Below are 567,737 nucleotides of genomic sequence, written 5' to 3'. Positions count from 1 at the left end.
TATAATTCAGTTTTCTAAAATGTAATTTTTTTCTTTTAATGCTCACAACGAGCTTTATTTTATAAAGAAAATATCAAAGTCTTCAAGGGCCTGCGCACAGCTCCCACTGCAAGTGCACGTGGAAACAAGGTGCTCCCTCACGCAGCTTTTGGTGATGTCCAGCTACAAACCATTCTTAGTGCCCACTGTTCTGAGCACTTAAAATGTAATATTTTTTAAAAGTAATACCTATGTACAATTTTAAAAGCAATTTAAATTGCAGTTTAGTTATAAAAGGCTTATAATAACTAATAATATTTTTATTTCTGACCTTCATATTAGCTATGATTTTTTTAAATTAATTAGTTTAGTTTTTGGCTGCATTGGGTCTTCTTTGCTGCACATGGACTTTCTCTAGTTGCGGTGAGCGAGGGCTACTCTTCGTTGCGGTGCGCAGGCTTCTCATTGCAGTGGCTTCTCTTGTTGCAGAGCACGGGCTCTAGGCATGTGGGCTTCAGTAGCTGTGGCTCGTCAGCTCTAGAGCGCAGGCTCAGTAGTTGTGGCGCATGGACTTAGTTGCTCCGCAGCATGTGGGATCTTCCCAGACCAGGGATTGAACCTGTGTCCCCTGCATTGGCAGGCAGATTCTTAACCACTGCGCCACCAGGGAAGTCCTTAGCTATGATTTTTGAAAAGAAAATATGAAGGATGGAAAAAAGGAAGGGAAGGAGAGGGTATTTCAGCAGCACTGATTCTTTATGTACCAATGGCTTAACACCCTTTTTTCTTTGAGACTTGTATGATTGATAGAAAGCTACTATGTATCTGTTGACAGAACTTGGAAAAAAATGTGTTCATGAAAGCCAAGAGGATGAATTAGGTACAGAAATCTGGAAAAAGCTTGAAACAGAAGCTGTTGTTGTTGTTACTGCTAATTTTGCTTTGGTTTTAAAATGTTTTTTCCTCCACTCATTATTCTTCTTCTTTGTTAGCAGTACCTTTGGCAGTTTACCCAAGGAAAGTGAAATTTGTCAAGTGAATCTAAATTAAAATGCCTGGAGATGGAGTTGGGAGGAAGAGCAAGAATATAAAGTCAAGTGGGGGAAGGAGAAATAGTTGAGTTGTGAGCTGTACAGGGCTTGGAAGTTGTGAGAACCTCCCTATAAGCTGCACTGAAAGAGGTATAACATGAGCCTCGTGGCATAGGAGCCTGTGCTAGACCAGCTCTACCACGATCTATTTTTGTGTCCTTTTCCTCATGAATTTATTTTGGCTAGATAATTCCATTTGTCATTCACAACTCAAAAATTCAGTAGTTCCACAGATGATTTCCCAGTGCTTTTTCACCTTCTGCCTAAATTGTAAATACCAGGATTCAACACCAGCATCAGCAACATGTTGTGGGGACTTCCCTCGCGGTCCCGTGGTTAAGACCCTGCGCTTCCCTGGTCAGGGAACTAAGATCCCACATGCTGCACAGTGCGGCCAAAACAAAAACAAACCCAGCATGTTCTGGATACCTGTTTTGTGTATGGTCTCTGCTATCAAGATTACAGCTTCAGTGGGAAGAGACAGAATATTGTAAAAATAACTAAAAATAATTCCTTAGTATTATCTAATATCCAGTCTGTATTCACATTTCACAAATTGCTTAAACATGCCTTTTTACAGTTGAGTTGTTCCAGTTAGGAGCTAAACAAGGTCCATGTATTCTCTTTGGTGGTTGTGTCTCTGCATATAGGGTATTCTTCCTCTCTTTTTCTCTCTCTTGCCATTGACTGACTGGACTGGCTTGGTTGTTACTGGGAATGTTCCACATTTTAGATTTGTCTGATTGCTTCCTTATGGTATTATTTAACTTGTTTTTCTTTTTCCCATATTTCCTGTAAATGGAAGCTAGCTGTAAAAACTTAACTAGATTTAGTTTCAACTATTTTGGCAAGGATGCTTCATAGGTGATGCTGAGTATTTCACATTTCATCATATTATCATGCACTAAATAGTTGTCTCATGTCATTGCTTTCTGAGATAACATCCAAAGTCCTTAACATGGCCTAACAAATTCTGCATAATCTGAATTCCAGCTGATCTCCAGACTCATCTCCTACCGTATTACACATTATTTTGAGCCAGACACTTGTATTTTTTCTGTTCCTCTTGTAAGGGGCTTGAAAATATGCTGTTTCTTTTACCTGGAAGGCTCATCCCTTTCTTTTTACCTAGTTAATAATTTCTTTTACTTCAGGCTTTAGCTTGGTTAAAAATTCCTCAGGGAAACCTTTTATGACTTCCTTAATTATGCCACATTTCTTTTTTCTAGGCTGTCCTTTATTGCTATTATCATGGTTACAGTCAGGGACAGTACTTTTTATTGATGGCAAGGACAGCACATTTTGAGGGTGTGGAAAATGGGGGAAGGTTACTCTGTTAGTTTTCTAGGGCTGCTGAAACAAAGTACCACAAACTGAATGGCTTAACCACACAAATTTGTCTCAGTTCTGGAGGCCAGAAGTCTGATATAAGGTGTTGGCAACGTTGGTTCCTTTGGAAGACTGTAAGGGAATAATTGGCTTCAGACCTTTGCCTCTCTCCTTGGCTTATAGGTGACCACCTTCTCTGTATCTCTTATGTCATCTTCCCTCTATGTGCTCTATGTGTGTCCATATTTCCTCTTATATGTATGCCAGTCATATTGAATTAGGACCCACCCTAATGAACTCATTTTAACTCTAAAGACCCTATCTCCAAATAAGGTCACATCTTGAGGTACTGGGGATTAGGGCTGCAACTTATGAATTTTGGGAGGGCACATACAATTCAACCCATAACAGTTACCATTATATCACCAAAATCAAACACAGTATTGGGTACAAAGTAAGTTGCAATAAGCAGGTCAATGAATAAATACCAAGTTGGACCTGGAATCTTTCATATTTAATGCCAATCTTGTGAATTAGCTTTACTCTAGCTTTATTTTGTTGGTAAATTTTATTGATATATACATATACACAATAATAAATTCTGAAAATTGAACAAGTTATAACTGTGCAGCTCAATAATTTTTCACAAAGTCAACACATTTATGTAACCAACTCCCAGATGAAGAAATAACACCCGTGGAATCCTAGAAGCCCCCTTTCAGTCATTATTATCCCCCTCCCAGAGATAGCCACTATCCTGACTTCTCATACCTTAGATGAGTTTTGCCTGAGTTTGAATTTTAGATAAATGAAATCATAATGTATTTATTTTTGTGTGTTTGGTTCTTTATTATTTTTGTGGTATTCATCCATGTCATGTGCAGTTGTTTATTCTCATCACTATTTATTATTCCATTGTGTAAGTATACCACAGTTCTACCATAGATGGACATCTACGTTTTCAGCGTAGCACATACACATAGTGCTTTCATGAATATTTTTGTACATGTCTTGTTCATGAACATATATGTGCATTTCTGTTGGATTCCTGCTTTATTTTTTAGGTTGTATGTTGATGGGTATTAGGTCATACTAGTAGCTATAATTTTCAGGGTCAACACTGCATTAATGTTTGATTTATGACATTGTTCTCTGACAGCTGTAATGAAATAGCTATAATAGAAATTCTCCATTGGGTTAGAAATATCCAAAATTTGTCATATTTTTCTAAACCCATGGCTTTAAAATAGATTTTATTATTTTAAGCAGTTGTAGGTTCACAGCAATATTGAGCAGAACATACAGAGATTTCCCATATACCCCCTGTCCTCACATATGCATAGCGTCCCCTGTTATCAATACCCACCCCGCTCTGAGTGGTGCATTTGTTACAATGAATGAGCCTACAGTGACAGATCATTATCATGCAATGTCCATAGTTTACATTAGGCTTCACCCTTGGTGTTGTACATACTGTGGGTTTGGACAAATTTATAATGACATGTATCCACCATTATAGTATCATACACAATAGTTTCACTGCCCTAAAAGTCCTCTGTGTTTTACCTATTCATCTCCCATGACTTTCTTTTAAAAATTTATTTGTTTATTTATTTATTTTTTGGCTGCATTGGGTCTTCGTTGCTGTGCGCGGGCTTTCTCTAGTTGCATTGAGTGGGGGCTACTCTTTGTTGTGGTGTGCTGGCTTCTCATTGCAGTGGCTTCTCTTGTTGTGGAGCACAGGCTCTAGGCTTGTGGGCTTCAGTAGTTGTGGTACGTGGTCTCAGTAGTTGTGGCTTGCAGGCTCTAGAACACAGGCTCAGTAGTTGTGGCACACGGGCTTAGTTGCTCCGCAGCATGTGGAATCTTCTCGGACCAGGGCTCGAACCCATGTCCCCTGCATTGGCAGGCGGATTCTTAAACACTGCACCACCAGGGAAGTCCCCCCCATTGCTTTTTTCATTTTTATACAAGGCACCTCTTTGCCTGCCTTGTATGAAGAGAACAAATATTTTTAAAGTGTTCTCTCTGTGCCAGACACTGTGCTAGTACTATTAATATGTATTCTTATTAAATCCTCACAAAAATTTTGTGAAATAGATATTATTATCCCCATTTTCATAGGTGAAGAAAAGGGAATTCAGAAGGCAAAGTAACATGCCGAAGATCACATAGCAAGGACCATGATGAACTAAGTTTCTCTGACTCAAATTAGGTGTTCTGTCCACCACAGCAACAGAAGGGAGGAAAATGTTTCTTTCAGAGTCTGAAAGATTTAATTGTACTAGTTACATTTTTGTTTAATTATTGTAGTCAAGCATTTATCAAAATGAATTTCCATTAATTTCATTCATTTGCAAAGGTTTAGAGATTTTCTGAAACAAATTTAATCAAAAAATTTTCTTAACATTTAAAACTTTTTCTAAATCCTGGATAATTAGAAAATAACCGTTATTTTCAATCACTTTTTTAACCTTAACAGATGAAAATGTTATTTTTCAGTTGCCTTTAATTCTGTTAGATTGCTAAAACATAAGTTAAAAGTCAGAGTACAGGCCTCATGATTTTTTTTTAACTTTTCCCATTTTATTTATTTATTTATTTGTTTGTTTATTTATTTATTTATTTGCCACACCACGTGGCATGTAGGGATCTTAGTTCCCCAACCAGGGATTGAACCCATGCCCCCTGCAGTAGAAGCACAGAATCCTAACCACTGGACTGCCCATGGAATTCCCCTCAACTTTTCCCATTTTACAGAAGGCTCATAATTTCTTTCATTCCCTCTCAGAAAAAACAGCATTTTAACAAAGGTAAACCAATATAGTACCACTGAACCCATAGAAAGTTGTCAATTTGCTAGTAGTAGCAATTTGTTATGTTCTTGAATAAAAAAAAATTAGATACATAATAAAGATACTATTATTTAGCAATTTCCTTTTGCTTCTTTTTAATTGTCAGTTATCTACAGGTACCCTCCATACCTTGGGAATCTATGTCAGTCTCTCCTTGATATTCTTTTCTTAGCCTCCAAATAAAAGGTCACTCTCAAGTATCTATAGATGTCTGGTCCTACTGTAAATGAGTGAGATGGTTCACAGCCAGGCATAGGGGGATCTAGGGACTTTTTAAAAGGAACAATTGTGGTAGGTTCCAGCCAATTTTGTCGTGCAGGATTATGGACTTAGAATTACCCTATCAGAAGCTGGAAATGTAGATTTGACAAGAGCAATCCTGATTTTCAGAGTACTGTGTAGGCCACACAGAACACATATCTACAGACTACACTTGACCTATAGACCACCAATTTAAAACCTCTTTCCTAAACTCAGGAGGCCAGATTTAATTTCTTGTTTCCATTGACTTTAAATGAAGCTTTTTGAATGGTTAAAGGAAATAAAATGCTACCATGTTTTCTGATTCAGAAAAAGCTGCTACAGAATGCCCAATTTACTGATGTCCTGGCAGTAGAAGGCAGGATTCTTTAACCTACAAGTTACAGTTACTATAATATGTATCACTGGTCCAGAATGGAGGCCATTTTGATTTCTAACACAGAGGAAAGCAGCACAGATGTAATTTGTGTGTAGAAAGAGGAAAAGAAACATGCTTCTTAAGTAAATTTGACACCTTTTTCTCTCATGCTAAAGAATTAATCTATCAGTATTCTCCAACTCTATTACCATAAGGTTGGTAAAGAAGCAATATTATAGTTTTAAAAATCAGTGCAAACTGTACCTTCAAGCCCTCATGTGTATTGACATCTTAAGGCCTCTGAAGAGGATCCACCTTTTTCATCCAAGAAACAGTTGCATGAGTTATATTCTGTTATGTTGTTTTCTTGGGTCAAATCATACAGTATGTACTATTATAAATAAGGCCAGCTTTAGTTGGATTTGTGCTTAACACGAAGTGCATGTCACCCTTGAACTCTGGTTATATGCAGATGGAGATGTCTAATAATAAACTCCCATCAGGACTTCCCTGGTGGCACAGTGGTTAAGAATCTGCCTACCAATGCAGGGGACACAGGTTTGAGCCCTGGTCCGGGAAGATCCCACATGTCGCAGAGCAAATAAGCCCCTGTGCCACAACTACTGAGCCTGTGCTCTAGAGCCCGCAAGCCACAACTACTGAGCCTGCGTGCCACACTACTGAAGTCTGTGCGCCTAGAGCCGGTGCTCCGCAACAAGAGAAGCCCCCGCAATGAGAAGCCCGCGCACCGCAACGAAGAGTAGCCAACGCTCGCCGCAACTAGAGAAAGCCCGCACGTAGCAATGAAGACCCAACGCAGCCAAAACCAAAAAAACTCCCATCCATTTCCTCCTGAATTCTTTCCTCACCACACACACGCTCACACAGTTTGAAAACAGAGAATCAGTGTACATTTTGGAAGCAATGGGACTGAATTGTCAAAGATCCCTGCCAAGTTGCTTAAAGATCTAGGCGTTTATGGTTTAACGATCATGGGTTTTGAATTGCAGACCCTGACCAGAGAGCAAATAGTCTGCATGTAAAGTTTGCATGCAATCTTTGCCCAGCTTCTCTGGAGTGAGCACTTAAAATAATCATTTCCTGAACACAACATCCAGAAACAGGTTTGTGCTGATAATAGGATCAATAATGAGAGTGGGCAAAACGTTGACCAAGAGGCTCCAGTGGCTAGAATTTAAATGAAAGCACATATATTACAAAGACCTTTCGTTGGTTAGGATTTACTAGAATATAGTACAAATTCGATTCAGTAGATGGCGATAGAGATGCCACTAAGACTTTCACCTCTTTCAGTGAATTGAATTGCTTTTATGGGGAAGACGTGATGCTGGTCTGGTTGTTGCTAGTCACATTTTTTTTTTACATATAATCTTATTTATTTATTTATTTTTGGCTGCATTGGGTCTTCGTTGCTGCGCGCAGACTTTCTCTAGTTGCAGTGAGCTGGGGGGCTACTCTTTGTTGAGGTGTGCAGTCTTATTGTGGTGGCTTCTCTTGCTGCAGAGCATGGGGTCTAGGCGTGTGGGCTTCAGTAGTTGTGCTCACGGGCTCTAGAGTGCAGGCTCAGTAGTTGTGGCGCACGGACTTAGTTGCTTCACGGCATGTGGGATCTTCCCGAACAAAGGATCAAACCCGTGTCCCTTGCATTGTCAGGCGGATACTTAACCACTGCGCCACCAGGGAAATCCCGCTAGTCACATTTTAAAATATAGCATTCTCTTGGCAATCTTTGGTAATTTAAGGACCATTCTTTTTTTTTCCCCCCTAATTTTTTAATTGTGGTAAAATACATCTTAACCATTTTAAAGTGTCCAGTTCACTGGTATTAAATACGTTCATAATGTATTACCACCATCCATTTCCATAACTCTTTTCATCTTGTATATAAAATTGAAACTCTATACTTATTAAACAGTAACTTCCCTCTTTCCTCCCCACAGCCCCTGGCAACCACCATTCTACTTTCTGTCTATGATTTTTGAGTAAGTACCTCATATAAATGGAATCATACAGTATTTGTCTTTTTGTGACTGGCTTATTTCACTTAGCATAAAAATTGAACATGAAATTACTATATGGGGCTTCCCTGGTGGCACAGTGGTTGAGAGTCCGCCTGCCGATGCAGGGGACACGGGTTCGTGCCCCGGTCCAGGAAGATCCCACATGCCGCGGAGTGGCTGGGCCCGTGAGCCATGGCCGCTGAGCCTGCGCATCCGGAGCCTGTGCTCCACGACGGGAGAGGCCACAACAGTGAGGGGCCTGCGTACCGCAAAAAAAAAAAAAAAAAAAAAAAACACTATATGACCAAGCAATTCCACTTTGGGGTATATACCAAAAAGAACTGGAAGCATAGTCTTGAAGAGATGCTTGTACACCCATGATCATAGCAGCATTATTCAAATAGCTAAAATGTGGAAGCAGGTGTCCATTGACCAATGAATAAATAAGCAAAATATGGTATATGTGTACAATGCAATATTATTCAGCCTTAAAAAGGAGGAAAATTCTGACATATGCTACAACATGAATGAACCTTGAGGACATTATACTAAGTTAAATAAGCCAGTAGCAAAAAGACGTATACTGTATGATTTTATTTATACGAGGTACTTAGTAGTCAAAATCATAAAGACAGAAAGTAGAATGGTGGTTTCCAGGGGCTAGGGAGAGGGCAGAATGGGGAGTTATTGTTTAATAAGTATAGAGTTCCAGTTTTACAAGATGAAAGAGTTATAGTGATGGGTGGTAGTAATGGTAGCACATTATGAATGTATTTAATACCACTGAATTGGACACTTAAAAATGGTTAAGATGGTAAAGTTTGTTATGTGTATTTTACTACCAAAAAAAAAAAAAAAGACCATGCTACTTTAATAGCTCTGTCCCCACCCATTTTGGTTGTTGATGTCACTAAATTACATCTTTAAACACTGTGTGCCCAAAACCATAAACTAATAATTCTTTTAAATGCATTAGTCTCCTAAATGATGTAGAAGACAAAATTTAGGGTTACAAACCAAAGTCACAGGGACTTCCCTGGTGAGGCAGTGGTTAAGAATCCACCTGACAATGCAAGGAACATGGGCTCAATCCCTGGTCCAGGAAGATCCCACATGATGCGGAGCAACTAAGCCCATGCACCACAACTACTGAGCCTGCACTCTAGAGCCTGCGAGCCACAACTACTGAAGCCCAAGAGCCTAGAGCCCATGCTCCACAACAAGAGAAGCCACTGCAATGATAAGCTCACGCACCGCAACTAGAGAAAGCCCACATGCAGAAAAAAGACCCAATGCAGCCAAAAAAAAAAAAAACCAAAGTAACAATAATACTAGCATTTTGACTAATAATTTAAAAAAATGTACTAGTCTCTTAAATCATATAGATGACAAAAGGGGGAGTTACAAACCATCGTTACAATAATATGAACTTTTATAGTTGCTTATGTGTTTACTTTATTGAGATCTTTATTTCTCCATATGGCTTTGAGTTACTGTCTAGTGTCTTGTCATTTCACCCTGCAGGACTCCTAGAGCACTGCTTTCAGAGAAGGTCTGGTGGTAACAAACTGTCCACTTTCATTTCTCTGAGAATGTCTTAATTTTTCCCTCACTCTTGAAGGACAGTTTTGCTGGATCTAGGATTCTTACTTGACATTTTTAATTTTTTTTTCTTTTAGCATTTTGAATAGCACTGCCTCTGGCCTCCAAAGCTTGTTTCTGATGAGAAATCTTCAATAATCTTACTGAAGATCCCTTATATATGATGAATCACTTCTCTCTTGCCGTTTTCAAGATACTCTTTTTGTTTTTGTCTTTTGAAAGTTTGATTATATTATGTCTCAGTGTGGGTTTCTTTGAGTTCATCTTGTTTGGAGTTCACTGAGATTCTTGGATATTTATTTCATGTCTTTCATCAAATCTGAGAAGTTTTCAGTCATTATTTCACCAAATATTCTCTCTCTCTTTTCCCTCTCTCTTCTTTTGGGACTCCCACATGTATATGGTGGTCCCCTTAATGGTGTCCTATAGGTCCCTTAGGCTCTGGTTTTTTTCTTCTTCAGTTTTTTTTTTCTTTCTGTTCCTCAGACTCAATATTTCCATTTTTCTATCTGCTGCTGAAATCTGCCTTTGAATCCCTCTAGTGAATTTTTCATTTCAGTTATTGTACTTTTCAATTCCAGAATTTCTTTTTGGTTTATTTTTAGGTTTTCTCTCTCTTTATTGATATTTTTATTTCATTCAGCGATCATTTTCTTGTCTTTATTCACCTCTCCCTTTAGTTCTTTGTGCAACTTTAAGACAGTTTTAAGTAAGTCTTTGTCTAGTAGATCTGAAATCAGTTCTGTTTCAGGGATAGTTTCTGTTGATTTTCTTTTTTTCCTTTGGATGGGCCATACTTTCCTATTTCTTTATATGCCTTGTGATTTTTTTGTTGAAAACTGAACTTTTTTTTTTTTTTTTGTCTGTGCTGCATGGTTTGTAAGATCTTAGTTCCCCGACCAGGGATTGAACCTGGGCCCTCAGCAATGAAAGCCTAGAGTCCTAACCACTGGACCACCAGGGAATTCCTGAAAACTGGACATTTGAATCTAATAATTTGGTAACTCTGGAAATCAGCTTCTCTCCCTTCCCCAGGGTTTTCTGTTTTTGTTTCTGTTTTTGTTTTTGTTTCTGTTTTGATTGTTGTAAGTTGTCTCTGTGCCAGGGATCTGCTTGAGGTGTAAACGTAACGTTTTCTCAGATCTTTTCTGAGCCCGTGCTTTCCTCTGAGTGTGCATGATGACTTTCTAATTTCTCCTGTATATGGAATTGCTTTTGAATGTCCTACTCTTTCATATCTGTCCCCCAAAAAGGGAAAAGGAGAAAAATGGAAGGAGGAAAAGAATGAGTATTGGCCCTTTAAATCCCCAGAGGTCACTTCAGCTGGAGCGGAGAGGGACTTGCAACAGTGGAGGGAGGTGCAACTAGAGATCTGGAGCAGCAATCAGTACTCAGAGCACAAATCCCTTATGTCTGGAAGACATGGTTCTTCTTGACCACCTTGGCTCCTGCAAGCTACGTGCAAGCTGCTCCAGGAACAGGTGCACAGCTGCCTGCCATGGGGCTGTGGGTGTGGGATGGGTAGCTGCTACTGTACTAAGAGCTAAAATTGACTGAAGTTAACTGCACTTTACTGTCCAAGCCTTCGTCTGGAAGTTGCAAGCCTTCAGTAGCCTCCAGAGTCCCCATAGTTGCGTCAGACAGGTTCTGCCCGAGCAATTGTTGTTTAGGAGGCGAGACAGATTCCTGGTGCCCCCTACTCTGTCATCCTCCCAGAAGTATTTGTATTCATAAGAAGATGCCCCTTTAAAGAAAAAAAAAGTTACTCTACATTCAAATGTTTTAAATTCTAGTGCTTTTTCTCTTCTTGAGCTTTTCAAGTTGAAGTAGGGATGAGGGTGGAGTGAGTGGGGTGAATTTGGGCCTGGAGTTGAGGGCTTTGTTTGCTAGACAAAAGATTTCTTTTCAAGACATTTCAAAGGCTGTACTGTAGTGGGATTCTGCCTGTTATGCAGCAATCCCACACTGTTATACACTTGACCAGACCCGCATGGCCTGGCTGACTTTTCTGTTTCTGCTACTGCACGTTGAAGCACAGGCTGTCTGCAAAGCTGTTGCTTATACTATAATTTCAGCTTTGAAAAATTCTGGCATGTTCAGTCTATTCTTTAGAAAAGTAAGGAATGTATACACAAAAATATCCCAGGCTGGTCAATTTACTGCCAGATTGTAGAAAGTCTGTTTTCTCAAAATCATTGAGGTGGTTTCAGAACCAATTGAAGAGAGAACCTGGTTATTCTTCTTACACAGTGTTCAATCCTTGATTCAAAGTGGCGGGGGGGGGGGGGATTATTACAGAGTTGAAAGCAAGACCCTGACCTAGGAAGTAATTCTGAGAATTCCTTGTTATTTTCTGACTCAGCCTGTCTAATCAGAGATCCCAACATAAAACATAGCTTTTGAAGGGAGCCCATGAGCCAAGGTCAAGCTTGCTTTCACCTCACAGTTGGGTTTCTCTTGTCTTTGTTCCTCAGCTCTGCCTCCATCAAAAATAAGACAGTGAGCTTGTGGGTCAAGCAGCTTGTAATTTCTCCAGGCCCATTGTGTGGAGAGGAGGAGAAACCACAATGCCTGAAGCCTCTTGAAGAGGTGAATACATTTGGAGGACATGGAATCATCTGTAAGTCAGACTTTCTTGATCCCAGTACTATCACCATTTTGGACAGAAAACTCTTTGTTGTGTGAGGCTGTCCTTGCCCCGTAGGATGTTTAGCGGCATTCTGGCCTCTATCCACTAGATGGCGGTAGCTCTCCCTACTCGCCACCCCAACCAGTCAAGACGAGCCGAAACGTCTCTAGGCCTTGCCAAGTGGTTGAAAACCACTGGTGTTAAGTTTTCCTAATGAGTATAAAAACCCTACCAATCCAGAGTTAAACATAATAATTATTCAGTGGATCAAAGATAGCCAGATAAGTGAATGTACCTCCTTTATTTCTCTCTCCTACATAAATCGTTATTTACCATACAGATCCAGGAAGCATCCTGAGATAAGTGCAGGGAAACAAGCAAATAAAATAGGGCTTATCTCACTTTCAATGCGTAACTCAAATCTAAATATCTCAAGGATTCTTGACAAGAAAGAAATAGCTAATGTGCTCAGATTCTTCTCATAGGCAGAAGCATGCGACCCCCCAACATGAGCTGCCCGCCTCTGGCTGTGTTCTGCAGAATCCCCCCACCCCTCCCCATTCTCTGGGGGGGCACAGTGGCTCCTCTGTTCCCAGGAACCATGCAGCCTCAGTTCTCTTTTTCTTCCCACCTCTTGATCCCTTCCCACCTCTTCAGTTAGAAGCCCTGTTAGGTTCTTCAGGCTGTGGGAATGCTGGCTTTGAAGAGTAGAAACCAAGGACAGTGCCCTTGTTGACTTATTGATGGTGCCTTGTTACTGTGCCATTTGCCACGCAGGATGATAAAGCTGACTCTAATAGAAGAAAAATTGATAGCCATTAAATTGACCAAGATTTGAAAGAGATTCCTTTGTGGCCTTTACAGAAGGCCACAGACATGATGATGGGATGGAAAGTATAACCTTCTGCAAAAAAAAATAGTGGAAATGGGATCATTCACCTTGAATAAGAGATTGAAGATGAATCGTGAGATGTCACTAAACCGATAAGCTTATGTTTTCTACCTCTGCCTAAGATAGCAGAAAGAAATCAATACATGCAGGATGCGAGGAATTTAAATTTACTGTAGGAGAACATTTCTGATAGTTAATTAAGGTTTATCAACTTTACATGGGGTGCCAGCTCCAGGGTGGCTTTGGAATCGTCTTTAAACGTCTTTAAGAATTGCCTGTGCTGGATTCTAGCTGCCTGGCTCAGGTAGGGTGTGGTCCTGCAAGGGGAGGAATGGCCTGTTTGGTCTCACTGCTCAGGCACGTGGATGGCGATGAGGTGACAGCCTGTCACCTAGACAGAGCCTTAACTGCATTTTCTAAATCGGGACTTGGGCCATGTGCTTTCCACAGGTGTGAGTTACTTGGCCAGATTCAACAGATGGAGGTTTTCTCTCTGCTTTCAGTGTGGCTCTGTATGTTTACTCTGTAATCAGAGCTGCCACTTGGGTTCCCCCAAGCTGATTCTGAGATGGAGGCTATTTTCTAGGGTGGCACCCATGGTCTCAGCACTATGGGAGGAGGGGGGAGAAAGTAGGATCCAGCAGAGGGAGAAGGTAAGCTCTGTAGCAATCCCAGCAAAGAGCTCAGCTGACCACATGGCAAGTTCAGAGGCTGGAATGGACCCTTTCAGGTGTCCCCAGTTGAGGCAAGAGGGCTGGGCCTTTATCTACCTGTGGATGAGTCACTGCCCCTGAAGAAGGCAAGACCTTGGGCAGAGCAGCTTCCTTTAGCCCAGGCAGTCCCCAAAGAGGGTTTGACAGCTGGAGGTCTTCTTCTAGCAGCATTCCCACCATGGGGAATAAACCCTCCATAAAAGAAAGGGGACCTGGGGGTGCATCCCTGTGTTCACCACAGGCAGCTTTCCCTACCATCTACTCACATCTGAGACTTGTCTTTACCCTTTACCTATTAATACAAGAAGCATTTTCCCTCCTCCAGGAACATATCTCCCTTAATCTTGTTCCCATCCAACCCTTGTCACCCTAGTTAGTACACAGAGTAAATGCAGTCTCAGATTCTGTTGATTCTGAAATGTATTCTATCCTCCCTCCCACCTTCCCCCACTTCCTCACTTCCCTCCTTCAACTCTCATCAGGCAGATTTACCTGCTTCCAATTTGAGCCTCCTGACAGCCAGCCTGGATGGCAAGTTATGTGTCAGCTGATTTCTTCCTCTTTGGAGTTTTTCCATTATTCCCTTAATAGCCACATATTCCCCCTCTGCCCTCTGCCAATACCTTGTGCGTGAATTCCCAGGACAGTAGTGCAGCTGGCCTGGAGCCTGGGTTAGCTCAGCCCCTAGCTTGTGAGACTTTGATCACGGCCTGTTTTCTCGATTAGCTGTCTAAAACGAGGAGAGGCCATTGGACTAAGTGATCCCCAACATCTCTTTTTAACTCCAACATTCAATGACTTTTTAATTTGAAGGATTTTCACAAAGGAAAATGGGAACCAAAAGGGATTCCAGATTCCACAGTCTTCACTTCCTATCCCACCCACATAGGAGATTGGAGCCTCCTTTCCCAAATAAATGCAAGATGTGGGATTAGTTATGGCACACTCTGAAATGTCTGGGAGAGTGAAAGTTTAGAATCCCCAGAACATTTTGGAAACCAGTCTGAACTGAAATCAGAAAATTCTTAGCAGCCCATCTTGCGGCTGCACTTAGCCTCTGCCTGTGAGGCTCTCCTGTGAGGTGAGTGAATGTGAATCAGGACTTGTGTTGAGCTGTAACCAAATTCCTGAAATGCTCAGGGAGTCCATTGCAGCAAGAGTGGTTTCCTGCTGGTTTTATTCTACTGGTCCCCCTCCCCTTTTCTTAATCTTAGAGGATTTAGCTATCACTATTGGTATTTTCTGTAGCCTTTGTCTTTTGTTTGTTTTTTTGCATGAGACTGGGCCAGGGTAAACTTTGGCCCTTGAAGGGAACTCAGGCTCAGGGGGCCAGGTAAAGACCCTTCAAATTGTCCTTTCTTTTTTTTTTTTTTAACATCTTTATTGGAGTATAATTGCCTTACAATGGTGTGTTAGTTTCTGCCTTATAACAAAGTGAATCAGCTATACATATACATATATCCCCATAACTCCTCCCTCTTGAGTCTTCCTTCCAGCCTCCCTATCCCACCCCTCTAGGTGGTCACAAAGCACTCAGCTGATCTCCCTGTGCTGTGCAGCTGCTTCCCACTAGCTATCTATTTTACATTTGGTAGTGTATATATGTCCATGCCACTCTCACTTCGTCCCAGCTAATCCTTCCCCCTCCCCGTGCCCTCAAGTCCATTCTCTACATCTGTGTCTTTATTCCCGTCCTGCCCCTAGGTTCTTCAGAACCATTTTTTTTTTTTTGGATTCCATATATATTTGTTAGCATACGGTATTTGTTTTTCTATTTCTGACTTCACTCTGTATGACAGACTCTAGATTCATCCACCTCACTACAAATAACTCAATTTTGTTTCTTTTTATGGCTGAGAAATATTCCATTGTGTATATGTGCCACATCTTCTTGATCCATTCATCTGTCGATGGACACTTAGGTTGCTTCCATGTCCTGGCTATTGTACATAGAGCTGCAATGAACATTGTGGTACATGACTCTTTTTGAATTATGGTTTTCTCAGGGTATATGCCTAGTAGTGGGACTGCTGGGTCATATGGTAGTTCTATTTTTAGTTTTTTCAGGAACCTCCATATTGTTATCCATAGTAGCTGTATCAATTTACATTCCCACCAACAGTGCAAGAGGGTTCTCTTTTCTCCACACCCTCTCCAGCATTTATTGTTTGTAGATTTTCTGATGATGGCCATTCTGACCGGTGTGAGGTGATACCTCATTGTAGTTTTGATTTGCATTTCTCTAATGATTAATGATGTTGAGCATACTTTCTTTTTTTTTTTTTTTTTTTTTTTTTCCGGTACGCGGGCCTCTCACTGTTGTGGCCTCTCCCGTTTCGGAGCACAGGCTCCGGACGCGCAGGCCCAGCGGCCATGGCTCACGGGCCCAGCCGCTCCGCGGCATGTGGGATCTTCCCGGACCGGGGCACGAACCCGTGTCCCCTGCATCGGCAGGCGGACTCTCAACCACTGTGCCACCAGGGAAGCCCGAACATACTTTCATGTGTTTGTTGGCAGTCTGTATATCTTCTTTGGAGAAATGTCTGTGTAGGTCTTCTGCCCATTTTTTGATTGGGTTGTTTTTTTTTTGGATATTGAGCTGCATGAGCTGCTTGTAAATTTTGGAGATTAATCCTTTGTCAGTTGCTTCATTTGCAAATATTTTCTCCCATTCTGAGGGTTATCTTTTCATCTTGTTTATGGTTTCCTTTGCTGTGCAAAAGGGTTTTAAGTTTCATTAGGTCCCATTTGTTTATTTTTAGTTTTATTTCCACTTCTCTAGGAGGTGGGTCAAAAAGGATCTTGCTGTGATTTAGGTCATAGAGTGTTATGCCTATGTTTTCCTCTAAGAGTTTTATGGTGTCTGGCCTTACATTTAGGTCTTTAATCCATTTTGAGTTTATTTTTGTGTATGGTGTTAGGGAGTGTTCTAATTTCATTCTTTTACAGGTAGCTGTCCAGGTTTCCTAGCACCACTTATTGAAGAGGCTGTCTTTTCTCCATTGTATATTCTTGCCTCCTTTATCAAAGATAAGGTGACCATATGTGCGTGGGTTCATCTCTGGGCTTTCTATCCTGTTCCATTGATCTATATTTCTGTTTTTGTGCCAGTACCATACTGTCTTGATTACTGTAGCGTTATAGTATAGTCTGAAGCCTGGGAGCCTGATTCCTCAAGCTCCGTTTTTCTTTCTCAAGATTGCTTTGGCTATTCGGGGTATTTTGTGTTTCCATACAAATTGTGAAATTTTTTGTTTGAGTTCTGTGAAAAATGCCATTGGTAGTTTGATAGGGATTGCGTTGAATCTGTAGATTGCTTTGGGTAGTACAGTCATTTTCACAATGTTGATTCTTCCAATCCAAGAACATGGTATATCTCTCCATCTGTTTGTATCATCTTTAATTTCTTTCATCAGTGTCTAATAGTTTTCTGCATACAGGTCTTTTTTCTCCTTAGGTAGGTTTATTCCTAGGTATTTTATTCTTTTTGTTGCAGTGGTAAATGGGAGTGTTTCCTTAATTTCTCTTTCAGATTTTTTCATCATTAGTGTATAGGAATGCAAGACATTTATGTGCATTAATATTGTATCCTGCTACTTTACCAAATTCATTGATTAGCTCTAGTAGTTTTCTGGTAGCATCTTTAGGATTCTCTATGTATAGTATCATGTCATCTGCAAACAGTGACAGCTTTACTCCTTTTCCGATTTGGATTCCTTTTATTTCTTTTTCTTTTCTGATTGCTGTGGCTAAAACTTCCACAAGTATGTTGAATAATAGTGGTGAGAGTGGACAACCTTGTCTTGTTCCTGAACTTAGAGGAAATGGTTTCAGTTTTTCGCCATTGAGAGCAATGTTGGCTGTGGGTTTGTCATATATGGCCTTTATTATGTTGAGGTAAGTTCCCTCTATGCCTACATTCTGGAGAGTTTTTATCATAAATGGGTGTTGAATTTTGTTGAAAGCTTTTTCTGCATCTATTGAGATGATCATATGGTTTTTCTCCTTCAATTTGTTAATATGGTGTATCACATTGATTGATTTGCATATACTGAGGAATCCTTGCATTCCTGGGATAAACCCCACTTGATCATGGTGTATGATGCTTTTAATGTGCTGTTGGATTCTTTTTGCTAGTATTTTGTTGACGATTTTTGCATCTATGTTCATCAGTGATATTGGCCTGTAGTTTTCTTTCTTTGTGACATCTTTGTCTAGTTTTGGTATCAGGGTGATGGTGGCCTCATAGAATGATTTTGGGAGTGTTCCCCCCGCTGCTATATTTTTGAAGAGTTTGAGAAGGATGGGTGTTAACTCTTCTCTAAATGTGTGATAGAATTAGCCTGTGAAGCCATCTGGTCCTAGGCTTTTGTTTGTTGGAAGATTTTTAATCACAGTCTCAATTTCAGTGCTTGTGATTGGTCTGTTCATATTTTCTATTTCTTCCTGATTCAGTCTTGCCAGGTTGCGCATTTCTAAGAATTTGTTCATTTCTTCAAGGTTGTCCATTTTATTGGCATAGAGTTGCTTGTGGTAATCTCTCATGATCTTTTGTGTTTCTGCAGTGTCAGTTGTTACTTCTCCTTTTTCATTTCTAATTCTATTGATTTGAGTCTCCTCCCTTTTTTTCTGGATGAGTCTGGCTAATGGTTTATCAATTTTGTTTATCTTCTCAAAGAACCAGCTTTTAGTTTTATTGATCTTTCCTATTGTTTCCTTTATTTCTTTTTCATTTATTTCTGATCTGATCTTTATGAATTCTTTCCTTCTGCTAACTTTGGGGTTTTTTTGTTCTTCTTTCTTTAATTGCTTTAGGTATAAGTTTAGGTTGTTTATTTGAGTTGGTTCTTGTTTTTTGAGGTAGGATTGTATTGCTATAAACTTTCCTCTTAGAACTGCTTTTGCTGCATCCCATAGGTTTTGGGTCTTCGTGTCTCTAGTGTCATTTGTTTCTAGGTATTTTTTTATTTCCTCTTTGATTTCTTCAGTGATCTCTTGGTTATTTAGTAATGTATTGTTTAGCCTCCATGTGTTTGTATTTTTTACAGATTTTTTCCTGTAATTGTAATCTTGTCCTTTCTTCTTGAGGCTGACTGTCTCATTCAGTAATGACAGACCATGATAAATGGGTTGCATACAGTAAATATAGCACAGAGCATGGAAGCTGGAGAGAAATAGCTTGTGGAAAAGTGAACCTGGGTCTTCCCTGGTGGCGCAGTGGTTGAGAGTCCGCCTGCCGATGCAGTGGGCACAGGTTCATGCCCTGGTCCAGGGGGATCCCACATGCAGTGGAGCGGCTGGACCCGTAAGCCATGGCCGCTGAGCCTGCGCATCTGGAGCCTGTGCTCCGCAATGGGAGAGGCCACAGCAGTGAGCGGCCCACGTACTGCAAAAAAAAAAATAGTGAACCTGGCTGTTGAAGAGCAGAGTTGAGCTTATTTGCATAGTAACTCAGGTGTGGTTACTTATTTATGAAGCACATTTCCTCTGAGGTGTGGAAAATAGGCTGTGAACCTGATTCTGCCCTTGAACACTCATGGACAGGAGGCAGAGCCCAGTGTGACCCCCCTAACCCTCCCCGTACCCCCTCCCTGGTGCTCCTGTTACTTCCCTGAGCTTCCTCTTGTCTTCCCTTCTTGCTAGACTGTGAGATCCTGGAGGGCAGGGACAGTGTTTGGTCACCATTTTTTCCCTGTGCCCAGCGACTCACCTGGCACAATGGCAGGCCTTCAGTAAATACATAAGTCATGAATGGCATTTGGCAACCAAGCCTGCAACTACCTGGACGTTGGAGGGAGATAAATACAAAAGAGGAGGAGAGGACTTGGAGCTCCCAAACTAGACACCCGCCCTGAAGCCAGAGGAGGAAGTAAAGTTAGAAACAGAGAGACAGAAATAGCGCCATTTGAAGAAGGGGTCAGCTGTGGACCTCTTGCAGGAGAAAATCCCAAACAAACTTGACCTTCTTCCAAGTGAATGATTTGACTCCTCCAGAACAAGGAAAAAAACAAAAACAAAACAACCCACATAATTCCCCACCCCTGCCAATAAAAATGCCTCTACCCCGAACAGCAATTGCTCCAGACTCATAATGGTGCCCCAGTTACACAGCAGAAAGAACAAAGAAGTGATTTAAGCATCTTGAAACTGAAATAGCTATTGCCAAACACCAGAGGATCAGCGAATCATTAGATTGCAGAAAATTCAGAACCTCTGAGGCCTCTGTATTCTTCCATCCTGATGTCAGACTGCTGGCAGCCCACGCTGAGCTGCTTTATAAGACCATGCAGCTAGGCCACTAGAAAGATGAGAGGAGGGAGGAAAGGCCAGCTGGCCTTGCTGGGGGTTTGGAAGCTCTGCATTGAAGATACCTTAACCAGCATTGGACACTATCGTTTCTCTGCTCCCAGTGATGAATGAGGCCAAGGCTGGGCCTTTTAGCTGATTAGACACAGATGTGGATGTCTCTGAGTTTATCAGTCAGGGGCCTGGCAGGAATACAGAATTTATCCCAGGTGGTTCAAATAGAAAGACTTTAATAAAAGCATCCACAGAGCAGCAAGCAGGGTTGAGGGAACAAATACGGAACATTGAGGTACCTGAAGACTTGCGTTGGGGGAGCCATTACTTCCCTAAGGCCAAAGGGCAAAGGGAAGAAGGAAGTCTTGGTGCCTGACCCAGTGGGACTGCGGCTGTGGAGGAAGGGCCTCCAGAGACAGGGCTCCAGGGCAGGGAGGGAGTGGGGAAGAAATCCCTGCCCGTTTTTGCTGCCTCATGTTGGCCAAACCGGAAGCCAGCCAGCAAGGGTGCTCAGGATGGTGCCTTCCTCAGGGGTCAGCTCCTGGGGCTGAGAACACGTGGAGGTGAGTCAGATGGAGGTCAGTCAGTACACTGACCACTAACCTGATTGCCATATAGCTACATTTCCTATAGCTTCTTACATGTTATCTCATTTAATTCTCATAGGTACTCTAAAGCCGCCTGAGCCTGGGATTCTGCAGAATACCAGAGCTTGTGGGCATAGCGCACACTCATGCCTAATGGCGGGTTTGGGCTGATGAGCTGACAAGAGGGAAGCGTGTTGAAACCTATCATCAGGAGCTAGAGGCCAAAGGGACTCTAAACGTCAGTTAGAAATGAAGTCACTGGGACGGTGACTGTGAACAATTTGTCGGCTTTCTTCAGCCTTTGTAATTTATGCTTTTTATCCTGAATGTTTCCCAACAGTAAGGCTGTCTTCTGCTCAATAGGCAGTCCTGTCAGGGAGAGAATCTTGTGGGTTGCTGTGGGAAGTGACGGTGCTTTGCAGAAAGATCAGGTCAGGTCCCAGGAGTCATGGTTGAGGGAGGAAAGGGAAGCAGAAAGGCCAGAAGCCAACTGTCCTGAGGAGGGGGTATGGCTGGGCCCAGGGGCACAGGGCCTGTGCTCTGTCTCTGACTCCTCAGAGCTAGGAATCTCCCCCTGGTGGTTCTGCTTCCCTGCCTGAGGTTGAGCTGGGAGCTGTTCTCCGCGGCATAGGTGCAAGCTGGAGTGAGTGACCTTCCAACAACTCGGGGCAGCAGACACTGACAGTGGGTCTACTTTACTGTAAGGTAATCCAAGCAAGAGCCGCCACTTGATATGAAGGGCAAGTTCTTATCACCAAATAAATATTTCATCATTCGAGGCCCCAGTGAATCGAGGCATGGACAGGGCTTCGGTGCACACCTGAGTCCCCTGCCCCCTCTCAGATGTCCAGTGGCTCCTGCCCGGGGTGGGGGGAGAAGGAAGGCCTATGGCTGAGCCATTAGAGGAGGTAGGAGAGGGCTTCCCCTCCATAACCTCCACCCAAGTGCTGAGTCACTCAGGTAGATCACCTCTCTGCGCCTTAGTTTTCACAGCTGCAAAATGGAAATGATTTCCCAGCCCAGTTCTAGGGCCCTTTCTTGTTGCAGAGACCAAGTGTGATAACACAGGAAAGCATTTTGGAAGGCAGAAAATGCCACATCAAGTGTACCAATTATTAATACCAACAGTGTCTTTTCAGAAAATGTCCCTCAAGAGGCCTAAACCATACTTGAGTTACTTTTATTCATTCATTTATACATTTAACAGATATTTACTGAGTACCTGCCATGTGCCAGGGGGTTATTTTCTGCCTTATGGATTGGCAGGGTGCTCTGTATTCATTTCTCCATTCACCAGTCCTGCCGTTTAGAGGTTTTATTTTAACCTCTGCTCTCCAGGGTTGACAGGGAGTATATAAGTAAGTCGAATGCTTGTTGGGGTTGATGAGGAATATATTGACTGAAATGAGATTTCAATGCCCCTGCTCATTACCTCCAGTCGTACTGAGGTTCTGCCTTTTTGCCGAAGGAGCTGCAGGCTGGGTGTGAGTAGGGAGCTGAGTAGCCCTGCAGGGCACCATGGCAACCACGATGAGGGACTGCCACCAGGGAGTTTAATGTCACGTTGTACCTTGAAGCTCATCAGCTGTGGGCCCAGCAGAAAAGTAACCCTTCCCTATTCTGGGAGGTGGAAAAAAGGAAGAGAGCCAGGTGTGATGGATGCAGCTCAAGCAGGACTGTATTAGTATCTGATGAATATGCTGATTTCATCAGAGGGGAGTTTTCCCTTTCAGTGGAACCTCTGCTTGCTGGGAACTCGGGAGGCCAGGCCTCAACAATGGAGAAAGGCACACATGCTGCTTGGTTATTAAATCCTGGGATGTCTTCTCAGGACATTTGCCTCAGAGCAAGAAGCATGGGGGTGGGATAGAGATAAATTAGGAGTTTGGGATTAACATAAACACACTACCTATATAAAATTGGTAAGCAACAAGGACCTACTGTATAGCACAGGGAACTATACTCAATATCTTGTAATAACCTATAATGGAAAAGAATCTGGAAAAGAATATATATATGTATAACTGAATCACTTTGCTGTACACTTGAAACTAACACAACATTGTAAATTAACTATACTTCAATAAAAAAATAAAATAAAATTCCAAGACAAAAAAAGAAAAAAAGAAGCATAGGAATAGAGGGGCTCCCACACGGTGGGGAAGTTCAGAATTCCCTGCCTGTCCTGAAGGGGAATCCTCCTGACTTAGTCCTGCCTTCCTGTCCCCAGATCCGTCGCCTCCGGGTGTGTGATATTTTGTTGTTCCTTTGTTTAGTTCATAAATCAACCCTCCTACAGCTCTCATTTCCTAGTAGGACATGTTGGTGGGCACCCAGTAGATGCCTGGATTATCTGATAAAACCAGCCTCAGTCCAGAAGAAAATTGTCTGTGAAGAATCACTAAACAAGTACAAAATAGTGTCCTTGTTGAAACAGAAAAGGAAATAAATGTGAGACAGGGTCTTGGGAACTTAGTGTCCCTTGGTTCTTTCAAAATATGCTCCAACTCCAGGACCCCAGGGAGGCAGGTGCCAGTAGGGGAGCAGACAAGCAAAACCCTTGCCTTGGTTCACCCACCACTTCACGGCTCTGGCGGAATCAGCCCAGTCTCAAATACTTGGTAGTAGGCCTTGTCTGCTAGGAATTGGTGCTTCTGCATCTCTCTCCTTTTATCTTGCTTTCTTGTCATCCCCACACCGACCTCTTTAAACAAATCTAGCCTCCTCTTTTGCCTCATCAAACCTGCAGGCAGGCCCAGGGGCTGAATAGGAGCTGCGTCCAGCGGTGAAGGTGGGCCTCATATGATGATGAGGGGGATGATGGTGATGATGAGGACACAACACCAGCTCCTCCTGTCATGATCACTAGTTAATAGGAGCACAGTGATGATGGGGGTTGACAGCCCTGCAGCGGGTTTACCTTATTTTAGCTTCTCTTTGCAGAGGTGATTTAGGACTTCATAAAACTCTTCCCTGAGCTCTGGCATTTGTCCTTCATTGTTTCTCAGACCCAGGATACTATTTTGGTTTAGAAAGTTCGCTTCTTTGTGCTGCCGCAGGTAGTGGCTGTCAGCTCCTCAGAGGAGAGGACCCAGAGGTTGTCTATTTTCAGAGGCACTGCACCGGCTGCCCGTTCAAGATTGATTTTTTTAGATTGTTCCCTGTAATTGCACGGCACTATGCTGCCCTGGCCCAGGGCCCGTGCAGAGATTTTTTTTTTTTTTTTTTTTTTTTTGGCGGTACGCAGGCCTCTCACTGTTGTGGCCTCTTCCGTTGCAAAGCACAGGCTCCAGACGCGCAGGCTCAGCAGCCATGGCTCACGGGCCCAGCCACTCCGTGGCATGTGGGATCCTCCCGGACCGGGGCACGAACCCGTGTCCCCTGCATCGGCAGGCGGACTCTCAACCACTGCGCCACCAGGGAAGCTCCCGTGCAGAGATTTTGACTTGAAATGTCTTGCTTCATTCTCTGGAAGCTGCTGACTCTCACTCCTCCGGCTGCGGCCCCCAGCTTGTAACTGATGTCCTCCTTAGCTGAGCTAAGAGGTCTGAGAGGAGAGGGCGTCCACACTCATTTGCTGGACCAGCAGTCTGCCTTCTGCTCTTGAGGTTGCTTCAGTCCTGTGATGAATGGTGGTGGGGGGTGGGGGGAAGGGTGGGTGCTGAGCCAAGGGAAGTTCTTAAAGAAAGATAACACGTTAACATCAGAAATCTGCAGAATAAGACTTTGAAAACACCCCGAGAGGAGAAATATACTACATCTGGAGATAGAAATGAGGTTAGGCGCCAAATTTTCCTTTGCAGAATTAGCACTTCTTGTGTGCTGGTGGGAGCAGTAGGTGGCAGCCTAATTAGGTGACGATTAAGTAAAAGGGTTGTACCCGGGGCTTCTCCCTTCCGCCACACTGCCCCAAACATCCCGTGACTCTTCCCCAGTGCAGTTGGTGCTGGCATGTAAGTGCTTGGTAGATGAAATCTTCAGTACAACTGAGGGCCGGAAATGGGACTGCTGGAGCTACACACAGGAGTACGTGGCTGGGGTAGAAAGAAGTGTGTTTGGGGTTTAGGGAAAACTGTATTTGATGACACAGAACAAGATCTTTGAGGGGCTGAGGCCACAGGATTCAGAGTATTTGCTGGGAGGAGGGGACAATGGTTCCTAGGTGAGTGCCACAGTATTCTATGAAGGACGTGCTGCTGTCGCTTTTTTCCACGTGAGGAAATTGCCCAGGGTCACACAGCAGGGGGCCACTTCTTCCGGGTGGTAGAGGACAGATGTGGGCCTGTTGGCGTCTGGACACTTTGCTAGGGGGAGGGGCACAGCCTCAACCCCCCCTCCCCTTCCCCAGCGGCCTCAGGCCAGGCTGCGGGAAGCGATGCCTCTGCCCGGCGGAAGTGGAAGGGGAGCCAGGCCATAGCAGCCTCGCTGTAGCAGAGCTCAGAGGGGCTGAGACCGCCCCTCCCTGGAGCCCGCTGCTGGGGACCTGCGTTCATTCTCTACAGCTGACCCCAGTCCTCATTCTTCCTCCCTCCAGGGACCTGTTGGCTGGAGGCCCAGGCTCTGCTGATAGAGAACTGATGGATTTCCTAAAATAGGAAGCCCTGTCACCCACCCATTCTCTCCCTTTGGCTGAGCTGGGTGGGGCCTCCTTAGGAGAAATCTCTCTTTATAGATTTGTTTTACCAGAAGCAGCTTTGGCAAAGGAGAGTGTGGCTGAACTCATGCCTTTGGTTGAGGGCCAGTTCACAGCCATCCAAAGTCTGTTGAGCCTGGGGGTTCACTGGAATAATAGTGCAGGTTGGAGGTTGGACAGGAGTCTGTACTCTCACTTCCTGTTTAGAAGGCGTGAAAAAGCCCAGGGGGCCACACTGACCATGCAGCCGAGTTCCTTCCCTTCCAGCAGAGGTCCCAGGGCCCCTGAGCCTGTGCAGGGAGCTCTAACCTTGGCTTTGTAACAGACAGATTCAAGTTCTGGTTATCTCATTTTTATATTTGAAGACCTGGAGCAAATCATTCTAGGACTTGGTTTTCTCATCTGTGTAATGGATTTAACAGTCCCTGTGCTGCCTACCCACAGGGTTGTGGTCCAGGTTCCGAGGGGGAGCCTCTGTGTGCATCAAGTGCTGGGTCAACACTGTTGATAGAGAGACAATCTTTTGTTTGCTCAGAAATAACAGTCAGGGCCCGGAACAGGAAAGGTGCGCCCCAGCCATCTGTCTGCTCAGCGAGCTGCTTCTCTGTGGCTGTGGCCCATCAGCCTCTCTCTCTGGCAGTCCTGCCTCTTTCACATTGATTATAAAAATAACCACGCACCTCCTTCATTTTGCCATTTGGATTTTGCTTGGCTGTTGGATTCACTCTTCTGTAACGCGGACTATCTTCTCCTTTTTCACTCAGTTGATCTGAAATCGGATTTTACAGAATGGAGCAGAACTTCCCATTCTTTTGTTTATGAGGGGTTTGGGTTTTGTTTTTTAACCTTGTTTTGTTTTTACTGCTCAGAATTCCCCTGATACAGTTAGTTTTTCAACTTCGCGTGTGATTAGAGGGAGAAGCCATTACAATGCTAACAGTCCCCTCCCCTAGGTGTGATTCTGCCTTGAAAAACAGTAAGGAGGGAGACAGGGCAGGCCCAGCCTCAAGTCATGCTCAGACCATGTCCATTCTTGGTGCACTTGGCAGTCATGAGTTTGGCAGAGCTTGGATGGGTCCATAAACTGGACCTGGGGTGAGGCCCCATCCCTCTGCTGATGGCTATGGGAAGCATCATGAGGACCCAGTCCCCCACCCCCATCCCTAAATAGGCAGAGGCCTGGGGAAGCCCTGCTGGAGGCAGGACTCTGCTCCCCTCTTGACATGGTTGACCTTGTGTGTTTTGGGTGGGATGGAGAAAGAGACAACTGTGGGAAACTAGGAAAAGGCAGAGTGGCTGAACCCACAGAGGTGTCCCAGCTGCCCTTGCTTAACTGGAAGCAGAATCTTGCCCAGAGCCCCTTGTGAGCAGTGCAGTGAGACCGCACGCCCACACCCTGCCCACCCTGGAGGCTGGAACCAGTACCTGTTCCTCAGTGGTAGATACAAAAAAGAGCAGATAACGTCCCCATGCCTGAGGAACTCAAAAGCTTCCAGAGAGATCAAAGCAATCCCCAAAGCATGAAAACAACTGGGTGTGTGAGAGGATGGCGGATGCCTGGGCTCGCTCTGGCCTTCTGAACTGGCTGAGGGGAGTGGACCAATGATCCACTCGTCTCCCTTCTGTCCTCTTTGCTTCCCTTCCTTCCTGCCGTTTGTATAGCACTGTGCTAGATCCTGGGTGAGGTTGCACGTGTTCTAATAAGGGATTCAGCAGTTCCTGCTGGGCAGTGTCAGTGCCACAGCTGGGGAGGACTACTTTAAGGGCCAAGTCCTCCTGCCTGGGGGGCAGGGCCTGGACTTTCAATATCAGTGTCAGGGCCAATGAGCCTTGTCCTAGGGCATCCTTCTGGACTGACCACATCCTAACCTCAGCTTCTGCACCCGTTCTGTTCCTTTGCTTTTGCCTTTGAGTCTAAATCATTTACATAGATTCTACCTCCAAGTAGGCATCTTTCATTTGCTATCCCAGTGTCTTATTTGCAAAGACCCCTGACATCACCCTTGAGGCAAAGCTTTGGCACTGGACCCCCTTTCTCACCTTGTTTTGGTTCTGTCAGTTTGCTTCAGCCCAGACAGAGCTTACAGGACTTCAGATTAGTTGAGGAGACGAGATGTAGACCCAGACTAATTTAAAAAATAGTATGTTAATTGTAAGATCTCAGAGGGCTTAATTTTGGTCCCAAGGGACAGTCAGGATTTGCATAAATGGGAAGGAGCAGAGAGCGCATTCTTGGCAGGAGACAAGGCTTCAGCAAGAGTGCAGGGATGGGAATGTGCTTCACGAGTTCAGGGAGCAATGAATAAACCGGTTTGCTAAAAATATTTATCAAGTGCTTCCTATGTGTGAGGCACATAGAAGATACAAAGGAAGGGTAATGCGTGATCCTTGCGCTCAAGGATTCTGCAGCGTTCTGATTCTGAAATGCCCGCATCAGAACAGAAAGGCCTGGGGAAAGTCAGAGGAATAAATCTGGAGGCAAGACTTGAGGGTGCAGGAAGGCATCAGCTCTCTTAGCACAGATATGGATGACAAAAAAAAAAAATGTGCTCAGGACATAATCTTAGTAAAGCTGCAGATTATGTTTAAAGCAAACATTTACAAAGAGGATTGGCACGAGGAATGTGCGGGCAGAGCGAGCAGTTCCGTGTCACAGAGCTTCTGAACTGCTGCAGTAGATTGAGCAAAAGTGGAAAGAGAAGGTACCAGGGACCGAGCCCAGAGGTATTTTAACAGCAAACTCTCCAGCCAGCTGATGTCCCTGATATGTGTTATGTTGCTATTGTCTTGGTGACCTTGGCAACAAAGTCGTACAGGCCTGGGGAGACCTTTCTAGATTGCTAGATTCTTTGGATTTTTGAACTTGTTGCAAGAAGTTGCATTGCTTTCCTCTCCCTGACTACAGAGGAATGCCTGTGGTCTCTGAAATAGAATAACAGTTGATGGAGCTCTGCGTCATGTTCCCAGGGAAAATTACTAGTGAGATAGGTGATTGGGTCCTTGAGTTTGCTCTCCTCAACACAGCTAAATTCTAATGGTTTCTCTGAAGGAACTTAATTTGAATTTGCATTTCTAAAAGCTGGTATATCATCACTTAAATGTACAATTAAAAAGTCGCAAGACATGAAATAAGAGCTTAGGTATGGGTTTCCCTGGTGGCGCAGTGGTTGAGAATCCACCTGCCAATGCAGGGGATGTGGGTTCGTGCCCTGGTCCGGGAAGATCCCACATGCCATGGAGCGGCTGGGCCCGTGAGCCATGGCCGCTGAGCCTGTGCGTCCGGAGCCTGTGCTCCACAGCCAGAGAGGCTACAACAGTGTGAGGCCTGTGTACCGCAAAAAAAAAAAAAAAAAAAAAAAAGAGCTTAGGTATACCAATAAAATGAACATTCATTCAGCAGACATTTTTGTCCCTATTATGTTCCAGTCACTCTCCTGGGCACAAAACCTGGTGCCTATTTATAAGTGCCTCCCTTGTACAATGCTCTTATATACACAAGATCAGGACACTACCCAACTAAATGAGCAAGGAATTCCAGGTTCGAGTTCTTCCAGTGGAAGCACGAACTGTCCATCTAATAGAAGGGCATGAGAGAAGGGGTTTCTTCAGTTCTCTGTGATAGCCATTTGGCCTCATCCCCCTCCGGACTTTGTGAGGCTACCAAGTTTCACAAGGAAGGGCCCTTTTCCAGGGCTGTCTATGCAGGAGGCAAAGAGGTGGGGGAATAACCTAACAAAGCAGGAAACAAAACCCGATGTCAAATTCTACAAAGTGGTGGAAGTTGGCTTGCCTCTGATGAAGCTGGTTCCTTTTACAACAACAACCAGGGCACTCTGCCTGTTCTCAGCCCAGGCTGGGTGAACCTAATCTGAATAAGCCTGCTGGATGGAAAGGTGTGTGCCTACGAACCGGTGAGTGGGGTCCAAGAGCCAGGATCTGAGGATAGGCAGATGCCTGGCGTGGACACAGCGCCCTGTGGTTGAGGCCAGAAGGCCATAGGGAGGAAGGTATACTGCGGGTTCCGTCTGTTTGTGCTTCTGCTCAACTCCTTTGAGAACCAGACACAACCAAGAGAGGAAAGGTTGGCACAGGATGGTGCTGGAGCATGCACTGTGGAAGCCCAGCCTGGGTCTTCTGCACATTAACTTCCTGGTTGCTCCCAACATAGAGCTGTCCATTGTAGGACTAATCTTTTTTTTTTTTTTTAATTGGGATTTCTACCAATATGAATCATTTGTTAGAACAGTTTGGGTCCAGAAGGAGTGGAGACTGTGATACCCCTGGGTTCATGCTTGGGTGGTTCCTCTGAGTCACTCAGAGAATCAGGTGATCTTTTGTACCTCAGTTTCTCCTACCCATGAAAACAGGATGAAACTTGCCTGCTGCAGATAACAAAGCTGTGGGAAACTTGCTTAAAGAAAGTAAAGAGTGTTTATACACGCGTAATACCTTTGAGGGAGGCAGGATTTCTATAGGAGAGCTACGTGGTGCTCTGAAAAATCTTTCTTCAAAGTGAAGCCCATTTCATTGTTTGTGCCAATGTCTCTTCTTCCCACCTCTCTTCTAATCATCCCCACGTAGTCATACACCCCATGTGATAATTTATTAGTAATAATAATAGCTACTCTTTATTGACCAACTCCTCTATGCCAATCCCTCTGCTAGATATTACCTTGAATTCTTAAAACAGCTGTGAAAGATTAAGTATTATTAATCCCTCTTTATAATGTGGAAGCTGAGGCCTAGAGAGGCGGGTGGAAAGGGTAGAGGTGAGCCAGCAAGTAAGTGATAGAGCCAGGATTGTAACTCAGGTCCACCTGACTCCAAAGCCATACCCTTTCCACTACACCCCACCGGCTCCTGGCCACTCTTTTCAGATTTCTGAGGGCAAAGGAGTGGAAGCTGCTAGAGGAGGCAGCTCCTAGCTGAAAAGGGATGCAGAGTGCGTGGTGCCTAGCGCAGCGTTGGTGATACCCACACTCACCCCAAGGATATGCCTGAGGCTGCTTGTGGTGGACACCATGCAGTGGCTTTTCCTTGGCCTTTGGCAGAAATGCTATCTGAGCTGAACCCACCCTTTTTTGTGTAGAACACTGCATATTCCTAGTTCCCAGCTGTGTGGAGGAGCTCCGGAAAGGAATGAATTTATTTTCTGGGGCAGACTCATCACACATCCAGGTCCCTCTCCCCTCTTGTACTTTGGGGATGCAGCAAGCCCCCTATGTGTCCACCCGACCGCTTGTTCAGAGGGTTGAAGGCAGGTGGTGTCACGGGGCGCTGTGGATTGTGCCTCTGTTGTGCTGCTTCTAGAAGGCCCAGTTTTCTGCCAACATAGCTTACCTGGAAGCTGTTAACTTTGCCCTAGTTCATTTTATTGCATGCATTCTTACCCGTTTTGTGACGCTTTCAGACAATAGGTGTGGTGGCTGATGAGTTGAAACCTGTCTTAATTATGCACTGAAGCAGGCTTAAGGAGTGTTATTACTTGGTTAATGATAGCAGCTTGCAAAACAGTTTCCATGGCTCTCCGCACAGCCAGGCCTTCATGGTCATACGTCTGCTCCTGAAAAGGATTTGCCGTTTGGAAATGCAAGCATTTAGCTCTGGCAAATGGTGCCCTGACACGATCATTCTAGTGTTGGGTGTCCTCTGAATGTCATTGTCTAGTGATTGGTATTGATTTTGGTAGCTCTTTCAGAGGCCAGGCTGTCAGCAACCCCTCTGGGGGAGATCATAGCCTTTGATACCTGGGGAGTAGCTGCTGGTTTTATTGGTGCTTTGTTAGGACCAGAATTCCCTAGGGCCTATCATCAGCTCTTCAGAGGAGTTTTTATTTACAACATCCAGAATACTTTCCAAATTTCTATATTATGTAATCACCATCAATGTTGTATGTGTAAGACTTTCTTTTTCCTATTTGCTGTAATCACCACTTTAATAATTAGTTACTTAGGTAAGGATGCACAAAAAGGCAGAAATTTAGAGCCAGTTCTTATATACAGTAACATTCTATTTTTCCAACTTTCTAGCCTTCTCAGGCAATGGTGTATTCCAAATACCATGTTTTTTCTGGTATCTAAAATTTACCTCTTCAAGTAAAAAAATTAATTTTTAGATGTTTAAAAATTAGATTTTAAACTTTTGTAGTATAGTCTTGATTTCTTAAATATTACATATTTAATGTAATATAATTTTTTTTTTAATGACTTGATCTATACCAGAAATTGTGCAATAACGCTGTCAGTCAATGATAGTCTCAAGGCGGTTGAGACACATGGAGTTGGCCCTTTTCCCCCGTTAGCTAGAGTGTTGTGAGCTCTTATTCTCCTGGACCTTTCGCATTCTCCACTTTCATTTCTCCCTGCTGCCAATGTTCTGTTGCTTCTAATCCACAGCCTTGTTTCTCACAGAGGAGTAAGGACTCGGCAATGGCTCTGTTCCCCTGGAGAAGTTCAGCACGTGGGCTTTGTGACAGCAGCCCACTGCTTTACAGGTCCTCTTCATTTACTCTGGAATTCACAGCTTTGCTGTAGATGGTGGAGGGTAGAGGAAGGCTAAGCCTCCAGCTCTCCAGGGTGTTACTGGCCTTGACACTGAACAGAGCTGCCTGCCGCTTGGGGAAATGCATCTCAGCCTGTATGGGGACCTTACAGGTTATAGCTTCATTGTATGTATGATGTGTCCTTTATTTCCTGGCCTGACTTTGACAGAAACCCCTGCTCTGATTTCTGTTTTACAAGTAGCTGATGGTTCGTGGAGCAACTGAAGCTTTCCCCCCTCCAGTCTCTGTTTTGGCCCTTAGGTACCACCCCCTGGATGGGCAGGAGATGCCAATTCCATAGCAAAGAACCGGCTGCCCAACTTCTGAGCACTTCTGAGGATCCTTTGGTAACCCTCGTCACACGTGAAATTTCTTTTTTAATGCCCATTTTCCCCACCAAACTGTGAGCCCCAAGAAATAGGGAACCGTGTCATTATTCTCTGCGGCCCCGGCCCCCGCAAAGTGCCTGACACATCGTGGGCACTCAGGGAATAGATGCTGGGTTAAGTTTGAAAAGGTCCTTCATTGACTTTCTCATCTGAACAGTCCTGCAAGAATACTTAGTGGACACGGATATTTTTCAGACTAGGTGTTTGAGCATGAAGAAATGTTTTTAAGGTGGCAAAATCTGTACTCTCCCCTGCAAGGCTGATGGGAAGGTCCATGCTGTCTTTCTGGTTTTCGGTCTGTGATCGCTTATCAAAGTGCAGCATGTGGAATCTTAGTTCCCCAACCAGGGATCGAACACCACGCCCCTTGCATTGGAAGCACCAGTCTTAACCACTGGACCGCCAGGGAAGTCCCCAGTCTATGATGGCAGTCCAATCAGTAAGTGGCGACCCTGTGCTCGGCACTCTTCTAGGGGCTGTGACGACTGGAGACCCACTGTGAGACTTTGCGCTTGCCAAGAACAAGTTTATACCCTAGACAGGGAGGCAACAGCAGCCTCACGGGGAAGTATGTTAAGTACGCAGAAGTCTTGTGGGATTCAGAAAGAACAGAGACACGGATGGAGACCGGAGCTAAGACTAGGACCCCAAGAGTGGAGTCTTCGATATTTGGTGACTCAGCCTCCGACCTCCTGCCTGTCTTTAGAGGACAGAGTTATCTGCACAGTATCCACGTCATTTTCTTATTTGTTTACACTGCCATTTCTCTAGCCCCATCTTCTCTGGTGAGATAGCTGCAGTCTGGGCCAAATAGCTATTTGATAGCTTCCTACCTTGATTTCCTCTTTTCCTGTCTCATTATCTTATTCATTGTTTCCCTCTTTCAGCCACAGTATTTCAGTTTTCTTCACATGTCCTTTCCTACCTTCCCAGTTTCCAGACCTCTAGCCTCCTTTCCCCTCAACACCCTGTTGCCCATCTGAACCTGTACCACCCAGGCAGGAGTCTGTTCACCCTTACTTCTACTCACTTTTTCCTACAAACTAAATACCCCATGGCCCTACACTTCTGAGCTTTGCTTTGCATTTTCCAAAATGAGAGTGAATTATCTGACACCTTTATTTCCTTGTCAAACATTTACCTTCTCTGATCCAAGTGCTGTGAAAGGCACCACAGAGAAGTAATGTAATGAAGATACACCTTTCCAGGAACTCAGAACAGACTATTGGCAGTTATTTTATCTGAGAATCTCCTAAGCCTTTCTAGGGAAAAAAAAGAAGAATTTTGGGACTTAAGTTGAGCCCTAATATTGTCAACATTTCATAATTATATATTAGGAGGGGAGACAATGCGTGATCCTAATACCCTTTTTTTTAGTTTTTATTTTTTTACATCTTTATTGGAGTATAATTGCTTTACAATGGTGTGTTAGCTTCTGCTTTATAACAAAGTGAATCAGTTATACATATACATATGTTCCCATATCTTTTCCCTCTTACATCTCCCTCCCTCCCACCCTCCCTATCCCACCTTTCCAGGCGGTCACCTAGCTGATCTCCCTGTGCCATACGGCTGCTTCCCACTAGCTATCTACCTTACGTTTGGTAGTGTATATATGTCCATGCCTCTCTCTCGCTTTCTCACAGCTTACCCTTTCCCCTCCCCATATCCTCAAGTCCATTCTCTAGTAGGTCCGTGTCTTTATTCCTGTCTTACCCCTAGGTTCTTCATGACATTTTTTCCCTTAAATTCCATATATATGTGTTAGCATACGGTATTTGTCTTTCTCTTTCTGACTTACTTCACTCTGTATGACAGACTCTAGGTCTATCCACCTCATTACAAATAGCTCAATTTCGTTTCTTTTTATGACTGAGTAATATTCCATTGTATATATGTGCCACATCTTCTTTATCCATTCATCCAATGATGGACACTTAGGTTGTTTCCATCTCGGGCTATTGTAAATAGAACTGCAATGAACATTTTGGGACATGACTCTTTTTGAATTATGGTTTTCTCAGGGTATATGCCCAGTAGTGGGATTGCTGGGTCATACGGTAGTTCTATTTGTAGTTTTTTAAGGAACCTCCATACTGTTCTCCACAGTGGCTGTATCAATTTACATTCCCACCAACAGTGCAAAAGGGTTCCCTTTTCTCCACACCCTCTCCAGCATTTACTGTTTCTAGATTTTTTGATGATGGCCATTCTGACTGGTGTGAGATGATATCTCATTGTAGTTTTGATTTGCATTTCTGTAATGATTAATGATGTTGAGCATTCTTTCATCTGTTTGTTGGCAGTCTGTATATCTTCTTTGGAAAACTGTCTATTTAGGTCTTCTGCCCATTTTTGGATTAGGTTGTTTGTTTTTTTGTTATTGAGCTGCATGAGCTGCTTATAAATTTTGGAGATTAATCCGTTGTCAGTTGCTTCATTTGCAAATATTTTCTCCCATTCTGAGGGTTGTCTTTTGGTCTTGTTTATGGTTTCCTTTGCTGTGCAAAAGCTTTGAAGTTTCATTAGGTCCCATTTGTTTATTTTTGATTTTATTTCCATTTCTCTGGGAGGTGGGTCAGAAAGGATCTTGCTGTGATTTATGTCATAGAGTGTTCTGACTATGTTTTCCTCTAAGAGTTTGATAGTTTCTGGCTTTACATTTAGGTCTTTAATCCATTTTGAGCTTATTTTTGTGTATGGTGTTAGGGAGTGATCTAATCTCATACTTTTATATGTACCTGTCCAGTTTTCCCAGCACCACTTATTGAAGAGGCTGTCCTTTCTCCACTGTACATTCCTGCCTCCTTTATCAAAGATAAGGTGACCATATGTGCGTGGGTTTATCTCTGGGCTTTCTATCCTGTTCCATTGATCTCTCTTTCTGTTTTTGTACCAGTACCATACTGTCTTGATTACTGTACCTTTATAGTATAGTCTGAAGTCAGGGAGCCTGATTCCTCCAACTCTGTTTTTCGTTCTCAAGATTGCTTTGGCTATTCGGGTTCTTTTGTGTTTCCATACAAATTGTGAAATTTTTTGTTCTAGTTCTGTGAAAAATACCAGTGGTAGTTTGATAGGGATTGCGTTGAATCTGTAGATTGCTTTGGGTAGTACTGTCATTTTCACAATGTTGATTCTTCCAATCCAAGAACATGGTATATCTCTCCATCTATTTGTATCATCTTTAATTTCTTTCATCAGTGTCTTATAATTTTCTGCATACAGGTCTTTTTTCTCCTTAGGTAGGTTTATTCCTAGATATTTTATTCTTTTTGTTGCGATGGTAAATGGGAGTGTTTTCTTGATTTCACTTGCAGATTTTTCATCATTAGTGTATAGGAATGCAAGCGATTTCTGTGCATTAATTTTGTATCCTGCTACTTTACCAAATTCATTGATTAGCTCTAGAAGTTTTCTGGTAGCATCTTTAGGATTCTCTATGTATAGTATCATGTCATCTGCAAACAGTGACAGCTTTACTTCTTCTTTTCCAATTTGGATTCCTTTTATTTCCTTTTCTTCTCTGATTGCTGTAGCTAAAACTTCCAAAACTATGTTGAATAAAAGTGGTGAGAATGGGCAACCTTGTCTTGTTCCTGATCTTAGTGGAAATGCTTTCAGTTTTTCACCATTGTCTATGATGTTGGCTGTGGGTTTGTCATATATGGCCTTTATTATGTTGAGGAAAGTTCCCTCTATGCCTACTTTCTGGAGGATTTTTATCATAAATGGGTGTTGAATTTTGTCGAAATCTTTTTCTGCATCTATTGAGGTGATCATATAGTTTTTCTCCTTCAATTTGTTAATATGGTGTATCACATTGATTGATTTGCGTATATTGAATCCTTGCATTCCTGGAATAAACCCCACTTGATCATGGTTTATGATCCTTTTAATGTGCTGTTGGATTCTGTTTGCTAGTATTTTGTTGACGATTTTTGCATCTATGTTCATCAGTGATACTGGCCTGTTGTTTTCTTTCTTTGTGACATCCTTGTCTGGTTTTGGTATCAAGGTGATAGTGGCCTCGTAGAATGAGTTTGGGAGTGTTCCTCCCTCTGCTATATTTTGGAAGAGTTTGAGAAGGATAGGTGTTGCTCTTCTCTAAATGTTTGATAGAATTCGCCTGTGAAGCCATCTGGTCCTGGGCTTTTGTTTGTTGGAAGATTTTTAATCACAGTTTCAATTTCAGTGCTTGTGACTGGTCTGTTCCTATTTTCTACTTCCTCCTGATTCAGTCTTGGCAGGTTGTGCATTTCTAAGAATTTGTCTATTTCTTCCAGGTTGTCCTATTATTGGCATAGAGTTGCTTGTAGTAATCTCTCATGATCTTTTGTATTTCTTCAGTGTCAGTTGTTACTTCTCCTTTTTCATTTCTAATTCTATTGATTTGAGTCTTCTCCCTTTTTTTCTTGATGAGTCTGGCTAATGGTTTATCAATTTTGTTTATCTTCTCAAAGAACCAGCTTTTAGTTTTATTGATCTTTGCTATTGCTTCCTTTCTTTCTTTTTCATTTTTTTCTGATCTTTATGATTTCTTTCCTTCTGCTACCTTTGGGGTTGTTTTGTTCTTCTTTCTCTAATTGCTTTAGGTGCAAGGTTAGGTTGTTTATTCGAGATGTTTCCTGTTTCTTAAGGTAGGATTGTATTGCTATAAACTTCCCTCTTAGAACTGCTTTGCTGCATCCCATAGATTTTGGGTCATCGTGTCTCCATTGTCATTTGTTTCTAGGTATTTTTTGATTTCCTCTTTGATTTCTTCAGTGATCACTTCGTTATTAAGTAGTGTATTGTTTAGCCTCCATGTGTTTGTATTTTTGACAGATCTTTTCCTGTAATTGATATCTAGTCTCATAGCGTTGTGGTCGGAAAAGATACTTGAAACAATTTCAATTTTCTTAAATTTACCAAGGCTTGACTTGTGACCCAGAATATCATATATCCTGGAGAATGTTCCATGAGCACTTGAGGAAAATGTGTATTCTGTTGTTTTTGGATGGAATGTCCTATAAATATCAATTAAGTCCATCTTGTTTAATGTATCATTTAAAGCTTGTGTTTCCTTATTTATTTTCATTTTGGATGATCTGTCCATTGGTGAAAGTGGGGTGTTAAAGTCCCCTACTATGAATGTGTTACTGTCGATTTCTCCTTTTATGGCTGTTAGTATTTGCCTTATGTATTGAGGTGCTCCTATGTTGGGTGCATAAATATTTACAATTGTTATATCTTCTTCTTGGATCGATGCCTTGATCATTATGTAGTGTGCTTCTTTGTCTCTTCTAACAGTCTTTATTTTAAAGTCTATTTTGTTTGATATGAGAATTGCTACTCCAGCTTTCTTTTCATTTCCATTTGCATGAAATACCTTTTTCCATCCCCTTACTTTCAGTCTATATGTGTCTCTAGGTCTGAAGTGGGTCTCTTGTAGACAGCAAATATATGGGTCTTGTTTTTGTATCCATTCATCCAATCTGTGTCTTTTGGTGGGAGCATTTATTCCATTTACATTTAAGGGAATTATCAATATGTATGTTTCTATTCCCATTTTCTTAATTGTTTTGGGTTCGTTATTGTAGGTCTTTTCCTTCTCTTGTGTTTCTTGCCTAGAGAAGTTCCTTTAGCATTTGTTGTAAAGCTGGTTTGGTGGTGCTGAACTCTCTTAGCTTTTGCTTGTCTGTAAAGGTTTTAATTTCTCCATCAAATCTGAATGAGATCCTTGCTGGGTAGAGTAATCTTGGTTGCAGGTTTTTCTCCTTCATCACTTTAAATATGTCCTGCCAGTCCCTTCTGGCTTGCAGAGTTTCTCCTGAAAGATCAGCTGTTAACCTTATGGGGATTCCCTTGTGTGTTATTTGTTGTTTTTCCCTTGCTGCTTTTAATATGTTTTCTTTGTATTTAATTTTTGACAGTTTGATTAATATGTGTCTTGGCGTATTTCTCCTTGGATTTATCCTGTATGAGACTCTCTGTGCTTCCTGGACTTGATTAACTATTTCCTTTCCCATATTAGGGAAGTTTTCAACTATAATCTCTTCAAATATTTTCTCAGTCCCTTTCTTTTTCTCTTCTTCTTCTGGAACCCCTATAATTCGAATGTTGGTGCGTTTAATGTTGTCCCAGAGGTCTCTGAGACTGTCCTCAGTTCTTTTCATTCTTTTTCTTTATTCTGCTCTGCAGTAGTTATTTCCACTATTTTATCTTCCAGGTCACTTATCCGTTCTTCTGCCTCAGTTATTCTGCTATTGATCCCATCTAGAGTATTTTTAATTTCATTTATTGTGTTGTTCATCGTTGTTTGTTTCATCTTTAGTTCTTCTAGGTCCTTGTTAAATGTTTCTTGCATTTTTTCCCATTCTATTTCCAAGATTTTGGATCATCTTTACTATCATTATTCTGAATTCTTTTTCAGGTAGACTGCCTATTTCCTCTTCATTTGTTAGGTCTGGTGGGTTTTTATCTTGTTCCTTCATCTGCTGTGTGTTTTTCTGTCTTCTCATTTTGCTTATCTTACTGTGTTTAGGGTCTCCTTTTAGCAGGCTGCAGGTTCGTAGTTCCCGTTGTTTTTGGTGTCTGTCCCCAGTGGCTAAGGTTGGTTCATTGGGTTGTGGAGTCTTCTTGGTGGAGTGGACTGGTATCTGTGTTCTGGTGGATGAGAGTGGATCTTGTCTTTCTGGTGGGCAGGACCGAGTCTGGTGGTGTGTTTTGGGGTGTCTGTAGACTTATTATGATTTTAGGCAGCCTCTCTGCTAATGGGTGGGGTTGTGTTCCTGTCTGGCTAGTTTTTTGGTATAGGGTGTCCAGCACTGTAGCCTGCTGGTCGTTGAGTGAAGCTGGGTGTTGGTGTTGAGATGGAGATCTCTGGGAGATTTTCGCCGTTTGATAATATGTGGAGTGGGTGGTCTCTTGTGGACCATTGTCCTGAAGTTGGCTCTCCCACCTCCGAGGCACAGCACTGACTCCTGACTGCAGCACCAAGAGCCTTTCATCCACACGGCTCAGAATAAAAGGGAGAAAAAGTAGAAAGAAAGAATTAGTAGAAGTAGAAAGAAAGAAAGAAAGAAAGGAGGGAGGGAGGGAGGAAGGAAGGAAGGAAGGAGGGAAGGAAGGAAAAAAAGAAAGAACGAAGATAAAGTAAAATAAAATAAAGTAAGATAAAATATATAAAGTTATTAAAATAAAAAAATAATTATTAAGAAAAAAACCGGACGGATAGAACCCTAGGACAAATGGTGGAAGCAAAGCTATACAGACAAAATCTCACACAGAAGCATACACATACACACTCACAAAAAGAGGAAAAGGAAAAAATCATAAGTCTTGCTCTCAAAGTCCACCTTCTCAATTTGGGATGATTCTTTGTCTATTCAGGTATTCCACAGAGGCAGGGTACATCAAGTTGATTGTGGAGCTTTAATCCGCTGCTCCTGAGGCTGCTGGGAGAGATTTCCCTTTCTCTTCTTTGTTTGCACAGCTCCCGGGGTTCAGCTTTGGATTTGGCCCCGCCTCTTCGTGTAGGTCGCCTGAGGGCGTCTGTCCTTCCCTCAGACAGGATGTGGTTAAAGGAGCCGCTGCTTCCGGGGCTCTGGCGCACTCAGGCCGGGGCGGGGGGGGGGGGGGGGGGGGCTGGGGGAGGGGAATTCGTGCGGGGCAGGCCTGCGGCAACAGAGGCCTGCGTGACGTTGCACCAGCCTGAGGCGCGCCGTGCGTTCTCCGGGGAAGTTGTCCCTGGATCCCGGGACCCTGGCAGTGGCGGGCTGCACAGGCTCCCCGGAAGGGAGGTGTGGGGAGTGACCTGTGCTCACACACAGGCTTCTTGGTGGCGGCAGTAGCAGCCTTAGCGTCTCATGCCCGTCTCTGGGGTCCGCGCTGATAGCCGTGGCTCGCGCCCGTCTCTGGAGCTCCTTTAAGCAGCGCTCTCAATCCCCTCTCCTCGCGCACCAGGAAGCAAAGAGGGAAGAAAACGTCTCTTGCCTCTGCGGCAGCTCCAGACTTTTCCCCGGACTCCCTCCTGACTAGCTGTGGCGCACTAGCCCCCTTCAGGCTGTGTACATGCCGCCAACCCCAGTCCTCTCACTGGGATCCGACCGAAGCCCGAGTCTCAGCTCCCAGCCCCGCCCACCCTGGCGGGGGAGCAGACGAGCCTCTCAGGCTGGTGAGTGCCGGTCGGCCCTGATCCTCTGTGCGGGAATCTCCCCGCTTTGCCCTCCGCACCCCTGTTTCTGCTTTCTCCTCCGCGACCCCGAAGCTTTCCCACTCTGCCACCCGCAGTCTCCGCCCGTGAAGGGCCTTCCTAGTGTGTGGAAACGTTTCCTCCTTCACAGCTCCCTCCCACTGGTGCAGGTCCCATCCCTATCATTTTATCTCTGTTTATTCTTTTTTCTTTTGCCCTACCCAGGTACGTGGGGGGTTCCTTGCCTTTTGGGAGGTCTGAGGTTTTCTGCCAGCGTTCAGTAGGTGTTCTGTAGGAGTTGTTCCACATATAGATGTATTTCTGGTGTATCTGTGGGGAGGAAGTTGATCTCCACGTCTTACTCTTCCGCCATCTTCCCGGAAGCCCCCCTCTTCTGAATAACTAGGCTTTAAAATGCTTAGGCCCTGGATCCTACCTCAGCAAGTTTCTGCCTAAAACTGAATGGATTTAGGCCCTAACCGGCTTCTGAATAACTAGGCTTTAAATGCTTGGGCTCTGCATTGTACCTCTGCCACTTTCTGACTAAAACTAAAGTCCTAATACCCTTAGGTAGAGAAGGAACCTATTGTGAGGCGGGAGAAAATTTACATTCTTACCCATTCTACCGTGGTTGGTGGGCGTAAGACATGAGAAGGTGTATCATTCAACACCTTCTTGTCTAGCTCTGGGAATGCTCTGCTCACCTGCAGACAGAGCTGCAAATGAAGAATAGCAGGTTTCCTTGGGAGGTAGGAGGAGTCTCATAGGAACTGTTATCACTGGTGAAAAAAGAAGCTTCCCCTTCTGTGATGAGAGACAAGAGCAAACGCTGTGAGAGTGGACCCATGGTGAGCAGTAGGCCAGGCAGAGGCAGGGCCCTGTTCTCCTGCTGCTAGCAGCAGTGAGCTCTGTGGACTCCTCTTCCTCCCGTGGTAGTAGTGAGGAGTTACAGAGAAGGACCGTCATCCTTGGGCAGTGGAGTCAAGGGGCATGTTTGGGAATGGTGGGGACCCACGGGGAGCTTAGACTTCCAGCAATGACTCTGGGTGGAGAATCAGGACTCAAAGATATTACAGTTGTGCCCTTAATTGTTTCCCCAGACTTGGTGGGTAGAGAAAACTAAGATTAGGTAAAGAAGAATGAACTATGCCCCTGGTCCTCACAGAGAATGACATTGTGATGGGTGGCTAGGGAAACGGACACATGCACATGTAATACAGGGGAGTGAACAGAGTTGGGGTGATGGGTAAGGAGAGAAAGTGTTGAGTGTGAGCTGAGTATGGGATTGGGCAACCTTAGTGATCTGAATGGGAAGAGTCGAGTTGTGGCCTCCTTGGAAATCCCTTAAAGTGACTGATGGTGTTCCTCATTCAGTCTAACCAGTTGAGATTGATAGTGTCCTAGATAATTTTCTTACTAGCTGATACTGAAATTTTCCCACCCTGGTCTTCTTTGGCCAGCACAGAGATAAATGCTAATGACACCAGGGAATGAAACTTAGCAGAGTTCAGGTAAAACCAGCTGTCCAGGGGGCGATGGCGCCGTGACCACTGCTCAGGGCACTCTCATTCCGTAAAGCTGGCTTCAGCATAGGTGGTACAGAGTTGCTGAAGACCAGTCATGGCAGGGATCATACAGATAACCAGGTACAATTTCTGTCCTCTCTCACCTGAAGAATCTGAGGTCCAGTGAAGATAAGATCTTGCCCAAATTCAGAGTTTCAGAACCAGGGAAGAAAACCCAAGTCCTCCAATTGCTGGGTCAGGGTGTCATCTCTTCTGCAGTGCAACCTTAGAATACAATGTTCTCTAGCTAGACTGGGCTATAGCACTTGACTCAAGAAGACCTTGATAAAATACAAAATGTAGCCATGTATTAAGTTCCAATCATCAATAATACTTTAGTGTGGAGGGTGACAGCTTTCCCTTACATCAATCAGGCCAATAGGATAGGATTTAAGAATAACCTGCTCCCATCCCTACTACCAGTAGAAAACCTTCCCCCTTCTTTCCTCCTTCTGCTTTGCCCTAAAGCACATACCCACCTTAGTTAGGGCAGCATCTTTGTTAATGTTGAGCCTGGAAGTGCACCATTTGACTTTCCTCTTTGGGCCATGTCAGGATTTCTTAGACAAGGCAGATCTTTGGGCCTTTCCTGTGTTTTTCTAGTTGCCATTTCTGTGATGGAAGTGAAACTCAAGACGTTTTAGATTAAATCTCATAATCTGTCATTCTTCTTCACACCTAAGAGATCAAGAGTAGAGGAGGAAAAGCCATGAAATATTCCTTCTGCCAGCCAGTGGGGTCATTGATGACTAACATGGTCAGTGTCTTTAGAAAAACTGACACTAAGAAAATGCATTTGGACAAGAAGGTCCTACTGTATAGCACAGTGAACTATATTCAGTATCCTGTGATAAACCATAATGGAAAAGAATATAAAAAAGAATTATATATATATATGTATATATATATATATATATATACATACACACACACATATACATATAGGAATCAATTTGCTGTACAGCAAAGATTAACACAACATGGTAAATCAACTATACTTTAAAAAAAAGAAAAGAAAATGCATTTCAGGGGTTAAAAACTCCATTCTAGAGCTTTATAAATGACACGCTTTATCTGGTAACTTAAAGAACTTTTGATATTCCATTGTTCTCCTATGAGGACCGTGGGTCATGTGGTTCATCTCCCTTAGTCCCCACTGCCAGGTGGGTGAAAAATGAGATGCTTTGAATCAGATCTCACCACTGAACATATACTCACTGCCTGGGCTAATTCCTTCTCTCACAAATTCCTTTCCTTACATATCTTCTCACAGAATTATCGGCCCTTCAAACTGGTCAGGTAAAGACAGTAAGCACTCAGCTCTGATCACCTCACTTCCCTACTCAGAACAGTTATCAGCTGCTGACTAGCTGTAGGAGTTGTCCCCAAAGAGTGGTCCCTGGACCAGCAGTGTCAGCATCGGTGGGAAGCTTGTTAGAAATGCACATTCGTGGGCCCCACTGCAGACCCACTGAATCAGGAACTCTGCAGGTGGAGACCAGAAAGCTATGCTTTAACAAGCCCTCCAGATGATTTTGATGCATGTTTGACAAGCACTGGACCCCAGCATTAAATGTGCTCTCTGGAGCCTGCCATTGGAGAGGCATCATATTATAAACTAAAAGCCACCTGTTCAGCCTCCTGTGAACCCCTGTATGCACTCTGTCCTCTGGTTAAAGAGAAGAGGCATTTCATTTTCATGCCTTCCTGCCTTTACTCAAGTGGATCCTCTGCCTGGAATGCTTTCCCCTGCCTTACCCTGTACCTGTCTACCCAATTCTTTACCTAAAAGCCTTGCCTTCCTTACATGTTGAAGGCATGTTTCTGATGAGGGATGTTTTTCATTTTTAGAAGCAAAGATGGCCATCCCCAGTTATTTACAGGCCCCTTCATCACGCTAATAGGACCCCAGCAACACTGGAGGGTTTCTCCAAGTGACAGTCTGCAAGCATCCTCTCGTCCTCACGTAGGTTAACTAACATTTGCTCATTGTTTCCCTTCCGGGAGCCTCCAAAGGCAAGTGCTGTGACCGAAGACGGGATGATTCAGTCCAGACCAGATGGGTAAACAGGATACAAAATCCAATGCTGCTGATGTGAGCAATGAGCAATAAAGACAGCCTATAGTTCAACGGCATGAGCCTTGGTAACTCTCTTGCAGTTTCTAGCCTCCCAAGCTGAATGCCTCCTCAGGATGTGAAAGTGAAACTCATTCCCATAATTGAAGCACTGGAAAACACTGGTAGTTTTGTAAAAACTACATACTGTAAATACACGATGTTCTGAGCAATGCATTCGCTTCTGCCAGGTTTCATGAGCCAAAATGACCACCTTCATTACAAAAACTGGAAACAAATCCTGACTAATAATCCTAAACTCTCAGCTAGTCTCTGTAGGACGTTGCTTAAAATGGTGTCCACCAACGTGGCCCCTCCTGCCTTCAAGGTGTCACTCACTAGGTCTGTAGCCATTTGCAGCTGTGGGGGAACTGGGAAGCCTCTTCCTTCACAAATGGATGATAACGCCTAACATGTCCGACAGGGCTGTTGTGAAGATTAACTGGATCGTAAGTTCCCCTGTAAATGGCAAAGTTAATATAAATATTAGCTAATATTATTATTTTGACCACCCACTCCCTGCTGCCTCCTCCAAAGCCAGAGATCTTATAGTTTCACTTGACAAACTGAAAAATCATTCTTATAGGTATGTCATAAATATTCAGTTAGTCCTGGAATATGCCCAGAGGTGACTGGGGCTTGGTTGAAAACAGCCACTAACTTTTAGTGAGATGTTGTGATTAGGATGTGGAAGGAGTTAGAAAGAACATATTTGGTTCAAAGCACTGATTTTTCCCAGTGTGGTCCTCAGGCTGATCTCTTGTTCACAGAACTGTGGGCTCTTTGAATTGGAGGGTGCTGTAGAGGTGACCTAGTCTAACCATCACACGTTTCAGAAATCCATACCACAGCATCCCTGACAAGTGTCGTTAGCTCTTGTTTGGACATCTCCAGTGTTGAATGAGCCCATCTCAAAAGCGCATTGCATTGTTAGATGGTTCCAGTTGTTGGAACATTCTTTCAAACTTTGAGCCCAAGTCTTTCATTTTACTTCGAACTATTGTTCTACATTCTCAACTCTGACAGAACACACAGAAGGCTGCTCTTCTCAATATGGCAGGGCTTCCTGAAGACATAATGCACAGCTAGCTTGCTTCTCTTCTCTGAACTAAACATCTTCAGGTCTTGTAAATTTCCTTTGTTGATGTAGTTTCCAGAACTGCCTCCCAATCCTGGTTCCCTTGTCTGAATGAGGAGCATGAATTTTTATGATGTGATTGCTGGGGTAATGATAAACTGGCAGGAAGATGGTCTTATAATAAGGCAAACTTTCCCCTCCTCCCGCACCCTTACTGCAGCACACAACTACAGGAATTCCAAAAGAACCCAGTGGTAACTGACCCTCCAAGCTTCCAAGTCTCTAACGAACCAACCAACACAGTGACATTGGGCCATGAGGGCAGCCTGATACTGTTTGTTATGCAGAATGAATTCACTTGGTGTATTTCCTACTGATCCTCTCTTTATCCAAAGTGATAGAATTCTTCCCAGTAATTCTATAGAAATGTTTAAGCAGCAGGCAGTGTGGGAAGTTGGATGTAGTGATAACATGCATAGGCAGACTGATCTAAGTTCGAATATGACTCTGCCACTTTAGCAATTTACTTTACATCTCTGAACCTCTGTTTTCTCATGTGTAAAATCAGGATGATCATTCCTACCTCCAAAAGTTAATGTGAGGGCTTAAATGCATTGATATTTCCAAAACAGAGCCTGGCTCACAGGAGGTGCTTATGAGTGCACTCTGATGTTCTTAGCACATGGACTTTTGTTGAGGTTTTGGCCCTCCTCCCTCCACAGCAGCCCAGATAAAGGTGTTTAAGACATTCTGGTGTGGTGATGAGAATACTGAGGAATCCAAAGCAAGGGGTGGCAAAATTCTTTTTGTGAAGGCCCTAAGGTAATTATAATACTTTCAATTTGCATTTTAATAGTCACGTGTGTCTAGTGACTACAGGTAGCAACCTAGGTGCATGTGAATTAGAATTGTGGCCAAAAAAAGGCTAAGCCCAGTCCTTGGGTTGAGTGACAAACTAATAAGCAGTAGGGAAAGGATTCAAGTTTTCCTGTAGTAGAATAAGAACAGAAATGTGGAGAATCCGAAGACAGCCAACAGCTGACACCCTTGCACAGGGTGGTCAGGTATTTCAGGCTTGGTGGGTCATACAGCCTCTATCACAACCACTCAGCTCTGCTGTTGAAGTGCCAAAGAACCACAGACAATATGTAAAGAAATGAGTGTGGCCATGTTACAGTACAGTGTTATTTACAAAAACAGGCAGCAGGCCGGATTTGACCGTAGGCCACAGTTAGTCAACCCCTGGTCTAAAGTCCTGTCTTCTTTCTTTCCCTTTTCTTTTCTCTTTCCTTTCCTTTTCTTTTCTTTTACTGTTTCTTTCTCTCTCTCTTTTTCTTCCTCCCTCCCTCCCTCCCTTCCTTCCTTCCTTCCCTTGTAAGAACACTTAACATGAGATCCACCCTCTTAACAAATTTTGAACTGCATATTGTCAACTATTGTCACAGTGTTGTACAGCAGATCTCTACAACTCTGTAAGTTATTCATTTTGCATAACTGAAATTTTATACCTGTAGAACAACTCCATTTCTCCTTCATCCCAGCCCCTGGCAACCACCATTCTACTCTCTTCTATGAGTTTGGCTATTTTAGATTTCACTTAGCATAGTGTCCTTAAGGTTTATCCTTGTTGTTGTCAACAGTTGAAAGTCAGACTTTCCTTCTGGCATGTGGCTGATTCCTTCTGAGTAGTGTTGCAGTGAACATGGCAGTACAAATATCTCTTTGAGATCCTGATTTTGATGCTTTTGGATAAACACCCAGAAGTGGGATTGCTGGATCATATGGTAATTTTTTGGGCAATTTTTCAGGAACCTCCATACTGTTTTCCATAGCAGTTACACCATTTTACATTAGCATCAAAAATATAAAAGAATTCCAATTTCTCCACATCCTTGCCAACATTTGTTCCTTTGCTTTTTTGATAATAGCCATCCTGACATACATCCTAAGTATGAGGTTGTTAGAGTCTTATTTTCTGATCTCAGCCCTGGGGACCTGCTTCTATCACTTTCATCTTTCCAAGAGCATCTCTCTTCCACTCTCAGGGACTCTAGGATCCCCTCTAGGTTCATTGGGCACACAGCCCCAAAATCTGTCTGAAGATTTGCTTCAAATACTTGTAGCCCCCAGAGGGGCAAGGACCTCCATCCAGTATCCTTGAGAAAGAAGGAGAGGGAGTATGTATTATACAAAACCTTCCATCCAAATCATCTCTTAGGTATGCAAGTGCCCTGTTGTATGATTCCATGACAGTCCATACTCTTGCTTTGTACCATTTAGCTCAACTATGGTTATTTTTGTGATAGTCAGCTTACCGTCTCCCCTCCTCCCTCTCTATGAAGGCAGGGCCATGTCTGAATTGCTGTACCTGGCTATATCCCTGGCATTTAGCAGAGTGACCCACACAAGGTACACAGTCAACAAATACCTGCCCCTCAACTCATCCATAGAAGTTTTTCAGACCCCATTTGCCAGACTTCCTCTTCCTAGCGCTGTAGGGAAAAGTTTGACTTCCGATGGTTAATGAACTCCAGGCCTAAAAAACAAGACCTAACGACATATTATAGGCATGGTCTTGACTGAAGGCCTGCCATCTCAGGCCTCAGAAGTTTTCTTGGTAACTATCACTGACAGATCTTCTCTATTTACACATTTCAGGGATCTCTTGGGGGGAAACTTACGGAACTGTTCCTTTTGAAACTTGGGATTGGTGATGCAGTCAATATTTTCTTCCTTGGAGAAAGGACCTTTTAGAATTTTTGTACCTGGCATACCTTTTTCTGATCCTTAAATTGGATTTTGTGAACTAAGTTTTGGAGGGCTTTTCCTTTTGTAAACATGAACAGCAGCAGAAGACAGTTAAGTGCTGAATCTGTGTTCACAAACCAGGCGTGGAAGTGCAGTCATCTGAACAGCCCCTCAGTGGACAGAGCTGGCTGACCTCCACAAGGCAGGCAAAGTTCACTAACAGGCTGCTGGGAGAGTTTCCAGGGCTCATCCCAGGCTGCCGCCTCGCTTATACCCGCAGGAGGGTAAAAAGCAGGGTGATTCATAGGTTACCCAGCAGGGGTAGGTGAGGTGGGAGGAAGATGGTGGGTAAGCGGGGGGAGAGATGGATGGTGTATCTCTTTCCCTGTCATTTTGTTGTTGCAGCCACCTGGTGCCCTCTGTGGGTCTCAGTGGAGGGCAGATCCCAAGCCAGTGTCCCTTCGTCCCTACTGCAGCCATGCTGAAATCCCATTCAGTATCCCACAGCCCTTGCCACCATAATTTGGCTGAATAACTCCCCTTCCCACTTTGCCCCATTAATTCTTGCAGGTTTCAACAGAGGCTCAGTGGAGTGTCCTTCTCTTGTCCCTTCCCCTTTGCTTGGGGGCTGCAGTGGGTTGAAGAGTGGTCCCCCCCAAAGACATGTCCAAGTCCTAACCCCTGGAACCCGTGAAGGTGACCTTATTGGAAAATGATCTTTGCAGATATAATGTAAGAATTTGAGATGAGATCATCCTGAGCTTAGGGTGGGCCCTAGGTCCAATGACAGGTGCCCTTATAAGAAGAGGAGAGGACACACAGAGACACAGGAAAAGGTTACGTGAAGTCAGAGGCAGGAATTAGAGCGATATAGCCGCAAGCCAAGCAATGCCGTAGATTGCCCCTGGTGGAGGCACGGAATGGATTCTCCTTCAGAGCCTCCAGCTGGAACCAACCCTGCCCACACCTTGATTTTGAACTTCTGGCTTCCACAAGTGTGAGAGAATAAAGTTCTATAGTTTTAAGCCACCCAGTTTGTGGTAATTTGTTATGGCAGCCCTAGGAAACTCACACAAGTGGTTATGTGAGTGTGGTTCGGAAAAGACCTGAGCATATCAACCACACATTGTTATCTTTTCGGCAGCATTGTCCAGGGCAGCCGGGGCTTGGAAGTGTTGAGGAAAATAGTGCTGGGTCATGTGCTACTAACCACCAGCCCTAAAGCCAGGGGTGACTGGCAGATAGCACCTCCCTTATCCTTATCAGCTGGGAAAATGAGAGAATAACTATAGAGCTCTGTGACCACCTGGCTGGCTGCAGAGGGCTACAAAGGGCAGTCTGGTCATGGGACTTTCATATCTTTCTCCTCTCTTCACTCCTCCTTTGCTTCTTAGCCTACAAGTGCGAAAAGAACAGGGCCGCCCATCCTCAGCAGCTGCTGCCTGTTAGACTGCAAACACAGTTCATTTTCTAAATGATGGACTCTTCCCTAAAGGGGCAAAGTAAGGCAACATTCAGAGTTGGAGAAAAAAAATCCTCCCAGCCTCACTACTCTCTTTGGTCTTTCCCTTTCCCAGGCACTAGCCCTTTGGCCTGATGTCAGATCAGTGTGGCCGGAAGCATAAACTGGGTGAAGCAGAGAGTACCAGGCATGTGCTGGTGAGATATCTGGGGAACCATGAAGGGGCCGAGGTGGGGGATGGCTCACTTTGGCTGTTTGGGTTTCCATCATTTAAAAATGTTGAGAGTTCCTTTTGGTGTTGATGGATAGGACAAATCTTGTTTGTCCTATTGGCTGAAAAAAGTCTCATTTAATGATAAAGAGAGAGATTTTTGGCAGTCACTAAATGGTCCAGTGCTATAGCCTCAGCTAAGACATTTCTGTTAAAACAGAAATATGTATGCTGTTTATAGTTGCTTTCATGTTCATTTCATTTGCGTCTCCCAATAGCCCATGAGATGAGTGGAGCAAGGATTATTACTCCATCTTATAATGAGGAAACATGAGGTTCGTGAGGCGAAGGGGATATAGATGGACAGCAGGGGTGTAGTAGGGAATTCCAAGTTCGGGGAGGAGTGTGGGTTGGGAGATGAGTGTGAAGGGATCTGGAAGTGAAGAAATCTTCATGGCTGCACAGCAAGTCATGAAGATGAATGATACAGTTGGAGAGCACTGTCACTTGAAAAGTTTTCTGAAGTGGCGTAGGTGATTAGAAATGAAAACTGAATGGGAAAAAATCAAGGATACCTGTGGTTTGTGAGCAGAGATTTCCCCCAGAGCCTGAACGTTCAATACGTGGTGGATTTTGCTAAAACTGACTCTCCTAACCCCAGTGACTGCCCACCTTAAAGATGCTTCATGATAATATAACGAATGAACTTTGTCCTCTGCAATACAGAGGAGAGGCTGCCATGGTAGCAAGTTGTTGCATCCTGCGCCTGGATGCTGAATGGGGTCCCCTTGTGCAAGGCAGCATTTGAGGAAGCTGGCTCTTTCGGGCTCTGGGAGGCCTGGCTGGTGCATGTGACCTTTGGGTTGTTATCTGTCTGTATGGAGCCTTGAGAGGAGGGACTTGGCACATCTACCACCCCCAGTGGGAGGCCTGTCCTCAGCTGGTCTGACACATCACATTTGCTTTTTGATTTGCACACATAAAATGAATCTCCCCAACGACCCTCTCCCAAGAGCCTCATCAATTAGAACTGCTTTTGTCCTTAGCCTCCTTTTGTTGACCAGCTTGGAAATTCGTTAGGAGGGAGAAGAAAGGGAAATTGTCTTTGTGGGCAATGGTGCTGGAGAGCTGGCTTCTAATGAAGGAGCCCTGAATGGTGCCATTGTGCTGCTGTTTATATAGTTTTTATTTTAATTTGCATCCGTACCAGGCTCGGATCCTGAGAGCCATTCGGCTGTGTTTGGAGCTTTTATCTCCTCCCAGAGAGCCAAATCTGCCAGCTTATCATTTGCCTCGAGGAAATTAATGTGGGTCCCCCCTCCCCTTGCTTTTATCACGTGCAGTTGAATTGTTTATGCATCCGTGGAGAGAAAGAAAGGCTGCACAGAACCATAGAAGGTTTCTTTCCCAGTGTTCATGGATCATCTGAGACTTAAAAGGCTTCTTGAGCCAAGGACTCAGGGAGCAAGGCCTGGACTGAGGCAGAGGGATGGAGGATAGGGGATGGGGATGCGGAACTGAATGCCTTGAAGTAAGAAGTGAGAGAAACTGTACTCCATTTCCCCTCATCCTCTGCGTGGATATATATTCCTTACTCTTTTTCTACCTTTCCTGAATGTGTCCGCAAAATATGACTCAAGAACCAACCCCAGCTCACTTTTCCCTTTTTTTTTTTTCTGTTTGTTTTTTTTTGCGGTACGCGGGCCTCTCACTGTTGTGGCCTCTCTCGTTGCGGAGCACAGGCTCCGGACGCGCAGGCTCAGCGGCCATGGCTCACGGGCCCAGCCGCTCCGCGGCATGTGGGATCTTCCCGGACCGGGGCACGAACCCGTGTCCCCTGCATCGGCAGGCGGACTCTCAACCACTGCGCCACCAGGGAAGCCCCCACTTTTCCCTTTTTAATTAAATTGCAGTTCTGTAGTGTGGCATTGAAGACTCCACATAACTTGGTCCCTTGCACTTCCTGCTGCTGGCTAATGAGAATTTTCAGTTCCAGCGTATGGACTTCGTGGTTCTCCCCCTCTGTAAGCTTGCCTCTGTCCCATGTCCCTGCTCAGGCCGCCTGCCCCTGGAATGCCCTCCTGCCTCGTCTAGTCCCTGCTCCTTCAGTCCCATTTATGGAGCCTTCCCTGAACGCTCCAGCTCACATGGTTCTCTTCATTCACTAAGGTCCTGGCTACTCAAAGTGGGGCCCTGACCAGCAGCTGGGACCTCCACTCAGAACCTGTGAGAAATGTAGCATCTTGAGCTCCGCCCCAGAACTACTGAATCAGAATCTGCATTTGAACAAGACCCCTGGGTATTCCAAATGCACAGTAAAGTTTGAAATCCCCATTCCAGACACCTGTGACATTTATCAGTTGGGCCTCCCCACCTGGGGATGGGTTGATTCCCAAATGTCTTCATGAGCGTGGACCTCGCTTCCCTGCTGTGAGTGGTCACACTTGGAGACAAAGGCAGGCAATTAGGTTCACTTGTGGCATCCTTTACAGCTCGAGGATGACCTGACTACATTGTAAGAGCTCAATAAATACTTGGTTAATTCCATGCAGATTTTCCCTGTCACATTTATTTGTTGCTCTTTTTAAAACATTGGACATCCAAAGTTTTGATGTCCTTTTATGTGTGCTTGTTTTATCATCCTCATCTTAATTATGAACATATTAAGGGCAGGGACCTTTGGCTGTTTTTTCTTGTCTCCATAGAGCTCTTTCCCCTGTGACAAAATAAGCCTTCCCAAGACTTTTCAGAGCAGAGAATAGCGATCGCCTCTGACCCTATTTCCACACTGTGTTGGGTCAGAAATCCTGGTGTCCAGAGTGTTGCCCTTGGGGCTCTGCCCTCATCTCAGCCTCCCTAAGGCAATTACCACCAACATCAGGTTACCCTCATATCTCTGTCTCTAGTACTCCAGCTCCAGAAACAAAAGACTTAGACATTGCCCTCAAGAAGTGACAGTATAGTGAGCATGAAAGAGGTTATAGATGCACAGTGTGTATTGGGCACAGGGGTCTGAAGCCCTCAGGGAGAGCTTCTGGAGGAGCCTTAAACCATGCCTGGAAGAGGAGGAGGGTTTTGTGTTCAGTCTAGGCTAAGCCATGTGACAAGGCCCTCAGGCCGAGAGACCATGGGGATGGAGAGCCAGGGCACTACTGCACTCTGTGTGTGTGTGTGTGTGTGTGGGCCCAACTTGCCCAGGGCTTTGTGCCTATCTAAGGGAAGTGAGATTTCATCTTACAGGTGGTGGAAAGCCACAGGGGACACTGAGCTGGGAGGAGACAATTGTGGAGTTAAATCTCTCTGTGCCAGCACTGGGTTGGGTGGCCGGGACAGGGTGAGAGGGACACCTGTGGAAGGGCTGTAGCCAGAATCTAGGCAACAGAGGATGGCAACCACCCAGGAGCGCCAGCTGTAAGGACCCCAGGGTTGTGCTCTTCTGTGTGCCTCACATCAGGTTAGTTGCCAATTCATGTCCAACCAACTTCTGAACTCTCCAGAACTTAGTCCCTGTTGTCTATTCCCACTGGCATGGTCCAAATACTCATCACTCCTATTTGCCACCCCTGGAGGTTCTTCTAAAGTGGCCTGGCTCCCTAGCGTCCTTGCCTGGAGGGTAAGGACCAGCCCCTCCCCCATGGCATAGCAGGCCCTTTGTTCTGGCCCACCAGCCCCTCTCCAGCCTGAGCTCTCTCCACCCCATCTGATGCCCTCCTCTCTGCACAGAGTTCCCAGTTCCTGGAACCTGCTTTGCCCTGGGGAATTTCAGAGCTTTCCCCTGCACTTAGAAACTCCTCCCCCCACTCTGGTTGGTGAACTCTCTTCCTCCAGGATCCAGTGCAAATGCCATCTCCCTGGGAAAACTTCCCAGACTCCCCAGACACACGTGCTTCCTCCTCTGCATCACCTGAGCTTTTTCACGCATCTCTCTCTGGCTTCTGATGTTGAATTCAAGGTGACTGTTTATGCATCTGCCTCCCGCCTCCCTGCCCCGTGTCTAGTGCCTTGAGACAGTTCCTGGAAAAGGGGGTCTGAGGGGCACAGAGGGGTGACGTACTCAGGGCCCCCCGTCCCCAGGCCCTTCACCTCTGTAGCAACAGCTCCCCGCTCTGGCTCTGTACCTGGCCCAGGGCACCAGTTGGTTGAACTAAACACAATTGGCCTGAGCCAGGAAAGCGGAAGGCTGAGAAGAGAATCTAAGTGTGCCCCGTGCAATAGAAATACAACGTGAGCACATTTTACATTTCGTAGCTGCCACATTAAAAAAAAAAATAGTAAAAGTTAAAAGAAACAGATAAACACATATTCATAGCTACTTTATCTGTAATAGCCCCCAAATAGAAACAATCCCAATGTCCATCAACAGGTGAATGGATAAAAAATCTATGATAGATTCATATAATGAAATACCACTCAGCAATTAAAAAAATGAACTCCTGATAACAATGTGAGTGAATCGCACAATAATTATGCTGAGTGAAAGCAGTAAAAAATTACACATACTATGTGATTCCACTTACATAAAATTCTACGAAATGCAAACTATTCCACAGAGACAGACTGAATGTCCTCAATTATCTTAGGATGGGTGGGCAGGGGGAAGGAGGGACTACAAAGGGGCATGAGAAAACCTCTTTGAGGGTGATGGACATGTACATTATATGATGTAATGATGGTTTCACGGTGTGTACATGTCAAAACTTGTCAAATTGAACACTTTAAATACATGTAGTTGATTGTCAATTATTCTTCAATAAAGTGATAGAAATGAAACAGTAATTAATTTAAATAATATATTTTAACCCCATATATCCAAAAAGTTATCATTTTAACATATCAATATAAGAATTATTAATGAGATTTTTTACATTCTTATTTTCGTACTGCTTTTGAAATCTGGTGTGCATTTTATAGAGACAGCACATCTCACTTTGGACTGGATATTTCAAGTGTTTAATATCTGCACTGACCGGTAGCTAGCATGCTGGACACCACAGATGCAGACCCTCTCGTGAAACTCCCTCCCCTCTCCTCAGATTGGGCAAATCCTGGGCAAACAGTTCAAATCTGCAGCTGGAATAGTTTTGAGCTGGCCCTTTCTGTGGCTCTGAAGGTCTTGGGCCCTGTGGGGCTGTGGGTCAGAGAGTGGCTTTGGAAAGTCTGGATCATAAACCTAGAATTTTGTGTGAATTCCCACCTCCCATCCTACCCTCTGTTTAAGCCTGAAAAGTAGCGTATCTGTTTGCTTTAAGAGAACACCTTCTTATAATACTTTCCCTTTTGCATGAGGTCACAAACTTACTTTACTGACTGCATGCAGGGCGTGGGTACTGGGGTAGGAAGAGGAGCTGCCCGGAGCTAAGGAGGGCGCCCACTGGGTGGGCATCAGCCTCTGAGAGGTGGAGTGAGTCTGGGGCTGCAGCTGGGGAGAGTGCTGGTGCAGAGCAGCCTTGGACCTCACCCAGGGGCCTTCTCTGAGTCTGGGATCTGCCCTCTCAATGCCCTCAGCTCCTGTCAAGAAGGGGTCAGAGGGGTGGGGGGAATGGGAGGTGCTGGTGACAGGACAATCGGGGCTTCACCAGCCCTGTGGTTGAGGGATCTCCTTGGGGGCTACCCAACAAATGCTGCCTTAAGGATTGTGAGAGCTTTTTACAGTTCTGCCACTCACCAGCTCAGGGCCCCTGACCCAGTTACCTTCTCCTCAGGGTCTCAGTTTCCCCATCTGTACAATGAAGGAATTGGAATAAACAGTCTAAAAGGTCCCTTCCAGTCTTGTGTGAGGGACAGTGATTCTAACTGCATTAAATTGAGCACATACGGGTGCTGGACAGTGTCCTGCATAAGGACGAGGTGACAAGAAACACACATGACACAGTTCTTGCCTTTATTAATGGAAAGTGGATTTATAGCCCTCTGTATTGCTTGACATTTTTTACAAGAACATATTACTTTTGTAAGTGAAAAAAGGCAGAGAAAGGGAAAAAAACAAACAAAAAAAGTATGTATATGTGGTGAGAAACTAACCCCTCATGAGATCACTTTTAAATTTTTTATTTAAAATCTTCAAACATACACAAAAGTAGAAAGTGTAGTACCCAGCACCTGGCTTTAACAATGAACACACTGCCATTTTTGTTTCATTCACTCCTCACACCACTACTTTGTTTTGTTGGTAGTTTTTAAAGCAAATTCCTGATGTCACATAACTCTATGGATAAATACTTGAATAAGTATCTCTGACAAGTAAGGACTTCTGACAGAACAAAATAATGCCATTAGTACACCCAACACAATTAACAGTAGTTTAAAAAACATTATATAAGAATGTGTTCAATTTTCCTGATTGACTTAAAAAATCTTTTTCCATTTGTTTGTTCGAACCAGTAAAAGAATACTGGGAGCTTTACAAAATATTTTTAGAAACACTTTTAAAAACTGCTGTCTTGGGCTTCCCTGGTGGCGCAGCGGTTGAGAGTCCGCCTGCCAATGCAGGGGACAGGGGTTCGTGCCCCGCTCCGGAAAGATCCCACATGCTGCGGAGCGGCTGGGCCCGTGAGCCATGGCCACTGAGCCTGCGCGCGTCCGGAGCCTGTTCTCCGCTCCGGGAGAGGCCACAACAGTGAGAGGCCCGCGTACCGCAAAAACAAAAACAAAAACAAAAACTGCTGTCTTGGTTGAGGCCTGTGAGCCATCTGCTTGAAGGTCATTTCTTGTTGTCCTGTGCGACTGCGACACTCACTGGCTTGTGGGTGATCAGTGGATGGGGAGCCAGAGGCCACACGTGACAGTGTGGTTCCCAGCCAACCTGCTCCCCAGAGGGGCCCCCCACAGGAACCCAGAGGCCCCAAGGAGCCAAGGAGGGGGAATTGGTGTCCCTGACACTCCAGATTCTTAAGGGAATGGGCTGCTTCAGAGATTCAGCTGTCACTGGGCTTTTACTCCCCAAAAGCAGTGTGGGGTGTGCTCTTCATCTCTGGTTTCTGCACTCCCTTCTCCACTGCCCCTAGTGCAGGAACATGGCCCCAAGCACTTTTGCAGTCAAATCTTAGGAGGAGGAGGTTGGGTCATCTATAGCCCAGGAGAGCTAGGGATGTCCTTAGGGATTAGCAGAAACCCTGGGGCAGCTGGTGGGGCAGGTGGAGCCTGTATATTTGGCAACGAGAGGTCTACTGTTCTGTGCCCCCCCATGAGTGGAAGACTGTGACAGAACAAAGGGCGGTGGGTCACATGATCAGGGTGTGGGGGGGGGAGGGAGGCAGTGGCTTCCTGTGTTAAAACCAGCCCTCCTCAATCCTGTATATACATTACATGTGTGTTTATAATTTTCATCCTGTTTCCATAAAAGATCCAGGTGGATCGTAGGTACATCATTAGAATTGATGTTAAAGACTTGGCAGTGGGCTGTCTTTGCACACACTCACCAGGGGTTTTTCTATAATAAGTCTTCATTAAAGGACCTGCACATTTATTAATAGGTACTTTCTATTTTTAAGCCATATAATCCTCAAATTAGAGTAAGGATCGAAATAAACAAAAATATACAAGTTTAAATAATGTGCTACTGCTTAGCTTTTATAAGCTTTCTTATCTGAACACTTTCCTTTTTGAAAAACAGTTATTATGAACTGTTTCAAAATACAAAAGGCATTATTCTTTCTACTTTTTGTAGACACAATTATATAACAAATATTGTTGTACTCCTTACCCAGCTTAAGAATTTGTATAATATAAATATAAATGGAAGACTCTTAAATGGTTTCTCATCCAGCACCCCTCCCTCCATAGGTGTTTATCTCTCTCCTGCATGTCTTTATACTTATACTAATTTGGTTGTATTAAGAAATATATATATCATAATAAATACTAGTAAATATTGATAACTATAATAAATAGTAAATATTTGCATGTTTTAAAACATGCTAAAGTTAGCATCGTACAATATGTAGGGAATTAAATACTTGATTTTCTTTATACAATGAAGAGAAACAGGGAGCCCAGGACTTTTTGTGTGGCTCCTGGACATCTCTGTTCCAACCTGCTATTCAGAAGAATGGTATTAATTACCTTCTTAACACCTCTCCATTGTTGCTCTTATTTTTCTTTGTCCTGGTTGAGCTTTTCATAAGCCACCTCCCCGCTTGCTGGCTGTGGAATCAGCCAGACCTAGACTGAAACCTGTCTGTGTTACTTGATAGCTGTGTGACCTCAGGCAAATTACTTTACTTCTCTGAGTTTCAATTTCCTCTGTGTCATATAATTCCCTCAATTTCCTCAATTTCATCTATGTGACAAATAATATTAGTACTTGTAAAACAGATAATATTAGTACTCAGCTCAGACTTGTGAGGTTTAAAGAAGACAATGCAGTTTAGGGGTTTAGCTCTGGACCTGCCAGAGTTGGTGCTAGGTCAGTCTGAATTATTTCTTCATTTTTGCAACCTGACATCTTTGAAGGAATCGACATTGAGACAAATGCTCACTTAGCTCCAGATTCCCCTTCAGGGCTGAGGTGTTCATTCCTCCAACTGTTGCCCACAGCCGAGTCTCTCCCAGGACCGGCCTCTCAGCTGAAGTGAGTTGCTTTGGCCAAAGTTGCACTCCTTTCCCAGAGGCAGCCCCCATCCAGTGACTGGTCATGCGGAGGTGCAAAGGCCCAGCCCCCTCCCCCCATGCTGGGACCACTCTGAAGAGCCCTCTCAGCTCCAGAGCTCCTTCTGGGACCTGCTAAGGCCTTTGTTGTGACTGCACCTCAGCCTCTGCTCGGTCCTGTCTTCACTCCCCCAGAGGTGCTGTTCCCCAGAGCTCTTCCCGGTAAACCTCTTGCATACAAATCTCAGTCTCAGAGTCTGTTTCTCAGGGAGCCTGACCTGAGACACAGTGGAAAATAGAATAACATCTGTCAGAAAGTCAGGAGACTTATTGGCACGTGGGTGGGGGCTGACACTGGGCAGGTGGTGGCTCCTTTTCTCTACCCCGTCCCCCCTCTCCAGACCCGAACTGGGCTACTTGGGCCCCCAAAGGGAGGGTAGACCTAATGGATTTGATAGGTCTGTCCTTTAGCAACCCTGGGCCTATGTTAATTCCTTTTTCTTTTAAAATTGCACAAGTAATATATGCATACATTCTTCTTGCAAAAATATCAGCCAACAGAACAGTCATAGCAAGAGCCCCTCCGCTGCTGCCTCCCCAAACCCACTCTGCTACCCAGAGAAAACTTATTGCCAGTTTAGTTTTTTTCTTTTTTTTTTTTTTCCGGTACGCGGGCCCCTCACCGCTGCGGCCCTTCCCGCTGCGGAGCACAGACTCCAGACGCACAGGCTCAGCAGCCATGGCCCACGGGCCCAGCTGCCCCGCGGCATGCGGGATCCTCCCGGACCGGGGCACGAACCCGCGTCCCCTGCATCGGCAGGCGGACCCCCAACCACTACGCCACCAGGGAAGCCCCACCAGTTTAGTATTTTTTCCAGAGGTATTTCTATCCATTTACACATGCATATATGTACATACAGAAATGTGTGGTTTTATGGGGTTACATGTTTAAAATGTAGATTACACTATGCATATTGTTAAACAATTCACTTTTTTTCACGTTCTGTGTCTTGGAAATCTTTCCATGTCAGTGCTCAGCATATCACCTATTCTTTCTAACCACTGCATAACGTTCCCTGAGATGTCTGTCCCGTGGCTTATTAGGCCATGCCTTTACTAGAAGACATTTAGGTTATTTCCAATGTTATACTTTTATAAACAGTGCTATAATTAACATTTCTGCCCATGCTTCTTTATTCACAAGTGCACATGTTTCTCTAGGTTAGCTGTTAGAAGTAGAATGCCAAGTCAAAGAGCATAACGCATTTTAAAATTTGATGCAACCTAACTGCCCTCCTAACTCCCAACACTGGATATATTTTTTTCCTCTTTTCTTCTAGCTTTACTGAGATATAATTGATGTCTAACATTCTGTAAGTTTAAGGTGTACAATGTGATGATTTGTTACACAAAAATATTGTGAAGTGATTATCACAATAAGGTTAGTTAATACATCTATCACCTTACATAATTACCATTTTGCTGTTGTTATGGTAAGAACATTTAAGATCTATTTTCTTAGCAACTTTCAAGTATGCAATACAGTATTGTTAACTATAGTCACTATGCTGTACATGGGACCCCCAGAACTTATTCCTCTTATAAGTAATAGTTGATACTCTTTGACCAACATCTCCTCATTTTCCCTACTCTATAGCCCCTGGCAACCACCAATCTACTTTGTTTCTATGAGTTTGACTTTTTAGATTCCACATATAAGCGAGATTATATAGTATTTGTCTTATCTATTTTCTTTTTGATAATAGCCATTCTAACAGGTGTGAACTGATATCTCATTGTGGTTTTGATTTGCATTTCCCTGATGGTTAGTGACGTTGAGCACATTTTCATGTACTTTTTGGCCATTTGTATGTCTTCTTTGGAAGTCTATTCAGGTCAATTATTTGGAAAAGTTTGAAAAGGATTGGCATTAATTCTTCTTTAAACGTCTGGTAGAATTCACCAGTGGAGCCATCTGGTTCTGGACTTTTCTTAGCTGGGAAATTTTAAATTACTGATTTAATCTCCTTACTCATTACTGGTCTGTTCAGATTTTCTAATTCTTCATGATTCATTGTTGGTAGGTTGTATATTTATCAGTTTATTCTAGGTCGTCCAATTTGCTGGGCTGTACTTGTTCATAGTAATCTCTTAGGATCCTTTGTATTTCTGTGTTATCAGTTGTAATGTCTCCTCTTTCATTTATAATTTTATTTATTTGAGTCTTCTCTCATTTTTGCTGGGCAAATCCAACTAAAATTCCAGCACTGGATATTAATAGTCTTTTTAATGTCTGCTAATTTAGTGAACTATGATATTTTAGTATTTTAACTGTATTTTTGCTTACAGTGAGATACGGCATATTTTCTTTGCTGTTTGCCATTTCTATTTCTTTCACTATGAAGTGCCTCTTTATATTCTTTCCCCCTTTTTATTAAATGGTTCACCTTATTCTTAGTGAATTGTAAGAATTGTTGATATACTGAATATTAACCCTAGCTTGTTATACATGCTGCAGATTTTTTAATATGTCATTTTCTTTTAACTTTGTGATATCTTTTATGCTTCCAAACTTTGGATTATTATGTGGCCCAGGTTTTTAGTCTTTTTTCTTCGTGGCTTCTGTGGTTTTGAACCTTAAGTAGGCCTTCTTCACGCCCTGGTTATAACTATGTGAAAACATTTATTAAGGTTGCAATGAGTTGGGACTATCCTGTGGGCCAGCATCTGCTTGGTCTTTGACACTTAGGAGAGAAGCCCAAGTGGGGTGGCTATGCCCTGGAGGCCTACACCTCCACATTTCCTTCATCTTAGGAGGGCAAAGAACAGCAGCCACAGTTTGTAGATAGTCACTGCTGCCACGAAGCAAGTCTAGACAGAGCGCTTCAAGTTGCTGTTGCTGCCCACTCCATCCTGGGCGGGTGCAGAACATGTGAGGCCACCGGAAAGACCAGAGTTGTGGAGAGTCCCATCCCTTCCTGCCCAAAGTCCTTGACACACTCAGCAGTCCTGGAACAGTGCAGTTGGGTGTAACAGGAGGGATACTTTTAGGATGTGCTGCCATGTAGTAGAAAAAGCAGACACGGAGTTGTGGTCCTGTTGCTAAACATGAAAACATCTATCATCACAAGGTCTTGCTCAAGTATCTGCATTTGTAATGAACCGTGCTAGGCAGTGTGCAAAAAAGGAGTGATGCCTGCCTTGTTAGAGATGGCCCCTTCCCCAAAGGTGCTGTGATCAGAATCAGACAGGTCTGTGATTGGGTCCTAGCTCTGCCCTTTAGCAGTTGTGCAGTGTGGGCAAACCAGTGACCTTCTCGAGGTCTTGATCACCTCCTCTGTAAAATGAGCATTATCCTGGCTTGAGGGTGTGGTGTGTGCTGTGAGGATTGATGGGTTAATGGATGAGAAAGTGAGTGTTAGTGTTCTAGAAACTATAGCATTGTTGTTTTACCTGGAGCCTTGGGGACATGTGAAGGAGAAGACATGGTCTCTGTCCTCAAGGAACTTGTGATGAAGACACATGGAAACAGAAAGTAGCTCAGGGCAGGAAATCATCAAGTTGTCAAACTGTACGGTAGTGGAAATTGGAGAAGGGTTCAGATGGCCCGAGTACAATCCTATGCGTGATTTTTTTTTTTTTTACAAAAGTTGCCAAAGTCATTTGTGTGGAGTGAAATGAAGCGATCCAAAGGAGATCACCTTGTCAGCAGAATCTGTTTGTCCCGCCCTGTTCTGAAGAACAGTAGAGCATCACCTGGGGCAGCTTCTGTCCCAGACTCCTCACTCTAAGGATGACGGTCTTTTCCTCTGATTTAGCCTTAAGTGCCTGCAGAGCTTTTCTCCATTGCCAAGACTCTGACTGTCTTGGTGAAGTGACCCTATGAGAGCTTCTGGGTATCTAACAGGAATCACCAAACAGGATTTAGAGGGAAGGGCTGAGAAGCTGACTGTTGGGGTCTGAATAACAATAAGGTAACATACCCTGTGCTGAGCCCTCTCAGTGGGTTTTCCGTCTTGCTCCATGCTGTGTCCCCAGAGTAATGCAGATATCCATCAGAGAAGGACAAGTAAAACATTGATGAAGGAGAGGGAGGTTGGGATGATGCTTTCAGCCATAACTGGCTGCGGAGCTTATGTATGGGGAGCTAGCAATTCCACTGTGGTCAACAGAGAAGAGGCCTATGACTGGCCTGTGTGTTATTTTGCCTTTGCTCAGCTGTGGGCCAGTGTAATCGGGACACAAGGTCCCCAGTCCATCTCTGAATGGGTCATTTTGCTTCCCAAGACCAGCTTCCTAAGAGATAGTTGTCTGACCTCCTTTACAAAGAGCAGTGGTGGCCAGATCACCTCTAGAAAATGGTCCAGGGTAGAGCTGGCTACATAATTTGCAGGACCCAGTACAAAGTGAAAATGTGGGTCCCTTGTCCAAAAAGAAGGAAAGAAAAGTGCTGTTATACTAAAATATAAAACTTTTTCTTTTAAAGAGATCTTGTAGCTTATAAACATAATAGGCGTAATAATGTTACATAAATTACAACATAGGGGGCTTCCCTGGTGGCGCAGTGGTTGAGAGTCCGCCTGCCGATGCAAGGGACACGGGTTCGTGCCCCCGTCCGGGAAGATCCCACATGCCGCAGAGCGGCTGGGCCCGTGAGCCATGGCTGCTGAGCCTGCGCGTCTGGAGCCTGTGCTCCGCAACGGGAGAGGCCACAACAGTGAGAGGCCCGCATACCGCAAAAAAAATAAATAAATAAAATTACAACATAAACTTACAAATGCAAAAACATGCTTTTGGTGTCATATAATATTACATAATACAATAAATGATCACACTTTATTAATGCAATAACTTGATCATAAGATTTTACTGGTTTGCTTTTTTGCAAATTCATTTATTAGGTCATCAAAACTTGTACTTTTAGTAACTTCATTTTCAATTGATGTAATTGAAAGTGACTTTAGTCACTCTTGGCAAATGCAAGATCTCAAATAATTTTTGAAAATCATTAATTTTGAGAAGGATCCTTCTGTGGTACAACTCTTACTGGAAATGTTAGGTATATTTTAGAGACTGAAACAATAAGGTAAATTATTTCAAAATAGAAATGTTAGTATGTCAAGAGCTGATGATCAGCTTCCTGTATGTCTGAATTTAATTTTAAATATAAATTTATACAATGGCATTTTAATGTTTCCTCTGGTATTTCCAGTAACTTGCAGAGGTTGTACATGAAATTGAAAGCAATTCGTGATTTGTGTATAATTAAAAATGCTTATTTATGCATTCTATTGCTTTATCTTTCATTATAATAAAATTAATTAATTTAAAATTCTTTCTTATTAATAATTGGCTTATCTGAAGCTTCATATGAAAATAATGTCCTTTCTGTTGAATGCAATGGTCTTTACTTTCTAAGTCTGTGGATATTTGCTTTGTAGTGCTGTAACATTTTTCAAAACCAGAAATTCTAAACTATTTAAAGAATTCTAGTAACTTTCTGATGGGTTTTATTGCAATGTCCATGTGCACAATTTTATTTTATAATAATTTACTGACACCTGTTTATTGACTGAGCAATAGCAGTTCCCATCCCAGAGCTCAGACTGGAGAGTTATTATTTGTGTGGGTGCTGCAGGGATGGGCTCTGGGGGTGGTGGGTCTGCTGGCCTCCCACCGCTGTACTGGCACTGCTTCCATGAGGAGCTTCTCCCTCTTCTGGGGCTGTGGCCACTACTGCCATCAATGCTTCTTCTGTTGCTACCACCACTGTCACTAATCTGAGCTCAGATCTGGGCCTGGCTGTCCCTTCAGCACATTGCCTACTGTGCCCACAGGCTGGAGTGTGTGTGTGTGTGTGTGTGTGTGTGTGTGTGTCTTTGTGCTCTGCTGTCAGAGTATCTCCTCTGCTCACCCACATGCTTTGTTGTATCATCAGACTTTGCTTACAAAACACAAATTCAAAGGTAAAATTATGAGGTATTTCAAGAGAGTGGCCACAGAGAATTGAACCAAATCTGGGAGTTGGGCCCTGTATGACTGCACAGGTTACAAACCCATGGAGTCAGCCCTGATTCAGGGCATGGATGCAAACCTTGGTGGGGAAGCAGAAGCATCGTTGTACTGCAAGCCAAAAAGCGCTCCAAGTCGGGGACCCATAAACACCAGTACTGTGTTCTAAAAATGGAAACCCAGCACATCCTAAGTTGTAAAGTAGGGGTCCCATACCGATAAACAGCTTGAAAAACTTATATTCCCAAGGTAGAGAGGAAGTCACAATAAGTAACAGAGGGTACTTATTCTCCCCATTCCTGCCCCAAGAGCTGGTGACCTAGGCCTAGTGAGAGGTCAGCTGAGCACAGGGGATGACCATTGCCAGGTGCCAGGTAGCAGATCTCCCACTGGTGCTTAACTATCATCACAGCCTCATCCTCTAACAGTGCTAGAGAGTGGTGGGCAGTGTCCTAAGGCCTTGCCCAGCCAAGGAGAAGAATGTTCACTGGATGGAGAAACAGGAGACAGAAAAGCAGATGTGGTCTTATGTCTAGGTAAGATGACCGGTACTTGTTTTGACCCAGTACAAGTGCTTTCTCCAGGATGACACTCAAGTTCTTCAGAGATGGAAGTAGGATTTCTCTCTCCATGCAGGATTCCCCAAATGAGACATGTTCAATAGTGGAGCTGGTACCTTAGAAAGTTTTTATAACTTTATTATTTTTTTAATTTTTATTTTTAAATTGAAGTATAGTTGATTTACAATGTTGTGCTAATTTCTGCTGTACAGAAAAGTGATTCAGTTACATATATATATACATTCTTTTTTTTAAAATATTATTTTCATTATGGTTTATCAAGGATATTGAATATAGTTCCCTGTGCTATACAGTAGGACCTTACTGTTTATCCATTCTATATATAGAAGCTTACATCTGCTAACCCCAGCCTCCCACTCCATCCCTCTGCCAACCCCCTCCCGCTTGGCAACCACCAGTCTGTTCTCTATGTCCGTGATTCTGTTTCTGTTTTGTAGACAGGTTCATTTGTGTCATATTTTAGTTTCCACATATAAGTGATATCATATGATATTTGTCTTTCTCTTTCTGATTTACTTCATTTAGTATGATAATCTCTAGTTGCATCCATGTTGCTGCAAATGGTATTATTTCGTTTATGGCTGAGTAATATTCCATTGTATACATGTACCACATCTTCTTTTCCTTTCCCATATTAGGGAAGTTTTCAACTATAATCTCTTCAAATATTTTCTCAGTCCCTTTCTTTTTCTCTTCTTCTTCTGGGACCCCTATAATTCGAATGTTGTTGTGTTTAATGTTGTCCCAGAGGCCTCTGAGACTGTCCTAAGTTCTTTTCATTCTTTTTTCTTTATTCTGCTCTGCAGTAGTTATTTCCACTATTTTATCTTCCAGGTCACTTATCCGTTCTTCTGCCTCAGTTATTCTGCTATTGATCCCATCTAGAGTATTTTTAATTTCATTTATTGTGTTGTTCGTCATTGCTTGTTTCCTCTTTAGTTCTTCTAGGTCCTTGTTAAATGTTTCTTGCATTTTCTCTATTCTGTTTCCAAGATTTTGGATCATCTTTACTATCATTATTCTGAATTCTTTTTCAGGTAGACTGCCTATTTCCTCTTCATTTGTTAGGTCTGGTGGGTTTTTACCTTGCTCCTTCATCTGCTGTGTGTTTTTCTGTCTTCTCATTTTGCTTATCTAACTGTGTTTGGGGTCTCCTTTATGCAGGCTGCAGGTTCGTAGTTCCCGTTGTTTTTGGTGTCTGTCCCCAGTGGCTAAAGTTGGTTCAGTGGGTTGTGTAGGCTTCCTGGTGGAGGGGACTAGTGCCTGTGTTCTGGTGGATGAGAGTGGATCTTGTCTTTCTGGTGGGCAGGTCCATGTCTGGTGGTGTGTTTTGGGGTGTCTGTGGCCTTATTATGATTTTAGGCAGCCTCTCTGCTAATGGATGGGGCTGTGTTCCTGTCTTGCTAGTTGTTTGGCATAGGGTGTCCAGCACTGTAGCTTGCTGGTCGTTGAGTGAAGCTGGGTCTTGGTGTTGAGATGGAGATCTCTGGGAGATTTTCGCTGTTTGATATTACGTGGAGCTGGGACCAGTGTCCTGAAGTTGGCTCTCCCACCTCAGTGGCACAGCCCTGATGCCTGGCTGGAGCACCAAGAGCCTGTCCTCCACACAGCTCAGAATAAAAGAGAGAAAAAATAGAAAGAAAGAGGATAAAATAAAATAAAGTAAGATAAAATAAAGTTATTAAAATAACAAGTAATTATTAAGAAAAAAAAATTTTAAGTAAAAAGAAAATAAAAAACAGACGGACAGAACCCTAGGACAAATGGTGAAAGCAAAGCTATACGGACAAAATCACACACAGAAGCATACACATACACACTCACAAAAAGAGGAAAAGGGGAAAAAATAATATATCTTGCTCCCAAAGTCCACCTCCTCTATTTGGGATGATGCATTGTCTATTCAGGTATTCCACAGATGCAGGTACGTCAAGTTGATTGTGAAGATTTCATCCGCTGCTCCTGAGGCTGCTGGGAGAAATTTCCCTTTCTCGTCTTTGTTCGCACAGCTCCTGGGGTTCAGCTTTGGATTTGGCCCCGCCTCTGCGCGTAAGTCACCTGAGGGCGTCTGTCCTTCGCTCAGACAGGATGGGGTTAAAGGAGCAGCTGCTTCCGGGGCTCTGGCTCACTCAGGCCGGGGGTGGGAGGGGTACGGATGCGGGGCAAGCCTGCGGTGGCAGAGGCCGGCGTGACGTTGCACCAGCCTGAGGTGCGCCGTGCGTTCTCCCGGAGGAGTTGTCCCTGGATCCCGGGACCCTGGCAGTGGCTGGCTGCACAGGCTCCCGGGAGGGGAGGTGTGGATAGTGACCTGTGCTCGCACACAGGCTTCTTGGTGGTGGCAGCAGCAGCCTTACCGTCTCATGCCCATCTCTGGGGTCCGCGCTGATAGCCGCGGCTCGCGCCTGTCTCTGGAGCTCCTTTAAGCAGCGCTCTTAATCCCCTCTCCTCGCGCACCAGGAACAAAGAGGGAAGAAAACGTCTCTTGCCTCTTCGGCAGCTCCAGGCTTTTCCCCGGACCCCCTCCCGGCTAGCCGTGGCGCACTAACCCCCTGCAGGCTGTGTTCACGCCGCCAACCCCAGTCCTCTCCCTGGGATCCGACCGAAGCCCGAGTCTCAGCTCCCAGCCCCCGCCCTTCCCGGCGGGTGAGCAGACAAGCCTCTCGGGCTGGTGAGTGCTGGTCGGCACCGATCCTCTGTGCAGGAATCTCTCCGCTTTGCCCTCCGCTCCCCTATTGCTGCGCTCTGCTCCGTGGCTCTGAAGCTTCCCCTCTCCGCCACCCGCAGTCTCCGCCCGCGAAGGGGCTTCTAGTGTGTGGAAACCTTTCCTCCTTCACAGCTCCCTCCCACTGGTGCAGGTCCCGTCCCTATTCTTTTGTCTCTGTTTATTCTTTTTTCTTTTGCCCTACCCAGGTACGTGGGGAGTTTCTTGCCTTTTGGGAGGTCTGAGGTCTTCTGCCAGCGTTCAGTGGGTGTTCTATAGGAGTAGTTCCACGTGTAGATGTATTTCTGATGTATTTGTGGGGAGGAAGGTGATCTCCACGTCTTACTCTTCCGCCATCTTCTCAAATCCCCCTGTACCACATCTTCTTTATCCATTCCTCTGTCAGTGGACATTTAGGTTGCTTCCATGCCTTGGCTATTGTGAAGAGTGCTGCTATGAACTTAGGGGTGCATGTATCTTTTTGAATTACAGTTTTGTCTGCATATATGCCCAGGAGTGGGATTGCTGGATCATATGGTAATTCTATTTTTAGTTTTCTGAGGAACTTCCATACTGTTTTCCACAGTGGCTGCAACAACTTACATTCCCAGAAACAGTGTAGGAGGGTTCCCTTGTCTCCACACCCCTTACAGCCTTTGCTATTTGTAGACTTTTTAGTGATGGCCATCCTGACTGGTATGAGGTGGTACCTCATTGTAGTTTTGATTTGCATTTCTCTAATAATTAGCAATGAAGAGCATCTTTTCATGTACCTTTTGGCTATCTGTGTTTCTTCTTTGGAGAAATGTCTATTTAGGTCTTCTGCCCATTTTTCGATTGGGTTGTTTGGTTTTTTGTTGTTGAGTGGTATGAGATGTTTGTATATATTGGAAATTAAGTCCTTGTCAGTTGCATTGCTTGCAAATATTTTCTCCCATTCTGTAGGTTGTATTTTCATTTTATTTATGGTTTCATTTGCTGTGCAAAAGCATGTAAGTTTGATTAGGTCACATTTGTTTATTTTTGTTTTTATTTCTATTGCCTTGGGAGACTGACCTAAGAAAACGTTGGTACAATTTATGTCCAGAATGTTTTGATCTCTTCTAGGAGTTTTATGGTGTTGTGCCTTTTGTTTAAGTCTTTAAGCCATTTTGAGTTTATTTTTGTGTATGGTGAGAGGGTGTGTTCTAACTTCATTGATTTACACGTGGCTGTCCAAGTTTCCCAACATCACTTGCTGAAGAGACTGTCTCTTTCCCATTGTATATTCTTGCCTCCTTTGTCAAAGATTAATTGACCATAGGTGTGTAGGTTTATTTCTGGGCTCTCTATTCTGTTCCATTGATCCATATGTCTGTTTCTGTGCCAATACCATGCTGTTTTGATTACTGTAGCTTTGTAGTATTGTCTGAAGTCTGGGAAGGTTATGCCTCCTGCTTTGTTCTTTTTCTTCAGGATTGCTTTGGCAATTCTGGATCTTTTATGGTTCCATATGAATTTTAGGATTATTTCTTCTAGTTCTGTGAAAAATGTCATGGGTAATTTGATAGGGATCACATTAAATCTGTAGATTGCTTTGTGTAGTATGGCCATTTAAAAAATATTAATTCTTCCAATTCAACAGCATAAAATATCTTTCCATTTCTTTGAATCATCTTTAATTTCCCTTATTAATGTTTTATCATTGTCAATGTATAAGTCTTTCACCTCCTTGGTCAGGTTTATTCCTAAGTATTTTATTTTGGGGGGTGCAATTTTATTTTTTTTATTTTTATTTTTAAAAAGATTTATTTATTTATTTGGCTGTGCTGGGTCTTAGTTGTGGCATGTGGGATCTTCATTGCCAAGTGCGGGATCTCTGTTGCGGAGGCAGGATCTTTAGTTGCGGCATGCGGGATCTTTAGTTGTGGCATGTGGGATCCTTAGTTGTGACATGTGAACTCTCAGTTGCAGCATGTGGGATCTAGTTCCCTGACCAGGGATCGAGCCCCAGCCCCCTGCATTGGGAACACGGAATCTTAGCCACTGAACCACCAGGGAAGTCCCCAGGGGTGCAATTTTAAAAGGTTTTGTTTTTTTTTACATTCACTTTCTGATATTTCATTGTTGGTGTAAAGAAATGCAGTTGATTTCTGTATGTTAATCTTGTAACCTGCTACCTTGCTGAATTCATTTATCAGTTCTAGTAGTTTTTGTATGGAGTCTTCAGGATTTTCTATATATAGTATCACATCATCTGCATATAATGACAATTTTACCTTTTCCCTTCCAATTTGGATACCTTTTATTTCTTTTGCTTGTCTGATTGCTGTGGCTAGTATAACTTTATTTTCTTATTACAAAATCAACTCCAGTTTTTAGAGACAGATGTTGATTTAGAAAATACAGATAAGTAAAAATAAGAAATCCCACCTAGCAGAAATAACTACTATTAAAATTTTGATATATGATCTAGCAATCTTGCTGTTCGTTTGTTTTTCTGTATGTATTTCAGGAAAAAAATGTCAACTATAGGAAAGTACATGGAATAACATGAGAAACACTTATGTGCCCAATACCCTGAATGAATATGTATTTACATTTTATCATATATGCCTCAGATTATTTTATATAAAAGAAAAAAATATAATATTACTTGGTATCCTACTCAAATCCTATTTTCATTCTTCCTTCCCTAAAAGCAATTCACCTCTACTGTGAATTTATATATATCCTTTCCATACACATTTTTATAGATTTACTACATATTTATATATATTTATATTTTGTGAAGCTTAAATATTTCCCTAAACTGTACATACTTTTTCTGGAATTTGTTTTTTTCACTCACTGTTTGTTGTTAAGACTTATTCAAGTTGATACAAATAGACCCAATAGATTAATTTTAATTGCTGTTATAGCAGGGATTGGCAAACTATGGCTACAAGCATCCAGCCTGTGAGCAAATCTGGCTAAGAATGGTTTTGCATTTTTAAAATATGTTAAAGAAAAAAAAAAAGAATCTGCAGTACAGACTTAGGTGATCTACAAAGCCTAAAATATTTAATGTCTGACCCAGAAAAAGTTTATGAAGCCCTGTTGGATAGTAGCCCTTTGTGTGAACATATGACAATCCATTCCCCATGGATGGACACTGAGGCTGCTTCCAATGTTTTACTCTTCAAACAGAACTGCTATGAACATTCTCGCATATGTCCTCCTATGCATATGTGCAAGGGTTTCTCCAGAACAAGTAAAATTGCTGAGTTGGACAGTGTGTGCATTTGCAGTTTGACTGCCAAATTCCCCTCCACAGTTGCTGTACAAATTCAGACTTAAACTAGCAGTAAATGAGAGGTCTCAGTTTTTCCAAAATTTCATCAACATAAAATTTTATCAGATTTTCAACTGCTGGCCTAATAGCAGTGAGTGGCTCATGGCTTTTATTTATGTCTCCCTGCATTCTAGTGAAGTTGAGCAGCTTTACTTACATTTATTGGCCATTTAAATTTCTTCTTTTGTGATTGCCTTTCTTTTCTTTTTACTGGGATTTACCTTTTATTATTATAGGAATTATTTATATATTCCAAATTCTAATATTTTGTGAGGCCAATGTGTTACAGATCTCTTATCCTACTTTGTTGGTTTTTAAATTTTATTTTAAAATTTCTTTTGCTGTTTTGGGTATCATTTGATGTACAGAAGTTTTAATTTTTGTTGTAGTTAAATGTATGAATCTTTTTCTGTATGGCTTGTGCTTTTTACTTCTTATTTAAGAAAATTTCTCCTATTTTGAAATCATAAAGATAGACTCCTATCTTATGATTTGAAAGTTTGAAGGTTTCACTTTTTCTTTTTTATTTATATACTTTTTAATGTTTTCCATTTTTTATTGCGATATAATTGACTTACTGTTTATTTATTATTTTTATTTTATTTTTTAAAATAAATTTATTTATCTTATTTATTTATTTTTGGCTGCATTGGGTCTTCATTGTTGCACGTGGGCTTTCTCTAGTTGCAGCAAGCAGGGGCTACTCCTCATTGCGGTGCATGGGCTTCTCATTGCAGTGGCTTCTCTTGTTGCGGAGCACAGGCTCTAGGCATGCAGCCTCAGTAGTTGTGGCTCGCGGGCTCTAGAGCGCAGGCTCAGTAGTTGTGGCGCATAGGCTTAGTTGCTCCGTGGCATGTAGGATCTTCCTAGATCGGGGCTTGAACCTGTGTCCCCTGCACTGGCAGGCGGATTCTTAACCACTGCACCACCAGGGAAGCCCTGACTTTTTATATCTAGGTATTTAATCCATCTAGAATTTGCTTGGTGTGTGGTGCAGGGTAGGAATTGAATTAATTATTTTCTGTCTGGAATACCAAGTCCCAACACCATTTACTAAAGGTCTTCCTTTCCCAATTAATTTATCATTAATTAATTAATTGATTAATCCATTCATTCATTCATTCAATGAATATTTGTTGAGGTTCTACTATGGGCCAGGCACTTGAAAACAGTAGGGGGAAAAACTACAGAAAAAATCCCCTCTGTCCTAAAGAAGTATACATTCTAGCAGAGGAGACAGACAATAAACAAAGTATACAGTGTGTCCGATAGTGATACTATCTGTGAAGAAAAATAAAGCAGAGCAGGAGGACAAGGACTGTGAAGGAGGCATTGCTGTCATAAATAGGGTGGCCAGGGAAAGCCCCTTACAAACTGGTATTGTGACATTTGAGCAGAGTCTTGAAGGAAGTGAGAGAATGAGGATGTGGATATATGAAGGAAGAAAGTGCCAGGCAGAGAGGGATGAGTACAAAGGCGCTGAGGAGGGAGTGTGCTTGGTGTGTTCAAGAAGACCAGCCAGGAGACACATATGACTGACGCAGAGAGATTAGCAGGAGAGGGGGTCAGAGAGGTAATGAGCAGCTGGCTCATGGAGGACCTTGTGGGCCGTCCTCAGGACTTCAACTTTTTTTTTTTTTTTTTGCGGTACGCGGGCCTCTCACTGTTGTGGCCTCTCCTGTTGCGGAGCACAGGCTCCGGACGCGCAGGCTCAGCGGCCATGGCTCACGGGCCCAGCCGCTCCGCGGCATGTGGGATCTTCCCGGACCGGGGCACGAACCTGTGTCCCCTGCATCGGCAGGCAGACTCTCAACCACTGCGCCACCAGGGAAGCCCCAGGACTTCAACTTTTAGTCTGAGCGAGCTGGGGAGCCTCGCAAGGTTTTGAACAGGAGAGGGCATCATCTGACTTACATTTTAAAGGATTCACCTTGGTTGCTGTGCTGGAGGAAGTTGGTGAAACTTCTCATCACCTCACTTTTTCTGTCTTTGTGGTTGAGGATGTCTAATGCATCCTCTGCTCTTAGTTGATACAAGGCTGCTTGTATGATACCACGAAGGGCTGGACCCTCTCGGGGGAGAGGCTCCTGGTGATTATCATTGTCAGAGGAAGCGTAAGAATAATGGAACATGAGGATAGCACGCTGACAAAATGACCTCAATGGATAAAGGGGTCAGTCATGCTTCCCATAGAACTCTGAGTACTTTGATGGATGCTCTATGATTATAATTATTTATTCCCAGAGCTTTATGTTCGAGTGACTGGTAATGAAATAGAACAGGCACCAGATGGGTAGATATTAGCTAAAAGTTTAATTAGCTGAAGAAAGAGAGAAAGCAGTGACAGCCTTAGGCTGACATCTCTTGAGACCCTAATAGTTTGAACTTCACAGTATCTCTTAGTGACAGTTTCCCTATCAAGGCAATTCCTTGTGGTCAGTTTGCATTTCCCCTACTGTTGTGCTCTTCCTCTTTGACTCTCCTCTATCAAAACACTCATCACATAATAACCAGCTTAATTGCAAGTGATTTCTTCTAGACTGTAAACTCTGTGAGAGTAGGGATTGGGGTTGCCTAGTCCACTGCTCTATTCCTCGTCCCATGTACAGTATCTGCCAGAGAAGGTGCCCAATAAGTATCTGGTGAATGAATGAGAAACTGTCTCAGAACATGGAGCTGTTGTGTGGGATTTGCAGCTGGTTCTGGGTTCTTGTGTTTGGTCTCCTGGGGAAGGCGTTGTATGCTGCACTTTTCTCTTGGGAGTGTTCAATTGGGTGGTCCCACAGGAATTCTCCCAGCTCTCCTGGGTCTCCTTGTTGGTTGAATCATCCTTGACTGGGTATCCTGGGGACCCCTGCAGTTCGATGCAATATCTGGAGCAGCCGCTGCCTGCAGCCACGTGGGTGTGATCTGGAGACCAAGCTTGTCTTGATCTCTGCGCCAGGCTTCTGACAATAAACAAGCTTTCCACCCAGCAGCTGTTGACAGTCGCCTCCCACACGGCCCACCAGAGCCCTGCCCGGAGGTGGCATGACTCCCTCCCAGTTGCTGTAATAATAACAACACTATATTCGTAGCCGGAGCCCCAGGCCTTCACTCATATAGACACTGTTCATTTGTCTTAGAATGGGGGTCAGAGGAGCATAGAAACACAGAAAAATCGCCTGGACATTTATTTAACCATCTCCACGTTAATCTGTTCAGGTTCACAGTCTCTGATTCCCCTGCGCCACTTCTGGCTGCTGAGCAGCGGGAAGGGGACAAGCAGAGCTGGGGAACAGTGAGAGGCTGGGTGTCAGCTCCCGGCCATGAGGAGGGCCCCTGGGGAGGCCTGGCGCCTGGGCTCTAGTTCCCCTGGGGCTGCCAGGGGCCCAGCGGCAGTTTGCGCCTGCATCTGCCCACGCCCTGAACCCGGGAGTGGGGAAGGCCTGCTGGGAGCAGCAGCCTCAGAGAACAGGAAGGCTTGCCTTCCTTCTAAGAACCTTCTGTTTCCTTCTGCCTGGGTCTCTGCTCTTCAGAGAGGCTCTGTGATGCTCCGGCCCTACTCAGGTGCTGCGGGGGCCAGGCAGGCACCCAGGGTGGGTGTGGGACTCGTCCATCACCCCCCTCTCAGCCTCCTGGCTGGTCCAGGTGCACACGGCCCACACCCAGCCATGGGCTTTCATTTGACAGCCGCTGCACTGACGGCGCTTTTTTTTCCCCAGCTCCTAAGAAGCAAATGGAGAGGCACTTTCAGAATCCCGTCCACATCCTCCCACCTCTCAGGCTGGCCAGGGGCTGAGAGAAGGAGAAATAGGAAGCCGACTAGTCAGTGGCCTGATTCCTACGCCCCTGTATAATTATGGGTTGGCCACAAGTTCCATCTCATTTTCTCAGCAGCCCTTTGACAGAAGGGAGGAGGAGGCAGCTGTTGAAACCACATGCCCTGGATCTGAGTGTTGCCCCACCTGCCTGGGAGCAAGGCTGCCCTGCGACACCCCAGGGGAGTATTTACTTCTCCCCACAGCTTTTTGTTTTTGTTTTTTTTGCTCCCTGTAATACTTCCAAAATTTCCACTGTGGCTGAGTGGTCTGGTCACTGCCACCAAGGTGGTCTGGTCACTGCCCAGAGAATACGGGATTACACTGTCACGAGGAATGCCTGAGGTTCTGTGAAGAAAAGGGTCCTATACGTCCAAGGCATCATTGTATTTACTTCCACTTTAAGGCTTTTATACTCACATCTGGTGAGCCTGGGCCCCTTAACTGAGGGATGAAGCCAGCAGCCATCACGTGTTCTTAAATAGACTCAAGGCTTTGCTCTAAGCTTTCCAGATAGATTCATTTAAAACTGAAGCTTGCCTGTCACTTTAAGAAATTCATCGTATCCACCATCAGCCTGATACTGTTGAATATATTACTATTATGCATGGAGACACATACGATAGCTCTCACAGTGGAAACTAAAACTGTAGATAGGATAATTGCAGAAAATTTGACTGCAATTCACTAAGAGTGTATTTTGGTGAATAAGGAAACAACATTTTGAAAAGTAGGTCAGGGCACTTTTAGGGAACCCAAAAAACCCACAAGGATTCTCTGCAGGTGTGATAATTGGGTGGTGCAGCAGCCTCCCACCTTCATCTGGTTCCCTTGTATTTTTTTTTTCCAGGCTGCTGTCTGTGACAGCTTGGGAAGGGGCCCCAGGCAGCTCTCCTCTGAACCCCCCCCAACTATGACTTCTCCTCTCTGCCTTTCCCCCAATACACATCAGCCTCACTAGAACCTCAGCTTCTAATTTTAGCTTCTGTTTTTCATTTTGCATAGCATACAAGGAAATATAATGCAGAATTTAGACAGGAGAGAAGTCAGGCTGTTTTCTCCCTGATACATTGGCAGCAATCCATATTGATGGCTGTTGGCTGAGCGCAGTCAGTAGAACAGGGAACCGCAGAATGGTTGTGCCCTTATCTGCGTTAGAGAGCAGTCTCTTTTCATGATCCCAGGAGCTAGAAGCTTTCTGTCCTTTTCCCTTTGCACTGATGGCTGGTTGCATGATTTCAAACACCACTAAACTTACTTCTGGTTTTGTAGAAGTTCAAATGGACACAGATCATTGACTGTGTTGAGAGTGAGAGAGTGTGTGTGTATGTATTTGGGGTGCAGGGAGGAGTACTTCCTGTAAGAACAATGAATTAGATTCAATAACCTGTCAAGACTAGAAGCTAGACAGATTCTGCATTAACAATCAAGTTGAGGACCATATCTTACAGCCTGTGTCATGTGGACTGTCTTCCTTGGGTGTCTTTTAAAGGATGGGGCAACACTTTGGGAACAGACTAGATCAGTGCTACTGAGTGTGGTAACATCAGCATCATCTGGCAGCTCATCGGGAATTCAGAATCTTGGGCCCCAGACTCCACCTGCTGAATCCTAATCCCTGGAGGGTGAGGCCCAGCAATCTGTGTTTTAACCTGCTCTCTAGGTGACTCTTATGCACGCTAAAGTTTAAAAATTACTGAGCTAGATGATCTCTCAAGGTCTCAACAGTCCAACTAAAAGTTCATTGTTCCTATAACTTTTTCTATGTCTTCTCAGGTGGGGTTGCTGAAAATTTCGTTAGAGAAACAAAGCCAAACCCAGCCTTTGTTATTGCAAAATATAACGCACAGAAAAGCACATAGATGAATTATATAAAGGGAAGTGTGTAAAACTAAATGAATTATCATATAAGTAACCCTTGGTCACTTCACCCAGGTCAAGAACCCTAGGAGGCGCCTTCTCAGTGGAATCCCAAACCCTTTCTCTACCCTAAAGTGAACCGCTCTCCTGACTCCTGTGGTGATCACTTCTTTTCTTTCCTTTATATTTTTACAGTCTAAAACTGTATCCCTAGATAGCCCAGCGTAGTCTGGTCTATTTTTGACCTTTATCTAAATGGAATTACAAAGTACCTCCTCCTTGGTGTCTGGTTTCTTTTGCTCAACATTTTGTCTTCAAGATTTCATTAAGTTTTCAACACAGCGATTCTCGCCCTTTGTAAAGCTGCCGCGCCCTCTCATTGCTTGGATCCAGAGCAACTCCTCAAAGCTGCACAGATTTTCCTTTAAAATGGCAGCAAATTAAAATTAATTTGGTTAGTGAGAATTTCATGGTGTTCCTTGAGCCAATCGTGGATTCCACAGGATGTTGCTAAATGAGGACTGAGAATGACTGCTCCAGGGCTCCAGCTGTGTCTTCTCTGTGCCAGGGATGGGATGGAGGAGAGTTAGGAGGACCTTCAGGAGGGGGCATCTCTCCTTTACAGAAAGGAAATGCTCAGAGCTCTGAGCTCCCAACATTCAACCAGTGTGTGGCATTGGATCAGGTAGAGGGTGACCCAGGACTGTTTCAAGGCAACACATGTCTGTCTTCCTGCTAGTTTCATTCAGGTTTTCTCATCCATCACACAAACAACTGTGCTTAAAGCATGTGCTAGAAAGAGTAGAAGAGACAAGACATATAAGGCACTATTTCTGCCAGTCTTTCCCCCTAGACTGTTGCTCTCCACAGAGGTTAAGAGCAAGGCCTTTGAGGCAGTCCAACCTGGGTTCTGGTTCTGGTTCTGCTACTTACCAACTAGGTGACCTTAAGCTCATCTCCGTCTTAAAAATGGAGATTATAATATTAGTACATATCTCATGGGGCTATTTTGGTGATTAATTAGGAAATGCTTGAAAAATCCTTAGCGTAGCATCTAGCTAATAATAATTCCAGCTAACAGTGAATGCTTCCAATGTGCTAGGTTCTGCAACCCTCTATGATTGGTTCTATTGTTACCCTCAGTTTCAGATGAAGAAACTGAGGCCCAGAGAGGTTAAAAAACTTGCCCAGGATCCCACAGCTAGTATGTGGCAGAGGCAGCCTAACCCCAGAGTCTTTGCTCTTAACCACTGTGTGTGTTAGTAGCTCTTAGCTATTTTTATCATCTTTTTATGTCTAGGCTTTGGTACTCTTGGTGTGTTTTTCTCATTATCTGTTTCAAACCTGTCACGTGACTTCTAGCACAGCCAGGGTCCTATCAGCTGCCTGTTCTAGATCAGCCTCTTGAAGCAAATGAGACTGGCTTTGGAATTTGAGGCTGGTCCCGTCTCCATCTTATATGATCCTCTTTTGAGGGTTGTCTCTCACAACAGAAACTGGTGACGACAATGGTAGCCATAGCAGATGCCAGAGGGCCTTAACTGTCACTTTATAAGCACTGGCTTGCCCCAAAGCCTCATGCCTCCCTGAATTGGGATTCTGCAAGCAATGAGCCATCAAAATGGTTCAAAGGTTGGAAAATGGTTCTGAAAGGACAGCTTAAAGGAATTGGCGGTCATTTGGTAGTGGCATATTGGTGACTCTAACTTTGAACAAGATATGCAAGTTGACAGTTTCCCCTGCTCTCATGCGGTGAGAGAAGAAGCACCTGCCGAAAGGGATGAGCCTGACAGAATGTTTTCCTTCTATTGATGACAAAGTCCTAGTGCCCTGGAGTAGACTACTGAGGGATATTGGGAACAGACTGTGTTTCCTGGGCAGTGACATCGGCAGCTTGAGACAGGGGGGTGGACTTCTTCCCTTCTTTCTCCACTATTTTATGATAAGGGCGTTTCTTCTTTATTCTCAAATTTCTAAAGACCTTCCACAGTTATGGTAGGTAGAATCATCCCTCCCACACACACACCAAAGATGTCCACATACCAATCCCTGGAACCTGTTTATCCCGGTGGGCCCACAAGGTTCTTCCAAGAAGAGGGAGCAGGAAAGCCAGTTTCAGGGGGATATGCTGTGAGGAAGACTCAACCAGCCATTGATGGCTTTGAAGATGAAGGACGAGGACCACGAATCAAGGAATGTGGGTGCCTCCAAAAGCTGGGAAAGGCAAGGAAGGGGACTGTCCTCTGAAGCTCCCAGAAGGCAATGCGGGCCTGCCAGCGTCTTGATTTTAGCCCAGTGAGACCCCTGTCAGGCTTCTGACCTACAGAGCTGTAAGAGAATAAGATTTGTGTTCTTTTACGTCACTTAAGTTTGTTGTAGGTTGCTACAAAAGCTGTAGAAATCTAATACACACAGTTTAACCCATATGGCAAGAATGTAGTTTGGTAGATTGAGGGGGGAATTTTTAATTTTCTCTCTCAGTCTTGGCTTCTATATCCCAAGTTCATGAGACCTGTACGCCCAGATGTAGGTGTTAGTGCAGTAAGTACCTCTGTTTTTCAAGCTGTCTTTAATGCTGCCTGTCAGCTGATACACCCTCTGGTGTCCCCTGAGATTGACATGGGGAGGGGATGGGGACTGCTGTTCTTTATGCTGTCACCAGCCCTGAGCGTCTGCACCCAGAGAAGCTTCAGAGAAGAACACAGTAGGACCGGTTGTCAAAGGCAACCTGATGGGTGTGTAACCTTCTCTGCTTCTCGGAGTGACCCTAGTCAATCATGGCATCTCTCGTGACCTGGACTTTGGAGCCTCTTGTCCCCTTCCAGCTCCAGCCCCTGCTTAGAGAAGGGAGTTTTCTCCCTGTGCTGACTCACCTCTCAGGCTGCACAGTGGAGCCGCAGACTAACTCACGGCAGTGGGAGGAAGAACAAGCCAGGGCCATCAGGAGCGAAAGATGCACCAAGTCTCAGAGCGAAGACGTGACATCACAAAATGTTTGAACTGTGCCTGTCTTACTACAGATTCATGGAAAGACAATTGATTCCAAACCGCTGACTGGAGAAAAAGAAGCCTAGCTATATTTTTCTATAAATTGAATACTTAGCATTGTAAAAGGAAAGCAAAACGTTCAACAAGTACAAAGAAAATTAAGTTTTAAGTAAAATACGGTTTCCCAAAGCAAGGCTGTGAGGCCATTTCAGGGGCCAAGAGGCCGAGTGTTGGAGCGTTTCTTTCCCGACCTGGCTTACTTGCTCAGGACCCAGGTCAGAAGGAGTTGATTTTCTGTTTTTGGCCGGGGAGGGGTGGCCAAGAACATTCCTGGAGCAGAGAAGTTCCTACATTTGGCACCAGACTGTTGGGCCAAGGGCTCCTTGGCCTTCTGGGTCCCCAGCTGCTTTGGCCTGGAGGTCACCTCTCCCTCATCTTCCCACAAGGCTAGTAAGTGCTTCTGCGACTCCTACGTGGGGGGAGGCGGTATGTGAGAGGAAAGCAGGCGGATGAGCCTATAATATTGTCCAACGGCAACAAGGGTCACTGCCGCAGCCTCTCAGAGCAGCTGCCACTGCCACCCTGTCTCCTCTCCCTACGGTAGACTGACTGACAGAAGCTTCCTGGGAGGGCTGAGCAGTCAGGGGTGCTAATGAGGAGAAAGGCAAACACAGCCTCACCTGAGATCCTAGTCTGTTGTCAGGGAGTATCCATGAGGCTTGTGTTCAATTCCACACTGGCCTGAGTGTCCCCAGACTGTAGAAACCCCAGCACTGGGACTCTGAGGGACCCTCTTCCGTAGGTAAGCAATGCCCCCCTCCAGCAAGGAAGAGGACACGCCTTCCCCCATCTCAGGGAGCCATGGCCCCAGCCCCTTCCCCTCCTCCTGGAAGAAAGAGTGCGGGGGTCCCTCTTGGTGGTGAGTATTTTTCTAGTGACAAGCGCAGGACAGAGCCTTTCTCTCCTTGTCAGGTCACCGTGTTCCTACTTCTCATGCCAGCCCTGAGGTTTCATCTGGGCCCTGGAATAATCACAGTGTGGCCAGGCCTGCTCTCTCTGGACTATCCTCTGAGCTCCTGGCTGCCCACGTTGTTCTGGTCACAAGTTTTCATTCTACAGTGTGTTATTCAGAAACCAATTTTCCCATCTTTGCAGGCGCCAGATTCTTGCCACTTCCCCTTTTCACTTTTAGCTATTTTGTGGTTCCACAAACTCCAGTTGAGGGTTTGCAGAAGAAATCCAACAAGTAAACCAGAGTCATGAGCAGCTCTGATGAACCCTCTAGCAGAGGAGAGCTCCGATTCTAGCGTTAGATGAGAGTCGGGGGTCATCTGTTATAATTATCCTTGCCCCTTCAAGCCCTACTTACTCAGTTATAGAAGTGCAGGCCTCCTCCTGAAACTTCAGTGTTTATCCATTTGGAAATCTGTTTCCATAAGACAGCCCGAGCTGCAAGGCTGGGCTGGGAGCCAGCAGCAGTGTGGATGCAGTGCCCTGAAGCGTTGGCCTCCGGAAGAGCCTCTGAGGGCTGCTGCAGACATAACTGGGGCAGAGTCTGGCCCCAAGTTCACTGCAGGGGCAGTGCCTGGGGACAGGCTCCTCTATAGAAAGCTCAGAGGCCAGCTGGGGGCTTCCTAGCCCTTCCGCTGGCCATGCTTTCTTAGGTTTGGAGCTGTATATGTATGGACAGTGTAGCTTCTTGAAAGCCAGGAGTGTTGATGGGGTTAGGAGCCTGGACTCCTAATCCCCAGGTCTGGGCTCAAATCCTGCTTCATCACCACTTGGCTGTAGGCTCTGTGACCCCCAGTTTCCACACCTGTAAAACGAGGATTTTATGTCTGCCTTCCAAGGTTGCTACGAGGCTGGCTGTGCCAAGTGCTTAGCGAGTAATAAGCGTGCGGTCCACAGCACCTTTATTAGCAGTGTTATTTGTAGTCATCACGGTCGTCACCCCACCCAATATCATGAGCTGGTGAGGTGGGCCTGGTATCGTCCTCAGCAAGCTCGTCCCCAAGCAGCCTCTCGAGCTGGCCCCCCGAGCTCTTCCCAAGGCTCAGGTGCACCCTTCCCTGATTTCAGTAGCGCTGAATTGGAAGGCACTGCCCAAGTGCTCACTTCCTTTTGACTGTCATCCTTGGAGCAGAGTCCCCAGAGGACCACTGCAATCAGCTGCTTCTGGTAGTTACAGCAGTTTTTAGAGCCGTGCATGCCCACAAGGCAGACTTCAGCTCGCTGAGTCATCCTGCAGGGTCTGTGCCGAGCCAGCCACCAAAAGACAAAAGGCAGCAGCAGTCAGGAAGACGAATGACGGTGCTGTACACAACAGTTTTCACGGAGATTTTAGCAAATATTTCTCTTTAATGTGTCTGGATGAAGACAGGGTTGGGTGGGTGTTAACATTTATTAGACACTTACCAGCCACTTGGCTTCCACAATTGGACTTTGCTTTCGCTGAACCCAACCCAAACTGCCCAGTGGGGAACCCCTCCTCTCAAACAGCCAGACACCCTCCTGAGGGGGTCCCTGGGGATAGTCTCTGACACCCAGTGGAGGGTGGGAGGTGGCTGTGAGGGGAAAGTCACTAGTGTGGTCCTGGATGGGGGGACGACCCTCTCCTCCCCTCCCCCCACGCATGCACACAACCTTCAAGGTGGGATTATAGGAACAAGAGAGGAAAGCATTGATTTCTCCCTGAGGTGATCATCACAGAAGGAAGTGACTTGCAATAAGGACTTGCTGTGAGATCTCTTTTCTACAGTTGCTGGGGACATTCAGTTGTTTCTGTTAATACCACTGTTTATTTGGGCCTAGGATGTCTCTAAAACTGCTTCATCATTATCTATACTTACTTTCTGTTTGGAAATCGTGGAAGAGTGAGGTTAAAGTGAAGTCGTTTCTTTCCTGCAAATATTCCAATGTTCTCTCAGAAATTATTGGAAAATAAAAAACAACTTTGCAACTAGCAGATTTCCCAAGGTGTGCAAGCAAGTGAGTAAAAAGAAAGATAATGTAATTTTTTTTTTATAACGTGTGTTTTCTCTGATTTGAGGTTGGCTTTTAGTTTTATTTCTGGAGCGAACACATTTGGTATTTATTTAAAGAATGAGACAAACAAAAAAAATGGATCCAAATGGATGTATATATTTCTTAACATAGATTGACATTGGTCTGCATTATTAATAAGTAATCAGGAAATGCTCTTTGGGAACGTTTGTTTTCTTCATCAGCAAGAATTTTTCCAGCCTTTATTGGCTCTGATAAAGGTATACCTCTGACAAGGTATTCTTGATTGTTCTGCTTCTCTTTTTTTAATTTTAATTGAAGTATAGCTTTTCTTTCTTTCTTTCTTTGGCCACGCTGTGCGGCATGTGAGATCTTAGTTCCTCAACCAGGGATCAAACCCGTGGCCCCTGCAGTGGAAGCACAGAGTCCTAACCACTGGACCGCCAGTGAATTCCCTGCTTTTTTGATATTATTGTAACCTTGAGTAAATACCTATCGTCATAAGAAAATGGAAGGTGAGAAGGGGTCACCTGGCCTCGCCCCTGCTTCATTTATAGCTTCAGTTGTACTTCTACTGATGAAAGAGACCCTCTGAAATTGAGATGCCAGAATTTTTTTTTTTTTTGATAACATTCCTTCTTTATCCGCAGTTTTCTCTTCCTACTTATGGGTGTGAGCCAAATGTCTCACTCTTCAGTGTAGAGGCACACAGTTGCTCCCTGTGAGTAATAATCCCCCTGCACAAGTCGGAGACGTTATGTGGGTGTGCCCTCAGTCTCCTCTTTCCTTGGCTGAGTGAGCCTCATTTTCAGATAGTTAAGAGGCTGTCTGCTCTCTGCCTGGAGATGCTGTGTGCTTGCAGGGCGCCCAGGCCATCCCATGCTCTGCGTCACTGTTGCTTTTCCCCTGACAAACCCCTGACAGGGTGCTTACATAATGACACCCTCTTGCTCTAGGGCATAACAGCAAAATAGCCATCCTGCTCAAGTTCTTCCTGTTCTAGAAGGTGTTTCAGCAGAATGCTTGGTGAATGCCAAGTCAGTATCCAGAGTGAAAAATTTCAGAGGACAGAAATTCCAGGGGTGGATTTCTCATTAAAGTTGATGTATCCCTTTTCTATTCAGGGCTCACCTAGCTACGTGATACTGTACCTGGTGGTCCTTCTGTAAGAAATGTGAGGATCTGGCTTTTGTAAGCACAGATAATACCAGGAGTGATCAGTGGAGCCCAAGCTGTGTTGGAGTCACCCTGGTTTATCATCAGTGTTGACATCTGCCCAATTTTGCATCTATTGTGGAAGGGCTCAAGCTGCTCGGGGACTTTCTCCCATGCAGGCACCTACTTGTTGGACTCTGTGTTATGGCTTATGATTTTGGACATTTACTGCATTTTAAAGGGAATTTAGCACTCTTTTCATATATAGCTGGGTTTTTATTAAATTTCAAGATTTTAAGGGTTTATAATTTACCAATCTTTGAAGAGTTGTGGCTGAAACAATTCACAAGTGGATGCATTTAAAAATAATAGCTCAGGGCTTCCCTTGGTGGCTCAGTGGTTAAGAATCTGCCTGCCAATGCAAGGGACATGGGTTCGAGCCCTGGTCCGGGAAGATCCCACATGCCGGGGAGCAACTAAGCCCGTGCGCCACAACTACTGAGCCTGCCCTCTAGAGCCCACAAGCCACAACTACTGAAGCCCACGCGTCTAGAGCCTGTGCTCTGCAACAAGAGAAGCCACCACAATGAGAAGCCTGCGCCCCACAACATAGAGTAGCCCCCGCTCACTGCAACTAGAGAAAGCACACGTGCAGCAGCGAAGACCCAATGCATCCAAAAATTAAATAAATGAATAAATAAATAAATTTATTTAAAAAAATTAATAATAGCTCAATCTGTAGATTTAAAACAACTCTACTTCTCATCATTCAGAAATGGTACTTGGAGCAATAGCCTGCGGTCACTAGAAAAGGCTGTGCCTGCGGTCACTAGAAAAGGCTGTGGACCTGAAAGACTTCTGGCCTTGACCTTCTCTTGCCATGTTTTTTCAGGAACGTGTTCAGCACAGAGCTCCTGGAACTATTCTCTGAGGAATATAACTGTTAAGAGTTCCTGTAGATCCTCTGTTCTTACTATTTTCTGGATTCTAGTCATAGAGTTTGTTCTTTTATTTCTTTGTTTGTTCTTATTTCTCTTATTTCTTATTCTCTTTATCAGGGTAATAAGTGAGGAGAGGTCGGTAAGGATAGAGACAAGGCCTAGTGGTTTTTTATTTCCAAATCCAGAATAGACGATTTTTATCAACACCGCTTCCCCAGTTTCTCCACTGGAGCCACTCTTGCTGACTCTTCCCCTCGAAATACAGTGAAAACAAAACAAAGAGACAACCAGAAAACCCCACTCACGCGTGTACTGCAAGGGACTCCTGCCTCTAATAAATCCCCATTCTCAATCTCAATCTCCGTCTCTCTCTCTCTCTCTCTCTCTCTCTCTCTCACACACACACACACACACACACACAAACACCCGTGGAATTCCAGGCCCATCCTCCACCCTGGAGCCCTCTCCATCCTGTTCCCTTTCTACCCTGGGAGGAAATAGACACTCAATTTACTAAGTGCTCTACAGCTTAGAATTCAGAGAGTTACAACTGAAATAGGCCAGTATTTTAAAATGCTTAATCATACTTCCCTAAAGCTATATATGTGTGCATGTGCGCGTGCGTGTGTGTATATAAAAAAACTGAATTTAACATGATAAGAAAGGTGTGATTTATAGTTAAAACCCAGTCTCTAAGGTAGCGGAGGGCACAGTGAGAGTTTTCAGAACCTAGTCTGCATTGATTTCCATGCACGGCAGACAGCCTTTCCTGAGTCACTCAGAAGTATCTCCCAATCCCTGTTTTTGTAATTATACTTGGTCAAGGGTGAGAAATCCTGTCTCGGGATCCCTGTTTGTCCGGGAGTGGCATGGACATTCCTGATGCTCACGGATATGAGAGCTCTGGGTGCCCAGAGGGCCCTTTATCTACCCAGAGCCTGACTGACATCTCTGCTCACTTTTGTATCTGCTCAGCCCAGAGTGCATGACCTTGTTCTATAAATACCAGTCTTGTTTAGATAACAGCTGCCTTGGACTCGTGGCCACCACAAATCCCCCAGATGCACTAGGCTGGCAGTTCCCTCCTGGCTGTGAGCTTTGATCTGCCCTCCCTCTGTGAGAGGCAGCAGAGGCATGAGGGTAGGGCCTTGAGCTGCCATCACTCACCCTTTGTTTCCACCAGTGGGTGAGAGCTTTGGAGGATACAAAGATGAATACAACTCAGTCCCAGCTCTCGAGGAACTTACAGTGTGGTACAATAGAAGAGAGATGCACAGATAATCATAATACGAGAAAGAAAGAAAAACCATGGGATAGTAGGAATTGAGAGGAGAGTGAGCTCTCTCCCAGGTGGGAGATCCTGAAAGCCTTCATGGAGGACATGCATTTGAGCTGAGATTGAAGATTAGGCAGGATTTGAATATAGGAAAATAGATGAGCTATTTAGGAAAATATTACTTTGGATCCCTAGCTTATACATCAAAGTAAATTCCAAGTCCCAACAGTTTAATAGAAAATGCAACTCTTGGGAATTCCCTGGCGGTCCAGTGGTTAGGACTCCGCACTCTCACTGCTGAGGGCCTGGGTTCAATCCCTGGCTGGGGAACTAAGATCCTGCAAGCCCCACATTGTGGCCAAAAAGAAAAACAAAATGCAACTCCCCAAATAGTAGGAAATATAATCAATTGTTTATGTGATCTTGAAGGGGGGGAAGTTTATTTTAAGCATAAAAGAAATAAAATATAAAAGAAAAGACTTTTTTTCTAATTGAAGCATAGTTGATATACAATGTTGTGTTAGATTCTGGTGTACAGCAAAGTGATTCAGTTATACATATTCTTTTTCATATTCTTTTAAATTATAGGTTATTAAAAGATATTGAATATATTTCTCTGTGCTATACAGTAGGACCTTGCTGTTTATCTATTTTATACATAGTAGTTCGTATCTGCTAATCCCAAACTCTTAATTTATTCCTCCCCCGCCTTTCCCCTTTGGTAACCATAAGTTTGTTTTCTATGTCTGTGAGTCTGTTTCTGTTTTGTAAATAAGTCCATTTGTATCATATTTTAGATTACACATATAAGTGATATCATATGATATTTGTCTTTGTCTGACTTTCTTCACTTAGTATGATACTCTCTAGGTCCACCCATGTTGTTGCAAATGGCATTATTTCATTCTTTTTATGGCTGAATAGTATTCCATCTTATTTATACCACATCTTCTTCACCCATTCATCTGTCAATGGACATTTAGTTTGTGTCAATGTCTTGGCTATTGTAAATAGTGCTGCTATGAACATTGGGGTGCCTGTATCTATTAGATTTAGAGTTTTGTCTAGATATATGCCCAGGAGTGGGATTGCTGGATCATATTGATAACTCTGTGTTTTTTTTTTCTTTTTAAGGAACCTCCATACTGTTTTCCATAGTGGCTGCCAATTTACACCAATTTACATTCCCACCAACAGTGTAGAAGGGTTCCCTTTTATCCACACCTTCTCCAGCATTTATTATTTGTAGGCTTTTTAATGATGGCCATTCTGACTGGTGTGAGGTGATACCTCATTTTAGGATTGATTTACACTTCTCTAAAAATTAGTGATGTTGAACATCTTTTCATGTGCTTGTTGGCCATCTGTATGTCTTCTTTGGAGAAATCTTTGGAGTCTACTTAGGTCTTCTGTCCATTTACTGATTGGGTTATTTATTTATTTATTGTTATTGAGTTTATGAGCTTTTTGTATATTTCAGAAATTAAGCCCTTGTTGGTTACATCATTTGCAAATATTTTCTCCCAGTCTGTAGGTTGTGAAAAGATTGCTTTTGACTAAAAAGATGAACTATCATAAACACACTATACAACATAAGAGAGCTAGGGAGAATGGGGAAATATTTGTTACCTATAATAGTAGATAAAGGGTTCATATGAATATAAAGAGCTTGCGTAAACTAAATTAGAAAAATAAATATCCTAACAGAAAAGTGGGCAGAAGGCAATGAGCAATTCACCAAAAAAGACATATAAATGGCTTATGAACATGGAAAAATTCCATATGAGTAGTAATCAAAGAAATGTAAATGAAAACAATAGAGAGATGCTATTTCTCACCTATTAATGCAAGCAAAGTTTTGTTTTTGTTTTCAGTTTTTAACCAATGTCCAGCAATAACACTGGCAAAGAATGGACAGCTCTTTCATTCAGAGCTGCCTCACTGTTTCTTTAAATGTTTTCTTAACTTGGTTTAAAAATGTACTTTATGTTAGTAACTTCTTAGATTAATAAACAGACTTAAAGTTGCTTTTAGAAGTGTAACATTATGAAGTTTTGTTTTACAAATCTCTTGTATTCCTTCCCTTACCCACCACACCCCCCTCCCCATTTCCAGGTCTAAAGAGAAGCAGCAGTTTCTAAGCATCAAGGGCTGGCCTGCAGCGAAGGCCAGTAACCTGTAGCCATGGGTCCAGCCTGACTACCACCAGGTTTCTGTCAGACTGGCCAGCTAAGAATGAATTTTACATTTTTAAATGATTGAAAAAAATCAAAAGAAAACAATATTTCATGACTTGAAAATTATATAACATTTAAATGTTAGGGTCCCTAAATAACTTTTTATTGGAACATGGCCACACCCATTTGTTTATGTGCAGACAGTGGGAGCTTCTGTACTGCAACAACAGAGTTGAGTCATTTCTATGGTAGGGGAGGAAAAAGTTTTCCTTAACTCTCGTAGGGTCCCTGGCTGGGTCTGAAAATTAAACTGACAGAAGACAGATGAACTGTCTTTTTTATTGTATTGAATTTTTATGTGTATGTAGGAGCCTTTACAAGTGAATAAAGACCCAAAATGACCAGAACGGGAAGCTTTTATAACTTTCCTCACAAATACATTTGTGAAGAATTGACAAGACAAAGAGGTTTGGGCTGGGGTAGTAAATGATGAAGAAATAAGTAGGAAGATAAGGGTTAGTTTGATAAGGTTTGCTTGTACAGCCTTCTCCGTCCTCAATTCCCTGCTTTTGGTGCTAAGAATGTCTTCTTTCCTCCTGGTACAGGGAAGGCATCTTTCACATGAGAGTCTTACGACCTGTTTCAGGGAAGAGGACAAGTAGGGGGAGTCCTGAGTGACCTTCCTGCTTCTGCTGTTTTTTAAAATTCCTTTGGCTTAAAATGTTTAATATGCCAAGGTGCCCTCTTTTGGGGTAGTATGTCCTGAACCCCATCACAACAGAGACTCCATGGCCCACAAGGCCCCAAACATTTACTCTCTGGTTCTTTACAGCAAAAGTTTGCTGACTCCTGGCGTAGAGTAATAGTAGATATGACATCTTCGAGGAATTTCAACTCTCCAAATCTAAATCCAATGCTATTTCACTTGACATTTTGACCCTCCCTTCTCTTTCCCCCTAAATCATCATCTGTTGCAAAGAAAGGGCTAAAATATGTCGGCATGCTTTGGACTGAAGGTTATGAAATAAGAACATCTCATCTTTAAGGAAAGTTAATATTAATAATTTTTAGAAATTGACTTGTTAACTTTATAATTCAAAATGAGACCAGAGACTTTCTTCATGTCTTTAGAATTCAGATATCACATCTAAAACTGAAATACCAGTAAGAAAGAAGATTTCCCAACTATTTATGTTCTTTTAATTTTACATTTGATTTAGAAGTGTCAAAGTATATGATCCTATATCCTACAGTGAGTGATAATTTTGTAAAATTTGAATATGCTGATGAAATATACATTTTTAGTCACTTAGCCCTTATCAAAGGAAAAATTCACTGTAGCCATAAAAATTTGAGCAGTATAATTAATTTATTTGCTTACTATTTATTCACATGCAGCAGTCCTTCTAGTTAATTGTTACTGTGCTCCAGGATATACATATGCTTGTTCATACGATAAGAGGACAGAAACTGGGTTTATCTTTTTCACCACTGTCTAGCTAGTACTTATACATCTAGCACATTGGCTGGAACATACTATTAGTGGAAAATATGTTTAATGAATGAATGTGATTAGTTCATTGTTCTATCAAACTTTTTGGTTGTATATATGCATAAAAACATATACTAAATTATTTTGGATTCAGTGAAGGCTAGGTATATTGCTTTTCAACACAGTGGTTACTATATTAATAATAACTTCTATTTTCACAGAGGGTTACTTATATTATACCACTCAACCAAGAAGTTACCATGAGAAATCTCATTAATATTATTACAATTGATAATATATTCTTTCGCTGTTCTGAACAAGTTATATCAATAACAACACTGATTTTTCCAAAAATCTCTTTTTCTGATTGAAAAATTTAATACTTATTCATAAGAAATTCAGGGACTACAGAAATATATAGGAAAAGACAATTATAATTTCACCCCCTAGAGATAATCCCTATTAACAGCTTGGGCTATCCTTCAGATTTTTTTCTATTCATATGCCAACATGTATAATAATTATTGTTTTACTAAAATATGATCCCACTATACATACTGTTTTGAAACTTTTTTTTCCTCTCAAAAACATGTTTCCATGTCAACACCTAAAGATCCACTTTATTATTTTTAGTGACTGAATCATTTCCATTATATGAATCTACCATCATTTATCCACAGACACTTCCCTGTTGACAAACACTTGGATTACAATTATTATTTTTAAAGTGCTTTAAATGCTATATCATCTTAATAACATATAAGCTACTAAAAAAAAATCCTGAGTGCTTTCTATCAAGACACACACTCACATACAAAACAAAGAGGAAAACAACTGAGTAAATTTTTATTTAGGCAATGATAGACCTGGTACATCCCGGGAATTTCTGGCCAGAGCCTTGCAGACAACTCGGCGTAGCTGATGCAGTGACAGTGCAATTATATGTCAGTGATGCAAGGAGGTAAAATTGCAAGCAAACGCCTTTGTTTGAAGGAACCCATGGCATAAGCAGTTTAGACACTCTTCATATTAGGGGTCTGTCAGACTTTCAGGTTTAGTGAGGTGCCTGGAGGCTTTGTTGGGATCTAGTGGACCACCAGGGAAACAGCCCCCAGGCTGCTGCTTCTCTTTCACTGTCTTTATTCTGAACTATTCAGTGGCGGCAGCCCTGAATGTTTTAACCCCCCAAACCTGAAGAAAGAGTTGTATTGTAAGTAGTTGAATGGATGGATATTTGATAATATGGATGGGCATCCAGACAGGACCAGTGTTAGGATTTATGTGACCTGAGGTATGTCTCACAGTTCCACCAGTTTGATTAGAAACAGAGTTGGAGGGCTTTGGGAAATGCCACCCCTAACAGCTCCCTGTGCTGCACGATGAAAGACCAGACAAATGTGGCTTGGCAGTGACTCCAGTGAAAAGTGAGACCTTAACTCCCCAGTTGGGCCACTCCCAGCCAGGTTCCTGCCAATTTGCCCCTTTCCAGATGAGTATAAAAAGCAGGAAGTACGCTGGTGCTTGGGGACCTTACGAATGCTATTAGCTTTGTTGAATTTGGATTCCTTTATAGGAAATGTTCTAATATGTGTGAGTGTTACATCATTTAGAGCTTCACATTAGTGGGATAAAAGTTGCAGATGGAACTTTAGAATCATTTTTTAAAATAAATCACTGTATCACTAGTTATGAATAAAACTACAGTTAAGAATAAAACTAAGTCTGTGTCGCATACAAGATTATCCACAGTATGAGCAGACAACAATGACAAGGCTAAAAAGAGAGTAGTAATAAGAATGCTAATAGCCAACCCTTACACAAGTCCTGTGATTCTAAGCACTTTACAGGAATTACCTCATTTAAATCTCACCAGCATCTTGTGAATTTAGGCATTGTTATTAGTCTCATTTTACAATTGAGAAAGCTGAAGCACAGATAAGTTGATAAAATGGGCCAATGGCACATACTTAATAAGTGGTAGAGCCCTGATTCAAACCCAGGAGCCTCTGCTGCTTGCCTGTCTACCTCTGGAGCCTGGCTAACAACTGGTGGTTGTTAGCCACCAGTATGTCTGAGAAATTTAAAACTCTGAAGTCAATGTCAAATCAACCCAATGGCAATGAGCACCCCCAGAGCCTGGATGGAGGTCTGGAAATACCATCTTCCATTTAAAGGAGCCAGGATGTAAAAATAATTTTAAAATTAAAAAATAATTTTTTTTAATTTAAAAATTAAAAAAAAAAAAAGAGCCAGGCTGATTCAAGGTCTGGGGCAGGAAATGAACACGAGAAACTTGAAACATCTTGTCATACAGATGGCAAGAAAGCTATCAAAGTCTACTAGGGTCATTCCTAAAGGACTCCAGAGCCAATCTAGAGAGGCTCCCATTAGCCAAAGATGTGACAATTTGAGCATCAATAGGAATAACAACAGCAGGGGATTGAAATATACAAATGTGTTTAAATCTATGAGTTCATAATGATGCTTAAAAAATTCATCACGTTTAAAAGATGACTGGGGGCTTCCCTGGTGGGGCAGTGGTTGGGAGTCCGCCTGCCGATGCAGGGGACACGGGTTCGTGCCCTGGTCCGGGAGGATCCCACATGCCGCGGAGCGGCTGGGCCCGTGAGCCATGGCCGCTGAGCCTGTGCGTCCGGAGCCTGTGCTCCGCAACGGGAAAGGCCACAACAGTGAGAGGCCCGCGTACCGCAAAAAAAAACCAAAAAAAAAAAAAAAAGATGATTTGGCAGCAATTCATTATTGATTTGAAAACTGGTAAATAAATTCTATTATTTTTACCTCTCTTCCCTATGTGAACAATATCCCTGAGTAACTGAATAATACATGGAGTGAAGCTCCTCTTTACAGAAGTATTTCAGCTGCTAAATGGCACAGGAATGATAAAATTAGAGTATTACCTTTCTGCAGCTCCTAAAGAACTAACGGATCTTGACATTGAGCATCACTGATTACTAACATAACAAAAAAGAGAGACAACCAAACAATATTTACCTCCTCATGGAAGAAGGAAGAAGACACCACCACCCATGAAAAAGTCCTGCCAAAAAATCTGAATCTTGTCAAGCTTCTCATTCCAACTACCAATTTTAGAAAATACAGAGGACAGAGGAACATGTTACACTACACTGTGGGAACGCCAGCAGCAAAGACCCAGACTGTGGGGAGTGCTACAGGACAAATGAACTGATTTTGTCAATAAATAATTTACAAGGAAAAATGAAAAAAGAGGGAGACAGATGAAAAGGCATAAGAGGCATATCAACCAATTGCAATGTGTGAACCTTATTTAGATCTTATTTTTTAAGTTGTAAAAGAAGTTATATTGGGACTTCCCTGGTGGCGCAGTGGTTGAGAATCCGCCTGCCAATACAGAGCACATGGGTTCGAGCCCTGGTCAGGGAAGAACCCCACATGCCATGGAGCAACTAAGCCCATGTGCCACAACTACTGAAGCCCGTGCGCCTAGAGCCCATGCTCCGCAGCAAGAGAAGCCACTACAATGAGAAGCCCACGCACTGCAGCAAAGAGTAGCCCCCACTCGCCGCAACTAGAGAAAGCCCGTGTGCAACAAAGACCCAACGCAGCCAAAAATTAAATAAATAAATAAATATATTTTTTAAAAAGAAGTTATATTTATGAAAAATTGATAATATGAATAATGACTGAATATTTTATTATGTTAAGGAAATACTGTTAATTATTTTAGGTGTAATAATGATATATTTTTTTAAAGGCTTCACTTTTACTGATGAAAGGACATGCTCTATGGCATTTGCTTCAAAATAATATGCAAGGAGTAGGGGGTAGAGATGAAACAGAACTGGCCCTGAGTTGGTAATTACTGAAGTGGGTAATGGGTACATGGAAGTTTTTTAATATTCTACTATTGTATATGTTTGAAAAGTTATCATAAAAATTTTTAATGAAGTAACTAATTTTGGGGTTGCACAAGGTACACACTATTTCTGATCAAAGAATACATGAGTAATTTGGCCCCAAATCCTTTAGATACTAAGATAAAATGAAACTTATTCTATCACTCATGATTTTAATATATACACTTTCTATGCTATGCAGTGGTATGAAAAAGATAAATTTCAGTAGCTCTTGTTAAAATAAAATGTGAGAACGTTAAGCTAGAAATAGGAAGACAAAACCCGGATGGTATTTTGTCAAGAAATATCAATGGCAATAATGTATAATTGTTTGGTAGCTATTATTTGAGTAAATTCATTTACAATTTAAACACTAGGGTTTTAAATAATTATATATCTTTATTGGAGTATAATTTCTTTACAGTTTTGTGTTAGTTTCTGTTGTACAACAAAGTGAATCAGCTATAAGTATACATATATCCCCATATCCCTTCCCTCTTGAGCCTCCCTCCCACCCTCCCTATCCCACCCCTCTAGGTCATCACAAAGCATCGAGCTGATCTCCCCATGCTACAGAGCAGCTTCCCACTAGCCATCCATTTTACATTTGGTAGTGTATATATGTCAATGCTACTCTCTTACTTCGTCCCAGCTTCCCCTTCCCCTCCTGTGTCCTCAAGTCCGTTCTCTAAGTCTGCGTCTTTATTCCTGCCCTGAAACTAGGTTCATCAGTACCGGTTTTTTTTAGATTCCATATATGTGTGTTAGCATACGGTATTTGTTTTTCTCTTTCTGACTTACTTCACTCTATATGATAGACTTTAGGTCCATCCACCTCGTTACAAATAACTCAATTTTGTTCCTTTTTATGGCTGAGTAATATTCCATTGTGTATATGTGCCACATCTTCTTTATCCATTCATCTGTCAGTGGACACTTATGTTGCTTCCATGTCCTGGTAATTGTAAATAGTGCTGCAATGAGCATTGTGGTACATGACTCTTTTTGAATTATGGTTTTCTCAGGATATATGCCCAGTAGTGGGATTGCTTGCTCAAATGGTAATTCTATTTTTAGTTTTTTAAGGAACCTCCATACTGTTCTCCATAGTGGCTGTATCAATTTACATTCCCACCAATAGTGCAAGAGGATTCCCTTTTCTCCACACCCTCTCCAGCATTTATTTTTTGTGAATTTCTTGATGATGGCCATTCTGACCGGTGTGAGGTGATACTTCATTGTAGTTTTGATTTGCATTTCTCTAATGATTAGTGATGTTGAGAATCCTTTCATGTGTTTGTTGGCAATCTGTATATCTTCTTTGGAGAAATGTCTGTTTAGGTCTTCTGCCCATTTTTGGATTGGATTGTTTGTTTTTTTTGATATTGAGCTGCATGAGCTGCTTGTAAATTTTGGAGATTAATCCTTTGTCAGTTGCTTTGTTTGCAAATATTTTCTCCCATTCTGAGGTTTGTCTTTTCATCTTGTTTATGGTTTCCTTTGCTGTGCAAAAGCTTTTAAGTTTCATTAGGTCCCATTTGTTTACTTTTTATTTTATTTCCATTACTCTAGGAGGTGGGTCAAAAAAGATCTTGCTGTGATTTATGTCAAAGAGTGTTCTGCCTATGTTTTACATTTAGGTCTTTAATCCATTTTGAGTTTATTTTCACTTATGTTGGTAGGAAGTGTTCTAATTCATTCTTTTTCATGTAGCTGGCCAGTTTTCCCAGCTCCACTTATTGAAGAGTGTGTCTTTTCTCCATTGTATATTCTTGCCTCCTTTGTCAAAGATAAGATGACCATATATGCATAGATCTATCTCTGGGATTTCTATCCTGTTCCATTCATCTATATTTCTGTTTTTGTGCCAATACCATACTGTCTTGATTACTGCAGCTTTGTAGTATAGTCTGAAGTCAGGGAGTGTGAGTCCCCAGCTCTGTTTATCTTTCTCAGGATCCTTTGGCTATTCAGGGTCTTTTGTGTTTCCATACAAATTGTGTAATTTTTTGTTCTAGTTCTGTGAAAAATGCCATTGGTATTTTGATAAGGATTGCATTGTATCTGTAGATTGCTTTGGGTAGTACAGTCATTTTCACAGTATTGATTCTTCCAATACAAGAACATGGTATACCTCTCCATCAGTTTGTATCATCTTTAATTTCTTTCATCAGTGTCTTATAGTTTTCTGTATACAGGTTTTTTGTCTCCTTAGGTAGGTTTATTCCTAGGTATTTTATTCTTTTTGTTGCAATGGTAAATGGGAGTGTTTCCTTGATTTCTCCTTCTGATTTTTCGTTGTTAGTATATAGGAATGCAAGTGATTTCTGTGCATTAATTATGTATCCTGCTACCTTACCAAGTTCATTGATTAGCTCTAGCAGTTTTCTGGTGGCCTGTCTAGGATTTTCTATGTATAGTGTCATGTCATCTGCAAACAGTGACAGATTTACTTCTTTTCCAATTTGGATTCCTTTTGTTTCTTTTTCTTCTCTGATTGCTGTGGTTAAAACTTCCAAACCATGTTGAATAGCAGTGGTGAGAGTAGTCACCCTTGTCTTGTTCCTGATCTTAGAGGAAATGCTTTCAGTTTTTCACCATTGAGAATGATGTTGGCTGTGGGTTTGTCATATATGGCTTTTATTATGTTGAGGTATGTTTCCTCTATGCCCACTTTCTGGAGAGTTTAAATCATACATGGGTGTTGAATTTGGTCAAAAGATTTTTCTGCATCTATTGTGATAATCATATGTTTTTTATCATTCAGTTTGTTAATATGGAGTATCACATTGATTGATTTGCGTATATTGAAGAATCCTTGCATTCCTGGGATAAACCCCACTTGATCATGGTGTATGATCCTTTTAATGTGTTGTTGGATTCTGTTTGCTAGCATTTTGTTGAGGATTTTTGCATCTATGTTCATCAGTGATATTGGCCTGTAATTTTCTTTGTTTATGGTATCGTTGTCTGGTTTTTTTTGTATCAGGGTGATGGTGGTCTCATAGAATGATTTTGGGACTGTTCCTTCCTCTGCAAATTTTTGGAAGAGTTTGAGAAGGATAAGTTTTAGCTCTTCTCTAAATGTTTGATAGAATTCGCCTGTGAAGCCATCTAGTCCTAGGCTTTTGTTTGTTGGAAGGTTTTTAATCACAGCTTCAATTTCAGTGCTTGTGATTGGTCTGTTCATGTTTTCTATTTCTACCTGGTTCAGTCTTGGAAGGTTGTACTTTTCTTAGAATCTGTCCATTTCTTTCAGGTTGTCCATTTTATTGGCATATAGTTGCTTGTAGTAGTCTCTCATGATCCTTTGTATTTCTGCAGTGTCAGTTGTTACTTCTCCTTTTTCATTTCTAATTCTGTTGATTTGAGTCATTTCCCTTTTTTCTTGGTGAGTCTGGCTAATGGTTTATCAATTTTGTTTATCTTCTCAAAGAACCAGCTTTTAGTTTTTTTGATCTTTGCTATTGTTTCCTTCATTTCTTTTTCATTTATTTCTGATCTTTATGATTTCATTCCTTCTGCTAACTTTGGGGTTTTTTTGTTCATCTTTCTCTAATTGCTTTAAGTGTAAGGTTAGGTTGTTTATTTGAGATGGTTCTTGTTTCTTAAGGTAGGATTGTATTGCTATAAACTTCCCTCTTAGAACTGCTTTTGCTGCATCCCATAGGTTTGGGGTCATCATGTTTTCATTGTCATTTGTTTCTAGGTATTTTTTGATTTCCTCTTTGATTTCTTCAGTGATCTCTTGGTTGTTTAGTAGCATATTGTTTAGCCTCCATGTGTTTGTATTTTTTACAGTTTTTCTCCAGTAATTGATATCTAGTCTCACAGCATTGTGGTCAGAAAAGATGCTTGATATGATTTCAGTTTTCTTAAATTTACCAAGGCTTGATTTGTGCCCCAAGATGTGATCTAGAGAATGTTCTGTGTGCACTTTAGTAGAAACTGTATTCTGTTGTTTTTGTTTGGAATGTCCTATAAATATCAATTCAGTCCACCTGGTCTAATGTGTCATTTAAAAGTTTGTTTCCTTATTTCTTTTCTGTTTGGATGATCTGTCCATTGGTGTAAGTGGGGTGTTAAAATTACCTACAATTATTGTGTTGCTGTTGAGTTCCCCTTTTATGGCTGTTAGCATTTGCCTTATGTATTGAGGTGCTCCTATGTTGGGTGCATAGATATTTACAATTGTTATATCTTCTTCTTGGATTGATCCCTTGATCATTATATAGTGTCCTTCCTTGTCTCTTATAACAGTCTTTATTTTAAAGTTTATTTTTTCTATTATGAGTATTGCTACTCCAGCTTTCTTTTGATTTCCATTAGCATGGGATATCTTTTTCCATCCCCTCATTCTCAGTCTGTATGTGTCCCTAGGTCTGAAGTGGGTCTCTTGTAGACAGCATATATATGGGTCTTGTTTTTGTATCCATTCAGCCAGTGTATGTCTTTTGGTTGGAACATTTAAACCATTTACATTTAAGGTAGTTATCAAAATGTATGTTTCTATTACCGTTTTTTTAATTGTTTTAGGTTTGTTGTTGTAGGTCTTTCCCTTCTCTTGTGTTTCCTGCCTAGAGAAGTTCCTTTAGTATTTGTTGTAAAGCTGGTTTGGTGGTACTGAATTCTCTTAGCTTCCAGGCTCAGGTGCCCTTGTGTCCTGCACCTCCATATCTACAGTCCACCTTCTAAAGGTCTCGTGAAGCCACCAATTCCTCCTTTCTCCACTGCTCTTGCCTTGGTTCAAGGCTTGCATCTCTTGGACAATAGCAAGTGTCTTCTAACTGCTCCTTCTGTCCAGTTTCTTCTCATTCTGATCTGTTTTCCATTCTGCAGTCAGAGTATCAGTGTTCCAAGCTTCCCTCATCAGAAATACCCAACGTGCTTGTTACAAATGCAGATTACCAGGTGTTTCCTTGGACATTCTGAGCCTCTGAGTCTGGGTTGAGGCCTAGGAAGCTGTGTTTTTATAACACAAGCTCTGAATTAGTATTATTATTGAGGAACTTTGAGAAATACTGTTTGAACACACGTCCCTGATACCATCCTTGTAAGACCTTCCTATAGCAGTGTTTTAAAGAACTTATTTAAAGGTGATTTCCAATAAGAAATAGAGATTACATTGCAAACCAAGACATGCAAACATTTATGTGTACAGTAACAGAAACTGAATGTTCACAGAACTAATTTTTTCTCCTCTATTCTCTTTCACTCTAAAATAATGATAGTCAGGGTCTTACTAAATGGATTTTAAGAACCAGAGTTTGAAAACACTATCCAGTGGGTTAACATCCAAGTTCCTTAGCTTGTTTTGTCACAATCTAGCTATTTTTTCACACTTTGCAAGTACTTCCATGTTAACTTGCTTCACCGTTGTGGCTTCCTCTGCCTAGAACTTCTCTTGGCCTCTTGGCCACTTGGTGAACTTTTTTCTTGTTTCAAGTCTTTGCTCATATATCACTCCCCTATGTAATCTCCCCAACGTACTGGAGCCACTGAGGAACTTTGGCCTAGATGCTCCCTTTGCAATTTGTACACACCTAAATTAACACCTAGCATCTACCCCACAAACCTGCAATTATCCCTTTACAAGGCGTGTCACTCTAACTACACCACACTCCTTGAGTGTAGGGAGCCCTTTCTCAGCAGTTTCTGTATTCCAGGGCTTAGAAGGATGACCATCATGGAACAGAAGCTTGGTAAACAATACCCCATGAAGTATGCATGAAGGAATGAGCAGGTTGTGAGTGACGAGTGCTAGTGCCAAACCCAGAGCTCAAGGCAGGAGACGAAATGAGAAAGTAGTTTATGGTCAGTAGCCTACACGTAATGTTGGAAAACTTGGACTTTATCTTTCATCTAAAACAAAGGGTTTTTTTTTTGTTTTTTTTCCCTAAGTGGGATTATTTGACCAGAGAAAGGGTTGATAGTGTCATGGAGGATGCTGGGGAGGGGTTGGAGCTTGGACTTGAGTCTGTAGGGATGATGCTAATGAGAACTCGGGCCTGGGACCTATATCAGGTAAAAGCTGGTGGTTGGTAGGATGCCAGGGATGAGAGGTGAGGAATCAAAAATGACTTGGATCCTTAGCCAAGGCATCAAGGTCAACATCAGTAGTGATGAGTCATGTTGATAGTATGTACCTTTGATATGGTGTGTTGAGAATGACGCTTTCCCTCTGTGGTCTTTTTTTCAATAACCCATTGCTTTAGTCTAATCATGAGAAAAACACAGAAAATCCCAACTGAGAGACATTCTACAAAATATCTGGCCAATATTCCTCAAAACTGTCAAGGTCATCAAAAACAAGGAATGTCTCAGAAACTGTTATAGCCAAGAGGAGCCCAAGGAGACATGACTGAGTGTAATGTGATGCCCTGGATGGGTTCCTAGAACAGAAAAATACATCAGCAATCTGAATAAAGTATTGACTTTAGTTAGTGATAACATGTCACCATTGGTTTGTTAACTGTAACAGATGTACCCCACTGATCTAATAAAACTGACTTGGAGGTGGGTGATGCTGTGATTAACTTCATGATATTGTATGGCTGTTACATGTTATATGCATGGCAGATGATGGTGTAGGAAGTACAGGGGAGGATTTGTTTGGAGTAGGAGGTCATTCTGAGACCATTGTTATTTCATTGATATTCAAAGCCTGAAGCTTCTTATGTAAGTATTCTTGCTATGCATCTCTTACTTCCACTTCTGGATATTAACACTCTCTCAAGTCTACTTCATTCTTCACCTAGCCTAACTCAGAGGTAACAATCAGTTAGCACAATGCTAACATCTTTGTTCCCTGTGCCTCGGGCTTTATTCCACCAGGTTATCTCCTAGTTGTCTCTTCCTCATCATTCAGCTCAAATATTCCCTCCTCAGCAAGCTTCCTTTGACTATCTGATCTAAAGTAACCCCTCCCCAGTCATTCTGCACTGCATTGCCCTGTTGTGTTTCCTTCATGGCTCTTATCACTATCTAAAATTTGCTTGTTTGTTTACATGTTTATTGTCTGTGGCAGATCTCCCCACTGGAATCCAGGTCCCACCAGGAAGGCAGAACCTCATCTGCTTTATCATTGCTCTGTCCACAGCCCTGGGATAGTACCCGGAGAGGCTCAGAAAATATCTGCTAAATGAATTCATGTAAATCACTGTCTTAGTCAGCTCAGGCTGCCATGACAAAATACCAGAGCCTGGATGGATTAAGCAACATACATTTATTTCTCACAGTTCCGAAGGCTGGGAGGTTCAAGAACAGGTGCTGGCTGATTTGGTTCCTGGTGAAAGCTCTCTTCCTGGCTTGCAGATGGCTTTCTTCTTGCTGTGTCCTCACATGGCAGAGAGAAAGAAAGATTATAGCACCATCCATTATGGTTCCATCTCCTCTGCCACCCAGATACGTTAGTGATTGCAGGAAAATCGACTCATGGTATTTCCATGTCCTACTCATACTCCTTTTTTAAAAAAGGGGAAAGCAAGAAAATGTTTTTCTTTATAATTTCTTTTTCTTTTTCTCCTTAAACAAAGTAAAGCATGCAAACAGCAGAAGCATATCTAAATTAAATGCATCTTTTTCCTTAGCAGATCTTAAAGGGAAGTTAAGTAAAGAGCTCTGCTTGAATTAGGGGAGGGCAGAACTGGCCATATTTACCCTTTTACCCTTTTCCTCTTACCAATTTTTCTTTCCCTCCTACCCTCATTTATCTTTAACTCTCTCCTAATTCCCCCTTGTTGGGGAGAGCTGTGGGTATCCTGGCATACTCCAGGTCTCAGCGAGACGCAGGCCTTGCTCAGAGAGAAGCGTGACTTCTAAGCTGAGCTGGGGGATCCCTTAGGGATTATGGGGTCCAGGACCTCCCTCAACCACAACAAACACCTTTCTGGCCTAACAGGAGAATGTAAAACACTTCCTTGAGGCCCAGGGAGCTTACTGCTTAAGTTATTCAAGATACACACACACACACACACACACACACACACACACACACAGACACACACACACACACACACACACGAAACAATATACTTGTACATGTGCTTCCGGCCACTTAGAGGTCAATGACAATTCAAATGTATTTTTGACCACTTCAAGCACAGAATCTGTTGAACTAGGTGTTTACAGGTATTTACTAAGAACAAATACAAATTCTGTACTGCATAAAAAAATAAACATGTGCAATATTCCTTCTCTACAAGAGCTGCTACTGCAATTTGCAGCCTCATGAATGTACATCACGGGCTATCAGAAGCATCTTCAACCAACCAGAACAAGGCAAGGCCCTCATCATGTGCTGTTTGCACACTCACACACTCACACACACATGATTATTTATGTTAGTTATCAGGATCCTGAGCAACATTGAATTGATAAATAAAAAAGTGATTTTTTTTAGTCATTAACTGTGGTTAGTGACTAAAAGTCAAACACAAATGTTTTACCCTTTGGGAAAAGGTCTGAAGAAAAATGAAATGGCAAGAGCAGAACATTTCAATAAAGTTATAAAAAGAGACAAAACTGGATACTTGGAAAGAATGAAACTTTCTTTGTGTGTGAATTTTCCTCAGGCCTCTGCCAGCTCTAGCAAGGCCTCTGTTTTTCCCAGGGGAGGCCCTGGTCCGTTTTACCTGACTTAGGGGAAAAGTTAAATGACAAAACTTAAATGAGTGAGGCTTTTAGCAGATGCCACCGTTCAGGATGGCCTTTGGTGGAGGGAAAACAGGAAACAAGTGAAAGTCAGATGCGTTCTTTCACACATTGTGACTGTTCTGTGCCAGGTGCTGTTCTAGGAGCTCACATACTAATGGGGAGAGAAAGATGAAAAATATGTAAACAAACAACAAATATGTGTTATTAGGAAATAAGACAAGGTAAAACATAGAGAGTAACAAGGGGGCAGAAGTTCTGGGACTGCGGCAGCTATACAAAAATTTACAGGAAAAGCATTCTAGGCAGAAGTATAGCGAGTATGAAGGCTCTGAGGGAAGGAGCACCGTGTGTGTGTGTGTGTGTGTGTGTGTGTGTGTGTGTGTGTGTGTGTGTGTGTGTGTGTACAAGGGGTCAGTGTGCATGACACCCCATGAATGGAGGAAGAGAGGAAGGAGATGAGGTCAGACAGGTGAGCAGGGCAGGTCACGAGGGGCCCAATAGACCACGGGGAGGAGTTTGAATTGCAGCGGATGCCATGGATGATTTTACACTGTGGACTGGTATGTTCTGATTTGGACACACACACACCCCTATCTAGCTGCTACTGATATGTAGAAAAAAGACCACTGGGGTCCAGAATAGAGGCAGGATGACTAGGAAGTTAGGAGGTTCTTGCACTAGTTCAGCTGAGGAACGGTGGCTGATACTTGGGGGGGATCATCAGAGATGCATGGAGAAGGTGAGAAATGTCCAAACTTGGGATGTGTCTTGGAGGCAGGGCTGTCAGGGCCTGCTGATGGCTTGGTTAGACGAGAGAAAGAGGAATCGAGGATGACTGGAAGTGTGAGGCTTGAGCAACTGAGTGGATACAGCACTGTTAACTGAGATGAGGAAGATGAAGGGAGGAGCATGTTTATGGGGTGGAGTTGAATTTGGCTTTTGGCCATTTTAAAAATATATATATAAACAAATAATTTATTTAAAAAGTTTCACTGTCAAGCATATCATATCAAGTAAATCTGACATCAGACTTGGAACACCTCACTAGGGCAAGAGCAATTAACTGTGCTAAAGGCAGTGATGGAAAGATTCTTGTCTTCAGTGTTTGTCCAATTTATCCAGCACTGAAATAATGCAAAACACTATTTTAAGAAATTACAGAATATATAGGACATGAGTCAAATGTAACAGCAAAGAACATAATACCCTACAGATATGAACCTAATTTTAAGTAAAGATCAAGTACAAAACTTGGATTTATATAAGCAATAAGTTAAAGGTGGTGATTTATAAACAGACTTCCTTTAAATAAGATTTATCCTGGTGCCTCTAAACTCATTCTATTGCAAACAAAACAAAAGCCACAATATTTAGACCTCTCAGCAATAGCTCCTATTAAAATGTAGTACAATACAACTCTGGTTATATTTCAAAATTGAAGCCTTTGTTTGAGGTAGAACCAGCACAAATATATAAAAATGTACAATTTAAGGGAATTTCAACTAATAAAACTCAACTTTTACCTAGTCATCAATCTTCTACGACTTTAAGTTTTCGTATTAACTGTATTTTGTGAACATTCACTCAATGACAATGAGTAGATATTTTACATACACAGTTGAATAATGTGCTTATTTCTTCTTTTTCCATTAAAATACTCCCATTTGTAAAAGGACATATGTTTTTCTATTTATCTTTTCAGATCTGGGTATGACAGAATGGAGAAAATTGTTCTCAGTATGTTTCCATCTTCAGATTATTTAAGATCCTAAATTTCTGAAAAAACTCATTATGTAATTAAGACTAATTTTTTCATACTCATTGACTCAATTGACCACCTTTTTCCAATTTATTAATCACATGCTATGAAATGCCATTATTCAACACTGAAAAAATGTTTCATTATTATCCTCTTCAGAAGGAGAAGTTGAAATAAAGGCTTCTTTTCATTCTCTGATGAACACTGGGCTCCTCCAATAGGAGTCAAGTAAGTATCCACTCTATTATATTATTCAAAAGTAGTATTTTGAAGTCCAGAGACAATGGACTGTGAAAATTGCATCTCCTATGTATTCCCCAGGCAACGTTTCACAGCTTGGTTGCAGCACAAGGAATCATCTCGTGGCTCATGTGTTTACCTTCTGCCTGATAGGCTTTTGGCCATTTGAAATTGGAGTTATCTGTTAGACATCTAAGAAGAGAAATTGATTAGGCAATTGGATCCAAGGTCAAGTGCTAGAGACAGGTCTTTGGGAATCATCAGCTGTGGTCACCTTGCCCCTTAGAAGGGGCTCAAAACCCTACTCCACATTTCGTGGAACTCCAGAGTGCTTAAGATGATGTGGGAGAACTTCCGGGTAGACGGAGGGGAGGAGTGGCTTCACTTTCATTGTCACCTCTACCTAGCTCCCGCTTCTGCTTCTGTTGAATTAGTGCAGTTTGTGGACTGTCTCTCTTCTTCCTCTGCAATATCCTTCCCCCAAGGGAAGGAATTCAGCCACTTCCTTGATTTCCATAGCCAGTAAAGCTAGAGAGTGTGCAGGAAACTGCACTAAAGATTTGCTGGAGACAGAGGTGAGTGCCTCAGACAGAGTGTATGAGTAGCGTGGAGTAATAATGTTAAATGGAATATTAGTCCTCCCTGATTTTAAAATGTCTTGGCTCACTCTACCTGAGGCATATTTAGGGATATTTCTATGGTCTTATGATACCTCACATTCCCAGCTACTGGACTTTCCAGGCTCTCTCTACCCCTGCCTCATCCTTCCCCCGAGCAGCTCCAGACCCATTTTTCAAATCTACCAAGTACTCAGGAAAAAAAAAAAAAGAAAAAAGAAAAAAGAAAAGAAAATTCATTAAACAAATCTCTCCCTAGAAAACATTTTCTATTTGTAAAAAGTAAGCCTTTCTCAACTTTAACAATCCCTGAAGAGTCTCGACCCCTGTACCTATTCTGACTTTCAGACAGCTTCTGGGGGCCGGGAGCAGAGGAGGGCGTTCAGTCTCATTGCCGCTCCCCGATCACTGATGTGGGTAATGGGGGAATGGCTCCATGCCCCAGCTATCCCAGGAGGCATCTTGTAACCACATGCCTGGAGAGACCAGTGGCAAGGAAAGGAGTAAGACCCCACCCTCGGCACCGGGACCACAGTGTTTTGCAGAGGAGTGACGGCCAGGGGAAGGCATTTTGCTTTGGAAAAGACTTGTACCTCAAGTGCTTCTGCATTTCATGTAATTAAGACAAATTTTTCATTATTCATTCAGATTTAGGAAATGACAACTAGAAACAGAAATAGCTAAAGCACAAAACATGCAGTTGACAACGTTCGCTTTGCTGGAGCAGAACATTTCTGTTCTTTAACTGAATTTTCAGCACATCCAGACAAGGAGACAGGTTTTTCTGCAATTGATATGTCCATTAATGCAGACAGTGCAAGAAAGTGGCTGGGTTGATCAAAATGGGTCGTGACCAGAAAGAACTGTGGAGGCGGACAAGATATGTACAGGGTTCTGTGACCTCAGAACCAAAGCAGAGACCCTTCCCTGGCCCCAGAGCTAAGCATTTAGCAGTGCTATCCTGGAAGGGGTGGGTATCTTGCTGCTGCGCTGGGTACATTAGTGCTGGATTTTAGCATTCATGCTGATGTTTAAGTTAATGATAGAACATGTGCTGTGGGTTCAGTTCTTCCAAACACTTTGTTTCCTCTGTAGCATCCTGAGATAAATTGGCCAGAGGATGGGAAACCAGATAAGCTGCCGTTAAAAAAATGTTGTCTAATGTGGACTCATTCCTGATTGATGGTCCCACCATTGTACAAACTCCACTTTGGGCTCTCTCCTTTTCTGCGTTCCTCTCTCTGTCTCCAACCGTCTCTGCTCCTTTGCTTTCAGAAGATTCTTTTCTTTCTGCCTTTCACCAAATCCAAGTGGTCATTTTTAACCTATTTTGCTTCCCAGGCCCTTTTGAGGAAAGCTATAGACCTTACCCAAGAAAAATGTATGTAAAGGAACATTCATTGTCAAGTCTGCTAAAATCTATCCATGGAGCCCAGGTTAAGGACTCTGCTCTGAGGGGCATCACAATGGTTGAAGGAAGTGAGGAGGGAGTTTTGAGCTCTGGGTTATGGTTATGAACTATTGCTCCTTTGGTGGACCAGTGACCCTGGCCTGTGAAGACGTGGTCTGGCCTCACTGTGGGTGTCCTGGAAACCCCACTGTCTGCTTCGTCATTGGTAAACATGGCAAGTCTTCCTATTCCCTTTTCTGTAAAATGAGGTGTTTGGATTAGATGATTTCTAAGGTGCCTTCTGACTACAATTCCTGGTTTGTCCCTCCCTGCCAGCCCCATATCATGTGCTATTAGTTATTAGATCAAGGGAGTGCCCTGCTCTGAACATATTCCAATATATATTCCTGCTGAGAGAATATATGAGAAAATAATATAAAAGGTTTTTTAAAATTTATTTATTTTTATTACTTTTTAATAAATTTACTTATTTATTTATTTTTGGCTGCGTGGCTGTGTGTGGGCTTTCTCTAGTTGTGGTGAGCAGGGGCTACTCTTCGTTGTGGTGTGTGGGCTTCTCGTTGCAGTGGCTTCTCTTATTGTGGAGCACGGGCTCTAGGTGCGCGGGCTTTAGTAGTTGTGGCACACAGGCTCAGTAGTTGTGGCTCATAGCTCTAGAGCACAGGCTCAATAGTTGTGGCGCATGGGCTTAATTGCTCCATGGCATGTGGGATCTTCCCGGACCAGGGCTTGAACCTGTGTCTTCTGCATTGGCAGGTGGATTCTTAACCACTGTGCCACTAGGGAAGCCCAATATAAAAAGTTTTGATGTGCCATTAGTCCAAGTTGAAAACTATTTATATTAAAGAGTATTATCAAATCACCTGACAGTTAATCCAAAAGAATGCATGTGTGGTTTGTATTTTTAAATAAACGAACTTTACGTGTCCCCACACACTCTAAGTTGTGATGCAGACCAAGTAGGGAAAAAGCTGTCATTTCCACTTTGCCTTCCTTTCCTATGTCCTTGAATACTCATTGAGTCCCCTCTGTGGACTGGGCCCTAGGGATAAAAGACTGTGCATAGAATTTGTCTCTGCCCCCGGGCAGCTCATGTCCCAGCTGGGCAAAGGTAATGTAAACCACTAAGTACACTTGAGAGAACTGCTGTAGCTGGACATGCAAGGCCCTGAGGCGGCATTCCTCGACCTAAGCTCTCAGACATCTGCATGTACGGTCAGGCAGATTCCTGGCCCTACTTAGACGAAGAGCACTAAGGTTCTAGAACCACAGTTCTGTGGGAACCGAGAAGGGGAATGAGGCTGTCTTTCTCTTTGCAAATGCAAGTATCTGTATTTATAAATTATTTGGAAAACTTAAGAGAGTTATTAAGAATATTACATACCCATTTGCTTGACAAACATTTTTTAAAAACCTGACCATACAAATGATCTGGAGCAAGGACACCCTTAAGTCAGCTTGTAGCAGTATAAGTTGGTAAAACCACTTTGGAAAACAATTTTGGCAATATCTAGTAAAACTGAAGATATACATATACTATAATTCAGCCATTGCTCTCTAGAGAAATTCCCAAGCAAAAGTGCAAAGATACATGAAAAGAACAGTCTTTGCATCATCATGTATAACTGTGAAAAAATGGGAACAACCAAAATGGGCATCACCAGGATTCAGATTTGAAAAATCAGAATGTTGTATAGCAGTGAAAGAGAATACATTGGACTATTTGTATCAAATAGATAAACCTCAAAAAATAAGTTGTAGAATATTTTCGGCATGATACCATTTATATGAACTTTTTATAAATGCAAACCAATGATATTGTTATGGATCTATCCATATGTTGTAGAATTATAACATTGAAAAGACAACAATAACAAATATTAATGAGTGAGTATGTGGAACATCTGGAAACCTCATCAATTGTTAGTGGTGTGTAAGTTAGTACAACCTTTGCTGTGTGGCGGTTTCCAGTAAAATTGAATATACGCAGATGTGTGACCCAGAAATTCCACTTCTAGCTATGTACTGAACAGAAATACATAGATGGGCCACGACTCATGTGTAAGAGTGTTCCTAGCCGCACTGTTCACAGCATTCCCGAACTGGAAACAACCCAAATGGTTGCCTGGATGAACTAATTGTGTTACATTTATACAATGGGTTACTACACAACAGCAACAGGACCGAACAAAGTAGTGGATTAATCTCACAGACATAATGTAGAGCAAAGGAGGCCAGACACAAAAAAGCACATCCAATAGAACTCCATTTTTGTAAAGTTGAAAACTAGGCAAAATTGGTTGATGGTGATAGACCTTTGGATGGTGGTAACTTTAGGGGAAAGGTGATGTCTGGGAGGGCTCCCTAAGCGGCTTCAGAGATGTCAGTTATGTTCCATTTCTTGTGTTTAGTAGCAGTTACATGGGGGTATTCATTTTGTGAAAATTCATTGAGCTGTAAATTTATAATCTGAGTAGCATGTTATACTTTAATCAAGGTTAGGTTTAACAAACCTAACATGTATTTGTAGACAGTGGTCAGTTCCTGAACTTGTTATACAGCTTTATATTCCCGTACTGGGCGATAAGCCAGGCAGTCACCTTAATCTTTATGTGTTTTCAATTTAGATGAATTGGGAAATTAAATTAAATTAAATTAAAATAGCTGCTGTCCTTGAGGGCGTGTGGCACTTCCGTGCATGGCACGTGTTTGATAGTAAGGGCTTGAAGTTGGAAGTCCTGACTTCTCTGAGCTCTATCATCTGTTAACTCTGTGATCTTGGACAGGTCATAATATTCTCTCTGGCCTTAGGTTTGACTCAATTAGGACTACGATAATGGCTTTTGTGAAGATTACACGAGATATATCCACGAACATATGTTTTAAACCTTAAGGAGCTACAAATTTGATTTAATATGATCCAACAAATGTATAGTGAGATGATGTTCATGTCTCATAAGGCCTAACGTCAGACCAAAGCTGGGGTCCTTAATGATGTGTGTCGGAGGATGGGATGAGCCTGGACAGGATCTGAAACACAAATTCATTTTTTTCTGCGTAGACTGGGGAACAATCATGTGATGGTTAACTTTATAATGTCAACTTGGTTGGCTATGGTACCTAGTTGTTTAGTCAAACATGTCTAGATATTGCTGTAAGGTATTTTTTAGATGAGACTGACATCTGTATCAGTAGACTTTAAGTAAAGCAGATTACCCTTCGATATATGAGTGTACATTACCAGTCAGTGGAAGGTCTTAAGAGAAAATACTAAGACACCTTCAGGAGGAAGGAATTCTGCCTCCACACTGCTCTTGGACTCAAGACTGCAACGACAGCTCTTCCCTGGGCCTCCAGCTGCAGCCTGCCCTGCACGTTTCTGACTTGCCAACCCCACAATTGCATGAGCCATTTCCTTAGATTAAATCTCTCTATATTTCTCTCCATATATCCTATTGGTTCTGTTTCTATGGAGAACCCTGACTAATACAGGTTAGGTGAGGGAAGGATGACAGGAGGGTGAGAGGGAAATATTTATGGCTGTTAGAGAAAGGAAGATCCAGTGCCCTTTCTAAAAAGTGAATTCTGCAGGCTTGGGTGAACTGTTTTCTCTGGATTACATATGAAAGTACATTTCCTCTTACAATTCCCCTTAATTTTGTATTATTTAAATGAACATATAGATTAGTCTATTTTAACAAAACTGGTATTTTTCCTTCCAATATATATGTGTGTGTGTGTATGTGTGTGTGTTTAAACATAGTTTAGATCATTCTGCATATACAAATTCACGTCCTGCTTTTATTGTTATATTTATATATAAGCATTTTTCTGTGTTGTGACAAAGTGTTGAAGACATCACTTTTAATGACTGCATATAAAACCTAATGATATTAATTTATTTATTCATCCTTCTATTGTTTACCTCGGATGGTTGTTGATACAATGACTGTTGTTACTATTGTTTTAAATCATAATGCAGCAAAGTTTAGTGGGTAAAGCGTAAAACTTGGAGATTTTAGACCTGGGTCTGAATTTCAGAAATGCTACTTAGCTGTATAACTCAGGGCAAGTTACTCAACCATTTTAGTGTGAGATGAGGCTGCTCCTACTTTACTTTATAGGTTATAATGATTAAGTGAGAAAACATATAAAATGCCTAGTGGAGTACCTGGCACATGGTAGGCATTCAGTAAATGATAAATATAAAATTTCCAGTCAACTGTAAAGTTCCCAAGGGCAAGCAATGGTTTTGTTATTTCCAACACCTAATCTGGTTTATGGTGCCTCATACTCAGTACAGTACGTATTTGTTGAACTATTGACTGCTGTAGTGAGCTTTGCAGAAATGTAGGATTATTTTCTTAAGTGGAATTACTGGGTCAAAGGAAGGCCTTTTAACCATGTTATAGATTGGTCTCCTAAAAGGTTTGAATCAATTTAAGTGCTGTTATACAAATAGGAAGTGTATTTATGCATGAAAGCAGCAGGCCTCATCTGCCATGAATCATGACCGTAGTCATAACCAGGGGGCTTGGCTTTGAGTCCTGCTGGCACTGAAGTTTCCTGTACTAGAAGGAAGGGAACAAACCAGGGCCACCAGACCACGGGTGGGTAAAATTGGGCTAGTCACCAAGATTGGTTTGCTATGGCAGCCCACCAGGGGACTGCCTGTTTTAGGAACTTATTTGGGAATATGTTTCTGGGGGCTACTCCTGAATTGGCTGTTCTTGAGTCCTTGACTTTGGGGGGAAATGTATCTCCAATAACATTTTAGTTGTGACATAACTTCTGAGTGTGTAGAAAACAATGACAGAGGTGATTATTTACTATTGCGTTTATGGAAAACCAAAGTGTCAGGTGAACATGTCTTGGTTCCTATATTAACGAGCACCTTGGGTACAGGTCTATCAGCCTGATTCTGAGCTCCAAACAAGGACATAGTACAGCCAGTGAGAAATAATCTCTATAGTTTCAGAAATTACAAATATAATCTTAATAGATACAAATTTTTGCACATTTATGCCTAGAGATTACATCAAAGATTGAAATTCAATTTAGGCCTTTTACTAAGAAAGTACCCACCTACTGGGAAGAATAAAATGGCTGTAGTATTTAAAGTCAGCATGAGGATAAACAGCAGAATTTATGTGTGTTCAGGTCTCCTTTTCCCCACACTTGGTAAAAATGAATTAACAATCTTGACTAGGAGAAAGGCAGGAGCTTTCCATTTTTTCTATCACCAAGATGAAATAAACTCTCTGGATTTGCAATTAGTGCAATAATCAGGAAAGTTTAATATTCAAAATGTTATCTGTGCATTTATATGCATATAATGCTGTGTTGCCAATGTGACATTTAAATTAGACGAAGAGTGAGTTTTGGGTTCATTTTCTTGTGCGTAGCCACTTAAGAGAGGGGGAAGGCACTGTGCCCCTTTGAAAGATCTAAATATAGAAAAAAAGTATCATGTCACTCCCTTCCAAAAGAAAATTTTTTTTTCTTTTTCACTTTTAAGACCAAAAGATTTTTGAAAGATAAAGGTTACCTATTGTCTACATAGTGTAAAATTCTTTCAAATCAATTTAATTAAGTCTGACTAGAGAAATACCGTCAAAAGCATAGTTTATGATATGTATCATGCGTATAAATGTGCAAAAACACTGTAATTTATTGGATATAAATAAAAGACAGAGGAAGGACCATATGCCCTATACGTTAGGAAAAATAGAATATTTTAAAAGAAGATAAAAATCTTTTCTTAATAGAAAGGTGGTTTCAGTCTACTCAATTTTTCCTACCCTTTCTTCAATGCCCTTTGCTTTCAATAGAGACTTCATTGAAAAGTTCTCAAAGAGGAGTTTGAAGCATAATCATGTTTGAAATGAAACAAAGTCTATTCTTCTTATGAATAACTTTGAGGAATGTGGTACAAAGGCATTAAAAGAGGGTATGAAAATGATAAGTCTGACACAGAATGTGGAGAGAAATATCATGATGGAGATGAAATATGACAACAGAATCATGGAAACTGGTATGAATTTGCTCTTTGTCACTCAGATACAAGGAGTCACATTTCTTTCTTTTTTTTATATCAAATTAAATTTGACTCAGTACTTGCACCTAACCAGGATGATTGGAAATCCACTCAGTGTGGATCCACTCCCTACACTCAAAAGTGTAGGGAGCTTTCCTTTCCCCTTGAGATTAAACAAAAGTACGGTTGTCCCTTGGTATCTATAGGGGATTCCAGGACCCCCAGTGGATACCAAATTCCATGGATTTTCAAGTCCCTTAGTCAGCCATCCCATATCTGTGGGTTCCGTATCTGTTGATAGGGAAGGCCAACTATAATGCAAGCTACATAGAACACAACCTGTACCAGGCCCTGCTCTGACATACTAATTCATTTTATCATCACAACTATCTGAGGCAGATCATGGTATTATACTCATTTTTAAATTGAAGAAACTATGGTACAGAGATTAGCTTGCATTAGATCACCTGGCTAGTAAGGGGTGAGTAATTGGACTCAGGCAGTCTGAGAATCTGTTCTCTCAATGACAATACCAATTCTAGAGCTTATGCATTGCAGGAACATTGGGACAGACTCTTCATCCCTTTAATCCTAGGCACCATGTTTCTATAGGAGAGTCTAGATCTGTTGCTCCATGATCTGACACTCAGTCAGAAAACTGGTGACCTCTGGTCAGATCTGACAGCAGACACGTTTTGTTCAATGACTACAGTATCTTTCAACACTCTGAATTAATTGCCAACATTCAAAATGTAGAGAATTCATTAAAAAGTCAAAAATTCTAGCTTTTATTGAAAGATCACAAGGTCTGGCAACACCACCAGTGTTCCCACTGGACCATAGGCTGGAGCTTGTTGTCTTCTGCCACTTTACACAGGAATTTGTGCTCCAGTAGCTCTCCCTGGGTATACTCAATCTCTTTACTCATCTAGGTTGCCTGACAGACTCAGTAGGCCAGACTTGAAAAAAAAAAAGAAGGTCACCTACACCTAGTCTTCCAGGACACAAAGATATGTCTGCCCTCCCAAGAGATGGAAGAAGAAATAGGACTTGTTCCTTCATGATAAGTCAACCACCCAGACACAATTAATTTCTCACTAGCACTGGTAAACTTTTTGCTTCCATAAAGACCAAGATTGGTTTGGGTTTCCCTACCATCTTTCCAGGGACTGAGATTTGAAGCCTTGGCAACCTTTTTGGTTCTTCCCTCGTCTTTGCCTAGTAGATCAATCAACTGCTAAACCATAGAGACACCACCAAACCTCGTATGCCCACAATCTCCTCTATATTCTCCTTGTCCACCTCCAAGATACCACGTTAATACAGACTGTCCTTGCCCCTTACCTGGACCATAGTAATCCATGACCTCCTAGCAGTCTATTGGCTCCAGTTTATCTTTTTGAATTTATTTTCCATTTCCCATCTCTCATCCTTATCCCCAGTGCTCAGATGAACTCAACCTCTTTTTTTGCCAGTACCTGCACTGGGTTTTCCTACTTGTGTGATCATTCCATTTCTCTCAAACTAAAATTCTCTTCCTTCCCTTCCATTTATTCAAATTTAACTCTCTTCAATAGCCTTAAATTTTACTTTCTCCTTAACTCTTTCTGTGATCTTACCTGGAAGTAATTACCCTCTCCCTCAAATTCCCACAGCACTCTACATGCACCACTGCTAAAGCACTTCCACCTTCACTCTGTGTTTACAAATAATGTCCCTACTTGACAGCAAAGCTTTTCAAATTTCATTTTTGAGTTCATTTTTTAACCATTCGGTATGTTCATTTTTTATTGCCCACAACTCCCAGGATGGTATCTTGCAAGTATTTTTTAGTAGGTTTTCAATATTTGTTGAAGTAAAGAAGAAAAGGAAGGCAGGTTAAAGTCTTCTACAAAGCAAAGAAGTATTTAGTAATAGCAACTTGTTTATTTTTTAATACTCTTTCCTTGCGTCTATAATGTTAAAGAAAAACTGAAATATCATTTCTAAATCTACAATATTTGGCTTAAGAATAATATAGTAAAATTATTATTTCTACCTTGATGTTTCCTTATTTTATTTTTTAACACCTTTATTAGAATATAACTGCTTTACAATGATGTGTTAGTTTTTGCTTAATAACAAAGTGAATCAGCTATACATATAAATATATCCCCATATCTCCTCCCTCTTGCATCTCCCTCCCAACCTCCCTATCCCACCCCTCTAGGTGGTCACAAAGCACCCAGCTGATCTCCCTGTGCTGTGCAGCTGCTTCCCACTAGCTATCTATTTTACATTTGGTAGTGTGTATATGTCCATGCCACTCTCTCACTTCATCCCAGCTTACCCTTCCCCCTCCCTGTGTCCTTAAGTCCATTCTCTACATCTGCATCTTTATTCCTGTCCTGCCTCTAGGTTCCTCAGAACCATTTATTTTACTTTAGAATCTATATATATGTGTTAGCATACAGTATTTGTTTTTCTCTTTCTGACTTACTTCACTCTGTGTGACAGACTCTAGGTCCATCCAGCTCACTACAAATAACTCAATTTCATGTCTTTTTATGGCTGAGTAATATTCCATTGTATATATGTGCCACATCTTCTTAATCCATTCAGCTGTTGATGGACCCTTAGGTTGCTTCCATGTCTTGGCTATTGTAAATAGAGCTGCAATGAACATTGTGCTACATGACTCTTTTTGAATTATGGTTTTCTCAGGGTATATGCCCAATAGTGGGATTGCTGGGTCATATGGTAGTTCTATTTTTAGTTTTTTAAGGAACCTCCATACTGTTCTCCACAGTGGCTGTATCAATTTACATTCCCACCAACAGTGCAGGAGGGTTCCCTTTTCTCCACACCCTCTCCAGCATTTGTTGCTTGTAGATTTTCTGATGATGGCCATTCTGACTGGTGTGAGGTGATACTTCATTGTAGTTTTGATTTGCATTTCTCTGATGATTAGTGATGTTGAGCATCCTTTCATGTGTTTGTTGGCAATCTGTATATCTTCTTTGGAGAAATGTCTGTGTAGGTCTTCTGCCCATTTTTTGATTGGATTGTTTGTTTTTTGGATATTGAGCTGCAAGAGCTGCTTGTAAATTTTGGAAATTAATCCTTTGTCAGTTGCTTCATTCGCCAATATTTTCTCCCATTCTCAGGGTTGTCTTTTCGTCTAGTTTACGTTTTTCCTTTGCTGTGCAAAAGCGTTTAAGTTTCATTAGGTCCCATTTGTTTATTTTTGCTTTTATTTCCATTTCTCTAGGAGGTGAGTCAAAAGTATCTTGCTGTGATTTACGTCAAAGAGTGTTCTGCCTATGTTTTCCTCTAAGAGTTGTATAGTGCCTGGCCTTACATTTAGGTCTTTAATCCATTTTGAGTTTATTTTTGTGTATGGTGTTAGGGAGTGTGCTAATTTCATTCTTTTACATGTAGCTGTCCAGTTTTCCCAGCACCACTTATTGAAGAGGGTATCTTTTCTCCACTGTATATTCTTGCCTCCTTTATCAAAGATAAGGTGACCATATGTGTGTGGGTTTATCTCTGGGCTTTCAGTCCTGTTCCATTGATCTATATTTCTGTTTTTGTGCCAGTACCATACTGTCTTGATTACTGTAGCTTTGTAGTATAGTCTGAAGTCTGGGAGCCTGATTCCTCCAGCTCCGTTTTTCTTTCTCAAGATTGCTTTGGCTATTTAGGGTCTTTTGTGATTCCATATAAATTGTGAAATTTTTTGTTTGAGTTCTGTGAAAAATGTCATTGGTAGTTTGATAGGGATTGCATTGAATCTGTAGATTGCTTTTTCACAATGTTGATTCTTCCAATCCAAGAACATGGTATATCTCTCCATCAGTTTGTATCATCTTTAATTTCTTTCATCAGTGTCTAATAGTTTTCCGTATACAGGTCTTTTGTCTCCTTAGGTAGGTTTATTCCTAGGTATTTTATTCTTTTCGTTGCAATGGTAAATGGGACTGTTTCCTTAATTTCTCTTTCAGATTTTTCATCATTAGTGTATAGGAATGCCAGAGATTTCTGTGCATTAATTTTGTATCCTGCTACTTTACCAAATTCATTGATTAGCTCTAGTAGTTTTCTGGTAGCATCTTTAGGATTCTCTATGTATAGTATCATGTGATCTGCAAACAGTGACAGCTTTACTCCTTCTTTTCTGATTTGGATTCTTTTTATTTCTTTTTCTTTTCTGATTGCTGTGGCTAAAACTTCCACAAGTATGTTGAATAATAGTGGTGAGAGTGGACAACCTTGTCTTGTTCCTGATCTTAGAGGAAATGGTTTCAATTTTTCACCATTGAGAACGATGTTGGCTGTGGGTTTGTCATATATAGCCTTTATTATGTTGAGGTAAGTTCCCTCTATGCCTACTTTTTGAAGGGTTTTTATCATAAATGGGTATTGAATTTTGTCGAAAGCTTTTTCTGCATCTATTGAGATGATCATATGGTTTTTCTCCTTCAGTTTGTTAATGTGGTGTATCACATTGATTGATTTGTGTATATTGAAGAATCCTTGCATTCCTGGGATAAACCCCACTTGATCATGGTGTATGATCCTTTTAATGTGCTGTTGGATTCTTTTTGCTAGTATTTTGTTGAGGATTTTTGCATCTATGTGCATCAGTGATATTGGCCTGTAGTTTTCTTTCTTTGTGACATCTTTGTCTGGTTTTGGTATCAGGGTGATGGTGGCCTCGTAGAATGAGTTTGGGAGTGTTCCTCCCTCTGTTGTATTTTGGAAGAGTTTGAGAAGGGTAGGTGTTAGCTCTTCTCTAAATGTTTGATAGAATTCGCCTGTGAAGCCCTTTGGTCCTGGGCTTTCATTTGTTAGAAGATTTTTAATCACAGTTTCAATTTCAGAGCTTTTGATTGGTCTGTTTATATTTTCTATTTCTTCCTGGTTCAGTCTTGGAAGGTTGTGCTTTTCTAAGAATTTGTCCGTTTCTTCCAGGTGTCCATTTTATTGGCATATAGTTGCTTGTAGTAATCTCTTACTATTCTTTGTTTTTCTGCAGTGTCAGTTGTTACTTCTCCTTTTTCATTTCTGATTCTATTGATATGAGTCTTCTCCCTTTTTTTCTTGATGAGTCTGGCTAATGGTTTATCAATTTTGTTTACCTTCTCAAAGAATGAGCTTTTAGTTTTATTGATCTTTGCTATTGTTTCCTTCATTTCTTTTTCATTTATTTCTGCTCTGATCTTTATGATTTCTTTCCTTCTGCTAACTTCGGGGGTTCTTTGTTCCTCTTTCTCTAATTGCTTTAGGTGTAAGTTTAGATTGTTTATTTGAGATGTTTCTTGTTTCTTGAGATAGAAATGCATTGCTCTAAACTTCCCTCTTAGAACTGCTTTTGCTACAACCCATAGGTTTTGGGTCATTATGTTTTCATTGTCATTTGTTTCTAGATATTTTTTGATTTCCTCTTTGATTTCTTCAGTGATCTCTTGGTTATTTAGTAGTGTATTGTTTAACCTCCATGTGTTTGTATTTTTTACAGATTTTTTCCGGTAATTGATATCTAGTCTCATAGTGTTGTGGTAACATAAGATACCTGATACAATTTCAATTTTCTTAAATTTACCAAGGCTTGATTTGTGACCCAAGATATGATCTATCCTGGAGAATGTTCCATGAGCACTTGAGAAGAAAATGTATTCTGTTGTTTTTGGATGGAATGTCCTATAAATATCAATAAATTCTTCTTGTTTAATGTGTCATTTAAAGCTTGTGTTTCCTTATTTATTTTCATTTTGGTTGACCTGTCCATTGGTGAAAGTGGGGTGTTAAATTTCCCTACTATAATTGTGTTACTGTAGATTTCCCTTTTTATGGCTGCTAGCATTTGCATTATGTATTGAGGTGCTCCTGTGTCGGGTGCATAAATATTTACAATATTATATCTTCTTGGATTGATACCTTGATCATTATGTAGTGTCCCTCTTTGTCTCTGGTAGTAGTCTTTATTTTAAAGTCTATTTTGTCTGAAAAGAGTATTGCTACTCCAGCTTTCTTTGATTTCCATTTGCATGGACTATCTTTTTCCATCCTCTCACTTTGAGTCTGTATGTGTCCCTAGGTCTGAAGTGGGTCTCTTGTAGGCAGCATATGTGGGTCTTATTTTTGTATCCATTCAGCCAGTCTATGTCTTTTGGTTGGAGCATTTAATCCGTTTACATTTAAGGTAATTATCGATAGGTACGTTCCTATTACCATTTTCTTAATTGTTTGGGGTTTGTTATTGTACGTCTTTTCTTTTTCTTGTGTTTCCTGCCTAGGGAAGTTCCTTTAGCATTTGTTGTAAAGCTGGTTTGGTGCTGCTGAATTCTCTTAGCTTTTGCTTGTCTGTAAAGATTTTAACTTCTCCTTCAAATCTGAATGCGATACTTGCTGGGTAGAGTAATCTTGGTTGTAGGTTTTTCCCTTTCATCACTTTAGATATGTCCTGCCACTTCCTTCTGGCTTGCAGAATTTCTGCTGAGAGATCAGCTGTTAACCTTATGGGGATCCCCTTGTATGTTATTTGTTGCTTTTCCCTTGCTTTTAATATTTTTTCTTTGTATTTAATTTTTGATTGTTTGATTAATATGTGTCTTGGTGTGTTTCTCCTTGGATTTATCCTGTTTGGGACTCTATGTGCTTCCTGGACTTGATTATTGATTTCCTTTCCTATATTAGGGAAGTTTTCAACTATAATCTCTTCAAATATTTTCTCAGTCCCTTTCTTTTTCTCTTGTCTTTCTGGGACCCCTATACTTCGAATGTTGGTGCATTTAATGTTGTCTCAGGGGTCTCTAAGACTGTCCTGAATTCTTTTCATTCTTTATTCTTTATTCTTCTCTGTGGTAGTTATTTCCACTATTTTATCTTCCACATCACTTATCCATTCTTCTGCCTCAGTTATTCTGCTATTGATTCCTTCTAGAGAATTTTTAATTTCATTTATTATGTTGTTCATCATTGTTTGTTTGCTCTTTAGTTCTTCTAGGTCCTTGTTAAACGTTTCTTCTATTTTCTCCATTCTATTTCCAAGACGTTGGATCATATTTAATATCATTACTCTGAATTATTTTTCAGGAAGACTGCCTATTTCCTCTTCATTTGTTGGTCTGGTGGGTTTTTGCCTTGCTCTTTCATCTGCTGTGTGTTCCTCTGTCTTCTCTTTTTGCTTAACTTACTGTGTTTGGGGTCTTCTTTTCGCATGCTGCCATTTCATAGATCCCATTGTTTTTGGTGTTTGCCCCCAGTGGCTAAGGTTGGTTCAGTGGGTTGTATAGGCTTCCTGGTAGAGGGGACTGGTGCCTATGTTCTGGTGAATGAGGCTGGATCTTGTCTTTCTGGTGGGCAGGACCCCATCCGGTTGTGTGTTTTGGGGTGTCTGTGACCTTATTATGATTTTAGGCAGCCTCTCTGCTAATGGGTGGGGTTGTGTTCCTGTCTTGCTGGTTGTTTGGCATAGGGTGTCCAGCACTGTAGCTTGCTGGTCATTGAGTGGAGCTGGGTCTTAGCGATTATATGGAGATCTCTGGGGGAGCTTTCACTGTTTGGTATTATGTGGAGCCAGGAGGTCTCTGGTGGGCGAATGTCTTGAACTCGCCTCTCCCACCTCTGAGGCACAGGCCTGACACCCGGCTGGAGCACCAAGACCCTGTCAGCCACATGACTTTTGGGAAGTCTGAGGTCTTCTGCCAGAGTTCAGTAGGTGTTCTGTAGGGGTTGTTCCATATGTAGATGTATTTCTGATGTATTTGTGGGGAGGAAGATGATCTCCACGTCTTACTCCTCCGCCACCTTGAAGGTCTCCAATGTTTTCTTATTCAATGGCGCTCATCTGTGAGCTAGCTTTAGGGTCACTACCACCTTTCACAACATCCTGCAAAGCAAGTGAATTACTGAAGCACATCACCCTCAAGAATGTGAGTGTCTGAGAGAGACTTGAAATCTATTCCAAGGGTGGATTGTGCTAATGTTGCCACCTAATTTCATTGATTGGGTTAGGCAGATGAGTTGTTTTGGAACATGCTGTGGCTTTGGCTTAGCCTTACAATTAATGTAACCTGGTGAAGTGACTGGGGCAGGTGGCCCTAAGGGTGTGTGGTGCTGTGGGTGGTGCACCAGATCTCATGTTGGAGACTAAGGCTCAGGTTCTGGCACTGCCACTTTACCAATAAGTGATCTGAACAAGTTTATCAGTCTCTTTCTTTGCCTTTAAGTGAAGAAAATTGTGCTTTACCTGTAGAGTTCTTTTCAGTTCTCAATATCTGTGAATTAGGCTGTTAGATTATAATTTTCAGTACACGATTCAGCAAATGTTTTCAGAAGGCCTTTGGTATGAGCAGTCTGAAGACAAATGGGAATTCTAGAGATTGTATTTAAAGTGGTACCTAATGGATTCCTGGAATTTTTGTACATTGACACCATGATATAGCTTCATATAGATTGCACATTCTGCTATAATTCCCAGAAGATGTTGGAGGAGTCATTGACCATTTCCTTAAGTAAACCAATTTGTTGCTAACTTCCCTTTCTCCTTCTACTCTTAGCCCTGTGGACAGCACATGAGAATTGAACTACTGCACTGTTTCTTCTAATGGTCACAACCAAATTTATGCAACTGCATATTTATGTTTCCTATAAAGTTATCTGCAGACAGTACCATAGATAGTTAAATATGATGAGATGCACACTGATTAAATTGATACTCTTGGTTGTTTGATATTTATGGAGAGAAATAAATAATAAGATTGAGCTAAAGGTTATCCCCAGCAGGAAAGAAAAAGGTCATCTAGGTGTATGCATAGCAATAAACTCCGTTAAAAAATGGTTTCTGTGGGAAATAGAGCTAGTTAGAATTGTCTTGTTTTTTGTTGTATAGTATGTACAGTAAAACTTTTCTTTATGATTTATTTTAAAATATATGAAGTTCAGCTTAGCCTCTTAATAGCATTGCCTAATAAAACTGCAGAAATAGATAATTGTATTGGGTAATGGAAACTGGAAGAGGCAATTGAATAAGAGAAAAAATGGTGAAGCACAGCAACTGAAGAATCTTGTTTCAGGGGGTAGAGTTACAGAAAGAACACTAACAATTTTTTTTTCTTTTTTCTTTATTTTATTTTATTTTTGGCTGCGTTGGGTCTTTGTTGCTGTGCGCAGGCTTTCTCTAGTTGCAGTGAGCAGGGGCTACTCTTCGTCGTGGTTCACAGGCTTCTCATTGTGGTGGCTTCTCTTGTTGTGGAGCACGGGCTCTAGGCTCACAGGCTTCAGTAGTTGCAGCATATGGGCTCAGTAGTTGTGGCAGGTGGGCTCTAGAACGCAGGCTCAGTAGTTGTGGCGCACGGACTTAGTTGCTCTGCGGCATGTGGGATCTTCCTGAACCAGGGCTCGAACCCATGTCCCCTGCATTGGCAGATGGATTCTTAACCACTGTGCCACCAGGGAAGTCCCAAGAACACTAACAATTTATCTTTTGATTATCTGAAAGATATATGGCACATTTGAGGAAGTATAAAGCACAAATGATAACCCTGAAAAAGAAGACGAAGAATGGCTATAATTATGATCTTTATATTTAGAGATTTCCAAATTTGAAGATCATGTAAACATTCCTTTGGACAACTTCAAAATTAGAATGTATATCAAGTCTCATTAGGCATGTACTCAAGTGCTATGTGGTGGAGATATATCTAGAACACCAAGATGGCACCGTGATGATTAAAGAAAAGGACTTCCTCAAAAAACTTATCAAAAATGAAAGCTTTAAAAATGTTTATGCCCCTTGATGCAGAAACTTCATGATCAAGAACGCATCCCAAGGAAATATAGATACACATGACAATTTTCTCTGATGGTATTTAGTCAGTTTTATTTATAATTAAAAAGAGAAAGAAAGAAAAACTAGAAATGACTCACATTTCCATCAATAAGTAATTGTTTACATAAATTGTACACACCCATACAAAGGGAGACTATTTTAATGATACGGGATAGGATGGGGGCCATTTAGTGCAGGAAGCAGGGGGAGGAGTATGGTGAACATTTCTACTTTCTTGTAGTCTGGAAAATTCTCAGATAAATGAAATTTATCTTAGAAATCTTTCAACTTTCCTTTGTGTTCTTCTCCTTTTGGATTCTAAAATCCTCAAGCTAACTCAGTCACTATAACACCTCTATGTCACAAAGTTATGTGACTCATCTCTCCTAAACTGTTATGATTCTTCCCTTCCTTCATTGATAAATCCACAGAATCTCTCAAAAGGTTCTGGGGTTTTGTTTGGATTTTTTTTCATTACAATCACAACATGGCAGCAGTGCTGGGATTCTGATGAAGGGTTTGTGTTACTGTTTTCTAAGAAGAGATAATCTAGAAATTAAGTGTTTGAAGTCAGTGAGTGCCTGCAGTATTTTTCATAGAATCAGATCACATTTGTTCTGTGCACGAGCAGTAGCAAACAACTGGTATTTTTAGTGGCAAATTGTCCCACTCCTACACTGGCAAGGCAAATCATATGCAGTTAAAAGTAGAAAAGGGAGTCAAACACTTTGAGGCTGCTTGTTAAGGGGTTTCCCTTTTTGCAAAGAACATGACTAATTACATCTGAGTATATTTTCTCTTAATTTCTTAAAGCACTTTTACATCTCCTTTCATTGTATCCTTATAATCACCTGTGCAGAAGGTAGGTGACGTACTATTGCACCCATTTGAGAAATGATGAAACCGAGACACAAGGATTTATTTGTAGAGCAGTAATAGGATGCAGGGTGACTGACTCTGAGCTGGACATTTTCTCTTATATATCACAAGCAGGAGACCCCTCTAGCCAGTAAATTATTACTATCGAAGTGAGGTAGAATGTGAAACAATTCCCAGGAACTCAGCTTGGGCTTATAGTTTTACAGTTCCATTAAAAACAAAAACAAAAAAACAGGGCTTCCCTGGTGGTGCAGTGGTTGAGAGTCCGCCTGACGATGCAGGGGACACGGGTTCGTGCCCCAGTCCAGGAAGATCCCACATGCCACGGAGCGGCTGGGCCCATGAGCCATGGCCGCTGGGCCTGCGCATCCGGAGCCTGTGTTCCGCAACGGGAGAGGACACAACAGTGAGAGGCCCGCATACCGCAGGAAAAAAAAAAAAAATCAGAGCAGCTGTTTGTCTTTGATGGAGACAAAGAAATGGAAGATTTTCTATGCTGAGGTAATGATACATCTAGGCCAGTGGTTTTTAACCAGGGGCAATTTTGCCCCCTCCCTTCAACCCTCCCCCAAGGATATCTGGCAATGCCTGGAGACATTTTTGATTGTCTTAACTGGGAGGGAGTATTACTGGCATCTCATGGGTAGCAGCTAGGCCTCCTGCTAAATATCCTACAAAGCACAGGACAGACCCCACAACAAAGAATTATCCTGTTCATAATGTCACCAGTGCTGAGACTTGAGGAACCCTGCTCTAGATGTCTCTCTGCCTTGGTTAATGGTGGTTGGCATGCTCTCAATTAGTCACATGTTCAGTCTCTGCCGTCAGAATTACATAAACTAATGATGGGCAAAACTTTTAAAAAGAGAGCTCAATAATATGTTCCCTTTCCGTCCCATATGGTTCTTCCTCTTAATTCTTCACCCCCTCTCTCAATCCTTGCTCCCCAGTTGTCATCCTCCCCACCTCCCCGGCTTAATTCATATTTCTGTGTTTCCCCCAGCCTTTTCCTCTTTGACATCAAACTGATGTGGTACCTCTCCACTCTGGCCCCTCTCACTTGCTCTCTGACTGAGCACACAGTCTGGCAGAGACTGGGTGATGGATGAAGTTGCAGGCCCTTGGAGGCACCACCAGGAATGCTGACTGGGTCTCTCTTGGGAACTGCCTATCTCAGAGCTTCTGCTATTAGTTTTGAAAGCCTGCCCAGAGTGCCTTAAAGAAAACCCACAGGCTAATTTTCCCAGAAGCAGAGTAAACTATGCTTCTCTTGGGAGGAGGACAAACAATTATATTCCATACTGCCCTACACATTGTAACCCTATTTGTTTAATATCAGTGAACTATGCCTAGGTAGTCTCTGGACATTCAGATATTTTCAGCTTGCTCTTAGACAGTGGCAGAATTGAATGTACTAAATTAGAGGAGCAATTAGAGTATTGAAGAGAGTTTCTGATTTGGGGGGAAGGAAGGAGGTAGAGAGGGCCAAATTATTTTGGTATTTTATTTTCCAAAAGAATGCTGACGTGGATGAGAAGCGTTATCCACATCTCAGTAATAAAGATTAGAACTACATATCTTAAAGAAGTGACTGCTTGAATGTGATTGGGCTAACCACGACTATTTTAATCAGTCTCATTAGGGTTGGCTCTGAACTAGGTAAAATGTGTCAGTTTCTTCAGCTGAATTTTCATCTAGCTCAGCAGTTCTCAAAGTGTGGCCCCCATACCCCTGGGCCCTCGTGAGATGCTTTCAGAAAATCTGAAAGGTCCAAATTTTTCTCATAATGATATTAAGAAATTATTTGCTTTTCTTTTTTCTGTACCAGTCTCCTCACTCATTTTGCAGAGGAATAGTTATGAGAACCCCTGGTGCCTTGGCACAAGTCAAGCAGTGGCTTTCAAGTGTACTAGTTTCCAATGTCTTCCTCACCTCCATGCACTCGCAGTAAAAAGAAAATTCAGTTTCACTTAAAATTTTACTTAAGATCCTGTTGAAGCAGTAGGAATTATTAATTTCTGTCAAATCTTGACCCTTGAATACCCATATTTTTAATATTCTGGTTGACAAAATGGGAAGTACACATAAAACACTGTGGCTACATATTGAAGTACGGAAGTGCAGTAGTTGTCTTGAGAAAAAGCACTGCGCAATTGTTTGAGTTGCAAGCTGAACTAGCCAGTTTTTCCATGGAGCACCAGGTTTACTTGGAAGAACTACTGAAATACAAACTATGGTTATTCAAACTTGGGTGTTTGGCAGAACGTTTCAAAAAAATAAAGGAAGTGAACCTATTATTTCAAGTGAAAAAAAAAAACCTACAATATTTTCTAAAGTTAAAATTTGAGTTTTTAAGCACAAATCAGAATTTTGGAAAACTTGTATCCACCACTGTGAGTTTGACAGTTTCTGAATACTAAAAGACTTTCCTAATAAGATGAGTGGTGATATTAATTAATGTGATTGTATAGTATTGTATAAGGAAAAGTGTCAACATTGGGAAGACCTGAATAAATCTTTGTACTGATATTTTTGATATAACCAATGAATAATGTTACCAAATCATGGATGGGTGGATGATTCATTCAAAGTGCAAGACAGACCAATGGATTTTAATGTAGCAGAGTAGAAGTTCATTGATGTGAACTTTTTGTTCACAAAAAAGCAATGAACCAAGTTTGTTGGTTTCAGATTCAGACTGCAAATAACCTTTAAAATACCACAACTTACTGGGTTTTGGTGTAGTATCCAATAGTCATATTAACAATTATCTGAAAAGGCTATTAATATGCTCCTTCCTTTTCCAAATACATATCTATGTAAGGCCAAATTTTCTTCATATACTTCAACCAAAACAACATGTTGCAACAGATGGAATGCAGAAGTAGATGTGAGAATCCAATTGTCCTGTATTAAGCTAGACTTTAAAGACCTTTGCAAAATGTAAAATAGTATCTCTCATCTCACTAATTATTCTTTGTTTTAGGGAAAAATAGCTCTTTCTCACAAAACTTAGTTATGTTAACATGTAATGAATGGGTATATTCATATTATTTTTTTTTTGGAAGAAAAATTGTCTTATTTATTTTTAAAACCAAACCACTAGGAAAATATATCACAGTCTTGAAACAGCAAACAGACAGGCTATATTATCAAGTCATAAGTTGGTAAAAACACAACAAGGTCCTTAATAAAACGAAAAGGTGCCCAAACCGGGGCAAGAACAACACGTCGCAGAAGTGGTATTTGGTGACGGGGGCGGGGGGCGGGGGGGGCTGTCCCGTTTTTTGCCGTAAAGGAGTCACAGCTTGCCCCTGAGTTGCTTACTTTTTCTCCTTTGACCTTCGTGTTGCCAAGGGATTGTTTCAACAGAGTTCTGTTATTACAGGGGGCAAAGTAAGCAATACTGGGTTTAGGCTTTCATTCTATTTTGTTTTATGAAAACCAGATTTTTCCAAAGCCAGTGCTTCATAACTCTCTTAATTAAGCAGCTAACAATTCCTCTTTCGCTGTTCATTCCTGAATACTAACACATAGCACAATCAAAATCCCCTTTCCCTTCAAGGGTGAGTGTCACTGCAAGATTGTCTTGTCACTCTGCTGACTCTGCTGCAGACAGCCTCAGGGCTCATCATGGCTACCAGTCAGAGGGAAGGTTTGCTTCCCCTACCATTGTGATAGCACTTCTTATATTTTTGCAGGGTCTCCATGCTGAAAGATGTCATGTGTGAGAATTTTAAGAAATGCGCATCCACATTTTGATGGCCAGAACTGAATATCCACAAGGACCCTTTCAGAGTTTTTATCCAAACTGCCTCTCCCAACTCTACATCTTAAAGTAACTTCATGCCCTTGTATATAAAACAAAACCAAGCAAAACAAATCCCCAGAAGCCACCTTTCCCCTTCTAAATTAGTGACCTCATGGATTTTGTTTTATTTCCAGTTTGTGGGAAATGTTGTAGCGATCCTTCTGGTAAACAGGAGGTTGGCAACAAACAGAAATACCTCTCCTCACACTCCACCAGCTCATAAGCAGGTCAGATGAACCTGCCAGCCTGCTGGTATCTGTGTACTAAGAGGATGTGGTACCTTGGAGGGCTCTGGTTTGGTACAAAGGAGACTCCCTGTTGCCAGGATAAGCACTTGCCATGTGAAATTCAGGCTCATAAAAACTCCCCTGTGCTATCTCTGACCCCAATTTTAGCACCAGTTTTTTTCACTTTCTAGGATTCAAACACAAAGGAACCAGTGTCCAGAGGCAAGTGACATAGGCCTTAAACTTGCTGCCATCCTTAATTTCCTCATTCATAAACTTTCCTTAGAAAACCCGAACCCCCATTCCTCTTTTTAAATAGATTTCTGCCTTCAGCCCCGATGGCCAATAGCAGACATCTATTTCCCAATGGATGAGAGAGACTCCTTCATCTTCTTGGTCATGGTTGGGATGAGGTTCATGTGGTCATCCACACACGTGATCACACAGCTCTCCAGCTGCCGTTTCACCTGAAGCTCTTTACTCCCCGCATCTATTGAATCTTTGGCATTGTCGTTGCAATGCATAGTGCACCGGGCCAGGCTGTCCTGGAACTTCTCCAACTCGCTGGTCACCAGGGCCTGGGCTTGAGCCAGAGGTGCATGGCAGCGCTCAATGCACTGGTGCACTTGCTGCATAGACGCCTGGCTGTCCTCACAACAGCCGGCGCTGCACCAGTACATGAGGCCCTGCATCTTCCAGATGTTCTCTCTCTCCAGACTCTTCATCATAGAGTCCACCGCCTCCTGCACGCGGAGCTGCTGCAGCTCCGCCATGGCAACCCCGCGCTGCTTCCTGACGCGCCGGCGCCCACATGGACTCCCGCGCACGAGCCCCTATTAATATTATTTTAAAATAGGTATGTAAAAACTTTCTGTTTTAATTTATATTACAGTAAATGTTAATAGCTAAAATCCACATCACAATGGGTGTAAAGGGGTCCTGAGAACAATGATTTGGGAACCACTGATCTAGAGTACCATAAATTGCAGTATGGGCACTGCAAACGATCTCTTCAAAGCAAATATGGGCTATTTTCTTTCCTCATTTAAAACAATAATCATTTCACTTGGATAGTGTTTTGTACCCAAAGTGCTTTTATATGCATCAACGAATTAATCTTTTGAATAATCTTATAGGTCAGGTATTGTTTTCTCCATGTTATTAAAAAGAAAATAAAAGAAAAGAGGTCCAGAGCAATCAGGCAGCTTATCTTAGGTCAGAGAGACAGTAAAAGAATGAGATCTGACCTCAGATTTTCCAATTTTAAATTTCATCATATTTTTGAAATACTACCATATAGGTTCAGAAACTGTTAGAAATTATTAGCATGTGAACAATTCAAATTATCATCAGTTTGAAAAAGGGGTTATTAAATTACTTTCAGATGACCAATGTTAAACTCAAATATATTTTCAAATCATATTGGGTTTGAGTTATGCTCTTTATGTTGACATGCAGATTATTTCAAATTCCGAATTAGTAATATCTAAATGAATGGTTTTTATAACCTCTTTATATCTGTTCATTGTATTAGATTTAACTATGAGAAACTGTCAATATTCTCTCTCTTTTTTTTTTTTTTTTTTTTTTTTGCAGTATGCGGGCCTCTCACTGTTGTGGCCGCTCTTGTTGTGGAGCACAGGCTCCGGACGCGCAGGCTCAGTGGCCATGGCTCACGGGCCCAGCCGCTCTGCGGCATGTGGGATCTTCCCGGACCGGGGCACGAAGCCGTGTCCCCCGCATCGGCAGGCGGACTCCCAACCACTGCGCCACCAGGGAAGCCCTTCTCTCATTTTTTGACATAAAAATGACAACTTCATGTGGCTCAACTTAATGCAATTTTGAAAATACAGAAGATTAATGAAATCTTTTAAATTAGGTTAAAAATTATATAAAAAGTATGAAAAAGTATAGACTGAATAAAAAGACAGCCTATGTAAAAACCCCAAGTCCTAGTCCCATACCCCAGCATTCTGAGATAACTACTGCCAACAATTTCCTGTATATCATTTTACAAATTGTCCATGGACACACAATCATACATATATCTGCTAAAACATACACACAAGTGGAATCATACTAAACAAACTACTCTGCAAATTGCTTTTTTTGCTTAATATGTTTAGATATCATTTCATTTGATTCATATATTTAGTTCTATTCCTTTTTTAAAGTTCTATGAATCTATTGGAGGCTGTACAATAATTGACTACTGAATTTAAAAAATATTGACAATAATAATATCCATATGGTAAGATGCACTAATCTTAAAGTTTATTTTCTGCATGTGTATATACATGTGCATGTACATTAATTTCTACATGTATATGTATACCTGTGTAACTGCCACCTATATCGAAGTATAGAATATTCCCAGCATTCTAGAAGACTCCACCAAGTTCTTTTTGGGAAGGAAGAAATTTTCCTCTGTTTTTCTAGGTTCTTCTGACTGGTCTAAGAATTAAACTGACATGAGACATATTAACAGGAAAAAAATCATACAGAAGCTTAATAACATGTTAACGTGGGAGAGACCCAGAAAAACTGAGTAACTCTTCGAAATGGCTGAAGCCCTCATCTTAAATACCATCTTCAGCTAAAGACAAAAGAGAATGTTGGGAGTAGTGGTTTGGGACTTCAAGGGGGTGGAATGCAATTTACAGGGAGATGGAAAAGCAAAAGTTTGGTAAATAAATGTTTGCTGGTCCATGCAGAGACAATGGGACACAGAGAGGAATTTTAACAGACAGACTTTTGTAGGCTCTTCCCTGTCTATACACCTAGTTCATATTACAGTTATCTATGGTGATCGCTCCTGTCCTGGAACAGGTCCTCCAGCTACATTCTTTAGGCAGTTAGGGGGAAGGTCAGAGATTTCTTCCTGAGTCTTTTGGGCCTTGATTGTTTTCAGCTCAAAATAATCCACATACCGGAGAGACCTTTTGGGGTGGCAAATTTTGCTCCCCAGCTGTTCCCAGCCAATACCACCCCAACCCAGCCACCATTATTCTGATTTTTATCAACATAGTTTGATTTTGTCTGTTCTTAATCTTCATATAAATAGAATCATACTGTACGTTTTTGGTATGTGAGTGCCTGATTTCTGTTGCTCAACATCAGTTCTCTGAGATCAATCCACATTATTGTGTGTAGTAGTAGTTTGTTCCTTTTTATTGCTGTATAGTCTTCCATTGCATGAATTTATCCATTCTACTGTTGATAGATATTTGTTTTTTTATTTTTAAAGTTTTAGATGTTATGAATAAAGCTTTCATGAGTATTCTTTACACGTCTTTTAGTGGACATATGCATTCATTTTATTTGGTATATTTTACCAAATGATAGAATATACCAAATAAAATATTCTAATTTATTTTTTGATGATTTAGGAACTTTTGTGTTAACCTCTTAAATATTAATGATTATTGCAAAAGTGCTACAGATGGTCTAAACCTGGGATGACTCTGGAAGTTTCTTTTGAAAATAAATTTTTGCTATCATGTGTTTCTTACCATTTGAGAGCTTAAATTAATGTTTTAAAATCAATATTTTACCTAATTCAGATCTTTTAAATAAAACATTATTTCAGTAGCATATCATAAGTAAAACAAATAAAAATTGAGAGTACTATATCACTTCATTTTTACCAAAATGACACTCAATAGTAATTTTTAGCAAATTATTTTTTTGGTTTAATCTTTAAACAAACTACAACATTTAGAATAAACTTAACAAACTTAACTTACAACTTCCAACAAACTAACAAACAAACAACATTTAGAACAATCTGACATTATCACCTGTTTCTAAACGTAAACATGGTTCTGGTTATTCACTGCTTGAAACTAAAATTATTAATAAATTAATATTATTGGAAATAGGTTTATTAGTATGGTTTCTTTCTTTTGATTAAATACTGAGTGACCGAAGTATATTTTTAAAATAAAGTATCACCTGTGGTAATTTATGGATGGGGAATTTTTAAAAACACTGGAAACCATACATTGCTCTCATGCTCTAGGTGTTCATATTAAATTGCCTACTTGACACCTCTGCTTCAACATCTGGAACTCAAAAGTTCTAAAATGGAATCCTGACTTCCCACCCCTTTCTAATGTACTTCTCTCCTCTCCCCACTTCCCACCTGTTCCTCTTCCAGTCTTCCTCACTTCAGAAAAAGGCTCACCCACTTACGCGTTGCTTAAGCCAGAATCCCAAGCTTTATTTCGGATTCCTTCCTCTTCTTACATTCCACCCATCAGGGAGTTCTGTCATTTCTCCCTCATAACCATCTCTTATTTCTTCTCTCCTTCCCCTCCTCAGTGCAACAGTAGCCCAAGCCATTAGCTTCTCTTGCCCAGACCTCCAAAATAGTCTCTTTTCTGGTGATGGTGGTTTCACTTTTTTTTTTTTTTGGCTGCGCCACAAGGCTTGTGGGATCTTAGTTCCCTGACCAGGGATCAAACCTGGGCCCAGGCAGTGAAAGTGCCGAGTCTTAATCAATGGACCACCAGGGACTTCCCAGGTGTTTTCACTTTTGACACCCTCTGTCTGTTCCCCACAGAGCAGTGAGAATAATTTCTAACAACGTAAATCAATTTTATTCTCCTGCTTACAACTCTTACCATAACATCTGAGAAAGAAATGCAACTCATTACCATGGCCTACTAATCCAGAGTAATGTGGCATCTACTAACCTGTCCCACCCCATCTGGTGCCATTAAGCTCTAGCTACGTGGCCTCCTTTTAATTCCTTGAGCTTGTCGTGCAAGCCCTTTCCCACCTCATCCCTTTTCACATGCAGTTTCCTCTCCTTAGGAGACTCCCTACCATCTCACATGGTTTGCTCCTTCTCAGCATTCCATTCTCAGCTTAACTCTAACCTCCTTGGAGTGGCCTTTCCTCATCACCTGATCTAAGTAGCCACTATCTTCTATTCTCCTACTTTATTTTTTAAGTAGCACTTACCCCAAATTGTAAATATATATGTATTTTCTTATTTATTATCTTCTTTGTTGCATCAGTTAAGATTTGGTTCAACTGCCAACCAAAATACAGTGGATGGAAAAGATAGTGGTTCATTTTTCTCTCATATAAACGAAGTTTAGAGATAGGTAGATCAAGGTTAGTATGATAGCTCTATGATCCTAAGAGATCTAGGTTCCTTCTCTCTAGCTGCTCCACTGAATTCATCATGTGGCTTCTACCTCACAGTTCAAAGTAGTTGCTCAAGCTCCAGACCTCATGCTTTTATTTCCTCCATCAGGAATCAGGAAGGTAAATGTGGTCTTTATGCAAGGTGGGGGAGGTTATAAACACAGTTAAAAGTCATGAGTTCTTTAATGTTGGTTCAAGCAAAGATTAGCAATTGGTGTTAAAACTATTTTAGGTAAATGGCTGATGAGAAAAGGACCTCCATAAAGTGCCCCCCAAAACTCTACACAGATTCCTTTTTGTCCATGAGGAGAAAAAAGTAGCTTTATAGTGGAGGAGTCAGGCCGTCATCAGTTTAACCCAGTACCGAAGTCAAATATGCTGTGCCTCTTGCTGTGACTGAAGTACACAGTACCACCTGTGATGTAATCTTGCCAAAAACGTTTGAGTCTAATTGGACCTTTTGTTATAACTTCCAGTTTTACAGGAATTACAAGGAAAAGAGAAATGAACTAAATGATACCCTGAGGAAGCAATCAGACAGATTGAGGAATTGGAACAATTGTCACTGTCTCTGTCTCTTTAATATTTCAGTATCATGAATATAGGGACTAATTTATTTTAAGAAGACTGAGGGAACATAACAACTAGATGTGATGTGTGGTCCTCAATTGGATCCTGGTTTGGACTAACCACCTATAAATGGCATTGTGTAGAAAAGTGGAGAGATGTCAATGTGGGTGGGTATTAAGATATGATATACAGTTAAGGAATTATTAATAATCAGCTGTGATTATGTTATTTTGGCCATGGAGGAAAATGTTCTCAATTTAAAGGATGCATATTAAAATTTAGGGGAAGAATGATGACTTCTATTTACTTAAAATTCTTCAGCATAACAAATTGGGGGTTTATTTCCCAAGAAGAAGGGGATAATGGATACTGGGGGCCAACAAGAATTCCACCACTAGACTGTAAGCTGTATGAGGGCAGGGACTATGCCTGTTTTGCTTCCCACTCCATAACCACTGTGTAACGCAGGGCCCAGCATGGAGTAGGCCCTTCATATATATTTGTTAAATGAAGGAATAAATGAGTATGGGAAAGAAGTGCAGAAATTACCCATGACTTCCACTAACACTGAAAATTCAGCAGACATCGCTTAAGAGATCATGGTACTTGAAAAATAAGTACAACTGAAACATAACCATGTGGTATAATTATAATTAAAAAGATAAGAACAACTATAAAACTTCAAAAAAAAACCCCCCAAATCCCAAAAGGTAGAAAACTTTAAAATGGTAAAATAATAATGAGCAGGATACTATTATTAATTTTATTGCCCTGTACCTATTTCTTTTGGAGTCCAGGACATCGAACTGGCATTTTGTAGTAAAAGAAAAATAACCAAATATGAAAAACTAAATTCCATGTGTTTTTCAGGAGATTGTTAGAAATTCAAGTAGATGTTTTTCTTCTCCTTACTCCCCACCTTCTCTCTTCTTCCTACTCCTGCAATAGTAAGATAGCCAGTTCTCTCTTCTTCCTACTCCTGCAATAGTAAGATAGACAGACACCCACTGAAACAGAGCAAGACCCTGCAGGGCCTTCCCAGGGACAGACCCTCTGTTTCCCCTAGTTTGTAAAAAACCTTTAGCCTCCTAGGCCTTCCCTGAATTCCAAAGAGCAAATTTAATCAGAGGAGTGAAAAAAACAAACAAAAAATCCCCCAAAACACCTGCAGAAACAAAGGAAAACAGTCAAGCAAAACAAAATAATAATAGTTCAGCCATAAAACAAAGTCAAGGACCTTTAGTTCCTCCTCAGGGGCTATAGATAATATCCTGAGCCATATCCTTGAGTTGTTTTGCAGATACTAAAACTCCCACCAGATAGAAGAAGCTAACTGCATGATGACCATGAGCATGTAGCCCCCAGATGCTGGAGCCTGAGGATTGATAACACTGACCCCTGTAACATCACCCTGTTACCTCCCCATCAACCAATCAGAAGAATGTCCACAAGCTGATCAGGCAGCCCTCGACCCTTTTTCTCACCTTGCCTTTAAAAATCCTTCCGTGAGAGCCATTCGGGAGTTTTGAGCAGTAGCTATCCATGTGCCTCGCTTGGCCTTGCAATGAACACTGTACTTTCCTTCACCATAATCTGATGTCAGTAGATTGGCTTTATTGTGCTTTGGGCTGGTGGACCCAAATTTGGGTTTGGTAACACCATTTGCTGGCTGTATCTCCTACTGATTAGCCAACCACATTCCAGGAGAGTTTTCTCCTTTCTGGCATCTTTCATTGAAAAGTAATAATTAAATTTTTACTATATGTATGAAGTTATTTTTTTAAAAAAGAAAAAAACTGATTAAGTCTAAATCATAGATCTTATTCTCAGGGGGTCAGGAACAACACAGGTAAAACAAAAGTAAAAAACGCCAAAAATACCTTATTTTTCCCTCGTGCTTTACATTTACAAAGAGCTTTGAAAACAAAATTTCATTTATTCCTGAAATGATACCTTGCTGCAGGCTGAATAACAAGAGATTAATTGACTTGCTTAAGGTCCTCTCCGTAGTTAGAAATCTGGTATCAGAAGCCTTGTTTTCTGACTGTCCCACGTCCCTTATGTATGGCACTACCTTCTGAAAGCCAAAACTTAAGACCAGCATTGCATTTTTGACTCTGCAGTGTGCCAAGGACAACTAACTGAGCTACCTTATGATTGAAGTACATTTTGACTTAGAGATGATTTCTAAAGCTTTCTGTGGGATTTTTTCCCCCATTTTTCTTAGCAACCACGAAGCACCACTTTATTTTCCCTGTTCTCCTGGCTGAGCTCCTGCAGCTGCACCCAATGTGATCATCCAGAGAGAAAGAAAACCTCCAACTACCATGAATCGCGCTTAACCCAATAGGAGAACATTGCGGATTCTACTAGGAGAACTTCAGCAAAAATTTCCTCCACACAGCAAAGCTGTGAAATGCATGCCAGCTGAAAGTGGCTGGTAGCTGGCATGTATACCATAGTAATCCCTTAGGAGTAAAAAAGAATCTGTGATTTTGAGTGGTGCATTTAACATTATCACCGCCTACACATTCAGTTAAAAGCTGTTCATGGCTGAAGAGAAACCCCTGATTCCCTCCCACGTCATATCTCAGCTTCATTTTGGTGTGAGCTGTGGGCGGCTTAATCAAGAATGTTTGTACCCTTTACCCAGAGCAAACATTCCCATAGTGCAACACTTGTAGGTTCCATAAAATAGAAAATCAATTTAGTAATATTTAATAATAAGTAAATAATAAAAATACAATAAATCAAAAATATATCTTCCCTGACTTTCCCCTCTCCTTTATCCCCTGTATATCACTAATCAGCCCCCGAGGTCTCTTCATTTTTTTTAAGTCCCTCAAATATATTATTTATTTCCACTCTACCACCCTTGTTTAAGTTCTTTTCATCTTTAGTACTACAAAAAAAACCCAATGAAATACTCTTACTACCCATTTTCCCTTCACTTTCTCCAAGTTATTCTTTTCATGTTCCAAATAGTTTTATTGAATCAAGTTCTTTTCCAGCGCAAACATACAATGACTTGTAAAGCCTTAACTGCTCTGACATTCCAGGTCCTCTAGAATATGGTCTCCCCTTACCTATGTGACCTTATCTTCCTTTCCTAATAATAATTATTATTATTTCCTAACAACAATAATAATTGCTATTAATTGAGTACCCAAATCGCAGACTCTGTGTTATGTGCTGTCTCTGTTCAATTTGCTAACGCAAACTCTTGCTCCAGCTAGTCCTGTGTCCGTATGTTTCCCACGTAGGCTTTGCTCTTTTCTATAGTGTGCTCTATTTCTGTATCTTCTATGTCCCCAATTTCTACTAACTAAGATGTTTAATACCACCGTATGATTATTTAGTCATTTCAGGTATGTAAATTTACCTCCTGTAAGTTGTAATATATTGGCAGCCATGGATGGGCTTCAAAGGGTGCAGGAACCATTTAAGAGAGTATGTTTTGCATTTGTGCATTTTTCCTAGGTCAGGAGATCTCATAGCATCCCAAAGAGGTCCATTGAGGGGGGTTGAGTTACTCTCTGGATACCAAGCCATACTGTCAGTCATTCCTACTTAAACATAGAAATATATATCTTATTGCATACCCTATGATCCTGCACCGTAAAAAAAACTTCTAGCTAAGGTGCATGCGCCTGAGTATTTTTTAAAATTAATTAATTTATTTATTTTTGGCTGTGTTGAGTCTTCCTTTCTGTGCGAGGGCTTTCTCTAGTTGTGGCAAGCGGGAGCCACTCTTCATCACGGTGCGCGGGCCTCTCACTGTCGCGGCCTCTCTTGTTGGGGAGCACAAGCTCCAGACGCGCAGGCTCAGTAGTTGTAGCTCACGGACTTAGTTGCTCTGCGGCATGTGGGATCTTCCCAGACCAGGGCTCGAACCCGTGTCCCCTGCATTGACAGGCAGATTCTCAACCACTGCGCCAGCAGGGAAGCCCTGGGCCTGAGTTTTAAAATTCTGATCTGTTTTTGCACTCTGTATTAAATGAGGTGTCCTGAATTTTGATGTGGAAAATACTATCACTATATGCAGAGCTTATTTCAACAATAATTTTAAATTAAATATTTTTGAATAGGTAATACAATTACACAATTTGAAGGTCAAAACGACATAAAAAGGATAACCAGAGAAGTCTCATTCCTACCTGCCTTTTACAGATAACGATCATCAGAAAAGATTTTAACACCATAGATAATACAATAATGCCTGTAGCTGCATTCATCAATGCTCTTTTGTTTGCAGGTAACAGAAATTTATTTCATACCAATGTAAACAACAACAAAAAAGAAATTTCTTTAAAGAATGGAGTATCTCGAGGAAGGTAGACAGTACAGCCAGGTTTCAGGAAGGATTAGAATCAGGAGTTGGGGATCCGTCAAGAACACAAGCAGCCAATTCTTGTCTGACTTACTGTGCTCATTGGCTCCAGTTCTCTCTTTCTCTCTTTCCAGATTGACTGGGTTGCTTTGGCTGCATAAGGCCAAACATAGCTACCCCCTTGCTCTTGAGTATACTCATCCTCAGTTCAGGTGACCAGCCCAGCTTCTTATCTCTCAGGGCTAATTCTTAGAGACAGACGGAGAGACAGAGACAGAGAGATTGAGGTGCTGTTTGACCTGACTAGGGTCATGTGCGCATCCTTGGTTGATCAGCTCTGGACAGGCGAGCAGGGAAACGATACAAACATAGATGCCAGGGATTCAGCCCTGTGTAGGGAAGTTAAAGCAAAGGGGTGTGGACCAGCCTAATATCCCCCAAAGTGCCTACTAATGCAGTCTTGGTCAACTAGCTTTTAATTTTCATGGCCCTGAGGCCACCTTTGGTTCAGATAGGTACCCAGTGCTGATGATCTCTTTTCGTTTTGGCAGGAAGCAACCCAGAGTATGAGGAGCATACTCTCCTGAGACCTGGAGGACTGCTTATCCTAATTCTTTTGTTTGGTTTTTTTTTGGCCGCACCATGTGGCTTGCAGAATCTCAGTTTTCTGACCAGGGACTGAACCTGGGCCATGGCAGTGAAACCCCAGAATCCTAACCACTAGGCAACCAGGGAACTCCCCTGCTTATCCTATTTTTATTTAAAGTTTCTCTGGGTTAATTCTCACACTAGCTGATGCTTCTGTTATCACCTCTGGTTACCTCCTGGATGTCTCCTAGTCAGGAACAAGGACCACTGCCTAATCACCAATTATAACAGCACAGAGTAATGTGTAATTCATACCAGATCCTTCCTTCCATCTCTGTTTTGAAGAAGGTGGGGGTGAATGCCACTAAGAAAGACAGGTATTGCCTAAGTAACAATACCAAATTTTAATACATAAGGAATATGGCTCTAAAGCACTTACATGTCATAATGGTGCTAAATGAACTTCACGGATGTTATTTCTTCTCAATACTTTTCTTATCTACGAGCTCAGCATGGTATTAGTAGAAGCTATTTGAGAAAAGCAAAAGAGATACTGTCTTTTTAGGTGAGATTTTCCAGCAGAACAAATGTTAGCAGTCTTCCATCCATCTTTCCTTCCTTACATCCCTCCTTCCTTCTAAATATAGCAGCATCTTCTCAGAATTTCCCAGGACTTGTACTGTCTGAAATTCGTATTTCACTGCATAAAATATCCTACATAATGTTTATGAATAAAAACTAAACTGCATAGTATACTTCCATGTGCTCTTATAAGTATTTTATGATTACTCAACTAATCCTTGAAACCAGTCTTTGAGGTGGCCACGATTATTATCCCTATTTAACAGATAAGGAATGAGGCACAGAGAAAATAATTGTTCAAAATCACAAACCTAGTAAGTGAGACTGTCAGGATTTAAACCTAAGACGTTTGGCTCTAGAATCTATGCTTTTAACCCCTACCTTCACTGTCTCAGAGTGAAGGCGATTCTTCAAAACAGTGATTGTCAAATTGTTTAACATGTTTTAGAATATATTCTGGGGGCATACTTAACAGGAATGACATCTGCCGATGCAGTTCATTTGTGAGGCCGCAGAATGAAGTGTGTCTGAACTGGTCTGGTTGTCGTTTACCTCTCTAGTCATTTCTTTAGGGCTTACCTTTGGCAAATGGCACCTTTCTCACAAGCTTTACATTTGGAAACTGTTTGTGAATAAAAAAATTTTTGAGAGCATTCTAGCTCCAAATCGACATAATATTTTCCCTTCCAAGTTGTTATTATTTGTAATAACATTGCTCACTTGAATGCTTCTCTTCTTGGTGGTGGTCACTCCTACTGGCTATAACAGCAGAGCTCCGCTTGGAAGTGGCAAAAGAGATGAAAGTAAAATTGATAACTAAGCTTGGTGAGACTTGAGAATGGAATAGGACAAGATGGGTTATTGCTTTGGAGAGGTTTTGATCTAAATATGGAAAGTGATTATGAAGTGTTTGTAAAGTTTTGGAGAATCAGTATGACCCGATAAAGACAACAGGCAGGAATGCCATGCTTGAATCGTAATCTACAAGCTAAGACCCTACAGGGCTCATGAATCCCTAAATATGTTCTCAGAGAGATTTCCAATAAAATCATATACACATACATAATGACTGGCATATCGAGTTAGGGTACATTTGAGATTAGTGAGGAGGAATACAAATTCAGATTGGCCGGCAGAGCTGTATGCTTTTCTCCAGCCACTTTAAGTTATGATGGTGCAAGAATAGAGAAAGCAGGTTTGGATTTAACTGAGCTTGTGGTTTCACCAAGCTAGATAGGGGAAGCGAGTTGAGAGAGTCTTTGCTATTCTCAACTATTTGTTCTTCTATGTAAATTTTCAAAGTACCTTGTCAAGTTTCATGTAAAAGTCTTGTGATTTTGATTTGAACTTCTTTGACCATACTAATCAGTTTGGGACTAATTGCCTCCTTTATGATACTGAATCTTCTTATAACTCTTCATATCTTTGTCTCTATAATATCTTTTAATGAAGTTTAAAATTTTTCTCCAAAAAAAAAAATAAATAAAAGAAATCACATGTACTAAATCTAGCAACAAAGGACATGAAGAAAAATTGTCTATCACTTCCTTGTTCAGTATTTTCATAGTTAAAGCTGTTTATGAAAATTTTCCATGTAGGTTTCATCATAAAATTATGAAATAAGTTATTACTGTCTCAAATTCTTCCTTTGAAACTCAAATGGTTTAGTAATAACAAATGCTGTAACTTGGCTGCCGATTTAGAAATAGTTCTCTTGTAGCTGTTTTCTGAGTTTTTATCCTTTGAGTAGGCTGTCTTGCCTCTCTCAGAGATATTGTGTTATATCTCCCTTGGAAAAATACACCTTCCCTCCCCTCCCCCCCCTCCCCTCCCTTCCCTTCCCTTTTTCCTTTCCTTCCCTTCCCTTCCCTCCCCTCCCCTTTCCTTTTTTTCCTTTCCTTTTTCCTTTTCTTTTTCCTTTCCTTTCCTTTCCTTTTTTTCAGCTTAGTTCCCTTACATAACACAAAATTTAGAAAGGCAATGTCTTCAAGAGATTGTGTAAAGGTTATAAGGCATCATGCATTATTTTAATTAATTACTCAAGTTCACACTGATTATATTAGTTTTTTTGAAATCCAATAATTTGACTAAAATGAGGGTTCTCTTTTTGTGTGTGCACATCCGCATGCATGTAAAATTTGGCTATGTTTGTATTAGTTTCCTAAGGCTGCCATAACAAAATACCACAAACTGGGTGGTTTAAAGAAACAGAAATGTATTCTTGCACACTTTTGGAGGCTAGATGTAGGAAATCAACTTGTTGACTGAGCCATGCTCCCTTCAAAGCCTCTAGAATCCTTCCTTGCCTCTTCCAGATTCTGGAAGCCTTGGTGTTCCTTGGCTTGTGGCAGTATGACTCCAATTTCTGCCCCATCTTCACATGGCTGTCTTCCCTATGTGTCTCTGTCTTCTACTTTTCTTAAAAGGATCCCAATCATATTGGATTAAGGGCCCACCCTACTCCATTATGACCTCATCTTCACTAACTACATCTGTGACGACCCTATTTTCAAGTAAGGTCACATTCTGGGGTACTGGGGTTAGGACTTTAACATATCTTTGGGGAGGACACAATTCAACCCACAGCAATATCTAGTTACTAAGAAATCCCGTGTAAGCTTTTTAGGAATATAGGCATATTAATTTAAAAACGTAACTTTACCTTTGTTATTTGAAATAGAGAAAAGAAACAAATGAAGGAATATACTATTAAAATCTGCAGTGATAAAATTTTGCATGTCAACCAGGCTTTTATGGGATCTCTTCATTTTCTACTTCAGCAAAAGCTTGGAAGGCAATTTTTTTATATTTTTGATTAAGATATTTGGCTGAATCACTGAAGTTAATATAGTTTTCTTGAATATGTTTCCAAGCCGGTTCAACTTTCTACATAGTTTTCGTATTTGCTTTCAGAAATGAGAAAGATAAAGTTAGAAGAGAAGCTCATCTAAGTTAAACACACCATGTGAATATCCTCTTTCTCTTTTTTTTCTTACTTTGAAACGTATAAAAGGAAACTGTCTTCTTTCAAGAAAGGCTCTAAAGAATCTCGTTGCATTTATAAAGACTTCCAAATGCTGTAATAAATCTGCCTGCATCATCTTTAATTCAGAGCATTGTTGCAACTCTCCTACTGTAAAATACATCTTTCTGAGCTGCTTATCCCAATATTTGATGTTGGCACTAGAGAGAAATTAAAGGCTAAAAATAAACAATAAAAAATGAGTTTGAAGGTAGATCAGAGTGAGAGAGTCATTAGGTTTAACCCCCTGATTCACAGATGAGGATATTGAAGCCCAGAGGCTCCTGAAGGTCACCAAGCTGGGGATCTAGAATCTTGCTCTACTGAATCACATCGTATTTTCTTCCATATCTTATTCAAAACTTGTACAAAAGGTGAAGAATAGTTGGCACTGAGTCGTACACTTTAAATGCATGAATTGTATGGTATGAGAATTATACCTCAATAAAGCTGTTTAAAAAAAGATTAATGGCTGGGTTTCAGAGGTTCAGCAATGAAAGCACAATATGCTCAGGAAACATTCATTTTAAATAATAGTTTCTTTTTTAAAAATTGCACAGTACATAGTCACCTGAAAACAGCAACTAGCCCCAATTCTAAGACCTAAATAACAACTTAAGCTAGACTTAGTTTTATTTACAACACTATCAATTTCATAGAGATAGAAGGTGATTTAGAGAAGGAAAATTGTTTAAGAAATAGTCTTAAAACATTTATTGACACCCAGAAAAGTCTGCACACATTTATAAGGTTAAGTTAAAATGTAAACTCTTAAATAATGCTCTGTCATGGAGCTTGAAGTACCATACTGCAAGTTCACCTTCCCAGAGGACAAATTAGGTTAACAGGAAACTGTGTTTTTTCTGTTCTTTCTTTCTGGAACTCTTATTAGTGATTCACAGGCCTCCCAAATTTATCTTCTAGCTTTTTCATCTTTTGTCTTCTGTATTACATCTTTGTCTTTTTTAAGAAAAATAATCAGTTTTACTGAGATATAATTTTTATCCAACAAAGTTCACTCATTTTAATCATATAGTTCAATGAGTTTTGACAACGTATATAGTCGTGTAACCATCAACACTATCACTCCAAGAAGTTCCCTGTCCCCTCTGCAATCACTCCCTCCCCTCCCCCTGCCCCTGGTGGTTTTGCCCTTTTAAGAATCACGTAAACAGAATCATAGGGTATGGAGGCTTTTGTGTCTTGCTTCTTTCATTAATATAATCCTTTTGAGTTTCCTCCATGCTGTGTATATCAATAGTTTATTCCTTTTTATTGCCGAGTAGGATTCCAAAACCACAATATGTTTATCCATTCATTAGTTGATGGACGTTTGGGTTGTTTCCAGTTCTCATTTCTCTTGGATAAATATCCAGGAGTAAAATTGCTGAGTCATATCATTAGGTATGTTTAACTTTATAAGTAATTACCAAATGATTTTCCAAATTGGTGGTACCATTTTATACTTGCAAGAACATTCATTATGTATTCTTGCCAAATTTGTAGCTTTGACTGTTCTATTTATGTCCATGATTCATTTTGAACTAATTTTTTTATTATGATGTGAGATAAGGATCAAAGGTCGTGTGTGTGTGTGTGTGCGTGTGTGTGTGTTTGCATATGGATGTCCAATTTTTCCAGCACAATTTGTTGAAAAGACTATGCTTTCCCCACTGAAATACTTTGACACCAGTGTAAAAACCTGACTATATATATGTGGGTCTATGAGTCTATTTCTGGGCTCTATTCTGTTCCACTGATCTACTTGTCCATTTTTATGCCAGTACTACACTGTCTTAATTATTGTAGCTTTATTATAAATCTTGAAGTCAAGTTGAAGTCCTTCTAGTTTCTTTAATTTCTCTAGCAATGTTTGTAGTGTAATGGTCTTGGGCATATTTTGTTAAATCCATCCTTAAATATTTCATGTTTTCTGAGGCTATTGTAAATGGTGTTGCTTTTTTTAAAAAAGAAAATACTTCAATTTCCACTTGTTTGTTACTAATACATCTTTTTGTTCTTTTTTCTATTTCCCTGGGAAGTTTTACAACTGTAACTTCCAACACTTTAATTTTTTAACGTTGCAATTAAAATCTTTTTGATGTAGTAAAATGAAATTTACCATTATAACCACTTTTAAGTGAGCAGTTCAGTGGCATTAAATGCATTCACATTGTTGTGCAACTATCACCACTATCCATCTGCAGAACTTCTTCATCATCGCATAATGAAACTCTGTGTATACCAAATACTCTCTAAATACTAACTCCCCATTTCCACCTTCCCTTAGCCCTGGTACCCACTGTTTTACTTTCTGTCTCTATGTATTTGACTATTCTAGGTACCTCATATAAGTGGAATCATACATTACTTGTCCCTTTGTGTCTGGTTTATTTCACTTAGTCTTCAACCATGTTGTAGCATGTATCAGAATTTGATTCCTTTTTAAGGCTGAATAGTATTCCATTGTATGTATATATCACATTTTGTTTTTCCATTCATTCATTAATAGACCCTGGGTTGTTTCTACCTTTTGGCTATTGTAAATAATGCTGCTATGAACATGAAATTGGTTTTAATTTGTGAACTCACTCATGTTCTTTGATGTTTTTTCATTTTGGTTATTTTTGTTTTATGGAATGATATATGCTGTTATCTCCCTGTAAATATTAAAGTTTCTATGATGTTTTCTTCTGTTTTCTGTATGCCTCTGTTCCCTCAAGTTTCTTTTTCTGTTTATTTTCATTTTTAGCTTCCATTCAAGACTTTTGTGAAATGACTGGTGGTTCTTGTGTTTTGTTTTATGTTTAAGAGTAGAGAATTTTAAAAAATGGATGGAAGCTTTGTGGGGAGAAGGGGGCAGGTGGGGCTCATCAAGTCTTTTTACTGGGGTACTCCAAATGCCAATACTTTGAGAAATTTTCACTGGAACCATTTTGTTTCTCCACAAATGAATTCTCCAATTTCCTTCTGGAGGAGAATGAGGTATAGGGGACAACAGGGGCTGGGGGGAGCAGTGATAGTGGGGCAGTGGTGATATGTTTAAGCCTTGCTGCAGGCTTTCTGGGTGTAGGAAGGGGACAAAGGGGCTGAGGATTCCTCTCTTACTTAATCCACTTGTTTTCAATACTAGCACCTCCAAGGGCTGAGCATCTCAAGGATTCTAGGGCACAAAATGACTTACTTCTAGTTGATATTGCCCCTTGAGATGTGTTTAGGTTGTAACTTCACAGTCTGCTAAATCAGTAACTGCTCCTCTATCTGCTTTGTCTTCCAAAAATATGTTGAAATATTTTATACACTGTTGTCTCCTCTGTTATTCTCTTTGTCTTTGTTGGTTAGTACCATTTTTATTGCTTTACTGACATTTTTTTTTTTTTTTTTTTTTTTTTTTTTTGGCGGTATGCGGGCCTCTCACTGTTGTGGCCTCTCCCGTTGCGGAGCACAGGCTCCGGACGCGCAGGCTCAGCGACCATGGCTCACGGGCCCAGCCGCTCCGCGGCATGTGGGATCTTCCCGGACTGGGGCACGAACCTGCGTCCCCTGCATCGGCAGGCGGACTTTTAACCACTGCGCCACCAGGGAAGCCCTTTACTGACATTTTAATGGGGTTTTAGGAGGGAGAGGAAATGAATGACACACCATATTTAACTCATTAGAGTAAATAGTATTTATCATTTCATAAGTGATTTACAACATTACTTTTACCACCTGACAGGAAAAATTTCCACTCCGGACAATAAATAAAACTCAGATAAAATGGAAATAATAGATGATAATAAGTTTGTAGTGATAAAAGGAAGATGAATTTCGAAAAAGACACATGCAGGGTAATATACTATAGCATTTCCAGTGATGAATGTGTTTCTCAGTTCTCAGGAAAGTAGAAAAAAAGTTGAATATGAGCAATATAGATCTGTTGATTAAAAAAATCGTATACCTCATGAATACAAGTCGTATATAAAAGAATCATTTATTGTTTAATTTTGTAATTTATAGAGTTTGCTTAATCTCTTATTGCCTTTCTTTCAGCCATTTCCTTCTCTTTAGCATCTTCATTAGTGGCTGGTTAGTTACAGAAAGAGGCAGAAGTCTACCAGGCAATTCTACCACTTGTTATTGGCTAAGCGGCTGGAGTTACCAGTTTAATGAGGGTTTAAGAATTATCTGAGGCTTAAATTATTGGTGCTGTCCCTATTACTATAGATTACTTAGTGCTGAATAGAATTAAACTGGGCACTTACTGGAATATTATTTTGAGTTCTGAGTTTAAGGTGAATGGAGAAAACAAAATGAGCGCCTATTTAAAAACTGGACCTATTGGAGTTTTTTGTTTTGATTTGTACTGTCTAGGAAAAGAAAAGGATCAGTGGAAATAACATTGTTCAAATACGTCCAGAGATACTTCATGTTGATCTTTCCCAGGGCTCTACTCTATCTAGGCCTTTTTCTCCCATGGGCAGTAGACAGTATCCACCAACCTGCTTGGCCATCCTCTCCTTTACCCCACCATTTTTCCTCAAATATTTACCCATGAAACCTAACCAACAGGTTTAGCTACCTGCTCTCCAGACTAGATTTAAGCTCCAGCCCTAGTTTTCCAGCTGTCTCCTGATTATTTCTACTACTCCAATGTTCTTCAGGCAACTCAAGTTCATTGTATCTAAAAACTTAGGTCATTATATCCTCCCCAGCATTACTCACCCATTCTGTGCTCCTCTCCTGACTTCTTTTCTTTAATAATGGCAGTACCAATTTACCTTGTCACCTAAACTTAAACCTTAGAATCAGCTTCTCTTTCTTCAGCCTCTCCATCCTATTAGTCACCAAATTCTATGAATTCAACTTAAATGTTTTTCAAATTTATCTTCTCCTATTTCCTATGCTATTAGTTTAGGCTTTCATCAACTTCTGCCTGAACTATAAGCAATAGTTATGTTTCACTTAGACCAGTCTGTCTGTCTGTCTCCCTCTATTATATATTGATACATGTAATATATATTCATACACATATGTATATACATACATACATACACACATACACACATATATGAATGTGTATACACACATATGTATATATACCTATATATTCTTACGTAAACTAGACTACATGTTCCTTGATGTTAGGAAATGTGTTAGATGCTCAATAGATTTTAGTTGAAGAAATGAATAATGTTTATTTTAAAGATAGTGACCACCTGGTTTCTATTTCCACTCACAATAAAATAACAAAATTTATACCTCAATGTTTAGGTATTAGGAAGAGTGGGATACCTACTAGAATGAGTTATTTATAACCCAGACAACTTTGTAAACTCTTCTTTGTAGTTCTTTTTTTCTCATGAGGACAGATTTTCTTTTATTTCTCTAAGACGGTTTAGGAATTTCTTTGCTTGGATTTGTGATGCTTAGAACAACTGATCAAAAATAGTTTTTTTGCTAGATCAAAATAAATATCACCAGAGAAATGATGCATATTAAACTAGGAAGGAAATGCAGTATTAACACAGAGGACCTTTTTGGGCCTTATGACTTTCACTTGCATATTATATGATTTCTCTTTGAAACTTGAAATTTTAATTTTAGGTCCAACTCTAATTGTCAGTGTATAACCAGCATGGCCAAAGACGTTGATCTTATACTATTTATATGTCTATTCTTATTACAGATGAACTTAGTGTATGTCAAGATGTTAGCCAGAACCATAAGCTGCATTTCACAAAAAGGTACATTTCATGAAATCTAAAATCCCAGTGAAATGGTAGGGACAATGACATAGCAAGCTGTTAATTTTTCCCTTAAGAGTGCCAAAATGATGTTTTAGTCTTTTTTGAATACAAAGGTTGAACGTAGCTCATTGGTGCTCTTTGAACACAAGCAAGTCTTTCTCTGTTGGCAAAAAAGCTGTGATGCACAGCTTCTTGTAACAGATTTGTCAGGAATCTACCTTTCATCTTTCTCCCATGGTTGCTGAATCTACTCTCCAGTCTACATCCTACAGTATGTAGACAAGAGTACACCCCTCCCACGCTTTTAACTCTCTCAGGGGGCATACATGATGCAAGGACAATTAACCTGTTCTATGTATGTATACCAGATTAGGTGTCAATTCAACACTCTACAATAAGGTATACTACTACAGAAATGGAATGGGCTATTTCCCTAAGTAGTGAGTCTTCTTTTACTGAAAGTGTTCATGCACATTTGTGTCTGATTTGTTCAGTGCCGTTGTTCAGAGTCTTGAACAGTGCTTGGTGCAGAGTAAATACACAATGTATATATATACATATCATGTATGAATGAATTAAGCACACAATGGAAGCACAACATGGCTGATGTTTCAGTTAGCTTTTGCTGCGTAATGGACCATCCCAAAAGGTAGTAGTTTAAAATAGTGATTCATTATTTATCATGATTCTGTGGGTTGGCTGAACATTCATTCTGAGATGGTCTCATATTTCTGGGACATCAGCTCTGTGGCTGGGACGGCTAGGTCTTTCTCTCCATGTCTGTCATCTGGGGCCTCAGCATGCCAAGAGAGAGAGCGTGGAAGCTGTAATACTTCTGCTGGTTAGGCTTGGAACATTTCCAGCATATTCTATTGGACAAAAAAGTCACAAGGCCAGATCCAGAGATGGGGAAATTGACCCAACCTCTTGATGGGTGTTGTTGCAGAGTTTGTAGCCAGTTTTAATCTACCACAGATGGCCAAGTTTAAAAAACCTTCTGTAGGGAATTCTTGTAACGGGAGGGAGATTGGTCAAGCTGATTTCCCAGAGTTCTTCCAACTCTGAGATTCCACCAGCCTGAATGGATATTTTTTAATGTTCTAAGAGAGAACAGTTATTAACCCATTGTAACTGGAAACTTTAAACTTCTACATCTGGTAAGATAATTTCAAAGATAATTCATTGAATAATTATTTTCTATTATTATGAACTAGAATTTATACTCTTCCTTTAACCATTTCAAAATACCTATAAGAATGTTCTTGTTAGTGAGAGTGGTATTTACATCTAGTTACCCTAATGTGTCACTAACACTACTTTTAATTCTGGTATAGCAGTAACATTCTCCTTTCCTTATGCTTTGTTGACCATTCTATGAACACTGGATAAGCTCTTTATTCTTATTCATCCATCAAATACTTAATTTTTTAGAAGTCACTGAGATAACAATATAAAATTCTTATTTTTCTCCTGTGTCAGAGGAGAGTGCTTATATTATTGCCTCAATATTTAATGCTATTTACTATTAAAATTATAAATCTACCACTTTTCTGTAATCATTCTTTTATGACAGTTTTAATAAATTAAAGATATTTCTTTGTGACTATTTTAGTAATAGCAGATACAGAGATATACGAATGCAGAAATATCATATAAGCAACTTACAATTAATATGTTAAAACCCTGTGAAACTTTCCATTAAGGAGTTTCAGAACAATCACAGTAGGAAAAACAGTATGGGGAAGACTGAACTGCTGATGGCTCAATTGTGATTTAATAGAAAAGTTCACACCATAGAATTTTGCTAGTATATTTTTGCTAGTATATGGACTTAGTTGAAAAATCATGTATGTTTTTGATAATTTTTGACAAATACTTGAAACAGGACTGTTTTAGTTATTATTGAGGAATCTGTTTTGTTAAAAATTTTTACTTTGGCATTAACCTCCTGCCCCCAAATTCTACACTAACACTTCTCTCTTCCTACTCTTCCCAACCCTTCTAAAAACAAACAAACTCAAAGCAACTCACAACAATTTTCTAAAAATAAAGCCAGTTCATCTCTGTGGGACTGGTAAGTCAGGTCTTTTTTTTTTTTAATAGATTTAATTAATTAATTAATTAATTAATTTTTTGGCTGCATTGGGTCTTCCGTTGCTGTGTGTGGGCTTTCTCTAGTTGCGGCCTGTGGGGGCTACTCTTCTTTGCAGTGCGAGGGCTTCTCATTGTGGTGGCTTCTCTTGTTATGGAGCACAGGCTCTAGGCATGCGGGCTTCAGTAGTTGTGGCACACGGGCTTCAGTAGTTGTGGCTGGCGGGCTCTAGAGTGCAGGCTCAGTAGCTGTGGTGCACAGGCTTAGCTGCTCTGCAGCATGTGGGATCTTCCTGGACCAGGGCTGGAGCCCGTGTCCCCTGCATTGGCAGGTGGATTCTTAACCACTGCACCACCAGGGAAGCCCCGATAAGTCAGGTCTTGAATGTATTGTTGATAACTAACCTGATCAGGTAACATTGCCAGGAAATCTTGTTCTACCTTTCCTTTAAAAAAAAAATAATAAAGTTTATTTATTAGTTTTACATTTACAGAAGAATTGAACATTAACGAGAGTTCTTATACACTCCCATGCCCACCTCCCAATCGGTTTCCCCCATAACTAACATCTTGCATTGGTGTGATGAACCAATACTGATATATTACTAAAGTCCACAGTTTACATTACGGTTCACTCTTTGTGTTGTACAGTTCTGAGTTTTGCCAAATGTAAAATGTCATGTATCCATCATCACAGTGTCATACAGAATAGTTTCACTGCCCTAAAAATCTCCTGTGTTCCACCTCTGTGTCCCTCCTCCCTCCCCCCAACCCCTGCTTTTCCTTTTTAATACCCAAATTGAGCCTAGGGTAATATTAATTAGTTGGAGCTAAGAATTTGCTTAAATAACCCGTGATTCCCCATGGCAATCAACATTTCCTTTTTAAAAAAAATAAATTTATTTATTTTTGGCTGCATTGGATTTTTGTTGCTGCACATGGTCTTTCTCTAGGTGCGGCAAGCGGGGGATACTATTTGTTGCGGTGCGTGGGCTTCTCATTGCAGTGGCTTCTCTTATTGTGGTGCATGGGCTCTAGGCGTGCGGGCTTCAGTAGTTGTGGCATGCGGGCTCAGTAGTTGTGACTCGCGGGCTCCAGAGTGCAGGCTCAATAGTTGTGGCGCACGGGCTTAGTTGCTCATGAGGGATCTTCCTGGACCAGGGCTCGAACCCGTGTCCCCTGCATTGGCAGGCGGATTCTTAACCGCTACGCCACCAGGGAAGTCCCAATCAACATTTCTTAATCGTCAATTCAGACTAGCACTGTTCAATAGAAATAAAATATAAGCCATATATATTTAAAAATTTCTAGATGATGCATTAAAAAGAAACAAATGAAATTAATAATATATTACATTTATCCCAATATAGCCAAAATATTATCAATCCAACATGTAACCAATATAAAAATTGAGATATTTAAATGTTTTTGTACTAACTCTCAAAATCTATTGTGCATTTCAAACTTACAGCACATCTCATTTCAGATGACTCACATTTCAAGTGCTCAGTAGCCAGGAGTAGCCAATGACTAAGGTATTGAACAGTGCAGGCCTAGACTGTGAGCAACTTGAAAGCAAGCTAACCTCCTCTCTCCAGGGCCTCCAGATTAGGCAGGAAGGGAATATTTTTGAAAGGTATATCAGAAAGATAAAAGGGATCTCTAAACCTCTGGATGCTGATACTTAAATGTTCTGCAACCACTTTCTTTAAAACCTCCAGTTCTGGAAAAAGTGGAATGGGGATTATGCTCATTCTGGCATACCAAAGAAATGAGTATGTATTTGGCTTCCTGACTCCCAGAAGGCCTGAATCATCCTAAATGTTGACTCATGAGCCTTAAGTGACTGAAATATAATGTGAATCAAATTTGCCCTCCAAGGCATCGTTCTCTTTCCACTTTCCTCTCTCCCCTTCCTCTTTGGGTGACTCATCCTTCTACCAAGTAAGAGTCCAGTAGCGGGCAGATCCCAAAACCCTCTTTGAAGAGGAGCAGACTTTCAAATGGTCTGCCCCAGTCCCTAGATCGTCCAGCCCAGCTATTTTGCCTACGTTATCCAGGATCCGCAGTTTAGACTGGGACTGATCTTAAAACTGTCAAAAATATTATTTTTTCTTTTAAGGTGGTGATGGTAGTAGTGATAAGGTGGTTTGGGAATTTAAGTTTGAAAAAAGACAATCTTATTTCAAAATCTAAAATTTAACGTATACTTCAATCCTTAAGGCTACTCCACGGTCCCGTTATTTGGTAACCTTTCTGCGCTCTGGGATTTTTCCTTTCCTGGGAGGAAAGTTTCCACTCCCAGTCCTCAAGATAACGCCTTTCCGGTGGCGCGCCAGGCGCGTCTCCGCCCTCAGGGCAGGCAGGCAGCGGGCTCGCTTTCCCAGTACTCTAATTACACAGACTGACCTCCAGCTGTGGGCAAGGCCTAGACCCCCAGTTCGACCCTCTACTACCCTAGGCGGACTGTGGGGTTCCCAGATCCAAACCCCGCCCATCGAACCCAGCCTGGCCGGTAAAAGAGAGGAAGTGCGGTAACACCCACCCACTTGCGTCTTTTTCCTTTTCCGTTGGGCCGGCTGGTTGCCCGTCAACTCTACCTCTTAGCCGATTGGCTCGCTTCCTCCCGCGTTAGTGCTTGCCTCTCCCTGGCAGGAGGGTGAGTCACGCCAAACTGGGCGGAGAGTCGGCTGGCCTCTCTTCTTCGCTCGTCTGGGCGGCGGCGGCGGCGGCGGCAACTGGGGACGGGGCGGGTGGCGCATCACGGGCGCGGAGGCAGGAGGAGCAGTCTCATTGTTCCGGGAGCCGTCGCCACTGCAGGTCCCTCGGCTCGTTGGGCCCTGCCCCTCTCAGTCTTCCCCACCCCCCATAACTGCCCGCGGTTGTGAGGAGAAGCGTCTCCCGCGGAGGCAGCAGCTGCAGCATCATCTCTTCCCCGCCAGCAATGGAAGACATGGACCAGTCGCCAATGGTCTCCTCGTCCTCGGACAGCCCGCCCCGGCCTCAGCCCGCGTTCAAGTACCAGTTCGTGAAGGAGCCCGAGGACGAAGAGGAAGAGGAGGAGGAAGACGAGGACGAGGACGAGGACCTGGAGGAGCTGGAGGTGCTCGAGAGGAAGCCCGCCGCCGTGCTGTCGGCGGCCCCAGTGCCCGCCGCCGCCGCCACCCCGGCTGGCGCGCCCCTACTGGACTTCGGCAATGACTTCGTGCCCCCGGCGCCCCGGGGGCCCCTGCCGGCAGCGCCCCTCGCCGCCCCGGAGCGGCAGCCGTCTTGGGACCCGAGCCCCGCGTCGTCGGCGGAGCCAGCGCCCTCCCTACCCTCCATTACCAAAACCTCGCCCTCCCAGCTCTCTGAGGACGATGAGCCTCCAGCCCGGCCTCCCCCTCCTCCCCCGGCCGACGTGAGCCCTCAGGCGGAGCCCGCGTGGATCCCGGCCGCCCCTGCCCCCGCCGCGCCCCCCTCCACGCCGGCCGCGCCCAAACGCAGGGGCTCCTCCGGCTCAGTGGGTGAGTGCCGCGCCCTTCGCCTCGCGCCGCCCCTCGCGCCCCTCCCTCTTTTGTGCGCAGCCCCCAAAGCCTGCGCCCAGCCTTCCTCTCCGCCCGTAGGGGGCTTTGTCTGCGGACAAGGCGCCCCCGCTGGTGGGAGCCGCGGGGAGCAGGGTGGGGCGGTCGAGGAAGCCCGGGCTTGTTCTTTATTGTCCGTCTGGGTGTCGGGGAACAAGTGCACCCCGCCCGCTCCCAGGTTCTTCTCTCAGGTCTCCATTCCACCGCGTCCGGGAAGTTAGGAACCCACCCCTTGCAGGAGCTGGGTGTGTATCGAGGAACTAGGGGTGCGGATTCATCGGACTGGCTCGGTTCCGGGGTGAGGATGGAAGGCCTTGGTGGCCTAATCTTTTGTTTGCCCGTCTGGGTTGCTCCTGGGGAAAAGACGCAGTTTTGCTGTTGGTCTTTGCCTGCATTCACCTCTGGCCCCCCTCCTCAACCCTCCCTCGGCTTGGGTGGCCCCATGCGCTTCATCCCCCCTCCCCCCTCTGGTCCAGTGGAGAACGTCCACTTTGACCCGACTGCAGTGAGGGGAGAGCGCCTCCAGTGGTGTGACTCGTGGAGAACTGGGGAGAGGAGTTCTGGCGAAGGCCTGCCACCGCCCAGCTTACCGGGTTGTGATGTGGCGTCTCCCCCCGCCTCCCGGCTTAACCGAGCCGGGGAAGTAGGACCTGGGCGTCGTGTTCCGAGGGGGCGCAGTGCAGCCAGGGGCTCTGCCGCAGGGTCAGGGGAATTGCTGTTAGGGTGGACAGGTTTAGCCTATTAAGGCATCGTGATTGAATCGTAGAGAAAAAAGGAAAAGGCAAAATGGTTGACATTCCTAAAGAAGGGGAAACCTGTGGATTCCCTATCGGGAATAGGCCAGTTGAATTTGTGGCAGATTTACCATGAGACTTCATGAAATGTTTTGAGACAGACGTTTTCGTTTATTGGTTAGAAATACTACTTCGTAGAAGTAATGTTTTAGGTCTGCAGAGACAAATCTGCATAGTCTGTGAATAGTTTTCAAATCTTTTCATTCACGAGCATCTGGTTGTGTGTTGTTGTTATTATTAGTGACATTGTTTTATTACCCTTTTCATCTTGGGAAACTTTATTTTGGAAGAGAAAAAATCAAGTTCGTTAGAGATTGAGAATTCATCTTATTAGACACGTTAATTAGCTTAATAACAAATAGCTTGTTACTTTTGGGACAAAGTGTCCCACTAGTAGTAGGATTTTTATGTATAAAAGGGCAAGAATCAGGAATCAGGTAGTGTAACAGCCTGCTGAGAAATTGTCATAGCCTTGTAGGATTTTAGAAATGGTTCTTTTTCTAGAAAAAGGAACTCAGTGGGAGATCACAGAAGAATTTTTTTTTTCTTCAATTCACTCCTGCTCCACAGTGGGGAAAATAAGCCAATAGTGATGTTTCTGAGTAGCATTTTGATATTGACATACCCCAAAACATTACTCAAAACATTATTCACTACACTAAAGATATTAGAATCTGAGGAGTAACTCAAAATTTCCTTTTTCTGGGTAAAAACACACATTTTAGAGAAACTGAGGTAGAAAAATATTAATAAGAAATTTACAAATGATAAATTTAATGATTAAGAAAGGCATACTAATTTGTCATCTTGTATTCCTTCATGGAAACAAAGAAAAGAGTTCTGTTGTTTGAACCTTGGAGATTCAGGAGGTGACAGCATTCTCTTGGAATTTTGACTTTTGGAATACTAAGTTTGGAAGACAAAGGAGAAAGAATATTGCCTACTCAGCGACTCTATCTTTACATAGTTCCCTAATTCTGTATTGATGTTGTCTATTTGGAAAGTTTAGTTCCTTTAGTAAATACAGCAACATTATGATTTTGGGCACAGATAGTTAAGGCGTTTCACTGAGTCTAGGTTTCTTAACGAGTTCATTCATTCAACTGATTATTGATTACCTACAAAGAGGCACTATTCTAGGCTCTGAGCATATAGCAATAAGCAAGACACATGTGTTCCCGGTGGGGGGGAGTACAGATAATATGCACATAATTAAGGAAGGCAGATTAGTGTTAAGTGTTATGAGGAAAATAAGCAGAATGGTGGTGTGGAAAATGACTGAGATGTGTGGGAGCCTTTTTAGGTAGGGTGGTACTGAGAGAGGCCTTTCTGAGGAGGGGAGATTTAAGCTGCAGGTATAAAAAATTTCCAAGAAGCTCCTAGGAGGCAAAAGCCCTGAGGCAGTAATAAGCTTTGTATGTTTGAGAATCTAGTAAGACTAGAGAGAAAAACTAGGGGGAGAGTGGTATAAGGTGAGCGTGGGGAGGTGGACTACACTTAGATCATTTGAGGTCTCTAACAGGCCATGGTAAAAAAATTTGCTTTTTAAAATATTGTTTATTTTAGAAATGTGCTCCTTAAATATTTATATTGGGATTTTGGAGCAGAAATGTAGTTTTGAAGACTTAGAGAAACTAAAAGGACTAATGTGAGTAAAGACAAAGAGCTGAGAAATGTGCAGAACATGGTTAGAAACAGAGCAGTCTGACTGGAAGAGGATTTATGTTAGTGAATATGGTAGATCCCTGACAGTTGTGTATGTAACATTGTTGTTTACCCTATTTTTTGAGTAAACGCTGATTTCCCTTACTTGGTAAGTTGTAATTTTGCTGTTTGCTGTTGTGCTTGGAGCATCCCCATTGCAATGAAGTAACTGAAGTGAGACTGAAGCCTCTCCCCTGCTGACCATTTTTCATGGAGACGCATTGGCTTCAGGTTAAAAAGGTGGTTGGTTAACCTAGGCTCTGAGGATATGCAAACATTCATAAAGGATGGCATTGAGCTGGTCTCTGGACGTGTTCTAAGCCAGTGTTAATTAAGATTGAAAATGTGTGGTAGATCTGGATTCTGAAGGGTGTTGAATGCCAAATAAGGAATTAGGGTTTTATCATCCTGCTTTTATTCATGCTCTGCCATTCACAGCTGCCTTTAATTTTGGCAATTTAAATAATGAAACAAAAAATGTTTTTGTTGTTTCCCAAATATAAAGTTATTTCATTATTTTTCATCCTTCTGAATTACTGCTTTAGACATTGGGAAGCCACTGAAAATTATTGAACTGAGGCATGGCATCATGAAAGCAGTGTTAGAAAAGTGAGTTGGTGACAATATTCAAGATAAGTTGGAAAGAAAAATAGGGGAACTATTTAGAAATCTTTCACAGTAGTTCTGAGAGAGGTGAGTAGAGCCTGAACTAGTTCATTAGTAGTTCATTCAGTGGAAATGGAATACAGGGAGGAATATAAGAAACTCTAGGAAGCATGCTTTTTTTGGCTCTGAATCTCTGTTTTTATAGTTAGGTTAATAAGACGTTTTATGAAAGCAAAGTTGATAGGACTTGGAGGCCATGGATATAAATACAAAGAAAAGAATGTTGATGCTTATTAAATCAATTTCAGAGATTGTCCTAAGTTGTTTTTGCAATGGAAGCTTGTATAGAATTGAATATTGCTCATAAGTATAGGTTATGGCTTAAGGATTAAAAATTATTAGTCTTTTACAAAGTCATTTATTATATGATTATTTATATCAGCTTAGGAGCACATATTAGAAATGTTAAAAGATTTTGAGTGATACATAGTTTAAATCTTAAGTATCAGTCCTTAACATAAAGTTCAAGTAAACAGTGATGTGACACTCCCAGGAAGTAGTTGCCTCTAAAGAAAGGGATGTCATGCCATAATCCATTCCCCATCCTCTGTCCTCCTATTATAATCTAGAAAATGATAACAAGGAATGGAACTGATGAATTTAGAGATTCTGAATAATTCTCTTGTTAACCATTTCTAATTTTTTGACTAGGAATAACAGTTGGGAACAAGTGGTGTGCTCCTTAAGGATAAAGTGAATTACATTTCACATTGGTTCCTAGGAAGCTCAGTGTCAAATTTATAGTTCTTTTTAGTAACTCATGAGCTTCCTCAAATCCTTTTTAAAATGAAGTGATGAATATATATTGAACCTTTGATACATGTGTAATTATGTGGAATAGTATTTAGAAAACATGCTATTTGAGCACTGTATTTCTGTAAACTTGGAAGATTTGCTATGTTATATGAAACGTTTCCAAAAGGAACATATTTTCTATTGTTCTGTTATTGTTCTATTATTACAAAAAAACAGAGTAATTGACTCTGTTTTATGTGTAGTTATTTCATAATATACCTAAAAGCAGTTTATTTGAACCACTGCTGTTGCAAGGCCCCAATTTAAATGACACATTTTAAAGGTTCTTTGCTAGCCCAGGGTAAAAGTACCAACCAAATGGATAATAGTTCTTGATTTTTCCCTGGGACCTCTAAGTAGAAGTAAATGTTGGCAGATGAACTATTCTTATAGTACATTCTTTGAGACTTTTTGTTCCTGTTTCTAAATATAGACCCTAGAAGGTCCCTCTGGGGGTGGTAGCACCAGGGATGGGAACTGTAAGGGCAGAACCATAATTCATCAGCAGTGTTTAAATGGGTGAGTGTGACCTTTGTGGCTAGCTAATGTAGGACATAGGCATGCAAAATGGTAGGACCCAGCTCTGCTTATGCTAAGGTGTTCTCAGGCCAGTGGCCTCATCATTCTTCTCAACTCTAAAGGGGAATTGATAATTTCACATCTAAATTGATGGTTTTTTGTTTCTTGGAATGGTGATTCTTAATTTTTAAGTTACTTTACTCATGTGTTCCCGTAACATTCTATTCTTACCTCATCATATGTATCATACTATATATATGGGAATGGTATGTTTACTCATTTCTGTTCACCAGACTATATGCTCCTTGAGGGAAGGGGCGGTATTACCTTTTTTCCTTGAGGAAAAGGACTGTATGACATTATATTTGCATTGCTGAGCACAGTGCCTTAGATATGGCATAGGCACTCAGATATTTGTTGAATGAATATAATATTATAGATGAATCCTGATCTATATTCTGTATCGTTCTAGCATTACTGCAATATTTTCTCTCAAATAAAAATCCCAAGTCTTGGGACTTGCCTGGCGGTCCGGTGGTTAAGACTCTATGCTTCCACTGTAGGGGGCATGGGTTCCATTCCGTGGTCAGGGAAGTTCTGCATCATGGTGTGGCCAAAAAGAAAAAAAATATCCCAACTCTTTTGAATTAAAGCATTAATTTATTTACATATACAAGGTATATGGATGTACCCTATTTTATTTAATCAGTCTCTTATTGATGGTTAATTAGGTTGTCTTTCAGCTTTTTCTGTTGTAAATAACATTGCTGTGAACACCTTTATATATACCTCTTTGCAAATACATGCATAGAAGTATATATATGTGTTGTAGGATATATGCGTTGTAGGATAAATTCATGTAAGTGGAATTATTGATCCAAAGGGTATATGCATTGAAAATGTTGGTAGATAATGCCAAACAATAGGTACTACTCCTACTCTTATAGTAGGAGCTGTAAGCTGCTAAATATTGGATTATCTTTTTAGCAGTCCCTGAGTCCTTTGCTTAGGTGGCCCTCTAGTTTAAAAAAAAACATTATATCTTTAATGACTTGTTCTTATTACCATAGATGAAGAAGGCTTATAAAGTTTTGTTGTTCAAACAGATTTGGCAATAGTCTGGTTATATTGGTGGTCCCTTGGAAGTTCAATATTAAGAAAAAACTAGCACACTTTTTTTTTTAACCAGGTTTAGGGCGGAGTACGGGGACAAAAAGATGAGTAGAGATCGTAGTTATGAGAGGTACATGTAGGAGATTAGGAACAAATACAAGCCCCCACCCGTAAAGTATTTTCTGCTGTCTTAAAACCAGAGGACTCTTGTGGTTGTACTATAGGGCCAATTATATATTTATGTTCCGTCAGCTGCCTTTGTGAAAAGAGAAAGAAAATCGCTTGTTTTTTCATCCCCAACTTTATAGACTGACTTGTAAATTTGACTAATTGGAAGGTGCCATTGTTAAATTTATTTATCTCGGTGTTCTGACAGCCCTAGGTGAAGCTGACCTAAAGCATTAAAAAATTTTTTTTAATCTACTGGAGTCTTTGGTTTCAGAAAAGAAGGGAATTTACTTGTTTAAAATTCTGTTCATCTTTGTTCTAAGGGGGTTTAAACCTATCATATAAATCTCTTTCACAAATAGCCTTTATAACTTTTCAGTCTCAACTAATCACCATCATTATTAAGTTATTGAGAGTTTTATTATTCTACTAAGTTCTCGATTCAGTTTGCTAATATTTTGTTAAAGAATTTTGCATGCCTGTGTAAGGAATATTTTTCTGTATTTTTATTTTCTTGTAATAGCCTTGTCTGGTTTTGGTATTAGTGCATAAGTCTGTGAAACATTTTGAGAAGTGCTTGCTCTTCCTTAATTTGCTGAAAGAGTTTCATAAGCATCCTTCGATGTTTATAGAATTTACTAATGACGCCATCTGGCCTTGGAGTTCTCTTTGTGGAGATGGTTTTAAATTATGGGTATTCTTTTTTTAAGTGATATAAGGCTATTCAGATTTTCTATTTCTGCTTGTGTCAGTTTTGGAAATGTATGCCATTCAAGGAACTTGACTATTTCATCTTGATGAGTGGACATCAAGGAATTTGTACGCTCACCTAAGTGTCTAATTTATTGGCATAAACTTGTTCATAATATTCTCTTATTTTTTAGGATTTATAGTGATAGTCCCTCTTTTATTTCCAATACTTATTTTTCTCTTTTTCTTGATCATTTTAGGGATTATCAATTCTATTGATCTTTTCAAGGAAACAACTTTTGGTTTCATTGATTTTTCTCTGTAGTTTGCATGTTTCCTATATCATTGATTTCTGCTGTTATTTATTTTCTGTTACTTATTTGGGTTTAACTTGCTCTTTTTCTGGTTTCCTTAGGTGGAAGCTTTAAACTTTGAATTTAACCCTTTTTTCTAAAAGCATTTAGAGCTATAAATTTCTCTCTAAGCATTGCTTTAGCTGTATCCTGCAGATTTCCATTATCATTTGATTTAAATTATTCTTTAATTTTTCTTGTGATACATTCTTTGATCCATGAGTTATTTAGAATTGTGTGTTTAATTTCCAAACATTAGGGCATTTTCCAGAATTCTATTTTACTGATTTCAATTTAATTCATGTGGTCAAAGAACATACGCTGCATGATTTCAGTCCTTTTAAATTTATTGAGATTTGCTTTATAGACCAGGAAATGGCTTATCTTGGTGTATGTTCCATGTGTACTTGAGAAGGATGTATATTTTGTTGTTGGTTGTAGTGCTCTATAAAAGTCAGTTCATTGGAGTGTTGTCTAAATCATCCATATCCTTGTTTATTGAGTGTGTGTGTTATGTGCATGTGTGTCCAGTCTATCAATTAACTGAGAGTTGAGTGTTAAATTTTTTAAATAATATTTGTAGATTTGTCCTTGTCTCTCTTTAGTTTTTGCTTCATGTACTTCCATTATACCTTTAGTGTTGTTATATCTATTTAGTGTTATGTCTGATTACTCCTTTTTCATTATCAAATGCCCCTCTTTACCTCTGGTAATCTCAAGATAATACTCCTTGTGTTTGAATCTACTTTTGCTCGACATTTGTATAGCCATTCCAGATTTTGTAGGATAAGTGCTTGGATCATATATCCTTTTACATTCTTTTACTTTTAATCTACCTGTGTTTTTATGTTTAAAGTGTGTGTCCTGTTAAGTGGCACATAGTAGGGTTTTTATCTAGCCTGAAAACCTCTGCCTTTTAATTGGGGCCGTTTACTACATTCAGTGTAATTTTTTTTTTTTTTTTGGCCATACGCGGGCCTGTCACTGTTGTGGCCTCTCCCGTTGCAGAGCACAGGCTCCGGGCACGCAGGCTCAGCGGCCATGGTTCATGGGCCCAGCCGCCCCACGGCATGCGGGATCCTCCCGGACCGGGGCACGAACCCGTGTCCCCTGCATCGGCAGGCGGATTCTCAACCACTGCGCCACCAGGGAAGCCCCCAGTGTAATTATTAATATGATTCACTTAAGTCTATTTAAGTCTGTGGCGTGTGGGATCCTCCATTGCGGTGCGTGGGCTTCTCTCTAGTTGTGGCGTGTGGGTTTAGTTGCCCCACAGCATGTGGGATCTTAGTTCCCCCACCAGGGATTGAACCAGCGTCCCCTGCATTGTAAGATGGATTCTTAACCACTGGACCACCAGGGAAGTCCCCATTTAAGTCTCTTTTCTCTTTGTCCCATCTGCTTCTGTTTTTTTTGTACTTCTACATATTCCTTCCATCCTTTGTGCTTTTATTGTCTTACATTTTACTTCTACATATATTATTATATATTGTAATTATTTAAGCTTCAAAAGTCAGTTGTTTTTTTTTTTTTTATTCCTAGGTATTTTATTCTTTTTGTTGCAGTGGTAAATGGGAGTGTTTCCTTAATTTCTCTTTCAGATATTTCATCATTAGTGTATAGGAATGCCAGAGATTTCTGTGCATTAATTTTGTATCCTGCTACTTTACCAAATTCATTGATTAGCTCTAGTAGTTTTCTGGTAGCATCTTTAGGATTCTCTATGTATATTATGTCATCTGCAAACAGTGACAGTTTGCTTCTTTCCAAATTTGTATACCTTCAAAAGTCAATTATTCTTGAAGGAAATTAAGGTATGAGAATACTTTGTATCTACTCATATATTTACCATTTCTTTAAAGAACTTAGGGAATGAGAATATTTTGTATCTACACATACATTTGCCATTTCTGCCCTTCATTCCTTCATGAAGATTTGGGTTTCTATCAGGCATCTTCTTCCTTCATTGTGAAGAACTTCATTTAACATTTCTTATTGTGCAGGTCCCTTGGTGATGATTTCTTTCAGCTTTTGTTTTCAGCTTTTGTTTGTCTGTTAATATCTTAATTGAGCTTTACTTTTGAAGGATTTTTTGATGAATACAGTCAATTTTGTTATTTGTGGTGGTTATGGTCTATAAAGTCACAGAAAATACTGAATTAGCAGATACTGAATCATTGTCCCTAGGGGAAATACAGGGTTAGGTTCCTGTGAACCTTTAGTCATAACATTTTTGTTACTCGTCAGTATATAACTTTGTTTTAAGTGTGTTTCTATTTAAAGAAACATATTATTTGATATATATTGTAGACTCATTAACATTAAACTCATGGCTAACAGAACTATAACTCATGTCTGAATGAACCTTATCTAACACACGTTTCCTCTGTAAGGTACATCATAGCCTTCTTGCTGTTAAGAACACTAGACAGCACTTCAGCATTGTGCTTAGGGGCCATATCAGAATACCAACAGAAAGCACAGAAATGCAAACAGTAGGGCACTAAATAGACTGCTAAAAGAATACTTGTTTACTGTATGTGAGCTGAAACAAGAAGGAATAGGGTTGCCTTGTTTGACCTCACCTGGCAACATATGTTGGGGGACTGGAATGTATGGCTATTCTGCATGTGCCTGCGCTGTAAGTACTGATTTTGGGTTTATCAGTTTAGTGAGTAGGCCAGTTGGCAAATGAAGGAATCAGATTATGAGGGTTGACTGCATGCAATTCTAGGTTTGCAGTTTTTTTCATCATTTTAAAGAATGTTTTATTATCTTTTGGATTGTGTTGTTTTCAGTGAGAGGTCAGGTCATTCTTATTGTTTACCTGCCTTTTCCCTCTGTTTTTAAGATTTTTCTCTGTCTTTGGTTTTCAGTAGTTTGGCTTCTACAGTGTAGTTCTTTGTGGTTTTGTGTTTATCCTGCTTGTGGTTCATTGAGCTTCTTGGATCTGTGGGCTGGTATTTTCTATCACTATTTTCAAATTTTAGGCCGTTATATCTTAAAACTTTTTTTTCTTGTTTCAGTCATTATTGTCTTTGGGGGGACTCCAGTTATGTATGCATTAACTGCTTGATTATCTCATAGGTCATTGAGACTGTTCATTTTTTCCCCCAGCTTTTTGTTCTTCATGCTGTGCTTCAGTTTGGATATTTTCTCTCTGTTGCTCTTTAAGTTTATTGATCTTTTCTTCTCCATTGTCCAATCTACTTTTAAGCTCATTTGGTGAAATTTTCTTTAGATTAATGTAATTTTCAGTTACAGCATTTCCATTTGGTTCTTTTTCTAGCCCATGTTTTTCTACCAAGACTCTCTTTTCACTCATTATGTCTATCTTTTACTGTACATACTTAGGAATTTTTAAAAGCTGTTTAAATTTCCATTTTAATATTCATTAATCCAACATTTACACTATTTCTTTTTGTTTATATAGGCTGTTTTTTCTTATTTATGCTCAAATTTTCTTCTTTTCATGTCCAGTAGTTTTTTATTTTATACTGCTTGTCATGGATGTGGTGATAGTTTTGTTCTGGAAGGCAATTGATTTGCTGGCAAATCACCTTGATCTTTTTTAAGTCTTGACTTTAAAGTTAGGGTGGGTATAGAGCAGTGGCTGGCTGACTTTTTCTTTAAGGGCAAAGTAGTAAATATTTTAGGCTTGTGGGTCGTACAGGTTCTATCTAACTGCTCATGTTTGCCATTATAATGCAGAAGTAGCCATAGACAATACATCACATGAATGGACATGACTTTCTCCCAATACAACTTTGGCCCATGAGCCATGTTTTGCTGACTCTTGGTCTAGAGTATCCCTTACTTTAGGGTTATAGTAGTCCCACTCTTAAGGTGTACCTTTTCTGGAATCTCACTTTTATGCTTGGGGTGTTTATGAGATCTCTCCACTCTGACTGGCCAGAATTTTAGGTCAGGTCTTCCAGAACAGTCTGGCCTCCAGAATATCCATTCAGCTCACAACTCTATCATAGATTTGTCTGCTGGGTCTTGGTAAGTCTTGTGATCTATATGTGCAGCATTGTATTCAGCCAAATGTTTAAAGGGAACATCTATCTAGATTTCTGGAGCACCTTTTCTTTGAAACTTTCCTTTGTATGTCACCCTGCCCCACAAATCCCAGACAACTCAACAGCTTCCTCTGCTCACCAAGAGCGCAGTATCCTTGGGCTCCTCTGCCATGAGCTGTTGACAGAAAGTGCTTTCAGATGGAAAGCCAGGGCATTCCTCTGGTGTGCTTCCCTCTTCTCAGGAATTACACTTCTGCCTGTGGTCCAGTGTCTCAGGACAGTTGCTTCATATATTTTGCCCAGTTTTATAGTTGTTTATGTTGGAAGGGTTAGTGTGATAAAATTACTTTCATGGCTAGAAGCAGAGGTTCTTCTCTATGATTTTAAAGTGCAGTTTATTTTTCTTGTTTTATAAATTAGATATGATTTTACTGACCACTTACTTTTTTTTTTAAGTTTATTTTATTTATTTATTTACGTTTGGCTACGTTGGGTCTTTGTTGCTGCGTGTGGGCTTTCTCTAGTTGCGGCGAGCGGGTGCTACTCTTCGTTGTGGTGCGTGGGCTTCTCATTGCGGTGGCTTTTCTTGTTGCAGAGCATGGGCTCTAGGCACGCGGGCTTCAGTAGTTGTGGCTCGCGGGCTCTAGAGCACAGGCTCAGTAGTTGTGGCCCATGGGCTTAGTTGCCTCGGGGCATGTGGGATCTTCCCGGACCAGGGCTGGAACCCGTGTCCCCTGCATTGGCAGGTGGACTCTTAACCACAGCGCCACCAGGGAAGCCCTGACCACTTATACTTTTGGTTGATAAACAGGTTTTGAAATGAACGTGTCAAGGAAAATACTCGGTATAAGAGTGTGTGGACATTGGTGAGATTGTGATAGCATATATATATTTTTTGAATTGACCAGTAGTAAATTCAAAACTGATAATGCCAGTTTTACTTTCTTGAAAAGTGATTTACTAAAAAAAAAAAAAATTTCTCCAGTGAACTTTAATTTTGCAACTGATTCTTGTGTGGTGGAAGTAATTAGCGTTCACAGTTTGTAGCCCTGAGGCAGTTAATCGAAACTTATATTCTAGTTTTAGGCTTAGGTAAGGAAAAGAATCTAGCATTAGGGCCAACATGAGGAATAGATCATTTGGAAATCTTTCATACTGTCATTATATGCAGTTCAGTGATTCTATTCATTTTACTGAGGGTAATAAGGAAATAAATATATATATGATTATAGTTTAAATTATTTTCTAGCTTTGTCATTAACTAAGCTATGTGACTTTGAATAAGTTGCTTTATTTTCTGAGCTTAGGTACCTGGAAATGTAGAAGATTAACAAAAATAAGGTAAGAATGAGTAGGTTTTACAAAGAGAGTTAGTGAGGCTGAATATGGTGAATTTGAGCATTAGTGGATGTCAGCATTCATATGCAAGAGGGGGAAGCATGGGTTTGGTTAGGAAGAAGTTTATTTTGTTAGCATAGATGACATGTAAGGAGATGTTGAGATAAGCTTAGACAGTTAAATTGGGGCCATATAGTGCAGGGCCTTATATATCTGACTAAGAATTTTTGGTGTAATTCAGTATGTAACTGGGAGCTTTTAAATGTTTTCGAGCAAGAAAAATGTATAGACTTGTCCTTTTTGATGGCTGTAGAGGAGAGACGTAATAGAGTTCTGGCTTCCCTTTTGCCTATTTAGTGAAAACTTGTTTTTTTTTTTGTAATATGACATTATGTTTTTACTTAGTGTGGATATATATAATTAAGTCCTTAATATTTATTGTTTCTTCTGGCTGTCTGTTCAAATAGTACAAATGAGATTGATGATTAAGGTTTTAATTTCGTTCAGTAGTTAGAATTTGGCATTATGAGTAGATCATAGAAAGAAGGGGAGTTGTTTACCGTTTTTGTAAGCCCAGTAATGTAAGTGTATGTGTAACATATCTCAGTAATTCAGAACATTTTATTTTTTACTTAATATAGCATCCCTTATTATAAAATAGTTTATTCACTTGTGAAAGTGAGGGTCTTGCAGAAAAAGGAAGATGAAAATCAGTAATTCTTTTTCAGAACAGGAAATAGATAATTTTTAGGTGTTTTAGCCTTAGAATTTGGTAGCTTTTGTGATATATAAGTATTGTTGATCAAAATTTTCTTTTGACATCGTTAATTTTATTAGTCATTTTCAAATTCTAAATTTATATAGTAAAGTCTAGAAAAGAAGTACTGCAGAGCAGTTAAAGGAAAGAGCATGGACTGGTAAACTATGGATTCAGTCTCAGATCCATCACTTTTTTTAGTTTTGTGACTCTGGGGAAGTTAGCCTTTTTATGCCTCTGTTTCCTCATCTGTGAAATCAAGATAACAGTAGTACCTATTTTACAGGGTGGTTTGGAGTATTAAAAGACCATGTGGGGCTTCCCTGGTGGCGCAGTGGTTGAGAGTCTGCCTGCCGATGCAGGGGACACGGGTTCGTGCCCCGGTCCGGGAAGATCCCACATGCCGCGGAGCGGCTGGGCCCGTGAGCCATGGCCACTGAGCCTGCGCATCCGGAGCCTGTGCTCCGCAACGAGAGAGGCCACAACAGTGCGAGGACCGTGTACCGCAAAAAAAAAAAAAAAAAAAGACCATGTGAAATCAATGTGCCTGGCCATCGTTAACATCTCTATAAATGTTGTTATATGGTGAAGTAAAAGCAAACAATCAGTCAAATATTTTGGATAATTACAGGGTATTTGCTGGGTGACTGTTTTTCTTGTTTCAGGAGCTCAAATTTATGGGGCTGATAAAGTAGGAATACGTAATTTATTATTGCACTCGTGCATAGGATACACCACATGAACTTGGGAGTTAGACCTATTCAAATCCTGGCTCTCTGGCCTCCTAGCTCTGTGACTTAGGGCAAATTGTTTCTTTTTTCCCCTTCCCTCCCTCACAACATTTTGAGGTAGTTACTCTTATTTGGCAAATGAGGAAATGAAGCACAGAAAGGCTAAGTAGTAACTTTCTCAGGGTTACACATTTATATTGTGTAATATGTGATGGATCTGGGGTTTGGACCCAGGCAGTTTGATCCCATGATTCATGATGGGCCTTAATAGGAGTCCCTGAGCAACTCTCTTCTTCTTGAAGGCAAAATGGTAATGACCTCTTCTGGATTTTTTTCTAAGTGCTTTTAGAAATGGAATACTTGTTTTGTGGCTAATTTTGGATTGAGTCTCATTTTACAAAATGAGGATTTATTTTTTTTTGGAAATTTGTGAATATTTCAACTACCAATTTATAAACTTTCTCACTTGACCAAGTGTCAGAATATAGTTTTTATTATAAGAGATATTCTGGTATTAGATACGCATAAGGATATATTTTTAAAAAATACTTCAAAATTTTGGCACAGTTTTAGATATAGTTTGGTTTCCCTCTGATTTTAACATGTTTCTAGTTCACTTTACAAGTAAACTGTCTCTAAATTAGTTGGCTTTTAACTATATTGTCTAGATGAAAAAGACAACCATTTTGTTAAGAATTTGCTTCCTTTTATTTAGGTGGAGCAGCTGTGTAATTATTTGGTTCTGCTCTTTGACCCCCAAATCTCCATTTGTACAACATTATAATTCATTATTTTAGCTGAAAGGAATTTTCAAATTGTCATTTTACAAACGAGAACTGTGTAATTTAACTAAGATTACATAACAAGTCATCTTTCAAAAGTGTGTGCACATATGTGTACATTTTATAAAATCTCATAAGGCAGTGTGTCTTACTGGTTTGGATGAGTGGCCCATTCAACCTGTTGTTCTAGGTTATAGGAGACTCTTTTAAATGGATTTCCCCTCTCCACCCCATCTAAGAATCCTTTAGATATGACATCATACCTAGTATGAATTTAAAATTTATGTGACATTATGAATTTAACTCTCCTACTCATCAAAAGGAATACCCTTGGAAGACAAGTTCCATGTTCATGATAGCCACATCTCTGATTTCTTTTTTTTTTCTATTAATCAGCCTTGTCTAGCTTGTTCTTCCAGATAGAAGTGTCCAAATTTATTAGGTCCTCTACACTAAAGGAATACCTCCTGTCATCTCTCAGACTGTTTCACATTGTCTTTTGCTAGAGCCCTTTCTCTAGTATAAACCACAGAAGATCTTTAGCTCAAGATCTCCCAACTGCAGGTATAAAATGACATTGTACAAGGTTAATATACCAATATATAGTGTATTAGTTGACTTGGGCTTCTATACCAAAATACCATAGACTAGGTGGCTTAAACAACAGAAATTTATTTCTTACAGTTCTGAAGGCTGGGAAGTCTAAGATCAAAATGTGGGCAAGTTAGGTTTCATTCTGAGGCCTCTTTTCTTGGCTTATAGGTTGCTGCCTTCTGTGTGCTCACGTGACCTCTTCCTGTGACCATGGTCCCACCCTCATGACCTCATATATTCCTAATTATTTCCGAAAGGCCCCATCTCCAAACACAACACATTGAACCTTAGGGCTTGAACATAATGAATTTTATGGGAAACACAAACATTCAATTTATAACATACAGCATATATTGGTTAAGAAAGTGAGCTCTGGAGTTGAATTGTCTGAGTCTCACTACTTATCTATTGAGTGAGTTACTTGTCTATCACTCTTTTTTTTTTAATCTGTTAAATGAGATATTAACAGCAACACTTGTAACATTAGAGTTGTAAGGAGTAAAATGAGTTCTTGCATCATGTAAATCACTTAGAATAACAAGTAGAGAATATGCATGATTTTCTGAAAGTGTTCTAAATTGAACATATACCAATAAAAAAAGATAAGAAGATTAGTATATTCAAGCCACTTTGGTTCATGCAGTTTCTTTAACATAAACATGTTTTTGCCTCTTGAAAAATGATAGGTTCTATAGATATCATTTAATCAATTTTATAATATATATTATAATTTAATCTGGGTTAATGGTACTACTTTTTCCTTTCCATCATGGCTTTTTCTCTGTAGATAAAGTTTTGTGTTAACTCATTACAAACTGAACCCCTTGCTTGTTCCTCTTTAGTCTCTTTCCAACTCTGTCTTTATTTCTGCTGAGGTTATATTCTATTTGTTTTTCAGATGAGACACTTTTTGCTCTTCCTGCTGCATCTGAGCCTGTGATACACTCCTCTGCAGGCAAGTTCTTTCTGCTAGCCTTTTATCCTCTGTGTATTCTAACTTTAATTCTTTAGTTATGTTCACTCTATGCTTAGTAGTTTGAATTTACTAAAAATAAGCATGGTTCCAAGAATGTTTATCTACTGACCAAGTTGAAATTTGCATTTTATATGCAGTGTCCAAGAGAGAAATGGGCAGAAACCTGATTAATAATTGGAAATGTGTAAGGAATTCTTGGCCCCTTGATTTATGTTTATATATTGACTGGTCATTTTTTCCAAGTACAGTTTATTTGCTTATAGCTGACAGGCTTTCATAGAAAAGAATGTCAGCCTATGACAGTTAATTATCCAGTGCCCTTTCTTTCTTATGCTGTCAAAACTCTCTTCTGAAATCCTCATTTCTTCCTCTGAGACTAGTTAGAGGTAGCTTTTCTCAGTTAATTGTACGTGAGGTTTTTCTCAAAGACTTGATGTCTTTGCATAGTATATAATAGCCTCTGTAGCCATGCACATGTTTTTTGACAGTAGCTTTAATTTTTCAATTATGATTCAGTCTACTTGATTATTATTTATTAACTAAATGTTCTTAGCATTTTAGTTAATAGTATTTACTAACAGTATTTTTGAATCTGTCATAAAACTTGCATTAAATCTGAGAACACTGGCATTCTCTAACTTTCCTTTCTGTCCATGGTCACAGAAAAAATTATGGATTTGAAGGAGCAGCCAGGTAACACTGTTTCTGCTGGTCAAGAGGATTTTCCATCTGTCCTGCTTGAAACTGCTGCTTCTCTTCCTTCCTTAGCTCCTCTCTCAGCTGCTTCTTTTAAAGAACATGAATACCTTGGTAATTTACCAGCAGTACTACCTACCGAAGGAACACTTCGAGAAATTTCAGATGAAGCTTCTAAAGAATTCTCAGAGAAGGCAAAAAAACCATTTGTAGACAGAGATTTACCAGAGTTTTCAGAATTGGAATACTCAGAAATGGGATCATCATTCAGTGGCTCTCCAAGAGCAGAATCTGCCATAACAGTAGCAAATCCTAGGGAAGAAATAATTGTGAAGAATAAAGATGAAGAAGAGGACTTAGTCAGGAATAACATCCTTCGTACTCAGCAAGAGTTACCGATAGTCCTTAGCAAATCAGTTAAAGAAGAGGATAGAGTTATGTCTCCAGAAAAAACAAAAGATAGTTTTAATGAAAAGGGAATTGTAGCAGAAGCTCCTATGAGGGAGGAATATGCAGACTTCAAACCATTTGAGCAAGTATGGGAAGTAAAAGATACTTATAAGCAAGATAGTGATGTTTTGGCTGCTGGAGGTAATATAGAGAGCAAATTGGAAGGTAAAGTGGATACGGAACGTTTTTCAGATAGCCTTGAACAAACAAATCGTGAAAAAGATAGTGAAAGTAGTAATGATGATACTTCATTTCCTAGTACACCAGAAGCTATAAAAGATGGTTCAGGAGCATATATCACATGTGCTCCCTTTAACCCTTCAGCAAACATTTTTCCCTTGTTGGAAGATCATACTTCAGAAAATAAGACAGATGAAAAAAAAATAGAAGAAAAAAAGGCCCAAATTGTAACAGAGAAGAATGCTAGTGCCAAAACATCAAACCCTTTCCTTGTGGCAACACAGGATTCTAAGACAGATTATGACACAACAGATCATTTATCAGAGGTGACTGAGGAAGTAGTGGCAAACATGCATGAAGGTCTAACCCCAGATTTAGTACAGGAAGCATGTGAAAGTGAATTGAGTGAAGCTACAGGTACAAAAATTGCCTTTGAAACAAAAATGGACTTGGTTCAAACTTCAGAAGCTATGCAGGAGTCACTTTACCCTGTAGCACAGCTTTGCCCATCCTTTGAAGAATCTGAAGCTACTCCTTCACCAGTTTTGCCTGACATTGTCATGGAAGCACCATTAAATTCTATAGTTCCTAGTGCTGGTGCTTCTGCAGTGCAGCTCAGTTCATCACCATTAGAAGCTCCTCCTTCGGTTAATTATGAAAGCATAAAACTTGAGCCTGAAAATCCCCCACCATATGAAGAGGCCATGAATGTATCACTAAAAAAAGTATCAGGAATGAATGAAGAAATTAAAGAGGCTGAAAGTATTAGTGTAGCTGTTCAAGAAACAGAAGCTCCTTATATATCTATTGCATGTGATTTAATTAAAGAAACAAAGCTCTCTACTGAAACAACTCCAGATTTCTCTAGTTATTCAGAAATAGCAAAAGTTGCACAGCTGGTGCCCACTCATTCTGAGCTAGTTGAAGATTCCTCACCTGATTCTGAACCAGTTGACTTATTTAGTGATGATTCAATTCCTGAAGTTCCACAAAAACAAGATGAAGCTGTGATACTTGTAAAAGAAAATCTCATTGAAACTTCATCTGAATCAATGATAGAACATGAAAATAAGGAAAAACTTAGTGCTTCACCACCACCTGAGGGGGGAAAGCCGTATTTGGAATCTTTTCAGCCCAATTTAGGTACCACAAAAGATACCTTATCATCTAATGAAGTTTCAACATTGATCCAAAAGGAGAAAATTCCTTTGCAGATGGAGGAGCTCAATACTGCAGTTTATTCAAATGATGGCTTATACATTGCTAAGGAAGCAAAAATAAGAGAGAGTGAAACATTTTCAGATTCATCTCCAATTGAGATTATAGATGAGTTCCCTACATTTGTCAGTTCTAAAACAGATTCTTCTCCTACATTAGCCAGGGAATACAGTGACCTAGAAATATCCTACAAAAGTGAAGTTGCTAGTGTCCAGGATGGAGCTGGGTCGTTGCCTTGCTCAGAATTACCCCATGAAGTTTCTGTCAAGAGTGTACAGCCTAAAGATGAAGAAAAAGTTCATGTCCCAGATGAATTCTCCAAAGATAGGGCTGATATTTCAAAGGTGCCCTTACTGCCTCCAGATGTTTCTGCTTTGGATGCTCAAACAGGGATAGGCAGTATAGTTAAACCCAAAGTTCTTGTGAAAGAAGCTGAGAAAAAACTTCCTTCTGGTACAGAAAAAGAGTACAGACCACCATCTGCTATGTTTTCAGCAGAGCTGAGTAAAACTTCAGGTAATCAATCCATACCTTATTTTGTGCTTTCTTGCCACCTTTTGACCTATGGAACATTCCACTACATTTTGTGTAGTATGTTACATTTATAGTGTCTGATATATCACATTGATAAGAATTCTTTTTACTGTCTCAGTTTAAGATTTTAGTGCTTTTTCTAGCCTTCTTGCACTCATCACGCATCCTTGCTCTTAGCTTTTCCACACAATTATTTGTTGGTCATTTTTATGCACCATGGAACTAGAAAAAACTTTTTTTAGAATTGGCTTCAGTGTCTGTTCCCTTCTTTTGCTTTAGTGTTTCCTGATAGCATGAAGAGCAAGAGGTATTAAAACAAAATATTTTCAGATGTGTTTACTTTTGTTTTCCCAGAAATATCTTCATTTAAAAATTTTGACGAAAGAACATTTCTGTTACCTGTTTCTGATCTTTCAATATAATGCAATAATTTCCAGTAAAAGGTATAAAGTTAAGCATATTGAGTATTAGACGTTTTGTTGAAAAGTATAAATTGAGGTATGCTATTTTTAATTCTCCTGAAAAGTACTAATTCTCATTTTTTTCTTTTGACTCTACACTTCCCACATATCTGATTTGTGTAAAGTGATTTGTACATGTGTTTTTTATTTAGCATTCTAATTTAGATGATTACTGTGTATTTACTGAATATACTTATGCATTGGAGATAGGTAGTACTGGTGGCAGAGACCAGTTTAGAGTTGCTGTAATTGAAGAAAGAGGAAATTATGAACGTAAGGCAATGGGATGAGCATGGAGACATAGTACTTAGTGTTTGATTGGAATTGGACCTGAAGGTTAAGGGGAGGAGTTAAAGCTTACTCTAGGAAACCTGGGTTTCTTGTATGTGCAGATACATGGCAGTATGAGAAACTGAGTTAGGAAACATGAGAAAATAAAGTGGGAGAAAATAAAAAACTCAGTTTTGAATATATTGTAATTAAGGTACCTATGAGACATCCAAGAATGATGGGTATTAAACATGAAGCTCTTGAGAGAGACCTTGACCGTATGTGTGTATTTACCATGGGCTCAGAGATTGTAATTAAAGCCACAGACATTAACTAGGGGGAGCCGAGGGAAGAGGAAGATTTAAAGTTGGAGGAATTGATCAACATTATCAAATACTAGAGAGCTCAGTTAAGATAAGGATTGAGAATTTGTCAGAAGGGAGGGAAGGTGTTATAATGGTAATCCCTATTCTCAGATGGTTAACGATTTTCTACATCCTTGATTATGATATATTTAGGTATTTTAAAAAATTTTCTGATTCTTATTACTGAATCAGATTCAGTAATTCTGATTCTTATTCTTATTTAAACCTGAAAGTATTGATAAGTATTAAATAATAAATAAAACTTGCTCAGATAATTTATTATCTCCTGTTTGTTTCCCTTGTTTTCTTAAAATGAAATTTGTAGGCAGAATTCAATTTTAATTTTGGGAAGAAAGGCTGATTTTGTAAGGGAGATGAGCAAGGTATTATTGATGCAGACATTGATGCCTTATTGATAGTTTTGGATAAAATTTGTTATGAGAAAAATGAATACTAGTCTTCTCCCTTAATAAGGGTATTTTATCAAACTGTATTCTTTTTTTTTTTTTGACCACGCCATGTGGTTTGTGGGAGCTTAGTTCCCCAACCAGGGATTGAACCCAGGTCACAGCAGTGAAAGCACCGAGGTCTAACTACTGGACCACCAGGGAATTCTGTCAAACTGTATTCTTAACAATGAAATGTAAATACTGGTTTTTCTCAGTTCATAATTATGAACATTGATTCTGTTTTTCCTTTCACTGTACGTCATTATTTAGAGGCTCAGCGTTTCATATATGTTTTTATTTACTTTTAAAAAAATTTGTGGCTAAAGATTTATGCTTTCAGTACCCTGATGGTTTCCATTTTTGTTTAAAATATATTATCACTGGCACTTTAATTTTTCACTTTCCACTCATTTTAAATATAAATGTATAATTACAATATTCTAATAATTGCTTAAATTTATACTACTAAATACAGACCCAGATAGTGAAACTACTGAAAAGAATAGTTAACTGATAGGGAGCACTACCAGATGACAGCTGAAATCTTTTTCTCAGATGATGCATGGAAGTCCCAGTTTGGCATATAATGACAGTTTAGGGATATAAGTGTATGATTGGAAGTGGAAGATCATCAACACATACTAAGGGCACAGAGAGGCTGTCTCTACCTTGGAATATTAGGAATGGCTTCACAAAGAGATGCTTCTATAAAAGCTACAGTTAGCAAATGTGAGTAAACACATAGACCTGTTCATTTATATAAATATAATAAAAGTTTTCCAGACCCTGTTTTGGTATTTTTGGGGCAGGTGGGTATGTGTGGGTATTATGGTCAGTATGTAGAAACTGAAGCTATTCAAGCTATTCACTTGAAGCTAGGGACATAGATGGATTTGAGACTGGCCATGGGTGACTCAGTGAAAAGAAACATTCAGGTTTATTCAGAACTAAACTGAAAGACCAATCTATGCTAAAGGAGGGTTTATGATACATTGGATGCTAAATTTTTCTCTGACTGGAATTAAGCAGAATTTTTTTTAAACTTATGGTCTCATTTAGAGAGTTTCTTTTAAAAAAAGGATGATTGCTTTTTTAAAATTAATTTTCATTTGGAAATAAGTTCAAACTTAAAAACAATTGCAAAAATAAAAGTAGTACAAAGAATGTCTTATACTCTTCATCTAAATTTACTTACTAACATTTCTCCATTTACATTATTATTTATGATCTCTCTTTTTATAGATAACTAGACAATGGATACATAGATACAGTATATCCTTTTTTTCTTGAACCATTTGAGACTAAGTTATATACATTCTGTTTTACCCCTAGTTTAAAAAGGGATATTCTCTTACATAACCTCAGTACAGCTATTAACTTTCTAAATTTTACATTCATTCAATACTTTTTTCTAATCTACCATCCATATTCTAGTTGTGTTAGTTGACCTAATAATGTTCTTTGTAGTGTCCTGTACTACAAGGTCCAGTCTAGTGCCAGGTTTTGCATTTAGTTATGTTACCTTTGGCTCCTTTAATCTGGGACATTTCCAGTCTTTATCTCTTACGATTGTAACATATTTAAAGAACACAGGCCCTTCCCTTCTTCCTTTTTAATAGAAAGTTCCTTGTTTTGCGTTTTGTCTAATGTTTCTTAGTGATTAGATTAAGTTTGTGGATTCATGGCCAAAATGAAGATAATGTAGTGCCCTGCTCATAGCAATCTGGAGGTACCTACTATTCATCAGTCCCTCATTGATGAGGTTTAATTTACACCATCTGGTCAAGGTGGTTCCTGATTTCCTTATTGTATAATTACTATCTTTCTTCCTTCCTGACAACTAATAAGCAGTCTGATGGGTGACACTTCAAGACCATGTAAATATCCTGCCCTCCATCAAAATTCCCTCCCTAGATTTAGTATCTATTGATGGTTCTTGATTGATTTATTCTTTACCATTAAGTTTGCAAAAGATGATTTTTCTGTTCTAATACTTCCTCCACGTTTATCAATCAACCCTGGCATTCTACTCTTAGCAAGAGCTCTCCTTTTCCATTAATTAACTATTTAATTATCAGTATGGATTCATGAATTTCTCTTTTCCCCCCAATGGTTCATAATTCATTACTGTACTTATTTTGGTTGTCAATGGTCACAGATTTGGAGGGCTCCCCTTCAAATTGGCTCAAGGACATGCAGCTGTCCTTTTTTTTTTTTTTTTTTGAGTGGAGAGGGAAGCACTTCTTACTTTCTAGCATAACGAAATGTTGTAGGCTCATCTTTTGCCCACTCTGTCCCAGCCCTGAAGTCAGCAGTTTCTCCAAGGATCCTTGATTCCTTTCAGTGATCAAGAGCTGGATGCTAATTGTACTTTGCTCCTCTGGGGTCTTTCCATTTTAGCCCTTCCAGTGGACCGAGGTAGGAAATACTTGTATACATACATACAAATAAACATACACATATTTATGAAATCATGTGTTTACATAGATACCTCCAAATCCAAAACATTCCCAGAGGACTATTTCTTTCTTCCCCCATTTCACATTTATTTGTATGTTCCTTCTATAGTGAGAACCTGGCTTCTAACACTACCAATACATTTATTAATTTGTTTAATCCTTGAGTACATCTAAAATAGTTTTAGAATGTTTTATAATATCATTATAATAAACATAATAAAGGGTTCAGGTTTATTTTTCAAATCCACCTCCCTCAACCCTGCCCAGGTTACTCGGATTAGTTTTATTTTCCCTTTTCCTTCTACCTTCCCCCATCTTCAGTGTGGTTATAATACTCATTTGAAATAAACTTAGATTTGTTTCAGTTTGCTTTCAGTTTTAGGTTTTCTTTCTCTCTATTTAGGACATTTTTAAATTAAGAATTTTGAAAGGCTGAGAAAAGAACCTGAATTCTTTGCATTTTACCTAGAAAGGGGAGACTACCATTTATGGGAAATCTTTTAAGCACCAAGCATTTTCACATAGTCATCTCATTTAGTCTTCACCATAATCTGAAAGAAGGAATCATTTCATGGATGACAAAACCTAAATCTAGGGATGTTACGAAACTTTACCGAGGTTGCATATTATGTAGTAAGCACAGTACTTTTGAGCTTCTATTGTGTTCCAGACATTGGGCTAACTTACTTTTTTAAAAAAATTTTTATTGGAGTATAGTTGATTTACAATGTTGTGTTAGTTTCAGGTGTACAGCAAAGTGAATCAGTTACACATATATCCATTCTTTTTTAGATTCTTTTCCCATATGGGTCACTGCAGAGTATTGAGTAGAATTCCCTGTGCTATAGAGTAGGTCCTTATTAGTAATCTATTTTACATATAGTAGTGTGTATATGTCAGTCCCAATCTCTCAATTTATCCCCCCCCCTTACACTCTGGTAACCATAAGTTTGTTTTCTACGTCTGTGACTCTATTTCTGTTTTGTAAATAATTTGTACCATTTTATTTTGGTTAGATCACGTATAAGCAATATATGATATTTGTCTTTCTCTGTCTGACTTCACTCAGTATGATAATCTCTAGGTCCATCCATGTTTCTGCAAATGGCATTATTTCATCCTTTTTTATGGCTGAGTAATATTCCATTGTATATGTGTGCCACATCTTGTTTATCCACTCCTCTGTCGATGGACATTTAGGTTGCTTCCATGTATGGCTATTGTAAATGGTGCTGCAATGAACGTTGTGGGTGCATGTGTCTTTCTGAATTACAGTTTTCTCCAGTTATATGCCCAGGAGTGGGATTGCTGGATCATATGTTAGTTCTATATGTATTTTTTTAAGGAACCTACATATTGTTCTCCATAATGGTTGTACCAGTTTACTTTCTCACCAACAGTGTAGGAGGGTTCCCTTTTCTCCACACCCTCCCCAGCATTTATTGTTTGTAGTTTTTTTGATGATGGCCATTCTTACTGGTGTGATGTGATACCTCATTGTAGTTCTGATTTACATTTCTTTAATAATTAGTGTTGTTGATCATCTTTTCATGTGCTTTTCGCCATCTGTATGTCTTCTTTGAAGAAATGTCTATTTAGATCTTCCACCCATTTTTTGATTGTGGTGGTTGTTTTTTTGATGTTGAGCTGCATAAGCTGTTTATATATTTTGGAGATTAATCCTTTGTTGGTTGGTTTGTTTGCAAATATTTTCTCCCATTCTATGGGGTGTCTTTTTGTTTTGTTTATGGTTTCCTTTGCTGTGCAAAAGCCTTTAAGTTTCATTAGGTTCCATTTGTTTATTTTTGTTTTTATTTTCATTAGGAGGTGGATCAAAAAAGATCTTGCTGCGATTTATGTCAGAGAGTGTTCTGCCTGTTTTCCTCTAAGAGTTTTATAGTTTCTGGCCTCACATTTAGGTCTTTAATCCATCTTGGGTTTATTTTTGTGTATGGTGTTAGAGAGTGTTCTCATTTCATTCTTTTACATGTAGCTGTCCAGTTTTCCCAGCACCACTTATTGAAGAGACTGTCTTTTCTGTATATTCTTGCCTCCTTTGTCATAGATTAGTTGACTAACTTTCTTATTTATATTAGTTCTTATCCGATTCCACAAAGGAGATATTTTTTCCGACAAGTGAAGAACTGGGATGAGACCTAGGTTTTGTCCCCTTCACAGTTTTGGAGCAAGCAGTTATTGTCCTAAATAGCAGATGACCAGGGTGCTGCTGCTTTTATTACATACCTATTGTGTTGGGGGCATTAACCAGTGCAAGGCATTTTAAAAACGTCAGGAACATTGGTTACTGTGTACATTTTCTCATGTGGTCTTCTATAAGTAGGGATATTAGAATGAGGGTAACCTTCTGTTGCTTCCATGTGGAGACTGAATAACCCTATTGTTATTCAGCTGGACAGCTGCTGTCTTTGTTGTTGGTGGGTCATTGGTGAAGAAAGGTGCTAATGTCTCCCATTGAAACCACTGAGATCTTGACTTAATGATAGTGATTGCTTAATACATGTTTGTTGGTTGCTTGGTTTGCCACTAGTGCACAGAACGTTTTAAGTTCATAATCATAGTATAGATTGTGTTTTGCTGACCTGTTGTAACTTGGTGAGTGAAGTGTAAACCAACCAGAAGTTAATTATTCATTATACTTAAAGTATGTGCTTTCCAGGAATAACCAAATAGTATTGCCATAATAAAGAACTCGCTGAAAAATGGCCCATTTATCTAGGTAAAGAATTAAAAATTATCCTTTGCCAATTTATAGATACTTCTTAAATGTGTTCATGAATAAGAACTTTCTTTTGATGATGTTTATAACTTAAAACATTTTTCTTATATTAATTTTAAAAATTGATTGTATAGCTTTTGGGCTTTCTCAGTAAAGCATTATAGATATTAAGTATTTTGTTAAAATACATTTTTAGTGAGCATATATAGGATGCTTCTTGAATATTATTAGTTGGGTTTTGATTAGGACAGTGAGCAGTTAATCTGATGAAAGTAGAAATTTAAGTACCCTGAAAAATGAAAATGTTTAATCTAACACATTGAGTAGAATTATCTTTAACTGGAAGGCTTTGAGTAAATATAAGTGTAGCTAAATTAGAAACTGACTTATTAATAAGGAAATGATTATATTTACTCAAATGTTTGACATTGTCAAATTAGTGTGGATTTATTTAGTGCTTACTGTGGGTCCAATACAGATTGAAAATAAATATGAAATATGAACCTTTATAAAAGATAGATACTGCTACATATAATATGGTTGAAAGAACTTCATCTTGGGCATCTTACACACCTAAGATCTAATCCTGGCTTTTTTACTGGATTACTTTTTTAGCTGTATGACCCTGGGCAGATGTTTTAATCTATTTGAGCTTCAGTTAAATTTAGTAGTCAGAATTTCTCTCAGGGACCTGCTAACTGTCAGTGAAGTCAGGGTAGCAGTACATGAAGCAATCTGAAGTAATATATGCTAATTGTACAAATTTGAGAAGTAGAGAAAAGCATTTAGATGACAAAAAAATTGTAATTGTATTGCCCAGACATAATCATTGCTAATATTTTAGAATATATTCTTCTAGTCTATTTCTATGCATATGGATACTTTATGAATGCAGTGAAAAAAAGTGTTTTTCCAAACTGGGATCATACGTTATATATTGTTTATTGCTTTACAAAATTCAGCAATATATTATATTGCACAATGCCAAAATTTCCATGTCTTTATTTTTCTGCTGTGTGATTATTTAATGTTTAGTGTTCCTTGGTATTGGATATATTATAATTTAATCAGTTCTCTACGATCCTTAGATTGTCTCCAGTTTTTTAAATTTATAAATAATGCTGTTATTAACCTCTTTATGTTTAAATATGTTGTACATATCTCCAAATTACTCTTTTCCATAAATTACTAGAAATAAAACCCTAGGAAATGGGTATGTACATTCTTAAGCGTTTTGACAAAAATTGGCTATCAGAAAACTTGTACTAATTTAAAAAATTTTTTATTGGAATATAGTTGCTTTACAACGTTGTGTTAGTTTCTGCTGTACAGCAAAGTGAATCACCTATACATATACATATATCCCCTCTTTTTTGGATTTCCTTCCCATTTAGGTCACCACAGAGCACTGAGTAGAGTTCCCTGTGCTATACAGTAGGTTCTCATTAGTTATCTATTTTTTACATAGTAGTGTATATATTGTCAATCCCGATCTCCCAATTCATCCCACCCACCCCCTTCCCCCTTAGTATCCTTACGTTTGTTCTCTATGTCTTGTCTCTATTTCTGCTTTGCAAATAAGTTCATCTGTATCATTTTTCTAGATTCCACATATAAGCTAATGATGTTTGTTTTTCTCTTTCTGACTTCACTTTGTATGACAGTCTCTAGGTCCATCCATGTCTGTACAAATGGCACAATTTTGTTCCTTTTATGGCTGAGTAATATTCCATTGTATATATGTACCACATCTTTCTTTATCCATTCCTCTGTTGATGGACATTTAGGTTGCTTCCACATCCTGGCTATTGTAAATAGTGTTGCAATGAACATTTGGGTGCATGTATCTTTTCAAACTAGTTTTCTCCGTTATATGCCCAGGAGTGAGATTGCTGGATCATATGGCAGTTCTATATTTAGTTTTTTAAGGAACCTCCATATTGTTCTCCGTGGTGGCTGTATCAATTTACATTCCCCCCAACAGTGTAGGAGGGTGCCCTTTTCTCCACACCCTTTCCAGCATTTGTTTATAGACTTTTTGATGATGGCTATTCTGACTGGTGTGAGGTAATACCTCATTGTAGTTTTGATTTGTATTTCTCTAATAATGACATTGAGCATCTTTTCATGTGCTTTTTGGCAATCTGTATATCTTCTTTGGAGAAACATCTATTTAGATCTGCCCACTTTTTGATTGGGTTTTTTTTTTTTTGATATTGAGCTGCATGATCTCTTTGTATATTTTGCAGATTAATCCTTTGTCACAACTTGTACTGATTTTTACCCTTCTAATGGAGTAAGACAACAACCCATTTCTCTATTGATCACCAACAATTAGTATTATTTATTAATATTGTTTTTTTAATCAGAAAATTTTGATAGCTAAGGACTTATACATTATACAAAATTCAAAAAGTACTATTACAGTAAGTCTTCTTCCTGTCTTAACTAAGCTGCCTAGTGCTCCTTCTTAGAGTCATTTACTAGACTTCTCATGTATCCTTCCAGACATTGTATACCTTTTTTTAAAAAAAAAAAAAGCCTTTACCAGTTTGATAGGTTAAAGTAGTTATCTTGCTGTTTCGATCTTCGATTATTAGTGAAGGTGAGCATGTTCCACATATTTATTGGCTATTTGTATTTCTTTTGTGAATTGCCTGTTCATACCCTTTGCCCATTTTAAAATTTAGAATCGCCTCTTTCTGATTTTTATGAGAGTTCTTTATATAGAGTGGATGCAAATCCTTGTCATGTTACAGTTTTCCCTTAGTTTTCTAAATAATTTTTATTTTACTTTGCATTTTGGTGGATATTTTCAGTTTTCACCTGGGAAAATTTATAACTTAATTTATTTACTAATTTATAGTTTCATTTTTATGTTTAATTCTGATCTGTTCAAAATTGATTTTGAATTCTGGTCAGAGATCATTTTATCCCACATGCCTTTCTGGTGTTGGAGTTGTTTTTCTATCCCCATCACACTCTGATAGTCCCCTAGTACCAGGCAACAATCCTAAGGAAGAGCCAGAAAATTGAGAACAGTTTTAGCCAGGTTGCATGCTTTGGGTTGGACAGTCAACGGTACTATGGGTGTTGGTGCCATCTAGTGTTGTAGATAGAAAACGATGTCTGTGGAATGCTCTGTAATTGACCATATGGAAATTCAGTTGGGCTGAGAAATTTAGTTGAGTTGTGGATATTTGCTTCACAGTAACAAATGACTTTGAAAATGACTTTATAAAAGGATTTTGAATTTTGACACATTGTACTGAATCAAACAAATGCTTGAATCATGCTATGATAAACATTATGAAATGACCTTAAAGATTCCCCCCAGCATGTACTTCAGTGAAAACTTAAAAGTTTTAAAAGATCTGTTCAAAACCCAATGACTATTAAATTTTTAAATTCCAGGTTTAAAAATGCTTTGGATCTTTTGGATTATCTGTGTATTTATTTTAGATTATAATATAAGAAATCAACATTTATTTAGTTCTCATTGAATAGTATCACTTTCAGTTTCTTTCTGTATAATTTTTAGTATGTATTTTATCAGCTTATATGGAATTGTTTATAGACCTTAAAATGCTCATTATATTTTGGTTATTTTTTAACTTGTCATTCATTTTCTAGACTAAAGTCTTTGTTCATGTCTTAATGTTCAATTCAGTAGTTAGTGCTGAAGTGCTGTAATTTAGTCCATAGAGGGCATTACGTTACAGCATATGGTATTAAACAGCATTATTTAATATCTTTCAGTAATGGGACATACGTTTAGTTTTATACTTTTGTATAGTTCAGAATAATTAAATTTTGAAGTAAGTTTAAAACTACTGTGTAGCTGTAATTTTTTTTTTTTATTAAAAAGTCCTGTTATCTGTTGCTGGAAAGTAGAAATAATTTTTTTAGCGATCAAGAATTGCATACAAGCAACCCCCAGTTTAGAGAGTAGCACTTTCAATCCAAATGACCACCTCTTTCTCACCTTATTTGCCTTCATTTCTAAACATTGTAAAGCAAACAAAGCAAAACAAAAACTTGAGTTTTTCTGGGGTTCAGAATTAGAGGAAGGAAAGAAATGGAAAAAGAGGAATATCTTGGGAGAGCTGCCCTGGGAGGTCTTAGAGTTTACATATTGTTGCCTATTCCAAAATACAGTCCTCTACTGTTGGAAATCCTGCCACTTAGGTACAACACACACACACACACACACACACACACACACGTTTATGAGAGTGTTATAGAGAAAGGAGTTTTTTATTCTTTAGTAGGACTTATTTTAATCATATAATTTTCCTGCTAATGAGGTAAGTGCACGAAGAAAATGAGAGTTTTGATCTGAGATATGAAGAGAAGAGAAATGTAGAGAGTGTAGGTAATTTTAGAGCATGGGTACTGTTTGGAAAGGAGTTAGGGGTGTGTTTGGGGTGGTTTTGGTCATTGGTTTTTGTCATGCTTTGGGGAGGTACTGGGTTTATGGACATTGAGGAATGAGAAGTTGCCAATCATGAACTCAGAACAGGTGATTTCAAAAGTTCAGTGTAAGGCTGATTTTGAGTTTAGGAAGAGAAGAATTCCCCCCTTCCCTACCCCCATGCACAATATGCAGTAGGACTTAGAATTCAGACAGCACTTTTATTTGCTTGTATTATAAATAAAGGAATCTTCTGTGCTCCTCTCCTTTGGAAGCCTTTACTTTTAAGGGAAAATAAGTTTCTATCCCAAATAATCAATGTGGTATATATATCTGCTCTATTTGAAAATTGTCCTTGAAATAATTTTTCATTTTTAAACAAAATGTTAAATATTTGAAGGAAAAGAAATAAGTTCTTAACAGATTTATGTTCTCTATTTGCCTGTTATCTTGGGATTTAATATGGAATAGGACCTGTAATCTACCCATATAAAATTTTTTCTCAGCTGGAGGAGAATAGAACTACAGTAACAAAGCACAGTAAAATGTGTGTGTGTGTGTGTGTGTGTGTGTGTGTGTGTGGTGGGGTGCTTCTTTTTAAAGAGGGTATTGGGTTATTGCCTAGAATTGAATGGCTTAATATATGCACTTTCTTAGATATGATTTACAGGCTTTGTTTCCTTGTGGTTTACTGGTTAAAAATTTTAGCATAATAATAGTAAATAGCTAGCACTTACGTAGAGCCACTTTTTATCAGGCACTGTCCTAAGGCCTTTTGCATACACAAACTCATTTGATCCTGTCATCACAATAAGCCTCGCCCAGTGGCTTTACATTTTTAACAGATTGGTCTCATCAGATTTTCAAATTTAAGCACTTTTTCCTTAGGTTACCAAACTTAAAACAACTCTAGTTTTAAAACTTTCTAAGGAAGAAATGGGCAAAATGTAAATTGATTTATCTTAGTTAGTTTTCCCTGTAAACTTAATAGCCTAAATTGCAAAGATCATAAAAGCTAAAGAATTAGATATTACTATGTAAGGTCTAATTTCAGGGCTCCTATTTTGACCTCTTAATCTGCCAGGGGAGCTATTAAGTATGTTTAACATTTAGATGAATGGGTGTTATTAATATGTTCTTGCTCTCTCAGATGATTTTTAAAAATTGTTACACCAAGTCAAGTACTGGAAGATGTGAATAAAATGAATGGTAAATACCCTTTTTCTCAAGAAATCTTTTTCCCCCCTACTATTAGTGTAGTAATCTCTGACTTCAAAACAGTGTTTGGGCGATGTTTTTGAGTGCGTTATTCTAATGCTAAAGTATTTATTGGCCTTCAGTCTTAAGGGATTCATTATTAGAAAATACTATTTTGAAAATATTATGTAGTTAATGAATAGTTTGGGATTTCTAACTATTGCATGAAGAGGCCAGAGATTTTCAGCTATGATATGCCTTGGTGACAAGTGTTCTCAAATATCACATTATACAAGGGTTCAGTGAATAAAGTTTAAAGTTAAATATTAACTTCTGAGCTGAGAATACTAGACTCTCTTTAAAAATTGCTTTGCTTTATTTATGTTTGGAGTTAGAGAAGCAGGGAGGAAAAGAACTGAGTTCTTGATATTCAGGCCACTTCTGATTTGAAGAATTTTGCAGGGTTTTGCAGCCCACACAGTTTTACAGCAAGTTCCAAAAAATATCATACCTATTTCAATGTAGCTATATAGTCTTCTGAAGTATGTAGTTTTGTACATAGGCTCCATATCTTGTAATACTTCAGCATATCTCACATTTAAAAATATTTTCGCTGATTTGTCATTATATGTTGCCTTTTCTGCTAAGTCAAATGATAATATCAGTTAAAACAGTTGTGAGACGTTAGTAAGGACGTAATATTCTGCACTGGAACGAATGCCAATTTTATAAAGTTGAACAAAAATTTCAGAAATTTCTTATATAGATTTGTTTTATCAGTAAAATTTTAGTTTGGTCTTATGTCACTTTCTCAAAGCAAATGTGGTATAATTAGCACCTGAATATTTCTCCTCAAGCAAAGAGTCTATTAATAGTACCTGCAGTGGTGTCTAATAGATATTTATTGAAAGATCAATTTGGAGCAGGTGGTAATTAAGAATAAGTATATATTTGCAAGTCTCTGGATTTCTGTAGTTGCAAAAGAAGGAAAAGATAGCATTACCTGAGAAATATGAGATTGCTGAAATTAAGTAAAAAAATTTTTCTATTTAAGTAACATATTCAGTAAACATTAATAATTTGACTTTGTGATTCTCCTGTCACACCCTCATAAGGGTGCAAAATGCTGATAATTTAAGAGAAAGTAAGAAGAGACTCGCATTTCCCAGGCTTGAAATTTAAGCTGTTACCCTTCTTTGGATCAGTCCATTTTTATCTTATCAGGTAACCATTGATTTTAAAGTTTTAAATGAAGCTGGAAACCAGCAGCATAATTCCCCTATCTGTCAAAAAATAAATAAATAAAAATAAAACAAAATAAGATTATAAAAAACTGTACATGGCTTTAAGTGCATTTCAAATATATTCAGTGGTTTACTCTGCCAGAAGAACAACCCTCTTTTCTTTCTTTTCTTTTGGTGGCCTTCCCCTCCCCCTGCAAAAGTAGCTCCATTTGGTGTGAGCAACAAGCAAAAGACTAGAACAATAAACAGATAGAGGAAGGCGGTAGTGCCTGAGTATTAGTAGCCTAGTTACAGATTGCACTGCGTCAGACTGCTCCACACCCAGAAGGCGTCAGGTGACTTCAGTCCTGCTGCAGTTGTGCAGCAGAGGAGACTGCAGATACGGTTGAGGAAACGGATATTTCATGTCTCAGGGGGTAGATTTTTGCAGTTACAGCTTTTCTGTTGGTATGCATAATTGATAATTGCATCTGTAGGGCAGATCGTGACAAGAGATGGACGGTCAGAAGAAAACTTGGAAGGACAAGGGTATATCTGCTTTTTAATCTTTATTCATTTTTTAATGTGACCAGTAATATATATTTCTATGAATAAGCTTTGCAATTTAGATATATTTTGGATTGAAAATGAAGCCTATGAAGGGTTTAAGAGTAAAGGATTAAAACAGCTATTTCAAATGTGTTTTTGCGGTTCGTTATGTATGAGAAAATGTCACGCTGTTCTGCTTCACTGGCATTTGATTTAGTCTTTGCAGTCCTATCGTTGATTAGGTTCTATTCTTTAATCTTGCAGGTTGTGAACAATATAGTTTTAACATAATTTCATTTGGTCACTTTGGTGTGATAAATCTACATAGCCATGTTTGTATTCCATAATGACATATTTTCTGTGACTAAGTTTTTTTTTTTTTTTTTAAATCTGACTTGGTGTAGTTGAAATTCTATCCAAAGGTTTGTAGATAGCAAGATCCTGTGTTTGCAGTAAGCCTGTTTTCTTCTTTGGAAATATTATTGAACCTTTAAAGTTATTACCAGTCACCTTTTAATTAGATTATAATTTTGTATATCTTAAAATGGTTAAAATGTATACACAGTAGTTTTAAATGTGTGTCCATATTTAAGTCACTAACCTTTGTCCTTGTAATAACCAATCAGTGATCTTGATCCCCTTTCCTCCCCCTTGAAAGCCCAGATCCTTTCAAGTCTCAGTGGATTGGGGTTGTGTAAGAATTTAAGCTTGTAAGTGTAATGAATATTTTTAAAGTATTTTATTATGTAGATGGTTAAATGTGCCATTTTAAGAAAAAGGGAAGGTGGGTGGGCTGTGTATCTGACCTTTATAATAAATTGTCTTAAAAATTATTAGAGCTATTTTTTTAACATCTTTATTGGAGTATAATTGCTTTACAATGGTGTGTTAGTTTCTGCTTTATAACAAAGTGAATCAGTTATACATATACATATGTTCCCATATTAGAGCTATTTTTAAGTAGTCCAGTTAGACATTCCACACAAGCAATTTGTTTTTCTGGCCACATTCAAGTTTTATAATTAAAAAAAAAATTCTATAGCAGAATTGTTAGCAGGATTGGTGATAATGTTTCTAAAAGCGATATGTGGAGCTAATTACAGGAACCTTTACAACATCCTTTTAAAAATTGGTTCAATGAAGTATTGTGGGGAAAAGGTGAGCTTAAGATTGAGTTCATATTGAGACATTGGAAAGATCTTACAGTTAACACTTAACAGAAAATAATACAGCTTTGGAGTTTTACCTTTATGGTTTCTTTACATGTGAATTTAATGAACAGAAGGATTTTTATTTCTTCATCCTTCTGACCATTAGCATTACAAAGGGAAAGTAAATTGCTATATTAGTTTTTGATAAGTAAAACTGATAGTAGTGATAACAATACAATAAATCCAGACTTTAAAAATAGGTAAAAAATCACATCAGGGCCTACTCATCAACTATTAAGGCTCTGTATTAATAATTTGAGTCTTAGACCATTTAATAGCATCTTAAGTTCTTTATTTGCTAAACTAATTTAGGAATATTTTGAGATTGGAGAAATTAAGTTCCAGTATAGTCCATATTATTATACCAGACATTTATTTTGATTATTTTTAGGTACTAAGTATAAAATCAAATTTACTCTTGAATGTCTGTCTCTGGGGAGCCTCATTTTGTATGTAAGTGGAATGGCCTGATATTTTTTTAGTGTTTGGCTTTTTTGCTTGGGAAGACTAACTTTACCTATTGTTCTGGTTCATTGCTTAAGTTATATTTTAGTATTTATCAGCAGCTAATTTTAACGTTGCAGATTAGAGGTTATGACTTAAATGGAAATCTGTGAGAAGCTGAAACTGCCATGGAGTGAGTTTTTCCTCATTTTATGAAAAGTGTGGCGATAGAGGAAAGAGTCTAAGCTTTCTAGGTATATTAAAAAACAAACTTAAGCCCATATATTATTCTACTCTTTTGCCACCCTTGTTCCCTCCTTAAGTCCCATGGTTGAAACACATCCAGTTGGTATATCTGATTATGGTAACATGTAAGGGTATAAAGAAGTGAGAGATACTCTGATTTCCGTGTTTTAAAGAGTCTTTTTTTAGCTTATTAGCTAGTATTTAAGACATTTATCTTGCAGGCTAAGACCAAAATTAATAATTTATATTTTATACATTTTTCATCTTGGATTTTCTATTGTTCTTAGTGGGATACTTAGAACAAATGAAATCTATGAACTACTTGATTATTGGGGTTAAAATGGAAAGCATTGATTAAGACAGTCAAAAGATTTTCAAGAGCTTAAAATAGAAGGAATTGGGTAGGTTTGGGGGTTTGGGTGGGGTGGGAGAATGATTTAACCAATAAACAAGGTGTAATTTAGACAGTGAATAGAGCTTTCTGGGTAGAACAGAATATTTATAGGATAGTAGTTGAAAGATAAGATTGGTATAAGTAAAGAATGTAGAAGACTTGTAAGATCTAGGTCAGGTTTCCTCAAACTTCCCTGAAGAGGAGAATCACCTAGTGCTTCTTTATTTTTATATGATTCCTGTGACCCTATTCAGATCTACCACATCAGAATTTATAGGGGAAAGGCATGGCAATATGTTAAGCACCTTGACAAAGGGTTGTGTTAATATTAGGCAAATGTAGGAAACACCAACCTAGTTTTTAAAGTTTCTGTTCTCATATGTTTTGATTTTGGCCAGAGTGAGAATCTTACCGTTTTTGATCTTCAGTTTCCTCTTCTGCATGATTTCTAGTGTTCCAATTTTGATGTTCTCTGGTTTTATGAAAAGATACCCTGGGTCAGATTGCAGAAGACATTGACTTTTGGATTTTATCATAAAGGAAATAAAGAGCCTTTGGAAGTTTTAAAGTAGGGAGTGGTAAAATGACAGCAGGTTTGAAAGACTGCTTTGGGGTGCTATATAAGATAAATTGGAGAAGAACTTAGAGGCAGAACAGGATGACTGTATTTGTGCCCAGATGTGCCTGAACTTGGCCTGAAGTAGGAATGAAAAGGAGGTGGCAGGTTTGAGAAACTTAGAAAGGAATACTTGATATTTGACGTAGATTTGTGGGACTAGGGTGAGGGAGGGACTCAAAGGACAACATGAAATTTCAGTCAGAGTGCAACCTTGGCAATGCTAGTGCTTTAGTGTCAGTAGAAATAGAGCTAAAGTAGGTAGAAATGATGCAAAGTTCTGTTTTGGAAACTTCAAATTTGAAGCTCAGAGAAATGACAGGCTTAAAGCTCAGAGAAATGACAGGCTTAATGATGAATGCAGAATTGGGAATTGAATGCAAAGTGAGACAGATGAATATTGTGAGGAAATTTGCATAGAAAGAACAGAAGGGGCTTCCCTGGTGGCGCAGTGGTTGAGAGTCCGCCTGCTGATGCAGGGGACACGGGTTCGTGCCCCCGTGCGGGAAGATCCCACATGCCGCGGAGCGGCTGGGCCCGTGAGCCATGGCCGCTGAGCCTGCGCGTCCGGAGCCTGTGCTCCGCAATGGGAGAGGCCACAGCAGTGAGAGGCCCGCGTACCGCAAAAAAAAAAAAAAAAAAAAAAAAAAAGGAACAGAAGATTAAGGAAGGAGAGCCTAAAACCTATATTGTGGGGACGTGGAGCACAAGGAGGGATCAGGAAGTTATAGTTGGAGCAGTAAAAGCAGGTTAGGGCTGGTTCCCTGATATTAGGGAGGGAGAGATTTTTAAAGAGGGAATGGATGGTTAAATACTAGAGAGAAGCCATTTAATGTGAAGATTGAGAAATGATTGTGGACCCTGTTGAATTTTAGGAATATGTACAACACTACCTATTATTAGTAGTGTTTTTGGGATTTGGCAGTTAACATACTGTAGGTGACCTTTGAGAGGAGTTTGTGTAGGATGGGGACAGAAATGTTTCTAGCATTAAAATTCAGTTTGATTATACGGCAAGACAAAAACTGACTTTGGACCATTTCTGGAGCATACTTCTTGCAGAGGTTCTTGTAGGGCTCCCTTATCTTTACTTTTGCTAAGTCACTTTCAATTTCTTTCAAAGCTTAAGGTTACTGAGTATATGGGTAAAGGTGTATGCTCATACTGACATTCAGGTAGAGAGGAGAAAGGGGTCTTTGCTGCTTGAAATAAATGTCCCTGGGAATCCCCCCCCCCAAAAAAAAAATCCTGAGAAGGGAACTTGGGTGTTAATCAATTGCAAGACCTATTGATTGGAGGAAGACTCCTGCTTTTCAGTTCTAAACGTAGTTGAAACCCAGCGTTTAGTCATTTCATTAGATATTTCTTCTGGATCTTGGTTTAGTAGTGCAACACTGTGTGTGTGTATGTATGTGTGTATGTTGTAGAAAATTTAGAAGGTCTGTGGAAGAATAAAACCATCACTTCACAGAGTGGTTTTGGTGTGTATTTCTAACAGTGTGTGTATGTGTTGGGGTTACGTATGGTACATTTTGTTCCATAATCATTTTTCTCACACTAAGTGGGGAGATACCTTTCATTTAGAAATATTCTACATTGTTTTAATGGGTGTAGTATTCTAAGTATGTACTGTTAATCCCTTATAGTTAAATATTCAAGTTATTCCTAAATTTTTTGCAAACATGAAGAATGCTAAAATGAATATAATTGAATATAAATTATTGCTCTTATTCATAATTACTTCCAAATTGCTGGGTTGTAGTATTTAGGCTTTTGGTTCATGTTGCAGAACTTCCCTTCAGAAAGATACAAATTATTTTGAGTAATGTATAGGAGTGTCTGTCCTGAAACCTTGGCCAAGATTAAGTACTACATATGCATTTCTGATGGTTTTAACTCTTTCTAAGATAGCTGTTTTGTCAGTTTTAAGTAAATTACTTGATGAGAACCAGATTTATATTGAAAAAGTAAATTGGTAATTTTTTTCTCCTATATATGGTTTAAAGTTTTGCATGGATAAGTAGTGGGAGCAATGGAAATATCTTCTCAGTTTTCTTTATTTACCCAAATCCGGGTACTCTTAATTCCTTGTCAGAACTTCTAACTGGTTTTTCCACTAAATCCTATATGTTAAGCCAAATTAATCTTCCTAAAGTATGGCTCTAATCATAGCACTTAAGGGGTTTTCCTTTACTTTTCAAATTAAGTTCATACTATCCTGGACTTTTAAGAGGCATTCCATGGTCTAATCCTAGCCTTTATAATCCCATCTCCCATTACTCTGTCTCCAGCCACATTGAAGGACTTGTTTCCTAAACATGCCTGTTCTTTGCATTTGCTTGTGTTTTTCTCTCTGTCTAAAATCCCTCTTCCCATTTCATTTTGCCCAAGTCTTGTCAAAAGCCCAATCCTTCCTGAAGTATTCACCTTCCAGGTGGAGGGAATCCAGTATTCCTCAGAACTCCTATCTCTTGCTTTTCGTTTTGTGCCTTCTGTTACAGTTATATATCTATATCTATATATATTACAGTTATATATAACTAATATATATGTATATAATACATGTAATATATATGTAATTAAAAATATATATAATATATATATATATAAATATTGGCGCTTTTTTTCTAGTCTGTAAATTCCTTGAAGGCAGCAAAAGAAACAGTGGTGGCCTTATCACTGGGTCTCCTCATTGACTCCACACAGCTTTTCAACAAAGTGACAGGATGAGAACTTTGATGTTCAGCCAGGTTTACTCCTGGCCTGAGCCTTATACATCCATTCTTGGGAATTTTTTTAAATGGTTTTTCAAATGGGAGAAATAAAAGGGATCCCCTACCTTACCCCTTTTTTAAAGGAGCAATTAATTAAGCAACTTCTGTAAATCCAGGATTTTTAGATCATACCCACAGGCAAGACATCTTAATAGTCACTTATTCTTGTTTTATGGGTAAGGAAACCAAGAAAACTAAAGAGATTAAATTATTTGTTCAGGACTAGACAGCTAGTGGCATAGGGTCATTATCATGGATAATGCTCATTTATGTTACTGGATGTATTTATGTGTATGTAATGTATATGTTTAAATTTGCCTCATTGCTTTCAAACTTTTTAATCCAATCACCTTTTAGGCATTTACATAAGGTATTGCTAGACACTAAAATACTGTTTGTCTCTCCTCAATACCACGATCTTATATTTATTCTAGGTAGCTCAAAGCAATTTAAGATAAAAAAATTACTAAATGTTAATGATACTTCTGCAAGTCTATTGTTAAGAGTTGGCAATTGAGACAGATTTAGGAATTACTACTCTCAGATTACCCAAAATTCTGATTTTCCATAAGAATAGCTGTTGCTAGTGTATAGTTGTTGTATATACTCATTTGTGTATTTTTTCCACTTAAATAATCTAAAATTAAAATAGATTATCCTGGTCAGTGATGTGAATACTTTACCTTATTTCATTATCTGTACTATTAGCTATTTATTCATTGAGCATTTATACTGAGTGTGTGCCATAGGTGTGTAAGGTTATAGAAGTATAACTATAACTAGTTTACCTACTAGTGAAGTTGATTCTCTTTTTAAACTAGTAATTTGCTCAGACTTTTCCCCCTATTCCAGTTTATTAAGCTTTTCAGGTTTATAGAGTTATGCAACAGTATGTTTTCCATTTAGATTTTATTAGTAGAAAACAGGATTTTGGCAGCAATTTCCTATTTCTAAGGTTTGGTGCCTATTTCTTGTAATGTGTGTATGCCAACAAGAAGTAAAGTTGGAAGTGGGAAGTTAGAATTATTTTCTGCTGTATTTTTTGTCATCTTCTAATAAAGCTGGAAATGGAATGTGGGATTAAAGGAAGTGTTGAAAACAACATGAACTAATTAAATAAATTGTTGTGGTGGTTATTGAACCTCACTGTTTTCAGTCTCAGAGAAATTTGGATTTTCCTAAGAAGGCAGCAACAATCATAGGTAGTTTTACCTTCCTTCAGTATATTAAGACATTTTCTACTTGAGGATACTTAATATAAGAGAAACGAGCACTTAAAGTAAGCTCAAATTTCATGGCAAATAACGGAGGGAAAAAGATTTGGTTAAGACTTGAAACATAAAACCAACAGTTATGAAAATAAGTTTTAGTTTATTTTTAACAAAGTTTAGGTTGTAATCACAGCTGTGCATAAGTCTTAGAATGAACAGAGATGAATCAAGCTTTTGGGCTTTTTGGTGTGTATTTTTTACTACAAAATTGTTTGGTAGCACAACATGATATTTTTGTGGTTGAATTTTCACAGTGGATCACATGTAATGTCCTTTTACAAAAATGTTCAAGGGTTTTAATGACTTTCCTCGTGGCTTCTCTCAATCTTTTGAGGTCAGATATTCTGTTTTGAAGTGCCTATTGGACTGTCAATCTCTTTTGGAGTAATTCTCCAACATCCCTCAAAACATTAACCGTACAAAATGCTACATTATTAGGAAGATCTGCAGGTTTGTGTTGTGGTTGATTTGTGTTGTCTTATCTATTAATATCTATCTATCTATAGCTATTTATAGTTTTATTTTTTTCAGAGAGGGACAATTTAGATGGCTTCTAGGAACCACGATTTGCAATTTGAACAGAACATGATTTACTCCTATTACTGAATCTATGTTACTGGAATTTACTGGTCTGTGTATATAACTCTGCTCATGGTGTTAGTTAATTACTTCTCTCTTTAAATTGGGGTTGAAACACTATTTGGAATCCTCAAGTAGGGTAAAAAGCAAACTTGAGTACTGATAAATTCCTTTAAATACAAAATATGTGGTATGATGTAAAGAGTGAGACCTTCACAGTCAGACCTGAATTTCAATCAGTAACCCTGCACAATTTATTTAATAATACTTCTGAGCCTCGATTGCCTTATGTATAAAGTACAGATAATAAACACTTTATAGAGTTGTTGTGATTAGTGATAATGTATATAAAGTACTTGCACAGTTCCTTGCTCAGAATAGGGGATTACTAAATTTTTATAGAAAGGGCAAATATAGAATTTATACTAGTTTTACGTAAAATGTTTCTTCCTTAGATGTGTGGTTGTTGAAATGGACAACATACTGTAAAGTTGTCAGAAGTAAGACAGGGAAGCTTTAGTGATGAAAAAGACAAGGACCCGAAATTGTATCTTTTAAAAACTCTAGCTACAGGATGAGGAGAGATGGCCAAGAGAGATGCTGGTTTGCCAAGTATTTGGTTGAGATACTTTGTAGCAATACTAGGTATCCTTCAACCTGAAACTTGCTAACTGAAACCAAGTTAGCAGTGCTTTCAGAGAAAGTTGAACTCACCTTTTAAACAATCAGAGCTTAGTTAAGCATCGTATTTAATATTTGATTGCCCTGCTTGACTTTATCTCTTCAGACATTACTTTTATTTAGTGTGTTTAATTCATTAAGCATTTCCATGTATGAAATCTCCATTCATTTTCAACTAACTTGTTAGGTGGCTATCATTTTTCTAATTTTACATGATGGTAACTAGAAGGAAGAAATAGGACTCAAGCTCCTCTTACCGTGTTTGCTGAAAGAGTTAAGCTCCCGCTCTGCACAGATATTTTTGTGGGCCACCACCTGTCATTTTTTAGCCAAGTGAATGGTTATTATATGGAGATAAAATGCTTACTATGTGGTAATAAATGATCAACTCTGAATTCTAGTCACTTTTCCTGGCAATTGGGAAGAATTTGATTTAAGGATTGTGATTTCTAATAAATACATAATTATTAATATAAAGACCATGGTTGTGAAAAATAACAACTGAAAATTTAGTATCATTCTAATATTCATATGTTTATTTATTAACTTCCTTTTTAACTGCCTTTCTCCCTTTCTCATTCTTCATCTGACTTTATTAAAGAGAACTTAATATTTGCTTTTGCTTAGGAAGTAGGCATTTTACTGCTAGCTGTTCCTTGTTCTCCCAGTATTTTGGGGACCACCTAGTTCAGTGTTTTTTTCCACCCAGACAAAAGATTTAAAAATTGAAACCTGACTTCAGGCTGTTCAAGGAAGAGCTACAGTAAGAATTTGATTTGAGGCAAAATGTAATTGGATGGCTCCTGCATGTAAGGCTGGCACTATTTTTAGTTATGACAGATGACAGTTAATGATTACCAGATGTAGGCAACTCGTCTTACTCTGCATTGGGCCAGAAGTGTTTCTTTTGAATAAGAGATGATAGTGTACTGAATTATTTTAAATGAAAATTTTAGTTTGATAAATTGCTACTGCTTAAAGCACTATCAAAATAAAGATTTTTCACATTTTCATTTGGAAAACAAAAGTGGGGAAGCACTGCAGGGAATAAATCACTTTTTTTTAAGTGACAAAAATTTGTTTAAATTGATCAAAATTATTTTAGTAATACATAAGCATCCTCCATTGTTATAAGAGGAAAAAGCACTGTTAGATTAATTTCAGATCTTTAAAAGGATATTTCATGAACATTTTATTTAAGAATAAAGTTTACATCACAGTAGGTTGCCTTGCATGATTAACACTCCATTCTGCAGTGTAGAAGGAAACTTCAGGAATCATGAAGGTTTAAATTTTCCTTTACAAGCCCTTTGTCTTAATTTTGGTTTCTCACGAATAAAGAGGCCATTGAACTCTTCCTTCATAAACAAAACTAATAAAGTGATTACAGAGGAATCCAAAATTAGCATTTTAGTGACCCTATAGTTCTTATTTAAAGATGTCCTTTATTTTAATTTGAAAATATTACAGTCTTTAATTATTCTTAGGAATAGAAACATTTTAATCTGATCACTATTTAGACAGTGCAGCAAATATTAATGAAGCAGGTAATGAGAATATAAAGATGAAATGCATTTAAGCAGCCCTTCAGGGTCTAGTAAGGAGAGACAAGCCTGTAAAACAATATTTACTGTTTTATAAATTATCTGAAAGCATTGCTATTTGTTACTTAATAAGTGTGGATATCTGATGGTAGTTTAAATAAAACAAATGTTAAATCCAAAGCACAGAAACATTTTTTGAATAATTAGGATTAGTGCATGCTTTAAACTGGCATTAAGTGTGCATTCATTGTAATCAATTAGTAATATTTATTGAAGGTTTAGTTGGTTCAGCCTTTGTGCTCAGCTCTGGAGATGTGGTAGGTAGTAAGATAAGATGCTGTCTTCTGGAGCTTACAACCTAGCAGAGAAACATGTTTAAAATGAGTTTGTTTTTTTTTTAATTAAGTGTACATACAGCTCATTGACTTAGTATATTTATGGAATTGTGCAGCCATCACCATCATTTAATTTCAGAACATTTTCATTCCCCCCCCCCAAAAAAATCTTAAACCCATCATCAGTCACTCGCCATCTCTCCTCCTCCCAGTTACTGGCAACCACAAATCTACTTTCTGCCTCTCTAGAACTGCCTATTCTAGACACTTCATGTAAACAGAACCATGCAACTGTGTAACCTTTTGTTTGCCTTCTTTAACTTAGCATAATATTTTCAAGCCTCATCCATACTGTAGCATGTTATCAGTACTTCATTCCTTTTTATTGCCCAATAATATTCCATTGTACGAATATTTTGTTTATTCATTAGTTGATGGACATTTGGGCTGTTTCCACTTTGGGTTATTATGAATAATGCTGCTGTGAACATTTGTGTACATAGATTTTTTTCTAGTCTTTTGGGTGGAAATTCCTAGGTGTGGAATTGCTGGGTCATATGGTAGCTCTCTGTTTAACTTTCTGAGGAATTGCCAAACAGTTTTTCACGGTGGCTGAATTTTACATTCCCATCAGCAATGTAAGAGGATTCCATCATCATCACTCTTGTCAACATTTGTCATTGTCCATCTTTTTTACTTTAGCCATCCTAGTGTGTCTGAAGTGGTATCTGATTGTGGTTTTGGTTTGCATTTCTCTGATGACTAATGATGTTGAGCATCTTTTCATTGCTTACTGGCAATTTGTATGTATTCTTTGGAGAAATTAATATTCAAATCCTTTGCCCATTTTTAATTGGTTTGTCTTTTTATTGTTGAGTTGTAAGAATTTTTTTTAATATATTCTGAATACAAGTCTTTTATCAGATATTTAATTTGTAAATATTTTCTCCCATTCTGTGGTTGAATTTTCACCTTGATAGTGTCCTTTAAAGCACAAAAGTTTTTAATTTATTGAGGTCAATTTATCTGGTTTTTTTTTTTTTAAACTGCTTCTGCTGTTGGTGACATATCTAAGAAACCATTGCCTAATCCAAAATCATTAAGATTTATACCTATTTTTTTCTTCTAAGTTTTGTACTTTAAACTCATTAGGTCTTTAATCTATTTTAAGTTAATTTTTGTATATGGTGTAATGTATGGGTGCAACTTCAGTCTTTTGCAGTTAGATATCCAGTTGTCCCAGCACCATTTGTTGAAAAAACTATTCTTTTCCCCTTTGAATGTCTTGGCATCCTTGTCAAAATCAGTTGACCATAATGTAAATGTAATTTCTGGACTCTTCATTTTATTCCATAATCTGTCCATCCTTCTGCAGCTACCAAACTGATTACTGTAGCTTTGTTGGAAGTTTTGAAAAGGGGAAGTGTGAATTCTCCAACTTTGTTGTTTTTCACAATTGTTTTTGGCTATTCTGGATCTCTTGCATTTCTATAGGAATTCTGCAACTGGTATGTCAGTTTTGGCTAAAAGGCAGGTAGGATTTTGATAGAGATTGCTCTGTAGATCAATTACCATTTTAATAATAGTGCCTTTTAATCTATAAACATGGGATGTCTTTCCATTTATTCATCTTCTTTAATTTCTTTCAACAATACTTTGTAGTTTTCAGTTTCTGATATTTTGTAGTTTTCAGTTTCTGAGTCTTTCAATCTTTTTAAACTCTTTTTGATGCTATTGTAAATGGAATTATTTTCTTAATCCATTTTCAGATCGTTTGTTGCTAGTATAGAAATACAATTGATTTTTGTATATTGATTTTTTTTTTAATCCTACAACCTTTCTGGACTTGTTCATTAGTTCTAGTAGTTTTTTGGTGGATTCCTTAGGATTTTCCATCTACAACATCATGTTATTTGCAAATAGAGATTGTTGCATTTCTTCCTTTACAATCTGCATATCTTTTATTTTTTTTCTTGACTAATTGCCCTGCCTCCATACCCCCAGGACAGTGTTGAATAGAAGTTGAAAGAGGGGATATCCTAGCCTAGTTCTTGGCCTTAGTGGGTGGGGACGCTTTCAGTCTTTCACCATTAAGTATGATGTTAGCTGTGGGTTTTTTGTAGATAACCTTTATCAGCTTGAGGACATTCCTTCCATTCCTATTCCTAGTTTGTCAGGTGTTCTTATAATGAAAGGGTCTTGGATTTTGTCAGATGCTTCTTCTGTGTCTAGTTGTGATGATCATGTGGGGTTTCGTCCTTGATTCTTTTAATATGGTGTATTATTGATTGGTTTTCATACGTTGAACCAACCTTGTATCCCTGTGATAAATACCACTTGGCCATGGTGTATAATCCTTTTTATGTGTTGCTAGATTCAGATTGCTAGTACTTTGTTGAGGATTATTTTGTCTGTATTCATAAGGAATCTTGGTCTGTAGTTTTCTTTTCTTGTGATGTGTCTGCCTGATTTTGGTATCAGGATTGAGCAAACATCTAAATTAACTAATGGATATAAATTTCTTGATGGATATTAGAAGCAATAGTATTTCAATATATTTCTCAGAAAGGGTTTTAATAAAACTTTATGACTCCCTCCATTGAGAATCAACAATCCTGGATAAACTTAATCTTCCAAAGTTTTTTCATTTAAACCAATTTAAATAATCTGAGACCTGAAATATTTGTGAGTGTCAATTAAAGTGGCTAGAAACTAATATTTTTTCATCCTTACAGCTTCACTAACAATTTCTTAAATTCCTTTACAAAAAAGGATTGAAATCCTTCTATACTTTGCACAATGACTGTGATAACAGTATAGATTGCCTCTCAGACCTTCCTATTCTAGGAAATATTACTTTTGTCTTACGTGTGCCTATCAGTACCTAGTTGTCCTGTCTCTCTTGACTCTTTTTCCCTTTGTTCCTCCTCTGTGTTTTAAGGCTCCACCAGGGCATCCCTGGGGCTTATTTCCACAAGACTCTCATGGTATCTGCTTTGAGAACTCTTGTATAGCTATTTACGTATTTTCATGCAATATGTATCGACTTGCATACCAGATTTTCAGAGCTCTTCCATTTATTGAAAAGATCTCATTTCTAGGAACCATTTAATAGGTGGAAAGGAAGCAGTAGGTTACGGTTTACTGTACTTTCATGCAGTTAGGTTTATATTAGGCTGCAGTCACTGAATACTGCTGGATCATATACATGACTATTCCCATGTCATCAACTTTGGGGAAATTGACTTTATTATACCCAAAGCACCAGAATTTTAACTATCATCTGTATGTACATATTAAGCTAGTAGGGAGAGTATTCTCTGCCCAATAGGAAAGCCTACTGGGAAAACCACACTCTTAATCAGATTCATATGGTTCTTAAAAGATGCTTTCAACAGCTTGATTAATTATAGTTTTCTACTATGGAAACACACAGGTCAAGAATATTGGAATAGAGCTCTTTTCTCCTTTTTGGATTTAACTGTAGGTGAAGTATATATATTAAAATTTACAAGTTCCTTATCAATTAACCTATCTTGTTAATTTTACTTTCTTCTTGGCCTTTATGATTCATCTCACATGTAATAATTATCTGCTTATACTCTGCCTATTCATTATATGTGCAAATGTGTAACATTTTTAAGGACTTTAATGTGCTGGGTCTTTAATTTGGCATCATACATGAGTGTGAGCTTTATCAATAGGAAGCCTGTGTTAAAAATTCATGTTGTACCACTTATTAATTAAATCATTTGGGTCCAGTCATATAAGAGCTGGCTCTCACTTTCTTGTCTGAAAGCCTGCCTCATAGGTTTTAAAAATTGAAAGAGGTAATGTCTACAGACAGTATTTGGTATAATTTAAGTGCCCAGTAAATGTTGACTCAGGAAATAAAGGGATATGTGGAGACTGTAGATCAGCAACCTGGAAAACATTTCTCAGGCCTAAAAAGTGTATAGCTTTTCAGTCTTTTTTTGGCACCTCTCATACTGTTGTCATAGTGACATAGTTCATGATTGCTTGAAAAATTATAGGAATATGAATTTGTTGTTCTCCTAAAGCTTTAATAATGTTTGACCAAAAAAGAAAGAGTTTCTAGGAAGGCGCATTTCAAAAAGACTGATATAAATAAAAATATTTAAGCCTCTCTCCCCCCAGTAAATCTAGATGGAGAAAGGAAGCAGATATTTTAAAATTTTATTTGGCACAGATAATACAGCATTAAATCTCACTAATTTGGACGCACTGACTAGGAATTTGAATGCAAGATTGATATGTATCTTTGTACTAACTGTGAATCATGTTAGTTTCTGTGAGTCTAGAGGAAGTAGAGCCTCATCCAAAGTTATACAATGCAGAGCCAGTACTAGAATGTGGGTCTCTTGAGTCTCAGTCACTGATATTTCCTTGCACCATAGCCATCTATATAGAAATCATAGACTACTTATAAATAATTCTTATCTAGTCATTGAAACTGTTCAAACAGTAACTCTATTTTATTAGGTAATTTGGTTAGATGTTAATATATGTTGTATATACCTCTAAGCCTAAGTCATTTATTTCATAATCAGGTTTTACTGACTAGTTTTCTTTTTAGCATCTTTATTGGAGTATAATTGCTTTACAATGGTGTGTTAGTTTCTGCTGTATAACAAAGTGAACCAGCTATACGTATACATATATCCCCATATCCTCTCCCTCTTGCGTCTCCATCCCACCCCTCTAGGTGGACAGAAAGCACGGAGCTGATCTCCCTGTGCTATGCAGCTCCTTCCCACTAGCTATCTATTTTACATTTGGTAGTATATATGTCCATGCCACTCTCTCACTTTGTCCCAGCTTACCCTTCCCCCTCCCCATGTTCTCCAGTCCATTCTCTACGTCCGCTTCTTTATTCCTGTACTGACTAGTTTTTAATGATGGTAAGGAATAGTGAGGCTATCTGCATTTATTTTTTATCACTAATAGTGATTTTGAAGGTTAATAAATGTTTTGGAGCACTTTGAGGACCAGACATTTTTACAAAGGAGGGGTTTTTTTCATATAAAAGCAGGTTTGGGGTGTACCTTACTTGCTTATTCTTCTAGGTTGTCAACTTTTAGGTGCCCTATAATAGTGAAAACTTAGATGTTTTAAAATCCTTTTCCATGTGGTTTATAAAGTAACATGTTTGTGACATAACACAGCAATACAGTTTATTTAAAGTTACTCATAGGTTGACATTTTGTTTTCTTTTTCTCTGTATATTTATTTTTATTTATTTATTTATTTATTTGCGGTACGCGGGCCTCTCACTGTTGTGGCCTCTCCCGTTGCGGAGCACAGGCTCCGGACGCGCAGGCTCAGCAGCCATGGCTCACAGGCCCAGCTGCTCCGCGGCGTGTGGGATCTTCCCGCACCGGGGCATGAACTTCCCGCACCGGGGCATGAACCCGCGTCCCCTGCATCGGCAGGCGGACTCTCAACCACAGCGCCACCGGGGAAGCCCTAGGTTGAGTTTTTTGAACAGTATCAGCTCAATGAGTGTTTGCTGAATGTCAGAAAACTATTAGCATCGCTGTTATTTCTTTATTCAGTGTTTATTATTTATAGTGTAGATATACTATTTCAAGTTCTGGTCCTGTCGCAGTTGTGTTAGTATCTTGGTACAGTAGTAGAAACTAGTTGAATCGAACAAAACTGATGTAGATGTTTTCAGCAGAGTTGGAGCGAACTTGAAATAGGGAAAACTTTAATAAATAGTTGAAATCAGAGTTTGAAAACAAAGCCGTAAATCATATATAGGATGTTAAATTAATAGCATTCAAATCAAATCCTGTTTAGGAGAATGGAATAAATGTTCCCTAAACATAATAAATGTTGTTGAATCCCTGCTATGTGCGACACACTGTGATGGGCATTTAAAATATCTTAATCAGTATTCAAATGATATTTACTAATGGGAATTTAGGGCTTCATAATAATATCTAACATTTTACAGTTCACATGCATAATTTTTCCCACAAAAGTACCCTTAACAGGGGTACTGTTAAAGTCAAATACCTTCGAGGACCTGGGGATCAAGACCAAAGCAGCCCCCAGAAAGGTGATTTTTCTTTGTCACCTCCTTCATCTTAAAAATGAACAACTATTTAAAATTGTACTCGAGAGTATATCCATATTTATTTTACTGTAAGATTGCTCCCCCCACCCTAACTGTCCACAGTCCAGAAGGAGGTGAATTATGTTTAGCCTGTGAATTCAAGAGCCCCTTGGCACACTGCAGAATTCTCCTTGGGTTGTACATAACCTGATCTTAAAACCACAGGTCTCTGGTTATTTGATCCCCACAGTGGCCTGCGTCCATGGGCCAAGAGCAGACTTGTTAGGTTAAGCTTTGTCTGATTCCTTACTATTAATAAACGTTATATAACACTGCAACACATTTTTTCTTTGACACCTAAAGTTTTATGGCATTGCATGTACCTCCTCCTAGAGGGAGATAGCTTTTTAGGTAATCTAAAGGCTGTTTCCCTCTATTATTTGCTTTGCAGGAAATTTTTGTTTAATGATAGCCAAGTTAGGTTACAATTTTATTAAGTTTCTCAGAGATCTTTTAAAAGCAGAGCTGTGAAACTCATCTGTGTAGTTTTTAGTAAAGTTTTAGTTTCTTGGCATGTTTTTTTTTGAATTAGTGATTTTTCTGCAGATAAATATATTTTTGTGTCACTGAAATATCTTATTTTAGTGAGTGCATAGGATACTTTTTCTGTTATTTGAATATATCATGCATTTTGTGAAGATAAAAACCCTCAAGATGATTTTTAAGAAGCCTCTTGTTTTAGATTAGGTGTCCTGCTGTGTTGGGCTTGAGAGATTTAATAATCTTGTAGAGCCAGGATGACTTGGACATGTAGGAAATAGATTTGAATGAGAAATATTTTATGGTAAGTGGAAATCAATATAAGGTGTTATGCTAATATACAGCTTAGGGTGGGTTTAAAATTTAGCTTATAAAGTTAATCTTTAGTATTTTAGGTTTTGGTTTTGCTTTATCTAGAGGCCTTTTTACTTTTGTGGGTGGAGTAAATATAAACGTGCCAAATACAAATGGGTAAAGTAATGTTCTAATTTCAGATTTCTTCTTTTTAAATTTTTAGTTGTTGACCTTCTCTATTGGAGAGACATTAAGAAGACTGGAGTGGTGTTTGGTGCCAGCTTATTCCTGCTGCTTTCATTGACGGTATTCAGCATTGTGAGTGTAACGGCCTACATTGCCTTGGCCCTGCTCTCTGTGACTATCAGCTTTAGGATATATAAGGGTGTGATCCAGGCTATCCAGAAATCTGATGAAGGCCACCCATTCAGGTGAGATGTTTGGAAAACAAGGCACACAGTTGGCAGCACTATAAACAAGAGTAGTATTGAGACTTCACTCTGCTATCTGTAGAGTTACAGGCATGCATTTTTTACTGCTAAAAGATAATTGCAAATGTTTGCTGAAAACCTATACCAAAAGCATCTGCATTTGAGATTTCCTAACAGTCATTTCATAGGCTCATGATGGAAAAGACTGGGTTTATGTATCATTCGCCTAACTCTACTATTTGTTAGTAATATTTATTTATTAGAAGTAGGTATTGGTTACCTAATTTTACTTGTATGGAAGCTGTATCTTTTTAACATGTTTGGGATTGGTGAGAGTTATATTTTCTTTATTGCTTACTTTTTATGCTATCTGATATTAGAAATACCTTTCTTTCCAATAGTATGTTAATGTTTTTCTGTTATGCTTCCTCATCATGTCTATGTCTTTTCTTACCATTCCTTCTCTATCTAGTTTCTTCTTCTCCTTCCCTAAGGCATTACTTTTGTATTATCCTTTGGATAGCTCCTTTATTTCAGCATCTCCTTGCCTCTAAACCGTCATCTTCTTACCTTATTTTGACAAGTAGCATTATCTCTGCAATTGCTAATGGGGTGGATGCACCTCAGCTTTGGATCTTCTGACCTCACTTCATACTCATCACGTTCCCCACCCTCACCTCCCTTTAAAAATTGAGATAAGTCTAATTCATATACTATAAAATTCAGTGGTTTTCAGTATATTCACTGAATTGTACAACTGTCACCATCTCATTCCAGACATTTTCATCACACCCAAAAGACACTCTGCATCAGTACCTCTCGCAGCAACTCCCCACCTAGCCCCCCACAGCCACGAATTCATCATGTCTTTAAATGAGTCTTTTATCTCAGACTTGTCAATTTCTATCAGTTAACACCACTATTATCCTAATTTCAGGCTCCTGGTTTTCATGAAACTATGAGAATAGATACTACTCCATTTTACAGATGGGGAAACAAACTGAATTCAGTAACTTGAAATTGCAACTTCAAAATAGCAGTTATATCATGCCACAAATCGTAAAGGAATATGATTTTTAATTAGTTACACTGAAATAAATAAAAACATTGTCAAGCGAACAATTCTAAATTATCTATAAATTTTACATATTGTTTGATTTTTAAAGAAGACTTTTAGAAGAAACTAGTGATTTCTTTATTCTTTATTTCCTTAGAAACACTGTCCTTAGCTCAAAGGCCTTTTATGGTTATTATAAAGTAAATTCAGCCAACATGCCAATTTAATAAGCCTTTTGGACAGTTTTCCAAGTTCTCCAGTCACAGTAAAGTTAATATCACACAGTTCTTATGTAATAACCTGTGGTCATTGGAAAATAGTGATGACTGTGCTGGCATTGCATTAGTATCACATAAATGCCAGTTGAATGAATGTAAAGATCCACAGGGTGCCATTGATGGAGAGTGCTGCCTTTGTGGCCTGCTGGCCAGGCATCTTGTCTTCAGCAAGAACAAAAGCAGTGGTACAAAGAAGCAGAATACCAGCTAAAGTCGTATCAGCCACTTTTCTAGATTTCTTAAAGCTGCATAAATAAATTTTTGCTGATTTAAGGGTAGGTGTGAATGTTTGACCATTTTTAACTTGATAATAATAACTTGCTATTTGTTGGCTAATAAATAACAAGTGTCCTATGCTAAACATTTGTACTAATGAAGATATATTCCTAGTCCTTGACAGTTTATACTTTAGTAGAAAAAAATATACAAGTATACACATGTTTATATTTCAGGGCTGGATATGGTAATTACTGTAAGAATAATATAAAAGAAAGCATTGTTAGAGTTACATAGTAGGGTTGGGAGAGGTATTGTGTATGGATGGAATTTGAGATGGTGCTGACTGATGGTGTGCTATCTCCAGAGGTGAGAGGAGAGCACTGTGGATTGGGAAAACAGTGTGAGGAATAAAACTTCACATTAAGATGAAAAATGTTTGGTGAATGGCTCAAGTTTGAGCTACAACATTGTAGTGAGAAATAAGGTTGGAAGGATTTAGGAGGGCTGTGGTAGAAAAGTTGGAACCATAGAATCATAGAATGTTTGAGTCTGAATGGATTCAGGAAGTCTGTTTTTTAATTTTGTAGAGTTGGAACCATGACCTGAAGAAGTTCAATGCCTTTTGCAAGGTTACATAGCTAGGTGGTAGCATGTCTCCTAATTCCCACCTGAGTTCAACCTAAATAGCACTATCTAGTATAGCTCAAATAAAACGAATCTGGCATTGGCTGAAGGAGTGAATCAGAAGATAGATTAGAGACTGGTTTGGACACTAATAGACTATTCCAGTTTTTAAATAATGAGCACTTAAACTATAGTGATGGTATAGCGAATGAAAACGAGGAGGCACAGGGCTTCCCTGGTGGCGCAGTGGTTGAGAGTCCGCCTGCCGATGCAGAGGACGTGGGTTTGTGCCCCAGTCCGGGAAGATCCCACATGCTGTGGAGCGGCTGGGCCCGTGAGCCATGGCTGCTGAGCCTGTGCATTTGGGGCATATTTCAGGGGTAAAACTATGAGACAAGGAGTTGTCAAAGAGGACTGTAATTTCCAGTGTAACTAGGGTCCACGGATATGGGGAGTTTTTGAGGAGGGACTGGGTAGAGTTGCTTCCAACAGATAAGAGAGAATCCTTAGCACTTCTGATTGCTCTAAGATAAATGGCTTCTTTGAAACAGTAACTAATGAAACAATTCCTTGCATTCCTGACTACTTGACTTTTTCCCCCCATTACAGTTGTCTTCTTAAATTTTAACAATTCCAGCTGTATTTCAGTATAGATTGGGGCATCTAAATGGACAGTAACTATTGTGTTTCACTGAGATTGACTTTTGGCAGCCATTTCACAATTGGGGGCTTGGCTTATTGGATGGTTTCCCCTAAAGATTAGGCTGAGAGAGTATAGTATTTGGAAATGAGTAGAAGTTTTGTTAGGAAAACTTGATGGGATAACATTATGTCCTCCTGAAAAAACCAAATCCATAATAATAACTACCATTTATTGAGTGCTTCTTTGTGCCTGATTGTGTTAAGCACATTACTCATTGAAATCTCAAGATAATCTCCATTGTGTAAGTGAGGAAACTGAGGTTACAGGGATGACTAAATAACTTTCAAACGTTACACAGTCAGGTAAGGGGTAGAGCTTAAGATTCAAGCTCAGATAGGTCTGGTTTCAAAGCGTATGCTTTTTTTCTATACCCGCGTTATCAATGAAATACCCCATGCTTGGTTGAGTTTTTACATTGTGCTTAATTTGGAAAGAGTAGGCTTCCATAGTAAAATATTTTACTAATGTCCTCTTTTACAGATATATTATTGCTGATTGACAGACATCCAGGGAAAATCATCCAGTCAGTGACAGTTATGCTGTGTTTTGTTTTCTAGGGCGTATTTGGAATCTGAAGTTGCTATATCTGAGGAGTTGGTTCAGAAGTACAGTAATTCTGCTCTTGGCCATGTGAACTGCACGATAAAAGAACTCAGACGCCTCTTCTTAGTTGATGATTTAGTTGATTCTCTGAAGGTAAATTTACTTGCTTTCCATTTTTTGGCATACCCAGAATTTAATATCAGAGTTAAGAGAGTAAAATTCTATTTTCTATATTAAAGTAAATGATAAAGATGTAATGAAATCATTACTGTAAACTTGGGTTCCAAAATTCAGAATCTGATCAAATATTTAAGATGGAGGAAAGACAATTCCTTTTTAAAGAAAAATGTTATAAATTCATACTTTTAGAAATCATAAGGATTAAAAGTGAGAAGATAAAAGAGAGTTTTGGCTGTAAGAATAAAGATTATCTAATAGAGTTATTACCAGATATGATTTCATCTGCTTGACTTTGTTTTAGAGTCTAGCACTTAATTTCTTAGCTTGTGTGTGATTCATTCATACATATAAGCTATTTCATATTCTGTATACTTTCTTGGGATCTTTATTCTGGAAAAACTTTAATATTCTGAACACTTCGACTAATCACCAGTTGGTAAACTTTGGAATTTTCTTTAGTTTTTGGATCTTGCTACATAGCAGCTGTTAGAGTCTCACCTTGCAAGTAAGCTCCCCAAAGTTCAGACTGATTTAAAGCGAGCACTAAACTCGTCACATAATGTGAACCCCAAGCACTGGGACTTTAGTGCTTTTCCTTTATGTGGAACCTGCCGTTTCTGTTGTGTGTATTATTGCCTGTGACTTAAGACGGACTTGTTTCCAATCTAAGCCTGGGTAGAAATGTACTGTGGTAGTAATTACCATAATTTCTCTTTCCCAATAGATATGTACAAGTTTGCAATTTACTGTGCAAACCAAGGATGTCATAGCAATTGGATGATTGGGTCTTTAGATTCGGTGAAACAATTTTTGAACTGGTCAGAATAGGTTTAAATGCTCAAAATGCTTTTGACAAATATCTTAGCCTTAATAGGCCAGTAAATGGACATTATTTTCAGCTGTGTGCTTCTCTCAGTTTATTAAGGCTTGGAACGTCCGTTACTAATAATGGTAAATAATTTAGTTAACTTTTATTATTATCTCTTGTGTAGATTGCTTGCATTTAGTGACTCATTCTGTAGTAGTGCTTTGAAATAATCTGATGTCAGTCTGTAAATAAAAAGATCATAGTTATGTCATTTGGGATGTTTGATTAGTTTCAAAAGGGAACAAATAATATTTGGGAGTAAATCAAATAGAACCTTGTACACATGGGTCCTAGAAGAAACCAGCTCCTATTTATTGAAGTGGTATTCACAATATATAGCTTGAGTGCTCGGGTAGAACATGTTTGAAAAATTATTGAGGGGAAGGTACTAGTGCAGTTTAAGATGAAGGGTTGTGTGGGTAGGAGTTGATTGAGAAGAAACACTGTAAATAGTGATAACAGAGCTTCAAACAGCAAAGGGCCATCTCTGAATTTGGCAGTCAAAAATTGTTGGGGGGGGGCAGACTTCAAACAAAGGCATCATGAAACTTGATTGAGGAGTCACTGTTTTTATAGACTTAATAAAAACTGCAACAAAAATAAACGAAAAGTCATCATGTTTGCAGCGTATAGCAGTGAAGGTAGCTATGTATGTCTAATTTAACATTTTTCTTGAGAGAAGAGGCATTCTTGAAGGTACCTGTTTAAAAATAAAACAAATTGATCTGGGAAGGATTCATTCATTGTATTCCAGTTTTTACAAATTACAATTTAAAGTTTCCCCTTGTCTTTAATCAGTTGAAAACTTATTTGTTCTTTCAGAATTTATTGTCATCTATACACAGTCCTCTGTGTAGACAGTTATGTAGGTGTGGAAATATTTGCAAAGGCTAAGGAAGTGAGAAAATGTTAGAGGAGGACTGATTAAATACTTTAGAAAGCCTTTAAAATCTGATTTGCACAGGTATTTGAAAATAGAATATGAGGAAATTTTATTAATAAATTACATTTATGAGATAATTTCTTTTTGCTGTTAAATCTCATTTTAAAAATTTCTTTTGGGGGCTTCCCTGGTGGCGCAGTGGTTGAGAGTCTGCCTGCCGATGCAGGGGACGCGGGTTCGTGCCCCGGTCCGGGAGGATCCCACATGCCGCGGAGCGGCTGGGCCCGTGAGCCATGGCCGCTGAGCCTGCGCGTCCGGAGCCTGTGCTCCGCAACGGGAGATGCCATAGCAGTGAGAGGCCCGCGTACCGCAAAAAAAAAAAAAAAAAAAAAAAAAAAAAAAAAAATTTCTTTTGAAAATTACCTTGGGTTTTTATGTGTTTTTTTTAAACAATTGTGTTATTATGAGGAAGCTAGCATAAGTGAGAGAAACAACTTGGTAAATTCTTGCCTTGAGTGATTTTGCTAATTTGAAAGTAACGGGAAATGGCACATAACGAGATAGGTTACTTTCTGGAATGCTTTATTTTTATGAGTTTTTCTTATATTTTTAAAACATTCTTTGTTTCTTAATATTGGGTAAAAAAGAGTTGCATTAGAAGTGTAGTTTACTACTTTTTCTCCTTAAGGATTAGAAAAGAGAAAAATAAAACTTATTTTTTTATTAAGTTTATTAAGTTTAAACTGAGTTTTAAAAAACTTAGTTTTTTATTAAGTTTAAAACTTATTTTTTTAATAAGTTTTTTTTTTTTTTTTTTTTTTTTTGGTGGTACGCGGGCCTCTCACTGTTGTGGCCTCTCCCGTTGCGGAACGCAGGCTCAGCGGCCATGGCTCACGGGCCTAGCTGCTCTGCGGCATGTGGGATCTTCCCGGACCGGGGCACGAACCCGTATCCCCTGCATCGGCAGGCGGACTCTCAACCACTGTGCCACCAGGGAAGCCCTATTAAGTTTTTTTGAATGGTTTTCCCGAGTAGTGTTTTTGGCAAGCCCAGAGCTCAAGGAAAGCTGCTTGGTGACTTCTCCAGATGGCAGTTCATTCAGGGCTCCAAATAAATAACAGTTGTTTCAACATATTAACACTTAGAATGAACTTTGCATTTAGGTCTCAAGATCTGTTGAGGCAAAGAATAAGGTAGGATGTTAGTCTTACTCTCCCAATGCAAAACCCTCATAATATACACGAAGGGTCTTCCTAGATAAACTTTGTGGTTCTTTTTGATTCTTCATGGGGGGACTTTTAAACCCTATGTCATTGTGTGTGTGAGTATTATAGATTTCATTTGTTTCTTTTCACTGAATTAAGGGTACTATAGAAACATAGGATACTTGCTTAATATGTCTTAATTGGAAAAAGCTGAGGAAAAAAACAACACTTGTCTCTTTTCAAAATGACTTAATAGTATTCTTTTTCTAGAGAGAGTTCCTTGAGCATTTGCCGCTCTTATCCCCCATAGTTTTTGTTTGTATAGAGAGCATTTTTAAAAAGAAAATTATTTTCCCTCTAACTCTGCTACTTTTTGCCTTTTGGCTACAGCAGTTGGCAGGAGAATCATATTCTTCCTCCCTAAAGCAAGCAAAAATGGTTTTTGCAGTTTTTTTTTTCTTTCACTTTTTCAATGTAAAGGAAAAACCAATTTGCTCTGTTAAACTGATTTTATTTCCTTATATTCAGATTTTAAATTTGGAAAGTTTGCTAATACATAGCCCCAGGCTCTCCAGTTTCCAGGTAAATTTGTGATCTTGTTAAATAACAGAGTTTTAAAAAAATTTATAGGATCCAGCTTTTGATTGGGATTACTTTTATCATATGGTTCATAGCTAGGAAAATGGAAACCACCCTGATTTCAAGAAAATGCAGTGGGAATTAGTCTCATTTATAAATCTTTTTTCATTTAGAAAATTGACATTGTATCAAGCTCTGTGGCTTTTTAAAAATAATAGCTTTTTAAAATTTGAAAGAGGTTTCTCTATAACTCACTGTCTTTATAAGTATTTCATGCCCTCAAATTTATATAATCTACATTGTGAGATGCTGGGTCATAATCACTGCTACTTCTATTTGAAACCTTCTTCCTCAGAAGTTAAAAAATATAGAGCCACTATTCTTACCATGTGAAATTTTTCTTCTCTTTGCTTATTATCATTTTTTTGGTGCTGTGAGAGAGAGGCTATTCTATACGTTATTCTAAAGAAATAACCAAACCCCAAGGTTCATCAGGCCTGTTGGAAAAGATTTGATGTGAGGTGGTGGTTCATCATTTGTGCCTGGTCTAGATCTCTTTTTGGTGGTTGACTTGGACAAATAAAAATGAGACATGTTCTGCAGATTTCTCCTTTTAAATTCTTGTGTACAGTTGACCCTTAAACAATTTGGGGATTAGGAACACTGACCCTCCTCACAGGTGAAAATCCATGTACAGTTTATAGTTGGCTCTCCATATCCCCGGTTCCTCCTCATCCAAGGCTCCTCTGAATCTGCGGTTCCTCTGGTATCCCTGGTTCCATATTCATGGATCCAGCCAACTGTGGATTGTGTAGTACTGCAGTATTTACTGTTGAAAAAAATATGCTGACAAGTGGACCTGTGTAGTTCAGACTCTTGTGTTCAAAGGTCAACTGTAATTGTTCCATTTGTTTTGCTTCTTTGCAGTTACCTGCAAGCTTCTAAATCCTAGAAAAGATTTCAACTGTCTATAGATTGAGCAACAATCCATTTCCCAAAAGATTAATTCTAGTCAAATATTATGGGCAAAATCACTGAAAAAATATTTCTAATTCCATTCAGTAGCATTTATTTCAAACATTAGTGTAAAATTTTACCACAGGCAAATGTTTTGATCAATCCTCAGGATTTGTTTTAAAGTGGGTTTGTTATGTTGCATGCCAGACATAAGCTAAGGGGAGGAGAATGAATGGAAAGGGAAGTAAAGGAGGAGTGCTCTCTAGGAAAATTAAGCTGTGAAAACTGTATATGTGTCCTTTTCTTGACAAGCCTAGTGTATATCACTTTATTATTCTCTGAGAAGTCCAGAAGAGCCCGGATAACTTTCTTTAACCTAGTGATACTCGTCAACTGTGTTTAAATAACCCATTACCACCAGAAAACTAGTATAAGATAGTTGAACAAATTTAAACCACCTAGTTAAGGTTTAATTCCATTTCTGTGATTGACCTTCTGTTAAGCTGTCTTTGAAAGGGGCTCTTGTTTTAAAACAATGGTTCTCAGCCTTGGCTGCGCACTGGAACCACTGGGGAGCTATAAGATAATACTTGGGAAGGGGAAGGGCTGGGGGTCCCATCCCCTGAAATTGTGATTTAATTTTTCTAAGGACACTGGTTGGAGAACACTGTTTTTAAAAGTTATGTCTTTAAGCTGTAAACCCTAGGCTATAGTTTTCCCCCTACGCTTACTTCTGCATCCCTTTTATTATAAAAGAAAAGCATGTGACAGTCTCCACTGGGCTCAGCTTTGGGACTTCTTGAGTAAGGCTCAGCTTTATTAGGGGGTTCTGCCTTTTGAAACCTCAAATCCCAAGAAAAAGTCTAATACTTTTATGTACTAGATACTAAGACTAGGTGTTTTCGGCAGAGGTTCTTATTTTTCCGTCATATGGCTTTGGGTGATAAAGACTGGATTCTTTATGACAGTAGTTCTGTGACTAGCAGTGAAAATATATGTTAAAATTATAAGAAAATTTTTAGCTATGGTTGTCTGATCATCCGGTAACCATAATGTTCCAGAATTGAGTCTGAAATCTGAAAGTGAGCAAAAAAGGCCTGAATTCCAGAAATAGCTGACCCAAAAGAACATTAAAATCTAGCCCTCGGGCTCCTAGGCATTAATCAACATACACATTTTGACAGTTTCCTTTCTGGTTTCTTTGGCCCACAGAAAAATTAGACAGGAAATGGGCTGGGGAAAATGTGATACTAATGAATGAGGCTGAAGATGTCAAAAGTCAAATGATTTTCAGTGTTTAAAACTTCAGAAAAAGTTTGAAAATGTCAGAATTGCTAAAGTAATTTCTGAAATTCTGTTAAACGCCCTCCTCCCATTTTCCTTAAAAATGCCTCCCCACCCCACGGAGACATCATCTAATAAAAATATCTGCAGAGCTTTTCAATGAGATATGTATGTGATATGCACGTAAATTGAATTCCCTTTTCCCCTGGACAAAAGACAAACAAGACATGGCCCTTGCCCTCTTCCGCTAAGTACCTACTAGATAGACCTCCATTGTACTTTGCCCCTCTTTCCTCCAGTCTCATTAGTGCCTAAAGAGAGATGAGCCTTTGACTTCCTCAATTAATATGCATTGGCTGCAGTGTTGCCAAGAATTTGCCATAGAAGAGCACAGAATTTGTAGGTTTAAAGTGTTTATTGACCTTTTCCCTGCCTCTTTGTAATAGCATGTACATTCATGACCATTAATAAATGATTACTCTAAATGGTTTTACTATATAGCAGAGCAGAGATTCTGGAGTCAGATAAACCTGAGATCACTCACCTCTAGTCTGGCAACTTGCTTAATCTTTCTGTGTCTTGGTTTTCTCTTCTATGGGGATAATAACAGTATTTAACTTTTGGGGTTATGATGAGATTAACTGACCTAATGTATGTTCAAAAATTTGTTAGCTGCTGTTGTTATTGACAGTTTTAGTAATTGTGCGATTGCTAGATGCTGGTTCTTAACGCCTTTCTTTTCTGATGGTGTGTTCTCTGGAAACCCTTACCCAATATTTTCGTTTTGGGCCCCTGAAGTGTTAAATTTTCTCCAAACTTAGCTGCAACATTTAAAAATTCTGTGATAGCACATAAAAATGTGAATTTCTGGTCTCTCTCTTTAAATGGGAAAATTTGGCAACATTAGCCTGGAATACTTGCTCGGCAACAGTCTGTGGAGCTGGATTTTGTGTGTGCTCCTTGAGAGGGAGGATGCACATATCTGCCTCAGTCCGTACCAAGGCTCCCTCATGTGTTTATGTCACCTGCCTGGCCCCATAGACCTTTGAAGCCTCCCTCTGTTCCTCTCTTTGTGTCTGGATAGTCTGGCTTTTAGAAAGAGTGTCCTCCAAGAGGCAAGTCTAGTGATATTTGAGCCCCTTAGATCACCTAGGTGTGAGGTCTTGGGTTTCTTTGTGGCTTTGGAGTGCAGCCTTGTCGGTGACTTAATGACCAAATTAGGACTTATTTCTAGCTTGTGTGTTAGTTTCTGAATTTTGTTATGGTAAGGGTGTCTTTATTGCTAAAGCAATTTCTTCTAAAATGTAGAAGGTCGACTCTTCCGTGTCGACTTGTGGATGGTGATGGATGAAAATAGCTCTGTTGCTCTATGGTAAACTTGCTCAAGTGCAGCAGTTATATTTAGCTTTTGCAATAGGAGTCTAAAACTATGTGAGAGGGAAAAGGCTTGCTAACTGGAGTCATGCTTCAAACCGTTCTATCAGTGGTTTCATAGTGGTTGCAAAGACCCAGGGCAGCATTTAATTTTCGATATTCAATTGATGAGTGTTGAGAAGGCTTGATATTTGCTCACTTGAACATTAAATTCAGTTGTAGGGGTAAACAGAGTGTTGCTCTTTGTAGAACTGACAGTTGCTGCAGGAATCCAAAGTGTCTTCCTAACCTGCAGTAAATATAATTACTAGAGTCTGAATACTTTAATTACCGCTCAGTACCCAGCTCATAGTAGGCATTCAATCAGATTTTGTTGAGTGAATGAACACATGGACAAAGATATGCTTTAGATAAGGGTTAGCAAACTACTGTCTGACCGGCCCATGGCCTGTTTTTGTACAGCCTGGGAGCTAGGAATAGTTTTTATGTTTTTAAAGGATAATATTTAAAGAATATGTGACAGAGATCCCTTGTGGCCCACAAAACCGAAAATGTTTATTATCTTACTGTCTTTCTTTACAGAAAAAGTTTGCTGATCCCTGCTTTAGATGATGGACGTGTGCTAACTCCTCTCTCCTCTCCTTCTTTTCATATATACTTTGTTATTGGTACCTAAATAGTTGTACATGGTGGCATCGTGGTGGTGTGTGTGACCTACTAAATTAAATATGGCAGAGAGATTGCCAGACACATGAAGGCTCTTAATAGGAAGCAAAGGAACTGCTCCTGCTGAATGTTTAATAAAATCTGGATTGACTTTGTGTTTATAAGTCTTCAAGAACTTCTCTGAACATGGCATTGAGTTTTTACTATATGATGTCGCCAAGAACTGGAAGAAAACTTTGAAATCCTCTTTTTCAACCATTCATGAGTAAACTAAAGTATGTAGAGGAAATAAAGGACTTCTCAAAATGAAATCACTTTTTGGAAACAAGGCCTTTCCCAAACTGCTGTATTTAATGATTTAAAAAAAAAAATCCCAGATTTTGAGACCAGATTACTAAAATAGGAGAGTTTAGTCAGTTCACTGCAGTCCCCAGTCCCCTGGAGGAGACAGTGAAATATGATATATGAGTGAAGTATTACCTCAACTTGGGCAAGTTACTACACTCTATTTTTTTAGTGTCTGCATCTCCTGTGGTAATGATAGCAGTGCCTACCTTATAAAGTTATTAGGAGGAATAAATGAGTTTGTAAAGCATTTAAAACAGTGCCTGGCACTAATATGGTAAGAACTGGATTAGTGTTTGCTAAATAAATAAAGAAGGCAGTGGCTAAAAGAATAATAACGGTCAATTTTATTAATAGGTATAAAAGTTAGAGGAGTCCTCATTCCAAGGGGTCCTCATAATGTCTGAATTATTCAGCTCATACAGATCTTGAATCACTTAACTTGTTAGTACTTTAAAATCAGTTTTAATAGCTAATTCTCATGATAGCTTTCCAGTCTTCCCATTTAGAAGCTAAGTGCTATAGGTGGTGTACCTTTGGTATGTTTTCTGATCTCAGAGAAAACAGAATCAACTATTTGGTAGTGTAGTCCAGAGAAAAATGAATTGAGTCTATTAATTGTTTTAATTAGATTCAGAAATTCCTGAATGGAGACTGGCAACTTAGAAGTGAAATACCCATATTATTTTACTGAGTCTCCAAGGAGTATGCCTCTATTAGTTTGGCATTTAGATGGGTTGCTTTTATTTGAAGGCTTAATTAAGAAACTTTATTTGGGGACTTCCCCGGCAGTCCAGTGGTTAAGACTTTGCCTACCAATGCAAGGGGTGCAGGTGGTTCAATACCTGGGCGGTGGAGCTAAGATCCCACATGCCTCCTGGCCAAAAAAAAAATATAAAACAGAAGCAATATTGTAACAAATTCAATAAAGACTTTAAAGATGGTCCACATCAAAAAAAAATCATTAAAAAAAAACTTTACTTGAATTTTGTTTTTAAGTGGCTAATGTTATTTTCTTATAGTTTGCAGTGTTGATGTGGGTATTTACCTATGTTGGTGCCTTGTTCAATGGTCTCACGCTACTGATCTTGGGTAAGTCTACAAAACCATTGGAATGAGAAATTACAAAAAAGATGGGGACTATCCCTGGCGGTCCAGTGGTTAAGACTGTGCTTCCATTGCAGGGGGTGCGGGTTCGATCCCTGGTCAGGGAGCTAAGATCTCACATGCCACACAGCACAGCCAAAAAAAAAAAAAAAAAACACATGGTGTGCAAGGAGCTTAAAGACATTTTAGTGGAGAATATCCTTATATTATAGGAAAAATAGAGGATATAGGTTAGAGATTGTGATCACTTTAAATAAATTGCTAATACTGATACTGTTTATGGAAAAGCCACTTTACTTCCTGAAGACTACTCCAACTAACAGTGATAAACCAGATCAAGGGTGGCCTTATTTGATGGTGCAGTCATAGATCTAACTAAGCAAGACCAGGGATGCCTGTATTTTATAAAGTCTGCGTGATGTGATTTGAAGCCAGGAATGGTTCCTGCAGCCTCCCTTGGTTACTTCATTGCCCTGTGGTGGCTCCCCACCAGCAGGTGCATCCAGGAGATCCTTGTGTCTTCCTCATTAGGAACACTTCTGACTACCTTAAGAGTGCTGCCCGTTTGATGGCTTTGTAGTGTTTGTTCCCTAAATCATACCAGTCTGTTTTAAAGGTTGTGTATTTCCTTTTTCAGCTCTGATTTCACTCTTCAGTGTTCCTGTTATTTATGAACGGCATCAGGTAATTTAACTGCAGATTTCAGAATACAGAGCACACTCTCTTATATGGAACTTAGAAATGGATCAGTGCCAGTTTCCAAAGTCTTATAAAAATGAGAAATGTGGTTTCTTAAGCCTTTAATATGTTTAATAAGATTTTTTAGCAATGGTAATTTTCTAGTAACTTCTTTCTACCTCTCTTTCAGGCGCAAATAGATCATTATCTAGGACTTGCAAATAAGAATGTTAAAGATGCTATGGCTAAGTAAGTATTTAAAATCTTTTCTTAACACTAAGGATAGGTGTACTGACTTTGACAACAGCGCAGTATTCTCATATTTAAGACATAATGAGTAGTCAATTTCAATCAGACCTAAAGTGTGACAGAGTTGCCAAAAGATTTTTTTTCTAATATTTGGATCATTAATTTCTTATTACATATATATATATATATATATATACACATACATATAATACTTATATGTATTTAAGGCTTTATTTAAGTCTAATTTGTAAGGCCAGGGTGGCAAAATTATAGCTCATAGTTTGACAGCCTTAGGATTTTATTTCTTGTATAAGCTGAGCAATGTACAAGTAATTCTTGAATTAATTAGTTAAGAAGCAGAAAATAAAATATTAAAATTCCAAAATATTTACACTAACCTTTTCCCCCTCCTTTTCATTTGTAGAATCCAAGCAAAAATCCCTGGATTGAAGCGCAAAGTGGAATGAAAAAACCTGAAATAATTAACAGTAGGAGTTTAAAGGGGATATTCATTTGATTCCATGGGGCGGGGGGAGGGTCAGGGAAGAATGAAGCCTTGACATTGCAGTGCAGTTTCACAGATCTTTATTTTAGCAACACAGTATCTGAGGAAAAATGACCTGTCTTGACTGCCCTGTGTTCATCATCTTAAGTGTTGTAAGCTGCTATGTATGGATTTAAACAGTAATCATATTTGTTTTTCCTGTATGAGGCACTGGTGAATATAAAAGATCTGAGGAAGCTGTATATTATTATACTTTGTTGCAGGTAGTCTTGCTGTATTTGGGGAATTGCAGAGAAAGTGGAGCTGAAAAAATAACCCTTTTCACAGTTTGTGCACTGTGTATGGTCTGTGTAGATTGATGCAGATTTGCTGAAATGAAATGTTTAGACGAGATCATACCACCAAAGCAGGAGTGAAAAGGTTCGCCTCGCTGGTATGTTCTAGGTGTATTGTGAATTTTACTGTTATATTAATTGCCAATATAAGTAAATATAGATTATATATCTATCTATATATAGTGTTTCACAAAGCTTAGCCCTTCTACCTTTCCAGCTGCCCCACAGTGCTTGATATTTCAGTCGTTGGTTTCATGTGTGTAGTTCCAAAGCACATAAGCTAGAAAAAGAACATATTTCTAGGAGCACTACCATCTGTTTTCAACATGAAACGATGCCATGCCAATAGAACTCCTCAACATAAACTTCATCACACAGTCTTACTGTAGTTAATTTTGTCACAAACCCTGGACTGAAATCTAATGCTTCCAAAAGTGTTGTTTGCAAATATCAAACATTGTTATGCAAGAAATTATAAAATGACGATTTATACAATTGTGGTTTAAGCTGTACTGAACTAAATCTGTGGAATGCATTGTGAACTGTAAAAGCGAAGTATCAATAAAGCTTATAGACTTAAAATATGTTTGGTATTTTGGTTTCCTGAACGTGCTGCAGATCAAAATGGTAGACTTCACTTCCACGTGTGTGCGGTGGCTTGTACTTTCAGAAAGATTTTAAGCTCAGAGTACAGCTACATTTATTTTGAAAACCTAAAGAACAATTTATATAATCAAATTTATTTGACACATACCAAAATGTTTTTTTAAATATTTTTATACTTTGATAATTGAAAATACATGCACCAATATTTTAACCTAGAATACAGTGCAGGATTTATGAACATACGTAAAATCATACCATATAAATGTTTACAAATCAGATTTAAGAACTTTTCTTGACACACAGACACTATTGCTTTTTAAATATAGTGAACATATCCTCACTGATCAATTTATTGTTCTTCACGTGGTTATTCAATGCAGGATCCGATCAGTATGAAAGGTCAGTGGTACAATATAGGCAGACGTGGTTATCACTCAGCATCACCAGTCACATGGTTACAGAACACAGAATTAGGGCTGCATAGGGACTCTAACTGTGGGCCCAACAACCTATCAGTGGATTAATGTAAGGCATTAATAAATTGGCATATAAAAATAGCTTAATGAGTGATCTAATCCATTTAGAATGCTGAAGCACTTCTGTGGTAAATGTTAATCTATTTAATTGAAAATGCTTCGTTTCACCTTTCCTGTAAACTGACAACTGCAAATAGCCAGTGACTCAAGATGCAGAATTTTTTAGTTCACTGACTAGAAGGACGAATCGGTACATGTGCTCAGAGTCCCAGTCCCTCACTCACCAGCCTGCCTTCCTGAGCGTGCCGTCAGCCCTCGCCGTTGTCAGCGCTCGGCCAGGTGTCAAGTACGATGGAGGTGGTTTAGGATGCCTTCTGGTCTTGCTGGCCAAGTCACATTCTATCATCCAGCCAACTCTGAGGAACTCTAAACTAGATGATTTTGTTTTATAATCTTGAGTTGTCAAATATTATTTGGGCTTAGGAATTTGTTCGTCAAAGAGTTTTTAAAAATCCAGACTTGACCTATGTAGTTCACGTGACACAAATCACTGGGGCCAAGCCCACCCCACGCTGGGAGTGGTAAACCCAGCGCAGCCTCAGGTCACCTCAGTTATCACCATTTAGGTTTAATGAGATAAATAAGCTCACCTTCCTGAGCTTTTTTTTTTTTTTCCCCTTCTGTTCTGTAGTAGAGGTTTGTTTTATTTGAAGTGTTTTGGATGTTGTGGGTTTGGCACTCAATATGATGAAAACCGGTTCTACCCACCCACCCTCCGACTCCTGAATTTAAGTTTCTTTGCTGCTCAACTTCAAATAGCCACTGTTTCCCAGGCAGGTAACTGATGTCTTTCATTTAGGAAGCCTTGACCTAAATACCTGACCTGGGTGGCAGAGCAGGAGTCTGCTGAGGGTCCTGTAGCCCTCCTCAGTTTTGACGTTTTAGCACCATATGTAGAAAGGAGACAATCTGTGGGAGGGGAGACAGCAGCCCACACACCTGGAAGCTTTCAAAGGCACTTAATGGATATAAAACTCTGCAAATGAAACGTTAAAAAATTAAGTGTCTCAACTTGTTTATACATGGCTCATTTGGTTTTGAAAGCTAAATGTGGAGAACAGAGGCTATCGATATTTCTAGTTCAGTGAATCTAACTTAAGCTGTCCTGTTCAACTTCCTTAATTGTAAAAATGAACATTTTTAAAGTATATAGAAACATACTAGCAAAACATCTTTTGTAAAAGTTTTGATGCAAATCAAAAGCTACATATTGGTTAGGGTAACTGAGGCTTTAAATTTTGTTAGTGGGCTACATTGTCAGATAGGATTTCTTTGTCAGTGTAGTTAGTACGTATAGTTTTTGGTCTCAGGAACAGAGGCAAGCAGTCTTAATGTGTTAGAACTGACCTTCCCTTTTGGCCTGACGGTTTTGGAGATTCCAGGCGATGGGCGCCGTCACACCACTTCACTAGCACTTGGAGCTTGTACGGCCTGCGGTGTCGTAGGCCTTTCCCAGCAGCTGGCGGCCAGGAGGCACCTCATCACTGCCTCCGCGGTGGCTGGCGGCAGCAGCAGCAATAAAGTAAGAGGACTCTGGCACTTCCAGGCATCGCCACACGAACACACTGAAAAGGCAGACCAAACAGTCATTTTGCAGGGCTGGACATCATGCTTTTGTCAAGTGACAAAAACCAACTTTGCCAAGTGCTCCGGAGTCAAGCCCAGGTGGTGTAGTGAACATTTTGATTTCAATTTCAAAAAAACAAACCAGGGATTTTGCCACCAATTAAAGGTCTGTTGCTTTTTTAAAAGGTCTACTGTTTTTTGTTTCGTTCGGCTCTTTCAGCAGCCTGCTTGTCCCTTCTGAACGGGAGGACTTCTGGCAGCCTGACTTCACATTATCTCTCTTGTTACTACTGAAAAGGTTTTATCAGCTCCACTCGAGTAGGAGAGCACTTCCTGGTGCTCAGCACAGGGCCAGGGATCGTGGTAGGCTCCCATGACTGCAAAGGCCAAGGGGGCCCTGCACTGGAAAGGTGACGTCTAAGCCTTTTTTAGTAATCAAGCGTGCCCTCGTATCTCCTGGGGACGGATTCGCTTATGTCTCCCGGTGCTCGCCTGTTCACAGTTTGGCGGATGCTGCTTTGAATGGGTGTTTGCGCCCCACAGGGAGCTGCTGTCAGTACTATCTCAAGGGCTCTAAGTGCCAGCAGCGGTTGGCACAGCAGCCTGGAGACGGGTGCTCCCAGGCAGGCCATCAGAAAGCATCTTTTGGGGCCATTTTCTACACAGTGCTTTTGGGTAGGAAGTGGGCTGAAATTCTCTTCAGGTGCCTTTTCCACAACCTCAGACCACTAAAAATAAATCTGGAATGCATGCATTTCTTCTTGATCCCCCCCCAGGAGTTCTGCCTGGGCTGAACAGAAACCAATATTCACGTTTCGATAAAGCCCTTCAACTACATTAGATGTGGAGAAGCTAAGTGACTTTGAATGACCTCATCCTGTTGCTCCACACTCCAAATAAGAAACGCCCTCTGTGGAGGGACAGGAGAAAGCTGCTTTCTTGGAAGTGCTGATGTCATCTCTGGAGCAGGCTGGTAGGGGTCCTTCCAAAAGGCACTGGAAGACCAGCCATGCCTCACAGGACAATGGGCCTGTTTCACAGTGAGCAGTGGTTAAGGTCAGTAGCAGCCCTGGCTCAGGAATCCACATAGCTGGTTGAGGCTCTCCTGCTACTAAATAGCACTGGCCCTAACGGCTTCACCCCTTACCTGATCTCATGTGTATAAACGGGTAACACATGTCCTGCTCGTTTCTCGGGGTGACTGAGGCTCAGTATTACTATTTTTAAACCTCTCGGTTGTGGATTAATGATCCACGTTAAGAACTCCGGTGATGAATTGGAAGTTCTGAGTTAAAAGGCCTATGGATCAAGGTCATTCTAACCTCCTGATTATATGCAGTGGACACCGTGGGCTGTCCAACAGCTCCTACTGGAATCAGTTTCTTGGGCCTCTCACCACCTGCCCCTCCAGCCAGCAATGCTCAGAGTAGCTGTTGCATGCCGTTGGCTTCTCACCAATCCCAGGACAGCTCTAGTGGGGACAGAGTCCCATCAAGAATTGGGTTGGGGGCTTCCCTGGTGGCGCAGTGGTTGAGAGTCCGCCTGCCGATGCAGGGGACATGGGTTCGTGCCCCAGTCCAGGAAGATCCCACATGCCGTGGAACGACTGGGCCCGTGAGACATGGCCGCTGAGCCTGCGCGTCCGGAGCCTGTGCTCCGCAACAGGAGAGGCCACAGCAGTGAGAGGCCCGCGTACCGCAAAAAAAAAAAAAAAAAAGAATTGGGTTGGGAGTCACCAGAGACTAAAGCCCTTCTACTTAGAAAGTCATCACTGGATCTCTGGTTCACTGTCCCACCTCAGCCCCTCCACGTGCCCCTGGGAGGAGCTGACACCTGAGGTGGGGACAGGAGGGGGTGAAGGCTAGGCCTGGGGGCAGAGCTAGAAGAATCAGGCTGGTACCTGCAGTCATCTCCTCCAGTGCTGACCACATACTTGTCGTCATGAGAGAAACGGATGTTTGTCACGTGAGCCGAGTGACCGAAGTAACGCTTATGCTTGGCCTGTGAGCAAAAGTGAATGGAAGTGATTAAGAGACCCTGTTCCTTCAGCCACCATGGACCACTTCCAGGACTCAGTTCCCCCCTCCTAGGACCTCCCTTCACCCATGGGATGCCCGTTGGGTCTGAACATCTCTGTGAGCAAGCCCTTCGCTGGCTTCCTGCCTCATTCCTGCCCCACTTGTGGCCACTCTGTCCCCCCTCCATCCTCCTGGCTTCCAGGACTTCCCCTCCTGAGGCAGAGGAAAAGGTTAGGTGTTGCCAAGTCTCCCCAGGGCTGTGACAAGATTTCTCTTGTTCTAGATTCTAGATGGCCGTGTAGATGTGGCCACGATTTCCAGCCGACTGCAGAATATCAGCCAGCCTGGAGGCAGTGCAGGGAGTTACTCTAAGGAAAACTCACAAATTTCTCTGTGCATGGGAAATCAAAAAGCTTCACGAGCCCAAAGTCGTCTCCCGTGACAATGTTCAGGCCAGCGTGGGTCACACACGCGCAGTTGACATCAGCCTTGTCTGCGTTTCGTGGCCAGATGCCAATGACTTCATCTCCCAGAATGCTGTTCCAATAGGAAGAGGTGTGAGACGGGTGGGAAGGCTTCGTGCAGTCAGGCACCCTCTCCCAGGAAGGAGAGGGGAATTCAGCGTGGTCACGCGGCTCCTCTGGTAGGACGGCACCTGTCCCCTCCCACTCTGAATACCTGCCCCAGCTCCTACTTTCTGCCCCAGTCCCTTTCACCCTAAAAAGAAAAGTTACCTCCATCTTTGATTCTCTCCCTCTTCCCTACGATGCTTCTGAGTATATGTAGCTTGGGAGAAGTGCGGGGCTCTCCAAGCTCACGGGTTGGTGGCCTCTTTTCCCTTGACGTGGCAGGGCCCTGCTGCTTACCCTGCTACCCGGCACTGCCGGCCCTCCCTCTCCCTCCCAGGGATTGCAGGAGGCCTCACTATACCGCAGGGGGTCTGGCCAAGAGCTGGGGGATGGTTTCCCTCTGAACTTGCTAGATGGGGTTGGGGATGAGTAGGACAGATTACACAAAAAGAGGGACTTTCCATTTCAAAAGCCCAGGTCAGACCAAAGCCAGTGGCCCAGACTGGGAGCAAGAGGCCTCCCGCCCTGACCCCACAAAGGAAAGAGCTCTGTCTCTAAGCTGCTTCCGATCCCAGCCACACACAAACTTGGAGGCTGAGGCTGGGACAAGAGTCTCCCTTGTGACCTTTTCCTCCAGAAGAGTTTTCCTCCAGTCACCTTGTCCAGGAGGCCCAGGTGATCTTCTCAATGACCGTGGCTTCGGTGACCTGCTTCCCCAGGGGGACCTCATGCACCTGGCGCTTGTAGGCTCCTGTTGACACCTGCAAGTGGGAAGCAGCCAGGCCTATCAACTTTCTTTCCCGTCCAAAGGACTCCCCTTTGGGTGTATTGCTTCCCAACCTCTGTATCCCCAGGACTTTTCACCAAACCCAAGCTCAGCTCCAGGCTGCAAAGCCTGTGGTCAGCCCGCGGCAAAGTTCACATAAGCAGGGCATTTTTCCCTCCGTTTTCTTGCTATTTTCCAAAGTCCTACGGCAGCTTCTCCAAGTGTGGTTCTTGAGCGGCAGCGTCAGCCTCGGCTGGACACTGATTAGAGATGCACATTCTTGGACCCCACCCTAGACCTACCTAGTCAGACAATCTGAGGGCGGGGCCCAGCAGGCTTTCACAAAGCCTCCAGGTGATTCTGGTGCGCGCTCACGTTTGGGAACCCCTGTTCTCAGAGAACCAAGGTCCTCTGCAACAGAGCTGAGGCAAGTCTTCTTATGGACAGCAGCTGACGGAGATGATTTCTGAAGTATTAGGACCTGATCCTGGCTTCTCTGGGAAACTTCTAGAGGCAATTGATCATTTTCCAGCCAACGGCCACTGCCTCCATCGCCAGCCCCCTCCCTCCCTGGGGTGCTAGACCAGCCACCCCAGATATCCCTGCTGTACAGGGATGAGTCGAGATCTTTCCCACATCAGGGCCTTCATGCAGAAGGCCTGGAACCATGTTCCCGCCCCCCTTGGGTGGCTGACTCCTACACACCCTGCAGACCTCAGCTTAAACAGCACCGTACGGAGAGGATGTCAGTGCATCTATTTAACAACCGTCAGTGCTTGTTAAATGCTCCCGCAGGGCGCTGTACTTTTCCTTCTCGGCACATAATCACAATTTGTAGTTATAGGTATACTTTGTGATGATTTGTTTAATGCTCGTCTTGTCCAGGACAAGGCAAGCTCCAGGAGAGCAGGGACCAGGCCCATTTCATACACCCGAAAGCCTGGCGTAGCGCCTGGCTCAGTCCACACTTGATGAATGAAGCGTCCTCTCTCCTTTCACAAAGACTACCCGACTCCAGGCTGGCTCACAAATGCATAATATTTGTTCAGAGTGCTGGAGAAATCACTGTTCTATTTTCAGCTCTAAGTGCCAAGAGTGGGAGCCCTCACGATCCCTCCCCGCTTGTCAGCCTCCCCGGGGGCCAGTGATGGGCTCTCACTCCAGGCTGGCTGACTGGAGTCTGAGTCCCGAGTTGGAGGGACCACACTGCCCATGGGATGTGGAATTGAGATGAGTAAGTGTAAGAAGCAACACAGGCTTCCGTGCAGCCCCAGAGAACTAGGAATTAGGACGCCTTGAAGGGGTGGTGGTGAGAGGAGGCTCAAGATGATAAGGGCTTGTTTCCCGCTTCCCTACTGAAGAATAAGTACTATTTTAAATTCTATTCAACTTCCTTAAGTTCTCTAAGCCTCTGTTTCTTCATTTATAAAATAGGAGGGAAACTAACAGTACTTAAACAGTTCCAGTGAACACATTTCCTGACACAGAGTAAGCACTGATTTCATAAAAGCCATTGTTTGTAATACTATTATTAACGGTTACCCCAGATATCAGGAAAGCCAAAGCATACCTGGATGTATTTGCCATCCGCAGAAAAATCCATCTGAATGACAAAGCTTGGGATATCTTTGCAGTAGCCGATGCGGTTCAGACTCGTGCCCTGAGTGAGGTCATAGAAGTCAACTGTGTGTCCAGAAGAACCAACAGCTAAGAATCTGCTGTCTGGGCTGATTCTAGAAAAAGCAATCCAAGAGCACAGTCCGTGAGGAGGGCTGCGTAGGGCTGGTCAGGCATGAGGTCTGCTCTGGGACAGGCCTCCCAAGCTCAAAGGCAATTAGATCACACGTCATGATTCACGTGTGGTTAGCTTTTCCTAAAGTCTATGGAATTCGACAGCTTCTCTGGATCAAAACCCCCCGTAAGTAAGTAAATGGATGTGTGCAGTCTTTTGTAGAAGGCCTTTTATGAGAAGTTTTTACCACACTCTTATGGAAATTAGCAAAGACATGTCTGAGAACTAACGTGTGAGAGGGTCTCCTTCCATAGTTGGCTCACTGAAAGGGACCCTCTCACAAGTGAGCTCTTCATTCCAGCCATGACCCTCCTGGAATGGGAATCATGGGAGGGAGAATGAATGCCCGCCTTTCTCCTCCCTGCCCAGACTGCCTGCTGTGTACCTGATATCTTGGATAGCAGATTTCCGGTCTCGTTTCTTCCCCCAAACTTTCAGGCTGTTCACCAACAAGACGACAAACTCTCCATTCTTCATGCCAATGGCCACCATCTCCCCGTCAGGGCTGTAGGCTGCACACCTGGCCGCGTGGCCCAGGTTCACCTTGTTTAGCAGCTTCTACATTGACACAAAGTAATACCACCTGAGCCCTTGGCCGCCTCAGCTGGTCTCCAGGGGAAATCCTGCACCCAGGCCAGAGCAGCCAGGCTGCCTCTAGGGAGGCTCCAAACCGCTTGCTTCTAATAGTAGGTGTCCCTGAGTGGCTGAGGGGGACAGTATGTTTTGACTGAGCAGCTGGAGAGACAACACGGGTTAGGACAGAGGTTGGCGAACTTTTTCTGTGAATGGGTTGGGAGTAAATATTGTTAGGCTTTGGAGTCCATATGGTCTCTCACAACCAGTCAGCTCTGCCAGTGAAGCACAAAGGCAGCCATGGACACCAACATAAACAAAAAGCATGGCTTACTTTGCAGAAACGGGCAGCAGGCAGACTTGACCCTTGGGCTGCAGCTTGCTGACCTCTTGCTCGGGGGAAGAGTTTGAGCTTCAGCATGTGTTAGTTCAGATCCCAGATCCTGGCTCTGTCCCTAGCTGGGTGTGTTTGGGTAAGTTACTTCTCCGTCTTGCCATGTGTAGAGAATCGATATTAGTATCGGTCTTGCAAGGTGTTGTAAGCATTAACGATAGCATATATGAAGCACCGGGTATGTAGTGGGTGTTAATAAACATAATCCTTATGAACTAAGGAGTATAACCACCACACTTAGCCTTCTCCATGTCTGTTCTATGATCCTTACACTGAAAATATGACTGAAACATTTACTAGCCATTTTGTAATGAAACCAAGTCTTTTAATTATTAGAACTTAAGTACTTGTTTTACTATCAGCTAAGACTTGGTAACATTAATCTTCCCCCCCCCCCAGATTTCCTATTTGACATTTTTACTCCAGACAAGTTATTTTTTTGAAATTTTTTGTATTTTTAAATTGTTTTTCCAAATGCTAAGAGAAACCTTGTTGGGGTTTTGATTGAAATGTTCCATTTGGGAACATTTGACATTTTAAATCATTTTTAGTCTTCCCATCCAGGGAAGACATGATTTATCTCTTTAGTTTTGTGGGTTCTTTCATGACAAGAGAATAATCATTCTCAATTATATTATTCCTGTACTATAATTATTCATAGATGGATACACAGCTAAAGAGATATATATATAGAATGGGTGTGTGTGAACAGGACTTCTTTTATTATCAGTCCCTCTAACTTAATTGCTGCCCTGTGGCCGATCTCCTGCCCAGCCCCATCCCCCCTTCTGGCCTGACCCTGGCCGAACCTCCCCTCGCCCAGGGCTGTCACTGCTCCGAGGCCCACATGGGGCATCCAAGCCTGGGCAGCGTCGGCCCCTGACCTTGTCAGCCAGGTCCCAGATTCGGGCTGTGCCGTCGTTACTGGCAGAGATGAAGATGTCCTTGGAGGGGTGTGTGGCCAGGCCCCAGATCTCCCCTTCCATGTGTCCATCAATCAGGATGTTGGAAGCAGCATTTTTTTCACCAACTTCAATGATTTCTCCATCCTTGGTTCCCACTAAAATCTTTCCCTGTTGTAATCAAAACACTATTAGAAGAAAGACAAACACTACAGGATCCCACTCATAGGAAGTACCTAGAATACTCAGATTCATAGAGACAAAGTAGAATGGTGGTTTCCAGGGACTGGGGAGATGGGGCAAAGGGAGTTATTGTTTATTAGACACTGAGCCTCCGTTTCACAAGATGCAAAATGTTCTGGGGAGGGGTGGTGGTGATAATTGCACAACTATGTGAATGTATTTAATACCACTGAATTGTACACTTAAAAATGGTTAAATGGTAAATTTTATGTTCTCTATATTTTGTCACAATTTAAAATAAAATAATATAAAAAAACACTATTAGAGTAACTTGGGAAAGTGCCTTTGCTGGCACTGGTATTAAAATAGGAAGAGCCAAGAAGTGTTTTGTTCTTAGCCACTGATTTGCCATCCTTAAGTGAGCCCCTCACTTGGCCTGTACTCCCCCCGCCACCTTGGGGAGAGTTCCACCAGAGCTCTCCATCATCTCGTCTCTGCTGAATGGTCCAGTGATTGCAATCTCACTGCAGAGCAGGGCAGCCAGTTTCTGCTCTTGGACAGCCCAAACTCTTCCTAAGTTCTTCCTCGCACTGAACAAAATCCATCTCCAGATGACTTTTAGGTTCTGGGCCTCGTTCTGCCTTCATCTCCTGTCTAATTACCCTTCCGGGTGATTGTTCTGTATCTATTTAAAAACAAAATTCCCAATTTTCAATTATGTAGAGTCCAAATCAGGTTTGCCTTTTTAGTGGAGAGCATCTAGAAAGCAAATTCTTAGACTGATACCAATTCCAAAATATAAATACAAGGTATTAAATAGAGGTTAAGAGATTTGTTTTCAAGTGCTTCAGAATCTCCTGGGGAATTAAAAATAAAGAAGAAAAGGAAAACACACATCAAGGTCAAGGCCCCACTCCCGAGATTCTGACTTGGTGGCTCTGGATACGAGCCTGGATGTCCATGTTTAAAAGACAAAAGCAAAACTCCACAGTGGTGTGTGATATTTAGCTCAGGTACAACTTGAAAACCAATGGCTTTGAGTCAGACAGTTTGGCAGTCCTTCCCCTTCCCGGCTGCGTACCCTTGGGCATGGGCAACTACTTAATATCCCTGTGCCTAAAATAACATTGTCTATAATAACAGCAGCTAACATCTACTGACTGTGGCCATGTGCCAGGCATAATGAAAGACGCTGTGCATGTATGATGCATGCAGTCCTAACAACCCGTGTGCTGGACACAGAAAGGATAAGCAACACAGCCACGGTCACACAGCCAGTTCTACTGGGTGAGTCACACTCTGCACCCAGGTCTGTCTGACTGTGCTAAGCTGCTTCCCCTCTGCACTAAGCCACACCCGGGAGGCTTGTTCTAAGGACTCAACCACTCAGCACAGGGCAAGTGTCCGGCTGGGAAGGTGCTGGACGAATTCTGGGCGTCGCTGGCAAAGGCCCGCCCCACCCGGTGCTCACTTTGCCGCGGCACACGGAGCGTACACACTCCACCAGCTGCCCCGTCTCCAGTTGGAAGGCCCGGCAGCGCTTCATCTCCTGGTCCCACAGTTTCACAGCACCTCCTTCTTTGGTCCTGAAAAAGATCAAGAACTTAGCACGTTAGCCCTCATCCTAAGACCGCCCAGGACCCTCCGCTTCCCTCTCTCCCTGTCATCTCCTCAAGGTCCCATCCCCTCATCCCCAGACCCAGCAGGACAGACCCTCTGGGGTGGCCCCTTTCATAAGCCCTGCTGATGAGCTACCAGAACCCCTTGAACCTGCAGATTTCCTAGACTGCTTTCAAATGCCACCACCGTGGGAGGAAGGAGAATCGAAACCTAAAAAAATCAAGCTATGTTTTTATTAGATCGAACGACGAAGAGAAATGTTTCTCCCACTTTGCAGCTTGGCTTTCACACGGTCCCGGTCTGCACTGGACGTCCGCCCTCTTCTCACCCCTCCTGCCTCCTCCCAAAGAGCCACTGACAGTAACACCTAATGGACAGCACAGTCACCTGGTCTGTTCGAGAACACCTCTCCGGTTTTTCAACTACCAAGGCACCACCTCTCTGACCCTTACTTCTGAAGCTTCTGACCCAGGGCCCTCTGGGAGAGACGGCAGACTCATCTCCGTGATGCAGAAAAGACAGGAGAGTGAAAATCTGCATTTTCTCCAAGTTGGAGATGCTTCTGTCAGTTTCTCCCAAGACAATCCAAAAAGACCAGTTGTTCCCAGTTGTTCCCAGAGTTCGGGCTTACGGCCGCTCTTTTCCACCGGTCACTATAAGCCCGTCCCGAAGGGTTGTGTACATTGTGAAGACGGGGCCTGTGTGAGCCTTGGCCACCAGCCGGACAAGGAAGTGGTCCTTCCACACGTAGACGTCGCCGTTGATGGCACCCGTGAAAGTGAGGTTGTTCTGTAAACAAAGGGACACCTTCCACACCAGGACACTTCCTGCAGCCCTCGAGAGGGTTCCCTCCCAGCCACCCACTCCACTGCTAAGGCAGCAGAGCCGGAGAAACATTAACACACTCAAATTGACCTTCTGTGCCAAGGGAAGGCGAAAGAATTCTCAAAAGAGCATATGGTAAGGAAATCACCTAGCTTTGCGGTGTTAGTTTTGGGAACAGTTGACTTCCCCACTGAGCACAGCTCCGCTTTTTAATGCACTTCCATTCTGTGAGCAGCCTCAGGTGACTGCAGGGAAGGGCGGGACCCCAGTCTTCAAGGAGACTTTCCTGGCCTCATCTACAAGGAGGGTAAATCCACACCTGGAGGACCAAGAGCTGGCTGTGTTCCAAAATTTCCCCAGGGGAGCTTGTGTTGGCTGAGGGCAGCCCACAGCCTGTGTGAGGGTGTCAGGGGATTTATGGCACAGGAGGACTGGGGGGAAAGGGATGCTGTCCAGTGGTGGAAATGCCCCTCAGCCTCTGTGGCCATCTAGCCTAGTCGGACAGGCCTGCAAGTCAATCTGGCTCTGGAATAATGAAACTCCAGCCCTGGGTCGGGGTCCTGCTTTTTTCTGATTAACATTTTGAGGGGAAAAATACAGTCAACTCACCCATCTGTGCTAAGGAAACAAAATAGTGGTTGCAAATAATCCAGTAAAGGAGATCTGTGGAAATGGCTTCCTTGCTGTTCACAGCTTCTAGGATATACCTGCCCCCCATGCCCATGCCCAGGGGTTCAGGGTCCCGTCAGGAAGCTTCTGCTGAAACTCACAGCACCGAAGGCCACGGAGAGCATCGTCTGCATCTTGGCAGCCTCCATGGACCCGATGACCCCTTTCTTATAAAGCAGGGCACTGCCTGCCAGGGTCCAGAACTTCATGTGCTTGACTCCGACAGACACAAACTGTGTGTCTGAGTCAGGGCGAAACTCCACCACGAATATGCGCTCCAGGTGGCCCCCTCGGCTAGCAACCTTGGCACCTGCGTGGGTGAGAGAGTCTGGTGAGGTGGGTCCTACACTCCCGGGCCAGGCAGGGGAGCTGCAGCCCAGGACAGAGGGCTCTCTGTCCCAGCAAGGCCCAGGGCACACTTCTGGTTCCTTCTTCAGCCGCCCCCTCCCACCTTCAAACACTACTCCCCGGGTGGGAAAGAGACCTTGTCTGGGAAATTTCCAGAGCAGCAGGTGCTGCTAACAGAACCCCCAACCTAACTCTACCCCGTCCCCACAAGCCACGAGCCACATCCAGGCATCTGTGAACAGAGGAGGAAAGGATGGCCCAGGAGACAGAGGTTTCCAGATACGAGAAAAGGGCAAAACAGCTTAAGGGCATCCCCCGCCTTGCCACCTCCAACAGGATTCACCCCACAGGAAGCCGCAGCCTCCCCACAGTGCCACTGGAGACGCATTCCTTCAGACTGTTGTTTTCTCCAAAACTCCTCTGCTTTTAATTTCTTTAAAAAGTTCCCCACATTCCTTTTTCTTTCATGGTTTTTAGGTTTAAAATGCTTACCTTTTATATTACTAGTTCTTTCCCTCAACCTAATTTATTTGTTTTTGATTTCTGTTCTGAGTTTTATTTAACCTTTGTCTTAATCAAACCTTAGTTCCACCATTTATCTGTACAACAATTTTGGAAAAATTATTTTAACCTCTCTGTGCCTCAGTTTCCTCATCTGTAAATTGGGGATAATAATAGTTCCCACTTTATAAGGTGTTCTGACGATTAAAAGAATTGATAAAAGGGAAGCCCTTAGAACAGGCTTGGTGCAGTGAGGGTTCTGTAAGCAGTAACTACAGTTAGTTATTTTTATTGCTCTTTTACCTCCTTTTAAAATCTCTGAGCTTCTAGTCTTATCCCATCTATTTTTATCTCATGATTATTTTCCAGTCCTTGAATTTTTAATTTATTTTTTAACATCTTTATTAGAGTATAATTGCTTTACATTATTGTGTTAGTTTCTGCTGTATAACAAAGTGAATCAGCTATACATATATATATATATATATATACCCATATCCCCTCCATCGTGCGTCTCCCTCCCACCCTCCCTATCCCACCCCTCTAGGTTGTCTCAAAGCACCAAGCTGATCTCCCTGTGCTATGCAGCTGCTTCCCACTAGCTATATACACTACCAAATGTAAAATAGATAAGTTCATGCCACTCTCTCACTTCTTCCCAGCTTACCCTTCCCCCTCTCCGGGTCCTCAAGTCCATTCTCTACATATGAGTCTTTACTCCTGTCTTGCCCTTAGGTTCTTCAGAACTGTTTTTTTTTTTTTTTTTAGATTCCATATATATGTGTTAGCATACAATATTTGTTTTTCTCTTTCTGACTTACTTCACTCTGTATGACAGACTCTAGATCCAGCCGCCTCACTACAAATAACTCAATTTCGTTTCTTTTTATGGTTGAGTAATATTCCATTGTACATATCTGCCACATTTTCTTTATCCATTCATCTGTCGATGGACACTTAGGTTGCTTCCATGTCCTGGCTATTGTAAATAGTGCTGCAGTGAACACTGTGGTACACGACTCTTTTTGAATTATGGTTTTCTCAGGGTACATGCCCAGTAGTGGGATTGCTGGTCACATGGTAATTCTATTTTTAGTTTTTTAAGGAACCTCCATACTGTTTTCAACAGTGGCTGTATCAATTTACATTCCCACCAACAGTGCAAGAGGGTTCCCTTTTCTCCACACCCTCTCTAGCATTTATTGTTTGTACATTTTTTGATGATGGCCATTCTGACTGGTGTGAGGTGTTACCTCATCGTAGTTTTGATTTGCGTTTCTCTAATGATTAATGATATTAAGCATCCTTTCACGTGTTTGTTGGCAATCTCTATGTCTTCTTTGGAGAAATGTCTCTTTAGGTCTTCTGCCCATTTTTGGATTGGGTTGTTTGTTTTTTTAATATTGAGCTACATGAGCTGCTTGTATATTTTGGAGATTAATCCTCTGTCAGTTGCTTCATTTGCAAATATTTTCTCCCATTCTGAGGGTTGTCTTTTGGTCTTGTTTATGGTTTCCTTTGCTGTGCAAAAGCTTTTAAGTTTCATTAGGTCCCATTTGTTTATTTTGGTTTTTATTTCCATTTCTCTAGAAGGTGGATCAAAAAGGATCTTGCTGTGATTTATATCATAGAGAGTGTTCTGCCTATGTTTTCCTCTAAGAGTTTTATGGTGTCTGGCCTTACATTTAGGTCTTTAATCCATTTTGAGTTTATTTTTGTGTATGGTGTTAGGGAGTGTTCTAATTTCATTCTTTTATATGTAGCTATCCAGTTTTCCCAGCACCACTTATTGAAGAGGCTGTCTTTTCTCCATTGTATATTCTTGTGTCCTTTATCAAAATTAAGGTGACCATATGTGTGTGGGTTTATCTCTGGGCTTTCTATCCTCTTCCACTGATCTATATTTCTGTTTATGTGCCAGTACCATACTGTCTTGATTACTGCAGCTTTGTAGTATAGGCTGAAGTCAGGGAGCCTGATTCCTCTGGCTCTGTTTTTCTTTCTCAAGATTGCTTTAGCCACTTGGGGTCTTTTGTGTTTCCATACAAATTGTGAAATTTTTTGTTCTAGTTCTGTGAAAAGTGCCATTGACAGCTTGATAGGGATTGCACTGAATCTGTAGATTGCTTTGGGTAGTATAGTCATTTTCACAGTATTGATTCTTCCAATCCAAGAACATGGTATATCTCTCCATCTGTTTATATTATCTTTAATTTCTTTCATCAGTGTCTTATACTTTTCTGCATACAGGTCTTTTATCTCCTTAGGTAGGTTTATTCCTAGGTATTTTATTCTTTTTTGTTGCAATGGTAAATGGGAGTGTTTCCTTAATTTCTCTTTCAGATATTTCATCATTAGTGTAGAGGAATGCAAGAGATTCCTGTGCATTGATTTTGTATCCTGCTACTTTGCCAAATTCATTGATTAGCTCTAGTAGTTTTCTGGTAGCATCTTTAGGATTCTCTATGTATAGTATCATGTGATCTGCAAACAGTGACAGCTTTACTCCTTCTTTTCCGATTTGGATTCCTTTTATTTCTTTTTCTTCTCTGACTGCTGTGGCTAAAACTTCCAAAACTATGTTGAATAATAGTGGTAAAAGTGGGCAACCATGTCTTCTTCTTGATCTTAGTGGAAATGGTTTCAGTTTTTCACCATTGAGAATTATGTGGGCTGTGGGTTTGTCATATATGGCCTTTATTATGTTGAGGTAAGTTCTCTCTATGCCTACTTTCTGGAGAGTTTTTATCATAAATGGGTGTTGAATTTTGTCGAAAACTTTCTCTGCATCTATTGAGATGATCATATGGTTTTTCTCCTTCAATTTGTCAATATGGTTTATCATATATATGGATTTGCCTATATTGAAGAAACCTTGCATTCCTGGGATAAACCCCACTTGATCATGGTGTATGATCCTTTTAATGTGCTGCTGGATTCTGTTCGCTAGTATTTTGTTGAAGATTTTTGCATCTATGTTCATCAGTGATATTGGCCTGTAGTTTTCCTTCTTTTCAACATCTTTGTCTGGTTTTGGTATCATGGTGATTATGGCCTCATAGAATGAGTTTGGGAGTGTTCCTCCCTCTGCTATATTTTGGAAGAGTTTGAGAAGGATGGGCTTAGCTCTTCTCTAAATGTTTGATAGAATTCGCCTATGAAGCCCTTTGGTCCTGGGCTTTCATTTGTTAGAAGATTTTAAATCACAGTCTCAATTTCAGTGCTTGTGATTGGTCTGTTTATATTTTCTATTTTTTCCTGATTCAGTCTTAGAAGGTTGCGTTTTTCTAAGCATTTGTTCATTTCTTCCAGGTTTTCCATTTTATTGGCATACAGTTGTTTGTAGTAATCTCTCATGATCCTTTGTATTTCTGCAGGGTCAGTTGTTACTTCTCCGTTTTCATTTCTAATTCTGTTGATTTGAGTCTTCTCCCTTTTTTTCTGGATGAGTCTGGCTAATGGTTTATCAATTTTGTTTATCTTCTCAAAGAACCAGCTTTTAGTTTTACTGATCTTTGCTATTGTTTCCTTCATTTCTTTTTCATTTATTTCTGATCTTTATGATTTCTTTCCTTCCGCTAACTTTGGGGTTTTTTTGTTCTTCTTTCTCTAATTGCTTTAGGTATTAGGTTAGGTTGTTTATTTGAGATGTTTCTTGTTTCTTGAGGTAGGATTGTATTGCTCTAAACTTCCCTCTTAGAACTGCTTTTGCTGTTTCCCATAGGTTTTGGGTCGCTGTCATTTGTTTCTAGGTATATTTTGATTTCCTCTTTGATTTCTTCAGTGACCTCTTGGTTATTTAGTAGTGTATTGTATAGCCTCCGTGTGTTTTTTTTTTTTTTTTTACAGTTTTTTTCCTGTAATTGGTATCGTGTCTCATAGTGTTATGGTCAGAAAAGATACTTGATATGATTTCAATTTTCTTAAATTCACCATGGTTTGATTTGTGACCCAAGATATGGTCTATCCTGGAGAATGTTCCATGAGCACTTGAGAAGAAAGTGTATTCTGTTGTTTTTGGATGGAATGTCCTATAAAAATCAATGAAGTCCATCTTGTTTAATGTGTCATTTAAAGCTTGTGTTTCCTTATTTATTTTCATTTTGGTTGACCTGTCCATTGGTGAAAGTGGGGTGTCAAATTTCCCTACTATAATTGTGTTACTGTCGATTTCCCCTTTTATGGCTGCTAGGATTTGCCTTATGTACTGAGGTGCTCCTACATCGGGTGCATAAATATTAAAAATTTTGTATCTTCTTCTTGGATTGATCCCTTGATCATTATGTAGTGTCCTTCTTTGTCTCTTGTAATAATCTTTATTTTAAAGTCTAGTTTGTCTGATAAGAGTACTGCTACCCCAGCTTTCTTTGATTTCCATTTGCAAGGAATATTTTTTTCCATCCCCTCACTTTCAGTCTGTATGTGTCCCTAGGTCTGAAGTGGGTCTCTTGTAGACAGCATATATATGGGACTTGTTTTTGTATCCATTCAGCCAGTCTATGTCTTCTGGTTGGAGCATTTAATCCATTTACATTTAAGGTAATTATCAATACGTATGTTCCTATTACCATTTCTTAATTGTTTTGGGTTTGTTATTGTACGTCTTTTCTTTTTCTTGTGTTTCCTGCCTAGAGAAGTTCCTTTAGCATTTGTTGTAAAGATGGTTTGGTGGTGCTGAATTCTCTTAGTTTTTGCTTGTCTGTAAAGGTTTTAATTCTCTGTCGAATCTGAATGAGATCCTTGCTGGGTAGAGTAATCTTGGTTGTAGGTTTCTCCCTTTCATCACTTTAAATATGTCCTGCCACTCCCTTCTGGCTTGCAGAGTTTCTGCTGAAAGATCAGCTGTTAACCTTATGGGGATTCCTTTGTATGTTATCTGTTGCTTTTCCCTTGCTGTTTATAATATTTTTTTTATATTTAATTTTTGATAGTTTGATTAATATGTGTCTTGGCATGTTTCTCCTTGGATTTATCCTGCATGGGACTCTCTGTGCTTTCTGGACTTGATTGACTATTTCCTTCTTCATAGTAGGGAATTTTTCAACTATAATCTCTTCAAATATTTTCTCAGTCCCTTTTTTTTCTCTTCTTCTTCTGGGACCCCTATAATTCAAATGTTGGTGCATTTAAAGTTGTCCCAGAGGTCTCTGAGACTGTCCTCAATTCTTTTCATTCTTTTTTCTTTATTCTGCTCTGCAGTAGTTATTTCCAGTATTTTATTTTCCAGGTCACTTATCCATTCTTGTGCCTGTTATTCTGCTATTGATTCCTTCTAGAGAATTTTAAATTTCATTTACTGTGGTTTTTTTTTTTATCATTGTTTGTTTGCTCTTTAGTTCTTCTAAGTCCTTGTGAAACGTTTCTTGTATTTTCTCCATTCCATTTCCAAGATTTTGGATCATCTTTACTATTATTACTCTGAATTCTTTTTCAGATAGACTGCCTATTTCCTCTTCATTTGTTTGGTCTGGTGGGTTTTTACCTTGCTCCTTCATCTGCTGTGTATTTCTCTGTCTTCTCATTTTGCTTAACTTACTGTGTTTGGGGTCTCTTTTTCGCAGGCTGCAGGTTCTTAGTTCCCGTTGTTTTTGGTGTCCGTCCCCAGTGGGTAAGGTTGGTTCAGTGGGTTGTGTAGGCTTCCTGGTAGAGGGGACTGGTGCCTGTGTTCTGGTGGATGAGGCTCTATCTTATCATTCTGGTGGGTAGGACCAAGTCCTGTGGTGTGTTTTGGGGTGTCTGGGAAGTTATTATGATTTTTCAGTCTCTCTGCTAATGGGTGGAGTTGTGTTCCTGTCTTGCTAGTTGCTTGGCATGGGGTGTCCATCACTGGAACTTGCTGGTTGTTGAGTGGAGCTGGGTCTTAGTGTTGAGATGGAGATCTCTGGGAGAGCTCTTGCCGATTGATATTATGTGGAGCTGGGAGGTGGAGCAATGTCCTGAACTCGGCTCTCCCACTACTGAGGCTCAGCTCTGACACCCGGCCAGAGCATCAAGACCCTGTCAGCCACACAGCTCAGAAGAAAAGGGAGAAAAAAAGAAAGAAAGAAAGAAAAAAGTAAAACAAAATAAAATCGTTATGAAAATTAAAATTAAAAAAATTATTAAAACAAAAAATAAAAAGAAGACAGCAAGCAAACCAACAAACAAATCTACCAATGATAGTAAGCTCTAAATACTAAACTAAGATAAACATAAAACCAGAAACAAATTATATGCAGAAAGCAAACCTCAAGTCTACAGTTGCTCCCAAAGTCCACCACCTCAGATTGGGGGTGATTCATTGTCTATTCATGTATTCCACAGATGCAGGGTACATCAAGTTGATTGTGGAGCTTTAATCCGCTGCTCCTGAGGCTGCTGGGAGAGATTTCCCTTTCTCTTCTTCGTTCGCACAGCTCGTGGGGTTCAGCTTTGGATTTGGCCCTGCCTCTGTGTGCAGGTCGCCTGAGGGCATCTGTTCATCGCTCAGACAGGACGGAGTTAAAGTAATAGCTGATTAGGGGGCTCTGGCTCATTCAGGCCGGCGGGAGGGAGGAGTACGGATGCCGGGCGAGCCTGGGGCAGCAGAGACCGGCGGGACGTTGCACCAGCCTGAGGCGCACCGTGCATTCTCCTGGGGAAGTTGTCCCTGGATCACGGGACCCTGGCAGTGGCGGGCTGCACAGACTCCAGGGAGTGGAGGTGTGGATAGTGACCTGTGCTTGCACAGAGGCTTCTTGGTGTCTGCAGCAGCAGCCTTAGCGTCTCATGCCCATCTCTGGGGTCCGCGCTGATAGCCGCGGCTCGCGCCTGTCTCTGGAGCTCGTTTAGGCGGTGCTCTGAATCTCCTCTCCTCGCGCACCACGAAACAATGGTCTCTTGCCTCTTCGGCAGCTCCAGACTTTTTCCCGGACTCCCTCCCGTCTAGCTGTGGCGCACTAGCCCCTTCAGGTTGTGATCCTGCCACCAACCCCAGTCCTCTCCTTGGGATCCGACCGAAGCCCAAGCCTCAGCTCCCAGCCCCGCCCACCGCGGTGGGTGAGCCGACAAGCCTCTCGGGCTGGTGAGTGCCGGTCGACACCAATCCTCTGTGCGGGAATCTCTCCACTTTGCCCCCCGCACCCCTGTTGCTGCGCTCTCCTCCATGGCTCCGCCGCTTCTCTGCCGCCGCTCCGTCTCTGCCTGAGAAGGGGCTTCCTAGTGTGTGGAAACCTTTCCTCCTTCACAGCTCCCTCCCAGTGGTGCAGGTCCCATCCCTATCCTTTTGTCTCTGTTGTTTCTTTTTTCTTTTGCCCTACCCAGGTACGTGGGGGGTTTCTTGCCTTTTGGGAGGTCTGAGGTCTTCTGCCAGCGTTCAGTAGGTGTTCTGTAGGAGTTGTTCCACATGTAGATGTATTTCTGATATATCTGTGAGGAGGAAGGTGATCTCCACGTCTTATTCCTCTGCCATCTTGAAGGTCCTCCCTTGAGTTTTTAATGTTTATTTTAAACTTCTTTTCTTTCCATTTTCTTCTTATTCTTAATGTCTTAATTCCAACTTCCTCTTAATCAATCTCCCTATATTATTTACTCACATACTTTTTTTCTTCCCCTCTTCCTCGTCACTTGTATTTATTTACTTTTAAATGGCTATTAGAGTACTGGTGGGTTCTTAACATGGCTGGGCCTGTAGCCAGTCCTCAGACACTCCCTCCTGGAATCCCTTCCCAGGAATGGCTGGGGAGAGCCTCAGGTTACCTCTCAGGGCAGTAATTCTCTCCCTGCAGATGGAAGGCCTGACTTACTGGAACAGATTCCTCACTACCTAGGGCTCAGAGCTTTTAAAAACCATGGTCCCCAAGGATACTATAAACTAATTTAAAAAACAAACAACAGACTGGAAGAAAACATATGCGATGCTTTAAAAGACAATCAGTAAAGAGCTACAAAGCGTAAGCAAAAGACAACCCTCCCACCCACAGTAAAAAAAAGGATTTGAACAGCTGAACTGCAGAAGCAGCAATGTAAGTGGCCAATAAAGAGATGGAAAGAGGATTAATTTCAGCAATCATGGGGAGAACACAAAATAAATAACATGCACATTTCTTCTAATCCACTGTTTGCTTTTGCCTTGTTTTAATCTCATGGACACTTCTAATTGTGAAGATGCCTGTCTCCCTCTTTGCACTGGCTTCCAGGTTGCTCAGAACAAATTTCATACACGTATCTAGGACCTGACAACATGCATTTTATATATTAAGCTCATTTTTTTATTCCATTTAATTTTGTTTCACACACACACAGACACACACACACACAAGGGTTCCACAAGATAATCTGTTAAAGACAAATGAGAAATGAATAATACGCTCTCTAATGATAACAAAGAATGGCTATAAACCTCCCTCAAAACTACATTATTTATCTGTAAGCAGGACTTGAAGTGAAGGCAAAAACCACACATAATCAGCTCAGAAGAGCTGCTGGTTGGTGTCAGGCTATGAGACATTATCGCTTACTTAGAACCCTTCCATACAGACAAATGCTGGTTCCAACAAAGATAATGGGAGAAAATTACCAAAGGGAAGACTTCTCTTTTTCCTGGGAGCTTATTTAAAAGTCCTGGCTCCACCAATCCACTTGGGAAGTCAGAAGGGGCCCTAGGTGAGCAAGAGACAAGGCAGGGACAGGTACGGTGCTGGGGCAGGTACTGTGCTGGGGCAGGTACTGTGCAGGGGCAGGTACTGTGCTGGGACAGGTGCTGTGCTGGGGCAGGTGCTGTGCAGGGGCAGGTACTGTGCTGGGACAGGTACTGTGCTGGGACAGGTGCTGTGCTGGGGCAGGTGCTGTGCTGGGGCAGGTACTGTGCTGGGACAGGTACTGTGCTGGGCAGGTACTGTGCTGGGACAGGTACTGTGCAGGGGCAAGTACTGTGCCTGAGATCATGCACAGATCTCCCTCTGAGATCATGGGACTCGAGAAGCCCTGGATTGGAGAAGTGCTTCCTCTGTGCCTGCCTGGCTTAGCATGCCCCAGATACAGGCGGCCCGGCTGGAGACAGACCTCATTATTAACTAACTGGATCCGCTTTTGCCACCCTGAGAATATACATGGAAGATTGCATATATCTGATCCAAAGAAGACCGTAAATTTAGTAGCAGCCTGTGTGCATGCACATATTGGGGGAGGACAAGATAGAAATCTTGTCACATTAAATGTAAGCCTTAATTATAAGGTGAATCCCCATTTCAAAAATGTTAATAAAAAGAGTTTCTAAGACTATGGTGATAAAACCCCATCCCAGTTCCTGTAAGAAGGCAATCAGGGTGACAAAGCTGCAGCAGGATCCAGGGTTCACCAGACAGACAAGGAAGTTTGGGTAGGTAGGTGATTAGGACAGAAATGGTGGAGGCTGCTGCCTCCTGTCTGAGGAGGGAGCCAGCCAGCACTGAGCCACTTTCCCAAAGTGCCCAAAGCCCCTTCACTGACCAGCTCAGGACTCCAGAGGCCATGGGGTCCAGGGATGCAGTGGCAGCTGATGAGCAGCTTCTCTAGGATCCCAAGAGCCCTGGTTTCTGCTGATGCGGCAGCAGTGCCTATGGTGGGCCGTGGAGTGAGGCAGATCTAGGTTGGAGCCCAGCCCATGCCACAAACAAGCCTCCCAGAGGGACAGAAAGCCCGCTTCCCTTACCCTCCTGCCAGCGCCAGACGGTGATGGTGTGCTCGGGGTCCACGCCCACTGACACCAGCAGCTTCCCGGTTGCGCTGAAGTTGATGTAATTCACCCCCTTCGAGTGGAAGCACCGCAGCACGGAGAGGGTGTGTTTGGTCATGGCGTCCCACACGTGGATGGAAGGTGTTGCTCCTGAATGTGGGAGGTACGACGAAGAGCTAAGGCTGGGGAATGGCGGAGCCGAGGCAACGCTGACGCTCACCTAAAAGCCGCTTTAGGACAGGTGTTCGGGGCGTTACAGTGACGGGGGCTAAGAGACCTATGGCCTGGCCTGGCCGGAGGTGAGAGACAACGGGAAACATCTGCTGTGCTTTCAGAGGCAGAGACCTAAGGGTGTTTATGTCCAACACACACACTCGAGGTGGAGTTTACACAAAGGAAACTGGTGAGGTCTATGATTTGTATCTGCAACTCAGCCAGGTACAATCAGCAAACGAGGTACATCGACATGGTTTCGCTGTGCAGATTCAAACTACTCACAGATGCGACAGCCTTACCTGGGGTCTCCGTAATATCACCTGCATTGGATGAGCAATGGCAATGAGGAAGCGTCAAGGGAAAACAATAGCTAAAATAAGTCATGTTTCTAAGAGTGAAGCACTTAACACCAGCATCAGAAAGTTCCAAATTAAATTTTAAAATGGGCATGGGTTCAATGAAAACAAGCAGGAAGATATGTTTGGAAAAATTGCCTTTGAAATGACAGAGTTAAAAGAAAACAACCACCACTCTTCACAAATGTGAATCAGTTCACATTTGTCATTGGCATTTTCCTAGAGTGAGAAGAGCCAGGCACACATATTGGAATCTACCCTTGCCAAGCGCAACCTCCAGGCTTCAGATATGGGGCTCTTCACTTGACACCTGGGCTCTGAAAAATTATTCTCACAAGTCCCCAGGGATGGGGGCCACCCGTTTATTTGGATGATGAGGCTCTGGTCTGACTTAATGGTCCTTCAGGTCACCAATCACTGGTTGTGTCAACTCAGGCAACATTGATACATTCAGGGCTCAAAAAATCAAGAGTGACATCGACAAAGGGTGGATACCAATGACCTGCCCGCTGCCTCCCCAGTAACTGCTGCTAAGTCAACGTCTCTGCTCAGCTGGGAGAGCCTCGGCGGCTGCAGGACCCTCCTACCTATCTGGCTGGTGGCCACCACGTTTCTGTACTTGGGGTGCTGGTTCACCGTGAGGCAGAGGATGTCATCTGTGTGCTCCAGGTAGAAGCTCTGGCTCCCTAGGAGAGACGGGGCAGGGTGAGCAGGGGACTGAAAGAGCTCTTGGGGCAACCCCAAAGCTTTGTGTGAGTCTTTGGAAAGGCCTTGTAGAAGCGAGAGCTTAAAGTGTCGAACTCTCACTTTAGGAATCATCCTTAGGGAGATGGGAGATCCTTTTTTACATTGACACATTCTGTCCCAGGATCGGGAGGAGAGCTGGTGTCTGTTATCTAATCTAAACACACAAGTTCCACTTCAATCCTTCTGCATCCTGGGTGGCGCCACAGCACAGCCCAAGTGCACAGGCTTCCAGAGTCCAGAATGGTTCCTCCTCCTGCAGCCCAGGACCCACGGCTTCTCAGTGTCTCTTCCTCTGGGCAGGGCAGGGAGGGGGCACCTGGAGATAGCGCTTTGCTGAGCAAAATGGCACTACATACTAATTGGAAAGGGAAGACTAAACAGGAGAATACTTAGGAAATCCCTTTTAATCATCTTTATCTATCAAAGTGCTAATCTCCTGGGTGCCTGGATAGCACAGGTGATGGCTTCACCCCCCTGAAGCCCTATGTCAACATGTGTCACAGGAAGTGGAGGAAAGGACAGGAAAAGCTTTATCGTCTATTGCAGCAAACAGTTTGCTGACTGCCCAAGTGGTCACTGTAAACCCACCCAAATGCACAGGAACTGAGAGGTGAGTGATGGCATGGAATACAGCACATTGCTACTAACCTGGTAACATGTGGCTAGAAAATTGAGCAAAATGTATAGAAAATTCCAAGGCCCCCCTCGCCCCCAAAAACCAAATCATTATGTGCCCAGTGATTTTACTGTCTAAAAAAACCTATGCATGAACTACAAAAAACTATGAAGGAGCATAAAAATTTGAGGGGAAGAAAAGGTTTGTTTTAAGATATAAAGCAAATAAAGGCAACATGTTACCGTGTTTAAATCTTGTGGTAAAAATAAGCGTGTCTATTAAATTAGTTTCTGAATGATTCTTTTTGCTTGAGGTGTTTCTTTTTAAACTTTTTTTTTAAATTTAAGAGTCATTCTATAGTTAAGGGACATTTTAGGTATTCTTGTTTATTGTTCTCATTCTCACTGTGAATGTGGTTAACTATTCAAAACAAACAAAACTTGAAAATCTGAGTTGCTAAAAATGTTGGTGACTGTTAAAAATCAATAAGAAAAGTTCCCCCATTTTTTGTTCTTGGTTACTGTCTATAAGGGTTTCTCTACTCCCCACACCCTCCTTCTGGCTTCCCTCCATCCCTCTCGGCCTCCGTGGAGCTGATGGAAACACCGACACCTCCCTTCCAGGGCCTGAGATGAGATGCGGCTGGGTGAGGGATAAAGAGAAAGAGGGTCTGACTCTGGGAACGTGGGCCTGAGCATCTTCCAGGACTAAATGACACCAGTCTGGAATGGAGTGGAATGGCTCTAAAGGGAAGAGAGAGCTTAAGCTTTGGGGCATCTAACCAGTGGGAAAGTGCATAAAAGGGCTAAAATAAAAGCCTGTGTTCAGATGGCGGTTTCTCCCAACCCATTTACCTGTGGACAGGTTCTGAACGATGCCGGCCGCGGCCGCGTGGAAGATGATGTCAGCACCGTCATTCAGGTAATGCAGGTTATTGCGACAGTCAAACCCTCTGTAGCCAAACACGTGGTCGAGAGCCAGCTCCTACATTCCCACACAAGGATGAAAGGGTCCTTAGAGGAAGTAACGGCACAGGAACAAACCCGCACTTCGGGGACACGCGTATCATGGGAACCATGAGGCTGGTGAGACAGCCAACCACTCACTCCTTGACCAGCTGGGGATACAGTTTAACCCTTTACTTCTTTGACATAACAGGGGGACAGGCTAACATGTAGAATTACAGTGAGTTTTCGAAATAGGAAAGATTTGCTTCCTTGCTTCTCAGGCGAGGCAAAGCCTACCAAGGTGATACCCGGTAAAGGTTACCCAGAAGTTTTACGTCTGCGCCTTGGCAGGTGCTCTCGAAGGTGAGCTGAACGGTGTCTCAGAGCTCTGCTCTGATTCGCCCAGAGGCAGCAGGGACCGGCAGAGCACGGCACTGAGGCAAATGCCATGCTCATTCTGTTGCTTGGTGCTTGCCTACAAAGTTTCTACACCATCTACATTCTTTTCTCCCCAACAACTAGATACTGTTCTAGGTTTACAGTCTTTCTCTTCTTCCTGTCTTGTCTTCCATGACAAAAGCAGTGACTGATTCAGATCAGCTCTGTTCTTGATTCGACTTGACACACCTGTACTGTTGGCAGCTCTTCTGCACCGGGCACTTTGCTGGTTGGGGCTTGGGGCGGGGGAGGGATACAAGATTAAGAAGATGTGGGTCCCTTTTCTCTAGGTTCCCTGATTCTAGCCTTTTCTCTCTCCAAAGCTTGCGAATTGCAAACATCAGATTAATTCTAAAATACCACACCTCCTTACTCAAAAGCATTCAATGACTTTCACTACCTATGGGAAAGTCCAGACTCCTTAAGTTGGCACAATCAGGCCCTATTCTCACATCTCCTGTGACCCTTGGTCAAGCTGACATGTCCATTTAGCCCACATATCAGGTTTCCTATTTTTATGACTCTTTTTTTTTTTTAAATTATCTCTCACCTGGAAAGCCCTTCTCCTCCTTTCAACTGAGCGAGCGGCTACCCACCTCTAGTCTCTTCCCCACCCCATGTGTTTCCCAGAAACTGCGTGTGTAATATGTGATTCCCCAGTCTAGGTGGACAACTGACTCAAGTTGGGCCAATCAGATAGTTTCCGCCAGGAATTTAGAATTGAGGACCCTGGTAAGAGATGTAAAACTTGGGCACTGGATAGCACCACAGTCTACTAAAGAAGTTCAAGAAGTCTGCAGGAAAAGAGACGAATGCATCAGGCATGCACGAGGCCCTGCTGGGCAGAAAGAGGCACCATCTTGGCTCAGGGCAGCTTTTCAGCTCCTGGACCCTGTCTTTCCTGAAGTTCAGCTGTATTTCTTGACCCGTGCTGTGTTCTATGATAAACCCCCCGCAACATATTTCCCTTTTCCAATACAAATGTTTCAGATAGATTTTCCTGCCTCGGGAGTTTGGAGCGCAGCAGAGGAGAGAGATGAGTAGGGAACTACGGTAGTAGAGCCCGACAAGGGTGTGGAGGAGGGGGTGTGGGGAGGGTGGAGTACAGGAGGGTTAGGGCGGGGAGCATCAGGGAAGATTGCACAGAGAAGGGCTTGGAAGGGTGGGGTGTGGGGAGGGAAGAGGAGGAGGCTTCTCAGCATAAGGAGCTTGAAATCACAGGGGCCTGAAAGTCCCAGGCAGCCTCAGAGAACATTCATGGCTGTGGGGTTAGACACATGAGTTGCAGTGGAGAATCTCAGGTGATGAGCTAGGAAGGGGGCTCCTGGGTGAGGTTCTGAAACCATGAGCTTGGATCCCATCAGGAATGTGGGAATCTCCTGGGTCTTAAAGCTGGGGTGAGGCATGAAGAGTTGTATTTTCAAGAGCTAACTCTGTGGGCAGCAAAGGCATGTGTCAAAGAGGAAAGGGAAAAGTCTGGAGGCAGAAAGAACAGTTAGGAGGCCTCTTTCAGAAAACAGCAGGTCCCCTGGAGCTGCCATCCTAACAACGGAGTACTGGCTTGGTGATCTTGGGCTGGGGCCTATCATATCACTTGACTTCTCTGAGCTATAGTGTTCTCATCTGTAAAATGGAACAATAATGGTACCCACCTTGTAGGTAGATGTGAGGCATGTGTGAAATACTTGGTGGGAAGTATATATACAGCAAGGTACTGGCACACGGCAAGGGCTCAAACAACATTAGAGACAGTGAATAAGCCTGCACTCTCTACGCACCCCACTCCCTGAGTGGTACTAGGTACAAGGAAAAGGGGCCAGGTCTGGGACATTTTTGAGTTAGTACCCATAGGACCTGGGAAGGGTCTGAAGGAACCCTTCAAGGCAGGGCTGAAAGAACGTGACCCAGGGGATGTGGGGATGGGACTCTGGTCACTGCTGGGGGACACAGTACTGTGTGGAAGGGAGAGAGGATAAGGGAGAGCCATCGGGTCCAGTTAGGGTCACTTGAAGGCATCTGTGGCAGGGGTCCCCAACCCCCAGGCCACAGACCAGTGCCTGTTAGGAACCTGCCACACAGCAGGAGGTAAGCAGTGGGTGAGCGATAGAAGCTTCACCTGTATTTACAGCCACTCCCCATGGCTCTCATTACCACCTGAGCTCTGCCTCCTGTCAGATCAGCGGTGGCATTAGATTCTCACAGGAGCGCGAACCCTACTGTGAACTGCGCATGCGAAGGATCTAGGTTGTGCGCTCCTTATGAGAATCTAATGCCTGATGATCTGAGGTGGAGCTGAGGCAATGATGCTAGCGATGGGGAGCAGCTGCAAATACAGATTATCGTTAGCAGAGAGGTTTGACTGCACAGAGACCGTAATAAATCAATTGCTTGCAGACTCATACCAAAACCCTATCCGTGAGTGGCAAGCGAAAACAAGCTCAGGGCTCCCACTGATTCTGCATTATGGCGAGTTGTATAATTATTTCATTAAATATTACAATGTAATAATAATAGAAGCACACAATAAGTGTAATGCACTTGAATCATCCCCAAACCATCTGCACCTCCCCCCGCATCCGCAGAAAAACTGTCTTCCACGAAACCAGTCCATGGTGCCCAAAAGGTTGGGGACCGCTGTGTGGGACTTGCAGATGGTGATGTCCACCAGGCAGATCTTAGAACATCGATATCAGATTAAAAGCAAAATAGTTGAACCTCCTCACCTCAACCAATTTCTTTTTTTTGGTGATACTGTTCTTCTGGAGTTTCTCAGGCTGGGGAGCTGCTCTGCTAACGGGTGGTCTAGAACAGAGAGTGGCCAAAAGAAATACAGTGTTGAACAAAAGGCAGCAAGGTTGCTTGTCCAGCGAGGTCAGCTAAGACCAGTGCCAGGCTCTCTCCCCTCCCCCACTTGGAGGACCCCACGCCTGGGTTTGATCTGTCCTGCCCCCTCCCTCCCCCCCACCCCCCACCCCAGGAAAAGCTGTTTCTGACATTTTGGGTCCTGGATTCACAGGCACCGGGTTGGGCTTCCCCACACGTAAGGCATCAGAGCCAGGGTCAGTCCCTCTCTCCTGGGAGCCAGGAAGAATGCGTGAGCCAGAGGGGCTGGTCTTAAAACTAAAGAGGAGCCTAAGTCTGGGAAGGAAGAGGCCACACTTCCTGAACCCACCGGCCACTCTTCAGACAGGGATGTACCAACACCGTTCAGAATTAGGTGGCCAGAGATCATGGCGTGTTGTGAAGTAGGACTTATAAGCCATGCCTGGGAACGGGCCCTGAAGGCCAAGTGCCCAGGTCATTCTTGCCACACAAAAGGGCACGTAGGAAGCAAAGGAATGAAAGACAGAACAAACTCCTCCACTGCCCTGTCCCTCAGGGTCATGGTCTGCATTCAACTGCTACCACCATGCCCAAGGTTACTTTTCCCTGCTTGGTTTTGGAGATCTGGGCCTCCAATTTTAATTAAGAGATTTCTTTAATGGGTAAGCCCTCAAGGACTTGTATATGAGGAGGGCCATCTTTTGGTAACAGACTTCTCTCAGAGTTTAGGGGCCCAGGGATGGACAGGTGGGACCTGCATCTGCTCCCACCATTAGCTACGGCTCTTGGGCTATGCAAAGAGAAAGGATTACCTGGATCCCCTTGCGAGCAGCACACAAAGCCAAGTGAGAGACTTAGTACAGGTCAGAGCCACACTAGCAAGCACCTCATTCATGCACAAGCATCGTCCAAGTGAACAGACATGCCCGTGTAGCACACACCATGCTTCCCGAGCATGCCAGCAAAGAGCTAAAACAGAAATGAAAGAGTGCACCGCTCTGCAAATTCAGAAAGCTCATACCCTGGCGTCTCTGGGCAAACTCTGCACTAAAGCGCCTACAGGATAGGGAGAAAAAAGGAAGCCTTGTCACTGCTTCCGCACCCTCTACGGACTTTGCCAGTGCGCCTGGGGCCACTGCTTATTTTAGAGTGTGCTGGGGAGAAACTTGTTGTCAGAAGAACAATCACATCCTCCTGGATGTCGTTGGGAGTTAGGCACAATGGCTGCTTTGTGTCTGACTCAAGTTCAACTAATAATTTAGCCTAATCATTCGCAGTGTTTCTTGGGAGGGCAGCTTGCCTGCTGGAAGGGCTTGCGTTTTTGTGCTGGGGAGAAACAAGGTAGCTTTATTTTCTCAGAATCTCTTCAGTCAAAACATGTTATGTAATCATAAGTGATAATTGGACCAAATGGCATCACAATCACCACCGGAGAATGGGGAGAGAGCGCGTCTCTGCAAAACGACACCCCCGGCTGATATCATCGCCGCCAAATTGAGCAAAAGCGGGAGGCCGGGGGCAGGCCAGTTTTCACAATTAGACTGCCTTCGCATTAATTATCGCTTCCCGGGACATCTGCTCTTTCTTCTGTTTTAGTGGAACTTTTAAATGAAATCCGTGGGTTTCTTCTTCCACCTAAGAGTCTTCGAATGTATGACAAAAGCAAGCCAAGGTCTGAGATGGGAGCAAGGGGACGCTGGGACTAGAGCACGGTTCATAAGGCAGAATTTGAGATTACACGCAGGGCTCGTTTTCAGGGCATACTCAGGCTGTATAATATGTCACATATTATACAGTGTATACAGAGTATGCATACAAGCACAACCACTGTGTATTTATATATACAGGAGATTGTGTATATATATACACGTAGAGGCAATCCGATGCTTTCTTTCACCTTGATTTTCAGTTAAAAACTGAAAAGTAAAGCAATCTCAGAATGTTTCTTTCTTATTTCACAAGCATGTTTACAGCTGTATTGCTTCAAAACGGAAGATGAGGGGGCAAAAGGCAGAAACCTGCATTGTGGCAAATTCAGCAGAGTGTAAGTATAGACCCTTCACGGTTGTGAATTCTGCATGAAAGCTTAGTTCTAGATGCTCATCGAACACCTGGGCTTTTGCAGAGTGCTGTGCATACTTACTTGACAATTCCCTGCCTCCAAAGGAAAGCAAGTTAAAACACAATACAAGCATTAAAGGCTTCTTTCCAGGCATCTATAAACAGGGTTCATAACATCAGATGTGGTAGGGACTGCCAACAATTTCAAACACAGCCAAACACTGGAGGTTTAGCATTTTTCAGTGGATCTAAATCCTTCCAGATTCAGATTCCTTTGGAAACGTGACTCTGAAAAGCTTTGCTGAGGTGGGAAAGAGTAGAGTGTGTGAGAACATTCACTCACTTTTCAGTCCAATAAACTCTTTATAGCTGGTTGTTCCCAGCTGGCACACAGGACGGGAGAGGGAGGAGGCCGTGAGTGCAACTGGGAATCAGCAGGGAGGTGCAGAGAGGTTCAGGGCTGGGAAGGCGAGCCGTGGGGGAAGCGGGGAGGAGCAGAGACACGAAGGGGCCTCATGGGGGCAAGTGGGGCTCTGAAGAGACTCTGGGAAACAAAGGAGAAAGAGTTTCCATTGGGAAAGAAATTTAAGGAGGGAACCTGGCAAGAGAGCAAGCGAAGTGGATAATCAGGAGAGAGGAGGAAGGACAGGCTTGAGCTTGGAGAGGGCGGGAGTGCAGCTATTCAAGTAAGAGAGGGTGGAGGAGAGGCCTGGGAGCTCAAGTGTGTGATGTGGTGTTAAGTCACGAGGCAGCCCTATTCCTCCCCAGTGCTGGGGGTGCAAGCTGCTGGAGACCCACCCCACTCCCCTGAGTGGAGTCACCACCCCAGGCCCCATGTTTCCTGTGGGCATGGAAGGACCGTGACGGGTCAATCCCAGCTGCAACCCCACTGCCCAGCAGCTCAGCTGCTGAAGAGAAAGCTTAGACACACTTGAAGACGTGTGAGTGTTACCCTGACACAGGCTCTCACCCCACAAAGGGCCCCAGGGGTGGCCAGCGCCCAGGTATTCACCTCCCCGCCCGTCGCCCCTCCCTGGGGTGCTGGGCTGGCAAAGCAAGGGGTGGAGCAGAGTACACGATGACCTGAGATGCACAGAAGAGGGTTCAATGCCAGGGCTCTTGGGGCAGCTTCTGAAGTGACTGAGGAGGTCAAGGAAGTCAGTCACAACCCAAGACGAGCGCAACGTGAGAGCCAACTAGGGAGGAAGGCTCAGAAAGCCTGTGAGAAACAGAGTCGTTCCAAGCAGCTTCTATAAAGAGAGGTGCGGGTGTGGCGGAACTCAGCTACATTTAGCCAAGAAATGCAAGTTTGGAATTGTTTTTAGTGTAGTTAGTCAGACCATGTTCAAAGTGTCCTTGGAGGAAACGTAGCTTTCTTCAGATTCCAAAATGTGCTATCAAAATGCTCTAAGAGTTTTCAAAATGTCTTGGGAAACCCAGCTATCCTTGATCCTGGTTCCAGGTGGGAACCAGTGGGTGATGTGAGCACTGTTTTAGAACTGTCCTCCAACAAGATCTATCACCCCCATGGATGGGCTGCAGGGACTCAGTGAAACCCCTGACATTCATGCCAAATTGTTTTGTACGTGTACATTTTTTCTGGAGAAAGGAGGCATGTTTTAATTATATTTTCAAAGATGTCTGGAGGGAGAGAGAGAGAGACAGACAGAGAGGGGGATTGGGATCAACTAAGAACCACTGCTCCAGGAAGAGTCCAGGTTTAAGAAAAGTCTCCAAAGCCATGGGAGCTCTCTATTATCAAAACAAAAGGAACCGGATTCTGTTCAACACATTCCCATGTTTTCTAGAACCATCTGTAGAGCTGCTCAGCGAAGAAGTGGAGTTGAAAGAAGGGTGTCAGGCAGGGGAACTATGCGCTACCCTAAGAGAACCCTTCTATCTTGAAAATGCTCTTGACTGAAGCCTATAACACAGCCCTTTTTAACAAAATAGAGGTATAGTCCCAGACTTGGCCATTTTAGGTGAACAACAAATTATTTGGGTGAAACATTGAGGGCATAAAGGACGGCATAGAGGAAGTACAAGTAAAGGCGAAGACTACTGAAGAGGCCAGTGTAATAATCCAAGAGAGGGATGATGTATCTCTGGACTAAAGCAGTGGTTGTGGAGAAGGAGACAAGTGAATATTTAAGGAAATATTGGTGAAGTATACCGCAAAGACTTTATAATTGATTAGCTCTAGGGGATGAAGGAGGAAGAGCAATTCAAGTGGAACACCAGTTCTCTGCTTGGGCCTCTAGGTGGATGGTGGTACCGCTCACTGAGGCAGGAGAAGAGTTTTGAGGGAAGATGATGAGTTCCATTTTGGCATGTCAAACTTTGGACATCTGTGGGTTGGCTATACCAGCTGGAGGTTAAACTGAGAGGTGGGACTCAGACACATGACTTTGGGAATCATCAGCCAGTAGGTGGAATATATGAATCAGGGAGAGAGTGTAAGGTGAAAAAAGAGAATGGCCAAAAGTGAAATCCTAAGGACCAACAGCATGTGAGGGGCTGGAAGAGGAAGCAGAGATGGGGCACTGGGAAGGAATGGTTGGAGAAGTTGGAGGAGGGCCAGAAGAGATTGTTTCCAAAAGGTAAGTGACAGAAGAATATCTAAAACCGCACTGTCCAATATGGTAGCACTGGCCACATGCAGCTCTTGAGCACTTGAACTGTGGCTTGTCCACATTAAGATGTGTTATAACTGCAAAACACACAGCAGGTTTCGAAGACCTAGTAAAAATAATTCAAAAAAGAATATAAAATATGAATTATTTTTATATCGATTACACATCAAAATGACATTTTTATATTTTGGGTTAAATAAAATACATTATTAAAATTAGTTTCACCGTCTCTTTTAATTTTTGCAATGTGGCTACTAGAAAAATCATATACATGGCTTGCATTATATTTCTGTTGAACAATGCTACTCTAGAAGAAACAAGTTTGTCCTTTAAACAAGACAAAGAGGAGAATGGATTGGATTTGGGAATTAGAGAGTCACCATGACAGATGGAATGGCTGGAGAGTGAAGGAGAGACTTGGTAAGGTCTTGGTGAGAAGGAGAAAAGGGAGGGAGCGTGAGGGTGGGAATATGTGTATAAGTGTAAAAGCTCAGCCAAAGGGCTTGTTCTCCTCCTGAGGAGAGTTAGGTGGGGATGGGAAAGACTGCAATGTGTTTCGTGGCTGAGGACATGGACCCAGTTTTGGGCAAGTGGCAGAGGAGACATAGGAAAGAGGAGAGATGATGAGGGAGCTCGGATGGATGGGAGGCTGGGGCCCAAGCACCAGCTTGAAGGAGGGACCAGCCTTGAAGAGGAGGGGGGTCTCACTTCCTCTGAGAGGAGAAGGAAGGAGAAGGAAGGAGGTTTTTGTGGGGTGGCGAATAGAAAGGACTCTGGTAAGGGCAATCGGTACCAATGTGATTTTCTAGTCAGAAGAGTGGAGGTGTGGGGCTGTAGGAGAAATATAGGAATGGACAGCGGAGAGGACTGAAAGAGTGGCATTTAAGGAGGCAAAAAGTGAGGCCAGGAGGGAGCTGATGAAAAAAATGGAGGTGTCTAGACACTGGATGTCTTGATGAGGATGAAGATCAGGTGTTCTGGGAACGAGAAATCTAGAGGAGAGAAGGGTAAGTCATGGAGACAGGAGCTACGGGTGATGACTTAAGCCACAGCACAGCAGGAGCTGGGGTCGGCCAGTTGACCACTAGCCAGAGACAGGAAGTTGATAAACGACAGGAAGTGGGAGGCGGAGAAGATGGCAGAGCATGATGTGAACTTCAAAGGAGTGAAGTTCCTTTGAAGTGAGCACGCCGATATGCTTCACACACACCTGCAAGAAAGCCCGAGCCTCCACACCTTACACCCAGTGACATCGTTTCAAGGGGCACAAATCATGCACCCTAACAACTGCTTCTGCAAATACCTTCTCAGTTATCACATCAGGACCACACAATGGTAAAAAGCAGGAGGGTAAACAACCCTAGTATCACCCATTCCCTCCAAATGGAGGTCTGAGAGATGTTCAGAGACTTGATTAAAATTAGAGGACCCAACGCCGCCAGTGTCTTCTGAGAGAGAGAGAGAGAGAAACTCCCTCTTGGTAGAAGAGCGCTTACCCATTTGTGATATGTTCTTTAGCTCCATGTGCAAGTGGGTTTGAGTCAACTGATTCCACTGTAGGAGTATAATTTCCTAGGTGTGTTAATCTATTAAAAAGTCATTTTTTAGCACTTCATAGCACCTCTGCATTTTTATGCCCTGGAACATTCTTTGTGATAAAAAAATGAGCAAATTTTTTTCTAATGAATGGCAGGCTAAGTTCCTAAAATTATCAGTTACATAGAAATCATTACTTTGCTTCAAACAACACAGAAAATCAAGGGGTGTGCAAAGGGAAAATCATTTATGAAGGTAGCAGTAAGTTCCCTTAAATCACTAACCATTCATCTTTCAGAAGAGTTACATGGCAAACAACAGGCCTTTGAAATGATTAATTTCAGCATATCGGGGTTTAATAGATATTGTAACTTCAGTTCCTTCCACCTTGTCAGAGAACAAGAAACTTGCCACCTTCTACCTGCTCAGGGCAGCTCTGAGTGTAGAACTCACAGAATTAAGGGATTCAGTGAAGAAGAAGAATTTAGCCTGGAGAGAAATGCTCTGGAGTAGCAGAGCATTGCCCCGTTTGCCCTCCACGTGCTCAATCACCCTCCCAGAGTGAGATCTGAGCTTAGCTCTCATGCAACACATATGCAACTGCAGGGCTCTGTACCAAATCTTAGGCTCTTTATGGTCCCTCCACCGTGGGATGGAGTGGTTTTAACAGATCTCAGTATGGTAAATTCAGCAGCACCTGCTAGCATGACTGTCAATTCTTAGAAACTCTTACACTACAAGCTCACAAAGCATCTACTGATCAGTGATGACAAAGGGCTTCTGTCAGGCCAGGGAAGCTGAGGAAAGTGCCAGGAGAGCTGGGCTGGTTATTCGTTGATGTCACCATGGATGGGAGCATTGTCCCGCTACATCATGCTCATCAAACCTCAGGCAAACTTGAAATGTGGATTTACTGATTAAAATAAGGCATTTTTCAAAAACTGGGGGCAGGTTCTCTCAGCAGACTTCTGTCCTCAAACATAGCACGAAAGGTAAAAAGAGAAACTGGGATTACCTATAGATGGTGGTTTGTTTCAGTTCAGGGAACTCTATCTAAACCTTTCCCATATTTTTACACTTTGCCACTTGGGAGCATGTTCTTTGTTTCTTTGTAAATCTGCTGACTAAGAAGCTTTGTCTGGAAAAAGAACTTTTCAGTTCTTTTTGCCTCGGGTTATTGTAATAGATTTAAACCAAATAAACATTTAATTCCTAATGGATGGAGGGTATGAAGATAACAAATCATTTAACCAAGAGCAGTTCCATGGCAAGATGGGGCATCATTCAGTTCTACATGGGTCACACCTTTCACCACAAAAGTAAGACCACCCATCGGTGCTAACAAAACAAAGGTAAAAGTGGTTTGCTGACAAAAAACAGATTTGCAGACCATTTTGAGGACAGATTAATTTACTTAAATATGCAGAGAAGCAGGCTAAGTAAATGCGTCCATTCATCTACTCACTGAAGAAATATCTGTTCACTACGTACAAGGCACTGTGTGAGGCACAGGGTGGTGACCATGATAGGCACAGGACTGACCCTTGATAAACTGAGAGTCGCATAGACAAAGTTTATAATTCAGTGGAACTTTAACTAGCTTGATACCATGGACCCATGTATTAAGGAACTAAGGATTCAAGGCAGCTATTAATTGGGGGCTGAAACAAAAACCACAAATCTAAAGCAAACCAATCCCCCTAAACATGATGTACAGTTTACTCCATAGGATTTTCTTTTTGTTTAAGTTCACAAATCTGTACAAATTGATTTGGAAAGGATATGAGGTAATAGAAGTAGATAAGCTTTAGAGCCTTCCCCACTCAGCCATAAGCATGGTTTAAGAAAAAGTTTGGAAACCCCTAGTGCTAGACCACTCTGTTTTGAGGTCATTTGGTGCTAGGACCTGTCAATTCGGAGATGAGGGGGCCACCATTTATAGAAGGCTCAGAATCTGCTTCTAATCTTTGTTTGTAAAAGCTTCTTGGTTTCCTAAGGAACATATGGCCTAGATTGAGAGTAAATATGTACCAGAGGGACTGAAAGATTAATGTAAGAGTATTCACAGATTCCTTCTTTATAATCCCCTGCTAAGAATAGTTCTGGCACTGCCACCTCAGTGTTTCCTCACACTGGCTAGCTGAAATGGATGAAGGGTGAGGTTGCCTTGTGGGGGAAGGCAGTCTGTGGAGTGGAAAACATTCTTTTCCCATCCCCTCACCATGGAGGATTAGGAGAAGGATTCCACTCAGGACACAACCACCCCCCCCCCACCTTCAATACATGTCTGGGAGTGCTCAAACCACCCTCCCCAGAGTGAGGCACTAGAGGGAGGGGGAGGACAAAGATCACCCTTCAGGATCCTGATCTGCCTGCAAATCCACAAGTAGGGGTTACTGAAAGATAATGAGATGCTGACAGCCAAATGGGTGAATATTGCAAGGGGCCCCTGATGCCTGGGGATGAGTCCCTGTCCATGGGAACTGTTGCAGGCACTGCTCATTCAACCATATGAAAGGAAACTTGTGGAATATATGACCGAGCAGAGAAGTTGCCTGATCCCCTAGATTCCCTCCTAAACACTCACTGTCATATTCTGCCTGCCAAAGGAGACAATGACCCTCAATGCCACAGAGATGTAGCTTAGGAGTAAGGGTCTCTCCACTTAAGGCTGGTGTTTCAAATTGCCTAAAGGCAGAATCCTTTAACCTGAGAGCTGGAAAGGGCCAGGGGTGTCCACTACTTAGAGAGAGAAATTTCCAAACTGCATTATGAATGTAAAGACAAGATGCTGACAAGATCTTAGACTTTGATATCTAATCCATGGGTGTCAGTTGGAAATCAACCTAAATCTTGCTGTTAAGGAGTTCATTCATTCAACAAATATTTACGGAGTGCTGGCACTGTTATCAAATTTGGAGATAAAGTAGTATATCAGAAATTTTGCTTTCACAGAGTTGACATCCTAGTTTGAGGAGAGAGGTTAAGAAGAATCTCCTAATCTGGTAAACAACAAAGGCCTGTGATTGTTCAACTCTTAAGGCAATCCTCAGACCTCCAACCAACAGGAGTAGGATTAAAAAAGAAGTGGCATTGATCCCACTTCTGACACCAATCCCACATCCCACTTGTTTTTTTTTTTTTTTGGCTGTCACCCACGGCATGCAGAACTTCCCTGATCCCTGGCTTAGGGATCAAACAGCGACCCGTGCAGTGGAAGCTCAGAGTCTTAACCACCAGACCACCAGGGGAGTCCACCAATCCCACATCTGATTGCCTGAAGCCCTTGCCAGAATGCAGTCAGCCACTTTCCAGGTAAACACTGGATATCTATTGAGGTTTTAGATGTAAGAGAAAAACCAAGGGCAGCTAAATTTTGCTTTGACTCTCACTGAGCCAACTCCTTTTGTAAAAGTCAGAGATTCCAGAACAAAAAAACAAGGGAAATGGAAAGATGTGAAAGGTTTCAAATGTTGGGGAGGTAATGGTAGTAATAATAAAGTTGATATAAAACTGTCATTAACTAACTTTTGCTTTAAAAAATGGCCAAGATGGAGACTGATTTCAAATTAAAATTTTTAAATGTGAGGATTTCTACTTTAAAATATGTGTACTATCCCACTGAAGAAAAGCCCAGAATTAGACGGCTTCGCTGGTAAATTCTACCAAACTTTTAAAGAGGAATTAACACCAATCCTTCTCAAACTTTTCCAAAAAACTGAAGAGGAGGGAACACTGCCAAACTCATTTTACGAGACCAGCATTATCCTGATACCAAAAACAGAAAAGGACATTACTAGAAAAGTATAGGCCAATATCTCTGATGGATACAGATGTAAAAGTTCTCAATCACATACTAGCAAACCGAATTTAGCAGCACATTAAAAGAATCATTCACCATGATCAAGTGGGATTTATCCTGGGGATGCAAGGATGGTTCAACATATGCAAATCAATCAGTGTGATACATCATATTCACAGAATGAAAGAAAAGAAATATATGATAATCTCAACAGACGTGGAAAAAGCATTTTACAAAATTCAACATCCATTCATGATAAAAACTATTAACAAATTAGGAATAGAAGGAACATATCTCAGCAAAATAAAGGCCATATAAGACAGGCCCATAGCTAATATCATACTTAATGGTGAAAGGTTAAAAGCTTTTCCTCTAACATCAGGAACAAGACAAATGTGCCACACTATTCAACATAGTACTGGAAGTCCTAGCTAGAGTAATCAGGTAAGAAAAAGAAATAAAAGTATCAGAATTGGAAAGGAAGAATAAAATTGTCTCTATATTCAGATGACATGATTTTACATACAGAAAATCCTAAAGACAACCATAAACCTGTTAAATCTAATCAATGATTTCAGTAAAGTTATATGATACAAATTAACACAGAAAAATCAGTAGTGTTTCTATAAACTAACAACAAACTTTCAGAAAAAGGAATAAAGAAATCAACCACATTTACAAGAGCATCAAGAACAAAATACTCAGGAATAAATTTAACTATGGAGGTGAAAGATCTCTACTCTGAAAACTATAAGACATTGATAAAAGAAATTGAGGAAGAGGCAAATAAATGGAAAGGTATCTCATGTTCATGCATTAGAAGAGTATTGTTAAATTGTCAATACTACAAAAGCCATCTATAGATTAAATGCAATCCCTATCAAGATTCCAATGGTGGGACTTCCCTTGTGGCGCAGTGATTAAGAATCTGCCTGTGAATGCAGGGGACACGGGTTTGAGCCCTGGTCCAGGAAGATCCCCAATGCTGCAGAGTAACTAAGCCCCTATGCCACGACTACTGAGCCTGCACGCTACAGCCCATGAGCCACAACTACTGAGCCCATGTGCCACAACTACTGAAGCCTGTGTGCCTAGAGCCTGTGTTCCACAACAAGAGAAGCCACCGCAATGAGAAGTCCATGCCCCTTAATGAAGAGAAGCTCCTGCTCACTGCAACTAGAGAAAGCCCACCCGCAGCAACGAAGCCCCAACACAGCCAACAATAAATAAATAAATAAAAACATATTTAAAAAAAGATTCCAATGGCATTTTTTTACAGAAGTAGAACAAACACTCCTAAAATTTATCCAGAACCACAAAAGACCCTGAGTAGTCAAAGAAATCCTCAGAAAAAAGAACAAAGCAGGAGGCATCACACTTCCTGACTTCAAGCTATACTATAAAGCTATAGTCATCAAAACAGTATGGTATCAATATAAAAGCAGACAAATAGACCAATGGAACAGAATCAAGAGACCAGATATAAACCCAAGCATATACAATAAACTAACATTTGACAAGGGAGCCAAGAATACTCAACAGAGAAAAGACAGTGTCTTCAATAAATGGTTCTGGGATAACTGGATAGTCACATGTAAAAGAATGAAACCAGACCCATAACTTACACCACTCACAAAAATTAACTCCAAATGGATTAAAGACATTTAAATGTAAGACCTGAAACCATGAAACTCTTAGAAGAAGACATAAGAACAAAGCTCTTTGATATAAGTCTTGGTAATGATTTTTTGGATACAACACCTAAAGGGCAAGAAACAAAATAAAAAATAAACAAGCAGACTACACTAAACTAAAAAGCTTCTGCACAGTAAAGGAAATCATCAACTAAGTGAAGAGACAATCTATGGAATGGGAAAAATATTTGCAAACCATATATTGACAAGGGGTTAATATCCAAAATATATTTAAAAACTCATACAACTCAATAACAAAAAACCAAATAACCCCATTAAAAAATGGGGAAAGGACCTGAATAGACATTTCTCCAAAGAAGATATATGAAAGGCCAACAGGTACATGAAAATATGCTCAACATCACTAGTCATGAGGGAAATACAAATTAAAACCATAATGAGGTATCAATTCATTCCTGTTAGAATGCCCATCATCAAAAAGACAAGAGATAACAAATGCTGGCATGGATGTGAAGAAAAGGGATCCCTTGTGCACTGTTGGTGGGAATGTAAATTGGTGCAGCCACTATGGAAAAAAGTATGGAGGAGCCTCAAAAAATTAAAAATAGAACTACCATATGATCCAGCAATTACACTTCTGGACTATATCCAAAGGAAATGAAAAACACTAACTCGAAAATATATCTGTACCCCTATATGCACAGTAGCATTATTTACAATAGCCAAGACATGGAAACAACGTAAGTGCCCATCAATGAAAGAAACGGACAAAGAACTTGTGGTATACACACACACACACAATTACTAGAGTTACCTATAATTTACAAGTAAACTACATCAAACCGGTGCTAAGACAATACAATTTAAATGTTAAAAGTTAACTTTTCTAACTCAGAATTTTTTTTTAAGAGAGAGGTGACCTTGCCAGTCTGAGATAAACAGTAGAGGCTAGCAGGAAGCCCAAAGCCTTTCTGAGGGAAGAAATAAATATGCTTTAGCTTGTTTATTTATTTATTTTTTGCGGTACGCGGGCCTCTCACTGTTGTGGCCTCACCCGTTGCAGAGCACAGGCTCCGGACGCGGAGGCTCAGCGGCCATGGCTCACGGGCCCAGCCGCTCCGCGGCATGTGGGATCTTTTCGGACTGAGGCACGAACCCGTGTCCCCTGCATCGGCAGGCGGACTCTCAACCACTGCGCCACCAGGGAAGCCCTAGCTTGGTATTTTGATTTGTGATTTGTGACTATAAGTTATGCAGCTTCTAAGGTGAGAAAACAGGGGGGGAGGGTTTGAACCTCTCCTTCTTTTCGTAAAAGGTGGAAAATGCCATAACACGCAAGACAATGTTATAAAGACGGTGTAGAAACAGAAAGGGTTAAGTCCTACATTCTTTTATTCATCCCTGGACAGACAGCCCGAAGCTGCAAGCGTCAGCACTTGTTAATAAAGGACCCTGAAAAAATACAGACTGCTGACTCAGGTGCACTGAGAAAATAATCCCTAAGCTAACTATTACATCCACTTAGAAAAATAAAAATTAGTGAATACTTTAATGCCAATTTCCATAAAAATAGTTCAATTTGTATTTATTTTGTATCTTTTATCATAAAGTTGGAGTTCTGTCTGAATACAGGTTCCAACTGAATATATTAAATAAAAATCTCCATTATTACTGTTCCCCATGCAGATGGTTAATCTAAGCAGTTAGGTGAGGAGGAGGTGGGAACATGGCCCCACCAGGTGCAACTAGGAAGACTAATGGCTGGTCAGCATATTTGGATTTTTTTTTAATTAATGTTTTTTTTAAGTTATTTTTTAATTTTTATTTATTTTATTTTTGCCTGTGTTGGTTCTTCGTTGCCGCATGGGCTTTATCTAGTTGTGGTGAGCGAGGGCTAATCTTCATTGCAGTGCGTGGGCTTCTCATTGAAATGGCTTCTCTTGTTGTGGAGCACGGACTCTAGGCACACAGGCTTCAGTAGTTGTGACACACAGGCTCAGTAGTTGTAGCTCACGGGCTCTAGAGTGCAGGCTCAGTAGTTGTGGCACACAGGCTTAGTTGCTCTGTGGCATGTGGGATCTTCCTGGACCAGGGCTCGAACCTCTGTCCTCTGCATTAGCAGGTGGATTCCTAACCACTGTGCCACCAGGGGAGCCCCATATTTGGATTTTAATAAAAGACCATATCCCACATTTGGAGTTATTATTAGATCCTATCTAGAAATTAAGAAAATGCTTTTGTGATTCATTTCTGTGGTCATCACCCAGTTACCACAGGAGGCAAAACCGGGGTTGCATGGTATTTTGATCCATACAAGAAAACGGATATTGGTACCAAACATTTCTATAGTTTTAAGTTTCTAACTTCTGTTTTTTTGTCTTAATGTGAAATTACAAATCTCTGGAGATGGACCAAAGATGTTTAAACACTATTTTTAAAGATACTGTGGAACCTCCTAGAGTAACGGAAATAAAAACAAAAATAAACAAATGGGACTTAATTAAACTTAAAAGCTTTTGCACAGCAAAGGAAACCATAAACAAGACGAAAAGACAACCCTCAGAATGGGAGAAAATATTTGCAAATGTAACAACAGACAAAGGATTAATCTCCAAAATATACAAACAGCTCATGGAGCTCAACATCAAAAAACAAAAAATCCAGTTAAAAAATGGGTGGAAGACCTAAATAGACATTTCACCAAGGAAGACATACAGATGGCCAAGAGGCACATGAAAAGATGCTCAACATCACTAATTATTAGAGAAATGCAAATCAAAACTACAATGAGGTATCACCTCACACCAGTCAGAATGGCCATTATCAAAAAAGCTAGAAACAATAAATGCTGGAAAGGGTGTGGTGAAAAGGGAACCCTTCTGCACTGCTGGTGGGAATGTAAATTGATACAACCACTACGGAAAACAGTATGTGGGTTCCTTAAAAAACTAAAAAGAGAACTACCATATGACCCAGCAATCCCACTACTGGGCATATACCCTGAGAAAACCATAATTCAAAAAGAGACATGTACCACAATGTTCACTGCAGCACTATCTGCAATAGCAAGGACATGGAACCAATCTAAATGTCCACTGACAGATGAATGGATAAAGATGTGGCACATATATACAATGGAATATTACTCAGCCAGAAAAAGAAATGAAACTGAGTTATTTGTAGTGAGGTGGATGGACCTAGAGTCTGTCATACAGAGTGAAGTAAGTCAGAAAGAGAAAAACAAATACCGCACACTAACGCATATATATGGAACCAAAAAAAAAATGGTACTGATGAATCTAGTTTCAGGGCAGGAATAAAGAGGTAGACATAGAGAATGGACTTGAGGACTTGGGGTGGGAGGGGAAAGCTGGGGGAAAGTGAGAGTAGCAACGACATATATACACTACCGAGTGTAAAATAGTTGGCTGGTGGGAAGCAGCAGCATAGCGCAGGGAGATTGGCTTGGTGTTCTGCGCGATGACCTAGAGGGGTGGGATAGAGAGGATGGGAGGGAGGCTCAAGAGGGAGCAGATATGGGGACATGCGTATGCATATGGCTGATTCGCTTTGTTGTGCAACAGAAACTAAAACAGTATTGTGAAGCAATTACACTCCAATAAAGATCTATTAAAAAAATAAATAAAATAATGCAAAAAAAGATACTGTGGAATATAAATATACAATGTGACTACAAAATACTGATTTTATAAAATATTGATTTTATAGTTCTCATCTTTTATGAGTTGATTCTTTTTTTTTTTTTTTTTTTTTTTTTTTGCGGTACGCGGGCCTCTCACTGCTGTGGCCTCTCCCGTTGCGGAGCGCAGGCTCCGGACGCGCAGGCTCAACGGCCATGGCTCACGGGCCCAGCCGCTCCGCGGCATGTGGGACCTTCCCAGACCGGGGCACGAACCCATGTCCCCCGCATCGGCAGGCGGACTCTCAACCACTGCACCACCAGGGAAGCCCCTATGAGTTGATTCTTGAGGCACTCCTAGACAGTGGTGTAAAAACTATGGCTCATCAAGACTGTCCCACTTAAATTAGGTAAAGTTTTAAGTGTCTCTAATAATTCTTGATATTGATTTGGCTGTATTTACTGGCATCTTTGATTGTATATATACAGTTATAATATTAGGTGATAAACACCTTTACATATTCAAAGGCATTTACAAAGGATAGTAATTACTGTTCAATATTAAAATGGCCTGAAGTTCTCTTCTGTGATAATAACACCAGTTTCCGTTAGGAAAAAAATTTAAGAATGAGCCGATATTTTCCATGTGCCCTTCCAAAATCTACCCTCCACCGTTCTCTCCTGTTCTGTGCCCTCCATGGCTGGGCTGTTGTGGACTCTTTCAATGGACTGTCTTGCCCTTCAGGTTCTGACTGGATTCAGCTAAAGAGAGGCACCAGTAGAAGATTAGTGAGTGAGAGGAGAATGCAATCGAGGCATCTATTCCTTCAGTACCTCCTTGCTGGGACTCACGTTAGTTACCTTCAACCCTCCCCGTCAGGTCTCAGCTCCTGTAAGGTGGATTGCTCCCACAGCTACCTTCTCCACGTCTGGCAAGAGCTTCCTGCACTTGCCCCTTCTGTCCCTGGGATGGTAATGACTTACTATCCCCAAGGTGCTACCCCATCCCTATTGTTTCTTTTCTTTTTTTTTTTTAATTTATTTTATTATTTGATCTTTTGGCTGTGTTGGGTCTTCGTTGCTGCGTGTGGGCTTTCTCTAGATGCAGTAAGCGGGGGCTACTCTTTGTTGCGGTGCAAGGGCTTCTCATTGCAGTGGCTTCTCTTGTTGCAGAGCACGGGCTCTAGGCACACAGGCTTCAGGAGCTGTGTGGCACGTGGGCTCAGTAGTTGTGGTGCACGGGCTTAGTTGCTCCGTGGCATGTGGGATCTTCCTGGACCAGGGCTCAAACCCGTGTCCCCTGCATTGGCAGGCGGATTCTTAACAACTGTGCCACCAGGGAAGCCCCCCTATTGTTTCTTTTAATCCTGCCCACACCTTTGCTAACAGTCCCTTCATTAAGCTCTCCCCAAATTACTTCCTTTTCAGAGTATCTTTCTTTCTTGCTGGGGTCACAATTGACACAGAGTTTAGGCCAAGTGTGAAAGACTTAGGTTATTCCTTTCACTGTCTACCACTTTTATGAAATTCTATCTAAGATATTAGTTGTCTTACATTTATATATTCTTTGAAGCCAACTCTAGGGGAGCCTGAGCCAAGAATCGAAACCAGAAAAGAAAGATTTCTGAAGTTTTAGATAAGAGTATCCAATGCATTCTTTAGAAATACAATATATAACATGGTGCAAAGACAGGAAAAAGCTCCTATTCAAACAAAGCAAAAAAAAGCTACATTTAAAATATCCATATAACCTTATGACTTTTTGAGCCTACTTTTTTCTATTTCAGGTCTACAATAATTTAAGCAATCTCTAGTAGTTATGGGTAACAAACTAATGTGCACTCAATAGAGACCAGATTCCCTGCTTGGGACAGGAACACCAAAGATGAGCGTGCATTCTGAGCACTAGACAAGGTTCTGGAAGCGTGGATTCCTGACGATGGAAAAGACTTCCTGACCTTCCTCAGCCACATAAATGCCACAGATGGCTGCTGAGCACCAGGATGACCCAACAGTTCACGCAAGGCTAGGTGCTAGCTGGACAGGTGTGGCTGGGTCAAGGAAGCAAGACAGTCTGGCGTGCTAGAGCAAAGCTGAAGTGGGGGACCAGCATGCTCGGTAAGCACCTGGAAGGGACTGCATACTGGTAGGTGTAGCCTCGTATTCTTTTGAGAGCAATTACACATTTCTCTCAACTTTCCCACCTGTTGAAAGACTGAAACTGAAGATCGTATGGCTTCTGAAGAATAAGAACTCACAGTGTGTTAGAATTATACAAAAAAGCGTAATCAAAAGCCTTCCAGCTACTTAAAAATCAAATGAGTCTAATTAGAAACAATCTATGACTATCATAAATTTTAGGAAGTAGGGATTCAGTTGCTTAAAAACTGATTGATACATAATGTGCAGCTGCCTTCAAGGCACTGTTCTCAATATGACAGATGCCACACTCATCTCACAGGTTCTAATGTGGAAAGGGATTTAAACCAGAAGTAGAACTGCCTGCAACATTGGTAGGAGGCAAAATAAGTCCCTGCGCTGAGTGGGTGTTCCAAGCTCATATCTCCTGTGGTCCTCAAGTATTTGTCTCCCATTAGTCTTATTGGTGCATGCCTCGGCACAGGTACGTAGAACAGGCACCCAGGTATCTGCAGGTCTACACAGAAGGGAACAATGAAGGGAAGGTCAAGGACAGTCCCTGGTCAGTAGGGCTTGAAATAGTCAAAGGGAGCAGTGTCAAGGTTGACAGTCGCGAATATTCCCAGGGAGAACCTGGGTGTTTGATGCCTGGCCCCCTGCACCTGACGTCTGAGATGCTGAGCATCTGCCTCTCTCTCACGCCTGGCATGCTGGAGTCTGTGGAGCCCATTTTGCGCTCCAGGTGGAGGACTCAGGGAAGCTGTCTGCCTGACTTATTGTTTGGAGTCCCCCCTACCCCAAGGGCTTGGCCCTGCCCCACGTTCCCTCTCTCATTTGTGCTTTCTCACAAATTCTCTGAATGTCTGCCTCGCCTGGCACCCCTTTCTTTTGCAGGTTGGAAGCTGCCCACAGTCCTATCTCTGAGGTTCAAGCTTCCCTAAAATTACTGACAAGGATTGGAGGAGACTGCTTGTTTTCAGTTCTGATTAGGAACTGACTCATGACAATGGAGGCTGCTAACTCAGACACCACTTACTACTCCTTCTCCCCTCGCCCATTCCTGGTGTGGTCCTGCTTAGCTCCCAGCATGCTGTGCAGCTGGCATCCTGCTCTATGGTTACAGTCCCCTCTGGGAACTGATGCTGTCAAGGCTTCTTTAAGTTATCGAAGACATTGCTATGTATAGAAAAGGCTTGACTATTCCTTTGGACCCTGTATTTATATCTTAAAACTGTATTCTTCACTGCATGTTTTACTCACACACCCTGGTGTGAATTATTTTTTTAAATGCCAGTAAAGTGGTGAAATGCCTACCCCTGTACCTCATAACACTATGAAGCATTTTTTCTTTCATATTAAAAAAAAGTCAATCCTGTGTATGCTAATCTATGATGACCTTGTGTGATGAAGAAAATGAGGGAGCTTCAAAATTCTGCATTTTAAGACTGAAAATTCTTAGGGTCCTCTCTATCTTCACGTTTCTTACCTCTTCCTAAATTGGGCAGGTATGAGATTTTTACAGACCTGCCCAAAGAGACACCAAGGCCAAGAGAGGTTCAGGTGAACCTTATTTTAGGTTAGAAACTAGCTGCAGTGTTTGGATTTAGGAATGTGATTAGATTTCTGTATCTTAGTGGCCAGTCTAAATCTCAGCATGATGAATCACTGCGTTGTAGCAAGCAGCCAGAAACAACCTTGGAATAATAGCCAAGTCAACTCATTTCATAATGTTATGTGGAACTGGAAAGGTTGGGTATTTTTTTTTCTAAAGAATGTGTAATTTAGGCCAAATGTTTATTTTAGAGTGGATTATTTAAGTGGGAAGCTTATTCATGTACTTAGGTGCATATGATTTTTAAAAAATTTTCTTTCTTTATTCTTAGAATTAGTTCCTTTAAAAATATTTCCCCTTTGTGGCCACTAAAATACCATGTCGCAAGCAAAATAAACTATAACTTACAGACTACTGCAGAAAAATCTTTTTTTTTTTTTTTTATTAAAAGAGAACTCTGAACCCTCATAGTAACATTTAACAAAGATGCTAGGGAAGAATTAGGGTTTTTTTGTTTTTTTGCATCAATTCAATCTTCTTGCCTGTAGCACACCCACCATTTATTTTATGTTATTTTAACATCTGGCACTAAACTGAAGCAAGAGGAGAAATGACATTTTATTTCTTTGTATTTAAATTTCCACCTAATAGTAAAAGGTGATAGATTAGATTTAGTAAATACTTATTAGGCAGAAAGCCATGCTGAATGCAAAAAACAACTTGAACTGCACTAATTATACATCATGGGACCAGGGTACATGTGAACACTGAACCCATGTCAGTGGAAAGAGCCCACAGAGAATTCTTAAACATCTTTGAGATCCATGAAATTCTCTTTAGATGTTAGAGTTTTTATTCAATATTTATCCTCCTTAGTATGAATATGGTAAATCAAGTAATTGTAGTAATTATGAGTTTTTGTTTGTTTTTTAGAAATGCTAAAGTGTTTCATCAATACTTACAGTAGCACATCAGAAAGCACACCAAAATAATACCAGAAACCCTTTCTACACAGGGGATCCACAGCAACAAAATCAAATTGGTTAGGCCTGGAATGGTCAGACACGCCTGAACACATCTAGGCAGGTGAAGACACATAAGAGAAGGCACACCAAGTGATACGGTGTAATGCACAGACTCTGGGCAGAACGGAAGATTATTTCTCACAATCCACAGATATTCCTCCTAGGCCTTAGAAGCCTGCCTTCCCCCCACCTCCCCAGTCAGCATGCTCCCCCATCAGCCATCACATTCAGGACAGGTTTGGGCTGCCCTGACATCCTCTCTAGGCAAAGGGAAGCCTGGCCTAACCAAATCTCGTGTCTAATCAAGTCATTTTCCATAAACAACTTCTGCAAAGTGTAACCCGCCCTCTCCTCACATTAAAGGCTGTGGGCAGTTTCCCTCAGCTTAAGCCTGTGTGCTGGTTAAGACTCTGTGCATATACATAAATAGAGACTAGCTTAAGTAGCAACTTTGAGTGCAAAGAAAATGCACTCTGCTTTCAACGAGTTTCTTGTCAAGTGTAATAAATGCAAGCAAACCTGGCAACACCATACCTTTCTTCCACTGAAACTTCTTTCATCTGCTGGTGTGGTTTGGTGCCTTCCATCTCCCTGATGCTCACAGCACAGATCTTGGTGGTGTAATCGACGGCCTTTTCTCTAGCAACGTCACTGTCATAGCCTCGAACAGAAAGACACGGGAAGGGAGCAGAGTTGGTTTGCGGTGGTGCGGGAGCAGGTGTGGAGGAAGGCGTGGCCGGCGCCAGCCACTGGGCTCACCTCCATCCTCCTCTGCGTCAGTGTCCGACTCCTCACTGTCCGCCAGCTTGCTCTCCTGGGTCCCCACAAACTCCCTCGTCCAGATCATCAGGGCCGTGTCGGCACCGCCCACCGTGAGCAGCACAGAGTCATTGTGCAGCCATCTCACGTTGGTGACGTGGGCACTGTGCCCCACGTACCTCTTGAATCTCGCGTGCTGGCCCTGCAAAGCCGGAAAGTGGCGATGACCCCACTGGGAGTCTCATTATTCCTGTTTCTGGACTATTTCATCCCTGTTACTCTCTGGAGTAGTTTCCACTGGATACAAAGGAAACGATTCATGTAAGTAGTAATTTCCCTATATTTTTCTAGAGAGTAAGCTCTGCGAGGGCAGGGATTAGCTCTCTTTCTTCCCTAAAGCATTTCCTGCCTCGTAGGTCCTCAACAGATAGTCTGTGAGGGAATGAATAAAATGCAAGCTACAGAACCTACTTCTGGAAGGAGCCTAAGAAAGTATAAAAAGCTTGTTTCTGCTCCTCTCAAGTATCAAATGTGCATTCTCCATAGGTCTCTAGTGCAAACTCCTGATGGCAAGTCTGGTTGAAATTAGAGATCAGAAATGTCTCCCTGGTCATCCCCCACAGTGGGTTTTGTACCACAGCCCAGGCTGTGACAGAAGAGCAAGGGCCTTCTTATGATCCTGGGGCAGCAAGTTAAGGTTTAAAACGAACTCAACAGTTTCTGCCACAGACACTGGAAACAATTCCTAACACTAGAAACACTCAAGTAATTGATGTTAAAACAAAGTAACCTCAAAGAAAAAGGAAAAAACAAACATCATCAACCCCCCTCAAAATAAAGACATGAACTGAAAAATCCAATTAATAAACGAGTTGACATGGCACCTTAAAAAACACCAAAAAAACAAAGTAAGCTCCTTTTTAAACAAACGTAACCAAGTAAACGGAACCCAGTTTGTCAGTCACTACTGAAAGCTCTTCAGAGTGGCACCCAGGTCACACCACCCCAGTGGGGAGGGATGAGGGTTGCTCATCCTTCAGCTGCTCACCCCGGTGCAGACCTGACAAGCGGTGAGAAGCCCATGCTGGCACCAGAGACCAGCTTCCATTTTTGACACACGAGCCACAGCCTGGCAAAAACAGCTCCAGCAGGAGCCACTGAGAGAGGCAGAGTTTTTCTATCCTCTCAGTGACTCCCAGGGAATACCTTATGCAACGTGGGACGCTGCATGCACTTTCTGAGGTCACGGGAGGGCCACTGGTGTCTCAGATGAAAACTTTATTCAATCATTGACAAGAGGCTTCCAGACGGTTTTGGACGGGCATGCTGGGAAACCTGAAACCAGCCCAGAGGCGTGGCAGGAGACAGAGGCAGGGGAGTGCGTGACTTTGAAATACTCTTGGTCAAGATCTCTGTGTATCTGGCTGACCCCTAGCTGACAGCAGAGTGGAAGTGCCCACCCCTCGGGAGAGTACTAAGTCTAGAAAGATTAGGGGAGCAAGCAGGCAGGCAGCATTTCTAGGAAGCCCTCCAGAGCCACTATTTGCTAGAGAATAGGCAGAGCAAAGTAAGGATTTCCAAGGGAAACAACTGTGTGACCACGTGAGATCCAGAAGGCATGGAAACAAAGAGGACGGTCAGAGTGGCTACAGCCATGTGTCCTGCTGGTCTTCCTCCTGGAAGCGGGAACTGACCCATTTTATCAACTACAAATGTAAGCTGGTCTCTTGAGAAGAGGAGAAAGTGAAAGAGCTTGAGAAATGCCTCTTTATACTCCTACGTCTAGACAGGACAGAAGGAACGCAAAAGAAAAATACGAAGTTAAAAATGTTCTAAAGTGATCAGAGTTAGGTAGCAGAGGGCAAAAGAAAGTGCCACACAGGAGAAAAAGAAAGAGGGAAAAGGTCTAAGTCACGGAAGCTGTTTAACAAAGATGATTCAAGATTCTCAGAATAGGAAACAAGATCACTGCTCCACAGAACAATAATGGGAATTCACAGTTACTAGAAGGTTCCAGGAAGCTAGCTGCTCCCCCAGGAGCAGGGTGTTTGGTGGTTCCCTGAGGGCCTATGGACGGAGTCTCCTGGAGACCTGGCACAGCAGGTCAGATGAGCTGTCTTTCTGGGTCATCACGCCAAACTATGCATTTTTGTAACACCCATCAGGACTCACTACCACAACCTTCCTCTTCCATTGGGTCATGAAAGAAAAGAGAATCTAGAATATGTCTCCAGAGTGCTGGTTGTTAACTGCTTTTAGGTGAGAAATTCCTGAGAATCTGATGAAAGCTTATGTACCCTTTCCCCACGTTCACAACATTTTACATATAGTTTCTCTGTCTGTAAAATTTTACGTACAAGGTTCTTCTCTGAAGAACCACTCTCTAGAGACTTTGACATTCTGAGAAGGCAACTTAACAACTTGAGGGTGGATTTTAAAAATGTATGGGAATGTAAACTGATACAGCCACTATGAAGAACAGTATGGAGGTTCCTTAAAAAACTAAAAATAGAGCTACCATACAACCCAGCAATCCCACTACTGGGCACATACCCTGAGAAAACCATAATTCAAAAAGAGTCATGTACCACTATGTTCACTGCAGCTCTATTTTACAACAGCCAGGACATGGAAGCAACCTAAGTGTCCATCGACAGATGAATGGATAAAGAAGATGTGGCACATATATACAATGGAATATTACTCAGCCATAAAAAGAAACGAAATTGAGTTATTTGTAGTGAGGTGGCTGGACCTAGAGTCTGTCATATAGAGTGAAGTAAGTCAGAAAGAGAGAAACAAATACCGTATGATAACACATATATATGGAATCTAAAAAAAAAAGAAAAAATGGTGCTGAAGAACCTAGGGTCAGGATAGGAATAAAGACGTAAAAGTAGAGAATGGACTTGAGGACATGGGGAGTGGGAAGGGTGGGCTGGGACGAAGTCAGAGAGTGGCATGGACATATATACACTACCAAATGTAAAATAGATAGCTAGTAGGAAGCAGCTGCATAGCACAGGGAGATCAGCTCGGTGCTTTGTGACCACCTAGAGGGGTGGGATAGGGAGGATGGGAGATGCAAGAAGGAGGAGATATGGGGATATATGTATATGTATAGCTGATCCACTTTGTTATAAAACAGAGACTAACACACCATTGTAAAGTAATTATACTCCAATAAAGATGTTAAAAAAATAAAATAAAAAATGTAAATGACATGGTGGTATTTTAACCTCTCTGATAGAGTGAAGGGGAACAGCATTGGAAAGGAAGGCAGGCTATGGAAAGCAATCGGCTAGCTACACAGATGGAGTTAAAGGACAGCATCAGGTTTTCTGGGATGTGGTTGAAGGTACTGGACAAATGGGTGGGCTCTGACAAAGGAGAGTCTATCTTTTTTTTTTTTTTTTTCAGTACACGGGCCTCTCACTGCTGTGGCCTCTCCCGTTGTGGAGCACAGGCTCTGGACGCACAGGCTCAGCGGCCATGGCTCACAGGCCCAGCCGCTCCACGGCACGTGGGATCTTCCCGGACCAGGGCACGAACCCGTGTCCCCTGCATCGGCAGGTAGGCTCTCAACCACTGCGCCACCAGGGAAGCCCAAAGGAGAGTCTATCTTATGGATGCTGGAAACAATGTGATTATCAGGGGACTAATACTCACACTGAGATTTTAAACTGTAAAACTGCATATATAAGGACTTACGTTTGTCATGGATTGAAAAATGCCTGGAAGAGAGATCTAGTAACTCATAGGAAAGGAGAACAAGGAAAAGGGTTAAGAAGAAGACATGACATTAGACTCTAACAAATGGAACTTGAATTTTGGACAAAGATCTACATGATGATAATACAGTCTCATAGGCATCACCAAGACTTGGTGACATGGTATTCAGTGCTAGAACACTGCAGTGGGATGCTGTCTTAGTCTGCCATAAAAAAAATCCACATGTTGGGTGGCTTAAACAACAGCTATTTATTTCTCATGGTTCTGCAGGCTGGGAAGTTTAAGATCAAGGTGCCAGCCAATTTGGCTTCTGGTGTGGGCTCTCCCACTGGCTTGTGGACCCCTTATATTGAGCACATAGAAAGTTCCTATCTAGCCTTTCCTCAGTGTGAGTGTGCATGGGGAGAGGGAGTGAGCTCATTGGTGTCTCTTCTTATAAGGACACTAATCCTATTGGATCAGGGTCCCACACTTATGACCTCATTTTACCTTAATTACTTCTGTAAATGCCCTCTCTACATATCCAGTCACACTGGATGTTAGGGCTTCAACATATGAACTTTGGCAGGGATGCAAACATTCAGTCCATAACAGAGGGTGAAGTGTGGCCAACACACACAGAGCATTGGAGGAGTGACTGTACAGCTAGAAATGTTCATCAGCCTGGGTCCATGAATTTGGGAGGGAAAGAGTGCCAGGAAAATCAGATGGAAAAAAAAGAAGGAGAGAAGTGATACTATCAAAGTGGTTTATATGGGTTAGTGATATTCAAATGCTTTTAAATTATGAAATTTTTTCTTCAATCAAATCTTACACAGTAGAACTCAAGAATAAAAAGAGAAACAATCCAATGTAAAATAGTGGACAAAAGATTTGTACAAACACTTCACAAATGACCAATAAGCAAACGAAAAAGTGCTTAGCATGATTAGTCATCAGGAAAATGTAAGTTACAAACACAGTAAGATCACACTATCTACTCCTCAGGACAGCTAAATTTTACAAGTCTGACAACACTGAATTATCAACTGGAAATCTCTTACATTTTTGGTGAAAACGTAAAATGATACAATCGTTTTGGAAAAAGATCTGGCAGTTTCTTAAAAAGTTAAACACACATTTTTCCCAATAACCCAGAAATTCCACTCCTATATATTTATTTAAAAGAAAGAAAATATATGTCCATAGAGATTTACCCAAAAATGTTTATAGCAGCTTCATTATAACCAAACATGGGAAAAGCCTGTATTCACCAACAGCTGTGTGGATAAACAAACTCTGCTATATCCACACAATGGAATTCCACTCAGCTAAAAAAGGAAAGGATTATTGTTACACACAACATGAAAAAATCTCAGAAACATTATCTGAGTGAAAGAAGCCAGAAACAAAATGGTTCCTAATTGATCATCCCATTTATATGAAGTTCTGAAACAGGGAAAACTAATCTATGGTAAAAAACATTGGAATCGTTTTTTTCATCTGAGGGTGGAGTGGGGGTGGGGATTGACCCAGAAGTTAGCATGAGGACACCTCCTGGGGTGATGATAATATTCTATATCTTGAGAGGTGTTTGGATTATACAGATGTATATGTTTGTCAAGGCTCATCAAAAGGAACCTTAAAATTGGTGCATCTTGGGGCTTCCCTGGTGGCGCAGTGGTTGGGACTCCGCCTGCCGATGCAGGGAACACAGGTTTGTGCCCCAGTCCGGGAGGATCCCATGTGCCGCGGAGCGGCTGGGCCCATGAGCCATGGCCGCTGGGCCTGCGCGTCCAGAGCCTGTGCTCCGCAACGGGAGACGCCACAACAGTGAGAGGCCCGCGTACCGCAAAAAAAAAAAAAAAAAAAAAAATTGGTGTATCTCAACTATACATAAATTTTACTTAAAAAATACTAAAAAGATATTGAACCCTAGGTAATGATATGTAAGTTGAAACAGTTAGGGGTAAGTATCCTGATGTCAACAATTTACTATGAGCCACAGAATCTAAGTGGTGGGTTTCTGGGAGTTCACTGTATCATTCTTTCATCTTACCTGTATGCTTGAAAATTTTCATAACAAAATCTTGGAAAAAATCTTACACAGAAGTTCAATGTACAAAATACAAAAACACAGAGTGACTCTGGTTGGAGCAGGAGTGGGGCCCCAGAGCCCCTACCTTGTTTTCTGGGGTTGTCCCTGAGGAGCCTTCCTGGAGCTCTGGGAGGCGGAAGAACACAGCTTGAAATTACTGCGATAGATAGACAGCCCTCCTGCTCAGGCTGGGGATGTGGATGATGAACTCCCAAGACCAACACTAAATCTAGCTCAGGAGCAAGATGCAGTAGTACCGTGGGGATTTCAGGTATCTAAACACCTGCCCAAACCTGAGTCCACTAAAACCAGGGTATCACTAACTTCTTGACTTGTCCTGCTAGCAGTCTCGATTCAAAAAATGTAGAAATAGTGAGGAATTGCTACACAGAACTGAGTTCTTATCAAATAGGAAGGGCTGATAGGTGACAGTAAAGTGATGAGTCATTGGGAGAAGGCTACCAGATGGCTTTGGGATTAGGGATGGACAATGAAGGGAACACTGGACATAATCATAAGTGTATGTTAGAAAAGGCTACCCAAAATGATAATCTGATGAGATTCTAACAAATGAAGAAGGAAAGAGGAAGGCTTCTAAAGAAACCAAGGTGGCTGAAGTGGTAGCTGGAGCAAAAAACCAGGGATGAACACAAAAGTCTTCTACACACAACTTTAGTACCGTTTCAAGAAAGCAAAAGTCAAAAACTAAGACAACTGAAAAGGATTTTAAAGATGTGAACCCATGCACATATGGTCACCTTATCTTTGATAAAGGAGGCAAGAATATACAATGGAGAAAAGACAGCCTCTTCAATAAGTGGTGCTGGGAAAACTGGACAGCTACATGTGAAAGAACGAAATTAGAACACTTCCTAACACCATACATAAAAATAAACTCAGAATGGATTAAAGACCTAAATGTAATGCCAGACACTATACAACTCTTAGAGGAAAATATAGACAGAACACTCTATGACATAAATCACAGCAAGATCCTTTTTGACCCACCTCCTAGAGAAATGGAAATAAAAATAAACAAATGGGACCTAAAGAAACTTAAAAGCTTTTGCACAGCAAAGGAAACCATAAACAAGATGAAAAGACAACACTCAGAATGGGAGAAAATATTTGCAAATGAAGCAACTAACAAAGGATTAATCTCCAAAATATATAAGCAGCGCATGCAGCTCAATATCAAAAAAACAATCAACCCAATGCAAACATGGGCAGACCTAAATAGACATTTCTCCAAAGAAGATATACAGATTGCCAACAAACACATGAAAGGATGCTCAACATCATTAATCATTAGAGAAATGCAAATCAAAACTACAATGAGGTATCACCTCACACCGGTCAGAATGGCCATCATCAAAAAATCTACGAACAATAAATGCTGGAGAGGGTGGGGAGAAAGGGAACCCTCTTGTACTGTTGGTGGGAATGTAAATTGATACAGCCACTATGGAGAACAGTATGGAGTTTCCTTAAAAAACTAAAAACAGAATTACCATATGACCCAGCAATCCCACTACTGGGCATATACCCTGAGAAAACCATAATTCAAAAAGAGACATGTACCACAATGTTCACTGCAGCTCTATTTACAATAGCCAGGACATGGAAGCAACCTAAGTGTCCATTGACAGATGAATGGATGAAGAAGATGTGGCACATATATACAATGAAATATTACTCAGCCATAAAAAGAAACAAAATTGAGTTATTTGTAGTGAGGTGGATGGACCTAGAGTCTATCATACAGAATGAAGTAGGTCAGAAAGAGAAAAACAAATACCATATGCTAACACATATATATGGAATCTAAAAAAAAAGAAAAAAAGTGGTTCTGATGAATTTAGGGGCAGGACAGGAATAAAGACGCAGACGTAGAGAATGGACTTGAGGACATGGGGAGGGGGAAGGGTAAGCTGGGACGAAGTGAGAGAGTAGCGTTGACATATATACACTACCAAATGTAAAATAGATAGCTAGTGGGAAGCAGCTGCATAGCACAGGGAGATCAGCTCGGTGCTTTGTGACCACCTAGAGGGGTGGGATGGGGGGGAGACGCAAGAGGGAGGGGATATGGGGATATATGTATATGTATAGCTGATTCACTTTGTTATACAGCAGAAACTAACACAACATTGTAAAGCAATTATGCTTCAATAAAGATGTTAAAAAATTATTTTAAAAATATAAAGTGAACTATTGGAAATAAAAAAAAAAGGATGTACTTAGGGCTAGAAGAAAAAGAGAGAAAAGTTAGGAACACTTCTTACATCAGATGGTTTAATATGAACAGAAAGCATGTGTAGCATTTAATGATGTCCTCTATTAAAGGGAACGCTCTTCAAACCAGAAAGGGACAAAGAGAGCTCCTGCCCTTGAGTACAGACACGTTTAAATGTGACCACAGAAATAAGGTCAGTAATAGCTGAGAGTTTAGAAACCAGGAGAGGCGGCATCCAATAAAATAGGTTCCTGTATCCAAAAGGGAAAACAAGTAGACTCTGGCAAATACTGATTCATGAGTTGATGCAATCCCTGGAAAATTCTAGGGTGAATTATTACACACAAGGTTGATAAGCACTTGGAAAAGGAAGTAATGATGACTAGGCAGCAACAGGGGTTCACTGTGAACTAACTGCTTATCTTTTATTGGTTTGTGTATTAGGAGAGATTAGGGATACCAGCAACACAATCTGGCTTTCAGCAGGACATCTAAGTTTTAATGATGTCTTGCTGGATTAGAGACAGAAATGTGATCTCCATGAGGATATGGTCAGACAGATTTAAATGTCTGTTACTGATATGTGTACATTAATGAATAGAATGCCAAAATGAATGGGGGCTCTTGGTGGTGGTGGTGTTTAGTTCTGTCTTTTTCTTTCCATGATTTGGAACTCACACTTGTGAAATCAGAGGATGCTGGAAGGGAAAGCAAATACTTTGAAAAGGTATTTCAAAGATGTTGACAGGCTGGAACTAGGGAAAATAAATAAGATATATCTTATTTGGTACAAATACAAAGTTCTGTACTTACTCAGATTTTAGAAAATCAATTGTATAAGTCCAAGATAGGGGATAACCTTAACATTTGGGGGAATAACATCTACGATTCAGTTGTGTGGTATGGCAGCCAAAAGAGTTGATGCCATCTTAAGTTTGTTTTAATGCAAAAATAAAATCAAAACAAGAAGATGAGTCCTACTGTACCCTGAGCTGGTCAGATTGCATCTGAATCACCAAATTTGGTTTTATTTTATTTAATTTTTATTTTATATTGGAGTATAGTTGATTAACTATGTTGTGCTACTTTCAGGTGTACAGCCACTATGCAGGTTCCTTAAGAAATTAAAAATAGAGCTACCATATGATCTAGCAATCCTACTCCTGGGCATATATCCAGAGAAAAACATGGTTTGAAAGGACACATGCACCCCAATATTCATTGCAGTGCTGTTTACAATAGCCAGGACATGGAAGCAACCTAAATGTCCACTGACAGATGAATGGGTAAAGAAGATGTGGCACATGTATACAATGGAATATTATCCAGCCATTAAGAAGAATGAAATACTGCCATTTGCAGCAACCTGGATGGACCTGAATTTGGTTTTAGATGAGACGGTTTAAAATGGAATTGAAATGGGCAAGGGAGATGAAGAGTCACAAACTTCCAGTTACAAAATAAATGAGTCAGGGGGATGAAACGTACAGAGTGGGGAATACAGTCAATAATAATGTAATATCTGAACAAACACAGTGTTTTAGGTCAATTATACTTCAAAACAAACAAACAAACAAATATACAAACTCATGGAAAAAGAGATCACATTTGTAGTTACCAGAGGTGAGGGGTGGGTGTGTGGGGATTGGACGAAGGCAGCCAATAGGTACAGACTTCCAGTTATAAGATAAATAAGTACTAGGGACATAATGTACAACATGATGACTACAGCTAACTCTGCTGTATGATATAATGAAAGTTGTTAAGAAAGTAAATCCTAAGAGTTCTCATCACAAGGAAAAAAATTTTTTTTTCTTTTTCTGTTGTTTTGTATCTGTATTAGATGATAGATGTTCACTAAACATTTCGTGATAATCATTTCATGAGGTGTATACGACAAATCATTATGCTGTACACCTTAAACTTACAGTGTTATATGTCAGTTATATCTCAATAAAACTGAAAGAAGAAGAAACAGAAAAAATTTGTCAATGGACTTGATAAAATGGATTATGCTTAGAGGGAGGAGGGAGCTAGACACCATGTCACTTGGGAAGTGGCTGAAGGAATTGGAGACTTTTAGGCTGGAGAAAAGGCTGTCAGAAGACTGGACTCATTCAACAATGATTCAGAAGGCAGAACTTTGGCTAAAGGAAAAAATTCAGCTCAATATAGAGCAAAACATTTTAACAATGGAGCAATTAACAAATGACTTGGGCTGCTTTGTGTGGTAGTAAGTTCTTCATCTCTAGAAGTATGCTAGTAAAGACACCAGTCCAAGATGTAGAGAAAAATCTTACTTTGCAGTTTGTGAGATGCTGGATTTGATGTCCACTGACGGCCTTTCAAGGAGGAATTCTACTCCACGAGACTCTGACTCAAACTAGTAAACATAATGTCACAAAGCTTTCTATACAGCATAAATAACCATGGTACTGTAGATTACACTATTGATTGCTTATTCCTTCAATATGTAAAAATCCACTTAGATAGAACAGATAGATTTGGGGTTATTAATGAGACTGAGCAAGTATATATAATAAACATGCAATATTACCTTGACAGGATATGAAAAAAGCTTAACAAAACCAAAATCATCTCCTGTGGCTAAGAGGGAATGGTCTTTGGTGAGACTGGCAGCATTCACATCAGTCACATCACTGTGCACTGGCCAGATGCCCTCACAGGTGGGCCCCAGAACACAGGTCCAAGCGTCCCACTCTATCTTCTCAATCTTGAAAAGAAGGAAGGAAAATTAATATATTTTCGTAAAACCTAGAGATCTTTTTGTTTTATTTAAAAGAAACAAATGAAGGCTGAATAGTTCTAAATTATGACTTTGCCAACACCAGGCATTTGTTGTATGCTGCGGTGCCTAAGTTCTCAGCTGCATTTTTAAAGTGGTATATGCATTGTCTCAATAACACTGTAGTCAAACCTCCATATATGTTCCCCTAGATAAAGTGAACATGTTGGAATTATGGACACCTGACAATACCAAAGGTTTTTAGTTCTTACCTAGACGTTTATCATTGTATATGCCATAAGCTAGATCAGGGTTTCTCAGCATCAGCCCTATTGACATTTTAGGAGGGATAATTCTTCATTGTCAGGGGCTGTCCTTTTTAGCAGCATCCCTGTCCTCTACCTACTGGATGCCAGTAGCACCACCTCCCCAGGTTGTCCCCAGACATTGTCAAATATCCCTGGGAGAGGGGGCAAATTGATCCCAATTGAGAACCACTGAGCTAGATTGATCGATGGGGCTGATCATTTAGCAAATTATTTTAAAAAGTCATAGGACATAACTTTTTAAAGGACTGCTTCCTTGGAGGAAAGAGTAATAAGATTCTGCAGTAATAAGATTCTTAATATTCTTTATGCTCTAGAGAGACCATCTTAAAAACTGGAAGAGCTGTTCATATTGTATTGCCACGAATATACATTTTATCCTTTAACACTGTTTTGTCTGAAATTCCCGAACAGAAGATTTGCAATTCATGTAGGTTAAATTCTGATAAAATTGAGGATTTTCTTTCCTTTTTTAAAAAAGAAAACAGTAACAGTAACACTTTGTTATTAGACTTTCCTGGGGGATTTGATCTCATTTACTTTCATTCAAGATCTGCTAGTATACCTTAACGTTACAGTTTCTTTACATAAGCACTTTAAAGCACTGTTTAAAAGGGTATAAAAAATCATTAGAGAACTGTAGCTAAAATTAAAGGCCAGATTGCTCTCTTTGGATCTGGAAACTACTTTCTGGTGCACGTTGTTAACGCACCTTGCCTCCATTTCTGTTGTTTTCTGCTTGGTACCACTGCCTAGAAGGGAAATGACAAGATAAAGATGCAGCCAGGATTTTAGTCGCAACGTGGGGAGGTGCTATACATATTTTGGCCACTCAAATTTCTCCTCATTTAATATTCTGCGTTTCTTCTGGACACATGCAGAATTGGAACCAAAAAGCTGCGGTTCACCCAGTGACTTGGGGTACCTGAGGCAGGGTCACAGACTTAGGTGACGAGAAGTGGTTCCCCAACAATTACCTCAGTTTTCTGAGGTGCAAGTGGAATCTCCCCAACTCCTTATGACATCTTCAACTGACCGTCACAGGAAAAGAAGCAGGGAACCTCCCCTCTAGTTCTAGAAACGGGCTTTCTGGCCACTGACTCCCTTACAGATACGAGATTCCATTTCTGACACCTTCCTTGTCCATCCCCAATGCCACCTCTCTGGGTGGCACCTTTCCTGGCCTCATTATATAGGGAGGAGTGGGCAGTGAGCTGGCATTGCTCACCCTACAGTCACCCTGACAGAACACCCTTGGCCAGATCTGGACAGTGTGCTCTCCAGGGGAAGCATGTCTAACTTGTGGGAAGCTACAGAAATCACATTTAAAATGGAGCATTAGGAGTGATCCCTATAACTATACTCAATATCCTGTGATAAACCATAATGGAAAAGAATATTAAAAAAGTATATATATATATATATATATATATATATATATATATATATAACTGAGTCACTTTGCTGTACAGCAGAAATGAACACAACATTGTGAATCAATTATACTTCAATAAAATAAATTGAAAAAAAAAAAAAAAGAATGATCCCTGTAACTGACAAAACCCAAAAGGGGTAAATAAACTTGTTAAAAACCCTGGACTTTAGAGGGCAGAAGAGTCCTCCAGGGGTGTCTTCCACAGCACCTTGCCCCAGGCAGGTATGTCATTATCATCATCATTTTGCAGAGGAGGTGACTGGAGCCCACAGAGAGGTTAGTCACTTAAATCCCAGCCTGCTTGGCAAGCAGAGGGAAAGTCGAGCTCCAGGGACTTGGGCTGCTAGTATAGAGCCGGCTTATCTGCACCATGCTGCATCACATGAAGATAAACTGGACATTTTAATATTTGGCATAGTTAACAATTTGCTGGGTAGACTTTGTGTTAGTTTCACCATGACTGTTTCTTAAAAAAAAAAAAAGTCTTCTTTGAAAAGGAGATTTTCAAAATCCTTCATACTTAATTGAAGAGCCTGACAATACTGGTAAGTAAAATGATGAGCTACCTCTTTGGAACTCTTAGTAATGCCAATACCAGGGTGGCCAGGCTGAGGAGACATTAGCTGGAGGGACTCCCCAACCAACAGCACCAGAGATCAGCCTCTGGAACAATAACTGTACACTGCAGAGGGACAAACTAACTCATCAGAGCCAGAGCCTGGCACTTCAGGAAGACTTAACATAAATTTCCCTTTGGTAGATTTTTTTTTTAACATAATAATTGCTCACCTGTCCCAAGTTGGCCTCATCCTCAATGTCCGATTGCATCTTATTTTATCAGTAGAATACTTATTTGGGGCACTAGAACAGGTGAAGTGATGTAAAATGATGCTGCACTGTCTAGGCTGTGAAGTCACACGCAGACCCCTCTAGGCTAGGATCACAGCTCCAAGGTCCTTTTACTTTCCTGGAGCCTTAATCTCCCTGTCTGTAAAATGAGACTGATAAGTATCAGGCGAGGCTGCTGTGAGGACTGGATTATAGGTATATGAAGTGCCCGGCACACTCCACAGATGTTCAGTGAAGGAATGACATAACTTAAAATATCCCTTACTCAAGGCTATTAAAGTTTCCCCATATAAAATAAGTTAAAATGAAGACTGATCAAAGATAAATAAACTGGAGTTGGAGAGTGAGATCAATCGATCCATTAACAGTTTCCATTAATACAATGCCATCACCCATAACAACTTGGGTTTCTTATGTACTGCACATATATTTCCTTTAGAAACAATGAAAATATTATGAATGGACATGAGTCCAGATGTCTCTGGGAGTACATTAGAATACCGGGATTGTTTATATTACTGGCTAACTGAAGCTAGAGAGAGGAAGACGCCTGTCCCTCAGTGGCGTACCCTTGACCCTTTTTCCTCTAAGGAAGCAATATTTCCTTTTCTTTCATCGAAGGTTACATAGCGAAAAAATGAGAGAGATTGTCTCCTGGGAATAAAAGGATGTCCTTAGTGCTAATCAGGCAATGACTTTTTGGCCCTCAGGGTTCACTACATGGAAGCACTGTGCAGGCTGAAAGACAAAAGCAGCGAGCCTTTAGGAAGAGCTTTTAGGAAGGCGTTAGTTCATGGACTCAAAAATTTTATCTAGGCTTTGACTTCAGCAATTAAAAGATGGTGTATGTGGCTAAGAGCACGAGGAAAATATAGAAAAAGGAAACAGTTTGCTACATTAGGATGGTCAGGTTGTGGAATGTTTTGTTTTGAAAAATAATTTCTCTTGTTGTAGAAGGTATTTTTACTATTACAAACAGTAACCATTGAGAAAGCACGTTTCAAAACTTTACGTTCATAAAAAGCTTTGCATAAAATGACAGGACATGTAGAATGGGAAAAGTAATATGTAGCATCCAAATTGTTAGCTCAGTCATTGTCTTCTGGCAGAGAAAAATTAAGCAGAATGCCAACTATGCATTGCTACGTTTGTGGTATAGTAAATCCATATGTCCTCAGAAAGTAGGAAACCAGGCTAAGCAGGCAGATTTAAGAAATGGTCAAGCTGAAAGACACACAAACTATAACTCATATTAGTGAATAATAACTGATAGGTTTTGTTAAAATGCACATACTAAATTTTTATGAAATACTTTTTAAAAAGCTTTGTGTCTGACTGTTACCTCTGAAGGTCTTATTATATGCCGTTTGCCTCTTGGAGCTTCAAAAAAGAGTTGTTCTTTGGCACCTGAATTAACTTGCAGTAATTTCCCTGTTATGAGAGAATAAAGTAGGAAGACAATTAAACTCTGCATTTATCTTTTTGTTATAAAGTGATGAGCATGATTGCAACTATTTTGATTCATTTTAATCAAAGTCTCATAAACTGAGTAAATATATGTTGAATGATCCAGAAGTGCATGTAAAGACAATTACATGGCAAGGTACAAACTCCAAAGCTATGATTTTTAAAAATACGAACCTCATAAAATCTGACCTTGAACATCCTTCAAAACTAGAAGAATCAAGCTTGCTGTGTTTTCCTCTGTTGCATTGAAAGTAGCTATTTTTCCAAAGCCTGACAAAAATTTTTTTTTGCTCTTTTCCCCTGTTGCCTCCTAGCACAGAAATGTAGTAAAAGCAAACTGCTTTGGCAAGAATTATGGCACTGGAAGCAAGAACCTCGTAAGCGTTTGTGCTTACTAGGATATCAATTCTAAATTTGCCCTTTAACATTTAGAAACAGGAAGACAAGGACACATAAAACAAACTGTAAATGCTCATTCCATTTCCCCCTTCCTTTTTTACTTGAAAATTTATAAAGAAATCTGAGACTTTTCCCAAAACAAAATGTTGAGCAAAAATAGTCTTTCGGTCTGATGTAAATTTTTAATCTTGGACTCATTTTGATTAATGTTGAAAAAGATTAGATTTCTTAATTCTCCTATCATATCAATGATCCTCTATGGCTTGAAAATTTAAATGACTCAAAAGATCTACTTTCTAGTATTTTTTCAGCGTGTTTTAAACGATGGGAAATCTCAAACATATATGGAAGTAACAGTATAAAGAAGCCCTATGGGGCCAATGTCCAGCCTCGATGGTTATTAGCACATGGCTGGCCCTGGTTATTAGCACATGGCTGGTTATTAGCACATGGCTGACCCTGCTGCAGGAACCTCCTCATTCCCTCACCCCAGATTACTTTGAAGAAAACGTCAGATATCCTAACATTTCATCTGCAGATAATTCAGTGTACATATGCACACTAACGTTTCCTACTCTCTCTCTTTCTTGAATAACTATTTATATCTAGTAGCCTTGAAATGTCCTTCGTGGAAAAAATAATAGCAAAATAAGAACTCCGTGTTACATCATGTTCTTTAAAGTTTAAGTGGGTACCACCTAGGTCTGAAATCTAGTTTGGCTAAACTTCAGGAGTTGCAGGTCTGTTTCTAAATGACTAATTAAAAACAAGGTTCTCTCATTTCCTAAATGAAACCTGGATCATTTCCAGTTTGCTGAGTTATAAAATAGTGATTGGGGGTTTGCCTTGGCTGTGAGGAGCAAGTAAATTTGAAAACGTTTTCTCTGAAATGGGCCCGTCTTCCGGACTTTATGGCTCAACATACACAAATCAGAAAAGTAAAAAGGGAGTTAAATGAGCTTTGGTTATTTAGCATTATATGAAAATGAGTAATCAATATTTTTCCAATGAACTAGATATATCTGCAAAGTATACTTTTAGAATTCTCAAGAGTGACTGCATATAACAAAGGATGTGGGAAAAGGATTAAAAAATTCAATGAAAACATTCTTTGAATATAGGTAATTTTAGATATTTTTGGCCATGAGATCGATACTAAGAGAACTCAAAGGATTGTAGCTCTCGGATAATCCTAACAACTCACTTTACACCACAGCTTCAAAGATCATACTTTACTTTAAAAACAACCCAAAAACTATAAAAATAGCTCAGGGAAGTATTTTCTGACTGCAGGACTGTTTACAAAACCACTTCTGCAAGCACCAGAAATGCTTTGCAGCTCCACAGACACCTGTGGGTACCTACCAAGCCCACGCCCTTCCCTGAGAACTGCCCTGCACCGTGGGCTGGGCCCCTGCGGTCTTGTCTGCACTCTGGAGGTGGACGTTGACCCAGGAGCGACCAGGCTGGAGACTAGGCTAGACAGTCAAATTCTCTCTCCTGGGAAATTGGAATCTTAGGCTGAATCAGTGGGTGCCTTGCTGGGAGGAGATGTAGCCTTTGTGACTGGGGGTGGCATTTGGGGGCAACAGAAAGTGGGTCTTGTGCAAATGAATTAGGGAAAGCCGGCCTGTGCAGAGAGAGGGGCCACAAGCGGGCACCAGACCCAGGAGAGCAGTGGACACTGAGACTGGCTGCCTCAGAGCAGGAGAGGAGGAGAGGGGAGCTCCCTGGCTGGGTTCTAAGCATTTTCTGATTCATTCCTAAAGTCAGTTCTTGGGAGATGTGGCTTCCTGCTCTTGGATTCTATGAAATATCCCTATCTTTCCAATAAAGTCATTCTTTATTCTTATTTTTAAATTTAAGCTGGCTTGAGTGGGTTTCTGAAATCAGGGATATGAAGAAATTTTTAAAAAATCAATTATTCTTGTGTTAGGAAGGTAGAATTATGGGTGTGTTTCCCCCCCAAAAATTTTCTTTACTACTGTTATTAAACTGTATTTTTTTTTTTTTTGAAGCACAGAGGAACAATTTAGGTCACCACTCCTTTTTTTCCACTGCCTGCTGCTCTGTAATATATAACCACGGAAATATTCTGAAGACAGGAGCAGAAGCAAAGAGCAAAAAGTATAATTTGCCCCTGAATAACAGTAACCCTATTCTTTTAGAATCCTCACATTTTTATTAACAAGAAATGTCTATTCACACAGAATAAGAGAATTGAGATAGCTGTCCCCATCACTAAGCAGGTACAGTAAATCACACATATTGCAGGTGCCTAGAGCTTTATAATCCAGAGTGATTCACACATGTCACCCCAGTTGCTATAGAATTTACAAGTTAGAACAATTCCAAAATTGGTACTAAATAAACCAAACACATCAGGGCATTTGCAGTGAAAATGGGAATGAGATGTTCTATCATGGCTCAAACTGTTAGTTGGTAAAAGATCTTACAGTCCTGATATTTCTGGAAATGAACTAACAGCAGCGAGAAAATACCCTTCCATGTTTCCTCTCTTTCCATTTATATTTTTTCTTTCTCAGGCATTCTGTGCAGGAGCTTTTATTCAGGGGTAGCTGCTGTTCCTGCACAAGCCCGATGAGCTTTTCAGTTTTCCTGGGACCTGAGGTTGCCATGGACACGGAAGGCAGCGGAGGCTGGCGGCTGTGCCATTCCCCACCCCTGACGAGCCAGCTGGCTCCGGCAAATGTGTTCACTATTTTTGACAAGATCAAAGGAATGAAACAGATCCCTGCATCTAAGTTCTGCTCTCTTCCCTCTGTAGGCCCTCGAGGCCCTGCTGTGAAAAGCTAGGCTGATCTTGAGGCAGCCTGGCACATGCTGGAGGGTAGGCATTTTAGGAACTGGGAGATCAGGAGCAGAAGAATATCAATATGACACACGTCTCGTGGCAACAAAATTGGAGTTAAACCAGGGAAGATTCACGGGTACACTTGCTCTTATTCTCCAGATGGCATAACTCCTCCCTAAAAATCAAAAATATTCTGTTCTCCTCTCAGGCCACAGAAACCATTTGGTCTGATCCTCTTAACTAACTGAAGGGGCCACTTAGGATGAGAGGCAAAGTGGCTTTTTAAAGACCCTGGCCTCCTTACTCTGTCTTTCCCATCGCCCTATGTGCTAGTTGGACCACAGACTCTGGCTTTGGGCAGAACTATGGAAATAGTGAGGTTTGCCTCTCTCCCTGCAAAGTGATGGCTCCACACTGAGGACCTTAAAACCGACCTCCGTCCAGGCCCCTCTATGGTGGCAGCCCACTGATCCCCACCAAGGGCTTATTCTTCCCATCCGGAGTTAATTCCTCTTTATATCCCTACATCTGACAGAGGGCCTACAACACATTTAAAGAATAAAAAAAAATAACCTTCCCCAAATGTAAATACAACTGCAATGTCCCATCTCATCGCCATTTAGGATAGCTACTATCTATCAAAAACAAAACAAAACAGAAAATAACAAGTGTTGGTGAGGATGCAGAGAGGTTGAAACCCTTGTGCACTGTTGGTGGGAGTGTAAAATGGTGCATCTGCTGGGGAAGACAGTATGGTGGTTCCTCAAAAAATTAAAAGTGGAATTATCATTTTTTCCAGAAATTTGACTTCTGGACATATACTCAAAAGAACTGTACACCCTGTTCATAGCAGCATTATTCACAATAGCCAAAAGTTGTAGGCAACCCAAGTAACCACTGATGGATGAATGGATAAACAAAATGTGGAAATAGGCAGTCTACCAGAAAAAGAATTCAGAATAATGATAGTAAAGATGATCCAAAATCTGGGAAATAGAACAGACAAAATGCAAGATACATTTAAAAAGGACTTAGAAGAACTAAAGATGAAACAAACAACGACGAACAACACAAAAAATGAAATTAAAAATACTCTAGATGGGATCAATAGCAGAATAACTGAGGCAGAAGAACGGATAAGTGACCTGGAAGATAAAATAGTGGAAATAACTACTGCAGAGCAGAATAAAGAAAAAAGAATGAAAAGAACTGAGGACAGTCTCAGAGACCTCTGGGACAACATTAAACGCACCAACATTCGAATTTTAGGGGTTCCAGAAGAAGAAGAGAAAAAGAAAGGGACTGAGAAAATATTTGAAGAGATTATAGTTGAAAACTTCCCTAATATGGGAAAGGAAATAGTTAATCAAGTCCAGGAAGCATAGAGAGTCCCATACAGGATAAATCCAAGGAGAAACATGCCAATACACATATTAATCAAACTGTCAAAGATTAAATACAAGGAAAACATATTAAAAGCAGCAAGGGAAAAAAAACAAATAACACACAAGGGAATCCCATTAAGGTTAACAGCTGATCTTTCAGCAGAAACTCTGCAAGCCAGAAGGGACTGGCAGGACATATTGAAATTGATGGAGAAAAACCTGCAACCAAGATTACTCTACCCAGCAAGGATCTCATTCAGATTTGATGGAGAAATTAAAACCTTTACAGACAAACAAAAGCTGAGAGAGTTCAGCACCACCAAACCATCTTTACAACAAATGCTAAAGGAACTTCTCTAGGCAGGAAACACAAGAGAAGGAAAAGACCTACAATAAGGAACCCAAACAATTAAGAAAATGGGAATAGGAACATACATATTGATAATTCCCTTAAAGGTAAATGGACTAAATGCTCCCACCAAAAGACACAGACTGGCTGAATGGATACAAAAACAAGACCCATATATATGCTGTCTACAAGAAACCCACTTCACACCTAGAGACACATACAGACTGAAAGTAAGGGGATGGAAAAAGATATTCCATGCAAATGGAAACCAAAAGAAAGCTGGAGTAGCAATTCTCATATCAGACAAAATAGACTTTAAAATAAGGACTATTAGAAGAGACAAAGAAGGACACTACATAATGATCAAGGGATCGATCCAAGAAGAAGATATAACAATTGTAAATATTTATGCACCCAACACAGGAGCACCTCAATACATAAGGCAAATACTAACAGCCATAAAAAGGGGAAATCAACGGTAACACATTCATAGTAGGGGACTTTAACACCCCACTTTCACCAATGGACAGATCATCCAAAATGAAAATAAATAAGGAAACACAAGCTTTAAATGATACATTAAACAACGTGGACTTAATTGACATTTATAGGACATTCCATCCAAAAACAACAGAATACACATTTTTCTCAAGTGCTCATGGAACATTCTCCAGGATCGATCATATCTTGGGTCACAAATGAAGCCTTGGTAAATTTAAGAAAATTGAAATTGCATCAAGTATCTTTTCCAACCACAACGCTATGAGACTAGATATCAATTACAGGAAAAGATCTGTAAAAAGTACAAACACATGGAGGCTAAACAATACATTACTTAATAATGAAGTGATCACTGAAGAAATCAAAGAGGAAATAAAAAAATACGTAGAAACAAATGACAATGGAGACACGACGACCCAAAACCTATGGGATGCAGCAAAAGCAGTTCTAAGAGGGAAGTTTATAGCAATACAAGCCTACCTTAAGAAACAGGAAACATCTCGAATAAACAACCTAACCTTGCACCTAAAGCAATGAGAGAAAGAGGAACAAAACAACCCCAAAGTTAGCAGAAGGAAAGAAATCATAAAAATCAAATCAGAAATAAATGAAAAAGAAATGAAGGAAACGATAGCAAAGGTCAATAAAACTAAAAGCTGGTTCTTTGAGAAGATAAACAAAATTGATAAACCATTAGCCAGACTCATCAAGAAAAAAAGGGAGAAGACTCAAATCAATAGAATTAGAAATGAAAAAGGAGAAGAAACAACTGACACTGAAGAAATACAAAAGATCATGAGAGATTACTACAAGCAACTATATGCCAATAAAATGGACAACCTGGAAGAAATGGACAAATTCTTAGAAATGCACAACCTGCCAAGACTGAATCAGGAAGAAATAGAAAATATGAACAGACCAATCACAAGTACTGAAATTGAAACTGTGATTAAACATCTTCCAACAAACAAAAGCCTAGGACCAGATGGCTTCACAGGCGAATTCTATCAAACATTTAGAGAAGAGCTAACACCTATCCTTCTCAAACTCTTCCAAAATATAGCAGAGGGAGGAACACTCCCAAACTCATTCTACAAGGCCACCATCACCCTGATACCAAAACCAGACAAGGATGTCACAAAGAAAGAAAACGACACGCCAGTATCACTGATGATCACAGATGCAAAAATCCTCAACAAAATACTAGCAAACAGAATCCAACAGCACATTAAAAGGATCATACACCATGATCAAGTGGGGTTTATTACAGGAATGCAAGGATTCTTCAATATACGTAAATCAATCAATGTGATACACCATATTAACAAATTGAAGGAGAAAAACCATATGATCATCTCAATAGATGCAGAGAAAGCTTTTGACAAAATTCAACACCCATTTATGATAAAAACCCTGCAGAAAGTAGGCATAGAGGGAACTTTCCTCAACATAATAAAGGCCACATATGACAAACCCACAGCCAACATCATCCTCAATGGTGAAAAACTGAAAGCATTTCCACTAAGATCAGGAACAAGACAAGGTTGCCCACTCTCACCACTCTTATTCAACATAGTTTTGGAAGTTTTAGCCACAGCAATCAGAGAAGAAAAGGAAATAAAAGGAATCCAAATCAGAAAGGAAGAAGTAAAGCTGTCACTGTTTGCAGATGACATAATACTATACATAGAGAACCCTAAAGATGCTACCAGAAAACTACTAGATCTAATCAATGAATTTGGTAAAGTAGCAGGATACAAAATTAATGCACAGAAATCTCTTGCATTCCTATACACTAATGATGAAAAATCTGCAAGTGAAATCAAGAAAACACTCCCATTTACCATCGCAACAAAAAGAATAAAATATCTAGGAATAAACCTACCTAAGGAGACAAAAGACCTGTATGCAGAAAATTATAAGACACTGATGAAAGAAATTAAAGATGATACAAATAGATGGAGAGATATACCATGTTCTTGGACTGGAAGAATCAACATTGTGAAAATGACTATACTACCCAAAGGAATATACAGATTCAATGCAATCCCTATCAAACTACCACTGGCATTTTTCACAGAACTAGAACAAAAAATTTCACAATTTGTATGGAAACACAAAAGAACCCGAATAACCAAAGCAATCTTGAGAACGAAAAACAGAGCTGGAGGAATCAGGCTCCCTGACTTCAGACTATACTACAAAGCTAGAGTAATCAAGACAGTAGGGCACTGGCACAAAAACAGAAAGATGGATCAATGGAACAGGATAGAAAGCCTAGAAATAAATCCATGCACATATGGTCACCTTATCTTCGATAAAGGAGGCAGGAATGTACAGTGGAGAAAGGACAGCCTCTTCAATAAGTGGTGCTGGGAAAACTGGACAGGTACATGTAAAAGTATGAGATTAGATCACTCCCTAACACCATACACAAAAATAAGCTCAAAATGGATTAAAGACCTAAATGCAAGGCCAGGAACTATGAAACTCTTAATGGAAAATATAGGCAGAACACTCTATGACATAAATCACGGCAAGATCCTTTTTGACCCTCCTCCTAGAGAAATGGAAAGAAAAACAAAAATAAACAAATGGGACCTAAAGAAACTTCAAAGCTTTTGCACAGCAAAGGAAACCATAAACAAGACCAAAAGACAACCCTCAGAATGGGAGAAAATATTTGCAAATGAAGAAACTGACAAAGGATTAATCTCCAAAATTTACAAGCAGCTTATGCAGCTCAATAACAAAAAAACAAACAACCCAATCCAAAAATGGGCAGAAGACCTAAATAGACATTTCTCCAAAGAAGACATACAGACTGCCAACAAACACATGAAAGAATGCTCAACATCATTAATCATTAGAGAAATGCAAATCAAAACTACAATAAGATATCATCTCATACCAGTCAGAATGGCCATCATCAAAAAATCTAGAAACAATAAATGCTGGAGAGGGTGTGGAGAAAAGGGAACACTCTTGCACTGCTGGTGGGAATGTGAATTGGTACAGCCACTATGGAGAACAGTATGGAGGTTCCTTAAAAAACTACAAATAGAACTACCATATGACCCAGCAATCCCACTACTGGGCATATACCCTGAGAAAACCATAATTCAAAGAGTCATGTACCACAATGTTCATTGCAGCTCTATTTACAATAGCCTGGGGATGGAAGCAACCTAAGTGTCCATCATCGGATGAATGGATAAAGAAGATGTGGCACATATATACAATGGAATATTACTCAGCCATAAAAAGAAATGAAATTGAGCTATTTGTAATGAGGTGGATAGACCTAGAGTCTGTCATACAGAGTGAAGTAAGTCAGAAAGAGAAAGACAAATACTGTATGCTAACACATATATATGGAATTTAAGAAAAAAGTGTCATGAAGAACCTAGGGGTAAGGTAGAAATAAAGACACAGACCTACTAGAGAATGGACTTGAGGATATGGGGAGGGGGAAGGGTACGCTGTGACAAAGCGAGAGAGAGGCATGGACATATATACACTACCAAATGTAAGGTAGATAGCTTCTGGGAAGCAGCCGCATAGCACAGGGAGATCAGCTCGGTGCTTTGTGACCGCCTGGAGGGGTGGGATCGGGAGGGTGGGAGGGAGGGAGACGCAAGAGGGAAGAGATATGGGAACATATGTATATGTATAACTGATTCACTGTGTTATAAAGCAGAAACAAAAAAAAATGTGGTATATACACACAATGGAATAGTATTCAGCCTTAAAAAGGAAAGTAATTCTGACACGTTACAACATGGATGAACCTTCAGGACATTATGCTAAATGAAATAAGCCAGTTACAAAAAGACAGATACTGTATGATTCTACTTATATAAAGTACCTAGAATAGTCAAATTCATAGAGACATGAAGTGGAATGGTGCTTGTCAGGGTCTGGGGGATGGAGAAGGGGGAATTACTATTTAATGGGTATAGGGCTCCAATTTTATAAGATGAAAAGAGTTCTAGAGATGGATGGGGATGGTGGTTGCACAATAATGTGGATGTATTTAATGCCACTGAACTCTATACTCAAAATGGTTAAGATAGTAAATTTTATGCTAGGTGTACTTTACCACAATTAAAAATAATTCTAAAGAAATCTTCCCAATCAAAACATATTCTTCCTATGCCTCAATTTCTCTTGGTCCTTCACTCCATAAAATGTAAATAATAATTGGTTTTAACCCCCTAATGGTCAACATAGTGGTGGGATTCACGTATTATGTCAGGTGTTGTGTGTGTGTGTGTGTGTGTGTGTTGGGTTCTAAATAAAACTCACCACACTCTATTCTACATATGCATAAAGATGACCCTCACTGTTCTAAAGCTTTCTCACAAAGGGGCATATCTAGGGATTTAGCCAGAGAACAAACAGGGTGAAATCCTTGCTTTTTTTTTTTTTTAAATCCTTGCTTTTCAAAAAAACGATAAAGCATAGAATATCAAAGAAGGTGGGTGAGAAGCAGCTGCTTCCATTCACCCCCTGGACCTCACTGGTTCCTAGATGTCTCCCAGGCCAGTGTCCTGCTTGATCATACATGCCAGCCTAAGCCCTCAGCGCTGTATCTGGATGGTCCTGACGTGAAAGTGAGAGGAACTTATCTGATTTCCCTTTGCCCTTCTTGGGACTTGCACCTCTCACAATAAATGACATGCATGCCTTCTTCCCATCTATTGCACTGTGTAAAACGCCTGCGGGTTGTAACACTTAAGTCCAAATTCTGGTGCAGCAAGTACAGCTACAAGTAAATCCCTGCCTGGCAGAAGGATCAGTCTCCGGCCACTACTTCAAGAAATATGTGAAATAAAATATTCTGGCATCTCTGAAATAACCCCTTTTTGGTCAAGGCCCTCATCATCTCTTTCTCCTGGTTTATTTTAGTTGCTTTCTAACTCCAGCCTCACTCACCCTCCCCAGGATGGTAGGGAAAGCCTCACTCTAATCCCTCAGAGTTACCTAATGCCTACAGGATAAAGTTCAGGGTTAAACTTCCTAGCTTGAGGTAACAGTTCCTTTATTTGCTGTCTTGGCCTTTCTGCATTCCCTGCCCTTCCCGCCCTCAGCCACTCAGCATTACTGTTTCTTAATCCCCCGTTCTTCTTCCCACCTCCACATAGTGGCACACCCTGATCCTTCAGAGCCTGGGACGCTCGTCTCAGATGTTGCCATCTAGTGAACTTCTACTCACCTTTCAAGATCCATCTCAAAGGTCACTCCTATGAAGGCTCCATGGATTCCCCCGGGAGCTCTTTCCTCAGAGACACCACTTACTACCACAATAGACTAAAACTTCTCTGAAAGTTGGGACCCTGCCTGTTCCAAAGCAAATCTGCCCCGGACTCCAACATCAGCCAAATCCCCGGGATGGGTTTTAAAAGTGACCCACCCTAGAGCACGGATGCTGCACCCTGGGTACTTAATGCTGGCTTGGCCCACTCTGAGCCCCTGCTCACCACTTGCCCCGTGACCCACCATTTCTTACTCCCTTGCTTTACCCAGTCTGTGCGCTTATATTGTTCAGGTACAAGCATGTCTCCCGCACTAAGTTATAAACTTTGCAGAGAGTAGGAACCACGTCTCACTCCCTTCTGGATCCTCCACATTTTCTGGCTTAAGACTGCACATGGCAAGAGCTAGGTTTGTTACATAAATAAACAGACAAATCCCCATGGCATCTGTGGGCATGACTTGGAGGAGGTAGGGGGTAGGTTGGGAGTTTTGAGAGAAACCAGAGAAACTCTAGGTGAGCTGAATGTAGCTTCCTACCTCCAATGGAGGGTGAAAATTACTTGAAACCTCTTGGGCAGTTCTCTGGGAGACGGAGAAAAGGGAATGCAGTAAGGAGGAGATACAAGGCAAGGACACAGCATGCCATACTCAGAGGTGAAGTGGTGGCTTGCTATAGTAATAGCTATGGCAATAGAAGGCAGCATATATCTTCAGCAGTCTTAAAACTCAATGGCTTGAGTTAATAATAATTATAGGGACTTCCCTGGTGGCATAGTGGTTAAGAATCTGCCTGCCAATGCAGGAGACACGGGTTTGAGCCCCAGTCCGGGAGGATCCCACGTGCCACGGAGCAACTAAGCCCGTGTGCCACAACTACTGAGCCTGCGCTCTAGAGCCCGCGAGCCACAACTACTGAGCCCATGTGCTACAACTACGGAAGCCTGCACACTTAGAGCCCGTGCTCTGCAACAAAGAGAAGCCACCACAATAAGTAGCCCATGCACCTCAATGAAGAGCAGCTCCCGCTCGCCGCAACTAGAGAAAGCCCACGCGCAACAACGAAGACCCAACACAGCCAAAAATAATTATAATAATTTTATAAAAATTCTATTATAATTAAAATAATTAAAATTTAAAATAATAATTATAGTAGTGGTAGTAATAATAGTATTAGTGGTAGTAATAATAAAAAAATAATAATAATATGGAAAAATATTCAAAATGTTAACAGCAGCTGCCTCTGGGTTCTAAAATTACAACCAGTTCTGTTGTGAGTTTCCCCCCATTTTTCTTTAAAACTCAACTGCCATTTGCTCTGGAAACAGTATATGAATGGACATGATTTTTAAAAACTCAAATTATATTTTAAAAGCCACACATACTTTACCTCTAGAGTCCCAATCAATGTGTGTAATGTAACTAGAAGCACCTTTACAGATGCCAACCCTTTTGCTTGTAAGGACGTTGTAAATATCCACAAAGTTATCATGGGATGCCACAGCAAGGTATTTTCCTGTATCTATAAAGAAAAAATGAGTGGTTAACACCAAAACATTTTATGTGGGAATTTACTTCCAGGGACTTAGCATTTTTAAATGGGTTAAAGGTCAAGGAAATATTTAAAAAGGGTCCACTCTTGTAACTTTTTGTCCCAACACATTTTAAAAAGTTTTGCTGTCATCTTCACCTTTTGAAAATTTAATGTCAGAGATCATTTCTTTTCTGTGATGGAAGGAGACCATGTCTTCAACAGTGTCGGCATTTACAACCAGGAAACTCCCATCATTCAACCCAACTGCTAAGGCTTTCCCATCAGGGGAGAAAGCACAGCATCTTCCACCTACAAAAGAATCCACAAAGAGTACTGTTATGATCCGAGACTTTGCTACCAAACAAAGCAAATGAAGAGATGGGGAAGTGTGCATGTGTTCATGGACACGTGACTGTGTCTTTAAATTAACACTCCTGGTGAGAAGAACTAAAACTTCATAATTTAAAATATTTCTTCCCTCCAAACCCAAGGACAATGATTATAATATTAAAAATAAGTTTTCAATTTCTTTGAGGTTTATCCATTCATTTCTTCGTATCTGAATACCTGGAGTTTTCAAAAGACAAGTAGAGTGAAGGGGGAAAAGGAATAAAGGATTAATATAACCAGTATTTCTGCTCCCAAGATGTTCTGGGCTTCCCTGGTGGCACAGTGGTTGAGAGTCCGCCTGCCGATGCAGGGGACACAGGTTCGTGCCCCGGTCTGGGAAGATCCCACATGCCGCGGAGCGGCTGGGCCCGTGAGCCATGGCTGCTGAGCCTGCGCTTCTGGAGCCTGTTGCTCCGCAACGGGAGGGGCCACAACAGTGAGAGGCCCGCGTACCGCAAAAAAAAAAAAAAAAAGAATGGGAGTTCTGTAATAAAATTTCTGGAAACTAATTTTTTTCATATCATGCTTTACACAAAGAACTTACTTTAGAGCACCTTATTGTTCTACTTTTAGTCACTCTAATTCTCTGATCCGTGGATTATAATCCATAATTCTAGAGGTGGAAGATTTTGTTCCTGTCTCTTCTGTCATGAGAAGAATGGAATATGGACATTCTCTCCAAGGGTGTCTGCAAAACCGCACTGAGGGTGCTACATGATCAATGCTTTCTACTGCTTTGTAGGGTCACAGGGAGACATTTCCGCATGAAGAGTATGGACTCGGTGGGGGGTATATTTAATAAGAATCCTATTTAAGGACAGGCCCCTCCCTGGCCCTGTTCTTCTTATTGTCAAGCCTTTGGTGAGCACAGCCCTAGGATGGCACAGTCGTGCTGCCTTGTGCTAAGGCATTCCAAACTGAGCTTCCACACCCACCCCTCAGCCACTGTTCAGAGCAGGCTGAAAAGCCACATTCACACCAACAACTTTAGATCGGCTCATCTGAAGTATAAAATACCTTCCTTCCTTTCTTCATCCATTCACTTTGCAGTTATTTACCTACTATGAATCAGGCACGGTGCTAGTGCTGAAAGAACAGAAAGATCAGCCCTTGAGGAGGGACAGCACGATTAGGTTAAGCATAAAAATTTATTGTACATGGGCTTCCCTGGTGGCGCAGTGGTTGAGAGTCCGCCTGCCGATGCAGGGGACACGGGTTCGTGCCCCAGTCCACGAGGATCCCACATGCCACGGAGCGGCTGGGCCCGTGAGCCATGGCTGCTGAGCCTGCGCGTCCGGAGCCTGTGCTCCGCAGCGGGAGAGGCCACGGCAGTGAGAGGCCCGCGTACCGCAAAAAAAAAAAATTATTGTACGAATGATGACACTTGACAATAAAAGGGAGAGCTATTAATAATTACACCAGGACACCAGTTGTAAACTGGGTTGAGTGGCCATCCTAACTCAGATGTGTTAGTTGTTCTTTTGAACTAATTTTTAACCTAGTGAATAAAGTCCATTGGCTGATATTCAAGTCACTCACAGCGAGGACTTGGTCTGTTATTTCCCCAATACAAATTAGTGGCCAAATTATGCAGTCCTGTAGTGGGTAAGAGCATGGGCTTTGGAGTCAGACTTGGGTTTGAATCCTGGCTCCACTACTTACTGAGACCCAGAAGTCCAGTGTGAAGAGAGGCAATATGGTGGAGGGAGGCATCATCATGCAGTGGCCACAGGTGTGCTCTCTGAAGCCACGCTGCCTGAGTATGAATTCAGTTCCATCATACTAGCTGTGCAACTTTGGGCAAATGACTTAAGTTCTCTGTGCCTCAGCTTCATAATTTGTAAGTGGAAATAAAAAAGGCCTTACTCATTGGGTTCCCATGAAGACCAAAGGCAAAGTGCTAGCACGGTTACTGGCTCAGCAATATTAGCCACTGTCATTATTGTCACTATTGTCTTGACACCTCTTTTCATTTTATCCTCCTAAAATACTCTCCCCATATCTATTTATAAAAGTACCTAGCACAACTACTCTGGGGCCAGGCCCCAATCTCACCCTTTCCTGTCTTAACTTTCACAAATCCTTTGAGCCTCAGCTCTTAGGTTTCCTCCCTGATGGAGTTGTCTCTGGCTGTGGGCCTTACCCTGAGCCTCCACGATACCTTGCTTGTGCCAGAGATCTTTTGTTTGTCCTCACCCACTCTCCGCCCTGCTCTGTGCTGGGAGCTGGCCTTCCTGGACTCGATCAGTGGGCCCCTCACCCCCTGGCTTCTGATTCATTTGGTCAAGGGGCAGCAGGAGACTGGAGGGAGGGTAACAGGGAAGGAAGGATAAAGCACAGGGAGGCTGGGGCATGTGCTCCCTTGGCTGCCTCCCTGTGGGGTCACTGCATGCTGGCTGAACCTCCGAGCTGACGATCACAGCCCCTGCCAGGCTGTCGTCTCACACAGCTCTCACTTTCAAGGTTCCAGCAACTGCCCCTCCTCTTGTCCCTTCAGGCCCAGGGCTGGCAATGGTACCCGGCTGTTACTAGCTGCATCGTGCTGCACCAGCCCTGGTAATTTCCTATACCCTGCCCACTCCTTTACAAATAGTCCCATTCTGAGACGCTCCTCAAGTTACCCAATTTGAATGGACCAGCCATTGCTGGGAATCTGTTCAAATCTTGTCCGTCTCTGACAATAGAGACAGGACTGTTCATCCTGGGATCCCCAGCACCTGATATACAGAAGCTGCTCAACAAATGTTTGCTGAATTTGCACTTCTCGGTATACCTCTTAGCTCTAGTGCATATGGGTGTTCAATACATGTTTATTTGTTTCTTGATATTAACTATTATTTTTAAACTGACGTTCATTTTTCAGGAATAAAATCAGTTCTGGAGACTGTTAGGCATAAAAATAAGCAGCATTCTTTACAAGCTGATGAGTTTCAACTGGCTCCCACAGTTCTAGATGAGAAGAGGAAGGACATATTGCCCCCAGGTGGCAAATGTCTGTGCAGTGCAAGGAAATAAAGAATACAGCTGGGCACTGATAGATCAGGCCAGGCTTCTGGAACGATTCTCCAGGTGATTAGCTATATGTGTAGCAACAAACACTAAATCCCCATCACCCAGCATATCTGGGGGCACGTAATAGGTGCGCTCGGTAAATATTAGCTGGATGAACAGACGAATGAATCCAATACTTTCGGGTGTAAATACTTTTACAGATGTGTACGGGGACGTCACGCACCTTTTTTGAGTTTCCGTACTGCCAGCATACGGTGCTGGGAGGATAGTTCCCAGATCCGCAGTGTTTTATCGTCGCTCACTGTTGCGCAGACAGGCAGGCGAGGGTGAGCCGCCAGCCCCCATACTTCTCCTTCCATGTGCCCCTGTAGGGGAGGAAACGGGGCAACAAAAACCAGTTCATGCTTCTCGGCCACCCCTTCCCGCGAGTGTCCCAAACAGGTTCAAATATGAACAAACACAGTTTGAGTTTCCTGGAGCCAAAGTGATTGTACTGGATAAATTTTTCGCTTGAACTTGAATCTAAAGCTGGGCCTGCGCGATGCTAAAGCATTCATTTGGAAAGCAAAGTAGGGACTCACGTTGCTCCTAAGTTTTGTTTATATGATGCCGAACATCTTTCCACTTAGAAACATCCGAGTAAATAAGGAACTGCTCTCATTTTATCCTGTTTGACACCGAATAAACACAGTATATATGTATCTTTTCATAAAATAGCTTGGTCACAATGACACAAACCACTTTCTTCCATAAAACCATATTCTAAAAACTGGAGGTACCACTTATCTCTTTCAGAGGAATTGGACAGCAATATTCTTGTTAATTAATTCTATTTCAGTTCTTTGAATGCACAGATCTGGCAGAGCAGATTAGAGAGAGCTAAATTTTCATTTTAAGCGTCCTGGGTATAGCTCAGGGTCAGCATTTATTCACAAATTGTTCTATCCATGGAGCACAGAAAACCGAAAGGGGCTTGATAGGCATTGGACAAATTCCACATGCCGATGTCTTACCACAAACACACTTAACTGGCTTAGAATAATAACTGAGATGAAACAGTGTTTAATGAATGAATGATTAGGGAGAAAATGAATCTGATTTTTCTAACTTATCACTCAGTAAAGCAGTGTAACGAACGATTAGATACGGAACAATAAAACAGACCAGATTGTTTACTGAATTTCTGCTTTTAGTGGCTAATTATAAAAAGGCTTTACTTAGTAAAGCAAAAAGGAAGACCACACACAGGCATCTGAAAGGTGTTTGTAGTTGGAACGCTTTGGGGAACAGGTGGCTCTCCAAAGAGAAACTGGAAGATTCCGGTTTAACTGGGAAGCTGTTTGAGCAAAACAGTAATTTGGCAGAAGATACAAAGTTCCCAATGCAGCTGACATTCAAATATCTGAGAAGGGCGTAGATATTGGTTTTGAATTTATTAGATTTGGAGCACCCGACATCCCCAGTTTTCCAGTTTCCTTCCCTTTAGAAGCCTCCCACCCCCAAGGCCACGGTCAGAGGATGGGTCAGGTGTGAGCCCTCCCTTGTTCTCCACCAGACTGGATCTGCTTGGGGCTCTTTTACAGACTGAGTCCTTTTGCACACAGAGGACAGGGTTGTGGGGCTCTGAGACCCTTTCAAACCACTGCATCATATATTGATTTAAAATGGTATTTCTTTAATCTAATATGATTATGTACTTTAATTCCTGGATCCTATAGGAACGGACAGTGAGTGAGGCAGGCTGGAAGTCTCTTGAGTGGCACAAGGAAATGAGCTTGGGACTTTACTTTCCTCCTGACCAACCTAAAGCTAATAATAACCAGCTGCATAATTGACAGTTGATTATATGCAAAGTGTATACAATGGGGATTTTCAGAACTCACCTCCTGTCTCTTCTCTCCTCTCCCCAACCTATTCTCTTAAAAAAAAAAAAAAAACAATCTATTCCAAGGAACATTGAATTGCCGTGCTACAGAAACTAGAAAAATGGTTCTGAAATCAGAATGGTTTTGGTTCTGGTCTTAACGACGCTGCCTCTACTATTCCTTAACTTTCCCTCCGTGTCCACCTCTCAGGACAGGATTGTCAGCCCCTAGAGTAAGCCCTATTCCACCACACAGAGCACAGGGCTGGTCTTGGCAGGAGCCCAACAAACACTGATTGAACTGAACTACTGAGTTCTACCTAGGAGGAGATGGCAAATGGTTGACAGACTGGAAGAGGAAAGAGAGATGCTGAGATAAAGGAAAAGAATGGCACACGTGTAAGGAGAGAAGATGGTCCTCCCAGGTCCACCACCTGCCTGCCCAGTGCTTAGGGGGTCATGCCTTCTGCACTGTTTTCAGGCAGTCTCCATGCTGAGGCGTGTGGAGAACAGTGTGGTGGAGTGACAAAGAAAAGGCTCTGGTACCCGACAAAGCTTGGTGTGAATCCCAGCCCTGCAGTTCTTAGTATGTGGTTGTGGGCAGTTTACTGGGTTTTGAGCCCCTCATCTATAAAACAATTATAACTAAGCAAAGCTGTCGTGGAGATGAGAGAGGAATTTTGAACAACAGTATTGCCTGACACATAGTAGGTGCTCAATAAATGGCACCTGTGGTTATTTGCATTATTAGAACAACAGAAACAAATATAGTAAAGAATAGAGTTGTAGAGAATGAAAAAGTGAAAAGCATTTATTGCCAAGTTTAAAACATATTTAAACAAAATTAGCTCAGCTATTATTTACTTTTTAAAATTTGAAAATGTAGAGTTTAAATCTTACAGTGCTATTTAAATCATATTGTAGTATAAATCTTACAACATACTTAGCAATATAGCATGTGGCAAACAATTTAAAGTCTCAAAAATTTGAGGATTAAAAAGAAAGAAACACTGAACTTTCAATAAAATTAAATAAAAAGTCATGGTCAAGGAAAACGAAGGCAAGTGCAGCTGCAGAATAAAGAAATCTCCCCTCAAGGATGCATCTCAGCACAGTTCTCAATCTGGGCTGCCTGTAGCAATCAGCTACAGAGCTTCTGAGGTTTGCTTCTAACACAGAACTTTTTTTAAAACACAGATTCTTATTCAGGATATCCAGGGTGGGGCCTGAGCACATGCACTTTAGAAACCTGATCCGTGATGTGTGTGCAGACCTGCTCTCAGGTGTAGCAAATCAGAGGGCCCCTTTCAGTGGGATTTTGGGGACTAGTCCTAATACAGCAAGGCTGCAGGTATGCATCAGGTCAGAGAAGGAGGCCTAGCTCCTCAGACCCACAGAAGTCCTAAAGCTTAGATAACCAGTGCATATTCTTTCCATTCCACCTTCTGAACCCACACCTTCATCCCTGCCCGTGCCTGTTCCATCTGTAACTATGGCCTACCCATCACCAAACTGGACTCCCACCCCCTCAGGTGACATGTGATCACTTCTTCGATCTTAGAGGATTCTGTTGTTTATTTTAATCTGATCTTACCTGAATAACATTTTGAGGGGAGAGGAAGTGTGAAGAGTATGTTGTATGTTTATGTGAATCAAGGCTGAGACTAGAATATGCACAAAATCTAAGGAGACACATAGATGTGGTGTATGCAGAGCAAATAATTTTTATTAGTTTGACAGATTTTGACAGATCAAGAGGAAGTATACCCAAGAAGCCCCACCCACACCTGGACCTGACTTAGACAATGAGATTATGGACTTTGAACAGATACTACGATGGGATAAGGCTCTTGGGGACCTTGGGAGGGGGGATGTATTTTGCATGTGGTAGGGACGTGGTAATTGGTGGCCAGAGGGCAGACTGTGCTGGACAGGTGACCCTCATGATGCTCCTGGTTTTCACACTCTTGTGTAACCACCTCCCTTTGAGTGCGGTATAGCCTGTGGCTTGTTACCAACCAATAAGATATGGCAAAGGGGATGGATGTTCACGATCACACGTATGTGATGATATGATTATGTTATTTAAAGTTACTTAAAGGCACAGTAGTACCCGTTTTTCCTCTTTCCCTTGCCCTCTTTGAGGAAGCAAGCAGCCATGTTGGGGAACCCCATGTGACAAGGAACTATAGGCAGTCTCTGAGAGCTGAGGGTGGCCTCTGGCCAATAGCCAGCAAGAAACGGAAGCCCTCAGTCCTGCATCCCCAACGAACTGAACTCTGCCAACAACTCGAGTGACCTTGGAGCAGATCCTTCCACAGTTAAGCCTCCGATGAGACCACAGCCCTGGCCCTTATTGCAGCCTTACAAAACCTTAAACAGAGGACCCAGTTAAACTGTGTTCAGACTCCTGACCTGCAGAAACCATAAGATAAGGAATGTTTTTCTTTTAAGCTGCTAAGTTTGTGACAATTTGTTATACAGCAATAATGATTAATACAGCATTTGCCTGACCCTGAAAGTGAGTGTCTCCTTAAATTTTGTGCCCTAAGTGCCCCCCGTTGCCTCACCCTGGTTCCAGCTCTGGTGTGAATTGTGGTTTAGGATGTGTGCAAACACAGTACCTGAATGAGCAGTGTCATTGGGCCATTCTTATCAATTTCCAGGATCTCTCCATTTTTCGTTCCCACCAGGATATGTCCATGTCCCAAAGTGATGGCACGAATTGAAGGGTTATCTTCCAAAAGCAAGCCTGAGGAGGAAAAATTGCATTTAATACTACAAATGTTATATTTAATATAATAAAAAATAAAACGATTGTAATGATTATATAAATTCTCTTTTTATAGTTCCAAAGTACTAGGTACTAGGCAATTATCCTTGATATTTCTACCAGGAGCCAAGGGCTCTGAATGTGGAAGAAAAAAAGACAGTTGATTTGGTAATGGCTTTCCAAGAACTTAGTACTATCTTTTCCATCTCTAGGAACAGAAAGATTTCTACTGCATACTCGGGAGTGGCACCTTTTGAGCTGGTTGACAATGCTGCTCTTTTAATGGCATACGTCTTCAAGCATCTTTCAAACATATCATCCCAGAGTTCCACAATTCCATCCTTTCCACCTGTTACAAAACCCTGTGAAGGCACACATCAGAAGAATTATGTACACATCAAAATGACAAGGTACCCACCCAGCCTCAAAAGGATTTCCCCTTGGGTAAAGAAGCTTTGTTTGTGTTTTCTTCCTAAGTATAGGAGGCTGAAAAATCTGAATGATAACATAATATTAATATAATATTTTCTGGAAGCTTCTCTCCCCTATTTCTCTAGCAGGATTAAACACTTTCTCATTGTGTGTCCATTTCACTTTCTTCAGACCACTGGCTGGAATTTGGCACCCTGAATCATGGACGGTCATTTCTGTGTCCAGTCCCCTGACTGGAATGTGGATTCTTACAGAAAAGGACCAACCTCAAAGCCTGGCAGAGTTTCTGGTATCTCATATATTCCTGCTGAATGAATTGGAATTAACATCACAATTAAAAATGACTGTTAAATATTTTAAAATATTTACGTCCAGGAAAAACATCATTATTTATTATTAAGAGTAACTTAGGTATTTCACATAACAAAACTATCCTGCTATTTTGTTCAATACACAACAATTTCCACAATAATTAAAATCCAGATGAATTTTTACAAAACCTGGGAAGTAAGAAGTTTAACGTATTGGGTATTTTTGCTAGATGATGATTTCTACTCTTGTTCTAAGCTTACGATTTCTTGGCTTTATTAGTTTTCCTTTTTGGCAACTTACATATACAAACTGTTCTTTAAAAAGTTGTTTGTTTTTTTTTTAAAGAAAAATACTGAGTAAGTCATTCTGTTTCCTCAGAAACTTCTAATGTACTTCATTTCAATGAAGTTCACAAGGAAATAATATTTTGGAAGTTTATTATATTAAATATCCTTATTTATCCTTATTATAGACTGTGAACCTGGGGACATTCACTCTCCAAATTAAATTTAAATGCAGTATAGTATAATGTGATATCCCTGCCATTTCCCATGATTTTCCAGCTTAAGTTACCAAGCAATAAAAGAGTTTAAACAAGTTATATCACATCAACTTCTGAGTCTACAAAAAACTTTGCATTCTGCTTTAATCTTTTCTAAAACTTGAAGTTTAATCAAAAACAAATTTGCTAGTGAAAAACATCTTAACCACTAAAACAACCATTGTAGTTGCACATCTAACAAGAACCTACTTCCACAGCGGGATCAGCATATTTACCTGGGAACAGGTAAATGCAAAATGAGGCTTACCTTAATAAGGTGTATTAGGTGGCTTAGACTGTTTGGAGGTCAGAGAGCACACATAAACTGGTACCATCAGCAAACTAGCAGTGAACAAAAAATTGATATTTTCTGGCAAATTGATTGAAGAAAGTGTTTTAAGGGCACTGAAGGTAAGTGTGATTTTTTTTTTTTTTTTTTGCCATGCCTCGAGGCATGCAGGATCTTAGGTTCCCCAACCAGGGATCGAATCCGTGCCCCCTGCAGTGGAAGCAGGGAGTCCTAACTGCTGGACTACTGGGGAATTCCCAAGTGTGATCTTTATTTAAAACAACACTGCAAGGCAGGGGACAGATCAGGACAAAGACGAGCTTGAGTAGAAGTACAGCTGGTGTGATGGTTAATTTTATGTGTCAACTGACTGGCCACAGGGTGCCCAGATTAAATATGATTCCTGTGTGTGTCTGTGAGGGTGTTTCTCGATAAGATCAGTATTTGAATTGCTAGATTCAGTAAACTGCCTTCCCCAATGTAGATGGACATCATCAAATTCATTGAGAGCTTGAATAGAACAAAAGGTAGACGAAGGACAAAATCACCCTCCTTTTTCCTGTCTCACTGACTGAGCTGGGACATCTTATCTTTTCCCACCCTCAGACTGGGATTTACACCATTGGCTCCCCTAGTTCTCAGGCCTTTGGGCTTGAACTGAATTACGCCATCGGTTTTTCTGGGTCTCCAGCTTGCAGATGGCTTAAGTGGGACTTCTCAGCCTCCGTAACTCCATGAGACAACGCCTTATAATAAATCTCCTTTTTGTATATGTATATGTATGTGTATATCTCTATCTATATCTACATCCTACTGGTTCGGTTTCTCTGGAGAACTAACGCAGCCAGTGAAAAGACTTCACTCTGACATGCTTGTTAAAACTGAGCCTGTCTACACAGGAACAAGCTGGTTATCAACATAACTTCAGGTCATACTGATGGGAGGGACAATAATCCAAACACCAGGCACCTCCAGGTCTCTGCTCATTGTGCCACCGAGGTGGAAGACTGTGTTGAAATATTTCTCAGGACTCTCTTGCTACTGCGTGTCTGCATTTATCCCAACACTTCTTAAGGAGTCCTTAGGAGTGACAGCCAGGAAGAAAAAGTGTGAAAACAGAAGAGAGAAGTTGCACATAAAGAAATAATTATAAACAAAAGAGAAATTTAAAGACCATTTGTGCTCCTCTCCATTCATGATAACTGTTTCCTAATTCAGAGGGTACTGTTTTTACACACAGGCGTCCTCTTGGTGTGGACCTTCCTAAGCCTAACTTAAACTTTTAGAAAGCTAATGAGGAAAATAGACTATACCTTATCCAATGCATACATAGCAAACACGGGCCCGTCATGAGCTTTCACTGTCTTTAGTAGGAGAATCTCCTTCCAAATAAAAATATCTCCAGTAGCTGCTCCTGAGAACACCAGATCTTCCACTCGCCCATAAGAAACGCACATCATTGTTTCTAACTTTCCAACACTTCCAAAAATTCCTCTTTTAGAGGTGAAGCCCCCACCTGGAGTGGACCAAGAGTATTTATTACTTTTTGAAAAACTGACACCTTCTATGCACATTTAGAATGACTATCTTCAGTGAAAAACCCAGTGTGTCTACATTATGTGTCTACATAAAGCTGTATTAAAATGGCAGAAAACTTCATAACAAAAACATTATAAAAGGTTTTCTCCTTCACGCATTAATTCAGCACTTGTTGAATCCCTACTTTGTGGCGGGCACAGTGGTTGACACTGGGGTATAAAGGTGAAAAGGAAGAGTTCCTGCCTTCAGGAACTTAAGGTCTGGCTGGGGAGAGAACGTGATATACATCTCTAACCAAGGTTCAGCGCAAGTTCTGTGCCAGCCAGAGGAAGGGGTGACTGAGTGCCCTGGGGAGCCAGGCAAGTCTTCCCGAAGGCTGACGAAAGCAAGTGAAAACAGCAGTGGCTGTAATGTAAAATGTAAACATGTTTTATGTATGTTTTGCCTCGATTTTTATCACAGTGACTTTGGGGTGAGAAAAACGAATCACTGTGTAGGAGAAGTACATCAGATTTGTTCCTTAAATGTTCACATTTCCCTGTACTTTCTTATTAGCACTGAGAAACCCAGACTCATTCCAGACAACTGTAGGCAGGCTGGCTCTCCAGACATGGTGGGTGCATGACCCTTTCTTCAAAAGCAGAAGGCATTGGAACAGTAGCTTATTTCTGTTTTGCCCAGTAAAAGATTGGGCTTCGTACCAAAGTTGATACTAAGAATTCAGAAACAGTCCCAATGAAAGGTCTGACCTATTAGTGAGAAAAACAAGATATCCTTCCACGTTTTGTCCTGCTTATTTACTCATCCTTATTATCAGCATTATAAACCACAAGTATTTATTTTGACCACTTACTGTGTGTCATATTTAATTCATGTGTTAAATGCAGTTATAAATAAAAGAACCCTCAAAATATTGAAAATTGTATTCACCCAACTAAAGTGATTATTTCCTGCTCAGTAGTCCAACATAATCACTGCTTTCAGAACTGATGACTGAATATAAAAATAATTATTTTCGCAGCAGAACATTTCCCAAAGCTTTCTAGATATTGATGAATATGCATGGCATCATATACAGTGTTCTAAGCTTCACAGCTCAAACATTACTTGGGAGCAAACGTCTTTTAGGCATACTTTACTTTTAGATTGCAGAGACAGGCTAGGTAGTGGTGTTGGTTGTTTGTTTTTTCCCAGCTGGAGTAAAACCTTCAACCACATAAAGGATAAACTCTAACAATAGTACCTGCTTGTTGCCAGAATTTGATGTGCTTGATCCCAACCGTGACCAGTCTGTCAACATGGTGTGGGTTACACTTTACCACAAATATCTTATCTTTATGTCCTCTGTAAGAGACAAATAGGGGAAAAATTCCAGTTTTGATGACAGCACTGCTAGAGAGTTTTATTAAAAGCATGCATTTAGTCTAACTTTCATTAAGCACATCTAATAGGACAAGTAAATTAGAAGACGATTTAAAATACACACGGGGTCTACACTAAAATAATGAGTTTTGGCTTTTCTTCGCATGTTTGAGCCCTTTCTTCTTACCCTATCATTGCTACCAAAATCTACTTAATTATGCTTTAAACAAATCAATGAAATATTTTAAATGGATCAGAATGTCTCCTTAAGATAAAATGAATGTCACAACTATAGAATTGTAATTCTTGGGATACAGAGGTCTTGTATAAGAGGAGGGAGAAGATACTGTACAAGTATTAATGAGAAGCTTCAAATGTAATATTCTTGCTGGGGAAGGCATAAGTTTGGGTTAAACAGAGTTTCAGCTAGAAATGTATTCACAAGAAGGCGAAGCCCCTGGCTCACATTCATGGAGAGAGAAAGGCTGTCGTCTATCGATTTAAGGCACTCAAGGATGCTGTGCATTCAGAAACGTAAGTTTATAACCCAAGAGGCAGAAGGACAAATATAAAAGTGAGGACTGACTGTAGGCTGGAGCTGTAGACCAGCATTCCACAGTGCCAGGGTAATTTCTGGTTTAGAGTATAAAGTAATCACATTAGAATCTAAGGATTTACTGGTCTTAATGGACTATTTGATGGTTTTCTCTCGTATACTAGGACCTAACTTTCATTATGTAAAAGAAAAGCAATTAACATAAAGAACATGACTGACTAGTCTCCCTTATGAATACAGATACAAAAATCTTAAATAAAATACTAGCAAAGAGAATCCAACAACATATTTAAAAAACAGTACTTTATGACCAAATGCAGGGTGGTTAATTATTAAGGAATCAAATAATACATCATATTAATACATGAGAAAAATTATGTTATTTTCACAGATGCCAAAAAGGCATTTCACAAAAAAAATCTAACAGTCACTTGTGATTAAAATAGTACTCAACTAACACTCAACAAAGTAGGAATTAATGGATGTTTTAGAGTTATCTCTTAGACTTCTATATTTCCCTGCAGTTCTTGACTCTCACTGAGAAACCTAGATTCATTCAAGACCAATTATACACACACTGGCTCTTCAGACGTTGTGTGCCATTATCCTTTTTTTGAAAACAGAATGTGCTGGAACAGTACCTTATTCATGGTGTGTTTGTGTGTGTGTCTGTGAACTCGAAAGTCAGATTCTTACTTAATGTTATTCCCAATAAAGTCGGGAACAAGACTATCACCACTACCATTTAACATTGTACTGAACACATTACCTAATGCAATTAGACAAGGTCTAAAAAATTAAAGGCACAGGAGCTGGAATGGAAGAGGTGAAACTATTTCTTTTTGCAAATGATAATAATTATGTCTAAAAAATTCAAAAGAAAATAACGTAAAAATAACTACAAATAAGATAATTTAGGAAAGTTGCAGTATATAAAATTAAATACAGAATCAATAACCTTAATATATACAATATCCAGTTGAAAAATATACTGGAAGAAAGGACTCTATTTATAAACAACAATAAAAATATCAAGGCATAAATTTAACAAGAACTGTGCACTATATGCAAATGAGTACAACAACCAAAAAACACCCCATATTTGTAAGACAGAAAAGTAGACTTAAAAAAATGGAAACATATTCCATCTTCTTGGGTTTGAAAACTCAATCATAAAGATGTTAATTCTCCTAGCTTTGCTTATAAATTCAACTTGATTCCAATAAAAAAGAGCATTTAGTGTCTGTTCTTTAATCTGGAGTTAGACACCTTGATTTTAAAGTTCTTATGGAAGAATAAAACAGCAGTAATGGCCAGGAAAAGTCTGAAAAAGAAAAGCAAAGTAGGAAGGGTAGCTCTCCTAGATATTAAAACAATTTATAAATCCTTCATGATTAAAACAGTGTGGTATTGGTGCACAAATTGACTGACAAACCAATGACAAAATAGAAAATCTAGAAAGAGACCCAATATTTAAATGTAGTAGGTAATAAAGACAGATCTCAAATCAATGGGGGAAAAATTAATACTAAAAATAAATGGTGTATGTTACCAAATGCTGGCAAGGATGTGGAGCAACAGGAATTCTCATTCATTGCTGGTGGGAATGCAAGATAGTACAGCTACTTTGGAAGCCATTATGGCAGTTTCTAACAAAACTAAACATGTTCTTACCATAAGATCCAGCAATCATGTTCCTTGGTATTTATCCAAAGGAGTTGAAAACTTACGTCCACACAAAAACCTGCACATAGATGCTTACAGCAGCTTTAATCATAATTGCCAAAACTTGGAAGCAACCAAGATGTTCTTCAGTAGGTGAATGGATTAAAAAAACTGGTACATCCAGACAACGGAGTATTATTCAGTGCTAAAAAGAAATGAGCTATCAAGCCATGAAGAGACATGGAGGAACTTTAAATGGATATTACTAAGTGAAGGAAGATAATCTGAAAAGGCTACATGCTGTATAATTCCAACTAAATGACGTTCTGGAAAAGGCACAACTATGGAGACAGTGAAAAGATTAGTGGTTTCCAGGACAGAGGGGAGGGAGGGACAAACAGCCAGAACACAAAGGGTTTTTAGGGCAGTGAATAGTGAAACCATTCTGCATGATACTATAATGGTGGATACATGTCATTATACACTTGTCAAAACGCATAGAATGTGCAACACCAAGAGTGAACCCTAATGTAAACTGTGGACTTTGGGTGATAATGATGTGTCAATGTAGCTTCATCTATTATAACAAATATACCACTCTGGTGCCAGGTGGGGATTTGAAGGTGGCTGGGAGAGTGGGTATACAGGAACTCTGTATTTTCTGCTCAATTCTGCTGTGTACTTAAACCTGTTCTAAAAAATAGTCTATATGAAAGGGAAAAGGAAAATGGTGTTTGGAACACCTTGATAGCCATATGGAGAAAGGATAAAATTGAATCTGTTCCTCATAATAAATACTGGGATAAATTCCAAATGGTTTAGAGATCTAAATGTAAAGATGAAGCCATAGCAGATTAGAAGAAATCACAAGTGATTTCCTTTTAACCAGAGGACAGGGAACACTTTCCTTTAATCGGTCTCAAAATCTTGAAGTGGTAAAGACTGATAAACTTGACCACATAAAAATAAAGGCCTTTGCATGATGAAAAACATCATATCAAACTCAAAAGACAAATGACAAACTAGGGGAAATATCTGCAAGTTATAGACAACAAATATTATTAGCCCCTAATATTTAAAGGACTACTTTCTGTGTGAATTGTATTTCAGAGAAACCAAGTGGTTCATGAGAGAAAACTCTTATTTATAGAAGAATTCTAGCTAATATGAAGAATAAATAATAGAATTAGAAAATTGTCATTTTCAATCCCTAATTAAATAATCAATGCAGCCCACAGTTGTAAATGGATGCTACAACCATTAGATAATACATGGATGGGAAGCTTTCAATGGAAGGATGAGGCTGATAGTACCAGAACCCACAATGGAGCTGAGCATTACTAAGAGTAGGAGAACCAGACATTTGGGGCAGTGGGGTGGACTGGAATTCCTGAGAAAGAGGAATTCCATCCCTGACACTGTTTAGAATTGCTGGCTCAGGAGAGTAATAAAAAGCAGATTGGCTTTAGTTGGTTTTCTTATTCTTTAAAAAATTCCTACACATAATAGAAGCCCTATTGCTTGCACCTGTCAAGTCCTACTCCCACTGCCCCCACTATCTGGTATGCCACTGATTATGTTTCTTCTGATAAAGTGAAACATGAAGTATGTATCAGGTACTCTTGACTAAAAAATTGACCTTAGGAGAAAATATCTGCAAATCATATATCTGATAAGGGACTTATATTCAGAATAAATTTTTAGAAACCCTTATAACTCAATAATAAAAAGACAAATAACCCTGTTAAAAATGAGCAAAATACTGATATCTAAATAGACATTTCTACAAAGAAGTTATACAAATGGCCAGTAAATACATGAAAAGATGCTCAGTATCGTTACCTACTGGGGAAATGAAAATCAAAACGTTAATAAGATATCACTTCATATCTACTAGGATGGCTATAATGAAGTGACAGACAATAATAGGTATTGGCAAGTATGTGGAGAAATTGGAATGTTCATTCCTTGCTGGTGGGAATGAAAAATAGTGCACCCGGGCTTCCCTGGTGGTGCAGTGGTTAAGAATCCACCTGCCAATGCAGGGGACATGGGTTCGAGCCCTGGTCCGGGAAGATCCCACATGCCGTGGGGCAACTGGGCCCGTGAGCCACAACTACTGAGCCTGTGCATCTGGAGCCTGTGCTCCACAAGAGAGGCCGCGACAGTGAGAGGCCCGTGCACCGTGATGAAGAGTGGCCCCTGCTCGCCACAACTAGAGAAAGCCCTCGCACAGAAACGAAGACCCAACTCAGCCAAAAATAAATAAATAAATAAACATAAATTAAAGAAAAAAAATAGTGCACCCACTTTGAAATGTATTTTGGCAGTGCCTCAAAATGTTAAATACTAAGTTACTATATGACCCAGCAATTCTACTCCTAGGTATATACCTAAGAGAAATGAAACATATATTTACTTAAAACCTTGCACACAAATGTTCATAGCAGCATTATTCATAATAGTCAAAAGGAGGAAACAACCCAACTACCCATCAACTGATGAACAGATAAATGAAGCGTGGTAGGATCCACACGATAAAAAGGAACGAAATACTGATCCTTCTTGTGACATAGATGAACCTTCAAATATTGGGTTGGCCAAAAAGTGCCTTCGGTTTTTAAGTAAAAATAAAAGACACGTTCTTCATTTTCACCAAGAACTTTATTGAACAACGTATTCATCCTTTTGTTCCACTACCTTCTGCCATTTTTCAGGCAATGTCATAATTCCATTTTCCCAAAACTTTTTATCATTTTGAGCAAAGAACTGTTCCAGGTGTCTTTTACAGTTTTCCAGGGATTTGAAATTTTTTCCATTAAGAGAATTTTGTAAAGATCTAAGTAAATAGAAATCCAAAGGTGCAACGTCTGGTGAATACGGCGGACGAATCAGAACTTCCCAGCCAAACTGTAACAGTTTTTGCCTGGTCATCAAAGAAACATGCGTTTTTCTGTTGACTAATTCTGGATGCTTTTCGTTGAGTGCTGCTTTCAGTTGGTCTAATTGGGAGCAGTACTTGTTGGAATTAATTGGTTGCTTTCCCAGAAGGAGCTCATAGTAGAGGACTCCCTTCCAATCCCACCATATACACAATATCACCTTCTTTGGATGAAGACTGGCCTTTGGTGTGGTTGGTGGTGGTTCATTTCGCTTGCCCCATGATCTCTTCCATTCCACATTATTGTACAGTATCCACTTTTCATCACCTGTCACAATTTGTTTTAAAAAACAGAACGTGTTCATTACGTTTAGGTAGAGACTCATATGTGGAAATATGGTCTAGAAGGCTTTTTTCGCTTAGCTTATGTGGAACCCAAACATCAAAGTGATTCACAAAACCAAGCTGGTGCAAATGATTTTCAACACTTGATTTGGATATTTTATGTCAGCTATCTCCCACGTGGTATAACGTTGATTGTTCTCAATTAATGTCTCAATTTGATCGCTATCGACTTCAACTGGTCTACCCAACTGTGGAGCAACGTCCAGTGAGAAATCTCCAGCATGAAACTTCGCAAACCACTTTTGACACATTTGATCAGTCACAGCACCTTCTCCATACACTGCACAAATCTTTTTTTGCATTTCGGTCCCGTTTTTACCTTTCTTGAAATAATAAAGCATAATGTGCCAATAATGTTGTTTTCTTTCATCTTCAATATTAAATGGGCTACACAAAAGTTCACCAATTTTGATGTCTTTTAAAATGCACGCTGATATGACAGCCGTCACATACAATCTAACAAAATTGCTTCGAATGAAGTTAAAGACAACTAAGTGCTACTAGAGCCATCTTACGGAAAAATCCGAACGAACATTTTGGCCCACCCAATATTATGCTACATGAAAGAAGCCAGTCGCAAAGGACCTCATGTGATTCCATTTATACGAAATGTCCAGAATACAAAAATCCAGACAGAATGAAAGTAGATTAGTGCTAATGAGTATGGGATTTCTTTTTGGGGTGGTGAAAGTGTTCTGAAATTAGACAGTGTTAATGATTGCACAACTCTGTAAATATGCTAAAAAAATCAACTTATGCACTTTATTTATTTTTATTATATAAGTTTCAAGTGTACAGCATTATAAGTTGACATCTGTATACACTACAAAGTGATTGAACTGTACACTTTAAAATGCGTGAATTGTAGGGTATATGATTTATCAATAATACTAGTATTAAGGGAAAAAAAGCTGAATGTGAATCTAATCAAGCCTATGGATCTAACTAGCATTTATAGGAAATACAGGGAAATGCCTGACATGCTTTCATGAAGACCCAGTCAAGTTTAGAACGTGACACATTCTATAGGTCAAATGACCTGGTTTCTCAAATGCATCCATGGCAAGAATAAGGTGGGAGGGGGACTGCTATAAAATCAAAGAGGCTTAAGGGAGATGACAATCAAACGTAATACGTGGGCCCTGTTTGGATGCAGATTTGAACAAACCAACTCTCATTTTTGAAACAGTCAGATATGTTTGATTTTAAATAGAGTAATAAATTAAAGAAAGAAATTACTGTTGCTTTAGTTAGTTGTGATAATGGAATGGTGGTTTTTAAAAATAAGTCTTTTCAGTTAGAAATGCCTAATGAAGTACATACTGGTCAAGTGACACAATGTCTTGAGTTTTCTTTAACATCTTATAGCAAAAAAGAAAGCAAAAGTAAAAAATGAGGGGAGGGGGAAGAGCTTTGTATCATTTGTAGGATGTTGCAGCTGGGTGATGGGTATAAGGGAGTTCTTTATGCTGTTTCCTCCGCTTGTGTGTAACTTTTAAAATTTCCATAATAAAAAGTTAAAAGAAAAGTAAAGAAAGAACAAAGCACCTCCATACCTATTATGTAGGCCTTACAGTGAAAGGCAGGGAAAGGAGGAGAAACTGATTTTTGAACTTTCTCTCTTTGTTTCTTTGAAGGTCAAAAGTGAAGCTTGGACACCAGGTCCACTGAAAGTATCAGGAACAATTAGGACAGTGAGAAAAAGGTTTAGATAAAAGAGAAGAGAAAATGTGCTTAACATAAAGAGGAGAAGTGAACCAGATAACCATAAGAAAGACTAAACATCCAAAGATTTCTTGACTGGAGGAAAATCCCCACAGCTCCTAAATCATTAATATAAGCTTTAGAGAGAAGACGCTAGAGAAAACTGAAATGAAAATTGATAACAGATATCACAAATTACATCCCATACATAGAAAAGAGCATTGTTTTGTTTGCTAGTGTCTATACAAGGTCAAACAATTAGATGGTTGGAAAAGTCTTTTTTGAGAGCACACTTTAGTTTTCACCTCATTTCTTGGTGTCATAAAAACACCAATGTTGTTTCTCTTGTAGCTAAAATTCTAAACTGACTAGTGATGGCACGTAAATGTTTAGTTAATGTCAACACCTAAATAAAGAACATTCTTTGAATACTTCTGTTATTTTTCCCTTTAGACGCTTGCTAAATTTGCAGAGAAGTTGCCTACAACTGTGTGTGTGCGTAAGAAAAACAGAATGAAAAGAGTTTCAGGTCCTACCCTGATGGAATAAGAATGTAGGAGAGTCCATACTGCTGCCCTAATACAGGACTATTCCTATGACCTGAGTCATAGGTAGTTCACCACGTAGGGCCACGTTTTAAACTCTATCAGCAAGTACAGGGAAAAGGGAAGGAACGCTTCTCTTCTAGAAGCCAAGGGCAGCTGCACACCACCTGAGTTGGTTTCCCAATCTTCTATTCAAAACCCTCTCATTTGCATAGAGGCCAAGTCTCAGTGTATGTGATTTGGTTTTCTCCTTTTTTGTGAAGGTAGCCCACAAGTGGAAGACTGAATGAATGTTTGATTTATACCCCAGTTCTAAAAAAGATTTAAAATGGCTTACAATATAGAACAACATAGAATAAGCCAGGTAACATTGAGAAGAAGAAAGGAAAATGATACACTGGTGAGTGAAAAAAAAAAAAACAAGTTACAGAGCAGTATGCATAATACCCCACATATGAATAAAAATGGATAAAAATATTAGCAGAATATATACCAGAGAACATATGCTAAAATGTTAGCCATGGCTATGTCTGGGTAGTGGAATTATGAATCATTTTCATTTTCTTTTTGGTGATTTTCTGTGCTTTCTAACTTTTTAATAATCATGTATTATTTTGAAAACAGAAGAAAAATTTAAAAAGGAAAGTGAGAAAGATCTCAATTTGGTATGCAGGAGACCCGATCACATTCACTAAATGTATGTAAGGGTAGGGACCTAAAATAGAACAAGCAGTGGAGCTAACACATACGCTGAAGGTCTATGTACCTGCTCCACGTGGGCCTATGTTTTGTCCCTAAGCTTTTTAGTAGCACTATTTCTCATTAACATTGAAGTAATCTTGTTATGCAACTTGATAACTGTACCTTTTGCTTAATATCCCCACTGTTTAAACTTCTGAGATGAAGCTTGTCAATAATAATTAGCCATTGTCCCCCAGTCATGTTACTGGTGTGATGGAAATCTAAATAAAGGGACATAGAGGTGCCTGATTAATTATCTCATTGTTCTGCCCTGATTGACGCTGATATCAGGCTATTTCACTACTGCCCTTAAGAGAGTACTCTTGGTTATTACATAGGTTACTTGTATATTAGACTAAAATCTGAACAATCTTTAAAAGGAAAAAGAGACTAAAAAATTCATTTGTAATGGAGGGGACTGAGGTCATTCATGAAAATTAGCAAAGATCCAAAAAAACTGTGCAAAGAGATTGAATCAAGTCTCATCAAGATCTTGTAATAAGATCTTTATGGGCCAGTTCCAAACTTCTCTAATTTCTCTGAGCTGATAAAAACATAGGTTCACTTAAACATGTTCCCAACTGAAGGGCGGCTTTTGAGTGCAGGGGGTCCACGTTAGCCTTGGGCAGCAGCGGTACTGCCGGTGATGCCATCACAGCCATTGTGCCCCTCCCTCCATGGGGAAATCTCACATCCTGGGTGACAGGTGCTACTGCAGAACATTACCTGCCAGAACCGCACGACCTGCGGGAAGCAGGTTTGTTGTTAAGCCTTGCTAGTGGCGATGCAGGCCGTGATTGAGACGCAGAAGTGCAGAGTGAGATTTGTCACTGAATCAGCCATCTTCTGAGAGTAAATTAGACCCTTGGAGGAGCTACACTGACTCCCAGAAGACAGTAAGGTCCCACTGATAAAGTATTACTCCTTTTTCTTTGTCACTTCTTTCATGCCCCTGTTTTTAAAGTTTCTATCTACTTAAGCACCTTAATCTCAGGCCATAAATAGAATTTTAATTTGTTTGGTTACTTATTTACATAAATATTTATGATTGATAATATTGTATAAGTATTATTTATTATTTAAAAATCTAGTATTCATCCAAAGAACTTTAACAATCTCTGATACTCTTTGGATAGAGCAATGGTGAATGTTACAATTGCAGAATTGGTCTCTGAAGACAACTTTGCAGGTGTCCTGTTAGGGGAATGTGACATATGGCTTGGGAACAATTCTAAAAATAAACTGTATTATTAACATAATGGTGTTAAGTCACTTTGTGTTAATTAAATAGAAGTAACACTACCAAACATATCAAATATATACTTCTAAAATATTAATAAATATTTCTTTCTTCCATTTCTATTACTGTTTCTGATATATAACAGGTGAGCCACCCACATGTGCAGAGGGTTTTCTAGCAGGAAAATTGCGTTTCTGTTGCTTTTGAAATGCAGACGTGTGCTTTGCCAGAGATTATCTGTAATGCAGATGATATGTTATCAGAACTACTAAAGTAAAATTCAGTACATTAATCTAGAAGGAAAGCGGACTTGCGATTAGAAGCTGAATCTGAGTATTAGCGGGGAGTGGTATAACCGGGAGGAATACTAGAGAGAGCAAAAGGAAAACCGCTTGGGTAGGCGGATTTATGAGCTGTCATTTGCTGCCAAGAATTCCATCTCAGTAGCAGTCATCAGAAAAGCTCCTCTTTCTCTCCTAAGATGGTCAGCTGGTGTCCTCAAGGCTCCATTTGCTCCTCCTCTGAGTCTCCAGCAATCTATAGGTTTTCATTCATTAAATCAAATTGCCAAAAAACACTTTTTTCCTATATAATTTAAAATATCAATTTAAAAAGTGAATATTCGGGTTCAAAGTCATTAACCTAAAAATGATTTTATGGTGCCAGATAAAAAGGAAGTTGGTTTACGCAGGGAAGAACCAGTAGAGAGATAAACTGATAACATGCCTTGGGCAACAAATTGTATTGCTGGGCCTTGGCGGCCAACTATTTTGACCTCCGACTATGGCTGGGCAAACAGCTAAGACCAATGTAAGCAGGAGTGGAAAGCAGTGTTCAGACTTAGGGCTGATTCAGCAGGGAGGGAGGCTGGGGCAAGGGAGGACAGGTGGCCTATAAATAGCAGGTGGTCTTGGAAGGTCTATTTATAAGATGGGGAGATTAGGGCAACAATTTGCCTGCTTTGAAAGCGAGTGGCAGGTGCACACGCCGGGCCTCCTTTCCTGCATGCTGCAGCCTCATGACAAGTGGAACTTCTGACTCCAGTGACATTGACAGTCCTTCACTAGATGCTAAGATAGTGGAAAAACAAGTGGCAAGGCACAAGTCTGAGGAAAGCTGCTTTCCTACTGCTGGGAAGAAGCTTTGATATAGATAATGCATATATTACTAAAAGCAAAGTGATGAATAACTCTCTGGAAAGGATTTCAGAATTTTCCAATTGCCTGAAAGAAACATTAATTCCTCTATGTCAGGTTTGTCACCATGAAATATTACAATATGTTTTTACTTAGGTGTTAAGCTTTCTATGGGAACTTCATCTGAGTTTGAAGATGAAATCTTACCAGAAAATGCAAACTATTAACTTTTACTGCAGTGTGATCATTGGCAGGATGCCGTTAAGACCTCGGCAGTTTCTTACCTGGTGGTGGCTATCTTTTCTCCCTTTTTCCAGTCCCAAAATACAATACTGTGAAAATCGTCTAAACCAACCGACACCAGACATTTTCCATCGGCTGTATGAAAACAACACAAATGTCAAATGACTCATTTCTCAATGAAAAACCACAACATTTTATATACTGTAAAGAGGAACAAGAAATTGATCTTAAGAATATTATTTAGGCTCAAATACATTAGGAGAATAATACACTAAGGGGACCTCACTAAATGAAGTGCATAACTACTAATAGTGGAGGCTCTCAATGTATAATAACTGGTTGCTGAATTAAATCGCTGACCCAACATTCCAATCTGAGACACAGGGCTGGGGGGAGCTTCTCAGGTAAGTCACCAAAACCTTGTTTATTTTGTGTCAGACAAATCTCATGACATTTACTAGAAGAGCCATTTAACTTTGTGACTCAGTCTATTGCGCTCTAAAAAAAAAACAACTGGTTCTGTTCAACCCTCCAAAATAAGAGCATCATAGAAACTAACTTGGAAAATTCTTTCAAAAGATGATTTTATAATTAAAAAAAATCTTAATGTCTTAGTTTCCCTATTTCAAATGTAATATGCTTGTTGTAGGACATTTAGATGATAGCGACAAAGGAAATTTAAAAATCATCCAAATTTCTAGGCCTACATTTGATATATATCCTTATCAGTTTCTCTACCTAAACGTGCTTTGAAAAGACAAAACCAGGATCATAATGAACATACTATTACTTATTGTTTTTACTTGTTATATGATGAACATTTTCCCTTAGTATTAAATATTATTTATAACACTATCAATAATTCGGACAGGTTGTTTTCCAAAATAAAAAAAAATATATGATATGTAAATGAATTTGAAATCAAAATAGTTAATTTGCTTTCTCATTTCAAGACAGAAGAAGAGGTACAGTCAGTAAGTCTTTCCTTTGCTGCCTCCTCACAAAGCTTCACAGGAGAAACATCTCAGGTCAGCAGTTCCTCCCTAGCCTGGAGTGGGCTAGGAGACGGGTGGCCAAGCTCACCAAGGCTCAGTTTAGCAGGGTGTATTCTCCGGCCACACACAGCCAATGGCCTTAGGGTAAAGAAACATGAGTATGTGATAAACCGTTTTCCACAGCCCACTCAGGGTTTCAACTGGTATTTTCAAAGACAGCCCTGGGGTAGATGCCAAATTAGGATTGCCAGGGAAAATAAAGGAGCCTAGTCAAATTGGAATTTCAGATAAGCAATGAATAATTTCTTAGTACAAGTATGTCCCTTGCAATGTTATATTGCATGCAATTATATTGCATGGGACATACTTGTACTAAGAAATTATTTGTTGCTTATCTGAAATTCAAATTTAATTGGGCCTCCTGTATTTTTATTTGCTATATCTGGTGACCCTCCCCAAATGCTGGTTAACTAACGCCCAACCCTTGGGTGCCCTTACTTGTTCCAGAGACCCTCCCCCGACCAACTGGGAACCATAGTCTGCTCCTTTTCTGGAGGAAAAAGGAGAGTAAGAGCCTGGCTTAACAAACCAAATCCTCCCCAATCCTCTACTACCACCAAGTATGAGGCAAGGATTTGAAAGTTACATTAACCCTTTCAAGCTCCTAGACTACAGTAGGTGAAGACATTAACACTTTGACAAAGGCCTAAATCACCACCAGGTGAGTATTATAAACAAATGTGTCTTCTCAATCACAATATGTCTTTATGCTTAAATGTTACCAGGCTTTAAACTGTGCCCCGTGTCTTTTCATGCATTTGGGAGAAGGGACTGGTGATGACTTCCGATTCATTACCACAACATTACTTTTCCTGTACCTCTTGGTGTGGCCTGGTTATATTTCCATATTAGCATGTCTCTGTATTTGGTGATTTTATTTTTATTAGAGAGTTCTCGCTCCCTTTTTAGATCCTAAACTCTTATTTAAGACTTACAGTACTTGTATCACATTTCCAACATGATCCTCGTACTGAGATGGTTTTCAATGAATCCTGATGATACTGGGAGATAAAAATGGAATATGCCTACGGATGGTGCAGAGGGAATGGGAATATTCTGTTATATAAAAATTTTAATCAAAAGCACTGCACAGATATTCAGTGTCTCTTTTTTTTTGCATTTGTTAATTCTACATTTTGTTTTCTTTTGTAACCTGTGTAGCTATATTAGTATGTCTTTCTTAGAATGCAAACATCCACACATTTTAAATGATAGGTTTTTTTCTTTTTTACATTTTATGTCTTTTGAAGAAGTCCTCAGGGTAAGTTGATTTTTTTTTTTTTTTTTGCTTCTTTTTATTGGAATTTCTGCAAGGCCCCATCAGCTTGTCTTCCCAGTTATACCACCTTTCTACCCCAGTTTGTGACTATGAGTAACAATGAAGCAGCAGAACAAATCTAGAGGTGCCTCAACAACCATACCTCTTCTTTAGGATGGTGACTTTTTCTTGAATTCTGCAGGTGTGGGCAATTTCTACATACCACACAGTTTGGAAATATAACTGGCTATCTTTAATTTTTTCTGAGTTTTTGTTTCCCCTCACAGAGGCTTGATCTTAGCTTTGAAAATCCATTGTTCCTTGACCATTTAGTCGGAGTTTTTGATTTTCAACCATATTTTTAGGGTTTAAGTAATGTCCTTTCAAATCTTTCCAGTCACAGTATGTATTAATTATGGATATTTTGTGACATAGTCCAGAAATAATTCTAAGGAGCTTAATGTCAACAGTAAAGGGCAAATTAGAAAGAGAAATATCTTACTCAGATAATTACAAGTTGGTCCTGTATTCAGGGCTCATAAAAAATGCATAGGTTTTTGGAACTGACACAATGAAATCACACTAGTCTTAGATGTGCCCTTGTGGAAATCAGTATTATTCAATGAAGGTTTTTAAAAATATGAGGATGATATTTAGGCTAGAAAATATTTATATCTGAACCTTTCCCTTTCTAATTGGTTTTCTGTTCATGTGGAAGCACTTTCCTGACTGCAAGTACAGAAGCAAAGACGGCTCTGTTTTCCCCAGACAGTGAAAATAAATCCACAACGAGTTGCTCAATTAAGTGACATAATATAAATTCATTCTTTCTAGTTGACATAATTTAGAGGTATGGGTTATGTTGTTAGAAATGTTTTTGATTAAAAATGTCATCTTTTTTGTTTGCTTTGGAAGAGTGGCAAGAATAGATTAATCTAAAGTCCTAGGTATAACTGCTTATCTGCTGTCTAGTTTTCACATCATTTGCCTGCTTTGTATTTCCATGACAATCTCTTTCTCTAATTTCTTTCTGTTATCGGCAGGTTTCCACAACATCCCCCAAGATGAGCTGACGTGTAAGAGACAGGTGGGTGTGGAGATACGCTGAGGCACTCAGATGGGGCCACCAGCTAGGTAATAACCAATGTAGGTGTCCTGTTTACATGGTTAAACTGGGAAACCTAAATCATCTTCTCTCTCAGCATTCTGACTTGAACTCCTCACTTTACTGCAAGCATCCAAAAAGAAGGGATAGATACTCCTGCTCATGAAAGTGTTTGACTCATGGCTGTTCTAGGACAGGGGTCTGTTTTCACGAGGGTGCTGTTGCACGTGGCAGCCTCTATGCACCACCATGCCCACACCACATTTACACTGGAGAGCGGGGGTGGAGGCAGCTGGAGGCACTGGCCATCGGGTAGAAGGAGTGAGGAAGTAGGGGGGCACAATGAGTGGTCCAGGTACGACTCTCATGCTAAAAGTTTACACCAGCCCTGGCGGAGGGCAGGGGCAGGAAAGGGCAGGAGGACCGAGAGGGAGAGCACAGCCGGCACGGCTTCCACCAGCTGACGGCCCCAGGCCTGGTGGCTTTCTCACGGGACTGAGAGCCAGGAGACCTGGGTCCTCGCTCTGGATCTGCCACTGTCTGACTTTTACCGCAGCCATACAACCAGACTCTCTGTATCTACATTCTTGGCCTATAAAGTGGTGCAGGCATCTGTTTAAGACTAAAGCTATATCATTATAACACAAGGTACTACTATCAATATAAATTAAACCGAAGAGGCTTCAGGTCACACCTTCAGTAGGGCCATAGAGACCACAAAGATCAATCGACCACAGTTCATCTGCATGTAACCATACACGGTGATGGATCAAACACAGTACATACTTCCTTACTTCCTGAATGGTCCTTAACGTTAGCGCCTTCTCAAACTATCACCTAGCTTCCTTTCTGCCATTTATAAATTAACATCGTATTTCAACTCTGAGACAAAAACATAATTTTCCACAATCAAAAATACCACATTCGGGGCTTCCCTGGTGGCACAGTGGTTGAGAGTCCGCCTGCCAATGCAGGGGACACGGGTTCATGACCTGGTCCGGGAAGAACCCACGTGCCGTGGAGCGGCTGGGCCCGTGAGCCACGGCCGCTGAGCCTGCGCATCTGGAGCCTGTGCTCCGCAATGGGAGAGGCCACAGCAGTGAGAGGCCTGCGTACCGCAAAAAACAAAAAACAAAACAAACAAAAAAACCCCACATTTGCTGCATAAATGGGCGCTTCCTTAGTGACTATTATCTGGGGAATAGAGAATGTATTGTTAAAACTGAAATATCCTTTTTATGCAGAAAATATTTTATATCTGGGCATTTCTTTATTTTCCCAAAATGGGAATCAGAAGCAGTGACAGAATCAGCTTCTCGGCCTCTTCCAGAGTGCCTGGTTTCTCTATCCCGGGCAATGACGTAAGGGGCTGCCTTACGAGGGGAAGATTTCTAAGTGCAGCTAATTTCTCGATCTTCCTTTTATAAAACCACTAAGCCCAGAAGAGACGGAAGCTCTCAGAAATGCAGAGATCAAGTTACTGGGTACCAGCATATTGCTACTAACTTGCCTCATAATCAATGTTTTTGATCAACATTCCTCTAATCTCTTCTCTAAACGTATTCAGCGTGAGTTGGTTCTTCTGATTTTCCTAAATTTAAAAACCAAAAACTTATTGAATTCTCTAGAAAAAATAATCTGATGATTATTGAATTCTATTTCTAGTATTCTAAATTTCCTGCCACTGTTTATACATTAATACACATACACACATTTCAGTTGAAATCAGTGAGTAGATACTTTGAGTTCTACTTTTTTTCTTAACTTGATACATAGAAATGTGTATGAAATACACATGGTCCACATACTTGTCATTTTGAATTATAGCTTTTGTTAAACAGTGCCAAATTGTCTACTAGAATTATTGAGTCAATTTGCAAAGTTGCTGACAATATGAATATGAGAGTCTCCATAACCTAGTGCACATTTAGGTTTTATTATTTTATTTAATGGGTATCTTACCACTCTTCTAGAACATACTGATTAATATAATTTTTATATTAAGTATACACATGTGTATCCGCTAGCAAGTTAATTTAGGAAAAGAACACAGTTCAGCCATCAGGTAGAACTGTTAAAATAAAAAAAAAAGCAGAAATCCATTCACATCTTTGGAATAGAATCTTATTTGAACTCAAATTATAGTTTCATTTTAGATTTTACTGCTTTATCAAGGATACATGGTACACTTATGAAAGTTGTATGTACATCAAACTCCTGGAAGTTTAGGACTTTGTATTCACCGTTTATCAGGTGCATTATCTGGGCCTTCAACTGGCAGGTGGTAGCCAAGTAATTCTCTCTTCCTTGCTCCTCATGCCTTACGTACCTCACATGCCCACCAGCGTAGAGTATGAACAATTTAGCTTTGATTTTTACTAATTCAATAACCAAAGTATTAAATAACTTCTAATAGTGATATAACAACTCAGATTTGTATAGTAGGTTACAGCATATGAGAATAAGCGTGTGACACACTCACACAAATCTACACCATGTGATTGGTCAGAGAATAAAGATAACTTTCATCCAAAGATGGTTTACAATGTGAAGTTCTAGTAGCAGTAGTGAAAGGCAAGACAGAGAGCATTAAGCAAAACTTCATTCATTCACGTTTTTGGTGTAGCTTCTGTGTCTCTACAGCATGTGCAGTGGGGAACAGAGAGATGGGCTAGATGAGTAGTTTACTGTCTGAGAAGGGCATAGGAGCTGCTAAGACACATAACTACTGTACCACATAGACTCTAACAGGTACCACAAGAGCAATGACAACAAATGGGCTAAGGGATACAGAAGAAGGGACAGGACATTTCTCCCTGGAAGGATGGAGGAAAAACTTTGAGCTTGGTCTTAAAGGATGGTTGGACTTGAACAGACACATGGTAACAGCATGAGCAAAGGAACACAGGCAAAAGGACAGGAATGCATTTAGGTTCTACAGTTAGGTAGACGGAAAGGAGCACGAGTGGGTTAGTGGGTGAAAACACTGCAAAGGAAGGTTGAGGCCAGATCATAGAAGGCCATGAATGTCCAAACATGGGCTCAGCCCTGAGTCAGTCAACCAAGGGGAGTCTATGTGGTAGCAATGTAATTGCACTTCCAGAAGACTCCAGAAATGGGCAGGATGGATTGGACAAAGTGGGGATGGAATCAGAGACCAGCATAACCACCATGCACAGACTAGAGGAAGTTCGGGCCTGAACTAGGAGAGTAGAGAGGGAAATACATAAGAGAGAGACTGGGGTTGTGAAATGGAATTTAACAACCAATATTATACACATTGCACATATTAAACATTTGAACAAAATTTAGAAAAAGGAAATTACAGAATCAGTTTTCTGTAGAAAGTTTAGAAATTTTTTCTACAGATCTAATATCTACATTGGGGTTATTAAAAATTTCTAGGTTAAAAACACCTTTTGCGATAGGCCCTCATTCTTCAATTCTAGCATAAAGAAATGGTTTTATTCTAAAGAAAATTATATTTATAAGTTAGTATTTTTTTTAACAGCACAGTGTTAAAATTTTAAATTAAGGAGATGGAAACTTCAGTTCTATTTTTTCAATACGAAATTTTATTTCCAAAACACCAGTGTTGTAAAGTGGACCTTTGCAGAGAATTTGCACCCCTCGCTCTAGTTCTTTACATTTTAAATCACAGGTGCTGTGTTCCCACTTATTTGGAGAGATGAAACTGATGTTCTGAGTCACTGCCAGACATTTGCAACTAAGTCTTTCAATGGTAACAGCTGCTCTGGATTTCACATCTCTCAAGCAAATGCAGAATACAGTGTGAGCTCTGGGTAATGAGTTGGGAGAGAGAAAATGAGGAAGATGAGGAAAGGAGGTGTGATCACATTCACACATCTGATTTTCAGTCTAAGACTGGGTAGCTGACAGATGAAGGGCTTACCTCCTTACAAGCAGGACTAAACTAAATAAAAGGATCTTTTTTTAAAAAAAGAAACAAACCCAAAGTAAATATGGAAGCATCTGTCAATGACTCCAGTGGCAAACTGGTGCTTACCTGAAAAATCGAGCGCACACACTCCTCTCTGATGTTGTCCTTTCAACAGTGACAAACATTTTAGAGTCTGCGTGTCCCACACATGAATAGCAGCATCTCTCCCAACCTTAAATTACAGGATGAGTGTTATTAACTAATTATAAACTATAATAAGAATGATTTTGTTCCTTAGAGTCAAGTGCTGCTCAGAAATCAAAACCCACACATTTGGAGAGTAGGAAGACCCTGGGAAACCATCTGGTCCAACTCCACTGTTTTCCAGATGAGGAAACTGAGGCACAGGGTCTAAGGGTCTTGTTCTGGCATCAAGGTGGGTGCCAGCAGAATCTAACCTGGTACATGGCTCCCAGTTAAGGGATATTTAAAACTCTAGCTCAAACGTCCACTGTGCTTTGTTTCTGTCAGTTAGTTCTACCCTTCCCTTCTGCCTTCTCAACTCCACACATGATTCCACTCAGCTGTATGTTTTCATGGCACTATCCTCAGAGCTCTTTTACCCATCTCAATTATTTACCCGCCTCAAGAAGGCCTGACCCTACTTCTCCCCCTGGGAAATGAAAGTTTCATGGCTTACCTCTCTGTCATTAAGGTGGCTTCTCCTCAAGGGGACACAAGCTTCTATCATACCAATTCCCAACAACAGAGAAAACTGTAATACTAAAGTGGTTTTCCTCACTTATAATGCATAGGGGGAAAAACCCTTTTGGGTATGATGACTCTAAAAGGGAAAATGGGACATAAAGCCATACACATAACTGAGCAGAGTCTGGCCAACTCCTACACTGGCCTATGGAGGCTAAGTTACCCCTGGAGTGGCTATTGGCATACTGGTCTGCCTCCCAATTACAGTATAGAGTGTGGTAACTCCTCAGGGGTTTATGTAAAGAACCAATCTCTGTTTTTTCTTTCAAAGGAAGACTATTAAACACTCATGAATCAAGCATCTTCTGTTTCTAAGAAAGACAATAAAGGGGGAGGGGGCAGGAAAGAGTGAAAAGGCAAAGTAGTGATCAATTACTTATAAAACTTAATATCAGAATAGATGGTCTAATTTGCAGTTGGAGGAGCAGCAAACCAGTTTTTCAATTAATGGCTCTTCCGTTTTGGAGGACTGTAATCCTTTTACAAATATAAGAGCTACGAACTCTTCTCCCCCCCAGATGGACATTTCTGGGGGTTGACTCCCGTCAGGCCCTCAGTTTCATCCATGGATCTCATGAACATCAGGCTATAAACCCTGTTCAAACACTTTTACCTCCTGTATGTCAAGTCTCAGAAATAGTTCGTTGTCTCATGTTAATCTTTGACCTTCATAAGGTCAAAAATTTTCTTGGAATTTGCCACTTAGATGTTGAGGATCAGGTGAAGTATTACCTACAGTTAAAAGCCCATGATAAAACTGAACAAAAATGTAACCTATACATTGGTAGAAAAGAGCACAACACTGAAAATACTGTTGACAATAGTATTGCTTTACCAGCAAGACAATAAATCTGAGTTTAACAGATTCTCTGTTTACTGAGTTTACTTCTATCCCCCTCCTTTTCCACACAAAATGATTGACTACAGGGCTCTATTTTGAGCAGCTTTTCAATTATAGACTCAATCCGAAGTTTGGCATTCCAAAATGGTTCATATAAAGTTTAGTTTTTTGAAGGTTAAAGTATAATAAACTAGCCAAGGTTCATATGACTTTAAGTTTTACAAAAATAACTATACACTGGATGTTACAGTAGTATTAAAAGATGGTTCATTCAATAAACATTTATTGAGTACCTAGGATATACTAAGTTCTGGGTAAACAGTAATGAGGAAAATATATTAAGACTTCATGGAATTTACAATACTCTAGTTTTACCTAATCCTATTCATAGATATCATCATGTGAGAATAAGAATCCCTCAAAGCCTTCCCAAAAGTGCTGGAATGTATTGGTTGACTCTCCCACCATCATGAAATGATCCAGCATTCACTGCACTTTCAGCTTCCTGCCTTATGTTTATTTCTACCAAGTATTTCTTGAATTTCTCATATGTAAACTGAATTCAAAATTAAATCCTCTCTCTCTTTGGCTAAACTCCCATCTTACAGGAGAGATATATACCTGCCCAGTGGCCACATAGTCCTTCACTGGATGGATGGTCAGGCTGAGAATGTCATCATCGTGTCCCAGGTACAGCCTCTGCGAGTGTTGTTGCCTATTGTACACGACAGCAACTGCAGCAATGTGATAGACCACTTCTCCAGCTTGTGTGTAGAACAGATTGTTTCTACAATCGTAGCCTCTATAGCTGAAGCACAGGTCCAAGAGATGCACAGTCGTTGAACGCACAGTGAATGAACAGAGCAGAAGTTGTGAGAAGATAAAGTTAACATGTTAATATGGACATGGACAAGCAGAACCCAGGTGTCTCCACAGTTGCCTAGGACAGTGATCATCAGTGGGGGTATGAGGACCTCTGAGGGCATGTGATGACTTTCTAAGAGGCAAATGGACCCTGATAATTTTAACAGAATCTATTTCCAGATCCTCAGGTACCATATGTGCTTTCTCTTAAAACTGACTAGTCTGAGAACACACCTGTGATGAGGTACTGGTTTTCCTTTTCCACCTCCCCTTTCCTAATTGCCTTCCTCCCAATTTAGGAAGTCATTCCTCTCATCCATCGGGAATCTTGCTATGGTATATTACCCTGGAATGTCAAACCTTCCAGGGACACCAAAACAAGTACAAGTGCGGATGGATGTTGAAAGTGAGTAACTCTAACAACTGGGTAAGAAATCCTTTTGCAAGTCAAGTGACTTCCAATTCTTTGCTTTTAACAAATTTGAACAGTGATTTAACTGAATTGTTAGCTGATGGATCACCAAACTACATTTTTGTGTGATATATCAAAATCACAACACATATTTTTGGTCTATAACAAAGAGGAGTTTAAAGAACTGATCACCATTGCTGTGATAAAACTGCCTCTGTTCTCATCTACTTAAGTAGCTAGATATGAATAAGCTTTCTTAGCGCTTACATTAAAAAGTGAAAAATTGGAATAGATTCAATGCTAAACTGTTACCCTCTAGCAATAAGAAATATATATGCACATATATCTGAACTCATTGAAACAATTCTATCTTATTAAAAGAAATTTTCCAATAAAATTATTTCTTTAATAACTATCAGAATTTGTACTACATTTATGTTGATTTGGCCAGCTATTTATTACTAATAGTTATAACAATAATTAAATCCAGAAAAAAAATTGTTAATGCTTAGAGTAGCACTGTCCAACAGAACTATTATGTGAGTCACATAGGTAATTGAAAAATTTTCTAATTGTCACATTAAAAAAAAAAGGAACAGATGAAACTTAAGAACATTTAACCCATTATGTCCAAAATATTATCATGTCCACATGTAATCAATATAAAACATTTTAATGAGGTAAATTTCTTTTTCATGCTAAGTCTTCAAACTCTGGTGTGCATTTTCCACATACAGGACATTCAGACCAGCCACATTTCAAGTGATCATTGGCTACAAGTAGATATCGTACCAGACAGCACAGAGTTAGAGACTTATGGTCACGGGGAATTAAATTTAAATTGAACATATAGATACGTTTTTTCCTTGTTGAAGTTATGACAGGGTAATCAATAAAAGACTTACAAGCATAAAAATATTATATTAGGGTAAAATTCTGTAGGAGAAGTAGAATAGAAATATGAGTTCATGTATTTGTGATATTGATAATGGGAATCAAATATCTATGGCATTTGGGTTCCACTGGAGCCATCTAAATAAATGATGTGAGTATTTATAAAACACAAGATATATTATTCACAACCATTTAAGCTTAGGTTGAAAAAGCTTAGATGTCAACTTAAAGTGTGTAAGGTTGTACATGATTTTCAAAATTCAAAATTATTTGGGGTACACGTGAACAAAAGCATTTGAAGGAAATACTGTCCTGGGAAAGCCAGCTGAATAGAGCAGGAGTTACGGGATAAAGGAAGCAGAGATGGAGAGAATAAAATGAAATAACAATGAGTGGTAGTAACACATGCAACACGAAAGTACATGAAGTGTTGAAAATCTAGATACACACACTGAGATGGCCATAGAACACTGAGAAAACTGGACAGAGAGTCGTGGTTAAAATATTAACCACAGGTAAGTGTAAACTGGAGAGAAGAGCCAGCCTGAATTGGGGTAGCACTGAGAAGAAGGATGACAAGGTGATAAGGCTGGTGACAGGCCACCCACCCATGTATGAACTGGAGTTTCAAGCTGTCCTCAGGAGCCTTTTCTCGTTTGAGGAAGGACACTGCATGGTTTTTCTCTTTACTTTGTTGCTTTAGCTGAGGTAGATCTTCTTTGTAAACCTTCAAGCATAACAGAAACATTTAGTTAGAGACTCTTCAGGTTTCAAATATATTAATGTCTTGACATTCTCTTTAATTGCAGGAACTCAAGTTTTTGAAAACATAAGAAGCTAAAAAACGGTCACAAGAGACAAAGAAGGGCATTATATAATGATAAAGGGGTCAACTCGTCAAGAAGATATAACAATGGTAAATATTTATGCACCCAACATCAGAGCATCTAAATATACAAAGCATATATTAACAACTAAAAGAAGAAATAATTATCAATACAATAATAGTTGGGAACTGTAAAACCCCACTCCCAACAATGGATTAATCATCCAGACAGAGAATCAATAAAGAAACAGCAGATTTGAACAATACTACAGACCAAATATCTTAACAAATACAGAACATTTCATCTATCAGCAGCAGAACATACATTCTTCTCAAGCACACAAGGAACATTTTCTAGGACAGATCATGTTAGACCACAAAACAAGGCTCAATAAATTTAAGAAGATTGAAATTATATCAAGTATATTTTCTGATCACTGTAGTATGAAACTAGAAATAAGTAACAGGAAGAAAGCTGGGAAAGTCACAAATATGCAGAAATCAACACACTCCTCAACAACTAATGGATCAAAGAAGAAATCAAAAAGGAAATTTAAAAAAATCTTGACACAAATGAAAATGGAAATGCAACATACCAGAACTTACAGGATACAGCAAAAGCATTTCTCAGGGGAAATTTTGTAGCTAATAAACATATACATTAAGGAAAAAGAAAGATCTCAGATAAAGAACTTAATATTATACCTCAAGGAACTAGAAAAAAAAGTTTGGACTTAGTTTGGACACTAAGTTCAAAGTTAGCAGAAGAAAGGAAGTAACAGAGATTAGCGCAGAAATACATGAAATAGAGAATAGGAAAACAATAGAAAAGATTAACAAAACTAAGAGTTGGTTCTTTGAAAAGACAGACAAAATTGAGAACATAAGACATGAGATTGAATTTTACTTTTTTCTAATGAACAAAACTAACTTGAAATATCTTTTAACTCATTGGGATTTAAAAGAATTAAAAAAAATTTTTGCTATTATGTTTCTAAATCAATTTATATCCAGAAAATATATTACTTTTCTGATAAATAAAGGAAATTATTAAATAAAATTATCAATAAAATATAATTTAAATATTTTGTTATAATTTCTTCTAAGGCAAGAAATCTCTTGATGATTCAGAAATGTGTAAAATGTGGGCCACATGAATCATGGTGATCACTCTTTGGAATTATCCTTCTTTCATGACCTCATGAATCTTTCAGATCAGACTCTGGGATACAGAGCAAAGCTCTTGGTCTAACCTAGGACCTAAAATGTGCTGCTGGCTGAGAGAACATTCTCGATAATTTAAATGTAGATAAAATCATGTAGCTAAAATTTTGTCTATCATGTATTTATACCCTACTATCAAGAGATATAAATTTAACACATTTAAATGAAATACGATTCATAATTTCTCATCTTCATATAGGAAAGTTTTCATTTAATCAAACTACATTACAAAAAAATCATGAAAATATTATAATGAAATTCATATTTAGGATTTGACCAAAAATCGTTTAAAAAAAACGGAAGTCAGAATATATCTCACTACTGCCTTGTCTATTACAGATGCAGTGAACTAAGCTTTTAAAATCTAATGATAATTATTCATCTGAATTCATGATGCTTTCATCAGCTCATCAACTACGTTAGAGAACTGAATTCTAGTCTTGGCATTTCTACTGCTTATTTGAACAAGTCTCATAACCTCTGTGGGCCTCAAAGTCCCATCTGTAGAACAGACTCCCTGCTCAGGAACAACTCAGGAATCAAATATAGACAACATGAATTAAATAATCTAGGTGAAAGCTTTAGAAAGTAAGATGTCAGGGAGAATATATAAATCCTAGGCATGAATTCAATGGAGTCATTCCTTTTCATTCTTTTACTAGCACTATTTTTATTAAATAGAAACATCCCAACTAAAAAAACTGCATTTCTTTTTCCCTAAATTGTGTTTATTTTGCTTAAATTCCATTTCCCCTTGATATTAGGGTATAATATTTGCATATTAATAATTTCCTTTCAAATCTTTATCTTTAGCAGTTTTATAGCATAATATATTGTACCAATACACAGTCAAACCGATTTAGTCTTGAAGTTAACCTAAACCATCAGCTGGACTACTTTTGTACTAACCTAATTTTTCAAATATTGAATCAGTGAGTGACAATTATGGGTTGGGAAAAAAAGTCATCATCTGAAAAGTTGTACATTCAGAGCTTATGTAGAGGCAAAGCCAAGTAGCACGCACAATGTGCACTTTGGAGAGAAGCCCATATCCACTACAGGCAATGTGGATGTGGGCAAAGTACTCAGCCTCTCAGGGGTTACTGTTGGGTTGAATTCGGTATATGTAAAGCACAGGATGTGGCCCCATAGAGACACTTGATACATGGCAGCTGCCACAGGCCTATGTGGTAAGTTTCCATGGGGCAACACTGACGGTTGCTGTGTCTGAAATCTTATTCACTCCATGTTCACGTATGGAATCTGCTTCACATACCTCTGTTAAATGACTAGGAAGAAAACAGAACCCCTAGGGTTATCACCATTAAGAAGGTGATACCTGTCCAGATTCCAATGAAGGATTACGCCCTTTAATACACACAATTTAGTGCTAAAATTAAGTGTCTATTTTCAAAAAATTTGGTTGTAATTGTTCAACTTTTCTACTAAAGATGATTTCTGACTGGAAGGATAATGTGCATTGTATTTGGGCTTTTACTTTAATTAAATGGATAACAGTCTCCATAAGTTAAGAGAGGAATCAGGACAACAGCTCATTTGTAAACTACCATGCCTCCAGGGATACCTATTCTATAAAGAAAACACATGCTTTAATGATCTGCTAAGAAAATGAAAAACTTGTAACTTAACTTGCACGTTTTCTGTAAAAACTATTTTAAAGTTTTAGCTGCTAGGAAGGCAGAAAACCCAAACTGTCATGGGTTCCCTTTTGAAAATTTGCTACTACCTCTACTTAACAATTTTTTTACTGATATGATCCAGTAAATGCCTTATTTCAAATCTGTATTTAAAGATAAGAAGTAGGCAATTCCCCTAATTCTTTTCTTGATTTTCTTCTGCCTAAGCATTAACCAATTTTAGTGCAATGTCCAAATTCAATGAGATCGAGATTTGGGGTTAAGGCATTTGTCATGAGGCTTCCTGTTTACTGACCTGGCGATCATAATTGATTTGAGTTTCTTGCTCAATATCAGAATCCAACTCCGGCACGTCAGATAAATCCGAATCAGATTCTTCACTATAGGAATCGGAGCCACCTTCTGCAGAAACACCCCGTGAGAAACAGCAGAAATTCTGAGACTTTAAATGGCTAAAACTTTTATTTAAAATTTTTTTCTCTCCTACTGAGGTCAATAAAAATAACTACACCATAGTTTTCATTTGTTGTAGATTCTTAAAACATCTTTTTTTTTCATCTTTTCGTTAAGTTCACCATACCTCTAACCCCCTTTTCAGGAGTATTACCAGACTAGGATAACTCCCCCCACTATTTCCACACTTCTATTAGATAACAGATCTTTGGGTTTTAAATCTTGCTTTGAAAGGGAAAAAAAGGGGGCGGGCGGGGGGCTAGGTTTTCCCAAGGAGAAGGCTGGGACAGAAAGAAATCCAACCACTCAGTTCAGTAAAGATCCTCATTAGCCTGTTAACATGCCCACCCATGCTGGTAATTGCCATGGTCAAAATGGCTGCAGAACCCCTCCCAATAAGAACATCTCCTCACATATTACAGGATCATTCCTGCCAACATCACAGTAAATTAAAGGACTATACACATCCATTGAACTGGAACACAGTGGCCCTGATTGTGGACCGTTCTCTGAATGCCGTTCAGGAGGCAACTTCTATTCCAAGTGTTACCTTGTCACCTGACCCAGCAGACCCACCACCTGTTAGAATCATCTAAGGAGGCCGAGATGTATCTGTTCGTGTTATTCTCAAAAGTTAATTCTTCATGTAAACCTTAGACCTTCAACTTGCATTTGGTATAAGCAAAATCCTTTGAAGGAAATTATCCAACTGACCCATACTCAATTGGCCCATATCTCAAAAGCTTTTTCTGTTCTTTTTTTTTTTTTAATGTTAAATTTACTGTAGGAACGAATTTTTCAAAACAGCTTTAACTCTTTACCTTCAGAAGAGATGTTAGACCATTCTTTGATATTTTTATTGAAAAATAAATAGATGTTGAAAAATTATTACTGGTTTTACCCTGGGGTGCTGTTTCCAGCAGGCCATTGCTGACACCTTCTGGAATAAATCTCCACTGGAAAACCGAGTGGTCAGCCCCTCCTGTGCTTAATACCCACTGAAAGTCATGAGACCAGCGGACGTTTGTGACATGTGCAGAATGACCCACATACTTTCTAAATTTGGCTCCTGAAAAGATATTTTTGAGGAGAAGATTAGTTGTGCAAAAAATAGAATCCGTTGGTTAAAAAATTACATTCTATTCATGTTGAGAAGTAAAAGATTTAAGTATATTAGAAAATATAATTTCAATCTTATATATAATAACAAATAATCAAATGCTCCAAAAGCTATCTCAATCATTCCAGTATGGATTAAGCTAAAACTGGGTCTTAAAATTTAAGCCCTGTGTCTAAAGACACATCTGAACCTGTTCCAAATAACACCTACTGCTTCACAGATTCTGAAAATAAATGCTAAAGAATGAATATCTTACACATTCTTATTTAAATACAAGATGCAACAGGCAATCCTTTAACTGGGAAATGGAAAATACTCTGCGGCGGGGCGGGGGGAGTAAAATTGTTGTTTGGGGTCATGTAGGTGTAGAGTTGGGAGAATGAATTTTTTTCTCTTAAATTGATCGCTTTACTCAGTAAACACCATCCCCAGGTAGTGAATGCAACAGAAAAGCTATGTGAACTTCTATTTGTGGTTGAATAACTGCAGCAAAATCTCCAGTGTATGGTGAGTATATAGAAGCATAAAGGCACTCATGGAAATAAGCAAGATCCATCTTCTCATGTGGAGGCCTAGGACCCCAAAGACTATGAGAGATTTCTGGGGCCAACAAGCACACCATCCCTCCTTCAGAAATACTTCTACCTATTACAGCCCCTCTAAGTGAAATCTCTTTAACAGGGGAAAAGGCCATCTCTTCAAGTATCACATGTTTAAAATTTAAATACCCACTGGAGAGGTAATGATTTAAATTTATATGTAGGCAAAAATGACTGCCACATGTCCCTTCCCTGAGAGCGTGTTCTGACCAGGTGAGGTTTTATTATAAAAAGACACGGGGAATGCTGCCACAGAAGGGGAAAGGAAGGACTTGAGTCTCAAAAGCAACCATACCCATTTCAAAGAGCTTCCTAAATCAGTTTTGGTAATTTAATAAAGTCAAACAGATTCCAACTCCGGTCAGCTGGAAATGCTGGCTGATGATAATTCAATAATTATGAAGTAAATATATATTCTTCCCATACCTCTATAGATCTTGTTGGGCTATTCTTTGCTGCCCTGACCTTTAGACCCTCCTCAGAGATGGTTTAACCCATCTCTTTGGAATTGTTTAAAAAATATCCACAATTCTAAAAAAAAGTTAAACTCATAAAAGCACATGGTAGTTTTGCAGTTATCAGGGACCTAGGGGGAAATGGGGAGATGCTGGTCAAAGATACACTTTCAGTTATAAGATGAGTAAGTTCTGGGGATCTAATGTACACCATGGTGACTGTAGTTAATAATACCATATATTCGAAAGCTGCCAAGAGAGTAGAACTTAAATGTTCTCACTACACACACACACACACACACACACACACACACACAGGATAACTAACTGAGGTGATGGATATGTTAACTAACTTTAAAGTAGTAATCATTTCACAACATATACACATATATGAAATCACCATGTTGTATACTTTAAACTTACACAGTATTATTTGTCAATTTTATCTCAGTAAAGCTGGAAAAAATATGTCTACAAATTATTTGATACAAATCAAAACAGAGTATGTCAAAAGTGAAGGTATGTGACATCCAAGAGGAGGTTATAAAAGGTAGTGCAGATGCTCCTTGCTCTTTCTTGGATCTCTAGATACCATGTGATAAGGACACTCAAGCAGCCTATGGAGAGGCTCACATGGCAAGGAACTGAGGCCTCCAGCCAAGAGCCAGGTGAGTGAGCATCTTGGAAGTGGATCTTTGGCCTCAGTCTAGCCTTCAGATGACTGCAGCTTCATGAGAGACCTGGAGCTAGAATCAGCCAGCTAAGCTGCTCCTGAATTCCTGACCCTCCAAAACTGTGAGAAAATAAATTATTATTGATTTAAGCTGCTAAATTTGGGAGGGAGGGGAATTTGTTTTACAGCAATAGCTAGCTCATACACCATTGGGAGGCTGGAAGTAGAACCTGCAAAAGCATTAGTGTCATCAATATTTAGGCCTTATCTCTCTGATAATTCTTCCTCTCTCTCCCTCCTTGCTCTACTCTAGGCTCACTGGCCTTTTTGCACGCCAGGCCCTCTTCTGCCTCTAGGCTTTTGCACTTGTGTTCCCTTAGTCTGGAATGCTCTTTCCCTGCATCTCTGAATGGCTGGTTCTCTTATCTCCTTCAGGTTTCTAGTCAAATGAAACTATCAGTGAGCCCTGCTTTGACCATCCTACTTAAAACAGCAATACTACACTGCCCGACCTGAGTGCTCTTTACTCCCATTGTTTGCTTTATTTTTCATCACAGCACTTCTCACCATCAGATGTGTTTATATTGTCTTGTTTATTGACTAGGTCCCCTCAGTAGAACAAGAGCTCCAGGGACTTGTGCTTGTTTTATTCATTGACATATCTCCAGCCTCTAGAATAGCACTTACATATTTACTGAAAAAATGAAGGCCACATCCATCTCTTCCAAAGTTTTCCTTAGGACACTGAGTGACTCTACAAGGCCCCCCTTTATTCTCTGGACTCTAAGGAAGGCTCAGCCCTCATCTCCTCTCTATTGATTCTTTCTCCTTGGCTTTAAATACTGTTGATATTCCCTCAGCTGCCAAACATTCATCTCCAACCCTGAAGTCTCCCAAGAGTGCTGACAGCTTGTGTGCTATGCCCACTTGGATGTCTAATAGGCGCCTCAAACTTATCACAGAAAAACCAGGAGTTTCCCCTTCCCCTCCTACTCTGTTACCACTATAAAACACACACACACACAAAACCTTTTCCTTTCTCATTTTCCCATCTCTATAGAGGGTGCTACCATCCACCCCATTGCTCAAATCTAAAACTTAGGAGTTTTCCTCAATTCCTCTCTTTCCCTCTACTCCCACACCCAATCCGTCAGCAAGACCTTCAGCTCTACCTTGACACTGTTTCCTAATCTCAACCACCTCTCTTCAAGTCTGTTCCTGACAACTTTGTCCAAGTCACATCATCTTTTACCTGGGCTCTTGCAATAATCTCTCTACTTGAAGCCTCCCCTTCCCTATTCCATCCCACACAATATCAAAGTGGTATTTTAAAAACTTAAATTGCTCATGTCAGTCTTCCATTTAAAACCCTCAACAGTTTTCCACTGCACTTAGAATAAGACCCACATTTCTAGCAGTTGCTTCAAGGCCCTTCATGCCTGGCCCCTACTGCCATTCCAGCCTTGCAGTGCACAGCTCTCCCCTCGTTCATCATGCTCTAGACACACTGACCTTTCTGTTCCTCCATCAAGCTCATCCAAGCTCTACTGAAGGCCAGCACTTTCCCCTCCAAGGTCTAGGGTTTCTGCAACTCAAGTCTTACAGTATCTAGGACACTTGTCATAGGAGGTAGTTGTTCAAGGACTGTGTGTGTGTGTGTGTGTGTGTGTGTGTGTGTGTGTGTGTGAAGGATTAATGGAATGGCAGCACACAAGTGAAACATGGAGATTCTCGGCCTTGAGCCTCCCCTAGGAGCGTGGGTAGATGCCAAGGGTGTTAAGATATGGCAAATGCCAATGAGCAAGGCTTTGGATTTTACCTCATGTCAGTGTCTGGAGGGTGATGGTCAAACAAGATGTACTCTAAATGACATCAGGGAAAATTATCAGTATTGATCCTAATTATTTTAAGATTTGAAAACTGTCAAAAGGAAATGAGGAAAACAAATTGGTTCAGCTATGTAAAAATAATATGAATTGTAGTCATTTTCATTAACTGCAGAACACTTATGTCTAATTATTATGCAAAAGAATACTATGCACACATAATCATAAATGTGTCAATTAACTTGTGAGTTTTATTTAATCACAATGGAAAACTATAATGTTTACTCAGTCTCCACACTTTCTCATAGTCATCAGCCCCTGCTAATATTTGGGTGTTTACAGGTTCAAAAGTTGGGGGAATACTTGTCACTGGTACCTTGGTTATAGGGAGACAAGTTCCACCAACCGTTACCGTTCTCATCAGCAACACTCTGTTATAAACTTCTCCACCAGTAGCTTTAGCACAAAAAGGCTCCAAGAGCCTAAATGACTCTGAGGCAAATTGCAAGATGTATAAACAATGTGTCATGAAAAGTAGAACAAGTCAGTTTGCTATGAGGACATGGATACTTATGCAGATTGTTGAGGTGGGTTTTACTGCTCTCACCATACTGTCGCTCTGGCTGTCAGTGTCTCCTTGTTCATTCAGATGTCTCCTGGCTGCCTTCCTCCTCAGGGTTGTTTTACATATAAGGGTATCTCATTTTGACAAACAGCACTACTCACTGTACCTCCCTACCTGCCTCCCCCATCCTAATAAGCTAATCCAAGATCTAAATCTCCATTGCTATTTTCTAGACCCAAGTCTATCCTACAAGGCTCAATGACTCATAGGAAATACCAACTCTCACTGAATTCCCAAGTCCTGATACTTGATACCAATAGTATTGCTTCTGACCCTCATGATATTTCTTCTGATTCCTGAATTTCCAGATACCTTCTGGTTGCCTAACTTAACTTCTGCAAGTATATTACTCAATTTAACAAGACATGCCCTATTACTCAAAAGACCCATTATGGAGAAAGAGAACTGTTTGAATTAGGCATGTTGAGGTAATGTTGTGCCTCAAGCATTTTAATCTGATGGTCATTTTGTCAAGTGGAAGTGATGGTGGTTTTGGTATGCATTTTATGTTCAATTTTTTACCATGATTGTCACTGCTTCAAAACTGCCAGTTAGCTGAAAATGACTTTCTGATGACATTTTCAATCCTTTTCCTTGCTTATTCTAAAAATTGTTCAAGTGAAAGGGTTTTCAGGCAACAGCATATCCCTACTGCTGATCAGATTTTCAGGGTGCAGGCAGGGAGTCTCAGAAAAGCCTGTGTATGGGCTTTGCCTAAACTTTTGAAGGAAGAAGAGGACAGGGTCATTACATGATTAATTCAGTCACATTCTACAAAGCCTGACAGTGCCAGAAACATTGAAGTGACAAGATTTTAACAACAATAAAACAAAATAATAAAATGCAAGGGCAGAAATGGTTGTTTTGAATCAAACTCTCTCAAAAATTTCACCAGTTATCAGTCTCCCAAAAGCAAAAATAAACAAATGGGACCTTATCAAACTTACAAGCTTTTGCACAGCAAAGGAAACCATAAACAAAATGAAAAGAACCTACAGAGTAGGAGAAAATATTTACAAATAATGCAACCAACAGGGCTTAACTTCCAAAATATACAAACAGCTTATACAACTCAACAATAACAAAACAAACAACCCAATCAAAAAATGGGCGGAAGATCTAAATAGACATTTTTCCAAAGAAGACATACAGATGGCCACCAGGCACATGAAAAGATGCTCAACATTTCTAATTATTACAGCAATGCGAATCAAAATTACAATGAGGTACCACCTCGCACCGATCAGAATGGCCATCATTAAAAAAATCTACAAATAACAAATGCTGGAGATGGTGTGGAAAAAAGGAAACCCTGCTGCATTGTTGGTGCAGCTACTATGGAAAACAGTATGGAGATTCCTCAAAAAACTAAAAATAGAGTTACCGTATGATCCTGCAATCCCACTCCTGGGCATATATCCAGACAAAACTACAATTCAAAAAGATACATGCACCCCAATGGTCACAGCAGCATTATTCATGATAGCCAAGACAGGGAAGCAACCTAAATGTCCATTGACAGATGAATGGATAAAGAAGATGTGGTACATATATACAATGGAATATTACTCAGCCATAAAAAAGAATGAAATAATGCCATCTGCAGCAACATGGATGCAACTAGAGATTATCATACTAAGTGAAGCAAGTCAGAAAGAGACAAATACCATATGATATCACTTATATGTGGAATCTAAAATATGACACAAATGAACTTATCTACCAAACAGAAACAGACTCACACATAGAGAACAGATCTGTGGTTACCAAGGGGGAGGGGGTTGGGGGAGGAATGGATTGGGAGTTTGGGATTAGCAGATGCAAGCTATTAATATACAGAACGGATAAACAACAAGGTCCTAATATACAGCACAGGGAACTATATTTGATATCCTGTAATAAACCATAATGGAAAAGAATTTTAAAAAGAGTGTATATATTTGTATAACTAATTCACTTTCTGTGCAGCAGAAATTAACACAACATTGTATATCAATTATACTTCAATAAAAAAATTTCACCAGTTACGTAAGTCTGGTGTGCAAAATTAGTGCTATCAGAAGGGGTCCACAAACTGTATTATCACCACAACAATCACTTTCAGATTTTATTTTAAATATGTCTATAAGGATTTGCTTTGCTTCCTATGTATAAGCACAATTAGGTGTAACACATAAAAGAATTTTAATTACAATATTTTAATGTAACATGTAATTTAAATTATTATATTTACGTATATATAAATAAAATAGAATACGACTTGTTTAAAACATGAAGTTTATGAATCACGAAATGCTGAGTAACATCTCTGTTACCAAATGCTGACTTAAATTTGCAAAACCACATTTCAGAATGTCAAAAGCAGAAGATAGCAAACTTTCTATTGAAAAATGTTAGAGTAAATATAAAGATAAAATGAATAGTCTGCAGTAACAGACATCAAGAAAATAAGCCTTAATTATACTGTATGTATATTCTAGATCAAATATTCATTCAAAGAAACATTTCTTTTGGCCTTACCTTTCTTGAGACAAGGAAACTTAAATAATTTAACCAGTCCAAAATCATCTCCAGACACCAGTACTGAGTTGTTGTAATTTGCATCCACTGAGTTGATGTCAGTGACATCAGTGTATTTTGGCCAAATCCCACTCACTTCTGGGCCGTTCACACATGTCCAGGAGGCCCAGGGAATCCCTTTGATTTCTTCTTTACTTGTTAAAGCCTTCCCAGCTGAAAATAATCAATAAATTTTAATATGATGTTACATTTAAATAAAATCATATCCTAATTTACTTTATTCATTTTTCTCATATAGGTCTAAAGCCTTTGTTTTAAAATGTTTATAAACCAAGGAAACTATAAATTCTAATCTCTTTCCCCAAATGGTGATTTTTTTTTTCTAGCAGGGTTTAAAGGAAGCACATGCTCAAAACTCCGATAGGAGAAAAAAAATGATCATGGTACTAAATCTAATGTCTTAAACTACTGATATTTACTTGACCTTAATTATTTAGATACAGATGATATTATGCTTTGTGTTATTGATGAAATGGCTATTATTAAATTATATATTATCATATTTAGTTACTAACATTTTGCCAGGTTTTTAAAGAGTTTATTCTGAACTCCTACTTTTCATAATTCAAGGAACCACAGAACTGATTTTTTAGAAGTCAGCCTCAATTAATTACTGGAAAAAATGGATTTTCTATTTAAATTTTAAAGTGCTAGACAATGAAAATCCACCAAATTTTGATGAAATAAATGTAATTAGCTGGAGAAAATAGTCCTGACAATTGTTCTAGGTATGGTCTTATGTGTGGGGCACAATACCCAGTTTTCACCAGCAGCTGGTAAGGGACGTCCCCAGGGAGCACAAAAAAGGAGGAAGCCCATGGACAAGGAAAAGCTTGGAAAAATGCTTAGTCATGCACAATTAAAAAATTCAAAATCAAGACAATTAAGTGTATTACCTCATACTTTCCCCCTCAAAAATAACAAATATTTTCAAATAAAGAACCTATGAGAATAGATGCTCTTGTACATTACTGGTGCACTGTCAAATTGGCAATTCTAGACTCTAACACAGCATTATATAAAAATCCATTATGAAGACCACAGAATCGGAGAGTTTATAGTCTGAACATAGTCTTGGATCCAGTGTTCCTGCTTTAAAGAATATAGTCCAAGGAAGTAATTCACAAGAGAAAAATCCCACCTCTACAAAGATATTTGGATCTGCACTGTGTGTACCAGCAAAGATAACACTGGTATCTTTGGTATCACTGAGTAGGGTGTTACTTTGTTTCTGCAAACGACAAAAATGTGTTCCATATTTTTTCACATATGAAAATATATACGAAATACTGTCAAGCAGAGAAAGTAGACACAAAGAATATGTACCTAGTAAAGGTATACTGATGAATTGATAGGGCAGAGACTATTGAAAATGTTGAAGATATGTCACACCCTTGTTTTATGGTAAAATTGATTTTTCAATACAAAATTAAAATATAATTCTTTGCGGTCAAGATTCATGTTAAATATCAAATTTTTCCTTTTACATTATAAAAAATCATTAACCAAAGATTGTAATACAGAAATCTATCTTTTATTTATGACATTTTAACATCACAGATTAAATGTTACTAAATGAGTATTATATAAATAAGATGAATAAGATAAATCTCATATAGAAGTTATAGTGAGGGTTACAAATAAAATTTGTGGGTTTTTTTTATCCCAATGAGCACATTTCACCAAATAATCGTATAAGGGCTTCCAATTATGAAGGACACAAAAGAGACGAAAGCAATCATAGTAGTTGACTGTGATCCTCAAATCTTCAGTATTGTTTTTAGTATTTTCCTAGTATTTTTTCCTTTTGCTTATCTTTAGGCATTCTTTATATATTATAGGTGTACAGCTGACCCTCGAACAACTCGAGGGCTAGGGCCACCAACTCTCCATGCTGTCGAAAATCCATGTATAACTTAGAGTTGACCCTCTGCATCCATGGTTCCACAACCACAGATTCAACCAACCTCCTACCATGTAGTACTGTAGTATTTACAACTAAAAAAATCTGCACAGAAGTAGACTGGTGCAGTTCAAACTTGTATTGTTCATGTATATCCTTTGTCCATTATAACAATTCCAAGTATTTATGCCCATCATGGTCTCTTTTGCTGTGCAATAATTTTTTATTTTAATGTGTTCCAATTTATGAATCTGTTCTTTGAGAGTTTGTGGTTTGAGGGTCTTGTTTCAGAAAACATTCCTTGCCCTGAGGTCCTAAGAATATCCTCATAAATTTTCTGCCATGGTTCAGAGTTGCGCTTTGTACAAACATTCATTGCCCTTGTGACTTACATGGCATTTTGTAGAACAGCCGTTCTCCGGCACCGTCATTAGTTTGCAAGTATTTACTATCCAAAGACCAGTCGATGTGTGTGATGAAACTGAGAGACTTGTTGCATTCTCCTATTTTCTTATACCGCTGGGCGACAGCGTAGATATCTACTGGGCCATCATTGGATCCCACTGCCAGATAAGAACCATCTGGAGAAAATTTCATTTCGTGAATGACTTCTTTTCGATCTTTGATATGAACCACTTCTGTCATATCTCTATAAGAATAGAAAAGCAAAGCGATAAGCAGCAAATCTAGAGATAGGAACCCCAAGTCATGTCTTAAAATCTGTGTGCCACAGAAAAAAATTACTTTGAAAGGGAGAGAAAAACTACAGGAATTACAGAATTAACTTTTATGGAAAGATATAAAATATTATTTAGTTCATGGCCAATGTAGGAGAAATTAAACATTTTAAATAATATTTTGGGCTCCCAAAGTAAAAAACAAAACAATTTTAATGAAATGCATTTTTGCTTTCATGTTCAATTATATGTATTCTTTTTCTCTAAAACTTTTTATTAAAATTTGGGGTTTGTAAAATTGTTTTAAAAATATGTCACAGAGAAGGGTAAAATATATCAAGGTTAACATAAAAATAAACTATCTTTCTAATACTTTAAGAACAAGAAACCAGTGACTGTTAAGCTTGATGCTTATTGTAAAAAGAGCAAGTCCAAACAGCAGAAGAGCAAAACTACTTTTTTAATGTTGAATTTTTATGTAATTATTTAACTTTCACTATGAAAGGTCAATAATGCCTACATTGAATCACTGGAATATTCCATATCCTTTCTGATAAGTTTCTGGTAAGAATTTCTACTCTTATTTGAAAGCTCACTGAGGCTTTTCCCCCATAGCTATAAGACAAGATTATGACTAGCAGGTCCCCTGAACTAGTAATGATGCCTTCATCAACTCTAAAATGAACTGAATGCATAAATAATGCCAAATATTTGCTTCCACATAATAATTTCTCATACCTGCTGCATCATTTACTAATAGCATTATAGTTTACCATATGCCATAAAATAGGTGTGGGAGGATTGTTTTTTAGCTTGGGAAATCCATCAAAAAGAAAATTTGGTAATTAGCTATCTTTTCACACATCGCTAAGCAAAGAAAGAAAATGTTGCCCACCCATTTGGTAATAAGTGGTGTGGCTGGTGATGAGAATTTAGTGTAATAAACCATGCCAAGAGCTATGTAGAACTTGCTGTGTGTGAGAGATGCAGTATCTAACCTACAGCTACATTTACTTTCTGTAATCACAAAATGTGTAATCCAAAAGAATAACCAATGTTTTCAAATAATTACAAGGGTGGGTCATAATTTTTTTCCAGTAGAAATAATATAGGAGGTTGATAAATACGAAATGTTCCATTTTATTGGTGATTATAGGTAGAAAAATCTTGACTTAAGTTTACCTCTAAAAATTTAGTGCTGTTGGGAGGCTGCTTTCGTCTTTCTTCCTCTTTTCTTGGCTTATTACAAGCCCATAATCTCTTATCTAAAACCCCTGGGACCAGACAAGCTTGGGAGTTTATCATTCATTGGATTTTAGAAAGGTTTGCATACAATCTATTACATAACATCCCCAGTAGGAGTTAAGACAGCAACCCCTTTTGAACACATTAATATTTTTGCAGCAAATCAGATGATACATGACTATCCCTACTAAGAGATTAACAGACTGTAAACAATCGTACATCCAGTTCACTGGGTCAGGCAGTGCTGCCAAACAAGTTACCAAAGAACTTCGGACGCTCAGAGTGTTCGGACTTTGTAACTATAGACAGGCAGTTGTGAATCTACAGTGCTCCTATTCAAAACAGTAAATGCATTTTTCCTAAGGTCCTGGCATACATTCTGACCAGGAGAATTAATTTTAACAAAAGAATATCTCTAATGTCATTTTCAGTATCAGTACATGCCTGACTCGGAGAACAATGAAAGATCCGTCCTTCATGCCCAGGGCCAACTGAGATCCATCGGGGCTGAAAGCAACGCTTCGAACCGCTTCCTCCATGTTACAGCGGGCGATCAAGGCATGGTCTGCCAGGCTCCACAGCCTAAGCACAGTTCAAAGTCAAAGACGAAACAAAACAACTTCTCATAGTCATCAGCCAGCCCAAGGCCGAAGGCCTGTTCACCACTGCGATAATAACAAGAAAGACTGCAGTAACCTCACACCAGTGTCCTTCCTCTTGGCATGTCTGGGAATCTGGGAAAGTGTTTAGTCTATCTTTATGTGATTCTCACCATTTGAAATACCCAGCAAGAAATATAAAATAAGATAACATTTCCAAAGATTTTGAGATGCATAAAATAAGGTAATTTTAAACACTACTTCACACAAAATTATACTTTGGAGATTAAAAATTGTTCTGGATTTATACCAATGGCTGTTAATAACACTTATAGGATAAGAAGTACTACTAGATGCTGTTATTGCTTTTTTTTAAAAAAAAATACGAGTTCCATTCTAGTAACTGTGGTATGTAAGCACATACAGACCGAAATACACATTACATTTGCTGGCCTCCTGAGCAAGAAGTATTTTAGATGGAGAAGAACGAATGATACCCCTGCCCAGGATGGTTCCAAAGTTGGCTGTACACAGTCATATGCTGTCACTCCTCACGAGCAACCTGGGCGCCCCACTGCTGATGGATCCCCTCTTGGTTGGGGCCGGGGCGGCGGGGGATACTTCGCCGTGCCCCTGGCTGATGAGCACAGCTACTGCTGGAGAAACAGAGGTCAAGTGCAAGTGCCACTCACAGAATTTTCAGCAGCTCCTTGGAACACCGAATCCAGGCACCTCAAACTGAGAGAACACGAACTAAACATCTGAAGACCCAAATAAGGGTTTCCATGTGAGACGCAATTGCGGCATCTGACCTCTCTCTGTTACTACTCTGAAGACAGTCTTCTCTTAACGTGCAAACAACAGTATCTGCGAGGGGGTCTGAGAATCTAAGTCCTGTCATAAAGAACCACGAATAAGTCAAATGCGGTGCAATTTCTCTAAATGCATTCCGCCCTCAGGAGGGATGGTGGCATGCGCCTTGCAATGCAGGGCTGCGCCATGAATAGTTTATCCCTTAGGCAGCCTGCACTGTTCAGCCTAAAGCTTATGGTATGCTTTCAATACCTTGTCCATTATTCATAATCTCACGCTGCTTTTAGCCTTGTACTATTTTAAGCAATGTAAGCTTTGCTTGACTAGCATGAAGAAACCATCACTCCTCAGCAAACTGCACTAATCTTATAAAGCCGCTAAGCTAATCTTTATCAAGAAATTATGACTTATACCCTTCCTACATTTCAATACTCAGTGTAAAAATGCCATTTAAAACTTTAGCCAAATTAATGGTTAAGGAAAGTAATACAAATTCTGGCAGTAAGGGCTCTTTGCAATACTAAGACTCAACACAGTTGTTAAAATATAAAAGCCAAAAACTTCCTTGAAGTTCCTTCTATCTGGATGGGTATGAATCGAGTTTCTTGGGTGTCTGAATAACTTGGCATTGGTGTGGCTCAGAGTAATGGAAGGAAAAGGAAGAGAGGAGGAGGAAGTGAGTGTAGAGAAGTAAAAGCCAAATAAACATTTATGTCACATGAAGAGAAAATTGTAATCGTTTTCACTGATTTTTAGATTGATGAGGCTTTAGTGCTCAGTAGAAACTCAAAAATGGTTTTATCTTTGGATTTATGCTTTTCTAATGAGTATACCCATTGCAACTGGATTCAATTCACAAACATACAGAATAAGGGCGGGGGGGGGGGAGCAGTGACCTTTAGTCTAGTATACAGTGCTCCACTTTAGCTATTCAAACCCAGAAGCAGTAATCCATCAACTGAATATCAATCAGTCTCTTCCTCTCCCTGTCACGGACTCTCTTTCTGGCCTGCTTGTTGCTGAGCACACTTAAAGCTCAGTAGTACGGAAGTACTGGAATCAGTGGAATAGTCTTCATCTCATACTTTCAAATCAGTCTTTCAACAGTCTCATGAACAGTGGAAGCATAATCACTTTGCTCATGTTACTACTGTCGTGTTCTCAAATAACAGGGGATCCATAGTGAGAACACTTGAGGCCCTAAAAAAATGGGCATATTTTCTTAGGAACCCGCACTTTCCTTTGATCTGAAGACATTGTAAATTCTCACAGGGAATTTTGAGCAAAGAAAGAATTAATGACTCACGTGCTAAAGACGACTTTGAAAATCAGAATTTCAGTTCTCTTGGTGATGTTTAGTCTGTGACTAAACTGATGAGTGACTCAGCTGTGAAATTGCCAGGCTGCCTCCAGCAGGACCGAAGGTACAGGAAGAAACATGATCTTATCACAGATGAGTGCACTCAGCTTACATCTTCAGCTGGAAGAGACCTGGAGGCCAATCTAACCAGCAGCAGTGAATTTTCACTTCTAAGAACATATTCTTGACTTAAGATGGAGCCAAAGAAAGATAGCAACAAGAAAAGGTCAAGAAGCCAACTGTTGTTAAGCAAAATGGCTTAACATTCTGTTTGGAAATTGTGAGGTTCTGCACTGTGGGTTATCCTTCTCTGAAAGTAATAAACAAATTTGGGCAAACTGAATCTGTTATCCCAGGGAGGTGAGTGAGGTTACAGCCACCACTTCTAGGGCCTCACCTGACAGAGCGGTCATCGCTGCCTGTCACAGCCAGCGGCTTCTTGGGGTGCAGGGCCAGAGCCCAGAGCTCCCCCTCACAGTGGCCCTGCAGGATCAGCATTGGCTTGTCCCGTTCTCGCACGATCACTTCAAATATCTCGCTGTCCTGGGTCCCTGCTAGAAGGCGGTCTGCTTTCCAGCACACACTCCGGATAGAGAGGCCTGACGAAAATAAATGAATAAAATAAACGCATATCTCCACACCATTCACAAATAAAACACCTAAAGTTAATACCCTGTCACCGGGATAGCACCTAAGGCAATATATCTGAACAGTGCCTGGGGGTGAAGAATCAACTCCACACACCACCCTGTGTTATTGACCACTGCCTTCTGTGTGTTAGTTGTTCCCCCAACCCCTTGTGACTTATTTTGTAAAGGAGTGATTGCTCTTTCCTGTCTGACTTAGGCTAACTGTGTTTCTACAGCAGGGTCTATATTAAATACAACACCTTAAAGTGAATATAAGAACAGGAATTGGTCTTTATGAAAACCTAACCCTCTATGAAACAATTTCCTCCTGATTTGCTATGGAAAAGTTAATAATCACTTCAATCTTTAGGATGCTAACATTGTAATAAAATTATACGTGGGTGATACTACAGGACGGTTGATTATCATATTAGGCAAGTTCAGTATGTATTTGATCAGAACCTAGACTCATTCTGCTGGATAAATAGATGCATCCGTGTCCCAGAAATATGCAAATGAAACTCTAATTTCAGTCTCAGAATACCATCAAACATCTGAAGATGTTTTTCCTCACTGACTTAACGATTTATGGAATCTTCTCTAAGAGCACAGTACTCCCTTTTAAACCCAACCTTCCTCCGTATTATTCCATCCTCTTCAGGCAGATCCCCACTTGCCTGCCTGCGTGTTGATCTGGGCTTCTCTCAGTCTGTTCTATTCCTCACCGGCTACATTATTTACGTACATAGTGAATTTTCTCACGTCTGAATTAGAAATGCAGAAGCAATCCCACTTTCATAACTTTAAACTACTTAAGGATGTGATAAGCTTTGAGATCTGAGTTGTCTCCCCGTCTGGCTTTGTGTCTTTTGTGTAGAAAATGCCAGAAATCAGAACACCTGGACTTCAGTCCTGCTCTACACCTGATTGGCCAGACATACCAGGGAGAGTCCCCTTTTCTCTGGGGACCAGTTTTTCTCCCCTTAAATGCAGATTGTAATTATGGAGACCATGTAATTTATCATCCAAATCAGGACCCCTCTGCAAGTAAAAGTAAGCTCTAGAAATCATTAAATTTACATAAGTTTGTAAAATATTTATTAACCAAGAAAGCAGCTTTACTATATTGAAAAACCTATTAAATAATTCTATCAAAAATATTTTCAAATCTAAAATTATAATGACACTTTATCACAGAATGAAAGGTCTAGGACAGAGGGACGAATAGGCAGACACACAGAAGATTTTTAGGGCCATGAAACTCCGTAGGACCTATAATGGTAGGTATATGTTATTATACATGCGTCAAAACTCACAGAATATACAACACCAACAGTGAACCCTAATGTGAGCTATAGGCTTTCGGTGATGATATGTCAATGCAGGTTCATCCACTGTAACCAATGTACCATTCTGGTGGGCAATGTTGATAGGGAGGCTGTGTGTGTATGAGGACAGAGGTAAATGAGAAATCTCTGTACCTTCCATTCAATTTTGCTGTGAACCTAAAACTGCTCTAAAAAAAATAAAGTCTGTTAAAAAAAATCCAGGACAAATGATGGGACAATATAAGGTTTAATTGGGGGTATCTGGACACCTAACTGAAATCCTCATTTATTTTTAATACTTATTTTTGGCTGTGTTGGGTCTTCGCTGCTGTGTGCGGCCTTTCTCTAGTTGCGGTGAGCAGGGGCTACTCTTCACTGCAGTGCACGGGCTTCTCATTGCAGTGGCTTCTCTTGTTGTGGAGCATGGGCTCTAGGCACACGGGCTTCAGTAGTTGTGGCACACAGGCTTAGTAATTGTGGCTCACGGGCTCCAGAGCACAGGCTCAGCAGTTGTGGTGCACGGGCTTAGCTGCTCTGTGACATGTGCGATCTTCCTGGACCAGGGCTCAAACCCGTGTCTCCTGCATTGGCAGGTGGATTCTTAACCACTGCGCCACCAGGGAAGTTCCTGAAATCCTCATCTCAACTCACTGTGGTCTTGAAAGTATCCAATGAGATAATGAATTTGTTTACAAAAAGTATTTTTTTTTAAGGTACAAGGCTATTATTACATGAGATAACTCTCTTTACTTCCTGCTCTGAATTCATTGTTATGTGTCTTGAAATGGAAGGAGACAGCACACAGGCAGATTTATTATTCCTGCTGTGAGTAGTAAGTAGGGATACCTTGGCAACGGCTAGTTCAGGGTCACTCAAAATCCTCCACTGCAAACATCACGACGGGCTTTCAAGATTGAAAAGGACAGATGTGTGGGGAAAGCAGTCGGGATAAGATGGTAGGCTGACAGGGCAGGAAGCTCAGCTAAGGAGGAAACAATCCTTTTGCTACTGTCCCTTTCTCATCCTTATCTTTTTCCATGCCTTATTATTAACATGTTCTTATTTTCTCTAGGAAGGGGGTGAATTTGTTGTCTCCCCAGCAGGCTTTGCATCATCTACAATTTTATTACAGGAAAGGTATAATACTTTTTTCTTCAGAAATAGGAAGTAAATAGGGATATTAATTATATTCCAAAATTGGCAAAAAAATTTAAAGAATTTACTAGTTTATTATATTCATTGTCCATTTCCTCTCACTAATGTCTGTGAAAACAAGAGTTTTCTCAGTTTTATACACTGCTGTATCCTCAGTACCTAGCACAGTGGCTGGCATGTGGTAGATGCTCAATAAGAATTGATGAATGAATAAAATAAAACATTCAAATCACAAACATTTCTCAAGTCTTGGAGATACCAAGAAATAAAAGACAACATCTCCACCCTCAACGAGACCCTTCAAAGAAGGAGGGATATATTCATTTATTTATACAAAAAATTTTTATTGAGCACCTATTACATGCCCAAGACTGGAGCCTGAACAGTAAACAAGCCAGGCTCATGCCCTCATGGATTTTGCACTCTAAGGAGAAGCCAGACATTTGTAAGCAGAGATATATATATTCATTTTATGAATATACAATAGGGAAAGGACAGTTTCTTCCATAAATGGTGTTGGGAAAACTAGACAGCCACATGCAAAAGAAACATATAAAATAAACTCAAAATGGATTAAAGACTTGAATATAAGACCTGAAAACATAAAACTCCTAGATGAAAACATAGGTGGTAAGCTCTTTGACATCAGTCTTGGCTATAATTTTTTGGCTCTGACATCAAAAGCAAAAACAACAAAAGCAAAAGTAAACAAGTGAGACTACATCAAACTAGAAAGCTTCTGCACAGCAAAGGAAACCATCAACAAAATGGTAAGGCAACCTACCAAATGGGAGAAGATATTTGCAAATCATACATCTGATAAGCGGTTAATAGCCAAAATATATAGAGAACTCATACAACTCAATAGCAAAAACCCCCAAACAATCTGATTGAAAAAGGGGCAGAGGATCTGAATAGACACTTTCCCAAAGAAGACATACAGATAGTCAACAGATACACGAAATGATGCTCCACATCCCTAATCATCAGAGAACTGCAAATCAAAACCACAATGAGGGAATTCCTTGGCGGCCCAGTGGTTAGGACTCCATGCTTCCACTGCAGGGGGCAGGGGTCTGATCCCTGGTCAGGGGACTAAGACCCTGCAAGCTGCAGGGTGCAGCCGAAAACACAAAAACAAAAACCATGATGAGATGTTATCTCATACTTATTACAATGGCTGTTATTTTTTCAAAAAGACAAGAAATAACAAGTGTTGGCAAGAATGTGGGGCAAAGGGAACACTTGGGCACTGTGGGAATGTAAATTGGTATAGCCACTATGGGTAACACCATGGAGGTTCCTCAAAAATTAGAAATAGAACTACTGTATGATCCAACACTGCTGCTTCTGAAGCAAACAAAAACACTAACTCTAAAAGGTATCTGCACCCCCATGTTCACTGCAACATTACTCACAATAGCCATGACATGCAAACAACCTAAGCGTCCATCAATGGATAAAGAAAATGTGATATATACATATACAATAGAATATCATTCAGCTACAAAAAAAGGAATTATTGCTATTTGGGACAACATGGGTGACTTTTGAGGGCATACTGCTAAGCAAAGTAAGTCAGAGAAAGACAAATATTGTATGATCTCACTTTTATGTGGAATCTAAATATAAAAGTAAAAACAAACCCAAAAAACTCACAGATACAGAGAACAGATTGGTGATTGCCAGACGTAGGGGTGGGCAGTAGGCAAAATGGGTGAAGGTAGTCAGAGGCACAAACTTCCAGTTACAAAATAAACAGGTCCTGGGGTGTAATGGACAGCATGATGAACATGTACAATGTACATTTAGTAATATCGTAATGTATATTTGAGAGTAGCTAATGTATCTTGAAAGTGGATTTTAAAAGTTTTCATCACAAGAAAAAAAATGTGTAACTATGTGTGGTGATGGACATTAACTAGGCTTATTGTGGTCATCACTTTGAGACAAATATATACATTATGTATAGACAACACATATATAATACATACATATTATAATATATGTAATATAATATATATTATATATACACATATTGTATATAATCATTATGTTGTATACCTGAAACTGTTATATGTCAATTATATCAGTCAAAATGATATATACATACATATATCCAGCTATATATATATACACATCTTATATATCTTAGCAATGTTACATATTTTAACTGTTATCAAAATACTCAAAGCACAATCCTTTTATAATTCCATTGACTGTCCTAAAGACTCACCCTTTCCAAGCAGGCCTGGCACCCAAGGCACTACTACAAGCATGAACAGGCCAGTTCTTCCCGTTTTCCTCCAACAGTGTATTCCTCCATCCCCTAAGACTAAATGGCTTGAAAACAGAATTTCTCCCAAAGGACCAGCACTGTATTTGATCCAGCGTACAAACATTTTTCTCCCCACCACCCCCACTATTTTTTAACTTCTTGTTTGGGGAACAAATTCAGAAAGGTCAAGAATATTATAACAACAACCCATCACATGGAATCAATGTGTTAACATTTTAAAAATATTTGCTTTGTCTTTAAGAGGTTTAGAACAAAAAAGAACCTTCCACCTCAGCCTAGACTGATGAGGCAGTCCAGCTACACAGCACCCAACTGTGTTTTCAGACTGTGTCCAGGGAGTTCTTGGATTCCTAAAAGAGCCGCAGGGGCCTGGCAAGGAGAGCGCAGGGAAATGAGGGGCGAGAGGCAGAGTCTGAGGATCCAACCCCTTCTTTTCCCTCAACAACTCACAGTGTTTTCTAGCGGATTTCATTTGAAAAAAGCGTTCCACTGAACTAACCAACAAAAGGGAGAAGATTTACATGTAGCAAAGGCAATGAACTTAAACTGATAATGGATTATTTCTGACTAAGTAGGGGCAGGGGAAGAAGGAGAGAGAGAGAAGCAGGGGAGGAGTCGTTTCATTTTCATTGTTTGCAACATAAACCTAATGAGCTGTGAACATTTTCTCTGGAGACCAGCTCAGGATCTCCATAAACACTCAGTTCTTCAAAGAGATAAATTGGATTTTGTCACATCAGACAAGTCGACCCCAGGGCTCTACCTACAGAGACAGACAGGATGCTAGGCCACTCTCACTTCCCAGAGAACCATTTAAAATAGGAATGACTTGTAAATTTTGGAGATTAATCCTTTGTCAGTTGCTTCATTTGCAAATATTTTCTCCCATTCTGAGGGTTGTCTTTTGGTCTTGTTTATGGTTTCCTTTGCTGTGCAAAAGCTTTTAAATTTCATTAGGTCCCGTTTGTTTATTTTTGTTTTTATTTCCATTTCTCTAGGAGGTGGGTCAAAAAGGATCTTGCTGTGATTTATGTCATAGAGTGTTCTGCCTATGTTTTCCTCTAAGAGTTTTATAGTGTCTGGCCTTACATTCAGGTCTTTAATCCATTTTAATTTTGTGTATGGTGTTAGGGAGTGTTCTAATTTCATTCTTTTACATGTAGCCATCCAGTTGTCCCAGCATGACTTACTGAAGAGGCTGTCTTTTCTCCATTGCATATTCTTGCCTCCTTTATCAAAGATAAGGTGACCATATGTATGTGGGTTTATCTTTGGCCTTTCTATTCTGTTCCATTGATCTATATTTCTGTTTTTGTGCCAGTATCATACTGTCTTCATTACTGTAGCTTTGTAGTATAGTCTGAAGTCAGGAAGCCTGATTCCTCCAGCTCCATTTTTCGTTCGCAAGATTGCTTTGGCTATTTGGGGTCTTTTGTGTTTCCATACAAATTGAGAAATTTTTTGTTCTAGTTCTGTGAAAAATGCCATTGGTAGTTTGATAGGGATTGCATTGAACTACCATACGACCCAGCAATCCCACTACAGGGCATATACCCTGAGAAAACCATAATTCAAAAAGAGTCATGCACCAAAATGTTCATTAGAGCTCTCTTTACAATAGCCAGGAGATGGAAGCAACCTAAGTGTCCATCATCAGATGAATGGATAAAGAAGATGTGGCACATATATACAATGGAATATTACTCAGCCATAAAAAGAAATGAAATTGAGTTATTTGTAGTGAGGTGGATGGACATAAAGTCTGTCATACAGAGTGAAGTAAGTCAGAAAGAGAAAAACAAATACCATATGCTAACACATATATACGGAATCTAAGGGAAAAAAAGGTCATGTAGAACCTAGGGGTAAGATGGGAATAAAGACACAGACCTACTAGAGAATGGACTTGAGGATATGGGGGGGGAGGGGTAAGCTGTGATGGAGTGGGAGAGTGGCATGGACATATATACACTACTGGGCGTGAGGTGGATAGCTGGTGGGAGGCAGCCGCATGGCGTGGGGAGATCAGCTCAGTGGTTTGTCACCGCCTGGGGGCGGTGGGATAGGGAGAGTGGGAGGGAGGGAGACCTAGGAGGGAGAAGATATGGTAACGTATGTATATGTGTGGCTGATTCAGTTTGTTATAAAGCAGAAACTAACATACCATTGTGAAGCCATTATACTCCAATAAAGATGTTAAAAATAAATAAATAAGAATTAAACAACAACAAAATAAAAATAAATTTAAAAAAAGGAATGACTTCCTAAGGACACCTCAGTGGGTAGAGAGCTGTATTCAAGTTTCCTAATAACGTCCCGTTTAGGAACGTTATTGGTCACCTCGGGCTGGCCGAGGTGACCATTGCTTTGGGAAGTATTAAGTTGGCTTTGTTTCTTTACCTTCTGCTCTGGGAGTCAGACAAATATAAGGTATTATCTGGACTACGGTTAGAAATCCACCAGGAGTGAAAAGAGAGCCATGGAAAACCATCCTAATTATTTTAAACTACAGAAATTCTCCTTTCTTCTTAAAAAGTGCAGTTTTAGAGACTCTTGACAGAATGAACTGAAAGCATTTTGCTAAATTGGTGAGGGGTGCACATTTTGGACACAGGGGCCTTCTCGGCCGCTCGTTCTACGATGAGAAATGTGGGGTTCTGGCCTGTGCTTGGTCCAGACAGCCAGCAGATGGCAGTAGAGAGCAACCACCCACCTCAACATAAAAATCCTAGAGGCTAAGATCAAATTCTCACCAGCCCTTTGCCCAGATTTTATATTCAGACCAGGGAGTGGGAAACAGTATCCTTTCAATCCCCTCTGTGACAGTTCTGAAACCTGGGCATGGGAGATCTAGTCCATGAGTATCATGAGTATCAACACAGACCTAAAGGACATTGCTTATTTTCCACTAGGTCATTGAATGGTTAAGTACATGGACTGGATTTATAGCCCAGCTCTGTGACATGGCAAGCATTTAACCTTTCAAAGCTTCAGTCGCCCTACCTGTAAATTGCAGAGAATATCAGCACTCACACATCACAGCCCTGTTACGAGGATTCAATGCAATCGTATATTTAAACACTTGACCCAGTGTCTGGTACTTAGGGAACTAATCAATAAATATCAGTTGTTATTATTTTTACCCAGCAGGTTTTTATTGAGTTCACATCTCAATGGAGAACAACCTGCTGTGCGTGTGGTCAGATTCCGTCCCCAGGCAGGGTCAGCACCACGAGCTATGAAGTTGCTGCTTTTGCCTTTCCTTGAGTCTCTTAGTTACATCCTTGGGTTACAACTTATTTGTCGTGTTGTTTGTTACCATTTTTTAAAATAGATCTTTATTGGAGTATAATTGCTTTACAATAGTGTGTTAGTTTCTGTTGTACACCAAAGTGAATCAGCCATATGCATACATATACCCTCCCTCTTGAGCCTCCCTCCCTCCCACCCTCCCCACCCCTCTAGGTCATTTTGACGTGCCAGCACTGCCGACTCTCAGAAGGAAAGGCTATATCTGACAAAGAGAACTCTTTGGGGAATAAAATGTTTTTCTTCCCTCAGTTGTTTGGCCTAAGAAGGGAAGACTGGCAGCTGGGAGGGGGTTGGTATTGATACTTATTAGTGTTCTTAAATCTGGTGCACCGAGGCCTGATATATGGTAAAGGGCCAAGAGCAGTTGCTCCAACACTTACTGTCCATCAGAAACTACATAGAAAGTGTTTTTAAAACAGGGATGCCCAGGGAATTCCCTGGCAGTCCAGTGGTTAGGACTCTGTGCTTTCACTGCTGAGGGGGCGGGTTTGATCCCTGGTCGGGGAACTAAGATCCCCACAAGCCTCGCGGCGTGGGCGAAAACAAAACAAAACAAAACAAAACATGGATGCCTGGACCCTACTCAGAAGTTCCTCTCAATTGCTCTGGAGTGGAGCTGGGCGTAGTTATTTTTAGCTCACCAGGGCTGAGAACCACTTGTTGAGAACCAACCACTATCAAGCTGTTCCCAAACTAGTGTGCGTTCTCAGACTTTAGTCAGACTGCTGAAAATTCAGATTTCCAGGCTGATTCTAATGCAGTGGTTCTTCAACCAAACGTTGGAAAACTCCACTCTAGTAGATTAGAAAGCTGAAGTCCTGATGAGCAGATAGCCAAAAATAAGTGCAAATTTGAGAAATCCTTTTGGAGTCAAACAAGCAAGTTCTGTAAATGGGCAGGAACGGTTCTCCCAGACATTCCCAGCCCTGCACCCAGAGCTTTGCACATGTGCCCAGGAAGGCTCACAGCGACTCAGGAGGAGGCCCTCGGATAGCACCAGGCCATAGGTAGGGACAGGAAATATATAAATGAGGAAATTACAGCACAGACAGTTTACCTTATTTGCCCCAAGTCCCAGAGCGAGCAGGTGATGGAGATAAAATGAGGATTCAGGCAGTGCCAGTCTGGAGCAAACTCTCTTCCCCACAAAGGTATTTCCCTTCTCTGTGGATGCGCACCCAGGACATGGTACCAAAGATCAAACAAGAGAGAATGATGGCCTTCTCCTACCAACCTAACCTTATTAAAGGTGAAGTACTAAGGAGCGCCCCAGATAAAAGGTAATAAAAGGACAAGAGGGAGAGAGATTTCACTCAGAGGGAAGAGGGAGGGTTGGGAGGGGGTGTGGGAAAACTGCAGCCCCCCCCCCCAGCAGGAGGTGGCTGAGGTGCCTAGGGAGTCTGGAGGTGGGCCAGGGGCTCTGGCGGCCTAGGGTAATGTGGAAGGCAGAGTTCGGAACCTAAGGGGAACAAGAGGGAGGGAAGGCGGGCATCTCCCCAGGGATTCGTGAGCACCAATGACCAGGGAACAGGAGTGGCTTTATGATTCACAGAGCCCAGTACAAAATGGAAATGTGAGGTCCCCTTGTTTAAAACTGATTAAGAATTTCAAGATCAAGAGGGAAGAGATATGGGAACATATGTATATGTTTAACTGATTCACTTTGTTATAAAGCAGAAACTAACACACCATTGTAAAGCAATTATACCCCAATAAAGATGTTTAAAAAAAAAAAGAATTTCAAGATGATGACAGCAAGCACTAAACCAAGTGTAGGGCCCTCCTGCAAGTAGGCAGAGCTCATGCCCCGGGAGCCAGCCGTGCCTGGGGACCCCCAGAGCTGCTGCAGGAAATACGGGATCCTGCATGCAGAGCGCCTAGCACAAAGCACCACGAGCCTGCAGCATGAAGTGCCCATGGCCTGCTGCTCCTGTTTACAAGGGCTCTCTGCCTGAGAACTGCCAGCAGATACTCTCTACAAAATCCACTCCTCAGGATCCCAAATCCCATAGCCTCAGGAATACTGAAGGATCTACACAGCCTAACGGGACCCCGGAGGACAGAAACACACTGCCAAGCCCGCTGCCTTCACCCCAGGGAAGGAACACCCAGGCTGGTCTTTGTAGGAGGCCGGCTTGGTCAGAGTGTTTACAGGGGAATTACTACCAGAACAAACCAGACAGTCAGCCTCTGCTTCTCTGACACCACGTCCCACACCAAGCCTGAACAAACAACAGGCGACGCTCCTCGGGTGGCACACCTCACCATCCGCAGCTCCTGCACGTTCCTCTGCAGGGCTTCCACTTGCTCAGAACACCAGCGACGCAGGAGGCCATAAAGCACAAAGGTGAGCAGACAGGGAGAGAGGTGATGGATGCGATGGGAGTGGAGGTGAGCAGTGAAGCACTCAAGGGACCAGGAGAACCACAGAAGATACTTGCTTTGTTTCTACCACCAACAAGGCTGCTTTCAGATTTGAGAGTTGGTCCTTTGGACCTTCTATACCAGGGTTTCTCAGTTGCGGCACTGTGAACATTAGGGGCTGGCTAATTCTTAGTCGAGGTGTCTAACACTGCAATATGTCATTTTAGGATGTTTAGCAGCGTCCCTGGCCTCAGGAATGCCAGTAGCACCCTCCCAGTTGATAATCAAAAGTGTCTCCATACAATGCCAACTGTCTTCCAGAAGATAAAAACGCCCCTGTTTGAGAACCACTGGACAGAATGATCCTCAATGTACTCTGAGGGGGAAAAATGGTAATAAGAAGAATGGGTAGTGGGGAAAAGTCACCTGCGCTCCCACCTCTGATCCTGCCCCACTCTAGTCCACTCTCTGCTCTGGAGCAGGTGGAGCCCTGACCGTGACACTCACCCCCTTAAGCCTTTCTATGACCTCCTACTGCTGGTCCGTGGGGGCCAAGCTTGAACACAGAAATTATCTGTTCCTCCCTCTGAAGCCTTTCACCTGTCACCGTGCACTCCAGTCACACGATGCACTCTTCATCATTGGTCCGTTTCCAGGGCGCCTGCGTGTGCCAGGCACTGTTCTAAGGGCTTGCTTGGGAGGCATCAGTGAACAAAGAGGCTCCTGCCCTTGTAGAAACAGACAACAGCCATAAGCATCACAAACAGGTAAGTTATACTGTTTGTTACAAGGTGAAAAGAAGATCTGTGAAGAGAGGATCAAGAGCGCGGGACAGTGGAGGCAGAGTGGGTTGCAATTTTAAATAAGGTCATCAGGGCAGCTTCACTTGAGCAAAGGAGTGGGGTAGTAATCATGCAGATTCCTGGGGAGAGTGATGCAGGCAGAGGGAGCAGCCTGGGCAGAGGGCAGAGCAGAGGGCGGGAGGCCTGAGGGGGAAAGGACCTGGTAGGCCATCCTAAGGATGTGTACTCCTTTTCTTCGGAAGATGGGAATCATGGCAGGGTTTTGAGGAAATGTGACCTGGCTCATGTAAATTTCCAACAACTCCCTCCAGCTGCTATTCTGAGAATAACGGCTGAAGCAGGGACACAAGTTACAAAGCAACTGCAGTAGACCGCGCCCAAGATGGTGGTTCAGACCAGTGATGGGGCAGAGGAGATGGTGAGAAGGCTAAGAAGAGGCATCTTGTATCCTCGAGACTTCAGTCTCCTTCTCTTGCTCAACACTGAGGGAATGCTGCTTGACCTAATGCAAGATATCTCCAGATTCAGAGACTACGGTTCATTAGACATAGCAATGATTCAATAAACATGTGTTGGGAGTTAAACACACAAAAAACTCCAATAAAATGCATGAAGCGCACTTTTTAGAAGAGCCTATCTAGTTCCTAGGCATGTTTCTGACACTTAGTAGATGCTTAACAAATGCTCATTGAATGGATAAGTAAATGAATAATGCATCTTATACTGTGTGACTAATTACTGTACTCCTTTAGACATAATCATTTACAACCATTAGCTCAAAATATTTTATTACCATAGATGTAATTCATTTTGATTGCCTTGCTTTAAGAATTATTTTTGGCTTTTTTTGCTGCCACTGTAAGTCATTTAAGCTTCATTATTTTACCTAGGTCATAAATTTGTTTTAAAAATGATCAGACTCAAAATGCACTTTGGTTGAGTTTGGTGTGAGACTTGAGTTACAGCTCTAATCCTACAACGGTCCTGAGCTTCAGTCTATCCATCATAAGGTGACAGAGTTCCACGTGAGGACATCATGTGGAACTCTATGTCTCTCCCAGCTTGAAAATTCCAGAACTTGATATTCACTGGAAAATGTACTGGAGGTCCACCATCCCATATATCTGAAATTTTTGGTGGTAGGTGCATTTTGGAATTTTGAAAATTTTGGATTTGGAACTCATGTAATAGATCCAGTGGAGTCTGGGGCAGCACCTTGAAATCAAATATTTCTGCGGTGAAGGGTATGAATATTCACACATATGAAGACAATAAACAGCTTCATAATAAGTGTAAGTCATGTTTTGCTGCCAAATTAGTTATAAAAAATATTTTGGAAAAAGAAAAGTTGCACCCTTACCTAACACCATGTCCAAAAATTACCTCAAAAATGGATCAAAGACCTAAATATAAGAGCCCAAATCATAAAACACTTATAAGAAATCTTAAGAGATCTTCATGAAATTGTATTGTATTTGGCAATAACTTCTTGCTATGACACCAAAAGCACAGGTAACAACACAGAAAAATAGATATATTGGATTACATCAAAATTAAAAACTTTTATGCATCACAGGACATAATCAACAGAGAAGGCAACCTATGCAATGGGAGAAAATATTTACAAATCATATATCTGATAATGGGGTTAATATCTAAGATATATAAAGAATATTTACAGCTTGGCAACAAAATAACAAATAACCTGATTTAAAAATGGGCAAAGGGAGTCGAAAACAAGATGGCGGAGTAGAAGGACGTGCTCTCACTCTCTCTTGCGAGAACACCAGAATCACAACAAGCTGCTGGACAATCATCGAAAGGAAGACACTGGAACTCACCAAAAAAAATACCCCACATCCAAAGACAAAGGAGAAGCCACAATGAGACGGTAGGAGGGGCGCAATCACAGCAAAATCAAATCCCGTAACTGGTGGGTGGGTGACTCACAGACTGGTGAACACTTATACCACAGAAGTCCATCCATTAGAGTGAAGGTTCTGAGCCCCACGTCAGGCTTCCTAACCTGGGGGTCCGGCAACAGGAGGAGGAATTCCTAGAGAATCACATTTTGAAGGATAGTGGGATTTGACTGCAGGACTTTGACAGGACTGGGGGAAACAGAGACTCCACCCTTGGAGGGCACACACAAAGTAGTGTGCGCATTGGGACCCAGGAGAAGGAGTAGTGACCCCACAGGAGACTGAACCAGACCTACATGCTAGTGTTGGAGGGTCTCCTGCAGAGGCAGGGTGGTGCTCTGTTTCACTGTGGGGACAAGGACACTGGCAGCAGAAGTTCTGGGAAGTACTCGCTGGCGTGAGCCCTCCCAGAGTCTGTCATTAGCCACACCAAAGAGCCCAGGTAGGCTCCAGTGTTGGGGTGCCTCAGGTCAAACAACCAACAGGGAGGGAACCCAGCCCCATCCATCAACAGTCAAGTGGATTAAAGTTTTACTGAGCTCTGCATACCAGAGCAACAGTCAGCTCTACCTACCACCAGTCCCTCCCATCAGGAAATTGCACAAGCCTCTTAGATAGCCTCATGCACCAGAGGGCAGACAGCAGAAGCAAGAAGAACTACAATCCTGCAGCCTGTGGAACAAAAACCACATTCATAGAAAGATAGACAAGATGAAAAGGCAGAGGGCTATGTACCAGATGAATGAACAAGATAAAACCCAGAAAAACAACTAAATGAAGTGGAGATAGGCAACCATCCAGAAAAAGAATTCAGAATAATGATAGTGAAGATGATCCAGGACCTCGGAAAAAGAATGGAGGCAAAGATCAAGAAGATGCAAGAAATGTTTAACAAAGGCCTAGAAGAATTAAAGAACAAACAGACAGATATAAACAATACAATAACTGAAATGAAAAATACACTAGAAGGAATCAATAGCAGAATAACTGAGGTAGAAGAATGGATAAGTGACCTGGAAGACAGAATGGTAGAATTCACTGCTGCAGAATAGATTAAAGAAAAAGGAGTGAAAAGAAATGAAGACAGCCTAAGAGACCTCAGGAACAACATTAAACACAACAACATTCACATTATAGGGGTCTCAGAATGAGAAGAGAGAGAGAAAGGACCAGAGAAAATATTTGAAGAGATTATAGTTGAAAACTTCCCTAACATGGGAAAAGAAATAGCCACCCAAGTCCAGGAAACCCAGCCAGTCCCGTACAGGATAAACCCAAGGAGAAACACGCCGAAACACATAGTAATCAAATTGGCAAAAATTAAAGACAAAGAAAAATTATTGAAAGCAGCAAGGGAAAAACGACAAATAACATACAAGGGAACTCCCATAAGGTTAACAGTTGATTTCTCAGCAGAAACTCTACAAGCCAGAAGGGAGTGGCATGATATACTTAAAGTGATGAAAGGGAAGAACCTACAACCAAGATTACTCTACCCGTCAAGGATCTCATTCAGATTCTATGGAGAAATCAAAAGCTTTACAGGCTTCCCTGGTGGCGCAGTGGTTGAGACCAGAACTCTGAGGTTGGTGTTGGTATTACCCCCATTTTACAGATGAGGAAACTGAGGCCCAGAGATGTTAACAAATTTGACCAAGGTCTCCAATCTATCACAGGTAAAACTTGGATTTGAACCCAGGCTCCCCGACTCTGAGCCCGGGCTCTTAACTCCTACTACTATGGTAGCTACTCCACTAAAGCTATTTTTTAAAAAATAATTTCTCTTGTTTTTCCTATTATTTATTTATTTTCAGAGGCTGCATGCAGTTACATTTAGGGTCACTAACTTACCCAGAACTTCCCAGTTTTATAACTGAAAGTCCCATCTCTCAGGTTACCACTCAGTAGTTTTATTATTATGTTGTTTATCTTTGCAGCAGGACCACTGCTTGTACATATAGATACCTTTGTGCAAATTAGGAAAAAGGGGTATTCACTTACATTCAACATACTTTTAATCTTGTATCCATTACATTTATGTAAACTACCTTAAATCCTTCATGGTATAAGATGGGGTAAGAGAAACAAATATAGAAACAGACTTTCACACTGTATTTAACACATTAAGATCTATGGATAAGTATTAATACATGTGTTACCTTTATATCCTTGTTCTGTCTCCCTGAGATCAATTTTGGTTATTGGTTTGAAATCAGTATCCCATAATCGTATACACCCATCTCGTCCACCAGTGGCAAAGCCTTCTTCGCAAGCATACATGCTGAAGATTCCAGCCTGTTGATTAAGGCAGATAATACTCAATGCTGCAATCGTTCTAAACAGTCATTATAGCTGGATCTTGACGATAAAAATACAAAACAAAGCAAAAATAAAACAAAAAACAAATCTCTTGCTCTCTATTGAAATCCTGGCAATAGAACAAGTAGCCATTTTAGCTAGATTAAAAATTCATAATATCACTAAAGCAAACTAGTTCAAGTGCTCCTTTGCCACGATTAAACTAATAACAGGCTGTAAAAAAAATTCAGGAATTCCTTGGCTAAAGCAAATATAAAAATCATAAATTTCTTTCTGTGACAGCTAATCATTATAAAGACAATGGTGGCGGTGTTTCACATAAATTCCTTTTAAAACAAGTAAAGATATGCGGGCTAGGAACACAAACACTTCTATAGGGACAATGGTGACAGAAATGCATCCCGACGAGCTCAAGCACGCACCATCTGAGCCTAAATGGAAGCATAAATTACACTTGTGTTAGCTTGTTAAGCATTATTTGAAGATGCTTTTCACCTCTAATGTGGTTTCACAACTTAAAGATGCTTTTCCATGGAAAATGTGTTACAAGAGTATAATGTTGACATAATATCCAGTGTAAAGAGAAATTAGGTTACTAACGCAGCTGTTTTTATGAATGAGGACCAATACTGACCTTTTGTTTCAAGAGCTGTTTCATAATTAGCGAAGCCAAGAAAACTGGTCTTCAACATACAAGACAGTGAAAGTTCTAAAATTTCATAGCTCTTTTGCTAAGAGTTGCTGAAACTTTTCTTCAGGTTCATAGTAATAGGGCAAAAAGCTAAAGGTCTGTTGAGTTTCTGATAACATTTTACCAAATTTCCATTTATTACAACAGGCTTTACCTTTCACATCATCTCCCCATTCTTCTGGTCATTCCTACTTTATCATCTATAGACACAGCAATATAACTATTTTAATATATGTCAGAATTCAGCAGAGTGCTCAGAGTCAAGTTTGTGCTTGTTCTTACAGAGCAGACCATCAAAAGAATTTATCAGTGGTTTTTGTTTGCATTTTAAGAAATTGTGATGGGGACATGGAGGTGACGCTCTCTCACTCAGGATGAGGAAAATCTACCTTATTAACCACTATAAAAATAACAGCTGTCTCCACCCTTGCTATTCAACATATGGGCCACAAGCCAGCAGCAGTAATGTCATCCCAGACACACTGAGTAACAGTCTGCATTTTTTTTAACATCTTTATTGGAGTATAATTGCTTTATACTTTTCTATTAGTTTCTGCTGTACAAAAAAGTAAATCAGCTATACGTATACATATATCACCACCTCTCCTCCCTCTTGCGTCTCCCTCTCACCCTCCCTATCCCAACCCTCTAGCTGGTCACAAAGCACCAAGCTGATCTCCCTGTGCTATGTGGCTGTTTCCCACTAGCTATCTATTTTGCAGTTGGTAGTGTATATATATCAGTGCTGTCTAACTTCGTCCCAGCTTACCCTTACCCCTTCCCCGTGTCCTTAAGACCACTCTCTACGTCTGAGTCTTTATGCCTGTCCTGCCCCTAGGTTCTTCATAACTTTTTTTTTTTTAGATTCCATATGTATGTGTTAGCATACGGTATTTGTTTTTCTCTTTGACTTACTTCACTCTGTATGACAGACTCTAGGTCCATCCACCTCACTATAAATAATTCAATTTTGTTTCTTTTTATGGCTGAGTAAAATTCCATTGTATATATGTGCCACGTCTTCTTTGTTCATTCAACTGTTGATGGACGCTTAGGTTGCTTCAATGTCCTGGCTATTGTAAATAGTGCTGCAATGAACATTGTGGTACATGACTCCTTTTGAATTATGGTTTTCTCAGGGTATATGCCCAGTAGTGGGATTGCTGGGTCATATGGTAATTCTGTTTTTAGTTTTTTAAGGATACTCCATACTGTTCTCCATTGTGGCTGTATCAATTTACATTCCCACCAACAGCACAAGAGGGTTTCCTTTTCTCCACACTCTCTCCAGGATTTATTGTTAGTAGATTTTTTGATGATGGCCATTCTGGCCAGTGTGAGGTAATACCTCATTGTACTTTGAATTTGCATTTCTCTAATGATTAGTGATGTTGAGCATCCTTTCATGTGTTTGTTGGCAATCTGTATATCTTCTCTGGAGATATGTCGATTTAGGTCTTCTGCCCAATTTTGGATTGGGTTGTTTGTTTTTTTGATATTGAGCTGCATGAGCTGCTTGTATATTCTGGAGATTAATCCTTTGTCAGTTGCTTCGTTTACAAATATTTTCGCCCATTATAAGGGTTGTCTTTTCGTCTTGTTTATGGTTTCCTTTGCTGTGCAAAAGCTTTGAAGTTTCATTAGGTTCCATTTGTTTATTTTTATTTCCATTTCTCTAGGATCTTGCTAGGTCAAAAAGGATCTTGCTGTGATTTATGTCATAGAGTATTCTGCCTATGTTTTCCTCTAAGAGTTTTATAGTGTCTGGCCTTATGTTCAGGTCTTTAATCCATTATAATTTTGTGTATGGTGTTAGGGAGTATTCTAATTTCATTCTTTTACATGTAGCCGTCCAGTTGTCCCAGCACGACTTACTGAAGAGGCTGTCTTTTCTCCATTGTATATTCTTGCCTCCTTTATCAAAGATAAGGTGGCCATATGTATGTGGGTTTATCTCTGGCCTTTCTATTCTGTTCCATTGATCTATATTTCTGTTTTTGTGCCAGTATCATACTGTCTTCATTATTGTAGCTTTGTAGTATAGTCTGAAGTCAGGAAGCCTGATTCCTCCAGCTCCATTTTTCTTTCTCAAGATTGCTTTGGCTATTTGGGGTCTTTTGTGTTTCCATACAAATTGTGAAGTTTTTTGTTCTAGTTCTATGAAAAATGCCATTGGTAGTTTGATAGGGATTGCATTGAATCTGTAGATTGCTTTGGGTAGTATAGTCATTTTCACAATATTGATTCTTCCAATCCAAGAACATGGTATATCTCTCCATCTGTCTGTATCATCTTTAATTTCTTTCATCAGTGTCTTATAGTTTTCTGCATACAGGTTTTTGTCTCTGGAGGTAGGTTTATTCCTAGGTATTTTATTCTTTTTTTGCAGTGGTAAATGGGAGGGTTTCCTTAATTTATCTTTCAGATTTTTCATCATTACTGTATAGGAATGCAAGAGATTTCTGTGCATTGATTTTGTATCCTGCTACTTTACCAAGTTCATTGATTAGCTCTAGTAGTTTTCTGGTAGCATCTTTAGGATTCCCTATGTATAGTATCATGTCATCTGCAAATAGTGACAGTTCTACTTCTTCTTTTCTGATTTGGGTTCCTTTTCTTGCTTTTTCTTCTCTGACCGCATTGGCTAAATCTTCCAAAACTATGTTTTATAATAGTCGTGAGAGTGGGCAACCTTGTCTTGTTCCTGATCTTAGTGGAAATGGTTTCAGTTTTTCACCATTGAGAACGATGTTGGCTGTGGGTTTGTCATATATGGCCTTTATTATGTTGAGGTAAGTTTCCTCTATGCACACTGTCTAGAGAGTTTTTATCATAAATGGGTACTGAATTTTGTTGAAAGCTTTTTCTGCAGCTATTGAGATGATCATATGGTTTTTCTCCTTCAATTTGTTAATATGATTTATCACATTGATGGATTTGTGTATATTGAAGAATCCTTGCATTCCTGGGATAAACCCCACTTGATCATGGTGTATGATCCTTTTAATGTGCTATTGGATTCTGTTTGCTAGTATTTTGCTGAGGATTTTTGCATCTATGTTCATCAGTGATATTGACAACCTGCTTTTTAACAAGATCTTCAGGAGATTCGCAGGCACATTAACGTTTAAGAAATGCTGGTTGGGCTTCCCTGGTGGTGCAGTGGTTGAGAGTCCGCCTGCCGATGCAGGGGACACGGGTTCGTGCCCCGGTCCGGGAAGATCCCACATGCCGCAGAGCGGCTGGGCCCGTGAGCCACGGCCGCTGAGCCTGCGCGTCCGGAGCCTGTGCTCCGCAACAGGAGAGGCCACAACAGTGAGAGGCCCGCTTACCGCAAAAAAAAAGGAAATGCTAGTTTAGAAGATGAAACTGACGATGAAATACTTCTAGTTTCTGTCAAGCTGCTACTGCTGAATTACAACACTAATCAGTCAATCGATAATTGAGACGAAAGCTAATTAAGTTATTAAGCTTTTGAAATATTAATTTCTTCCAGGTGAACAAAAATAATTAGGGAAATCCTTCATGAATGTTAAGTGAGTGTTCAGCAGAACTGGCTGATCTTAAAGCAACAGAGCAAAAATACAGAGATTTGTGACTTTTACTTATTTAATAAGTCATTCCCAAACTTCTATACGGAAATACTTACACTATGTGCTCCTTGAATGGTGCGGACTAAATTGAGCCCTTTCCAGACATAGATGTCGCCATTTAAAGCACCAGAGTAGGTGATGTCTTCTTTGGCACATGCAAGGCAAAGGATGGTCTGAAGATCCCCTGTTTTGCCAAATATCCCTCTTTTTGCAGTCAGGGCATTTCCACATAGTGTCCAAAACTAGAAAATAAGTGATAAAATAAATAGATCCAAAAAAAAGAGTATTCTGATGCATCTCATTATTGGTATTTATTTGCTAATGTTTCAATACATTTTACATAATTTACTATAGGTGCACTAGATACACATAATTTAACTTGTTTTGTTATAACGGCAGAGAACTGCAAAACATTTTAGCCAACTACTAGCAGTAAAAAAAAAAAAAACTTATAACAATATTTTTTAAACTTTCAAAGTTCCAACATTCCAAAACTTTGCTAAATGTTTAATGTTCCTTTTTTTTGTTTAATTTCTTGTCAAGTTATAGCACTAGTATAGGTTCACTGTAGAGAAGTTTAGAAACAGAGAAAAGTGAAAAGAGGAAAATTGGAATTATTCACAACCTTCTGTTAACATGTTGATATATCTTCTAGGTATTTTTGTTGCACGTATATATATATGCATTTAGAAATAATTTCTAAATAAAAATTACATAAATCTTCACTGTAGAAACATTATCAGAAATGTCTCTAAATATAGGTTATATTTCATATAGCCAAATAATTGACTAGGCTTTTCAGTTTTAGTTGCATAATTTATTATGAGGGAGACCATAAGCATAAAGGTTGAGCTGCTTTATAGATAGCAGCAGGGAGACTCCCATGGTTATGTAGAAATTAAGTATTTCACTCTGACATATTTTCTTTCAGTATGTGAACTGGTATAATTTTACTGCCATGTACGTAGCCTCTCACAATTTATAAAGGCTCTTTACATGTGTTTAGTTATTTGATCTTCATAATACCCTTACGAATAAGCTAAGGCAGATATTATTATTACACCCATTTGGAAAGGAGAGAAAGAAGGCATAAGTGATTTGCCAAAGGTTCATCAGGGGTTATACATGAGAAAGTACTGAAATATTTGCCTTGAAAACTTTAAATCCAATGAAGAAGATACATATAAAACAAAAAAGATCATTTGAAGGCAGCATATTCAGACTGCATACACAAGTGGTAAGGAAATTTGAAGATAGAGAACCATGTTGAATTAACTGGAATGAACAAGAATAGGATTTGGATCATTGGTGAGGAAGAAACTGCATCGTGGTTTAGGAGAGCAGGGTTAGGTGAATCCAAGTGACAGGAAATGTGTGCGGAAAAATTAGTGACAACACTAATATTCTGTGCCTGCAGGAGAGGAAAAATGACGGTCCTCTCAGAGTAGCTGGGTACTCGAGGAAGCAGTTCTAGATGCGTGCACCCCTCAGGAGGGCCAGGACTCAGGCAGCTGTGGAGGTGGTGGCCCTTGGGGAGAATGAGAGAAAGATGTACCATCATCTGAGACTATACAAGATTCTTCTCTCATTAAGTATCAACTCTGGTGATTTGCTTCTTTGGCTATTATTGATTTTACAAAAAGGCACTAAAGTATACATCAAAAGAATAAGAACAATCTGGGGAAGGATAGTTAGGTATATGCCTTGGGAAAACATTTAAGTATTAACTTTGAACCTGAACAAACTATGAGACATAAACAACTACTGGTTGTACCTACATGCCAAAGAACTTGCTGTTACACGGTGATGCTTAAGGCAGACATTTATCCTTCTATATCTCCCCATGCATGAAAATTAAAGGAAGCGTAACTACTTGGTAACTATTAACCCTTTAACTTGGGATGTGTACTTCGGCCTGAGTTGTTGAAATATTTCTAGATGGACAACCACAAAAAAGAGAGACTTATCCCTATACAAAGATTTTTTCTGATGAAATCACCCAGTCAGATGGCATAATGTCAACATGAAACATTCCAGATAATCAGATGATTCTCTAAAAAGGCATATATAGCTGTAATGACAGGATAGGCATGAGAATTTCTGCAGAAAATGGCAAATCTGAGACATCTCTTCTTGAGAAGAACTTCATGTTTGGAAAACAGTGACAGATTAGGGTAGCAACACACCATTAACTCCACATCAAATGAAAGCACATTGTTTATCTTCTCCAATCTCCATTCACAGATTGTAATGCAAATTCTGTTAGAACTGGCAGGTACTTGGGAGCTCATCTGCCCCTAAGTAATCCCTGAGGTCCCTTCTGTCTGCGACTAGAGAATGGAGAAAGAACAATAACAGCCAACAAACCTGGTAGGTTCATTTCCTGTAAAACCAAGCAAGCAGAAAATGCTCAACTGCTACTGTTTTTCAAGCATTCATTTCAGATAATCATAATTTGCCTGTTTGCCAAACACTGGGGATTGTAAAATGAGAAAGAATTTTACCCTAGCTACAAAAATTTCACATAAAAATATTTTCTTGGGGGCTTCCCTGGTGGCACAGTGGTTGAGAGTCCGCCTGCCGATGCAGGGGCTACGGGTTCGTGCCCTGGTCCGGGAAGATCCCACATGCCGCGGAGCTGCTGGGCCTGTGAGCCATGGCCGCTGAGCCTATGCGTCCGGAGCCTGTGCTCCGCGACAGGAGAGGCCACAACAGTGAGGCGCCCGCGTATCGCAAAAAAAAAAAAAAATTTCTTGGAGTGCATCAGAGACTCTGCATTCACCTTGTGACTGGAATGATTCGTTTGATGTTAGGTGGCTTTGGGGAAAAAAGGTGGGGGTCCTGGAATTGGATGTAGAAAATACAGATAGTGAAAATAATTTGTTAAAGCCTGCTGAAATTTGTTGTGGATTTCCTTCTAAACAAAATTAATAAAGAATAAAGAATGACATAATTAATAAAGAATCTGCATTTGCAGATTCTTCCATTTGAGGTAAAAATGCTTGTTTTTGCTTAGAAAAAATGCCTAGGTCTGCCAAAACACAATTAACAAATTTAACAGGACAAACAGCTCTTAGTGTTTTCAAATGAGGTTCCAGGGTTCTATCTGTCTCTGCTTTTAGAATCAACTGATTAAAGGAGTTAACCAAAGATGGAAAGAAACAGGGAAACTGGACGAATCTATCAATTAAAGCAGTTCATCTATTATCTTTGATAATCTGGTTTGGGGGTGGGAACTTAAACCAAGATAGATCATTAAAGAAATAATTGCTAAGAGAAAAGAGTTTGTCAAAGGGAGCCAGAAACGGAGTTTAAATCTTATCTGTGCCACTATTTTTGTAGTCCTAGGAAATGGGAAAAGAAATTAATATTATTGTGCCCCTACTGGTTCCATACACTGTTTAATGTAACTCTTAAATTCAGGAGGTAGTTATCCCCACCCCCCTTTTTATCCTTTTTTGTTTTTGTTTTTTTGGGAAAGAAAGAAATTCAGTCTCGGAGATAAAATAGCTTTCCCAGAATCAAGTAGAGGGAGACAGAACCAGGATTCAAAGTCAAACAACCTCCTACGTCTTGGCTTCCTCACTGTGGAATATGCAAGTTGGCTGAAGGCTCCCTGGTCAGGGTGCCAGACTTCCAGAGAGCCACCATGGAATAATGGAATCCGGCTCATCTTGAGCTCATGTATTTCTTTGCTTGTGGCTGAAAGAACAACTCAGTGCCTCTTCCATATGTTATGATCAGAAACTCATGCTAGCAGATATATATCCTTGGTTAATTAAAAACTGTTAAGGGAATTAAGATGTAATGGCTACCCTGTATTTCATGGCCAAAATTTTTCAAAATATTTGTTCCCTTGGAAAGAAAACTAAGATGTTCTTTGGTGATGAAAAAGTTGATAATCTGTGAACATGTTAATGGGCCAAGGACCCTTCTGCTCCCCAGACCTATGGTTCGATGGGTGACCAGTCCCTGCCTATTAACTCCTGACTGAAGGGCAACCCCTTCCCTGGGTTCTGCTGCCTTCCAAGCCCACCCTACCAAACTCACCTATCCATTAAGGCTCAGCTCAAATAGCATCCCTTCCTGAACCACTTAACATTCCTCTAACCAGTTGGGATCTCTCTGTTATCCCTAGAGAATTTTGGTTTTGCCACTCTTACAGAATGTTCTATTTCAATGTTTTAATTGCTCAGTTTTAAGCAAACTGAAAATCGGGTCAGTTTTTATTCTATCATATGGTACAAACTCAACTAATGTTTATCAAATTTAATGAGTTTTCTAGTCTTTCAGTTGGACTGTATAAATTATGAGAAAGGATTATCCAACTACTGTTGAAGCAAAAAGTGCCTTCATTTCAGCAAACATAGTCTCAGGTTAAAATCAGCTCTCTGCACAAGGATTATAAAATGTTTATGAAGCCCTAAGGACATGTGACACCTTTGAAGAGTAGAACCTATAGACTTATCTTTTTGTCCCCTGTGTTTCCATTACTTTTTGGAATGGAAATGCATGTTATTGTAAAATAATTTTAAAATATTGGGAAAATTTAAAAACTATCAACTCACTACCCAAGATAACTGTTTAATGTTTTGGGATAGTCTTCCAATTTTTTCCTACACAAAAATATACTTTTAAAGTAAAAAAATCAAAGTCACAAATTTATCCCACCCAGAAGTAGACTGTAAATAGATCTTAAATATGTCCAATAATATTAAATAATCCTCTAAAATATGACGTATGATTGCACAGTATTTCTTCATATGGATATACCATATTTTATTTAACCACCTGAGGGCAGTTAGGGGGTTTCAGGTCGTCTTTTGTTTGGTTTTATTTGGTATTGGTAAGTTATTCAGCAATGAACCAGTGCTTGGTTCATACTCCTAAGAATTTCCTTGGGATAAATTACAAGATATGACATTACTGGCTGTGCTTACTTTGGCAGCACATATACTAAAATTGGGATGAAATTACTGTTTCAAAGGGTATCAACATTTCTAAGGTAATTGACAGGTATTGCCAAATTTCTGGACTGAAAGACTATACTCATTTACCCTTCCACCAGCAAGGTTTGAGAGTGTTCATTCCCCAAATCTTTCCCAATACTGGATACATTTTAATCATCATTTTGATATATTAAAAACACTGTTACTTTAAAATGTCTATTCCTTAATTATTAATGAGTCAGCATTTTCATGTGTCTATTAGCAGACAATTGAGAAAAATAATGTGGACATTCTTTGTCCATTCTATAGATTTGCTAGAATTCTTTATATTTCAAGAACAAGCCAACATTCTATGCCTTGTTGCCTATACTTTGCTAGTTTGTGGTCTGCCTCTTTTGTTTCTTGGGGGTAGTAGGAAGGTAAACAGAGTATTTTAATATTTGTATAGTTGAATCTATAGTATTATCCTTTGATGGAAGAAATTTTCATCTATTAGGGTGTGGGGAAGCCATTCTGGCTTAAAGGTGATTTGGCCTGAATTTTATGTGAACTAGAACAGCCTGACATATGGCCTGTCAAACATACATTGTACATTTGCTTTAACCATTAAAGAAAAGAATGCATTATCCAGAAGTAAAGAATGTTCTCTTTGAACATAGGAGTAAATGCCTACCCTTCCACGATGCCCATGTTAGTACTCCTTCAAAGACAAAGTTCCCTTCCCAGAAGTCAAGGTCATGCTGACTCTCTGTGTATGTGCTAATCTGAAACTACACACCTCTGTTGAAAGCTTGAAGGAATGTACCCTGTCATATTTGATGTATGTATGTCCTTTGTTCAGAGAAAATATAAAACTGTGTTGAAAACCATGTTTCTCCACAGTGCTTTCTTCCTTGGTGGAGACTGCACTCCTGGGCCAGTACTCAGCTTGGCTGAAATAAAACTCCCTTCTATTCCTTACTGTAGACTGTTTATTGGTTATTAGTGTCAAACACCTTTATGGTTTATTTGCTTTTACATTTAGAAACACCTTTCTCCAACTTGAGAGAAATTAAATATTTACATATATATTCCTCTATTTTATAGTTTTTTTAACATTTAACTCTTTAATTCATAAATAATTTATTTTAGTATATGCTATGTAGTAATGACATACAACTAGAATAATAAATTTTTCTAGTGCCCACTTGTCAGACGTACTATTATATTCTAAATTGTCATACATATTAAGGTCTATTTCTCAGCTTAGTTTCTTTTTTGTTGGTTTTTATTTATCCTTACCCCAGTCATGTACCATTTTAATTTTTGAAACTTCATAATATGCTTTAGTAAATAGTAGTGCATTTTCCTTTTCATTATTGTTTTTTGTGCCAAAGTTCTTGGTTGTCTTTCATTCTCATAGATTAACTTAGAATAACTTAAAGGGAAATGCTGTCAGATAACAATAAAGCTTATAAAGATTTTAATTGAACTTGTATTAAATATAAATTAACTTGGAGACAAATAATGCATTTATCATTTTTACACTTCATGTCCGGAATCAAAGTTGTCTCTCTCCATTTGCCCAGGTCTTCTTTTACATTCCTCTATAAAGTTCTATAATAGTTTTTAAATTAGGTCTTGCATATTTCTTGTTATGTTTATTTCTGAGCATTTTATCATGTGTCCCTTTCTAACCATTAAGTAGGAATAATGGGAAGGATCACGAAAAACTAGATTAAAAGAAGAACAAAAGAACCGGGAAACAGGAGGAGTTGGTTGGAGGAGTAACACAGACATTTCCTCTGTTCACACAGAAATGCACCATTTTTGTAGCAGCAGAGGTCCACACATGCTCTGTTCCAGCAAGTAACTCTTACACTCTTTTCTTTATGGACATTAACTTATATTATCTACAAACCTATAGACAGAAGATCCTGGGCCGTATCCCAGGGTCCAGGAGAAATTTTTGTTATGTCAGAGGAAAGGATGTCTATGGTGTTAATTTTGCTACCTGTGTAACAAAATAGAGAGGAGCAAATAGACAGAGGCAGGTCCTGCTCCACTAGTAATATTCCAGGCTGTGTAGTCTACAGGAAGCTAGGCATTTAAAAGCCAATGGCCCAGGTAGGTTTGTACTATATATCGCTCTCCTTCTAGGTCCAACACAACATGGCATCTTTCTTCTAAAAGAACATATCAACATATCAAAAAGTTTTGACATATCAAAAAGTTTTGACATGCAATATGTATAAACATTCATAATGAAAAAACTTAATTCACAAAATTAAAATCAGAACTGTTTTAAAACATGCAATGCTAAAAGTATTATGAGTCTTCTGTCTTCTGTATTTTATATATATATATATATATATATATACACACACATATATTTTGTGGTACGCAGGCCTCTCACCGTTGTGGCCTCTCCTGTTGCGGAGCACAGGCTCCGGACGCGCAGGCTCAGCGGCCATGGCTCACGGGCCCAGCCGCTCCACAGCATGTGGGATCTTCCCGGACCGGGGCACGAACCCGCGTCCCCTGCATCGGCAGGCGGACTCTCAACCACTGCGCCACCAGGGAAGCCCTTCTGTATAATATTTAATTAACATAAAGTTTCCTTTTCAGCTGCCTGCTGAGCACTTCGCTTGATGGTTGTTATACTGCATTTCTAAATGGGAGGCCCATCAGCTGATGTTAGTGTGCTCTGGGATCAGAGATGCAGGTAAGAAGCCTCCAAATTTAAGGGGAAAAAAGCAGTTTCAAGCAGTTTCTCAACACCAAATTATATATATAAACATCTGGAATTATTTTCATACAAGGTACCAAAATTTCTTTATAATAACTACTTTACCTTTATATGTTTCACTCCACAGCTAACCACTCTGTTTGGCTGATACGGATCCCAGGAAATATCAAAAATCTGTTTAAAAAAGATAAAAAGTTGTTCTGTTCAGCATTCATGTGTTTTTGCTTTCTTTCAGATACTGTCCAATTGCCAAGACTCTATCCTAATATTCAGAGCACAACGTTACCTACCCAAATGGAGCACTTGGCTATGGAGATGAGTCAGGAATTGCTAATACACATTTTAGCACCTTGTGTCTACTTACCTTAGTCCTGAATGAATAAGTAATAATTAACCACAATCATTGAGAACTGGTATCACATTTTTAACTTCGTCCATCCAAGGTAAATAAACTGAGATGATTTAGGATAGTTTTTTTGATCAAATTTTTGGTGGCTCTCCACAATGCTAATAACACACTTTTGAGATAGCTTTACAGTGAAAACAAAGAGAATGGCAATTGTTTAAAGTGCATATTCCCCCAGTCCATGTCAGAGATTCTGATTTAGTGGATCAGAAATTAGGTCCAGGCACATGCATTTTAAAACACAGCCCAGGAGATTCTGATGCAGGTGGTCCATGGACCACATTCTGTGAAGCTCTAATAGAAAGAAGGACCAATTGTAGGGGCAGAGACTAGACTAGAGAAAGAGGCTGCTAACCTCTCATCAAGTAGGAAGCTATTGCTCCAATCATCAGACAAAGAAGGAGGACCTTTGATTAGGCAGAAAGGAACAAGTATCGACCACAGAAACAGCTCTGAAGAAAGAACACTTGGTCTAAGGACCAAGTATGAATAAGGTCCAAGTACCCATTTCATCTATGCGAGCTCAGGCAAGTCTTAGCATCTCTAACCTTAACCTCATCATCTCTAAAATGAATGAATGACACCATCTCAGTTCTGTTGTGAGGTCAATTAAGATAATGTATGTACGATCATCTTGCAGACTACGAAGCACTGATTATACAAATTAGTGCTAGGGGCTAAGTATTTTAGCCACTAAAATAATCTTGAAAATAATCATTTGCCCATAAGTAACAAATAATAATTCATACTGTCATCAACAATAAAGAGTAAAACTGTGTGATACAAATTATGGAGTCTGGGAGAACAGTGTTCTAAAAGCAATATTTCATTAAAACATTCTAGGCTCTTAAAATTACAGAGTTCTCACTAGATAGCACTGTACTTTTTACAATCTACTCCTAACTGGAAAGTGTACAGTTCATCAGCAAAACAACAGGAAATTCATGTACAGATCCACTCCAATTCAACCACTTTGGAAGATAAGATATAATGGGATCACGGAACAGCAGAAACAGCAATATCCAATATGCAAGGTATGAGCAGGAAACAAGATGGTAGAGTAGAAGGACTTGAGCTCACCTCCTCTCATGAAAACACCAAAATCACAACTAACTGCTGAACAACCACCTACAAAAAAGACTTGAACCTACCAAAAAAGATATTCCACACCCAAAGACAAAAAAGAAGCCACAACAAGACAGTAGCAGGGGCACGTTCATGATATAATAAAATGCCATACCCACTGGGTGGGAGACCAAAAGCTGGAAAATAATTATATCACAGAGGTTCTCCCACAGGAGTGAGATCTGAGCCCCATGTCAGGCTCTCCAGCCTGGGGGTCTGGCATTGGGAGGAGGAGCCCCCAGAGCATTTGGCTTTGAAGGCCAGTGGGACTTGAGTGCAGGAGCTCCACATGACTGGGGGAAATAGAGACTCCACTCTTGGAGGGTGCAGACAAGGTCTCACATGCATGGGACCCAGAGCAAAGCAGCGACTCCATAGGATCCTGGGCCAGACCTACCTGCAGGTCTTGGAAGGTCTCCTGGGGAGGCAGTGGTTGGCTGTGGCTCACTGTGGGGGCAAGGACACTGGTAGCAGAGGTCCCAGGGAATATTTATTGGAGTGAGCTCTCCCAGATGTTGCCATTTTGGCACCGAGATCTGGCCCTACCAAACAGTCTGCAGACTCCAGTGCTGGGATACCTCAGGCCAAACAACCAGTGGTGGGGGTAGGGGGGAAACACAGCCCCACCCATCAGCAGACAGGCTGCCTAAAGTTGTCCTGAGCCAACGATCGCCTATAAATTCACCCCTTGACACGGCCCTGCACATCAGAGGGACAAGACGCAGCTCCACCCACCAGTGGGCAGGCACTAATCCCTCCTACAAGAAAGCTTCCACAAGTCCCTGGACCAACCTCACCCACCAATGGGCTGACACCAGAAGCAAGAACTACAAACCTGCAGCCTGAGAAACAGAGACCACAAACACAGAAAGTTAGACAAAATGAGATGGCAGAGAAATATATTCCAGATGAAGGAACAAGATAAAACCCCAGAAGAACAACTAAGTGAAGTAGAGATGGTCAATCTACCTGAAAAAGAAGTCAATCTACCTGAAAAAGAAGTCAATTTACCTGAAAAAGGAGGGCATGGCATGATATATTTAAAGTGATGAAAGGCAAAAACCTACAGCCTACAAGAATACTCTACCCAGCAAGGCTCTCATTCAGATTCAGTGGAGAAATCAAAAGCTTTACAAACAAGCAAAGGCTAAGAGAATTCAGCACCACCAAACCAGCTTTACAACAAATGCTAAATGAAATTCTCTAGCCAGAAAAGAAAAGGTCACAACTAGAAACAAAAAAATTACGAATGGGAAAGCTCACCGGTAAAGGCAAACAAACGTACAGTAAACGTAGGAAATCATCCACACACAAATATGGTATCAAAACCAGCAACCATGAGGACAGTACAAATGCAGGATATTGGAAATGCATTTGAAATTAAGAGACCAGCAACTGAAAACAATCTTGTATATATATAGACTGCTATATCAAAACCTCATGGGAGAAATGTCTATTTAGGTCTTCTGCCCATTTTTGGATTGGGTTGTTTGATTTTTTGTTATTGAACTGCATGAGCTGCTTGTAAATTTTGGAGATTAATCCTTTGTCAGTTGCTTCATTTGCAAATATTTTCTCCCATTCTGAGTGTTGTCTTTTGGTCTTGTTTATGGTTTCCTTTGCTGTGCAGAAGTTTTTAAGTTTCAGTAGGTCCCATTTGTTTATTTTTATTTTTTTTTCCATTTCTCTAGGAGGTGGGTCAAAAAGGATCTTGCTGTGATTTATGTCATAGAGTGTTCTGCCTATATTTTCCTCTAAGAGTTTGATAGTTTCTGGCCTCCAAAGAAGATATACAAATTGCCAACAAACACATGAAAGAATCCTCAACATCACTAATCATTAGAGAAATGCAAATCAAAACTACAATGAGGTATCATCTCACACCGGTCAGAATGGCCATCATCAAAAAATCTAGAAACAATAAATGCTGGAGAGGGTGTGGAGAACAGGGAACACTCCTGCACTGTTCGTGGGAATGTAAATTGATACAGCCACTATGGATAACAGTATGGAGGTTCCTTAAAAAACTACAAATAGAACTACCATATGACCCAGCAATCCCACTATTGGGCATATACCCTGAGAAAATCATAATTCAAATAGAGTCATGTACCAATATGTTCACCGTAGCTCTATTTACAATAGCCAGGACATGGAAGCAATCTCAGTGTCCATCAACAGATGAATGGATAACACATATATACAATGGAATATTACTCAGCCATAAAAATAAATGAAATTGAGTTATTTGTAGTGAGGTGGATGGACCTAGAGTCTGTCATACAGAGTGAAGTAAGTCAGACCGAGAAAAACAAATACCGTATGCTAACACATATATATGTAATCTAAGAAAAAAAAAGGTCATGAAGAACCTAGGGGTAAGATGGAAATAAAGACACAGACCTACTAGAGAATGGACTTGAGGAAATGGGGAGGGGGAAGGGTAAGCTGTGACAAAGTGAGAGAGTGGCATGGACATATATACACTACCAAATGTAAAATAGCTAGCTAGTGGGAAGCAGCTGCATAGCACAGGGAGATCAGTTCGGTGGTTTGTGACCACCTAGAAGGGTGGGGTAGGGAGGGTGGGAGGGAGGGAGATGCAAGAGGGAAGAGATATGGGAACACAGGTGTATGTATAACTGATTCACCTTGTTATAAAGCAGAAACTAAGACACTATTGTAAGGCAATTATACTCCAATAACGATGTTAAAAAAAACCAAAACACCTCATGGGAACCACAAACCAAAAATCTACAATAGATACGCACACAAAAAATAAAAAGTAACGCAAACACAACACTAAAGATGGTCATCAAATCACATGAGAACAAAAGAGAAAGAGAGGGAAAAATACCTACAAAAACAAATCCAAAACAATTAACAAGATGGCAATAAGAACATACATATGGATAATTACCTTAAGGGTAAATGGATTAAATGCTCCAACCAAAAGACACATGCAGACTGAAAGTGAAGGGATGGAAATATCCCATGTAAACGGAAATCAAAAGAAAGCTGGAGTAGCAATACTCACATCAGACAAAATAGACTTTAAAGACTGTTATAAGAGACAAAGAAGGACACTACATAATGATCAAGGGATCAATCCAAAAAGAAGATATAACAATTGTAAATATATATGCACCCAACATAGGAGCACCTCAATATATAAGGCAAATGCTAACAGCAGTAAAAGCAGAAATCGACAGTAACACAGTGATAGTGGCTTTAACACCCCAGTTTACATGAATGTACATATCATCCAGACAGAAAATCAATAAGGAACCACAGGCCTTAAATAACACGTTTGACCAGATGGACTTAATTGATATTTATAGAAAGCAGCAGAATAAACATTCTTCTCAAATGCACATGGAACATTCTCCAGGATAGATCACATGCTGGGCCACAAATCAAGCCTCAGTAAATTAAAAAATACTGAAATCATATCAAGTATCTTTTCTGACCACAATACTATGAGATTTGAAATCAATCACACACACACACACACACACACACACACACACACACACACACACCCCAAAACTGTAAAAAACACAAACACATGGAGGCTAAACAATATGTTACTAAACAAACAAAGGATCACTGAAGAAATCAAAGAGGAAATAAAAGAATACCTGGAGACAAATGACAATGAAAAGATGACAATCCAAAAACTATGGGACACAGCAAAAGCAGTTCTAAGAGGGAAGTTTATAGCAATACAATCTTACTTCAGGAAACAAGAAAAATCTCAAATAAACAACTTAATCTTACACCTCAAGCAACTAGAGAAAGAACAAACAAAACCCAAAGTTAGTAGAAGGAAAGAAATCATAAAGATCAGAGCAGAAATAAATGAAAAAGAAATGAAGGAAATGATAGCAAAAATCAATGAAACTAAAAGCTGGTTCTTTGAAAAGATAAACAAAACTGACAAGCCTTAAGCCAGTCTCATCAAGAAAAAAAGAGAGAGGGCTCAAATCAATAAAATTAGAAATGAAAAAGGAGAAGTTACAACTGACACTACAGAAATACAAAGGATCATAAGAGACTACTACAAGCAACTATATGCCAATAAAATGGACAACCTATAAGAAATGGACAAATTCTTAGAAAGGTATAGCCTTCCAAGAATGAATCAGGAAGAAATAGAAAATACGAACAGACAAATCACAAGTACTGAAATTGAAACTGTGATTAAAAATCTTCCAACAAACAGAAGTCCAGGACCAGATGGCTTCACAGGTGAATTCTATCAAACATTTAGAGAAGGCTTAACACCTATTCTACTGAAACTCCTCCAAAAAATTGCAGAGGAAGGAATCCTCCCAAATTCATTCTATGAGGCCACCATCACCCTGATACAAAAAAAAACAGACAAAGATACCACAGAAAAAGAAAATTACAGGCCAATATCACTGATGAATATAGACACAAAAATCCTCAAAAAATAGTAGCAAAGATGAAGTGGGAGACTGGATTGACATATATACACTACTATGTATAAAATAGATAACTAGTGAGAACCTATTGTATAGCATAGGAAACTCTACTCTGTGCTCTGTGGTGACCTAGATGGGAAAGAAGTCTGGGAGGAAGAGGATATATGTATACATATGGCTGATTCACTTTGCTGTACAGCAGAAACTAACACAACATTGTAAAGCAACTATGCTCCAATTTAAAAAAAACCCAAAAACTATGATCACCTCAGTAGATGCAGAAAAACCTTTTGACAAAATTCAACACTGGTTTATGATAAAAACTCTCCAGAAAGTGGGCATAGAGGGAAACTATTTAAGCATAATAAAGGCCATATATGACAAACCCACAGCTAACATCACTCTCAATGGTTAAAAGCTGAAAGCATTTCCTCTAAGATCAGGAACAAGACAAGGATATCCACTCTCGCCATTTTTATTCAACATAGTTTTGGAAGGCCTAGCCATGGCAATCAGAGAAGAAAAATAAAAGGAATCCAAATTGGAAAAGAAGAAGTAAAGCTGTCACTGTTTGCAGATAACATGATACTATACATAGAAAATCCTAAAGATGCTACCAGAAAACTACTAGAGCTCATCAATAAATTTGGTAAACAAAAAAGTTTTAACTTTGTATGGAAACACAAAAGACCCTGAATAGCCAAAGCCATCCTGAGAAAGAAAAACAGAGCTGGAGGAATCAGTCTCCCTGAACTCAGACTATACTACAAATCTGCAGTAATCAAAACAATATGGTACTGGCACAAAAACAGAAATATAGATCAATAGAACAGGATAGAAAGTCCAGAAATAAACCCCTGCACCTATGGTCAACTGATCTACAACAAAGGAAGCAAGAATATACAATGGAGAAAAGATAGTCTCTTCAATAAGTGGTGCTGGGAAAACTGGACAGCTACATGTAAAAGAATGAAATTAGAACACTCCCTAACACCATATGCAAAAATAAACTCAAAATGGGTTAAAGACCTAAATGTAAGACTGGATACTATAAAACTCTTAGAGGAAAACATAGAACACTCTCTGACATAAATCACAGCAAGATCTTTTGGATCCACCTCCCAGAGTAATGAAAATAAAAACAAAAATAAACAAATGGGACCTAATGAAACTTAAAAAGCTTTTGCACAGCAAAGGAAACCATAAACAAAACGAAAAGACAACCCACAGAATGGGAGTAAATACTTGCAAAGGAAGCAACCAACAAGGGATTAATCCCAAAATATACAAACACCTCATGCAGCTCCATATCAAAAAACAAACAAACCCCAAAAAAAAAAAAAAGGGCAGAAGATCTAAACAGATATTTCTCTAAAGAAGACATACAGATGGCCAAAAAGCACATGAAAAGATGCTCAACATCACTAATTATTAGAGAAACGCAAATCAAAACTACAATGAGGTATCACCTCACACCAGTCAGAATGGCCATCATGAAAAATTCTGCAAACAATAAATGCTAGAGAGGGTGTGGAGAAAAGGGAACCCTCCCACACTGTTGGTGGAAATGTAAATTGGTACGAAAGAATGTAAATTGGTATAACCACTATGGAGAACAGCATGGAGGTTCCTTACACAACTGAAAAATAGAACTACCATATGATCCAGCAATCCCACTTCTGGGCATATATCCAAACAAAACCATGATTCGAAATGATACATGCACTCCAATGTTCATTGCAGCACTATTTACAATAGTCAAGACATGGAAGTAACCTAAATGTCCATTAACAGAGGAATAGATAAAGAAGATGTGGTATAAGTACAATGGGATACTACTCAGCCATAAAAAAGAATGAAATAATACCATTTGCAGCAACATGGATGAACCTACAGATTACCATACTAAGTGATGTAAGTCAGGCAGAGAAAGACAAATATCACATGATATCACTTATATGTGGAACCTAAAAAAATGATACAAGTGAACTTATTTACAAAACAGAAAACAGGCTCACAGCCTTCGAAAACAAACTTATGGTTACCATAGGGGAAAGGTGGGGGGGGGAATAAGTTATGAGTTTGAGATTAACATATACACACTACTATATATAAAATAGATCATCAACAAGGACCTACTGTATAGCACAGGGAACTATACTCTATATTGTATAATAAACTATACTGGAAAAGAATCTGAAAAAGAATGGATATATGTATATGTACAACTGAATCACTTTGCTGTACACCTGAAATATAACATTGTAAATCAATTATACTTTAATATAAAATTAAAATTATATTAAAAATAAATAAGTAAATAAAATTAATACATAGAGAATAAATACTGATATAATTTAATGTAGAAAAAAAAACAAATGCAAGAATCACAAATATTTTCAACCTGCTCATTAAGTACTAAGTTAATACCAATTAAATAGCAGTAAGTTAATATCAATACCTGGGGGTAAAGCCCAAGCATCACTATACTCTAAAATCTTCCCAGGATGTGTAGCCAGTGGTGGAAACCATTGCGCCAGACGGGTGCCAGGCCTCTTCCAACACTAACGTTCCATTGCTGATCACTCCTGGACTTTCTGAGGACTTAATCCTTGAATACAATTTGCCCAAATGTTCAGTAAAAACTATGGGGGCCCCTTAAAATGAGAATTCTCCCTAGATGAATATGCCATTCATATAAAGAAATCTTTTAGAGTTCACACCAATCAAGAGGCAGTGAATTTACATTTAATTAGGGCCTCATTCTGCATGGAGTTATACTTTGCAGAAATACAGAACAACTAGGAATCAATGTAAGACAGTATGCAAATTCATTTTTTTTAATTAGAAAATCAAGACAATAAAATAGCCAAATTACTTTAATTATTCCAGACACTTGGGAAATAGATTTCTGACCAGCTAATGCACATGCCTGCTTCCTACCCCATCTTGCCAGCTATGGCTACATGGAATTATCATCTACGATCACAATGACTTCAATATGAATGGTAAGCAGACAATTTATATTCCAGTTTCTTGAATATAACAAAGAATCACACAGTTGTCATTATATTCATTTGAAATTCAAATGTATACACTTGTAAACATACCTTGTGAATATTATTTTCTAACAACTATTTCCATTTCTAAATGAATACACCTAAACAGTGCATATAATTTCAAATTCAATTCTACTTTTATTTTATGAAGCTAAATGCCAGTATCAAAAATCTGTTTTGCCTATGAATAACAGTAACAATTTAAATAAAGCATCTGATCACCAGAAGAGATCATGCCAACAGAGCTACTAATCATAAATTAATTTTTATAAACAGTAAGATTTTAAGTTGCATATGGAGGGAGAATCTACACTTGAAAATTTTATTTTAAAAAATACTACAACTCTGAGAAGCTACATCACAGTTCCCTCACAGTAATGAAACCTGCATGGCTTGATCCAACAAGGTCTTCTTACCCGGTCGGAGTGGCCAGTGGCTGAGGCCAGAAGTTTTCCCTTCCTCCAGTCCCAAATGCAGACTGTGTTTTTGGCATCCAATCCCACAGAGGCTAAACGCTAAGAATAAGAACAATAATTTAATACCAGAAAATGATGGGAAAACTTCCTATTATCCATTCCATCTTTCGATAAATAGTTCTTATTACCTACTATGGGCTAAGTATTGAATTTCTTGTGAAAAAAATGATTTCTCAAAACCCATCTTAAATCCAAAGCTAAAGATATCACAGTAGGTATTATTCCATTAGCATATACTAAAATTTCAACAACCTAAAACCTACAACCAATTTGTCCTTCTTAAACATAGGAAACATGCAAAATCTCATGAAGTCTCTGATTCATCAGTGGAAATCATAGGAACAGAACTAGAAGGCAGGATTTAAATTTTCAAATTTAAGATCTTAATACGGTTTTAAGAGCATCTAGGATTCTGTAGTCTAAAAGCCTCACCAAACTGTTAAAATGAAAGGGTTTGACAAACACATGGAAAAGAAATCCCATAAATGAACATTATCTTCATTCTTCTTAATTTTCATAATTTCACAAACATTTGGAGTAACTACAGAAGGATACATAGTTTTAGTAAAAGTACTCTGGTACTTCATCTCCCAGTCTAAATTCATTGGATTCAGATCAGACCTTGTCCTCAAAGGGAAAAACAATCCCACACCTGAGTATATACAAAATTAATAGGGTCAAAACACATATTAGGGACACCAAAATCAGAGCTTCTAGCAGCATAGAAACAAAACTATGTAATCGAGAGAGGTCTGGGCTGGGAGTAAGTAGATTTGGCTTCACTTTTGACTTCATGATTAGCCAGACAAAAGACCTTAGAAAATTAAACTCCTTAAATTTCAGTTTTTTCAACTGTAAAATGAGTGTAAAGTATTTTTTCTGTCTACAAAGTAGTATTGTTGTATGGATCAGTGAAATAATGTAAGTCAAAAGGTTTTAAAAACATCACTACCCAAGTATAACAGTATGTGAGCTTATGTATTTCACCGTGTGTACGTGCATATATATGCAATGATAGATAGCCATATATGGCTAAATACATTTAGTGTTATGCAGAGATTATTCAGGTTTCTTCACTAAAGGTAGCTTCCATTAGGAATATTCAGTATAAAAAATATATAGCTGGAGGTTTTAAAATAGGTGCTTATTGAAAGGAGGTCTTTGCTGTAATTTTCAATTGAGAGTTCCAGTAATGGAAATGATTTTAAGACATGGTTGTATTTTTATCTATATATGAAAATTTGAAGTGAGTGAATTCCATTCAGCTTATTTTTTTCTTTTCTCTTTACTTAAACAGAAAAAGCAGTTAACATAAACATGGGCACTAAAGTAAAACCCACATAAGAAATGTGAAGAAGACTGAGAAAAAGCCAAAAGAAATCTATTCTGTTCATTTGCAGTGACAGGCCCTATCGCTACCGGAAAAGCATTTCAATTGCCTTTTGATGCTTGTGAGGTGATGGTCCATTTGTTATTTTCTAAATATCGCTCGATTCCAGTGAACTCTGTCCAGGGAAAAAGGCAGATCTGAAGCAATAGGCATCAACAAGCCACGAAATCCATCACAGCAAACAAATAGGAGGTTATTTTTCTCAACTAACAGTTGTGAAAGTACCATGCAGTTCATCCCTGTCTCTACCTTCAAAATGGAACCTAAAAAAATAGCTAGGATTCTAACACAAAATAAAATGAACAAAGAACTAAAAGTTACAGCTGGATTTCCCCCTGCTACATTACATTTTTCTTGTGATTTTGATAAAGAATGTTTGCTAGAACATTGATAAAGAATGTTTGCTAGAATTTTGATAAAGAATGTTTGCTAGAAAAGCAAAATCAGGTAGAGAATGTGCATGTAAGTTCACATCAAAGCATTCATTTACACTTGTACATACATATGCATCCTGACACATTCATTCAGTTTAGTCAGGAAGTCAATAACTGCAAATCTGAACACATGTTACTATCTAGCTATTTCTCTTTAGACCTGGATATACAATAGAACTTATGCATTATCCTGACTAAACTGGACAAGATTATAGTTAAATCAAAAACATATTTACCAGGGGTCCACATATGTATTGAATCTAATTCTAGAAAGAAAAATGAATAGAATGATCACTACTCTCTCAAAATAGCAGAAAACACAAAGTAAATCTTAACTGTTTAAAAAGTGACCCAAACCAGGTCAAGTCCTATCTGAACTACCTGCAAACTCTCAGCTTGGTCTATCTTCTATGAATAATTTCACAGGTCTTTCCACAATATGGACTTAGAGAAGTAACTCTAAAATTTACCAAAAAATAGACTGAAGGAACTAACTGGCATTAATACAAGAGTGAAAGAGACAGAGGAAGGGCGTCCTAGGAACATGGAAAAGGCTAGGAAGAAAAGGCATGGCCTTCATGAGGAGGTGAATGCAGGGGGAGCCAGGAATGAGGTCGTTACACTTCCACTCCCTTCTCTTTAACATCTTTTAAAAATTGAGATAGAATTGGTATCTATAACACATTAACAAATCTGGAAGTCCACAGAAAGAGAGACACTTTGTTGGAATGGGAGACTGGGAGGGCTTCATGTAGACCTATGAAGTGTCTTGGAAGAATGAATCACTTTAAGGGACAAACAGGGTGAGCAGGGCACTGGAGGTAAAGAGGGCAGCATGAGAAAGTGTCTGGAGGTGCCAAGGTACCTGGTCTGGTAGAGGAATCTCTCTGACTTATCCAACTTGACTGCAAGGGAATAGTGAAGAGAAGGCTAGAAAAGTTGGTCAGCCTAGAATGCCCAGCCACAAAGTGTGGACTTCATTCAGGGGGTACTCCAAGCTTCTGTTGTTTTTAAACAACGTCTGACACTTTTTTCAGTTGGTGAAATGCATTAGCAAGAAATTGACTGTGTGAAGACAGGTTACTTAAACTGTCAGGCATGACACAGATTTGGAACTTAAAGGATGGTGGCAGGGAGAATGGGAAGGAGAGAATGAATGTCAGAGTCACTGTAAAGAAACTAATAAATACACATGGATCAGTGACTGCTTGAATTGAGGTGAGTGGGTAGGGGAAAGGAGTTAGAAGTCACCTCAAGGTTAAAGAATCAAATAGAATCTTCTCAATGAATTATTAGGAGGTGATGCTATCTTCTGAAAGCAAGGGGAACCAAGGAGATACTCAGGGCTTGAGGTCAGTGAAAAAGGTTCAGTCCAACCCTCATTCCAAATAGGAAGCTAACAATGGAAGACAAAGTAGATTCACTGAGTCACTATGAACCCAATCAACATGAAGTTCACAACTTCCTTTCTGGGGGCTTTTTAACCTAATAGTGAGACTGGGGGAACCAAAACTAGGTCCTATCCAGAGCTGGATCTCAGTACCATGAGTGTGGAAAAGGACCAAACATATGAGGATTCTAAGAGGCTGACAAGGGGAGATAGGGAGGGCTGACAGACCTTCTGAGTCTATACGCTATGTGCATTATAATTCTAGGTGACTTGTGAGAAGTCATTAAAGAAAAAGAAAATGCAAAAAGATACATACCTGTCCATCCGAGTCGAAAGCCAGGCAGGCGACTCCATGTGTATGGACATCTTTCAGAATAGACACAGTCTGGACATTATAGGAGTCCCATATACATATATATGGCTCCTTCCCAACTTGGCCAGTTGCAACGAGGGTTTTATCTGGGTGTAAGGCAAGGCTGAAAAAGAAAAAGGCCTCTTTCACATCTTCCTATTGAACAAAGTTAAGAAAAACATTGATCATCTTTTATCCACATTGCTCATTTTAATCATCTAACAAGATAATCCCAAGAGAAAGAGTCCAAACTGTCGCCAAAGTAATGAATTGGCTGATTGGTCTAATAGAAACATTCAACTTTGGCAAAGAGAGGCTTAGCACAGTTTAACAATAATTTCATCTCATCTTACCCGCTTGGTAACCTTGAAAATCAGACAACTGTTATAATTCTGTGATTCTATGTTCTATCATTGCCTTATGTTATGGTATTTACTTACTGATTTTGAAAATATTACTTAGCTTTCAAATTAACTTTTGACTTTAAATTGGAAAAAAAAGCTGTTGCCAGGAGAAAGCGTACTTCTCAGAATTAATTAAACCTGCTTGCAGAAGCTCTGGATACCATCCTCATTAGGATTTCAAAGCATGGAGGGGGGTTTCAGAGTCAAGTGCTGTTTCTGTATCTGCTGCCATAGATTATGTATTTTAAATGAAAATTTCTATTTTACACAAATCACTGTGACACTAAGAGAACCACAAATTACTATGCCTGTGGTTTGTGTAGAATTTTCCCTACAACTGTAGTGCAATCAAAATAAAACTGTCAAATGCCAACTAGAATTTCAAGGAATCTGTAGCAGTTAAGAGGGAGAAATGTAATCATTATTACTCCTAGATGAGAAATCACTCGAACGTTTTAAATTCGTTGTGTAAAGGAGTTGTGCCTTTCTAAAAACCGGTGTTGGGAATTAAACGAAAGACCTTTATAAAAAACTAGCAGATGACTGTTTACACAATAAACAAAAGTAGAACTTTTTTCCTTTTCAATTTCAGCATCTGTTTACAGTTAACAGAAGCAGAATTGAGTTTTCCTTTTCAATTTTCAGCTTGATTTTGATAAGAATATATGCTCTGGAATCAGAGCATTTGGATTTACACCTGGATTTGCACATTGGCTGCCCCTCAATACCTCTAGTTCCTTGGACATATTACTTGATCTCTTTTGCCCTCAGGTTCCTCATCTATGAAATGAAGATAACATATGAAAATAGATGATATAATGAATACAGAGCAGTTAGCACAGAGTAAGCACTCAAGTTTCATTATCATCATTATTTGTGTAACTGGCAACAGACAGATACAACCAACATAGGCATGTCTCTGTTGATACGGGTGTTCCTTTTAGAAACAAACTACTTTCTGCTTCTCCCCCCGCCCCCAATTCTGCAACCATCAAGCCCCACAGTCTGTTCTGGTGTCTCTCATCCCACTGTGCTCACTTCCTGGGTCTCCCACCAAACCTAGTACCATCTTTTGCACAGGACCCCGAGTGCTGGCTCCCTTTCCTTACCGTCGGTGCTCCCAGGCCCTTGTACCCTGGCGCCGGGGTGCAGCTGGCCTTCCCAGGAGCTCCCAGTGCCCCCATCCACAGGTCTTCAGTCCCCGTGATGCCTAAGCTGGAGGTCGGCTCCATTTGCACTCTCCCTACGAGGCTGGATGCTTCATCGAGTTTTGGTTTTTCCTTTTTCTTTGTAAGCAAAAAGGGTGGAGTTGGAGCTGCCTGGAGGGTGAGCTTTGTGGTTTTGGCTGCAGAGTGGGGGGAGGGTGAGTGTGGGTCCAGATGGAGGGGGAGGAAGAGGATGGATTGGGAGCGTTGACCTTCGGGGCGTCTCACAGGAATCAGGCGCAGGCGCTTCTGCCGCCACCGCCCTTCCAAGAAACAGCCCCATCTCACGAGATCTCGGGAGTTCTGCGGAGGCGGAGGCTTCCTGGGATGAGAGACACCTGCGTGCTCCAGGTGCCAGTGAGGACGCTCCAGTCAGAAAGGAGTTTGGCTCACACCACCAATCAAGCAAATCTCAATCTGCCTCACCTGCCCTCCCCCCACCCCCTACCCCCCACCGCCAGCCATAGTCACAGGGCACTCTCCCCAGGGGCCTGGCCAGGCGCTGGGGACCAGGCTGTGGCCCAAAGGCTGTGCAGTGGGGAGACTGCCTGAGTTCAGAACTTGGGAGTGAAATGCACGTAGGCGGGCCGAAAGTCTATCATCTTTCAGGAAGAGGAAGGACAAATCCAGTATCTGCCATGGTCCAAGGCTGCAGCAGCCCTTATGCACCATGTCACTGCACACCCTCGGGGGGCCAGTTGTTCCTCCTGGCAGCAGCGAGCTGTCTAGAATTCACCCCAGGAGACCATGGCTGCCTTTTCCTCAAGCCTTTCCCCTGCAGCACCACCTCAGGCATTGCTCTCCCTTTCTGACCCAGTCCAACTGCCTGCGCCCTGCGATGGGTGAGCCGGCCTCTCCAGGCAAGCCCGCCTCTCCAGGCAAGCCCGCCTCTCCAGGCAAGCCCGCCTCTCCAGGCAAGCCCGCCTCTCCAGGCAAGCCCCTCCGTCAGGAAACGTGCTCCTCTTTCGAACTCTGTCAGGGAGTCTATGGGCCTGGGGCTGCTCTGGACGGGGGAGTGTGGGGTTTCCCGGGAAGGCAAACAAGGTGCAGGTGATTTCCTGGCTTCAGCTGTGATGGGAGTGAACGTGGGTCCTGATGGAGGGGAAGGGAGGAGAGGATGGGCTGGGATGAGAAACACCTCGGTGCCCCGAGTCTGAGCTGGCCATCTTAGTACTTGCTGGAAAATATATCCTCTGGGATCGTTATGAGGAGTAAAATAAAAAGAAGACACACATAAAAGGGTAGCTTTTTCACAATAGGTGACTCTTAGAGGCTTTAAAACATTTTAAGCTTGTAGAACACTTCAGCATTCAGAGTTGGTGAGAGAAGACCAATAAAGTATAAAAGTACCCCCTCAACATCAATTTTGCTGGGATACCTCTGGTCCTTGATACTTTCTAGATGTCCTAGAAAATTGCAAGTAGATTATGGAGTGTCATACTTGTTTCATTAAAATAGTGGATGGAAGCAGTCTTATGAAAACCCTATGACAATTTAGTATATTTTAGTTCATTCATTCATTCATTCAACAAACCCTTATTTAAGGGCCTATGAAATGTCAGGTGGTGCCATAGATAACAGAAAATACACTGCCCTCCTCTCAAGAAGCCCACCTTAAAAGGAAGGACAGACGCATAAAATAATAACGGGCAGGCCAGGGCAGCCTTGAAAGCCCTTTTAATCGGGCCAGAAAGTTCGGGCATCACTGACAGTCAGGAGCAGGATACAACATAAATAGTTTCACATGTCAGGAAGGTAACCCTAGTAGCAGTGAGGAACAGTGGGAAGAACAGATGGGTGAGGGCTGTTAGAGGAAGCAGAGAGGCCAGAGACTAGGTGAGAGAGAGTGAGGTACGAGAGGGGCAGAGAGGATGGAGAAGAAGAGTCAAGAGATAGGTAAGGGAAAGAGAGCAAGAGAGAGACAGGGTGAGGGTGTTTGAGGCTAAGGAAAAGCTTGAACATGTCAAACCTGACAGTTTTTTGCTTAGGCAACTGGGTTGATAAATCACAGAGCTTGGCAGCATTAGAGTCTGAAGCCCGATCCTGGGAAAAAGATGGCCTTAACTCGACCTTAGTCTCTGCCAAAGAGACTCCCCAGGTTACACCACACCTGAAGTCCCAAGAACTATGAAGAAGAGGATTTGATGAGACTGTCTGTTCCATGAGGGCAAGGGCTGTTTCTATCACTCTACATGGTTCCTGGAACATCGTGGCAGAGTAAGCGTTAACAAGCTGCTTGCGAGAGGAATGCTGGACATCGAGAGGTGAGAAGGGAGGATGGCCAGAGCGTCACCATGCTGCTCCCCCATCCCATGCCTTGGGCCCCCTCCCTTGGGAACAAACAGATGTCAGAAACTGAGCTGGAAAAGATAAAAGTCAGAACAGCTGAGCATTTTGAAAATGACAAAAATAACATTTCTTGGTTGAAGGAAGCCATGTGGTTGACAGGGTCTTGGTGCTCTGGCCGGGTGCCTCTGAGGTGGGAGAGCCGAGTTCTGCACATTGGTCCACCAGAGACCTCCCGGCTCCATGTAATACCAAACGGCAAAAGATCTCCCAGAGATCTCCATCTCAATGCTAAGACCCACCTCCACTCAACGACCAGCAAGCTACAGTGCTGGACACCCTATGCCAAACAACTAGCAAGACAGGAACACAACCACACCCATTAGCAGAGAGGCTGCCTAAAATCATGTTAAGGTCACAGATACCCCAAAACACACCACCAGACTTGGTCCTGCCCACCAGAAAGACAAGATCCAGCCTCATCCACCAGAACACAGGAACCAGTCCCCTCCATCAGGAAGCCTACACAGCCCACTGAACCAACCTTAGTCACTGGGGGCAGACACCAAAAACAATGGAAACTACGAACCTGCAGCCTGCAAAAAGGAGACCCCAAACACAGTAAGTTAAGCAAAATGAGAAGACAGAGAAACACACACAGATGAAGGAGCAAGGTAAAAATCCACCAGACCAAACAAATGAATAGGAAATAGGCAGTCTACCTGAAAAAGAATTCAGAGTAATCATAGTAAAGATGATCCAAAATCTTGGAAATAGAATGGAGAAAATACAAGAAACATTTAACAAGGACCTAGAAGAACTAAAGAGCAAACAAACAATGATGAACAACACAATAAATGAAATTAAAAATTCTCTAGAAGGGATCAATAGCAGAATAATTGAGGCAGAAGAATGGATAAGTGACCTGGAAAATAAAATAGTGCAAATAACCACTGCAGAGCAGAATAAAGAAAAAAGAATGAAAAGAACTGAGGACAGTCTCAGAGACCTCTGGGACATCATTTAACACACCAACATTCGAATTATAGGGGTCCCAGAAGAAGAAGAGAAAAAGAAAGGAACTGAGAAAATATTTTAAGAGATTATAGTTGAAAATTTCCTTAATATGGGAAAGGAAATAGTCAATCAAGTCAAAGAAGGACAGAGAGTCCCATACAGGATAAATCCAAGGAACAACATGCCAAGACACATATTAATCAAACTATCAAAAATAAATACAAAGAAAAAATATTAAAAGCAGCAAGGGAAAAACAACAAATAACCTTATGGGGATTCCCCTGTATGTTAACAGCTGACCTTTCAGCAGAAACTCTGCAAGCCAGAAGGGACTGGCAGGACATATTTAAAGTGATGAAAGGCTAAAACCTACAACCAAGATTACTCTACCCAGCAAGGAACTCATTCAGATTTGATGGAGAAATTAGAAGCTTTACAGACAAGCAAAAGCTAAGAGAATTCAGCACCACCAAACCAGCTCTACAACAAATGCTAAAGGAACTTCTCTAGGCAGGAAACACAAGAGAAAGAAAAGACCTACAATAACAAACCCAAACAATTAAGAAAATGTAATACAAACATACATATATATCAATAATTACCTTAAATGTAAATGGATTAAATGCTCCAAATAAAGACATAGACTGGCTGAATGGATACAAAAATGAGACTCATATATATGCTGTCTACAAGAGACCCACTTCAGACCTAGGGACACATACAGACTGAAACTAAGGGGGCGGAAAAAGATATTCCATGCAAAGGGGAATCAAAAGAAAGCTGGAGTAGCAGTTCTCATATCAGACAAAATAGACTTTTTTTGTTTTTTGTTTTTTTTTGCGGTACATGGGCCTCTCACTGTTGTGGCCTCTCCTGTTGCGGAGCACAGGCTCTGGACGCGCAGGCTCAGCGGCCATGGTTCATGGGCCCAGCCGCTCCGTGGCATGTGGGATCTTCCCAGACCAGGGCACGAACCCGTGTACCCTGCACTGGCAGGTGGACTCTCAACCACTGTGCCACCAGGGAAGCCCCAAAATAGACTTTAAAATAAAGAATGTTACAAGAGACAAGGAGGACACTACATAATGATCAAGGGATCAAACCAAGAAGAAGATATAACAATTATAAATATATATGTACCCAACACAGGAGCACCTCAATACATAAGGCAACTGCTAACAGCTATAAAAGAGGAATTGACAGTAACACAATAATAGCAGGGGACTTTAACACCTCACTTACACGAATGGAGATCATCCACAGAGAAAATTAATAAAGACACACAAGCTTTAAATGACACAGTAGACCAGATAGATTTAATTGACATTTATAGGACATTCCATCTAAAAACAACAGAATACACTTTCTTCTCAAGTGCTCATGCAACATTCTTCAGGATAGAACATATCTTGGGTCACAAATCAAGCCTTGGTAAATTTAAGAAAATTGAAATCATATCAAGTATCTTTTCTGACCACAACGCTATGAGACTAGATATGAATTACAGGAAAAAATCCGTAAAAAATACAAGCACATGGAGGCTAAACAATACACTACTAAAGAACCAAGAGCTCACTGAATAAATCAAAGAGGAAATCAAAAAATACCTAGAAACAAATGACAATGAAAACACGACAACCCAAAACCTGTGGGATGCAGCAAAAGCAGTTCTAAGAGGGAAATTTATAGCAGTACATTCCTACCTCAAGAAACAAGAAACATCTCAAATAAACAACCTGACCTTACACCTAAAGCAATTAGAGAAAGAAGAACAAAAAAAAACCCAAAGTTAGCAGAAGGAAAGAAATCATAAAGATCAGATCAGAAATAAATGAAAACGAAATGAAAGAAACAATAGCAAAGATCAATAAAACTAAAAGCTGGTTCTTTGAGAAGATAAAAAAAATTGATAAACCATTAGCCAGACTCATCAAGAATAAAAGGGAGAAGACTCAAATCAATAGAATTAGAAATGAAAAAGGAGAAGTAACAACTGACACTGCAGAAATACAAAAGATCATGAGAGATTACTACAAGCAACACTATGCCAATAAAATGGACAACCTGGAAGAAATGGACAAATTCTTAGAAAAGTATAACCTTGTGAGACTGAGCCAGAAAGAAATAGAAAATATAAACAGACCAATCACAAGCACTGAAATTGAGGCTGTGATTAAACATCTTCCAACAAACAAAAGCCCGGGACCAGATGGCTTCACAGGCGAATTCTATCAAACATTTAGAGAAGCGCTAACACCTATCCTTCTCAAACCCTTCGAAAAAATTGCAGAGAGAGGAACAATCCCAAAGTCATTCTACAAGGCCACCATCACCCTGATACCAAAACCAGACAAAGATGTCACAAAGAAAGAAAAGTACAGGCCAGTATCACGGATGAACACAGATGCAAAAATCCTCAACAAAATACTAGGAAACAGAATCCAACAGCACATTAAAAGGATCGTACGCTAAAATCAAGTGGGTTTATCAAGGAATGTAAGGATTCTTCAATATACGGAAATCAATCAATGTGATACACCATATTAACAAACTGATGGAGAAAACCATATGATCATCTCAATAAATGCAGAAAAAGCTTTCAACAAAATTCAACACCCATTTATGATAAAAACCCTCCAGAAAGCAGGCATAGAGGGAACTTTCCTCAACATAATAAAGGCCATATATGACAAACCCACAGCCAACATTTTTCTCAATAGTGAAAAACTGAAACCATTTCCTCTAAGATCAGGAACAAGAAAAGGCTGTCCACTCTCACCACTATTATTCAATATAGTTTTGCAATTTTTAGCCACAGCAATGAGAGAAGAAAAAGAAATAAAAGGAATCCAAATTGGAAGAGAAGTAAAGCTGTCACTGTTTGCAGATGACATGATATTATACATAGAGAATCCTAAAGATGCTACCAGAAAACTACTAGAGCTAATCAATGAGTTTGGTAAAGTAGCAGGATACAAAATTAATGCACAGAAATTTCTTGCATTCCTATACACTAATGATGAAAAATCTGAAAGATAAATTAAGGAAACCCTCCCATTTACCATCGCAACAAAAAGAATAAAATACCTAGGAATAAACCTACCTAAGGAGACAAAAGACCTGTATGCGGAAAACTAGAAGACATTGATGAAAGAAATTAAAGATGATACAAACAGATGGAGAGATATACCATGTTCTTGGATTGGAAGAATCAATACTGTGAAAATGACTGTACTACCCAAAGCAATCTACAGATTCAATGCGATCCCTATCAAACTACCAATGGCATTTTTCACAGAACTCGAAAAAAAAATTTCACAATTTGTATGGAAACACAAAAGACCCTGAACAGCCAAAGCAATCTTGAGAAAGAAAAATGGAACTGGAGGGATCAGGCTCACCGACTTCAGACTATACTACAAAGCTACAGTAATCAAGAAGAGTATGGTACTGGCACAAAAACAGAAATATAGATCAATGCAACAGGACAGAAAGCCCAGAGATAAACCCATGTACATATGTTCACCTTATTTTTCATAAAGCAGGCAAGAATATACAATGGAGAAAAGACAGCCTTTTCAATAAGTGGTGCTGGGACAACTGGACAGCTACATGTAAAAGAATGAAATTAGAACACTCCCTAACACCATACACAAAAATAAACTCAAAATGTATTAAAGACCTAAATGTAAGGCCAGATACTATACAACTCTTAGAGGAAAACATAGGCAGAACACTCTATGACATAAATCATAGCAAGATTCTTTTTGACCCACCTCCTAGAGAAATGGAAATAAAAACAAAAATAAACAAATGGGACCTAATGAAACTTAAAAGCTTTTGCACAGCAAAGGAAACCATAAACAAGATGAAAAGACAACCCTCAGAATGGGAGAAAATATTTGCAAATGAAGCAACTAACAAAGGATTAATCTCCAAAATTTATAAGCAGCTCATGCAGCTCAATATCAAAAAAAACCAAACAACCCAATCCAAAAATGAGCAGAAGACCTAAATAGACATTTCTTCAGAGAAGACCTACAGATTGCCAACAAACACATGAAAGGATGCTCAACATCACTAATCGTTAGAGAAATGCAAATTAAAAGTACAATGAGGTATCACCTCACACCAGTCAGAATGGCCATCGTCAAAAAATGTACAAACAATAAATGCTGGAGAGGGTGTGGAGAAAAGAGAACCCTCTTGCACTGTTGGTGGGAATGCAAATTGATACAGCCACTATGGAAAACAGTATGGAGGTTCCTTAAAAAGCTAAAAACAGAACTACCATATGACCCAGCAATCCCACTACTGAGCATATACCCTGAGAAAACCATAATTCAAAAAGAGTCATGTACCACAATGTTCATTGCAGCTCAGTTTCCAATAGCCAGGACATGGAAGCAGCCTAAGTGCCCATCAACAGATGAATGGATGAAGAAGATGTGGCACATATATACAATGGAATATTACTCAGCCATAAAAAGAAATGAAATTGAGTTATTTGTAGTGAGGTTGATGGACCTAGAGTCTGTCATACAGAGTGAAATAAGTCAGAAAGAGAAAACAAATACCATATGCTAACACATATATATGGAATCTAAAACAAAAAAAGTGGTTCTGAAGAACCTAGGGGCAAGACAGGAATAAAGACACAGACATAGAGAGTGAACTTGAGGATACGGGGAGAGGGAAGGGTAAGCTGGGACAAAGTGAGAGAGTGGCATAGAGATATAGATACTACCAAATGTAAGATAGATAGCTAGTGGGAAGCAGCCACATAGCACAGGGAGATCAGCTCGGTGCTTTGCGACCACCTAGAGGGGTGGGATTGGGAGGGTGGGAGGGAGACCAAGAGGGAGGAGATATGGGGATGTATGTGTATGTATAGCTGATTCACTTTGTTATAAAGCAGAAACTAACACACCATTGTAAAGCAATTATACTCCAATAAAACATGTTAAAAAAAAAACAAACAAGGTGCTCGCTGAAGAGGGAGTGAAGGAGGCCAATGGTCATGGCTGCCGTTTTGCCTCTCGCTCCTGCTGCAGGCACAGGTTCTACCCGGGACTAGAAAATAAAGAGGATTGAGCATATTTCCCCTAGATGCTGAGAGGCACTTTCAAGAGACACAAATGAAACTCTTTTGCTGTGATTACAGCTTCTAATTAAAATGCTTGAGAGACTTGGTAAATTTCTGGGGTTCTAAAAAACAAAGAATAAAAAAATTGCTATTCCAGTGAATTGTCCTAACTATAATTTCATGATTCTTGACCATTCTCATTCCTTGAATGAGGGGGGAAATGAAAAAAACACTTTCAACAAATCTTTAGAGAGGCCTTCAAAATAATTTATCAGTGTATGTTACTCAATTATCAGGGTGACCCCAAAACATCCCATTATGGATTTGAAATATTTTTACTCTGGTTTTTATCGTCCTTTTCGTTCATCTTAAAGCACATAAATTTATCACATTTATGAAAATGTCCATGCGGGATTTTTTTCCCCAGAAGTTTCTTTAACACTGTTCTTTAAACCATCTTTTCCCAGCCCATGATATCCCATTTATCTAAGTTCCTCCTTTACCATTTGAATATATTAACAAAATAATCCTTTTCTCCTTTTATAAGCCAAGTCTCTGACCTCACTTCTCTGGCTTGCATGCAACAATGCAGTGACTCATAATGTTCCTATTTATCCACGTCCATGGCAAGATCAGGGCAAACAGACAACCACCTCTACTCACTTTGCCATTTTCCCATCAGCTTCCCAGAAACTTCACTCCTTCCACCTGGGTAATAGAATGACAGCATCCGTGTATCATTTAGAGCAGAGCCAAGTGGCATTTACTTACTTTTTTTTTAAATATGTCATATCATTCAACAGCAGTTTTTAATCCTCATAAGAAAGCAGGGGAAAACCCCAGCAACCTTAATCACTGGATTTGCACATCAGGTATTGGTAATAAGGGTGCAGTTACAGGAGCATTCATTTAATAAGCATATTTGAAGCTACCATCAAAGTATCTATATTCACTTCTCACTTCTCTGCATTTAGGAATTCAAGAATTTCATGAAAAGTTGTTTTGAGCAGGATCTGCTTTCATCTAATCCCAAAACATATTTGGAATTTTAGTTCAGAAGCGTTTAAATGAGATAGATAGATAGATAGATAGGTACAGATTCCAAATTGGCCCCCTACTGCATACTTCAAAACTGCTCTTTCCTTCTCCTACAGAGATGCCCTAAGCATAAGAAGCTACCCTAAGTATTGCCTTTAGATCAACCAACAGATTATAGGAGGGTGTGTCTCCTTATCCTATTAAGGGGCCATGATGAAAACTATCATGCCCCCTGAATTCCTTCTGATAAGATTTCATCAGAAATGGCCAATTGTTGTGTTCTTCCATGAAGAAATTACAGAAGTGGAAAGTACTACCACTACACAAAATATCTGGTCCACTCTGGGCTTCCCATTGTCTTCTTTACCATAACATAGTGTTGCGTTCTTTCTGTGACTGGAAGTATCGATACCGCTTACTTATATTTTATGTCTTCCATTTGAGAGTCCATAAAGCCAAATCTCTGCTTTTCTAAGAAAACTTGCACATTACAAATTTTACAGATTATTATGGCTACAACAGCAATGTCACAGTGTTAAAACTTTCAAAATTGACTCCCTTTCACTGAGGGTCTCAATACGATGGAGGTCTCATTCCACACCTACATAAAAAGGTTTGGTGTCCTTTCCTTGGTAGTTTATTGCATTGATTGTATTGTACACATGGCAACAAAAAAGGGACCAAGCTTTTAAAGAACTGCTTTTCTCTGTGTATATATAAATCTAGTTCCATTGGGAAATCCCATCTTCTGTTGCCATAGCAATAGAAAGCACTGCAGAGGACTTTCATCACCCTATCAGGGAGAAGGAATTGATTTGTTTCTCCAAGGGCAAAAGCATGTCTTTCTGATGTCAGATAAGATCAGGAAGATTTCCCAATATGTCGTGTGGGGAGAAAATGAGAATTAACAGGGTCATGAAAAGAGGTAGCCTTATGAGGTTAAACAAAAAACTCTCAACAACACTAATCATTCTCAATTCATGAAGGCAAAAAAAAAAAATTATATTTCAGTACTTGTTCCAAGTGCAGCATTTAAAAAATGTTCATGATTTGGACTTTGCTTTTTAAAGCCTTATTTCATTTTTGCTCAGGCTGCTTTAGGGATTCTCTCAGTAATAACTTTATACGGTAGTAGCTTTTTTTTTTTCCCAGTAGTCTCACCAGGAAAGCATGAAAGCCTTGTCTCTCCTTTCTCTGAAAATAACCCTGAGAGAATTTTCCAGTGTTGGAGGTATAAGTGCATCAAAGTGATGATTAGGCTGGACTGTCTGAGAGCAGCGGGGGAGGCTGCTGCTTTCTGGGCTGAAGAGGTAGTGGCCCAACCTCAGTGGATGCTCACCTGTGAGAAAGAAAAGGCAAAGGAAGACTTTTTTGAAAATAGTGGGCTGGTGGTAGTGGGACCTCAGATGGGGGTGGCTGTGCTTCAGTCCTTGCCCCCAGAGCTGCACTTGGCACTGGAGTACCACCACTGAGACTGTGATCTCATCTCACACCACAGAGAGGCCCTCTAGGTGGGCCTGGGCAGGACATTTGGAGTGAGAGCAATGTCAACAGACCACCAGGGTCCACTGCCATTGTCCCTGAACTGTGTAAGCCCATGGGTACCTGTATAATCCGTGGTTGAGCAGTGGTCCCTCAAATTGGACTTCTCAACAACCTTGATGAGTGGTACATCTAATGAGAATTAATGTGATTTAGAAAAATAAAGACACACAATAACTCTTGCATGCTGAGTGTTGCCACATGGGTATTGGTATGGAACCATATTCTAGTAATACCTTAATACCACATAAAAGAATGGCTAAGGGCATAGTAGTTTGGCTGCCTGAGATCAAAGCATGCAGCAGCATGCTGGAGCCAGCAAGAACTGGTTGTTAAATTTCAAAAATTTTGAATATCAGTTGTTAAACACAGCCACTGTTTACAATTAAATTATATAAACTTGCAACTAAATAAATTATATTAAAAACAACGGTAACCTACCTAAGGAGGTAAAAGACCTGTACTCAGAAAACTATAAGACATTGATGAAAGAAATCAAAGATGACACAAACAGATGGCGAGATATACCATGTTCTTGGATTGGAAGAATCTACACTGTGAAAATGACTATACTACCCAAAGCAATCTACATATTCAATGCAATCCCTATCAAATTACCAGTGGCATTTTTTACAGAACTAGAACAAAAAAATCTTAAAATCTGCATGGAAACACAAAAGACCCTGAATAGCCAAAGCAATCTTGAGGGGAAAAAAATGGAGCTGGAGGAATCACACTCCCTGACTTCAGACTATACTACAAAGCTACAGTAATCAAGACAATATGGTACTAGCACAAAAACTGAAATACAGATCAATGGAACAGGATAGAAAGCCCAGAGAAAAACCCATGCATATATGGTCAAATAACCTATGAAAAAAGAGGCAAGGATATACAACGGAGAAAAGACAGTCTCTTCAGTAAGTGGTGCTGAGAAAACTGGACAGTTACATGTAAAAGAATGAAATTAGAACACTCCCTAACACCATACACAAAAATAAACTCAGAATGGATTCAAGACCTAAATGTAAGACCGGATACTATAAAACTCTTGGAGGAAAACATAGGAAGAACACTTTCTGACATAAATCACAGCAACATCTTTTTTGACCCACCTCCTAGAGTAATGGAAATAAAAAAAAAATAACAAATGGTCCCTAATGAAACTTAAAAGCTTTTCACAGCAGAAGGAACTACGAACAAGACGAAAAGACAACCCTCAGAATGGGAGAAAATATGTGCAAACAAATCAATGGACAAAGGGTTTATCTCCAAAATATATAAACAGCTCATGCAGCTCAGTATTAAAAAAAACAAACAACCCAATCCAAAAATGGGCAGAAAACCTAAATAGACATTTCTCCAAAGAAGACATACAGATGGCCACGAAGCACATGAAAAGCTGCTCAACATCATTTATTATTAGAGAAATGCAAATCAAAACTACAATGAGATATCATCTCACACCAGTTAGAATGGCCATCATCAAAAAATCTAGAAACAATAAATGCTGGAGAGGGTGTGGAGAAAAGGGAACCCTCTTGCACTGTTGGTGGGAATGTAAATTGATACAGCCACTGTGGAGAACAGTATGGAGGTTCCTTAAAAAACTGCAAATAGAACTACCATATGACCCAGCAATCCCACTACTGGGCATATACCCTAAGAAAACCATAATTCAAAAAGAGTCATGTACCAAAATGTTCACTGCAGCTCTATTTACAATAGCCCGGAGATGGAAACAACCTAAGTGTCCATCATTGGATGAATGGATAAAGAAGATGTGGCACATATATACAATGGAATATTACTCAGCCATAAAAAGAAACGAAATTGAGCTATTTGTAATGAGGTGGATAGACCTAGAGTCTGTCATACAGAGTGAAGTAAGTCAGAAAGAGAGAGACAAATACCGTATGCTAACACATATATATGGAATTTAAGAAAAAAAAATGTCATGAAGAACCTAGGGGTAAAACAGGAATAAAGACACAGACCTACTAGAGAATGGACTTGAGGATATGGGGAGGGGCAAGGGTAAGCTGTGACAAAGCGAGAGAGAGGCATGGACATATATACACTACCAAACGTAAGGTAGATAGCTAGTGGGAAGCAGCTGCATAGCACAGGGAGATCAGCTCGGTGCTTTGTGACCGCCTGGAGGGATGGGATAGGGAGGGTGGGAGGGAGGGAGATGCAAGCGGGAAGAGATATGGGAACATATGTATATATATAACTGATTCATTTTGTTGTGAAGCAGAAACTAACACACCATTGTAAAGCAATTATACTCCAATAAAGATGTTAAAAAAAAAATACAATGAGGTATAACCTCACACCAGTTAGAATGGGCATCATCAGAAAATCTACAAACAACAAATGCTGGAGAGGGTGTGGAGAAAAGGGAACACTCTTGCACTGTTGGTGGGAATGTAAATTGATACAGCCACTATGGAGAACAGTATGGAGGTTCCTTAAAAAACTAAAAATAGAATTGCCATATGACACAGCAATCCCACTACCAGGCATATACCCTGAGAAAACCATAATTCAAAAAGACACACGCACCCTAATGTTCACTGCAGCACTATTTACAATAGCAAGGTCATGACCTTGCTAATTGCCCATGACCAACCTAAATGCCCATCGACAGATGAATGGATAAAGATGTGGTACATATATACAATGGAATATTACTCAGCCATAAAATGGAACGAAACTGGGACATCTGTAGAGACGTGGATGGATCTAGAGACTGTCATACAGAGTGAAGTAAGTCAGAAAGAGAAAAACAAATATTGTATATTAACGCATATATGTGGAACCTAGAAAAATGGTACAGATGAACTGGTTTGCAGGGCAGAAATTGAGACACAGATGTAGAGAACAAACGTATGGACACCAGGGGGGAAAGTGGCGGGGGGTGGTGGTTGTGGTGTGATGAATTGGGAGATTGGGATTGACATTTATACACTAATATGTATAAAATAGATAACTAATAAGAAAAAAAAAGATAAGGTGATAGAAGGTAAAGCCTGGAGCTTTTGTAGTAGTAGGAGGAGTTGTGACAGCAAAAACAAACACAATTTTGGCTTATGTTATAAAATAATGACTCAATCTTTAATGGTCTAGGAGCTGATCATAGAGTTTTCATATCCACACTCCCTTCCTTATGTTTGTCAACTGCATCATATAATAGTTTCTATATAAGAGAAATTTCTAGGAAGGAAGAACTCCAATGACACACTAGTTGACAGATCTTATAATGGCAAAACACTAAACTTACAATTTTAATTCTTTGGGGTTGACGTCATTCAATGCTAAAGATCAACATTCATTAAATAAAGACCCTAAATCAGTGCCTGACATATATTAAATGGCAATAAATATTAACTATTACAATTACTATGATAAAAAATAAAACAAAAAATAAAAACAAAGGTAATACATACTAAAACTCATCACTTCCTAATTATTTTACTAATTTTACTATTATATATAGTCTTAAGGCTATTGATCGCCAGCCTAACTGTATGGTAGAAATACTATATAGAATGATGTACCTCTGCACATCTCTTTCCAACTGTTTTCAATGATGTCACATTAGTGGTTTGAAATCAGCTGCTGTGGTTTTACATCATGGAAATCAACAAATGCTGCAAATCAGCACTTGATTTGTTGTTTTATCAGTTGTCTAGACTTAAAATATAGAAGGATAAAATGTGAACAATGCAGAATAAACTTAAAAGTGTGTTATGTTTACAGCTGTTACATTATGAATAACACAAAAAATTGAGAAAATATTCTTCCAATATTCAAAAAGTATTATCCAGTTAGCAAGTAAGTCGCTCACATCATTGGCTAATGATTAAAGTTCTGACATAAGTCTTTGTTGCATCACTTTTCTCTTATCAATATAAACAAAAATATCAACTAACATTCATGTCAGAACTATACTCATTTGTCAATGATGTGACGGACTTCATTTCTGAACTAGATAGTAATCAAGCATTTATTCCTCATCTGATTTTGTCAAATCATGGTTGAACTGCAACCATAGGTTGGCCACAGATACAAGAATTCAGCAAAAAGCAAGGAAAGAATTTTATGACAATTAATTGGCTATATGGGATTTACAATAAAGAGTATTATATATTTCATTATTATTTGTAAATTGTGTGCAACACATTTATATCAGCAAAATTTACAAAAAACTTAGGAATGTATATACATACATACATTTTCTCTTGGAGAGCTTGTTCTTAAACAGTTATCAGTACATCACTGAAGCATATCTCCTCTACTTACTGGCATGTAAGTTTCTCACAAATCACCTTCAGCAAATTACTCAATCTCTCTGTGCCTCAGTTTCTCATCCATAAAATACGAATAATAACAGTACCTACCTGAAAGAAGGTAGGTACTATTGTGAGGATTTAATAAATTCTAAAACAGTAATTAAAACAAGAGTGCTTAAAACATAGTGAGTAGTATATATGTGTCTTTAGTATTAACTAACTGCCATGTGATAGAATCTGCTCAAACAATCACATGTGAAAACCCTGAGGATTGGCATTCTAAGACAGAGAAACTCATGTACATAGAGAGCTACTGTGAACTAATCTCCAAAGTTTAAAAATAAGACTACCCTCTGAGAATTAGACTGGTAAAAACCACATGAAACGGACAAGATTGGTTATCTAAAGAAGTCATTGAAGGAGAAAATATCCTAGGCAAGAAGTTTGAAAATTGTATCCAATCATGATTGACAGTGAGAGAATCTGGACACTCGAACACTGAAATCAATAAATATGAGCAGAATGTGAATAGAAGGGGAAGTTCTGTGTAAAGCCTTTATAAAAAGGAGTCACAGTTAAGAAAGTAGAGTGTTGGCATAAGGATAGACATATAGATTGATGGAACACTACTGAGTCCATCAATAGACTCACACTTATATGGTCAACTGATTTCCAATGAAAGTGTTAAGGTAACTCAAAGGGGAAGGATAGTTTTTTCAATGAATAATGGAACAACTGCATATCCATATGGAAAAAAATAAACCTCAACACTTCTCTTCATTCACAAAAATTACCTCAAATGACCAGAGATCTAAATGTAAGAACTAAAACCATACAACTGATAGAAAAACACATGAGAAAACTTTTGTGACCTTTGAAAGACAATGATCTTTTTAGAGAAGAAACAGAAAGCATTAGCCATAAAAGAAAACAATTGATAAATTGGGACTTCAAAATTAAAACTTCTGCTCTTTGAAAGACACCATTAGGAAAATGAAAAGGGAAGTCATAGACTGGTAAAGAAAATTCTCAAAGGACTTGTACCCAGAACATACAAAGAATGCTTACAATTCAATAGTAAGAAGACTACCCAACTTAAAATATGGCCCAAAGACTTGAATACTGTCAAAGACAACTAAATTGAAAAGGCTGACAATATCAAGAGTTGCTGAGGATGTAGAGCAACTGGAACATACACACATTGTTGACGGGGATGTAAAATGATCAATCACTTTGGAAAGTAGTTTGGCAGTTTCTTATAAAGTTAAACATACAGTTACCACATGACCTAGCAATTTCATTCCTAGATATTTACCCAAGAGAAATAAAATTATGTCTCTAAACAAAGACATACACAAATGTTCATAGCTGCTTTATTTATAATAGTCAAAAACTGGGAATAACTCAAATATTCACCAACAGGTGAATGGATAAACAAATTATTGTATATTTATACAATGGAATCGTTTTCAGCAATAAAAAGGAATGAACTAAGTACTGATACACACAACAACGCAGATGAATCTCAAAAACATTGTACCGAGTGAAAGAATCCTGGAGCATTCAGTGGAATACTCATGTCACTAAGATCTTCATCATACAAAGTTAGGAGCCCAGAGACACTGTCTATAGTTGACCCCAAAAATAAAGATATAAAAATATAAAAGCTACAAAGGTAAATGTTAAGGGAATTAAAAATATGAAATAACCCTTTGAAGAGGATAAGAGAAGGGATGTAAGAATGGCATGTGTAAGCTACATTCTCATGTGTCTTGAAAGGAAGTTGACCATGTCTAAAACAGATAAATCAAAATATAGCAATTAATCAAATTTTTTTGAGATGTAGGTACGTAACCACCAGAAAAAAGTCATAAGAATTAAAAGTGTTCCTTTGGAAAGTGGATTGGGGATGGGAAAGGGTGGGGCAGGGGCAGTTTTTCAATATAAAGCCTTCTGTAATTTTTGATTTGTGGGTCAATATTTCTTTGATACAAACATGAAAATTAAAAGAGATAAAAACAAAAATAAAATAAAAAGTTACAGAGAAATAAAAGTTGATTAACTTATGCAAAAAAGACCATATCTGGTGGTTGAGAAGTTTTCCACAGGCAGGAAGTAGGAAGGGATGTCTGATGACTATATCAGATTTATCAACCACCAGATGTTCTCATCAAGTATAACTGTTACCGATAAAATGAATTTAACCAGCATGGTTAGTCTTACAATTCATTCTTTGAAAAACAAGAAATAATACCTTAAGACTGTAACACAACAATTCGGTAATGAGAAGTTTCACTAATGAAGGGGGTCTATGTGAAACTCAGCTTTCTGGAGCTATTCATCTGTTTTTTCTTCTTCAAGTAAGGAGCATGACTCAAGCATTGAGGATTATATTTGGCAGAAGTCCTGTTAATTTAGGATAATTAAATATGCCAGTCATGTGTTTCAGTAAGGTCTGATTAAATACTTCAAAGAAGTCATTAGTGAATTCATCTGGTCTAGTGGCTTTGCCAGATGGCAAAATGTTACTACCTCCGTTTTGTTCTTGGAATATTCTATCAATACCTCTATTGTATCATAGCATGCAGTTATTTTCAGGGTAAGTCCTAATTTGCTAGTTTACATTATCAAAGAATCTGGAAGGTGGAAGGCAAGCCTGACAATTGTGTTACACCATGCCAACTGAGCCACAAGATTTCAAGGCTGTGTTAAACGGCCTCTTGTTCTACTGTTAAATTCAAATGATTTCATCATTTCCGTTTCCTCAAAAGGCTCTCATCAAACATTTCAGATGGTGCTCCATTTGTGACTAGAGAGTCAGAACCACAGTGAGAAGTAACCAGTTATATTTCACACCTATGAGATTATAATACTCCAAGATGAGGAGAACCCTGGAAGTACTTCCTCCATGGGGATAGTCATCTAGATGGAAAAGTGACCAGTTTTGATTCTTTAAAATTACAGAGTTGTACAGCTTTGTGAGAGCACCTTAAAATGACAATCTTAAGTTGTTTTGGTTCTTTGACCATGCAGAAGTAACCTTTGACTTAGCAATTCCCTAACCAGCTGGGTCAAAATGCAAGGTATTCTCCAAAGCACTGACAATGGCAACTTTAATACAGTCACTTCACCGGTTGGTGTCTAAGGTAAACACTTAAACCCAAGTGTAAAGTAACTAGGGGCTTGGAGCTGCTGGAGGAGGGTCTGAAGGTGGCTTGATGAAGATATGAAACAAAGATAAAGCCTAGAAAAGAGTCCAACATTTTATTGCCACTCAACCTCCAACCCCTCAAGTATATCCTAAGGCTAAGCATTAGGTTGAGCTGAAGCCCCACTCTTTCCTAATAAAGGCCAGAGTTGCATATCTAATTGATTGAGTTGGCTGTGATCAGATGGAATTTATATTCGGGGAACTGTTGCTTCCAAGGCTATCCCCTGAGTATCTGGGAACTAGGGGTACCACACTACAGCAACTCTTGCATTGAAGGCTCTTGGTTACCAGTATGACCTCTTCCCTTTGTTTTTATTTTATTCCTCTTCCTTCCCCTCTTTCCTTCCCTTTAAAGTTTTACTCTGTCTTTACATTGGGTATTATATTTTATCCAGCATTTCTATGTGTTTGGATAGGAATGGAGAGGGTGGGAAGGTATGTGTCTCTGTCACCTCTGTACCACATGTTGCCAGAACTGGAAGTCCATGCTTGGCACTTCACCATCACCCTCAATTTTCAACAGCTGAATTTTATCATTGTGGAACTACCACTGTGAACATGGCATAAATGACTAATTCAAACCTTTTTAAGATTCCATGTGCGTAAGAGCATCTGTATTTCCACCGAGTACAGAGATTGTTGCAGACTGATGCCCCCACCCCTGCTACTCTCTCATCACTGCAGACACCTTCAGTGAAATATGGGCAACAGGCTAGAGAGATCAAAATGGGGTTCAGGGTCATCCATCTTCAAACCACCTGTGCCCTATAGTAAAGTGAGAGTCTGTGAGAGGCCCAGGCAGAAGGGGCCAGGATGAGCAAACTGGCTTTTTCATGTGGGTCCCCATTAGGGTGAGGAAGGGGTGATTTCCATAAGAAAGTGCTGAGCAAGTGCCTAGCACCTCTGCCCTTAGGAGATGAGATGCAGAAGGGTAGTATCAAACCTCCTGGCTCTCAGGACAAGGACTAATGGCAGCACGGACTCTGCTGTGCCAGAAGAGAAGGGAGGAGCACCCAGTCACCCTCTGATGACTGGGCTTTCAAAAGACTGCTATCCACCAATAACGGGTTACTATCCAAAATATATAAAGAACTCATGAAACTCAACAACAACAACAAAACAGACAACCAATTTAAAAGTGGGCAGAGGAGCCGACTGGATGTTTTTCCAAAGAAGACATACAGATAGCCAATATGCACATGAAAAGATGTTCAACATCACTAATTATTAGGGAAAATGCAAGTCAAAAACCACAATCAGATATCGTCTCATGCCTGTTAGAATGACTATTATCAAAAAGGCAAGAAATAAGAAGTGTTGGCAAGGGTATGGAGAAAAGAGAACGTTATACGCTGTCAGTGGGAATATGAATTGGTGCAGCTGCTATGGAAAACAGTATGGAGATTCCTCAAAAAATTAAGAATAGGGCTACCATATGATCCAGCTATCCCACTCCTGGGTATTTATGCAAAGAAAATGAAAACACTAATTTGAAAAGATACATACACCCCTATGTTCATTATAGCATTATTTACAATAGCCAGGATATGGAAACAACCGAAGTGCCCATCAAGAAATGGATGGGTAAGGAAGATGTCATACACACACACACACACACATACGCATGCGCACACACATGCACAATGGAATACTACTCAGTCATAAAAAAGATGGAATCTTGCCATTTGCAACAACATGGATGGACCTTGAGGGTATTGTGCTAAGTGAAATAATTCAGACAGAGAAAGACACTGTATACTTTCACTCACATGTGGAATATAAAACAACAACAACAAAAAAACCCCAAAAAACCCCCCAAATACATGAACAAACCAAACAGAAACAAACAGGTAGTTACAGAGAATAGAGTAGTGGTCACTGGAAGGGAGGTGTTGGGTGCGGGGAGGGTGAAATGTGTAAATGGGATCAACTGTATGGAAATGGATAGAAACTAAATTTTTGGTAGTGAACACACTGTAGGGTATACAGAAGTAGCAATATGTTGTACAGATGAAACTTACATAATATTATAAACCAATGTTACCCTAATAATAAATAAACAAAAAGACATATCCAATCTCTGAAATGTTTCTTGAGCTGTTCCTTCCTTTGTTATTTTTCTGACTGATCTACCAACTACAAAAAGGAGTGCCAATACCTCTCACTGATTGCAGATGGGTCAATTTCTCCAAGTAGTTCTGCTGAGTTTTGCTTTACATTTTTAGGCTATGTTATTAGGTACATACAAGCTTAGAACTTTTTATCTTTGTAGTAAGTAAATTTATCATGTAGTTACTCTAATATTTGATCTTGCTTTAAATTCTATTTTATCAGATATTAACTGGGCTGTATCAGCTTCCTTTCAGCTAGAATTTGTCTGGTATACTTTTCCTATCTTTTTACTTTCCATTTTTCCATGTTCTTAACCTTTAAGGGTGTCTCTTGCAAAAGCATATAGCTGGATTTTAAGAGTTCAGTCTATTTGTATTTAGTGTAATCACTGAAACATTTGGGTTTGTTTCTACCACTTATTTTATGCATTATTCATCCTGTTTTTTCTTTTCTAGTTTTTCTTCCCTTTTTTACCTTTTTTTGAATTTAGTTTTCTTATTCTATTTTTCCACTGTACTAGTTTAAAAGTTGTTGGTTCCTTTTCTATTCCTTTTGTGATTATTCTAGAAGGGTTAATATGCCTTCTTACAAAAATCTAAAGTTGAGAATTATCTGTACCTTCCTCCTTAACCATATAAGAACCTGAGAACACTTTAACTCCCATCTTGCCTAGCTCACATTCTAATTCTACCATTATTTGTTGTTTTTTTTAACATACAAGTTACACATTATTGTTATTGTTTCATGCAATTGATGTTTATTTAGTTATCTACACATTTATCAATTACTTTGCTCACATTTCTCTTGCCTCTCAGACAGTTCATCTAGGATCATTTTCCTTCTACCTGAAGTATATCTTTAACATTAATTTAGTGGAGGTCTGAAAAAGTTCATGTTTAACTGAGACACTGTTTTGTCCCTGTTCTTGAAATACAATCTCACCAGATACATAATCCTTATATGCCCTCTCATTCTATCCTCCATATTTTTAAACCTCTCTGTCCTAGACAATTTATTTAGATATATCTTCCAATTCACTAAGTCCTTCTTCAATTGTGTTTAACCTGCTATTTATTCTGAAGTTCTATTGGTTCTTATTCAAATCTTAGTTGTTTTAAAGAGTGTCTTGTTCCTAATTTATATTTTAATTCCTTTGTTTATTTTTTTAAACATATAAATCATACTCATTTCCAATATCTAAAGTTCTTTGTGGACCTGATTCTGTTGCCTGCTTTTCTCCTGTCTGCTCTCATGGTGTCTTATTTTCTTATAGGTAGCGTGATTATTTAAAATGAAAGCTAATGCTTCTTGGAATTTTATCTGTGGGAATTCTTCGAGACTCAGGGTAAAAGTGCATTATTCCTCCAGCAGATCTGCATTTGCTTCTCTGGGCAGCTGGGGACACCATTGTCCTAGGATCATGTGTGAGGTTTTGTTAGACCACACAGGAAGTGTGAATTTGTGTTTCAAGTCTATATGACAGTCAACTTGTGATCATGAATTTTCAAGAGGAAAATTTTATTTTCCCTTCCCCACTTCCCCCTTGTGCAAGGGAGATTTTTTGTTTTGTTTGTTGGCTAATACACTATTATAATTTGGGTCCAAGTCTTCATGGTTCTAACTACACCAGCATCTACCATTGGATGCCCTGTTTTGTCTCCTGTCCCCTACATCCCACAAGGCCCTCCAAACGGAAGGCACATGAACTCTTCCAAATGGAAGAGTTCAGCACATGCCCCAGAGGTAAGACCATCTTGAGTACTGACTTATCTTTCTGGGTTTCAATCTTCAATTCATTTTCAGCCTCTTTGTATTCCTTGATTTATCATCTCAGAAATAAATTTTGAACTGCATTTTAATATTTTATCTAACATTTTAAATTGATCTCAACGGGAGGACTGTTCAGGTTATCTGATGGTGCATGCTACTAAAAATATGAAGTTTGTCTGTCCCTTCCTTTGCAATCCCACTACCACTGCTGTGGTTTAGGCTCCTTCCTACTGTTTAGAAATCACTTTGTAATCTTTTACTCCACTTATCACAATCTACCTAGAATTATAATTAGGCCTGTTTTAAAACATGTGTCTCTCATGTTGTGAGCTCTACAGGGACAAACAGTACATAATAATTTATTGATTATCAATAATAATTTATTGATTATTATTTCACAATGCCACCATCTACACACGCACACACACTTACATACTCACACTTACACATGCACACTCACCCACTCACACATACTCATCCACTCACCGTCATACACACAGACTTACATGTTCTTATCCACACACACTGCATAAAACTGCACCGTGCATAGGAAATGCTCGATATAGCCTGGTTGAATCAAATTTCATTTTCACATCTTTAACTTCTAATACCTAACTTAAGTCTAGATCGCTGGTTTTGTGAACTCTGTGATTTCTGGATTTGGCCATCATCTGGGATTTTGTTCCAAGTACATACTATAATTTCATTGATCTCTGCTTCTTATCTGTGACCCTGCTTGGAGAGAGTGTGTGCAATGGATAAGACAGACCTGCATTTGGTTTGAATTTCTACCATTTACTGACTGTGGGAAGGTCAAAAGTTAAATTATGTCTCTGGGTCTCAATTTTCTCATCTGCCAAATGGGGTAAATGTAAACACTTAGTACAGGATCTGGGACTCAATGAGTACTCAATACATAGTAGCTATAAGTGACAAGTCCCTTTAGCATGACAACTAAAATTATTTATTATCAAGTGAACCAAATTAAAACTTAAACATATCTAGTAACTAGATAAGTTACTTATTTTGATTTTCAGACATGGAAAATAAAAACGGAAATGAATATCTTTTTCTCACTTTTTCTCTTACTGGGATCATTAGTTCCAATTCAGTGATTATCAGTATTTTAAAAGAATGTTAGCTACAAGAGGGCGGGGATTTTAGTCTGTCTTTTTTCATTAATGACATTGGAATAGCAGAGTGCCTAGTATCTAATGGATGCTTTATGAATATTTATTGTATGAGTAAATAAGTAAACATACATAGTTCCAGATACCTGAATAAAAGTAAGATGGATGAAAAAACACATTAAATGATATAGGCACCTTTCATGCATATAATTCCTGACAAGAAAGATCATGAAAAATGTCATTTGTACTCAATATTAATAGTTCCTCAAAAATATTTATTTAAAATTATCCAGTAGCTCAAAATCCAATTTTTAAAAGTGCCATTCTGAGAATGATGGCATAACATTGTAATTCATAGGGACTTACACTTTTCTAACTAAATTAGGTTACAAAATAAAAAACAGCCATGTTTGTGATACTGGTTTTGAAAACTAGCATATTAGATTCCTTACGTTTGCATAGCAAAAAATGTTAAATAGCATTGAAGAAAGGGTCTTTGAAAGCCAAGAACACTGCAAAAAAGCTTCATTCAAGGTCACTGATTTTCCTTTGTACTTTAGTTCAGCACGAATGGTTTCATGGGGAAAAGGAGCTTTATCTATATTCTATTATTCCACAAAAAAGGACAATCATGCCCTCCTCAGCACAGGGGCATGGAGTTAGGTCCTCTTCAATTCCCACATCACACTGGGGAGTCCAGCATGAAAAACAAGTGTCCTTCCAGTGATGGGAATTCATGTAAGCAGCACTTCAATGCCCAGGCTGGCCTAGCCTGCTTGCATTACTTCATATTCCCAGACACTGGTTCATCCATCTATCCATCCAAATATTTGATATGCCAGGAGTTGGAGTGAGAGTGCAAGGAACACAGGCTGTGATGAGGACCAGCAGACCCATGAGAGACTTTACCATCTTGGAGGGTAGAATTACATCCTTGAGTTATCCTCTAAGTCAATTCATGCTAGTTTTAAGAAAAATAATGAAAGCACCCATGTGGTGGGGGTTTCTAAGACTGTGATTATGTTAGAACAATTTTTGATGATGAAAAATGTCCATATTTTTTAAACTGGTACTCCAAAAAAATTTGGTCAAACTGTATTCCTTAACTCAAGCTTCGTTTTGATAGAATAGTGGATGATAGCTTTAACACATAAATCCTGAGCTATCTAGGAAGCTACCTGATCCTTCCTCAAATATGCAAAGAATAAAGTGGAGAGTAGTTAAGTGGTGTGCCCAGAATCTCTCAGTTAGTGGCAGAGCTCTAGATCAGCTTTACCCCTAGCCTGTAGTTCAGCTCTGTTGATAGCCTTTGAAAAGGCTGGATTTTCGGGGCTTCCCTGGTAGTGCAGTGGTTAAGAATCTGCCTGCCAATGTAGGGGACACAGGTTCGATCCCTGGTCTGGGAGGATCCCACGTGCCGTGTAGCAACTAAGCCCATGAGCCACAACTACTGAGCCTGCACTCTAGAGCCTGCGAGCGACAACTACTGAGCCTGCATGCCACAGCTACTGAAGCCCGCACGCCTAGAGCCTGTGCTCCGCAGCAAGAGAAGCCACCGCAATGAGAAGCCCCGTGCACCGCAACAAAGAGCAGCCCCCCCTCGCCGCAACTAGAGAAAGCCCACACGCAGCAATGAAGACCCAATGCAGCCAAAAATAAATTTAAAAAAAAAAGTCTGGATTTTCAATGAGCAACATGTTCTCTGGAGAAATGTACCACATAAATAACCAGATTGTGAGCAAGGGATCTGAGCCAGTAACTGTAACAACCATTGTTATTGCTAATCCTCAGCATAACCTTGGGAGATTGTTATTACTACTCTCACTTTATAGATGGGGAAACTGAGGCTCAGAATATGAGGGGACTTGTCTAAGCTCAGTCCATAGATGCAAGTTATCCAAACATAACTAATATGAATGTGCAAAGAATAAAGAGATGTCTTGCTCAGACCCTTTGGGCTAATATCAGCCAGAACTTTAATCTCAAAAGAAAAAAAACAATTAAGTCCCTAATGTGTGCCAGTTGGTTTGCTAGGCATTTTCTCATTCACTGTCTTATTAAATAATTTCTGTTGAGGATCAGAGAGCTCCACTTAGTAAGGAGTTGAGTGAAGATTCAAACTGAGGTTTGCCTGATTCTGAAAATGTAAGAGCTAATTAATTTTACCTTTTAACATCACCTTCTTTTACATTATACTCTTCCTGAAAAGGATCAGATAATAAATATTTTAGTCTTTGAAGGCCACAGTGTCTCTGTTGCAACTACCTGACTCTGTCATGGTAGTGTGAAGGCAGCCACGGACGATCCATAAATGAATGAACACATCTGTGTTCCAGTAAAACTTTATTTATGGACACTGCAATTTGAATATCATATAATTTTCATGTGTCACGAAATACTATTCTTCTTTGAATTTTTTTCATTTAAAATGAAAATTACGTTTTAAAATGAACTTTAAAATGTAAAGCCATTCTTAGCTCATGGGCCATACAAAAACAAGATCCACCAGATTTGCCCTGTGGGCTGTTGTTTCCCAACTCCTGAGTTATACCATCCTTCTTTTAGTATCTACTGGATGCCAACAGCCAAGTAAGAAGCCAATTAGGGCTTCCCTGGTGGCGCAGTGGTTGAGAATCTGCCTGCTAATGCAGGGGACACGGGTTCGGGCCCTGGTCTGGGAGGATCCCACATGCTGCGGAGCAACTAGGCCCGTGAGCCACGACTACTGAGCCTGCGCGTCTGGAGCCTGTGCTCCGCAACTAGAGAGGCCGCAATAGTGAGAGGCCCGCGCACCACGATGAAGAGTGGCCCCCGCAACTAGAGAAAGCCCGCGCACAGAAACGAAGACCCAACACAGCAAAAATAAATAAATAAATAAAATTAAAAAAAAAAAAAGAAGCCAATTAAAAAATCTAGTTTGTCAAAGGGTAATTTTACTTCTCAGCAGGAAAATCCACGATTTTGACATTGAGCACATGGCTTACAAGAGAAAATAACTTTCTCTTATAGTTCAAACATATAAGTACAAATACATGCTCACACATACATGTGAAGGAAAATAAAATGAACACTGGTGGGCCCACCACTCACTTTAAGAAACACATTACCAAACAATGATGCTCCTACATTCCCCTCCCCAGGCACATCTTCCTCTCTCCCCATGAAAATGCCACTATCCTGAATTTTGTCTTCATCATTTCCTAGTGTTTTTAATATATAGTTTTACTCTGCATGTATGCAGGTTTTTGTTTGGACTTTATTTAAATAGTGTATGTATTCTGGAACTTGCTTTCTTTCACTCAACGTCATGTTGGAGATTTTATCCACATTCGGTGTAGCTGTACGAAAGGAAGGAAGGAAGGAAAGAAGGAAAGAAGGAAAGAAGGAAGGAAGGAAGGAAGGGAGGGAGGGAGGGAGGGAGGAGGGAGAGAAGAAGGGAAGGAAGGAAGGGAGGGAGGGAGGGAAAAAGCAAGCAAGCAGCAATGTGTCTATTCACAAGAGAATGGATAATGACAGCATGGTATATGAAATACTATTCAGGAGTAAATTTAAATGATATAAAGATAGATTTCTAACTAAAAATATAAATTAGATTTCTAATAAAGAGTCTATTAGGGGGCTTCCCTGGTGGCACAGTGGTTGAGAGTCCGCCTGACGATGCAGGGGTCACGGGTTCGTGCCTCGGTCCGGGAAGATCCCACATGCCACGGAGCGGCTGGGCCCGTGAGCCATGGCCGCTGAGCCTGCGCGTCCGGAGCTGTGCTCCGCAACGGGAGAGGCCACAACAGTGGGAGGCCCGTGTACCGGGGAAAAAAAAAAAAGAGTCTATTAGTCTATTTCTAATAAAGAATACATTTTAAAATAAATGCCAAAATCTTTTTAATAAAAACATGTCTCCTGGGGAGTAACAATCACAAATATGATCTGTATATCTCTATACATAGGGTTCACTGATAGAGAGAGAAGCTGCAGGTGAATTCCTTTGGAGAGTGTAATGCTGGGGGCAGGGGTTGGGGGGAGGGCACAGATTTTCATTCCCTGAAAGTATCTCCTCTTCTGGGAAAAGGGACTTACAGAGCTGGGCCATGGAGGCCCAAATCCAGCTGCTCAGAAGGTACATTAGTGAATCATAGACATGACAAATTGAGAAAGTCAAGTGATATAAACCATTAGTCTTCTTTTCAAGCCAGTAAAATGAATAGCTCTATTAGTGCTATTAAAATTGTACATTTATCTCATTAGAATGACTCAGGTCCTTTGCCTTTCTCCATAAAAAAATTTACCTCTCTAACTTAATGTTAAAACAGATATCTCACTAATAAATCTAGAAAAGAATATCAGTACAATACTGCATTAATTCATACTAATGACTTTAAAATTCACTGCAAATCACTGGTTGACTTAGAAATGAAGAAAAAGTGTTTAGAAAGAAAAAGAAAAAAAATGTGGCATGTGCATCTTATAACTTCATGAAAAATATGTTGGGATAAAGCTAAGCTTCAAGTGTCTTTCTAGAACTTGTTTGCCAATGTTAAAAGCACAAAGTCAATGTTCCCTAGCGACACTGCCAGTGAGGTGGCGAAGTTAATCCATCTCAATGCCTGGACCGTGTAGCTCTTCTTTTCTTCCTGAAATTTGTTTCCTTATAAGGGTCAGGTAGTAAATATTTTTTAAATGTTTGTGAGTTTAAATAATATTTAATAAATTTAAAATTAAAAATCTAAGGTTCTGAAATGGGATATTTACTCCAACATGTACTATGTAGTCTTTCTAAAATAGTATTCATTCCCAGCTCTTCCCAAATTCATATCCTTCTCCAGTGTTCCAGGAAGATTCAAGTAAAACTACTTTGAGCACCCACTAGGTGCAGGGAGGTTAGAAGTGAGTGTGGGTATAAAGTGAGTTAGATGCAGAGCCTGCCTTTAAGGGATTTATAATCCAGTGAGGAAGACATACATATAAACAACTGCATAAGATAGGCTAGGTTATGCTGTAGTCACCAAGAACCTCATAGTCTCAGTGGTTTGTTCCTTCCTTGTGCTACATGACCACGTGGGTCAGCAGAGGGGCTCATTCAGGGACCCAGGCTGGTACAATGGTCACTATCCTGAATACACCAAGGGGGAAAACACATGGTGAACACCGGCATTTAAAGCTTAAGCAACACATGTTACTTCTACTCATATTTCATTGGCTAATGCAAGCCACATGGCCACACCTAACTCTAAGTGGGCAAAGAGGTGCAATCCCACCCTGTCCCAAGAAGGAGAGAGTACTGGAATATCTGTGAACAGCATCAATGACAACACAAGGACCAATTACTGTATAATAAGAGGAAAAATAATCAAGGTACTGAATGGTGCTAGAGAAAAGAAGGATTATTAAATCTGACTGGGTCACAGAGGTCTTCAAGAAGGCCAGTGGCACTTAAGGGGAACTTGAAGGATTGTATTTGGTGAAGGCTGTGGGGTGGGAAGACAATCTAGGCTGAGGAACAAGGTAAGCAAAGGTGCTGGGCATGCACCTGCAGGGGGTGTCCGGAGTGTCCAGGAAATGGGAAGCAGTAAGTATGTAGAAAGTTCAGATAGATGTAGACAGAGGGGAAGGTGAATGGTCCAGACCGTGCTGAGCAGAAATACTCTAACAACAAATTTCAATTTAGAAAGCAGGAGCCCACCAAAAAAAAAAATGTTTTGTGCATTAGTAACAACATTTAAGCAGCTTGGTAATTTTTTGAGTCATGTTATCTACATTTAACCCTCACACAAACCCTGACAAGATACAGTGTTGACACCCCTACTGTAAATATGAGGCAACTAAGGCCTATGTCACAGCATAAAGAAGGAGGGGGCTTGAACTCAAATCTCATGCCAAATCACACTAACCACATTACCAAGACACGACTCAAACTGGTTTTTCATTTATTCATTCAACAAATATTTACTGACTGACTCTGTGGTAGGTGCTGGGGATATACTCATGAGTAAAATAGTCTGTAATTCCACATAGTTCAGAGTATCCTTAAGGAGACAGACAAGCAAACAAATAAAATGAGTTTTGGGGTCCATGTAGCAAAGAGTAAGCACAGGAGAATGGAGAAGCAAGAGAGTGGAGACTGGGACCTTTCAGAAATCTATTGAGAAATGGGGAGTTGCTCTTCAAAAGGTACAGAGTTTCAGTTATATGAATATACTCATAAATCAGATGAATAAGTTCTAGAGATGTGCTGTACAACATCGTGCCTATAGTTAACAATACTGTAATGTACACTTAAAACTTTAAGAGGGTAAATCTCATGTTAAATACCACGATTTTTAAAAAGAAAAGAAAAAATAAAGAAAGCTGTTAGGAAGCCCCTGAACCAGGGCAGTGTTAGAAGGGATGAAAAAGAGAGGATGGGTAGGGAGGTAAAGCAAGGAGATGGGACCATCAGGAGGAGTGGATAGGGCAAGGGAATTGCTCCCAGGGCAGGACTGGGAAGGAGCCCAGAAAGGGGGAAGCCCATAGGGAGAAGATGAACTGCAGGCAGGGACCGTGCCTCTTGTGTTCCATGCCTGACACACACTGGGGTCTGACGATACCTGCTCAAGTAACGAATATACTTCCATTTTGGATATGCTGAGTTTTAGGCAGCTTCAGAAGGTCTAGCAAGGGTTTTGAAATTTCATTCTGGTGCTCTGGAGAGGGGTGAAGGCTGAAGACACGGAACTGAAGTTACATAATGAAGGTCATGTCAACACCAAGGGACATGTCTTCAGTCTTATGAGCCTGGCCTTCCTGGTTTTAGCTTTCTCAGTGGTTTCGACACGTCTTGGTTTGCTTCTCTCCTTCACGGTCATCCTTAAAATGTCCTATTAAGTTATAGCAAATACGCTCCTTCTGACTGTAGGAGACTCTAGGGCACTGTTCTTTCAGCCTACACACGGCCACCGCACACTGAGACATTCCAGCTCCGACGCATTCTTTCTCATTAAGCCAGGAAGATTATGATATGTTGTGAAATGACAATGGTAATTTTTTTCCTCCAATAATAAACATACATGGATTAATCAATTCTTATCAATTAACTCAGGATTATTATTATTACCTCAAATGTGACAAGCTTGTGTTTCCAGAAGTAGTGGATTTGATAAGATTAGTATGTTGTGTTAAACAACGCTTGGAAAGAGTACATTATTAAATGTTAACAAAATCTATACAAAATAAATTTTTATGAAAAGGAATTTGTCATCCATTACAAATCCCCAAGAGAAATTTCTACCTCATATAATAAAGGAAACTAAAATTAAACAATATTTATTGAGTTCCTCTTTTGGGTACAGGCATCAGATGTTTATACATCTGAATAAATTCACAGAGATTAAGTTCTATTGTGCATGAAAAGATTAAACAGATTCAGCATAAATAATTTTAAATATCTGACATATTATTGAAATTTCACCATCAAAGAATATTATTAGATTTCAAATTTCTAAAGTTGTACAAATAGTTTGGAACACTTATTTCTTGGGATGTGGCAAAGCCAAGCCATTTACTTGAAGTGAAGAAGGCTTTGGGCAGAAAGGTGTGAAGCAGCCTGGGATTTCACTGGGAGAGCCAGGAGCTGTGCAGACCTGGCTACAGGAGCTCACAGTGAAAGAGAGACAAGCAGACATATGAGAGGAGACCCAGGCTCCCTGGGAGTTGTGGTTTGGCAGGTGGGGAGATGGATGAAGAACAGCCAGGCATGATGCTCCAGAACCACGGCAGGCAGGGAGGGCTGAGGAAGAATAACCTGTGTTCAGCAAGGCCCCAGGCACTAGGTGAGGTTCAGGAGCAAGGTCCTGGTATTAGGGAAGGAACTAATAAGGACATGATAAAGCCCCAGTTCTCCAGAGTCCCTGGGAGGCCTTAGGGGAATGTAAAAATGGAGTGCACAGTAGCAACTTCAATTCACAGGTATGGAAGTGGGGAACAGTGCACAAGTCCATAGGTAGAAGGTTCAAGGAGCCACGGAAGAGGCTAGAACTACCTCCATCAGAGTTGTCTCAGGAGCTAAGCCAGAACAGTCTTCAGGCTGAGGATGCAATGGACTTAAATGTGGGTGACATGGGTACTGCAGAGCCAGGGGGAAAAGAAGGGCTGACAGGAGCTCACAGATGGATGGTTTCTAGATTATGGGTTGAAGCTAAAGTTAACTCAGTTTTGAATTGAGTGCAAGATATTCTTTTAAACTTAAATCTAAATATTAATGGCAAAGATTAATCATTTATTATGCTGATTCATATAGAATTTTCATGACATAAAAGTCTAATAATGGGCCAAGTTTCTTATTCACTGCATTTCTCCAAAAGCTGCACTCTCTTTAATGATTACATCTGCAGAAAAAGAGAAGATGTAGGAGTCCTACACAATTATCAAACAGAAATTTTTTTCACTCACTCGGGTTTTATCTGAATTCCTAATTTAAATAGGAAAAAGAGTCAAATTTTTTTCTTATCTAAGCAGTGTCCAAGGAGTAGATAATATCCCTTAAAGCATGAATGGGCAAACCTATCAGAAAATCAAAACCTCTCAAAAATTATAAATTTTCTGAACTACCTAAATGTCAAATCATGGCGAGTAAAAAGAACTGAAAATATTGGAATATATTACCCTCAAAATGGCTTCTGCAAATTATTACAAAAATAAGAGGAAGGAAGAAACAAGGAGCAGAAATCAATGAAATAGAAAACTGAAAAATGATACAGAAAATTAACAGAGCCAAAAGTTGGTTCTCTGAAAAGATTAATAAAAATGATAAGCCACCAGATGGGAATTCCCTGGTGGTGCAGTGGTTAAGAATCCGCCTGCCAATGCAGGGGACACAGGTTCAATCCCTGGTCTGCGAAGATCCCACATGCCGCAGAGCAACCAAGCCCTTGCGCCACAACTACCGGGCCTGCGCGCCTAGAGCCCGTGCTCCGCAACAAGAGAAGCCACCACAATGAGAAGCCCGAGCACTGCAACGAAGACGAGCCCCCACTTGCTACAACTAGAGAGAGCCCACGCACAGCAAAGAAGACCCAACACGTCAAAAAAAAGAAAAGAAAAAAGAAAAGCCACCAAAATACTGATTTAAGAGAGAGAGAAAGAGAGAACAGAAATTATTAAGAATTATCAGGAATGAAAGAAGGGATATCACTGCAAATTCATAATCAAAAACTTTCCCACAAAGAAAACTCTAAGCCTGGATGGTTTCATTGATGAACTGTAACCGACATTAACCAATTCAATGCAATTTCAATCAAAATTCCAACAGGCCCATTTTTAAATTGGGTGGTTTGTTTTTTTGATATTGAGCTCCGTGAGCTGTTTGTATATTTTGGAGATTAATTCTTTGTCTGTTGTTTCATTTGCAAATATTTTCTCCCATTCTGAGGGTTGTCTTTTTGTCTTCAAACCTTTAAGTGGAAGTGCAAAGGTTCTAGAACAGCCATAATGATCTTGAAAAAAACAACAAATTTAGAGGACTCACACTATTGATTTCAAGATTTACTATAAAGCTACAGTAATTAAGAAAAGGTGGTATTGGCATAAGGATAGACAAATGTATCTATAAAACGGAAGTCCAGAGAAGTTGACGAACTTGCCCAAGATCGCAGAGCTGGTAAGTGGTAGAGATGGGATTTGTACTCCAGTCGTCATGTTCTAGAGCTTGTGCTTCTAACCACAGACTTCTTCTCCACTACACAGTCTCACTACAAACCAACTGCTTCCCATAGAACCCTTCCTATCAACAGCAGCCTAAAAATTTTTGATGTTAATAATAATAATAGCCAACATTTGTTAAGCACCTACTACATATCAGTCATTGTGTTAAACAATTCACTTATATTTAACCGTCACAACGGTCAAAAAAGCACAGCTATTATTATCCTAATTTTACAGATGAGAAAACTGAGGCTGAGAGAAGGTAAGTGACTTGTCCAAGTCACACAGTGTATCAGTAAAAGGGTTGCGATTTGAATCCATACCTGCTTGATTCCAGAGCCAAGTGTAATAAGCTGTTTGGTAGCTGAACCAAACCGTAGGAAACCAAATAGCCACTAAAATGTAGAAAGTATTTACAGCTTACAAGTTCTTTTCACACATACACATGTAAATGAATTATTCACGGCAAGAATATGTTTATAGTTGCCTTTATTTATATTCTTATTTTTGATACTTTTGATGCATTACTGTAAAAATCAATGTACATTTTGTTTTAGAGTGACAGATAGATCTTAAAGCATTAGCCCCCATAAGCATGCATAAGCACTTATCAAAACAAGAATATTAAAACCACTAACGTGTTTATACAAAGGTCTGGTCACTCCTGAGTGAGGCAACAGCATCTCACCTGAATTACTCCCAAGTTAAGTAACGCAGTTCCAATTTCATTGACATTAATTACTCTAAGTCAATGTTGTTCAAACTTTTAAAATGTGACCTTCAGTGAAATGCCAATGGGGACTATCTAAATTGATTTCACTGGCCACTGATTGGTCTCAACCAGAACTTTGAAAAACTCGTCCAAGTATAGTAAAGAATTTGGTCTTGTCCAAACAGAAGGTCAGAACTTTGCCCTCTGCTTCTGGGGATAACCTCTGGATCCTGACCCTTGGTTCAGGAAGATCCCACATGCCATGGAGTAGCTAAGCCCGTGCACATGCCACAACTACTGAGCCTGTGCTCCAGAGCCCGTGAGCCACAACTACTGAGCCCGCGTGCCACAGCTACTGAAGCCTGCACACCTAGAGGCAGCCTCTGGCAGCCCCCTCATGAATGGGATTAGCACCCTTATAAAAGAGGCCCAAGAGAGCTCCCTTGTCCCTTCTGCCATGTGAGGACACAGAGAGAAGTCAGCAGTCTGCAACCCCAAAGTGGACACCTACAGGACATTGAATCTGCTGGCCCTTGATCTTGGACTTTCCAGCCTCCAGAACTGTGAGAAATAAGTTTCTGTTGTTTATAAGCCACCCAGTCTGTGGTATTTTTGTTATAGCAGTCTGAACAGACTAAGACTAGATAGATAGATAGATAGATAGATAGATAGATAGATAGATAGATAGATAGGGATATATATGGTCATGATGCTTTAATGTGTCTGCTTAAATGTGTGTGTGTGTGTGTGTGTGTGTGTGTGTGTGTGTGTGTACTAAGCAGAGAAATTAAGATGTGACTATTCATATTACTAAAGCTAAAGAGGGTTAGGGAGAGCTTTCCATGCCAGATCTTATTAATTCTCCCTGTTTTAAACTCCTATGATTGTGACTGTTCTACACTAGCTCCTTGCTACTCAAAGTGTGGTCCTCAGACGAGTAGCATTCACAAGAGCTGAGGCTTATTAAACATAAATGCAGAGCCTCAGGCCCCACCTCAGACCTATAAGATCAGAGTTTATCTTTTAAAAAGATTCTCCCAGTGACTTGAGCTTTAAAGTGAGAAGCATTTCAGGGTGAGAATTGCTGGTCTGAATCACTTACTCCTGCACTTAATCACATACGGCCTGGTGATGCTCTAAACCGTTTATTCTACACATTCACTTCATGTCACCACAACAGAACTGAAATTTTCTTCTAAGTGGGGCCTGCATTAATCCCCCCAAACTTGACTGATATGTTAAGCCTACTAGGCTTAAAGACTTCTGGTGCTGAATCAGTGATAGCTACTTAAATGCGTGTTTGTCTGTGTGTATATGTGTGTGTGAATGTTTAATATATTCAATTTTCATTATAAAAGGATTAGGCCTTCCTTTATTTATAAATTTATTCATTTACTTATTTATTTAGTTTTGGCTGCGTTGGGTCTTCGTTGCTGCACGCGTGCTTTCTCTAGTTGCGGTGAGCAGGGACTACTCTTCCTTGTGACGTGCGGGCTTCTCATTGCGATGGCTTCTCTTGTTGCGGAGCACAGCCTCTACGTGTGCAGGCTTCAGTAGCTGTGGCACGCGGGCTCAGTAGTTGTGGCTCACGGGCTCTGGAGCACAGGCTCAGTAGTTGTGGCATGTGCACGGGCTTAGCTACTCCATGGCATGTGGGATCTTCCTGAACCAAGGGTCAAACCTGTGTCCCCTGCATTGGCAGGCAGATTCTTAACCACTGCGCCACCAGGGAAGTCCCAAGGCTTCCTTTAAAATAGCAAACTCTCCAAGTATATTTAAAATAGGATTCAGTTTACAAAAAAATCCACAAAAACCATAACAAAACCCTCAATTTACTTAATGCTCTTCAAAAAGGCACAAATTACATAAATGAGAAGTCTACCTTGAGTGGGAATATTTCATTTCTCCTTTAAGAAATAGGTTCTCTAAAGAAATAGGTCATTTACCTTCTTTATGCTCCTATTGTATTATTCTGAGTGTAATAAGTAAAGACTGAATAAAATAGAGAAATTCAGAAGGAGATATTTTATCTCTCATCAGTCATTTTTAGAATCCATTAATCAGACTGATTCCCAGGGGGATTTCTTCTGGTTAAAATTAGATATAGATATATAGACACAGAGATGCCATATATAGATAGATACCATAAAGATTTTATTTATATACTAGATGGGTTTTGTATCTACTTGCATTTTCTTTTTTAGAATCTTTTGAAATCTTTATCTCCTTAAACTTTCTCACAAAGGAAGATTATAGTTTCATTTATTTATATAATTTTATCAAGTCCCAGTGTTTTTTAATAAATTTAGATAATGAGAACATGTCATCTAGACTTTGGAGCTGACTTTTTAATGCTAACAATTATAACTTGCTGATAAGCATGTCTATGAAATGGAAATTATGCAAATTCCACAGAAGTAGCTTCTTTTGAAGCCAAATGAGTAACATTTGTCTTAAATGCTGAAGCTGTACCTCCTTAACCAGCTCGTCTGCATGTCATCACTGTTTTCTCCAGGGAATTGGGCTCACTCAGTTATCAAGTTTTGAATATGAGGGAGTCTCATCTTCTACGAGAGGTTGGATTCTGCAATTTGCTTATGGTCAGTCCCTTAGCCCACCATCAGGGACAGTATAGTGCATGCACGTGGTCTGTGTCTATGACTCTGTATAGTACTGAGACCCACTGAGGAAACTAGACAGTCCTTCAGGGCACAGACCCCTTGCAAGAGGTGGCAAGAGCCCCAGCCATGCTGTCTAAGTCGTTCTCTCTCCCCATCCCCCTCCTCTCCCTCTCCAGGAAAGATGAGGGAAATGTGTGTTTGATGAGACCCACTATACTACTTTTATACCCACAAGAAGCTTACAACCTAGTTGAAGAAGGAAAACCAACCTAGAGAAATAGTTGCCCAGTACTAGAATGGCATGGTAAAATCCTGGGGTAAAGGCTATAAATGAGAAAGGAGTTTAAAGAAGCATAGGTCAGTGGCAGCCGGTGTGGTCAAAGAAGATTAACAAATGAGTCAGCATCCTGAAATGTTTAGTTGCTGTCATAAAGACGGGGCCAGTCTTGGCATCAGAACCTAATGAAGACTGCAGATTCATCTCCAATGACCCTCCTTCAGGCATTTACTAAACATGATAAATATGACATTAGTCATGTAAGAATGTTTAGGATCTTTTCATTATTAAAGTTAATCCCTGAGCTCACTAAACATTTATAGATGACTGAGACTTTATTCCACTTAAAGGAAAAAGAGGCTGTTGGACACTGAGAAGCTTTTATGGGGAAAATGTTAGGCAGACAGGATCCCTAGTGGGGCCTCTGGACCAGTCAGTTTAAGGAGCCCATAGGGGTATAGTGGGAGGGGTTTGAATTAAGGAGAACTGAATAGATGCTGCCCTACCATCACTCCCATCCCCCAAACACACACTCCCAGATGTTTCTGCCACAGTAGAGTATTGAGGACTCGTGTTTTAATAATGAAATCACATGGTCAGCAAGTGGTCAAAGTAAGACTTTTGCTATGAAAAAGTTTTATAATACAGGAAAAGGATATTCAGGGACAGAAAAAGAGGTGAATAGGACTCCATTATGCTGAATTGGTGTCTTTAAGTATTTAAATGATCTAAATGTAGTGACAAGTGTGTGAGTGAAGACAAATAGGCAGCATAGTGTAATGGCACAGTCTGGAAGCAAAGAAGCCTCAGCTGAAATGCCAGCTCCCCCACTGTGTGACAAAGCTGTAAGGCCAGCTAGGTAATCTGGCCTAGCCATTGAATTGCTTTATCTGTGAAATGTGGGTACTAACTGGATTTTCTTCCTAGGGATGTGAGCTTTGTATGAGATGACGTATGGAATGTGCTTAGTGCACTGAGGGAAAGTGAAAAATGCTCAGCCAGGATCAGCTTTGGTCATGTTTACTGGGCCAGGCAAGTCAAGGGGGCTGACCAAAGAGCCATTAAAGGGAAACCCATGATGAAGACTGTTGCATCAACTGTTAAGTAAAGGCTTCTTCTCTCAGTGAAGAGGGAACTGTGTCCTAGGGGTTTATTGACAAGGGGCAGGGGAGGCGAGAGAATCAACCTAGGTTGGAGCTCCAGCCATCACGGCTGTATTCCAGGCAGCAGGAGTGGGGAAGACACAGAGGTCCCACGACTCCCACCAGCCTAGCGGAGCCAGCTCCCACTACAAGTGCCTTCCTGGAAGTCCACGCAACACTTATGTAGTCACCCAGCCACAGCTGAAGGCTGTGGAATGAAGGCTGGGGAATGTCACTGGGGGGGGACACATTGCTTCTCTGAAAAAATTTGAGGTTCTTTTGCTAAGGAAGGGGAGACTAGATATTTGTACACAACTGGCAGTCTCTTCCACAGTCTCTGAAATTATAATTGCTGTGTTGGGTGTGTGTAAAGAAGTTCAACAGGATTTAATGCTCACAGTAATCATGTACTCTTTGAATTGCACAGAAAAATTAAATATACATAGATTTGCTTTCATAATATAAATGTTCTTTGAAATGAAGATGATCAAAAGTAGCTTTTATTAAATAACAAGTGTTGGTGAGGATGTGGAGAAAAGGAAACCCTCATGCACTGTTGGTGGGAATGTACATTGGTGCAGCCACTACAGAAAACATTATAGAGGTTCCTCAAAAAACTAAAAATAGAACTACCATACAACACAGCAATTCCAATTCTGGCTATTATTCCAAAGAAAACAAAAACACTAATTCAAAAAAATATAAGTACGCCTATGTTCATTGCAACATTATTCACACTAACCAAGATATGGAAGCGACCTAAGTGCCTGTCAGTAAATGAATGAATAAAGAAGATAAAGTATATATATACACACAGTAGAATGTTACTCAGCCATAAAAAAGTGACATCTTGCCATTTGTAACAGCATGGATGGACCCTAACGGTACTATGCTAAGTGAAATAAATCAGACAGAGAAAGGTAAAGAAAGGATGATTTCACTTATATGTGGAATCCAAAAAACAAAACAAAGGAACAAACAAAACAGAAACAGACTCATAGATACAGAGAAAAAACTGGTAATTGCTAGAGAAGAGATGGTTGGGAGGGGTGTATAGGTGAAGGATATTAAGAGGTACAAACTCTCAGCTGTAAAATAAATAAGTCATGGGGACATAATGTGCAGCATAGGGAATATAAACAATAATATTGTAATAATTTTGTATGGTGACAGATGGTACCTAGTCTTATCATGATGACCATTTTGAAATGTATATAAATATCAAATCACTATGCTGTACACCTGAAATTAATATGATATTGTATGTCAATTATACTTTAATTATAAACAAATGAATTTAAAGTATTTTTATTATATGCTGGGACCAAAAATCAATTCGTAAGTATTTCCTTGTATCTTTTCAGAAAAACAAGGTTAATCTGTGTTTTATTACTTACTTTATGATTTGATTCTCCTCCTCTCTCCTGTCCCCCAGGAATTGAAAGATTAAAAAATTTAAATCAACATATAAAATAATCCAGATGCCATACTTTAAAACTGTTTATATCTTGAGTGATCTCTTCAGTTGTCTGTTAAATAAAAAAAAGACTGCTTCCAAACACCTTTGTGTTCTAATAACATATCTTTTAAAAATCCTAAATTTCAATCTCTTAAATAACGTATAAGGTCCTTGTGAACAATGCCTTATATTTATATAACATCTATATTTCTATTTTATCCCAGAGTGCCCAATGGAATATTAAGTATTAAAAAATACTTCAATAAATATTTGAAATATTTATTTCTTTCCAGATACTTTTTTTGAACAGTAATTTTTTTCATTTTTTAAAAATTAAGCTATAATTTACGTAAAGGAAAATTTACCCTTTTTAGTGTACAGTTCCATGAGTTTGGACAAACATCTGTGGTCATGAAACCATCACCACTGCAATCAAGATATATAGCAGTTCTATCATCCCCCCACCAGTTCTGTCTGTGCCTCTTTTCAGTCAACCCCTCCCCTTTTATTTGATAATTACAAATACAGCTGCTAGCAATACTTCTATACAGGTTTTTGTGTGAACACTAGTTTTAATTTCACTTGAGTAAATATCTAGGAGTAGTATTGCTGGGTCACCAGATATTTATTCAAAGCCCCAAATCAAGAGTTAGCTTAGATATCAAGTTTTTATTAAGCACTTTGACAGTCATCCCCAAAGATCTGCATAATAAGTTACTAAAATGAGAAACTGGCACCAATACTTTAAGAGATAGCCCAAGGGACATTAACAAAGTAGGCTAGAAGTAAAGGGACCAAATGTATCAAGATCCATTTTTCATAGTGCCCAACACAATGGAAATAAGAGGAAATATTAGATGTTGAAAAGCAATAAGGAAATACACGGTTTTAAGACAAATGTATTCCCAATGGTGCTGTAATTTATACTTCCTTCTATTACTCTTCCTACAAATCACGTTTCTGAAATTTAAACAGACTGTTGAAGAGAAGGGGGATGACTTTAGGAGGTCATGGTATATTCTCATATTTGCTTATGTGGAAGCTTCTAAAGAGGGGCTCGCTGTAATAAATGATCCAATAATAAAGAAATGTTGGGATTTTCTGAGTCAAAGAAGACATATCACTTCTTCCTAGAATCAGAACTAAAAGGAGACTCAAATATAATCTCATCCCACTCTCTCAGTTCACAGATTAGAAGAAAACAAAAGCCAGAGAGGAGAAATCACTTGCCCAAGAGCACAGCTACTTCATGGTAGAGCCCAGGGCTGGACCCGACAAGGGGAAGGTGAATAGAGGGGTGGACAGTATGGAACTTCTAATATAATCCTGTTACACGAAGGCAAACAGAATACACCATCCCATAATACGGCACAGGGATTATTTTAAGTTAAAGTTACTTAAGAAACAGCCAGAACAAGAACAGTACTGTGACCCTCCTTTGTCCCACTGAAAGCAGCAAATATATTTCCCATGTGAGGGGTTACCCTCCCTGCATCTGGCAGGGAGGCATCCTTATCGCCAGAGATGGGCAACTGAGGGTCGAGAATGCTGTTTAAACAAACCTTGTTACTTTTTCATTAATTAGCTGCCCTAAGCCCAAACCCCTCTGTTTTGCTACTTCTTCACAAATCTATTATTTCTTTGTCTAAAAGGTATAAAAGCTGCCTGCTTTGGTCAATTCTTTGAGTCTCATATTTCTATGAGCTCTTGTACATCCAAATTTAAATTTGTTTTTCTCCTGGTAATCTGTTTTATTTCACTTAAATCATTAGACCAACTAAAGAACCTGGAAGGGAAGCAGAGAGCTTTTTTTTCCTACATATATAAATATTAAATTCTCAATGGCTCTAGCACACAGGCCAACGTGGCAGGTATAATGCTTACCTAGGGACATAGAGAGGAACTAAAGGGGTAGCTGTGTGGCTTTTTGTTTGTTTAAGGTAAATATTTTATTATAGCATCTCAGCAATTCTTCCTTTTAATTATAGAATGCACTGACTAGAACTAGAAGTGGGGGAAATCAATCAACTGAGTTCTCTATTGTTAGAGAACTCAACCAGGGAGGAATAATCTTGTATCACGGGTACAAAGTTGGGGAGTACTGCTGGATTTCTGTTAATTTTGAAGGTGCATAGATTTCAGTTAAAAAAAAAACCCAAAACCTTGGACTCATTCTCATCTTGGCAAACCACCAATGAAATCCCTAACTGGAAAGAATGTGGACATCTCCCTGATAAACTATCTTGAAAGGAGATGAGAAAAAGACCCTCCTGAATGAACATGCAGTGGGACTACAGGTGTGACTATAAAAGAGCTAATCTCATTCATGATGGCCCCACCCTCACGACCTAATCACCTTCCAGAGATCCCACCTCCTAATACCAACCCACTGCGGATTTGGTTCCAGTGCTTGAATTTGCGGGGGACACATTCAGTCTATAGCACCTTCTGATCAGGCATTCACTCATCATATCATCTGTGTTCTCATACACAACTCAGGAGAAGCAGAAAATAAAGTTGAAAACTTTATACCCCACTCTGAATATATGTCTATATCTATTTTATTTTGTAATGTTTATTCAGAAGAAATGCTGGTGGCAATACAATAACTTAGGCCTGTGGCTGATGTTTTCAAGTTTAAAAAGTAAATTACAAATATGTAGCACATATTATGGAGTCCTGATACTGACATGGACGTGACTGATCAACCACAGGATCCTGGTGCTAAGTATTTTTTAAATATAACCAATTTCGATTTTGCATCCAAGTGCATTAGAATTTATGTCCTTGGTTCCCAAATGTTCATATTTAAATATCATGATACAAGATAAGAATACGCCCTCTAGCTTTGAAATGGGTGGTGACAATAAAGAACAGAAATGGTAGGGCACACACAGATTAAGAGTGGATAGCACAATGTCATGAAGAACCTAGGGGTAAGGCAGGAATAAAGACGCAGACCTCCTAGAGAACGGACTTGAGGTTATGGGGAGGGGGAAGGGTGAGCTGTGACAGGGCGAGAGAGAGTCATGGACATATACACACTAACAAACGTAGTAAGGTAGATAGCTAGTGGGAAGCAGCCACATGGCACGGGGATATTGGCTCGGTGCTTTGTGACAGCCTGGAGGGGTGGGATAGGGAGGGTGGGAGGGAGGGAGACGCAAGAGGGAAGACATATGGGAACATATGTTTATGTATGACTGATTCACTTTGTTATAAAGCAGAAACTAACACACCATTGTAAAGCAATTATACCCCAATAAAGATGTTAAAAAAAAAAAAAGAGTGGATAGCACATAAATGTCATTTATAATTTCCACTCATCAGAAATTTCTTCTATTATTCAGAGCACAACTCACAGTTAAGATGCTTTTTACCCCCAATGGTAAATCTGAAATTAATTACCCAAACATTCTCTTGGGCACAATATAAAAAATTTAACCTAATTAACTCAGTAATATATCAACAAAAACAATATATACACATGTGGAAAAACTGTGAGAGATAAAATATTATTATAAAATGGGTGACTTACCATTGTACACACAGCAAATTATCCAATTTTTTAACTGGCTCATTAGAAATAACTACCCACTATTCAATCTTTACTACATAAGACCACTAGTAATTAATGAGTTTTAAGATATATAAATTACTATTATTATCTATTCAATATTTTGGGAAAACCTCTTCAAGCAAATAATGTACAGGTTATCTTTATATTTTTCATCATTTAAAAATAATATAAGAAAAATGTGTATATAGCTTTGCAAAAGGAGTTGAAACACACCCCTCCCCTCCCCACACACACCCTGAAGCTTGTTCTAACTTATGTGTCCAAGAGCCAGAGAAATCAATCAATACTTGTAGATATTCTTTATTCTGAAGTTTTCTTTGTACTTATTGACTAACCGATATTAAAAATGGAAGAGTTATTAAAACTTCAGGAGAATTAAATTTTCAGCTTCTGAAATAGATGTTTTAAAAAGTTTGGTCCTATTTTTTTTAAAAGCCAATTAATGTTCATCACCACTTTCCAACCAAGCAAGTACAGAAATAACACCTTTAGGAATTAATTTCCAATATCATGACTGGTCTACCAGTCTGTTAGACTCTACACACTAAGAAAACCAGCCAAATAACCAGTTACTTTAGTGAAAAATTTTGTTTGATCGTTTTTCTAACTTTCAAAGACATTTAAACAAATTCCATTTAAACACTCAGGCTACCTTAGACAGGTGAAGCAAACTTTCTCCTATAAAATCTGAATTGAGAGACCTCAAGAAAGCCCGCAGGTCAAAAGACAGCTCCACACATGTGACTCTAAGCTCCTCAACAGAAAGTTGCTCCACTTTACTGTTAAAGATTGCATTAAATTCTGTAAGCATTTATTAATCATTGCATGAGTATTATCTACTATTTATAGATCAATATGTGTTACTTTACACATGATCTCATTTAGTCCTCAAGAACAATACAGTGGAATAAGAATACTTATCCCCCCCTACACACAAGTATACCGAGACTCAGAAAGGTTAAGGAACTTGCCCAAGGTCACAACGCCTACAGGTGGCAGAGCCGGGATTCAGATTAGAGTCTGTATGGCTTCACAATCCTTTCACGATTCAGTCTTCCTCTGGTTCCTTCTTAAAATACAAATATGCTTGAAATTCTCATAAAACCTGACATCTAGGTACAAATAAAATTTTATTTCTCTCTTTCATCTCTCTCACTGACAAGGTCCAGACCACAGGAGAGCCACATTTTTTATATGTTAGGATACTGATGAGAAAATGAGAGCATCTGTCAATTTGAACACTACCAGCCTCCGAATGGCCTCCTCCAATGCCCTCTCCCCGCTATCCACAATTCATGACTCCTTGGAGACCTGCTGAGTCTCCACTGGCAGTACCTGCCTTGCTTGGGGACAAGGTAAGAGCACACCTGAGGCACCTACCTTACAAGGGGAACCTGTCTTCTCATGTTCCATCTCTACCTGCCCCCTTGTTTCCAGACCCATAATCAGATACCAGCTGTACTGGGAGCCAAAAAAAAAAAAAAGGTCAAACCAGAGAGAAAAGGCTAACACAACAAAAGAATGGCAATATTTTGCAAACTTACAAACTTTATAAGTTTGTCAAGTTTCACTCAGCCCATATAAACTTGGGGAATCTATGTGGGAATCTGAGGAAAAGGAAGACCATGATTTTAACTTAGGCTTTATAGATCAACTGTCTTAACAGGGCCTCTGGACTCAATATGGAAGCTCAAGCAACTAGGAGTCATCCTAGTCGTTTGCTCCATTTCTTCACTGAAATGTGGACTCAATGGTGAACTACACTATTTGCCAGAAACTCCCTAGTATAATGGAGAGGAAGGAACCCAAAGACTCTGAGATGTGTGTTGTGGATTTTATCTTGTGTGAACTGTTCACTGTCCCTCTGAGAAGGCACAGCTGACTCTTCTTTCACCAGAATATACTGCAGGGCTGGATAGGGGTTCAGTACAGCCCCTGAATTAGGGAGCCCCCTATGGCTGGGCACTGTTCTGGGCTGTGTGGTCTGTGGCTCTCCTAGAGATTCAGTGAACTCCTAATACCCTTTACTTCTCTGTTTATAGCACCTAGAGTAGATTCTCTTTGAGGCCAAGAACTCTGAGACCTCAGTCCAGGGCATTCTCTGCTGAAGCTAGGGAGATTAAGACAAGAGCAGCTAAGGAGGGCTGGAACCAAAGACGTAAGGAGGGAGGAGCCCTCCTTGAAGACAGAGCAGAGAGAAATCTTCTAGGGAACGCAGAGGAGCCACAAGGTACAGTCATCTCATCCTCTCTACTGCCAGCCCTGGGGTACCCCAAGTTGATTGTACCAGAGAAAACATAAGTTTCTCTACAATGGATGCTCTCAGTTAACTCTTTCACCATAGGTCTCTGGACAGCCCCTCCACCCCCTGTCACCCCTAACCATACCCAGCACTCCCTGTGCTGCTGCCCAGGCCTGGCCATTTCGTCTCTCCTACTGATGCTCCTGGTCACAACCGCCCTGGCCTCTTCCTGAAGAAACTGACTTGTGTGGGTCAATTGCCTATAAGACCAAGGCCCCTTGAGTATTCATTATTGTTCTTCGTCACCTCCTGTAATAAGGCAGAAGATTTTATTAACTAGGATTTTTGCTCTGTATCTCCTGAGAGAAAAGCAGGTAAAGCTGGAAACCAGACTGTACTTCCCAAGGGGCTGCACCCAGGAGGGAGGGTCATGAGTCAAGAGTTCCAGGGAAGAAGTAAAAATAAAGGGTAAGAAAGGAAGGTGGGATGAAAACTCACAGGGGTGGCTATGAGGAGCCGCTGCTCCTGGCTCACTGTCCCCAGGAGGGGGGTTTGGGGGGATGTTCCAAGCACCTGCCAAAACCATTAGGTTTGGGGATTCTCCGGGGATTGAACCCACACCCCCTGCAGTGGAAGCGTGGAGTTTTAACCACTGGAGCGCCAGGGAAGTCGCAAAACAGGCTTTGTGACTTCACCTCTGGGGAACTGTAATTTATGCCAAAGCGACTTGTGGCTGACATGGTCTTGGTGCTCTGGCCGGGTGTCAGGCCTAAGCCTCTGAGGTAGGAGAGCCGAGTTCACGACACTGGTCCACCAGAGACCTCCCAGCCCCACGTAATATCAAATGGCTAAAGTTCTCCCAGAGATCTCCATCTCAATGCTAAGACCCAGCTACACTCAACGACCAGCAAGCTACAGTGCTAGACACCCTATGCCAAACAACAAGCAAGACAGGAACACAAACCCACCCATTAGCAGAGAGGCTGCCGAAAATCATAGTAAGTTCAAAGACACCCCAAAACACACCACCTTTCCTGCCCACCAGAAAGACAAGATCCAGCCTCATCCATCAGAACACAGGCACCAGTCCCCTCCATCAGGAAGCCTACACAACCCACTGAACCAACCTTACCCACTGGGGGCAGACACCAAAAACAACGGGAACTAAGGACCTGCAGCCCATGAAAAGGAGACCCCAAACACAGTAAGTTAAGCAAAATGAGAAGACAGAGAAATACACAGCAGATGAAGGAGCAAGGTTAAAAACCCACTAGGTCAAAATAATGAAGAGGAAATAGGAAGTCTACCTGAAAAAGAATTCAGAGTAATGATAGTAAAGATGATCCAAATTCTTGGAAATAGAACAGAGAAAATATAAAAATGTTTAACAAGGACCCAGAAGAACTAAAGAGCAAACAGACAATGATGAACAACACAATAAATGAAATTAAAAATACTCTAGAAGGAATCAATAGCAGAATAACTGAGAGAGAAGAATGGGTAAGTGACCTGAAAGATAAAATAGTGGAAATAACGACCACATAGCAGAATAAAGAAAAATAAATGAAAAGAACTGAGGACAATCTCAGAGACCTCAGGGACAACATTAAACACATCAACATTTGAATTATAGGGGTCCCAGAAGAAGAAGAGAAAAATATTTGAAGAGATTATAGTTGAAAACTTCCCTAATATGGGTAAGGAAATAGTCAATCAAACCCAGGAAGTGCAGAGAGTCCCATACAGGATAAATCCAAGGAGAAACATGCCAAGACACATATTAATCAAACTATCAAAAATTAAATACAAAGAAAAACTATTAACAGCAGCAAGGGAAAAGCAACAATTAACATACAAGGGAATCCCCATGTGGTTAACAGTTGATCTTTCAGCAGAAACTCTGCAAGCCAGAAGGGAGTGGCAGGACATATTTAAAGTGATGAAAGGGTAAAACCTACAACCAAGATTACTCTACCCAGCAAGGATGTCATTCAGATTTGATGGAGAAATTAAAACCTTTACAGACAAGCAAAAGCTAAGAGAATTCAGTACCACAAAACCAGCTCTACAGCAAATGCTAAAGAAACTTCTCTGGGCAGGAAACACAAGAGAAGGAAAAGATCTGCAATAACAAACCCAAAACAATTAAGAAATAGGTAATAGGAACATACATATTGATAACTACCTTAAATGTAAGTGGATTAAATGCTCCAACCAAAAGACACAGACTGGCTGAATGAATACAAAAACAAGACCCATATATATACTGTCTACAAGAGACCCACTTCAGACCCAGGGACACATGCAGACAGAAAGTGAGGGGATGGAAAACGATATTCCATATAAATGGAAATCAAAAGAAAAATGGAGTAGTAATTCTCATATCAAACCAAATAGACTTTAAAATAAAGACTATTACAAGAGACAAAGAAGGATACTACGTAACGCTCAAGGGATCAATCCAAGAAGAAGATATGACTATTGTAAATATTTATGCACCCAACATAGGAGCACCTCAATACATAAGGCAAATGCTAACAGCCATAAAAGGGGAAATCGACAGTAACACAATCATAGTAGGGGACTTTAACACCCCACTTTCACCAATGGACAGACTAACCAAAATGCAAATAAATAAGGAAACACAAGCTTTAAATGATACATTAAACAAGATGCACTTAATTGATATTTATAGGACATTCCATCCAAAAACAGCAGATTACACTGGCTTCTCAAGTGCTCATGGAACATTCTCCAGGATAGATCGTATCTTGTATCACAAATAAAGTCTTGGTAAATTTAAGAAGATTGAAATGATATCCAGTATCTTTTCTGATCACAATGCTATGAAACTAGACATCAATTACAGGAAAAAAACTGTAAAAAAAAACAAACACACGGAGGCTAAACAATACATTACTAAATAACCAAGAGCTCACTGAAGAAATCAAAGAGGAAATCAAAAAATACCTAGAAACAAAAGACAATGAAAACACAACAACCCAAAACCTACGGGATGCAGCAAAAGCAGTTCTAAGAGGGAAGTTTATAGCAATACAATCCTACCTCAAGAATCAAGAAACATCTCAAATAAACAATCTAACCTTACACGTAAAGCAATTAGAGAAAGAAGAACAAAAAACTCCCAAAGTTAGCAGAAGGAAAGAAATCATAAAGATCAGATCAGAAATAAATGAAAAAGAAATGAAGGAAACAATAGCAAAGATCAATAAAACTAAAAGCTGGTTCTTTGAGAAGATAAACAAAATTGATAAATCATTAGCCAGACTCATCCAGAAAGAAAGGGAGAAGACTCAAATCAACAGAACTAGAAATGAAAAAGAAGAAGTAACAACTGACACTGCAGAAATACAAAGGATCATGAGAGATTACTACAAGCAACTATATGCCAATAAAATGGACAACTTGGAAGAAATGGACAAATTCTTAGAAAAGCACAACCTTCCGAGACTGAACCAGGAGAAATAGAAAATATAAACAGACCAATCACAAGCAATGAAATTGAAACTGTGATTAAACATCTTCCAACAAACAAAAGCCCAGGACCAAATTCTATCAAACATTTAGAGAAGAGCTAACACCTATCCTTCACAAACCCTTCCAGAATATAGCAGAGGGAGGAACACTCCCAAATTCATTCTACAAGGCCACCATCACCCTGATTGGTAAAGCCAGACAAAGATGTCACAAAAAAGAAAAACTACAGGCCAATATCAATGATGAACATAGATGCAAATATCCTCAATAAAATACTAGCAAACAGAATCCAACAGCACATTAAAAGAATCATACACCATGATCAAGTGGGGTTTATCCCAGGTATACAAGGATTCTTCAATATATGCAAATAAATCAATGTGATAAATCATATTAACAAACTGAAGGATAAAAACCGTATGATCATCTCAATAGATGCAGAAAAAGCTTTCAACAAAATTCAACACCCGTTTATGGTTAAAATCCTCCAGAAAGTAGGCATAGAGGGAACGTGCCTCAATATAATAAATGCCATACAAGACAAACCCACATCCAACATCGTTCTCAGTGTTGAAAAACTGAAACCATTTCCACTAAGATTAGGAAGAAGACAAGGTTGCCCACTCTCACCACTATTATTCAACATAGTTTTGGAAGTTTTAGCCACAGCAATCAGAGAAGAAAAAGAAATAAATGTAATCCAAATCAGAAAAGAAGAAGTAAAACTGTCAATATTTGCAAATGACATGATACTATACATAGAGAATCCTAAAGATGCTACCAGAAAACTACTAGAGCTAATCAATGAATTTGGTAAAGTAGCAGGATACAAAATTAATGCACAGAAATTTCTCATGTTCCTATACACTAATGATGAAAAATCTGAAAGAGAAATTAAGGGAACACTCCTATTTACCACTGCAACAAAAAGAATAAAATACCAAAAAAAATTAAAAAATAAGAAAAAGAATAAAATACCTAGGAATAAACCTACATAAGGAGACAAAAGACCTGTATGCCGAAAACTAGAAGACACTGATGAAAGAAATTAAAGATGATACAAACAGATGGAGAGATATATCATGTTCTTGGATTGGAAGAATCAACATTGTGAAAATGACTGTACTACCCAAAGCAATCTACAGATTCAATGCAATCCCTATCAAATTACCAATGGCATTTTTCACAGAACTAGAACAAATAATTTCACAATTTGTATGGAAACACAAAAGACCCCAAATAGCCAAAGCAACCTTGAGAAAGAAAAATGGAGCTGGAGGAATCAGGCTCACAGACTTCAGACAATACTACAAAGCTACAGTAACCAAGACAATATGGTACTGGCACAAAAACAGAAATATAGATCAATGGGACAGGATAGAAAGCCCAGAGATAAACCTACACACATATGTCACCTTATCTTTGATAAAGGAGGCAAGAATATACAATGGAGAAATGACAGCCTCTTCAATAAGTGGTGCTGGGACCACTGGACAGCTACATGTAAAAGAATGAAATTAGAACACTCCCCAACACCATACACAAAAATAAACTAAAAACGGATTAAAGACCTAAACGTAAGGCCAGACACTATAAAACTCTTAGAGAATAATGAACACTCTATGACATAAATCACAGCAAGATCCGTTTTGACCCACCTCCAAGAGAAATGGAAATAAAAACAAAACAAAACAAAACCAAATGGGACCTAATGAAACTTAAAAGCTTTTGCACAGCAAAGGAAACCATAAAGAATATGAAAAGACAATCCTCAGAATGGGAGAAAATATTTGCAAACGAAGCAACTGACAAAGGATTAATCTCCAATATATACAAGCAGCTTATCCAGTTCAATATAAAAAAAACAAACAACCCAATCCAAAAATGGGCAGAAGACCTAAAGAGACATTTCTCCAAAGAAGATATACAGATTGCCAACAAATACATGAAAGGATGCTCAACATCACTAATCATTAGAGAAATGCAAATCAAAACTTCAATGAGGTATCAAGGTATCACCTCACACCGGTCAGAATGGCCATTATCAAAATATCTACAGACAATAAATGCTGGAGAGGGTGTGGAGAAAAGGGAAGTCTCTTGCACTGTTGGTGGGAATGTAAATTGATATAGCCACTATTGAGAACAGTATGGAGGTTCCTGAGAAAACTAAAAATAGAACTACCATACAACCCAGCAGTCCTACTACTGGGCACATACCCTGAGAAAAACAGAATTCAAAAAGAGTCATGTACCACAGTGTTTTCTGCAGCTCTAGTTACAATAGCCAGGATATGGAAGCAACATAAGTTCCATCGGCAGATGAATGGATAAAGAAGATGTGGCACATATATACAATGGAATATTACTCAGCCATAAAAGGAAACGAAATTGAGCTATTTGTAGTGAGGTGGATGGACCTAGAAACTGTCATACAGAGTGAAGTAAGTCAGAAAGAGAAAAACAAATACTGTATGCTAACACATATATATGGAATCTAAAAAAAAAAAAAAACGTTCTGAAGAACCTAGGGGCAGGACAGGCGTAAAGACCCAGACGTAGAGAATGGACTTGAAGACACGGGGAGGGGAAAGGGTAAGCTGGGAAGAAGTGAGAGAGTGGCATGGACATATATACATTACCAAACGTAAAACAGATAGCTAGTGTGAAGCAGCCGCATAGCACAGGGAGATCAGCTCGGTGCTTTGTGTCCACCTAGAGAGGTAGGTTAGTGAGGGTGGGACGGAGACACAAGAGGGAGGAGATATAGGGATGTATGTATATGTATAGCTGATTCAGTCTGTTATACAGCAGAAACTAACACAGCATTGTAAAGCAATTATACTACAATAAAGATGTTTAAAAAAATGAAAAGAAAAAAAAAAGAAAGGAAGGTGGGACAGGGGTGGGGAGAAATGGAGACACAGAAGGAGGATATGATAGGAATAAACATGAATGGTTAACAAAGAGGGGCAAGACTGGGGAAACCCTCTGGGAAGATGGATGAATGAACTAGAATTTTAGGATATTTTGCTCAATGACATGCTGTAAAGCCCCTGAAACTTCTTTAAGAAAACCTAGAACCAGGACTGATGTTATTCAGCAAGGTTTCCAGAATTGGGTTTGGTTGGAAGGGTGGCGGTAGAGAGCAGGTCTAGACAGGCTAGGGAGTAGAGACAGGTTGTCAATCAAACAAGTATTCTCAGTTTACACCTCCAATAGCTTCATTTTACAAACGGAACAGTCATGCAATAATCCTGCACAACAATTCAATGATCTTAATCGTGATAATGCAAAATACACAAATTGAGGTTAAATCATAGAAAATCATAGGAGATTCCCTAGGAAACTTACAATACTGTATCCCTTATGATCTTAGTTTTTTTAAATAGAATTAAAATAACACATTATGTGCCCTTTATGCTCACTTTATAAAAACTGAGGCACTGAAGAACTGAACTTATCTTTGCAAACAAACCAAACTAACGCATCCAGCCCAAGGTCTGTGTGTTACCCTTGGTGCAGTGCACTCTCAAAGGTCTGTTCTTATCCCTCCCACCATGGTCCTTATTTAAAACAAGCAAAGACCAGGTAAGGGGTGTCCAGGCCAAAGATGCCCTGTGATTCATGCCTCATTCCTACTGAGAAAAGCTGCCGTCTTGGATGGAAGGCAGATAACAGAATTTTGTCTGTGACATGCTAATCCATCCTGTGGTCTTCTGGCTCTACAAATACTGTGGTAGAGCTAAAATAACAAAAAGGTCCAGGATTCTAATTCACCATGACCAAGCAAGAGAGTTCCAAAAGCAATGACGAACTGTGTAGTAAACTGACACAGTCGTCTACGTGTGCCCAAATCACAACCAATCACCAGAAAAAGAAATGTGACAAATACAGAGCAAGGGGAAAAAATGGAGAGTTAAGAAATAGCCAAAATATAGAGACAGAGAGATATAAATATAAACTAATAGCTTATAAATTTTTATTTCTAAGACAAAGAACAAGGAAGGAATATTTAAAATATTATCTTAGGTGGGGGAGTTAAAATGCACCAAAATAAACTGCAGAGGAAACTAAGACACTTAAGTAAATACAATAATTTAAATTGTAGACTGGCAAAAATGTGGCATATCAGATATGTACAAGGATGATAACTTTTTCAGCTTTGAAGCAACCAACACCAAGAAAAAGATCATGATTTCCAAAAAGAAACCACAATTAAACATTTACACAGTAGAATAAGAACAAAACCAAAAAGTCAAAGACTGATAGAAATACTTGCATTAAATGTAACCAATGTCAAAATCTGTACGATGTGGAGGAGGAGTTTAGGGTTTTAACTCTGGAATCCTAGGGCTTGATGGCCAACCTCTGATTACCATTTATTAGCTGGGTAACTTTGAGCAACTAACTCCTCTTTAAGCCTCAGTTTCCTCATCTGTAAAATGAGGACATAAGAATTCTTAGTTCAAAGGGCTGTTGGGAGCATTAGCACAAAGCCTGGCACATGACAAAGGACTGAAGAAATGAGAGCTCTGAAGGTGACAGTGCTGCTGGATAAACAATTCACCCAAGGAGAAGTCGAAAGAAAACTGAAGTTTTTATTCCCTATGAACAAAATTAGAGTATCTTTAAATGCCATTTTACACTCCTAAGCTGCAAAAAAATATAACACCCAATGTAGGCAAAGCAATTCACTATTGGTGGTTCAGGAAAATGTTACAACACTTTTAGAAATATGGTAAAATGTAGTAAAACCTTTATTAGTAGTTATACTCATTTACGTGATAACTACTCATAAGTATTTATTCTAATTCAATATAAAAGACAGGCACTATAAAGTTAATTGCTTGCTAATTGATTTAAAAGTTTATAACTACATAAAGATTGAACATTAAGGAAATTGTTTAATAAATTATGGAAAATAAACATGTTATGCCAGAATGCAGATATTTAAAATAATAATTACATTACAGTGATATTAATATTAAATGAAAACAGCAGAATACAAAATAGCATGTACAGTCTCATTAGAACTATATTTTGACATATACCAATACAGATAGTATTATGCAAAAAGAAAAATGGTCAATTTTTTAGGGTAGGGGAAAAAATGAGTGATTTTAATCTCATATTTAAAAGCCTTGTCTTTCTAAAATCTATTGTTTTTAAAAAATCAAGCCTCAAAATTTTTCAATGTATATAATTCTGTCCTTGTGTGGTCAAGGTCACATCATTTCATTTTTCACCACAGCTAACTTTAGGGACTTTTTTTTGTGCAACACCAGATATTCATGCTTAATTACATTTACAAAATCAGACTGAGAAGAGGTATATATCTCTATTTCATCTCCTTATCTAGTTAGACAAGCTCCTAAAATCAAATATAATTTTGTTCCAGATGTGGAAAAAGATTTTACAGACTGGATACAAATTGACTGTTATGGCAATACAGAAAACTATTTGCAATGTTCTGAGGATTATTTAAAATATTGACTAAAGAGAAGATTTTAAAGTATAAATTAAAAACATAGACTTAAGCTTAGTTTTTGCTTGCTAATGTTTCATCACATACTTATATAATATCCATAACAATAAAAAAGAAATATGCATATACATCAATTGCCATGGAATATGAATAATTTCTTGTTTCATAAAACAAGATACGAGGTGAGTGACATTTCGCAGGCATTATAATAAAGTAGTTTCCATGTAGGATGTGATAGGGTATGTTATGAATTTTATCAGCTATTATTTACTGATTGACATAATGTATGCATGCATACATACACACATACATTAACTTCTCCATCAGGTAGAATAATCCACAGGAACAAAGCTAATGGTCACTGACAGCAATAAAAACATCTATAATTTACTGGACTTTTACTATGCATTGGTCAGGATGCTAAGCCCTTTACACGGATTAATTCGTTTAATCATCCCAGCAGCCCTGAGTCAGGTGCTAGCTTCATCATCTCTTTACTAATGAGACACCTGGGGCTTGCCATGGGTTACACAAGAGACAGGAGGTGGTGAAGGTCTAAAATACAATATTGTCTGACCCCACAATTATTAACCTTTATGCTTATATTCAGTATACAGTTTCCAGGGTGAAATGAAAATGCATTTAAAACAATTTCAAACCTGGGTTGCAATAAGAGTTTTTTTTTTAATTAGCTCTCAGCTAACTGAGAAGTTCAATTAATCAAAACACCCTAACATCCCCTGCAAACCTTCTCCACAGTGGAGGTTATGGCTTTTAATCAAAAAGTAAGGGGTTTACAAAATGGAGATAGTGGTGGGGATGCACAGTGAATGAAGGTAAGAATGCTGAAACATCTTGGAAAAGAAGACAGGAAGATAGAATTTAGTAAATAAAAAAAAAAAAGAAAAGAAAAAAAAAAGAATTTAAGTTGATCCAGTGGAGTTATTTATAACCCTTATGATTTGATTAGAAACATCCTTATTCTTGCTGCAAAAAGAGTTGAGAAGCTGAAAAAGTATCCAGTAGACCAAAGTAATTAACAGATAATCATTGCATATATCTTACTTGGGCTCTAGAAGCAAGAAGAACAGATCCTTTGAATTTAAAAGCAAGCCTTGAATTTGACAAGAAAAATAAAATAATTCCAATTTAGAAAAATCATGTCTTTTTTCAATTTCCCTAAGAAATCTTCCTAATATTTCAAAATACTATGTCAATTACTCTAAAATTTAACTTTTATTTATCATGCTTCCCAATATATAAGTTTGACTTTAAAAATACAAAATATTTCATAAGAAATAAAATGATATTTTGTAAATATTTTTAAAGTTTTTTTTAGTATTAGGGAAACACCAAGGGAAAGGAACTAACCACCAATGAAGCAATGAAGGAAAATTTAATATTTGAGGTAAAATTTAACATAAGTGCAGAAGGATACTTATTAGGTGGTACAGAAATTTAGAATATAACTTAGTGAAAGCATAGATTTTTAAAAAAATATTATTTTATGCCTAATTTCTATGTAATAGAGAATGAAGTTTGGTTGGCACAAAAGACATAAACCTTTTTGTTACATGTACTATAATTAAAAGTGGCATAGGCTTCCCTGGTGGCACAGTGGTTGAGAGTCCGCCTGACGATGCAGGGGACCCGGGTTCGTGCCCCGGTCCAGGAAGATCCCACATGTCGCGGAGTGGCTGGGCCCATGAGCCACGGCCGCTGAGCCTGCGCATCCGGAGCCTGTGCTCCGCAACAGGAGAGGTCACAACAGTGAGAGGCCCACGTATCGGGAAAAAAAAAAAAAAAAGTGGCAAAGATAACTCCATATTAACAAATTTAAAAATTTTTTAAATTTATTTGTAAATTTATACATGCACTTCACTATAACACTTGTGTTTTTAGTATTAGACATAAGTTTTAAAACCTATTTAGGATTCTCTAACTTCAATAATTTATCAGCACTGTCTACATACAATTATATTTCAAATTTTTCACCAGTAGAGAAAAACTGCCATAATTTGGGCAAGCGTCTGACATTTAAGTGTGGTGGTAATATTTTAGTTTCTGTGTGAGCCAGTTATATAAGGATGAAAATGTTTCCCATTCCACAGCCACAACCTGCATCTTCTTGACCACTTTTTTCAAAATCACATGCCATTCACTGGCCACAGAAGGGTCTGGTCAAGAATGTGGGTGAAGGAGCTTCCCTGATGGCGCAGTGGTTAAGAATCCACCTGCCAATGCAGGGGACACGGGTTCAAGCCCTGGTCCAGGAAGATCCCACATGTCGCAGAGCAACTAAGCCTGTGCGCCACACTACTGAGCCTGCGCTCTAGAGCCCGCAAGCCACAACTACTGAGCCCATGCGTCACAACTCCTGAAGCCCACATGCCTAGAGCCCATGCTCTGCAACAAGAGAAGCCACCACAATGAGAAGCCCACACACTGCAACAAAGAGTAGCCCCCACTCGCCGTAACTAGAGAAAGCCCGCACACAGCAACAAAGACCCAACGCAGCCAAAAATAAAGATAAATAAAAGTAAAACAAGAATGTGAGTGAAGAGCTGGCTCATTGCAAATCTGTTATCACTACCAGAAAAGTCTCTCTTGCCATGGGTTACACACGAGACAGGAGGTGGTCTGTCTCGTGTGTAACCCATGGCCAGCTTGGCCACTCACTGGCTGTGGGTCCTTGGCCAGGATAGTTACTCTTTCCATGCCTCACGTGTAAAGTGGGATAATAATAGGTACATCTAGTACAGTTATTGGAATCACTCAATGTTTAAGTGCTCAGAGCAGTGCAGGCACATAGTAATCACTCAATTAAGGTAAATTGTTATTATTCAGTAGTATATCCGCATGTACAGAGAACTGTACACTATGATTATCTTTTAAAATTTTACATACAAACACATAATACCAGAGATAATAATTCCTTTCCTACTGCCCAAAGAAAAATTAGAAATAAGCGTAGGCTTTGAAACTTTATAATTAATTAGCATGTCAAATGCTTAGTGGCAAGAATGAACCATCTATCAAACTTCTGCAACAATTCCAGCATTCACAAAATTCAAATTATTATTTATGTGATACACAGCAAAAAGGCAGCTTAAGCACTATCCTTTAGCCATGTTTCTTTGAAAATATCTTGTTCAGGTCGTCTTTCCACATTTACTGCAAGGGTGCAATTATTCCACTAGAAAAGCATGTAGTACATTTGAGATATTTCCCTAAAGAATTGTAATTATTATACCTCACCTTAGAGAATGACATAATCACTCTTTATTTGTTTTTTAACCTTGAATTCTCCTCCAGGTTTCCAGTATGATAGTCTCTTTAATTACTGGGAAAAACAGAGAATAAAGGGAGAAATAAGAGCCTTTTTTTTTTTACGGTATGCGGGCCTCTCACTACTGTGGCCTCTCCCATTGCAGAGCACAGGCTCCGCACGCGTAGGCTCAGCGGCCATGGCTCACAGGCCCAGCCGCTCCATGGCATGTGGGATCTTCCCGGACCGGGGCACGAACCTGTGTCCCCTGCATCAGCAGGCGGACTCTCAACCACTGCGCCACCAGGGAAGCCCAATAAGAGCCTTTTTTAACCAATGACAGCCCAGGACAGCCCCCTTTGGAAAGCAAGCATATGTAAAGACAATCTCTCCCTTGAAAGTCAATTATTCTCTTGGACAGTCGATCATCTATTTGTGTAAAGTCTAAAGCTATAAACATCAGTTTTGTCAATGGATTCTAAATGCTGAGGGAGAGTAAATCACTCTGATTTTTGAACTTTTTAAATTGCTCTCATTTTTGAACTACCATTTTAAACAATCCAGTCTAGTAAATTGTTTAGACTTATGTAAAAGTACAGACTGGAATCATTTTTATCATATCTAATTAATTATTCATTTCTAATTACATTTTAACAGATATTATACTATTTGGGTTAAAAGGCACTTTCCTGTGTAATATTTGTAATATTACAAATATTACAAAAACTGTAAATAACTAAATGTCTCTCAGTTGATTAAATGCATATGTGTTGGCATCTGCACAGATAAATGCCTCTAAAGATATACACCCAACTGTAAATAGTAGGGACTTTTAGAAAGCAGGATAAGCTGGTGGGGGTATGGGGGGCGTCTCATCCCACACTGTACATTTCTGTATTATTTGAAGGTTTTACAACCATCTTGTTTCACTTTTTCAACTTCTGTAAAGATTTTTTTTTAAGATATTCTAAAAGAACAAGTTAGTGCCATGTCAGATAGGGTTGAGAAAAGCATGTCAAAAATCTTGGATTCTCTTCTGCAGTTCTACCACTGACAAGTTCATGAAACTGTGACCAAAATGGTTTTCCCCTCCTGTTGTGTCTTTCATTCGAAATATCTACTCAGATTTCACTAATACTGTCTTAAAGAAATAAAATTCTGAACATCTGTCATTTCTCAGGTGGGAGTACCAAGAATTTATTCATTCTTACTATCACAATTATAAAAAATGTAAACTAGGATCCTTTATACATTTAATATAAATTAATTTTACTCTTTATATTGAACTTCTAGTTCTATTTCAGTCTTTTCCCTTCTTTCTTACCATAATAAAAAGAAATATGTGGGACCTGACTTAGCACATGGCTTCAGTATCTCAAGCAAAGTGATAAAACAGACTGTGATCAGCAATCAGACAAGAAAAAGAAACAAAAGCCATCCAAATTGAAAAGGAAGAAGTAAAACTATTACTATTTGCAGATGACATGATACTTAATATACAGAAAAAATATTTTTTTCTAAAGTTTCCACCAGAAAATTATTAGAACAAATGAATTCAGAAAAGTTGCAGGTTACAAGACTGATATGTATAAATCTGTTGCCTTTCTATACACCAATAATGAACTATCAGAAAGAGAAAGCAAAAAAAAAGAATCCTGTTTAACATCACATCAAAAAGAATAATACCTAGGAATAAACTTAACCAAGGAGGTGAAAGATTTATACTCTGAAAAAAATAAAACACTGATGAAGGAAACTGAAGATGATACAAAGATATGGAAAGATATCCTGTGCTCTTGGATTGGAAGAACTAACATTGTTAAAATGGCCATACTACCCAAAGCAATTAACAGATTCAACGCAATACCTATTAAAATACCCATGACATTTTCCATAGAACTACAACAAATAATCCTAAAACCTGTATGGAATTGCCAAAGCAATCCTGAGAAGAAAACAAAGCTGAAGGTATCATGCTCCCTGACTTCAGATACTACAAAACTACAGTAATCAAAATACCATGGTACTGGCACAAAAACAGACACATAGATCAGTGGAACAGAATTGAAAGCCCGGAAATAAAACCATGCACCTATGGTCAATTAATCTACCACAAAGGAGGCAAGAATATAAAATGGAGAAAAGATGGTCTGTTCAATAAGAGGTGCTGGGAAAACTGAACAGCTACATGTAAAAGAAGGAGATGAGAACATTTCCCCACACCATACACAAAAATAAACTCAAAATGGATTAAAGGCCTAAATATAAGACCTGAAACCATAAAACTCCTAGAAGAGAACATAGATAGAACATTCTTTGACATAAAACATAGCATACTTTTTTTGGATCTGTCTCCTAAAGCAAAAGAAATAAAAGCAAAAATAAACAAATGAGACCTAATCAAACTTAAAACCTTTCGCACAGCAAAGGAAACCTTCAACAAAATGAAACGACAACCTACTGAAGGGGAGAAAATATTTGCAAATGATATGATTGACAAGGGGTTACTATTAAACATATATAAACAGTTCATACAACTTAATATCAAAATAATCCCTAAACAAACAATCCAATCAAAAAATGGACAGAACACCAGAATATTTTTCCGAAGAAAACATACAGATGGCTAACAAGCACATGAAAAGGTGCTCAACATCACTAATTACTAGAGAAATGCAAATCAAAACCACAATGAGATATCACCTCACACATGTCAGAATGGCTATCACCAAAAAGTTTACAAATAACAAATGTTGGCGAGGGTGTGGAGAAAAGGGAACCATTGTACCATTGTTGGTGGGAATGTGAATTGGTGCAGCCACTATGGAAAACAGTATGGAGGTTTCTCAAAAAACTAAAAATAGAACTACCATATGACCCAGCAATTCCTGGGTATACACCCAGAATAAAACAAGAACACTAATTCAAAAAGATACATTCACCCCATTGTTCACAGCAGCACTACTTACGACAGCCAAGATACGGAAGCAACTCACGTCCATCAACAGACAACTGGCTTAAGAAGATGCCTATATATATATATATATATATATATATATAAACACACACACACACATACACACAAACACACAATGGAGTATTATTCAGCCATAAAAAAGAATGAAATTCTGCCATTTGCAGCAATGTGGATGGACCTAGAGAATATTATGCTTAGTGAAACAAGTTGGACAGAGAAAGACAAATACTGTATGATATCACTTATTTGTGGACTCTAAAAAATAAAGCAAATGTATATAACAAAACAGCTACAGACTTACAGATATAGAAAACAAACTAGTGGTTACCAATAGGGAGAGAAAAGGGGAAGGGGCAAGACAGGAGTATGGAGTTAAGAGGTACAAACTATTATGTATAAAATAGATAAGCAACAAGGATATATTGTACAGCACAGGGAATTATAGCTGTTATTTTGTAATAACTTTAAATGGAGTATAATCTATAAAAATACTGAATCACTATGCTGCCCACCTGAAACTGATATAATATCCCAAGTCAACTATACTTTAAAAAAACAGCAGATTAATCATAATCACCATTTGGAAATGTAGCACCTCTTAGGAGCTAGAATTACAGGTCAGCCCCAATTTAAGAGGGAGTATAGAACTTGCTCATAATCCCAGATGGAAAACAGTTTTCTCTCTCTCCTCTCATCACTCTTCCTGTCTCTCCCTCTCTCCATATATATATATTTAGCACAAACCTCCGAGCCTTTTTTAGTAATAAATTTTAGCACTTAATCAGCTTTACTGGAATCTAATTCAAATCCTTCACCTGTCATCTTAAACTGATTTCATCACATTTTCTTTTGAGAATTAATTCTGGATTTGCACACTCTGACATAATCCCAAAGAAACCAAACATTTAGAGATTCACAGGCACATACAAACAGAAGCGAACTCTTACCCCTACATGCCTAAACAACCCCAAACAGTTGGGGAGAAAAGAGAAAGTCTAGTCAAGTTGATATTTCCAATCTCTGAACATTTAGGTGATAAACATCTGATTAACTTTTGTTTTAAACATTTTTCTTCAACTTTTCTTTCTCTCTATAAGCTTACATTTGAAAATAGAACCATTAATATTTGTTCACATGTAAATATTTCCCAGTAATGTTATCAATAATTTTAGAAGGTCTATTTTGAAGGCAGTAGAAATCTGCTGCAAATAAATCACATTACAAAATAATTCACTAATTGAATTTTAAGACAGTTTATTTACCAAAGAAAATATGGGTACTTTCAAATAACTTTTTTTAATTCATTTTTTTATCTTCCAGTTTTACTGAGATATAACTGATATACAGCACTATATAAGTTTAAGGTATACATCATAATGATTTGACTTACATACATAATGAAATGATTACAATAAATTTAGTAAATATCCATCATCTCATATAGATATAAAATAATTGAAAAAGAAATAAATATTTTTCTTTGTGATGAGAACTCTCAGGATTTACTCTCTTAACAACTTTCATATATAACATAAGAAGTGTTAATTATATTAATCATGTACATTACATCCCTAGTACTTACTTATAACTGGAAGTTTGTGCCTTTTGATCACCTTCAGCCAGTTCCCCTTCCCCCCATCCCCCTGCCTCCAGTAACCATAAATCTGATCTCTTTTTCCATGAGTTTGTTTGTTTGTTGAAGTGTAATTGACCTGTAGCACTATGTTAGTTCCTGGTGCACAACATAGTAATTCAATATTTCTATACATCACAAAATGATCACCACTGTAAGGCTAGTTACCATTTGTCACCATATAGTGATACTGTATTATTATTGACTATATTCCCCACGCTATAAATTTCATCCTCGTGACTCGTTTATTTTGTAGCTGGAAGTTTATACCTCTTAATCTCCCTCACCTAGTTCTCTCATCCCCCTTTCTCACCTATTCCCACCCCTCTGTCAACTACCTGTTTGCTCTATCTATGACTCTGTTTCTCTTTTGTTATGTTTGTTCATTTGTTTTGTTTTTTATATTCCACATATAAGTGAGATCATATAGTACTTGCCTTTCTGTCTGACTTATTTCACTTAGCATAATATCCACAAGGTCCATGCATGTTGTCACAAATGGCAAGATTTTGTTCTTTTTTACAGCTGAGTAATACTCCGTATGTATGTGTGTGTGTGTGTGTGTGTGTGTGTGTGTGTGTGTGTGTGTGTGTACACCACATCCTCTTTACCCATTCACCTACCGATGGGAACTTAGGTTGTTTCCATATCTTAGCTAATGCTGCAATAAATGTAGGGCTGCATATATCTTTTCAAATTAGTGTTTTGGATTTTTTGGTGAAAAATACTCAGAAGCGTAATTGCTGGATCATATGGTAGTTCTATTTTAATTTTCTGAGGCTCCTCCATACTGTTTTCCATGGTGGGTATGCCAATTTACAATCCCACCAACAGTGCACGAGGGTTCCCTTTTCTCCACACCCTCTCCAATACTTGTTACTTCTTGCCTTTTTGATAACAGCCACTCTGATAGGTGTGAGGTGATATCTTTTACTAATATAACATTTCACGCCAGTTTGAAATGTCCAAGCAAAGAAAGGGCTCTTTCTGTCACTGGAATTGCTCTCAGTGTGATGACAGAATTCCAGTGCTGGATGGAACTCATGACTCTCTCTCTCTCAAATGGCCAATTACAACATACGGAAGTTAAATGAGGCCCCTTAAAGACACAACAAAATAATAAGTATGTTTCTGGTTTCCAGAGCTTTTGCTGCACTGTCAAAGATCACACTAGAATCTTGTTTTGCTAAAAAATTAAATACTGAGAGAGGGTGCTAATAGCAGACAAAAACTTTAGTGTATCTAGAACACAGAAAGCAACGGGTTCAAGTTTACATGGAACCCAAAGCAAAAAACCTGCAACCTAAAAATGGGCATAAAAGTCCAAACTCAGAGTCAAACAAACATAAGAAGCAAAAGTGGTCTTAAAGTCATTGGGATCCTCAATTAAATGACCTACTGCAGAACAGCTGGACCAATTATAAGTTCCTCCCCATCACTGTGCCATCATAACTGCCCTACCCCCACCTGCCCTAAACAATTAGCTGACAGTGAAAAGGCATCTGGCTCCATGCTAAAACCTTAAGATTTGCACCAAATGAAGCATCTTCAAGGCTGGGAGACTTCCCTTCTCTAAGTGTTGAGGTCAAAGAGAAGCAGGGTAGAGGCTGTTGTAACTCCAGACCTCCACTGGGTAGAGATGGATATGGACAGAAAAGCTGTGTCTAGGAGTACAGCTGTCCTTACTTTGACAACTGTGGTAGAATAAACAGAGACCCCAGTGAAATAGAGAATAAAACAACTACAACAACAACAACAAAGTAGACTTGATTAATAAAATCAAGGGTGGTTTTCTGAAATAATAATAAAGTAGTTAAAACTTCGCTAAGCTTAAGACCAATGAAAGAAAACACAAACAAGCAATATTAGGAATGATAAAGGGGACACAATTATAGATACAAGGAGATCTTAAGAGCCTACTATTTTAAAAATATATGAAAATCTAGATAAAAGGAAAACTTTTCTAGAACATAAAATTATAGAAATTGACTCAAGAAAAGGAAAATAATTGAATAGACCAAAACTTATAAAAATTATAAAGATGATCAAACTTCTACCCAGCATGAAGGTACCAAACCCAGGCAGTTTAATAGGCAAGTTCTACCATACCTAGATTAAACAGGGATTCCAATGTTATTTAAACTGCTCCAGAAAACAGAAAGAAAGAGATAGCATCCCAAGTACTTCTCTAAGGCTGGCATAACCGTTAACACTAATGGGTATCAAAACTGGATGAAGACAGTGGAAAATTACAGAAAATCATCCTTACATGCCACTATGAAATAAAAAACATAATAGCAAACTGAATCTTAAGAATAGTACATTAAAAGAATTGTATATAATGACCAAGTAAGGTTGTCAAAAGAATACAAGGATAGTTCAACATTAGAGATTCTATTACAGGCATACCTCATTTTATGTTGCTTCACTTTATTGCACTTGGTAGATACTGCATTTTTCTTTCTTTTTTTTTTTTTTTTTTTTTTTTTACAAATTGAACGTTCGTGACAACCCTACCTTGCACACGACAATTGGAGCCATTTTTCCAACAGCATTTGCTCATTCATGTCTCTGTATCACATTTTGGTAATTCTCATAATATTTCAAACTTTTTCAATATTATTACATTTGTTATGGTGATCTGTGACCAGTGATCTTTGGTGTTACTATCACAAAAAGATGACAACTCGCTGACGGCTCAGATGATGGTTAGCATTTTTTAGCAATAACGTGTATATATATATTTTTTTGGCCATGCTGCATGTCTTGCCTTGCAGGATCTTAGTTCCCCAACCATGGATTGAACCCTTGCCCCCTGCAGTGGAAGCGTGGAGTCCTAACCACTGGACCACCAGAAAATTCCCAGCAACAACATATTTTTAAATTAAGGTATGTACATTGTTTTCTCTTAGACATAATGCTATTGCAAACTTAATAGACTGTACTATAGGAGGAGTCAAGATGGCGGTGTGGGAAGACGTGGAGTCAGCATCTCCCCACAACTAGGGCACCTGCCGGCTGCTGGTGGGGAACACTGACACCCAAGGAGACAGGAGAACCCCAAAATGAGCCGGTAGGACACAGGGGGACTGAGGGGGCAGGAGAAGTGGAGGTCAGACAAGATCAGTGCCCCTGAGGCCAGGGAGATCAGGAGAGGCAGGTGGGAGGAGCCATCCACGAGGAGCGGGAGAGGAGTAGAGGCGTTTGCCCTGCCCACGCGGGCCGGGGGAGCCCACTGAGTTCCCAGGCCGATCCCCTGCCCTCCAAGGCCCCCAATTCCCCCCCGGCCACACTGGTACTGGGGGCACAGGAGGGAGGCTGGAGAGACCAGGAGAGGCAGACAAGAGAGGCCCTCTCAGACCCCAGAGCAGAGGAGCAGGAGAGGAGAGGAGGGCGTTTCCCCCACCCACTCGAGCCCAGGAAGCCTGCTGGGCTCCCAGGTGAGGTCCCCTGCCCTCTGCATCCAGGAGTGGGGGGGGCACACCTCAGCCCCTTCTGTTCCTTGAGCCTAAGCCCCACCCGCCCACAGCCCCCAGGGCCTTTTCCAGCCCTGTGGGTCCTAATCATTGGCCCCACCCACTGCCCAAACATCACCCTTGCTTAGGCTCCGCTCTCCACAGCCAAGGTCTCCCCTCCCCCCCTTTTTTCTTTTCCCTCCTCTTTTTTACTATTTTGGTACTGATGTACCTTCTGGTTGTTGATTCATCTATATTTTTATTTTTACATTCTTTCTAACATATTTGTTAGTTTCATAGCCTAATTTTATTTTTTAATTTGTTATTGTTCTTTCTTTCTTTATTTTTTTATTTTTTTGCCACCTCACGCGGCCTGCAGGATCTTGGTTCACAAGCCTGGGGTCAGGTGGAAGCTCCTGCAGTGTCCGAACCACTGGACTAACAGAGAACCTCAGATTCCAGGGAATATTCATCCGAGTGAGGTCTCACAGAGTTCCTCATCTCAGCACAAAGTTCATTCTACAAAGCCACCATCACTCTGATACTGAAACCAGAAAAAGATATCACAAAAAAAGAAAATTATAGGGCTTCCCTGGTGGCGCAGTGGTTGAGAGTCCGCCTGCCGATGGAGGGGACACGGGTTTGTGCCCCAGTCCGAGAAGATCCCACATGCTGCGGAGCAGCTGGGCCCGTGAGCCATGGCCGCTGAGCCTGCACGTCCGGAGCCTGTGCTCCGCAACCGGAGAGGCCACAACAGTGAGAGGCCCGCGTACCGCAAAAAAAAAAAATTATAGACCAATATCACTGATGAACATAGATGCAAAAATCCTCAACAAAACACGAGCAAACAGAATCCAACAGCACATTAAAAGGATCATACACCGTGATCAAGTGGGATTTATCCCAGGGATGCAAGGATTCTTCAATATATGCAAATCAATCAATGTGATATACCACATTAACAAATTAAGGAATAAAATCCATATGATCATCTCAATAGATGCAGAAAAAGCTTTTGACAAAATTCAACACCAATTTATGATAAAAACTCTCCAGATAATGGGCACAGAGGGAACCTACCTCAACATAATAAAGGCCATATATGACAAACCCACAGCAAGCATCATACTCAATGGTGAAAAACTGAAAGCATTTCCACTAGGATCAGGAAAAAGACAAGGATGTCCACTCTTGCCACTCTTATTCAACACAGGTTTGGAAGTACTAGCCACAGCAATCAGAGAAGAAAAAGAAATAAAAGGAATATAAATTGGAAAAGAAGAAGTAAAACTGTCACTATTTGCCGATGACATACTATACATAGAAAATCCTAAAGATGCCACCAGAAAACTACTAGAACTAATCAATGAATTTGCTAAGGTTGCAGGATACAAAATTAATGCATAGAAATCTCTGGCATTCCTATACACCAACAAAGAAAAATCAGAAAGAGAAATTAAGGAAACATTCCCATTTACCACTGCAACAAATAGAATAAAATACCTAGGAATAAACCTGCCTATGGAGGTGAAAGACTTGTACACAGAGAACTATAAAACACTGACAAAAGAAATCAAAGATGACATAAACAGATGGAGAAATATACCATGTTTTGGATTGGAAGAATCAATAATGTGAAAATGACTATACTACCCAAAGCAATCTACAGGTTCAATGAAATCCCTATCAAACTACCAATGGCATTCTTCACAGAATTAGAACAAAAAATCTTACAATTCGTGTGGAAACACAAAAGACCCCGAATAGCCAAAGCAATCTTGAGAGAGAAAAACGGAGTTGGAGGAATCAGGCTCCCTGACTTCAAACTATACCACAAAGCTACAGTAATCAGGACAGTATGGTACTGGCACAAAAACAGAAATATAGATCAATGGTACAGGATAGAATGCCCAGCAATAAACCCACGCACATATGGGCACCTAATTTACAACAAAGGAGGCAAGAACATACGATGGAGAAAAGACAGCCTCTTCAATAAGTGGTGCTGGGAAAACTGGACATCTACCTGTAAAAGAATGAAATTAGAACACTTCCTAACACCATACACAAAAATAAACTCCGAATGGATTAAAGACTTAAATGTAAGACCAGACACTATAAAACTTTTAGAGGAAAACAGGAAAAACACTCTTTGACATAAACCACAGCAAGATCTTTTTTGACCCACCTCCTAGAGTAACAGAAATAAAACAAAAATAAACAAATGGGACCTACTGAAACTTAAAAGCTTTTGCACAGCAAAGGAAACCATAAACAAGACAAAAAGACAACCTTCAGAATGGGAGAAAATATTTGCAAATGAAAAAACAGACAAAGGATTAATCTCCAAAATATACAAATATCTCATGCAGCTCAATACCAAAAAAACGAACAATCCAGTTAAAAAATGGGCAGAAGACCTAAATAGACATTTCACCAAGGAAGACATACAGATGGCCAAGAGGCACATGTAAAGATGCTCAACATCACTAATTATTAGAGAAATGCAAATCAAAACTACAATGAGGTATCACCTCACACCGGTCAGAATAGCCATTATCAAAAAAGGTAGAAACAATAAATGCTGGAAAGCGTGTGGTGAAAAGGGAACCCTCCTACACTGTTGTTGGGAATGAAAATTGATACAACCACTATGGAAAACAATACGGAGGTTCCTTAAAAAACTAAAAATAGAACTACCATATGACCCAGCAATCCCACTACTGGGCACATACCCTGAGAAAACAATAATTCAAAAAGAGACATGCACCACAATGTTCACTGCAGCAGTATTTACAATAGCCAGGACATGGAACCAACCTAAACGTCTATTGACAGATGAATGGATAAGGAAGATGTGGCACATATATACAATGGAATATTACTCAGCCATAAAAAGAAACGAAATTGAGTTATTTGTAGTGAGGTGTATAGCCATAGAGTCTGTCATACAGAGTGAAGTAAGTCAGAAAGAGAAAAATAAAACCGCGTGCTAACGCATGTATATGGAATCTAAAAAAAAAAAAAAGTGGTAGTGATGAACCTAGTTGCAGGGCAGGAATAAAGGGGTAGACATAGAGAATGGACTTGATGACATGGAGTGGAAGGGCAAATCTGGAGCAAAGTGAGAGTAGCATCGACATATATACACTACCGAATGTAAAATAGTTGGCTGGTGGGAAGCAGCAGCATAGCGCAGGGAGATCGGCTCAGTGCTTTGCAATGACCTAGAGGGGTGGGATGGGGAAGATGGGAGGGAGGTTCAAGAGGGAGGGGATATGGGGACATGTGTATGCATATGGCTGATTCACTTTGTTGTGCACAGAAACTAACATGGTATTGTGAAGCAATTACACTCCAATAAAGATCTACTAAAAAAAAAAATAGACTGTACTGTAGGGTGAACATAGCTTTGAATGCATTAGGAAACAAAATAATTCACATGACTCACTGATTGTGATATTCACTTGACTGCAGTGGTCTGGAACTGAATCCGCAATATCTCTGAGGTATATTTGTACAATTATTTACTACTATAATATATTAAGAGAGAAAATTCTATCATTTTTATTGCCTCTTCCATTGGAAAGGGCCTTAGTTGTAGCCTATATATTCTATGAGGGCACAGTCCATGACTGTCTTATTTATCATTATATTCTGAGAAACTAGCATACTCCTTCCCTCACAAAAATTTACTGATACTCTTCTGGGACACACCAGTGAACAAAAACCAAGTCCTGCTCTCTCAGATCCTACAGTCTGGTCAGGGAGATAGACAATGAACAATAAACAAATGAATATACAATTGCAGGTAGTAATAAGAAGAAAAATTAAGTAGGGTGAGAGAGTGAGGTAAAAGAGAGAGGGACCAGTGTGGCCACTTTAGAGAGACAAGCCAGAAAGGCCTGTCTGATGAGGCAACAGGGGCACGGAGATCTGCATGAAGGGAGGGAGCCAAACATGAACCTAGGGGAAGAGCATTCCGGGCACAGAGAACAACAAGCACAATAGCCCTGAGTCAGGAACTTGCCTGGACGTCAGAGAAACAGCAGCAGCCAGTGTGGCTGAAGCAAAATGGCTAGGACAGAAATGAGGTCAGAGAGGTGGCTAAGGGCCAGAGCGTGCAGGGCCAGGACTTGGAATTTCACTACAAGTACACTAGGCAGCTGTTAGAGGGTTGAGAGTAAAGGGAGTGATAAGACTGATTAAAAATTTTTAAAGGATCACTCTGGCTGCTGTAATGAACAGACCACAAAGGGAGCAAAAATGGAAACAGGAAGACCAGTTAGGAGACTACTAGTGAGGCCCCAGTGCGAAACACTGGCTTGGATTGGATGGGATGGGCCCACCCACAGATGTGTGCTCAGTAAGTATACGTTTAATGAATGATTGTTTTCATTTCTTGATCTTATTTTCAGGAAATTTTTATGTAATAGATTTGTCAACAGAAGTGATGGATATCAGTAACACAGAATCTGAAACACAGGAAGCATTTCTATATCTCCACTTTGGAGAAAACCAAAGGCATGAGCAATGTCAACACTATCTTTTCTAATGCAACTTATGAGAAGAAGCCTTGACTGAACACTGGCCAACATGAAGTAGAAAGTAAAGATCTGGCAACATAACATTTCCTAAGTTTGATCATTAGACCAGGGATGGCCAACTCTTTTAGTCCCACAGGATGCTCTAGGGGAAAAATATTCTGTTAAAATAACTTTGGGAAATGCTAAAACCACAGCTAAGACTGACAGGGTGCTTACCATATGTCAGGTCCTCTGCAAAAGCCCTCTATGTTTTATGCTGTTTGACCCTCACAACCACTCTAAGATGTAGGGTAGCAGATATGCTAGTTCTCCCTTTCTCTCTGCAGTGGACGCTGAGTCACCTAGAATCCCCTTTCATGAAGGACTTGTTGGCCCAACTGGCCCATCCTTCAGTTGTCCGTCTCTTCAGGGGTCACTTCAACTCCTAAGAGTTGCCTTGCCCAAGATCACACCTATTCCCAGGCCAGTCCATACCTAACAGCTGATCAATACAAGTATCTAAAGGCCATCCCAGCTCCAGAGCAACCTCTGGGGCCCCCCGAGGCTGTCATGGGACCAGCATTGTGGCTTGACTTTTCCTTCTGTCCTCCCATCCATCGCCTTTGACCCACGGAGCACCCCTTAATAAACATCATGCAAGCTAAACTTGGTCTCAGTCTGCCTCCTGGGGAAATCAACCTACAATACTCCTCTTCTTTCTCAGAAATAGAACATTTAAATGTCAGCTGGGCATGTGAATAAATGCCAGGAATAAAGACAACATTTCCCAGCTCCCCTTGGAACCAGTCAAGTGTGGCCATGCAACAGAGCTCTCGCCAATGGGATGGACATGGAAGTTATGTGTGCAATTTCCAGGAAATGGGAGGAGAAGGGCCCTCCCCTCTGCCCCCTTTTCTCCTTCCTGTCAGCTGGAATGCAGACATGAGGGCTGGAGTGGGAGCAGCCATATTTTTGAGGATAGCAAAGCAACAAGACAAAAAGGAGGCTCTGTGCCAGTCATCGGTGGGGGCATTTTATACTTAATCCTGTGAGGCAGGTAATATTGCCCCACTTTACAAACGAAGAAACTGACCAAGAGTTAGACATTGGGTCCAAAGGCAAACTGAAAATAAGCAGCAAAACTAGATTTGAATCCAGATCTGATTCCAAAGTTTATGCTCCTGTGCCAGACTGAGCCTCTGGGAAGAAATTTAGTGATAATTTTGCTTAGGAAAAGTGCAAATTATGATTATCCATTTTTTTCTGCACATAATTAAGAGATATGGATGTTCAAATCCAGTACACAGACTTTAAGTTAGCTGCAAGAAAGAGGTCCCCAGTTGTAAATATTGTAGGAGATTAGAGAAGAGAGGACAGAGAGATGGCTCCTTCTACGAAGAGCTGAGAGATTAGGCAATGTAAACGGGAAGTAATTATCTAGCGATGCTTTGCGTAGAGTTACAGATGTCAGCTCGGAAATCTCCTTCTAGGCCTGCCATCTCCTTCTAAACATGAGCAATGCCTTTTCCTATCTTGCGTAAAGCAGGGTGGAAGAAAGCTCAGACCTTCAGGAGTGGCATGGGGGAGGAAGGGAGTAGTGGTCATCCCAGCTATATTGGCCAGGCTACTGGCCCAGGAGAGGGAGAACAGGCTCAGTTAGGGATTTGAGATAAGCAATGTGACGGCATGGCTGAGAACGCTGACAGAGAGAGGTGTAGGCACACAAGAAGCACCAGGGAAAGCAGTTCTGAAGCTTGTCTGAAATATCTTGTCCTCTCAGCTTTGGGCTACATACTGGGCCTCATTGCTGCGTGGTGCCTTCTGATCCTAAGGTCATTCACTATAGCTCTGGTTCCTCTGGAGAGAAAAGATTTCTCTTAGAGGAGCCAGGGCTCTGCAGCATCAGCACCTCAGGGAAGAGCCACAGCCTCTAGCTGGACAGTTAGCTCATGAAGACCATCCACATACTGACCCCTACTAAAGAGGTACGTCTGAGATCAGAGGGGCTCTCTGCTCTCTTAAGCATCTGGGCCTCATCCTGCATGAGTCAGTTACCCTCTGACATGGGAACAGCGAAACAAGCCAGTGTTGTCATGTCTTGGGCCTAAACTGTTAGTACCCAAGCCACCAAAATACTGAAAAGTGCCCGGTTCCAAGCCTCGTCCAAATGTAGCGTTTGGTTAAATTAATCCAGAATAGTACACGAGGACTCTGCCAATGTCATCACCTTCATCAATCAGCAGTCATGACTGCAACAGTTGTGTGTGAAAGAGACGGTATTTTGTGTGGGAGGGGGGTGGGGAGGGGTGTGGGGAGTGGTCTCTAAAGTAGAACAGACCTGGGTGTGAAGCCCAGCTTTGCCATTTACCAGCTGTGTAACCATCAGCAAGTCTCTTGACCTCTCCCATCTAGATTATATTGATAATCTTACCTACATTGCTGAGCTGCTGTTGAGTAGTTAGCAGTGAATGTGCATAAGACATCCATTGCATTGTAGGTGTTCAACAAATGCTTTTCATTCTCATGAACCAAAATGTAGCCTCAGTTCAGGAAAAATTTTATTTTGGAACAAAATTATCAAATCTCCTTAAAGGTAAACCATACAGTTAAAATAAAAATTGAATTGGTATCCATCGTATTTTACTTTTCATGAAATGTTTTGTAAGTTCCACAGTCCTGGATGACCATTCTCTGCCTGGTGAAATCCATCAAAGTCCAAATCTATTATCACCTATTTCCTTTCTTGTCCAAACTAACCAGATGGAATTAGTCCCTCTCCATCAATATTTCCACAGGACATCTCTCACATCACTAAACAAGTCACTTGAAGCTTGGTTTAATGTATAGCTGTTTCTCCTATTAGACTGGAAGCCCTTGGATGACAAGAAGCATGAGCTAGTCATCCTTAATCCTAATTTCCCAGCACAGCATCTAGCACAGAGTAGGAATTCCACAAATACCTGGCAAAATAGCACTGAATTGAATAAATGCTGCGGATTCTATGGGTTTCATAAATACTGCCCTGAGTTCCATAATCCTGATGGCAGCTGGGATCTTGGAGCACAAAGCATTTCAGAGACTTTTTAGTGCCAGTACATTTCCCTGGAGAAAATATCATTTGAATGAGAGATTGTCAGTTTAGTTTGTCTAGCCCACAGGGTCCTAGTTAACAACTGAGTAAGAGAGATCCCATTTTTCATTACAAATCTGAAATTAATTCAATTTGCAGCTTTGCTTGCCTAGTCAATTTAATTCTAATCCTCATGTTGAAGAGGTAACACAAATGAAACTATCAGAGTAGAAAAATAGGCTTCAGTGTTGCTGCCCAGTGTACAGTTATTTTATACATCAAGGAAACTATGTGGATACAACATCAGTCAACAGATTATTGGACAACTGCGAAGAACAGCCTCAACCCCAATTATGGATATGCCTATGTGTATGTTAACACACACACACACACACACACACACACACACGTGAGAGCTACCATTTTATAGAAGGTATTTTGGAGCAGACATTTTGAAAATGGCATTAACAGAATTCATTTTCACAGAAGGCATCTTGCATCTCGAATTACCTGCATTTGCATTTATTTATGCATTTAGCAATAGAAATGCAGCTGATAAACAGTTGGTGAAGATGAGTTGAGACAGAAAAGTTATATAAAGACTGGCTTTTGAATAACAGCAGACAGGATGTGAGATATCTACAGTTAACGTCTGCTCCAGTATGAGTAAGAAATGGTTGCTTATGGCACTACAGGTGACATGGTGACTCAGAGGATGACAGGGAATGAGTATGATAAGAAAGAAAGAATTGGATACCACAATACCAAAGGACACTTAATCTGGCCGGTCCAGGTTAAGGGCTTCAGGGATAATCTGGTGAGAAGGTGGTGAACCCCTAACTGTAATTATAACTGCAAAAGTTTGTAACATACCATTAAGATTAGTGGCACAGTAAATTACATAGGTTGGATGCTACGGCTCAGTTTTTCTTGACTAATTCTTTTGTCATCTCCACAAAGCACTGAGTTAATAGAACCTCCTTAGGAACAGGTAAGGGGAGTTAAGGAACCAATTTTCAAAGTGACTACTTGGGTGCTTAGATCAGTTTAACCTAGCAAACAGAATAAAATGGTCTCCTAACAAGTGGATCAGCCTGCACATAAACATCACGGGGAAAGCGATGATTCGGTAACAAGAAAAAGCATTCGGTAAGCATACAAAGCTTAGGAAGGCCTGCAGCAGGAAGACCATGCGGGGTGGAACGGGAAATAGAGGAGACAGACACAGAGCAATAAACAATGTTGATTTTGAAATGAAAATGGGTCACTGATGATGCTGAAGAGCTGCCGGGACACAAGTCATCCTGGTTCGCAGTGACCATTGTTCATTCATTCAACAAGAATCAAGTGCCCCACATGTGCCAGGCACTGTTCTATGTGCCAAGATAAGAAAGTAAACAAAACAGTCACGATCCCTGCTGTTAAGAAGTTTACATTCTAGTAGGTAAAGGAAGAGGGCGATGACAACAAATACCTACTTTATAAAGAAAGTGCATAAAGTAATGGCATAAACAGTGATTTGGAGGGAGACTATTACTATCTAGTGAGGAAAGGCCTCTTTGAGGAGAGGAAGGTAGGCTTGAAACCTGAACAAGAAGGAATCAGTCATGCAAAGTCCAGGGCAGAAGGCGCAGCAGGTGCAAAGGCTGTGACACAGGGTGAGCTGGGTGGTGCTGAGGACCAACGAGCCAGTGCCCAGCAAATCAGAGGTGAGCAAGAGAAGAGGCTAAACAGAAAGCTAGAGGTCACGCAAGGAGCTTGGATTTGTTTTGTATCTGCAATATGATGCCACAAGCAGATTTTGAGGAGGAAAGTAACTTAAAAACTCTCTAGCTGTGATGTAGAAAATGGGCTGCAGGAAGGCAGAAGAGGACACAGGGAGACTTGTTAGAAGGTTACTGACAAACTTTAGGCCATCAATGATGGTGGTTTGCACCAGAGGGGTAGCAGCAGAGTGAACAGAATATTAAAGATGAAGTTGACAGGACTTGCTGGGAAGAAGGGAAGGGTGGCATTGTAAGGAATCAAAGATGATGGCCAGGTCTTGGGCCTGAGCAAGTGGATGAATGGTGGTGCCATGTACTGAAATGGAAAGACTGGGAGAGGATTAGGTAGGATGGGGGTGGGAGGAGATCAAAGGTTCTGTTTTGACCATGTCCGGTTTATATCCTCAGATGAAGATGTCAAGTGGGCACTTAGATACATGAGTCTTGAGTTCAGTGGAAGGATCAGGATTGAAGATACCAACATGGGTGTCAACGTGAAGACGATAATCACAGGTACGAAACTGAGACTGTGGATAGGGGAGAGTCCAGGGGCATCTCGATGCTGAGAGGTTGAGCAAGAAGTCTCCAGCCAAAGATACTAAGAAGGCAACACTGGAAAGGGGAGATAAGCCAGAAGAGTGTGGGGTCACATAAATAAGGGGAAGAACACATTCTAAGAAGGAAGGAATGATCAACTGTATCAAATAAGAACAGAGATGTGACTACCCTGGATTTGTGAACATGGAGGTTACTAATGATGTTAATAAGGGCAGGTCTGGTGGAGTGGTGGCAGGAGGAGCCCAGCTGGAGCCGACTGAGAAGAGAACAGGAAGTGAGAAGTGGAAAAGAGGGATGCTAGACTATCCTTACATTAAGAATCAAGAAATTTAACTATCTGAGATCTGAGTGCTAACAGGTTCCCCTAAGAATTACTGAAGATTCCCTATAAGAAAAACCAAAGAGCATGAAAGGAATCAGTCATCAATTCATTTAGTCAGTACCCAGGTACAGTAGAGCTCACAGCCCTGTCACCCAACAGGAACCAGGAACCATGGAACAAGTGGTCCCCGGTGCACTGATGACAACCTTTAGAGTGACATATGTCTGGACAGTCCCAGTTTATATCTGTTGTCCCAGAGTAATTATTAAGGACTCTCAAAGTATCCTGGTTTGGGTAATAAATTCTATCTTTTCTCTATTTATAGTTCACTGTCTTCTTACACAACATTGGACAAGCCCTATCACTTAAATGAAGTTAAGATCACTATTTAAGGGGCTTCCCTGGTGGCGCAGTGGTTGAGAATCTGCCTGCCAATGCAGGGGATACGGGTTCGAGCCCTGGTCTGGGAAGATCCCACATGCCGCGGAGCAACTGGGCCCGTGAGCCACAACTACTGAGCCTGCGCGTCTGGAGCCTGTGCTCCGCAACAAGAGAGGCCATGACAGTGAGAGGCCCGCGCACCGCGATGAAGAGTGGTCCCCACTTGCCACAACTAGAGAAAGCCCTCACATAGAAGCGAAGACCCAACACAGCCAAATATAAATTAATTAATTAATTTTAAAAAAAAAGATCACTAAGTTAGAAAACTGCCCAAGACTGGTTCCAGGCAAGAATCTAAGGGCAAATATCTGATTATGTTGGTAGAATATCAATTTACTGGGGAATTATTAAAGGTTCCATCATACTATCTCATAGAATGCAAAATTATATTGTCAAGTACTGAATCCTAAATTACAATAACATAATGTAGCAGTTAATATTAAATCATAGTATACAAAAAATGGTGGTGTGCTTAGAAAAAGACCTAGGAAGACCCACATAAAACTGTTTATAGCGGCTACTCATAGGGAGTGAGAGTTTGGGTGGATGGGGGTAAGAGCTCTTACCTTTTATTTTATACTACTTCAGTAGTTTTCAATGTTTTATTTTTACAGTGAACATACACTACTTTTGTAATTCAAAATTTTAAAGATTATTTGAACTGATACTTAACCATTTCTCAAAAATAAGAATCCATGATAGATCAGATGCACAGTAACAAAATCTGTATTTCCAGATCTGGTCCCATAGTACCCGATGCTGTTGCCTCTGACACATAAATTGAAGTGAATCCAGATGTCCTCTGCAGCATCCTCTATGGCAATACTCAAGCCCTGAATTACGGTGAAGTCTCCTGACATCACTACTAATTCATCAAAGCCTCCTGACAACACTCCAGGTACACACTGTAGCCGGACTGGCTCATATAAATCTTTGCCAGTTTATTTACAAAGTCCTGTCAGATTCTGGTGTCTCGACCAGGTTATGTGTACATTGTATTTTGATTAATTAAAATAAGTCACTTACCATCTTGGCTAGTGTGGTTCTTAGCTGCCCAGCTTTCAGCTATAGGCTAAGACCCACACAGCCAAAATCTTATGCAAACAGTCTCTGCAGCTCTCACTGCCACAGGAGCCTGTCCCAACTCACCTCTGTGATGCAGAAGCAAGAAATTCCAGGGCAGCTATGTGAGCCCTATTTACAACAGAAACCATCCCATATTTTTCCAAGTCATGCTAAAAGTCTAAGTTATAGTTATCCATATGTGTTGGCATTATGTAGATATAATTATGTATATTATCTCAATCGGAATCAATAAATCATATATTTTGATTTAAAATTTTTATGTGATTTTCATCGATATAGAAGCCAAAATCCCATTTATTTGCTGAAAAAAGAGATAATTTTAAGTAGACTCAAATATATATTGAACTAGAAAAGTTTTAGAGATGCAAAAATCCTTAGAGATGATCTAACCTATCTTTTTTATAGATGAAAAAACAGATTCAGAGGAGATAATGGCTTGTCCAAGATCACACACAATGTCAATAGCAGACCTTGGACTAGAATCTGGTCTCCTGACTCAGCATCTCCGCCATGTTGCTTACCACGAACAAAGTGAATTCTCATGGACACTCCATAAAGAGACATTTATGCATGTTGACTACACAATTATAAAATACAATCTACTTGATATAAATAAACTGTTTACAAGTGTTCTCATCGTTGTGTTGCCTGCCACCCTGAAAACTTTACAAGAGTCAATTCAGAATGCCTCCACTCACACTGGGAAGAATAGCAGTGGGGCAGACTGAGAAAAGGCCTTGCACGTAGGACTCCTTGAGATGCTTATCTCTCAGTAGGTTCTAGCAATAAGAAGCCAGAATGTTGCTAAATCAGTTTGATTCTTTGACAGTTGCTGAATCTTTTTAATTAAAAAATGAGTGGTATCTCTGAGATCAGCTAAAGTTAAATTTTTCTTAAAGACCATTTTTCTTAAAGACCAGTGAATCATCAAAAATGTTTTTCTGATCTATTTAGGATCTATGATGAGAACTGAACCAAGGTATCACCAATCATGAACCAAGGTGTCACCAATCAAGAAGAGGCCTTCGAATATCTCATCCATGCTACCTTTCAGGAGGTCGACTGAACCAATGTAAAAAATTTACTTAGAAGGCAATTCCATAATTTCTGCAAAGCCTAAGAATCTTTATCCAGAATGCAATCTCATGCAGATGTTTGTAAGCAGAATTTAAAATTAAATCAGAAGTACTTCTTCCAGTATTTTAATGCAAGTTAGTTATCACAATAGTTTGTGTGTGTATATCATATATACACGTATGTATATATTTTTCACATTACCTAATTACTGCATAGGCCCAATAAATATGCATTACACAGAACTGATTTGAAATAGAAACAGTATAAATAAAATAATCTGCATGTGAAACAGCTTTTTAGACTTCAGACTAAAAGTATAAGCTCGAGTGGCTTTTTAGATAAAATATGATTTCCAGTCTTGATAAAAATACCTATGTACATGTTATTTATTTTTATCTAGTAGATTCTACTTTATCATCATATAATAAAACTAAAAAACTGGGCTTCCCTGGTGGCGCAGTGGTTGAGAGTCCGCCTGCCGATGCAGGGGACACGGAGTCGTGCCCCGGTCTGGGAAGATCCCACATGCCGCGGAGCGGCTGGGCCCGTGAGCCATGGCCGCTGAGCCTGCGCATCCGGAGCCTGTGCTCCGCAACGGGAGAGGCGACAACAGTGAGAGGCCCACGTACTGAAAAAAAAAACACAGGTTCAAGCCCTGGTCCGGGAAGATCCCACAGACCAAGGAGCAACTAAGCCCATGTGCCACAACTACTGAGTCTGCACTCTAGAGCCCGCGAGCCACAACTACTGAGCCCACATGCCACAACTACTGAAGCCCGCGTGCCCTAGAGCCCGTGTTCTGCGACAAGAGAAGCCACCGCAATGAGAAGCCCGCGCACCATAATGAAGAGTAGCCCCCGCTCACCGCAACTAAAGAAAGCCCGCGCACAGCAATGAAGACCCAATGCAGCCAAAAATAAATAAATAAATTAATTAATATTTAAAAAACGAAATAAATATACACTGCCAGCACAAACAGTAGCTAACTATTCACATGTGTGACTTAACCATTTCCCACTAATCAAACGTCAACAACCCCAGATGAAGAAAATCCACTAAAAGCTTTTTTTTTTTTTTTTTTCACTAAAAGCTTTAATGGAAGCACTCAACGGATAAGTTTTAGCATAAGTGATCTGGTAAATAGAAGAGGTTAAATAGGAGAAGTTGGCATCTCCTACACTCACACAAGGAATGGAAATAAGGCTGAAAAAGCCACCCTGGCCCTTTGCTGCCCCATTTCTCAAACTTGGGTTTGATTCTACCCTGAGCAGAATATTATTTAACTAGGCACTGCACTGATAAGATAGGTGATGTTCTTAAAAATCAAGTTCATCTTTCAGCTCATCCTTGTATTTACTGATGAGGGCACAGTTTAATTTTGTGTCCCCCAAAGTGAAAGCTGGAGGACATCGCTTTAGCCATTGAGTAACTAAGCATTGATGGAAGCAATGCAAATAAGCCTAGATCAGTAACAAGAGGCAAACGAGCAATGTAAGGTTAATGTCCTTCAGATTCCTTATGCAAGTGGAGTTCCTTATCACAAGCAATAGAGATAATGAGTTTATTTATGATTACTTTTGGGGAATCAGATGTTGAGTTAATTATCAGTTTGACTTTTTTTCCTCTTGGCCTAATCTCATTAATTCCATATTTACTTTAATTGGATCTCATTTGAATATTCTGATTTCATAACATGTGACTAATAATATTTCTCCATGTCCACTTTGTGCCAGTTTGTTTTATATTAGGAAATTATATGGGCTTGATCTTATTTTACATGCAGAAAGAGACACAGTACACATGGTTGCTCTTCACAACGTTTCTCAAATGGCAGAATGAAAAGAATTAGACATGGAGTTTGAATTATGACCTTGGACAGGTTACTTAACTCTTAGTCATTTTTGCCAACCTAAAAAATAAAACATTAACTAAAAGGCAAGAAGATATGATCAAAGAGGAGAAGACCAGAGGCCTGATAATGACCTTCTCTCTTAACTTTCACCCAAATCTTGGGTCAAAACCTTAACAGGTGGCACAGAACCACCAAGATAGTTTGGGGAGGCCTCCAGGTCTGGGGGTCTTGAACCTAACCTCCCAGCCTCAGCTTGGCAGAGAGTAGGAGGCCTGAAGGTGCGTCTGAGCCAATGCACCCCCTAGTGTCCCACAAAGAAAGCACCACAGCCTTTTGGAGCACCCTGCTCCAAGACTGCTGAGGCTTTTCTCCAATGAAATTAATGTAATTCCCAATTTGTACCTTAACCATTTTGAATTACATTCACTCTTTTAGGCTCCTGATATTTCACTTTTACGTTTTACCTGTGTCTTGGAGAATAGTCAATATCCTCTACCCACATACCCGTGAAGAAGCAACACAGACACATCCAACCATACACGATGTTTGACTTTAAATTATCAATATGCCTTAGTAGCAGAATAGGAACTTAAAAATGAAAAGTAAAAGAAACTTGTAACACTCCTCTGAGTATATCTTGCTTTGTAGTCTTGAATTTTAGAATCATGTTAATTTTCCACATAGTCAAATGTAAAATTAAATCATCAAAGATGGGGGAAGGATCCTAAAACTGAATGCAAACTAAAATAAATGAACTCAACTATATTTAAAATGAGTAACATTACCACACTGAATTTTTAAAAACAGAACTAATCCAAGTAACATCTGAACACAGAACCTTGACTACTCTCAATGTAAAGAAAAATAAAAGAACTGCAAAGAATCTTGAACTCTTCTTAGTAGGTTTGTTTTTTATAGTCCTTGGGTATAGCATCCTGAAACTATTTTATGTGTATCAAATGAGTAATCACAGTGGAAGAAGGGAGATACAAATAAGAATGGGGGGAGGCAAGGAAGAACTTGGGGCGGGGCTCTAAGTTGTAATTGTAAGTATCAGTATAAACTTGGGATTTAAAAATATATCTCCATCTTTTTAGCTGCATCTATGAGAGTGTGTAGTATATGTATTTCCAAGCTCTGTCTGTTGGAAAGGTCAAGAAGCGATGACATTCTACCACAGCAATAATTACAGTCCTCACTAAAAGAACCAGGGCTCCTTGGAGAAACAGTTGATTCCAGTGCTGGGGCACAGAAAGTACTAGATGGACCTGGAACAGCTAATTATGCCAAACAGCAATAAAGTGCTTTAAAAAAATTACAAGAGCCTATCAAAAGGATGCAGGAAATAAAGGGGCTTCCTGCTGGCCCTAGGGATAATTTGAGCATCCAAATAATTAAGAGCAGGAGGCAGTGCTTTTTAGCAGAATGCTGACTAATATGGAGGGAATGATGAAGTTTTAAAAAATCATAAACTCAGACATAAATTAGCAGCAGTGGATACTAAATCTGGGGATGGGAAAAGCTTGGTGAGGAATAAGATACTTATACAGTCTTAAAGTTGTTTCCGCACAAATTACTTATTAATTACAAAAGAAAAAATAGTAACTACACAGTGGAGAAAATGGATAACACTTTAATGATAAAATTTAACATTGCCAATAATAGGCGAATAGTCACCCTGAAGCTCTCTGGATAGGAGGCCCTGAGGAGGACTCATGTCACTCCTGAGGCACTCCAGGCAAAAATGCATACCCTGAATCTAATCATGAGGAAACATCAGATAAACCCAACTTGAACTTTATTCTGTAAAATAACTGCCTGGATTCTTCAAAAGTATCAATTTCCTAAAAAACAAAAAAAGGTTGAGATGCCTTTCCAGATGAAAGGAGATAAAGAGACATGACAACTAAGTTCAACACGTGATCTGAACTGGGACCTGTACTAGAAAAAAATGCCCTAAAGGAAATTACTGGGACAACTGACTAAATTAGAATATAGACTGATTTATAGAATTTATAGATAATAGTATTATGCCAATATTAAATTTCCTGAATTTAATAACTGTACTATGGCTTCATAAGACAATGTCTTTATTCTTAAAGTTGCATGTTTTAATATTAGGAATAAAGGGAATAATGCTTGAAACTTGCTTTCAGGTGATTCAGAAAAAAGCAATATTAATATATATCTATAAAGAGGAAGACTGAAAAGGCAATTGTGTCAAAAATACTAAAGATGGGTGAAATCTGTGAGCTATGCTTGCTATTTTTCTGTAAGTTTGAAATTATTCCAAAACTAAAAATTGAGAGTTTATAGTTTGCATTTAAAGTATAGGTACCTACAACTGGTTTTTCTAAATCCTTAAAAATGTTTCCATATTATAATTCAGACAAATTAAAGTCAAGCTATATCCACAGAGTTTATAATTTACATTAGTGAAAGAAGCACTTTCAATCAAATTACATCTGATTCATCAGTCTACTTTATGCCTTTGTGATTCTTCAAAATGATTAACCAAATATTTTATATTTTAATTTGTTGCAGTCATATGTTAAAGCATACTTTAAACTGGTAAACTGCTCTGAAAATGGAAAATACCTTACCTGACTTCTTTATTAGTAATTATAAACATGGAAGTACCAAAATGTTTAAAATTCCTGATACTTCCCCCAAGATTAGTGGAAAAAGGCACCTAAATTTATGCTTTGTTTTCAATTAAGCATTTATTAAAAAACAAAGTATATCGTTTATTAGTCTACTTTCCGGTTTATAAAATTATGCAAAATTTGGGTTTATAACATTGAACAAGACCACTCCACAAACTGGGAGTATTAATGACATTTGTAATCCATTTAAAATTATATTCTCTATTTGAAATACCTGCATGGAAAACAATTCCCCAATTTCCCAGAAATGATGAGACTCATTGTCATTCAGCTGCACTACTAATGAGAATAAAGTGGGAATTAAAATCATAAAGCTAAGAAGCCAAAAATCTAGTTTTTAAAATAACTTGGTATTAACTTCACTAGCATAAACCTCAAAAATACTGATTACTGAACTCAGAATTTCCCAGATTAATAAAAACATCGTTGATCACCATTCATCATGCTAAGCCTCATCTCTTCTATATTCAGGACGTTTGTATTTCCAGGCTCCCCCAGACGCAGAGGGTAACCTCCATTCTTTCCATCTGTCCCCGATTCTTCCAGTAAATGCATTCCCTTCATTTCAAAGCAATAGGAAGAGGTTGGGAGGGAGGGGCTTGAGGTGGGGGAACATGTCTCATTGTGCACCTCCATCATCTTTGAAATCTAAATTCTCGGGCAAGAGTAGCAGTTGGCTTCAAGATTCACTTTGAGAGGAAAAGACGGGACATTCACAAACTCACTTTTTCATACAAGAAAGGAAACCCAGATAGACTCACATTTGGCAAAAAGAATTAAATTTGATAAGATCATATACTGGCAAGGTAATAGGGAAACAGGTCCTCTTCAAGCCTGCTGCCTCTTGGTGGTGCAATTCTGCAGAATATATTAACCTGAAAATGGGCATTGCTATGACTAACTAAATCTACCTCCATATATCTCCCTAGAAGGACACTCCTCATGTATATGGGTATTTACCAAAACACTGTTTGAAAAGCAAAAGAACCTAAATCTCTTTCAGCAAGATAACTTATTTAGAAAGAGAAGAAACACATGCACAAAGAATTCTATGTAAATTCGGGGATAGATATGTGAAGATCTAAAAAGATACACATCAAACTCATAGCAGTGGTTACCTCTGGGGATTGTGGAGGGAGATCAGGAATGGAAACTAAAGTTTAAATCTGAGATGTTCTAAAGTTTCAAGGAAAATGCATTTATGTATTACTTAAATAATTAAAAATTAATTTTGAAAGATTAAAAAAAGAATCAAGTTAAACACCAAGTAAATCTAAGACAGAGATCGCTTCGACTAGAAAATGATGGAAACTGAGAAATACTAATTAGACTAAGTTTGAACTACTAACATTTTTAATACATCAGCGCAATGGCCCAGAGTCAGTCTGAATCTTGACCTGGCTGCATATAATGAATCCTACCAATTCCTAAAGAGAGTTAACTATCTTACTTCTCATCTGTACTTAAAATTTTTAAGAAACCCATTCTTAAGAAGAAAGGAGGGGCTTCCCTGGTGGCGCAGTGGTTGAGAATCTGCCTGCTAATGTAGGGGACACGGGTTCGAGCCCTGGTGTGGGAAGATCCCACATGCCGCGGAGCAACTGGGCCCGTGAGCCACAACTACTGAGCCTGCGCGTCTGGAGCCTGTGCTCCGCAACAAGAGAGGCCGCGATAGTGAGAGGCCCGCGCAACGCGATGAAGACTGGCCCCCGCTTGCCACAACCAGAGAAAGCCCTCGCACAGAAACGAAGACCCAACACAGCAAAAATAAATTAATTAATTAATAAACTCCTACCCCCAACATCAAAAAAAAAAAAAAAGAAGAAGGAAAGAGAAGGAAGGACGAAAGGGAAGGAGAGAAGTTTCCCCAAGTGTTAAGTCTAATTTTGTTTATTTGTCTGACTTCAAACTTCAATATTGAATCATGTATAATATTTGAGTGGTGGGGAGAGGAATACCAGCAGAAAATTCTCTCCAAAAAGATCTTTGATTTAAAATAAAGCAAAACGGGCTTCCCTGGTGGCGCAGTGGTTGAGAGTCCGTCTGCAGATGCAGGGGACACGGGTTCGTGCCCCGGTCCGGGAAGAGCCCACATGCCGCGGAGCGGCTGGGCCCGTGAGCCATGGCCACTGAGCCTGTGCGTCCAGAGCCTGTGCTCCGCAACGGGAGAGGCCACAACAGTGAGAGGCCCTCGTACCGCAAAAAAAATAAATAAATAAAAATAAAATAAAATAAAGCAAAACAAGGAGGCAGGGGGACATTCTCCTTCAGAGACCTTAAGAATGCTAGACTCTAGAGAGTTGAAAATATCAACTCTTTTTCAATAGACAATATGGAAATAACTCCCAAAGCCTAGGGAAATACATTTAGGACATGTAGGCAGTTAGGAAGATGAAGGAATCCATTTATTTTTAATAATTTCCACTGAGAGATGATGGATACATTAATTTACATCTTGCTCTGAACTTAATAAGTAAAACTTAAGGAACCATTTGCTCACATATGTCAATTTATTTCCTTAACTGCAAAAGAAAGTAGCACTAGGAAGAGACGACACAGAGTAGCTGTGTTCGTAAATCTGCTGTCTTCTATAAAGCTGAGAAGTTTATTATTACATTTATTTCATGTGTTAGTTTGTAAGTTCTTCTGGTGGTTACCTCTATAAATTACAGCATGTAACCTTGACTCCTAAATCTTAATGTTAATCCATACTTTTCCCCTCTTTCCAGAAAAAACTTGGAACACTTTAAGCCCATTAGTCCCCTTCCAACTTAAATGGTATTGTTATGCATTTTTAAAATATTACACACATTTTAAAAACTTACTATTGTTTCATACAGTGTTTGTTTATGCACATATTTACCATTAGTCTTTCTGTTACCTCTCTTTCCTACTGGGATCATTTTCCTTCTGTGTGAAGAACACTAAAATTAAAACTGCGAGAATTTGCTGCTAACAGCAGACCCACATGAAAACAAATTCTAAAGGGTATTCTTCTTAGTGTGGGTCTGCTGGTGGCAAATCCTCTGTTTTTTGTTTTTTGATTTTTAAGTCTGAAAATGTCTTATTTCCCCTTTCTCTTCCATTGTCCTATTGAGAAGTCAGCCATCAGTCTAACTGCTTTCCGATAAAGGTAGCTGATGTTCTTTCTCTGGAGACTGTCCTGATTTTCTCTTCATCTTTGATTATCTGCAGTTTCACTACTATATGCCTAGGTGTGAATTTATTTATCCTGATTTAGAATTCTTTTGGCATCTTAAGTACCAGGGTTGATGTCTCCTATCAGTTATGGAATTTTCAGCAATTATATCCTAAAATATTGCTTCTACCCTCATTCTCTCTCTCTCTTCCTATTCTTTTAAGTCACCAAATGAATATATGCTAGACATTTTGTCTGACTTTTGTTCCTTTTGTTTTGTCTACTCATATGCCTGGTCATCTCTGATTGTGACTGGACACTAAATTTGAAAGATTATTTGTAGAAGTAACTTGAAGTGTGGATGCTATCATTCTCCACAGAGGACTTTTGCTTCCTTCTTCTTAACTCCTGAGGCCCTCGAAGGCCTATCAAGCCAAGCTCCTCACTTCAGGTTCCCTGAATTACTTAAACGACAGGAATCCAGGATTCAAGCTGTATGAGGGCTACTTTGCTTCCAGTTCATCTTTATTCCAAGGGTGCAGCTCAAAGCAGAGGATTAATATACCAGGATTCATGAATTCATACCAGAGTCCAACTTTTGTCATCCTAACCCGTTACAGCCTCCAAAAGCCCAGCTTTTCAGCCTCCCATAGAGGCACCCCCGGGGGAAAAACAGCTTCTCTCCTCTGGACTCTCAGCTTCTCTGAAATCTCAGCCCCAGTAACTACTATCTTACGATCTTTTTGAAGCTTTTTAGAAGATTTTATTTTTATATTTCATCTAACGTTTTTGGTTGTCTTCATTGGGAGAACTAGCCCAAATTACACTGCCTGGAATTACTAGTCATTACTGGAAACTTAAGAGTAAGTATAATCAAAAACAGTTAAAGAATTACAGCAGCAGTAATCACCTTAGCACATTTGGATGTAATTAAAATGTATCCAATTCCAAACAGGTTCTGATGCTCTCTCTCCTGAACATTCACATAGTAGCTTAATGATGAAGATTTACTGATGTAAATCCAACTTTTCTTTGGATTTAAATGAGTTGGCACGTGTAAAGTTTTTAGAAGGCTGGCTGGCACCTAGTAAGCACTCAATAAGCATTAGCAAATACTATTATTCTATTTCCAAAAAAAGTGAATCCTTACAAGCTTACAAGTCACCACCATTATTCTTCATTCCACTATCACCATAAGAAATCCTCCAGAAAACCTAAGTCATTTATTTATTTAGCTATTGAAAAAATACACGAAAACCTTAGACAGTATTCCTAAACTCAAATTTTGAGGGTAGCTACAAGAAATACAAGTAAAAGTCACTGTAAACTGTGGGCCTAATTATCAGATATGCATGTATTATTTATCCAATATGAACTTGCCATTTCTTACTACCTGAAAAGAGGGCACTATAGGTACAACAACAGATTAGTACACAACTGTTCTGTAGTCACGCATTTCACAAATGAAAAAGAAATCGAAAACATTCACATAATGGAAGCTGCTTCATTATGTATAAGAGTGAGCCACACAGGAAGCTGTGCCATACGCTGAGTGCCAAGCATTCCATCACAATGTTTTGTTGTCAAGCTTGTGATCCATTGACTTATTATATGTGGACGTGGTAACAGGAAGAACCTCTATATGCTAAAAATCAACTTACGAACCATTCACATTTTAGGCTTGGAGAGCAGCATCTCTGCATCACCTACACTGCCCCACACTTTGTATAAAGAGTAGTTAATCCACCAGATAGCCTACACCCTACATTTCAGCTGGAGCACAGCAAAACCAGGACAAGAACAAGGTCCTCAGACCAATCTGTAACCCATCCCCGCATCTTAAAATAAGATACAGCATCATACTCATTTAAGAAATATTTACTGACACCTGGTTTCAGCCAGATACTTTGACAGAAACTGGATATTTAACGGTGAACAAGATAACATGATCCTGGCCTCCCAGAAGTTAGTCTAGGCATACAGAAGAGAAAGAGAAATAAATGCATGACCGTACTACAGAATAATAAGTACAATGATGGAAGAAGTACAAGGCTACTGGAGGAGAATATTGGGAACAGGATATCAGGAAAAGTGTCCCAGGAAAATCACTCCTAAACTGAGACCTGAGAGATGAGTAACAGCCAAGCAAAGGTGAGAAAACAGTACATTCCAGAAACCACATGTGTAGAGGCCCAGAAATTAGAGAAACTATAAGGGTGCATTCTGGTCAAGCAGAAGCAAAGGCTAAGCTTACTCTGTAGGAAGTCTCTATAAGCAGGGCCAGCAGGATTCCCACCAAAAACAATGTTACATACTACAGAGGGAAAGAAACCACCTTGAGGAAGAGTCAGGAGACATAGCAAACAAGAGAATGAGCACAAACACATACACCCAAAGACTTGGAAATTATAGAACAATTTGAAAGATTCTATGTATATTTAAAGTCAATAAAAAGATAAAAGAAGGTATAGACACCACAAGGCAAGAATAATACAGAAGAAAACAGAACAAAGAACACTGAAAATCAAATAGAATTTGTAGAAAGTATCATCACTGACATTCAAGAGCAATGCAAGACTTCTAGTTTTAAAACATTTATCTATGCTTCTTTCTAAAACCAAACTAAAAGGATAGGGAGTTATTTTAAAAGACATAAACTCACAAAGAGAACAGGAAAGGAGAAAATATACAAGAGAAACTTAAAAAAAAAAAAGGAGCCAGAAAGCAAATGATTAAGTGGTGACTGATTTTAGAGCCCTAGGAAAGCTGAAATCTAAGCTTAACCGGGCTTGGAGTGGGAGGAGGGAGGGGGAAGCCAGAAAGAAGCAGCCGGTTCACAGCCAGAAACCTGCAAAGGCTCAGGGCTTGGAGACATGAGATAGCTCTGCAGGCAGCAGTGGAGGGTGTGGGAAGGTAGGAGGGCCAGCTTAGAGTCTGCGGTTTGTAGAGGAGTTTGTCCACCAGATATCCTCCCACCTAGCAGACGTCTGGAGGTTTACTTTCTGGGAGGCTGCCCAGCTAAGGAGAGGGCTAAGGCGCATTCAGGCAGTGAAGCAAGAGTCTGCTTAATCCTAGAACCCTCCGCATTCGGCTCCTACAACCCTGGCATTTAGGCTTAGAGCCACCCATCCTACCCCAGGCAAGAGATTCAGGGATATCTTTCTAGGGAGACTGGCCAACACAAGAGAAAATACCTCTCAGTTCTGACATGTTCTCATCCCTCAGTGAAAAGCCGGCCCACCAACTTAGCACTCTATGGTAAAGCCACTCAACAAGCCCTACCCGCACACCGTGCTTCCAACCAGCTTTACAGAGTCTTGCTCTTAAGAACAAAAGGAGAGCCAAAAGTTGCGCAATGAAAGCCTTGAACCTGAAAGATAAACACCAATACAAATGAATAGGGTGGAAAAAGGAATGCTGAGGTAATAGAGACAATGAAGGGGATAGAAGAAAATTTAAAAACAACACAATTAATATCCTCAGAGAAATAAGAGAAATTATTGCAATATGCTTAAACAAGAATCAGAAGCTATTAGAAAAGAAACATTCAGTAAATGTAAAACAACATTTCAAAATATAAAATGTGGTAATAGAAATAAAAATTTAATGGAAAGTCGGGAAGATAAAATTTAAAAAATTAACAGAAAATAGGAAACATAACAATGATATGGAAAATATGATTACAATTACAGATCAACCCAGGAGGTCCCAAAACTACTAAAGGGACTTTGTAAAAGAAAGAGCAGAGACAATGGAGAGGAAGACATTATCACAGCAACAATGCAAGAAAATATTCCAGAACTGAGGCTCACAGGTTTGGAGACTGAAAGGTTCCATGAGAAGCTAGAAAAATGAATAGAGATTCAAATAAAGGCATATTAATGTTAAATTTCAGCATGCCAAGAATAAAGAGAAGATCCTAAAAGCTTCAGAGAAAATAACAAACAACAACAGAAATAACTGAGTAATTCTACTTAAAAAAAATTCCAAATCTGGACTAGGATTTTTATAAAGTGCTCATCAGAGAATGATTTATGAAAAGGAAAGGAAAGTAAACAACCTATATGTCCAACTATAAGGGAAATAGTTAAGGAAACTTTGTTATATACAACAATATAAAATCAGGACTCAAACTTGTATAAACAGGACACAGAAAGCATTAACCATAAAGTATAAGATTGAGAAAGATTGTTAAATTGAACTTCATTAAATTATGAACTTCTAATTATCAAAAGGCACTGTTTGGAGTAAAAAATACAAGCTACAAGGTGGAAGAAGATATTTGCTATATAAATTTGACAAAGGATTCATATCCAGGATATACAAATAATTCCCATATATCTGTAAGAAAAAGACAACTCAGTTATTTTAAATGGTCAAAAGACCTGAACAGGCACTTCACAAAAGAGGATACCCAAATGATCAAGAAGTCTAAGAAAAGGTGCCAGTATCAGTTTCCTATTGCTGCTGTAATAGGAAATTACCATAAACCTGGTGACTTAAAGCATCACAAATTTATTATCTTACAGTCCTGGAAGCCAGGAGTTCAAAATAGGCCTCAATGGGCAAAAAGTGAGATATCCTCAGGGATGTGTTCTTTCTGGAGACTCTAGGGGAGGAACTGTTCCTTTGTTTTTTCCTTCTAGAGGTTGCCCACATTCCTTGGCTAGTGAGCCCCTTGCATTTCAAAGCTAGTTGAGTCCTTCTCAAGCTGCATCACTGCTTCCATCGTGACACCTTCCCTAACTCTCCTTCCACTCTCTTTCATTTATAAGGACCCTTAAGATTACATTGGGCCTGCTGGGATAATCCAGGACAATCTCCCCATTCTAAAATCCTTAACTTAATGACATCAGTAATGTCCCTTCTGCCATGGAAAGTCACATATTCACAGGTTCCAGGGATTAGGACATGGACATCTTCAGAAGGGACACTATTCTGACTACAATGTGCTCAACTTTATTGATCATCAGAGAAACGCAAATTAAAAACACAATGTTCTATACTAACCACAAGGATGGCTAAAACAGAAAAAGACACACAATACTAGCTGTTAGCAAGAATGTATAGGAACTAGAACTCTCATATATTGCTGGTGCATAAATTAATACAACCACTTGGGGAAACTGTTTAGTAGTGTATCTATTAAAACTAAACATGTATTGATACATGCCCTATGGTACACACCAAAAGAAAAGTACATTCATCCTCCAAAAGACATGTTTAACTATGTTCAAAGAAGCATTACTTCCAGTAGCCCCAAACTGGAAACCACCCAAATGTCCAGTAGTGAACAGAGTAAATTATATTCACACAATAGAATACCAGACAGCTACAATGAAAAAGAATGAACTACATGCAACAACATGTATGAATCTCATAGACAGACTGCTGACCAAGTCAAGAGCCACATAAAAGAGCACATACTGTATGATTCAATTTATATAAAGTTGATGGCAGAATAGAAGGATGTGCTCTCACTCCCTCTTGGAGAGCACCGGAATCACAACTAACTGCTGAACAATCATTGACAGGAAGACACTGGAACTTACCAAAAAAGATACCCCACATCCAAAGACAAAGGAGAGGCCGCAATGAGATGGTAGGAGGGGCACAATCACATTACAATCAAAACCCATAACTGCTGGGTGGGTGACTCACAAACTGGAGAACACTTATACCACAGAAGTCCACCCATTAGAGTGAAGGTTCTGAGCCCCACGTCAGGCTTCCCAACCTGGGGGTCCAGCAATGGGAGGAGGAATTCCTAGAGAATCAGACATTGAAGGCTAGTGGGATTTGACTGCAGGACTTCGATGGGACTCGGGGAAACAGAGACTCCACTCTTAGAGAGCACACACAAAGTAGTGTGCGCATCAGGACCCAGGGGAAGGAGCAGTGACCCCAGGGGAGACTGAACCAGACCCACCTGCTAGTGTTGGAGTGTCTCCTGCAGAGGCAGGGGGTGGCTGTCTCACCGTGAGGACAAGGACACTGGCAGCAGAAGTTCTGGGAAGCACTCCTTGGTGTGAGCCCTCCAAGAGTCCGCCATTAGCCCCACCAAAGAGCCCAGGTAGGCTCCAGTGTTGGGTCGCCTCAGGCCAAACAACCAACAGGGAGGGAACCCAGCCCCACACATCAGCATACAAGCAGATTAAAGTTTTACTGAGCTCTTCCTACCAGAGCAACAGCCAGCTCTACCCACCACCAGTCCCGCCCATCAGGAAACTTGCACAAGCCTCTTAGATAGCCTCATCCACCAGAGTGCAGAGAGCAGAAGCAAGAAGAACTACAATCCTGCAGCCTGTGGAACAGAAACCACATTCATGGAAATATAGACAAGATGAGAAGGCAGATGGCTATGTATCATATGAAGGAACAAGATAAAACCCCAGAAAAACAACTAAATGAAGTGGAGATAGGCAACCTTCCAGAAAAAGAATTCAGAATAATGACAGTGAAGATGATCCAGGACCTCGGAAAATGAATGGAGGCAAAGATCGAGACGATGCAAGAAATGTTTAACAAAGACCTAGAAGAATTAAAGAACAAACAAACAAACAGAGATGAATACAATAACTGAAATGAAAACTACACTAGAAGGAATCAATACCAGAATAACTGAGGCAGAAGAACGGATAAGTGACCTGGAACACAAAACGGTGGAATTCACTGCTGCGGAACAGAATAAGGAAAAAAGAATGAAAAGAAATGAAGACAGCCTAAGAGACTTCAGGGACAACATTAAATGCAACAAGATTCACATAATAGGGGTCCCAGAAGGAGAAGAGCGAGAGAAAGGACCTGAGAAAATATTTGAAGAGATTATAGTCAAAAACTTCCCTAATATGGGAAAGGTAATAGCCACCCAAGTCCAGGAAGCACAGAGAGTCCCATACAGGAACAACCCAAGGAGAAACACACTGAAACACATAGTAATCCAACTGGTGAAAATTAAAGACAAAGAAAAATTATTGAAAGCAGCAAGGGAAAAATGACAAATAACATACAAGGGAACTCCCATAAGGTTAAAAGCTGATTTCTCAGCAGAAATTCTACAAGCCAGAAGGGAGTGGCATGACATATTTAAAGTGATGAAAGGGAATAACCTACAGCTAAGATTACTCTACCTGGCAAGGATCTCCTTCAGATTAGATGGAGAAATCAAAAGCTCTACAGACAAGCAAAAGCTATAAGAATTCAGCACCACCAAACCAGCTCTACAACAAATGCTAAAGGAACTTCTCTAAGTGGGAAACACAAGAGAAGAAAAGGACCTACAAAAACAAACCCAAAACAATTAAGAAAATGGTAACAGGAACATACATATCGATAATTACCTTAAATGTGAATGGATTAAATGCTGCAACCAAAAGACACAGGCTCGCTGAATGGATACAAAAACAAGACCCATATATATGCTGTCTACAAGAGACTCACTTCAGACCTAGGGACACATACAGACTGAAAGTGAGGGGATGGAAAAAGATATTCCATGCAAATGGAAATCAAAAGAAAGCTTTAAAATAAAGCTTTAAAATAAAGAATGTTACAAGGGACAAGGAAGGACATTACATAATGATCAAGGGATCAATCCAAGAAGAAGATATAACAATTATAAATATATATGCACCCAACATAGGAGCACCTCAATACATAAGGCAACTGGCAACAGCTATAAAAGAGGAAATCAACAGTAACACAATAATAGTGGGGGACTTTAACACCCCACTTACACCAAGGGACAGATCATCCAAACAGAAAATTAATAAGGAAACACAAGCTTTAAATGACACAATAGACTAGATAGATTTAATTGATATTTATAGGATATTTCATCCAAAATATTGATATTTATAGGATATTTCATCCAAAAACAGCAGATTACACTTTCTTCTCAAGTGTACATGGAAAATTCTCCAGGACAGATCACATCTTGGGTCACAAATCAAGCCTCAGTAAATTTAAGAAAATTAAAATCATATCAAGCACCTTTTCTGACCACAATGCTATGAGATTAGAAATCAATTACAGGGAAAAAAATGTAAAAAACACAAACACATGGAGGCTAAACAATACGTTACTAAGTAACCAAGAGGTCACTGAAGCAATCAAAGAGGAAATCAAAAAGTATCTAGAGACAAATGACAATGAAAACACGACGACCCAAAACCTATGGGATGCAGCAAAAGCAGTTCTAAGAGGGAAGTTTATAGCAACACAATCCTACTTCAAGAAACAACAAACAACTCAAATAAACAATCTAACCTTACATCTAAAGGAACTAGAGAAAGAAGAACAAACAAAACCCGAAGTTAGTAGAAGGAAAGAAATCATAAAGATCAGATCAGAAGTAAATGAAATAGAAACAAAGAAAACAACAGCAAAGATCAATAAAACTAAAAGCTGGTTCCTTGAGAATATAAATAAAATTGATAAACCATTAGCCAGACTCATCAAGAAAAAGGGGGAGAGGACTCAAATCAATAAAATTAGAAATGAAAAAGGAGAAGTCACAACAGACACCACAGAAATACAAAGCATCCTAAGAGACTACTACAAGCAACTCTATGCCAATAAAATGGACAACCTGGAAGAAATGGACAAATTCTTAGAAAGGTATAACTTTCCAAGAGTGAACCAGGAAGATAGAAAATATGAACAGACCAATCACAAGTAATGAAATTGAAACTGTGATTAAAAATCTTCCAACAAACAGAAGTCCAGGATCAGATGGCTTCACAGGCGAATTCTTTCAAACATTTAGAGAAGAGCTTAACACCCATCCTTCTAAAACCCTTCCAAAAAATTTCAGAGGAAGGAACACTCCCAAACTCATTCTATGAGGCCACCATCACCCTGATACCAAAACCAGACAAAGATGTCACAAAGAAAGAAAACTACAGGCCAGTATCACTGATGAACATAGATGCAAAAATCCTCAACAAAATACTAGCAAACAGAATCCAACAACATATTAAAAGGATCATACACCATGATCAAGTGGGAATTATCCCAGGGATGCAAGGATTCTTCAATATACACAAATCTATCAATGTGATACACCATATTAACAAATTGAAGAATAAAAACCATATGATCATCTCAATAGATGCAGAAAAAGCTTTTGACAAAATTCAACAGCCATTTATGACAAAAACTCTCCAGAAAGTGGGCAGAGAGGGAACCTACCTCAACATAATAAAGGTCATATATGACAAACCCACAGCAAACATCATTCTCAATGGTGAAAAGCTGAAAGCATTTCCTCTAAGATCAGGAACAAGGATGTCCATGCTCACCACTATTATTCAATATAGTTTTGGAAGTCTTAGCCACAGCAATCAGAGAAGAAAAAGAAATAAAAAGAATACAAATTGGAAAAGAAAAAGTAAAACTGTCACTGTTTATAGATGACATAATACTATACATAGAGAATCCTAAAAATGCCACCAGAAAACTACTAGAGCTAATCAATGAATTTGGCAAAGTTGCAGGATACAAAATTAATGCACAGAAATCTCTTGCATTCCTATACACTAATGTTGAAAAATCTGAAAAAGAAATTATGGAAACACTCCCATTTACCATTGCAACAAAAGAATAAAATACCTAGGAATAAACCTACCTAGGGAGACAAAAGACCTGTACGCAGAAAACTATAAGACACTGATGAAAGAAATTAAAGATGGTACAAACAGATGGAGAGATATACCATGTTCTTGGATTAGAAAAATCAATATTGTGAAAATGACTATACTAACCAAAGCAATCTATAGATTCAATGCAATCACTATCAAATTACCAATGGCATTTTTTATAGAACTAGAACAAAATATCTTAAAATATGTATGGAGACACAAAAGACCCCGAATAGCCAAAGCAGTCTTGAGGGAAAAAAACAGAGCTGGAGGAATCAGACTCCCGGACTTCAGACTACAGAACAAAGCTACAGCAATCAAGACAATATGGTATTGGCACAAAAACAGAAATATAGATCAATGGAACAGGATAGAAAGTCCAAAGATAAACCCACACACCTATGGTCAACTAATCTATGACAAAGGAGGCAAGGATATACAGTGGAGAAAAGACAGTCTCTTCAATAAGTGGTGCTGGGAAAACTGGATAGCTACATGTAAAAGAATGAAATTAGAACACTCCATAATACCACACACAAAAATAAACTCAAAATGGATTAGAGACCTAAATGTAAGACTGGACACTATAAAACTCTTAGAGGAAAACATAGGAAGAACACTCTTTGACATAAATCACAGCAAGATCTTTTTTAATCCATCATCTAGAGCAATGGAAATAAAAACAAAAATAAACAAATGGGACCTAATGAAACCTAAAAACTTTTGCACAGCAAAGGAAACTACAAACAAGACGAAAAGACAATACTCAGAATGGCAGAAAATATTTGCAAACGAATCAACGGACAAAGGATTAATCTCCAAAATATATAAACAGCTCATGTAGCTCAATATTAAAAAAAACAAACAACCCAATCCAAAAATGGGCAGAAGACCTAAATAGACATTTCTCCAAAGAAGACATACAGATGGCCAAGAAGCACATGAAAAGCTTCTCAACATCACTAATTATTAGAGAAATGCAAATCAAAACGACAATGAGGTTATCACCTCACACCAGTTAGAACGGGCATCATCAGAAAATCTACAAACAACAAATGCTGGAGAGGGTGTGGAGAAAAGAGAACCCTCTTGCACTGTTGGTGGGAATGTAAATTGATACAGCCACTATGGAGAACAGTATGGAGGTTCCTTAAAAAATGAAAAATAGAATTACCATATGAGCCAGCAATCCCACTACTAGGCATATACCTGAGAAAACCATAATTCAAAAAGACACATGCACCCCAATGTTCATTGCAGCACTATTTACAATAGCCAGGACATGGAAGCAACCTAAATGCCCATCGACAGACGAATGGATAAAGAAGATGTGGTATATATATACAATGGAATATTACTCAGCCATAAAAAGGAACGAAATTGGGTCTTTTGTAAAGACGTGGATGGATCTAGAGACTGTCAAACAGAGTGAAATAAGTCAGAAAGAGAAAAACAAATATCGTATATTAACGCATATATGTGGAACCTAGAAAAATGGTACAGATGAACCGGTTTGCAGGGCAGTAATTGAGACACGGATGTAGAGAACAAACATATGGACACCAAGGGGGGAAAGTGGTGGGGGGAGGTGGTGGTATGATGAATTGGGAGATTGGGTTTGACATATATACACTAATATGTATAAAATGGATAACTAGTAAGAACCTGCTGTATAAAAAAATAAAATAAAGTTCAAAAATCCAAAAAAAAAAATTTATATAAAGTTCACCAACAGGGAAAACTTATCTAAATGAAATGGGTCAGAATAGTGGCTACCTTCCAGAGTGGACAATGCCTAGGAAGTAGTAGGCGACAGGTTCTAGAATACAGTAATGTTATATTTCTTATCTGTATGGTAGTTACATGGGTGTATTTGCTTTGCTAAATTTCATCAAGCTGAATACTGACAATTTGTGTGCTTTTGAATATGTGTGTACTAGAATTTTAAAGTTTATAAAAATGTAGAGAGAGATTCGGTGTTAACTATGGGCAACTTTTTTTTTCTTTCTGGCCTTATTTTCAAAAATTTGTCTAATGAGCATATATGGAAATGATGGGGGGGGGAGCAACTTTTAAAAAATAGCAGAACTGAGATTCTGTGAGGTTCCCACCAAATCTAAGTATCGTGTGTAATTTAAACACAGTGTAACTGAAAAACATTGGGCTGCTAGACATGCTGAAAATGATGACCTAGAATGAATTCATCCTTAAGGTGGGGAAGAAGAAATAAAGTTTTGGAAGCCTAAGTTACAAATAGAGTATGTTAAAGTTTACCTTCAAAACAGTTAATCATGTGATATCCAGACTTTTAAAGTACCTGGGGTATCATTATGAAATCCCAAATTCTATTGCCCTTTTTCCTTGAAACTTGATTACAAAATTCACATTCTATTTTTGATACTCTCTTACTGCCTTAGCTTTCAGAAAGCAAACTGAAGGCACTTATTAGCCCAAAAGTCTACAATAAATGGCACAATATCTTCTGAATAACAAACCTTGCATGATGAGTCATGAAAACTTTTAAGCTCCCATATGCCAACATGGAGTAACATATTTTGTCTGAACTGAAAAATAAAATTTAAATATAACCCAATGAGACAACCTCAGGGATTTTTAAAAATGAACCTAAATTTTAATAAGGATATCGGGACAGGGCAATGAGGAGGGATGTGTGTACTGTATGTTGCAGAGCATTTGTCCTTCCTTTTGTAAATTTTTCTTTAAATGTAATCATACTTTTTTTCTAGAAGTAGAAACTCTAATTTAATTCCTCTGTTCCCTTGTGTTTTGCATAACATAACTAAAGTTTATTGTGAACTTTCTACTCAGTATTCTAAAGGGACTCTTCTGTTCAGAAGTTTCCATTTATCTGTACTCCATTAGAGCCCTCCAAGCTAAGAGCAAGCTCATGCCCAAACTCCCTTATGCCTTTGTATGTTTCTCAGGAATTAATCCAAGGAAGTGACCCCTGTTGTCCACATCAGTAGTTGGTTTCTTATTTGCTATTTAACATGCCCCATATCATTCTGCGCTCTGCTTAAGCAAACTGTTGTTGTTGTTTTTTTTGGCCGCGCACCATGTGGCTTGCAGGATCTTAGTTTCCTGACCAGGGATTGAACCCACACCCTTGGCAGTGAAAGTGCGGAGTTCTAACCGGTGGACCACCAGGGAAATTCCCAAGCAAACCGTCTTTGTCACCATAAAAATGGCTCTAACTCTCAATCTAAAAAGACAATGGGGAGCTGACCACCCCATTCAAAAGGATAACAAACGGATCTACTGCTCCCTGGACTCATCTATTCTCTGAATGATACTTCAAGCTCAGTCCCTATCATTTTCCAGGCTTTCTTGTGACTACCACTTTGAAATATCTACTGTTTTAATAAGCCCAACATTTCTCTCTCCTTCTGGTAATAACACTTCTCCCTTTTTGTAGGAATTAACCTTTCCCCATCCCACGTGGCTCTGGGAGGACTGCCAATCACAATTCCTTACACGGGCTAGACAAGCATGATACTCAATTCTTGGCTACAGTGACAGGTCCAAAGGATGGACACAGGACCCATGCGCACAATCAGAGCGTGCTTCCCTGGAATGGTATACGCTAGTGCCAGAAAAGTTCCCTGTGTCTTCTGACGTCTGTAGCTGAGAGACTGGAAACCTGCAGCCATCCTTGGTCACGGCATCACTAGGCTGCCTGCTCCCATAGCGTGAAAGAAATCTATCAGCAAAAGGAGTGCAAGAGGCCAATGACCAGAGAGAAACACAGCCAAGAGATGGAGAAAGAGAGAGTCTAAGAGAATACTGACAGTGTCACGTGAGTCCCCGTAGGCCAATGTCAGCACCAATCTGGAATTTTCCAGCAACATAAACCACTAAATTCCTTTGTTTCCTCAGGCCAATTTAAATTGGGTTCTGTTACCCTGAACCAAAGTCTTAAAACACCAAAACCCTGCAGTGGTGGTGATGCCAATCACTAGCTGCTCTCCCCAACTCCTTACAGCTAACCGGAGGAGCGTGTATCTCAGGGCGTGGACTGTGGGGCATTCTGCATGGGAGATTTCCAGGTCGACCATTCCAGGTCTAAAAAGTGAATCCAGTCCCAGGAGCCCAGGATTACCAATCTGCATGTCCCCTGAGTTCTGTGTGGGCCCCACCCAGAAGCCAGACTCCAGGCTTTCATGCTGGGCAGCCAGGCTCAGGGGATGCTGTGTGGTGAGCATGGACAGCCATGGGCCCTGCCCTGTGCTGAAGCACGAGTTTCTGTCATCACCAGTATCTATTCCGTGCAAAGTAACTGATCCCTCCGTGTTCAAGAAACAGGTGATAGGGATTGTTACCTTTGTTTTCAGCAGATCCATCAAGGGAAAAAAGTTAACCTGGACCTAGAACCAAGCAGAAGTTCTTAGGAGGAGAGATCTAGATTTTTCAACAGGGACCACTCTGAGAGACATGAATGGATACACCTTAATGAGTATTCATGTTAGACTTATTATTATTATTAGAAAATATCCTTGATTCTCACCACCAGATGACAATAACTGAGTGACAAAAACAGGCCGGGCAATTAGGCAAATGGTAACTTAGGCAACAAGGCCCTGGGGCAAGAGACACCTGGGTTTGAATCCCAGCTTGACAGTTACTAGCTATTCTCCTTGGGCAAATTACTTAAATTCTCTAGGCCTCAGTTTCTCCTTTAGTAAAAAGGGAATAATAGTGTCTACCTTAAGGACTTGTGAAGAATAAATAGGATAATGTACACAAAATGCTCAGCAAAGTGTCCAGCACATAATAATACATTATTAATCAATGAAGTACATATACAAAATGTCGATTTTTATCTTCTCCCTACATCAACAACATATATTAGTAGAACTATTCTATAGGCACTATCATAAAATAAATCCTTATTTATAACATGATGATAGCAATGAAACTATCACATATGAAATCATCAAGCCAAAGATATTTGAACATAATATTTATTATTGAATATTTTAATCGAATCTATCTCTGTGCATCTTCACATGTATAGGATGTAGGCATCACCATTAAAAGGACCAAAGAGAAAAGAAGAAACTTTATGTTTACTGTCATCCAGAAATGCCTCACTTTCTTGAATTATAAAATGTCCACACTTTCTGACTTCAGGAGAGTTAAAATTAATCTCATACCACATCATCATACCTACGCATACATTGGTACATGTCTTTTGGGGAGGCAGTTTGTCAGTATCTATCACAATATAAAATGTACATATTCTTCGACCCCAGCCATTCTACTTCTAGAAATATCAACTACAGAAATACCCATGCATACGCTCCAGAAAAGCACATATAAGTATGTCTGCTACAGTATTGCTTGTAATAGTGGACAAAGTACCCATCAGTAGGAATGCTGAGACACAGAACAGAGACTGAGTTGACAAACTAGAAGTCCAGGGATTCTTCCAAAAGCCACATGTAGGTGAACACTGGCCTCTGAATCATTCAACAAAAATTCACTGAGTGTCCTCTCCATGCCAGGCCTTGTGCTAGGCATGTAAGAACAATAGTGGCTAAGACAGACTCTGGCCCTTTAGCCAGAAGAAGAAAACCCAAAACCAGATTCCATATTCTCCCAATCCAAGGAGGTTCTTATAAGATTGTTTTTAATAACACACTTGATTTTCAGTTTATAACTTCAACGAAGGCTCAATAATGCCCACTGAAAGCACTGGGGCAAACTTTTGTATGAAACAGAAATAAATCTTCATTGAGCCTTTGACATCACATAATCATAGTTTTGATAATTTCTTATCTCATCTCACTGTTTATCTCTTCTGAGTTTTCTGTCAAATAGCTGTAATTTCCTTCTGGTGTCTTGCCAAAAATCAATAAACAATTTTACCCCTTATAATTTTTGTAATAAATTGCACTAAAAGGAATCGGTTTCCTCTAGAATTACTGGAACACCTTGCACGTATTAAAGTGAAACTTTCTTAACCAATAAATTATAAAAAATACAACCAGGGCTTCCCTGGTGGTGCAGTGGTTGAGAGTCGGCCAGCGATGCAGGGAACACGGGTTTGTGCCCCGGTCCGGGAAGATCCCACATGCCACGGAGCCGCTGGGCCCGTGAGCCATGGCCGCTGAGCCTGCGCATCCAGAGCCTGTGCTCTGCAACGGGAGAGGCCACAACAGTGAGAGGCCCGCGTACCACAAAAAAAAAAAAAAAAAAAAAAACCGGGTGCAAAATTAGGGTAAGTAATAATAGCTCAGTTCTGTAATCAAGTACTAATATAAAGTAGTACTCCTAGATAAATTTCTATAATTTAGTTATGAATAAACAACATTAAAACAAGATACTAATAGAAACAAGAACTGTTTCACATTCTTCCACGTATACTTCAAGGATTTTATTCCCCATAATTTCACATATTTCAGGGATAAATAACACATCATAAAAACAATCATGACAATTAGTACAGCTCTGCTTAGGGCCCAAATAAAATAAAACGAAGAGCCTGAAATAATTTACCAAGTTCCCACTTCCCTTATCATTTCCATTCAATATTGCCATATTAGTCTTAAATAAGAATTAAGGTCATTCATTATGTGGGCTTCAGACATACATGGTAGTTTCTGCATAGCGTAGTGACAAGCAAAGTTATAGCAGAAATCTAAAGAGAGCTAACAATTTTGTTTTCTGTCACTTCACAAATATTTGTTTAGTTCCTGTATCAGGATTTTTGGAACCCCCAAACAAGACTAAATTTTTCTAAAAACTGAGTTTTAACATCTCATTATTAACTTCCACTGTTCTGAATTTCTGGGAGATTGCCTTGTTATAATATATTTTCTCTACCTATTTTCATTTGCTACCACTGAAATACCAATCTAGCAGAACTTTCACTTTATTATCCAGAAAGCACACTTGGTATGAAAAGAAGGATGTCCTTTGCTGAACGTGATTCTTTTGTGGTTAAGGAAGGTGAAGTGGCCTGCTCTGAATATGTGAGGACCTTAGACCCTCAAGTCACTGTACAGGATGGTCTAATTATGAAACATTTTATCCACCAACATGGAGGACGTATGGTGAAGTTCTAAAATTATTATTATTTACACTTTACACATATTTACCAAAATGTTCCATATTTCTTTGATATTTTTTAAAAACCACTTTTTAAAACCCTATAGTTAAAATTCCTAAGAATACATAAGGGAAAAGGTCAAGGATGTGTGTTCACTTTGAATGAGCATAGGCTGTGGAAAATACACAGTGCCCATATTGCAGTCTCTTTGAAGTGCATACAGGGCAGGAGACAAGTAACTTAGACATCCAGTAACTGACAACCTGTAACCACTTCTGGGATGTTTTCCATCCCAGTGTGATCACCTCCTTGTTATGGCACCTCTGTATGATTACTCGTGGCATGCTACTGTTCAATACTTTCATTGATTTATTTCTGGAAATATGATTTCCACTTTTTTGTGGCACGCAAAAGGAAAAACCTAGCTGCTGAATTAGCTTCTGAGATTCGTGAGAGATTTAGATGAAACTAGGTCACATATGGAATTAAATATACCTATAAACAGATAATCATTTTTCATCTACAAAATAAAATAATCACTTAAAGAGAAAATCTGCTTTAGCTCAGAAAAAAACCCCAAAACTCTAAATTATGTGAAATTTGAGTCTATAATTTAATCTTTGCAGTGTGACAGAGTATAAGGATTAATAAACATACCAAAAACCCCCAAACAAACCTGTTTTCCTTTATTTTGCTAAAGTATTTAAACAGTATGCTAAGTCTTGAAAAGAAATAATAAATCACTACGAAACCAGATGAAATCACAAGCCTGTCCTTAGGAAAACAATAAATCGATTTTTAAACCTATGGTTTGCAGCTCCATTAAAGCAGACATGCCTCTTGGTTAAGGAAATTTGGGGGAGGAAGAGACATAGCTGGTGGTCAACTCGCATTTTCGTTCAGTATTACCTACTGAAACAGATGGCATCTTGGGGGTGCTTAATCTCCCAGAATAGGTGCCTATGAGCAAGATGACTCTTAAATCTTCCAGATCTCAGGAAGCGTTTTGCCCAAGTCCGTGGGAATATAGCCCTAATTAGTCTACACTTTCCTCTTGCCCCAGATTTTGATTCTTACTCATTGTTCCAGCAATCTGAATTCTGCCCCCACACGACCGGAATGAAAATGCTCTTCGCTTGACCTCTTCTGCGTCCCAATCCTGGCCCATCTCTTTGCTGGGCTCCACGGAGGAGACTTTCAGCAGCCCTCACCACCAGGCCCACCGAAACACAGAGAGACAGGTGTTTGCTTCCCCCTGGCCTTCCACGTCGCTGCACTCCCTCAATTCTTCCTGTTGCTCTGCCCCTTCTCAGGCCCCTCTGTGCTCTAGAATTTAAAGGTAAGGGTGTATCCTGGGGTTTTATCTTAAGCCCTCATCCTTTTCACTTCTCATGCTCTCCTTCAATCTCACACATATGATGATCACCATGAGGGTCCCGGGCAGGCACTCAATCAATATCTGTAAGAAGAATGTCACCCTCATCCATTCTGGCGGCCACCCATATAAGAGACTATCTAATCTGGATCTCCATCCAACTACCTTCTCTGACCACCAAGTCCCCCCGATGAATGGCTGAGAGACTACAACTCCCATGAATGGGTTGGAGTCTATGATTCTAGTTTGACATTTTCCACTATGGGATTATTTCAGGTAATTGTGGCTCTCTCTGTCTCTCCCTTCTGGTTTACAGTCTCCACGTAACAGAAAGAGCATGGCTTTGGAGTCAGATGGATTCAAATCTGGGGTCTGTCAGTTACTAGCTATGTAACTATACCTTTGAAATTCTGCAGGATTACAGGGGGAAATGTATACATGTAAAATATCTGTATGTTTATATTTTTAAAAACTTACTCAGGGCCTAGTGAGGTTTGTTTGGTTGGGTTTTTTTCCCTTTATTTCTTTTTAACTCACTTTGCAAAGCTCCTTACATGCTTTATTTAATTGAATTCTCCTAATAACCTATCAGTAGATCTAGAGGAAGAAGCTGAGCTTGGCTGGGAACAACTAAGAAGTGGTAGAATCGGATTCAAACCTAGGTCTGCTGGCTTTAAAGTCCTAGTTATTTCCATTGCATAAAGTGCCTCCAGGATGCTAGGTGGGTGGGGTGAGGAGACACAAAAACGGAAAATCACAGCGTTAACAGGAGAAGTGCTGTGCGAGAGGTATGGAGAAAACGCTGTGGGGGTCCTGAGGAAAGAGGCTCTGCTTCTGCCTCAGGAAATCACGGAGGGCTTCACAGAGATGGTGTGATAGAGTCGTCTCTTGGACAACATAAATCCGCCCCACAGACAGACCGACCGGGTAGGACATTCTAAGCAGCAGGGTTGTGTGAAGTATCAGAGAGATGAAACCATGTGAGTCACCGCAAGGAGTATGGTGTGACGGGAGCAAAAGCGAGGGAAGGTGGAGAACAGAGATGTGGTAGGAGAGGATGGCAAAAAGGTAGGGCGGGGCCCGGCCCGAGCATTTGAAGCCCCTTCCAGAAGCAACAGAGCCGGCAGGAGTTTTGAAGCAGGACAGGGAGAGATCAGATCTGTAGTTAAGAAAGCTAATCCCAATGCTAACATAGTGCAAGGATTCTGGAACCCAGAACACTGGGGAACCTCTTTTTTTAATGGCTTGGTTTGTTCCTTTATTGTGAATGTTTGATCATTTTGTTAAGGTGGTGTCTGCCAAGGTTGTCCACTGTAGTTATTGTTTGTCCACTGTAATCAGCAAGTATCTTGTGGTGAAGTATTATGTAAACACCACGTTCCTCAACAAACTCTCATCCTAGTTACTACATCAAGTGATTTTCTAACTCCATCGTTCCATCTATATTTAATAGGGAGAGCTTTCTCTTCTCCCCATTAGTTTTTTATATCACTATAGATGCATGGGTTTATTTTATTTAACGGATTATAATTAATGCTCAAATTATTCCAGATGTGACCCAAGGAAGTCCTTTCAAGCTGGCTCTTATGCCATTTTAATATCTCCCTTGATTCTTTAAGCACGGCTATACTTTCTATTTCAGACTCATCTTGCATTTTCCCTGCCCCAGGCCTGGAATCAGCTCTATTTATAAGGAGTTCTAATTTTTTGTTGTGGAGAATGATATTTAGAAACAAGTTCTGGGTGCCAGGTATGTGCCTCCTAGTGATGTGTCATTGCTTGTCAGTCCTCTCAATGGACAGAGCAAGGAAAGTCTGTGTGTGTGTGTGTGTGTGTGTGTGTGTGTGTGTGAGAGTGTGTGTGTGTGTGTGAGTGTGTGTGTGTGTGTGTGTGTGTATGCACTTATATACACCTATATCTATATTTCTGTGGGAAATTTCTTTAAAATATAGACTTTGGAGACTCTTGCTGGACCTACTGAATCAGAATCTTTAGGAGCAGGCTCATAACTCTGTATTTTTTTAAGTTTAGCCAGGTTTTCAAACAGAGGATTGACCAGGGGAGTGATAGCAGAGGCAGGAAGACTAGTTAAGAAGCTCTATAACTGTTCTGACGTAGGTTAACAGGGGTGTGAACTAGGGCAGAAGCAGCAAGACAGAGAGGACGTGTCCAACTGGACTTGGGGCTGATGGATAGTGGAGGTGAAAGATAAGGGGGTAACAGGCACTCAAGGCCTCCTTGTTGGAGGACTGTTATCGCTGTGCCCTGTTAACACTGTCATTTACACAGTCAGCACTGAACACAGGCTTATTTCATTGAACATCTTCCCACTTTTCTCCTATAGTTTGTATAAAAATCCAAGTGACATTCTGGGAAGAAAATAATTATGAAACATTCTAGAATTTATATCTCCTCCATTATATTTTATCATATGGACTAAAAACTGAGTGTTACTCAAAACAAGAAGGATGACACGAATTCATTGTCAGCAGGCAAGGTTCCCACATAGATAAACACAGCCTGGCCAAAGTGATTGTGTTCAAGTGACTGCGCTCATGTCTACTATGCAGAATAACAGAACTGGAAGGCTTTTTAAGAAGCAGTGTCTGTAGCCATATCTCTCATTGTCCAAAAACAAAAAAAAAGGGCTAGAGTTTGTTAGAGATAAAAGTCATTAAGCCAAGATGACTGCTTACCATCAGTGCAGCATAAAAGTCACTGGAGCATGAGAGAAATGTATAAGAGATGTAGGAAGAAAAGTAAAGCTGAAAGGAAATGGCCCTTAGAATTCTAACTGCTATAATGGAAAGTTTAAAACCCAGATAAAAGTACAACCCCGAGGAAAAAAATCATTCCCAGTGTTTTTGTAGTAAAAGCAATTCATCAACGATCTTCTCATTGCTAAATCCACAGTGCCCTTTTCTAGACTTACCTTGTTGCACTCTAGTGATACTGCTGAGCATCTCCTTGACACTGTCTCTGCTCTTGGCTTCCAGGGCACTCCACTTTCCTGGTTTTCCTCCTACCCCTGTGACTGTTCTCATTGTTCACAAGCACTTCTTTCCTTGCTGATCCCCTGAACGTTGATCTTCCTCAAAATCCTAAGCCTGGCCTCTTCTCTTTCCTCCGTGTGCTTTCTGGGTTATCTCCTCCACTCCCACATGCCCCTTGCAACTCACAAGGCTCTCTCCTGAGCAAGAGACCCACATATATGTATAATCACCTCTCGGATGTTCCGACACTTCAATCTGAACATGTTCAAAGCTGAATTCATCACTCCTTGGCCTTGAACCTGCTCCTCATTCTATTTCAGTGAATGATAACCACCATCCAACCAGCTGATTATCACCTTACACCTTCCTTCTCCGCACTCACCTATATCCAGTCAATCACCACGAATCTAGAACCTCCAGAATACATTCATTGCTCTCCTCGCATACTATCATAATGCTCTCACAGCTGTATCACTTCAAGTGCCTCCAGACTTCCCTTCCAACAATCCCCTATTCACACTGCAGCCAGAGTGACCAGCCCAGAGCCCAAAGCTAATGATGCTCCCTACTCCAGAAAATCTTCCCTGACCACCATGCACTCCCATGCATGGCTTAGGTCTATGTCCTGGGCTAACTATCACAGACCTGAACACACATACCCAGCTGCCAACTTATTTATGAATATTGCCCTCATGATTATAAGTTCCTTGAGAAGAGATGCATATTATTCACTGTTGGGTCCCCAGTGCCTAGCACAGTATATGACACGTAGTAGACACCTAGGAAATATTTGATGTAAACCATTTTTGTTCCTCTAATCCAGGGATTGTTAACCTAGAGTCCATGTACCCCTTAATAGAATTCAGGAGGGTTTATGTATTTAGATGGTCTAAAAATTACTAAAAGTCTTTATTTTTCACTAACTTGTAACAGACTTTAGTATTTCCTATCATTCAGAATGTAGGCAACAAACTATAGTAGTACCTGTGACCTAGAGATCAATAAAATCAGATATTTTCATATCATATTACAGTTGTTACAGATCTTTCAAACATCATGGATACTCATCACTACTTTGAAATCATGATAATTATTAAAACTGCTAGACCTTTCAATTGTGTGAGTTAATAAAGAAGCACACATAATACATCACAACATATTAAAAATATTTCTACAACTGTATTTCAGAATAGTTAATTTTCTTTGTAATCCTATTTATGTATTTTATTTTAAGCACTAGGAAACATTATTCCATGATAGTGGCAGTATAATTTGATATATCCACTTTGGAAAAGTGTATGGCAGTGCCAAGAAAAACTGATCATACATGCACCCCATGCCCCAGAAATTCCACTCCTAGGTGGAACTGCATATATATGTTCACTTGTACTAGAATGTTAATAGTAGCTGAAAGAAACTAGAAGCCATCCAAATGCCCATCTACAGTAGAATGGATAAATTATGATATTTCTATACAATGGAAAATATGGAACTGAGAATAAACATGCAGAAGCACAGATAAATCTCGTAACACAATGTTGATTGAAAGTAGCCAAACACACAAAAATGCATACTGTACCATTCCCTTTAAAAGTACAACATCAGGCAAAACTAATCTACACTTAAAAGTCAGGATAGGGCTTCCCTGGTGGCGCAGTGGTTGGGAATCCGCCTGCCGGTGCAGGGGACACGGGTTCATGCCCTGGTCCAGGGGGATCCCACATGCCGCGGAGCGGCTGGGCCCGTGCGCCACGGCTGCTGAGCCTGAGCTCTAGAGCCTTCGGGCCACAGCTACTGAAGCCCACGTGCCGGGAGCCCGTGCTCCGTGGCAAGAGAGGCCACCGCAGTGAGAAGCCCATGCACAGCAACGAAGATCCAACACAGCCATAAATTAATTAATTAATTAATTATTTTAAAAAGTCAAATTAATATGGGATTTGTTACTATTCTAAATAATAAAGAACACTGACAAGAAATATCACCGTGCTGATTGCTATTATCATCTTTAAAAAAAAAAAGTCAGGATAGAGGTCACCTTCACAGTGGGGACTGTGACTGAAAGGGGGCGCTCAGGGGTCTCTGTCATACTTGGTAAGGTTCTATTTCTTGATGTGGGTGAGGGTTACAGGTGCATTTGGGTTGTGAGAATTGATCCAGCTGTACACTATGATATGTGCACTTTTCTATATCTAGATTGTACTTTGGTAAAAGGATAAAGCAGAACAAACAAACCTATTATTCTGAGATGGGATCCACAAGCTTCACAATCTGTCAAAGGCAATCCCGCCACCCCCCCCAAAAGAAATCCTATTCTAAGCAGAAATTCCAAGGGGGTTATCTCAAAACAAACGAAAGTCAACATATACTAGTCATTTATTCATTCAATAAATTCTTACTAAGTGTCTTCTGTTGATACATACCAGGCATCATTTGGGGCACTGTAGGCAGGGCAGTGAACAAAAAACTCTGCCCAAGTAGAGCTTATATTCTAGTGAAGAGAGTCAACAAGGCTCAAAATAAAAAAGAGCTAAGGGGAAACATAAAACAGGGATGGGTAATAAGAAGTGTGTTGGGGAGGGGTCTGAATCTTAAAAAGGGTAGTCAGGATAGGCCTCACTGAGAAGATGATACTGAGCAGGGACCTAATGGAGGGGAGTCATGTGATGTCTGGAAGAAGGTGGAGCCAAAAGGTGGCAAGAGCCAGTGCAAAGGCCCTGGGGCAGAAGAGTGCTTAGGTATTCAAGCAGCAGCGTGGCTGGAGTGGAGCAAGGGATAGGGAGAAAATAGATTAGATCATAGCGGTAACAGGAGGCCAAATCCCCAAAGAGTCTTAGGGGCCATTATAAGGACTTCTGTGTTTACTCTGAGAGTTCTGAGCAGGAATTAACATGACTTGACTTGCAGGGCAAGGATGGAAGCAGGGAGGAAGCAGTGGGTAAGAGGTCTTACAGAAAGAGCATGAAACAAGAAGAAGAGAGAATAGATGCCACAAGAAACACAAATACAGACATACATACAAACACACACAGACACCTTATTACTGTTGTTGCTGTTGCTACTGAACCTTGTGAGAGCAATCTGCAGCTTCATAACTCTTCACTCCTAAATATCTTAGCACATATCTCCTAAGACGAGTACTTTCTCTTAAATAACCGCACTGCTACAATCAAATTCAGAATTTTAATGTGGACACAATGCTATTACCTGACATACAGTCCCATGTTCAAATTTCACTCATTGTCCCAATACTGTCATTCATAGCAATCCCTACCCACCCAAATCCAGGATCACATATTGCATTTATTTCTGTGTTTTTAGTCTCCTTTAATCTGGAACAGTGTCTTCTGTGAGAATGACATTTTTTTGCAAAGTACAGGCCAGTTGTGGTGTAGACTGTCCCTCAATTTGTATTCATCTGTTTCCTCATGATTAGCTTCAGGTCATGAATTTTTGGCAGGAAAATATGATAAGCGATGTTGAGGAGCCCCTTTGTGTAAAAGGTGGGCCTACGGGGAGAAGACAGAGGTCAGTCAGGGAGGCAGGAGGCTACAGAGGCTACAGTCTCAAGGAGAGAAAAGGGAGGATATTGAGTAGAAGGTGATCAACTCTACCCAGTACTGTTAAGAGGTTACACAGGGGGCGGCCCCATTTAGCACTGGAGGTCACGGGAGTTGCTCCAGAGAATGACTCCAGTGGCTGGTGGAAGTAGAAACCAGTTCATTATGTTGGAGAGTGATCAAAAGATTAAAAAAAGGAGGCAGTAAATGGCAACAACTCAGAATCTCAGCACTTTGATTTAGAAAGGATTTCAGAAGGATCTTCGAGATCTTGTAGTGAGCCAGCCTGCTCATTTGTAGAGGAGGAAACTGAGGCCCATGTTAAGTCCCAGGCCCAAAGTCACACATCTGGTCAGAGCCAGAGCCAGTGTTAAATTCCATGGGACCCAATCCCCTTGTACAATGTCGTGCTCCCTTTCTAAGAAGTCTGGCATTAAAGGAAAAGAGTGTAGAGAAGAATCACAAAGAAAAGGTTAATATAAATGAAGTAGAAATCCTATGCCTTCAGTGATCTTCCTAAAATGTAAATTGGTCTTGTCTCATTCTGTTTAAATCCTCTCCCTGGTCCCGTAAGTTGTGGGGTGAGCTGTAAATCCAGCCCACTTCTCCAGCTTCATCTCCCACAATATATTCCTCACTCTAGCAACACTCAACTACTCTCCCTTCAGGAGACCCTTTGCACAAACTGTTCCCTCCCTGGTGTTCCCTCCTTCCCCTATTCCCTTCCCACTTGCCTGCCAAATTGCTCTTCATCCTTCAAAAACCACTTTCTCCAGGAGGCCTGTCTTTGAACACCTACTTCTGTACATTTGGGTGAAACTCTTCTGGTCCAGAAAGGACTTAAATTTATTTAGAGTTGACAGGTGTTACCTTACAATCTCTGCAGACATCCCCCCTACAAATGTTCCATCATATTGTCAAAAGGTGCTTAAAAGACCCTGGTGTTTCCTAAATCTAAAGAGATACAAATTAAGATTTTCCTTATAATACAGTCAAAAAATCTTAAGTCATTCAGAAGGAATGTTTCATTGTGTATCCATGGATATATTTCAATGGATCCATGGATATATGTCTTCAATGGTTATTTTTCCATCTAGACCAGGAGAGCCATAGAAGGAGGAAGCCACACAGAATTTGGTATCTGACTTAAGAGCAATGAAGTAATTGGTAACTGCTGCCATTCAAGTATTTTTTTGAAAAATGATTCTGAATCCTGCCTCTAAGTGCCAACTGAGAATATATTTTCAGGATTTTCTCCTTACAAAGTATGTACAGAATGAGTTCTATAGAAGTCTCATCCCCATTTCATACCTTGCTCCTTCCAAATAATTTGAGATATGAAGAACTAACAACAAATAACAATACATTGAGCACTTACTATGTCCACGACAGGTGTTAGGCAGGGGACACATGGATCACGGATCAGGTGGAGAGATAGGTAAGTCAATAAATGCAAAACAATGAATGCAATGACTCCAGCAGGGAGGTCCTTGCATGGTGGCCTGGACGCACAGAGAAAGAAGGGCCTAAATAGTCTTGAGCTGTCAAGGTAAGGCTTCAGGGGAGATAACACTGCACTGAGATTGAAGGAAGAAAAAGACAGTAGGGCTTCCCTCGTGGCGCAGTGGTTGAGAGTCCACCTGCCGATGCAGGGGACACAGGTTCGTGCCCTGGTCCGGGAAGATCCCACATGCCATGGAGCGGCTGGGCCCATGAGCCATGGCCACTGAGCCTGCGCATCCGGAGCCTGTGCTCTGCAATGGGAGAGGCCACAACAGTGAGGCCCACGTACCGCAAAAAAAAAAAAAAAGAAAAAAAGAAAAAGACTGTATAAGTGGACAAGTGAGGGGTCATTTCAGGCAGTCAAAATGGCATGTGCAAGATGTAGAAAACAAACTTACAGTCATCAGGGGGAGAAAGAGGGAGGAGGGATAAATTGGAAGATTGGGATTGGCATATATACACTACTATATATAAAATAGATAACTAATAAGGATCTACTGTATAACACAGGGAACTCTACTCAATACTCTGTAATGGCCTATATGGGAAAAGGGTCTAAAAAAGAGTGGATATATGGATATGTCTAACTGATTCACTTTGCTGTACTGCAGAAACTAATACAACATTGTAAATCAACTATATTCCAATAAAAGTTATTTTTTAAATTGGCATGTGCGAGGATGAGGATACACAAAATAGGATGCTGGGTCCAGGGAACTGCAAGGAGTTTGATGTGGCTGGAGGATGTTAGGACAGGGAGGGACATCAAGCTGGAGGAAGAGAGAGGGACCAGATCATAATAGCCCTAGGAGACCATGCTGAGGGAGCATGGATAAGCTTGAACCTTATCCTGCTGGTAATGGGGAACCGTAGGTAGATTTTAAGTCTGGCTTGAGGAAGATTCTTTTTCAATGTCTGTTAGATGGCCAAGCTCACTAACTCATCCAGGGTTGACTCATGCAACCTTTTCACTCATTGCCAAGGCTGGTGTTCAGCAGGTATGCACCAGTGTCTGTGCCAGCTAAAGTATGGAAAAGTTCTTCACCAGCTGGTAAACAGCTGCTGCCCGAAGTCTCACCTCCCTCACCTGAGCAGCCTGCACCAGCTCCAGGGAGCCTCCTGTGCATGCCGTCAGGCCATTTCTCTGGTGCCTGCTACCATCAGCCCCTATATTCCCATATACTCCCCTCCGCCACCACCCCTACCACCAGACCCCAGCAGGAGAGGGAACACTCTTAGTAGGAGCACTGGCACCCCAGTAGGCAAACGCTTGATGTCCACCTAGCCCTCCAAGGCTGTGGTTACCAGCCATTGGCCAGCATTTCCCAGGGACTCCCTCGCATGGCCTCTTATGAGAACTGAAAATGCCATGATGAATTGTATCACCAGTATTTTGTGGGGGTTTTTTGTGGTTTTTTTTAAATGAATTTATTTATTTATTTTATTTTTGGCTGCGTTGGGTCTTGGTTGCTGTGTGCGGGCTTTCTAGTTGCGGCAAGTGGTGGCTACTCTTGTTGTGGTACGTGGGCTTCTCGTTGCAGTGGCTTCTCTTTTTGCGGAGCACGGGCTCTAGGTGCACGGGCTTCAGTAGTTGTGGCACATGGGCTCAGTAGTTGTGGCTTGCGGGCTCTAGAGCGCAGGCTCAGTAGTTGTGGTGCACAGACTTAGCTGCTCCGCAGCATATGGGATCTTCCCGGACCAGGGATCGAACCCATCTTCCCTGCATTGGCAGACGGATTCTTAACCCCTGCGCCACCAGGGAAGTGCCCAGTATTTTGTCTTTAAAACCTCTTCATATCTCTTTCCTGGCCTCTTCTTGCCCTCAACTCAGTATTTCTCATCATTGTCTCACTCTGTTCTGTCCATCAAAAAACCATTTGCCACCTCCTCTTCTAATCCACCTCCTATAGTAGAGTTGCCATTCATTCTTCCTCAGTCCTTATCTCCCTTATTAGACAATCTTCCTTAAAGGGGCAGCCCTTTGAAACCTAGTCCCACCCTCCAGGCTACAGATGATGGAACTGGTGGACATCCTGACCCTGCTGACCCTGCTAGGCCAATAAGATTCTATTTCCTGGAAATCTGGAATTAAGACTCACAAGACCTAATCAATTGGGTTTTTTGTGTGTTGTTTTTGGAGTATAATTGCTTTACAATGTCATGTTAGTTTCTGCTGTACAACGAAGTGAATCACTATATGTATACATATATCCCCTCCCTCTTGGACCTCCCTCCCATCCCCCCCATCCCGCCCATCGAGGTCATCACAGAGCACCGAGCTGAGCTCCCTGTGCTATATCGCAGAGTCCCACTAACTATCTATTTTACACATGGTAGTGTATTTATGTCAAACCTAATCTCCCAATTCATCCCACCCTCCCCTTCCCTCCACTGTGTCCAATCAATTGGTTTTGTAGGATCAAGTTGGGTCGTCATGTACAGTGAGGGGGTCCAGATGGCTTTTTTTTTTTTTTTTTTTGGTGGCTATGTGCAAAATGGATCATTAAGTTAAGAAGCCAGTCTGCAGTAAGAGGAAATCAAAGCATATTTTATCCATAGAGAAGCAGAGATGTGAATCCCTGTGATGACGGGAACACTTGCAAGAGAAAGAAATAGGAAAAGAGTAGCCGCTTGATAACTGCAGTGTCTAAGAGGCCAGCCATACGCTCTGTAACTGAGTTCCCGAAGGTTCTCTTGTCATCTTATGATCCCCTCCTTGTGTTTCTTTGAGAAAATTTCCATTTCTTGCAACGAATAATCTCTTACTTAGAAGGCATCCTGTCATTGGTAGAACTTGTTTTATTCTTACCCATGAAATCAATTCATAACGAACAGAGAAAAAAAATTTAATGACATTATTAAACAGGAGTTAAACTAAACAAAAATCCTCATGTCTTAAAATAATTCTCAATAACCTTAGAATAATCCTCTGACCAGCGTATTGATGTACTACCAGTCCAAAGAAAGCTTCTTTCCTCTCAGGGAGGTAGAGCTGGCCTGCCACTCCCCTCCTTCATGCGGATAGGAAAAGGAATGGTGGAGAATTAGTGGGCAATCCTAGAATCCTTCAACTTCTAGGTTGAGGCCATCCAGGTGTCTGCCTCACATTGAGGGAAGAAAGGAGGAAACTGATAAAGAGGTCAAGGGGTACCCTCTCTGACCACTCTCTTTGCTTTCCAGACCACCTCCACCTCCTCAGCTGTCTCAGTAGGTCTGTCTCCAGAAGCAAGATTGAAGACTACAAGTTCATTTTCAAAAACCAAGAATCTCTGGAAGTAAAAAAAGCCAATGTATAGACTGCTGCTGGTCCTTAAACCAACAGTTGCTGAACACTGCACCAGCTCCTCAAAGTATAAACGGTTATATTTTTTAAATATATAAAAATCTAAAAAAAAAAAATGGTCATGAAGAACCTAGGGGCAGGACAGGAATAAAGATGCAGACCTACTAGAGAATGGACTTGAGGACACGGGGAGGGGGAAGGGTAAGCTGGGACAAAGTGAGAGAGTGGCATGGACATAGATACACTACCAAACGTAAAATAGATAGCTAGTAGGAAGCAGCCACATAGCACAGGGAGATGAGCTCGGTGCTTTGTTACAACCTAGAGTGGTGGGATAGGGAGGGTGGGAGGGAGGGAGATGCAAGAGGGAAGAGATATGGAGACATATGTATATGTATAGCTGATTCACTTTGTTATAAAGCAGAAACACATCATTGTAAAACAATTATACTCCAATAAAGATGTTAAAAAAAATCTATATATCTTTCATAGGATATAACGGCATCTTTACAAACACAGAATGGTAACCAAAGCCTCAAATTTCTATTACTTCTAGGTTAATCTTTTTAATGATTGTCTCTGGGTCCCTAAACATTCAGTATCTTCTGTGTGCAAGGAATGAGTTGCCTGGTAGGGCAATTCAAAGGCTATAGACATCCAAGACAATTTAATGGGAAAAGAAAAGGCTTTTCAACAAACAGTGTTGTGACCACTGGATATCCACATGCAAAAAAATGAAGTTGGACCCCCTAGCTCACACTCAAAATGTATTATCTGCCTAAATGTCAAAGCTAAAACTATAAAACTTTCAGAAGAAAACACAGAAATAAATCTTCATGACCTTGGATTAGGTGATGGTTTCTTAGATATAACACTAAAAGTGTAAGTGACAAGAGAAAAAGATAAATAAATTTGACATCATCAAAATTTTAAACTTTTGTGCTTCAAAGGACACCATCAAGAAAGTGAAAAGATAACTTACTGAATGGGAGAAAATACTTGCAAATACTATATCAGATGAGGGACTTATATTCAGAATATATAAAGAACTCTTACAACAATAAGAAGACAAGCCAATTAAAAATGGGCAAAGGATATGAATAGACCTTTTCTCCAAAGAATATACAAATGGCCAAAAAAATTATGAAAAAGTGATCAGTATTATTAGTTGTTAGGGAATGAAAATTAAAACCACAATGAGATACCACTTCTCACCCACAGGATGGCTATAATCAAAAAGACAATAACAAGTGTCAGTAAGGATGTAGTGGAATTGGAACTCTCATACATTGCTGATGAAATTGTTTGGAAAACAATTTGGCAGTACGTCAAAAAGTTACACATAGAGTTACCATAAGACACAGCAATTTCACTCCTAGGTATATACTCAACAGACTAGAAACCATATGTCTACACAAAGGCTGTGGCATACTCATCCGCTGCTCACAGCGGCACCCTAGCCATCTCCTTAACTTGTTCCAACCAGTTCCTGCTTGGTTCTTTCTGGAGAAGACAGAACACTGGGCTAGGGGGAACTTCAAGATGGCGGAGGAGTAAGACATGGATATCACCTTCCTCCCCACAAATACACCAAACATACATCTACATGTGGAACAACTCCTACAGAACACCTACTGAACGCTGGCAGAAGATCTCAGACTTCCCAAAAGGCAAGGAACTCCCCATGTACCTGGGTAAGGCAAAAGAAAAACAGAGACAAAAGAATAGGGACAGGACCTGCACCTTGGGGAGGGAGCTGTGAAGGAGGAGAAGTTTCCACACACTGGGAAGCCCCTCCACTGGCAGAGATGGGGGGTGGCGGGGAGGAAGCTTCGGAGCCACGGAGGAGAGCACAGCAACAGGGGTGCAGAGGGCAAAGCAGAGAGATTCCTGCACAGAGGATCAGTGCCGACCAGCACTCACCAGTCTGAGAGGCTTGTTTGCTCACCTGCCAGGGCGGGCGGGGGCTAGGAGCTGAGGCTCCCACTTCGGAGGTCAGATCCCTGGGAGAGGACTAGGGTTGGCTGCGGGAACACAGCCTGAAGGGGGCTAGTGCGCCACAACTAGCTGGGAGGGAGTCTGGGGAAAAGTCTGGACCTGCCTAAGAGGCAAGACACCATGGTTTTGGGGTGCGCGAGGAAAGGGGATTCAGAGCACCATCTAAACGAGCTCCAGAGACAGGCGCAAGTTGTGGCTATCAGCGCAGACACCAGAGACGGGCATGAAACACTAAGGCTGCTGCTGCTGCCACCAAGAAGCCTGTGTGTGAGAACAGGTCACTATCCACACCTCCACTCCCAGGGGCCTGTGCAGCCTGCCACTGCCAGGGTCCCGGGATCCAGGGACAACTTCCTCAGGAGATCACACGGTGTGCCTCAGGCTGTTGCAATGTCATGCTGGCCTCTGCCGCCACAGGCTCACCCCACATTCCGTACCCCTCCCTCCCCCCAGCCTGAGTGAGCCAGAGCCCCCTAATCAGCTGCTCCTTTAACCCTGTCCTGTCTGGGCGGGAACAGACGCCCTCAGGTGACCTACATGCAGAGGCGGGGCCAAATCCAAAGCTGAACCCCAGGAGCTGTGCGAACAAAGAAGAGAAAGGGAAATCTCTCCCAGCAGCCTCAGGAGCACAGGATTAAATCTCCACAATCAAACCTGATGTACCCTGCATCTGTGGAATACCTGAATAGACAACGAATCATCCCAAAATTGAGGAGGCGGACTTTGGGAGCAACTGTAGACATGGGGTTTCCTACCTGCATCTAATTTGTTTCTGGTTTTATATTTATCTTAGTTTAGAATTTAGAACTTATTATCAAAGGTAGATTTGTTTACTGATTTGGTTGCTCTCTTCCTTTTATATATTTTTTTTTCCATTTTATCTTTTTGTGAGTGTGTATGTGCATGCTTCTTTGTGTGACTTTGTCTGTATGGCTTTGCTTTTACCATTTGTCCTAGGGTTCTGTCTGTCCGTATTTTTGTTGTTGTTTTTGTACAGTTTTTAACGCTTGTTATCATTGGTGGATTTGTTTTTTGGTTTGGTTGCTCTCTTCTTTTCTTTCTTTATTACTTTTTAAATTTTTTTTATTTTTAATAATTTTTCAATTTTAATAAATTTATTTTTCTTTCTTCCTTTCTTTCTTCCTTTCCTTCTTTCTTTCCCTTTCTTCCTCCCTCCCTTCCTCCCTCCCTCCCTCTCTCTCTTCCTTCCTTCCTTTCTTCCTTTTCTCCTTTTCTTCTGAGCAGTGTGGCTGACAGGGTCTTGGTGCTCCAGCCGGGTGTCAGGCCTGAGCCTCTGAGGTAGGAGAGCCAAGTTCAGGACATTGGTCCACCAGAGACCTCCCGGCCCCACGTAATATCAAACAGCAAAAGTTCTCCCAGAGATCTCCATATCAACACTAAGACCCAGCTCCACTTAACGACCAGCAAGCTACAGTGCTGGACACCCTATGCCAAACAACTAACAAGACAGGAACACAACCCCACCCATGAGCAGAGAGGCTGCCTAAAATCATAATAAGGTCACAGACACCCCAAAACATACCACCAGACTTGGTCCTGCCCACCAGAGAGACAAGATCGAGCCTCATCCACCAGAACACAGGCACCAGTCCCCTCCACCAGGAAGCCTACACAACCCACTGAACCAACCTTAGCCACTGGGGACAGACACCAAAAACAGTGGGAACTATGAACTTGGAGCCTGTGAAAAGGAGACCCCAAACACAGTAAGTTAACCAAAATGAGAAGACAGAGAAATACACAGCAGATGAAGGAACAAAGTAAAAACCCACCATACCAAACAAATGAAGAGGAAATAGGCAGTCTACCCGAAAAAGAATTCAGAGTAATGATAGTAAAGATGATCCAAAACCTTGGAAATAGAATGGAGAAAATACAAGAAACGTTTAACAAGGACCTAGAAGAACTAAAGAGCAAACAAACAATGATGAACAACATAATAAATGAAATCTAAAATTCTCTAGAAGTAATCAATAGCAGAATAACTAAGGCAGAAGAACAGATAAGTGACCTGGAAGATAAAATAGTGGAAATAACTACCACAGAGCAGAATAAAGAAAAGAGAATGAAAAGAATTGGGACACTCTCAGAGACCTTTGGGAGAACTTTAACTGCACCAACATTCGAATTATAGGGGTCCCAGAAGAAGAAGAGGAAAAAAGAGGGTCTGGGAAAATATGTGAAGAGATTATAGTTGAAAACTTCCCTAATATACGAAAGGAAATAGTCAATCAAGTCCAGGAAGCACAGACACTTCCATACAGGATAAATCCAAGGAGACACATATTAATCAAACTATCAAAAATTAAACACAAACAAAAAATATTAAAAGCAGCAAGGGAAAAGCAACAGATAACATACAAGGGAATCCCCATAAGGTTAAGAGCTGATCTCGCAGCAGAAATTCTGCAAGCCAGAAGGCAGTGGCAGGACATATTTAAAGTGATGAAAGAGAAAAACCTACAAACAAGATTACTCTATGCAGGGCATCCCCGATGGCGCAGTGTTTGAGAATCCGCCTGCCAATGCAGGGGACACGGGTTCGATCCCTGGTCCGGGAAGATCCCACATGCCGCGGACCAACTAAGCTCGTGTGCCACAACTACTGAGCCTGTGCTCTAGAGCCCATGAGCCACAACTACTGAGCCCGTGTGCCGCAATTACTGAAGCCCGCGCACCTAGAGCCCATGCTCCACAATGAGAGAAGCCACTGCAATGAGAAGCCCACACACCGCAAAAAAGAGTAGCCCCCACTTGCTGCAACTAGAGAAAGCCCGCGTACAGCAATGAAGAACCAACACAGCCAAAAGTAAAAATAAATAAATAAATAAATTTTTTTTAAAAAAGAAAAAAAATTACTCTACACGGCAAGGATCTCATTCAGATTCGATAGAGAAATTAAAAACCTTTACAGACAAGCAAAAGCTAAGAGAATTCAGCACCAAGAAACCAGCTTTACAACAAATGGTAATGGAACTTCTCTAGGCAGGAAAAACAAGAGAAGGATAAGACCTACAATAACAAAACCAAAACAATTAAGAAAATGGTAATAGGAACATATACATAGATAACTACCTTAAATGTAAATGGATTAAATGCTCCAACCAAAAGACACAGGCTTGCTGAATGGATACAAAAACAGGACCCATATATATGCTGTCTACAAGAGACCCACTTCAGACCTAGGGACACATACACACTGAAACTGAGGAGATGGAAAAAGATATTCCATGCAAACGGAAATCAAAAGAAAGCTGGAGTAGCAGCTCTCATATCAGACAAAATAACTTTAAAATAAAGACTATTACAAGAGACAAACAACACTACATAATGATCAAGGGATCACTCCAAGAAGAACATATAACAATTGTAAATATTTATGCACCCACCATAGGAGCACCTCAATACATAAGGCTAATGCTAACAGCCATAAAAAGGGAAATCGACAGTAACACAGTCATAGTAGGGGACTTAAACACTCCATTTTCATCAATGGACATATCATCCAACATGAAAATAAATAAGGAAACACAAGCTTTAAATGACACATTAAACAAAATGGATTTAATTGAAATTTATAGGACATTCCATCCAAAAACAACAGAATACACTTTCTTCTCAAGTGCTCATGGAACATGCTCCAGGACAGATCATATCTTGGGTCACAAATCAAGCCTTAGTAAACTGAAGAAAACTGAAATCATATCAAATATCTTTTCCGACCACAATGCTATGAGACTAGATATCAATTACAGGAAAATTATCTGTAAAAAATACAAGCACATGGAGGCTAAACAATACACCACTAAATAACCAAGAGCTCATTGAAGAAATCAAAGAGGAAATCAAAAAATACCTAGAAACAAATGACAATGAAAACACGATGACCTGAAACCCATGGGATGCAGCAAAAGCAGTTCTAACAGGCAAGTTTATAGTAATACAATCCTACCTCAAGAAACAAGAAACATGTCAAATAAACAACCTAACCTTACACCTAAAGCAATTAGAGAAAGAAGAACAAAAAAGCCCCAAAGTTAGCAGAAGGAAAGAAATCATAAAGATCAGATCAGAAATAAGTGAAAAAGAAATGAAGGAAACAATAGCAAAGATCAATAAAACTAAAAGCTGGTTCTTTGAGAAGATAAACAAAATTGATAAACCATTAGTCAGACTCATCAGAATAAAAGGGAGAAGACTCAAATCAATAGAATTAGAAATGAAAAAATAGTAACAACTGACACTGCAGAAATACAAAGGATCATGAGAGATTACTACAAGCAACTATATGCAAATGAAATGGACAACCTGGAAGAAATGGACAAATTCTTAGAAAAGCACAACCTTCTGAGACTGAACCGGGAAGAAATAGAAAATATGAAGAGACCAATCACAAGCACTGAAATTTAAACTGTGATTTAAAATCTTCCAAAAAACAAAAGCCCAGGACTAAATGGCTTCACAGGCGAATTCTATCATTTAGAGAAGAACTAACACCTATCCTTCTCAAACTCTTCTAAAATACAGCAGAGGAAGGAACACTCCCAAACTCATTCTATGAGGCCACCATCACCCTGATACCAAAACCAGACAAAGATGTCACCAAAAAAAGAAAACTATAGGCCAATATCACTGATGAACATAGATGCAAAAATCCTCAACAAAATACTAGCAAACAGAATCCAACAGCACACTACAAGGATCATACACCATGATCAAGTGGGGTTTACCCCAGGAATGCAAGGATTCTTCAATATGCACAAGTCAATCAATGTGATAAACCATATTATCAAACTGAAGGATAAAAACCATATGATAATCTCAATGGATACAGTAAAAGCTTTTGACAATATTCAACATCCATTTATGATAAAAACTCTCCAGAAAGTAGGCTAGAAGGAACTTACCTCAACATAATAAGGCAAACCATATATGGTTTGCCATATGTGACAAACCCACAGCCAACATCGTTCTCAATGGTGAAAAAATGAAACAATTCCCACTAAGATTAGGAACAAGACAAGGTTGCCCACTCTCACCACTATTATTCAACATAGTTTTGGAAGATTTAGCCACAGCAATCAGAGAAGGAAAAGAAACAAAAGGAATCCAGATAGGAAAAGAAGAAGTAAAACTGTCACTGTTTGCAGATGACATGATACTATACATAGAGAATCCTAAAGAAGCTATCAGAAAACTACTAGAGCTAATCAATGAATTTGGTAAAGTAGCAGGATACAAAATTAATGCACAGAAATCTCTTGCATTCCTATACACTAATGATAAAAAATCTGAAAAAGAAATTAAGAAAACATTCCCATTTACCATTGCAACAAAAAGAATAAAATACCTAGGAAAACACCTACCTGAGAAAAGACATGTATGAAGAAAACTATAAGACAATGATGAAAGAAATTAAAGATGATACAAACAAGGGTTTCCCTTGTGGCACAGTGGTTGAGAGTCCACCTGCAGATGCACGGGACGTGGGTTTGTGCCCCGGTCCGGGAAGATCCCACATGCTGCGGAGTGGCTGGGCCCGTGAGCCATGGCCGCTGAACCTGCGTGTCCAGAGCCTGTGCTCCACAACGGAAGAGGCCACAACAGTGAGAGGCCCACGTACCGCAAAAAAAAAAAAAAAAAAAAAAAAAAGATACAAACAAATGGAGAGATATACCATGTCCTTGGACTGGAGGAATCAACATTGTGAAAATGACTATACTACCCAAAGCAATCTACAGATTCAATGCAATTCCTATCAAACTACCAATGGCATTTTTCACAGAACTCAAACAAAAAATTTCACAGTTTGTATGGAAACACAAAAGACCCCAAATAGTCAAAAGAATCTTGAGAAAGAAAAACAGAGCTGGAGGAATCAGGCTCCCTGACTTAAGACTATACTACAAAGATACAGTAACCAAGATAGTATGGTACTGGCACATAAACAGAAATATAGATCAATGGAACAGGATAGAAAGCCCAGAGATAAACTCACACACATATGGTCACCTCATCTTTGATAAAGGATGCAAGAATATACAATGGAGAAAAGACAGCCTCTTCAATAAGTGGTGCTGGGAAAACTGGATAGCTACATGTGAAAGAATGAAATTAGAACACTCCCTAACACCATACACAAAAATAAACTGAAAATGGATTAAAGACCTAAATGTAAGGCCAGACAGTATAAAACTCTTAGAGGAAAACATAGAACACTCTTTGACATAAATCACAGCAAGATCCTTTTTGACCCACCTCCAAGAGAAATGGAAATAAAAACAAAAATAACTAATGGGACCTAATGAAACTTAAAAGCTTTTGCACAGCAAAGGAAACCATAAACAAGATGAAAAGACAACACTCAGAATGGGAGAAAATATCTGCAAATTAAGCAACTGACAAAGGATTAATCTCCAAAATATACAAGCAGCTCATGCAGCTCAATATCAAAAAAATAAACAACCCAATCCAAAAATGGGCAGAAGACCTAAAGAGACATTTCTCCAAAGAAATTATACAGATTGCCAACAAACACATGAAAGGATGCTCAACATCACTAATCGTTAGAGAAATGCAAATCAAAACTACAATGAGGTATCACCTCACACCAGTCAGAATGGCCATCATCAAAAAATGTACAAACAATAAATGCTGGAGAGGGTGTGTAGAAAAGGGAACCCTCTTGCACTGTTGGTGGGAATGTAAATTGATACAGCCACTATGGAGAACAGTATGCAGGTTCCTTAAAAAACTAAAAATAGAACTACCATACAACCCAGCAATCCCACTGCTGGGCATGTACCCTGAGAAAACCATAATTCAAAAAGAGTCATGTACAACAATGTTCATTGCAGCACTGTTTACAATAGCCAGGACATGGAAGCAACCTAAGTGTCCATCGACAGATGAATGGATAAAGAAGATGTGGCACATATATACAATGGAATATTACTCAGCCATAAAAAGAAACGAAACTGAGTTATTTGTAGTGAGGTGGATGGACCTAGAGTCTGTCATACAGAGTGAAGTAAGTCAGAAAAAGAAAAACAAATACCGTATGCTAACACATATATATGGAATCTAAAAAAAAAGGTTCTGAAGAACCTAGGGCCAGGACAGGAATAAAGACGCAGACATAGAGAATGGACTTGAGGACACGGGGAGGGGGAAGGGTAAGCTGGGACGAAGTGAGAGAGTGGCATGGACATATATACATTACCAAATGTAAAATAGATAGCTAGTGGGAAGCAGCTGCATAGCACAGGAAGATCAGCTCGGTGCTTTGTGTGCACCTAGAGGGGTGGGATAGGGAGTGCAGGAGGGAGACACAAGAGGAGGGGATATGGGGATATATGCATGTGTATAGCTGATTCACTTTTTTATGCAGCAGAAATTAGCATTCCATTGTAAAGCAATTATACTCCAATAAAGATGTTAAAAAAAAGAAAAGAACACTGTGCTAGGTGCCAACTTAATGAAAAATTGATTCTGTTAATTTAAGAATTTAATAAATATGAGTCATATATACATATATTATTAAAAGTCTATTTCACAAGATGGCAACATCTTTTGGGTTGAAAAAAAAAAAAACACTGGCCTACTGAGATCTGAAACATACAAATGAGGATCCGAACATCTTGCTGCATAGCAGACCAGCAGCATCAGCATCAACTGGAAGCTGGTTAGAAATGCAGGATGTCAGCCCTCACCACCAGACTTGCTGAATCAGAATCTGGATTTTATTAGTGAGTGCTTGGGTGACTCCTATGCACAATGATATTTGAGAAGAACTGTTTGCTGTCAAACATTTTAATTACATTTAAGTCCAATCCACATATGACAAATCGAATTAAACCTACGAGAGGAGGCTGACTGCCGAAGATGTGTAGGTCTGCTGGCTAAAGGATAGCTTTCCATGCCGCTCCAGCTTACTGGGGAAAGAGTCAGTTCCAGAAGCAGAGTTAGCAAGGTAACCTTCCCAACAGCTTGCTTTTTCTTTTTTGTTGGCAAATACATCACCTACATTGCAAAGTTATTGAGATCCACATCCTTGTGAGTAGGAGAGGCCCTAGAACAGCCCTGCTTAAAGATGCTGCCATGAAACAGTTTTTCACTTACCACAGTATAATCTACATTCTGATTGACTGTTGGTGGTGGAGCCAATATAATTCTTTATAAGAGAGCATACTACAGTGTAACGTTTTTCAAGCTGTGATCCATTATATAGTAACCATATTTTAAAAATAAAAACATGGTCATATATTCTGAATTAAAAAGAGAATCATGACATGACAATAGCAAGTATACCCATAACAATAACTGAATGGAATATTTGTGACTGTCCTGGGAAATCTAGGACATATGCTGCCAAAACCCATGAGGCATTAATGAGAAGTACTATGACCTTGGTCTTTCTCTGGATCTCTATACCAGAGTTCTGGGCACACCAAGTTCTTTGTCACCCTGGTGCTGCTGCACATAACTGCTCTTCTCCATCACATCTTCGCTTACTCCTTCTCATCCTTCAGGTCTCAGCTTAAATGCCATCTCCCTAGACAGCTGCTCTGGAAACCTTATCTAAGGTAGCTCCCACACCCCTACTCAACCCAGTTCCCCTCCAAGGCCATTCCCTCGTTAGTACTTATCACAATCTATTGATATATTCACCTTGCTTTCTTGTTCATTCATTGTTGGCTTCCTCCACCAGAATGGGGGCAAGAACTTGGTCATGTTCAAAGCTGCACCCCTGCATCTGGTACATTCTAGATGTGAAATAAGTTTTCGATGAATAAACAAATGAAGAAGAGTAAAATCTACCCAATTTAGAAAATAAATAAATCTTAATTAAAAATCACCAGACTATAGCTTATTAACAAAAATAACAATAGTAAAATCATTTATGAATAGACCGTAAGCTTCCATCAAAACCTTTCACTACATGCTCATGCCAATGAACAGAGCAAGTAAGATGCAACGAATAGTGTGGATGGTACCACTGAGTGACTTCGCTTAAATCTCTTTCCCTCTCTGAGCTGTACCTGTAAAATAAAGGCTATCTCTCAGAGCTGTGGATGAAGGGATTTCTCTGTGTGTGTGTGGGGGGGGGGTGCCTGGTACAGAGCAAGCACTCAACTCAATACAGGTTTGATTCTTTATAGCTACCCCCATGCTTCCCTTGTTCAAACTGGTCAAGGGACTGAAGAATATGAAATCACATCTCCAGGCCTTCATGTGAACCTGTTTACCCAACACTGCAGGCCCAACCATGGCTATTACACCCCTCTCTTCAAATTCAACAAGTGCAATTGAGTGCACCTGCAGCACCAGGGAATTTTAGCCAGGTCACAATTGAGACTTAACAAATTTTTAAAAAACATCTCCAGCAGTTCGTTGTTTCAGGTCATTGCTTCAAAGCTGGTGATGTTCCTAAGGTGAACTTGAACATGGTTCCATTTCTAAACAGAGTTCTAGTGATCTGCTTCAAATTCCCTTAAATAAAGCACGAGGTTGAAAAACAGTTACAAGGAATCACAAACTTACTGAGTTCTGGTTAGAAACAAGGCACGATGGTAGGGACCACAGTAACCGAGAAAAATAAAAAAGTGTGTAAAGCAGTGAAGTGATAGCTCTGGGTTTTGGAATCAGACTGACTTGGGTTCCAATTCCCATTCTAAAATCTGCTAAATAGTGACCATGGGCAACATCTTTAACCTTTCTGTGCTTCAGTTTCCTCACCAGGAAACTGAGGCTAACCACAGTACCAACGTCATGGGGTTGTCGAGAAGATGGAAGAGATAAATCTGTACACACATTTAGCACCGAGTCTGCACTCAGGAAATGTTGGCTCTGATTTTTTTTTTTTTTTTTTGCGGTACGCAGGCCTCTCACTGCTGTGGCCTCTCCCGTTGCGGAGCACAGGCTCCGGACGCGCTGGCTCAGCGGCCATGGCTCACGGGCCCAGCCGCTCCGCGGCATGTGGGATCTTCCCGGACCGGGACACGAACCCGTGTGCTCTGCATCGGCAGGCGGACTCTCAACCACTGCGCCACCAGGGAAGCCCGGCTCTGATTATTAAATTCATTCTCAGCCTCAAGGATCTTACATACATTTACAAATGAAAATATTCATAGTGAAACAACGGCACTAAATGATATATATCAAGCGAGCAGCATCGGTCACGAAAGACGCAAAACTTTAGGAGTGCAACGCGTTCCTTCATCTAAGGCACCCCTTCATCTAAGGATGGTAAAAGGTCTCATGGGAGAGGTGGGATTGAAACGGATGGGGCCATGCAAGACGTAGATACAAACAGGCTCCCTGCGGCGGGCACTTCCTATTTGCCAAACACTGTGGGGAACCTTGTATGTTACCTCCACAAGCTACAAGTTAGGTACCTCTAAACCTCCATTGCATGTATGAGAAGCTATTTTACTGATGATAGTTGAGACTCACAGAGGTTTAGTAGCTTCCCCAAGTCACCCAACTGGTGGCACATCTAGGTTCAAAATCAGGTCTGTCTGACGAAAGCCCATGCTCCCACCACTATGCCACTGGGGGAAAGGAATCAGGAGAAGAAGGATGAAGGGGGAGATAAATCATCCCAGCGTGAGACAGGAAAGAACATAGTACTCTTATTATATGGCAAGTGGGAAGCAAACAATTTATGGGTTTTTTTAAAGAAAAGGAAAATGAAGGTAGAAAGATGGGTTAAGAGCAGGGAGAATGGAAAACTCAGAATTTTGGACTTCAGACTATGAACAGTGAGGAAACATTTTTTTGTCTTTGGTGTATGTGTGTGTTTTTGATTAAATACTGTACTACTACTATCATTACTAAGAGCATTTATTGAGCAACAATTAAGGACCAGGACCCATGCTAAACTATTTGCATACATTACTTCTAATAGTTACAATTCTGCAACTTAGGTGTTGTTACCCACCCTTTCACAAACAAACAAGGCCCTGAGAGGTCAAGCCACTCACTTGGATGCCTCTGGTAAACAAACAGCAGAGTGGGTTCAAACCCAAGTGGGTATGAAATCAAAGTCAGCGCACTTTCCCCTAAAATGGTACTGCCGAAAAACCTCCCTTGCAACAGAGAGCTGAAAAATAAGAGAAACGAAAAGGGAGACAGGGGACTAGTCAGATGCAAAATAGGGATCCAGAGTAAGGAGAGAAATGTCTCAACTGGAGTCACTGTGAAAATGGATGGGAGGTGACAGAGAGCAAATGTGTTCATGACCTTTTCTTTCATTTGCTCCAGTACTGTGTCATGGTCTGCTACGTGCAGCAGAAACCAAGTTAGTAATTATTCCTGCCTGTATTACGGTCCTTGCCTTCAAGCCCTGATTTGAGTGTTGCTTTAATATTTATTTGTCCCACCACAATGTTATCAGAGCTAAAATATGGCATCATCCACTAATCTGTTAACTGTATTGAAGTGCAGTCATTCAAGAGAATAAAACTAAGCCTCCACATCCAATAAATCACATTATGCTTCACATATGAACATCTTAAAAAATCTGACTTAAACACATAGTCTGTCAAATCAAGAGGAAACATACGCTGAACTCTAATGAGCTCTGCCAAATCCTACAGTATTATTATTAAAGTTCATCGTGATCTCAGAGATGACAAGGTTTTCTAAAATGGAGTGTGGTATCAATATTTGTTGGACTGCTTTCTAGTTAATATTCTCGGGAAAGTAGCACAATAAATAAAACAGTGGGAAATGTATGCATTATGAATATATCTTTCAAACTAATGCAAAAGCTATGTGGACAATTACTTACATATCTCGTTTGATGGAATCAAGAGTTAGAAGTTTTAATATTTATGTCATGATTCCAAAAAACCCCAAACATTCTGCACTAGTACTTTAGCTTTAGTCCTCTTCATTCAATGAGAAACATCAATATTTTAAATAGAAAATCAGTAGTATAACTGGCTATACAGAAATGAGTTGAAATTCATAAAGATAAAAGACTACAAATTTCCTTTCCATATATACAGTTAATACATTAATATTCTTAACATTTTACAATACTAATTTCAAACATCTAGTATGCTTCTGGGAATAAAATTATGAAGGAAATGGCACTTAAGAGTCTCATATACTAAGGATAAAAACAAATATTGCTTGTGTACTACCTTCATGGGAAAAAGATATTTACATATAGAAGATAAAGCAAAATAACATACACACTCTACATTCTCTAATTTTACAGCTCTTAATTATATAATGATCTGTGGTCTGTGTTTTTTAATCTGTTGGACTTAATTTTATTCCTAGGTGCAAACACATACATGGATATTAAAGAACTCTGCTCACCTATACTCAGACCCAACCAAATATCATCGAAAACTTAGCAATAAAGTCCTTTCTCTGCAGGCAGCCTTGCTACTATGTCACTGTAAAGCATAAAGATATAACTATCTTAATAAAAAGACCAGAAGCTAAATCATCTTTTTTTTTCTTTTCAAAATTGAAGCTCCTTGCAAACCCAGTTACACAAATAACTTCATTCACCTTATCTTCAAATCTGAGTGTTTCTTAAACTAAGCCAGGTATCATCACATCCCCACTAGTCCGATAGCCTGTCATAACAGTGGTTCACTGCAACTCCACCCTTTTCCCACCTTCAGTTTCAACAGTGCATTTGATTTTTTTCCTATTAGAGAAAAAAAATTAAGATTAGGAGTTCAAATCCTCAAAGTAGTTCAATGAACTGTCACATTACTATTATTTAACCGCAGGGAATTTTCTGTTTAATTGCCACTCTCTCCCTTCCCCCGAAGGACTACAACTTATTTTGACGGTGTAATGGAAAGCACTGCATTAAGAAAGAGCAAAAACATAATGGGTTTTAATTTTTAAACATCTAACCTTTTCACGAGTCACTGTTAATCATTTGCACCTGTGACTTTAATAATCAGTTCAGCAATTACAGAAGCAAAATCTCCAGGATGGGACTAGGTAAGGATGCCCCAATCACAACCATTACCATAGCAGGGAGAGAAGAAAGCTATTCTGTCATATGTGACATCAAGAAAGTTTTACATGTCAGTTCCACCCAATCTTGTGAACGGTAGAGCTCCTAGTACTTAAAATCTTCATCTTCTAAAGTTCAAGATTTTTAAAAAATATATCTCACTGCATTTTCAAATATTAAGTTTTTACTTTCTGTAACAATTTTTTCAACTTTAGGGCTTGGCGTGGGAAGAAAGCTCCAGAATACAGAATAATCACAACACTACAAGAGGGAAAAAGCTAGTTTTTAAAAATCATTCGTCCCACAGAGACATTAAGACCATTATCATTACACCACTTAACCATTTATTTCATTATGAAAGGAAACTTAGAGCACAAGTGGCAATATTCTGAAATGTGATGTTAGCGTGTTCTGCATCAATGAACACACAAGTCTGGAAGGTACAAATATGGTCTCTGTCAGTTGTAGTCCATCCTCAGCAAGTCATTTTCCCTGTGGGCTGAGGCTCCCATATGGAAATCTTCCCTAACTGCTGAAGGCTGAAAAGGATTCCCTGTGAACAGCATCTGGACCACACCTTGTCTGGTCACACAAGAAGCTGACAAGGGCTGGAGGAAAATGCGTCTGGTCCAAAGATAAGAGGACAGGGCCAAAAATCAAAATATACCCCTCTACAACTTAATAAGGAGGACCCCTAAGATGTCTATTCATCCAGTTTTGTTCTTCTAATCAGTCCCACCATCCGCTACTAGATGTTGGTCATTCTGTGGGCTGGCTGGTAGGGTTTTGTGGTCCAGCAACTGCCAGCCTTTTATAACCTCAGTGATGGTGTGGAAGCATCCATAAATATGCTTTTTGGCACTAAGTCACTACCAAGGGAAATATTAGAGAACAAACTCCCCACCCACTGCAGAAATTTCTTAGTTTCAAAGCATCTAGAATGAAGATCCCAATTACCTTTAGCAAAATTTCTTTTAGGGTTTTTTTTTTTTTCAATCCTCTTGCTTGCTGAGGAACCTTCTAAAAAGCCCCCCAAAGATGATACCCACAGTTCAGGTTATTGGTCCTACATTTTCCTAGTTAGGGAGGGAGGGAGAAGTGTTTGATAGTTTACCCAGGATGCTTCCACTTGTAGCAGGAATGAACACCAAAAAAGCATCAGGACACTTAACTCCTTAGAGATTTAAAAGCCTTCCGGAGGAATAAAAAGAAATCTCTCTCTCCCCCCTACCCTGCTTCTGCCCTAGCCTTAGAATCAGTAGCCCTTCTGTAATTCCATGAGGTTCCAGAGAGACTCCTTTATTTCATGGGGCTTCCGGATCTGACCCCAGGAAAGCCCAGTTGGTCATCCTTCCCGTCATCCTTCCAACCTTCACACCCAACCCCTCCCCACCGCCCCAGGCCACCTCCTTACCTGATAATGTCGTCGTTGTGTCCCAAGAAGAATTTTTGGCTGTGCTCGCGGGTGCTGTAAACCACCCCGACGCCAGCCACAAAGTAGACCACTTCCTTGCCGGCGGTGTAGTACAGGTTGTTGCGGCACTGGTGACCCCGGTACCCGTACACCCACTCCAGCCGGAGCTGGCAGCTGGGAGCTGTCCGATCCGCCATGATAAGCTAACCCCACTCGCCCCCCGGTCGCTCCGCGTGCGGGTCCGCGGCCCCTGGGCTCCGGGTCTGTCCTCACCAAGGCTCGGGATGTGGAGGACCTGCAAGGGCTCAGCGTGCAGCGCTGGGCGCTGATTTCCGCGGCGACGCACAGACACAGACCAGCGCGCCGGCCGCAACCATCATCCGCCGCCGCCGCCGGAGACGAGCCGCCAGGTACGCGGTCGCCAGACCCCGCCGGGCTCTCCCGCTCCCTCTCCACGGGAGAGGCGTCTTCTGGGGCGCCAGCACTCGCGCGCGCACGCCTCACTGCACCTGCGGGCTTCGGCCCCCGTGAGAGGTTTTTGAGAGGGTCACCCCGTCTTTTAAATCATGGCTCTGCATATCCAAACACTGATTACCAGTTCGCTCACTGAAGTTTGCTGTGCCCGGGGGCCTCGCAGCAGGCAGCGGGATTTATTCTGTGACAGCTTTAATTTGACAAGGAACTCGAGTAAGCTTTTGCCATCGCCATCCTTGGATCCGAAACTGACAGTCTACATCCAGGATGCGAGAGCGAGGAAGAAAGAAACAGATATTTTGCGTAACTCACCCGGTCCAAGAAAATGATCCCCAAACTAAACCAAGTTTTTAAAAAATTGTCAACTATTCCTCCTCTCTCCCTCCAGATCCATCTTTTTAATGATATGAAATATGCCCTAAATGCTGCTGGCTGGTGGCTGCCGATACGATTTGAAAGAACATTTGCTGCAAGAGGGAGGAGATATGGGGATATATGTATATGTATAGCTGATTCACGTTATTATAAAGCAGAAGCTAACACACCATTGTAAAGCGATTATACTCCAATAAGGATGTTAAAAAAAAAAGAACAATTGCTGTTTCCCCATTAAGCCAGGGCAAATATGCAACGGTCATTTTTTAGATGCTCCAATTAGTTAGTTGTCGTGTATGTGTTCATAATTCATATCCTCCGTGAACCGTCTCTTGGCCGAGAAAACCACAAGAACTTAGCAGCTCTCACTAATCAGCAACTCCAATTGAAAGCGCCATAAAAAGATTTTTCTGAATCAGAGGAAACTGAGACACTAGTGCAGCTAGAGGCAGGAAAGCTCAACCTACAAACGCTCCCGGTCCAGAAGAAATTAAATAATTAACAAGTGACCAAAATCTTGTACCTCTACCCAGGAAGGTCTGCTCTAGCTATGGGGTCCCGCAGGCGCAACGGTCACGCCTCTAGCCCGGCGTGGGGCGGGAGCGCCCGAGGAACCACTGGGGACGGCGAGCCCCCACATACGCGCACACACATCCCAGGCATTGGTCGCTGCCGACCTGAGGGATGCCTGCCCCAGGGGACACGCCGGCCCCAGGGGACACGCCGGCCCCAGGGGACACCCCGGCCCGCGCACAGTGCAGCCTTTGCGGCGTCCTGCACTCCTCCCACACCCGATCCAGGCTAGCCTGCGGAGCATCCCGGCTCTGCCGCCTCTAACCTCTGCTCTGAGCGGGCGCCGCGAGCACGTCCTGGATCTCGCACGGGCGAGCGAAATCCTCCGCTTGCCCCCCCTTCCCAACCCTTCCCCGCCTCCCGCACCCGAGGATGGGCTTCGTCACTGGGGCGTCGCGAGAGACAGGTTCTTCCTCCAGCCGAGGCTCCGGGGGCGGGGCCACAGCGCCGCTTTCGGGAACCGAGGCTGCAGGTTACTAGGCGAGATCTCAGCGCTTGGAAACGGCGATGCCCCACAGCGCTAGGGCCGCCCCCTCCTTCCACCGCCCCTGTAGCCCCCTTCCTCCGATGCATCCTGGGAAATGTAGTCCGCTCCACGCGGGCCCGGGCAGGGAGCGCGCGGGTCCGGACCACAAGTCCCAGGATTCCGCGCACCCAGAGTGGGCCGTACAGAGGCCGTTAACTGCGTCCGAGATGCTTGCGGTTCTTTGCTGAGCAGAGGAAGGCACACCAAGGGCGACCGCTGGCTAACGCCTTGCGTTACCTAGTGACTGAGGCTGCCGGCCCGCGTGCGTATCTAAAAAGAAGAGCAGTGGAGCAGGAATAGAGACCATACCATCTCTACGGCCCACATCGAGAATTTCTTCTGTACCTGTCCCTGAGGGCTACTGCAGCCGACTCAAGCCCAAGTTTGTTTCCCACTTCAGTTTTACTTTTTATTCAGATGGATTCTAATCTGTTAAAGTACAGTAATGCCGCGTTTAAGAAAAATGCTGGGGATGTGGTCTCACTTTGTCCTAAGAACCAGTGCCTTCCTATGAGCTGCTTCATAAGACTTGGGTAGTTAAGGATAACCAGATTTTGCAAATGGGAAGGTGCTCACGCCACGAACAACTAACCTTGACCCTCAAACGCAGAAGCCGGTGGCATCTGTCCAAGTGAACTCTGAATTCCAGTGTGTTCTGAAGTAGCCTCTTTTCAAATCCGGGCAACAGCTGACCTGTGAGAAGAGGCTTAAAAATCTCACTGACTAAAAAGCTGCAAAAGGACGATTAAAGGGACATTTTTAGCATGCCCTTTCCTTTCTGTGCTCTCAATGTAATCCCTTACTCAGTTCTTCAACTACCTCAAGCTTTAGCACAGCCCTCTGAACGGTAGGAAAGTCTCTGGAAGATTAGAAGTGCCAGAGTTTGGATGAGCAGTTGCTGCCTGCAGCACTGAAGAGGATGTGAATTGGTCTCATCATTCTTTTTAAGGAAACAGGGATCTACAAATCCATGAAGTCGCACTGTGCTAGACAATAAGGGCACTACCAAATGTAAAAACAAAAACAAACAAAACAACATGGTCTGAAAGATTTGAGACATAAGCTAAAATATAATGACCAATAATGCCATGCCATAAAACAGTGCCAATGAATTAAATAGAGACAGTAAATTCTATATAAAAATTCACAAGATGAAGAGCTTTTCCAGCTATAAGTCAGGAAGGACTTCATGGAGGAAATAGGAAATAAAGGTAGAATTGAGATAAGTAAACATAAATTGAAAGCACTCTGCATGGGTCTATAGAATAAAAGGGTAGATACAGAAAAAGATTTAGAGAATAGAATTGGTGCAAGAGAGAATTCGTGTAAGATGAGAAGGGGACATAAACCTGAAAGGTTAGATTGTGGATGGAGCTGAACCTAGAGGTTTGCACCATATCTTAAAATAATGGAAGGCCACTGGATTTTTTCAGGGGGCGGGGAAGAAGGGAATAGCAATAAAAACAGTAGTTTTGCCAGTAGTCAAAGCATCAGGTATTAGAGGCTTAAGGTAGAACTTGGTTGGGGTTCTACATTAGAGGTAGTAGTAATGGTCCAGAAAGGAAGGGACATCTTTCAGAAAAATTACAAAAGGATGTTGAAAAGAGTCTCCTCAACAAATAGAAATGGATATAACATGACATGTTCATTTCCTCAGTTACCTTTAATATAACTAGTGACCACCATGCTATACCATATTGTACTTTTAGTTAAATGAGTATACGTATACCTTCCAACTCAAGACATAGATCTATTTGTTATTAAACAACTGACGAGAAAATATAGCAGATTAAGGCACAGTTACAGAATTTTCCGCCTCAAGTTTCTTAGACAGTGAGAGGAAAATATTCTCAAGAAACAGTATTAAGGACATAAGGTAAGTTCAAGAACTCATGAAAATTCTCACTAAAATACTTCAATTTATAAAAGTAAAATGAGAGAGTAAGTGTATAGTTTCCAGGTTGTGGGGAGGATACTTTTAGAGAAGAAGACCCTGTGTATCACCTTGGGTCTTCAACAGAAATAAAATGTTTTACCAGTATCTGCCATCATCAGGGCACTCTGCAGAGTCAAGAGAATAAGCCAGAATCCATAGGAGTGAGATACACCTTTGGCTGCATGGAAGGGGCTCTGGAACTGGACATTTCACAGGATCTCAAGAAACAGCAAAGGCCTATCCCCTAGCAGAAGCTATACTAAATCCCAATAGATCTCACTGTTTTTCCTACTCCATCCTTTTCCAATTTTAGGCTACAGGAAAGTGGATAAAAAGCAATATCCAGCCACTATAGCTCTGAGAAGATCAACTCATTCTCAGATAAGGTGAGAAGAATGTCTAGAAGAATTCATACATAATGTATCTGAATAAATGATTTGGAAAGAGCTGCCCCATCAAACATAAGAAACAAAAAAAGTAAGGGCAGGGACTTCCCTGGTGCCACAGTAGTTAGGAATCTGCCTGCAGAAGACATGGGTTCGATCCTTGGTCTGGGAAGATCCCACATGCCACAGAGCAACTAAGCCCGTGCACCACAACTACAGAGCCTGTGCTCTGGAGCCCATGAGGCACAACTACTGAGCCCACGCACGACTACTGAGCCCACGTGCCAGAACTACTGAAGCCCATGCGCCTAGAGCCCGTGCTCTGCAACAAGAGAAGCCACCACAATGAGAGGCCCGCACACCGCAGCGAGGAGTAGACCCGCTCGCCGCAACTAGAGAAAGCCCACGCGCAGCAACGAAGACCCAAAGCAGCCAAAAATAAATTATTTACTAATAAGTAAATGTTAAAAATAATTTTTTAAAATACCTTTAAAAAAAAAAGTAAGGGGCTTCCCTGGTGGCACAGTGGTTGAGAGTCCGCCTGCCGATGCAGGGGACACGGGTTCGTGCCCCGGTCTGGGAAGATCCCACGTGCCGCGGAGCGGCTGGGCCCGTGAGCCGTGGCCGCTGAGCCTGCGCTCCGCAATGGGAGAGGCCACAGCAGTGAGAGGCCCGCGTACCACAAAAAAAAAAAAAAAAGTAAGGTCATAGCAAAAGCAAACCAAAATCTTGAAAGAAAGGTACATTATATGTGAAAGATAGATGAAGAAACTTTATGGCATCTTGAAGAAAATTTATGTCAAAGAAGCAGATTCTCTACCAAAGAACTTAGTTACAATATGAATTCAAAATATCAAGAGCTTAAAAATGGATACTAAAAATAAAAGCCAAGCTAAAGGAGTAATCAAATATGAACACAGTTTCAGATCTAATGAACACATTTGAAACAATAGGAAAAAAAACTGGAAATCATATTACCAGTATGGAGGAAACACCAGAAATTATCACAAGAAATGCAGAGGAAAAAGCCAAGGATATTAAAATAGATAATGCTTGAGACAGCAAAGCTAACCCAACCTGCAGATCATTGGCATTCCTAAATTAGAGAAGCCAACAAATGGAACAGAAAATAGAGGAATATACTAAAGAACTGAATCTGCACATTATAGTGGTACACTGTATATCAGAAAAAAAAAAGATGATATAGAACAGTCTCCTTGGAGGCATATCCTAGCAAAATTATTTAACTTCAAGAATAAATAATATTTCAAAATCATTTGCCAACTTTAGAGAGGACTGTTTTACCACCTCTGCCAATTAGTAATTAAAGAGAAACATTTAAGCATTTACTTTGTCTTCTTGGAGGAACTGAAGTTTACCCTCAGTTGATAAAGGAAAGCTACTTACATAAGAATGCTAGCTAATAAATGTAGGGAAAATAATAGATTTAGAAAATCATCCAGTGATGTAACTGATGCAGGAAAAGGTTGTAAATGTATACCAAAATGATTAGATGAGAGGATATTCCTTCCCATAATGCTAAAGAATCACCCTACAAATTATGTCACTTTAAATGGAGTGCTCTGGAGGTCACCATCTCAATTAAATTATCAAACTTAGTATCACCAGTACTGGCACAATCTTCTCCTTCTGCCTCCTGATGTGATGTGGTATGAAATACTGCATAAAACATTTTTGGCCAAATAACTAACTCAAGTCTAATCAAGCCTTATGACTTAACTCTAAGTTTACAGAAAATATGGGATAGATGAACAAGTTAACTGAAACCATAGGTAAACGATCAGGCAAAGCCAGAAAATAGGGCAGCGTACAACACAAGTGGTCTGGCTTGATCAAAAAGCAAATGTAATTAAACAAAAAATACATAACAAAAAGGTGGGGGATTATTCTTGGTTAAAAGAGACTAAAGGGCTTCCCTGGTGGCGCAGTGGTTGAGAGTCCGCCTGCCGATGCAGGGGACACAGGTTCGTGCCCCGGTCTGGGAAGATCCCACATGCCGCGGAGTGGCTGGGCCCGTGAGCCATGGCCGCTGAGCCTGCACGTCCGGAGCCTGTGCTCCGCAACGGGAGAGGCCACAACAGTGAGAGGCCCGCATACCGCAAAAAGAAAAAAAACAAAAAGAGAGAGACTAAAGAGATATAACAACCAAGTACAATGGGTGACTCCTGATTGGATCTTGGATCCTGATTTTTTTTTTTTTTTAAGGCCACAAAAGACAATGTGGGAGAAGGAACAATTGGGGAATTTTAATACAAAAAGGATTATTCTAGAGCAGTGGTCCCCAACCTTTTTGGCACCAGGGACCGGTTTTGTGGAAGACAATTTTTCCACAGATGTGGGGGGGATGATTCAGGCAGTAATGCGAGCGATGGGGAGCGACGGGGAGCAAGTGGCAGACAAAGCTTCTCTGGCTCTCCCGCTGCTCACCTCCTACTGTGCAACCGGGTTCCTAACAGGCCGAGGACCCGTACTGGTCCAGGGCCCTGGGGTTGGGGACCCCTGTTCTAGCAGATATCAGGGAATTAACTCTTCTTATTCTCCGGAAAATCATATTCTAAGGAAAGACATCCTGAAGTATTTAGGAATAAAATGTTACATCTACAACTTACCTTCAAGTGATTCAGGAAGAAATGTGTTCTCTATGTACACACAAACACACATGCACAGGAGAGATAAAGCAAATATGGCAAATATTAGCAGTTGCTTTATGTATCTTTTTTCTGTATGCTTGAAATTTTTTATTATAAAAGACTGGGAAAATGTTCTCAAGGATCTAGGCAGAAACAAAAATGGAGGATGGGTGTGGAAATCAGGCTGGCCTCACATTCTGCACTGCAACCTCCAATGCCAGAAAAAATGGAGCAGTATTTATAAGTTCTGATAGAGAAGGAAATTATAATATTAGAATTATACCCAGCTAACTTGTTAAGTGTAAAAGCAATAGGCAGACATTCTCTGACATTAAGAACTTCAGGGCATTTTTTAGCCCTTGTGACAGTTATAATGAAGTTTAATGACAAGTGACTAAAGAACCCAAATAAACCATTAAAGAAGGTAGAAGTTTCTCTACCACATAAAATGTTTGGAAGTATAGCAGATTAAGGAAATTTTCAGATACCCAGAATCTTCCTGTCTTGTTATACATTAATACATATCTTTCACCTCATGGTTTAAGATGACAGATCAAACTTCAGCATTTACATTTGCAATACAGCTAGCAGGAAGGAGAATAGAAGATCTCCTCCCTTTAAGGATATTTTCTGTAAGCTTCATACACTTCTGCTTACATCCCATTGGCCAGAACTTAGAGTGCATCTAGCTGCAAGGGAGGATAGGATTATACACTATATAATGGGGGCAGTGTGTACATTTAAAATCAGGAATATTTTACTAAGAAAGAAATGGAAAAGCAATGTTGGTGTTCACCAGAAGTTTCTGCTAACACACTCATGAAAAACCTACCTGACAATGATATTCAGCTGTGCAAGAAGTGAACAAATGAATCACTTTTGATTGGTAACGGTAAATGGTAAAGCATGGTAAAAAGATGGGAGTGGGGTTTCCCTGGTGGCGCAGTGGTTGAGAGTCCGCCTGCCGATGCAGGGGACATGGGTTCGTGCCCCGGTCCGGGAAGATCCCACATGCTGCGGAGCGGCTGGGCCTGTGAGCCATGGCCGCTGAGCCTGCACGTCCGGAGCCTGTGCTCTGCAACGGGAGAGGCCACAACAGTGAGAGGCCCACGTAAAAAAAGATGGGAAGGGAGCAATGAATCAGTTTATTAAGGAAACAGTTCTCATTCATTCTTCAGTTTCACTTTTTTCTTTGTTATTAAAATTAGTTGAAACCCTTTATTTAAAAAAAAAATTCATGAGAATGGTATAATTCCATTCTCATGAAATTATTTCTATCCATTTAGTTATCTGCCATGCATCTAACTATGTCTGTATAGAGATATTATAATATAGTTCACCAAAACCTAACCTAGTTATTTCTGGAGCAGTGAGATTTAGAATAACTTTTTGTCTTCTTTTTGGACCTTTCTGATTTTTCAAAAATGTTTGAAATGAGTATGTACCATTTTTATTAAAACAGTGAGTCATTATCCATGCATCTATGGTCAATTAATCTACAGCAAAGGAGGCAACAACACACTATGGAGAAAAGACAGTCTCTTCAATAAGGGGTTCTGGGAAAACTGTACAGCTACATGTAAAAGAATGAGATTAGAACATTTCCTCACACCATATACAAAAATAAACTCAGAATGGATTAAAGACCTAAATAAAAGACCTGAAACCATAAAACTCCTAGAAGAGAACATAGGCAGAACACTCTTTGACATAAATCATAGCAATAATTTTTGGATCCATATCCAAAGGCAAAAGAAATAAAAACAAAAATAAATAAATGGGATCTAATTAAACTTAAAATCATTTGCACACAAAAGAAACCATCAACAAAGTGAAAAGACAACCTACTGAATGGGAGAAAATATTTGCAAATGATATGACTGACAAGAAGTTGATAGCCAAAATACATTAACAGCTCATATAACTCAATATCAAAAAGCAACACAATTTTAAGATGAGTGGAAGATCTGGATAAACATTTTTCCAAAGAAGACATATAGATGGCTAACAAGCATGAAAAGATGCTCAACATCTCTATTAGAGAAATGCAAATCAAAACTACAATGAGGTATCACCTCACACCTGTCAGAATGGCTATCACCAAAAAGCCTACAAATATCAAATGTTGGGGAGAATGTGGAGAAAAGGAAACCCTTGTACATTGTTGAAGGGAATGTAAATTGGTGTAGCCACTATGGAAAACAATATAGAGGTTCCTCAAAAAACTAAAAATATAACTACCATATGATCCACCAATTCCACTCCTGGGTATATATCTGAAAAAAAAGCCACTGTTTTGAAAATATACATGCGCCCCAATGTTCATAGCAGCGCTATTTACAACAGCCAAGACATGGAAGCAACTCAAGTGTCCATTAACAGATAAGTGGATAAAGAAGATGTGATATATATTTATACACACACACACACACACACACACACACACAGGAATATTAGCCATATAAAAGAATGAAATTATGCCATTTGCAACAACGTGGATGGACTTAAAGAGTATTATGCTTAGTGAAGTAAGTCAGACGGAGAAAGACAAATACTCTATGTTATCACTTATGTGTGGAATCTAAAAAATAAAACGAGCAAATGTATATAACAAAACAAAAACAGACTGACAGATGTAGAAAACACACTAGTGGATACCAGTGGGGACAAGGAAGAGGGAAGGGCCAGATAGGGGTATGGGATTAAGAGATACAAACTACTATGTATAAAATAAGTACAAGGATATATTGTACAGAACAGAGAAATATAACCACTATTTTGTAATAACTTTAAATGGAGTATAATCCATAAAAATACTGAATCACTATGCTGTCCACCTGAAACTAATATAATATTGTAAGTCAACTATACTTCAAAAACAAATAAGTCATTGCTCTTAAAAATATCTGTTGATGATAGACTGTATTTTTCTTGAAATGATATTTGTAGTCATTAGGATAAACCCTTTGGTTGATCTTTCTAGACTCTGTTAATTGGCAATATTAAGAGCCTGTCAGATCGTTGAACAGAGTTAGGGCATATGAGTGTAGTTCTTTAACCAGAGTTTCCTCGGTAAAAGATAACCAATTTATTTGGAGCTAGACCTTGTAGCCTTGACCTCATTAGCATTACACTTTAGATACCATTGAACTACAAAAAACTGACGATGATATTTCACCAGCAATCAACTAATGGGGTTAAAGTCCACATTTTTAACCAAGTAAAATACTTAAAAATAAAAATAGCATATGAAAAGATTCTCTACATCATTAGCCACCATGGAAATGCAATCAAAACCACAATGAAATACGACTTAACACCTGCTGTAATAAAAAGGCAATTACAAGCATCAGAGAGGATGTGGAGAAATTGGAACCCTCATACACTGCTGGTGAGAATGTAAAATGATGCAGCTGCTCTGGAAAACAATCTGGCAGTTCCTCCAAAAGTTAAACATGGAGTCACCGTGTGATCCAGCAATCCCATTTCTAGATATATACCCAAGAGAAATACATTCACACAAAAACTTTTATCACGTTAGCCAAAAGGTTCATTCATTTTTTTCCCTAAGATGGCTCTAGTAGCACTTAGTTGTCTTTAACTTCATTCGAAACAATTTTGTTAGATTGTATGTGACAGCTGTCAAATCAGCGAGCATTTAAAAAAAGACATCAAAATTCGTGAATTAGTGTAGCCATTTTAATATTGAAGATGGAAGAAAAAAGCATTTCCGGCATATTATGCTTTATTATTTCAAGAAAGATAAAAACACAACCGAAATGCAAAAAAAAAAGATTTGTGCAGTGTATGGAGAAGATGCTGTGACTGATCGAATGTGTCAAAAGTGGTTTGCGAAGTTTTGTGCTGGAGATTTCTCACTGGACGATGCTCCACGGTCGGGAAGACCAGTTGAAGTCGATAGCGATCAAATTCAGACATTAATTGAGAACAATCAATGTTATACCACGCAGGAGATAGCCGACATACTCAAAATATCCAAATCAAGCACTGAAAATCATTTGCACCAGCTTGGTTATGTGAATCACTTTGATGTTTGGGTTCCACATAAGTTAAGCAAAAAAACATTCTTGACTGTATTTCCTCATGCGATTCTCTACTTAAACGTAACAAAAACGTTCCGTTTTTAAAACAAATTGTGATGGGTAATGAAAAGTGGATACTGTACAATAATGTGGAACAGAAGAGATTGTGGGGCAAGCGAAATGAACCACCACCAACCACATCAAAAGCCCGTCTTCATCCAAAGAAGGTGATGTTGTGCATATGGTGGGATTGGAAAGGAGTCCTCTATTATGAGCTCCTCTATTATGAGTCCTCTATTATGAGCTCCTTCCAGAAAAGCAAACGATTAATTCCAACAAGTACTGCTCCCAATTGGACCAACTGAAAGCAGCACTTGACAAAAAGCGTCCAGAATTACAGAAAACGTGTAATCTTCCATCAGGATAATGCAAGACCACATGTTTCTTTGATGACAAGGTAAAAACTGTTACAGCTTGGCTGGGAAGTTCTGTCTCATCCGCCGTTTTCACCAGACATTGCACCTTCGGATTTCCATTTACTTCGGTCTTCACAAAATTCTCTTAATGGAAAAAATTTCAATTCCCTGAAAGACTGTAAAAGGCACCTGGAACAGTTCTTTGCACAAAAAGATAAAAAGTTTGGGGAAGATGGAATTATGAAGTTGCCTGAAAAATGGCAGAAGGTAGTGGGACAAAAGGGTGAATACATTGTTCAATAAAGTTCTTGGTGAAAATGAGAAATGTGTCTTTTATTTTTATTTAAAAAACCGAAGGCACTTCTTGGCCAACCCAATACATGAATGTTCATAGCAGCATTATCCACAATACAAAAAGTGTAATTAATCTAAATGCCCATCAATCAATGAATGGATAAGTACAATATATACATCCATATAATGGAATATTATTCCTCAATGAAAAGAAATGAAGAACTGTTACAACATAGAACCTCGAAAATGTTATTCTAGATGAAAGAAGCCATTTGCAAAAGATCACACATTGTATGACTCCATTTCCAGATGGAATGTTCAGAAGAGGCAAATTTGTATAGACATAAAGTAGATTAGTGGTTCACTAGAGAAGAAGATGGGTAGGTGGGGGAAATGTGAATAACTACTAATGAGTATGGAATTATGGTGTGGGAGGGTGATAAAAATGTTCTAAAATTAGATTGTGTTGATTGCTCAATTTTTTATATACTGAAAACCATTGAATTGTACACTTTAAATGGATGAATTTATAGTATGTAAATTATATATCAAAGCTATTAAGAATAAAAACAAAGTTTGACTCATTTTACTTGGTTGTTGCATGTACATTTCCTATATATTATACATATTAATAATTTCTTGCTTTTTGATTCCTTAAATGCCAGTCATTCTTATAGCAGAAATTATTTCGTACTCAAAGAGGAAAAGATTTTTAAATTAAAGTTCATGGTTTTAATCTATCATTCAGAACTTATCCTATGTTTAATGTTTTATAGGAATATTAAACATTTTAGGTAAACTATACAGGTCACATTGGAAGATGTAAATGCTAGGTCTAAAAGGAATGGGCGATTATCAGTAACTCATAGAGAAAGAACTTTTAAAGTTTTTCCCCCGTCTCTTTTCAAACATTTTTAACAAAGGATAAAGAGGCTCTGTCTATTGAGCTAGAAATAGACAGTACAGTCCAAGAGGAGATCTAATCAATGAAAAGCTTCCACGATTTTTTATTGAAGATAGAATTCCTGTATATTCCCTATTCAATCGAGATAACATAAAAGAATCTGATCAGACAAGTAAGAAAAGGCCTTTTAAATCCATGCTTGAAAAGGATCCATTCTAAAAAGCATTCCTAGATACACAGAAAGTCTGTCTTTAAAATGTAACTAGCTATGACTCTATGTAAAGTCTAGTTTACCTGAAGACCAACTTGCAACATACAGACATCTACAACTTCAGCACAGCATTTGATATTTCTTAATCCAAACATTAGCCCTGGCAATAATTCTTTTTTTCTGCTCCTGGTAATAATTTAGTCATAGTGTTCCTCTCTAATAAAGCCCCTACTGAAACTCTTGCATGAGATTTCTAATCTCAAAGAGAGAATATGAAAAATTAGTCATATAGCTAATAACATATGCTATACATTCAGTACATTTTAAATGTTTTAGGTTGATTATATTAGGGGTAACATCTAGTTGTTAGATCTGGATCACTGAAGCTGACATCACTACATATTCTTCCTAAGTGAACCCTATAGGCTAATTAATGTGCCTTCTCTAAAATTTTTGCAGTATTTCCTAGTGAGAACAATGAGAGGTTCCCATAGAAGATGTTGTGTTCCAAAACTTTAAAGATGTATGGCAAACTCACTGATATGTAGGTTTCTATAATAATAATTTAATTATTATTTCTAATTATAATTCTTAATTATTACTAGTTTTGTGTTACCTTCAGGTATACTTTCTAGAACACTGCTTAAGCTTACACTGAAGGGGAAATCATAATCATCTCCACTTAAGAATCACAGGATTCTAGGGACTTCCCTGGTGGTGCAGTGGGTAAGATTCCACACTTCCAATGCAGGGGCCCAGGTTCAATCCCTGGTCAGGGAACTAGATCCCACATGCATGCCACAACTAAGAGCTCGCATGCTGCAACTAAGGAGTCAGCAAGCAGCAACTAAGGAGTCTGTGAGCTTCAACTAAGGAGCCCACATGTCACAACTAAGACCCGATGCAACCAAATAAATAATAAATTAAAAAAAAAAAGAATCACAGGATTCTAGAGCTGGAAAGTATCTTAGAAATACCTAAATTTTACTACTAAAGGAGGCTCAGGTCATGGCCAAGAATGAAGAAAGTCCACAACAACAACTTTATTGACTGCTTGTATAGTTATCAAACAGATAATTCCTGAGTACTGCTGTGGGGAGGGATTAATAATGCTGCACAGAAAGTATCATGGGAATAGTGTGATATGGGGAAATCCTTTCAGTTCAGAAGACAAGGTTCTGGAGGCAGACTGACCAAATTGTAATCCTTACTCTGTCACTTAGTAGTCTTTTGACCTTGGACAGGTTACCTAATCCAAGCCTCAGTTTCCTCATCTGTAAAATGGACATAATAGCACCTATCTCATAGGATTGTCGGTAAGGACTGAATGAGTTAAAATACATGAGCAACCTGAGGCCCCATATGAACTCTCCTCTTCCTTATGAGTAAAGATTTTTCAGGGCCAAGGAGACATTTCCACCCAGAACCCATACTCCTCCCCCCCCTTTACTGCAGGCATCTGAGACCCTAGAATTACCTGCGCAAAAATGCCTGAGTCCGCATACAGGGCTCTCTTCTGGACTGCTCTGCGGGGGTGTACTCTCCTAAGTTAAAGGATGACGTGAAGGCACAGCTATCTGTGGGGTGGGAAGGCATGAATCTGAAGCTTGGCTGTATGGGCTGAGGGCACGCAAATTTGTGCTCAAGGCCCCTGGTGGTGCGGACGGAGTAGGAGATGGGATGAGAAGGAAGGCAGCCTGAAGGCAGGGGGGCCACTTCTCACACTGCCGCATTCTGGCATGGAGCTCAAGGGAGTCTAAGAATTCTACATTTGACTCTGTCCTTCCAGATTGCTATGAAAGCATATCTGTCATGGTAAGAGACAGCTTGCTCGATATCTAACTTTCAAGCATGTAGACATATGCAATGAACTCCTGGAGTGTCCTTGCCCTGCCCCCACGGGTGTTGGGGTATGCCTGGTGTCTTGTACACAGTAAGCATTCCATGCATTTTATTTTAATCTTTTTTTAAAAAAATAGACCTTTACTGGAGTATAATTGCTTCACAATACTGTGTTAGTTTCTGTTGTACACAAAAGTGAATCAGCCATATGCATACATATGTCCCCATAACCCCTCCCTCTGGAGCCTCCCTCCCATCCTCCCCATCCCACCCCTCTAGGTCATCGCAAAGCACCGAGCTGATCTCCCTGTGCTATGCGGCTGCTTCCCACTAGCTAACTATTTTACATTCGGTAGTGTATATATGTTGATGCTACTCTCACTTCGCCCCAGCTTTCCCCTCCCAGCCTGTGTCCTCAAGTTCATTCTCTATGTCTACGTCTTTATTCCTGCCCTGCAACTAGGTTCATCAGTACCATTTTTTTTTGTTTTGATTCCATATATATGTGTTAGCATACGGTATTTGTTTTTCTCTTTCTGACTTACTTCACTCTGTATGACAGACTCGAGGTCCATCCACCTCACTACAAATAACTCAATTTCGTTTCTTTTTATGGCTGAGTACTATTCCATTGTATATATGTGCCACATCTCCTTTATCCATTCATCTGTCAATGGACATTTAGGTTGGTTCTATGTCCTGGCTATTGTAAATAGTGCTGCAATGAACATAGTGGTACATGTCTCTTTCTGAATTATGGTTTTCTCAGGGTATATGCCCAGTAGTGGGATTGCTGGGTTATATGGTAGTTCTATTTTTAGTTTTTTAAGGAACCTCCATACTGTTTTCCATAGTGGTTGTATCAATTTACATTCCCACCAAGTCCATGCATTTTAACCAGTATTATTGTTGTTATTACTGTAAGAAAGTGACTCTTCTCACAAACGGTAACAAAATAGAAGCTTTCCTTTCCCACTGACCTGAGAGAACACAGTGTGCCAAGAGAACACTGGTGTGCAAGCACTCAGATTAGAGATTTCTAAAGGTCCAAGCAGAGGCCCAACCACTTTTCAGGTTAGTGAGAGTGACAAGGAGGGAGGCAAAGCCCTCTGCCAAGATCAACTGACAGAGATTCCCTACTAAGCATGGACTCAGTGTCAGCACTTGCAGCACAGAGTAACAGGGCAAGTGCCCTTAGGACAAGAGGGTGACCAGAGGGCCAGGGAGAAGCAGCCAGCCATTAGTGGACCAGAGCATGAATTATTCTAGTAGCCTCAGGGCCTAAGTGTCAATGCCAGCTCTTCAGTAAGGATGAGCCGCAGGTGCAGAGCAGAACCCACTGTGGACTTTTACTTCTCTGCTTGGATTTTACCAGAAAATGTGGGCCCACGCCCTCCCAACAGATCACTTTGCTATTTTTATAAAGTCCTGAATTTTAAAACCTGCTCTCAAGAAGACAGAATTTGATTCATTCCACCTGACACCATTATATACATTAAATATATGTATACAGAAATATACAGTTGACCTTTGAACAACACAGGGGTTAGTGACATCCAAACCTCTGGGGAGTCAAAAAATTCAAGTATAATTTATAGTTGGTCCTCTGTACATGCAACTCCCCTGTATTCATGGTTCCATATCCCCAGATTCAACCAACCAGGAATTGTCTAGTTCTGTAGTATTCACTATTGAAAAAAATCTGCGTGTAAGTGGGCTCTCACAGTTCAAACCCCTGTCGTTCAAGGTCAACTGTAAATGTAAACATAAAATCATCAAGCCCTGAAAGAAATCATGAGTTAATTCACCTACAATCTGGAAAAATATTTCTAACTATGATGCAAAATCCAGAAGTAATATGGGCAAAATTGATACACTCAATAACTAAAAAAAAAAAAAATCAGAAACTCTTGCATGGCAGAGAATAGCATAAGAAAGTGAAAAGAAAAATGATTAACTGGGGAAAATATTTGTAATCAAAATCACAGAGAAGGGATAAATATCTCTAATATATGAACTTCTTTTGAAAAAAAATAAGCCTACTAACTTTATGGAAAATTATGAATAGGCAGTTTACATAAGAAGAAATGAAAATGGTCCTTAATAATATGGAAAAAAAGAAATGCTCAAAATAAGAGAAATGCAAATTAAAACTCCACTATTTTAAAACAAGGAAGATCTACTGTACATTCCCAAGGATGTACCTGAAGACAAAAAATAAAATGGTTATGTCCCTGAGGATAGATTCTAAAGTTAAAAAAATTAAAATGTTTTCAGTCATCATATTAGAACATAATAAATAATACTGCAGAAATGCAACCAGCAAAATCCAGCTTTGGGCAATTCCAAAGGAAACCTGTTTTAGTTGTTTTTAGTTTAATCAAATATATTACAAGAAATAAAAATGTCAGATGGAGGGGAAAACTGTATGTTAGAAGATACTTAAAATACATACCAATCTCATGGAGTTTACTTGGATTCTGATTTGAACAAACCATTAAAAAAAAAGAACTACTATGAGATAAACATGGAAACGTGAATACTCAATATTTGATTATTTTAAGGTATTAGAATTTTCAGGTGTTATAATAGCACTGTGATTATGCTTTTTAAAGTAAATCCTTATCTTTTAGACATACATGCTGAAATATTTATGTATGAAAAATTTTGAGGTCTGAATTTGCTTAAAAGTAATCTGTAGAGGGTGGGAGATGAAATGAGATCGGCTCTGAGCTGATAATTACTGAGGCTGGGTAACGGCTATGGACAGGTTCCCTATACTATTCTCTATACTTTTGTATATGTTTAAAATAGTTTAAATACTTCATATTTCCAATTTTTTAAAAAACTGCTTCAAATATTGTTAGAGGCAGGATTCTGAACAGGGCCCATCCTCTCTGAATGCTCCAGCCAGGGTTCCAAGTGGCACAGTCAAAAAAGTAGCATCCCCTACAGAATCTTCTCTTGGGCTTATTTTCATTTGAAGGTGTTCATTCATTACCCCTGCAAGTGTTTTCTTTATTACATTTTCATTAAAATAGGACAAGTAAAATCTTGTTTTATTACTTCATCCAATGAGAAATAGGAAGCGCATGGTGATAGTTAGGGATTCAGGCTCTGGAGTCAGATGCTCCCAACCACATCCACCTCTGCCATCTGGATATGAGACCCTGGGCAAGTTATTTACTTCCTAACATCTTGGTTTCTTCATCTGTAAAATGGAGATAAAAATAATAACCCACTTCATAAATATGTTGTGGATGAAATAATGTATGTTTAGAATGCCTAGCACATGGTAAATATTCAAAATATTTTTATTGTTAATATTATATATAATCACTATTTAAAATATCCTCCCACAGAAGGCTCCCAAAGAATTTAAAATAAGATTTGGACTTAATTATGCATGTGTCTATGTGATTGCCTGGGTTACTACTGTTGTGTTTATATGCTGCCCGGCCATGAAACTGGGGTCCGTTCTCTGAACCAAAGTTTTCTGCCAAATTGTAGAATATATCAGAACTAATGCTTCATTGAACTAATAATTCTCCACAGTCTTAAAAGCATCAACATTGCTTAAATGCAAAGACTTTAATGAGCTAAATAATATGCCACAAGTTCATTAAATCACTACCATTATAGACTGTAATAAGGTCAAAATTGTACACAGAAAGCACAGTAATGTCATCAAATGAATGGTAACATGAAGCCCTCAGAATCAATTAGTCGTGCCCTAGAGTGAGGAAAGTTAGAGAAATATTTATCATCCAAATATCCTGACCCCTGAAATCCTGAATTTCTGAAAACATTTTACTAATGGAAAGGAGACTAAAAAATGTCCTTTTGTGAACCCTGGTGCTGGTACCCACAAATACCTAATCTTCCATATTAGAAAATATTTTGATTCCACTGAGGAAAGGTGAGCAATCTGAATAGAGGACAGAATTATCGAGCCAGGGGCACATGGAATGAAAACAAGACCTGAGTTCCAGCCCTCATCACTTCCTGCACGGCATTGAACAGGCACTCAATCTCTTCAGGTCTCGGATTACTCAGCTGTAAAATGAATAATCTGTAGGATCTATTCCACCTCTAAAATGTCATGGGTAATTAAGAGCATTAGTCTGTTACTGGTAAAACGTATTTCAGGGAAGTAGTACAGTCCAACCACACATCATTTGTTGAGATTCTACTTCAAAAATGGTGAAAACAAGAGAGAATCAGCGCTATTCACTCCCAATCTAGGGCTCTTTAGAAATGCCAGGCTAACTTTGTGACTAGACTTAAAATAATGTTGTCAATTATATCTCAGTGAAACTGGGGGAGGGGGTTAAAACCGCAGAATTGTACACTTTTAAATGTTACGTTTTATGGTATGTGAATTACACCTCAGGAAAAAAAAAAGTTTTAAAAGACTACTCATCCCCCAGGGAGTATTCCTGGTGACCTAAAGAAGCTTAAATGGGGATGTGGACCAAAGTATGAACCTTTACAACTAAACTAAGAAAACATGGATGGCAAATTTAGCTAGACCAACATCAAGAATTACCCTTTACCAAGACCAGCTACACAATTTGCATGGCTCAGGACAAAATGAAAATGCAAGGCACTTGATCAAAAAATTGTTAAAATCTCTAGACAGAGATAGCAGAGCATTAAACCAAACTCGAGCCCCTTCTGAGTGGGGCCCTGTGCAACTGCACAGGTCACACACCTGTGAAGTTGGCTGTATTTATCAAACTTTTAAGATTTTCTGGGCCCAAGGCTGAACACTTTATAGACAACTCATTCAATTTCTACCACAATGTTGCAAAAGTAATATTATCCCCTCTCATGAAAAAGAAAATAAATGCTTAAAGAGGTTAAAGAATTTGTCCAGTTTCCCACAGCCTGATAAGGACAGAGCAGGACTTCATGCTTAGGCCAGACTCCAAAGTCATGTTTTCACCAGTGGTCTTCAAATTTATTAGGAAAGGGACTTCCCTAGTGGCGCAGTGGTTAAGAATCCGCCTGCCAATGCAGGGGACACGGGTTCGATCCCTGGTCTGGGAAGATCCCACATGCTGTGGAGCAACTAAACCCATGTGCCACAACTACTGAGCCCGTGCTCCACAACTACTGGAGCCTGCGCGCCTAGAGCCCGTGCTCCACAACAAGAGAAGCCATTGCAATGAGAAGCCCGCGCACTGCAACGAAGCACAGCCCCCGCTCACCGCAACTAGAGACAGCCCGCACGCAGCAACAAAGACCCAACACAGCCAAAACTAAATAAATAAATTTATTTAAAAAAAATTATTAGGAAAAAATTTTGAATGAATATTCCAATGTTTATGTATATATACTACTGTATTATTAAATTATGTATCTTATAAATCATGCAAAACAAAGACATTTTAAAGATGCAATCAATAGAACTTCTAATATTTTCCTCCCATATCTCAACCCATCACCTTTCACAATCCCTGTTGTACCTAGGGGTTAGGGCTGCCCTTGACCCAGCCAAATTTAGTGTTAATAGCACTTAAGATTTTAATTTGCCTATGAAGTGTGAACTTTTAATAGGATATTGTTAAAAGGTGTCACTCAGAAAGGTGAGTTGTTCATAATGGAATTTTAGGCTCTGTGAAAATCAAGGGGTATTTCTTTTTTTAATTCTGGAGGCTGACTTGCCTTAAAGAAATCTCATTTTACTCACTGGCTGGGCCCTGACCAGGATTTTTGGTTTATTCTAGGTTATCTGCACAGTTATACAGCAAAGGTTGATTACTTATGGAACACAAGAAGGACAACATTCACTTGACAAGTGTTTATTGAGCGCCAACAATGGGCCAGAACTTCTCTGGTTGCTGGGGATGGAAAGTGAGTGAGATCCATAGGGTCCTGCCAGCAAAGAGTTCAGGTATGTTCTAAATTTCTGTTGGTGCCATGCCAACAGAAGTAGCCTTAGAAAGAGATTCAGTTTGTCTTCTGCTCCTTGAATCTAAACCTTTAGAGAGAAAAACCGGGACTTCCCTGGAGGCGCAGTAGTTAAGAATCCACCTGCCAATGCAGGGGACATGGGTTCAAGCCCTGGTCCGGGAAGATGCCGCAGAGTAACTAAGCCCGTGTGCCACAACTACTGAAGCCCGTGCGTCTAGAGCCCGTGCTCCACAGCAAGAGAATCCACCGCAATGAGAGGCCCGTGCACTGCAACGAAGAGTAGCCCCTGCTCGCCGCAACTAGAGAAAGCCCGCACACAGCAATGAAGACCCAACGCAGCCAAAAATAAATAAATAAAATTTTAAAAAAAGAAAGGACCATGCTCACAAGTATATTTTATGAAAAAAAACACAATTCAGTACATTAGAACTTGATGAAAACGCCAAATCTTCCTTAAAAATACAAGAATCAACTTTTCATAATACTTTTTTCTCTAAACCGTAGTCCAGTTTGTAATACTCTTGAAATGTTTGATTCAACGTTCACTAAAAGTTTTGTTTTTTAAATTCTGCTTTTATCTCTTTGTACATAATAATCTTTGAATCATGAAACTGCTAAAAATTGACAGCTCAAGTAAAGATAAAAGAAATTTTTATATTTCTTCCTCTAGATGGCGACATAGGACTATAGCTTTAAAACAGGAAGCTCTCCTGTGTCCCAAGAGATCAACCGTAATTTAATTCCATTAAATTAAATGGAAAATACAGAATTTGTTTTCTTACTGAATCTACAAAGGAAAAAAAGCGCAAATAAATGATATCTACAGGACTAGATTTTTCTAGTCTCCTGTTAGTTTAAAGGGTGGACTGTTTGGATAGTTTTATTGGGGTTTTTTTTGGTTTTTTTTTTTCGGTACGTTGGCCTCTCACTGTTGTGGCATCTCCCTTTGCGGAGCACAGGCTCCGGACGCGCAGGCTCAGTGGCCATGGCTCACGGGCCCAGCCGCTCCGTGGCATCTGGGATCCTCCCGGACCGGGGCACGAACCCGCGTCCCCTGCATCGGCAGGCGGACTCTCAACCACTGCGCCACCAGGGAAGTCCTGGATAGCTTTTTTGCTTTGTAAAAGTAGCAGTAGAAAAATAAAAGGATGTGAGTAGAAAGAAGAAAATTGGGGTAGCAGATTATCTATTGAGCTGGGTATGTCAACAACTCTTCAGCTTCCTTTCTTTGGTTGCTATGGTAACTCACAGTTTTATTCATCCCAGCCCTTGTTTTTTTTTATAAATTTATTTTATTTATCTTATTTTTGGCTGTGTTGGGTCTTCATTGCTGCAGGCGGGCTTTCTCTAGTTGAGAGCAGGGGCTACTCTTCATTGCGGTGCGTGAGCTTCTCATTGTGGTGGCTTCTCTTGCTGTGGAGCACGGGCTCTAGACGCACGGGCTTCAGTAGTTGTGGCGCGCAGGCTTCAGTAGTTGTGGTTCGCGGCTCTAGAGAGCAGGCTCAGTAGTTGCGGCACACAGACTTAGCTGCTCCATGGCATGTGGGATCTTCCCGGACCAGGGCTCAAACCCATGTCCCCTGAGTTGGCAGGTGGATTCTTAACCACTGTGCCACCAGGGAAGTCCCCCAGACCTTGTTTTGATACAGCTTGGAAGTCAGTGGGATGTTGGAGCTGCAGGCAGACTGCCTGCTTCAAATCCCATCTTCGCCTTTTACTAAACGTGTGACTGTCAACAAGTGATTTAAACATGTACCTTTGTGCCTCAGTTTCCTCACCTGTAATGTGGGGATGATGATTACTGAGAATAAGCATGTAAAGCACTTAACACAGTGCCTGGCACACACTACACATGCAATAAATTAGCAGTCATCACCAAACCACTATCACGGTCATGTCTGTGCTACCTAGGAAGACTCATCAAAGCATTTCTTTCACCATATTTCAGGAAGAAGCATGGTTCTTGGTATTGGCCAATCCCAGACAAGGAGAAAAATACTTGAGGGGCTAAAGAGTATTATATAATTTGAATATCTTTGACTCATTACTTAAAATAAATTTTTCAGTTTTTCATTTTAATGCAATCAAATAAATGGATGGATGAATCACTCTATTCTGTTTGTCATTTCAAATCTTTATAATTTTTGCTTTAACTAAATATTACATAAAGCAAATTTATGCAGAAGGCCACATTTTTACCAACCTATTTCTTCTTTTAAATAGATTTTTACATACCCTAATCCATGTTTCTATCAGCATTTACTCTGTAATTATTAGGGGAAAAAAGAGAATAAAAATAAGCACCATTTTCCAACTTAAAGAGCAACTTAAAGAGCAAGTTCAATCATCTCATATTTGCGGGGGATGCTTGGTTTTATTTTACTACTATCCTCTTTTTGCCTCCCCTTCTTCATACTGTTAATTATATTAGGATTTAAGCAATTCTTTCAACATTCACTCTCTCCACCGTCATTGATTTTTTTAGAATTGTCAAAATAATTTTTCATATTAACAGCCAATATGCCTGCTCCCTGCTGGTCGAGATTCAGTTAGTCTGTTTTGTTTTTCTTCTAAACAGATTCAATTTAACCATAAAATTCCAATTTTCTGGTTAGCATCCCTTGGCTAATTATTTATCCCCTACACACAGTTGTCTTTTTGAATTTGAATGTTTTACACTGGATGGAATCATTTCTCATATTGGTCTACTCACTATCAGTGAGACTCAAGCCCTTTGGTGGCAGTGATGATTGGCACTATACCATCCGTCCACATTCATGTCCCCCTGCTTCAGCCTGATGGCAAGAACTACAGAGAAATCTGCGGCCACAGACAGAGATCCTCCTATGAATCCTAGATAAGGATAGCCAAAAGGACCGATCTGTGTAGTAAAGCTTGTCTCCCAATAGCTGGATAAACTGATGTTTTCTACAACTATGCTGCAGTTTACACATTTTACCTTTATAATCAACACTAGTTGGCTGTACTCTACGATTTTTGAGGGATGTTTTTTAAAGTCAGAGAAACTTCACCTGTGTGATCTCTGGTACAGGTTCAGTGTTTTACTTGTTTCCTACTAGTGACTTTATCAGAGGGAAGTAAGCCCATCCTGTCAAACAAAACATTAGAGAAAAACATGGTGTGTCAGTATGTTACTCTGGTGGCCCCAGAGAAAAACACTCTGTGGCATTCATGCCCTTGTGTACTCTAGTCCTTGACTCTGGCCTTGACCGTGTAACTTGCTGTGGCCAATGGGACATGAGCGAATGTGGTGATAGCAGAGGTTTAATAAGCACTTGCACATGGGAGCTTGTCCTCTTGGAATGCTTCATCTTGGAGCTAGACCCCTGAAGGGTGAAAGGCTAAGTGGAGAGGGGCCCTGGAGGCCATTTGGACATTCCAGTTCCAACCAAGCTGCCAACAGAATGCAACAGCATGAGTGTCCTCAGCCACACAACACAGAGCAGAAGTTCCTCTCAATGGCACTGAGTCAACCCACAGAATCACGAGAAATAATAAATTGCTGTTTAGCTATGACATTTTGGGATGGCTTGTTACACAGCAATAAACAACAAAATGTGCTAAAAAGTTATCTTCTTAATTACACATGGTGCTTACCCTAGGTTTCCTCTTAGGAAAACATTACTGTATACACATTTCATTTTGATAAAGATTCAACTCAATTTATAACCAACAGAAATGTCAGAAGGATGCCTGACACCCTGCAGTGTGCTTTGGCCTCTGAGCTATTTAAAAACATGTCACCCTGGGCAACTCTGTCTTCACTGACATCTCTTCCAGGGAGCCTGGCTGGCTGGCGCTCCAGGCGTTGCACATCTTATTTCTGAAAATGCCGACAGATTGTTTCACAGAATATCGTCATCTGTGTCACTGAATCTTGAGCTGCCTTCATGGTAGCAGATTTCTGCAGGGATTGGTCCTATCTTTTTAGATATTTATAACTCTGTTTATGTTGAATCCTTGAAATTGGAAAGTCAGTATCTCTGAATTATAATTAATATCTGCAAATTTTGATGAACTTTTAATAGCTTAATCAATAGTTTTAATAAAGTTTCCTTTTTCATTAAAATGTACATTTATTAAAGGTAATTATGAAACTAGAGAAACCTATAAAGGGAAAGTTTACCTACAGAAAAAGTATGAACATTAACTGTGGACTAGTTAAATAAACTCAGTATGTCTACACAATGCAGTGCTATGTAACTATAAAAAAATGAGCAAGTCCTCTTGTGCCGATATGGAAAGAACTTCTAGATAATATTGTTAAATGAAAAAAAGCAAGTTTCAGAAAAGTGTATATGTTATATTTCCCTTTGGGCAAAAAGGGTGAGAAATCTAGATTTGTATTTGCTTGTATATGTAATATATTTAAAAATCTGACAAGTGGGAAACTGACACTGGGGGATTAAGCACAAGAAGGGAACTTTTCCCCATACACCTTTTTATACTTTCTGGTTTTTAAACCATGTGAACGTACTATCATTTCAAAATATGAAGTAAGGTGTTGAAGTTTGGGGAGACGATAACTAAAAACAGTGATTGACTCTGGGTGGTAGGTTTTCACATATATTTTTTCTTTTGTTTATTTGTATTTCCTATTTTTTCATGTAATTTAAAAAGCAGTATTTAAAACCTACTGAATAAAGAAAAAAATTCATTGATAGTCCCATTGTTCAATCCATTATTATTTTTTATGCATAAGCTTTGTAATCACAGATATATACAGTCTGGAATCTCTTAACTGAATATACCAAGGTTTACTTAACCATTTTCCTACAGCTGAACACTTTGATATTTTTTGTTGTATCCTTTCATAAATAATGATGCAATAAATCTGTTTGTACAAAAAGTATTTATCTGTAGGATAAATTGTCAAAAGTGAAATTCTGTTTCAAAGGGTATAGATATTTTCAGAAGCTTGATATGTACTGTCTAAATGTTTTCCAAACGGATTGCTGTCAGTAGAAATTTATGAGAATGCCAGGTTCATTAAATTATCACTAGCATTAACATTCTTAAAATCTTCGCTAATAGGCCAAATATGAATCTCTTTATAATGTCTTTACATTTCTTTTGCAATTAATGAAGATGAACATTTTTTTATTTGTGTTGACCTGTTTAATTCCTCCCTAAAATTCTATTTTTTTCAAGTCCTTTGCCCATATTGACATCTCAGAGGTTTTGCTTTGTTTATGTGCTTTTAAAACATACTTCAGTTATTAGCAAGTGTTAGACCTTGTCTGTCTTTTTCATTGGAAATATTTTTCATCTGTCTCTGCATTTTGTTTGCTTTATTTTATTGCATTTCAGAGTGTTGGTTTTTATGTATTCATATCTAGCTTATATGCTTTTCGTGGATCCCTTCCATCAGAGGCCTAATCAAGATTCCATTTTATTTTGTTCTATTTGATATATTTAGATTCTTAAAAACTTCTTTAATTTACTTAGAATTTCTGTGCAATGTTAGAAGAGGATTTGAATAGGTATTTTAAAGACATCCAAATTCCTTAATAGCATTTATTGAATAATCTTTCCTTGTCCCATAAATCATGTGACCTTCTTTATAATATTTTTGTTTCTTACACATACTAGTGTCCATTTCTGTAGTAAGTACTATGTTCCATTGATTTGCAACAGTATCATACTCTTTACATAGTTTGAGAATATGTTTTATAAACGGTAGCCCTAGTACCCATTAGGACAATCACAATCATTTTCTTTAATGCCATCTCCTTCTTTGATGTTTATTCATTATCTATTTCAGGTAAATAATTTTATCTTTCAAAAATGTTCCATGGAGTTCACTGGAAATTTGTATAAATCTATAAATTAGTTTAAGTAGAAATTGTTTCTTTAAGATGTTCTTGCCTCCAACAGGAGCACATTTCTCGTAGTCATTCAGTCAGGCCTTCTTGTAGCTCACCACATTTTTGTTTGTTTATTCAGTTGGTTAGTTGGTTGGCTGGTTGGTTTTCTGCTCACAGGTCACATATATTTCACATTAAAAGTATTTGTTGGTACTTTATGGGTCTTGTTTCTATTGTGAATGGGGTCTCTTTTTATTATATTTTTCTAACTGATATATATAGAGGAATGTTATTGATTGTGTATTTACCTCGAATCTAGCCCCTTTGGTGGCTCTACTATCACACTGGGAAACGATTTCCAGTTAAGGTTTTCTGGAAATACAAGTTGCTTTGACACTTAAGTGGGCCTGGAACTCTGTTAATTCATGGAGTAAACTAAAATCATTAATGGTATCAAAATGGCCAATCAACTGGTTGATTTGAATGTTTACTTTCCGTCAACTACACTGTTTTGTGGACACAGCCTGTTTTAGGGATGTTAGCATGGAACCTTGTAAAACTAGAAATGTGAATGTATGCTGATGAATTACAAGTACAATAATAGTTCTTGAGTTACATTATGAGTAGGGCCCCCAGCTAACTCTCACTGTGTTGACAATCGCAGGTGAGGAGAAGTGAGAATCCTAAAATGGAAAGGAAATTGAAGAAATCAGCAGAATGACTGACCAGTGGTGGGTTCAGTCTGCCCAGATGTCTGAGTCCATTCCACATTTAACTGGCTCTAACTCTGTATAGATAGGTTTGGTACCACCTTTGTACAGACAAATTCCTAAAAGAATCGGAAAGGCATTGGCCTCATGGATACTTATCCCTTAGTGCTGCTATGGAGATACCCGTTATTGCTTCATCTTAGCCAGGAAACAAGGTCTGTCCTGGTCCTCTTCATCACAAGTCTCCTCTAGAAACACACGGAAGTGGGCTCTGGCTCCCTTTGTTTTATCCCAGGAGCCAACATGGCAACCGTGCTGCCTCTCCGGGGAGAAGCCGCCCTGCCCAAGCCCCTGACGACAAGGATGAAGAGAGATGGGAACAGGACATTCTACTCCAAGGAAGACCCACAGGAGGCCAGGGGATAAAAACACTGAGAGGACAATTAGGAGTGCGGAGGGAAGCTGAGAAAAGCTTGCTATGGACTGACAGATGTTTTAAGAGGGAAAAAAAAAAAAAAGACCTGTTATAATCCACCCTCTGCACTCTGTGTATCCTCCAGCACCTAAAAGTCAGATTTTCCTTCTGATAATGGCTGTAACTTCCTGCCTTCCAACTGCTAAAGGCCTGGTTGAGGGGTTACCTAACATGTGACTCTCCATTCTCTGGACAAAGTGAGGAGAAAGGTGAAGAGAAAGGGCCATAACGTGTGAGTTGCCGCATTTATTTAAAACTCCTGTTTCTGTCGAAAAGGTGAGTGAAAAGTCCAGCTGGAGCAGCAATCTGGCAGAGGATGAAAGTTCGAGGGGTGCACATGCATTAGCAGGAATATTTCCACTGAGCAATGTCAATCAAATGTTAGGAGTTTCACAGTAACACGGCTAGTAAAGAGGTAAGAGAAATGACTTGTGCTCTGAGAAGCAGTTGGAGGATGATAGAAAAAGGTCATTTTTTTACAATCGGGAAGTAAAAGTAAAGCTGGCAATCTCTCTGACAAGATCTGTGACAAGGGACCCCTGCCCAGAAACTCAGAGTCAGGAAGCACAGTGGCACGCCACTCAGAGGAGAAGCCCCCTCAGGCTGATGTAGCTCAGTGCCTGGAAGGACAGAGGAAACAAGCATTCAGCTTCTTTTCTTCCTTATTTGTGTGTTCTGACGCAGAGTCTCCCTCCTCTTAGAGGGCTGCTCTCTTTGTGGCTCGCTCTGGTATAAAATCAGGATGAACTGTCATTCCCGGTTACCTGGGGAGAAATGAGTTCGAAGCAATCTCCTGTGCTGGTAAATGTTCTTCCTCCAAGCTCTGAACGAACTGACCTCCTGCACTTGCGGATGCACGGGCCTCATCCTTTCCGGGTGAGCCTCGCTTGCCTTGCTCACCACTGCCCCCCAGAGCATGACACGGTGCATGACACCATTGGACACAATCATTATTGAATGAAGGCTCACCTCAAACCGTATTTTCCACTTTGTGTCTGCTCATTCCTGAGGCTCCACAGGACTTCCCGTCCTTCAGAACATTGTTTCAGAACTGGGGTTTGATACAGAGGGAAAAGGGACTTTTCTTCTATCCTCCTTCCCTTAGATACCATTAAGTCTCTGCTGTGATCTCTGTCAACACCTAAAACAGGCTTTTTCCTGAGAAAATTGATCCAGGACTGGAGAGCCACTCGCTTTCTTACTTTGGTGGGGAGCCAAGGCTGTGTATTAAGGAACCACCTCTTTTCCTGGAAGAGCTGGCCCAGGCTAGAGCTGCCAGAAGGGCCTCAACGCCACCCAGGCCTTGAGACACCTCTAGCTGAGATAGAGCCGTTAGCCACTGGGTTTGGGATGGGGAGGTGGATTTTATCAATTTTAGACTTTCATTTATTTGAACTTCAACTCACAAGGGCAAGATAATTTGATTTCGAAATTTAATTCCTTCAAAACTTCATTGTCTTTGGATTTTTTTTTTTTTTGCGGTACGTGGGCCTCTCACTGTTGTGGCCTCTCCTATTGCGGAGCACAGGCTCCGGACACACAGGCACAGCGGCCATGGCTCACGGGCCCAGCCGCTCCGCGGCATGTGGGATCTTCCCGGACCGGGGCACGAACCTGTATCCCCTGCATCGGCAGGCGGACTCTCAACCACTGCACCACCAGGGAAGCCCCGTCTTTGGATTTTAACATGCAAGTAGGTCTAACCTTTCAACTTAATTTCTCCCTGAGAAGTTGTAATGGAAAAGGGATTTATATTCACACCTGGGATCTCCTTATAATGTTTGCATTTTATTTGTGGAGTATCTTAATGTGACCATTTGCTCTCATCGAAGAACCTCTGACGATAGACAATGCGACTGATTTAAATGGGGGTCAGAAACAGAATGCGGAGTGAGTGTCCAGCTTTGTGAGCTCACTGTGTGGTTCTGACCCATCTCAGAGCCTTCTGCAGGCAAAACCTAAAATGCCAGTAGATTTTTTGAAGCCTGAAGCTTACACAATTTTCAGGAAGGGAGCAGTTTAAGGAGAAAAGAACATAAGTTGATGAATACAAAATCAGGTATAGGGCCCTTGTAGGGGCCTGAGCAAGTGAGGGGTCATGAAGCGTCAGCATTCTCAGCTTTGTGATAAATCCACCTCTGCTGCCCACCAGCAATGTGGAGGGTACCCCCCAAAACAGTGGCTAGTTCACAAAGATGGGAGCTGGACCCTACTGATGAGTTGCTGGTCTCCCCCAAGATAGCCAAACCCCTGGCTGACCACAGGCTTAACAGTTGTTGCAAACTCACCTAAAGCAATTTGCTTATTCACAACAGACTCCTTTGATGAACATCTATGGCCTCCTCTGTAACCTCCCTACCAAGATACAATAAAAGTAATTCTTAGATTGAGTTCTGCCACCCATGCAAATGCTAATTAGCAGGCAGGCAAGAAACAGTCCTACAACCTATTCTGGGACCTCTGTGAATTCCCAGCTCTGTTCTGTGTATGGAAGGTTAACTAGATACAAATGTCACAATATTCTGGTTACAGGATATAGTCAGATTCAGGCACATGAATCACTCACTGAATATTTCAGAGTGTTTTTTTTTTGTTTGCTAAGAATAAGGGTATTCTCCTACATAAGAACAGTACCAATATTAAAATCAGGAAATTTAACTTTGATACAAACCTATTATCTAATTCTCGGTCCATATACAAATTGTGTCATTGTCTCAGTCATGTGGCTTTTTTGCCTCCGTCCAGGATCCACTCCAGGATCACACACTGCATTTAGTTATCAACACATTGCCTCCTTTAACCTGGAACAGTTCCTCAGTCATTTTTTGCCTTTCTTGACCTTGACATTTTGAAGAGTAAAGGCCAATTCATTTATAGAATGTTCCTCATTTTGGCTTTATCTGATGTTTCATGATTAGATTAAGGTTATGCATTTTTGGTAGGAATGCTGCAGAAGTGACGCTGTGTCCTCAGCGCACCATATCAGGAGGCATATGATAATGGCTTGCTCCATTACTGGGTGATGTTAATTTTTATGACTTAGTTGAGATGGGCACTCCAAGATTCCTCACTATAAAGTTACTGCTTCCCCCCTTCATAATTAATAAACAATATCCAGGAAGACATTCTGAGCCTACATAAATATATGGTTCATCATGAAACTCACCCACTATTTTGGGCAACATTGGTGAGTTTCTAATTCCATCGTTTCTTTTATTTTTATTGTTGAATTTCTATTATAAGAAAGAATATTTATTTATTTATTTATTTCAGTATGAACTCACAGAATGTTATTCAATGGGTGGTTATCCATTATCACTAAAATTTTAAACCCTGTTTAGGTAAGAGTGTGAATGTCTGTAATTTCCAACCGACATCTTGTATACCTCTCATTTTACTGATGACATCCATTTGTCTAATTAACAGAGCCTCTATTGCTAGTCCAAGATAAAGATAGCTGAAGCATTTTTAGCAGCTTAATGATCCTTGCAGTATATATTCCTGAATAAGGAAAACTGAATACAGAGTACAGATTAAAGCAAACATGCATACTTAAACCACAGTGCCTATGCTGAAGAATTTAAAGTAAATTATAGAGTACGTAATACTGATTAAACCTGAGAGGTCAACAGAATGAAAAGTTGGGTAATGCTAAGAGGAAATACACCCACCTCCTCCTGGAGCTAAATTAGTATGGTTTTTTGCTCTCTGTCTGAATTCAAGCTCAGCTCAGCTCTGCCCTACCATCTTTTGCTCTTGGAAATCTTCCTTGCCTGCGTGGAGCACAGACTTCCTGCTCCTGACCAAGCTGTAGGCTTAACAGCAAATGTCCTGCCCTCACTGGAGGAGGCCTGAGATGGTCCAGCACTGGATCATCTGTAACTGGGCAGGTATATGTCTAATGCTCAGATTCAATTCAAAAAAGCTCATTTGCCCTATGAAAGTCACTTCCTCCAACCTAGGCTTGACCCAGTAATAAAGTTGATATTTTGGCCTTTCTCCAAAGAATACCTCGTCTTATTTCTCAGTTGGCTTGGACCATGGCTGGGAAGAGGCAAAATTTATCAGAGCCCTCAACCTTCCAAGGTCCACCCCCTTCCATTTCTACTTCAAGGCAGTTAAGCAGTCTCCCCTCACTGACAACTCTCTCAGCCTTCAACACACTGAAATGTCTTCAGATGAAGAGAAACACCTCAAAGCCCACCTCATCTTCCTCACTAAATGCCAGTGCTCTGCAGGATCCACGTCTGTGCCTCATTTCTCATTCTCACCTCCTCCCAAGTTGATTTGCCATCCAGTAGCCAGAATTATGCTGCGAAATGAAACCAAATCTCTTCTCTGCTCAGAACCCTCCACGACTCCCCATCACGCTCAGAGTAAAAGCCAAAGTCCTTACCATGGCCTACTGAAATACAAACATGGTTTAGATTACTAAATGGGTGGGTTAGACTAATTGCATCTTGCCTATGGTCTAGCCCCTTGCTACCTCTCTAACCTCTTCCTCCTACCCTTGCCTTCCCTTGCTCACTTCTCTCCAGCCATTCTGGCCTTGTTTTGTTGCTCTAACAAAAGAGGCACATTTTGTCCTCAAAACCTCTGCCCTGGCTGTTCCCTCTTTCTGGAACAATTTTTCCTCATTTAGCTGTATGACTCATTTCCTTACCTTCTCTGATATATACCCAAATGTCGTCTTCTCAGTAAGGCCATCGCTGGACTCCCTACCTAAACTGCAACCCACCCCACACCTCCACCAAATAAATACACCTCTTTAATCTCTCTTCAGCACTTAAGAGCACCTAATATTACACATTGTATTGTTAATTGTCTGGGTGTCACCATTAAAATGTAAGATCTCTTGGGACAGGGCATACAACAGAAGAATTTGAAAGCTGGAATATAGAGCGATTATGTAGAATGCCACTGTTATGGACTAAATGTGACACCCTGCCCCCGCCAATTCATATGTTGAAGCCCTAGCCCCCAGTGTGGCTGTATTTGGAGATGAGGCCGCTAAGTAAGTAATTAAAGGTGGGGTCCTGATCCAACAGGAGTAGTGTCCTTATAAGAAGAGACACGGGAGAGTTCCCCTCCCAACTGCTTCTCTCTGTGTACACTGACAGGTTACATGAACACACAGCAAGATGGTGGCTATCTACAGGCTAGGAAGAGAGTCCTCACGAGAAACTGAATCTGCCAGCACCTTGATCTGACTTCTAGCCTCCAAAACTATGAGAAATATACTTCTATTGTTTACTCCACCAAGTCTGTGGTATTTTGTTATGGCAGCCTGAGCAGACTAATATAGCCACACAGAGAGGTTTTGTTTTAAAGGCACACAATAAGATGGTAGAAATAAATCTAATATGTGAGTAGTTACATAAATATAAAGAGATTAAAAAACAGAGATCACCAGACTAAATTTTTAAGAATCCAGGTAAATGTTACAGGAGACATGCCTAAAACATAAAATAATAGAAAGACTAGGTGGGGGAGAGGGTCAGGGAAGAATGGAAAAATAAACATTAGCCAAATGAAATTTCTTTACTAGCCAAATGAAATAATATCAGACAAAATAAACTTTAAGGCAAAATCATTACTAGACAGAAAGTAACTACATAAAATTTCTAAACTTCGATTCATCAGGAAGATAATAAAAATTCTAATCTTGTACAGACTTAATAATGAAGCTTGAAACAACATAAAGCAATATTGATAGAATAATCCCCAACTCAATTTATGAAGCTCTCATAACCCTGACACCACAAACATGAAGCGACAGTATAAGAAAGGAAAATGATGCCAGGCTCACTCATGAACATGACTGCAAAAATCCTAAAGCTAATTTAGTAACCAAATATAGCTATGTAAAAACAAACAAAATAATACATCATGACTAGTTTATCTTAGGAATGCAAGTTGGGCTAGATAATATCACTGCTGTAATTCATTTTCCAACAAATTAAAGGAGAAAAAACACACATGATTATATCAATAGACAGACAGTTCTGCCACTAACACCTGCAGGGCTTGAGGCACAAGTACAGATGGAAGCCGCATATCATGAAAATGATTTTTAAAAGTTATAAACCAGTCTAGGAAACTGATAGATAAAATATGCTTTATCCTCCTATCTTGATAAATATACCTCCATAAGGACAAAATTTTTAAATACACACAAAGCCTTGGTTTTTTATAATATCAAAAACATGCAAAAACATTCAAGATGACTAAATTTAAGTATTATTCTGTATCTGGATAGTCTTTTAATGGACTGGCTATGTTTAGATGAATAATAAAGTGAAAACATATAATTCATAAGGTATACATTTGTTCCATAAAATATATTTTTCTCATTTCTGTTTTAGTAAAATTACTAATTTTGATGTTATAATCAAGATTTTCATATAATTTGTTGATAGTAATGATCTAAGTGATTGAAAATAAAATAGAATTTTATTGAAAGGATATAAAATTTGAACATATTTTCATCAAAAATATAAACTGAGATAAATGTGTAAAAATTGAAAAAGTAAAATTATTTTTATTATATTTTCTAAGAGAGCTATTTTATTTATACCCAGGACAAAAGTGTAATGTATGCTTGTGAAGACAAATTTGCAAATAAGTTTAACAGGCCTCAGGTTCTACCCCCAAATTTCCACCATACTGTAGACTATCTGTGGGTTAGATGTCATTGATTAAACATGAAATTAAGGACTAATCAAACAGTCTTTGAGGTTCCACATGCGTGCTGACCTAGCAGACACTCTTTTTCATTGTTCTGCTGAATAATGCCCCCAACAAAGATATCCACATCCTAATCCCAGAACCTAGGAGTATGTTACATTCATTACACGACAGAGAGGAATTAAGGTTGCTAATGAACTGACCTTAAAACAGCGAGATTATCCTGGATTATGCAGGTGGGTGCAATGTCATCACAGGGGTCCTTAAAAATGGAAGAGAGATGTAGACGTTCATACTGTGTCGTGAGAAGGATTTGCGTCCACTGTTGCTGGCTTTGAAGATGGAGGAAGGGGCCACAAGTCATGGAGTTCAGCTCCCCTAAAAGCTGGAAAAGGCAAGGAAACAAATTCTTCTCTAGAGCCTCCAGAAAGGCAGCCCTGCTGACACCTTGATCTCAGCCCACTGACCCTTGTGTCCAACTTCTAATTTACAGAACTCTAAGAGAATAAGATTGTACTGTTTTCAGTCTCAAGTTTATGGTAACTTGTTAAGGCATCAAAGGGAAACTCATACTGCCACTCAGTTTTTTTGTTTGTTTTTGCGGTACGCGGGCCTCTCACTGCTGTGGCCTCTCCCACTGCGGAGCACAGGCTCCAGACGCGCAGGCCCAGCAGCCATGGCTCACGGGCCCAGCCGCTCCGCGGCATGTGGGATCTTCCCGGACCAGGGCACGAACCCGTGTTCCCTCCATCGGCAGGCGGACTCTCAACCACTGTGCCACCAGGGAAGGCCCTGCCACTCAGTTTTTTAAACCCATTCCTACATTGTTGGAATCCATCACCTCTTGAGGCAGAACCCTCCCTAACAGAAAATTAGAATGCCTTTTCCTGACCTCCCTTGCAGTGAGTGAGGGCACAGGGCCATAGCCTCATGTCTACCAATTATATGCACCTGCATGGCTGTAAAAACTGTAAGCCTGGTGCCCTGGCCCTCCTGGAGATGCTGGGAGCCTTAATAAGTTCCATTTCTGCCTAATCAGCCGGAGTTGGTATTTGTGGATTGTGACTCAGAAGCCTCAGTGAACCAGGTATGCACAGATAATTTAGTCAAAAGGAAAAAGAAATTGTCGAATTCAGGAGAGGAAGTTTACCCTAGCTGGTAGTCAAAGAAACTCAAAGCAAGCTCGAGATGCTGTATTATACCTACTAAAAATAAAAACAATCGTTTTTGTGGCAAGAAGGTTACTTTTGTTTACAGCTAGTAAATAAAAGGATGCATTGTTTGGAAAGCAGTAATGGGAAAATGAAGTAAAATCTGTAAACATATTCTTAGCTTTTGACCTACCAATTCCCAATAAAATGTGGGAAAGTGTGTGGTAAGATGAAACAATTATTTGTGTATTTGTGAGAGAGATTACTGATGCAGGCTTAAAATGTGTTGGGCTGGGAATGATAAAGTTTGCATTAGGACCCCAGAAGATTTTAGGGATCAAGGGATAAGGACCCAATCTCAGTTTCCCAAAATGTAAAGTTCCTGAAGCTGTCAGGTGACCAAGGTCAAGACCCAGAGCTGGAAAGGGCAGTGAATCCCCAGAGAGAACATCTCCACAAAGGTGGAGCTGACCAAGCTCTGACTTCGTTCTTCCCAACGGCAGTTCTCTGGGGGCATGAACTCCCTCCATGTAGGGCCATTTCACAGGCCATACTCCCCTTTAATCACCTGCCTGGGTACACACCTCGTAAGCCTGTCTCTAGACCCTGCCCAGCTGTCATCACTGAGGGAGCCAGGCACCCAGCACCCAGCCGGCACTCAGGCTTTTTCATTTAAACTGGAGAGAATCATTTGTATGGGATCAATAGGAATACATGTTGTAGCAAATAGCAAACAGGTGAATTCCCAGCTCACAACAATTGCTCCTATTTGAGAAGAGCCGCACCACAGAGGTGGACCTGAAGTAATGACGTGCAATGTCCTTGCAACTTAACCGTGACCTCTGGCCACCTCCTAGGGGTAGACAACTGACCTAAGCTGTATCAACTTTTTTTTTTTTTTTTTTTTTTTTTTTTTTTTGCGGTACGCGGGCCTCTCACCGCTGCGGCCTCTCCCGCTGCAGCGCACAGGCTCCGGACGCGCAGGCTCAGCGGCCATGGCTCACGGGCCCAGCCGCTCCGCGGCATGTGGGATCCTCCGGGACCAGGGCACGAACCCGCGTCCCCTCAATTGGCAGGCGGACTCCCAACCACTGCGCCACCAGGGAAGCCCAGCTATATCAACTTTTGACACTTGAAGGGAAAGACTGAAGTTGGTTGAAGCTGTTACCTTAATGCCAGTGTCCATATACTCCCGCTGCCGAGGCCTCCGCGGACCGCGACCCATGGAGACCGCTGCCGCCATTAGGCCTCGGACTTCACGTCCTGGGTCCGGCCAGTGGGCAGCCGTGGCGAAGGCTCTGGAGCTCTGCAGGACACAGCCCTTGGCCTGTCCCTGGGCCCCCCGGCTCACCTTCCAGCCTCGAGGCCGGAGGGCCTGCAGGGCCCCAGGGAGAAGGCAGAGACCCGCCTCCACCCGCGCTCTCTGCCGTGAGGACCGCACTATTTGCTGAGCGTGGGCGGAGCCACAGCCCTCAGGGTCTCGCGATAATGGCTGTGCGCCTGCGCCACCCCTGTTACACAACCAGTGGTTCCGGCACGTTCAGATCCAGCTTGTGCTCCTCATTTCTCAGCAGAGACCCTCTCCCTTTCCTCTGGGGTACGTTCACACTCACACACCCACTTCCACAGAGCCCGGGCTGGCCGTGCAGGATGCCAGCGAGATCCGGACCAACACCCTTACTAGAAGCTGAAGGTAACACAGCTGAACGAGGGTGAGGCAGGGGGGCCGGGACGGTGACGGCGTCAGCTAGAACTTGTCAAAGCTTCAGGACACTCGGAGGGGCTGCGGGCTTGCTTCTCCTAGCTCGGGCGGGGCTCACTGTCTTCTGTTCCCTACAGTGACAGTTCTGGTCTCAGCTATAACAACACCCCGGTGACAAGTGTCTACTTCACAGGGTCACTGTGAGGTTAGCCGAATTAGCACGTGTGAAATGATGAGGTGGCACCCGATGCATACAGTAAGAGCTCAGCAAACTGGCCACCAGTCACAGCTGGGGCAGAAATAGCACTCCTTTTGGTTGGGCCCCAAGAGCTATGACGACAGCCCTAGGGTGGAACGCGGGCCCTCCACTTCTCCCAGCTCACATCCCAAAGATCTGAGACACGAGGGGAGGCATGTGGTGACGTTCCCACAGCCAGGCTGCTCCCCTGAGAAGCAGCTGTGATAGAGGAATGACGGAAATGCCAAGTGTCACAATTAGAAAGATAATGTGCCGACAGGTTCATCTTTGCAAACTGTTCTGCTATGGAATTTAAATCCTCCCCCTCCTAACTGAGGAATGCCAAGGATTCTGCCTCCCCTTCTTTTCCAAAGACCAGTGCAGCCTCTTCCACCCAGACCACTGACCCAAGCGAATGGCTTCCCCTGAACCCTGCCTCAGCATCCCAGCCCGGTCACATGGGACACCCTTGGCCTTTTGAGTCATTCATATTCTGGGTACTTCTACCTCCTGTCAGTGACGAGAGATTTTGTAAGAAATACGGTGCTGAGTGGCAAGGGAGCAGCTCCCTCATGGTGTAGGGCCCCCAGGGACAGCGTGCAGACCCTCACAGATTGTCTTTCGACCAAATGAGGTTCCAACCACCAACTCAGGCACTCGGCACTCCCCAGAGAAACAGATAACTATCACCTTCAAAGGTGAGGGCTTTACTTCAAAAGAAAAATAAATCCAGTTATTTAGCCAAGCATTTGGTTAATGCATAAATTTACAGCATCCCAACATCAGCTCCTTTCCCTGCTGAGCTGTACCAATGTCTGAAGTAACCCCCCACTGACTGCTGGAGAAGGGAACCCTGCAGATGCGAGCAAGCAGGACTAGACCCTTAGGGCCTCTTAGGACTCATTAACCAGCATCTGTTCTCTGAAGGCAGATGCATCCCAAACAAGCACCTTGGAGGGAAAGCCCAGGGCCCTCCGTGCAGTCAGGGGGCAAGCTTGGATACATTAGCAGGTGCTTTAAATGCAGGGAGCTTCAGGCCTCATTCCAAGAGGTTTCTTCTAGAACCATTGTTCCTCCTTTTTTTTTTTTTTAACATATTTATTGGAGTATAATTGCTTTACAGTCGTGTGCTAGTTTCTGCTTTATAACAAACTGAATCAGTTATACATACACATATGTTCCCATATCTCTTCCCTCTTGCGTCTCCCTCCCTCCCACCCTCCCTATCCCACCCCTCTAGGTGGTCACAAAGCACCGAGCTGACCTCCCTGTGCTATGTGGCTGCTTCCCACTAGCTATCTGTTTTACGTTTGGTAGTGTATATATGTCCATGCCACTCTCTCACTTTGTCACAGCTTACCCTTACCCCTCCCCATATCCTCAAGTCCATTCTCTAGTAGGTCTGTGTCTTTATTCCCGTCTTACCCCTAGGTTCTTCATGACATTCTTTTTTATATATACAATGGAATATTACTCAGCCATAAAAAGAAACGAAATTGAGTTATTTGTAGTGAGGTGGATGGACTTAGAGTCTGTCATACAGAGTGAAGTAAGTCAGAAAGAGAAAGACAAATACCGTATGCTAACACATATATATGGAATCTAAGAAAAAAAATGTTGCTCCTTTTTTAAAAGAAAAAGTAGCTTTCAGAGAAGCTCCCCCTTTTCCCAAATCCCACCCCTCTTTGGGGGCCAGCACTCTCATGGTGAGATATGCAACATTTGACGAACCAGGAAGACAGTAGGGGCTTTAGCACCCCGACACTCACACATAATCTCCATCAACCTCCTCCACCCCCCTCACCCAAGCCACCCCTTGAGGTTGTTATTCATTGATGTGGCTTTCTCAATCTTACGTGGTAATGGACAATGGGGGCCCATCCCACCCATGTCCACTGTAATGGCCGGTGGTTTGGATACCAGGAAGGCACCCTGGTTGCCTGAGTGATATCTCTTGCAGTAGGTGTGGTTCAGGGATGGTGCAATACCTAAATGAATCCTTTCAGAGTGAAACTCAGGGCTTTGTTCTATGTTTGGGGGAAGAGGAGCCCTCTCCCTCCTCCTAGATGTGAACAAGGACATGGCCTCAGAGGTGCTGGCAGTCCCCATCCCCAGGAGGGAAGCGAGGCTGAGGCCAAAACTGACCCATGGAAGAGGGTGGGGTTGACAGAATACAGAGATATCACCTGCAATCCTGAGAAGATGGGAGAATTTCTGGAGCAAATCAACCCATGGACTGGCTCTACCCCAGGATGTTTTAGTTGTATGAGCTGACAAAGTCTGTTATTCACTGCACTGAGAAGTGGAGTTTTTGTTATTGAATTGGGAAGCACTCTAATGAGATCATCTTTGGAAAAACAAACCACAGAGAGCCTCCTCCTGGCAGTGGGAGCAGACTCATTCTTCAACCCCCTTGTAAAGAAAAGATGACTCAGCCTCTGATAAAGCCCATGGTATGGAGTATAGCATACTGAAGCTCCACTAGAGCCGGCACTTAGTAGGTGCTTTGCCAAGGTGATGAGGGAATATTCGTCACTTGGCTGCACAGTGACCAGTCTGGGCTCAGAGCCCACACTCTTCCCCAGAAGAGCAAAGGCCAGGCAAGCCAGATACAGCACTCAGATCAGGTACCCAGGAAAGCCCAGGGGAGAGATGTGACAGACGCATGGAACAGATGGCAGCGGGAAAGGGCCCGCCAGCACACCTGCAAACACGGGGGCAGACACACACTCTTCAAGGCCTTTTTAGCTGCAGCCCTGGCACCCGTCCCTAGGATGGCAGCCCTGGGTGGGAGATTAAAACCTTGAGAGATTGTCTCCCTCACAAAACCAAAGCTGGAGAAGCAGCAACACTGGAAATCATCCTCCGTGACAGGGAAGCTCAAATGGTGACCGAATGGAGCAGAGCCTCCAGGGAGAGGGCTGTAAGCCAAGGCTTCCTCAGCTCCCTGGAGAAAGGCCCAGGCTCCGGAAGGCAGGATGCCCCACCCCTGGAGAAAGGCCCTGTGGGCTTAGGGAAGAGAAAATTCCCTTTCCCTTTAAAGCAGCAGTTCCAGGAAACTCCACTAATGTTCCGGCTCCTCCATTCCCACTCCCGGACACAGTGGGTCCCCAGAGTGTGATAAACATTGGAAGGCACGAGTGGAAACTTGTGCTGGGGCCCGGATGTGGAGCCCTGCGGGATAGCTGTGTGTGGGGAGCAGGGCAGGGGGCAAGGCGGAGGGAGCCCTGCTGTGTCCCTGCCCCTCCGGCAATTAACGTGAGTTTAAGGCGAACACGGACAACCAGGGCAGCTCAGGCAACAAACCCCACGTTTGGGGATTAGAAAACTGGGGTGTTTCTGAGGATGCTGGTCTTCCAAGCTCCTCTGCAGAGCAAAGAGACAAATGAGGTGCTACCTCGGAAAAATCTGAATTCTACAAATAATTCTACCCACTGTCACCAACCCCCTAAATCACCCCAGTTCATGTGAGTCTTGTGTCGGTGGCACAGCCTCAGCTTGAGTGAAAATTCCCTGAACAGCACAGGAGAGAAGCATCAGTTTCTCACATGTCTTGACTCCTAATTTAAAGTAATGGGAGAGAGTAGGTCCCTCCAATTCCACTTCCTGAATCCCTCCTTTTAGAAGAAGAGCCTTTTACAAAAACATACAGAGCTCCAAACAGGATATAACATTCTTTCTCAAAGTCAGGCCAATTGGGATTTTTTTTTTTTTAACAAGTTGAAAAACTTATTTTTCTAGGGTGGCCTGCATTCTTTAACCTTTGAAAAACTTTGAAGCTCACATTTATTTCTCCCTTGGGAAGTCTTTACTCAGTTATGAAAGTAACAGAAGAGCACTTCACATTAAGCGCTTTACCTAGCAAACTGGCCCAAAATAAGGAAGGTTGCTGGGGGGAGGGGGGTCGTGGAAAGATAGAGAAACTAATTAAAAAACGTATATATACACATAAACCACACAAATGGAACGAGCTTCAGACAGCCAAAATGACTAGGGAACACCCACATATGGATCGGGGGTGAGCATTAAATATAACAATTATTTGTAGAACTAAGACTACACGAGGGTTCAGAGGGAGAGAGCAGAACTACTTGCTCAGACATTTTAGATACAATAAAACGACCTAGACGTGGGGTAAAGGGGAGAACGGAGAAACCACATACAAAAAATTGTTCTCAGCACTCCTGGGCAAAAATTTTTATCCCAGAGAAATGAAGGTGTATGCTCACACAAAAAAACCACACATAGGGCTTCCCTGGTGGCGCAGTGGTTGAGAGTCCGCCTGCCGATGCTGGGGACGCGGGTTCGTGCCCCGGTCCGGGAAGATCCCACATGCCGCGGAGCAGCTGGGCCCGTGAGCCATGGCCGCTGAGCCTGCGCGTCCGGAGCCTGTGCTCTGCAACGGGAGAGGCCACAACAGTGAGAGGCCCGCGTACCGCAAAACAAACAAACAAAAAAAACAAAAGCCACACATAAACGTTTACAGCAGCTCTATTTGTAACAGCCCCAAAACTAGAAATTATCCAGATGTCCTCAGTAAGTGAATGATTAAGCCAATGGTGGTATATCCACCCCATTTAATAGCACTCAGCAATAAAAAAATGTATGGATACATAAAATACACACAATAACCTGGATAAATCTCCAGAGAAGTATGCCGAGTGAAGAAACCGCCAATCCTATAAGATTACATCCTGGGTGATTCCATTTATACCTCATTCTTGAAATGACCAATTTATAGCAATGGGAAACAGACTGGGGGTTGGCAGAGATTGAAGGCGGTGGGGCTGGCTACATAAAAGGGCAGCAGGAAGGATCTTTGTGGTGATGGACATGTTCTGTATCTTGAGTATATCAAATATTCTGGATGTGATACTGTGCTATAGCTTTGCAAGATGACACCACTGGGGGAAACTGGGTCAAGGGTACCGAATTACTTCTTACAACCCCGAGTGAATCTACAATGGTCACAAAATTTAAAAGTTTAATTAAAAAAAAAAAAAACTGTTCTCAGCAATTATATTGGTGGTGGTATTATTGGTATTCTGAGTTGATGCCTGTAACTTGCAGTGCGTGATTTTTACAGAATTCCATTATTTACCCTGACAGGACTGAAGATCACGATCTTATATGGCCTGTAACTTCCCCCTGTGAACATGTCTTCATTCGGATTTTCTAATCACATGTGCTGACATCAGCTCCTGATGACCCACCGAAGCCATTCTTCTGCGGCTGCTTCTCCTGCTGCCCATCATCTTCCACTTTCAGGCCTCAGGCATCCTCAGCAAGGGCAGTGAAGAGAGCATGTACCACCAAAACCAGGTATCGGGGGTCTGCAAGCCTCTGGAATTACGTGCAAAATGTTCCATCCACATCTACTTTCTATGGGAATCTGGGGTTGCTGGTTAGTTTCCTTTTGAGTGTGGCCTGCCTGCCACCTGCCTGGCTTTGTCAGGTAGGCTGTAATCAATCATGATGATGATTATTATTTTTTTAACATCTTTATTGGAGTATAATTGCTTTACAATGGTGTGCTAGTTTCTGCTTTATAACAAACTGAATCAGCTATACATATACATATATCCCTATGTCTCCTCCCTCTTGCGTCTCCCTCCCACCCTCCCTATCCCACCCCTCTAGGTGGTCACAAAGCACGGAGCTGATCTCCCTGTGCTATGCGGCTGCTTCCCACTAGCTATCTATTTTATATTTGGTAGTGTATATATGTCCATGCCATTCTCTCACTTCGTTCCAGCTTACCCTTCCCCCTCCCTGTGTCCTCAAGTCCATTCTCTACGTCTGGGTCTTTACCCCTGTCCTGCCCCTAGGTTCTTCATGACCTTTTTTTAAAATTTTTTTGGTTCCATATATATGTGTTAGCATATGGTATTTGTTTTTCTCTTTCTGACTTACTACACCTCACTACAAATAACTCAATTTTGTTTCTTTTGATGGCTGAGTGATATTCCATTGTATATATGTGCCACATCTTCTTGGTCCATTCATCTGTCGATGGACACTCAGGTTGCTTCCATGTCCTGGCTATTGTAAGTAAATACAGCTGCAATGAACTTTGTGGTACATGACTCTTTTTGAATTATGGTTTTTTCAGGGTATATGCCCAGTAGTGGGATTGCTGGGTCACACGGTAGTTCTATTTTCAGTTTTTTTAAAGGAACCTCCATACTGTTCTCCATAGTGGCGGCATCAATTTGCATTCCCACCAACAGTGCAAGAGGGTTCCCTTTTCTCCACACCCTCTCCAGCATTTACTGCTTGTAGATTTTTTGATGACGGCCATTCTGACTGGTGTGAGGTGATACCTCATTGTAGTTTAATCATGATTATTTTCTAAGATGCTTTTTCTTAAGTAAACATTTTGGTCAGAGGTTCACCTGTTGAGAATTGAACAACCTGATTCCAATCCTGAGTAAGGCGAGGGCAAGGGAGCGTCATGGTGAGATAAATGGCCTTGGGTGCTTGTGGGGGGTGCAGGTGGGGGTAGGGGGAATAAACAGTGAGGTCTCAGTTCACCTGAGGGCAACAGAAAGCCCTGATGCTAGTCAGCTGTGAGGCCCAGGACTGATGTCATGGTAGGCATGTCCTCTGCGGAATAAACTACTGAAAAGTCTATAATACTGGCACGCGTTGCTACTTTACGTAAGAAAACATGCAAGTGGTACGGAGTCGATACACACAGATAAACTAGGACGAGTACAACACACGTATCTAACCCACGATCCTACGCTGGCATCAGCAAACTGGCCCACGGGCCACACCTGGCCTGTCACCTGTTTTTGTACAATCTGTGTAAAACTGATTTTACATTTTAAATGTTTTTAAAAAATCAGAAAAGAATATGGTGTGGCACATGAAAATTATACGAAATTCAAATCTGTGTCCACACATAAAGTTTTACCGGAACACAGCCGCGCCCACTGGTTACACATCATCGATGGCTGCCTCTGTATTACACAATGGCAGAGTTTCAACAGACAGAGTACGGCCTACAGAGCCTAAAACGTTTACTCATCTCTGGCCACTTACTGAAAACGTTTTCTAACCCTTGCCTCAGAGCTCAGGTTTAGCGAGCTCTCTGGTAACTT

General features: G+C 40.3%; 2 protein-coding genes and 1 pseudogene across 4 annotated transcripts; 1 reads left to right on the top strand and 2 right to left on the bottom strand.

Moving 5' to 3' along the window:
* Nucleotides 1-127,123: 127,123 nt before the first annotated feature.
* Nucleotides 127,124-127,580, bottom strand: LOC309969440 (protein FAM136A-like; annotated as a pseudogene). Its single transcript has one exon. The product of its transcript is annotated as a protein FAM136A-like (transcript).
* A 24,020-nt stretch (nucleotides 127,581-151,600) lies between these two features.
* On the top strand, nucleotides 151,601-218,254 carry RTN4 (reticulon 4). Of its 2 annotated transcripts, XM_082852364.1 has the most exons (9): nucleotides 151,601-152,342; nucleotides 168,324-168,380; nucleotides 169,065-171,461; nucleotides 202,838-203,045; nucleotides 206,484-206,622; nucleotides 215,833-215,902; nucleotides 216,555-216,601; nucleotides 216,786-216,844; nucleotides 217,269-218,254. In XM_082852364.1, exons 1-9 carry the CDS (start codon nucleotides 151,781-151,783, stop codon nucleotides 217,309-217,311), a joined length of 3,582 nt encoding a protein of 1,193 aa, XP_082708490.1. In that variant the 5' UTR covers nucleotides 151,601-151,780; the 3' UTR covers nucleotides 217,312-218,254. The 2 variants fall into 2 exon arrangements, with proteins under 2 accessions (XP_082708490.1, XP_082708491.1); XM_082852365.1 differs by lacking the exons at nucleotides 151,601-152,342; nucleotides 168,324-168,380; nucleotides 169,065-171,461 and adding an exon at nucleotides 185,369-185,603.
* A 1,980-nt stretch (nucleotides 218,255-220,234) lies between these two features.
* On the bottom strand, nucleotides 220,235-523,487 carry EML6 (EMAP like 6; the record flags this gene model as incomplete). Its single annotated transcript, XM_082851443.1, has 42 exons — nucleotides 220,235-220,391; nucleotides 222,293-222,393; nucleotides 222,794-222,947; nucleotides 223,637-223,740; nucleotides 225,316-225,478; nucleotides 225,923-226,095; nucleotides 227,389-227,577; nucleotides 229,061-229,175; nucleotides 229,841-229,998; nucleotides 230,805-231,013; nucleotides 241,202-241,375; nucleotides 241,741-241,761; nucleotides 242,385-242,483; nucleotides 244,015-244,144; nucleotides 247,269-247,347; nucleotides 267,946-268,072; nucleotides 268,171-268,372; nucleotides 278,773-278,949; nucleotides 282,914-283,002; nucleotides 295,134-295,265; nucleotides 295,434-295,586; nucleotides 298,903-299,044; nucleotides 303,168-303,295; nucleotides 303,567-303,678; nucleotides 306,204-306,406; nucleotides 307,673-307,773; nucleotides 318,949-319,042; nucleotides 326,353-326,458; nucleotides 328,457-328,643; nucleotides 330,614-330,732; nucleotides 334,009-334,115; nucleotides 335,068-335,235; nucleotides 341,985-342,197; nucleotides 344,340-344,596; nucleotides 346,314-346,451; nucleotides 349,039-349,240; nucleotides 364,613-364,748; nucleotides 369,113-369,298; nucleotides 376,839-376,907; nucleotides 386,188-386,286; nucleotides 389,778-389,937; nucleotides 523,291-523,487. The coding sequence occupies 42 exons, from the start codon at nucleotides 523,485-523,487 to the stop codon at nucleotides 220,235-220,237; spliced, it is 6,030 nt and encodes a 2,009-aa protein (XP_082707569.1).
* Nucleotides 523,488-567,737: the final 44,250 nt, after the last annotated feature.

Source organism: Leucopleurus acutus, assembly GCF_964270905.1.
Source record: "Leucopleurus acutus genome assembly, chromosome: 12".
Taxonomy (NCBI): Eukaryota; Metazoa; Chordata; class Mammalia; order Artiodactyla; family Delphinidae; genus Leucopleurus; species Leucopleurus acutus.
The sequence above is the reverse complement of the archived record's forward strand: the minus strand, read 5'-3'. Positions and strand labels throughout refer to the sequence as shown.

Bases quoted from the DNA above. Each gene is read 5' to 3' on its own strand.
- RTN4 (XM_082852364.1), top strand. From the start codon at position 151,781: ATGGAAGACATGGACCAGTCGCCAATGGTCTCCTCGTCCTCGGACAGC. The intron at 171,462-202,837 runs GTAATCAATCCA...TTAAATTTTTAG, and splicing joins AGAGCTGAGTAAAACTTCAG to TTGTTGACCTTCTCTATTGG. The intron at 203,046-206,483 runs GTGAGATGTTTG...TTTGTTTTCTAG, and splicing joins GATGAAGGCCACCCATTCAG to GGCGTATTTGGAATCTGAAG.